A 576,716-nucleotide genomic window follows, 5' to 3' on the forward strand; every position below is an offset into this window, starting at 1 on the left:
CTGGTTGAACTCTGTAATCAATGCACAATCATTCTTAGGCGTTTAAAATTAACAGAAAAGTGATCTCTGTTAAACATAGGAGTGGGAATAAGAGAGGGAGGAGATATATAGGTTGGCACATGCTCACTCGGACTTACCTCCAATGGTGGAACTAGAAATGTGCCAGGGGATTTCAAATCAATCTTACCAAGGAGGCAGGTACCAATGCCAGCGCACTTGGTAAAGTGATAAGTATAAATACACAACCAATCAAAAAGATAGGGTATGTGTCGAAGAGATTTCACAAATAAGACCAGTGTAAGCAAATAATGAAGGATAGAATTAAAAGGGAGAGAATGATCCTGCAGGGGAAGCAGGACACACAGCAGTCTCATAGAATGGCAAATGCCCAAAACAGCACTCCTGCCTCAGAATCAACCCTTGGGACATTCAGATCTGACTAAAAGGTCCATGAGAGTCTCACAGGCATGGAAAGCCATGACACGGTGGCAAAAAACAATCTAAGTAAAAGACCCTGGTGAACAAGACCCCAGCAGAAGGAACAGGCCATCAAGGAGAGAGGCGCCTTTCTCTGAAGGGAGGAAGGAACCTCCACTGTGATACGGCCTTGACTAAACAAGTTCAGAGTCGGTGAACTCAAGGGACTTCCATAGCCTAGACAGCTCATAGCAAGAGTCTCAGGTGATTGTTGACATCATAAATAAGAGTGCCAATTGTTAAATCAACAACGGGAGTCACTGGGTACATGCTCCCCATGTAGGATCTCTGTCCTTAATGTATTTTACTATGAAACTTAAAAACACTACTAGTCGAACAATACCCTATACCTTGTGTGGTTGTGTGAATGCAGCCTGGTGAAATCCTTGCTTAGTATATACTAAGTTGATTTCTGTATATGAAGGTAATTGAAAATGAAACTCGATAAAGGGCGGGATGGGAGAGGGAGAGGGGAGGGCCACGGGAGGGAGGGAGGTTGGGGGGGGTAAGCCACAACAATATAAAAGTTGCACTTTGTAAATTCACATTTATGAAATAAAAAAAATAAAAAATAAAAAAATAAATGAATGGTACCAAGAGAAAGAAACTTAACCCAATTATGGGACTTAGGAGGTGGGCTTAATTGGAGGTCCTAGAGTTTTGAGAGTGTTCCCTGGGGAGGTCGTTCTCACCAGAAGGCTGATTATAGAAACTCCAGTCAGCTCATCAGGGTGAACCATTCTCTCTTTGCTTCCTGGCTTGCAATGTGTTTCTCCCTCCACTTGTGCTCCCTCTTGCACTGAGGCACTCTGCATGCCTAGGGACCATGCCATCAGGAACTCCATCCCCAGAGGCTAGCCCCTGGGGCTGTGAACCTACAGAGCTGTGGATCCAAATAAACCTCCTTCCTCTGTATGTAGCTTAAGTGTTTTATTAACCATTTATATTCATTAAATGAAAGTTTAATAAATGAAAAAAAAAAACAGTGATGAAAAGATGATGAAAACATAGGGTTTTTGCTAATGAATCTACAATTGTCCCTGCACCATTTTCTTGAAAACATTGTCCTTTCACACATTAAACCAACTTGGAAACTTTGTGTAAAACAAATCGATCTTAAATATAAGGTCCAGACTATAAAGTTCATTCCATTTATCTATTTTGTCTGCCTACAATTAAGCCAATATCACACTTTGTTAATAATTATAGTTTTAGTGTAAGTTTTGAAATCAAGTCATGTAATTTTCACCCACTTTATTCTTTTTAAAACTTGTTTTGGCTGTTTTGTGTCCTTTGCATTTTCATATCAATTTATTGTTTTAAAAATGTCATTCTGATTTTCTTTCCTAAAAAATGTTTTTCATCTACTTGAAAGTGAGAGAGAGAAAGAGATTGATTGATTTTCTGTCTGCTGATTCACCCCCCAAATGTCTACAACAACCAGGGCTGGACCAGCCTGAACCTAAAACTTCATCCATCCAACGTCTCCCATGTGGGCGGCAAGGCCCAAACACCAGAGCCATAATTGGCTACCTCCCAGGGTGTTTATAAACTAGAACCCAGATTGGAAGCAGAGTAGCCAGAACTCCAACCAGCGCTCTGATATGAGACGTGGGCATCTCAAGCAGAAGCTTACCAATTTCTATAAAAGCGATGGTTGAGATTCTGATACTGTAGAGTCGTGATTAATAGGCGGTTTAAGGTTGGTAATGTTAATTTTGATTACTCAAGCCCCCTGTGACTGTCTCATTTTCTAGAACTATCAAATCTCTGGCTAATTTGCCAGGGTTCTGCTCGCCTCATACTGGACTGTAACCTCAGACTAGTTGAGATTCTTTGCTAGCCACCAAGATTGTCACTTCATCTGTCAACACTTCCTAGCCAGGGAGCCCATTCTGGTGGCATCAACAAAGTTAAATGCTAGTTTTTGACGGTTTTGTTCAACTTTGTATTTGGATTTCTCTTTGGCTGAAAGTTGGAAACAACCTACTTTTATAATATTTTTTATCTAAAGTAATTCTGGTGTTTAAATGGTTGGCTCTTCTATAAGTAGCAACTTTTTCTTCTACTTTTTTTTGTTTGCGTGTTCAGAACTTTACATCAGAACTAGATCGTTATACATTTTACTGTTATTAAATGAAACCATTGAAAAATGTATTATCTTCCATGGATATGTCCATGGATATATTTGTAATATTTGAGAGGCAGAATTAACTGATGAATAACTACAAGTAACCACATGTTAAAGTCATTCACTAGAAATTAGGTGAGGTCATTATTAGTATAGCTTGGGTAATGCTGTCATTTTTAAATGGTTTATTTCTCTTTCTAAAGTTTCAAATTTGCTATTCCACTGGAATGTTTAAAGAACTGTCATAATTTCAATATTTATTCTAAAAATGAGGATTTCCAGGTTCTTAACTCTGTAATTGATTCATTATATCACTGTCCTTCAAAATCCACATGTGTGGATAGAGATACTAAGCCAGAAGTATTTATACAAGTTTCATTTTACTTCAGCATTTTCATTTACTGAGATTAATAAATATTGTATAGTCTTGGGCCAAGTTTTTAATTCTAGAGCTCATAATACATAAATAATCTGTTTTATTCTTGACTAAATTGTAAGCTCTTTGAATGCAGATCACATTCTTTTAATAACACTCTATAATACACTGCACAGTACAGTATATATATAGTAAATTAACTAACTGTATGTATTCCCTACTCCACTCATCTGTGCAATGGAAAGTGCCACATGTCCCATTATGAAAAATTGGAAACAAAAGATAAACTAGAAAGTGCTAAAATATTACACTAACTATATAAAAATTCTTGTTTTCTCCTATCTAATACTGTTTCACACATTGTACTAGATGCTAGGATGGCAGTGACCACAACAAACATTAGTCCTCTGCTCAGGGAATGTTGCTCAGGGAGATACTCAGCAAATAATGCATAAGTGGATGACTACAAACTGCCTAAATACCACATAAGAAATTAGCAGGGTGAAACAGCAGAAAATAATGGGAAATTTACATTGATAAGATGGTCTAAAGGAGAGATATTTAACTTTCCTCACTCTTTCACTTTATGCATTTGTTATTATTTAAAACTTTTGTTTGAAATACTAACAGGAAAACTGCAAAAATAGTACAAACACAGGTGTAGCAGAGAATTCCTTCTCAGATTTGCATAATGCCAGTATCATCTGCCATTTTCTTTTTCATTCGTTTCCCAAATTTATCTGTCTTCTGCAGAATTGTTTTTTCTGAGTTATTTAAGGGTCCATTCATTAGAGGCCTTTAACCTTAGTTTAGAGTGCATTTCTCAAGAAAAAGAATTTTCTTTCATGTGACTCTAGCAGTTATCAATTTGAGTAAAGTTAATATTGATGAAACAATGTTATCTATACTACCACTTGTATTTTTGTCAATTAAACCAATTATCACGATGTCTCCTATAGTACACACACCCTGTTTTCCAGTACAAGATTCAACCTAGGCTCAGGTAATGCATTTGGATGTCAAATCTCTTTCAACTATTTCAACTTGGAATTTTCCACAGAACTCAGTGCCCTCCACTACCATTTATTTGGAACAGTCCTCACCCTGAGTGTCTGGGGTTGCCTCCTGATTTGATTCAGGCTAAGCATTCTCCAAAGAGCACGGCACACGTGATGGTCGGGCCGTTGCAGTCTCTCTGCTCTGGAAGCACATCATGTACACCTGGTGCTCATTGGAGCTACTAATGTTGATCACTTGGGAAAGACATCAAGCAGTTTCTCTACTTTGTAATGACTGCTTTCCCCCCTTCTAACTAATAAGTAGGAAGATATCTTAAGGCTCTAAAATACCCTCCCCTCAGAAAAATATTCCCCTGGATTATTGACTTCTACTGACATTTTTATTGATGTTAGTGACATTTCTTTCCTGGTTGAATCTTTACCGGAATAATTGCAAAATAAGGGTTTTTCCAACATTGTTGTGCCTTCTTGTTCTTGTCGTGATACAACCCAAAAGTCAGCTCTTTCTCATAAAACCCTGGTCAATAGATTTTATGTAGAAAAGAAACGACCAGTTATCAGAACTTTGGATGTTTGAATATAAGACCAGCATTTATAATAAACATGACAGATAATCAAAACTCTCTGCTGAAAATCTCCTAGGCAGGCTGTAATAATCAGCCATTTGTTACTTTAAGTACCCAAGACAGACAAGGTTTATTCCAGCTTACATTTGGAGGGTCACGGTTTAAACCAGGTGGCTTCGCTGGTCTGGCATCTCGTGGAGGCTGGCAATGGCAGAGGAGATGCAGAGGACTGATCATGGAGTGAGCCAGGAGCCAGAGAGAGGGACGAGGGAAGCTCGGCTTAAAAGCCCACCCTTTCAAGGGCAAGCCGCCAGTGACCTGAAGACCTGCCCTTGGCCCCACCTCCTAGCCGCTGTAATTAGATCAAACCTCCACCCTAATCCATGGACTGTAAGCACTGATTCATTAACTGTTAACATAAGACCAATTTAACCAGCTGCAGGAGTTTGGAGAGCTAAGCTCCCCTCAATCCATAACAAAGGCTGATACCTGGGCTAAATGCTCACAAGACACAAGATACAAGAAAACAGAAGAGAGAGGACTTCATTTTACTGAGCACAAGTTTTTTTGTTTTTTTTTTTTTTAATTAAGATACTTATAATGATGTGGATAGGTATTAGGCTCAAAAGGCATGCTACGACAGTGATAGAAAAGGGTAAACATAGGATAGTTAACTAATGATTTTTAAAAAATGAACAAGAATTGGTACTGGTGTTTGGTGGTGCTTTGGAATCTTAACCATCCTGTATCAGACAGAGTGCCTGCTTTGAACCCTGTCTCCCTTCTTGAATCCAGATTCCTGCTGCTGTGTACCTTGGGATGCAGATAATAGTCCAACTGCTTGGGTCTCTGTCACCTGCATGGGAGACAAAGTTGAGTTCAAGTCTCCTGTCTTGGCTTGGCCCAGCTCCAGCTGTTATGAGCATTTGAGGAGTAAACCAGCAGACGGAAGGTTACTCTCTCTTCATAGCTCCCTTTATCTGTCTACCTTTCAAATAAAGTGAAAATAAATGTTTTTTTAATTGATTAAAAAATCACTTATTAATTTAGATTATTTGCAGAATAGTGCAATATTGTTCTTTTCCTCTCAGTAAGCAGAATTTACCTTGAAGGAGCAAATAGCTAATATAAAATATTTAATTTTATGAAAGATGTTACAGATGAACATTTGATTAGTTGATATCAGTAAGGTCTTTTAAGCTATAAAAGCAAAGGAGAAACACTTAAGTAATTTTTATTATTCATTTCTGTACATATTGGAAAATCTTTTTCTAAAAACATATTATTTCACCAACCTTGGAATGAAGGAGTCCAATAAAAAGTGCAGAAAAGAATTTATGTCACAAATGGGACCTGTACTTTGAGCGTCTCCTTAGCTTCATGCCCACTTCCTGCTTTGCTCATTTTTTCCTAGATGATGCCTGCGCCAGTGCCTGGCACACGGTAGGGCCTAGATGAGTGCTTTCTGAGCAAAGGCATCAGCAGCATGAGGGAGATGGAATAAATGACTTGGACATGCCCTTCCAGCTGCAGGATTAACACTAATGCCGTCTGACTTCAGGCCCGGTGTGGTTTCATGCCCAACTGCTAAAAGCTGCTTCATTTGTATATGTGCCATGAGATGAGCATCTCCAAATCTGTTCTTAGTGAGAGCCTACCTTTGCTTGTCCCGGGCATTTGCTTTTGGTACACACCCTCTTAACGTCTTGAATGCTGATGTGTGCTGAAAACCATTTCAGGATTTCAAGGAAAAGGTGTTGCACAGCTTTTTTCAATATCTTGTGTACCCAGGCTCTTGTGGTAACCACAACTTAGAGGAAGAAGAAAACATTGGAAATTGGGACCCGGGAGCTTGAATGCTACTGCTTTCCATTCTTCACCAGCTGTGAATAATGATCACAAGAAGAACCAGGATGCCAACTTGGGAGAGGACACGCACTGGGCAGCTCCAGGCCAGTGGTGGCTCCCACCAAATTGCTAATTTGAAGGCAACTTGGTAAAATAACCCTGATGAAAACATGTCACAGTTCTTTTTTGTCTGTGAATTGCTGATTATTGTAACAGTCATATCTACTTAAAAAGCTCACTATTTCGTCTGGTTAGTCTCAATGTGAGAAATTCTATCTGGTGTTTTTGTCACACATTGAAATATATGGCTTCTATTATTTATGACTAGTTTCTGTATTTGGGAAGTAAGGTGCTATGGAATAAGGATGTAGATATGGTACCTTTTCCATCATAAAAACTGAATGCCACAATGTCAAAATATTCCTGCCAAGGTATTATGTGTGTTATTGTCTCCATATGATATTCCCACTTAGATCACCTGCCAATATTTAAATATATGATGTAATTCTCACCAAAACTCTCAGTCATCATTATGCCACTCTAACAGATGAAGAACAGGCGCCAACAAAACCTCAGGCTGTTTGTCTAAGGATCATACACCTATTATGTGGTAAAAAATCATATCCAGATCTGGCCTGCTTTTGACTTGTTATAGCCAGAAATATTGATTAGAGTTATGGAGCCAAAATGCATTTATTAATCATCTATGATTTTTTTAAGCTATGTGGATGCCTACATCCCCATAAACTTTCTTGTGTTTGTTATCGGTTCTGTAGATTACACGCACACACACACACACACACACTCCTGACCAGAGAAGAGAGAGAAGAAAAGAGACCTACTGGATATAAGATGATCAAATACCTAAGAGTGAGGTATTTTATAAGATGATGACATCATGTTGCTCGAATGCTTATGAGTTCTAATATGCCCTTGATTCTCAAGTAACTTTATGCTAACCCAGGTCTTTCTGTTTCCAGCTCACGACCTGAAATAGTCCCTTTGGCAGAATGGATAATGCACCTGCTCCAAAGATGTCCACCTTCTAAGCCCAGAATCTTGTGCTCTTGTTACCTTGCTTGGTAGAAGGGAGTTGGCCGATGTGATTTGCATATGAGGCGATTATTCTCTTGTAGCTGGGTGGACCCAGTGTCATCACAGGGTTCCTAATGAGTGCATGAGGGAGAAGGCTGGAATGCGGGATTTTCGTCAGGGCCATGTGCTGAGAAATGTGGGTGATCCTTAGAAGCTGAAAAAAGATAGGGAAACAGATTCTCCCCTTGGGCCTCTGAAAGGAGCCCACCTCTGATAACCCATGTTGGACTTCTGAACTTGAAATCCATAAAATAATAACATTCACGTTGTTTTACATCAGTAAGCTTGTGGTAATTTGTTACTCTAGCAATGGGAGACTAATAGAGCTTCCTGATGCAATTAAAATAGTCCAAAGTCTTCAGCCTGCCTTGAAGGCAAGATGGGGATTAGTCCAACTCTGCTATCTCCGATTTCCAACTTAAAATACCCAGTCAAATGTCTAGGGGAAGAGAACCCCATGCTTCAGATATTCTGTCCCCCAGGCACTCTGAACCGCTTAGGACCGTGTTGCTGGAGCTGGCTTTCTCTGGCTTCTGGCCTTGCTCTTCTCTGCCTCAGGCTGCACTTTCTCTCCAGCACATATTACCCTCATTCCACTCCCTGCAGAGGGCCTAATTTATTCGCATCCTCAGCACTGGTCTCATTCCTACAGGGAGACTTCCCACCATGCTTATTCCCAAATGAAGAATTTCTCCTCTCATGCTCCACTTTCATCCCAGCCCAACCTCAGTTGGTCTGTGTAGTGGGATCTCCAGCACCACAGGAAACAGTCTGTGTATATTTTCATTATGTTGGAGAGCCGGTGTGCTCCTCAGGAGTAGGGACCGGAAGGGTTTGGCGTTTTGTCCTGAGCCTGAACACAGCTAATGCTCTAAATGTTTGCTAAATTCATGGGCTTGAAAAGTTTGAGTTATTTATAGAGGAGAAAAGGATTTCTTGAAACCAGTCCTGAGGAAAGCAGCTTTAAGTAATCCAGTGAATTGTCTGATTGATAGCCAGCGAGACCTCCTTCCCAGAACATTTCTGCTCTTGATAGGCATCATGGTAAGCTTTTTCAACTCTTTTATTTTATTTTGTTAGCAATGCAAGATTTGTTTAAGTGAGAAACCTCCTGCCGCAGCAATCAGGACTGGGATTCCCAGGGAGGATGCCCCCATGGTGAGCTTGCATAAAGGGGAAGGTACTGCATGCTTATTCAGAAAAGGATCCATGTCCTACAGCTCACTGTATCTGAAATATACCTATAGATCTCGACTGATGGATCCATGCATTTATAACGCACTCAAGAAACTTTAGGATACTTCTCATGCACAGTTTTATGTTTTTGGTAGAGACTTGTTTTCATTTTAAATGTGTATTTATTTATTATTTCACTTGTTTGAAAAGCAGAGTGACAGAGAGAAAGAGAAAGAGAGGTTTTCCATCAGCTGGTTCATTCCCTAAATGCCCTCAACAGCCAGGATTAAGCCAGGTCAAAGCCAGGAGCCAGGAACCCCATCCAGATCACCCAAGTCAGTGGCAGCAACCCAAGGACTTGAGTCATGAGCTGCTGTCTCCCAGGCTACACATTAGCAAGAAGATGGCTAGGAAGTGGTGAGGAACTGTACCCAGGAACTCTGACATGGGATGTAAGCATCTCAAGCTGTCACTTAGCCTGCTGCCTCTCCTCTTCTCATTTTAGTAGTAGAGACAGAACCCGCATCATTGCAAGGAAAAATAGAGCCTTTGTCCTATCACAATATTAGAGCTGACTCCTCAAGTAGGCTAGGAGGTAAGGAACTCCTATGAAAGCTGCTATCAATAGAGGGGGTCCCACATCAGGGGAGAGCTTGGCTCTGTCAGTGACAACCTTCCACGTTCACACTTCCCACTTCAAAATGACCCAGGCACAAAAGAAATAGCACAGAAATTTTTAAAAACGAATTTTCCCTTTGAACAATTTAAATTAATTTTTATACAGCCTGTAATGTCAGCTGGTAAGAACAATTATATTAACCAGATGTACTCTGGAATCAGGGACAGTTTATCAGCTTTGCTTATCTGAGTCTGAGTTAGGTCCTCCAATGTTAGCAAAGCTTTGATGCCTCAACATGATGTTTGCCAAAGTGGTATCTATAATGAGCAGCCAAATTCTCTGTATTTCAGGCACTTTCTTGTAAACTGCTTTTGAATGAGACTGTCAAGTGCTGCATGCTGTTTGTCAGTTAACACTTGGGGAGTGAAATTCACCAAGGGCACTTTCTGTACCTTTGCAACCAGAATATCTTTGCCAACACTTCAGAGCTATTTTAGGCTTTGGAGTTGTAAGTATCTCACCCTTCTTAGGGGTGATAGTAGGTGACCTAGGACGCCTGGGTTTTAAGTGAATTTGCACTTTGAAGACCTGTTGGACATGTTGGGATTTTGATTGCAGTATATGTCCAAGGAATTGTGCCTTTTCTTTATGAAGCATCTTTATCTAAGAGGTTTACCACTAATGACAATGATAATAAAGTGGTAAATGTCATTTATTGATTCTCATTAATTACCCAGCATTTTCATCACCTGTCTACAATGTCTGCACACTGCAGCCTAGGAACAGGTGCTATTCTTTGTCCTGTTTTCAGGTGAGAAAATTGAGGCTTTGAACCTGTGAGAAAAAATGCCTAAGGAAACAGAACATACATGATGAAATGAATTTGTGCCTAGGTCCATAATTTGTTTTTTCTTATTCTTAGAATAAGGCTGTCAATGGGTTTGGTATGAGATGGAGGTGAAAGGTAGGGACATATGCATGGCAGGGTAGGGCAGATCATATACAAAGTATTTAGGTGACAAATATATCCTTTCTCTTCCAGTATGGCCCAAGGGATGTACTGTGTGTGTCTGTATGTGTGCTGTGCATATGGGTACATTGGTGCTTATATATATGTGTTTTCCCATTTTCCTGTGAGCTCAAACAGTTGTGCTTTATCCTGGGATCCTGAGATGCTTGTGTCTGTCACTTTCGTAAGCCATCTTGGTACTATTTGAAAATCTCACTTTGGTAGATCAGAGCTGGGAATGTTATGCATAGCTCTTTGGCCCTCTCACTGCCAGCTATCCATTCACTCACAGTACATTGGTGAGAACAAATGCAAAATAAAGAAAACCCCAGAATAAAAGCAGAGGTTTAAAGACCAGGGAAATAGGCATCAAGCTCTTGTTGGAGACAATTGTGAATTGGCCTAAGGTTACAATGCCTGCACATTTCCCTGCGCCTTTCATTCCTCCTTGTCATTAATTTCGTTCTTCATTTGCTAATCAGCTGAGTGACCAGGAATACAATAAGATTAAACTCCAACAAAAAGGCCCCTTTCTCCCAAATCCTCAGAATAAAGACTTTCAGGGATGGGAGGTCTGTTCCCTTCTCTGGAGCCAATGCATTTCTACCGCAGGGATCACTGCTTACAGTGACCACTTGGAAGAGAATTCACCTGCCAGAGCAAATGGTGGGTGCTGCCCTAACTTAATCTTTCCTGGGCAGAACCGCCTTACGCAGTCCTTGCCAGGCACTTTCTTGCCTTATTTGGAAGACGCGCTTGTTGGCCCTTGGGAGTTTGGCTTCACATCCCGCGACTCCTGTACCTCCTCCAGCACCTGACTTACCTCTCCCGTGACCCGTGGGGCTGTGGTATTTCTTTCAGAACTGCTCTGCCTTCTACCCACTCTGCTCTTCTTGATTTTATCTTATAAATTAGATACCTAATTAATCTTCCTGAAGTTCAGATCTGATTAGGATATTTTGCAGCTCAAAGAGATTTAATGGCTTACCTAAATCTAAACAACAAAAGTCAGCCTTTCTGGCTTGACCTTCCAAATGTTCTGTGACCCGGCCCATTGCACCTACCCAAATAGTTTCTGCCTCTCCTCCCTCTAACTAATGTTTTTTGTCCCCTTTGCTCACATCAAACTGAAATTTTCCTTCCCTGCAATGGAGCACACATCAAAGACAGGATCTGGTCTCCTTTCTTTGCTGCTCTCTCCCCAGCACCAACAACAGTGGCTGACTCCTAATAGGCACTGGATAAACCAAATAATGCTGAGTTGATGAAATGAATAGATGGCCCTTCCCCGTGACTTGTTATCTTAGGTTTTTCTTGTCTTATCCATAAATAAATGGATTTATTTAATAGCCTTTGTTCAAAAACTGTTACTAAAACAACTCAGTTATTAGGCAATATCTCTACCTTCTTTGAGTTCCAATAATTCTCAATCACATCTTTTTGCCACTTTTATCTTTCAGTTGTAACTATTTAGATGCATGCCTTTTTTATTTGACTAGGATTTAAACTCTGGACAGAATGTACATTTAAGTTACTTTTATTGCTGTCCCCTGCTCCACTATATTCCAATAGAATACCAAAATCCTTGCAGTCAAAGATATGTCTTTCAGTGCACTTTTCTTGTATACCAGTTGGCCACATTTTAATGAAAGAATAGTTGTTTCATTGTTGCTGAATTATTAAATATACTAGTAGTAGGTTCTTGCTGCTGGATGCTGAATAGACAATTCAGTAGATGAGTGAAAGTAAGAGTTTATTTCAAGAAATTGTCAGTCTTGGGAAAAGAGCTATCTCTCAATTCAAAATGTGCTCTTTCCAACTAAACAAGCCAACAAGACTAGTCATGGAAAATTCACAATGTTAGTAGTTGGTTTTTGTTAGTGAAAATATGAAAAGGGAAAGGAAGATGCCCTTATTACAGTTACAGTAATGTACCATTCCTCAGCATTTTGGAATAAAAAATAATTTACATGCAAACCTGTAGATTATACTACCCAGAGGTGAAACGTGGACTTCAGCTGATAATGGTGTGCCAACACAGGTTCATTAATTGTAACAAATGCACACTCTCCTGCAAGAGACTGGGGGAGGCAGCATATGTGCAGGGTGAGAGATGTGTGGGAAACCTTTGTACCTGGCATACAATTTTGCTGTGAACCCAAAATTAATCTAACACACACACACACACACATTTAAAAGTATTTACATAGTTCTTTATGTTCTACTGCCAAATAATTTTTAAAGACACCATCATTCAGAACAAATGTTAATAATGATAATAATTGTTAGCAATTTTTATCAAGTGTACACCACCATCATCCTAAAAACTCACATAATATGAAAAGTAGATTACCATTTTAAGATTAAATTTAGAAAAGTTTAATAACTTGCTTATATCAGTGTGTATCAATTTGTGGGTGTGGACTTAAACTCTGGGTATCTAATTTAAAGCTCAGCATCTTCATCACAAGCCTGCATTCAGCAAAGCTGAGGCTAATACCATATTTATGTTTTTCCTGAGCAGTAACAAATAGAGGAGGTGGCACTACACCAATCCTTAACAGCCTGTCTCTCCTCTCTCTCTCTCACTGTGCTGCTGCTTCTTCTTTATACATAATTAAATCTTTTTATTGTTTATAGATATGACCTCTTAGAAGAAAAAAGAGCAAACACAACAATAAATGAAGTGGAGATCAGTTTCCAGCATTGACAAAAAGCAGACACTTTTGTCTAATAAAATATTTTGTCTAATAAAATAGCCTGCTTGGTAATAGCTCTGGTTGCTGACTTGGTCGTTGTCCTGCAGGGCTTGCTTTCCTAGAAGAGAACATGCTTTTCTGCAGGCTTCCTCTCTTTGTTCCCACCACACAAGGTCATAATCTAAGCAGAGGAATCTTGGCTTTGGCCAAAGGCTCTTTTCAAGAGCTCTTATAATCAATTGAAGATTTCTGAAAATAAGATCTATATTCAGTCTTTAATGAGCTCAAGTCTATTTTTCCTGGTCTGGAAAGTAAATTACAGTGAGAGTTTGAGCTTGAGATTGCCAAAAAGGAACTGCAGAGTAGCCAGTGCCTCCAAAGTTCTCTCGTTTTCTATATTTTCCTTACCTGTAGCGTTATAGTTGTTTATTTATGCCATTGGTGTTTGATTACTCCTGGGTTTGAACATGGAAGTTTTTCCACAAAATTTCCTTTCTGTGATTGGAACTGTACAATAGGCACTTCAAAAATTTCATGCAAAATTGGATTTAAATTGGATTTACCTTGTTGAAAAATTAAATGAAATCCTTGCATAGTTTTTTATAATATGCATTTTCCATAAACTTTTGAAGATCCCTTGTATGGGTTGCCAACAAAAGGACAGGATTCAGCAGAACCTTCTGAGCTCAGATAGCTTTATGCATGGGCACCTGTTTTTTGTATGACATGACAAGCATCATTGGTGAATAAGGAACACATTGCTTTCGAAAGCACCATAAAAGAAGTTTTGTTTAGAGTCTCTTCCAGGAAAAGAAGCTAACAGATTGCACATACTGAGGTCATTTTAACTCCAGGGGGTAAAAGTTATATATATCTCACTGCTTCCTTAAAATATGACACTGGTTAAATTGAATCACATTATTATCCAAGTGCTATCTAGTTTTCAAATCTAAACATCAACAGAAAGGAATGGCAAATAGATTCAAACATCTTCTAAACATGAATTCAGAGACTTGACGACCAAAGGAAGGATAGACTGAAGCTACTGTTTAATGGTAAAACTAATCTAAATTCTCTATCTTTTTAATGTTTAATATTTTTCATAGTTTCTATGCATTCTAGAAATTAAAAAAAAAATAGAAAGCCAAAGTCCAAAAGTGGGCTCTAACTCTACTTAGAGTTTTTTTTTTTTTTCTTGTCCAGAGTCAGAAAAGAGCTCTTTCATACAGCATATGGAATGAGAAACAATTGGCTGGAAAAAGAAATGCTTATTTGAATGTTTCAAGCATACTCATGTTTTTCAAACTAAAAACCAATCTAATTGGACACACACTAATAGGCATTGAGTTTTGCTAATTTATGGATGCATTCATTTATTTTATAAATGTATACTAAGTGCCTGCTGTGTTATAGGCATTGTGCTTGTTGCTGGATAATGAATACATGATTCCTGTCTTCTTGGAGCACATAGCCCATTGAAGGCAACAGATGTTTAAAAAAAAACAAAGAATGAAATATGAGGGGTATCTAAAAAGTTCATGGAAAATGCATATCATGAAAAAACTATGCATGGATTTAAAAATGTTTTTGCATTATTCCATTTTTCTATGGACTTTTTGAGGTACTCTCATATAATTACAGAGGGCTAGATAATAACAAGATGACTATCAACGTGTTTCATCAGATACAGATACATGGAGAAGCATCTTTTTCTCCTATTCCTTCTATAAGAAAACACAGATATTCATTACCTGGAGAGAGCTTTCTGATAGTTGGCTCCACAGAACTATGAATATAATCTTCTAATTTGGTGGCACCCACGTTCTCCTCATAAGCTCCCTTGAGTGTTCTAAGCATTGGCTTTGCTGACTTTCTCACATGACCGCAGACATTCTCACTCAATAACAAGACATGAAAAATCAAACCCGTAAGTTCTTTTGACCAACTGGGCTGCTGTCTGTGCAGCTGTCCAGTGTTCATGCTGAGGACTGCAGGCATCTCTATGAATTATCCCCCTCTATTCACCTCTTTGTGGTCCACTTTGTCACCTTCCATTATCTGCCTACTTCCCAGAAATTTTGCTCCCACCAGCTTTTACCACTAGTTTTTTTTTTTTTTTTCTGTTTCTAAACATATATCTCAGTGTCTGGCATGATCTTCACACTCTTCCCAGTCACCTTCCTTAGCTAAACCTGTCTGCTTGGCAGACAAGCACTTTGGAACTTCATATCTCCTCTTTGTCATGCCACTGACATATTCTTTTTTTGGCATACAAATGTCAACAGGTAGGATCAAATGGAAAGAGGCATGAAAGGTTAATTCCCCAATATCAGCATTAACTATAGGAAATGTATACATGGAGTAACAGCTAAGTGGAACTCCTCAAACAAACAGAGACCTGTGACAACTACTAAATGAGGATATTTCTGTAACAGTCAAATGAAGTAGGTTATTTCAAAGTCATGGGTCACTGGGTGAAGAAGGTAGAAGACCAGCTTTTCATCTTTACACAAGAGCTCTCCAAACAGGGAAAGCCAATATTACTGATTGTGTAGGTTTAACCAAAGAATGAGCTATTGTTGTCAAATTGTAAAGGACAATTTAGTCAAACACAACCAACCATTTTGATACACGCTATTAAAAATGGCCAATATTAGTCTATCATCACCATATGTGAAGAAACATAAAAATTATAAGTTAGCTAGGTAGAAAATAAATATAATTGTTTATTATATTGTTTTAAAAGTCACACAATCAATGACTTTGCTTTCAGAATGCAGGCTGTGTAATAGATTTTATGTCAATGGATGTTTTCTAAAAGCATATAAACCTTCAGGGGAGAAGAGTGTTTCCACCTGTTTCTGAGCTCATGGCTGAGATGTTTAAATAAAAGATGAACAAGAGAAAAGGTATACAATGTATATAATATAAGTTTTACTTGACACAGGATCCTTCAGAAATATAGACCCAAAGGAAATGAGTAAACAGTATATTTTCATGGGTATGACTCAGTGATAATGAACTGGGTGGGGTGAGGAAAACTCAGCAAAGCCTGTTTGTTCAGATTTTTCCCTGGGTCCCTCTGTCTTCATTCCTTTCCTCTGGGTATAAGGAGGACCCTTCAGGAATAATGGTCTGATGACCTACTTTAGAGGAAGGTCATAGAATTGTTTTATGGCCTGCTTCAGGGGAGGAAAGCAGAGGCTGGAGATACCATCTTGCATCTGCTGTTTTCTCAAATGCCAACATGTTGTATTTTGAGGTGGCATACCTTGAATCTGTCAAAGTGAAAATGTCATCTGTTAATCTAAGTTGAAAATCAGTGAGACTCTGGGCACATTTTTAACAAAATACCCTCTCAAATTCCCTCTCTTTGTAGGCTCTATTTTTCAATTTGCATGGGAAGGACTTCATGTAAGCGTAAGGAAATTAAAATGTGTAAGAATTTATTTGCTTAATGGTTGATTTTTTTGTACTCATCATCAGAATATGATTTGAAATTTCATAAAAACGCATCTAAATCAAGATGGTTTTTCAATGAGAACAAAGATAAAGACAAAGCAAAGACAGAAAGGTAAAGCTGAACCAGGGATGACGTTAGTGCCCATAATAATGAGTTGGGTTGGAATTTTCTAGTAATGAAGACCTCATGAGAAAGAAAATCAGAGACACATCTACGGATTTTATTAGCTCAGTAAGAACAGTTATTTGTGTACTGACATCAAAAGAATATTTTCCTTGAGCAACTCTGAAAAGAAGACAATGCTTGAATGAACAACATACTCAACAATACTATTTCAATCAGAACCAAAACAAGTTTAACAAATTATTTTCTTTCAGCATTATCCGTTAGTTTCTTGTTAATGTAACAACATTGCTATTATATTAACTAAAAAAAAACTTAGTGACTTAAAAGAATATGTATTTATTATTGAAGAATTCTAGAGGTTAGAAATCTGAGATGAGTCTTACGGTGCTAAAATCAAGGCGTCAAATCAAAAACCAAGAGTCAATGTGATTCTTTTTGTGCTCTAGGGAAAAATGTGTTCCTTGTATTTTCCAGTTTCTAGAGCCTGCTTGTATTTCCTGGTTACTAGCTATTGCTATGGCCTCTGCTTCCATCATTAGGGCTCCTTCTCCGAGTGAAAGTTTCCTCTCAGTTTTATAGGGATTGCTTGTAGTTAAATCAGGCTCACCAGGATGATCTAGGAGATTTTCCTCATCACAAGATCCCCATGTCCCTTTTGCCATATTATGCAATATTTTTGGGAATAAGAGTATGTATACTTTTGGGAGGTGGTTACTCAGCCTACCTACTAGAGCTGCCTTAATGTAGAGGGAATGCTGGATGATACAATGCCTAAATGTGTGGATTCTTATCTAATCTGAAAAAAAAAAAAAGACTATCAAGAGAAAACGATGCATTGTATGACCTCTAGGCAGCTTTAAAATAAATGATTTGTCTCAATGATTATTTTGACTAGTTGTTAGGTGCAAAGTGTTTTAGGCTTTGCTTTCTGACAATATTTGCAATATAAATGTCTGTGAGACAGATCCAAAACTTGTTTTCCTTGCAAAGTAAGTGCAAGGCAATACATATGTTTCAAGCTATCTTCTCTCATATAGCAATTAACTCATTTAAAATCTTTTTTTAAACAAATCAGTATACAGGAATGGTTCTCCAAAATGATGGTTTGGTTCGCTTTGCCTAGATATGAAACCTTCTTTTGGACAGGACCCAGAAGAACTAGATTGAAGGAAAACCTGTCTACAAAGTCAACCATAACCAATAAACAAATAAACAAAACAAATAAACCTTGTCATGAGCAAATACAAAATACATATTAAAATCTCTTTTCAATAGTAAAGCAGGAAGTAGTAGGGCCAATTAAAATGATCGGAAATATTCAGCATGTGAATAAACTGAGGAGAGTTTGGGGTCCATTCATACTTCCCCACTTTGAAAGGAACATCGGTTCAGACTGCTCTGTTCTCATTTGGTATTAAGTATGTAATTACTCTGAGTTTATATATCTTATTTTAGAGCCTGTCTCTCCAGAATTGGAGGCCAAAATATTGGCTCTAATGGAAGCTGCAAATAATTTTCAATGAATTAACCTGCATGGTGATGACAAGGATAAAAATGGTCAAAAGTAGTCACTGCTTAAACTGCTGGTCCACACAGAGAGCAGTGACCTAAGCAGCTCAGACTTAAAATCTATCCAAGTGGAAACTGTATTTACATTTTAGAAAGATTGGATGGGTAGGTTTAGAGAAACTTCCTAATAATCTAAATTATTTGCCACTTTTGGCAGGTTTGCTTTCTTTTCCTGGGTAAGTAGAGGTTGGCAGATTTAAACACTAGTATTTCCTTCTTATGGGGACCTCCTATCTTTAGAAGGCATTCATTTGAGGGTCCTGACATCCTTGATATTCAGGAAGGCAGGGTGAGAACAGCCACTCTTGCTGACCGCTGTGTGTCCCTAAAAGTTAACATCCCCATTCCTAGTCTCACTCTCACATGAACTTGGAAGTTGACTTGGGGACAGTTAACTTTTGGCAAGCATTACTGAACTGGCATCTCTCAGGAGGCTATGTAGAAAGGTGGTTTGCTCCACTCATTTAAAGATCTATGATTGATAACGTGGGGGTAATTGGCACATTTACTCTCATTTGGGTTCTTAGACAAATCTGAGAAAACTGGAAAATGTTTCACCAGACATTTGTTATTACTACAGACACATTAATCTTGGTTTAACTCTGTCCTAATCTCCTCTTCTTATAAGAATGTCAGCCATATTGTATTCAAGCCCACCCAAGAGAACTCAATGAAATATAATTATTTCTCTAAAGACCCTATCTCCGAACAGTGTCATATTCTAATGCATTAGAAGCTAGTACATCAACATATAAATTTGGGGGGGGGCACAATTTAGTCCATAATAATGTTACCAAGTAAGTTGCCCATTGATAATCATAGGAAAAGAAATATTTGATATCTGAAATAGCTTTTGATATTTGGATGAAGGTGATGACCATTTCTACACTTCTCTTCATAAAACAATACATTAAGTTTCTCACCCTTGGCCACAGCTGATCATAGCTACTTGTTTTGGTACAAGGAATTGATCAATCAAGTTCCCAGGATTTCCCAACCTAATGCTGGATAGAGGAGAATAAACCTTTATTCTATAATTGACATTATAAAGCTATGAAATTCCCTTTTGGAGAAAATATTCCATAAAGTGAAATAAAAAAGAGAAAAAGTAAATAGTCCATAAAATTAAGCAAACAAAGACAACAGTGGAAAGAGAGATGGAACAAGGATCCTACAGGTTTTAGCACTCAAGTCTGTCATCTCTGAGGCGGTTTCCACACCTGTCTTTATGAAATTTTGTCATGTTTGTCAACAAAATCCTTTTTTTTTGGTAACCCTAGTCCACTTCCATACCTGTTACTTGCAACTGAAGTGTTCTTACAACTGCTATGCTGATGTGATCAAATGCCTTCCTCCACCTCATCTGAACATGTGTGTAAAAGTCAAAACCATATGATTTGCCTTAAGAAAGTAATGAATACTTTTTATATGCCCACAATACCCTGCAGTTTCTACTTCCTATATTTCTTTAGGCCATTGGGCATGGATGGTGTTTTTTGAAGATGAACTGCCAGGCTTAATTTTCTCTTGTGGTGAATTTAATGACAGCAGAAGTTCTGTTAAGTCAAATGCTAGCTTTATCTGGTAAATAATCATCCAGCATGCAAAACTCTGATGATGAGATAAAGTTCATGGATTTTCTGCTCCTCTAAAAGGCCTTGCTGTCATAAAGTATGAAGCAGACAAAAATTATAAGCACAATTATGGTTAGAATCAGCTCAACTCCCAGGCTGCCATTGTTTTTGTCACTATTAATTTCTTAAACAGAGGAAAATGTAATTTGCTTTTCTTTAAGGAACATGCCAATGATATTACACCGTGGCTTTTACATTCACACGTCTTTCAAGGGAAAAAATCAAGGGGGATTTTTCTTTTCCTGCTTTTTCTCTGTCTCCTGCTATTACTTAGAGATTTATCATTTCTTATAAATTTGGAGAAATAAGTTAGTTTTATACATGTATGTGGATCTAGATTAATATGCAAGTATGATTCATTTATTTACATTTAAGATCATTACCATCATTTATGCAGCTGATCCATTACTATAATTCAGTAAACATATTCTGCTAAGGGTTAGACAGTGAAGAGTTTAACCTAAAAGACCATTACAGCAACTGCTCATCTGTACAAAAACTATTTTCTGTGATACTATTCATTTTTGCCATTGTAGAATGAAAATAACCATAGACAGGGTTAAAAAATTTATGAAAACAGGTAGTGGAGGGCCACATCTAGCCTATGTTGATACCTACTATAAATGTTCACCTTTATTTTCTAATATTTTAATTCCATACTTCCAAATCCATTTCCTCGTGGCCAAAGGATGTATTTAGGCAGAACTCCATTATAAGCTCAGTTTTAGTACAAAATATAGTATTCTATCTTTATAATCTAATATTCTTTAAAAATTTCCTTTCCTTTACCTGAATTTTTTATGCTTTTAAGTTTTTATTTTATACATTTGGTCTACACATCTTATTTGGGCTTTTATTTAACCCTTTATTTTTATTCTCATAGTCCCTACCCTAGTTTAGATTCCAAGTTTCTCGTAAGTTAATTAATGTAAAAATTTCACAACTGTTTTTTCTTAGTTCATTCTATCCCTACCCATTTCATAGATCAGCACATGATATATCTTCATAAATTACGCATGTCCTTATCTCTTTCTCAAACAAGAATAAAATCTGAACTCCTTTGTCTAGTGCATACTCTTTTCAATTATCAGAGTGCATCATACTTACCTGAGGCTGCTCCCAGAAATCCATATTAGTCCCTTGTTCCAGTTAGATTGATCTCACATATTCATTCATTGTGTAAGTCATTATTGAGAACCAATTAAATTGTAAACATGCAAAATATTGGAGATGGTGATGAAAAATAAAAGTTGGCCCTCATAGAGCTTATGATCTTCCAGGAAGACAGACTATGAATGAGTAACAAGATATTGTGAGGAGTATTATTACAGGAAAGAACAGAGAACCATAGATTCACCTAACAGAAGGACCTCATATATTTTAAGGTTAAGAGTAGTCTTCCTTGGAAGTAATGCTTAAGAGGAAATGGGAAGGGTGAGCTTTTTAGATTTGAGTAGTAGGGGTATGGCAAGGAGAGATAGATTCTACCCTAAATGCCTGGGGGTAAAATAGAGAATGGGTATGAACAACTGGAACATGATTATATGACTGTAGAGGAAGCACAATGAGACAAGAAGTTGAGACATGAACAAATTGATTAGGTAGAAAGTCTTGTAAACCATAAAGGAAAAACACTGAAATTGAAGAAGTTATGCTCTCTTCAGATCATTATTTTTGGATACTCACTCTAGCCAAGGTGCTGATGATGGAGAGAACGCTGGAAGAATGAACCTTCGGGGGTTGGTTCAATGATTCACACAAAAGAAGACTAGAGACAAGTGAGCACAGACATGTTTACAACATGAAATCAACAGGACTCTGCTTGAAAAGATGTGTGAGGTAAGGAAGCTGGGAAGAGTCTAGGAGCATCTCTCTGTCTGCAGGGAAACTATTTCTTTCCTTTTGGAGGACTTCTGATTTAATGTTTGACACCCATTCCATCACAAATTCACAGCATGCTTATTCTTTAGGGGCAAGGTCATATCTTAACCATCCATGGTACCTTCCTCTGTGGGTTAAATTTACAAAAATGCCTGCTATTGTTTTGATCTCATTTAAGTGTGTCCCCTAAGCATTCATGTGCTTGGAACTAGGTCTGCAGTGTGGGAATATGAGAGGTGGTAGTATCTGTAAGAGACGGAAATGAGTGGAAAGTAATTAGGTAATTGGAGGCACTGCTCTTAGAAGGGATTAAAGTAGTTCTCACAGGACCTCTGGATAGTTTTCATGCAAGGGTTGTTATGAAAGAGTGAGTGTGGCTTTGAAACACCCCTGGCTTCCTGTCTCATGATGTAATTTCTCATTCTCATATGTGTTCCTGCCATGATGACATGATACAGTCAATATCATATTGTTTCAACTTTTAGCCCCCAAAGTCAGTACCACATTGTTTCAACTTTTAGCCCCCAAAACTGTGAGCCAAATAAACCTCTTTGTTTATATGTTACCCAACCTCCCTCAGATATTTTGTTATAGTATCATAAAATGAATTAATGAAATGCCCTTCCTTTGAACTCCCAGAGCACGTATTGTCTAATGTTTGTCTTTTTGGCATTTTAGGAACACTATGTTACATTGTTACACATGCATATGCCAGATTGTAGAATATCATAGAATATGTTGACTATGCTTTCTATTTCTTCTACTTCCTGTTAGGTTTCTGGAGTAGTTATGTTTTCCCAGATACACAATAAATGATGTAGCAGAAATGCATCAATGGACAATGAGGGAATCACATTGAAATTTAACAAAAGAACACAGCAGAAAACTTCAGAAGCAGATGTTATTCCACAATTCAATGTTATCTTCAACTCTATCATTTAATAACAATGCTCAGTCTTGCTGGCATTCAGGTTTCTCATAGCATCATTAGCTCTTAATCATTATTATACTGTCTACATTTTGATTTTTCAATTTATTCCATTTATTATCATTCCTTGACTATGTCTCTCATGTTTCATTGTAATATTTAACTTCATATTCATTTCAAGCTCTATTACTTAACATATGTAGCTATCTCTTTGACCTTGTATTCACCCAGATTTTTCTTAAACTCTGCCAAAGATCTATTCTGAAGTGATGTCTTTTCCCAATGAGATTTGAGCTCTGGAATATATGTCTGTCTACAAACAAGATTCAATACTATAACAGTTTTACAGGATCTGGGAAGTCCAGGCCTGTTCTCATTGCCTCACTGAACAATGTCAGAGGTGAGAGTTGAAAGTTGTGAGCAGATGGTAATGAGGTAATCTTTTAGGGTATAAGAATCAGCATAAACTAGAACATATGTCAGAACACAAATGATTTCTCCTTCTAGGGGTTGTTTCTCAACTTTGTGTCACAGATTTTAAATATTTTCAGTTCTGTATTTCAACATAGTTTGAGAACTCTAATAACACTTCCTTTTTGATGTATATACTTTGCACATTGGGCCATAAACATTCATGCTAAAAGGGTCTTCTAAGAAAAGTCACAATGAACTTTATAGAAGAGGCTTAATTATGAATTTATAATCAGTGATCATTAGTCTACTGAATATAGTATAAGACTAGAATTAACTCTGCAAATGTTTGTCATTAATTTATGTATTTATAGACATAGTGTACATAGAATATTAAAAATTATATGGAACCAATAGATGAAATATTCTAAAAGTCCTTAAAATTAATGAATATTTCCCCCATAAATTTCTTACAATATACACAGAAATGAAATTATAAAAATTATTTCTTAATTTACACACTAAAGGGGTTATAGAATCAAGGGTTGGGACGAATCTTCACTCTTATTTTGATACCCTATTTCTATTGCTGCAGTTTGAGTTTGTTCATAGCTCATTTTAAGAAATCTTAAATTCAACCTAAACCACATAATTTGAATAAAGAGAGAAAGATAGCAGATTAGAAATGGAAAAAAGGAGGAGAATATATGTAAAAACATACTTTCTAAAAATTTCTTATGGTACTGCCACAAAGCAAATACTTCTCTATTTTAAACTTTGTTGTTTTTTGTTGGTTGGTTGGTTTTGGCACAAATTAAAGTCCTCCTATAAGTCACTTCTGATTTCCAACTGATCAACTCTGGTAAATTATTTAGATCTTTGATATGTTTTTAGATGTGGATCCTGTCATCAAGCATATTTCCTCTCCTCAGAATCATGTTGACCAAAATTTTATCAGCACACATCTTTGGCCTGATTTATACACTGATTAAATATTTTTACAAGATGGGTTTATCAACAGAACCCAAAAGACATTAGTTCAGACCTTTGTAAGCTCAGTTTCCATAAACTCAGACCTTCCATGTATACTCCTACCATTCTAGATGTCATGTTTAATGACACATTTCTGAATGTAAGAAAAAATAAGCAAAAACTTGAAGGAAATTTTCACGTCAAGATAAAGGTCAACCCAGTGCTATCTATCATTTTATTTCCAAATTCTGTGCCTCCCTCCCACCCCGCCTTCTCCTGACAATCAAAACTTTTCTTATTTGAGGAAATATACCTCTTTCTTGATTTTCGTCATTCTACTAGGACCTGCCAGCTAGTACTTAACACCTCTCCTCTTCTGAACCTTAGGCATGGAAGTTGATTAGTGTCTCCATCAACATATTTTTAAAGAGGCCCTGAAGCAAAGACCCCTTTCTTTTCTGGGAAGATACCTAAGTGAATAGATCCTGCAACTCTAGTATTTTCTTGAGTTAGTTCCTTCTTTTTTTTTTTTTTTTTTCTCAAAAGTTTAGTTTGAGAGACAAAGTTGAAACAGAGAGTGAAGCAATTTAGAGATCAATGAAAGTTCAGTTGGTATCTCATTTCTGGTTCACAGTTTTCCTACCTTCCCTGTTGTTTGGATACTTCACTGGATTGCTTTTTGATCCAGTAAATATTAGGTTTCTACTGCTTACAGTTAGCAACCAGGAAAATATTAATCAAAAATTAAGAATACTTTAATAAACATAAAAAGAGGCCTGCGCCTCAGCTCAGTTGGTTAATCCTCCGCCTGTGGTGCCAGCACCCTGGGTTCTAGTCCCGGTTGGGGTGCCAGATTCTGTCCCAGTTGCTCCTCTTCCAGTCCAGCTCCCTGCTGTGGCCCGGGAAGGCCCAAGTGCTTGGGCCCTGCACCCGCGTGGGAGACCAGGAGGAAGCACCTGGCTCCTGGCTTCAGATGGGCACAGCACACCGGCCGTGGCGGCCATTTTGGGGGTGAACCAATGGGAAAGGAAGACCTTTCTCTCTGTCTCTTTCTCTCTCTCACTGTCTAACTCTGCCTGCCAAAAGAAAAGAAAAGAAAAGAAAAGAATAAATAAACATAAAAAGAAATAGTTATTGCATATGCATTTGCAAAGTTGAACCAAGTCTCCTCTACCTTTCATAGTGGACTACTATATTGTGGAGTGATTTCTTTTTGTGTGCCTGGGTACATTTTATTTGTTGATGCTTTCATGAAGTTTTTAAAATATGTTATAAATACACATATTATATCTGGAAGAATGACTAACCTCAGAATTTCCTAAAGAAGTATATTTTACTATCTGGTAATTGTTGGAGTTCCCATGCTATTCTCCTCTGAATTGTATAAATAGATCACAATGTTTTGTTTGATTCAAGGATGGATACTTTGGGCCAAAGTTTGGGAATATTTAACATCTTAAAACTATTGCAGTTTGGTCTAGGTTTGGTAAAACATGTAGCCTAAGGGGGTTTTCCTTTAAGTTACAAGCCATGTGATTTTGTGAGGAAACTTAATCCATATATTTGTGATTCGTTTATACTTAAATCATTAACATGTTGTAGTGTAAAAGTACTCTCTCAGTGTCTTTAACATGAGCCCTTTCTCTTAAAACAGAAAGCTTTATTTTTCCAAGAGTAAATGAACTTGGAGACCAATGACCTAAGTCCTGATTGAAAATTGAACTCCATGAAATCAGAGTAGGTTCTTTAGTCTTATTTTTATGTCAGAGCTGTCTTTCAGCTAGTTTATTTTTTTCATCTAATTTTATTAATGCTTAGTTTTTGGATGCAGATTCTCTACTCACATTCAGTTAAGAATTATTACTCCGTCAGAATCCTTTTGTTACACATGGTATTTACCTAGATCATCATTGAAATATTTTTATTTTTATATGCTTTCTAATTCTAGAAAACCTCATCATTGCTGAAAGGGTATTTTAAATTAAAATTATGTCTATGTATAAGTTAAATCTGTTGATTAAATTAATTTCCATATTTAAATATTGGTATCTGAATTTCTAAATAAAGTTTATTTGGAGTTTTCTCATAGATTCTTTTCAGACTTTTTTTTCTTTTTTCTTTTTTTTTATTTGACAGATAGACAGGGAGAGAGACAAAGAGAAAGATCTTCCTTCCATTGGTTCACCCCCTAAATGGCTGCTACGGCCGGTGCACTGCGCCTATCCGAAGCCAGGAGCCAGGTGCTTCTTCCTGGTCTCCCATGCAAGTGCAGGGGCCCAAGCACTTGAGCCATCCTCCACTGCCCTCCTGGGCCACAGCAGAGAGCTGGACTGGAAGAGGAGCAACCAGGACTACAACCCGGCGCCCATATGGGGTGCCAGTGCCACAGGCGGAGGATTAACCAAGTGAGCCATGGTGCCAGCCCCTAGACTTTTTTTTTCTCACACTACTATATTGCTAAAATTTTAGTGAAAGATGAAAAAGGATCAAATGTTACCAAGGATTTGGGTAGAAAAACAGCTTTAGGAAGAGTAACAAAAATTATTTAACAATTAAAGATCATTTGTCCTTTAAAAACTTTAACAGTATAAAAGCTACAGATTAAACAATTCAAACAATTTAAATGGTTCATGTTGCTTTTGTCTTTTTTTCCCTGAATTTTTTGGCATGTTTAGCATTTGTTTCTTTATAAAATTACTAAGGTTATTATTTAACTCATACTGTTATAGAAGATTGAAAATAAACTGAGTTTCCTTTTTCTTCTGTGGTGGCCTGGAGTCATCTTTCAAAATAGATTGTGATCAGAATTCTAATAGCAGTAAGTATTAAGTAGAAGTATATACATGGGAACTGGTATTATAATTGCAAGATATATTCACCCTGTTTTCCTAGTTTTTAAAATCCAATTGTTATGTAGAGTATATTTCCAAAACCTATTTTTTCTAAAATTTAAATACCAAAATGTATTAAAAATAAAACTGTATTAAATTGTATTCACAATTCAAATAACTGTGACTGCCTTCAAAGGTAACTTTAAATTAGGTATGTGCTTTAAGAGAACGAAAAAGAATAACAAAATGTGATAACAACTTGAATTAAATAGGCTTTGGTGATAGATGATCACAGTAGAAAGAAAGTATATCATAAAAATCTGGATTGAATTTTCACAATCCATATTGCAGTTGTTACAATATGTAATACATGCCGAGTTTATTTATAGATTATTGTGTGCTAAAGTTCTTTGCTATTCACTAAATGGTTTGTGTGCTAGTTTTATGTTCTGTTCTTAGAATAAGACATGGCAGAAGACCTTTGAAATCATTTTGGATGGGAGAAAAAACATGAAGATAAGAAGAATTAGCAGATAAATGCATGGCCACAATAAAATGAATTTCTATTTACAATTTTTGGCATTATCACACATTCAGTTAAATATCAAGATGTGAAAACCAAATATAAATTGCAGTCTCATGATTTCCATGTGCTCTCCACATGCAGTTTTGATATAGGATTATAGAAGTTTAAAATTATGCAATAGCATAATAAACTTTTTGATTTTACAGATGAAGTTCAGAAGCTATCAGCAACATCATACATACGCCTGTGAGATAAACTGCATTTCAGAGAACGAAAAGTAGGCAGAGATTGTGTAATGGTGAGTTTGTCTTTGTTTTTTTTTTTTTTTTTTTGCTAAGTCAAGAATCATTTCCCTTTATCCTGTGACATCTGAAAGGGCACTCAGATCTCATGCTACAAAGAATGGAACATTCTCCTCAGCCCTCATCATATCTATCTATTTATCAATACACACAAATATACATATGAATACATACTTATGTATATATGTAAAACTATACTTTAGTATATATATCAGAAAACAGTTTCTCTCCTTATGATAATTTTTTAAAGATTTATTTATTATTTGAGAGGCAGAGTTACAGACAGAAAGAGGGAGAGACAGAGAAAGAGGTCTTCCATCTGCTGGTTCACTCCCCAAATGGCTGCAATGGTCAGGGCTGGGCTCATCCAAAGCCAGGAGCCAGAAGCTTCTTCTGGGTCTCCCACATAAGTGCAGGGGCCCAAGGACTTGAGCCATATTCCACTCCTTTTCCAGGCCATTAGCAAGGAGCTGGATCAGTAGTGAAGCACCTGGGATTCAAATAGGCACACATATGGGATGCTGGTGCTGCAGGAGGATGCTTAACCTTCTACACTACAGCACTGGCCTGTTATGATAGTGTTTTTAAATTTTATACTTCATAGTTAAGAAAAAAGCTTGTGAGGGACAAACTACACTACAGACTAACTATATGGATTAGTAGTGGTGTTAAAAACATTGTTAAGGGGAGAACTGATAATAAACATAGCATAGGCTTCTTGTTGCTTCTCCTGCATTTAATCTTGGAGACATGAAAAGAAAGTTTGGCTGCTGAGCAACTTAGAAATGAAAATAAAAATCTAGGCCAGAATATGAAAATTAATAACATAGTAAGTGAAACTAATAAAAAATGATAAAGCAGGGTGGGAACATTAATCTTTTTCAAATTTTCCCAAATGTTTCTATTAATTCATCTATAAATTTTAGAATCAGTCACCAAGTTTTCCTTTAAATTTTTTCTTGGCTTTTCATTGCAGTTATGTTTAAACATAGAGATTTACTTGGAGAAAATAGGTAGCTTTGTAATGGTAACATGGACCATCCATGAACATTGTATATCTTTCCATTTAATCAAGCATTTTTTGTTCTTTAATAGAATTGGCTACTTCTGATTATAATTTTCCTGTAATGAACAGTATCTATATCTTTTATATATTTCTAAGTTATTGTGAAAGTAGAGAAATTCTGTAGATATTATATGTTGATTTGTATCAGTCAATTGACTGACCTTTTCTTATAATTCTAATAATTCTTAAGGATTTTCTATATAAATGACAGCATCTGTAAATATCAATATTATCTTTTCCTAAGTTTCTTTTTTACCCTTGCTTGGTTGCTTTGTTCAAGAGCTGTAGGGGAATGCTGCTCAGTAGCAGTAAGAATAATGATCTCTAACTTGTTTCAAATGTTAAAAAAAGAATGTTTCTACAATTTCCCCAATAAGTACAATGTTTGGTAAAATACTTATAAATTATTTTATTAGTTTAGGGAAATTAATTTTAAGCAATTTTTCTAGGAACTTTAAAGAAAATTGGGCTTTTCTTAAATCTATTTTGTTTAAATCTGTTACTTTTTTCTTTTTAACTATCAATGAAGTAAATACCTCCAGGGATACATATGCTGCTATTGGACAACTGTGGCATTTCTGGTTAAATCAACCTGACTACAGTGTAAGAGTCAATTATCTGATATTTAATTTGTTTAAGAAATTTGTATCTATGTCAATAAGTGAAATAGCCATGTAGTTTTCATTTTCTACTCTTTGCATCTGATTTAAATAGAAGCTTAAACTAGTCTAATAACAAACTTGATAACCTTCCATTATTTTTTGTTTTCTGAAATATATAAGTTAAAAATTATCCTATCCTTAAAAGTTCTGTACTAATCACCACAAAATCCATTTTAGTTGCCTTTGTACTTAAAGGTAGGGAAAGGACAGATTTTTGCTTATTATCTGTTCCTTAGTGATTATTGCTCTATCCAAATTTATTACTTCTTCTTGTGATTACATTTTCCAAAACCGTATTTTTAATTTATATTTTAAAAATTGTTATATGATTTTTACAAAAGTATCATGTTAATGTTTATATATTGTTTTTTCTAGTTATTTCTCCTTTTTCATTATATATTTTATGATATATTTTATTCTCAACAATATTATCAGCTGTTTGTCTAACTTATCATCACTTTACACTAGTTTTAATTAATAATTTATTTTAATTATTTAGAATTTAATTAATCTTTTATATTTGTATATTATTGTTATTGTTCTTCTACTTTACTTCTTTCTGAATTTTTATTATTTTGTTCCTTCTTATTTCTTTGAATGTATCATCTTCCTTTTTCCTAGCTTATTGACTTGAATAATTTAACCATTTGTCTTCAATATAACTTGTTTTTTAATAAATGTATAAAAACTCATTACCTTAAAAATACTATTTTGCTATAGTCTATATTTTTATGTGTATTTTAAAGGATCTATAAATATTTGATTTTAAATTTATTCCCAACCCATGAAGTACTTTGTAGATGTAGAGTTTTCAGGTACATGAGATAATTTTCTATAATTTTATAGTTATTTCTACAATATTTGTAATTTCTGGGGCTGGTGCCATGGCTCAGATGTTAAAGCTGCCACCACAGTGCCTGGGTGCTGGTTTGAGTCTTGGCTGCCCCACTTCTGATTCAACTCCCTGCTAATGGCCTCGGAAAGCGGTGGAAGATGGCTCATGTCTTTGGGCCCCTGCATCCACGTGACAGACCCAGAAGAACCTCATGACTCCTGGCTTCGGCCTGGTCCAACCCTGACTGTTTGTGGCCATGTGAACCAATGGATGAAAGAACTCTCTGCCTCTGCCTCTCTTTCTCTGTAACTCTGATTTTCAAATAAATAAGTAAATCTTTTCAAACAAATTATTCATAATTTCCAACATGGACCAAAAGGAGAAGTACAGTGTATGTGATGCTTTATTATAAATTCTGCACATCTGCTTATATTTTGTTTTACTCTTTACTGCAGAGTTTAAAAATGTTCTCTCTGTATATAAAATAGATCAATTATTGTATTATTCAAACTTTCAATTTCATTGCTGAGTTTTGTTTACTCAACATATTAGTTTTTAAGGGGATGTGTTACCTTTTCCCACTGAAGGTACTAATATCTATTCATTTCAGCAATTCATTCTTTTTTTTTTAATTTCAGGACCATAAATCTAATGACACATAATTACATCATGATGTATCTTCTTGGTCCAATCTTCTATCAGTTTACAAATGTCAATTTTATTTCTTATGTTTTTTTTTTTGTCTTAAACATCTATTTCCCTTAACATTAAAATTGCTTCCAAGGCTTTTGATTTACATTGATCTGTTATTTTTTTCATTATTGTATTGAACAAATATTGAATATTCAATGTAAGGCAATGTTCTAGGCTCCAGATACAAAGAAATACTTGATAATCCTACTTGTTGGGAGCTTTTCTTTTAGTAGAAAAACTATATAATAAATTAAGAAACACTGATGAAACAAAAGCATATTGTATGTCAATTGGTTCTAAGTTCTATGAAAAATAAAGCAGTCAAGGAGAAATGGGGAGTAGGCTGAAATTTTAGATAGTGTACTCCTGAAAGCCTGTGTTTTATTTGCATAGTCAAAATTTCCTGCTAGAGCCCAAGCAATCCTCTAGCACACCTCTTACCCACAGGATTTATGGAAAATTGCAAGAATGACACAGAACACCAATGTAATAGGAAGTGGTGTGTATTATTCACACAGCAACTATCAAATGGATCTCCAAAGGGAAGAGCTCAGATTCGGTTGGCAGGTAAACAAGAAGGGAATATTGGAAGTTTCAGGATTTTCCTGTGACTGAGGATAGAGCCAGGATGGGGTTTCAAGGTGTTGTTCCTTGTAGTGGAAGGGGGAAAATAAATGCTATGAATTGTAAGGCTGTTGGTGATTGAACACGAACAGTGAAGTCTTTGTCTCCATTACAGCTTCCCTGGGTGGGAGGAGAGGGTTGAGGAGAGGTCGTGCCTTTCACACTTTCTTATCGTTTCTGTCATATTATTAAATTATTTTTTAAATCCAATTTGGAGACACATGCCTTTTTTAAAAGAAGGATTTATTTGTTTATTTGAAAGTCAGAATTGCAGAGAGAGAGGGAGAGACACACACACAGAGAGGGATCTTCCATCCTTGTTTCACTCTAAATGGCTGCAACAGTTGGGTTGGGCCAGGCTGAAGCCAGGAGCCCGGAGCTTCTTCCAGGTCTCCCAGGTGGGTGCTGCAGCTCAAGCACTTGGACCATTCTTCATTGCTCTCTGAGGCACATTAGTAGGGAGGTGGATGGGAAGTGGAGCAGCCAAAACTCAGACTTATCCGTATGGGATGCTGGCACTGCAGACAGTGGCTTAACCCGCTGTACCACAGATCCATCCCTGGGAAATCCGTGTCTTGATCAATACATTTATTTATACACATTAATATTTTGTTTTCTAGTTCCCATACTGAATGTTATTGCTTTTTTCTTACTGATTATTTTACATTGAAGACTTTTTTTTTCTATTTTATCTCTCTGTCTTTAACAAAATCTTTTATTAGGCAGTATCTATTTGTTTGAAATCTATCGAATTCCATATCGCCCCTCCAAAAAATGTATACCACAGCATACTTGAAACTTCTAGTTATTCTTTCCCTGACTACACAACAAACCCAAACCTTCTGTTGATAGCCATAGTATCTCATGACATTTTAGTCAACTTCATAATTTTATTGTCAAATAGTACATTTTGACAACCTCCTCAAATCAATTTAATGAGGACAAGAAACTTTTTCCTACAAAAGCAGCTGATGCAACTTGATATCTCTGTGGAAGAAATGAACTTTAGTTCCTAACTCAACCTAGAAGCAAACAAATTTGGAATGTATAATAGAGAGAAACAGACAAGTCAAAGCTATAAAGTTTATGCTAGAAAAAAAGAGAATATCATTGAACCTTGAAGTAGATACATATTTCTTCAAACCAAAAAAAACAAAAAAAACAAAAAAACACTCACTAGACATAAAAGGAAAGAATGTTAAATTGGATTTCATTAATGCAAAAACTTCTGCTTCATAAAAGATACTTTTGAGAAAATAGATAAGCCACAGATGGAAAATATTTGTTATCTATATATGAGTTTTTATAACTCAAAAATAAAAATGTAAACAGACCCTTAAAAGATAGAATAAGTGGTTGGCATTGTAGCATAGTAGGTTAAACATCTGCCTGCAGCATGGGCATCCCATATGGGCACCAGTTTAAGTCCCTGCTGCTCTGCTTCTGATCCAGCTTAGGGTCTGAGAAAGCAGTAGCAGATGGTCCAAGTGCTTGGATCCTTGCACCTGTGAGGGAGACCTCAAAGAAGCTCCTGGCTTTGAATCAGCTGTTGTGGAGTCAATGAGCAGATGGAAGATCTCTCTCTCTCTCTCTCTGTTTTCTCCTTCTCTCTGTAAATATGTTTCTCAAGTAAATAAATAAATCTTAAAAAAATTGTTGCTTATTAAAAAAAGAAAAATGTACTTCAGACATTTTACAAAGGATGATATATAAGCCATCAACCATCTTATATCAAAGCTCTCAATCTTTTTAGGTATTAGGAAAATGCAAATTAATATCATAATGAATTCTGACCCACTAGAATGGCTAGAATGAAAAAGAATGACAATACCAAATTTCTCAATAGTGTGGAGAAACCCAGGTTTCTCAATTTATAATTGACGAAAGAGTAAAATAGTACAATCACTCCAAAAAGCGTCAGTTTTCCTCCAAAGTTAAATATGTTAAGTAATTGCACTCCTAATCAGCTCAAGATGAAGACAACATATTTGCCCAAAAAGGCTGTACTCAAATGTTTGTAGTAGCATTATTCATAAGTTCCAAGTGCTATAAACCACCGAACTGTCCATTAGCAGGAAAACAAGTAAATGAATGATAGTATTTTATGCAATGGGACATTAAGGAATAATAAGAACAGAATAAGGGATAGGAATTAAGAAATGGAGTATTAAAGAGCAATAAAATGGACATACAACAGTATGTCTGAATCTCAAAAAACAACCTGAAGAAAAGAGTGTCTACTCTAGAAGTGCATTTCTATGTAGTTCTAAAACAAGCAAAATCAACCTCTGGGAAAGAAATGAGAACAATGGTGGTCTTTGCACTAGGGGTTTGGAAATGGTAATACTCAGGATTGAACGGAATGCAGCATTTTGGGCTGATTGAAAAAATCTATAATTGGGGCCAGCTCAGTGGCATAGGTAAAACCATCGCCTATAGTGCCAGCATCCCATATGGGCACCAGTTCAAGTCCCAGCTGCTCCACTTCCAATCCAACTCTCTGCTATTTCCTGGGAAAGCAGTGGAAGATGGCCCAAGTTTTCAGACCCCTGCACCCGCATGGGAGACCCAGAAGAAGCTCCTGGCTCTTGGCTTAGGATTGGCACAGCTCTAGTATTTGTGGCCAATTGGGCATTGAACTAGCGAAGGGAAGTCCTCTCTCTCTCTCTCTTTCTGCTTCCTTCTTCTCCATATAACTCTGACTTTTAAATAAAAATAAATAAACATTTTTTTAAAAGTTTTTATGCATCTGGTTTCATAGATTTCTCAACATTTATTCTAAAGTAATAGCTATGCATTTTGGTATACATTATGTTTTAATTTAAAAAAAATAAATTGAAAAGACTCATATAGAACATCTATTTTTTGTTTTCCTAAAAATGTTTTTGAGAAAGTAAGTGAGGAATCATGCTGGGATGTTGCAGTTGATTTCTCAACAATGTTGCAGTGGATTCATTTCTGAGAGGAGGAGCGTGGTGGGGGCAAGAGGCGCAGAGTCACCACACAGACCCCGGGAGTCGGGTAAAAGCAGGCTTGAGGCGAGCAGCCCGCAGACTCATTTATTTCAGTTGGTACAACATCTTATACAGCCAAGACCAGCCAATCTGGTCAAGGGGCGGTCTGTGCCCCAACCAATCACAGCCTGTTGCCAGGCAGTTTCCATTTGCCATGTGGGTTTCAAATCCATCCAATCACAGCCTGTTGCTTGGCAGGCTCCGTTTGCCATGTGGGTTTCAAAGCCATCCAATCACAGCCTGTTGCCAGGCAGGCTCCATTGCCAGGTGGGATTCAAACCCATCCAATCACAGCCTGTTGCCAGGCAGGCTCCGTTGCCAGGTGGGTTTCAAAGCCATTCCTGAGTAACTGATGCGCACTTGCCAGCAGCCACCTTGGCATGGCCTTCTCATTCCACCACATTGGTTTTATTGTGTTCATTACAAGGAGCAGGTAACTGAGGTATTGGCGTTTAAATGACTTGTTGAAAACCACATGATCCCTCATAGAACTTTGTTCCTTTTTCTTGTTTACATAGCCCTGGTTGACAAGGCAGGAGCCAGAAAGTCTGTCTGTCCTCCCAATGCCAGGAATTCCCAGGGCATTCCCATACTAATTTTGGAAAGCTGAGAAAGTCAGACATTACGTGGAGAGACTATTCATAAATAATTTTTCAGCTTCCTTTTTACTCAGAAGCCTCACTTGACAGATTATTGGTTTCTTCTTCATCTTCATAGTATAGGTGACATCACGTAGGGAGGCATCACATAGCAGCCTAGGAAAGGAGAATGGACAAACTTAAAAAACCTTTAAGCCTAGGGTCCAGTGTTGTGGTGTAGCAGGTAAAGCAGACCCCTGTGACATTGGCACCCCTGTGACATCTGAGTGCCAGTTCATGTCCCTGGCTTCTGGCTTCAGCCTGGCCCAACCCTGGCCATCACACCCATTTGGGGACTGAACCAATAGGTGGAAGATCTCTCATGCTTTGTCTTTTTTTCTCTCCGTATCTGTTTCAAAGCATAAAGTAAATCTTAAAAACCAATCAACCAAACAAATAACTTTTATCCTAGAAAAACTTTATTGTTTGGAGAAAGATAGATAACAGTATGGTTAAGTTGGAAACGCAATCAGTCAATATATAATTTTTTAGACAATGATTCAGTTTCTATACTCAGGTATAACCAGGATCACGTCATTTGAAACAAAAGCCATCTAGTGAGCCAAAGCATAATTTAGACATGTCCATCTGTAGGTTTGGAAATGTCAAGTCTTAGTGTACATGTGTTATAGATGTTGCAATCACAGGAGGTAGCACATAGGTCTCCACAAAACCATCATAGGCACAGTGAGAATGGAAACTGTGGACAGATCATGAGGTTGAACACCCTCCTACAGATGGTTCTGGCAAGACCTGGGCCTGCTCCTTTCCTGCTGTATCTCAAGAGAAGAAAGATTTTTCTTCTTCACAATCTATTTTTCGTTCTGTTCATTGCAAGCATCCTCTATTCCTTAGGTAGGAATATAAGTTTTAAGACTTGCAGATTACTTATACACTAGTAAAGTGTATATATTTCATTTGAAAACTTTGTTTTGAAGAGTTAAAGCATTGGCTCATATTGTCTCTGAGTGCATTAGTGTCAAGCTAAGCATGGAAACAGATGGAGGGTTGATGTGTAGTTGTTCATCACTGTAGAATGGCCAAGAAGCCAGTTCAACTCAGTGTCATCAGGGTAAACTTGAACAAGTTACTTAAACCTTCTAAGCAGTAGATTCCTTTTTTGATTAGAATTAAATAGGGAATGTACAAAAAAAATAATTTAGCCCACAGTTCATAGAACCTAGTAAATGTTCAAGCTAGCTAGCTACTTTATTCCACCTCTTTATTTAAATGTGAATTAAAAATTATATAATAATGATTTGCATTAAATTTTAAGAAAAAGTGTTAGTTAAAACAGCCTTGGCAACCTCCTCTCACTATCCACAGCCATTTTATAGCATCATTTTTGTAGTGTTTTAGAAAAATAAGAGTATATTTTAGAATGAAATAGTAAATTATTTATACTTTAAAATGAAAATACTGCTTTGCTGACACCACAATTGTATTATGAATGCATTAATAAGAAACTAATTTTCATTTAGTTTTGATGTATATCCAGACCAGAACATTCCATTTTTATATAGTAAACAATTCAACTTCTTATTTCTCTATCAAACAACCACCAAAATCTAAGGTTTTGCTGTGCCTAGTCTCAAACCTTTTAATATATTGAGACTACCCATGAAACAGAATTAAGAAATGTTAGCTGGGGTCTGGCACTGTAGCGCCACCACCTGCAGTGCTGGCATCCCCTATGATCTCCGCTTTGAGTCCTATCTGCTCCACTTCCAATCCAGCTCTCTGCTATGGCTTGAGAAGGCAGTAGAAGACCTTGGGCCCCTGCACCTGCATGGGAGACCAAGAAGAAGCTCTTGGCTCCTGGCTTCGGATAAGTGCAGCTATGGCCACTGCGACCATCTGGGGAGTAAATCAGTGGATGGAAGACCACTCCCCCTCTCTTTCTTTCTCTCTCTCTCTCTCTCTCTCTCTACCTCTCTGTAACTCTCTTTCAAATAAAATAAATAAATAAAAGAAACATTAGCTGTACATTTAGACTAGAGTAAAAATTACATAGCATTATCTTTCTGTCACAGAACTGTTGGCATAATGTATGTTTTCCTCTAGCCTACCATCAAACTCAGAAAGGTGAAATGGCAAAAGAACAATTCGAATAGTAACACTGAAGATTTATTCATGTACTCAACAAATATTGGAACATGGCAATGAAGAAGTTGTTTCCTGGTTCTTTTGAGGGAGACCTAACAATACACGTGCAGTCTTAAAAAAGTTCCTGGAAAATACATGTTATGAAAAAACTATACATAGATTTCAAAATTTTTATTACCAAAATCAGCTCATCATTTAACTCCTTTTCCACAAACTTACTGAAAGACCATCACCCAGCTAAATGAATAAGCTTATACAGATCCAAGTGGTGAGGTTATCAATAAGAGTCATGAAAAGAGTGAAGCCCAGTGAGAAGACAATGATTAAGTAGGAGAAAGACAACTTTGCCTAGGCTAAGTTAGCAAGGTCTCTCTTCAAAGGAAAAGACACTGAAATGAAGTGAGCCAGCCATCTGGAGGAGGACATCAGGAGACAGAACGGACACAGGAGTGAGGAAGCAGTGACTTTTAATTGTCAGTTAATATGCTTAGAGCTGAGGGAGAGGAGAAATGAAAAAAAAAAAAGGTTTAAGTGGTACAGCAAAATATTTTTTAAAGGATAAGAAAAACAAAATTCTAGGAAAATAATTTCTTCCTTTAGTTTTCCATCTGTTTAAGGTCTTAGCCATTTTCAGTGTCCTAACTTGATTTTCTTTTTGTAATTCTAGACTCCTTTTTCCTTGAAAATGTCCAGGATAAGTGAAAACTGCTAAACCAATCAGAGGATTTTTCTGTATTAAGAATGACTTATATGGATTATACATTAATTACTAAATAGGCCTCTATTTAAAAGACTACTTTTAAAATATGCATTTGTTGTATCAATTCTTTTCAACAAAAACTTTATCCCAAAATATGAAGACCTAAGTATATTGAAATCAGAATGTCCTTTAGTTTGTTTATGGATTATCTGCACACAAGACAGAAAAGTGTGTAATTGAAACAATTATCTATATAACTAAGGACAAATAATAATTTTGTTTTAAATATACAAACAATTATCCAATTAGGGAATCACAAAATTAAATAGCCAAGTGGAATTCTTGCAGTGCTGTTTTGATGATTGAAGTGTAGATGAATCATAAACATTAGGATTAAATTTCCCATGAAAGAATCTTATCTTTAAAATCTAAGGAGAAATATACTTGGCATTGTATATTTTGAGTTACATTTAAACCAAAGATCCATTAAAATGGTTTTAGAAAATGGCATCTCCACATAAGTATAGTAACTGAAGTAATTAGTTAGAGATTTCAGGTCACAAATATATTTGTCCAAAATTCTCTGATCATTATTCATTTATCTTTGATTTAAATTAATATTGCTTGAGCTCTTTATATATGTTATTCATTGTTTTGAGTTCTAAATTTACAAAGGGGAACAAGAGAGTATTGCCCTCTACCGTATAGGACTTGCAGGCTTCTAAGGAAATTGATGAACAATAATTAACAAATGCTATGCCCCAACTCTCCATAGAAGAGAGTGGACTTGTAATACTCTGAATATTTAAATATAAATGAATCATCTCATTCTCTATTCTTTCATAAAATGTGAGAGATTTTATTTTCTCTTTTAAGACATCTTAGGAGTTGAGGTGTATGGGAATAATGGCTTGAAAAAGGAGTGGTTGATATTAGAATGCTACTCAATTGCTTCTCTTCTTGTTAGCAGATCACTAAGGGAAGAGAGAGCTCAACTATTGGTGTGGTATCCAACTACGGGATATAGCAAATATTGTTCACAACCTGTTTGACTTCATTCAGGACTGAGATGCTTGCAAAGACAATATCAAGGAAGGAGAATTTTGAAGCAATGGATCATAGCTGTGGTGGTAAAGGGACACAATGGCTGATGAAGGAGAAAGTACAAGGATCTGCCATTGAAGTCTAGAGGAACTGAAGATTTTGTGAGCAGAAAGAGAAGGCTGCTGTTGTCTCAGAGCAGACTGAAGGAATTCCTAATTTCAGAAGTGGAGCATTTCTGGGTGAGGCCAGAGGATGTTTAATAAGAGAAGGAAAGGAGAAGTCAGATAGCATCTTGAAGATTGTTGTGTTCAGGGTTGGATGAGTCATTTGATAGAGTAGCAGGAAATAAATGATTTGAGCAGGTGCTAAAGGATATATTGAATCAGGGGAAAATTTTAAGAGGATGATAAGGTATAATTTCAGGAATAGCTAAATAATGTTTAGTCAATTGTCAAGAGCTTCAAGGGAATAGATTCATTCTCTCTCTCTCTCTCTTCATATGAAGATGGAAAGCCATGAGCTGCATATAGTTTGCAAATGCTGAATATTTGGTATGTGGAAGAAAGAGCATCTATGCTTGAGAGGACATCAAGAATTTATGGAAAGGAACTATGGCCCATTATCTAATCTGAAAGATATGGCCCGTAGAGAAGCAAGCTATGTTGAAGAATTTACTTAAGTGTGGATTAAAAGGTCCATACAATGGATGTGTGGAGTAGTTAGGCCTTTGTGGTTTGGACCTTGAAATGTACTATAAATAGTCCCTAATTTACTATCAGAGGAATAAGGGCAGTAGACCTCCTTAGCTTGAAATACCCAACAAATTGCCCTAATTTACTTCATTTCATAGGTATAGATCTTGCATGAATATCTTGTTCTCAGCATCTCATCTGATTTTCAAATGTCTTGGGTTTAATAAAATCCAAGTGCATATTGCCAAGAAAATATCATGTGAGATTTTAGGCATGTTTATTTTAGGAGAAATATAATCCTCATGTTTATGAACCATTTATACTTAAGTCCAAATACCATTGAGAGAAATCCATAGTACATCCAAAATAGTTCTTGTTATTCATGTATCACTTTAAAGAAGTTTGCTTAAATTATATAACTATGAAGATTAAACCATATCTAATTTGCAAGTTAAGAGATATGGCTTCTCAACTTATAAAGTGATATAACTATATTGAATCATGGACCCACAGAATTTGAAGGGACTTTGCAAATAGATAGATAATCCTCTATCTATCACAGCTTAAAAGAAGAAAGTAAGGAGTAAATGGTCATATTTGCAGTCAGATTCAGCTTAAAGAAGAACCAGGGCAAATAAATATGTGGTGTTTAATTAGTGCTTCACTTTGAGGACATGAGCACTTAGCCACAGAATTGTAAGCACAATAGGTGCCAAATAATGTGTGTTTAATGAATGCATCAATGTCATTGGGGCTCCACCTATCAGATAAATGGGGTATAGTTTGCAATTTGGCATATTTATTAATCATTGGCATAAGAGGGGGGCCCTGTGAGTTATGAGGGGCTTCGAGCCATGTTGTCTTATCAGAAACAGTTGTTGGCCTCAAGAAGCTTTTAACTCAAAAATAACAAAGTGAGTAACATATTCAAATATGAGATAGACTATTGGATTAATATATAAAGACATAACTGTCATTTGTATTGCTATTTGCATGAGAAAATACACATTACAGTGAATATGTGAAATGCCTTGTTTCAGTTTATGTGAATGGAAAATGTTTATGGAAGAGAAGGATATAAGGACTTCTTCAATTAGATGATTCCAATAGAGGAAGCACTGGGTGGAATCATTGAGCAGATCAAGGTAAGACAAATCAGCAGGCAGACTTTCAGTTGCTAGTAGGTTTTTGATCATGAAACGAAGTATGAAGAGGGACTCCTGGGATGACAGTGTGAAAATGGAAAGAACAAATGATTTAGGAACTGAAAGTAAAGGGCTAGAATTCGAACAAAGGGTTTGCAGTGCTATGGTTCAGGGTCAGTTGTGTGACCTTGGACAAGGCATTGAATTATTTTAAACTTTGGTTTTCATGACGTAACCTTAAAAATGCAGATAATCATGTCCCTAGTAAAGAATAAATTGAATGGTATTTACTCACTCTGTATACAGATCAAGTTGAACTGGAGATGAGATGTTGAGACACAAAAATTCTCCAGGTTCTATTCTTGGTTGTTTCTACTACAAATCTTTCTTACATTTTATTTATTCATTTTGAAAGGCAGAAACAGAGAGCTGTCAACTGCTGATTCACTCCTCAGATGCCCACAATAACAGGGCTATGCCAGGCCAAACCTGGTTTCTGAGAACTTAATCCAAGTCTCCACCTCAATTTGGGAACTCAAACCAGGTGGCAGAGACCCAAGTGCATGAACCATTAGCTGCTGTCTCCCAGGGTTTGCATTAGCAGGAAGCTGGAATAGTGAGCAGAAGTGGGACTCCAACCCAGGCACTCTGAGGAGGAGATGCCAGCGTCCCTTGTGGCATTTTAACCACTGTACCAAGTGTCTACCCCTACAATTTTCCTTCTTCATCATAGATTTTAATCAGAGAATTTAATCAGAAAATTTTCATTCCTGATCATTTTCCTCGTGCTTGCTCTTGCTGGATGCAGTTTTCTTATATGAACTTCTTTTAGAGGAACGCTCTTGAGGACAGAATAAGCGAGAGTTACATGTGGTGATCACTTAAGACTGGGATGAATGGCCATTTCCTTGGTGGTACCAGGTTAATGGAGTATAGATTAGGATGAAGTTCGTCTCATGACCTGTTTCTGCACATTGGGAATGCTGGGGAAGTCCTAATGTGGAGTTGGTAGCTCAGGGATTGAAAGGGAAGTCTGCTTGCCATTTGCTGGCTTCAACTTGGGTACATTCCGTAATATCTGTGAGGCTTCCTTCCTCTATCTATAAAGTAGGGATAATAGCACAAAGCTCAGAAGTTATAAAAATAGAGGACATCATATACTACAAGGTTCCTAAGACAGTACCTAACATTCAACCAAAGCTTTGTTAGTGTGTGGGTGGGTGGGTGGGTATACATCTTCGGATGTATATGCCTAATATATAATCAAAGCCATATATATATTATATATACACACACACACCACACATACACATAAGTGTTTGCTCACCCCCTTCTTACTGATCTAAGTTTCAAAAGATATATTAGGCAATTTCAATTTTTTTTGACAGGCAGAGTTAGACAGTGAGAGAGAGAGAGACAGAGAGAAAGGTCTTCCTTCCGTTGGTTCACCCCCCAAATGGCTGCTATGACTGGCGTGCTGCACCAATCCAAAGCCAGGAGCCAGGTGCCCCCTTCCAATCTCCCATGTGGGTGCAGGGCCCAAGCACTTGGGCCATCCTCCACATCCTCCACAGCCTTCCTGGGCCACAGCAGAGAGTAGACTGGAAGAGGAGCAACCGGGACAGAATCCAGCACCCCAACCAGGACTAGAACCCGTGGTGCCAGTGCCGCAGGCTGGAGGATTAGCCAAGTGAGCTGCAGTGCTGGCCTTCAATTTCTTTATTGATTAAAAAAAAAGCCCAAAAAGGGCTAGGAGGGAGGAAAACTTTGCCCTTAAACAAATAGGAAAAGGAAGTTCATTTTTTAAAAAAATCCACAAAGATCAATTATTCTCATTTCATGTTAAAGAACAACAAACGTATAATTTGTAAAGTTCAGATATCTAAAACTGTCAGATCACGGGTGTATCACTTTGGAATGATCCTCAAAATCACATCATAATTGGGAATGCTAACAGAGTAAAGCTAAGTGGTGGAAAAATCAACCTTCTTCCAGCCCTATAATTTGAGAAATGATCAGTACAGAGAAATGGAGAGAAGTGAAATTAACACACGACACGAGCATAGTAACATAGCCATGAACAGCCAAGTTTCATAATGTCATAGAACATTAGAAAGACATTACTGGAATCAGGAATGTCTGATTTCTTCAGTGCCTATTGACCACAGAGCTAGTGTGTCTGTCCTGTAGTCTGGATGGCTTCCTTCAAAGGCAGCACTGTTTGGAGAGTTCATCTTCACAGTGCAATTCTTTGTGATGGTTTTTCCATCATTACTTTACATACCGTCCGTTCCACTACATAGAATGGGATCACCTCCGCAAATGCCTGCCACACAGCACACTGAGCCGAGTCTCTGGGCAGAAGGTGAGATTGTTTTCAATTAATTAAACACCATACTGCTTTCTAAGACATAATTTTGACAGTATCCCAAGCCTTATTTCCAACTTTTGACAAAATGTTATGTACATGGTGTCTACATAAACGATAATGGCTTATGAAAAATTTGGGACAATTTGATTCTCATGTCAAATCTCAAGAGAATGTACCGTTTAAGGTGGTTTTTCCTTTGCATTTTAGAAACCCCACTGATTCACCCTGGTGTTTGCTGACATGATTTATATTAACAAAGATAAATTAGAACTTTGGATCAATGTATCCAAGAAAAATGCTTCTAAATTTAAACTGTCAAATTCTTATAGTAGAACATGTACAATATTGTTTATAATATATTTATTAAGAAGCACCTAAAACATAGCCAGTAATTGGATTCTACATTCCTTGTAGACACGAGGCTGTCAGCACCAGGAGGCAGAGGCATTTCTTCACATAGACCACGTTAGGCACGGAAATTTTTGTTCTAGTTTTGCAGCCTGCATCACTCACCGTGAAAAATTGTTATTTAGTAATTTTTCTTAGTTTAATGTCAAGTAAAAAAACTCTCATTTATCCCCTCTGATCTAATTCTAAACTGAAAGTACTATGTAAACATGGTAGACAGTCTCTTTCCCTGGTATTTATGGTCTACACTTTTTGCACTTTGGTATGAGGTCATTTCTTCTCTAGATATAGTTCACATTTGAGGGTCAAATTTCATATGCTTTAGGCATTGGTGAAGTGCATATCCCCATTATTTTGTTTAGTTCACATATCTTTTAAAAACATGCCATATATTAGATATTCTGTTAGAATCAGCAAAGGTGAGCAGCCTAGATAGGGACTTAGGCCTTATAAAATTTTCAGGTCAAGGGGCTATTAGAAAATACAGTAGATTTGTAATTGTTCTGAGGAGAATAGAATTAATAATGGGCCATGCTTATCAAAGGCCTGGATAATATATGGCATAGGCACAAGGCACTGTTTGAAGTGTTTACCAGTTCATAATTTTAAGCTTAGCAAAAATCTTAAGTAGTAGAATTGCTAACTTCATTTGGCTTATGAGGAAGCTGAAGCACAGAGAAGCTAGTGGCAGATCCATTTTGCAGCTCTTAAGAGATGACTGGGATTTGAAAACAAGCTGCCTGGTGTGTGTCACGTCACCCACTTCAGGATATAACCTCAGAAAGAGCCAGTGACTTAGGCAGCTTGTTGTTCTTGTAGCTAAGACCGAAAAAAAATGGATACACACACACACACACACACACACACATATATATATATATATATATATATAGATATATTCTGGATCAGAGTGGTGGTATACTGAGGCATTATTTCCTGGAACTAATTGCAGTCTGAATTAATAGCATGAGGTTTGCATAAAAGCATATTGTGTGACACATGGAACAAATGCCTTCATTTGACAGTTGACTTTTTTAAGTTTATTTAATGAATGCATTTTCATAGGTACAGCTTTAGGAATATAGTGATTTCTTTCCCCCATACCCACCTTCCCACATACCCACCACAACTCCTATCCTACTTCCTTCTCCCTCTCCCATACCCTTCTTCATTATGATTCATTTTTGGTTTGATTTTATATACAGAGGACCAGACAGTTGACTCTCATAACATGGTGCAGAAAAGGTATCAAACCAAATAGTTCTTTTGAGGGAGGGGGCATGTGGTCTTGGCTATATACAGTACAATAATTTAAACAAAATTATTAATTTATTGATATCAAGACACCATTAATTTTAGTCTGTAATTAATTCTTAAACATTCTTTAACTAATTAATGATGCATGAATATCTTACCGATGTTGTGAAAATGATGGGCTGTCTGGTGCATAGGAAATAGCATCCTCAGTAGGAAGCACCAAAGAATTCTTATATTAACACTTCAGACAAGCAGAGGAACTAGCTCCCATGGTTTTGGCAATTTGAACTGACATAATATGAGCATTGTACTGGGATAATCTAGATGATGAGATAGTAAATATATCCATTAGTCTGTCTCACTTGATTTTTTTTTTAAAGATTTTATTGATCTATTTGACAGGTAGAGTTACAGACAGTGAGAGGGAAAGACAGAGAGAAAGGTCTTCCTTCCGTTGGTTCACCACCCAAATGGCCACAATGGCTGGAACTGCGCCGATCCGAAGCCAGGAGCCAGGTACTTCTTCCTGGTCTCCCACATGGGTGCCCAGGCCCAAGCACTTGGGCCATCTTCTACTGCTTTCCCAGGCCCCAGTAGAGAGCTGGATTGGAAGAAGAGCAGCCGGGACCAGAATCAGTGCCCATATGGGATGCTGGCGCCGCAGGTGGAGGATTAACCTATGGCACCATGGCACTGGCCCCTAGTCTGTTCCACTTGAATACTTGTATCAAATGTCTGATGACTGCATGGGTGCTGACTTTCATTCAGTTTGCAAGCAAATCCTGTCGCAGTACAGAAATTTTATTTTGCTGACACCATGAGAATCAGGTAAGAGAGAATTAAAAGAGACCTTCTCTGGGGAATAGTGAACAGTTGGGCTACAACTCCTTCCAGTGTGGACATCAGTAGCCTCTTTCCCAATGGCTGTCGATCATCTATTCATCCATTCCTTCTATCAAGAAGCCTTTGGGGTTTGTTTGTTTCTTTTTTTTTTTAAGATTTTATTTATTTATTTGAGAGGTAGAGTTACAGACAGTAAGAGAAAGAGACAGAGAAAAACGTCTTCCTTCCATTGGTCCACTCCCCAAATGACTGCAATGGCCGGAGCTCCGCTGATCCGAAGCCAGGAGCCAGGTGCTTCTTCTCAGTCTCCCACATGGATGCAGGGGCCCAAGGACTTGGGCCATCTTCTACTGCTTTCCCAGGCCATAGCAGAGAGCTGGATTGGAAGAGGAGCAGCTGGGACTAGAACCGGCACCCATATGGGATGACAGCTCCGCAGGCAGAGGATTAACCTACTGCTTCACAGAGCCGGCTCCTCAAGAAGCCTTTTGGGGCCAGACTTCATGTGAAATGTTGGAGCTACAGGCATAATTTGACATAATTGCAAAGAGCTGGCAATTTACTAGGAGTCAAAAATTCTTTCCCAAAGATATTTGAAGTGTTTTAAATTTATACACCAGCTATTGCTGAAGAGCTATGAGTTTTCCATCACAGCAGGCGGCTCTAACCCAGGTTTTCCCATCCTTGGCACATTGTGCAGTTCTTCATTGCACGGTGCTGTCCTCTGCACTGTGCTGTGTTTAGCAGCATCTTGAGCTCTCCCCTGTAGATGGCAGCACAACCACCACCACCCTGAGTTGTGGCAACTGAATGTGTCTCTGGGCATCACCCTCCGCTGAGAATATTTCTGCAAAGATTTCAGATCAAGTGTCACATTTATTCCAGAACAAAACAAATACAAACAGTAACAAAAATCCTCAGGCTGGTTTGAGCCAAGGCTGATATTTTATGAGTTACAAAGACATTTTGTTCCTTAACATAAGACAGTTACAATGTCCATGTCTTGGGGAGGAAAAAAGTGTAATTTGCTATTTAGTTGTTTTAGATAGATCATTTAAATATCAGCAAATGCGTAAGTCAAATATAAAGAACACAGCCTTTCTTCAGGGTGAATTTTCCTCCTGCCGTCACCTCCACCATCACTTTGGCTACCTGAGAATTTCTGAATCCAACTGTGATTACTCTGAATTATTTCCCCAGCAGCCCTTCCCCTCCATTCAAATAGATCCAGAGAGGTACAGAGCAAGTCTCACACACCCAGTATTCTGTTAGGCTCAGCTGAGATCATATGTGAAATACAAGTTTCCTGTTTCCCACAACTGAAAAACATGTGTCCAAAAGCCTAGTAAGGCAGTCTTCCTACACTATTTGTAGCACATAGTGAACACTTAATGGGGCAGATTTTTTTACAAAAATATTTATTTTTACGTAACAGATATTTATTTTTATAAAATAATTTATTGCTTACCATTTTCTGTAAGAATTTAAGGTAGGTTTCAAGCTTACACATACCATACAACCCCACACAAAACAGATAAAGAAAAGGAACAAGTCATTCAAATTAAAAAAAAAAAAGGAAAGCAAGGTTATGAAAAACGAGCTGAACTGTGGCATGAAGTTGGTGCTCAAGTTTGTATTCTGTTGGTTGCCAAGGTTATGCAACACACTTGACTTTTAGCAGACATGGCAAAGAGGAAATCATAACCAGTTTCGTGATTCAGGGTCTTAAACACAAGTTAGTTGCTTAAGAGAAATTCAACTGTCTCTGGTACATGGTTAGAGAGAAATGTTATCTGTCAATTCAAAGCAGGAAGCATGAGGGGCAACTTCAGTTATATTTATGTAAAAATGAATACAATAATAACCTTTTAATAAGATGTATTATAAAGGCTCTGAATGGAGCAGGCATTTGACTCAACAGTTAAGACATTGCAGGGGATGCCCACATCCCAAGTGGCGGTGCCTGGGTTTGAGTCCTGGCTCTGCTTACAATGCAGATTCCTGCTAATGTGCTCTGTGGGATGCAGCAGTGATGACTCAAGTACGTGGGTCTCCGCTATCCATGTGGGACTCAGAGTAGATTCTGGACTTCTGGCTTCAGTCTGGCACAGCTCTGGCTGTTGTGGGTTACTGGGGGCATGAAAGGGAGATTCTCTCTCTCTCTCGCTCTCTCTTTCAAATAAATAAAAAATTATAAGGGCAACCAATGAGAGGTGATCATATAATGTCAAAGTTTAGTTGAATAAAGGGATATCAATAGGATATTAAAACAATAAGGTGTTAAACTCTGTTGGTTTGGATGAATCCAAGTACAAATAAGTGTCAGAGGAATCCAAAAATTGGATTATTTAGGAATTCAATATTACTCAGTCTCCCTAGCTCATGAGTGAAGTGATATGTATATTCACCAAAACGTACCGAGAATGTGGCTACTTTATATTACCAATGATTTAAAGTGTCATAATTTAAACAGTTGACTATGTAAGGAGGAGGACTAATATCACCCTTCAATAGTTTAATGTCCTCCTAAGGCTGCAAAGATGTTCCTCATGTCGGTACGATATTTGGCTAAATTAAGCCCCTTGGAAAGAGAAATCTCAAGAAAAATAACCATAAGCCAAACCTAAGCAACCACAAAAAAACCATAAGGCATTCGATATTCCATACTATAAATATGGAACACAATAATCTAGGCTTGAATTATTTTAAAGAACATAACTGTATGTTGTCCAAAATTAATATCAGTAAACTATCATCTATCAACAAAATGTATATTTTGAGATATGGATCTTTCTTCCAGTATGAACTTGAGGGGATGATTAAAAATTGCTGCAAATTCTTTGATTTTTATTTATACTAGTAATTGTACATGTTTATGGTGCATGGTGGAGTATTTTGGTCATTTATCTATCAACACAAGCTACTTAGGTCATTCATCATCTAAAACATTTATCATTTCTTTGTAATGAACATTAAAATTCTGTCTTCCAGCTATGATAACTTACACCATGCTGTGAATTATAACGACTATTCTGTGTAATAACAGCAGAACTTACTCCTCCTGTCTGGCTGTGATTGTACCGCTAGTTAATCTCTCCTTATTCCCCACCCACCCAATCCACCACAGCTTCAGCTAACAACTATTCTGCTCTCTACTTCTTGGAATTCAGCTTTTTTAGATTCCAAATACATGAGAAGTCATGCAGTATTTGTCTTTCTGTGTCTGATTTATTTTACATATCATTATGATCTCCAGATTTCACCTATGTTGTTGCAGTGGTAGGTTTGGCCCTTTTGTGTCAGAATAATACTCCGTTGTGTATATATAACACATTCTTTTAACCACTTATTTACTGATAAACACTTTGGTTGATTACACACCATGTTCATTGTGAGTAGTGCTGCAATAAGCATGAGAGTGTAAGCGTATCTTTGATACACTGATTTCATTTTCTTCGGATATACACCCTGTCATTGGATTGTCAGGTATGTATACTTGTTTTCAACTTGGGGGGAAACTCCATACTGCTTGCCATAGTTATTGTGCTAATTTATATTACCACCAAAGAGTTTCCCTTTCTCCACATTTTCCCCATCATTTGTTATCTTTTGCTCTTTTTGGAGGGGGATGCTGGGGTGAGAAAAGCGGGGAGGTGGAGAATATGCTCTCTACTTCTCCTGTGTATACATGGTGCTTGTGGTTGATCTCTCATTGTTTTGCTTCCTCTAAAATCTTCACATTTGTGAAAAAGGACCCATGTATCAGGAGGGAATTGGCCTACTTAAATGCATCAGACTATCACATCTTTAAAGCCTCTTCAAGACCAGGCGATCCTCTGGAAAAATACTTCATGATCCAATGGTTTCACTTCACAGAAACTTTTTTTCTCTAAATTTAACCAGAATGCATTCTATGCCATTTGACCTGCCTGTTCCATTTTTGTATAATTCTGATCACTGATTCTTATCTTTGGTTACTTTTTTCTAAGTGGATATAGTCACTTTGCTCTTAACCAAGTACATATTAGCATGATTACAATAAAAATATACTCACTTTCTTCTCGCAGTGATAATTTTCTCCAGTCATAATTTCCAATTTTCTACTGCTTTCCCATAAGTTATAAAAAATAGTCTGCCAAATTTTTTTCTCATAAAAAACCCAGTAAATCATCTTGAACTATTATATGGCTCAGAATGTGACAAATCCTAAATCACTGCTAGAACATTTTTCCAGTGTAATTTTATATACTAATTTGATTGGCTGTATTTGAGCCCGGATCAAATCCAACTAAGTGAAGCAGATAGTCTCTCAGGTGACAGGTGCTGGGAGTAATAATCACACCAAAAATACGAAGACTATAATAAGTTACATCAAAGGTACTACAAAGTACACAGATCCAATTAGGTGTCCTGGGGCCTAAGTTCTTCTACATTTCCCCCAGAACATTATGCATCAAGTTATATTGCAATCTCTGTTTATACAGTTGTCCATCCCATTTATCTTTGAGGTTTACCACAGCATAAATCCCATCTGTTGTCTCATCATGTTATCCCTGACATTCAGTAAAATTCCTAGTTATTATGTACTTATTAAACTATGAAATAAGGTGAATAGATTAAGTGATCCAAGCCAATTACAAAGATTCTGGAATGTGCCAGAGAACAATAATCTACTTAAAGTATCTTCTCCATCCATTCTCTTCCCACCAGCCCTCAAGCAATTAAATGTTTCCTGTCTTTTGACAGAAAATCTAAATGTTTAATTGTTGGCAAATTTGTGAGGACAAAGAAAAGTCTCTATGACCTTCCATATTTTTCTATTGGTTTATAGGAATTCCTTATATATTTGGTTATGGATTCCTTGTCAAATGTGCACATTATAACTATCTTCTCCCATTGTGACTGGTGTTCATTATTATAGTTTTTTTTATTTTAAATAAACCAAGGACTTAAATGTAAGTCCAGTCCCACGAACTTCTTTACCTTCATGGTTAATGCTATTTGTGTTCTGTTAAAGTAATTATCTATCCAAAGTTCATTTTAAAAAAGATTTATTTATTTGAAAAAGAGAGAGATAGAGAGAATTTTCCATCTGCTATCTCACTTCCCAAATGGCTGTAACAGCCCAGTCTGTGCCAGACCAAAGCCAGGAGCCTTGAACTCCGTGTGGGTCTCCCACATGGGTGCAAAGGCCCAACTATTTCAGCCATCCTCCACTGTCTTCCCAGGCACATTAGCCGGGATCTGGATCAGAAGCAGAGTAGCTGAGACTCTAACTAGCATTCTGATATCAGATGCCAGCGTCACAACTAGAGGCTTTACCTGCTGCACCACAGCACCTGCCCCTATCCAAATTTGCTAAATATTTATTTTCTAAAATTATTAATTTTTAGCAATCATTTAATAAAACAATCCACACAAAATTGGTTTTGTATATGAAGTCATTTTTTTTAAAAGTGTAGCCAGATGTTAATAGGCAAAAAAGAGTTGCTTTGGTACTGTGTGAAATGATGACTGTTACAGTACAAATCAATCTACATGTATTAAACATTAAAATGCAATAAGGCAATTGTTGTTTTAAGACACTTGAAATTTCATTAATAAATATATAATTGGTTCCACATCTGACCAATTTTACTCGTAAGTTTTGTCTCTACCTGCTTTAAAGAATTAAAAAGTTAAAAAAAAATTTATCAGGGTGGAGGCTTTTCATGTAGCAGTTAAGGTGCCCATGTTCCACATTGGAGGGCCCAGGGCTGATGCTTTTTTTAAATTTTTAAAAATTTTATATACAAGTTCCATGTATTTCATATATACAGATTTAGGCACATAGTTAAACTTTCCTCTCTACTCTCCCTCACGCCCACACAACAAGCCTTCTTCCTCTTCACTCTCCCATCCCCATTCTTAATTTTTACAAATATCTATTTTCAGTTTACTTAATGACTATAGTTAACCCTACAGCAAGTAAAACAGTTCAACAAATAGTGTGAAGAAAAAAAAAAAAAAACACTGTTCCTCAATGGAAGAGACAAGCATTGTAAACAATCATTGAATCTCAAAATCTCCATTTCATCCCAATACATTATATTTCAGGTACTCTATTAGTTACCTCAGATCAGAGAAAACATATGATAAGTGTCTTTTTGGGACTGGCTTATTTCACTAAGTATAATGGTTTCCAGTTGCATCCATCTCGTAGTAAAAGACAGGATTTCATTTTATTTTATAGCTGAGTAGTACTCCATAGTGTTTATATACCATAATTTTTTTATGCAGTCATCAGTTGACATCTTGGTTGATTCCATATCTTAGCTATTGAGAATTGTGCTACAATGAACATGGGGGTACAGATAACTCTTTCGTATGCTCATTTCATTTGGTTTGGTTAAATTTCCAAGACTGGGATGGCTGGGTCATATGGTAGGTCTACATTCAGATTTCTGGGGTATCTCCATACTTCTGGGTCTGATTCTTGGCTCCAGCTCTTGACTCCAACTTCTTGCTAATGCAGGTCCTGGGAGGCAGTAGGGATGGCTCAAGTATTTGGGTTCCTCCCACCCACTAGGGAGTCCTGGACTGTGTTCCTGGCCCTGGCTCCACCTAATCCTGGTTGTTACAGGCCCAAGGGGGAATAAATAGACATGGTTTATTGCTTAAGTTCCATTCAAGATGCTAGTGACCCACAACCAGGTAATCCCTGGGAAAGCCACCACAACAGAAGCCAGACCCTTCAGTCTTGTAGAGGCAGCCCCAGTGCCCCAGGCCTCTTGGTGAAGAGGCAGTTGATGTAGCATCACCCAACACCTGGCCTGGCCACAGGACAAGGTGAAGGAAGACATTTGTGTCACCATAGGTCCAAGACACAAACTAGGATTTAGTATAAAGAGAAAATGCTGAATCCTTAGCCCTGAATGATCAGTGAGTAAGGTGACCAGAGAACAACCCTGGAGCCAATAAATCAAATAAAACGGGCCCTGCTGCCCTCTTCCATGGAAGCCAGAGCCTTTCCCACCCTGGAGGACCACAGCAAGCAGTCGGTCGTGTAGGGTGGGGGATACAGCTCCTAAGTGAACAATCCACTCCCCTCTCTCCATCCCTACTTCTTGATTTTCCCTCTATCCTTCCTCTTTGACTTTTGCCAGATTCTCACTCAATTCCTTTCCCTTCCTTTCCTCTCCCTTTTTCTCACTTCTTCCATTTCCTTCTTCTTTGATTATTCATGTGCATCATTGTTTTTCTTCTGTAACATGTGTTTGAAGTCAATTTAAAAAGGAATTATGATTCTTTCTATTTAATATAGCTGGTCCCACTTATTTCCCCACTGGAGTGGTCTGGCATACTTCTCTCACATCAGGTGGGCCTACGTTATCTTGGGTCACCCCACAAAGCAGAGCCTCAAACAAGAGCGTTTAATTTAGGAAGTTTTTCCAAGAAACTGCAGAGTCTAAGAGTAGAGCAGGTAAGGAAACAAAGGCAACACAAGGGTTCATTAAGGAGCTGTTTGCTTCTGTAATTGGAGCTCAGTCTCTCTTAAAAAATGTGGAATGTGCCTCAGAATTGCTCACTAATAACATGAAAGAGAGGGAAATTTATCACCACTTCCCTGACTGATAGCTACCCTGAGGCTATGCAATCCTTTGCAATTTCACTTGTGCCTGCATTAAGTTGGCTGTGTGGGCTGCTGCCAATGTCTGACATAGCAGCCGGCGAGTCCCAAGGCAGAAAGCAACACGGGCACAGAGGAGAGGAGGTTAATGGCTGCATCTCTGTGCAGCTGGTTATTTTGGTGCCTGTTATAAACATCTGGGCTGAGAAGATATTGAACAGGACATGCGAATCCTGGCTAAGTTAAATCTTATATCAATAAGATAGGCTCAAGGCTAGTTCAAAACCTCCCACTACAATCACCTGTACCTAACAACCATTTTGAAGGTGAATTTTATCTTTGCCATTTGCCTTGTCCATTAACTATGCTAGTTTTCCCTCACCCATAGTCACCACTTCAGCAATACTAGATGGCTTGTCCCAAAGGTAATCAAGGACTCTGTATTATGCTGTGACCAAGAGTAGAAGAGTTGACATAGCCCTTGGGCACAACAGGAAACGTCTACTGGTATCTTTTTCACATAAGCAATGAATCATTTCTTATTATCTTTATAATTGCACATTTACTATATCAGTAGCCACTGCACTGATCCATTCCAAAGAGATGCCTTTTGGTTAGCTGAATAATGTTTTAATAGCCAACACACCTGCCTGGAACATAAAACCACGTCACCTGACTAGAAACGTCTTTTTGTAAACAGCAATTCTAAATGGAGTGAGATATTATCTTCTTGTGCTTAGATTTACGTTTTCCTGATGATCAATACTGTTGAGCACATTTCCTTATACTTGTGGGTCATTTGTTTATAGTCTGTCGAGAAATGTCTATTCAGATCATTTGCTGATTTTCAGTTGGATAATTTTACTGCTGTTGAGTTTTATTAGTTCCTTCACTCTATTGATAACCTTTGTTGTGCGTAAATTTCTCAGTTTGATATAATCTCATTTGCCTCATTTTGCTTCTATTGCCTGTGTTTTGAGGTCTTATCCATAAAAGCATCCTCTATGCTTCTCCTATGAAGCCCTTCCTGTATGTTTTCTTCCAGCAGTCTTATAGTTCCAGATTTTACATTTAAGTCTTCAATCCATTCCGGGTTGATTTGTGTGTATGGGGAGAGAAAGGGTTGTAATCTCATGTTGCTAGATGTGGACACTGAGTCTCCCCAGCATCATTTACTGAAGATAGTGTCCTTTCCCACATGTGTGTTCTTGGCACCTGAGTTGAAAATCATTTGGCTGTAAGGATGTGAGTTTATTTTTGGATTCTCTCTTCTGTTTCATTAGTATATGTGTCTATTTTTATGCCAGGACCATACTGTTTTGGTTACTATAACTGGAGCCTAGTTTAAAGTCAGATTGTCTGTTGTCTCTAGTTTTTTTCTTTTAATCAAGATTACTTTGGATATTCTGAGTCTTTTGTGGTTCTATAAGAATTTTAGTATTTTTTTCTATTTCAGTGAAGTGTGACATTGGTATTTTGATAAGGATTGCATTAAACGTGTCAATCACATTGTCAGTGTGGCCATTTTATCTGTATTAATTCTTCTAATTCAAAAACATGGGACATCTGTCCACTTGTTTGTGTGCTCTTACATTGTTTATCAATATTTTATAGCTTTATTGTAGAGGTCTTTTACTTCCTTGGTTAAATTTGTTTGAGATATATTATATATATTATTGATCAATAAACATATATTGAGCAATTGTTTATGGGATTGCTTTCTTAATTTCTCAGGAAATTCACTATTTGCTAAGAAACTCTTATTTTTATATGTTCATTTTGTGTCTTGCCTGGAAATGAATGAAGATGACAATACAACATATCAAAATCTATGGGATACAGCAAAAGCACTATTAATAGAGAAGTTTATAGTAACTATTGCCTACATCAAGAAATTGGAGAAGCTTCAAATAAGTGATCTGACAATGTATCTCTAGGACCTAGAAAAACAGCAAACCAAACCCAAAATTGGTTCTTGAAGTTTTATCCAGAATCAATAGGCAAGAAAAAGAAATCAAAGGGATACAAATTGGAAATGAGGAAGTCAAATTATCCCTGTTTACAGATGACATGATCCTATGCATAGGGAATCCTGAAGATTCTATTAAGACACCATTGGAATACATAATAGATTTGGTAAAGTCATGGGTTATCAACACACAAAAATCAATAGCTTTCGTATGCACAAACAATGTTATGGCTGAGAAAGAACTTGTAAGATCAGTCCCATCTGCAATAGCTACAAAAAATTTAAATACCTTTGAACAAATTTAACCAAGGAGGTGAAAGAGCTCTACAACGAAAATTACAAAAAATTAAGGAAGTAAATAGAAGACACACAAAAAAGTGAAAGGATCTTCCATGTTTGTGGATTAGAATTAATATCATCAAAATGCCCATACTACTCAAAGAAGTTTACAGAGTGAGTGTGAGCCCAATCAAAATACCAATGACATTATCCTGAAGTCTAGAAAAAATGATGCTAAAATTAATATGGAAATGCAAGAGACCCAAAATTGCTAAAGCAATCTTAAACAACAAAAACAAAGCTGTAGGCATCACAATACCAGATTTCAAGACATACTACAGGGCAGTATAATCAAAACAGCCTGGTACTTAAAATACACAAAAATAGACTTGTAGACCAAAGAAATGGAATACAAACCCCAGACATCAAATCCATTCATTTACAACCAATTAATCTTTGACAAAGGAGCTAAAATCAATCCCTGGAGAAAGTACAGTTTCTTCTACAAACTGTGCTGGGAAAATTGGATCTCAGTGTGCAAAAGTATGAACAAGACCCCTGCCTTACGCCTTGTACAAAAATCAACTCAAAATGAATCAAGGATTTCAATCTACTAACTGCTACCATCAAATTACTGGAGGCAAACATGGAAACTCTGTAAAAACTGACAAAGGCAAAGACTTCTTGGAAAAGACCCCAGAAACACAGACAATAAAAGCAAAAATAGACAAATGGGGCTTATTTATTTATTTGATAGCCAGAATTACACAGAGAGAGGAGAAGCAGGGAGAGAGAGAGAGAGAGGTCTTCCATCCGATGGTTCACTCCCCAATTGACTGCAATGGCTGGAGCTGCACCTATCTAAGCCAAGAGCTTCTTCTGGGTCTCCCACAAGGGTGCAGGGGCCATCCTCCACTGCTATCTCAGGCCATAACAGAGACCTGGATCGGAACTGGAGCAGCTGGGTCTTGAACCGGTGCCCAGATGGGATACCGGTGCTTCATGCCAGGGTGTTAACCTGCTATGCCACAGCACCAGCCCCAAGGTAAGTAGCTTTTGCACTGCAAAGGAAACACTCAACAAAGAGAAGAGGCAACTGACAGGATGGGAGAAAATATTTTCAAAATTATGCAACTGATAAAGGATTTTCTATGTAAATGTTCTTATTATCTACAAACAGGGATAATTTGATTTTCTTCTTTCTAGTTCCCATGCCATTTAGTTCTCTCTCTTACATAACTGCTCTGGCTAGGATTTCTAGTACTATGTTGAGTAGGTATAATGAAAGCAGCCATCCTTGTCTTGCTCCTGATTTTACAGTAAATGCCTTCCACTTTTCCCAATTTAGGATGATGTTAGCTGTGGGTTTGTCTTAACAGTCACACATTCTTTCCCGCTCCTTCCAATGACACATGCCATTTAGGTTCTCATCCTTTGTGTCTTGGTTGACCTTTATGTCTGGCATGACTGATAGAATATTCAGAAGTGAAGTTTTAGGACTGCTAAGGTCAGGTCATAAGAAGCCTGGCCTTTCCTACATGGGTCCCTTTGCCACCTTCTCTTAGAGTGCCCTGAGCTAGCATATGTACTTGGCTTTAGACACCATGCTGAAGAGACCATGTGTAGATGCCCTGGCTCCAAGGTACCAGCTCTCCCAAGGCACAAGACTGGTGAGTGATGCTGCTTAGTACCTGTCAGACTAGTTCAATATGTCAGCAACTCATGGGAAGAAGAATGACTGAACTTTAACTGAATCCCTGACTCACAATTGTGAGCTATCCTACAGTTAGAGTTAGGGTGCTGAATTTTGAGGAAGTTAACAATAGATAACAGGAACAACCTATAAACATATGTATATACATAGGTTTTGATCTGTTAAGTATCTTTAAGTCTATTAAATCCAAAGAGGTGACATGTCTACTAATACTAGTAGTTTGGGTTTCGAAGCTTATTTTGATGTCCTTTTTTATTATAAAACTGAGGTTCCTTTTTGGTCACATTCAGGGTTTTGACAAGTTTCCCACTTCTTCTCTCCAACTCACTCATCCTTCTTTCCTCCCATTCCTTCTTCCCTTCCTCCTTCCTTCTCTTCTCTCCTTTCTCCCCTCCCTCTTTCCAGCCCTCTCTCCTCCCCTCCTTCTCTCTCTCTTCTCTCTTTTTCCTTTGTTTCCCTTAATTTCTTCTTTGTTTCTCTTCCAACTTTGGTCTCTTGATCTTGCTTGGAAACAATAAGTTACTGCAAATCTGACTTCTACTTTTTGTAGCTTTATAATGAAGACTATACATATATATTCTGGTCATTTCTACGTAAGCATGGGTGAAGATGGTCTTATAAACATTTTAAAGAATCCAAAGTGATTAATTAGGTTTACATATTTCTTAAATATACGATGGATAATTTCATGTTACATAATTAGTCCATTACATTTAGTTTTATGATAAATTTTTTCAAAGTGATTGTGAGAATTAGATATAGCAATTATCTGACTGATTTTTCCTGCCTCTTAGTTTTGAATATGTAATTATGTTTATTCTATCTGATGCTTCAGCTTGTTTTGGTAAATGATTTCACAAAACAGTAGAATTTTTAACCATTTTCATGTAAACACTTCAAACAAAAATAGCTAAATACGATTCTCCTGATTTGTGTTTAGATTTCTTATTTTTTAAATTAACTTTAATGTTGATGGTTCTTGAGTCACATCAAAATATTGTAAATCTGATTTTAATGTTTTTTTGAATTTATTTAGTTATAAAAAATAGGATGAAATGCAAGTTAGGTTGTCCTTTGGATTGTATATATCATTCAAGCTTATCAGAGCCATTTTATATTTGAGAATTCAGATTTAACAATCCACTCTCCTTTCCCTCTCAGTCAGAATTTTAATCCTTTAAACACACATACTACTTGAATTGCTTAAATACACAGCCACTTGAAATTTAATATAGTCTTAACATACTTTGTGTATGTGAATTGCACTAGGATATTACAACTAGCATTGTATTACAAGTCTGTTATAAAGACTTGAGAATTGTTTCTCTTTCTTTACTATGCCTCATCAAATTGAATTATACCTCTACTGTGAAATAAGCTTGTGTAATTCAGTTATAAATGATTTTTTGGTATGGGAACAAACAATTAAAATAATTTTATAAAAGCAAATTTAATTGTGTAAATATCTTTCTTCCTTCCTGTCATATTAATGACTCCTTTTGAGAGGAAAATAAAATCAAGGCTGCTTGAAAGTTGAAAAATTACAGTTGATTTCTGAGGTGCAATTTAGTAAGTGTCTTGTTTATCACACATACACACACAGAGTTACAGACATACACCCACTCTTTTAAGAGTTCATGGAAAACGGAATTGAAAGATAAGCTTATTTGGTGCAAAAAAATTTGAAATCTATGCTTACAAGGAGTACTCAAAAATTTCATGAAAAAATGCATACTAAAATATGCATATGTGTTTACACACGTACAAACACAGCAATGTTGACGTTATGGAATTGCATTGAAAATTAGCCCTAAATTTTCCTTAGAATAACTATAAAGTGAGCCCTTCGTGAAGAGTGACTGTAAATGGTTTCTAGGACTAAATATAATCTGTTAGAAAAAAATTCATAAGAAGTTTCACAGAAACAGCTATTTTTATAATTATGATTATTTTCCTTAATGAAGAGCAGCTTCTCAAAACCATTTGACCCACATTTCTGAAAGTGTAATATTTTTTTTTGTTTTTTTTTTAACTTTTATTTAATGAATATAAATTTCCAGTGTACAGCTTATGGATTACAATGGCTTCCCCCCCCCATAACTTCCCTCCCACCCGCAACCCTCCCCCCTCCCGCTCCCTCTCCCCTTCCATTTGCATCAAGATTCATTTTCAATTCTCTTTATATACAGAAGATCAATTTAGTATAAAGATTTCAACAGTTTGCACCCACATAGAAACACAAAGTGAAACATACTGTTTGAGTACTAGTTATAGCATTAAATCACAATGTACAGCACATTAAGGACAGAGATCCCACATGAGGAGCAAGTGCACAGTGGCTCCTGTTGTTGAATCAACAAATTGACACTCTAGTTTATGGCGCCAGTAACCATCTTAGGCTGTCGTCATGAGTTGCCAAGGCTATGGAAGCCTTCCAAGTTTTCCGACTCTGATCATATTTAGACAAGGTCATAAAAGACAGAGTGAGGATAGTAACCAATGATCCTAAGAGTGGCATTAACCAGGTCTGAACAATTATACAGCATTAAGTGGGGAAGAGGACCAAATATTTTAAGCTTTCGTTAACAACAAAATGTGTGTTCTCTTTTGCAGATATTTAAACTTGTATAATGGCATATTTAATTTTGGCACCACTCGAGAATCACTGGCGCTTACATGTATTGTATTACTTAGAATATCTAACAATAAAGCATAAGAAGGAAAAGCAGAGAAAAAAATCCCATAGCTTTGATACTGAAAATGATATGGTCAAGGTTGGTGTTTGGCCTGGCAGTTAAGATGTCACTTGGGGACCTGCATCTTGTGCGGAGTGTCTGGGCTGAAGGCCCAGGTCAGCTCCTGATTCCAGCTTCCTGCTGATGCTTATCCTGGGAGACAGCAGGTGATGGCTCAAGTAGTTGAGTCTCTGCTACCTTTGTGAGAGACTTGAATTGAATTCCCAGTTTCTAGCTTTGGCCTGGCCCAAGCTAGGCTATTGCCAGTGTTTGTGGAGTAAACCAGTAGATGGAAGCTCTGTCTATCTGTCAGTCATCAGTCTCTATCCTTTTCTGTCTCTCAAATAAATAAATACATGGTTAAGATGGTAAATTTAAAATTTATATGTCCATAGTTAAGATCAGGTTTAAACATCATGTTTTTTAATTTAATGCTCCTTAAATTAATTAAGGGCATTGGTGGATCATTTAAAACATTTTTAATGTTTTATTTAGAGTAGTTTTAAATTTGGGGCTGGCACTGTAGTGTAGCAGGTTAGGCTGCTGCCTCGAGTGCTGGCATCCCATATAGGCACTGGGTGAGTCCCGGCTCCTCCTCTTCAGATCCAGCTCTCTGCTATGGCCTAAAAAAGCAGCAGAAGATGGCTCAAGTGCTTGAGCCCCTGCACCCATGTAGAAGATCCAGAGGAAGCTCCTGGCTCCTGGCTCCTGGCTTTGGATCAGCTCTGCTCCGGCCATTGCAGCCATTTGGGGAGTGAACCATCCGATGGAAGACCTCTCTCTCTCTCTCTCTCTCTCTTTCTCTCTGTCTATCTGCCTCCTTGTAACTCTGACTTTGAAATAATAAAACTTTATAAAAAATGATAGCTTTAAATTTACAAAGAGTTCTCATATACCTCTCACCCCTTTTTCCCTATTAACATCTCATATTAAAGCTCTTTTTCACAGTTAATGAACCACATCTAGTTTCTGCTATTTTTTAAATCCATACTCCTTTTGTCCCTCCCATTCCTTATTGCCTCTAGTATTCAACATTCTATGATCAAATAGAGTTTTCTGTTTTTTTTTTTTTTTGTGCCCACATATAATGAAGAACATGCAGTATTTTTCTTTCTTTGTCTGGCTTATTTCACGCAACTGATGCCTTGTTTACTCATTAATCCAATCTGCAATATTTACTAAGTACCTAAGACATATAGCTATAGCCTTTGATATCCAGGATATAACTAAATGAATAAAAACACAGTAATTGATACTTGAACAAACTCTTTTTTAAAGAAGTCTATTACTATATGCAAAGCAACTTCCTAAGTGTTTCTTCTTAGGGTGGGGTGGGGTGGGGTGGATGGTAACTCCAGTAATCCATAGATTTTTCAGTATTTACAGTATAACTTCAGTTTTACATTGAGGCCCCTGCCAGTGTGTTTGTTCATGAAATATCAGTGGAATATCACAGTATCTTGAAACAGGGAGGAAGTGACATACTGCCTGGTTGACTGTACTGCCTAGTTGAGTTTCTCATAATGACCAGATTTATCTGACCATTAATATTAGAATGGTAAGATTAATCATGATTTCATAGAAATGCTTGAAATTCTGCCATTGCAATGATTATTCTGAATCAAATATGTTATTTATATCCATGGATGAAGAACCTATATTTTGGCTCAAAGTATTGTTCGGACAATAATTTTTCAAAGTATTAGTTTTAGTAGACATTCATATTTGATCACTTAGGAGGCAAATTTCAAGTATGTTTTTAGGCATTGCATTTTTGTGGTGAGTATTAAAAATATGAAAAAAATTCCACTCTCAGTTACAAAAACCATCTTAGAGAAATGGCACATTTTTACGATTAGGGCTGCTTCGCCAAGATACCTTGATTCAGTATGGTGCAGGGACATCGGAAATAAGACAGAAGCTTAGCAACTATTGGAGTTCTGAAGTCAAAATTTTTTCGCTAATAAAAAAATCTGATGACATCAACTGGTAATTGAAAATGTCAAAATGAAACATACAGACAGACAGCCTTTTACTTTTTTCTGATCTAGTCAGTGTCATGTCCCTGAGTCCATTCCCTAATACGTATGACTTCATTGCACTTACAGTGGGAGTTAATTTTGTAAGTAAAATGCTTTGTGCTTAATTAGTGAAGAGCAGTCTCTTTTGATAAGAGTCACATAATAAATTTCTTGCTTTGCTTAGTTTGAGAAACTTTGGGGATTAGTTTCTGTGGTTTGCAAATCCAGCATGTCTAACTAAGGATACAGCTCTTGCTTCCCTTGCTGTTAGCTGGGTAAGACAGTAACCTTCCAGGGGTTTACAGTGTCGCCAGTAAATCTTCTCCAGTAACCAGACACCATGATTTGGACTCAAAAGGAGATTTACTCTTAACATGTGGGAATTCATGTTCAAATCTATCATCACTTCTCTTATTGGTGCTCTATTTGCATTCCTTGTCCTCTGGTGAACTGAAATAACTTCAGTGTTTGTGTGAAATGAGCAAAGAGACTACTCCTCTAAATCATGCCTGTGTTGTCCAAAAACAGATACGGGCACAAAAGGATGAACAAATCTCTCTGTCTCACCATATAATCCCAGATACCTTTCTACCTCTACAAGAACTGCATTTCTCTTTCCTGTATTTTCTTGTTCTAGCATCCGAATTCTTCTCTGCTTTTCTAACTCAGGAGCTGGTTTTTACTCTAAGGGACCCACACTTTATTCCAGCTATCTTTCATCTAATCACTTTTTCCACCCTCTCGTCTGACTCCTTAGCCTGTGTCTGTGGTGTACCTAGAATATTTCTAACATACATTTCACTATTGGCTCAAACAATCTATAAAGCTTTTAAAGATTTTTCAGAAATTTGATTTTCCCTTCTACTGGTCCACCCCTAGTCAAGAATTCAATTAGCATTATTACTGCATATCAAGCAGCTCTCTTTTACCCTCTCTTACCATTCCCTTCCCAAGGGTATTACAAAACTCTGCCACCTTTTCTTCCAAGTGTCTTGCTTTTCTTCTCTATCCCTATTTTGCTTCTAACTTCAGTCCTTTAATAGTCCTGTAATCCCAACAGTAAAAACTATAATTTTCAGTTTACTGTTATTTTTACTATACCAATTTGCTTCCTATAAAATATAACACTGGAGTGCTATTTCTCAATGACCCTCTGTCACTAGTGTTCCTATGACTTCTAGTAACACAAGCAATCTCCTTGAGGGCAAATTGAGGGCAAATTGTTGTTATCCTTCCTGGCATATATCCCAAAGTGTCAGTGTCTATTTTAGAACTAACCTCAGGTTCAGTGCCCTCCATAAAGAGTTGGCACATCCTTTTTCAAGGAAGTGTTTGAGGTCATTTGGTTAAGGGAAGATGTGACAGGAAGGTGGAGAAGAACAGGGAGACTGCAGAAAGGGAGTTTGATATAAACTCATGGCAGATCTACTGAAGTCCAAACCAACCGGACCAAATTAGCAAGAAATGAATAGTAGGGCAGCTGTTGTCATGGAGTCTTAAGCTGCCATGTGGGATGCCTGTATCTCACATCAGAGTGCTTGGTATTTGTCCTGGATACTCTGTGCTTCTGCTCCAGATTCCTACGGATGTGTCTGGGAGGCAGTGCCTGATGGCTTGTGTACTTTGATCCCTGCCACCCTGAGAGACCTGGATGGGTTTCCTACTCCTGGCTTCAGCCTGGACTGGACATCTGGGGAGTGACTCAGTGGACAGAACATCTCCATCCCTTTCTGTCTCTGTCACTCTGTCACTTTTGAAATAAAGAACAAAAGAGAAGTGAATATTTAAAATATATTTTTAATATTAGCATTAAAACAAATTTCTAGTGAGAGAAATTCTGATTTGCTTCACGAGCCAGTCCACAAGTCAACACATTAAATGGCTGAAATACTACTTTTTAAAAAATGTATTTATTTGAAAGTCCGAGTTACACAGAGAGAGGGGAGTCAGAGAGAGAGAAAGGTCTTCCATCCACTGGTTTACTCCCGATTTGGCTGCAATGGCCAGAGCTGCACTGATCCAAAGCCAGAAGCCAGGAGCTTCTTCCGGGACTCCCATGCGGGTGCAGGGGCCCAAGGTCTTGGGCCATCTTCTATTGCTTTCCCAGGCCATAGCAGAGAGCTGGATTGGAAGTGGAGCAGCCAGGACTCGAACCAGAGCCCATACAGGATGCCAGCACTTTAGGTGGCAGCTTTGCTCGCTAGGCCACAGCACCGGCCCCTGAAATACTACTTTTGTATTCAATGTTTTATAACGTGATATGTGGCAAATTTGTATTAATATGTTGTGGCTACATTCTAGATGAAATAGGTTGCTGTAGGCTCCCCTGGGAGTCTGAGCACTATGTATAATAGTGCATTTTGTTGTGAAGTCTGGTTCTCCATAATATTTATTCAGTTAATACACTTTTCTTAAGCCATTTCTATATGCCAGCCAGAACACTACTATTGTAGCCCTCAAGATAACAGTCCTAAAATGAGAGGCATCTATGTCAACCAGTAATTATAATTCCATGTGGACTTTGTGTTAAATGAGACATGAATATGTAGTGCTCTGGGGCATCAAAGGAGGGGTCTGCCTAATGGAGAACTTGAACTTGTCTGGCAGAATTAGTAGATATTTATCTCAAGTAAAGGGTGTAGAGGGCATTCCAAGCCACAGGAATGCACTTGCAAAGCCACAAAGTTCTCAAAGACATGGTGTCATTTAGGAATGACCAGAAGAAGTTCAGTGGAGAAAGATGATGAGACGTGATGGGAGATGTAGAAAATGCTTGTCAGAGCCTTGATGGAAAAGGTGCCATGTTAAAGGCTTTGAAATGGTTCTAGAAAGGATTTGGTGATGTTTATGCAGGAGAGTAATTGCCTTCAATTTTTTTTTTTTTTTTGGTAGAAATTCTAGGCATAGGGGCTGGCACTGTGGTGTAGAGGGTAAAGCTGCTGCCTGCAATGCCAGCATCCCATATGGGCACCAGTTCAAGTCCCAGGTGCTCTGCTTCTGATCCAGCTCCCTGCTGTGGCCTGGGATAGCAGTAGAAGACGGCTCAAGTGCTTGGGTCCCTGCACCCACGTGGGAGACCCGGAAAAAGCTCCTGGCTTCTAGCTTTGGATAAGCACAGCTCTGGCCATTGCAACCAATTGGGGAGTGAACCAGCAGATGCAGGACCTCTCTCTCTCTGCCTCTCCTTCTCTCTTTGTGTAACTCTGACTTTCAAATAAATAAATAAATCTTTAAAAAATATTCTAGGCATATAAATATCTATTTGAGTGTTTATGAAGGTGCACAATTGAGAGACTATGATGGTTTTGTTTATGGCCATGGCTGCAAAGTTGCAAAGGAGGATGCTCATTCAAGACACTTTCCTGAAATAGAAGTGACAGAATTTTATGGTCAATCTGGGGAGGCAATATGGAAAGCAATAACAATACTGGAAAAATTAGAAAAGAAAGAGTAGAGGATGCCACAGAGATTTGTGTTTGAGGAACTTGGAGAACTATTTCTCATGGAGTATAAGATAATGAGCTGATTTAGAGTTATAGATAATAAAAAGGTGATGTTTGAAGTGGAATTACAGCTTTAAGATTCATAAGCACACACATTATGTCCTAAAAATATCTTCTAAGTTATCAGTCTTTCCTTTACCTTGTTCTCTATCTTGGGGTCCAAAGCAAAGATTGGTTTTCTTGTTCTCTAATCTAACTTCTAGACAACAGTCCACAATTTTAAGTCAGCCTCCCTCTGAAATCCAAGCCAAGCAAAATGGCAGTTCCTGCCTTTAGCCCCCTCTCTGCTCCATGGCATTATGTATCACTTGTTTGTTTTAACAACTTGTCAAATCCTTGCTTTATGTGATGAATGATTCTGGCACCTAGCAAGAATATATACACGGATGAATGAAATGCCTCCCTCCTGAACTCCAGGGATTCCCTAGGTTTTTAATGCTGTGTCAGTCAGGATTGAATTAGAGAAAGCAGCAATGGTAAGACATATATAACCATTGTGGGGCTGGGTAAACAATCCTGTAAGGCTGTCCCTGCCTCTGATGCTGACTAGAATTCCACCGGGAAGATGGTAAGGAAGGGAAGATCACCATTAAGCAGGAACCCATGAATACAGACTACTGAAATCCATGTTTATTCTTGTCAGTTTCGACCAGGTAATGTGTGTGGCCAGCAGAAGCCAATTCCCTTCATCTGAGAACACACACAACTGACTCGGCTCCTGCTTCATGCCGATGTGGTGAGTCAGCACACAGCGAATTGTGTAAATGGCAAGATGGCTGCCGTCCCTTTCCCATCTGTCAAAATCTTCTCTCCTGACTTTGAAATCTTTTTTACTTAATCTAGACATCATGGTTTTATTAGACTCTCCAGGTTGCCATAACCAAATACCATAGATGGTGTGGTTCAAACAACAGAAATTTGGGACTGGGCATTGTGGCACAATGGATTATGGGATACCAGTCTTTTCCTCACTTCTGATGTAGCTTCCTATTAATGTGCACACTAGGAGGTAGTAGATGAAGAATCAAGTACTTGGGTCACCGTCACCCTTATGTAAGACCCTGATGGAGTTTCTAGCTTCTGGCTCCTTGCTTGGCCTGGTCCAGTCCACAACATTGTGGTCATTTAAGGAGTAAGCCGGTGGATGGAAGATCTCTCTCTTTCTCTCTCTCTCTCTCTCTCTCCCTCTCTGTCTCTCTCTTTCATTTTTTCTCTGTCTTTTGAACAAACAAAAATGAGTTAAAAATGGAATATTATTTTCTCACAGTTTTGGGGACAGGATGGCTAAGGTACCAGAATGGTTGATGTCCTGAGATGGCTGCCTTCTCACTGTGTGCTCACATGGTCTTTCCTCAGTACAGATGTTGAGATGGAGGGAGGGAGAGGGAGAGGGAGAGAGAGAGAGAGAGAGACCTGATATGTCTTCTTAAAAATAATTAATCCTGTTGGATCAGTGTCCCACACTTATGACCTCATTTAACCTTAATTATTTCCTTACAGATATTATCTCTACATTCAACTATACCCGGGGTTAGGGTTTCAACATGTGAATTATAGTAGGATATAAACATTCAGTCTATAGTTGTGTTCCACAGTTTTATTTATATTCACACAAGCAGACACAAAAGTCCCTTGTTCTTTGATCACACTTAACTTTTTCAATTTCTCATCTTGGATGAGATTCAAGACCAATATCATTGCACCAGCAGATGCTGCTGAATATTTATGTTATCCTGGATCTTCACTGTTCTTCCCTAATCTTTTATTTTTTTCACAGTGAGGATGTGAGATGCTATGTTTTTTCTAAGCTTATCTCACACTTATCAAGATCTCAAATTCAGCTTCAACCTTTTGACTCTCAGATTATTTAAGAGAAGATGGGAATCAAAATTATGGGGGAATCCCTGGAATTCTTTTCCTTCCTTGTGGCCTCAGGGGAAAGGTATCCTGAGTCTTTTCCTACATGACTTACTTTCCAAGCACTAGTGAAGGGACCTCACTACATCAATGATGTCTTCTTTGTGTTGTATCTTTAGTCTTCTCACTAACAGTTCCTTCTCTTAACCTTATAAATATGTTCATACCTTCCATTTCCTTAAAAATGTATGTATCTTGATCACTGCCCTTACCTTCCTTTTCAAACTAGCTTTCACCCCAACCACTTGTGCTAAACTCTAATGGCAAACAATCTCTTACTTAGCAAATCTCACAGCCTCTTCTCTGCCCTCATCTTCTCTGGTTTTCTGCAACATGTGACCAAATTTGCTCCTTGACATTATTGTATAGGATTACTCTCCAGTCTCCTTTCATTTTCTTCTTTGTTTATTTAGCTCCTAAATATAGGCTCCTCTCTTTGTCTTTAGCTTGTCCTTCTTTTGAAAAAAAAAAAAAAGTTTTGTTTTTGAATTTTTAAAAAGGGAACAAACTTCATGTATTTCATATATACTGTTTTAAGAGCATAATTACACTTCTCACTCTACCCTCCATCCCTGCCATTCTCCCTTCTTCTTTTCTCAGTTGGCTTTTAATTTTTACGATGACATACTTTCAATTTTCTTTATACTCACAACCTAAACCCTCCACCAAATAAAGAATTCAACAAGTAGTAAGCAGAAAAACCACTGTTCCTCAAGAATGCAGACAACAGCTATAACAATCAAATCTCAAAATGTCAATTTCATTCATAAACATTATATGTTTTTACTCTGTATTTTAGTTACAAATATCATGTAAGTTTTCTCTGAATTGTGCTTGTCCTTCCTACTCCAAGCTGTACTTTCTGTAACCATCTAAGATTTCAAAAAGCCTTTTTATGAGAATAACTGGAATAGTGCTTACAACAGTACTAGAATGCAAGCTGCATGAAGAATTTTAAATTTCATGGTAACTAGTTTGCAAAAATTATAAGAAATGATCACAATATATTTATTGAGCTTCATATTCATCATATGGTTGTAATGTTTATTCTAAAAAACTCTAATAGACTATTTTATATTTTTTTGGCATGGTCTTCAAAATCCTGTGATTACTTTGCTCATAGAACACGTCTTTGATTTCCATTAGACCCATCTGAGGGGCTCAATGATTTCACATGGCTCCTACCACTGACTTGGATAACACAGCTCTGGAACTGACATCAGTTCTGAATTCCAGAATTTAAATTCTAGCTTCTACCATAATCCTTTTTTTTTTTATTTGACAGATAGAGTTAGACAGTGAGAGAGAAAGACAGAGAAAGGTCTTCCTTTCATTGGTTCACCCCCAAAATGGCCACCATGGCCAGAGCTAGGCCAATCCGAAGCCAGGAGCCAGGTGCTTCCTCCTGGTCTCCCATGCAGATGCAGGGGCCCAAGCACTTGGGCCATCCTCCACTGCCTTCCCAGGCCACAGCAAAGAGCTGGACTGGAAGAGGAGGAACTGGGACTAGAACCTGGCCCCATATGGGATGCTGGCGCCGCAGATGGAGGATTAACCAAGTGAGCCACGGGGCCGGCTCCTCTCTACCATGATCTTACTCTCAACCTATTCTTGTAAAATCCATGGTGGTGGCAATTATCTGTAAAAATACATAGCAAAGATTTTATTGCATTGCCCACATACTTCATATAGAAAGACCATGTGGTACACAAAATGCTAAAATCACAGAGAATTCAGTTTGAATCCAAATTTATTATAGACCGAATATTTCCCCTCCACCCCCAATTTATTTATTGCAATCCTTATCTTCAACCTACGGCATTCAGAAGTAGAACCTTGGGGATGTCATTGGGTCACAAGGACGGAGTCCTCATGAGTGAAATTGGTGCCTTTGTTAAAAGGTTCTCAGAGAAGTCTCTTGCCCGCTTCCTGACAAGTTAGAGTATGAGAGGTCAGTCGTGTGCAGTCTGGCTGGGGGTCCTCACAAGAACCCAGCTGTGCCAGCACCCTGAATTTCCAGACTTCCAGCCTCCACGACTGTGAGAAACATATTTCAGTTATTCATAAGCCTCCGCATCTATGATATGTAGTTGTGTCAGCCAAAACCTAGAAAGACACAGCTTCACTGCTGATTTGAGTATTATGTGGGACAAGTTATTTAACCATCATGAGATGTTGTGTTTTCATGTAAAACAGAGGACAATTAATACCAGCCTTTGGGTTTGTTGTTAGGCAAAATGTTATTATCCTTCACACAGTGCATGACCCATGGTGATTGCACAATAAATGGTAATTAGACCACTATTATGGCACTCAGGGTCTCCATCTTCTGCTTCTAACACGCCTTTGCCGTCTTATGTCCTGCTTTGAGAGCCAGTCACACATCTGTTCTCTCATGCCTCTGTGCCTTCATCCCTTCATTCCTCAAGAAACACGTCTTCTCTGAGCTAAGCTTCACAGCTGAGCCTTCCCTCTACATTCAAATCAGGCTCTCAATGGTGAGGCCAAACACCACCCCCTGGAGACTTCCCGCAATGTGTTCATGTATTCATTTACTCAAGAAAACTAATGAAGCATATACTAAGCACAGAGTACAGTTTAGATTCCTGAAATAAACTAGTCAACAAAACAGACACAAAAAAAGTTTGCTCAAAGAATTGACATCTTAACTGCGGCAACAGAAATAAAATGCAACCAGTTAAAAAACGATATAGTATGTTAGAAACTGATACATGCAGTGTGTGTGGTAGGGATACAGAACAGGACAAGTGAGTAAAGGGATGGGGGCCTCGTACCTACTGTGTGTCCCAAGACAGAGCAACTTTTCTGCATGCTGTAACAGTGGATAGAAAGTGCTAGCAACTGGACAGACTCTCAGTGAAGAACAACTGAATTCAACGGAATGAGTGGGTAAATGAGATTTCTAACTAAGCAATGTAGACATGAACCTTAACATTGCAGTACCTTTGATTTCCTCTGGAAGACTTTTTGGAACTAAGTCTATTGGGTATCCCCACAATTTTAGATCTTCAGTGCGGTACAGTGAAGTAAGTACAGGAGCAGGGTGCGGATCTTGGATAGATATTTCTCCATGTTGCATTACATTAATATATATTATACAAAGGTGGGGGTGTTGCTGGTAGTCCCAAAAGTTTGGAAATTTTGAAGTAAGCAAAGACAAGAAGCCTTTAATATGTAAAAGTGTGTTGGACTCTCCAAGAACACTACTGCATATCATATGTGGCATTTCTCAAAGTTAATTCACCACAGAGCTCTCTTCACAATAATATCTGGAGAGGTTAGAGTTCAAGCAAACGCACATTTGGAAATGATGTTCTAGCAAACAAATGCTAATGTAGGCAGAGTGCTTGGATAGTAAATAGGGTGGCTATACAATTTATCATTCAAAACAGGTATTTTTGAGAATAAAAGGGAGCACTATTTGTAATAATGCCAGGAAAATAGGCTTGCACGGAGCTCATCCCTGGGAACATGGAACATATGGTCCCTCTGTCTATAAGGCACTATCTACATTTTATTGTTCATGCATATCTTTCCCTACATACATTTTCTTCTTAGTCTCTCTGTTTAGCCTCTTTGGAAGATAGGCACAAACCTTCATGAAAGGGAATAATAGCTACGTAATTTTTTTTTGGATGAAGATCTGTTCACACCCCCAAGTAGGACATAATATATCACAAAAGAGCAAATTAAAAATGAAAACTTTAAAGTCAAATGTGCTTAACCTTTTTAAAGCAAAATAAGGAACTGCCATCCCTGAAGCACCTAGCAGGGAGATTTTCACCTTAAGGAATTGCTTCGGTCATCTTCCTACAGATGCAGAGGTTAATTTTAGATATATTGATGCATTTGTGACTGTCCTTGACATAGGGATTATGTCAATACCAATGAAGTAAAGAAGCTTTCTTCATTATGTACACGCTTGGAAAGTTCACAATAAAAATAAATATGAAGAGTGCAATTTCCATGAAACTTAATCATGTTGTCCATTTTTACACATTGATGTGTATCCATATATTTAATATTTTACACCTCCCTGCAAAAATCTACCCTAAAATAAGGAATGGATCAAATTCCAAGCTCCTGCATCAAGTTCTATTTCTGTCTTCGTATAAACAAAGCCAACTAATACCTTGTTATTCTCAGAATGGAGAGCAGCATTCCTTTTACTAATTACAGCCTTCCTTCAGCAAACAATTTTGAAACAGCATCTAAATTAAGGACCACTGAACATTTATTTAAATAAAAGAAGAACCTTATTCAGAAATGCTCCATAAACTGAGTAGGGTCATATTTTTATAGAATTTTGAATTAATATTTTATAGTTCTAGGAAGAGAAGTTCTAATTTTATTAAAGAACATTTTATTCTCACATCCCCTTTCAAATTCAATAAATAAAGCCTCCAGTGCAAGGGCATCAAGTGCCTATATCCACACTAGAATGTGATTTTTTTGGAATGTTAATATTAAGAGTACATTCAGAGAAATTCATTATTAAGATGAAACTCTGCATTCTATAAATCTATAAAACTATATAGCATTATAGTTTTTCTGAAGCAACACAAACATCATAATTTGCATTTTCTCTGCTTCCTCCAATCTAATAGTCTGATTGTCTCCAATGAAGCAACTGGCCTTGACATGTACAGACAGAGAACATGGTTACCCTGGCAACAGGTGCCATGGACCACATTGACCCCTCTCCAAAGAGCATCTGTGCCTCCTGTATAAAACATAAAATAAAACAAAAAATCTGCTGTCTCCTACTTAAAATAATTGTTAAATGCTGACAGAAAAATATAAATTCAATTGATTCCAGCCTCTTTATTTAGCAGTCTGCTCCCTTATGGATCTGAGATTGATCATCAGCACTTCTTTGTGTTAATTTCAACACCATGAGTGTAACAATTGATTGGGTAACTAAAAGATACTAAGCTTCTCTCTGACCTTTTCAATCTGAAGAGCCAGTAGAGGGAGCCCACACATTATTGCTGTTTTAAAAAAATCACTCTAAAAATGATACAATTTTATTTTAAAGTTTCTGGCAATAGAACACTTGGACTTTGGGATTCATGAGATTGTCTTTCTAGCAATGTGTAAATATTCTAGTATCAATGGTTATTTTTCCTATTTTAATCTTAGGAAGTGCCAATTTTTCTTCTTATCTAGGTAAGTAATGTGTAGGTCTATCATTTGTAGGTTTATTATTGCAACAGTTTCAAAACATACTCACTGGAAGTGACACAACCTTGATTTCAGATTTCCCAAAGGTTTTGCCACCTTTACCCACAGCTGCACCCCAGAAAGTTTGACAACAGACAATTTGGGCATATGCATGAAAAATGTCAGTGAACAGCATTTAAGCTGAGCACAAAAAAAATAAAAATGAGGAATCTCTAGATGGTTCCACAAAAACACAAATGGTTTACAGGTCATTGTTTTCGTGTCAAGAAAGATGTCTTTGAAGATGACATGCCTTCCATAGGAAGCTGTGGGATTCCAGGACCTGTCTTGCTCCCAGAAGACACATTGAGATTCTGGTTGTTTTTCATCTTCTGAGGAATAATCATTTGCTTATTTATTCCCTCAGAAATATTCATTGATATTCTTCTCTCTACCAGTTGCTCTTCCAGTTTGTTAGGAAATGAGCACAATGAGGATAGGTACCATTTCTTGAGCTCTTATCATGTAATAGATACTGTGCTACATTCTCTCTCTCAAGCTTTACAACAACCAATTTACAGATGAAAAACTGCATCTCAAAGAACTGAAATAAATTGCCTGTAGTCCCCAAGGGAATATGTGACAGAGCTCAGATTTGCATGCGTGTCTGGAGGACCCCAACGTGTGCCTTGATAGTCACTGTGAAATATTGCCTTCCTAGACTCAGGGGATTCACAACTTACTGGCTTCATTCTTTCTTCTACTGAAATCAGACTTTCTTCCTCTAGAGACCTCTAGAAAAGAAAAGAAAAACAAGTGGGCAGCATTTGAATGTCATGAGCCAGTTGCTGTGCTGGATGCCTTAGGTTTCTCTAATCTTTACAGCAGCCCTACCAGGTACATATTCATATTATTCTCACCTTACAGATGAAAAATGATACCAGAAGCCCAGGAGTTGATTCTAGATCTTTCTGACTGCAAAATCTTCATCATCATGCTGCATCTACTTATGCAATTATTACTCTCAAACAGTTCCATTTCTCAGGGGGCTATTTAGATTCAAATCTCAGTATGAAATATTTGTAAGAGATCTTTCTAGACTGCAGATCAATGCTCACCCACATGTACGTTTTGGAGTTGTGATATGCTTACATTAATTTTCAAGTAACTCTTAGTTTGTTTTTAATTCCTCAGATTAAAGCAAATGTTAATTAGTATTGGAAACAAAGAATTAGAGTGTTTAAAACCTGGAATAGGTGTTCCTACTCATTTGGTCTGACACTCTTATTTTATGAATGAGAAAACTAAGATCAAGATGCCATTCCTTGGGTTCTTGTGACTTTTTAGTGGGAACAAAAATGGCCACTCTAACCCAGGAAAGCATAATTCTCTTCCTCTGTTTCAAAAAGAATTTAACCTGAATTGTGTTGGAAACAGATCTGATCTGTAGGTCTCATTGGGTTATAATGTGACGTTGAGTTGTGCAAGAAAAAATAACCTTTATGAGGCCAATGCTGAATTTTATCTATGGCATGAAAATTAAAATGAAGGTTAAGTTTTATCCAAAGTTAAGGAGAAAATTGATTCAGAATGCAAAATTTAATAAATATATTTCAAAAATATTTTGAGACCTAATAAGCCAAAGACACTGAAGTGTTAGAGCTTTTACTTGAGTAAAACTAGTAAGTTGAACTATACAATCATATTAAAATATCAAGTTCATATGATATATCACTGGGCTACTATAATGAACTGCTGATTTTATTGTTATATATTGTAAATTGTTACAAATTCTCTGTATGATTTTTAGATTTCCCTTCTGAGTTTCAAAACATACATGTACAAGAGTGTGAACACATACCATTTCTTTCTTTTTTTTTTTTTAGATTTATTTATTTATTTGAAACACAGAGAGGCAGAGAAAGAGAGAGAGGTCTTCCATCTACTAGTTTACTCCCCAAATGACAGCAATGGCTGGAGGTAGGCCGATTTGAAGCCAGGAGCCAGGAGCTTCTTCTGGGTCTCCCACGTGGGTGCAGGGGTCCAAGAAACTGAGCCATCTACCACTGCTTTCCCAGGCCACAGCAGAGAACTGGATTGAAGTGGAGCAGCCAGGACTAACGAGCCTGTATGGGATGACGACCGCAGGCAGTGGCTTTACCCACTTCACCACAGTGCCAGCTCCCCACCCCCTCCCACACCATTTCTAAAGCAATCCATGACACTTTTGCTGTTTGTTTAGAGTCACAGCAGCACAGTTAAAGTGAGGACAGGACCGACCATGGCAAAGTCCTAATGAGATCCTGACTCCTGATGTCTAGCACAGTTCTAAAAAACTCATCTTGACAGCAGGGAGATAGATGGGTTCGTTTTTAGATGTCCTGCTTTCATAAAGGTCTTATAATCATGTCACCGTCTACATACGTCCATGATATGGTCTCAACAGTTAAAGGACTGAGCCTTCATTTTGCTGTTGGTTGCAAATATTGCTTGTAAATTTTCAGAAATGGCCTGTGGCAGAGAAAAATTAGTCAACCACAAAATAATCATTGCGTCCTAGAAGCCATTCCAAAGAAATTACAGATACACCATTCAGTAAACAGAGGAACTTACAGGCCTTTTCAGGAAGCAGGTCCTGATGAAAAATATTTAAGAAAAGACAAAATTTGCAAACCAAAACTTAAAAACAATGTTCACCATATTATCGTCCTCACTTTGTTTGTTTTTCACAGGATAGACTTTGATAATTGTAGAATTTGAATAATTATTTGGTTGAATGAATAAGACTTGGAAGCCAATATTTACTATTTTTTGTGTGTGTGTGTGCCAAGTGAGTAATGAGGACTTCCAAATACATTGTCACATTTAAGCTATATTATAATTCTGTGAGTATGATTATGGAAAATGAGACCTCTGTAACATACCCAAGGTCACCTGTGAGTGACAGATGGAGGCAGTATTTGAAGCGAGATCTGTTTCTCAGGGCCAGAACTTTTAAACCCTGGCAGATGGAAGTTGGAACACTTCCATCAGCAGCCTGAGCAGTTGGTGTACTCACTGATTGAAGTCACACAAACTTTATTTTTCTTAAATGACAATAATGATAGTATGGCCATATTGTCTCTGCCAGTTTTCTTGGGTTATCTAAGTGTTTTATTTGGTTTGCTAACAAATGCCTTCTTAAGGGACATAGGGACAGACCCTGGACTTTCAGGTCACTGGCTGACCCAGTTCCAAAATTCCTGTGAAAAGGTTTCTCACAGGGGAACAGATACATTCAGGACATAGGATTTGGTGTGAAACATGTCAATTCTTGCCACGAAGTCCAGAGGTATGCTTTTCTGTGCACGGATGGACTTTGATCATGTTATGTTATAGCAGCCTACTACCTTGGCACCTAGTTACCGCTTTACTGACATTCAAATTCCAAGGCAGCTAGAAGAATGACTCTTTTCCACTGGCAGTACTTTAAACAAAACTTAAACCCAAAGTGGGATTTGGAGTTCACGGTGGAGCTCACGGCAATGTGAGTAAGGTCTAAGACCAGGTCAGGGTGGTCAAACATGCTGGAATTTGGTCTGATACTTTTCTCCTTGACAATTAAAAAAAGAGGATTATTTTTCTCTTGCCAGTGAGTGGCTTTTGGGTTGGGAATATTGTATAACCCAAGAAACCATCTTAATAAATTAGCCAGGAAATAAACTGTTCAAAAAATCTTGCTTTTGGTCTATGGGGAGACCGCATGGCTAAGTGGGCAGGGGGAAAAGTTGAACATTTTCATAATGAATGTCCACATACTACATTCTTTCACATTCAAGATGTATAATTATTCTTTGCAATGATCAAATTCCTATGAAGCAACTTTTTATATGCTGGGTCCATAAAAAAACTTTATCATCATTATCTATCTAGATATTTATCACCATTACTTGTTTAGAAAAATAATGTGTTACACAATTGGATAAAGCAGTGCTTTTTCCTAACTACCTTCCGTGGGGCCATAGAACACATTAACTGGACTTTTTATCTTGAGTTCTGGTTTTGCACAGGATATGGATAGAGACAAGCACATACGGCTAACTGGCCAGTCTTTTGCACATGACCTCTTTAGCTTGCTATGTCTTGCTCAGTCCAGACTTTTCCTTTGAAAATAGCCACAATTAAGTGTTAGTTTCAAGAGACACTATGGAGATGGAATCTAGAAACAACTAGCTTCAACCACCTCTTTAGTCACAGACTCTCCTAGTTGAAAGGTACCTCAAAGGTCACACAGTGCAACCACATTAACCAGAGTTTAGCATTAACTACAATCAGTTAATATTCATCAAACACTCAGCAGCACCATGGGCTCCAAAGTTGTTTGATTAAAAAATTAACTTTTTCATTTGATTTCTTATGTCTTTGTAATTTTAAATCCCACTGAATTGGTTCCTGTTCAATACAGCTTTGGATTCAATGTGAAAGCGGCCAGGCAAAGAATGTGTGGGTGAGAAGATGATAATGGAGTGGTACTGTGCGGACCACTGTCTGGCTATGCTGCCCAATAACAGAGTATTGGGGTTTCTCAGGAGATAGGCTAGACTTTAACTGTGCTTCTGTGGTTTGTTGGCTCCGACCTTGGTTGTTCCGTGGTTATCTCTAAGTCTCACGAGTGTTAATGACACACCTACTCTTCAAGCTTGCTGTGAAAGTCATGTGACATAATACATTCACTCAGCTGGGCGTGGAAATTTATACAGTGTCTATGTCCAACCTAGGTAGCTCTTCTTTGCAGTATTATTGCTATTGCTCTCTCACTGTGGACTTTATGACAGCAGTGTAGGGTACAGGGTAGGTACTCAACATATATTTGTTGGATGAGTGAATGAACAGATGAGAGGGACTGCTTCTTTAATATGAGATAAGTGAGTTAGGATGAGTGAATATTTAGCTCAAATATTTAATACACACTATACCCAAAGGTATAACCTGTCTCCATATGCGCATTGAGAAAGCATACACAACTTGGTGAATGATCTCTGCTCGCTCTTGGGCACCCAGATCTTCAATACAATGGAGTCAAAATCTAGGGAGAAACATGTGGCATGAGGTAATTTTATCAAGGAAGAAAAGCTATCATCTTTTATATACAGCTGAAGATAGGAGGCTTGGTTTAAACTTGCTTCACAGGCCAAACAGGTTTGGTAGGTTGGAGGCAAATCAAGTGAAAAACAGCTGTGGTTTAAATAAAGCCAGGCAAAGACACAGATTCAGTGTCCTTACATTGATTTTAATCAGCTTTTATGTTTTAAGATCCAAAATGATGTTGTTGATTTCCACAGTAGAAAGTTGCCATAATGAATATTTTCAGCAGTTTTTTGTTCTTTCTTATTCTTAATAAAAATAAATATTTGGGTATATGATATGGATGATTGAAATATGCAAACAAAAATTAGAAAGGAAATTGCATGAAAAATCACTAGCAGCATTAATTCAAAGATGAGCATTAATTAAATAAATATGATATATGAAAACTGCTTTGTAAAAATGAAAACAGCTTTTCAAATGTGTTTTTGAAATGTTGAGGAATCATGTTTTATATGCTCTTAAAGACTTTCTATTTTACCATCTTCATTTAATTCGTGTGGCTCAGTTTATTTCAATTTGCGGGCTATTTCTTGAGCACTTCCTGCATCCTAGCGACTTGGGCCCTGATGAGATTGCACAAATGAGGGAAAAAAAGTTAGTGTTAGTGGAAAGATGGTAAGTGCTATCATGACTACGAGAACATCACATGAAAAACCAAAGCTAGATTAGAAAAGGTTAGAAAAGGTTTTCTAGAGGAGCTGAAACTTGAGACGGGTTCTGAAAGATGAGTAGGAATTTGTCAGTGGAAGTGAGGAGTGAGTTTAGAACAGGGCATGTCAGGTTGAGATGCTGACACACGGGAAGGAATGTGCTGCTAAGGAGGGGCTGCAAGGTATACAGGGTTCCAGGGTGAGGACTGTGCAGTGGACAGAGCAGGAACCGTGAGAGAGGCAGTGGACTGGGCTGGTGATTGGCTTCACTTCCCTAGCGCCATCAGATGCCCACAGCCTGCATTTCCAAAATGCATTCCTCTGGTTGTTCAGTTTTGTTACTTAGGAAAGAAGACGGCATTCGAGGCAGATAGGATACCCTGGATTCGGTCATCTTGGATGGTTTGGGCTTCTATAAGAAAGTATCATAGATTGGGTGCTTTATACACAACAGCAATTTGTTTCCAGTAGTTCAGGAAAGGTCGGAAGTCTGCGATCGGGGAGCTGGCATGGTTGGGTTTTGGTGGAGGCCCTTTTCTCTGCTCTTATTTCTTGTATACTCATGTGGAAGCAAAAGAGCCAGCTAGCTCCTCTGTAAGGGCACTGAACTCATGCACGAGCCCTCCACCCTCACGACCTAACCCCCTCCCAAACACCCCACCTCCAAATACCATCACATTGGGATTACAGTTTCAGACATGAATTGTGGGGTCTTGGGACAAAGATTCAATCCATCACAACAATGGTAAACACAGTTTCTTTGCTTCATGGATTTTCAAGCTTTTACCTCAATGTCATTGTGATTTTGCAAGAGGAGGGAATAGTATGCAGCATTTTCTAAATGTGTTTGAACATAGAGCATCGTGCGGGGTTTTTGGGTCAAGGAGCAAAATTTTGCAAACCACTGCATAGACAAAGGAAATTTCTGAAAAATTTTAAGTATTAGTAGCTTAGTAGCAGGATATAGGAGAAATGTGATGGGGAAAAAGGAGATGGAAGCAGATAAATTATAATCTCATTGCAGTTTGTCCTAAAGTAGCCTGGAGAGAAATCAAAACGGATCTGACCTTCACCAACAGCAGTGATGAAGAGATGGTGCTTGACTGAGAAGCACTTAGGAGCCCACAAGAAACACAAGTCTGGTGGATTTCACTCTTACCTCATTCGGAGGTTAAACTCAGTTTGATTGGATACGGAGGGTGAGAAAATGAACAAATATCTAAGGACTCAGGTTTCTGACTTGGGAATGTGAGTGGTGCTTTGTATTGAGATCTGAAATACTGCAGGGACATATGGAACAAAGAACAGAGAAGGAGGTTTTTTAGATTTATTAAGTACCTATGGGGCATACTAATTATGTGGGAGACATGAGTATACAGCGGTAGTTCCATCTCTGGGAGTGGACAAGGTCACTCATCTAGGCAGATATATGGACCCTCTTCCCAAAAGGCAATTTGCAAGAAGCATCCCATTCAGCAGATTGCTTTCAGAGAATTAGCCATTTAGGGAATTGCCTTTTGGCTAATTAACTACAGTTTGCAAAATAGCTTTAGGCAAATTGACCCAGAGCCGCCAGGAAAACTACAATGTGAGAATTCAGGGTAGAACTGAACTTTTGGATTAAGAGATGGAAGGGAAAAAGAAACGCATAAGAGAAAAATAAAGGGTTATAGAATGCCACTATGTCTTTATGTTTGTGATGTCTTATACTGCCCAATTCATATTTACTTACATAAAAGTGACTGCCTCAACAGAAGAATTAATACCAAACTATTTGCAATGCAAGATAGCTGGGAAGATGTATTTTTTTTTTTTGTAATATGCTTACATAGTCCAAGGTCAGGATTAACTGAACTTCTTTATTTATATCAATAACTCACTGCTACCCAGGTTACCCATTGCTATTATTGGTTTTTAACATAGCTCAAATTAAACCTAGACCTTAATGTCTATAATAGTGATGGTTGCACATAGCTAGACATATTACACATGTGTAGCTAATAACCTCCAGTGTGTCTCAAGCCATAATATGAATAGTTTATTTCTGAGATCCCTTGCTTAAATAAGACTATGATTCTTAGACTCTAATTTTGTACTCTTTAATAAAATCATGGCTTTCTTCAGCAATGATCAGCTACCTTCAGAATTAGCGCTCTCTGATACAGCTTCTGCCGGGCCAAGATCTGTGTCTAGGATCTCAGGTCATCAACAAAGAATGGAAGTATGATCTCATTTGTGTGGGAGGCCATGTGGCAAGTGGAACAAGCAGAAGGCAGGGTGTGTAGCCGCAGAGATCGTTAAATTATTTGCTTATTCTTTTTTTTTTTTAAGATTTATTTATTTATTTGAAAGAGTTACACAGATAGGAGAGACAGAGAGAGAAAGAGATCTTCCATCTGCTGGTTCACACCCCAATTGGCCACAACAGCTGGAGTTGTGCCCATACAAAGCCAGGAGCTAGGAGCTTCTTCCAGTCTCCCACATGGGTATAGGGGCCCAAGGACTTGGGCCATCTTCCACTGCTTTTCCAGGCCACAGCAGAGAGCTGGATCAGAAGTGGAGCAGCCAGGACATGAACCAATGCCCATATGGGATACCAGCACTGCAGGCAGCAGCTTTACCCACTATGCCACAGTGCCAGCCCCTTGCTTATTCTTTAGCATGTAAACTTGACATTGGTTTTAGTGAAAATGGAGGAAAGGAGTGTATCTATCTATCTATCTATCTATCCATATATAGAGAGAGAGGGAGAGAGAGAAAGAGAGAGAGAGAGAGAGAGAGAGAGAGAGAGAGAGAACTGTTGCAAGTGGACCCAAAGCAGGAAGGACAAAAGGGGATCAGAGACCAAACTGAGAAGCAGAAGACGCAATAGACATCTACAGCTGCTACCCCTCTACTCCACTTGCTCAAGTTTGAGTTTCAATTTTTCTGAGAAACAATGAGAATCTATTCCCGGAATAAAGGCTCTGGGTTGCAAGCATCTAAGATATGAGAAATAGTAGATAAAGGCTATAACGAAAACAACAGAAGGGTGATCAGCTTGTAAGTGGTTGTGGCTGATATTTCAGCCAGGAAGGTATTATTATTCATCTCTCCTGCAACTTCCAAGCCCCTCATAGAGAAAGCCCCTGTTGTTCGACTTCTTTTATTGACTCATCAGTGCCGGGGCACAGGGTTGAACTTGGGTAATAGGCTTAACAGATATTTATTTGTTGATTCAGTTTTTTTCACTTTTTATCCAGATATTTTGGCATCTCAGAGGCACGGCTTTAGTTTCCATTGAAATGTCAAATTGGTCTAAACAGGCTGGCTTATGATTTGTTTGGTTTCATATTTATATGCACTGCAAGATGCTCTAAAGAAATCCAATGAGCTTCAGTAACAAGTTTTGGCAGCAATTTCTCCTTCATGCATCTATTTTTTTTTTTGTTTCTTGGTTTTCCCCGATGTCCACACATTGCTGGGAGATTTCCTAGTGTAGTTAACGTGGCTCCACCCAGTGACCTTTCACCTTTGCCTTGAACAGATGAACAAATCAAGCCAGAAAGAAAAGAAAGGTTATGACAAAGGTCGCAGAGGGGCACTCTCTGAGCTGGGAGGAGTGGGACTAATGTCTCTCCCCCATTTAGGGCTTCTCCTGCTCCAGTTTTCACTACTGCATGAAGGTGCATATTGCAATGAAGAAAAAAAACTGGATTTTCATCCAGTAAATTATTGGGGAAGTGCCAGGAAGAAGAATAGAAGAGCAAGAGAAGGGAGTAGAGAGCAGAGAGGACAAGGAGAAAGGATCAATCTCAGGTGGGGTCTAAAGCGAACCAGGCCGGCAATTGTTTTGCTCAGCTCTTGTGTCCAACATGGCAGCTGCAGATAGTTTCTCAAACCCAGTGAACTTTTAAATGGCATTAGGAGGAATTCCACTGTGCTTGGAGTAATGTGAATTTTTAGTATTCTTGGAAAGGATTTTTAAACATCGCTAGTCTACAAAGAAACAAAACCAACACTCTGATTTGCTCTGTACTGTTTGCATTTCCCTCCTATTTATTAATACAGTCCCCATTTATAAAAACAAATTAAACTTGCATTAATTGGGCCTCGATGAATACCAGGCATTCTGCTTGTGCTATCTTATTTCAGCCTCATAATAATCCCTGGGAGGAACGTGTGGGGACTTCTCTGTCACAAAGGAAGAAAGCAATTGACAGACTTCCCCCAAAACATGCAACAACAGCTACACGAGGGTGCTTGTAGAAAATGGAATTAAAAATAAGTTTATTTTGGTGCAAAAAAAATTTTAAACTACAGATAGTTTTTTCATTATATACATTTCCCATGAGTTTTTTTGCATGTCCTTTATATACGTATATGTATATATACATGTATATATGTATGTGTATATGTATATATACATGTATATATGTATATGTATACATGTATATGTATGTATGTATATGGGTTTCCAAATTTTGGCAACAAAATTGAACTCAGATCTCTGGAAACAGAGGCAGAGTCAATGAATTCTTTAGTAGATATCAAGTCATTCAGGTGAGAAATTACAAGTAGAGTATTGCTGGCCGAAAATAAAACAACCATTTACCCCACCATGGACAATTCCGATCCCATACCCACCCACACCCTAGTTACAGAGGGATGTGAACAGAATCACAGATCATGCTGCCTGGTGCCTGTCCTGTCTCCTAATTTCTTTTTACTGGTTTGATTCCTTTTAGACTCTGAACACACAGTCTGGACTTCATGGCTCTGATTATTTATAATCCTGTTTGGTTTTTCATGTAGGAATTTATCCTGAAGATCTCCAACTCCTTTACAGGTGTCAGATAACCATATCATGGGATCAGAAAGTATTTTGAAATGAAAATTAAGAATTTGAAGAAAGAGAAGAGAGAAAAAATCTATGCAACAGATTTTACAGGTGAAGATTCAAGGTGAAACATAGGATTTGCTTTTGATGGTTCAATATTGAAATCCTAACTTGGAATTTGACTATCAAGATGCAAATTTTAAAAAGTGTGGTGAAAATGTTATGAAAGTGTGTCGACAACCTTCTAGCTGACTAGCTGTTGTAACATGGGGAAAATCATTGAACCATAATTTTCTTATTAGCAAAGCAAGAGTTTATTTATATCATACAACTCCAGAATTTTATTATCTTTTACTTGTTTATAATGAATCATGTATTTTTGACCCCTCTGGAAACTCCAATAAACTTATGAACATTAGATCTTTTGGTTTGTTTATTAACTATCCAAATCCTTGACTACATGTGCATGAATCAAGAGCCCTAAGGTTTACTTTTGGGAACCCAATTCACCTACTAGGAGGCGGGTTTAATTATCTTCATTGCACCATAGATGTTTGTGAAAAATGGATCAATTTGGGTGTCATGACATGAGGTTGGAGGTCAGGGCAGTATCATTTGCTCCCTGGCTGAGCAGACATCAGTAGAATCAAGTAGTGCCTTTAGGGACCTTTTACCTAATAAAACAGAGACAGCAACCTGTCAGGAGGCAGGCAGCCAGGAACAGCAGGCATACAGTAAGGAAGGGGAGCCAAAAGTCAGCCTGTTTTGCTTGGCAAATGGAAACCACAGGAACAGCTGTCTTGCTGAGGTTGCAGCTCAAGGTTGCAGGGCATGGCATCCAGGAAACAGTACAAGGGCAGATAGGTTAACACTTCAGCCATGGCCCAGAATCAGAAAGAAAAGGTCTCTTCAGCTAAGTGGAAGGCAGGAGCTTAAGGAAGTGTTTATAACAAACACTTTCCAGTGTATCTAGAAACAGTCTGTGGAAGTCATTGAAATTTTGTGGGGAAACCACAAACATTCTATGGCCTTCGTTCTTTGTAGGGACTTTGGGTATACATGAGAAATAAGTAATTAAACAGATGGCTGGACATGGATGAGTTTGCAAGTCTGGCCAAGCATGGAACAGCATGTAGCACTGGTGTTAGAGATGTGAGCTTTATGTTTTATGTTTTATGGTCGTCTGACAAGATGAGTGCTCTTTTCAGTAGACAATTCACAGAAGTAATATACACGTTTCTTTAAATTCTGCCGTGGAGAAACATGTTTATCTTGAGGTTTTGACAATCTTTCCATTTGGAGATAGACATGAATAATTCTGATATTAACATTTTATACTCTTGCTATGATTTTTTTTACATTAACATTCTTGCTCCCTTCTGAATGATCCCATGACTGGGAAAGTTACGTTGTAGCTTCTGTTCCAGGATTGGAGAGACAATGCTCTGTTTATGGTAGGTCTCAGAGTATTGAATGACGGTCAGACATAAAATGAATTAACTTAAAAGAATATTTTTAGAGGAAGTTTTAGGGTCACTGTCTTGTATAATGTGACACTCATCAGCCAAAATTGGGGATTATGGTTCTGGAATTGTAATTCTGCTTAACACTCATGTCAGGAAAGTTCTACAGTGCTTGTAGGTGTCCCATAATCATTCTTTTTAAGAGAAGAGTTAGGAAATGAACCTGCGGAGAAAACTCCATGGGTTGGTGGCCCTTGTCAGTTGAAACCAAGAGCTTTCATCTCTGGGGAGATCAGACACCCTCAGGAAGAGAGAAGAGGAAGTGGAGTCAAGGCGGTTGATGAGGCAGGGATACCAAACTTCCTCCTGCTGGCTAACGATAAAGGTTGGGTTGTGGGGGGTGGGCAATAGAAACATCTACCTCATAGGAGCAAGTGCAGGAGTCCTGAAGGCAGAAGTCATGCTATTGAGGCCACAGTGAGAAATTGTCACAGGCGCCCCTGGGCCTGCCAATCCTAGCTTCCTTAGAGAGGTTTTCAAGCTACACAAAGGGGACAGATGGGAGCAGGAGAAGCCAGCTCTGCAGGTTATACAGAGGTGTGGGAAATGCACCTGAGGAGCTGCCCTGCCTCTAGGTCCTGACCCTGTTCCTGGCTGCTTCCCTGGGTGGTGAGAGCACAGAACGAATGAATTTGGCAGCAGAAAGTGGCCGTAGGGATGACAAAAGTTGCAGACAGAAGAAAGTGCTGCTATAGTGGAGGACAGAAGACTCTCTGACGGTAGCGAGGCCAGGGCCCAGAGGCAATGGCCTAAAAGGAACAAATATGGAGGACCTGTTATTCTTTCCAGTGATTCAAGCTTTTTTTTTTTTGTCAAAACTCTGTTCTCACAACTACTTCCAGGTCTGGAGAAACACTTTAATGGGTAAAATGGAATTTGAAAAGAATGAATGAAGAAGCATCAATTGAAATGAGAGGGTTTTGTGTTCACAAACATATTTGATTAGATTGTCTGCTTCACACTCACACACACACACACAGAGACTCACACACACTAAGTCCTTTTAAGAAAAGTAAAAATAAGAGGTATGAGTTCTTCTTTCATGCCATATCATGGCACAAAGGCATTTTCATATAGCCAATTTCAATTTTTTTAATACTATGATTTATAGGTTTTTTTCCCCATAATTTGTGTTTTTTTCTTTTGATTTATCTGAGACATGGAGGGAAAGAGACATGTGGACATAGAGAAAGAAAGAGAGAGAAAGGGGAGGAGGTATTCCCACCTACGGTAAGTCCCCAAATGACTGCAATGAATGAGGCTGACCAGGGCCAAAGCCAGAGCCTGGGAACTCAATCTAGGTCTCTCACATTGCTTGAGTCATCACCACTGCCTCCCAAGGTCCACATTAGCAAGAAACTGGAATCAGGAGCCAGAGCTGGGGATTGAACACAGGCATTCCTATGCGGGTCATGGGCATCTTAACTAACATCTTAGCCACCAGCCCAAGTGCTCACCCTGTCATTTGTCTTTTGATCTTGCTCATAAGATTCTTTTTGATTTGATATTCAAACTTTTTTGTATTTTTAATAGTCAAAATAATCAAGTTTTTTTTTAATTAAACTTTTATTTAATGAATATAAATTTCCAAAGTACAGCTTATGGGTTACAATGGCTTCCCCCTTCCAAAATTTCCCTCCCACCCACAACCCTCCCCTTCCCCGCTCCCTCTCCCCTTCCAATCACATCATGATTCATTTTCAATTCTCTTTATATACAGAAGATCAGTTTAGTATATTTTAGGTAACAATTTCAACAGTTTGCCCCATTTAGCAACACAAAGTGAAAAAAATACTGTTGGAGTACTAGTTATAGCATTAAATAAGAGTGTACAGTACATTAAAGACAGAGATCTTACATAATATATTTTTTTAAAAAAATAATTAATTTTCTATGCCATTTCCAATTTAACACCAGGTTTTTCCTTTTTTCATTTCCAATTATCTTTATATACAGAAGATCGATTCAGTATATAATTAATAAAGATCTCATCAGTTTGTACCCACGCAGAAACACAAAGTGTAAAAATACTGTTTTAGTACTAGTTATAGCATCACTGCACATTAGACAACACATTAGGGACAGATCCCACATGGGATGTAAGTACACAGTGACTCCTGTTGCTGACTTAACAATTTGACACTCCAAATGGCCAACAGACACATGAAAAAATGTTCAAGATCACTAGCAATCAGAGAAATGCAAATCAAAACCACAATGAGGTTTCACCTCACCCCGGTGAGAATGGCTCACATTCAGAAATCTACCAACAACAGATGCTGGAGAGGATGTGGGGAAAAAGGGACACTAACCCACTGTTGGTGGGAATGCAAACTGGTTAAGCCACTATGGAAGTCTGTCTGGAGATTCCTCAGAAACCTGAACATAACCCTACCATACAACCCAGCCATCCCACGCCTTGGAATTTACCCAAAGGAAATTAATTTGGCTAATAAAAAAGCCATCTGCACATTAATGTTTATTGCAGCTCAATTCACAATAGCTAAGACCTGGAACCAACCCAAATGCCCATCAACAGTAGACTAGATAAAGAAATTATGGGACATGTACTCCATAGAATACTATACAGCAGTAAGAAACAATGAAACCCAGTCATTTGCAACAAAATGGAGGAATCTGGAAAACATCATGCTGATTGAATTAAGCCAGTCCCAAAGAGACAAATATCATTTGTTTTCCCTGATCGGCGACAACTGAGCACCAAAGGGAAAACCTGTTGAAGTGAAATGGACACTATAAGGAACAATGAACTGATCAGCTCTTGTCCTGACTCTAGATGTACAATGTAATACTTTATCCTTTTTAGTATTTGTTGTTGTTTTTGTTGTTGTTGTTCTAGTACTAGTGGTTGAACTCTGTAATTAACACACAATTACTCTTAGGTGTTTAAATTTTAACTGAAAGGTGATCCCTGTTAAATTTAAGAGTGGAAAAAGAGAGGGAGGAGATGTACAATTTGGGACATGCACAATCAGACTTGCCGCAAATGGTGGAGTTAAAAATGTGCCAGGGGATTCCAATACAATCCCATCAAGGTGGCATGTACCAATGCCATCTCACTAGTCCAAGTGATCAATTTCAGGTCACATTCGATGGCTCTGATAGGTCTAAGAGTCAAAGGGATCACACAAACAAGACAAGTGTCTGCTAATACTAACTGATAGAATCAAAAAGGGAGAGAAAGATCCAACATGGGAAGTGGGTTACACAGCAGACTCATAGAATGGCAGACGTCCTAAACAACACTCTGGCCTCAGAATCAGCCCTTAAGGCATTTGGATCTGGCTGAAGAGCCCATGAGAGTAAAATAATCAAGTTTTAAAATGGATCATAGGTATCAAATTACAATGGTCTTTCTTAATCTAAGAATATGAAGAAATTTGTCTATGTTTTCTATCAGTAATTTTTTTAAGATGTAAAACACAAGTTGATAGGGAATTTACATTGATGTACATTTGAGGTATGAGGCCAATTTTACCTCTTTCCAGAGATGCCAAGATAATGCCATTGACCTACAACTGGCATTTATTTTTCAAAATACTTTGTCCACTGATTTAGATTATCCTTGCTCATATGCTAAGTTTGTCTAAATATTTGGGACTAGTTTTTTTAAATCTTATTTTCTAAAGTGTGAGGTCTAAATGTATTTCGGCTTTACATGCTTCTGCAGGTAAACTAACTTTAGTCTCATTTATCAATAGCTATTTATGCCACATTTGAGTGAGAGTTGGAGAGATGTGGTTATCTCCCACATAAAGAAAATAACATTAGGGAAAGCCATGCATAAGCCTGGAAGAAAGATAATTCTTTAGATATCATTGCTAGAAAATCCCCTAACAGTGGGGTTTTTCTTTTATTTCTAAAGATGTTGCCAAGTCATTGCATACCAGTCAGGAGGTCTTTTCCTGCAAGTGGTCGAAGGCAGGGGGTGAACCCACAATACTTAGAGGGGGAAAACTGAAACCAAGAACATGTATATCTCTCCAAACATAAATCTGCTCTTAATCACTACCCCCTTTCATAGGAAACTGCAAAATTTTTTACCATTAAAAAGAAAAATAATTCACTTTTTTTATCAATCCATGTATAGGGGTTATATTGCATTCATATGTCTGTAATGAGACTTATTTTCTGGCAGCAATACCTCTCAGAATAAAGCTTGCTTATTTGTACAAGAGAGTTTAGAATATCGCTTCAGTAACTCTACTGGCATAGCAAGGTATAAAAATAAGTCCAAAGTTAATATCCATGAGGTCAATGTTTCCAGGTTAGCATGTTGCACACCAGGATGGGGGTTAAATCTTGTGTACTTGCCCAAAACATTGGCAGGAAACATGGTGCGAAATGTTTCTAAAGTTTTTCCTAAGTGTCTCCTTATTTGAGCTGGGTGTTGCTATTTGCAGCAACTCTTCTTGAGAAAGCAATCGTTATTCACTGCTGCCAATCTCTTGCTTTCCAGTTTTTTCTTAAGTCAACTTTCTAATCAGGGTCAGCACTGCACACACCCTTCTGTTAATATGAACCTGCTCTTCTCAAGGGTATCTACCACCGCCATGTTGCTAAAGCCATGAGTCAACTCCCAGTCCTCATCTCACTGGATCGAAAAGCTACAATGGTTTTACAGTGGTTGAACATCCTTCTTCCAGAAACACTTACTTCAGTTGGTTACCAGGACACATACTTTCTTGGTTTTTATTTTTCCTACTATCAAATTTCCTCATCAGACTCCTTGGCTGATTTATCTTCATTTTCCTAACTAATCCTTTAATACGAAGTACCTTTAATACTAAGTACCCTTGAACCCCAATTTTTGATGATTTCTCTTCCGTCTTGACTCTTGGTCTCACAGTTTCCAATGTCAATGCTATACTCACTGACAATCCCCAGAGTTCTAGCTCTAAGAGGGACCATTCCCTGAATTCTAGTCATATATCCTACTGCTTACTAGATATCTCTTCAATAAGTACCTCAAGCTTAGCATGTCTGAAACTAAGTCTCTCTCCCTTTCTCAAATATGTCCCCTCACATTCTTCTCCATTTCAGCTAAGAAAAATAGAGTTTTGCTATTTGCCTGGGCCAAAGTGGTGCAACATGTTTCTCACCCAACGTACAGACCACTAGAAAATTCTCTTGATGACACATTCAAAATAGTTACCTGATGACTTCTCCTCGACATAGCCATAGCCCTCATTAAAGCCACCATCACCTTTCATCTGGGTCATTGAAGGATCTCCCCCACAGTTTCCATAGACCAAGGAGTGGTATCCCTTTAAGGTACCATTCCTCTGCTCAGACATCCATAGTGGCTTCCCATCTCAGAGTAGAAACCAATGTTATTACACTGGCTGCCATGAGCCTCCCCTGCCTTTCTCTTGCCTTTCAACCCCAACCTCCTCTTCTATTGTTTCTCCACTCCAGATTCAGTGGCCAACACACTGCACATTGAACGAGCAGAACACTCCCTCATTGTATTAGCCTCCTATTGTTTCTGTAACCAATGACCACAAGTCTAGTGGTTTAAAGCAACACATTTTTTTTTTAACTTTTAATTAATGAATATAAATTTCCAATGTACAGCTTATGGATTACAATGGCTTCCCCCTCCCAACTTCCCTCCCACCCGCAACCCTCCCCTCTCCCGCTCCTTCTCCCCTTCCATTCACATCAAGATTCATTTTCAATTCTCTTTATATACAGAAGATCAGTTTAGTATATATTAAGTAAAGATTTCAATAGTTTGCACCCACATAGAAACACAACATGAAACATACTGCTTGAGTACTAGTTTTAGCATTAAATCACAATGTACAGCACATTAAGGACAGAGATCCCACATGAGGAGCAAGTGCACAATGACTCCTGTTGTTGACCCAACAAATTGACAATCTAGTTTATGGCGCCAGTAACCACCCTAGGCTCTCATCATGAGTTGCCAAGGCTATGGAAGCCTTCCAAGTTCACCGACTCTGATCATATTTAGACAAGGTCATAAAAGACAGGGTGAGGATAGTAACCAATGATCCTAAGAGTGGCATTAACCAGGTCTGAACAATTATACAGCATTAAGTGGGGAAGAGGACCATCAGTACACACAGGTTGGGAGTAGAGCCATTGGTGGTAGAGTAGAGGTTATGATTACAAAGGAATGAGGCCCAAGTGTGCTAGACAGGGTCTAGAACAAAGGACAGAGTCATTATTAGAGGAGCTAAGAAAGGTGCTGTCTAAGCTACAATTAAGTTTTCTGATTGAGAGGCAAATGGAACCTGACAGAAGGGGCTTGATAATAATCTGGTGGGCTTTAGGCCTTGTAAGTCAAGAGGCCCAGACCTATCTATCTCTTCACATGGGGTATATCCTAAGGGAGGTGTGAACCTCCTAGGGGAAGGCACTCTGTTGACTTTCATTACTTGGCTGGCCTGGGAGGAGAGCTGGCCAGGTAAAGGCAGGTGGCATCTCTAACAAGAAATTTACAGTTCTGCCTGGAATGTTGCTGACCCTACTTGGCCGTCCCCTCAGCTGCAGTGGTCACTTTAGAAGCTGGGCTGAGTGAAGGGCTTTTCAGCTTAGAGCCAATAAGATCTGTGGCTCTGACCTGGGCATCCTTCGACTCCAGGGCAGGTCCATTTCCAGTGATCCAACTCTTGGCAGAGCTGCCAGGGCTCTTCACAAGTTGACTTCTGCTGAAGCCCAGGCTTACCACATTGAAAGCCACTGCAGTGGACTGGCCTGTTGGGTCTCCTATTATGCTGGTCTCGTAGGGCAGAAGTCAGACACTGGTTCCCCTGGGTGAAAATCACCTTGTTGAGAGGGCTATGTTTCTTTCTGGAGCTCTGGGGGAGTGAATCTTTCTTCACTTTTTCAGCTTCTGGAGGCCACCCACATGCATTGGCCCCTGTACTATTCCTCCACTTCCAGAATGAACAAAAGCACATCTGTCTGACCCTTCTTTCTTTTTATAAAATTTTTATTTATTTATTTCTTGACAGATGGAGTGGACAGTGAGAGAGAGAGAGACAGAGAGAAAGGTCTTCCTTTGCCGTTGGTTCACCCTCCAATGGCTGCCGCGGCCGGCGCACCACGCTGATCCGATGGCAGGAGCCAGGTGCTTCTCCTGGTCTCCCATGGGGTGCATGGCCCAAGCACTTGGGCCATCCTCCACTGCACTCCCTGGCCACAGCAGAGAGCTGGACTGGAAGAGGGGCAACCAGGATAGAATCTGGCACCCCGACTGGGACTAGAACCCGGTGTGCCAGCACCGCAAGGCAGAGGATTAGCCTATTGAGCCACGGCGCCGGCCCTGACCCTTCTTTCTTATGCCCATAACCCACTAATTCTATCCAGCAAAGGTGAGTTGATTTTTAAGGATGGAATTCACAAGATTGAGCCCACGTGGACAATCTCCCCACTTTAACGCTGGCAACCTTAATCATACCTGAAAAATTCCTTCCGTCACGTAAGGTAACACACCCACCAGTTCTAAGAATTAAAGTGGAGACTTTTTGGAGGATGGGAAGGCACTATTTTGCTTAGAAGACTCATTTCTTTCTTTTTTAAAAAATAAGATTTATTTATTTATTTGAAAGGCAGAGTTACAGAGAGAAAAGGAAAGACAGAGACAGAGAGAGATCTTTCATCTACTGCTTTCACTCCCCCAGATGGCTGCAATGTCTGGGGCTGGGCCAGGCTGAAGCCAGGAGCCAGAAGCTTCTTCTGCGTCTTGTATGTGGATGCAGGGGCCCAAAGACTTGGGCCATCTTCTACTGCTCTCCCAGGCCATCAGGCAGGAGTTGGATCAGAAGCGGAGCAGCGAGAACTTGAACTGGCACCCATATGGGATGCTGGAGCTCCAGGCTGTGGCTTAACCCTCTGTGCCACAGCATGGACCCTAACAGACTAATTTCTTCACATTTTCTGGCTCAAATATCATTTTCCATGAGGTCTTTTCTGTCAATCCCATTTAAATCCAGCCCCACAATACTTATATTTCCTTGTTTTCATGTATACATTTTAAATAATAGTAAGCACCATGGAGCATATAGTGTGATATAAGCATTTAACATTTTTTTTTCTATCTTCCCGTGTTGGAGTATAAGCTGTGTGGTGTCAAGAAAATGTGTCTGATTCACTTCCGAATCCCATATATCTAGCAATACCTGCCATACAATATAGCCTCAATGTGTATTTGTTGAATTAATGGGTAATGAATGGGGAGAAAATCACAAGGGACCTTCTTTATTCCTAAGATAGATTTTTCAAATCGAAGGCTAAAACAAATTTTGGGGTGGGTGTTGGGGGTGGCGTTGTCATGCAATGGGTTAAGCCACCGCTTGGGACACCTACGTCCAATATCCTGGCTACTCTACTTCCAATCCTGCTAATGTGCCTGGGCCCCTGCCACACAGATGGGAGTCTTGGCTGGAGTTCCAAGTACCTGGTTTCTGCCTGGTACAGCCTCGGCTGTTATGGGCATCTGGAGAATGAAACAGCAGATGTGAGATTCATTCTCTCTCTCCCTCCCTCTCCCTCTCTCTCCCTTTGAAATAAATTTCAGAAAAAAAAAGAAGAAAATAAATTTGATCCACTATTCCTATGGATATAGTGTAGTATTTCTAAACCTACTTTTTTTCTGGTGGATCTCATTATACAATAAGTAATATAATTCACTGACTAGTAAAGTGTAGAGTGAGTTAGCAGATCCACAGCACTTGCAATAATGTCCGATTCATGAAAAGGAATATATAATATATTTCCTTTTTTTCTAATTTGAACTTTACTACTTTCATAATCCATTCCCATCGTATCACATTTATTCATACCACAAGACATTCATATGCAGGATGCAGGATGCAGTTACCGTGAGAAAACTGATGCTCAAAGAACGGAGCAAGGTCCCTCAGGGAGGGAGGCAGAGCTGCAGGATGGTGGCAATGGACATATGAACGCACCCCTGCCAAAGCAAGATAAAACCGTTCACACTCATTACACGTATGTCCCAGGCCTGTGTATGATGTCACCCTGCAGGAAACTGGGTGAAGGGACATGAATCTCTCCGGCACCACCTTTGCAACTTCCCATTTATTATTGTCTCAAAGTAAAAATTTTCAAATGCTTGTTTCATTTCAGTATATTTCATCATAATCCAAAGAAAACATAGAGGCCAAACATGTTTTTTGGACATATGGTGCCAATTATTTTAAAAATTATTTTTATGGAAATGAAATCATACGCTAAAATTAACCAAATTATTTATTAATTTTTTTCAGTTTTTTCTATTTGAAAGGCCGAGAGACAGAGTTAGAGGGATCTTCCATTCGCTGGTCATTTTCACAAATGTCTGCAAACATATGGGGCTGGACCAGGCTGAAGCCAGGAGCCCAGACCCAATGCAGGTCTCCCACATTGGTGACAGGGACCCAAGTACTTGAGCCATATTCTGCTTCCTTCCAAGATGCACATTAGCAGAAAGCTGAAATTGAAAGTAGAGCCAGGATTTGAACCCAAGCACTCTGATATGGGATGTAGGTGACCCAAGTGGCATCTTTGCCATTGCACCAAATGCCTGTTCCTAAAAAGGAACATGTAAAGCATGAAATTTAGTGACATTTAAGTATATTTATAATGCTGTGCAATTGTCCCCTTTATTCAGTTCCACAGCATTTTCTTTTTTTAATATTTATTTATTTATTTGAAAGGCAGAGTTACAGAGAGGCAAAGGCAGAGAGAGAGAGAGAGAGAGAGAGAGAGGTCGCCCATCCGCTAATTCACTCCCCAAATGGCCACAACAGCCGGAGCTGTGCCCATCAGAAGGCAGGAGCCGGGAGCCTCCTCCGGGTCTTCAATGCAAGTGTCAAGGATTCAGACCATCCTCCACTGCCTTCCCAGGCCATATCAGAGAGCCAGAAAGGAAGTAGAGCAGCCTGGACTCAAACCCGCGCCCACATGGGATGTCGGCACTGCAGGCAGAGGCTTTACCCACTAAGCCATTTTCATCACCCCAAAGAATTCCCAGTAAAATTTAAGTAGTACATTCTTTCCTACCCACATCTATTGGAAACCACTAATCTATTTTCTGTCTTCATAGACTTACCTATTTTGGATATTTCAAATTATTAGAATCATACAATATATTACGTTCTGTATCTGGATTCTTTCATTTAGCATATTGTTTTCTAGGTTCATCTATTTTGTAGTATGCACCAGTACTTCCTTCCTTTAGTGGCTAACAATTGCATAGCATGGATGGACCATATTTTGTTGATCTATTCACCTTTTGATGAACATTTGTGTTATTTCCACCTTTTGGTTATTGTGAATAGTATTGCTATAAACATGTGGTGTCAATTAGACACAAGACAATAGCTGTTCTAAAATCTCTGTTTCCTTCTCAAAGATGCAGCATCTATTCAGGTTATATATAGAATCAAAAGAATGCAAACAGCAATTTCAAAGCCTCTGTAATAAGCTTGTTAATGGTGTTTTCCCAATCACTTTATTCTTCAATAAGGTTTTCAGCAGCTGGGATTAAGAATGCAGGCCCTGACTCCTTATTTTGATAGGAACAAATAAAAATACTTCATAAAAAGCAGAGGCAAAATATCATCATAATAGCAATTGCCAATTGTTATATGAGAGTCAACATTGTGCTTACTGGCAATCAACACAAATGTTTTATTCTTCAAAGGTTTTAAAATTATAAATGTAGGCAATCAGTTATGTCAACAACAAAACAATAAAAATAAGAACTATAGAGGTGCTTAACCTTTTGGGTCAGTTTAGTATGTGCTAATCATCATGTCCTTAAATGCTCTAGAAATTAAATAAGCAATACTTTAAAGGCACTAAGGTGGTGGTTTTATAATCTTAGAATTAAAGAACCCTCCATAGGGGCCAGTGCTATGGCTCAGTGCGTTAAAGCCGCATCCTGCAGCTCCAGCATCCTATATGGGTTCTGGTTTGAGTCCTGGCCACTCCACTTCCAATGCAGCTCCTTGTTAATGCACCTGGGAAAGCAGCAGAGGATGGCCCAGAGACTCAGAAGAAGCTCCAGCTCCTGGCTTTGTCCTGACCCAGCCAGGCCATTGTGGACATTTGAGGAGTGAACCAAAGGATGAAAGAATTTCTCTCTCTCCCTCTCTCCTCTCCTCTCTCTCTACCTCTGCCTCTCAAATAAATAAATTCTTAAAAAAAAGAATTCTCCATAAATATATCAGACATATCCAAGTTTACTCTTTATTTCCTTGGACTTAATAGCATTTATCTTTTTCAATTAAGCCACTTATTCTCAAATATGGCTACACATGAGAATCATGTGATGCACTGCAAAACTACAAAGGTTTGCATTACACCCCTGTTCAAATGCCTCAGAATCTAGAGGTTTCCAGTAATACATTCGATAAAAGTGATGAAAGTAGTCACGCTTGTCTTGCTCCAAATCTTAGAAGTCCTTTAGTTTTTTCCATTCAGGATGTTAACTGTTGGCTTGTTGTATATGGCTTTTATTATGTTGTGTCTGTGCCTGATTTGTTGAGAGGTTTTTATCATGAAGGGATGCTGAATTTCATCAAAAACCTTTTCTGAATCTATTGAGATGATCACTGATTTTCTTCCTTCATTCTGTTGATGCAATGTATCAAGTTTATGGATTTGCATATGTTGAACCATCCTTACTTCCTTGGGATGAATCTCAATTGATAACGGCTCGTATGTGAGTCTAAAAAAAGGAGATGCCATGGAAGCTAATAGTATAATGGTGGTTACCTAAGGACAGGGAGCAAAGTGGGAGGGATGATAAGAAAAGCTTGATTGATGGGAAATAAGCTACAGCTGGATAGGAGTAAGAAATTCTGGGGTTCTATTGCAATGGAGCAACTACAAAGCTAATGCACTGTATATTTATTTAAAAAAATTAGACAATAGGATTTTCATTTTTGTCACCACAAAGGGCATGTATAATGTTTGGGGGAGATAGATTTACCCTGATTGGACATTACACAATGTATGTATGTATCAAAACATCACATAATACAACATATGCAAATCCATAAACATGATACATCACATCAACAGAATGAAGAAAATCAGTGATCATCTTGATAGATTCATAAATAAGCATATTTTTATATGCCAATTAAGAAGTGCAGAAGAAAGAATCCCTAGGGGAAAGCTCATGCATATTTTTTAAAAAAAAGGTTCATTTATTTGAAAGTCAGAATTACACAGAGAGAGGAGAGGCAGAGAGAGGGAGATCTTTCATCCGCTGGTTCACTCCCCAGATGGCCGCGACAGACAAAGCTGCACCAATACAAAGCCACGAGCCAGGAGATTTCTCCAGGTCTCCCACATGGGTGAGGGGCCCAAGGACTTGGGCCATCTTCCACTGTTTTTCCCAGGCCATAGCAGAGAGCTGGATGGGAAGTGGAGCAGCTGGGACTCGAACTGGCGCCCATATGGGATGCCAGTGCTGCAGGGGGTGGCTTTACCAGTTACGGCACAATGCCAGCCCCAAGATCATGCATCTTGATGTATGTAAAACTCCCAAGTGATTCCAAGGGGCTTCTCACCTTGAGAGTAATGAATCAGACCTGTGGGTCTTTAACTTGATCATGCATCAGAATCGTTAAAAGATGCTGGGCCCCACAATTGGTTCTCTGATTCAGCAGATTCTGCTAAGACTCAGGATTTTGCACATGGACAATATCCTAGGTCATGCTGATGTTGCCTAACCAGGATCAGAATAATTAATTAATTAATCCTGTCCTTCCCACTCAGTGAAGATGAGGATACAATTGATTAAACTATTTAATATAAATATGTTGAAGATTGTTTTGTTCACCCACCTTAGAGAAATTTCTTTAACTTGTTAATTAAGATGATTAGGTCTTTGTTGCAGATGGCCTGGCTAAAATGTCACTTCTGTGTAACCTTGGGCAAGCTCCTTGTCCTTAAATCTTCAGTTTCTTCACATGTAAAATGGGTATGATTGCTTGTTTTAAGGGTTATATGCTTGTTTTAAGGGTGATAATGCTTGTAAAGTGATTGACGTAGAGTAAAGATATTGTAAAACCATTTTTGGATAGTTTTCACTTTCAACTCTTGCAACTTACCTTTGGTGCAACTGGCTATCAAGTTCAATGCTTCTTATTGGATTAATAAATATGGAAATTTATACCAATGTCAGCAAGATAATTAATCTAGGACTTCAAATAAGCTAATAGTTTAAAATGATTGCTTGAGGGATTCTGTATGTGTTATAGTTAAAAGTTTTCTATCAGGGGTTTGACTCCTGCCTGAAACTTCTCAGAATTTGTTTTTTCCACTATAAAATGATGGTAACAAAGTTCCTACATGTTGGTGTGTTGTGATGATGAGAGAGTTATAAAAGATGAAATAATGAAAGTACAGTGATCAGCATAGTCCTGGATATGTCATGGGTACTTAGTAAATGTTAGCAGTTATTAAGCTCAGGGTACTAGATTCCTAACTATTTCTTTAAATATTAACTCTCCTTTTCCCTCTTTTGAGCTGATGTGATTTTATGATTTCTCAAGGGATGTCAGGAAAGAATGTAAATTCTCGAAGAGAATGAAACTCCTAAGAAGAAATTTATTTACTATTTCCCCCACACTCTTCTACATGCAAGACTAAAAAGTAGTGAAGATATACTCTTCAGGCACTAAGTAACTTTACTATTCCTTCCGTTGCCAGAACTAAAACAAGGGTTCTCGAAATTCGTGGTCAATCATTAGTTTCTATTTCAGACCTTTAGTTGGGCATTGTTGCAAGTGCTTGGAAAACTGTGGCCAATCCCTGTCATAACTTTCCTGAGTGGGACCTAGGGAAATTCATCATGTACTCTCTGGTAGCATGAGTGCAGTAACCTCTGTTTGCAAGACATTATTTTATCTATTTCTGATTTGACTACAGAAATGGAAATAATCCCTGAACACTTCAGACATGATGCAAATTAATCTTGGGGAATTGCCACTATAAAGGCTTTTCCCACAGATAAACTGAAATGGGCTATGGTTTCATTCATTCTGCAAGAGAGGATGAGTACTCTTAAAAAATGATTTTTTTATTTATTTGAAAGTCAGAATTACACAGAGAGAAGGAGAGGCAGAGAGAGAGAGAGGTCTTCCATCCACTGGTTCACTCCCCAATTGACTGCAACGGCCAGAGCTGCACCAATCTGAAGCCAGGAGCCAGGAGCTTCTTCTGGGTCTCCCATGTGGGTTCAGGGGTCCAAGGGTTTGGGCCATCTTCCACTGCTTTCCCAGGCCGCAGCAGAGAGTTGGATGGGAAGTGGAGCAGCTGGAACTAGAACCAGCACCCATATGGGATGCCGGTGCTGCAGGCAGCGGCTTTACCCACTATGCCACAACGCCGGCCCCAAGCCTGAGTATTCTGATAGCAATGAGTGATGTTTCCCAAAGCGTGGTATACCCTGCACTGCGGCATGACTTATTTGGTGGTTCATGCATGAACAGATGTTCATTTTAATATGATGTTTATTCATTCTTTTAAAAAACATTCCATTGAAAGGCCAAGAGAAAGAGAAAGCAAGAGTGAGAGAGCTGGAGGCAGTGCTTCTATCCTCTGGTTCACTTCCAAAATGTGCACAATGGCTGAGCAGCTCCAGCCAGGTCCAGGAACTCAGTCCATGCTTCCCACGTGGGTGGCAACAACCAACCACTTGAGCCACCACTGCTGCCTCCCAGGGTCTGCATTAACAGGAGACTGGGCATCAAAACTACATAGTCAGATGTGGGACTTGAGGGTTTTCATCAATGCTAGGCCAAATATCAGCCTTATATTCTGTTTTTACTTTAACAGACATTAGGAATAGACACAGGAACTTGCTTTTCCAGAGGGAAAAATTGAGGGAAAATGTATGTCATGTAGAAGGAGTTAGGAAAGCAAGCAAGGAATATACCAGCATATTTAAGGGACATGGCAAAACAATAAAGGTCATGTGACCATAATAAAAATTTGGGAAACATTTTGCAAAATATACAGGCTGTTTGGTGCCTGGTGAAGCTAAAATAATCCATCTGTATATATCACATGGAGAAGCAACATTTAGTTGAGCAGAGTGACATGGCTGTGACACAACCTTTCCTAAATTTCCAGTTATCTATAGTTGTCTTCTATCTTAGCCTTTCTCAATTGCCATATTCCTCCCTTTAAATTTTTTACTGATACTAGGACAAAGATGAAGAGAAAAGAGTCAATATATGCATTTAGTAGAAAATCAAATGTTAGCTTTTCAGACGTAATGGATTTTTTTAAGGACAAGTGTTTGCTAGACAATTTATATACTAGGAATATGATCAAGGCAATCATAAACATGTTATATATCACTGTTATTTATTTAGTAATTTAATTGCTAAATTACTAATCCAATCAGAATGCAACAGGGAGCAAAATTGCCTTTGGGGGAAAAATTATAAAATAAGGTTTTGTTTTCTTAAAAAAAAGTTATACCAAACTGCATGTTTCTTAAAAGATGAATACTAGAGTGGTTAGGTTCATTTTCATTATTCTAGAGGCAAACATATTATCTTCCAGGAAACCAAGTGGAATGATACACACCCAAACTCTGGTCATAAAAGGACTTCTTTTTTTTAACTTTTATTTAGCAAATACAAATTTCCAAAGTACAGTTTATGGATTACAATGCCCCTCCATAACTTCCCTCCCACCCGCACCCCTCCCATTTCCTGCTCCCTCTCCCATTCCATTCACATCAAGATTCATTTTCAATTATCTTTATATATAGAAGATTGATTTAGTATATATTAAATAAAGATTTCATCAGTTTGCACCCACACAGAACATAAAGTGTAAAATATTGTTTCAGTACTAGTTATAGCATTAATTCACATTGGATAACACATTAAGGACAGAGATCCCACATGAGGAGTAAGTACACAGTGACTCCTGTTGTTGACTTAACAATTTGACACTCTTGTTTATAGTGTCAGTAATCTCCCTAGGCTCTAGTCATAAAAGGACTTCTTGAAAACGAGGTTATCTAGTTCAGTTGGCCAGAAGTGCATTGATAACAAGCCATGGTGATAAAGCCATAATTGGCATCTACGCTGCTCCCCTGGCTCCCAGGCAATAAAATCCTCACTGCCAACTGTGGTTAGTTTACGTGTCTCTCTGCACTACTAGATGTCTCTAAAGCCTCAATTCCCAGAGTGATATATCCTAACTAAATGACTCCCAACTTGTTACAGTCACTCAACAAACATATTGAGCATGTGTGCCATGCACTCACTGTTGTGTGCCAACAGTATGTGCCATGCACTCACTGTTCCAGTCACAAGGGTTCAGCCATGAGGATGAACATTGAAGTCCCTTCCCGTAGAGAAACCAGAGCTGTTTACATGGACATCACGGTGAACCCAGCCACTCTCACATTTTACAAAGCACTTCTTAAATTTGTAATTCTTAAGATATTTAGAAATGATTTTAAGCACTTAAGAGGGTGAAATGATATAAACTAGAATTAAATAAACAGATAAAATTCAATTGACAGGGTGAGGAAGGATCATTTCTGAGCACATGAACTCACACTTAGAACCAAGCATTAACATTTAGAGCACCTGATGTGCTAAACAGTGTGCTTGACACTTCACGTCTGTTATCTTAGGTGGGTCCACAGCACCTTTATAAAATAGGTACTGTTACTGTGATCCTCAGTTTCCAAAGGAGAACCCTAAGCTTAGAATAAGTGTCTGGTCCAGTGTCATCCAACATATATAGTTACACAAGAAACACACACACACACACACACAAAATGAAGCCAGAGAGAGAGGGAAAACGAAAACAAAGCCTCTGTCCCCACCTTAGTCACTGCGGAACGCTTCATCCATTGTGAAGGGGAGGAAAAGGACACTGTTACCTCGGAATTAGGAACAGAAACTACGGAAACATCACTGAGTCAGGAAGCACAGGCGATTAGGGACCCTGCTTCTGTAACACTTCTCTTCTGCATTTACAGTATTTATGAATGATGCTTGTTGTCATTGATGAATAGAGATTGTCACAGCTTATCCCACTGGCGACTGTGACCCATGACGTGGAAACTCGAGCCACCCCTGGAAAATATTTGTCCTTTCTGGGAGTTTCTGCAAACATGTAAAATACATGTTCTCTTTGAAGTTGCAAAGTTGAGACAGGAGGCTTTGGGGTTTTTTCTCTCTTATCTAGGGATCAAAATTTATGTGGGGAAAAAGTGAAGAAAGAAGCAAGCAGTTAGTACATGCAAAGTGGTTCGTGTGCTTTTTTCCCCTAATAAAAGCATCTCCTGGGTCTCCCATGGCAATCTTTCTCTATTCTGGTATGAGGGGAATGTTGGCATCTGTATTTCTGCTTGGTACAGTCCCCAGCTGTTTGTTTTCTTTTCTGACTTGTATACTTGCAGAAGTTATCTCAGTTGTAGCATTAACAAGCAATGTCACACGGGAAGGTATTTCTGAGATGTTTGTAGAATGGCTTCTCATTAGCGTCAATGTCCTGAGAGGCTGGGAGTGGTTTATTCTCCTATCACTGCCAGGACTTGTTTTGAATCTATGGACTCTGAGTGCCTTTCTGTGACTTATGAGAAAAGATGATCTTGGGGCTCTGGCCGGACCAGCATCTGAAGCCCTCTGAGAGCATGGCTGATCCTTCAGTGCTTTCAAATCTCATCACCCAGAATCAAAGTGAGAATCAGACTTTGTGCCAGATGACAAGTGCCTCCTATGGGCCAGGGAGAGGGATCCGGCGATCAGTAAGGCAGACGCAGCCCAAATGACTTTAGTTGCTTTCTCCATTGTCTGTGAAATTCACATGTTAGCTGTTTCCATGTATGGAGCCAGGGCCAAGAGTTCTTCTCCTTTACCCTAAAGAAGCCATTTTCCCCTATACATATATGGTACTGAAAAAGATAAGAAGGGTTTTATCTCACGGGAAACACCATTTCACTCCCAGCCTCCCCACTCAACGTATCTTCCCAAGTCCTTGGGACCACACAGCCACGGATATCCTGTCTTTTGATCGTTTTCCCACAAAACCTCGAAATTTTTTTAGCTCCAGTTCCTCCCATCCAGATCTTTCTCTGAATGTCTTAATGCCTTCCCTTTTTTCTTAGGTAGAACAAAGTAATCCTGTCTCAGTTGTTTGCAACTTGCTTAGCCAAAATAAAATACCAACTTAGCAAGCCACACATCTACCAACGACCAGTAATTTCTTATCAGAAGGCAGGGGCATATTTATGTAATGATTTTTATTTTCCTCACCTACTGTATGTTTTCAATCCTGTTTCCAGCTCTTTGCAAAGCCCTCCCAACTTGTCTGGGAGCAAGCCAAGGTATTTCACATATACTCAAGGGGGACTGTCAGCCGCCAGGTGACACCCTCCGTCTTTTTGTTCTGTTTTAGCCCCCTGTGGTATTTCCACCTGTTGTTGATAACCTTTGCTGCCTACATAGTTGAGTGAAGGGGTCTTTGCTCTACATCCAGGGATCCCAGCCAAGTGCTCTCCTTTTAGACAGGACTGCCCCTTCCATAGCCCTTACAAAAATCTGGATCCCTACAAGTGCCAGGGGCAGAGCCAAGGATCTCAGATGCCGAACAACATTATGTTCAGTACACGAGAGAGAATGCTTTCCTACCTTTTTGTTCTCAGGGGGGGTCAGGTAAATACTAGAAGAGTGCTTCCTTGTTATCTCATTGCCTGATGGTGATTTTGAGAAATATATTTCTTTTTATGTATAATTTTATTTTAAAGCAAGGCTGATAAGCAAGGCATACAATAGTGTGGCATAGGACTATCCATCCAAAATGGACCTAAAACATAACCTGATCAATCAGATTGGCCATTGGTAAGCAGATAACTTAAGCAGGTATCCCCAGAAATAACTATACTGGTGTACCTTGTCTTAATATTAGCCTCGTTTTGGAAGATCATAGCAAATCTGTGAAGGTCATGGGCAGGACAGGCGGGGATGAGTCTTGGTTACAGATGCTGTGCTGTTCCTGTCCCCTAAATTCTAGAAAATATTTTCCTCTTGTTTCCCAGCACGGGTATTTTTATAAGCAATATTCCTAGCAGGCCTCAGAGTTAGATTAAGGATCAAATTCCTGCTCTGCCACAAAAAGGATCTTAGATCTTGGGCAACTATCTCTATGGCCCTGATTTTCTCACCTCCAAAATGGGAATAATAATAATTATTAAGGGTTTCATAAGACTTAAATGTGAAAACCTGTTTAAAGGGTTAAAAACAATAGGCATTTTTATTTCATTGTATTCTTGTGTCTAACTCATTCTTCAGAATAAGTTTATGGTTTTTTTGGTAGTTTATATATTTATTTTTGTTTACTTGAAAGAGCAACGCAGAAAAGAGAGATGGCGAGAAAGAGAGAGAGAGACAGAAAGTCAAGGAATCTTCCATCCACTGAGTCACTCAACCAAATGCCCACAATAGCTGGGGCTGGACCAGAGTGAAACCAGGAACTCCATCCCAATCTCCAATATGGTGGCAGGAACCCAAATACTTGGGCCATCATCTGCTGCCTCCCTGGTTCATCAGTAGAAAGCTAGATCAGAAGTGGAAGCAGGACTCAGTTTCAGACACACCAGTGTGGGATTCAGGTGTCTCAAGTGATGACTAAACCTGTATCACCTACTGGCACTATTAGCTATGTGACCTGTGATTACCCAATACTCACTCTGAGACTCAATGTTCCTGTTGATGAAATGGGAGTCAACATGATGCTCATGTCTTAGGTTGGCTGGGATGATGAACTGAGATAGCGTGTCAGGAGTGCCGAACATCGGCTGACAGATAATAAGTTCTTCATCTGCGTCCTTAGGATGTTTGCACAGGAGTGACATCAGCTGACAGGGAGACACATGACAGTGAAAGAGCAGGCTGCAAAGGTAGTTTAGAGACTTTATGTAGACATCTGATGTGACGTGCCTCTACCTCTGTCTCATCAGAAATCTGTTGTTTGGTGTGGACATAGCTGACGAATGTAGGCATGGTTTATTTCTCCAAGTTACTCTCACTCTCTGTAACTCCTCCCTGCAGGCTCATCTCCAGCCACTCCTGACCTTCCCCTACTGCCCTGCTGCCAGTCGAGCACATGGAGGTCAACACTTGTGGGATCTGCTTTGAGACCATGTCTGTATTTGAGAGGGTCTGTGGCCTGAAATCCCTCGCAGGTCCTGGTGACACCAACAAATGCAATGGACGTGTAAGTCAGGTAAGCTGCATCAGCTAAGTAATTAATATTCTTGTTCACTCATTCATTTAATTTTCCATTCCTTCAAACAAAGTGTGCAGTGCATGTTGGGAAATCAGTGAAAGAAAGGAGATCACTTTAGAAGCCCACAGCTAGACGGAGAAACACAGGAAAAAACTACAAATCGACACGAGAAGTGCTGTTTGGAAGATATGAAGAGGAAGTTTTTGAAACTCAACAGAGAGAGCTACTTATCAGGTCTTCCTGAAACTGGGGAAGCTTCATAAAAGACTTAACAAATGTGAGTGCTCAGGAAAGATTCAGGAGCACGCAGTTCTGTCCAAATGGTCTCACTGGTCTCACTGGACATTTCTGGACCCGCGGGACATTTACTAGGACTGTTTGTAGATTGAGACCAGAACCTTAAAGCTTGTGCCTTCTTGTTGTAGAGATTCAACAATACAAATAAAAGCAGCCTCAGAGTTCAATGGCATACAATCATTTAGTTCCTTAGAATCTGTCTATTTTTTGGAAGTGTGGTGGAAGAATCCTTAAACAAATATCACCGGCCTATTCCTTCTGTTACTCCCTAAATTTTACTCTGAATTGTGCCGCCTTTCGGATTCATCAGCAACAACCGCCCATGGTGGCTGCGGTTACTCAGTGTCGTGGCCCTGAGGGCATAATCCTTCCATACATCACCATCAAACCCACATGCTGTCTCCTCCGCTGGACTGCCAGAAACACTGGCATCGATTCTGCGTGTCCAAGTTCTCCAGCCGTTCAGAGTTGATCTTCAGACATTTTTCCCAGAAGGACCCTAGAATCTCCAGCATTATGGTCTTTGTTTCTCTTTCTCTGTTCCCCTCCCTCACCTCCTTTTTGGTTCTGTTTTTTACTTGCATTTCAGGTTTCCCAGGAAAGTGTGCATTCCTTCCTTGCATTTGTTCAGGTTGGAGAAGTTCACCTGCACAAGCACACACAGATACACACGCACAAAGGACTGGGTCTTTAACAAGTTGTGTAGAGACATAGGAGTACTGTAATGGAGGCTTCCTCACTCATCCCTTCACTTTCTGCCAGTTTTCAGCTGCATTTCGTTCTTCACAAAGCACTTCTAGGTGTTGACTTTGGAATCTTGTTTCCATGGCTAATTTTCTTTTTCTTCTTCTTTTTTTTTAATATTTATTTATTTGGGGGTCGGCACCATGGCTCACTTGGTTAATCCTCCACCTGCGGCACCGGCATCCCATACGGGCGCCGGGTTCTAGTCCCGGTTGCTCCTCTTCCGGTCCAGCTCTCTGCTGTGGCCCAGGAGGGCAGTGGAGGATGGCCCAAGTGCTTGGGCCCCTGCACCAAACATGGGAGACCAGGAGGAGGCACCTGGCTCCTGGCTTCAGATTGGTGCAGCGCCAGCCAAAGTGGCCATTTGGGGGGTGAACCAACAGAAGGAAGACCTTTCTCTCTGTCTCTCTCTCTCTCTCACTGTCTAACTCTACCTGTCAAATAAAAAATATACTTTATTTGAAAACCTGGGTTACAGAGATATAGAGGGAGAGACAGAGAGAAGTATTCCATCAGCCGGTTCATTCCCTAAATGGTTGCAGCAGTTGGGGCTGGGCTAGATGGAAGCCAGGAGCCAGGAGCTTCATCTGAGTCTCCAACATGGGGGCAGGGGCCCAAGCTCCTGGGCCATCCTCTACTGCTTTTCCAAGGCACAGTAGTAGGGAGCTGGATCAGAAATGGAGCAGCCAGAACTCTAGCTGGCACACACGCGGGATGCTGGCTGCTGCCTGCCATTCATGGCTAATTTTCAAAACAAGCCATGTTGGAATGTGTTTTCAGATAGCGTGTGTATGTTTCTCCAATCCTCTTCATCCTTGTGCATGGATGGGGGTTCCTGTGACATTTGTTCTTGCTTTTGGGTATAAGAAAAGGATAAAATCACTTTGGAGGTAAAAACTAGCCTTAACAGTCATTTTTCTTCTAAGTACCAATGCTGGGCTGTTTTAGCCCTCTAAGTCCATTCCTTCTGGAATCAGTTGCATTGTGCACAGGTGTTTTAAAGGCAGGCTTGTTCTGAGTCAGTGTGCCTGCCTGCTTTCACCTACTGGCACCATTAGCTATGTGACCTGTGATTACCCAATATTCACTCTGGGACTCAGTGTTCCTGTTGATGAAATGGGAGTCAACATGATGCTCATGTCTTAGGTTGGCTGGGATGATGAACTGAGATAGCGTGTCAGGAGTGCCTAACATTGGCTGACAGATAATAAGTTCTTCATCTGCATCCTTAGGATGTTTGCACAGGAGTGACATCAGCTGACAGGGAGACACATGACAGTGAAAGAGCAGGCTGCAAAGGTAGTTTAGAGACTTTATGTAGACATCTGATGTGACGTGCCTCTACCTCTGTCTCATCAGAAATCTGTTGTTTGATGTGGACACAGCTGATGAATGTAGGCATGGTTTATTTCTCCAAGTTACTCTCACTCTCTGTAACTCCTCCCTGCAGGCCTATCTCCAGCCACTCCTGACCTTCCCCTACTGCCCTGCTGCCAGTCGAGCACATGGAGGTCAACACTTGTGGGATCTGCTTTGAGACCATGTCTGTATTTGAGAGGGTCTGTGGCCTGAAATCCCTTGCAGGTCCTGGAGACACCCTGCTCATAAATCATGTTTTCTGCACACATCCAGTCCAGATATCAGTGCTGTGCCCTAACTTCTTTTTTTTTTCTTTTTTTCTTTTTTTTTTTTATTTAATAAATGTGAATTTACAAAGTGCAACTTTTGTATTGTTGTGGCTCCCCGCCCCCACCTCCCTCCCTCCTGTGGCCCTCCCTCTCCCACTCCCTCTCCCATCCTGTCCTTCATCGAGTTTCATTTTCAATTACCTTCATATACAGAAATCAACTTAGTATATACTAAGCAAGGATTTCACCAGGCTGCATTCACACAACCGCACAAGGTATAGGGTATTGTTCGACTAGTAGTGTTTTTAAGTTTCATAGTAAAACACATTAAGGACAGAGATTCTACGTGGGGAGCATGTACCCAGTGACTCCCGTTGTTGATTTAACAATTGGCACTTTTATTTATGATGTTAGCGATCACCCAAGGCTCTTGCCATGAGCTGTCTAGGCTATGGAAGCCCCTTGAGTTCATCAACTCTGAACTTGTTTAGTCAAGGCCGTATCACAGTGGAGGTTCCTTCCTCCCTTTGGAGAAAGGTGCCTCCCTCCTGATGGCCTGTTCCTTCTGCTGGGGTCTTGTTCACCAGGATCTTTCATTTAGATTGTTTTTGCCACCGTGTCATGTGCCCTAACTTCTGTAATGTTTGCCTTTTCTTCATATTTTACTGGCCTGTTTTTTCAAATATTTATATTCTGCATGCGGCACAACACCTCCTGACAATTGTTTGTTCTTGGTTCTATAACCGCAGAGGTGTCTCCTAGTTAGCCTTTGCTGGCCATCAGCGCACCTGATGTGGATTTCTTTTCAAATTGCTTGCTTATGCAGCCACGGGAGGATTTATGTGGCACTCCATGCCAGTGTTGAAGATAGCCATAGCAACACCAAAGAGATCCTTGTGAAATGTATGATTAGCATGTACCACAGGAATTAATAATCCTCAGGCCACTGTCTTCAATTGGAACCACACTGTTTTTTTAAGGAAGTTGCTCAATTTAAATACACGGAGCATGAAAGTCTGCACTCTGACCAGGGAGCCAGTTTCATTTAAAACCCATGCCCCCAAAGCCCTTAAATAATCCTATTTAATATGCACATGCTGTATTGCTTGTGGACAAATTAGGGTAATTTTTTTGTTGGCTTTGCTGATTTGATCCTCTCTGGTTATTTTCCCCAACTCCAAAAAGTCTGAGTACAATGAAAAAAAAAATACCATCTCTTTAAATGCTTTTTAATATATTTTTCCCCAGAGTCAAAAAGAAATGTTTTTGTAAACAAATGTTAAGAGCATACAGATTTATCGCTCACTATCAAGAATAATTTCATTGTACATTATGCCAATTTTCTCCTGAGGGGTCCCTAATTAAACAGTAACTTTCAGAACGTACTGCTAGCCTGCTAGGCTCTAGTAGGTCAGCATGCACACCAAAAGTGTGTTAAGGTGGACCGCTCTGTTCATTGATTTTCCGTGTATCTGCCAAAGGCTCCAGGCAATCCTCCGCGGAAGGGGCCGGAGGCCCATACATGGTCGAGGTCATGCGCAACTAGCCAATTTGTAAGACGATCCCGCCGCCCAAAGCCATCAGCAATCCTTAGCATAGGGGCACACTCATGCATTCCTGTCAAGTCATCTTGTGAAAGGCTGTCTGCTTCCAGCTTGGCTTGGATGTGCAACCTTAATAAAACTCACTGAGGTCTGGGAGAAAATAGCAGATCTGCGGCAGATAGCACAGAGGAAAGGCTCTAGAATATGTACACGCAGCTGACTCAGGCGGGCTCCACGCTGAACGGTTACACAGAGAGGAAACAATAAATCTCAGCTACTATGCAATAAATATCTCCAGTTTTACCGAAGGAAACTATCATTACAGTGAAATAAAAAAAATAACATTTTGGAACAAAGCTAACAAATGGCTAGTTTTCTATGATTCTTCTTCAAACGCTTTCTTTGAGGGGGGACAAAGCCAAGGAAACAAGCAGTTTTACCTGAAATAAAGAAGTAGTTTAAAGGTCAGAAGGAAGGAGCAGGGTTTGCGAGAGGCACGGAAGGAGAGCGCGGGCAGGACAATGACAGTTTTCCTCTCCTTTGCCTGCCTCGCTGCCATTGTGACTCACGTAGGGTGCAGCAACCAGCGGCGGAGTCCCGAGAACGGTGGCAGAAGATATAACCGGATTCAACATGGGCAGTGTGCCTACACTTTCATTCTTCCAGAACAGGACGGCAACTGTCGTGAGAGTACGACAGACCAGTACAGCACAAACGCCCTGCAGAGAGATGCTCCGCACGTGGAACCGGATTTCTCTTCCCAGAAACTTCAACATCTGGAGCATGTGATGGAAAATTATACTCAGTGGCTGCAAAAAGTAAGTGATTGCTTTCAGTTTCTAATTGCAAGGAGCCGGTCTGTTCTTGAGCTGTTACTGACTTAGAGCTCCTTAGGGGGGCATTTGTGTGTTTACCTTTTGCTCCAGGGGGGCAGTGTTTGCACACGCAGGAGCCTTGCTGGGTCTGATTTCCCGGGTAATCCTAGTTTTTAAGGCTAGTGAAAGCCCCTGAAATGCATGGTAGCTCCTCACTTGTATGTCTGGGATGGGCGCATTTTGTGACATTTCTGTTTTTTTTTTTCCTTGCTCGTTCTCTTTAAAGTTTACTTTGGGTGTCCTCCTTGTCAAAGCTCAACTTTGAAAGAGAAAGTATGAACCACTTCATCAAGTGGGTGAAAAAAAAATCATGGCGATATTAATTTAGGATCACATAGATTTCATATCAGGAATTTTGTGCAGCTAGGATGGCAAGTCATCGTGAAATATTTGCTTGTTTCAACCTGTAGTAACAGGAATATGAAGCGAGAGGAAATATAAAGAATAAAATTTGGGTGGAGAAATCATATAAATAAGTAAAAGAAACTGCTAATTTCAGCATGGGTAGTATATAGGTCTGATTTCTATTATATAATTTTTCTGCCCTTGAGAAAAAAATCAAGAAGATGAATTTTAATGTGAACTCATCAGGATGGGGGTGTTTACTCATCTAGAGTAGAGAACTGGGCTAGTAGTGGTTCTTCGGAGACGTGCACCTGCAGATTTGGACTGCGCACAACATACGGGTTCTGCTGTATTCCTGAAATACTTCTTTTCTCAGGGCATCCTAGTTACACTGCCAGTGTCATTTGGGAATCTAAGTATCCAAATGAATATTAATCCTGAATATACATTTAATCCCAATTTATAGAAACCAAGTTGAATTGCTTACTCAGTTATTTGTCAGAAAAGCATTTAAGAGTTCTGTTGAAAATGTACCTATTCAATTATGAATGCACTTTCTTTCATTCTCTTTGCTCTCTGCTTAACCAGGTTACAGGTAAACAGCAGATAATTGAATTCAACTGACTTTTTTATTTGCAAAAAGCTTCTCCCACACGCCTTTTGCTGATAGATTCACTTGGTGCTTACAGATAGGAACACAGCCAGGCTTCTTTAGGTTAGTCTGTTAGAGCAAACCATTAAGAAGATAAAAGATAGGGACAGGACAAATGCTCTTTTTTGTTCCTGTGTGGTCACACTCACTCAGATCACTGCCAAGTAATAGTTATTCTACTTTTGTCCACTAGGGACCGAACTAAGATCGCTATTATTTTATTTGACCTGCTAACTGGAACTTGGTAGTTTAGCGTTTCCAAACCTGGAAGAACTGTAGTTGGTCTTTCTATTATCAACTACAGGTGAAATATCAAAAGGTAGGGAAAAGAGTAGAAAGCAAATATCGACTACAGGTGAAATATCAATAGGTAGGGAAAAGAGTAGAAAACAGAATTCTGCAGCCTTTGGATAATTGCAGCTTAATTTTAGGTATTAACCGTGGTAGTTTACAGGTTTCCTTCTTGTACAAAACTTATTTGCATAGTAAATGAGTGAATTTTGTTGACTAGCATGTCATTATCCTCAATATGCCAATCATATAATTTTTAACGAGAATTCAGTCATTATAAATGAGTTTGAGCTCCTTGAGTGGAATGGGGAAAGAAATGTAATCTCATATGGTTGTGAATGAGCTATTCTACCAAAAATGTAATGCTTTGTTTGTTTAAAACATACAATCAAAATCGAGATTCAAACATGGTAATGCACATTTTTTGTTGCTATGCAATTATTCAGTGGTGACAGTGTAAACACACAATGCTGCTGGGTTTAAATCATGCACATGTTTCATATGTTAATTTGTTTTTGTGAGGTAAATTTGACTTTTGTTTGCATTGTTCTTGGTCAATGATTATGGCATAGTTTTCAGATTGTAGCCAAGCATAACTCTATTATAATGTTCTTTGGTTACATGGATCCTTGAAAGTGTGCATCAGGTTGGATATATGCTCAAACTGTACAAGTTGGTATGAGTCAGAGCAGTTGACTTGACTATTGTTGGTATAAATTTGCATATCTTTTGTCATTGCTAATGTGATTGGTTGGAGGACTGAGAAACCAAATAAATGTGTTCAGCGAAGAACTTACTAAAGGTTCTGATAGCTTTCCCTTAATTAGAAGTTTCCTACATTCCATATATTTATTTTGATAATATAAATGTAAATCTTTTTATGGTAATCATTTGGTGTGCTTGATACTGCATTGTATGCTGGTTTGATTCCAAGCCACTGAGATAGACTAAGAAGCAACGCAGTGCAGAAGCTGAGGGTATCAGTGTATGTAAGTGAAGTTAATTCATCCATTTATTCAACACAATAATTAATGGAAGCACAGGGATTATTATGCAGCTCATGGCATCACTGTCAGAAAAGTTTCTGGTGCAGAATAAATGTGTTATCATTGCTAGATGAAACTAGATGATAATCCATGCAACCCCATTTGTATCTCTGAAGATTTGTAAAGTGGATTCCTTTAAATATTCTTCACAAAACACTAGTCATCAATGGAAACCACTTTTTACAGACTTGTACTCTCAAATCTCATTCCTAGAGTTTCTTAATCTTGCAGCTGAGTGGGATGAGAAGCAACGTATGCAAGAAGGCAAATGATTTGTTGGTCACCATTAGTATCGCAATTGCTGAGGCATTGATCTCTTATTGGGATGGGGATTTAATTCAAGGAGATCATCTTGGCAGGACACTGTCAATTAATGTGATGTAAGTTTGTAGCATTATCCTTACTTGTCAGATAGGGAAAAGCAAAATAAATACACCCAATATCACAATTTTATTGTGGGAAAGATCTTTGTGTGCATGTGTGTGTAGCAGGATTAGGGAGAGGGCTGACTATCATATAGCTCTTTCAGAATGATTAGCAAGCTTGATACCAAACACATGAGAATGACCAGGTCCTTGGTAAGTAACAAGAAATACAAATGGACTTTGTGTCTTTGCCACTTTTTGTTTGATCCCTTCCTACCTTGATGTAGTAGCAAAATGTTTTGACAAATGTCTATCTCACATCCTGTACTTCTTGAACATTGTTTTCTTTCTCCCATATCTCAAAATTTCACAAAGATGTATATTTACACAATTCAGATGTAAAATATATATACTATTCTAGAATTTGGGGAATCCTTAGAAAATCTGCTTTGCTTTTGCCCAGTGTTGTGGGGGCTCATGACTATAATAGCAAGCCAGAGGGGATGCAGTTATGTGGGAGGACTTCCTGCAAGTGTGAAATGAGCAGGCAATTGATAAGCACGCTTTTACTAACTTGTCACTAAATTTGAAGATAATATATGATTTATGCATAGAGGTTGGGGGTAAAAGTGACAGTTGCCAGGAAAGGTTAATAGGAATCATTGTCTTTCAAATCAACTTGTAAAAATGTCCCTACCAACTTCATTTGACAAATAGATCCCTAATTTTTCGAGGAGGAGCTCCTTGGCATCTGCATTAACTTTTCAACCCAATAGTTAGGTTTTGTGATTTGCTTGTAACATTTTAGAATCAAAAGATCCAAGAAGGAATAAAAACTTTCTGCCTCAGAGGCTGGGGTGTTGAAGCTCTCCCAGCCTTTTGGCCAGCTGCTCCCACACTGTCTCCACTGGAGGAGCTCAGGTTTTAGGGACATGGCAAGTAGGTCGTGTCCTATGGGTGATTGCCGTTCTCCCTTACACTCGACTGCGCCATTCCATGAGTCTTCTTGTTAATAAAACTCACTTAATAATTACTTTTAAATGTAATTATTGCTTTAATGCAGTTTAAAGTGAATAAGAAATATCATTTTCTTCCTTAAAATCCTCCTACAGTTTCCCATTACGTGGGAATCAAATGAAGCTCTACACAATCTGCCCCTACACCCTTCCCCTCTTTGGCTTCCCCATTTCCTACCTTCAAAGGACATTCCAGACACTCAATTGACATTGGCTTTCTTGTAATTTCTCCAACAGACAAGCTCATTCCTGCCTTTGGGACTTTAAGAGGTATTTACTCAGCTTGCACATTTCTTCCCGCAAATCTTAGCATGGATGGATGCCTCCATGTCTGCAGCCAGGTCTTTGCTCAGAAGTCTTCTCTGAGCACCGTGACCTACTACCTTTCCCCCTCTGCTTAGTGACTTCCTGCCCCTTTATGTGTTTCATTTCTTCATGGGATTTACTACTCACTGATTGTCACCTTATTTATCCTGTCTCCATCTACCAAGAACGTAAACTCCACTGGGGCAAGGGTCTTGTCTGTTTTGTTGATGCTGTTTACCTTGCACATGGAAGAATGCATGGCACAGAGTAGGACTTCACTATTTGTGAAATGAAGATGCTATATCCTCCAGGTTCTATGCTCTGTGAGGGAAAGACCTACTAAACTTTTCATTAGTTCTTCTATTTATCGTTGTTGGTATCTGGTTGACTTCTCTAGCACTATTCCTAGAATATAGTTGATGAGAATAGAGTTGGCCCCCTTTATTCTCAGGATCTACATTTGCAGATTCAACCAAACTTATATTGAAAGTACTTGGAAAAAAATTGCATCTGTGCTGGACATGTGCAGATTTTTTCCTCTCATTATTCCCCAAATACTGTAACAACTATTTACATAGCATTTATATTATATTAGGCATTCTAAGTACTCTAGAGATTATTTAAAATGTAGTAGAGGATGTGCATAGGTTATTTTCAAATACTAAATCACTTTATACGAGGAACATGATCTTCCATAAATTTTAACTTCTGCAAAGTTTCCGAAACCAATCCCATACAGATACCAAGGGCTACAATAATTTTTTTAATGATTAGAGAAATAAGGGAATTCCATGAGCAGATTTAGACTATAATTAAATATCTGTGTAAAAGAGACCCAACTATATTCCATAAATTGCCCTTTGAGCCATGTAATATGAGAAATTCATATTAATATTCTGTTTCCATGCTCTGTGTCAAGGGTCAGCAAACGGTAGTGCTTGAGCCAAATCTTGCCTGCCACCTGGGTTTGTAAATAAGCTTCTATTTGAAAACAAGCACACTTGTTCCTTTATACGTTGTCTACGCGTTTGTAAATAAGGTTTCTTCGGTAGAACCATTCATTGATATATTGTCTATGACTGCTTCCCTGAAAAAGCAGAAGTGAGGAGTTGCCAGAGGCCAAATGGCCCAGAGAGCCTAAAATATTTCATATCCAGCCCTTTTCAGAAATTGCTTGTCGACCTCTTGCTCTATATCACAAGAGGAATTAGCATTAATATTAACAGCAATGCAAGGTAAAAGAGTAAGATGCATTGTGTGGGAAAAAAAGATTGCTCTCCAGGAGGCCCAGTAATCTAGACAGCCATGCCAGTTGGCAGAGGGCCTGACTAAGCCATTTCTTGGCTTGGTGTCTGGACATGCTGGGAGGTGACATTTTAGAGCAGTACAGGCAGGGGACTTTTGTGCCTTTTCTTTCTCCCGCCCATCAAATGAACAGGGAACTATTCCTAAAGCAGATACCGTCAAGGAGAAAAAGCACCTGGAGAGCAACACAGACCAGCAGCCTCTGGATAAACAAGTCTGAGCTCCAGGGTCCTCTGCCTTCTGTACCTGTCTCATCCTGTTGGCTGCGGCATTCACAGAAATGTTGACAATACACTAGCGCCGTTTATTCTATTTTCTTAGAAATAGGACTTGGGCTAGGTCTTGTGCAATTCAGTCTATTTGGAAGCCTTTCCTCTTCTGTCATTTGTTTTAGATATAAACATTAGAAGTGTTCTCACTTGTATAGATGACGAGAGGAGAGGAACAGTAGGAGGGTTGCTTAGATAGAAAATACAGAGCTTTATCAGCCCCTATGCTATAATTTGCTAATTAAGGAGGTTTGGTTTTCATTCAGCCATGGCCCTGTCTCTGTGTAGATACAACAGCGGTCTTCTCCTAGGGCCTATCTCCCCCTTTTCTTTCCTTTTTTTGATCCCACAAGCTATATTGTGTCATTTGCTTAGATGCACAACCCTAATTACATTCTGAGTCATCCTTGACTTTTGTTCCAATACAAGATTATCTTTTGCACTGCAGTTGGGAAATTCCAAACCCCCTTTGGTTTTGGCCCCATGGTCTGAGGGAAGAAGGACCTCATAGTGTTTAAATCTTTTTAAAATGTGTACAAAAGATGTGCCCCCTCTGTTATCAAAGAGGTTTCTAAAGAATGAAGCCCTCCATGGATTATCTTCTCTTCATAGTTGGAGACTATTTCCATGGGGTCTCTACCTGAATAGCACGGGCATCACGTTCTGGCTAAAGTAAATCAGGTTCTGAAATACTAATAAAACACAAGTGAAAAATGAATAACTTGAATTGTTAGTAATATATTTATACATGTAAGCCACCAAATTCACTGGCATCAAATAGACAAACATACTACAAATTCCTATACAATGACTGATGATACTTTTGGAAGACGGTGCATTTTAAAGTTTAGTGATGCGTGTTGCTTAACTGAGTAAAAATGGGAACATTTCATAGGCAATCTTGATTTTTTTGTTTCTGAAAACCAAACGAGTTAAATTCCAGTCCTAGACTCTAAAGAATATTGGAGGTTTTCCATCCCAGAGAACCAGTAAATATTTAAAGATTGGAAGAACAAGAGTTTAGCTAGCCTAGCACTTCAGATGCACACATCCCATGTTGGAGTGCTTGGGTTTGCTTCTCCTTCCCGGCTCTAGCTCCTACCTTCAGTTTCAAGCTCACACAGACCCTAGGAAGCAGTGGTGATAACTCTAGTAACTGGGTCCCTACCACCTATGTGGGAGATGTGAATTGTGTTTCCAGCTTCCAGCTCCGGCCCCAAACCAGTCCTAGCTATTGTGAGCATTTAGAGAGTGAACTAGCATGGGAATGAGGTCTCTGTCTTTTTCTGTCTCTGTCTCTCTGCCTCTCAAATAAGTAAATTAAAAAAAAATGTTTAAACTCCAAAGTACATTTCACCTCTGAACACATAAAGAGAGTTCCAGTATTTTGTAAAATATGTCAGCCCAGCTCTTGTCTTCACTGGTGACATATGTTAACATATTAACATATGGCTATTAACTGCAGCTCAAAGAGCTGCACCCAAGAGGTCTTGGAATCTACTGTGACTAATTGCACTGATAAAAGGGGGTGAGAATTGTATCCTTATTACTAATGTCATCAGTGCTTTTATTATTTTTCAGTTTTACTCAGTGTTTAAAAAGGTACAGAGCTATAAGATGGCAGATGATTTTATGTTTATTGAATACTTGAATAATTTATTGAATACATTGAATGTTTACTAACTTGGAAATGCCAAAAATAAAACTTTGCTATTTTTTAATAAATGAACTAATGAGTGTAAAATACTTCTTAGCAAGGGCCTCAGTCTTCAAGCAAATGAGCAGGCAGAAGCCTCACATGTCACCTAAAAGTAAGTGGTGGGGCTCGAGGAGCCATGGACCCTCAACCCGATCTGGACCCACCCAGAACCCTCCTCCATTGCATCTGTCTCAGAGAGAACCCTGAAGGTTCAAGGACTATAGGTTCAAAATGAATGCAATGAAATTTTTCAATAATCAAATATTATGTAGGTAAAGCTGCCCAAATCAATCTACTGGTGAGCAGGAAGAAACATAATTGACAATCTGAGTGTTTGTTAGCTGGATGTTGTAAGAATATCTACACCTGCCATACAAAAATCAACTGAAGACCATAAACACATAAATTATAAAAGAAACACAGGTTGTTCAAAAGGAAACGTGGAGCCCATACCAAATGGAATATTAAGCCATCAAAAGGATGAAATCATCATTTGCAACATGGTTGGAACTGGAGGTCATTCTGTTGAGTGAAATAGGCCATGCACAGAAAGGCAAGGACCTCGGGTTCTCACTCTGATGTGGAATCTATAAAGAAAAGTTGATCTCACAGAAGTTGAGAGTACAATGATGATTATCAGAGCTGGGGAAAAGAGAGGGAAATGAGGAGTGGGAAATGCTGTTTAATGATACTAAGATATGGAAAAGAAGTATCTGTGTTCCATTGCATAGTAGGGTAGCCTTTTTTTTTTTTCTTAAAAGAAATGTTGAAAGAAAGGACTTTGAAGGTTCTCATCATACAAAAAATGAAAAATGTTTGAGAACATGGAGATGTTTACCCTGATTGAACATTACATGATTTATACCTGTACTGAAACATCATTGGTGACCTATGGATATATGCCCCAATTTACATGTAACTTAAAAATTAAATAGTTTTCATTTGTTAAGATAATAGACAACTCTTGCTTAATTAGTGTTAAATCATATAATTTATATATTTCCTAAATTACTCAACTGTATGATATTTATCTATTTTTAACTTTGGAACATGTAGTGATTGATGATTGCCTAATATTGCAAGCTACAATATTCACTTCAAACAGATTCATTGTTTAAGATAGAAAAAAAATCTGAACTTTATGTAGGATTTTGATTTTTCAAAAATTTCCTGCTGATTTGTTAGATCTATTCACCTAATTTTTGTTTCTACTTCTAGAAGGTGGCACTTCCTGGAAGTATGAATCTCAGAAAGGTCATTTTCCTGTTCTTGCTTGGGTTTTAAAGACATTTGTCCATGTTTTCAAATCAGTTTAATTAAAATTAAAACTGGAGACAGTAATCGTGTCCTCACTTCCCCCATACCCCGGACCTGCAGTGTATCACAATCTGCTGAGAGAGGTCCATGCAGTGACTGCAAGGCTGTGAAGCCCAGTAGTTTTATGGAGCTTTCCCTCTTTCTTCAGAAGAATAATACACAGCTGTTTGATGTACTGATCCAGCAAAGGCTTTGTATGAATTTCAGACCTCATGTGAATTATTATTAATTTTCTTATTATTCTGGAAATGAAAAGCTTGAGTTTTTTTGTTTGTTTGTTTGTTTGTTTTTTGTTTTTACTTTCCAGTAGCCTGTTTTTTTCAAACCCCAATTCGCTCATTCTGCACTGTGAGGCTTTCTGAGATCCTAAGCCCAGGAAAGCAGAGGTGGAGAGGCAGCCCTCCAATGGGAGAAGACAAAGAGACCCAAAGGGACCTCGCCCACTGGTCTCTCCCTTTTATTTCTTTTCTCTCCTCTATTGTTTTTAATGAAGTCCCATGGAATCCTCTGCTCTCTGGGCCTGGAGTGGGAGTGCTGGGATGAGAATACACAAGATGGAGAGTGAATGAACAGCAGGAGCAGTGACTGTCCCTTTATTGGGCCACAGGGCTATCATAGCGTGAAAGGACTGCTTCCTGGGGATGATTTTTAGAATGCATGCAGGAGTCACAGCACTTAGCACCTGCTATAAACGAAGGACAGGCAGGGGCCAGCGCTGTGGCACAGAGGCTTGGGCTGCCACTTGTGATGCCAGCATTCTGTTGGGTGCTGGTTTGTGTCCAGGCTGCTCCACTTCTAATCCAGCTCCTTGCTAATGGACTGGGAAGGCAGCAGAAGATGGCCAAGTGTTTGGGCCCCTGCCATCCACATGAGAGAGTTGGATGAAGTTTCTGGCTCTTGGCTTCATCCTGGCCTAGCCCTGGCTGTTGCAGCCATCTGGGGAGTGAACCAGTGAACGGAAGATTTCTCTCTCTCTCTATCTTTTCTCCTGTCTCTCTCTCTATATATATATAACTCTGACTTTTAAACAAATACATTTTTGAAAAACAAACAAACAAACAAAAACCAAAATAGCAAAACAAAGGACAGGCAGCCAGGTAGCCAGCTATTTAGTCAAATATACCCTGAATACCGATGATCTGCAAGGAACGGTTCTGTTGTTGAAGAGCCTGAACCCACTGAAAGAGACATGAAAGCAAATGCACCGTTTGTGACTTCTGTCTCCTATGCAAGGTTAAAGACAGTACAACACAGCAGGGAAGTATGCTGTGCCTGAGGCCATACTGCCTTGATGAGAATCCTGGCAGCACTACTTACTTTCTGTGTGACCTTGGGCAAGTTCCTGTACCTCTCTGTGCCTGAGCTTCATTATGAGTGAAATTGAGGAGCTAGTTCCACTCACAGGGTTATTGTTGAGTTTGAGCGGGATTCACATGATTGGCCTCGTGTAAGTTCTTTCACAGAGTAAGACTTAAGTGAATATCAGTTGTTACTAGAGCCGTTCTTTGTACAATGTTGGTTGTGTGTTGAGCACTTATCTAGCAGATCCCTTGAAGCCATCTACATGTGTTAATTTATTGAATACTTTCAAAAGCCAAAATGAGGTAGATAGTAAACTATAATTGATCTGTGTAGCAAATAAGGAAACTGAGGCACAGGGAGGGGAAATAACTTTCTCATGGTTGCACACGGGCTAAATAGCAGGGCCAGCACTTAAATCCCAGGCACTCTGGCTCCATGACCTGTGCTGTTAACCAACTAAGGGATTAGCCACAGCAACTCTTACCGTGTCTCCTCTTGTCAATTCTCAAACGTTAAGTCTACTTTGAAAAATTTTCTGTAGTAGTCTTTGTGTCTAAACCCTTAATTCTTTCCTGCTAAATGAGTTGCCCCTCTCTCAAGTTCTGTCGCAGACAGCCATTTATCCGCATCCCAGGCCTAAAGCTCCGTGGTTAAATGGACTGTGGCACGTAGGTTCTGCTGCTGATTGAAGCACAATAGCCCGATTCTCTGAGCCCTCCCACAGGTCTGCTAACAGACCGAGGAATCCCCCGTCTGCAGTCCTTCCCACCTCTCTCCTTAGAAGCATCATCTCTTGAAGTTATAGAGCTTAATGGAGCCTGATTATTTATCTAAAAACGTCTAAAACACAAAGAAAGGCTTACAATTGCTTTACATGGGGCGAAGTTGCCTTATTCTAAACATGTTCCATTGGATGTAATGACCTCCCATTTGGATTTATCTGTACGCAATCCTAGTTCGGAGAGCAAAGGCACATTCGGGAACTTGACATATTATTTGCATGCACTTTCTTTTGTGGGTCATTGGGAGAGTTGTAAAAATGAGAAGAAAAGCCTTGTTTTCTCAGGCAATGACCTCTTATCTCACTTCCTATTTTATTTATCATTGTCCCTATTAATTAAACTATTTCTGGTATTTTGATCCTAGGCCAAAAACACTGCTACTGGCTGCCAATTGTGAGGTCTCTCTCTCTCTTTCTGCTGATGTTGGAGGTCCCAGCACTCAGATGCTGAGGTTTAAAGTTTCTATTCCAGAGCTGATGAGTATCGACCACATAGATGGGAAGACTTCAGGCCACCTCAAATTCTCTCGCCCCTTCTTCACGAAGTCCGAAAGATGAGCGAGGACAAAACTGAATTTAGTTTTGCTTTACACTCACCTTTGCAGAGTGGGCTAGAGAAAAATACATCCTTAAAAATCCAAAGCTTAGCTCTCTATGTGAATGCTGAGAGCAGCAGCAAGTGCACATTGACGTTGTATATGCTGGACAGATACTCTTAGGGTATATACACGAAGAAATGGAGAGTGCTCAAGTTATTTAAGAGCAAGTGTTTGGTCAGTGAAGTGGTCTGAAGAATCCTAGTGCTAATACCGAATGGCAGAGACTTTGTCCTATTTAGCAGGAAACTACTAAGTTAGGGAGTCCAACTTTCTTAATTTTGAGGTTTTCCTTCAACATCTCATCCATATTTTTCACCTTTCAGCTATTGGGTCGGCTACTTTCCATCTTCTCTCAAGAGACAGCTGATGACAGAGTAAAGGCATATTGAGGCAAGCTACAAAGGGACCTCTTATGTGCAGTTTTGCAGCTTTTATTTTTGGAACACATGTTTATGCTATGATTGTTTTCACTCATATTACAATCACATTTGCTGCTAATGAATTTGCTATTGCTTTGTGTATGGAATAAACCATTTTATCTGCAAAGAGGGCAATGGATATTGAATATTCTAAAACCAAATCAAGTATGAAAATTATTCTAAGAAAGGTGTTAGTAAACCAGTAGGCTATTAATAAGTCTACATTAGTAAACAGTATCATTCTCCAAATGAATAGATAAGCACTGGGGCTGGCACTGTGCCATAGTGGGTAAAGCTGCCGCCTGCAGTGCCAGCATCCCATATGGGCACCGCTTCGAGTCCTGGCTGCTCCACTTCTGATCCAGCTCTCTGCTATGGCCTGGGAAAGCAGTAGAAGATGGCTCAAGTCCTTGGGCCCCTGCACCCATGGGGAAGACCCGGAGAAAGCTCCTGGCTCCTGGCTCGGATCAGTTCAGTTCCAGCTGTTGCTGCCATTTGGCGAGTGAACCAGCGGATGGACAACCTCTCTCTTTCCGCCTCTGCCTCTCTGTAACTCTGCCTTCCAAATAAATAAATCTTTAAAAAAAAACAGATAAGCATACATGTTTTTATAAGTAGTAGGTATCATCAAACTTATTATATAGATAAGGAAACTGAGGGTCAATGAAATCAGATAATTTTTTAACAGGTTGTATATTTACTTTCAGACATATAGAATTTGATGCAGACATTGAGTTAACCTGGAACTCTTCACTATCCTTGCTTCTTTGTTCTAATTTGTGAAAGAAAAAGCCAAACTCTGAATGGTAGGAAGCGGGGGAGAGGTTAAAATGAATGATGCTTTCCTGAAAGTTTTTAGAGGATATATCCGTAATAATAACCATTTTTGGAAATTAGAATAATTTACCATGCATGTCCATAAACTATTGTAGAGAAAGTTGTTAAATTGCTTCCCAGTACCACTCCTGTGCCAGTGTAATGTCTAAGAAATTTCACAGATATGTTAGAGGCAAATATTTCATGGCTACTTTTCCTTTTTTTTTTTTCTTTCAAATAAATGAGTTGCTTAGATAAATTGCCTTGGTTGGGGTTATCCTGATATGACTATATAAATAAAGAAAATATTTTTAGTTTATCTGCATTGTTGCTTAGGAACATTATATTGAATTACTAGCTAATATTTCTTTCAACTAAAGACCAGTTAGGGATAAAATATAGTCCATAAAGGAGATCTATTAATATTTTTAACATTAATGAATTTAGACACTGTATTATTAGGGGGAAAGGCCATCATTTATTGTCTTTAAGACCTTATGCTAAGATCTTCAGAATATAAAAGTAATCATTGATCTCAGGTTTATGCTTATAAAAAAGAATGGAAAATTAATGAGCATGTGTGCAAGTGAAATTGTCAGCACCTGTTACTGACAGTCAATCTTAGAATTCTATCTTTGAAATCCATGAAATCTGTTCTCTTTATATTAATAAGAAAAATATATTCTTTAAAAGATAAATGAATCAAAGAGACCTTGGTTCAAATAAACACTTAAAGCTGTGAATAAAAATGGAAGTTCCACACTCAGCCTTCAACAGCGAGAGCTCTTAGCTGAGAATTGAGCATAATTGGGAGATAATAAGTCTCCATGTTAGAGGAAAAGAGGAATTCTTATTTTGTGATCATTATGTTTCATGTGGGACTAAAGCTTACATATTTTGAGTTCACAAATCAAACTTGTGCAATTTTCAGGGGGAAGAGGTCACTATGGAAATGATTTATCCTGAACATAAATTCTCTCTATATGTTATTATCCTACTATTTTGAAGGGTCTTCCATTGGATCGAATTTTAAGGCTCGTGGCCAAAAAGATATCACAGATAGCTAAAAATTTCAAATAAACTCCATAAGCATATTTAAAAGTTTTTATGTTTCAAATAATTCACCAAGTATGTTGAGAATTTCTTTCTAGTCAAATATAAGATATCCTCATGAAAAATGAGGTTAACATGTTCTTGTTCCTTTTGTGATAACTGAGCACTTGAGAAAAGGCAATTCAATTTACATTTTGTTCGTTACAAAACTCATGCTTGGAAACCCGAGCTGCTGTGTTAGAAGGTCACCACCTTATGAAGAAGTTCAAGTCACCTACGTATAGAAAGGCCATGTGTAGGTGCTCTAAAAAAATCCCCATAGTTACATCATCCTAGCCCAGGCTCCAGGCATGTGAGTAAATGAGCCTTCTAAGGATTCCAATTCCCATCCATTGATTTGGTGGTAAGGCCTATGGAGACATCATGGAATAGAAATAATCCATATGAGATTGTCTGAAATCCTGACCTGTAGAGTTTGTGAGCCCAATGAGCATAGACAAATGGTTATTATAAACCACTAACCTTGGAGGATGGCATTAAATCATCAATAGTGACTAGAGGAGTCAGCACATACTTAGACCTACCTACATGCAGGGCATACTGTGGTGCCTGTCATTGTGCTGGCCATTGAAGAGCAATACATTAGCCGTGAGCTTTGCCTTCCAGAAGCTTACATCCCAGTAAGGCTGACGATATATATGGAATGGCCTAAGTATTGGTCCTTAAGCCAATACTTTTATTGTCTTTCTCTATCCGTATAAGTTAACTACTTCAGTTTCACATAAATTTAGTGAGGTTCAATAAATCTAATTTGAAGACTGCATTTATCTTTGTGTTCCTTTGAGTAAAATTATTGTCAGAAAGGGTTTTTCTACCTTCAAACAAGTATTTGTAAAAAGCCTTGGAGACCACCAAAACTTGGAGTAGATCAGAATTCCATAATGCCAAAATGATAAACTGTGATCATGTGTCTTCGTATTTATGCTGTCTGTAATTCTTCCAATCATTTAAAAATTGTAAAAATCTCAGATAATTCAGATTTTTGAAAATTTAAGCATAAAACTATATTATAACTCTATACTACTTAACCTGTCATGTTTCTGCTGTACGTTTAAATCCAGATGTTTCTGAAAGCTGTTGCTGAGCATGGCTGACCAATGGTCTCTGAAATGTAAAATGAGTTAACAGCATCTGTTCAATTCCCAATGGCTTGGAATTCCTGAAATAAAATCCATCCCAGATTCTCCTCTGTTTAACTGATGAGCATGGGATCTGAACTTAAATGAAACAGGTATAGGGACATTTTTCAAATATATGAGGTGTTTTGCTTATTACATTATATGTTGGTTGAACCTTACTGGATAACAACTTAATGGTAAATATGAAAAATGAAGTATTTTTATGTGCTTTGATGCAGTAATCCAATATAACCATTTTTATGTACTTTGATTCAGTAATTCAACTTCTGGGAATCATTCTGAAGGAAAATAATTCAACAGAAGAAAAAACAATATACATGAACATGTCCATTGCAACTACTAGAGCAGAAATGTGGGGAAGAACAGGCATTATTATTTTCTTGGTATTTACCATGATTCTTTGCATACGTAATCTCTAATTCTTAAAAGGAGTTCTGAAAGGTCTACAGCATTATCTGCAAGTTTCAAATGAGGAAACCACTTCCAAGCTTCCACAAGTAGTGATGGAAAGAAAGAGTAAGCACTCCAGCCCAAGGTCCCCTCATGGTCGTGACTTCAGTGACCCCATGACTGTATCAGAAGTGAAATGGAGAAGATGAGATTATGGGGCTTAATAATTTAAAAATTTTCATAATTTTTCAGAATTAACAGTTCTTACAGCAAGTAAATATGAAGAGGACCTTAGAAATCGTATGTGCGGGGCCGGCATTCTGGTGCAGTGGGTAAAGCCCTCAATATTGTGCAAGACTTGCTGCACTAATTTCATTGCATGTGTCCAGCCCTATCCTCCATTTAGTATTTAACACATGGATAGTTGGAACAATCCATGGATGTGTGACTGGAGGGACAAATGAATGGTTACATGTGCTCCTTACTCTTTCTTTATAGATTACTCTTAGGCAATGTAATTTGATAGAGAAGGTGATGTAGCAGATGACAGATTACCAAATGTTTAGAGGACATAGATTAAATAGTACTAATAGCATAAAATGCATCCAGTACCATAATTTAATCATACATTAGTGGCATGGAGAAAGAGCAAATGATTAGAAGCTGGGATGATAGCAATGGAGGCGTGCACAGTCCTGACACTCCCCCAAGGTAATAGGGTAATTAGGCAAAATAGAAAAAAGGATGCAGAGTGGCTACAGAATCAATAACAGGTTAAATTTAAAAAAGGCTGAATTCTAATCTGATTTCAGATTAAAATCATAATATACAAGTAAATAAAAATTATTCAGGAAGCTTCAACAAACACTGAGATTTTTAGAAATGTGAGCATCATAGTGAATGAAGTACTTTCTTTGAAAAAGGCAAAGATTTCTGTGTTTGTGTCATGGGGAGCTGTTAATTTCAGACTCAGTTAAAACTAATTCTCAGTATTGCATAAAGTGAGACTCACTTCATTTTCTTCTTCCTCAATGAGAGGTATGAAGGACAATCCTAAGATACTTTAAAATTTATCAACTCAAATAGAGGCAAGGGTTCCCTTCCTGTCTTCCATTCCTTTGTATATCCTATGCATTTACAGGTAATTTAGCACAGAATATGTTAGGGAACTGAGCCAAATTGCTCACTAATTCTAAGGTTATTAAACCTTGCATTGCAGCCTCCACATACTTAAAAAACACACACTTCTGTTAGGCAGAATATATACTCATATATATGTTCTGTATGTGTTATACACACACATGAAGGCATGCTTTCTTTTAAGTCTAAGCCCTGTAGTTTAAGTGATTCCCTCAGAAAAATAAAGTTCCATCATTCTTTTTATTCCAGTCATTCCGAACCTGGGCACTTCCTTTATCTCCGATTCTTACTCTGAATCATCCTTCTGTTTTATGTTCTCTGCACATTCCTTGCTCAGTCCCGCATAGCACCTTGCAGAGTTAAAGAATAACACTGAAAATCCCTTCTTTCTCCTTTCTGAATCAGCTTATTTGCTTGTCTGCTAGTCTTAATACAAATGCCACCATCTCTATTGAGAATATGTTGATTTCCTTCCCTGTTGCAGATCGTGAAACTCATTTTTTAAAAGATTTATTTAGGAGAAAGAGAGAGAGAGAGAGAGAGAGAGATTGTCTGTCATCTGGTTTATTTCCCAAATGCCCACAACAGCTCTTGTTGAGCCAGGCAGAAGCCAGGAGCCCAGAATCCAGTCCGGGTTTCCCATGTAGTGGCAGAGACCCAAGCCCTTGAGCCATCATCTTCTTCATCCCAGGCACATTGGTGGGAAGCCAGTTCAGGGCAGAGTAGCTGGGACTTGAACCAGGCACCGCTGTGAAACTTCAAGCAGCAGTTTAACCTGCTGGACCACAATTCCTCACCCCAGAATTCCTTTCTGATGCCATGCAATTGGTATTTGGATTTAAACTCTCTTTGGCATTCTTCTTTGTGTTTTTATTTTTCATTTACTCATGCCTTCTCTTTACTAGTCAGGTAGCATTGTGAAAGCAGATTTCATGCTTCAGACTTTTGCTGCACTCTATATAACTTAATGTCACTGTTGTTTGTCTATTGAATATTTGTTGAATGCAAAAAAAAAAAAGCTAGAAAGTTCTGTTTTGGGGAAAAAAAGGCATTAACTGTTTCAGTGATGCATCATTTAAATACCAAGAGTCTTCTCAGGAGGCATTAAGGTGCATTCTATGACAATTACTGACCTCAATGAAGTTACTTCAGAAAGTTCATGGAAATAGAAATAAAAGATAAATCATTGTGCAACAAATTTTTAAAATCCATACATACCAGCGTCCATCAAAAAGTTCATGGAAAATTTATATTATGAAAAAATGATGAATAGATTTTAATTTTTTGCACCAGAATAAATTCATCTTTAGTTTTATTTTTCCACAAACTTTCCAAAGTATTCTCAAATGTTTCTTGTGGCTTTTCTTTATCTTGTAAACAACTTGAGTCTGAATTTGTGTTTCCAGTTGGATCACAACACATTGGTAGGCATGTGCATTTTGGAATAGCAAATAACATGTACCAAGTAGATCACGCCTTTGTAATGCATTACGTGACTTGGTATAGCTCAAAGCGAGTCTTAGTTAATATCAGGAATACGCATGCCCTGATAGTTCTGCAAATTTCAGATACATGTTTAAGTAGAAATCTGCTTCTGTAAAAATACAGAAATTTCATGTTTTCTGGGTAAGAATAATGATCTTGTAACATGGACCATGTGGCTATTTAAGCAAATGCATATTTATGTCTAGAAATAAAATATACTCACTGGGAAATTCACATCCTTTTAAAAATACACATTCTCCTAACATTCTCATAACTTTATTTCATGGAGTCTTATTCACTCAAATGAACACAACCCCTGGAGAACTCGGACCAGGTGATGACCCCGGCTAGTGATGATGGGAATGAGGGAGTCAATGACGTCCTTTATGATGGAAAGTGAGTGGAGCAGATTAGGAATATCCAGTTAGCCAAATCTTCTCTACTTTAACATAATAACAGACAGAATGTATCACGCTTCCTGTTTTTGTCATGTGGGAAGGTGTTATTTCATAACACATAATGTCCTTTTATGTATGTGAGAGTGACAATGTGTATTTGCATGTGTATAATTATGCATTTAGCATGTGCTAGATTATAGGTGTGAACTGGGCAGGCTATTTTACCCTGTGGACTTCAAATTTCTGTACCTCGAACTGAGAATAATAATGCTTTCTTCTGAAGGTTGTTACAGTCACTCTATGAAACAAAAATCATTAAGCATGCAATATTAAATCCTGGTACATAGCATATTATTAACACATTGGAACTACTAAAGCTGTCTTCAGCAAAGTGCCTTGCTTAGAGATGCATGATTTATTATTAATCAGGTAAATATTTGCTTAAGGTTTTGAATCCTGATGAAGGAACCTCCTATGCAGAAGAATTGAAAATCGTGTATGCAGCTTCTCCACTCTCAAGTAGGTAGAGCATAGCTCCCCACCTAAGTGTGACCTGGGCACAGTGACTTCCTTGTAGGACATATAGTAGTGAAAGAGGGGAAAAGAGCAACTCTACACTCAGGAAACTTGACAACCTCTACCTCAAACCAAGTATCAAAGTCAATATCAGTAGTGATGAGTCAAGTTGATACTAGGACCACTTATTAATGTTATGACAGTGGTATAGATTGCCATCTGTCTTCTGGGATGTCTGTCTCAAAGCCCTTAAGTCCAGTCTAACCATGACAAGCCCATCAGAAAAATCCTAAGATAGGGACATTCTACAAAATATCTGATGAGAACTTGTCAAAAAATCAGTTCATCAAAAAAGTGAAATGGTGCCTAGGGAAACACAATAAGTAATATAAAATCCTGGATGGGATCCTGGGCCAAAGAACATTTGATGAAACTAGGGAAATTTGAAAACTATGGACATTAGTTTAAATGAAATGAATAAATAACTAAATAGGCAAACACAAACAAATCCTACCGAACATGTTTCCTAACCTTAAATCAAAAGACAAGCAGGGTTATACCATGCAGTAGCTCTTTATAGACTTTAAAAAGGTGATATCATGGCCGGCGCCATGGCTCACTTGGCTAATCCTCCGCCTGCAGTGCTGGCACCCCGGGTTCTAGTCCCAGTTGGGGCACTGGATTCTGTCCCAGTTGCTCCTCTTCCAGGCCAGCTCTCTGCTGTGGCCCGGGAAGGCAGTGGAGGATGGTCCAAGTGCTTGGGTCCTGCACCCGCATGGGAGACCAGGAGGAAGCACCTGGCTCCTGGCTTCGGATCGATGCAGTGTGCTGGCCGTAGAGGTCATTTGGGGGGTGAACCAAAAGAGGGAAGACCTTTCTCTCTGTCTCTCTCTCTCTCACTGTCTAACTAACTCTGTCAAAATATATATATATATTTTGAAAGAAATATAGAAAGAAATATAGAAAGAAACTGGGACTAGCTCAGCACTGCTTGCTCCTTTCAGTAAGCTATTTGAAAAGGAAAATATATGCAAAATAAAATGTTTTACTTTCTCAGATCTAAGGAATCTTCTGAAATTTTCTTGAAATAATAGAGAGCTAAGGTTTTATATACCTGGCGTAAGACCCTGGGACACTTCTAAATGTTTATTGGTGGCATGATGGTTATAAGCAAGAAATTTTATAGTGAAAAGCAAAGACTTTTGTGAGCATACATAAATGAATTTCCCAGGTCACTGAGGATGTGTTAGGTGCAAGCTGATATATTTTATTACCCTCCTACAATAATGCAAATAAAAAATAGTAAATTTGCCAATAGCACATATTTAACGTAACATTACAAGCTGCATAAATGTCTTTCTTCCAAGCCCTTGAGGCCACAGGCTTATAAAATAAGAAAGTTTAGGATATAATTTTTCTTTCAAAAAGCATATTAATTTCCTTTAGCATTAAAAGGACTACAAGTTGTACCAGAACAAGAAATCAGAACCTTATCATCATTATGTTGAAATATTTACTGTAAAACAAAAATATCCAAATCATTTTTAATACGATAACATCAGGTCTGTGTCTCATTTTCTGAGTATGGATATGGTTTTGATGCCTCTCTTCTATAACAGCTGTAATGAACATTACACAGATTGCACACAGATCAATGCTGGAATATTCTGTGCTCATTTTAGCCTACAGAGAATAGTTAAAGGCAACACTAAGGCAAGTCAGCAAAATCTGCATCACATTATCCTTTTGTGTGTCTCATGTAAAGGTATTTTGAAGATGTCATATGGTGGTGCTGTCCACATTGTCGGATGTCAAATCTTACTGTTTCATAACTCACAACAAAACCTGTTGTATGTTACCTAGGAGTTTATGAAGGTTAAATTGAAAAGCCAGAAATCTGGCTTTGTTTTTTAAAAATGCATATTTCAGTAATAAAAGAGCATACATTAGGAATGGAAAAGCATTCTAGACGTGGACCAGGGTAAGGCTAATTTCTGGGCTGTGTGCATTGCCTTTCTTAGTTTTCAGAGGTGACATAATATATGGTATTGTTCTCCAACTGTGTGGGAATGCTTTTGCTTTACATTTTTCTGCAAAGATCTTCTTAGTATATAATAATGTCTCTGTAGAGCTTGTGCAATATTTAGAAAGACTGTGGTTAACAAAAATTTGTTCTCCAAGGTTGCATTCATTCATTTGTTCCTTCACCGAGTATTGACGAGAGCCTTGTGTGTCCTTAGGCATCGTGTTAAAACCATGGAGACAAAGGCGCAGTAACATCATCCCTATCCTCACAGGGACACTGTCCAATGAGGAATTAGATAGTAACCAATGGCCTCACAAAGAACTTTAAGAAACGCAAGAGAGAAGAGATACACAGAACAAGGAAATTATGAAATAAGAAGCTGGACTTGGTCAAGATCTAAACTGTTTTGCCACTGAAAATACATACTTACAACAACCAGATTGTTCACATTTCCCTTAGACATAATTTCTAGAAATGAGGCACTGGTATTTGTAAGTTGTTAATGCCTACCAATAGTACCTATGATAAATACTAAAAAAATTACAAGAAAAAAGGAAAGAAAGAAAGAAAATAACTTAACAGATGAGCCCAATCTGTTTTGCTGTATTATACATCTGTCTTGTGTATAAATAAGGGAAACCCTGGAGTTTTGTGGTTCTAGCCCAGCAATTAACTAGTACTTGCTTTGTGTTGCTTTACTCACATGGCACTCAGCTACTATTCTCTTTCTTACCACTTAATTTTACTCTAGGTTGACAAGAACTAGGGAAGGAAATTGGTTTTGTACCTATAGCTCAGATGTGATACTTGGATAGGTAACATTCTTTTGTGAATCATTTGATCTCAGTTGGAATGATCCCTCCATGTACAATAGGCCTTATCTAATATTTGAAGAGTTTACATTTCAGAATGATGCATGGTCAAGAAATGGCAAAGAATTCTCATTTTCCTTTGTTAATACTTTGGCTGAAGTTTTACTTTAGTTGTGGCATGAATATATTTTTAGAAATAACTTGTTAGAGGCTCACTCCACTTAGCAGGAGCAACACTGTGCAGTACCAGTGAGATCTTTTGAAGTCATTGTTTTCTATAACCTTATGGTTGAAGAGCATGTTAATCTCACTGCTAATGTTATATGTAGGTGATATTCATAGCATTGCTTTAAAAATAACAAATCTAGGACCAGCACTGTGGTGCAGCAAGTTTAGCTGCTGCCTGTAATATTGGCATCCCATACAAGAGTTGACTCAAGTCTTGGCTGCTCTACTTCCTATCCAGCCCCCTGCTAATGTGCCTGGAAAAGCAGCAGAAAACAGTCCAAGTCCTTTGGCCCCTGCGCTTATGTGAGAGCCCTGAGGGAATCCCTGGCTCTTGGCTTTGGCCTGGTGTAGCCCTGGCAATTGCATCTATTTGGCAAGTGAAGCGTTGGATGAAAATTCTCTGTCTCTCTCTCCCTCTTTCTCTGTTTCTTGCTCTCTATAACTCTGTCATTCAAATAAATAAAAATGGTCTTTTAATAAGCAAATCCAAATGAAAGATAACCCATCACAGAAGTAAATTAGAGAATATGACTACACAAGATAATTGCAATGGCAATTTTGATTGAAAGATTCTATTAGTTTAGCTTAATAATTGGTTTGATTGCCTTTTAATTTAAAAAATTATGTGATTTATCTTGATTTGAGTAGTGTATAATGCTTAAAGTACTTTATTCTCAGAATGAAAATCATGGACTTGAGTCCTAACCCCACCTTCCAACTAGCATAGGAATACATTATTTCTCCACCTCTGATAGTTCACCTTGGCTTGATTGTGAATAGCAAAGGAGAACTCCTGCTATGCAGAGCAGAGACTCTCCACTCTGTTGCAGCTATAATACTAGGAATCTGTCTTCTGTTTCAAATTGTAGCGTCCACTCATTTACCTACAGAAAGGACAAATCTTTCTCCTACACAAATGCCTTCAAACTAGAAGAAATCTTAGACAACTTACTTTTTCTGGGCATCATGTTCCTCACCAGATAAAATGGAGTGAATACTATCTCTTCCCGAGGATTTATGCAGGAGTCAAAGCAGGCAACATGGTTAAATTACTTGCACACTTCAGCTCATTGAAGACAGTATTTTATCAATGGTGGCATTACTGTGGCATCATTATCATTGTGTTGCTGCATTTTAGGGAGGCTACTTTATGTCTCTAACATTCTTTTTGTTCAGCTATGCCTTCGTTTCTTCTTCATTTGTTCTTTTTTGCCATTTTCTGGTCAATTGTACCTTAAATGGCAGAGCTAAAAACAGTATCCATGGGACTGAAGGCAGGATGACTCATTTTTAACAACACAGCAAACAATGGGACTATTTGTTCAATGGTCTGCGTATCTTACTCCTTTTATTTCAACCTACACATTACCCATTCTTAGTAGCTTTATCACAGCATTGGACCTTATTATCCCAAATAAGTCACCAGGCTTCTTTATGCCAATAACTTTTATGCCTGTTAATCATTTATACTTCTTGTTTTATTTTATTCAAGCTAAATATAGGACTTTCCATTTATCTACATTAAATTGTGTTTTGGTGATGGGCTTATTGTTCCAGCTTATCAAGAACTTTAAGACTCGTGAGCAACTTCCCCAAGACATTTTTGGCGACTGGCACACTCTGTGAGCCTATGTTCTCAGTCTGCAGCCAAACCATGGTGTTGAGTAAGACATGGCTGAGGATTAGCAGTCCAGGTATTTACTTAGAGCCCAGCACGAGGGAGTGAAACCCTGAGAGAGTGATTGTAGGGCTGAAAAGTAAGGGATTGAATTTAGATGTTTCTTAATTGTAACTTTTTTTTTTAACTTTTATTTAATGAATATAAATTTCCAGTGTACAACTTATGGATTACAATGGCTTCCCCCTCCCATAACTTCCCTCCCACCCGCAACCCTCCCCTCTCCCACTCCCTCTCCCCTTCCAGTCACATCAAGATTCATTTTCAATTCTCTTTATATACAGGAGATCAATTTAGTATAAAGATTTCAACAGTTTGCACCCACATAGAAACACAAAGTGAAACATACTGTTTGAGTACTAGTTATAGCATTAAATCAAAATGTACAGTACATTAAGGACAGAGATCCCACATGAGGAGAAAGTGCACAGTGGCTCCTGTTGTTGACCCAACAAATTGACACTCTAGTTTATGGCGCTAGTAACCACCCTAGACTGTCGTCATGAGTTGCCAAGGCTATGGAAGCCTTCCAAGTTCGCTGACTCTGATCATATTTAGACAAGGTCATAAAACACAGGGTGAGGATAGTAACCAATGATCCTAAGAGTGGCATTAACCAGGTCTGAACAATTATACAGCATTAAGTGGGGAAGAGAACCATCAGTACACACAGGTTGGGAGTAGAGCCACTGGAGGTAGAGTAGAGGTTATGATTACAAAGGAATGAGGCCCAAGTGCGCTAGACAGGGTCTAGAACAAAGGACAGAGTCATTATTAGAGGAGCTAAGAAAGGTGCTGTCTAAGCTACAATTAAGTTTACTGATTGAGAGGCAAATAGAACCTGATAGAAGGGGCTTGATAATAATCTGGTGGGCTTTAGGCCTTGTAAGTTAAGAGGCCCAGACCTATCTATCTCTTCACATGGGGTATATTAATTGTAACTTTTAACTCCTGCAGAGGTTGATACCTTAGTTTTTCTTGCTATTAAGAGTGATTCTGTTTTCTTAATGATTTTTTCACTTGTATGGGATGTACAGGGTAGTCTAAGTCCCACAGGTCAGAACAGTGAAGAGCAATATCCTAGATTTTAGGAGGGTAAAACTCTACTTTAATCAGAACACCAAAAATATTCTTTCCAGCCATAGAGTCCAGAGTCCTAATCTCTGTGAGGGTGATCCACAACCTCCTTGAGGCATGAGCCTTTAGAAAGAAATTGATACCTAATATAGACATTTTGGGACTGAGAATATACTACAGTGTTAGCAATTTCATCAAGATAATAAGCACAAAGGGACTGGCCAGGAAAATGTCATATCCCTGATTCATATTTTATATTCAGAAAATGGACATTTAAGTAATTGAATTGCACCCTAGGATTCACTAGAAATTTACATGTCATTTGCTCACTTGGGCCATCTTTTCCCTTTGTAGAAACACCTCCTCATTCAGTACCATCTCTCACATTTCATGTTATAATAGCCCTGAGAGATGACTGTTCAGTCTGTACAGATTCTTCCAGTGCTAAGGGCGATGTCTGGAAGACAATGGGAAGGGCCCCCAGAGTTTAGGGGATCTCAGCAGAAGAAAGTCCTCAGAGTGGAAGTCTTTCCTGGGACATGTTCTGCAATGGCACCTCCTAAGACATAGCTGCACATCCACTTGGCACATTTCCATTTGAAAACAGTTGTTTGGTGAAATTAGGTGAGCTGTGTGATACCAGGAATGCCACAATGGTCTCTTACCCAAAATTACATTTGAAATGCTACCCATTAGCATTGTGTTTAGAATCATGTCTTCTAATTAGAATAACATGAAATCTACAATAAACATGGGAGTGCAGATATATATTTGACAGACTGATTTAATTTTCCTTGGATATATGCCCAGTCGTGAGATTGCTGGGTTATATGTAGTTTCTTGATCTTTGTAATACATTTTACATGTATAGAAAATTTACTAAAAGAAATCCTCATGCAGCTTTTCAAACAATCCTTTCCTTTATTCTGGAAAAATATTTGTTTTTAAAAAGATTATTTATGAGGACCCTAAAATTGCCAGAAACTATACATAGGAGTTAATATCTGTGTAATCTTTAAATCTTGGTTTATCCAAAGTATATTTATGAAGTTGCTCTGCAGCCATAGATTTCCATTAAAAGTAAAAGATAATGACACAATGACAAAATCACTGCCTTCCATTTAATTTTAGACAGTATGTTGTTCTTCAAAAGATGGTGTTAATAGAATTCTTGTTTATCCTAGATGAACTGAAATATATTCTTTCAAGGGAACATTTGGGGACTGCATTAATTTTCCATGATGCATCATGGTATTCAGAATTTAGTTGCTTATTATAACACACAATTATTACCTGAAAATGTCTGCAGTTCAGGAATTTGGGTACTGCTTCCAAAGATTCTCTACTTCAGTGTCTTTCCTGTGACTCTGATAAGTTTTTGGCCAGGGCAGAGGTCTCCTCTGAATGTCTGGGGAAAGATGTGCCTCCAAGCTCAGTTCCTTGTGGCCACAGTTCCTTGCAACATGGGCTTCTTCAACATTCAGCTTATTGCATGAATACATGCATGATGACAGGGTACAAAAGAGTCGACTTGGTAGGTGGATTTTGCAATAGCGTGCAACCTTATTATAGGAGTCACAGCTTTGCTTTAGTTAATTGATTAGAGCAAGTCATTCAATCCAAGCCAGGCCCCGGGGGAGGGAATACAAAAGTGTATGAATTTTAGGATGCGGGGACAAAAAGAAAGATAAGTGTCTATCTTAGACATCTGCCTACCATGGGGATGTAAATGGACTGAGAGGGAAACATAGCTTAACTTTTCAACATTCAGTTTATGATTTCTTCTCCCTTTCTTGGAGTTGTGGCCTTCTGGGGGGAGAATAGTTGATTGGTTGCTAGTGGGTTACTATTCATTTATAGACTTCAAAAGAAAAGCTCCATGAAAAGAGTTTAACTTGTATTGTGGGTTGTATTTCATGTGTATTTGAACAACAACAAGCAATTGCTTTTGTGTGTCTTAGTCTTTTAGTGCTACTAAATGATTATCCAAAACCAAGACTCAGATTTTGCTCCTTTGCCTGTGGAGCGCCAGCTGGATAATCATGGGTGAGACAGGGCTTGCGTGTCATCAAGCTTGCCTAGGAAGATCTTGCACATTCCACGCCTCAATTTCTTTTTTTAAATTTTTTAAAAGATTTATTTAGTTATTTAAAAGTCAGAGTTACACAGAGAGAGGAGAGGCACAGAGAGAAGTCTTCCATCTGTTGGTTCACTCCCCAACTGGCTGCAACAACAGGAGCTGTGCCAATCAGGAACCAGGAGCCAGGAACCTCCGCTGGGTCTCCCACGTGGGTGCATGGGCCCAAGGACGTAGGCCATCTTCCACTGCTTTCCCAGGCCACAGCAGAGAGCTGGATTGGAAGTAGGGCAGCCAGGACTCGAACCAGTGCCCATATGGGATGCTGGCACTGCAGGTGGCAGCTTTTACCCACTACACCACAGCACTGGACCCATCCACTCCTCAATTTCTAACTTTCCTTCTGCTTGCCTGCTCTACAAAACTCCATCTTTGAACCTGTAATTTTCACACCAATGTCATGCCCTCAGTATTTTTTTTGTGTGGCTGACTCCAGTGATCTAGTCTGTTTTGGCTCCTCCATGAGAAGCTTCCTTTGTGTTCATGCTACCTCGAGAAGATCTGTGCTGCTTAGGAGATGGTCGTGGGAAGTCTTGAAGGAACTCATTTCAGCTTCTGCCTCCATGTTTCTCTCTCTTCACACTGTCATTGCCAATGTCATTACCATCTGAAAGCATGCACTTATTTTTCAATTAAACAATTACGTGCTGACGTTTACGTAGCCCCAGTAATTGGAGTGAGACATTCTCTGCACCATCCGTCCTCCTGAAGCTTTATAGTCCAAGGAAAAGCCCTCAAGTAGTCATTATTCTATAGCTGACAAATAAAACTTAGACTACACAAGTGTTCTTAACTACTGGTTTGTTTTTCGAACTGACACTTGCTGCGCTTGTTTACTTTGCTCTTCAGTAAGAAATGTTGACAGGGGTAGGTGTTTGGACGCAGGAAGTTAAGCCACTGCTGAGGAAGCCTGCATCCCTTATTAACAGCAGAGTGCCTGGATTCCAGATCTACTGACACTGCTTCCAATCCAGCTTCCTGTTAGTCCACCTGGGAACCAGCAGCAGAAGATATCTCAAGTGCTCTCTTCTCCAATGTGGGATACCTGGATTGAGTTCTGGGCTCCTGGCTTTGTCATGGTCTAGACTCAGCTGTTGCACACATTTTGGGGGATGAGTTAGCAGATGGAGGGTCTCTTTCTCTCTTTCTCTCACTCTACCTTTCAAGTAGATGAAAACAAACATTTTTTTAAAAGATGACAAATAATATGTTTACTGGCTTGGTTTGAAAACAGAATGGGACAGAACACATTTTGTATGTTCTGGTGTATCAAGAGAGCTCCATATACCACTATTTTCATTTATTCATGGAAATAGAACTAGCCACAGACAAGATATAATTAGTATTCAGAATTTATTCACTGTTTATGGTGTACTCTGGCCTCAGCAAGTATCTCCTTTCAATATATGTCATAACTGACTGAGTTTTAGAATATTGACTTGGTATATTGAGTCCATAATAAAGTAGAGGTGCACAATGATTTTTTTTTAAAGATTTGTCTATTTATTTGAAAAGCAAAGTTACAGGGAAAAAGGGGGAGACGGAAAGAGATCTTCCATCCACTGGTTTACTTTCCAAATGGCTGCCAAGAAGCTTCATCTGGGTCTCCCACATGGATGCAGGGGCCCATACACTTGGGCCTTCTCCCATGGCTTTCCCAGGCACATTTAGCAGGAAGCTGAATCAGAAGTAGAGCAGCTGGGAATCAAACAGGCACCCATTTGGGATGCCAGCATCTCAGGAAGTGGCTTACCCCACTACACCACAACACTGGCCCTTGCACAATGATTTTTAAGTCTATTTTATTGATTCTATGACCAGTGATTGTAAGCAGCCTCATGATTTCAAGTGAAAAAAAAAAAGTCAATATGCCATCATTTCTTATCACTTTGATTCTAAGATGCGTCCTGACTAGGGAAAATTAGGATGTGCTAGAGCTGAATCTCACACTAACTAAGAGCATTTTAATGTGGAGATGAAGAAACACAGGGTTGCTTTGAATATCTTTCGTGAATATGGTCAAGTGGCGGCTGATTAGAGTTTTTAATAGGATGGATATCTTTCACTAGAATTTAATTTGTGTTGATCTTAGTGTAATTAGTCACTAGAGTGTCTCAAAATTTTCCACTGAGATGCAAGAAGGTAGAGAGAAAAGAAGAAATCATAAGAGTCTACAGGTATATCTTGAAATTATCTAACTCAGCTCAAAACTTCTAAATAGGAGTTAGGCAGTGAGAAGTGTGATAAATTATTTTTAATATAAAACAGTGCTTTTTTATTTGTATACTTAAAAAAACAGTAACTTTACATAAAGGTACTCCATATTTTCCTTTTGGCACTGTGTGTACTACACTGCAATGTGCCTCTGAGGTCCAGCTGCCCTTGGAGACTTAAACAGAGGCAATGTATAAACTTAGCAAAGGATCTTCATGATCTTTGATTACCAAAAAAATCTGACAACATGCCAAAAGATAAATTGCTTAGTCTCATTAAAGAGCATTAACACAAATTTTCTGCACTGGACTCTATCCAGCCAATGCCTTTTTGTGAAGAGTTATGTCTGTTAGGATTTAACTGAAAATTATATTTAGATGAGAGATAACTGGAATTGCCTTGTTTGATCATAAAAAACTGCCTGTAATTGAATTGAATGCTGGTTTTCCTTCCTACCCCCATGTACATTAATCAGGCAGCAAATTGACCAGCACATAGTGTTCTCTGCATAACTGTGTGTCTGTGTTGCAGAAGTATTTCTCCAAGAAGCCTTTTATTTCCTAGCAAATTTTTAATTGACTGGAAGTGGAAGCAGTGGCAAAATTGACCCCTAAATAGAATTGTTCATCTGTCTAACAGCTGAGAAATATTCGTCCATGCAGGTAAAAATGCACTGATTCAACCTATTTTATAAGAGATTAATCGTATTTCATTTTTAGTATTATTCCAGATAGGCATCCAGTAGCCCTTTTGTATGCATTCAAAAACAAGATCTATCCACATGGCTACTGCTTAAGCTTTCTCACCCCTAATCTCACCCTACCTGATCCCCATTCCACAAATCCTCTTGCCCATCAAGAAAGGATCAGGAGTGTGTACATGCTGCAGAATTATTTCTGTAAATACAGACTCAGAAACAAGCACTTTACACTCCCTCACATCTGGAGATTGTTGACAATTCTCTGAGAATCCCTGGAGTGTTTCACCAGAATCCAACCGTGGAAGGCTCAGATGTGTCCCTGTCCCCTAACAGGCAGGCATGGATGTGCAAAAACAAGTAGTGAAGTTGTGGTGATGTTTTCGGCTTGTTTTCATTGGGCAGATCAAGTCTGCTGAAAAATCGCCGGGACTCCACGAAATTTATGACAGAAGTTTTTAGCACTCAGTCACCAAACAACCCTTTGTTCTCTTTTTATTTGTTTCTAAAGCAATGGGCAGAAAATTGAAAATGAGTTTTAGAGTAAATTTACATGTTACCCAGTTCTCCAAATTGTTCATTTGATTCACCTCTGGAGCCTACCATTTCTCCCCCTTCTGTGATGACATTCTGGAAAACCAATCAAGCATATTTTAAAAGGCCCAAGATGACAGTCAAAACTATAACTGATTTTATGCAAACTGATTTCATCACACAACAAGTAGTCTAAAATGTGTGCAATTTAAAGTAAAAAATGACCATCTTGGGGCTGGCACTGTGGCGTAGTGAGTAAGGCTGCCGCCTGCAGTGCCAGCATCCCATGTGAGCGCTGGTTCGAGTCCTGGCTGCTCCACTTCCAGTCCAGCTTTCCACTATGACCTGGGATAGAAGTAGAAGATGGCCCAAGTCCTTGGGCCCCTGCACCCATGTGGGAGACCAGAGGAGGCTCCTGGCTCCTGGCTTTGGATTGGCACAGCTCTGGCTGTTGCGGCCATTTGGGGAGTGAACCAGCAGATGGAAGACCTCTCTCTCTGCCTCTGCCTCTCTGTAACTCTGACTTTCAAGTAAACAAATAAAATCTTTTTTAAAAAAATGGCCATCTTTGATATATGGACACTGTTATAAATGTTGGTAGTTGGACACAGGTTTGTTCTTATGTTCAAAGATAAATAAAATCATTGTTTACTCCTGTATATATTCTGCATTGTATAATATGATCATAAAATATCCAATTAAATCCATAAGACCAGTTAGCAGCCCACTGTAATTAATGTCAGCAGCATTAGTCAAATCTTGTTTATCAGAACATACTGGAATTTCAACTACACATGAAGAGCTATTCTAATCCAAACTTGGCCTTGAGTTTCAGATGCTTGAAAGTAATTATTTGATATAAGAGCATCTGAGGTGTTCACTATTTTATTTTCAGTTTCACACTAGTATGAACATAATTTTCTGTTAAAAAAGCTTTTAAGGAAAGAGGAGCTGAGACAGGTTAACTGATTTGTTCATGACCATCTACTAAGTCAGTGTCCAAAGAAAATTTCCAGTTTGGTATTTTTGCCCTCTTGGAGGCTGTGTGTGTGTGTGTGTGTGTGTGTGTGAGAGAGAGAGAGAGAGAGAGAGAGAGAGAGAGAGAGATTTCCAAAATCAGAAATTTCTTGGGAGACATAGTGAATAGTTTAGACCTCAGACAGTGGGAGAAGTCACTTGTTTCTGGTAAAGAGACTTATCCCCATAGTAATAGTTTCAGTTGCCCAAGATTGTGAGATATAGAAACCTCAGCTGCCCGGTTTCAGGTTTAGTGGTAGAGCTGGCAGTGGTACCTTGTACCTTACCTCTCGGAAAAGAGGCTGCGTTGGTCGAAGTTTTATTTATTGTTTCAAATTTCTGCTTAATAGCAATCATTTGGAGTGATAAGGTTCAATTTTTACCTCAGCAACCACAAAGATGTCTCATGTGGAAACCTGAGTTAACCAATAATCATAATTTATTCCACTGGTGTTTAATTCCCGGTAGAAACAGCAACTTGGTTAGCTGGTGACTACCTGATCCCTTAGCACAACTGTTGGCTATGACTATGATGGCATCACTATTACTTAGGGGTTATCATTATTTCCAAATAAGAATGAGACATAAGAATGTGTTATTTTCTTCATTATTTTATTTCTACATTAGATTATTGGGAGTGTCTCACACAGGAGTTTTAGATTTGTGCCTACACTTCCACATAGTGATAAGTATGTATTCATATGTAGTCTAAACATTCTATCACAAAGAGTATTGTGAAAATATTTTGCAGAATTTTTATTATTCCTCTTACCAGTAGAGTTATGATCCTAACCACATAGTTGAATTCACAAAATTAAAAGATCATATGATATGCCTCTACAGTGTTGAGGGGAAAAGTTACAATTTTTGGCATATCTCCCATTGGCTCAAAGCAGAAGGAAAAGTAATTTTCATCATAAAAATATTGCTTTGTTAAATATTGTCTTGATCACACTCCTGAGAAAGTAAAATGTTCAAAATTTGTAAAATTAAGAGATTTGGGTTTCACTTTTTACGTTTGGTTCTCTAGGTTTTATATTTCTATTTTAAAAAATAGATTTGATATCATATACACTATGAGACTTATATGTAAGAAAAATTCCTCCAGAGTAGTAGACCACAGTCAACATTTTTACTTGTAGGCCTTTAGAAACATTATTAAGTAGGTTTTATTGGGCACTTTACCATGTCCTTTGCTCTGTGTTCATATAGTGATTTATCTTGTTTGAAGAAATTTCAGACATTGGAGAAGATTTTGAAAAAGATATGGAATTAGATAGTTAAAAGTTGAAATTCAGAGATTTAAGTAAATTTGTACTTTGAAAAAATGTGATTTTTAGTCATCCATAAATGATTTAAAAGAGAAAATCAAAAAGCTCTTGACCTTCTCTACATCCCAATTTTTAGAACAGGACTTTTGACTTGAGATGTTTTTTATTCAGGCCTTGAACCCAGAATACCACTGTGCCTGGAGTTTCTTTTTAAAGAGAAAAATGCATGTGGAATGTTGTTGCTACAGAAAAGATTATGCAAACATCCCAGTTTTGCTCAAGACATCCAAGTTCACAGAAAACTATGTGTGACTTCAACTGCTACCCCGCTTTCTGTTTGAATGTTGACCAAATCATTTGGTCGATTTAATCATAACAGCACAAACAATATTTTTGAAACTGTAATAAGATTTTTTTAAAAAAATTCATGCATTTAAAGAAAGGCACAGTGAACCCCATTAATATCATAATAATGCTCTCATCAGCTGATGTGTTGATGCATACTTCAAGGTGTCTAGGGGTATATTCTTCATGATAGACAGAAAACCAATGAAGATCCACTTTCTGACTTCTTGTGCTTACAACAAAATGTTATTTGTAGCTTCATTCTAATCTCAAAGTCACATAGTTTAGGTCCTTCTAAAGCTGTTATCATACTTCAAAATGTTGACAAAAGAGGCTTCGCCAACCAGATTCTTTCTTGCAGATTCAAGCCTTGAGTGTGAGTTTACCTCCTCTTCTGTGAGAATTTTATTGAAAACTTTGTCATAAGTAAAGAATATCTAACCACAGCAACAAGATCACCAGTTTTACCCATAATGAATCACTAGGACAGGGCAGGAATCTCCATAAACATCTATTGTCTAATTAATAAACTTTTCTTTTGGAACATTGTACCCAATTTGAAACATCAGTTTATTCGCCAAGATATAGAAAGCAAACGTTCTTGTATTTACTTGACTTTCATTCCTAGGACAGAGGCCAGGGTTAAACCACTTGCCTATCACAGTGCCAGGGAACTCAGTGATGGTGATTAATCATAGGATGTGGGAAAACAGAAGACATTTGCTGGAAATGTAAGTAGATAATTCAGTTGAGACACTTAGCAAATGACATGTACAACTGAAGTCACTTAATTGTTTAATACGTGAAACAGCTCCCTCTAAAGTTAGACAGATACTGACATCTAACTTCAAACTTTCAACCAAAGAATTGTAATGTCCAAATGTTATTTATAAGTTAAACAGTTATCTACATTTCTGAATTATTCTTATGGAGACAAAGAAAGGACCTGCTATGTAGTGAACTTATTTTGAACCAAAAAAGGTCCTGTCCTTAGTTCCTTCCCATTATCTTTCCTAATCATACAATCTAAGCAAGAGGGAGACAGGCTACAAAAAAGGGTAGCAAGACATCTGGGAGCTATTTTTAGGTTGGGTAAAGGGCTTCTGAGGGAGTGTTTTGAGAAGGTGGCCAGAGAGGAAGACATATAGGAGTCATAGGTCAGGAGAAGCGAGTGGAACCTATTTCCAAACCACTTCACTTTACAAGCACAAGGCAATGTTTTGAGGAAGTACACCCTAGACACTTACACCTCTTAGACAGTTCACCTATTGTTATGTTCTTTGCCTTCTCAGTAAGAACATACAAATGTATTTTACAGACCACTTTTAACACTGGAGTTGATGTATGTATGTATGTGTTTAGAAGACAGGGAAATAAATACCACGCTGAATTAAAGAGTCAGAAATGAAGTCAGACCGGTGAAATTTGTCAAGAGATGTGACATTCCCATCCTAAGTGCAAGTTGGCTTTAAGTTAATACTCAGGGTTTGCATTACATCTTAATCCATTAACGTGTTGTTTAGGTTGGCTAACAAAATACAGGGTACAATTTTTAAGTAAAACATGTACTACTTCCTACTTACAATATATTTTTGTACATGGAGGAAGACATGTACAGATATAAGTTTTCTCTAATGACTAAAATAATAAACAGCTATAGGTTTGTAGCAAGATGCCTATAACATTACCAGACTATCACAAGTGAGGGAAAACTGGTTCAGAACTTTAAATGACTTGTTTGGGAACTGATATCTATTGTAACAAATAAATAGACTCCATAGTTTTGCCCACTAGCAGCATGTTTTGAGTAATTGGAAAGAGATAGAATCTAAATGGTGCTGATAATGTCACAAGCCTAATCACCCTCCCCACAAAGCCCCATTTCAACTATTGTATAAGGCCACTCAAATATGTCTATTAAAAAAAATGAACAAATGGGAATGTGGACATATTGGAGGACATGGTGGGTTCATTTAAAAACTATTTTCCTTGGGATACACACTCAGTGAGGCCCAAACCAGAAGGGCAACAGGAGGTAGGCTTTAGGCAACTGTTTTTGTTTTTCAGCTAATTACTTTTATTCTGTAGGTATTCAGTGTTCATCACTGAAAAAGTGAAAGCACCCAGAGGCCAAAGGAAATAAATATTGCCTGCCATCTCGCTGAGACAATCAGAGCCATTCCTTACATTTTTTTTTATAAATTTATTTACTTATTTGAAAGTCATAATTACAGAGAGAGAGGGAGAGGCAGAAGGAGAGAGGTCTTCCACATTACTGTTTCACTCCTCAAATGGCCACAGCAGCCAGGGATGGGCCAGACCAAAGCCAGGAGCCAGAAACTTCCTCTGGGTCGCCCAGGTGGGTGCAGGGGCCCACATACTTGGGCCATCCTGTACTTCTTTTCCAGGTGCATTAGTGCTCGGCGCCGTCCTCGTCCAGCAAGAGACAGAGACCGAACACTTTGCACGGGGTTCCTTTATTGCTCGGCAAGCAGGAGATCCAGCTTCGATCTCTTCTGGGCAGGAACTTCCCTTACACCCGCGTAGCAAGGGTTTATATGCACAATACACGTCACAAATCAGGTGATAGGCTAGAAGCGCGGGGATAGGACAATCTCGTGGCAAGGCGGGAAGGAGCGAGCTAGAGCGGGAAATCTAAGGCGGGAAGGAGCGAGCAAGAGCGGGAACTCCCTGAGATGAGGAAGAACCCGGAAGCAGGGAGTCGGCGCCATCTTAGGGGCACGGTTCCTCCGGTCTGGTTCCCTACATCTCCCTCCTTTTGTTTTTGCACAAATCACATCCCCGACGGCCCTGGCTCATGAGGGCCGGGAGAATATTTACTAGGCAGAGAGTAGAGGTGCATACCCAGCGTGCTTGTGATCCGTTAGTTACGGAACTTCAAGGGCCTGGCCACAACCCCTGATGTCTCCGTTAGGGATCAGTTTTTATTCCCTTTTGCTGGGGCAGGCTGGGAATTGAACCTGCATGCATATGCATATGCTCTCCCAGGACCCCCGGAACCCCCGGGTGGACTCCTGCTGCAGTACCTTTGGTCTCGCATACCCAGTTTTCGCTCCCCGTCAGGGATGGGTGATACAGCCCAATGAATGAGAGGGGGAACAAGACAACTCGAGGAAGGTGTGTGCCTGATGGAGGCATTGTCCATATGTGAGGCGTGAGTAGGGATGGGGGGACGAGGGTTTTAATCGCTGGTATGGACCCGGTCATAAGTCATGCGAGCCAGCATGGCATATGCATCCGGATCACGGTGATGGAGAGCAGCATACGCTGCCGCGCGGAACTGATGTCTGACGCTCTCCAACTTGTTGTTGATGAAGGAGCTCACCCAGCGAAGTACACAGGGACGTCTCGTTGTTTTGTTGCAATTTGTCGTCCTGTGAGAGCGTGGTAATCTCGGTTATCTCGGGGGAGATGTCGTCCGTAGGTGATAGAGGTGTATCTTGTGGCGGCGGGGCTGTTTTTCTGACCAATCTTTCCGGTATCCAGAGAGGTTCTCTTCCAGATTCCTGTGGGAAGACACAGACCGCGCCTCGGTTCCAGCATAATACCGGATCCGGGCCGTACCACTTTCCCGTGAGGACATCTTTCCAACGGACATAGCCTCGTGAAGATGGCTCCTTTAACATGTGTCTCTCAGCGGGGGACATAGAATGATCTGTCAAATTCAAAAAGTTTATAGTAAACAGTGCAAGGGAGAGGCGCATTCGAGGGGTTTTGCCCGTGGCAATTCCCTCCTTTTGTTTTAAGAGAAAAGCCTTGAGGGTTCGATGAGCCCTTTCAATTATGGCCTGTCCCTGAGGGTTATAAGGGATTCCAGTTTTATGTTGTACCTGCATACGGGTGCAGAAATCTTGGAATGATTTACTTGTGTATGCAGGACCATTATCTGTTTTTAAAGTTTTTGGTTTGCCCCAGGCTGCCCATGCAGCAAGGCAGTGATTAATGACATGGGTGGTACGCTCACCCGTCTCCAGAGAAGCAAAAATTACTTGGGAACAGGTGTCAACTGACACATGAACATACTTTAAGGTCCCAAACTCGGATATGTGGGTGACATCCATCTGCCAGATATGTCCTGGTAGTAATCCTCGGGGATTAACCCCCACCGAAGGCACAGGGGTTAAAGTAGGGCATGCGGCACAATGGCGAACAATATCGCGAGCGGCAGCACGAGAAAGACCGAATTTGGCGGCAAGGGTTTTTGCGTTTACATGGAACTCTGAATGAAACTGGATAGCCTGCTCTTCTGGGGAAGAAAATTGGAGTATCCAAATGGGGCGTGTGGCTTGATCAGCTATAGCATTGCCTGTGGTCATGGGTCCAGGTAAGGAAGAATGAGCTCTAATATGAGTAATAAAGAAAGGAGCAGACCGATTCCAAATAGATTTTTGCAGGGTGAGGAAAACTGTCGCTACGGAGGATGAAGAATTGACTAGTCCTGCGGCCTCAAGGATAGACACAGAATTAACCACATAGCGTGAATCAGACACAATATTGACAGGTCCGGGGAAATCAGAGAAGACTTGGTTAACTATAAGAAGTTCAGTTACCTGGGGGGAGTTAGTAGCGAATTGGAATGTTTTTGGCACAGATCCTGAAACAACATATGCACCGACTCCTGTTTTAGAACCGTCGGTATACACTACTGGGGCTCCCTGTAAGGGCTTTTGGGATGTGGACTTTGGAAAAATAACTGGGTGAGACTGAACAAAGGTTAGCAAAGGATCAGAGGGTGTTCTGTTTGTAATAGTTGCGGAAGTGGAGCAGACTAAAACCGCCCAAGCATCAGTACAAGCGATTAGCACACGTACCTGTTCCATGGAATAGGGGACAACAATGGTGGATGGTTCGCGTCCAAAATGTTGGATAGCCCTCTGAATGGCTAGGAGAGTTATCTCCGCCACTGCCACGGGATAGTAACTAATAGATCTAGTAGATGACATTGAGGGATGGATCCAGAGGAGAGGCCCATCCTGCCATAGGACCGCGGTGGGCTGTTTAAGGGTGTCGAGGACCCAAAGAGTAAGGTCTCCCGCAGGGTCCCAACGTTTTAGGGCAGCTTTACTAAGGGCATCGTTGACAATTGACAGTGCTTGTTTGGCCTCAGAGGTGAAGGTTCGGGGGGAAGCAAGATCCGGGTCTCCTTTAAGTATATTAAAGAGGGGCTGCAATGCAGCATTAGGAATGTTAAGGTAGGGCCTAATCCAATTGATATCCCCTAAAAGTTTTTGTAAGTCATTTAGAGTGGAGATAGCATTGATTTTTATTTGAATTTTTTGAGGTCTAATTTGAGTAGGGGCGACTATAGCCCCAAGATAAGAAACTACAGACGACAATTGCACCTTATTAGGTGCAATATGCAGCCCTGCCCCTTCCAGCACTTGTTGGAGTGTACTGTATAAGGCCAGGAGCCTCTCTGCTGTGGGGGCTGCACACAGTAGGTCGTCCATATAATGTAGGCACCTGCAGTCGGAATATCGGTCTCTAAGAGGTTTTAGTACTTGGGCTACATAGACTTGACACATGGTGGGGCTATTAGTCATACCCTGAGGCAAGACTGTCCACTCCCAACGCTTGTCCGGTTGTTCCTGGTTCTGGGTGGGGACAGTAAAAGCAAAACGTGGGGTATCCTTTTTGTCCAATGGAATGGAAAAGAAACAATCCTTAAGATCTATTACAATAACAGGCCATTGGTTGGGAAGTGCCGAAAGCAGAGGAAGACCACGTTGCACAGGGCCCATAGGCTGCATCTGTGCGTTGACTGCCCTAAGATCATGTAAGAGTCTCCATTGACCTAATTTTTTGCGGATGGCAAAAATAGGCGTATTCCATGGAGAGGTGGATGGGATCAAATGACCAGCGTTGACCTGCTCCAAGACCAGAGTGTTGACTGCCTCCAGTTTCTCCTGAGATAGGGGCCACTGTGGAACCCAGACGGGTACGTCCGTTAGCCACGAGATGGGTAAAGGCTCCACTGGTTTAGGAGGCGAAACAGTGACCCCTAGGAAAAACCCAGGCCAACTTTACTTGGTCTTTGTTTTGGCTCAATGGGGGAAGGGTGGCCCTGGAGCTGGACACCGAGTCCCTTGCCTGGGACGTAACCCATATTTTGTAGCATAGATCGTACTGCAGGGGAAGTGGTGACCAAAGCAACATCCATTTCGGCCAGGACGTCTCTCCCCCAAAGGGAAATGGGTAGAGGTAAAATGAATGGAGAAAACTGTCCTCTATGACCCTCGCTATCCTGCCATGACAACAAGGCTGCACTGATTTTTGGGAAATGAGCAAAACCAAGTCCTTGCAAGGTTTGTTCCGCCACATTTGTAGGCCATGTACTAGGCCAGTCCTTTGTTGCTATAATGGATTTGTCGGCTCCTGTGTCTAAAAGTCCCTTAATGTCCTTGCCATTAATCTGCAACACTAAAGTGGGACGTTCATTTAAAAGCATATGTAAGCCGGTAAAATTAATGCCAGAGGACCCAAAGTTACCAGCGCCGCGAACGTGGTTTTTAGCTGGGATTAAAGAGTGAAGACTGGGCAGTAATAACATTTGTGCGATACGGTCTCCAGGATTGATTACTAAAGGTCCCTGAGGGGCCTGAACCATGATCTTTACTTTACCAGTGAAATCAGAGTCAACTACCCCGGGGATCACAGCTAGCCCTCGGAGGGCGGCGGAGGACCGACCCAACACTAATCCAACCGAATCCGGGGGCAGAGGACCGGAGCAGTCGCTCTCCACTAATTGTACCCCCATCTCCGGAGTTAAGAGGAGAGGGGAGGTGGCGCGGAGGTCCAGGCCTGCGGACCCGTGAGTGGCACGGGCTGAGGGTGCACTGGGTGTAGCGCAGACACGGGAGGTGGAACCTGAGAGTAGATTTGATTTTGGGGGCTCCTCGCTGGGTTGGGGAGCCCCCTCTGGCCGTTTTTTGGCCCCTGGGCGCTACCTGTAAGTGGGTTGCCATCGATATCGAAAGCAGAACGGCATACCTCTGCCCTATGAGGGCCCTTGCGGCAACGGCGACAAGGCTCTATGCCTGAAGGCTGTGCCGTGGAATACCCATGGCTGAGATTGGGGCAATCGCGTTTTCTGTGACCCGGTTGATGACATTGGAAGCAAAGTCCTGAAGATATGGGGGGTCGGGTCGATTTAGATTTTGGACTGTTTTCTTTGACTTTTGCCAGCATCGCAGCTAGGCCCGCATTAGTAAGTGGCCCACCGGTATCTCTGCAGTATTTTAACCAGGAGTCCAGAGATTTATGTCTATATTGTCGAAGAATGTTTTTGCACTCTTTATTAGCCTGCTCAAAAATAATTTGTTTGACCAGTGGCTGAACGTCAACCTCGGAAGGGAAAATACGCGACGCAGCCTCAAGTATGCGAGCGACAAAATCAGCGAAGGGTTCGGCCGTGCCCTGAACGATCTTGGTGAGGTGGCTAGCTGAGTCACTTGGATTGGACGCCTGCCTCCACGCACGTTGGGCACAGTTGGAAATTTGCCTGTATACTTGTCTAGGGAATTGGGTCTGGTCAGCCTGATAAGGTCCACGCCCTAAAAGCATATCAGCATTCCACGTAGGGTGGCCGTCCTCAGCATTTTCATCTGCCTGGTCATGACAGCACTCTGTATTCATAGATTGCCACAAAAGAAAGCCGCCTGGACTTAAACAGGCCCGAGCCAATTGGGTCCAGTCGCTAGGTGTTAAAATGGACTGGCCGACTGATTCAAGGAGTGACAATGTGAATGGGGCTGTGGGTCCATAGTCATGGACCGCAGCCTTAAGTTGTTTTAATACTGTCATGTCCAATGGTTCGTGCCGGGCCTCTCGCGTGCCCAAAGCCAAAACAGGGTAAGCCTGAGCGGGGGCAGCGGGAGCGCCAGTTCGCAACTGTTTCCAGGCTTGTTGATGAAACTGTCTGCCTGAAAAAGGTGGCACATTTGGGACGTTTAATGGCCATGGCGGCACGGGTGTTAGATGGGGCTGAGGCACGCCTACATGACCGCCAGTAGGAGGCGCTGCGTCTTTAATCTGATGGGCGGGCACGACATCGATAGGAGGAGCCGTAGGCACTAGAGGGCGTAAACAGGCATCTTTTAACTTTTGCCGCAGCTGCGCATACGTAGGAGGCGGGGATTTAGGATCGCCGTCCCCTTCCCCCTCAGACTCAGAGGAGGCGGAGCCACATTCGGAGCCTGAGGCCAGTGAGGAAGTCTGGCATCCCGTGTCCTTAAATTGTATGAGGTCCCGGGCGCCGTCCGAGCTCTGAGAACGAACTTCCTCGAGAGCCTCGCGAACCGCCGTAAGAGTCGGGCGGTCCGCTCCCACCGACCTCTCCTCTTGGAGGCACGCCCGCAGTAGTTCCCATAAGGGGAGAACAACGGGGTCGATATCGGGTTCCTGGGGATCGTTAACTGTGCGCCGGAGATCCTTTCCTAATTTCTCCCAAGACTCAAGAGTTATTTGGCCCTCGTGGGTGAGCCACGGCGCAAAGAAATCAACACTTCCAAGGAACCTGACAAGTGTGGTCTTAGAAACCTTAATCCCTTTGCTACGCAATAATGCTTTTAACGGATTAAGCAACATTGAATGGCTAGATGAATTTCCCATTTTCAGTTTAAAGCGGGAAGACACGTCCGCTATCTTATTTTCAGTTTAAAGCGGGGGAACAAGTCTGCTATTCTTTCAGTTTAAAGCGGGGAAACACGTCCGCTATTCTTTCAGTTTAAAGCGGGGAAACACGTCCGCTATCTTAGGGTGCGTCCACCCTCCAACCACGAGATATACCTCACTCGCGGGGCCCAGACGGTAAGACTGACCTCGCTTACCTTCTACTTACCGGGCAACGTAGAGGAAGCTCCCCGTACGGGCCACCAGCTGCTCGGCGCCGTCCTCGTCCAGCAAGAGACAGAGACCGAACACTTTGCACGGGGTTCCTTTATTGCTCGGCAAGCAGGAGATCCAGCTTCGATCTCTTCTGGGCAGGAACTTCCCTTACACCCGCGTAGCAAGGGTTTATATGCACAATACACGTCACAAATCAGGTGATAGGCTAGAAGCGCGGGGATAGGACAATCTCGTGGCAAGGCGGGAAGGAGCGAGCTAGAGCGGGAAATCTAAGGCGGGAAGGAGCGAGCAAGAGCGGGAACTCCCTGAGATGAGGAAGAACCCGGAAGCAGGGAGTCGGCGCCATCTTAGGGGCACGGTTCCTCCGGTCTGGTTCCCTACACATTAGCAGGGAGCTGGATGGGAAGTGGAGCACCCAGGACTCCAACCAGCAAACATATGGGATGTCAGCACTGCAGGATGGGGCTTTAGCCCACAGAGCCACAGTGCTCACCCTTCCTTGGATTTTTTTAATAAACTAATTCAGGGTTTTTTTTTTTTTTCACAGAGGTATGAGTTTATTTTTTAAACATAGGGTCATTCTATATATGATGTTTCAAGATCTGGGTATTTATTTCAACAATATGCTACATGCATCTTTGTATAATGTGCTTTTCTTGCTCATTTAACAGCTGTTTCAAATTCAATTGTTTAAGTTTAGAACCCTACTTCACCCAATTGGATACTGCAAGACATCCAGATTTTTAAACCAACTTTTTAAATGATAAATAGTACTGTGATGAAAATCTTTGCAAATATATATCTTTATATCTATTCTTACTTTATTTTTAGTCACGATTCTCACAACTTGAATTTTTAGATCACAAGCAATGTAAAAGCCCAAAAACTTCAGACTCTGCCACGTTAAGGCACATTCACATTAGCTAGTTTTGAGAAGAAGCATTCCTCAACACACAGTCATACACCCAACACACATGCACCTCTGTAAGCATTAAGCAGGCATGGGAGCTTGGTACTGGGATTGAGCCACTGCTCGGAATGCCTGCATTTCATATCAGGGTGCGTGGGTTTGCGTCCCAGACCTTTTCTTCAGTCCAGCTTCTCACTAATGTACATCTTGGGGAGCAGTGGTGTTGGCTAATGTAGTTGGGTTCCTGTCACCATGTGGGAGATCCAACAGGCTCCCGGCTTTGGCCCTGTCCCAGCTGTTGGGAGTGTTCGAGAGATGAACCAATGAATGAGAGACCTCTTTCTCTCTCTCTACATCTCTGCTTTTCAAATAAAATAAACATATACATAGTAATTTTAGAAAATCATTAAGCATTTATCCTCTTTGGATGCAGAATTTCTTCCTATGGAGTCTGTTTCAATTAAGGAAAAATGACCCATATAAATTCCTCATCAGTATTCATTTATTAAACATTTTCAGAAAGGTTAATGTATGGTTAGTGAACAAAGATTTCCGCAAGGAATAGCAAGAATTCAACAAGCATTTATTGGGACTATAGTATGTGGTAAATTTCTTTAATCTCAATTATTACAAACAACTGGAAAATCAAAATTATTTTCTTTATTTTGGAGAAGAGGAAGCTCTTGCAGGTACAGCAGTTTTGTTGACTCAAGTAGCCCAAGTTACTATGGAATGGGTATCCACATATTTTTGGCTTGATGGTCCATGGTCTACCCACAAGATCTTAATTGTGAAGGGTAAGAACAAGTTTTACTGCTTATATTGTCCTTAATTTCATTTTTATTTAAAAGAAAGAAAATTTGGTGCACATCTCTGGGTATGGAAACTAGTAGAATATATAGAATATAAAATGTAGCCGGCGCCACAGCTCAATAGGCTAATCCTCCACCTTGCAGCGCCGGCACACCGGGTTCTAGTCCCAGTCGGAGCGCCGGATTCTGTCCTGGTTGCCCCTCTTCCAGGCCAGCTCTCTGCTGTGGCCAGGGAGTGCAGTGGAGGATGGCCCAAGTGCTTGGGCCCTGCACCCCATGGGAGACCAGGATAAGCTCCTGGCTCCTGCCTTCAGATAAGCGCGGTGCCATTGGAGGGTGAATCAATGGCAAAGGAAGACCTTTCTCTCTGTCTCTCTCTCTCACTGTCCACTCTGCCTGTCAAAAAAAAAAAAAAAAAAAAAAAGAATGTAAAATGTGATGCATTGTAGTGTCAGAATTCTTGTTGATTTTATCTTTTGAAATGTTAATCACCTGTCTTATTCTATTCATTCTACATAGAAATTTATGTAATTAAGACATGTACATACACATGTGTCACACAGATATGTATACATGTAAATATGCTCATACATGAATATATAAAGTATAAAATAAACATTTGGAAATTAAATAAACCAAAATAAAAGAAAACAACAAAGATTAGCATGAAGAAATAGACATTGATAGTTCTTTAAAATTACTAGAGGTGAATCAAAAATTAGACTCTTTTCTGCCAGCCAAGTAGATATGGAATCACATCATGTATGATAATGTAGGAATTCAGAAGAAACACAAGTTTTCTTTTTCTAAAAAAAGATTTATTTTAATTATTTGAAAATCAAAGTTACAGGGATGGAGGGACAGAGAGAGATGGCAATTTTTCATCCGCTGGTCCACTCCTCAAATGGCCGCAATTGCCAGGGATAGGTCGTACCAAAGCCAGGAGGCTAGGAGCTTCCTTCTGGGTCTCCCATGTGAGTGCAGGGTGTTAAATACTTGGGTCTTGTTTTCCTGATTTCCAAGGCTATTATAGCAGGGAACTGGATTGGAAGTGGAGCAGCTAGGATGCAAATCGGAGCTCATATGGGATGCTGGCATTGCAGGTGGTGGCTTTACCCGCTATGCCACAATGCCAGCCCCAGCACATTTTGCTAATACTCAGATAAATGAAATATTTTTTTAAAAAAACAAGGAATCACTATAGGCAGGTGATAAGATCCATAAGTTACTCCTGTGATAATGTGATTTTCTTATTTATTTCCTCATTTGAATACTCCAGTTAAAACCTCTCCCAAATCACTGTCCAAATGATTTATAAATTAACAAGTTCCATGCTTAAAGCAGTTGCCACTTTAGTCACTTTGAGGAGATGTGAAACGAATAAATGTCACCATATATGTGAAGCCTTTTATCAGATAAAAAGTGTGAGCCAATGTACCTGTCTGTGTGTATGTATTTGGGTGTTAAGCGTAAGTTTTGTGAGAGAAGTTTGTCTCCTGACTTTTAATCTCTGTTCTCATCCAGTATTGCACATACAACCAGTTCTCAATTTAGGAAGCATATGATAGGAAAGAGTGAAAAGCAAATCCCGGAAGTATAAATATATTTTATTTAAGAAATACATATGTGTGGCCACTTTCTCTGGCCCTAATTAGAGGTGTGGCTATTCCATAGTACATGTACAGTATATACCAATAACTATGAAGAAGACAGTGATACATTTTTTTTATCTGTAAAAGTATGGGCAACTATGGCAGTGCAATTAAACAAAGAAAATCAAGAGAGAACCATTAGCAGAGTGTCAAGCATGGAATAAGTGTTCAATAAATACAATCCATTCTACTATTCCTGTTATCAATATAGCTTTAATATTTTAATATAATTTCCTGCTCTACAAGAGTAAGATATACATCCATTCCCATTTTCATGTTCTTGGCAACATTCTTAGAAATATTTCATTTGGGTCAAGCAATTTTTCAGGATTTTTCCTTAAAATAATATTAGACTTTGTTTTGTTTGTTTTGGTTGGTTTTGCTTTCTCTTTGAATGCTCTTGGCAACTGCATGTGTGGTTGTTATTCTGATCCAAACCTGGGAGGAAAATATTCCATAACACTGCACAATTTATGGGACCACACAGTGATTTATAAGCACCCCACCCCCAGCATATAGAATTTTTAATGGGGAAAACCCATCTGTACTGTTGTGTTAAGAAATCACCACCTTTATCACATACCGCAGACATAAATGAACCATATAAAAGCAAATAATTCTTAACGCCACTACAGGAAGCCAGAGCAGAATTTGAGCTTTAGCAGATGCTCAATGTAACTAGTTATAGAAATCAGGAGGCGTAGAAGCTAACAAAAAAGGAATACAGATAGTTTATCTACTGCAGGGCTCGAAAAATGATTTTATTTTTAAAAAAAGAATCCTTTCAAACAATATCTAATATCCCATATGTTTCCACTAAGAACCCAATTCATTTTTAGTTTTGCATAAAATTTGCTTGGATTCAGATGGAACAGCTTTGCCAAAATGTCTTAATTTAAAATTTGGATCAAGAGGATTCCCTCTAAAGGAAAAAAAAAATGCTAAATTTAAGTGCAACATTAGTTTCTGTCTTTAGTTAACATACTAATTATCTAAGGCATATTCTTATTTTAGATATTCTAAAAGTTTCAATAATTGTATTCTCTCTTTTATTAAAGATTTGTTTTATGACTTCTTTATTTGAAAGGCAGAATGACAGAGAGACAGAGATCTTCTATCACTGGCTTACTCTCCAAAATGACTGCAACAGACTGGGCCAGACTGAAGCCAAGAGCCAGAAATTCCATCAGGGTCTGTCCTGTGGGTGACAGGGACTCAAGTACCAGAGCCGTCAAGCACTGCTTCCCAGTCACATTAGCAGGGAGCCGGATTGGAAGAGGAGTGCATGGGGCTCAAACTGGCAATCTGATATGGGATATGGGCATCATAAGCAGCAACTTAACTCACTGCATCACAATACCCAGCATATTAAATTCACTTCTGGGGAGCAGGTTAACGCCCTGTCCTGAAGCGCCAGCATCCCATATGGGCACTGGTTCTAGTCCCAGCTGCTCCACTTCCAATCCAGCTCTCTGCTATGGCCTGGAAAAGCAGTGGAAGAGACCACCTCCTGTTAGAACCCTGTTTCGACTGCCAATCCCTACTCCACACCTTAAGGGGCCCCCAGGACAACGACCCCCTGTCAGCAGGAAGTAGCCAAGATGAGATCGACGCCCTGGGTCCCTACAATAGTAGGGTGTGGATTTAAAGTGGGGAAGAACTGAGGCTGTCTGGTTGGGCTAAGTGTCTGTGGGCCTCTCAGGCTTTAACCAAATGTCTTATTCATACAGACTGTAAGCTGTGAACAAAAGATTTACTCTGAGACCTGATCCCAACTCTTCCCACTGTGATATTCTGTACCCAAAACTAGCAATAGGGGGGCTGGGTCCACCAAAGCAAACACTAGCTCTTAGCACCTCCCATTCCAGTTGTCACCAAGAGGCCCCAGGTTAGTTCTGGTCCTAGTTGGGTTCAGTGTGGTAGGCACTGCTGCCCTCAGCACAACAGCCTTGGTTCTGGGTGAGCCAAGTACTTCCCATATGCCAACATCAGCCAGCGCCAAATCTGTTACCTATTACTCTACTGTAAATATCCTTCCTGATCCATATGATGTGACTAAATCAAGGATTTGATTAGTCTCAAAACACAAAGGGGGGAATGAAGTAGCACCTTGACAGTAGGGACTCCATTTTGGAGAACCTGAGACTCCATTCTGGGAAGGTGCCCCCCCACACCATGAGACTCTGGTCTGAAACTATGATCTAAAACAGTTGAACAATAGCAGTCCACTACATCATACTTGGCAGAGCACAGAAACCCTTACCATGATCGCTCAAGCTTGGAAGTGAGTAGGCTACACCTGGGTTAATAATAAAAATGTAATTTGTCTATGTCCTACATATGATTAAAACCAATATCTGGATAAATGTCAAAATTATAATTAAAATTGTTAAGATTGTAACTGGTGTTGTCAAGATTATAATTGTTACTAGTTTTGCATAGGTTTTAGGTCAGCTTGACCCCAGTAACCATGTATTCCCCCCGATCCTAGCAACCATGTATTCCCCTCCCGATTTTGTGGTTTTTGCCTTTATAAACCCTGTTGCTTTGGGCTTCAAGGTCGAGAGTTCTTTAGGGCATGATCCCACTCTCCACCGCCGGCAATAAAGGACCATCAAATTTTATCAATGTGTGGAGCTCCTTTGTTTGCACTTGCTCAGGTACAACACAAGTTGTTAAAGGACCACTAAAATAATAACATTAATTTAAGTAAGTCTTATAGCTGTTCTTATCTTTTTACTAAGGTTTGATATTGGTAACAGTGATGGAGAAGATAACACAATTCATTCATTTAGAAATCATATTCTTTTTCTTTCACGTAAATGCCAGAGAGCAAAGGACAGAGATTGCTCATCCAAACAGCACATTCAGTTCTGCCGCTAATGGTAGGACCAAAGCTGCATAGCTCATTGAGCCATCATCTTCTGAGTCCAAAGAGCACATTCGTTATGGTTATCCAAATCAAGATATTTAATATTGACATAATATTATTGCCTAATTCAGAGCAACTATACAAATTTCACCTGTTTTCCCAATGAGCTTTTTTTTTTTTTCCTGGCTCAGAATTTTAGAACCATGAGCTGCATTTTGTTATCAAATTTTACTAATCTCCTTTAATCTGGAATCTTTTCTTCACCTTTGTGTCCTTTGCATTTTTCTTCCTTCCTTTTACTTATTAATTTGAAAGGCAGTGTTACAGAGAGGGAGACAAAGAGAGATCTTCGATCCTGTGGTTCACTCCCCAGTGGCTGCCATAGCCAAAGGGCCCAATCCCTTGGCCCATTTTCTGTTACTTTCTTCAGGCCATTGGCAAGGAGCTGGATCAGAATTGGAGCAGCAGGGACACAAAATGGCACCTCTATGGGATGCCAGTCTTGCAGGCAGTGGCTTTACCTGCTGCGCCACAACACCTGCCCCCATGTTTGTATTTCTAAATGTTGACATTTTGAAGAGTTTAGGCCTCTGACATTAGATTTCAGCTTACTTAGTTTCTTCTTGAAGTAAATCAGGTTATGAATTTTTAAAATTTTTATTATTATGTATTTGAAAAACAGAGAGATGGAGTGAGAGAAACAGAGATACAGAGAGAGAGAGAGAGAGAGAGATCCACATGTTCACTCCTCAAATTCCCACAACAGCTAGGACTAGGCCAGGTCAAGACAGGAGCCAAGAACTCCATCTGGATCTCCAAGGTAGGTGACAGAAACCCATGAACTTGAGCCATCACTTGCTGCTTCTCAGGGTATGCATTAGCAGGAATCTGGACTAGGGAATACAGACAGGATGAGAACCTTTGCCTTTCAATAAGACACAGGTGTCCCAACCAGCATTTTAACTGCTAAGCTAATCATCTGCCCCAGTTATAAGTTATTTTAAATAGGAGAAACACTAAAATTACATTAGGTCTCTCTCTCTCTCTCTCTCTCTCTCTCTCTCTGTGTGTGTGTGTGTGCTTTATATCAGAAGTAAAAATATGTTGGAGAGTTCCAATGTTGGCAATATTGGCTTTGACTTCCTGCTTAATGTGATGTCCACCAGTTTTCTCTTTGAGAAGCTGACATTTTACTTGGAGAAAATGAGAGAGTGAGTCATGATTAAAGGAGATATATAGTCTAGGCAGATGGATCAGTTTGTCTAAAGATCCTAAAAGCAAGATCTTTTCCAATTACTCCATTGGCCAAAGAAAGACATCTGCCTAAGACCAATGTTAATGTGGCAGGAAGGAAAACTCTGTCTACTTTTGTAAATGGAAACACTGGAAATTCACATGGCAAAAGGCATGAATATCTAATGCTATTCCAGAACGGAAACGCTGAGTTGAGAGCAGTCTCATCTACCATATAAGCACTTTGTCTATGAGTGAAAAGGAGCCTTCCCAGGGATTCAGGATGTATCTGCCAACACCTGCAAAACACGGACTCCGATTTCTGTGCTGAATACACACTCTATGGGGCAAGGATGAGTGTGGGAGACTAGGCAGAAGGCTCTTGCAGAAATGCAGTAAGGAGGGGCCGGTGCTGTTGCGTAGCAGGCAAACCTCTATCTGTAGTGCCAGCATCCCATATGGGCGCCAGTTCGAGTCCCGGCTGCTTCACTTCCAATCCAGTTCTCTGCTGTGGCCTGGGAAAGCAGTAGAAATGGCCTAACCCCTTGGGCCCCTGTACCTGCATTGGAGACCCAGAAGAAGCTCCTGGCTCCTGGCTTTGGATCAGCACAACTCCAGTCCTTGCAGCCAATGGGAAGTGAACCAGTGGATGGAAGACCCCTCTCTCTCTGCCTCTCCTTCTCTCTATGTAACTCTTTTAAGTAAAATAAGTAAATCTTAAAAAAAAAAGAAATAAAGAAACTGTACTTTTAAAAAGAAATGCAGTAAGGCATTCTGGGGACTTAGACTCTGGAAGAAGCGGAAAGAGTGGTCAGATTTTGAATATGATAAGGAGGTAGAGCCAACAGGGTTTCTGGAGGGACTGCTTGAGAGAGATGAAGAGAAAAAGGACTTTCCAGTCTGTGTGACTAGAACTGGGAGGAAAGAGCAAACATCAATAGAAATAAGAAAAGCTGCATACAGAGCAGATCTAAGTGAAGTATTAGGAGCTGAGTTTTTGTCATTTTATGTTAGAAGCCCATTATGCATGTGAGTGGACAGATCAAGAATGAAATTATAAGGCCTGGAATTTAGGGGAGAAATCTTGGTTAACGAGTTCAATTTGGGAACTGTAAGCCTATAGACAATATTTAAATCCATCTCCTATACTCTTTGCTATAGCAAGAATATTTGGTTTTATTCTTCTCATTTTACAATGCATTCTTCAAACTTGGTATTTAGTTTTGAAAGTGAAACTCTGGTTCTATCACTCCCTGCTTTAAAAACCTAGATATAGCTTTAAGACAAAATCCAAATTTAATATAGGGTCACAATCCAGCCAAAATCTTTTCCCATTTTACTTAATAGAATCTCACTTCTCTTTAAAGGCCAAACTCAAATATCAGTGTTTTAGTTAAATTTTTCTGATGGCCCAATAAGAATTATCTTTCCTACTCTTCGCTTCCTTGGAATTTGTCCTGTGCTTCCTGCTTGTCCAATATGTTAGCCACTAGACACGGTTAACTCTTGTGTACTTGAAACGTGGCTAGTCTAAGTTGAGATGTGGTACAAATGGAAAATGCAGATCTTATCAAAAAAGTACAAAATTACATAAAATATAACATATTTTACTTATGAAATGGTAATATTTTGGATATATTAGGCTAGGTAAAATGTATTAATAATTCTACCTATTTACTTTTTACTTTTTATATTAAAATGTTTATAGGAAACTTTAAAAGTGTATATTTGAGTTCTCACCTGTACTGTTATTTCTAGTGCTTGTTTGGAGAATGCATGCCACTGTGTGATTAAACATGTGTTTGCACATCATATCTGTTTTTCTGATAGAAGTTGCATGTTTTGTGTTTTATTTTTGAGTTTTTGAAAAAAAAATATTTTATTTCTCTTTCTGGGACCTAGCAGGGTTTTGGACAGGTGTTCAGCAAATGTTAACTGAAAATTTGATTGATACTTGCCTTAGATACTGATATGTAGACAGATTGCGTATAATATAAATATAAATAGAATTGGGAAAAAATCAACTCTAGGATGTTCATAGTATGCATTTAAGAAGTCCAAGTACTTTGTCAAAGTTGGGCAAAATTTTAGCTGATCACATACACTTTTTCAACTACAAATTATAATTTGTGAAGGAATTCCAGAGACACAGCAATATTTCCAAGGGATAAAAATAAGCATAAGAATGTACGTTTCATGTTTTCATTTTTATACTTTCTCCTTCCCTATTACATCCAAACACCTCCTAAAGTTTAAATTACTAATATCCACTGAGCCATGAGATGAGACCAGAATCTCTCAGAATGGATAGCCCGATACATCATAATGTAATGGAGAAGACAGCAAAGCCCTTCTGAAAGACAAGGTTCTCATGAGAGAGGAGATGTGATGTAATTCACTACAGGGGGTGTGTGCAGTGAGAACCACTGTTGTGGACAAAGCAAAGTCAGAGGGTGCAAATGAGTAGGCATTGTCAGCTCCCTTTTGGGTCAAGCGCACTGATCCTAATGACCAGGCCTAGGTGTCTAGCCAGAAATACCCCTGCAGGGAAGAAGAATAACACATCAGGATGTGTTAATTTCATTTCAAGATATGTAAATCTTCTGTCAGCATATTGAATTTTCCCTTTATAGCTTACTCACTGGGGTCTGCATTTGTTACTTGGTCTCCGGGGTGCTTGGCCCTTCAGAAAAGGAATAGAGGCACAATTTATCCTCCGTGATAAATTAACACTCATCATCTGATCTACAAACCATTGTCTTATGTGCTTGGTCAGGCTACATGATTTTTCATTCTTACAATTGTAATTATAAGATTCTTATAATTGTCATGTATATGATTGATGCTTGAACCTGAGACAGAAAGGAGTTCCTGTTAAAACTCATAAATGCTTAGGAAAACCCATGTAAAGCATAGTCTATTTGGATTGAGTGTCATTTTCTACTTTATATCGGCTTAACTGAACCAAATTTTAGAGATTCTTCTAGACATTATTGATGACAGCCTCATAAAAATGTTACACTATATACAAAATCTTCTGAGACATTTACAGAGCTATTTCATCTCACTTAGAATAAGGGGTAGCACCATATGCCTCTGGAGGTTGATCTCACTTGCATGTTCATCAGTATTGTTCAACACTTTGGCCCACTGAGTTAAACAGAAGGCTGCTCCGTTACCTTGACACAGAAAAGTGTCCTCAAAAAGTGAGTGGTTTGCTTTTCCTCACTGTGTCTGGCTTCTATGAGAGAGAGAATGATGCTCAATGTTCAATTTAATCCTAAAAACCTGTCCTTTCCCCCAAGGTATTTGAGCCAAAATAAAATGTACTTTCAGAATCCCCAGTGTTGCTAAATTTCTTGCTTAACACTTAATAGTTTGAGGGCTAGGGGTTTTGTTTGGTCTTAGGTACTGTTGCCAGTGATTCAGGCAGGATATGTCCACATATAACTCAGGCACAATTGAGCCAACTTCTCACTAAAAGCAATCCAGACGATTTTGGAAGGATGTAAACTCTTCTTGAACTCTTTTAGGTTATTACCATTAAACGTAGCAAATCATAATCAGTATGAATCTGTGCTTAAAATCTGAAAGGAGACTTTCACTTGAACTTTTTTGTGTTTACCTGCTTGTTAACATCTTGTTCAACAATAATGATGCCCAAACTCATTCAATTATTTCGATGAGAATGATATACTCACAAAACAATTTCTTTATTCCCATTCCACTATTAAGTACAGCATGAATGTTCAAGTCCTGGGAGTTAGATCCAAAGAAGATGTTAGACACCTTAGTACAAAAAGAAAGAAGTATAGGAATGAGATGGACATCTTGTGATGTGATTGCTGTTTTTAGCCCTTATTTATCCTCCTGTGGAACTGTGGTCCTCCTGGTTTTCACCTATTGAATATATAGTTAGTGGTGAATTAAGCCTGTGATTATAGAGTGAATTAAAATTATGTCTTTGCAAAAATTAATGAAAAGAAGAGAGGGGAAGAAGGGATTGGAGGAGGGAAGAGCAAGGCAGGAAAGTATAATTATCATCTTAGAACCGTACCTATGAAATACATGAAACCTGTTCTCTATGTTACTGAAAAATGTTAAAAGATACCTTAGTGCTATCTCCTCTGGAATTTAATTTTAATTACCTTGACTGAAGATGTTGATTGATAACAAATAGCTAGAAGCAAGATTGGAAACCAAGCAACCTAAATTTCAATCATAATCTCTCCATCGCATGATTTTGCCTTAAAAATTGAACCAAAGCAATTTGCTGGAAAGGGGAGAGTACTCTGTTAAGCCAGGGATTTTCCAGATTTTGGGGATGACTAGGACGTTTTTCCTTGCTCTCAGAATGTGTGTGGTCAAAAAAGGGAGACAGATAAGAGAGCAGAGTTTTTAAGTTACATCAATATCCCGAAAGAAGTGTATAAACTAGAAATGGGAACACACACATGTAAAAGAAATTATTAATTACCCTGGTAGATAATTGAAACATGCTTCATAGAGGATGAATATTCCTTTACAATTTTTATTTATTTTCATTATTTATTTGGAAAACAGAGAGAGAGGCATCTTTCATCTGCTGGTCCATTCCCCAAATGCCCACAACAGCCAGGACTGGAGCAGGCTGGAGCCAGGAATTGAATCTAGGTCTCCCATGTGGGTGGCTGGGACCCAAGCACTTGTACCATCACCTGCTGCTTCCCAATGTGCATATTAGCAGGAAGCTGAGATTCGAAGTAGGCTCAGACCCGGGCACTCAGATATGGGATTTGAGCACCCCAAGTGGTAGCTTAACCATTGTTCCAAATGCCTGCCTCAAGAATGAATCTTGAGGATTTTGAAAGAAACTAATCTGGGGCATTCTCGGTTAATTCAGTTCTCCGACATGACAACATCCTTCAGATGTTACCAGAAATATGAATGTAGCTGAATGCCCTCTTATTTGCCCAGCAGACAAATGTGCTACCTACTTACAGGCAGATGCCTAACAGGCTGTTACTGAGACTAAAGGGACATCGTAAAATGTAGGACAGTTTCACCAGTACTTGTATACAGCATATTTAGGTTGTGTGTTGTGAAATAGTCATTCCCATAGTTCAAAGCAACAGGCTGAAGTTTCTATGTGGATGCAGGAAAACTAACAAAGGTAGACGGGATGAAGTAAGGGTAAGCCTATGAGAAACATAACCTAAGAGCTCCCATTGTTTTACAGGAGAAAATCCTTGCAGAAGAAAAGCAGCTCACAGACTTGGGCAGTATTTTAAGAAGCTTGGCTCACTTTTTCTTCCACTCCTTTCTTGAAGAATCTGTCACCCAGTAATGAGCTACCCAGTGACAGATTTGTGACTTGTAAGATCTTCAGAATGAAAATATAATCAGGAACTGTGTGCTGGTGGGGCAAGGAGCCTAAACTCCTGTTTGCCACACCAGCATTTCATATCGGAGTGACTGCCTGTTGGAGTCCTGGCATCTCTGCTTCCAATTCAGTTTCCTGCTAATGTGCCTGGGAAAGCAGCAGATAATGGCCCAAGCCCGTGCCGCCCAAATGGGGAACCTAGATGGAATCCTGGGCTTCCTGTATTGGCCCGACTCATCCCTGGCTGTTGGGGGCATTTTGGTAGCAAACCAGCAAATGGCTTTATCTCACTCTCTCATTGTCTGTTACTCTGTTTTTCCAACAAATAAATAAATAAATATTAAACAAAATAAGATAGGAAGTGAAGTATAAGCAGATGTGAGATTAGATGGTTACATAAGAAAATGTAAGAGTGTAACATGGCCTTTCCTGTTTTGTGTTTATTATTCTATACTATCCTTAGCCAAAATGTATTATTTTCCTTTTGCATTTTCTCCCATTTATATTGCCAAGGGTTTTTAATGGAAATAATTCTGTGAAATTGTACTCTTGATCTCTTTATGGAAGAGGTAGAATGTGCAAATATTTAAAGTTTCAATTCTCCTTGGTTTTCAGCTAATGAATGATATTTGGATCACAGAACTCTCCTTTAAAAATTTTTTTTTCATTTATTTGGAAGGGAGAGAGAGTGAAAGAAAGGCAGAGGGAAGGTGAGAGGGAGAGGGGAGGGAGGGAGAAACATCTTATTCCCCACAAAAATCAGGGCTGGCCTCGGCTGAAGCAGGGAGCTAGGAACTCAATCTGTGTTTCCCACAGGGGTGGCAGAGACTGAATTACCTGCTGCCTCCCAGGGCACCTTTTAGCAGGAACCTGAAATCAGCAGCAGAGCCAGTTCTCAAACCCAGGCAATCAGGTATGGGATATGCGTATCCTGAGTGGCACCCCATCCACTATGCCAAACACCTGCCCTGGGACTCTTTTTATCTGCAAAGATCTGACTTCTGTTGAGGGAACAGATTGGAAGAAAGCTGGACCAGTCACTGGATGACATACGCCATCGTTTAGTCACTGGGATGTGCTCTGAGGTTCTTACTCTCATTTTCAGTTAGATCAGAAGTCTGAAGCCCAGGCAAGTTCAAGAACTTGTGTAGCATCAAACAGCCAGCTAGAGACGCAGTGCAGATTCCAATGAAGATCTGTCCAGCGCCTAAGCCAGTTTTCTATCTACTCCTCATGCTGGACCACCTGAAAGGAAGTCCTAAGTGAAGAGGAGCAAATTCTGTAGCGAAGAACTCAATAGAGCAAAGCACGTAGGACAGTTCACAGGAGGAATAACCAAGGTGCAAGGAAACTCAGCGGGAGCCTGGCAGCTTTCTTTAAATATTGAAAAGATAAGCAGGCCAAAGGAACTATTATGATTGCTTTGAATGATCCCCAGGGGCAGAATATATGTATGTGGAAGTGTCAAGGAAGCATTATATAAAAGACTTTTCCGAGGGATGCTTTCAGTTAGACTGCACTTGCTTGGAAGGTAATCAGTTTTCTGTCATTGAACTTATTCAATTAGAGGCTCTGTAACCACTTGATACTCTGTAACAAAAAATAATTAAATGTAAAACTTGTAACTTAAAGAATTTGCCCTTTCTTTACTCTGGCTACTGTCAGTTGAATAAACTGTGTGGTTAGAATAAGTACCAAGAGAGTGATTGAGTGATTTTCTAAATAAACAACTGAAAACTGACAACCTACATTACAGTCATGCTGGATTCCTGCTAGATTTATTTTTTTTTCTTTTGGTTTTATCCAAGTGTATAAAAGTTGACTTGGAAAGGGTACCTCTTTTCTCCAGTTTAGAGTGTCCACATTTTATATTTCAAGTTAAACGTATAACATGGCTGGCATCAACTTTAAACAATCAGTCATATATGTCTTCAAATTAAAGTTTAAAAAAACCCGACATTATCTGTTATTCCAAATTATTCCTCGCGAAGTGAGGAATTGTTTCTAAATAAGAATATGCACTGAGACTATCAGCCCAGCCTCTGTAATGTTCCTGGGAAACCTTTGACTGTAACCATGGTATTATGTATGGCTTCAGGTCAATCATTTAAAGTACACACACTTTAACTTATTGCAAGTCTGAATATAAATTAGTCACAAAAGATTTGACAATTTGTAAATAGAAACACATGCCAAAATAGAATTGATCCCATATCCACACTCATTTATATTTCCGCATATTTGTGCTCACTGAATACACAAACCAGTAGAAATCTGCTCATCAATAGGATGCCCTTCATCCCTCCGGGCTTCTGCCTTTCTGTCAGTAGAAGGAATTGAGTGGAAACATCTCTGTGGTATAGAAGGTTAAGCTGCCACCTGTAGTGCTGGCGTACCCTATAGGTGCTGGTTTGAGTCCTGCCTGCGCCACTTCCAATCCTGCTCCCTGCTGGTGCATTTGGGAAAGCAGTGGAGGTGGTCTCAAGTCCTTGGGCCCCTACACCCATGTGGGAGACCTGGAAGAAGCTCCTGGCTCCTGGCTTCTGCTTGGCCCAGCCCTGGCCATTGCGACCATTTGGGGAGTGAACCAGAGGATGAAGACCTCTCTCTGACTCTCCCCCTCTCTGTAACTCTGACTTTCAAATAAATAAATCCTTAAAAAAAAATAACTTTCCTCATCTAAATGGGTATATAATATTTGGTGTTATATTAGGCCCCAGAGAGAATCCAGAAATATTTGAAAAATAAACGTATTTCAAATAGCAAGCATTTTTTATAATCTCCTGCGGTTTGCAAGTGGCATCCTCCATGTCCTCCCCACAAGTCAGGACCCGTGAGCCCCCAATTTTATTTACCACCCGCTCCGTGCAGACAATTTCCAGACCTGCCTCCTTGCCCTGACCTTTTATATTCTCCCCAGTCACAGATTTCTTTCTGTTTATGGAACATCTTTACTTAGATGTTCTGCCATCACCTAAATCTAAACATGGAAAGGAGAAAAAAAAAAAAAAAAAAGGAATCCATGATCTCCCCTGGGGCCATCTATTCTGCTTTCTCTGCCTCCTGGTTTCCTAGGCAGAGACCATGGACATCACCACCCCCGCCCCGCCAGGCCCATTCACCCACTATCTCCAGGCCAGCGCCAGTTCTGCTGATGGCAACTCATGTGTTTTTATGTCCTACGCCGTCTCAGCCTGGTCCAAGTCCTGTGCGCACAGACTCCTATTAGCAGCTCCTGGTGAGCCTGCCTGCTGGGGTTCTTCACCTACTCCACAGATACTCTGCAGAGCTGTGGAATACTTTCATTCAAAAACTGCTTTCGGAGTCTAAGTCAGCAGCTGCTGTGTGCCTTCAGGATGGTATTGATTTTTACGTGTAAATATAAAACGTGATTATTTACTTATGTAAATTCTGTAGGGGTTTGCATCGCGAAGTAGGTCTTCTTTATTTCTGCAGATTTTATTGAATGACCATTTATGTGAAACATGAGCAAGCTCTCCTATAGATCAAATGTGGCTCTTGTCTTTAGGGAAATATTCCTACTTCCTAAAGTAAAGGAAATTAAAATTCATTGAGAACATTTAGGCATTGAGCTTAGGTCATGACCTAATTGTTTAAACCATCTCAAAAACTCTGTACTATGAAGCTATGATTCCCGTACAAAGACAAGACACTCAGGTCAGAAGTTAAGCAGCTTATGCCTAAGTCTGACGCTGAAGCCCTGGTTCTCAGGGCAATGCTGGACATTGTATTTAATTTAGGAATTAACAGCATTTCCAGATTACATCTGGTGTTATAACAACCTGGCAATTATTTTCTATGAGTTCAAGTCAAAGAATCGTTGCTTTTTTTTCTTCATCAGTAAGTGATGCTATGGTTACTGATGAAGAAAGTTTGTTATTATGATAGTAAGCAGTATTCCATAGTCTGAAGTACCCAGGAGCTCTATATATGCGAAAAATTTCATAAAGTAATATTTCATTTGGAGCTCAAAAGCTTATTTCATTGAACTACACATTTTATGTTAAATGTTCTGTGCTTTTTAAAAGGAATCGTGCTCTCAGGTTAATTATTTTCTTAGTTATTTCTGTCCTTCTGTACACCTTGGTGGAAATATTTTAGGATGCTCATTTTTCAGCTAGATAAGATTAATATTTTTTTTCCTCTGAGACCACACACCACATAAAATGGGCTTGTGTCTGGGGTGGTTTTTGTCAACAAACTTCAAAAGATCATATCAGATAATTTCTGTGATAACCATAGCCTAAAATCTATCAGGTTTAGATTTATGTAAACAGTAAAGATAAACAGACTTTTTATCCTCCCTGCCAGTTCACAGCCCTACAAAATGACTTTAATAAATAATTACAGTGTACGGCAAAAATTCTTGGCTTTCCTTGTTTGGAATAAAAAAAAAAATCACTGTCTCACTACTAGGATCTTATTTTTGTAAGGGTTTGACATTAATAAAATTCTGAATAGAAATGTTTGATTTTAAGTATTTAAAATATATTTATATATGGCTGAACAATAATTGTCTGGAGATATCGCTGACATTATTTAAAATGGAAGTAAGATTCCCCAGATGATGAATAAAGATGGAGACAGAGAAAATGATGATGATGATGGCAAAAGAGACGAAGAAGGTGAAAGAAGGGAGGAGGAAAAAGCAATTATAAGAATTGCAGGGACCAGTGCTGTGGCATAGCAAGTGAAGCCGCAAGCCTGAAGCCACAGCATCCCATGTGGGTGCCAGTTCAAATCCTGGCTGCTCCACTTCTGATCCAGCTTCTGCTATGGCCTGGGAAAGCAGCAGAAGATGGCCCATGTGCTTGGGGCCCTGCACCCACGTGGGAGACCTGTAGGAAGCTCTCGGCTCCTGCCTTCAGCTTGGTCCATCCCTGGCTATTGCAGACATCTGGGCAGGGGACCAGAGGATGGAAACTCGCTCACTCCCTCTCTGCCTCTTTTTTAAGAAAAAAAAAAAAAAGGCAAAGAAAAAGGAAGCCTTGACATGCACCACCACTGACAGAAGATCCCATGCTTCCAGAGTGGCTCCTCTTGCATTTGTGCATCAGATCTATGTGTACTCCCTTCCTCTCAGAGCTTGGGTGACAGGGACCAAGCACTGACTCCTCCCCTATCAGGCTCTTTGAGCAACTGTGTTACTCTAAGACACAGAGGCTGCATTCTGTACAGTAGTTATCGGCCTGGGAGATTCTTGACTCCAGGGCCAGCAGGTCTGGGTGTCCGGGAGGGAGGGACCCTCCAGCAACCGCCTCCCAGGAGCTGGTGTCTGCTCAACACAGGCTCCAGTCGCCAGCACTATCGATCCTTTGTTTTTCCAAAACACATAATTCAAGTCAAATTTTTTTTAGTACGAGGCAAAAAAAGGTACCTGGCCTGTCCCCTTTGTGTCTACTCTAGCCTCGCCACCATCATCTGGGTTTCCTAATGATTTGTTGCTTCTGTATCTTGTCAATGGAAAGTACTCACGAAGACAAAATCTGCAATAATGTTTTTAGCATGTTTAATAGAGTCTGGTTAAGTAAACATCCTCAACAAAAGCAGCAAGAGAGAGCTTAAAATAAACAGAGCTACTGTGCCAAGTTCATAATCACTTACACATTTAGCACTTTACCCATCTTCTCAGCATGTCCATTAAAACCAGATTTGTGGACTTAAAATACTTGTCTTGAAACTGTAGTTGTTCAACTACTATAAGCCATTTATATACTTGAGGCTCCCCCACTCTTCTCTTTTCTCTTTGATAGAAACTGGAATTTGTTTCACAAAACTTACTTTAACGTGGCTAGTGATCTCTCTATAACAGGGTAGGCATGGATTTTTTTTTTTTTTTCCAGAAAATTCCTGATGTGTTCCTCAGGGAGAAAGGTTTGTTTTACTTCTTCAAATCAAAATGTCTGAGAGAATCTGAGAAGCTTCATATCTGAAATTTGAAGGGTAGCATAATATCGGTTGAAATGGCAACTCCAAAATATGTCTTTATTGAAGTAATATGTAATAGTAATATATGAGAAACATATAGAAACTTTAGGAAAGTTCTTAATTTTTTCTCTTTGGAGAAAGACCTCCCTGGAAATGCCTCTTCACCTCACTGGTCCTCAGTTCCTGGTGGTGGTGGTAGAAATGTAGCTACACTGGAAGATGATTTTTAAAATTAGAGATAATACTAGTAGAATTAGGTTACTGGCATATTTTGTTCAATAAATCTATTATTTAAATGTACTAGTATATAACTTCCAATTTTGTATGTCATGAGAATAAGTTACTGACTTTCAAAAATTTTCCCACAAGTATCTAAGAATTATATTCTTGTTCATGTTTTGTTCTTGTCCCAGTTCGAGCACTTTTAAGCTAAGACATTCCATTGAAGGGATGGATGATAGATACAAAATGAACATAGAATCTGAGGGGCTGTCCTTATGGGTCAGCGTTGGATTCTATTTTGTTTAACAACATCATTAGTGAATTGAGAAAGGGAAGTGAGTAGCATGAGAAGTCCATCTGTAAACGATAAATGAGAAGAACTTCAAATTCCTAGGAGAGGCAAGTATAAATAAATCCTTAGAAGGTCGCTGCAACGGATAGCAAAGCAAAGAAAGACATGCAGACCTAAATAACCACCTTCCATATAAAGCCTATTAAAGAATGCTTTAATAATATGAGACCCAGAAAATGGGAACAGCTAAGCTAACACTATAAATTGCTACTGTACCACAACCCAAAAGAACATAGCATTCTAGACAAATACAATGTAAATTTCTCATTTTCTACATATAACAAGGACATTGAGTGCATAGTCTAGCAGGATGTTGAGATGAAATCTGGCCTTTGAGTTCCAGCACTGAAATTTTGTGGCCGTGGTGAAGTACTTGGATTTTTTTGGTGCTCCTGTTCTGCTTCTATTTTACAGATCAAAGAGCTGTGTAGAGGGTGAAATGAGTGTAGCACTAGACTGAAAATCCTGTGACATCAGAAACTGCTGCTGGCTCATGGCTGTATTTGCAGTGCCCAGCACACTGCCTGGTCCATGGTAGGCAGTGAAAAACGAGATTTCGGAAGAATGTTGAATCGTAGGGTTCTTCTGGTACGTAATCTATGAGAAACTAAGTGAAGGTCTTCTTTGTTTACTTACACATTACCTGCTTCCTCTGTCAGAATGTCAACTCTGTGAGACCTAGGAAATTACTTTCTCATTCCCTTGCTATCATCCCAATGCCTTGACCACTCAGCCAATACATGGCAATACCTGTATGTTAGTGAAAATGGCAGAAGTATCAACTCAGTTCCAGAAATATGGAAATACAATCTGTGTTTTCTATCCTCTGAATGTAAAACACACTAAATTTTGAGAAGCATTGTCCTAAAACATATCTATTCTGCTATATAGTTATTGAATAAACAACTATAAGTTTCACCATCATATTTAACAGATTTCAAATTTTTATCTACATCAAAACAATTTTAGCAACTTTGTTAGAGTATGATTTATAGACCATAAAATTCACCATTGTAAGTAGATGATCATATGACTTTTAGTAAATTCACAGAGTTGTGCAACCTGTACCATAATATAGTTTGAGAACTTTTCATCACTCCTAAAAGAATCCCTTGTGTCATTTGAGTCATTTCCCATCTCCAACTCCAAACCCAACCACTATACTAAGCTTATTTTAATATTCACCTTTTGTTATTACTCATTTAAATACAGAATAATTAAAGGCAAACAAATATACCTCTTTCATTCATGCTTTAATAAAAGTGATTTTTGGATGAATGTCACTTTGGTTTAAATAGTAATTAATCTTTTATGAATGATTTGCTAAACAACTAAGATTCCATGGGGGATGGGAAGCATGTTCGTCGAACAAAACATTTTCAAATAATGTATTTTCTAAACTTATGGAACGCACATTTACAAGCAAATATCAGTCTAGCAAAAATAGAATTCACAAGCGTTTAGCCTTTCCCTTTAATCCACTGGTTACAAATTGTTGCTATCTAATCAGGGCCAGGGGTAGGCCAGCTGACATTCTTTAGCTTTGTTGTTATTTGAAGGTTTGTATTTCTTTAAAACTTTGCCATAGCCGAGACTGGCTTTTTTCAGGCAGTCTTTAATAGCTGCTATCCTCTGCTGAATTCAGGTCTTTAAAATCTTTCCCCTGGACTTTCTGAGGAGGCCAATAATGATTTCATTGACCCCAATCACTCCGACCTTATCCTCAGTACACACACATCTCAACCCCAAAAGGAGGTATATCAAATCCTGTGTTCAAAAAATGTTCCATGAGTTCAAGTTGCCATGGAATGAAGTCCAAAATCCTTAGGATAATTAAGTTCAACAATTTCCCCTGCCCCAGTGCCTGCCTCTCCTACATTACCACCAGCCTAGTAGACATACTACCCTGGGCCCTGTTCTCAACACTTGCCCAGCATGGCGCATGTCCACATCTTTCCTAAGCCTCTTCCTTGTTTGTAGCTCAAATGCTTCTGTAATCCCTTTGCTAGCATTCACCCCTTTCCTCTATCAGAATTACTTTTTTGATTTGTATTAAGATGGAATGAGATTTTCTTTTTTAAACTCAAGCTTATCATATGCCAGGATGAGGGCTATGCCACAATCATGTGTTCCTACCACCTTGTATGGTATTTGGAAACAGAAGGAACCCAACAGAGTACATACATTTGTGAATGGATGAGAGAATGCCACCTTTAAGTCTGGTTGTCCATCCTGGAATGGTGAAGATGTCTGGATGAAACACATACTTTTGTCTCTCCAGTCAAGGCTGGTCTATTCGGTATTTGTGTATGTGTGCATGTGTGTTACAGTTTGAACTTAAAATGCAAACATATAAATCCCAGAGTCTTATGTAAATGTTGACAGATTAAGAGTGGAGATTGGTTTTAATTGTGGCATCTGGGCAGTGGGCCTCCTGGGAGGTCCTTTAGGTTACTGGGGGCTTGCTTCAAAAGGTCGTTCTCGGGCGAGGGTTGGGTACGTAAGCGAAGCCCGCTTTCTGTGTCTCTGCTTCCCAGCATGTGATGTGCCCATCGCTCCACGTGTCCCTCATTGCCAGCCCCTGTCAGATGCTAGACTAAAGGGACTGCCTATTCTAGGGCTCTTCCCTTGTGTACTTTCTCTCAGGTATTTCAGGCAAAGTAGCGAAAGTCTGGCCAATAGAGCTTAAATGTCTCTTTTTTAAAAAGGGACTTTTAGATCCTTTTTAACGTTTTAAAATTTTAAAAAACTTTTATATGTCCTGTTAAAACTAAGAAAGAGGATAAACAGAATAAGATGTTTGCAAAATTTGTCCTAGAAACCTGGCTTCCATGGTCGTTCATCTCCCATTTCATCCTCTTCAAATCGTAGACAATAATAATAGCTGAGAGGAACTGGAAGGCAAGGCTTCCATTCTAGTAATGTTCCAGATGAGGGAATGCTGCCCAGTGCCTTGTGATTTTCTTGTTCATCTTGCAGGATGTGGATTGGGGAAATCTTTCTGTTTTATATCCTTTACTCAATGTCTCTTTATTAATAACCTAATTGAATATTGTTCCAGGAAATGTCCTTTCTCTGCACAGGATGTTGAAAGCTATGGAACTATTTCACAAGAGATATGGTTTCCTGGGAAAAAATTTGCTCCTCTCACCCACTTGCCATAGAATATTATTTCCCTGATATTTGTCATTTGGTAGCTATTGGGTTTTGAGCGTAATAAAATAGAATCATCTGACCCCAAACCAAAGGTCTGGAATTCACTTCTGACTGTCCCGCCACTTCCCCAACAGCCTTTGTGTTTCAACTCTGTACTTTGAGAATTTTTAACAAACTCTCACACATACATACATGCACACACAACCCAAACACTTGAATTTCCTCTATATCTCCACCAATCTGGCAATAATCAACTACTATTTAAGAAAGTTCAATATTTTAAAAGTCCTTTAAGAAAAAATGGAGAGGAAAAAGAACTATTTCCCATTGGTATGAATTATGAGTGTTTAGGAAATTGAGGTTTTAATGACTAAATGAAGACATTATCATTTTATGAAACTTCTCTTTGTAAGGACACAAACTATAAATTACAAGCTGGAATGAATGCCTATAGAAATAAATGCCTAAGTGAAATGAACAAGTATTGCAGAAGAGCTCATAAAGCACACAGAGAGTGAGACACGGCAATTCTCTGTACTGTCAGGATGACCTCCAATATTTGTTCATATGAACCAGGTACTTTATGTCTCCATATAGCTCCCTTGAAATAAATCACCATCATTAACAGCATTTATGAGACACCTGATACACATTAAGTCCTTTACTTAGAAACTGAAAGGTGAGTTAAACACTTGTTTATTAAAACTAAAAACCAAATATCCCTTGCTTGCCTTTGAAAGCTATATTCCAGAAAATTTAGTAGTAAACTAAGCCCTATTGTCTGCCTTAACTCTTATTGTTTCATCATTATAGAATAGAAATAATTCCCAAATAATTTATTTGAAATAAGGTATATTTATAGCTTAATATATTGTCCCTGGGGAAAATGAAATTTCTATTTTTAAAAATTTTATTAATATAAAGAGAACTATTTCATATATATCATAAATTCTAATATTCTTCCCTCCTTCCCCCACTCAACCCTCTCCTTCCTCTTTTCTTTAATTTTTACAAATAATACACTCAATTTTTAAGGCTTATTGTTTTAAGTTGTTCATTTACTAAAAATACCTTAAAATTCATTTTTTAAGATTAATTTAGTTATTTGAAAGGCAAAGTTAGAGAGAGAGAGAGAGGAGAGAGATCTTCTATCCACTGGTTCACTACCCAAATGGCTGCAACAACTGGGGCTGGGTCAAGCTGAAGCCAGGAGCCCAGAGCTCCACCTGGCTGCGCTTTCTGCTTATGAAGGACCCGTGATTACATGAGCTCCACCTGGATACTGCAGGCCTGGCTTCCCATTTCAGGATACTCAACCTAATCACAGTTGCAAAGTCCGTTTTACCATTAAAGTGGCATATTCTGAGGTTTAGGATGGGTACTTCTTTAGGGGACTATTACTTTGCCTGCCATTAATACAGTTGCAATATAGGAGACAAATCTTCACATTCCAGTGTGAGTAGGCATGAACCTGCCATCAAGGAACTCAAAGGATAGTGGGGAGTTGACCCTGTAAACCAAAAAATGGCTGCAGCATGTGCCAAGGTGCTGGAGCCTGCACAGGGAGTACTTAACTCCGTCTGATACTGTTCCAGAAAAAGCCACACATTCTCCTGTATTAATGTATTATCAGAACCTGTAAAGACCATTTGTCCCAAATTGATTTATAGTAAAACAATTTGAAATTAGAATTTTTTTTTTTTTTTGGTGAAATTCCCAAAACAACAAGTATTATCTAAGGAGTTTAAATGAATGCTTTCAAGAATTTTTTTCATATATTGAAGTTGAAAATCGTAATTCTACAACAAAACCAAACCAGCCAACCAGACAAAATCAACATACATGCTTTCAGTGACCTCTAGAATATTCTAACCGTGAAGTTGATATGTATGTGTTACTATCTAGCTATTGCTTTAAATAAAAAATGACTCACGGGACAAATGGATTTTTTTTTTGTCTTAGAAATGAAATGTAACCCAGTTATTGACCCAGCTGTGTTGGGGTTTTTTTCTGTGTGTTTTTGGTTACCTCTTTATTGCTTTTACTTTTATGTCAAATTGTAACAAATCACCATATTGTCAGTGTCCTTACACAAAAAATTTATGAAAGCCTGCATTTCAAAAATAATATTACTCCATAGAAAACTCCTTTATGCTATAAAAACAATGACCACTCCTGACCATACTCCAGGAATTTCCCCCTCACCAAGACAAAAGCAATCCCAAAACTATCCTCTGGGAATCCAGCAGGGTTGATTCTTTTTGGCCTCCTGGAATTTTGCAATAGGCTTTCATAGTTTCCTCAAGCTCCCATTGGCTCCAGGGGGAAAAAAGACAAATAATTAACCCTGCAGTAAGAAGCATTTCACTGCAGACTCTTCCTGCTGGGCTAACAAACATCCCTGAGAAAGGGAGCCTTTAGGAGTGTCTCACTCAGTGTCATTATAGATTAGTGACACCCATTCTCCAAGCAAAGCCTTTGGAAACTTAAGCTTCAAGGGGGTTTCATAATTAGGCATGAAGTTTTCAGTTGCTTTTTGTCCAAATTTGTTAACTGAACTGTTAAGTGATGAGCCACTGATTAGAGAACCTCCCTGGGAAGTCCTGATTCCACCCACTGGCCCTCACCAGGCTCTCCTCACGTGTGGCTCTCTCTGCTTTGAAGGATCCAGCCTCCATTTTTCTCATAATCCCACAAGGGGCACCGTATCATCTCACAGCTTGACGTTGTAACATAGAAGCTCCTATTAACCAGAGGGATTTATAGCCTGTTATCCTTAACTAACCTGGTTATCTGTTCCCTTCCACGTGTTAAACACGAACAACGGCTTTTGCTTATTTGTCTTTATTTGATTGCTCTCAGACAATGTAACATGATGTGACACATGTAATTTAGAATGGCAAAACTCTCCTGCGCCAGAAAACTTTTTTCTAATATATCTGAAAATGAATTCAAATTTTCAACATGCAATAAAAGCAATATTGAATGATCAGCTTTTCTATCTCTTCACTTGAGGGCCTGGGGGGAGGCTTTTAAGGATTAGGGAGTGCTTTTTAAAATATCTTGGGGATGGTAGAGAATTTAGCCAACTTGGTTAAGAAAAGAAGAAGTCACAATTCCAAATGGGATTCCTGTAAAGGTTAGTTACTATGGTTGTCACCCACCAGTGTCGGAATGTGTGCCCTGGCTTTACAAAGCAGCTGGCAGGTGTCTGATTGTTCTTGTTCAGGCTCAGCACCTGAAAACACAGAATGAGAACGCTACCACCATCAACATCGCAAAACAAAACAAAACAAATGACCAAAGGATAGTTGAACTGGAAATCGCAACAGTAATGAAAAAGAGTGTGTGCAGCGACCAAAGAAGGGGGCTAAAGATGGAACCTGGGGAAAGGCTGCATTGCCTCAGACACAGCCTGCTGTTTATTTCTGCTGGATACATCTGTTAAGATAGGCTCTTGGGCTTTGCAAAGTCTTTGGTTCTATTAAGTCTCAGGGCAGTCAATGCTGTTTTCCCACATGGCAGGCCCTAGATATTCCATAATTTTGTAATCTCTCGGGATACCTATCAAAAGGTTCATGGAAAAAATTGGCCTTGAAAGAAAGGTTTGGAGGCAGGCGTTTGGTGCAGTGGTTAAGCTACAACTTCGACACCCGCACTGCCACATAGAAGTGTCTGAGTTTGAGTCTCTGCTCCACTCTGCATTTCAGCTTCAAGCTACTGTGCAGCTTGGGAGGCAGCAGGTGATGCTCACATATTTGTATTCCTGCCGCCCATGTGGGAGGCCCAGGTTGAGTTCCTGGCTCCTGGCTCTGGCCTGGCCCAGCTCAGGCTGTTATGGCCATTTGAGGATAAAACTATTAGAAGGGAGATATTGCTCTCTCTTTCTCTACTTCCCCCTCTCTCCCCATTAGCACCCCCATCTCTCTGCTTTTCACACAAAAATAAATGAATGAAAATTTTTAAAAGAAGTTTATTTAGGTGCAATAAAAATTTGAAGTCCATTCATTTTTTTTTTCATAATTCACATTTTCCATGAACTTCTTAAAAACTCTTCATAGAATATGTCCCATACATGCTAATTGAATTCAGGAACACTCAACAGGCAGTAGATGGCAACATAATTCTCACCTGGGAAGGAAACCCATCTACCACATTTCATTATTTGTAGCTTACAAGAAAACATTCCTGCTCCTTGAACATCAAGTCCAGGTACTTTATAGTTAGTAAAAGTGGAGAAAGGCAACATGTAAGGACAAGCGAAAAGTGTCATCTTACCTGGGCCCCCAAAATTCACCTGCTACACAAGCTGGCTCTCGAAATGTGGTTTCTTCTACCTGAAGGTTGGAATTCTCTTCCTAGAACTTACCAGGTATAGCCTCTCGGGTGGTTTAACCTCCCCCAAGACCTGTAACGCCTGAAGTAGTCCAAGAACTGCCCTCCCACGGTCAGCGTCCTATTTGGGAGCTGCGTCTTCCCCATAAATATTACTGAGAGTAACAACCTCTCTTTCCCCTCCCCCTTCAGTTCAAAGAACATGCTCACCCCTACCCACCAGACTCTGCTCTCACCATCTGGCTAACCTGGGGACCTTAGCAGAAGAGAGCTAACAAGAAGCCAACTTTCATACAGAGCTTCAAACCAGAAGAGAGACCTTCCCTCCAGGGTTGTAATTATTCTCAGGAGATCTTACCCAGCCAAAGGAGCACCCAGCAGAAATGCTATGGACCGGAAAGGGAGAGAATACTGGACACCGGCCTAGGGGACCGGCCAGCGGCCCTGGGTTCTGAGGAGTTGGGAGCACCCTCAGGACTCTGTCAGCACAGTGAAGGAAGTGAACAATCCTCAAGAGACCAACACAGGGCAGGAGGGTGGGGGTGGGGGCATAGGGGATTCTGTAAACCTCAGCATGTGCCTTACAGAGGCCCAGAGCTGGCTCTCTCCCATTTGCCCGGAGTGGACGTCTCAGCCTGAAAGGGCAAGATGTTTGTTTGGATTTTTTTTTTTTTTTTAAGATTTATGTACTTGAGAGAGAGAGAGAGAGAGAGAGTCAGCTGGTTCACTCCCCAAATGGCCATAGCTAGGAGCCAGGGACTGCATCCGGGTCTTCCACCTGGGTGGCAAGGGTTCAAGTCCACAGACTATATTCCCACTGATTTCCTAGGCACTTTAGCAGGAAGGAAGCAGAGCACCTGAGACTCTAACTGGCTCTCCTGCCCGGGATGCCAGAGTCGCAGGTGTGAGCTTAATTAACTTGCTGCACCACATCAGCCTCTCTGAGGGTCTTTAACGATTAATCATGTAGGAATCCTATCCAATCCTGAATCCTTCTGATATTGAATTTCAGAGCAAAGTTTGGCCGTGGACCCGAGGCAGTCCCTAGCCCCCTTTCCTCCAGGACACACACAAGAGTGCTCTTCACAATTCTGGGGACAAGGGACCAATATTTTCTCTTTTGCTCTGAGTTACTAACCAAAGAGGTAGGTCTTGGCTACAGCTAACAGGACTTGCTAGGCTCACCATATCCTGAGAGAAGTGACTATTATTTTAATTTTAATTTGAAGCAGGAAAAAGGAGTCCATGGGGAACAGAATTTGGACCTACATTCTTTTTCCACATTAAAACCCTTGTGGGAATTCTGTAAAAAGTTTAATTGATTTGATTTGATTTTTAATATGTAATTTAAAAATATGTGGTGAGGTTTTCTTCTCATTGACATTTGCTCTGACTTTCCATCCAGCACCTCACTGGTGAACTTTGGGTGACTTGGATCCTGTATGGAAAAGGGTAGCGTTTGTTATTCCTGTTAAGCTTCTTCATGTCTTAAGGATCTTGGTGTAAAAAGGAAAAGCCCTGTCTTGTGTTATTGCTGTGCTCCTTTATTCCTTTCCTCTCTTGAGTGCTGTGTTTATTTTAAGGACAAGGACAAAATATTGGGATTTGGCGGAGTATCCGGAGAATGGAAAGCATATGCTGTCCATAAATTCCTGGGAGCAGGGCTTTGAAGTAGCCTCTCTACTAGAAGCTCAAAAGCCAAGGAAGTGAGCAGATGGAAGAAGCGCAGAGAGGGGGAGGGAAAGCACCAGTTTAGGATTATGTGGACAGGGACTCTCCAGCTCACCCCCCCCCCCGGCTTGTTCTCACATTTGAATAGGATAATTCTCCTGAACATTCTGTTAGTCCTCAATGTCATGATTAAGTGCAAAGAATTCGTGTGATCCAGGATCACTCACCCACCTCCTCTGAGAGCTGAGCATCCTGTGAGTGGTCACTCCCCTGAGAATCCTCCTCATTATGTGGTTTCTCATTTTATTTTTAAGTGTATGTATATTCTTTCCATTTGAAAGGCAGACAGAAGCTTTGCCCAGTGGCAGTATCGTAGCCAATGAGGTTTATCCATGGTGCAATTATTGCTAATTGAAAGGCAGATAGACATAGAGAGACTGAGACAAAGAGAGATTTTCCATCTGCTAGTTCACTCCCCAGGTGTGCACAAGTCAGGGCTGGATCAAGCTGAAGCTAGGAGCCAGGAAATCAAATTGGATTTCTCACATGGGTGGTGGGAACCTGACTACTAGAGCCGTCATCTGCTGCCTGTGCACCTCAACAGTTGTACATGTGACAGGAAGACAGTTTGCTGCTGTGAAACAATTGGTTCAGTAACTTGTATTTTCCTTTCTCCTTCAAAATAAATCATCACATTTATATCTAGCTACATATTTATAATTTTGTTTTCCTTTTCTAAGAGGATCCCCAAATGTGTCGGATCCCACAGAACCGGGAGATGCTGTGGTTACCTGAGTTATGGAGAATTTTCTATAGAGTTGGAGAAACCCACCTCATGCTTGTTTGAAAGGATACCCAGGTTGCATATGGGCTCAGTGATAGCAGTCAGCTGTTGGGGTCTCACAAAAGAGACTGGAAACCATTCCATGTCTTGTCGCCTTGGCTTTGTTATGGGAAAAAAGCTGCCATCTGCCACCGCTATTCTCCCAGACCCAAAAGGCAAGAAACCTTGGTGGGGACAATCCCAAGAGAGGCCTCTGGCAGGCTCAACTTGCAACTGATGTCCAAGCATTAAGTTCCTGTGACTGGGAGCCCCTAAGAGGGTCTTGTGGGAAGGACATTGGGAAAGAAGACCGCGGAGGAGCCTGTGTTATCTACGAAAGCAAATACAACCTCTGGGAAGATATCCACTAGGTTATCTCTACTTGGCATTGCGTTGTTTCTGTCCATGTCTGTCTCGTCCATAAAACTACAGTCAGCACAAGGAAGAACCTTGCATCTTTCATTATCCATAGTGCCTTCTACAGTGTCGTGATCAGAATTGTCTGAATAATCTCAGCTAATGAATTTTCAAAAAATCTGGCTAGTTTCTAACTTCAATAACACATAAAGTCACTGTATTGCTCCCTGAGCCTGAATTCTATGCCAGAAATTAGATCCCAAAAAGTATTTTTGATGACATTTTTCTGTATGTGGAAAGGAAAGCATTGTAGTCTTTTGAATGTGTTGGAAATATTTTTATTTTAATATGACTACTATATGAATTATCATGGCTTACTCTTGTAAAGGTCCTCATAAAGTTCTAAGAAATATTGGGATTCCAGAGCAAATACTTCATCCATAAGCAATCCTTGTGTCTTGCTTCCCTAACCAAGACTATACCCAGAACATTGCTTTACTGGATGACTGCGAATAACTAACTGCCTGATGTTTTTCAGCTGTGGTTCGCATCAAATCCTCTTGAGGACACATTGTGTTTAGGTCCTGTGCAGTCTCCAGAGGGGGAATAACATGGCCATCACACTCATTCTTTTATAAAATTGACCAAAGAAGGTTTTATCAACTAATCAGGTTAGTAAAGAAACATTTTTATATCAATCACCCTTCTCAGACCTGTAGTACTATCAATTTTACATGCATTTGACAATGAAACACTCATGAGTGCAGTCAGTGTCTTTTTAGTTAGAAAGCAATAAATTTGAAAAGCAGAGAGCCAGGCAGAGATGGAGACCCGCAGAGAGTTTCCATCTGCTGGTTCACTCCCCAGATGCCTGCATTAGTGGGATTGGGCCAGGCCAAATGCAGGAGCCAGGAATTCCATACAGGTCTCCCACATGGGTGGCAGGAACCCAGGTGTTGACGCATTACCTGCTGCCCCCCAGAGTCTGTAATAGCAGGAAGCTGCAGTTGGAAGCAGAGCTGGGATTTGAAGCCAGGCGCTCTGATATAGGATGTGAGCATCCCCGTTATCATCACTACTGTTACCCCAATTGCCAGTCCCTTCTGAGTTAGAAACCAGCTGTGTTTAAGAACTGCTAACCTAAATCTGAGCAACTCCTAAAATTCATTTTTCCCCTGAGTCAAGTTTAATCATTTTCTCTCTTAAGCAGAAAAATTCCAACTCAAATATTTTTTAATGCAGACCAATAGTTGATTCAGACTCAGCATTTTGAAAAGTAGGGTTGCACAGCCATCCTTGTGTTATTGTTGTCCATAGCAGGAACTCTTTTTTTTTTTTTTTTTTTTTTTTGACAGGCAGAGTTAGACAGTGAGAGAGAGAGAGACAGAGAGAAAGGTCTTCCCTCTGTTGGTTCACCCCGCCCCCCCCCCCCCCCCCCCCGCAAAGTGGCCACCACGGCCCGCGTGCTGTGTCGATCTGAAACTAGGAGCCAGGTGCTTCCTCCTGGTCTCCCATGCAGGTGTAGGGCCCAAGCACTTGGGCCATCCTCCACTGCCTTCCCGGGCCACAGCAGAGAGCTGGACTGCAAGAGGGGCAACCGGGACAGAATCCGGCGCCCCAACCGGGACTAGAACCCAGGGTGCCGGTACCACAGGCAGAGGATTAGCCTAGTGAGCAGAGGCGCCGGCCAATAGCAGGAACTCTTTTCAACTTTGAGAGGACTGGAAAGGTTTCCTTCTTATGATTAGGTTAGGAATTGAGGTGCAGTGCCAGAGTGGCTGCGAATATACTACTGACATCTAGCATTCGTTCAGCATGAACAGTGTGCTAGGGGAGGTTATACCTGTGTGTTAGTTCAGGTTCCTTGGGACTCTGAGCCAGAGAGCTGTGTGTATTTGGGGGCCTGTTCCCAGCAGCAGCAGGCAAAGGTGAACTGTGATGCTACTGCAGCAGAGTCCTAGGCTAACCCCAGAAGGAGCCCTGGAGCCGGAATCACCTTTATATGGCCTCCGCACGCCCTACACCTTGTCGTGGAAAGGCATAACCCTGAGCAAGACAACTCCCTTCCGCTATGGGCAAGTCCCAGAGAAGGCACAGGTGTGGGACATCAACCGTTGAGACTCCCTGCACCTGGAGCTATGGCAGCACCTTCAGCCTCCACTATCTTGTGTTATTTTATTTAGTCATTCTTGCACTGGGCAATGTTTGATAACTGTATCTGAGCAGGGGCAGGCCTGATTTATAGTCTCAATTGCCATGGCATAAACACTCCCACCATCGCCATTTCAGGTTACTCTGTGATATTAATGAACGCACAGTTGAAGACGGAGCAGGCTCTAGCACATCACCACCTGGATCATTCTTAAGCCTTTAGTACACAGAATGTGAATTCCTTTTTTGAAATGGAAGAGCACACAAGAAACACGTTGCTCAAATCTTCTATGTATACAACGTGAAATCACCAGTAACTACAAACTCCTCTGCAAAAACATTGATAGAAATTTTCACAGCGGTATTTAGACCTGCCTGCACATATTCCTGTTTTTATTTTCATTTGTGTATTTGAGCAAAACCGTGCTTTGAAAGCTTTCCAATCACATCTAATTATTGATTCTGGCAGCTAATATAGCCACTTCTTAAGGCTAAATAAAAAGTTGAAGGTGGGGGGTGGGAGGCATTTGACCTGGTGGCGAAGACACCTGCGTTCCACATCAGAGTGCCTGGGTTTGATTCCTGGCTCCAGCTCCTGACTCCCACTTCTTCCTAATGAAAATCCTGGGAGGCAGCGTTGATGTTTCAAGTAACTGGATTCCTGCCACCCACATGGAGACCTGGATTAAGTTTCTGGCCCCCAGATTCTGCCTGGTCTAGTCCCAACTAGACCATTTGCTGGTCTTTGCAGAGTGAAACCACAGGATGGGGGTGATGTAGGAAGGGAGGTAGCTAGCAGTGGAGCTGAGGATTGCCAGCACCTGCGTGACAGCCTGGCCCGGGCTGCAGACCTGCATACACTAGCCAAACCCCACCCCCTCCGTGCAGACCACGGACCACAGTTGGCTGGGGTTTCGCTGCTTCAGAGCCAGCTATATCTACAAATATCTAATACAGCTGCTGAGTGTGTCACCACAGGGACCTTTAGGCCACTGTAATGTTATAGTAACACTACCTTAGCCAACAATTCGTTTCCCATCCTGCACCTTGTGCCATGACGCTTCTGCAATTCCCTATGAAGGGCAGGGAAACAGGTGATGGCGAGGCCTCGCCCCAAACTCCACCTGCCTTGAATAGGCAATTAAGCCATACCCTGTGCCCCAGCGCACATAAAAGCACAGAAAAGGCGAGCCTGACCCTGTTGGTTGGGGCTCACGCTTTCTCTTTCTCTCGTGGGTTTGCCCGCATTCACTCATGAAAGCGTGTTTTTGCTTTAGGTTAGATCTTGCTTTTCTGCTGACTTTTATCCAGGCCTCCTTGTTGAATTCCTTCTCTTGTGGAGACAGGAACCTGGACCAATCCTAGCCAGGTGCCACCCCACAATGGAACTCTCCCTTTCTCTCAAATTTGAAAAGGAAAAATTTAAGTTGGTCGGAATGCTAAGCCAACTGTCAGTATCCGCTACAATCTAAATTTAGCTAGAGGAAGCTGGGACCCACCCCCCACCCCAACAGAGCTTTCTCTTTCTCTCAAAAGTTTAGAAAGGAAAAAGTCTGACAGAATGCTAAGTACACGCTCAGTATCGGCTATAATCTAAACTTAGCTACAGTAAGCTTCATGGGTCCTAAGGACATACATATGTATACACATTGTGAAAAGGTATCTTTAAAAAGCTAAAGTGAAGGAGCTCTTCTGTGGCACAGCAGGCTGAGCTGCAGTCTGACACCAGCTTTCTACGTGGGAGTGCTAGTTCAAGTTCTGGCTAGTCAGCTGGGGATCCAGCTCCCTGCTACCATGCTAGGGAAAGCAGTGGAAGATGGCCCACGTGTGCAGACCCCTGCCACCCAAGCAGGAGACCTGTCTGGATGATCCTGGCTTCAGCTGGGTCCTTTCCTGGCTGTTGCAGCTATTTGAGGGAGTAACTAGCAGATAGAGGATCTTTCTAACTGCCCTCCTGTCTCTCTGACGCTCTGCCTTTTAAATAAGATTTTTTTTTTAAGCTAGCTAAAATTACTTAGTAGGATTGGGTAACTATGATGTGGTATAATGAGAGCCTGACTTCTATGAACAGAGTCAGGATTGAATTATATCTGCATGCTCTTGGACAAATAGTCAAACTCTGATCCCATTTCTTTAGAAAGTAAAGGTCTTGTGGCCGGGGTTGTGGCACAGTGGGTTAAGCTGCCCCCTGTAATGCTAACACCAGCATCCCACGCGGGGGCTGGTTCAGTCCCCAGCTGCTGCACTCCCAATCCAGCTCTCTGATGTGCCTGGGGAAACGGAGGAGGGTGACCCAAGTGCTTGGGCCCCTGCCACCCCTGTGGGAGAACCGTATGGAGCTCCTGGCTTTGGCCTGGCCCAGCCCTGGCTGATTCAGTCATTTAGAGGAATTAGCCAGCAAATGGAAGATCTCTAACTCTGCCTTTCAAATAACTTAAAGTCCTCTCTTGTAGGTTGTTGACAAGTTAAATAGGATAGCAGATTGCTCACCCTGCAAATAATGTAAGAAGCTGAGCATTTGGAATATGGAGTTCTTAGTAAACAAAAGTAGTTGTCTTATATTAAAAAGAGAAAACCTTAAGTTAAATTTAGCAGTTTAATTGGGCAAATAACTGGGCAGCCGTCAGACCTGCAGCAAACGCTAGGAATTCCAGCAACATGGTTGGGCAGCATTTATCCGAAAACGAAGGTGAAGCACAGACACAGCTTAATTGGCTACAGCTCCACGCTTGGCCTTATTTGAATCAGTCGCCACCTGCGATTGACTGACGCTCCGCTGCTGTAATTGAGACCCAGGCATTTGTTAAGAGTACACTCCGAAATTAGGCTTAGGGTCCGCTTACATACTCGGCTAAGCTACAAGATCCTTAGGTAAGGGCTCGAGGGTTGAGTCACCTCTAACCAAATTTAGTCCTGCGTTTCTTGGAATTGCCCTTCAAACTGGAACTTATTTTGACTTGTGCTAGAGGGTATTAGTCAACTACTGGAAGTAGGTATAGGCTTGCTTCTTGTGGAATGATTTGAAAGAATGAATTCTAATAGGTGTTTTAACATGGAACTCATTAAAATTCTATAGCAGTGGCCACAAATAAAACACAATGAATGGAAGCCAGTGCAAATAACATCCCAGAGAAAACTCGGATGGATGTGACAATATGAATTATGCTTGGACAACATTTAGAAAACCCACTATTTTCAATGCAAGCACAAATTATAAAAAGAAAAACTCGCTATTCCTCACTTGCTTTCCTGAAACTAACCTTCCTATTAAAATAATGCATGTGCAGTATCGTTTCTTGTGAAACCCCAAGGCCAGATATACCCCATTCAATGCAAGATCTTATTAAGCAAACAATTCAAAGAGCGGCTTTGCTTTTGTACCAGGCCAGATACTGACAGATGCTAACCTTACCAGCAAGACTCCTCCTTTGTGCCCTTGTGATGGGGAAGGAGGTTTTCTTTCCCTTTGTAGTGCACAAGGGGTTGACAGACACCGAGGCTGAATTTCTTCCTCCCCAACATAGCTCTGGGACACTTGTAAATGGTACTGAGAAAGTTGGCCTGATAGGCTCTTTCTTCCACGCACTTTTGTTTTGTTTTGGCTTGTATCTTGAGTCCTATTTCACATCCCTGTAAAAGGCCACTGGACATCTTTCTTAGGCTTAGAAAAGTGACTTCTTAACTTTCTTTCACTGGCAGATTCCCAGGCAAACTGTGACAAATATCCTTTCCAGTGTTTGACAGAGGATTTTTCACTTAGATGAAGAATGCCTACAATTATAGAACAATATATTCCTAATCTTTCAATGCCCTTCCAAGATTTTGAGTACATTAGGGCATTTTTAAAAGATAATGTAAGTTCTCTATGCCAAAATAGTCTTGTTTCTTCAAGTACTAATAAGGTTAAAATACCAGAAAAATTCCAAATGGAATTATTCTGATAGGATTAAAAATCAAAATATTCAAAATGTTTTTATGTCCTAAATTGTATATTCATCAACCAACATAGGTGTTAGGATATTGATGAATAAACACAACTTCTTTATGGGAATCATTTCTTTTAAAAGGTTGAAGTATGGAATCCTGATATTTATGCGCTTTAACATAGATGGACCTCTTTTTAGAGCTAAAAAGCATTAGGACAGTAAAAGCTTTTTTAATTGTATGAGCTATTTGTGTGTGCTTTTGTCATGAAAGGACCCTTCAAAACTAAGTATCTTGATTCATTCTCCATGGACCATATGTGAATGATGACCTCAGTGACAGGCTGATAACAAAAGCTTTGGCTTGTTCCCAATTCCTCCAGGGTTAACAAAACGAGTATTACCCGTGTGGGAGGGGGCAAAACCTGAGGCTGTTCTCCACCTGACTGAGAATATATACAACTTTACCAACTTACCATAGCAAGTTTATGAATGGGGAAAAAAAAAATCAAGTCTTGAAAGTGATGCCTGTGACTAACGATAGATCTGTAATGTTTGCTTGGACACAGGCAGTCATAGTACTGAATCGTGATGCCTTCCTGAAATAGGATTTTGTTTTTTCTGGGAATCCATGGACTATGTCATGTGCAGCATATGATGATTTCAGTCAAGAATTAAAAATACCAATTGCATTTACACTGGAAATGAACAAAGCCTGGATGTTTTCTTTGACTTATCAGACTTCACATCCAGTGTTAGTAAAGACACGCCCAAGTGAAATCGGAAAAGACCCCCTAAAATTTACCCTGAAATGTGGCCCCTTGAAGTTCCCTAGAAATGCTATCCGGGGTGCCACAAGTGCTACCGGAATTTGGGGTGCCTTACGATTTCACCATGGGCATATTACTAAATCCTCGATATTAATAAGCCCAAGAGGGTTCTTGCCTAATATTTAGAAAATTCTAAATACTGGCACAGATAAACAAGGCAGCATGGTACGTTTTAAGCTTTTATTTAGTAAGTAAGGTGCATAAGAGAGTGAGAGCTTATTTAGGGAGGCACAGGGCTACAGCAAGCCCTGTCCTGGCAAGAGGCCAGGGAAGAACAGGGCCGGGCACATTGTGCCCTAGGCCTTTAACCCACTTCCAAAGGGGAGTGGTTAATTAACCTGATTGGCTGGTGGGCACCCAGGTGTGGCCAGGTAGGGGCATGAGGCCACACAGGGGTGTGGCGAAGGCGTGGTCTTCCAGTTCACAAATTTAACAATTTTAACCTGTATGCCTGCCTACTTCACAAGGGCCTTTTTATGGAATAATTACGGATAATTACAGATACAAATGATAATTATGGATACAAATATCTTCAGATGGCAAGTCAGATGAATAATTGTCAAACTGCTAAGAGCTATGGGCAAACATTAATATGCAAGACCAATTATGGGACTTATTTGGTGGCCTTTGGCATCTGAGTCGCCCAAACTCGAGTTAAAATCCTACTTCTTGCTCTATGTATGCCAGACTTATAATGGTAACTAGAAAGCATTATCCTAAAAATCGGTTAAATGTAGCTAGCAGATCTTTTCAACTTAAAAGAAAAGCTTGGAAATAACCCAAAGCTTTGGCTGCATTGAAGTTTGTCCTGCTGAGTCATTTTGCATATTCTCTCCCTGCCCCTTTGTCTCTGATGGGGAAGAAGGCTTTTCTCAAGTCTGGGTCTAAAAATAAAACTGAGAATAGCAGGATAAAGGCACACTTGTTAAGTTTTACCTAACACAAGAGCATTTAGAAATGAGCCCAAAGTAACAGGCAAAGGAGTGTATTTTTGTGCATAAGCAGATGACTAATAGGTAGTCCTGCAGAGAGATGACTGAAAGACATCTAATGGTCTAATGGTAATAAACCAGGAGAAACCTCTAGAAGCCTGTAGGTTCAGATTCTTTTTGGTGTTTGTCTTCAAGGAAAAGCCTATTGCTTTTCTCTGGGTATAAGGTAGGCACCTCTGGAATGAGGGTTCAGAGGAAGATCTGCGAATGCTTTCATGATCTACTTCAGGAGAGAAAGGCAGGAGAGCAGAGAGCTTTTTGCTTGCTTCCCTGTTTCCTCAAATGCTACGGTGGTATATTCTGAACCCACCAAAACACGGGGTCCAACATCTCTTCACCCCCACCCTCTGTCTCTGAATCCCTCTGTCTCCATATCGCTGCATGGCAAGACAAAGGGGAGTCATGACTGACTTTAGATCTAGAAAATATAGTATTGACAAACTCGTGAATTTTGGGCTTTATTTGAGTTTCTACATCAAAGAAGTAAGATTTGCACGTGGTTTTTGTACAAAGAACTGAATATACCGAGTAATTCTCAATTCAGAATTCCCCTCATTTTGAGGGAATTGTCACCTCAGTGTTACAACTTTAACAGAAAACGGACCTTTTGATTTGGGAAAGCTGAAGGAAGAGTTGAAGGACTCCACTCTGGGGACAAAATCCAATATTGTACTCTTGCCTGGCCTCAGCTGGCTCTCACTACGCAAGCTAAATCCAAGGGTCTAGATTAGATCCAAAGTTCCTGTTTTTCATGAGCCAGTTTATCACCATTTTCTCCCCCTGTTGTTAGACCTGTGAATTGCTACTTGGGCCTGCAAAAGCCGTTGACCTTAACTTCACTACCATTTTTAAAAAATTTATTTGAAAGTTCTCTCTGCCCCTGGCTCTCATCCACTGGTTCACTCCACAAATACCCACAATGGCAGGGGGTGGGGTGGGTGGGCCAGGGTCAAAGCTAGGAGCAAGAATGCAATCCAGATCTCCCAAATTGGGAAGTCAGGAAACCAGCTACTTGACCGTGACCACTAACTCTTATAGTCTGCGTTGGCAGGAAGCTAGAGTCAGGAGCCAGAGCCAGGAACCAAACGCAGTCACTCTGATACAGGATGTGGGCATCTTAACAACTAATTTAAATGCCACTCCTCACTAACTGTATTTTCAAGTTGTTTTGGCATATGTCAACAATATTGTTCTTAGGATTTTCTATAGATAATGAGACAAGCATGGTCTTGCCAATCCAGATTAGTTGAATGTCTCATCAAGTCTGTTGGTTGGTTCCAGGCCAATATTAAATAAATTGAATGTCATGTAATTACTAAGTAACTTGCTATCATCACAAACAAGATATCTCGAACACTCATGTACTTCTATTTTTTTCTTCAGTTCTTTCATCAGATTTTGTTGACATCTAAAGAAAAGCAGCTGTATTGATTTATGGCTTAAAGCTTATTGGGATCAGATAAAATTGTCATGGAAAGTGATAACATTGTGGAAGGAAAATCACTATTTTCCATCTGATTTTATTCAATAATGTGACACATATTGTCTTATGTTCTCTGGCTTTGGTAAAAGAAGTCCAAGCTTTTCTTGTATTGAAAAAGCTAGTTCATGCACATAACCCAAAAAGAAAAATGTATCCTAATTTTTCGGTCTCATAAAGAGGCTGCAATTTTCTAATTTCTAGTGAATAATCTGAGGTTACTATGTTACCAGAAAATGAGCATGCAGATGCCAGTTTCCAGAGAGAACAATTCTGTTTGCCTTTGCTGGATGTATTTGTCATTTTTACAAGACTAAGGAAAATCCTATTCCCTCAAGGATTCATTTCATATTGTAGAATCAAATGATTTAAACATGCTGATGTGGGCCAGTGTTTGGCCTAGCAGGTAGACGTCCCATATTAGAGTACCTGGGTTCTATGCTTGGCTGCAGCTCCTGACTCCAGCTTCCTGCTAGCGCCAGAGCCTGAGAGAGTTGGTGATGGTGATGGCTTGAGTAACTGGGTTTTTGCCTTTCAAGGGGGAGACCTGAACTGAGTTACAACATCCTGCCTTTGGCCCTCCTCTCCAACTGTTGTAAGCATTTGGGGAGTAAACCAGTGAAATGAGAGTTCTCCTCTTGTCTGTCTCTCCTCTCCCTCCGTGTCTCAAATAATTTAAGACACTGATGTTCAAACCACTTGTGTTTAGAGGCTCAAGGCTGAAATGATCAGATTTGCAACCACAGAACAGTCGTGTCCCATCTACTGCTTTTTGCTGGAGAAAATAATATACCTTTTGAGATTTCTTGGCAAGACTGAAGTCACACAGATGAATTTGTCCCCATTTCAAATGAGAATAAGATGCTCTGTTGGTGTCAGCAGTCCCCTTTAGCTTGCTCCTATGATATTCACAATCTGAGAGAAATGTAACATTTAAATGGAGATAGAAGCTAAATTATATTGCTAGAAGTGAAAATAATGGGGTAGGAAAGATTGATCTAGTAAGGGTTTTGATTGAAGAAAACTTGAGTTAGGTGTTAAGGCTTGGAAGTCCTCCTTCCAAAGAGAAGAGAGGCGGCCAGTGCTAATACAAATATTCCTCAACTGATGATGAGGTTACACACGTCCTGATAAACCCATTTTAAATTGAAACATAAGTCAACATGAAATCAATACACTTATTAAACATAACTTAGCCTAGCTTACCTTAGACACACTAAGTGTACACTTATGTTAGCCTACAATTGAGTGAAATCATCTAACCTACAGCCTGTTTTTTATTGAAGTGTGGCAACCCTATGGAGTATCAGGTGCTTTCTCTTGTGTTCATGTGGCTGACTGGGAGCTTTAGTCCACTACTGTGTGTAGTATCATGAGAGAATAGTAGATTGTATTTAGTGTTTTTAGCTCTTCTCAAGCTGGTGATATGCAACAGTTTCTACTGAACAGGTACCACTTTTGCACCCTTGTGAAGTCCAAAACAGGTCGAGGTCTCACCATCTCAACTCCACAGTCTGTCCTGCCCTTTCCCCACTCGTCTTCGAGTTCTGCATACATAGCCTGGGTATTCCTGGTATCGTATCCACTGGCCTTCCTCTCCATTCCACCTGACATCCTGATTCACATCCTTTCTCAAAGTTGTAGCTCTATGGTGGCTCCCTGAGAGCAAGAATGGCTGCCCCATGATAACTTCAGAACAACTCCTATCACTGCCCTTCACATCATGGCAACTGCCCATCTATCCATCCTTCTCTTCACTCTTGTTTATGTGCCAATCACACTACTTCTGCTTCTCGCCCATAGTCCTTATTTGCCCATCTCACAGCACCTCTGTTAAAGCTCTTGTTTCGCTTCCTTTTAGTTTTCATTAATTCAGATAAATGTGTTCTTTATTTTTCTCATGACTTTGACCATTGGGCTGCTGAGGCAATTCCTGGATTTTCTAATCAGATTCTTTCACATTGTTATACTTTATGCACGTATTTGTGTCTGAGTGGCTGGTGTATAATGCAAACCATTGTTCCATAACTTGTGATTATAGATACTGTAGGGGGTGGCCTACCATAGATAGCTCACACTATGTGTTGCAGAGGCCTGCCTTGATAAGCATGGACGGCATTCAATGTGTTTTAAAAACAAAAGGTGGGGTTACTGATACCATATAACATGGGAGCAGACAAGTTTCTTTTCACTACTTGTCCAGAAAGAGCTGAATTGTGACCCTTTATTGGATCACCTTCTCTTGATCAGTGATATACTCTACTTCTTCCATTGAGAGATTTTAACTTTCTGGTTAAAGGAGAGCATGGACATTTTCAGACTTAAATTACATCATGTAACAGGACACAAGGGATACTTGATATCCATTTGAGTGGGGTTTTAATGGGTCAAGTAAACCTATTCTGGCCATGGGGAATACCTTAATAAACTCGCACACTCAGACATACAAAGCTCTATGGAGGGAAACATGAGCATGGCCTTTTGAAAGGCTTCAGGTTCATTTTATAAAATTATCAATGGTTTTCACTTTGGTAGGATGTCATTGAAAGAAACCTTAGTTCACTTTAAATGCAAGCCTAGATATTGTTAAAGTTATCAGGTTCTTTTCATTTCATTCAAAATTAAATCTTGCTTAAAAGTTTGCCTCTGTAAGAAAATCCTTCTACTTAGACATAACCCTTTCTGTGTGACATGTCTGTGTATACATTGCCATATAATCATGGTGAACAGAATCACCAACAAGCAGCTAATTTTAGCACTATTCCTTTTATGCAAGATATCTTTAAATCATGCTGGTTTCAAATGATGAAACCCACATCCCTTATTTAGGGCAGTAAAAGCTGGATTTGACTACCACCTAGTTTAGCAACCACTCAAAATACATCCCACCAAGAAATGTATTTTAGATCTGCATTCCATTACTTGGTTAGTGTGTTCAAAGTAAGTTATAATACTAGTATTGTAATCAGTTTGGCAAAATTCAGAATGCAGCCCTTGGAAGGTGATCACTGTACCCTTCCATTTCTTCATTTCTCAGATTCATTCATGCCCCTCCCCCACACCAAGCAGGAAATGTGCAACTATGGAACTATAGACCTTCTGCCTTAGAAGAAGAAATGGAACAAAGCAAAATTCCATCATTTCGTTTCTCTTCCAGACAGGAAAAACCATGAAGCTAACATTCTGGTTAGTAGGATGACAGCAGAAACATTGTACAGCACCTCCTGAAAAATTTCTCCCAAAAATATAGATTTGTGTTCTTTTCTTCCTTGCTGCCTTCTTCCATGTTAAGTCTTGGAATTTAGCTATGATAGCTAGAATTCCTGATTGGACCCTGGGAAGAGTTAATTCTTGGGATGACAAGGCAGAAAACTAGAAGCAACCTGAATGCTTAAAACTTAAGCAAACCTTTCTTTAAATTGCCAAAAATAACCTATTGTGTGTGCCCTTGTTGTATTTTATCTAAGTCACATCTGTGTCCCACAAAATGCTACGATACTTGAAGGAGACCAAATAATGAAACACAGAGGGTGACATAAACATGGGAGGGAACTTAGGCCCTGTCTAGATTTTTCATCCTATTCCTATCATCTACAACAGTGCTTGCAACGCTAAGTACCTTGAATGAATAAAGCTGTGAACAGCATACAAAGAACAATGCTTTTTGTCACCTCTTCTTTGCATCTTTGCATCTCACATTTTCCCTGGCTGGAAGGTCTATAAAGATGTGAATTTTGGTTTTTCACTTTTGTTTATAAAATGGAGTTTCTAGCACACTAATCTTCTAGAAGAATTTTAATATTTGAGTTGAATGCTTTCCTAAATGCTAATACTTCTCTAATTTTTACTTGATTGGGTTACAGCTTTCAAGTTCAAGGATCTTGTGATAACACTTCATTTTGAATATATCCATTTATTGAGCATTTTCCATTCTTAAAGCACCCTTTACTCTCCAACCCCCAACCACTATATATGCTTCATCTATTTCCAGAAGAAATTGCTTTAGAATTATAAGAATCAATTCTGATTGACTCATGTATAGGTTGAAAATAAAAAGACAACCTAAGATACTTTGACCCAGAGACTAGCAAAGAAAATTGTTCAAGGAGGCTAATGCTCTTGGAAAAATTACCTTAAATGTAGATACAAGAAATCCAAGTAAAACAATTTTTTCCAAAGAAATTTCATCATCGAATTCATTTCTATGGCTCATTAACTGTGTACATGGTTAATTAATATCTATGGTTCGTATAAAACTTGTAATAAGACCAATTAAAATATTTAAAGGGATTTTATTTGCTTATCTTAATGATCTTGGTTTATGTCCTGGAGGCATAGAGCAGAGAACAAAGAATCACAGCTTCTCCGTTATAAGAATCTAAGGAAATTGTGTTAACGCTATTAAGACTATTTCATTTTTTGTTTATATAAATGGAACAAACTTTATTATACTTTAAAGATTTACTTCTTTATTTGAAAATCCAAGTTAGAGAAGCAGAGGCAGAGAGAGAGAGGGGTCTTCCAACTCCTGGTTCACTCCCTAAATGAATGCAATCGCCAGAGCTGGGCCGATCCAAAGCCAAGAGCCAGGAGTTTCTTCCAGGTCTCCCATGTGGGTACAGAGGCCCAAAGACTTGGGCCATCTTCTGCTTTCCCAGGCTGTAGCAGAGAGCTGGATCGGAAGTGGAACAGCCGGGACTTTAATGGGCACCCATATGGGTTGCTGGCACTGCAGGAGGCAGCTTTACCTGCTATGCCTCAGTGCCAGCCCCCATATATTTTATATATATACAGTTTTAAGGACATAATGAGACTTCCCACCCTACCGTCCCTCACTCTTTTACCTGTTCCTTCCTTTATTATTTTAATTTTTGCATTGACATACTTTCCATTTACTCCACACTCACAAGCTTATTTCTGAAACTGACTTGTACTGTTTTAAATTGTTGAATTTTTTACATTTAAAATTTCTTTCCTCATTTTATGCCAACATAATCTATGTGTAAATTGTTAACTTACTAGGAGTGGCATCGATGAGTAAGGGCTTCTGTTACTGAACAGTTTTTGGATTGACTGGTGTTAACCCTGAATTCTCTACACAGTATTTTTTACCCTGTTTCCAAAGTCTAACTTTCATGTCCATATAGTAATTAAATTTAGTCTGTAACTTACTAAACTTACTATTATGTATTGCAAGCAATTCATCCTGAAAGGTATGTCCCTAAGTAATATTGATTATAATGAGGTATTTTTTATTGCTAGACATTTTTATACAGTCATAAAAGTCCTGTTCAAGAAATTGTCACAGCAAAATATATTATAGCCATAGCTGTCTCACAATCTATTCATAGAAGAGCCTTGGCAAAAATCTTAAGACTCTTGGCCGGCGCCGTGGCTCACTAGGCTAATCCTCCGCCTTGCGGCGCCAGCACACCGGGTTCTAGTCCCGGTCGGGGCACCGATCCTGTCCCGGTTGCCCCTCTTCCAGGCCAGCTCTCTGCTGTGGCCAGGGAGTGCAGTGGAGGATGGCCCAAGTGCTTGGGCCCTGTACTCCATGGGAGACCAGGAGAAGCACCTGGCTCCTGCCATCGGATCAGCGCGGTGCGCCGGCCGCAGCGCGCTACCGCAGCGGCCATTGGAGGGTGAACCAATGGCAAAAGGAAGACCTTTCTCTCTGTCTCTCTCTCACTGTCCACTCTGCCTGTCAAAAAAAAAAAAAAAAAAAAAGACTCCTGAAAAATCAGTTCTGACTGGCCAGTTGATATTTATCGGCCCTTAAACTGCAACACAAATGTCAACTCTCAGCCTGGGCCCAGATAACCTCCACTTGTCTGCCTTTTGTTCTTTATGAAAAGGCTGGTTGAACAAAACAGTGAAAGAAATAACTGAGGACCTAATGGTTCAGTTATTCCTTTAACTAGGCTACATTTCAATCTTTGAATCAAAGGAAACTTCCAGAAGCATGTACATGAATTCCCTTGATTTGGGGCGCAAGTACTCCTCTCCCACCAGGTCTTAAAGATTTGCCCTTATACGCTGAAGGGAGAATGTGCGATACTGAGGGCTCCTGGGAGAACAACTAATGTGCTAAAGATTCTATCATAAATCCTGTTGCCATGTATCGAGCCCTTTGGACAGGATTTTAAGGTGCTGTAATTTCCTCTTAACCATCAATTTTCTTGAATTTATACTCAGAACCAAACCTGCTTAGCGCCCTGTGTTCCCTTTCCTAATAAGCGCATCTCTCAAGTCAATGTCTAACCTCTGTCATTCTTCCTATAAAATATCTGCAGAATCAGCACATTTCACAAGCCACACTGCCTTCTCTTGGTGTACTGATTATTCTCCTTTTGCCTCAGGCTCCAATCTGGCTCACCAAGGCAATATCATTGATTCTGTCTTTAAAATTTCAATACTATGTTTATCATGGATTTAAAAAATTTAAATATCTTCACATTAACATTAATATAAACCTTACATTCACTATGTTTTTTGTCTTGGTTGCTGAATATTTGGTTAAGTTTCATTTTGTGGCAAGTACCTCATTCACTTCCATATAATCCCAACAGTGTTCCCCACATCCCTGTTTTTAGCTTTACTAGTTTTTGGCTCTACCTGAGTTGGGAACAGACTTGCAACAAAGAATTGGAGGACAGGGAGACATGGAGAAAAGAGGGAGGAGGTCTTTGCCTTCCAGCCTGGAGCTGTTCTAGGGGCAGAGAAGAGACTTAGCACTACATGAAAATTAATTTTTAATAGTTCCCAGGACTGGGTACTCAATTTTTAGGATTTTTTGAGAGGCAGAGTTAGAAGAACAAAAAGTCTTCCAGCCATAGGTTCATTGCCTAAATGGAAACAACAGCTGGAGCTGGGCCAATCTGGAGCCAGGAGCTTCCTCTTAGTATCACCATAGACTGAATCTCTTATGAGTAAATAGAACAGTTGTATACCTGCTTCTGTTTCACCTGGGGCTGAATGAAATTTCCTTCGTCAAATAAAAATGACATAAATACCTGCATTCATAGTTATGTGACAGGCCATGTTTTCTACATATTGCTCATATCTATTATTTGTTTCTTGCTGATTTGTTGGTAGTTTTATTAAAACCTAGAACAGTGCATCCACCTATTGAACAAATAGTTATGAGAACCTATTATTGGCCATCTACTTCTCCATCTGCTGGAAATTGTGAACAAGGCAGACAACTTCTAGGAAGTCTTCCTGGATTCTGAGCAGGGGGAGGTTATGATGTCACAACACCCAGCAACTTATGTTATAGGAAGGCAGATAGAACTCAGTTGATAAGATTTGTGAGCTAGGAGACCATACTTTCCCCAATGCCCCCTTTCCTGATGTCATACCCCTATCGGCCAATCAGACTACATAACCACTCCCCTCTGGAAGTGAATAAAAGGCCTGGAGCAAGCTGGTCCTGCCCTTGTCCCGCACCTCCAGGTACATGGCCTTGTGGTCACCTGCTCTCTGCTTTCCTGCTCACATGCTTGCTCCATGTGGCTCCCGGCCTGCTCTCTGCCTGGTATGGACCCAACTTAGCTTCTGGACTTCTTTCTCCCCTAAATAAACCCCTCAGTTTCCTGTATATTTTTCACTGAACAAATATTAAAAACTGTACCATGTTGCCTGTAACATTTATAAGCAGCTGATATTTAGAATTCTTAGCTAAATATATGACAGGAACTCTAATTTTAAGTAAAGTTCCCAATTTCACTTACACTCAAGAAATGTTTTGCAAGATCTTTCAAATGTATCTTCCAGAAGTCCCATAAAGGCAGGGAATGTATCCATCTTTTTGCTGACTCTAGTACCTAATGGTCTGGCATTTTGGATATGCTCACTGAAGATGTCAATAAACGAGGCAACTACATTTCTCAATAGCTCTTCTATGAAGACTACCCTGAATCCATTGCTGCCTGCGTGCTTCCTCATGTAGCCCTGACTTTGTTCAGGAATCCATTTTTCCCTATGGAACTCATAAAACTCAAGGGGAGCTGATCCCTTCTCCGTTGTAAGGGATTTAACCCAGTAGTCTTGAAAATATTTCTAGTTATCTTGGCAATGACTGCTTCAGGTATGGCCATGCGATTCATGTTTGTAGCATCCGTGATGTAATCAAATGTGGGATATGGTTCTCTTAACCAGGATCTTCACTGCTAGGCTCAACCCAAACCCCTCCCTGCCTCCTGACTCTCCTCTCCTTTGTGAGTTTTTCTTTTCTTTCTTTCTTTCTTTCTTTCTTTTTCTTTTTCTTTCTTTTTTTTTTTTTTTAGAAGCATAGACAGAATAGTTGCTGGGTTTTTAGGTGATCTTTGAAAAGTGTGCAATAACACGTGAAAGGCTTCAAGATTTTGAGTTCTTAACACTAATTTATCAATTAATTCTGCTACTTGCTCAAATCCATTGAAACAATTTTGTTTCTCTCCTATCTCTAACATAAGAATGGTTATAGAAGCCTGAAAGAATCAACACAAATATCTCTAACATTTTAGAAATTGAAAAACCTAATATTGTATGAGAAATAACTGGACAGAGTTCTTGAGAAATAGAATCACAAATTGGAGCCGGTGTTGTGTTGTAACAGATTAAGCTACCACCTGCAATATCAGCCTCCCATACTGGTGCTGGTTCAAGTCTTGGCTGTTCCACCTCTGATCCAACTCCCTGCTAATCTACCTGGGAAAGTAGTGGAAGATGGCCCAGCTACTTGGGCCCTGCCACCCATGTGGAAGACCAGGAAGTTCCTAGCTCCTGGCTTTGGACTGGTCTAGCCTCAGCTCTTGCTGCCATTTGGGGAGTAAGTCAGTGGACAGAAGATTTCTATCTCTTCCTCCCATCCCTCAACCCCAGTCTAACTCTGCCTTTCAAATCTTTTTTTAAAAAAATCACAAGTTATTAAACTTTATTTAAAATTTTACTTTGGCATGTAAATATTGTGATCATATAGTTGTGCTAGCAGGAGAAACTATCACATTTTCTATTTGTTTGCTGTGCCAATTCACATATTCTGGTATTAAGGCATAATCTAAGTTACTTTTGTGGGTAGAGAACACAGCATGAAAGGGCTTTAGTTAGATTAATCTTTCTCATAATCTACTTTTTCTAGTCATTTTTAAGCTTTTGGCAAGTTAGCTAGCTTTTTAGAAAAGCCAGTTTTGGCTGTGAGAACAATAAGGACCCAGTTGCAGAATGAGGGGGAAAGAGCTCAAAAGACACTGAGGTTTGATGACTGTGTGTCATTTGTGGGCTACAGAAGTTGCCCTGTGCAGAAGAAAGCGGAACTTGGGAGAAAAGGAACTTCAGAGCCTTAGGATCCTGACCTAGTGACTTTCTTCCCAGTTCCTAGAAGATCAATCCTAACATCAGCCAATTGCCACGAGTAAGTAGTGGTGGTGGAAGTTATGGGGTTAGGTGTCAAAAGGCTTCTTAGGGTGAGCACAAGAGCCTTGAAGTTGAAGGTAACAGTTTGAAAATGCTTTCAAAGTTGTTGCAAGTGCCGGGAGCCAGTGATTTGTGAGCTCTGGCCTTGCTGTGCGTCAGCCCTCTAACCTTTGTCGGAGCTGGCCTGCACAAGTGTGTAAGCAGCTGCCGGTGGAGTGTGATTTCAAGGGCATCAAGAGGCCCACTTGGCCCTAAGTATTTCCCCTGGATCTGTCATAACCTCATGACCATCCCATCTGTCTTAATAAATCTTGGATGGATGGATAGGTAGATGATTGGATAGATGGATGAACCTATTCAGCGTGCATGTGTTTCACACTTAGATATTATATGCCAGATAATATGCAAAATGCAGAGAACACCAGCATAAATACAATCCATATGTTCTTGCTTTTTTGTACGCTAGTTAGAAAAAAAGGTAGAAATAAGCACAAAAACTGAGTTCTAAAAATTTAGGATGAAATCAGCAGTGCTGAAGATAATGGACTTTAGAAAAGTCTGCAAAAGAAAACATTTCTGATATAAAAATTGAAACTAGTTCAAATGTGAAAATACTGGTAGGAAGAAAAACAATAACCTCACTGGCCCAGGTTAGGTGTTTCAAGAATTTTTGCTTGAGAGGGCAAAAGTAGAGCGTTAAAATGAAGGACTTCAGGGGAAGGAGAAACGGAGTACCCAGGCTGAGCAAGAAGGGTGGGAGGCCGAGGGCCCAGAACCAACCACGTATCCCATTGGTAAACCTGATGGAAGACTGCATTCCGGAAGCCCAGCTCCACAGACAAGCTGCAGTAACAAAACCCGAGAAGTGGAAACAACCCTGTGCTCACTGGTGCTGTCTTTCTGATGGGAATTTAAGAACAGTATATCAATTAGAGGTGACAGAACTAACACTGGGGGCCCCTCCCCTCGTTTAGAAACAAAGGAAGGCCTGGGCTATTTTTAAATGAACTACTGGTTTGCTTCAGGTTAGAATATTTCTTGCCACTTCTGAAACCATTTGGTTTTCCATTTATCAAGTGCCTTTGGATTAATCGGTGAGCAAACTTGTGTGCAAATGACAATGATCTTCATAACTAATTTCTCTTTCCACATTTGAGGAGTGATACTGCTGGAATAATAGCTGAATGAAGAAATGACTAAAGATTTATTCTGTTGCCTGTGACACATTTATGTGACATCTGCACATCTTCATTTATCTAGGAATGTAGCTGTGGGGAAAGCCACAGCAGTCTTACTGGAGATTACTGGTTTTTATATGAAGTGCTATAGTTTTATTTTCATACTTGACGAGCCAGGTCTCTGAATTTCCATTATGTATTCCTGAGGCACAGAAGCACAGACTGACTTCTAGAAGATGAAAGTTTAGCCTTGGGGGTGAGCCTCAAACTAAATTCACGCAGCTTTCTGGTGTCTCCTTTAAAATTCCCAAGATAAGAAGTCTCTCTATTTGCAATCCATTATCACTATTTAAACATCTTTCATGGCTGGTGCAGTGCTTTCCAAGGAGCTGGATGGGTTGACTGTGAACAGTAGCAGTTCATAAAGACAGCAGAGCCCTCACCTCCCAACCCTATCTCCTACTTTGTTTTTCTGTTTCCAGCCTGAAGACTCTTCTTAGTATCAAATGGAAGAACACATTTTTCTTTCTAAAAGACATCAAGGGGAAATGAAGAGGAGCAAAGCCTCAAAAGCAGTGTTTTCAAACTTGTAAAGTTTCCCTCTACAAATCATGGAGTCTGCTTTCTAACAATAACTAAAGAAACTTGCACATCAAATAGCTCTGGCAAAATGGCATTTCTTTTTAATATTCAATGTACACAAACTAGAAATGTGCAGATTGAACAGCAAATAATAAGTCAGTAAAAAATAGGAAAACGCCTCTGAAAACTCATCTTATTGTTATAGAAATCAATGCTGCTGATACTGTATAAATCCTAAAAGCAGATGGATTTTGACTTTCTCTAATTGTCAGACCCAAATTGCCTTTTTTTCCTAAAGAAAATATTGCTGTGCAGAACTATTACTTTCAAAGCTGAGTTCTAGATTCTATGGCAATGCTGAGTGAATTCACTTCTTCCATGCACATGATGAATAATAAGAGTGAGCTTGTGGCCCTGCTGCTGAGTTTTCATTATAATGGAGGAACAATGGTCTTTGAAAGTCACAGATAATCCCCAGGGCTCATTGTGGTCATCTGTTTTAACCTAACATTTCTCCCAACAGCTAGTGAGATACAAGGTTGAATGATGATCTTCTCTGCCTGCCTGACCCTACATGCACCCACCTCTTAGAGGTGCTAAGGAACAGAATGACCAAAAGGCAGGGAGTAGGAGGGAGGGGAAAGAAAAACAAACTTGGTGATCAACCCCAAATGACTGAGCGATGGCTGGTTTCTATTACTCATTTGAGCTTTCTCAGATGTGCTTTTAAAGACTTTTATGTCGTAATTTCTTTCCTTCTCTCCGAGCTAATCTTTTAAGCAAGGAATTGAGGGTGCAAAGCACTTGAATGAGGTCCAGGTAGGCTGCCAGAACTCAGGATGCTGAAGCACAATCTCTGGATCTTTTTCTCCGGAAGACCGGCTTCTCAACTGTGCCAACTCAACTGCCTGTGATGAACAAACTTGAAAGCTACAAAGTTGTGGGTGAAAATTCAAACATTATTCATTCATCTTTGATATTTACATATAGCTCTAGGTATCTTTCAAATTGGGTATTTTGGTATTTGATGTATCCAGTTTCTAAAAAGCAGTGTGGGGCTTAGAGAAATATTCTGCACTGAGTTGTACATTGATCTATCCTATCAGAATAGTTTTAAATTCTTGTATCATGAATTATACATAGGACAATCTGCGTCATTTAAATAAAATCCGCCTACTGGGGACCATATGTATGGCCTGGGTCAAATCTTTGGAAGCGCCATTGTGGAGAAGAATGCTCCCTGGCCATGTCTCCTCTGCTTCAATTGTCCAAGGGCTAAGAATGAACACCAAAGAGGAAGGAATACATCAATCTGAGTCACCAGCACTTCAAAGATGCTCGCTCTTTCTCAAAAGACGAACAACTGCAGGCTTTCATCAGACATAAACTCGCTTAAAGGAGATTTTCCTAAAGGAGGTAGACTTTGTATAAAACTGTTTGCTATAGATTTAATGGTAGAGGGAATTTCTTTGTTAGTATAAAAACTAGAGTCATCATTGTAATGATGATTTAGGAGTAACAATGTTGTTTCAAGCATAAATGCTAAGTGCTTTACATAAAGTTCATCAAGTAATTAAATTACATGATTTATCAGATAGCTACTCTAGTCCTCATCTACCGCATAGATGGTAAAAAGGGAACCAGAGATCTTTAGTTGTAACAGAATTTGAATTTTGTTTGATAATTAAATTTAAAGCAATACATACTTGTATACTTCACTAACGGACCTAAAACCTCCTCAAAGACCCTATTGATGCTGATAAAGTTTGATTTTTTTGAGATCCTCAAAAAGGAATAGTTTCATATGTATGTCTACTCAGTTGAAAATATCACTGAAGAGTTCATATTGCTCATAATTACTTGGTCTAGATTTCTAAATCTAGACCGTTTCTCATCTTAATATTTTCACATTTTGCTTACATTAAACTTTATGTATTTTAGATTTGCTAAGGAGACATGGTAAAAAATAAATCCAATGAATGTTAATGTCTTTTCTACATAAAGAGCTTCTAAGAATCAGTATGAATATGTAGAATAACTAAATAAGAAAATGGAACATATACAGAAATTCAATGCAGAGTACTTTAAATGGGTAGACTTGAATAAATATGATAATGTTCAATACTAAATTGGAATGATAGAAATGTCAATATACTATGCTAATCAATTATAAAGTATTAAAACCAGGTTTTTTTTTCAAGGTTATAAAAATATGGTACTCTCAGACATCACTGGTGAGAGTATAAATCATTAAAACATACACATAGTTTATCAGGATCCCTAGGTCTTAAATGTTTATAATTTCTTAATTTTACTTATGGTTATTTGTATGAAGAAAAGAGTATCTACTCATTTGACCTATGAGCATACTCAGAATAACTTTAAAAGTATTATAACGGCAGAATTGAGAGTGAGACATATCTTCCATCTGCTGGTTTATTCCTTAAATGCCTGCAACAGCAAGGACTGGACCAGGTTGTAGCAAGAGACAAACTCCACTGAGGTCTGCCATAGTTGGCTCTTAAGCTGAGTAGCTGGGATCCTAACTCTTCCTCCAATATGAGATGCAGGCATCCCAAGCAGTGGCTTAACCCACTATACCTCAGTGCCTGCCCCTTCAAGTGGAAAAATTTAACTTATAAACTTGGCATAAAATAAATGTTGGGCCAACACTTTTATGATAAGGCCATAGGATACCTATTTGTAGTTTGAAGATTAAGGAAAATTAAAAACATACAGTAAGATAAGTTTGGAGTTGGTACTGCTGTTTTGATGCCATTTGGGATACCTGCATCCATAGTGGAGTGCCTGGGTTTGAATACTGGCTCCGCTTTTGATTCCAGCTTCCTGCTAACGCACAGTCTGGATGGGAACAGATTATGACTCAAGTGGTTGGGTCCCTGACACCCATTTGGGAAACCTGGATTGGGTTCCAGTTTCCTGGTTTGGGACTCACACCACTCACATTGTTGAAAAGAATTTGTGAGTAAACCAATAGACCGAAGATATTTGTTTCCATTTTTCTCTCTGCTTTTCTAATAAAGTGAAAAAGATAAACTAAATTTGCCTAGAAATTTTGACATCTATACACATTTGCACAGTATATTATACACTATATGTATAATATATATACATTATATGTATAATAGACTATGAAAAACTTGATATTAACACTGGAACTATGGAATGTTTTTGTATCCATATATTTCTGCATTAAAAACCCACAACTGGGGGCCAGCACTGTGGCCTAGTGGATAAAGCTGCCACCTGCACTGCTGGCATCCCATATGGGCGATGGGTCAAGTCCTGGCTGCTCCACTTCCAATGCAGCTCTCTGCCATGGCCTGGCAAAGCAGTGGAAGATGGCCCAAGTCCTTGGGCCCCTACACCCATGTGGGAGACCCAGAGGAAGCTCCTGGCTCCTGGCTTCAGATCGGTGTAGCTCTGGCTGTCACGGCCATCTGGGGAGTGAACCAGCAGATGGAAGACCTCTCTCTGCCTCTGCCTCTCTGTAACTCTGCCTTTCAAATAAATCTTTTTTTAAAAAAACACAATACATTTATAATTAGAAAAATGATTTACTTATCTAAGACCACATATTTCTTGTGAAGATAAATATGGTTGATTATATAAAGAGTATCTATGATGTTCTCAGGAAATAGCCCAATATAAACCCACGTGAAGGAAGTTCTACCTTACAATGGCTCTCAGTATTAATTAAAACAAACACAGTGGCTTCCCCCACGCTGCTGGGTTCACTGCCTCTGAGGGTGGAAGGGAAAGATGATGTCTCAAACAGGGCTATGATTGCTGTAATCTTCTTGGAAGACACTGTGTCACCACTTAGCATTAAATGCACACCTCTTTCTCCCTTAAGAATAAATTCTACAGAAGTATATACCCCAGTGGATAATGTTGTATTATAGAACGTTCAGTGTAGCATTTTTCTTATAAAAGCAAAATGTTGGGTACAATCTAATGTCCTTCACTAGAAAAATGTATAAAATAGAGCTGGTAGTGGCTGAAAAAGTCTGGAGAGATCCATGTGTAATGAAATGGAGAGAGATCCCCAGCATGTTTTTCTAAAAAATCGCATGAAGAAAACAAAAGCACATGGCACAACAATGTATTCAGTATGATTCAACTGAGGTTTAAAAAAACCATGAATATATAGAAAATACCTAAAGGGAGATATCTTGAATTTAACTGTTTATCTCTTTGGAAGGAAATGAGCCAAGAGTCATTGTAGGCAATGAAATAGGAGTTTTATTTTTAATTTTTATTCTTTGACAATGTTGGGAGTTTTAGCAAGAGAATTCTTGTGCAACATATGACTTAAAATGATCAATGACCCAAGGAGAGTGTCACTCATTTGTCTTAGTCAGACACTAAAATATTGGCAGATTCCATCATGCTCTTAAAACTGTGAATTACTTTCTGCAAAAAAAAAATAAGTGTTTTCCTTATCCCTTAAACTACTTTTAATTTTTGTGGCCAGAATAAAGCTGATTTTGGCAAGAAGGCACAGCATTCTCAGAGCAGGAGAAACCCATAGAGTAATGCATCCAATATATTAAGTTACAATAGCCCCCTTTTTGGTCGTATCATCATGTCTTAACAAAACATGCTTATTTTTCCAATTTTAATAATCCTCCAGTGACCATTTTGCTTGATTTCTTTTATTTCTTCATTCCAGTAATGGAAAACAAATTTTGATTAAAATGTCTTGTTCACTTTTTGACTGTCCAACTCTCTGCTTCCAAGAAGAGCCAAAGGATAGTAATATTTGTAATAAAAATAATTTTTCTTTGATTAGACTGTTTTTCCAAAACTGAAGCTAGGCCTTTTTATAACTTGTGCTAATTAAAAGTGTTACATAGCGTATGCAAGTGTAAGGAAAAATAATCATAAAGAGATAACCAATGAAGCATTTTAGTATATATACATTTTGTGTGTATCCCATTTCTTGGTCTTTTCCCCATGTGATATCCCTTAACTTTATCATTATTTAAAAATTATCCAGTATAGGGATCTTTAATTATTAGATGCAAAGGTTTCTAGTACGTCCGGTTGGTTACAAATATAATAACTTTTTCCCTGCTGGCAAATCCTGCTTCTCATAATAGTGGATGGAAATGCCAGTTATTCAGTTTTCAGTTTTCCTTGCTGCCATGCTGTAGGCAAAAGGGCCGTACCTGGCCAATAAAACTAAATATAAAGCTCCTGGAGTAGGTTTTCCTCAATATAACAATAGTAGACATGCTTGGAGAAATTGCCCATTTGCCACTCTCTCTCTCCCCTCCGTCCCCACCCTACTCGCTTTCTGTCACTCTGCTTTTTAGTAAGTCAGAGAGAGAGAGAGAGAGAGAGAGAGAATCTTTCATTTGCTGGTTAACTCCTAAATGCCCACAAATAGCAAGGGTTGGGCCAGGCCAAAGTCAGGAGCCAAGAACTTGTTCCGGGTCTCCCATGTTGGTGGTAAGATCCTTGGCACTTGGACATCCTCTGCTGCCTCCTAGGCACATTAACATAAAGCTGGCCTGGAAGCCAAAAGCAGTTGGGTTTGAACTGGGCTCTCTTACAGGATTTGGGTGTGTCACCCAGCAGCTTAACCCAGTATTCCACAATGCCTGCCCCCCTTTTCCTGCCTTTGGAAGCGATTGTATGAATTGTGATGCTTGGAGTTGTAGGAGCTTTCCTATGATCAGGGGAAATAAAGTTTAAGAGGATAACTCTGCCAAAGATAAGATAATATCATCTGACAATTAAGGTTCTAGAGCTGACATTCTGAACTAGTGAGCCAGTGCTAGACATGTTTCTGGGTAAGGCATTGGCCCAGTGGTTAAGACGCTAATTGGGATACCCATATCTCACGTTGGAGTGCCTGAGTTTGACCCCTCGCTCTGACTCTTGATTCCAGCTTCCTGAGAATGGGGATTGAGGCAGAGGTGACAGCTTAAATAGTGGGTTCCTACCACACGCATGGGAGACCTGGACTATGTTCCCAACTCCTGGTTTCAGCCCAATTCCAAACTTGGCTGGTGCAGGCATTTGTGGAATGAACCTGTGGATACTTGTCCATTTGTCTCTGTCTCTCTCTGCCTCTTGGATAAAGAAGGAACATTTTCAGGAATTTTTAAGGTTAAAAAATTCCAGTGTTTAACCCAATTTGATCAGGTTATATTGTTACCTACATCCAAAAGCAATATGATACAGGATGATTTCCAACTTTTCAACCTTGAAAGTAAAACAAAGGTCCATTAGTGAATGTAAAATTTTATAAACGTCTGTTTTTTCTGAAATATAAAAGTAGTGAAATTCCTGAATCTAACATTAAGTTAACTTTAAATATAATAAAATTATTTTACAAGAATTATTAGGCAGAATTCATTGTACACCTTATGTTTTTGTCATTGTAGCCAGGGTTTAAATTGGAGATTCAGATCACTCATAAAGAAGATAGGTGTCACCTGTTGAGTTTCTGCCCACATTACTTGCTACTTGGCTAACTTGAGATATGTGGCTGACTTTTATTCAGTGTGCTTGTGTATAAAATGAGGATAAAGTATCTTGGATTTCTATGAAGATTAAATAAGCATATCTGTAAAAATGTCAGAGCTGTCTACTTCTTGCATTACAACAAGTGCTCTTTGGCTCTCTACCCACACATCCTATCCTAGTAACTGGTATGTATTAGTTGCTTAAAATTTATTTATCAAATAAACAAAGGAATGAATAATAAGACTGTGGCCTTTGGATTTGGAGTAATGTTTTTGTATGCCTAAGGGTCTCTAAGATCTGTTCTCTTGCTCCACTCGAGAACCAACTATTTGTGTTGGGAAACTCAGCGGGTAAGATGCCACTTGGGGTGCCTGCAAAACATTAGAGTGCCTGGGTTTGAGTCCCAGTTCCACTTCAAATTTCAGTTTCCTGCTAACGTGCATCCTGGAGACAGCCATGATGGCTGCAGTACTTGGGTTCCTGCCGTACACGTGGGAGCTGCACACAGAGTTCAGATCTTCTGGCTTCAGCCTGGTTCAGCCCCAGCAATTGAGGGCATTTGGGGAGTGAATCAAAAAATGTGAGATTTCTCTTTCCCTGTCTCTCTGCCTTTCAAATAAATTTTCAAAGTACAATATAACAAAACTAAATGCTAACTTGTTCTTCAATAAACAAACAATATAGCTCATGGGGTACTAGATCTTCACATGAGAAGGGTTTATGGTGTCACATCATTGGGCCACAATTTATTCTTTATCATCTCAGACAACTAATCATCTAATATCTGACTGAATATTTCTATTACTATGCTAAACTCTTGTAGGCATTGAGAATGGAGGACAAGTAAAATTAGGACATCATTGTTTATTTTATCCAACCTAAGCATGAAGGCAAAACAAACACTTCCTAGGTATTGCAGTTTTGAGCGTTAATTGTGGATTAAAATTTTTTTTAAAAGTTTCAGATCTTTCCACATTGACATTTTAGAGAAATAGGATCCATAAAATGATGAGACCTATAAAAACACAACAAATTTTATATTCATTTAAACCTGTGTGTTACAGTATACTGAATATACAAATCTGGATTCTATAGTGGATTTTACCATATTATTAAGTGCACATAGAATAATCCTGCAACAAAGAACTGTTGAACCTAATGGAAGTTTTATTTGAAGGCCAACTCCTTTACCCTTTGGCTAATGACTATCAGTCAACCCACTCATTGCCCTCAGTTATGTATTATCCTTTTGAGGATTTAAAAGCAAGTTGCTTCAGATCTTTGCATTATCTCATCTCTAATCCACTCAACAGTGTACGGGGTTACCAAAATGAAATGACTGCTCCAAGAAACAGTGAAGATTCTTACAACAGTTCTTTGATTAACTCCTGCATTTTACTGGTCCTGTGAGTATTTTTGCCCAATAAAATAAGTTGCTTCTGAACACTAAGCTACTCAAAATAGAACTTGCTAACAAAAAGTGAAAGGATATACCTATTCCACATTTACTTTAGTGACAGATGGTCAGTTAATATTAGTGAATTACTCAGGATGAAAGGTAGAACAATAGAAACACTGTAAACTACAGGGACCTAGACTGTTTTGGACATTTCATCCAGATCTTGGCTGCCAGCAGAACAGTCTATGGAATCAAAAGACTGTGTGCCAGTCGGCAAGCCTCAAAACGGATTACAGAGTGACAAACGGTTCAAAGAAATAATGCTATCCAGCATGATGCATTATGACCGGTTAAAATCTGGCATTTCATGTTCATGACTTCCAGAGTGTTTGTGGGGGATTCGCTTGTTTTTTTGAAGATCAACCATTTCATTTTTTAGCAGGAGCTGGAATAAATTGACATACTTGCAGATTCCTTTTAAAATATATGTTATGCACAAGAACAGATTTATATTGTTACCTACTTAGACATTGATTGAACTCAGTTTCTTCCTCTATTTTCTAGTTGAGTTATTTTCTGGGAGGCTGTGATGCTGGATGTCTACTGCTGTGGAAACTTTTGTGTTTTGTTTTTTTTTCCTCAGCTGTCTATTGAGGGTCAGCTATGGACTGGGCACTGTTGCAGGCATTCAGAACCCAATGAGCAACACACAAGACAAGAGTTTGTGCTCGGGGAGCATACCTGAAAAAAGTACTATAGAACTGATCAGCCTTTGTGAGGGATCCGCTTTCATTTGGGATACTTATGCAGCATACTTTTAGAGGATGAGGATATAACTTGGGAAATATATGTTGAAATATGTTGTGTCAGCAACTTGAAAGGAACAAACTCCCTTCTTCCTGATCTGATTTTACAGATGACAAGTCGCCTGCCTCAATGCGGTTTGGAACACAGTTGATAAATGTTTCATAAATAGTGACATTTTGGGAAAAGTCATCTCTTTCTGATATACAGGTGACTCTACTGTGTTTCTAGCAAAGGTGGAATCTCGATGGACAAAGAATACTTACCCCTAATTCATACTCTATCCTGGACCCTCTGATGAAGGCCAATCTTGGTGTCAGAACATCCCTACCACCCCAAAGCCTGCAAAGTCCTTTATACTGCGCAAGTGGAGCACTTGGTTGCTTTAGTTATCAGTGAGCTTAGTACCCAAGTCAAAGGTGGTGTTTGCAGGTGTGACCAGCCACTGTGTTGACTCCCTAAGTCATGGATCTGGTTTGAGGTCGGAAAATAGACTACAACAACCTGTTAGTCCATAAATACAGCAGAAAATACAAACTTTTGACCTTTTTACTCCTAGAACATTTTCACAATTGGCAGAAAACTTAGAATTTATGATGAATTTTGAAGCTTATAGATAATTTGACTTTGCAAATCTTTGAAATCCTCACATTTTCCTTGAAATCATGGGCTTAAAAACAATTTTCTAGAATTCTAGATTAACATTACAGGTTTCAAATTGATTTGGTGATGTTTTCAAACACAAAATTTGAATATGCAATATCATGTAGTTGTTACCCTCATTCAAAATCTATTAAAATGACACATTGTGGCACTCTAAGTAGGCAGTCTAAAATGGTTTACTTGCATAAAGCAAGGATTTTCCATTAATTTAAATTCATGCAGATTATGAGAAAATAAACTGGGATTGTTAAATTTATCACAACCCAGTGTGTTGAGTGGTATTTTGTATGTTTTCTGTGTCTTAGGATCAATTAACAATTGTGGAATTTATAATTTCCTCTGGAATCAAAGTCTTCACATTAAAAAAATTATAAATTCTAAAAGCTATTTTAGACACATTGGCTATAGTTGTTCAGGTAGCTGCATGCTTTAAGTACATGCAAATCTTCCAGAGATATTTACTATTCCATTCCTCCCACAATATTCTCAAAGGTTTTAGCATTTGGGAACAAGCCAGTTGAGTAGAATTCACATGTCTTAGGAAGCAGACAAACCCCGATAATCTGATAATTCTTAGTTTTCATTTCAACCTTGATATTTGAATTATAGGAACGAAATGCCTTCCATGCATAAACAAGTTGGTCTTCCAGGGCATTTAGTGGGTTTCTTGGGGTTATTGTTCAATTTAATGTTGTTTTAATTTTTGTCACTTATTTGAGACAAAATTTCCCATCTGCTATTTCATTCCACAAATGCTCTCAGTAGCTGGGCTTGGGCCAGCCTGAAGCTAGGGATTGGGAACTCCATCCACATTGCAGGAACACAATCACGGCTGCCTATCAAGCTCTGCTTTTAGCAGGGGACTAGAGTTAGGAGCTGGAGCAAGTAATAAAACCTAGGTACTCTGTTGTAAGATACAGGTGTGTTAACTGCTAGGCTAGACCTACTCTCCTGGAATGAAATATGTTGAGTAGGAAGTCATGACTCTGCTAGCTGGGTTTTCATGTGACTATTTAGAGCTCATAATGTGAGGGTGCCTCAAAAAGTTTGTGGAAATGCAATGACAGGATGTTTACTTTAGTGAAATAAAACTATGGTCTTTCGTAACACATTTTCCATGAATATTTGGAAGATGCCTCATATGCATATATTTCAAAAAATTTTTATACCAACATAAACTTTTTAATTCCATTTTTCACATTTTTAAAAGTGTCCTCATATAAACTCAACACACAAAGCAAGATCGTGGGACTGGGATGGGACAGAAAGTGGAGGCAAATGAAGAAATGGTTTCTAGTGTGCTAGGATTTTCCAGGTCTGAGACTGGACTCGTGTACTTGACCACCTTCACCAGTATCTCTAGATGGACTCAAGGTTGGAAGAAGACAATGCTGTTGATTCTGATGCAGCTTCCACAGTGTTTCAGCCATGTAAGAACTGATCCTCGAGAACCATTTCAATGACAAAATTAGGTTCATTCAACACTTGGCTTTTTTATGAATTATTGTCACACACTTGTAACATAAAGAAGGAAAAAAGATTTTTAAAGGGACAAAAATTTCACTCTAAAAAAAGCTTTATCTGGGTCAGAAGCATCTGGCTTTATTTCATTTGAGCCTACAGTTTCCCAACTGGCAACTTTCACTTGGTTGCCATGAGCCTTTCAGGTGTGCCTGACCCATTGTCCTTGGGAGGATGTCCAGAAGGAGATGAGAAACCGTTAAATACATGTGTGTTTCTTCCAGGAAGTATGGTTGGTGCTACCCCAGAGCTAAATTAAACAAAAATAATCCGATTCTTTCTACAGGTAACCAATATTATTGAGGTAGTTGAAAGCGAGTGATGAACGTTACCTAATGAAGCCATTCAATAGCACAATAAGGTACAGCCACTCTAGTTTCCAAGGGTAGATGGGTAGCTCCCTGCCCAGCATCCCGTCCTTCTTCCTGTTGTCAGCACTGGCTCACTTCCTTTAGTGGCAGTGTTCAAGATGGAATAAAGAGAGCTGTTGACTGTCAACTGACTACTTCTGCATGCTTTTACTTGACCTCAGAAAATATGTAGTAGGAAATTAAACTATAAGCCCTGACCTCTTAGTATTTGAATAAATGCTAAAAGAACTGTTTACTTTCTAATATCTCTCATGTGTAAAGATAATAAAATCGCAATAGGCAAATGCTATTATTTTGTGTCTGAGAGTCTGCATGTAAATGCCTATTGATGTTTAAGGCAACATCTCTAAGGGATAAAAGGCAGAGATAAATGAAAGGGAATCTGGCTGAGTAGAACTATGAGCATGACTACAGACAGACAAAGGTCTGTCCTGAGTTCCCCAGCACGTTTAGTCAATCCCTGATCCTCTTGTAGTGTCACCGAAAGAGATAACAGCCTCAGCTGCTGGTGATATGGTCATTAAGTCATTGCATAGTCACTCTATTACTGCCTCAGGCCTGAAGAGGTCACAAATAGGAACTACAGAGGAAAACTCTTCTCTGTGTCCCGATAACCATTTCTCTGAAGACTATTAAAACGTTTTCTGTTGTTTTAATACTGGAGGACAAGAGAGGGAAAAGAATGAGGAGGGAAAATGTCTTTGGTGATCACTTTGAGATCAGGTCTTTCATCCCAAGTGTCTAGCTCTGGGCGCACAATGACTGAGAAACGTATCTTGGCTTTTCTTGACAACGCTAACCATTTTCCCACTACTGAGAAAAATTGCTTAGTCTCTGTCTTTTATTGGTATATTTACAAGGTTAAAGTTAAATCTATATAATATATTTCAAAGAAACACATAAATGGCCATTTTTTTATCTTCCTAATGTGGAAGTAAAAATGTAATTTTGTAGATGTTACAAAATATCCCAATCTAATAGTTCAGTGAAAAATTAGAGGTATTTGCATCTCTATTGTAACATCCACAAACCAATGCTAACTTACAAAAGTGTTTACTGTCAGTCTATCAAAACTCAAAAGTTATTCATCAGTAAAAGTTTAAATTATGAAGCCAGTGAATTAGCATAGCTTTGTGCCCTCAGAAATTTTTCATAAAAATTTGGAAGCACGGAATCGGAAAACACAGAAAAAAGAAAATATCCCACAGATCATTAAGTTCAGTCCTATTCCCCAGCATGGAACCCTGTTACATTCCTGGTCAGTGTCTGCAGGCATTCAATAAACATCTGATGACTGAATGAACAACACAAAGCGAGCACCTAGGTTCAACAAGAACATTTCCAGGAATTCCCTCGGAGAATACAGTTCATGCTATCTTGAACAATTCTGACATTTGGATTGCTCTTTTCTCTATTACCTGATGACATTTATTACTTCAATGTTTATTATTAATATCATCTATGCCAAACATGATTACATCTGGGCTTTTTAAGGAGGAAAAAGATCCAAAAGAAAGTTCTTAGAAAAGTTATTTTTTTAAAAATAGGTTATTGATGTTTCACATTGCTTTAATATACTGTTATCCTATTCCAAATAATGAATCAAAAACTACTGAAAGACAGTAAGAACACAACTATAGAAGGAAATGCTTAGCAAAGCCATTCAGGAGCTTAGAATGGTTTGGGGAATAAAAATCATATAAATTTAACCTGTACTTCAGGCTAAGTGGCTAAAAGGCATTAGTGATAATCTGCTAATTCAAGATGACTCCTATCATCTTCCCTCTAGATAGCCTACATTTTCACAAGTGAGAAAAAGCAGGTACTTTGTCATGGTATTTTTTCAACCTAGCCTTCTTCCCTAACCCCCTCCTTATCTGAAAGTTAACTCTTCTAGGATAAACCCTGATAACATTAAATCTGGAGCAACCATCAGGGCTGTTTCAATAGATCACCATGTGGAGCCTTCTGGCCTTCTGTCCAGGACCAAGACTGGGGCTGGCTCTCTGCAGAAATGATCATTAATCTTCCCTGGCTTCTGGCCTCTGGTCTTTGAAAGATAGCATGGTGTCTTGCTTGTACATTACAGCAAGAGTTAACTGGAAGAACAGTTTTCTCTAAAATACACTGTTCAAAAGTAGAGAAAATCAGATTGAGAACACTGTAGCTCTGTGGTTCTGCCAATCTTCACCTTATTCAACCTAGGTTTCCTCAGGTGTAAATATACTGGTTGGCAGCTACTGAGGACCAGCCCTCTTAACTCTAACCCCTCGGTGTAGGAAAATAACAATATTGTTCAGAGCTCCTGGAATGTTTGTGGGTGCCATAAGAAAATCTACCAACCTGTGTAGGAGAATGAATCACTTCTCCAGGTCAAATCTAAAGATGGCCATAACGCATCCCCACACCATTTCACTTCAGATTCTACTCTTGTTTAGTTTTAGTGGATTAAAGTAAGGACCAGTGTTGGTTCTTTCTCTGTTGCAGGACTTAGTTTTGAGGTTTGTGAAGAAAGAAACCTGAGCCAAATGCCTGTCCTTAAGATAGGTCAACATTTAAAATGCACTTGGCACTCCTGCGTCCCATTCTGGAGTGGGTTGGAGTCCTGATTCTGCTCTTGATTCTAGCTCCCTGCTTCTGTGTACCATGGGAGGCTGCAGGTTATGGTCCAAGTGGTTGGGTCACTGAATTCCAGACTCTTGACTTTGGACTTACGCAGCCCCTGCTGTTGCAAGCATTTGGGGAGTAAATCAGTAGATGGGAGTGTTTTCTCCCTTTCTCAAACAAGTGACTATAAGGAAGTTTTAAGAACTTCCTTCATACTAATGAGAGAATAATCAAGTGATAAGAATAGTACTATCAGTACTGTCTCAGTAAATTTGTTATCCCAATGGTTGATGGGTAAATGGAGCTCCTCTTCAATACTAGTCAAAACAGAAATTGGGGCTGGCGCTGTGGCATAGAGCCTGTCAGGTCTGCATCCCATGTGGGTGCCATTTCGTTTCCTGGCTCCTCCACTTCTGACCCAGCTCCCTGCTGATGTGCCTGGGAAAGTAGCAGAGGATAGCCCAAGTGTTTGGTTCCCTGCATCCATGTGGTAGACTTGTAGGAGGCTCTTGGTTCCTGGCTTTGGTCTGACCCAGCCCGACCCATTGCAGCCATCTGGAGAGTGAACCGGCAGATGGAACACCCCACCCCAGCCTCTGCCTCTTCCTCTCTGTAACTCAAATGAATCTTAAAACAGAAATTAAAATTACAATAAAATTATTTTTAATTCTATCATATCATCAACATTTTGAAGAGTAACACCTATTGCTTTTGAGGATGTAGGGAATTATATATATACAAATATACATACACTGGAGTGTACAAATCACTTCTATCATTTTGGGGAAAAATAGCAGGATTGAAATTCTATATACTGGCCAGTGCCGTGGCTCACTAGGCTAATCCTCCACCTTGCGGCACCGGCACACCGGGTTCTAGTCCCGGTCGGGGTGCTGGATTCTGTCCCGGTTGCCTCTCTTCCAGGCCAGCTCTCTGCTATGGCCTGGGAAGGCAGTGGAGGATGGCCCAAGTCCTTGGGCCCTACACCCGCATAGGAGACCAGGGGAAACTCCTGGCTTCGAATCAGCGCGATGTGCTGGCTGCAGTGCGCTGGCCGCAGCGGCCATTGGAGGGTGAACCAACAGCAAAATGGAAGACCTTTCTGTCTGTGTCTCTCTCTCTCACTATCCACTCTGCCTGTCAAAAAAAAAAAAAAATTCTACATACCATTTTGGGACTCTATCCTACAATATAAGTACTATTACTCATGTAGTTAATTACCAGACTTTTTTTCAAGGATATTTATTACATTCTTCAGAAGGAAGGGATAAGCTGAAATTCTTTCAAGAGTAAAATAGATGAGTAAACTGTGATAGCTGTATTTTGCACGATGTAGCTATTAAAATGAAATTATATTTACCATTTGACTCAGGTGGATATCTATCATTTTGAAAGAACTTATTGCATAGCAATGTGTATAGTATGCTCTACTTTCATAAAATTGTATGTTAAAGCAGGTATGCATATATTTTTATGTATAAACAGAGAAAATTGTAGAGTGCAAATTGATGTCAGGCTGCTATCTTGGGTGTCAGATTGGAGATTATTTTTTAAAACTATCTTTGGATTATTGTACCTGATCTAATATACATTTTAGACTCAATAAAAATAAATGCAAAATGAAAAGACTAAGCCAGGCTTCCAGGTGACCTAAAACTAGGTGCAGTGCACTGAAAGTCACAAGTGTCAGGATTCTGGTTCCTTCTTGCCCAAAGGGACCTGACCCACATGATGAAGGGAGCTAGTGGTATGTAGGTGTATCATATCTTAGGACCATAGTCGCACACAGAAACACAGGTATGGAACACTACATGTTCGCGAGTTAAAGTAATTCTTGGTTGTTTTTTTTTGTTTGTTTGTTTGTTTGTTTTTTTCATATCGATTTGAAAGATCAAGTGATGGAGAAAGGCCAATCTTCATCAGCTAATTCCTTCCCCATATGCCAGCAACAACCAGGGCTGGGCCAACATGAAGTCAGGAGCCAGGAACTCCATTTTTGTCTCCCACATGGGTAAGAGGGATTCAAGTATTTGCTGCTTCTAAGACACATTTGCAGGGAGCTGTATTGGAAGTGGAGTTGCTGGGACTCAACTGCCACTCTGATATAGAACGCAGACATTCCACATGGCCACTTAACCTACTGTGACACAGCATTCGTCCTTAGTAGTTAATTCTGTAATTTTATTCACTGAAATAATACTGTTATACCAGTTTGAAAATGCTACCATTAAAACTTTTTAGTGATGGCGAATTTTACACCTTGGATCTCTGAGTCAAAAGAATTTTTTTTTTATTCTAGCCCATCTATTTTAATCATATAAAGTAAGTTACAAAAGCAGTGGAGCAGATTCTGGATCCAGATTTCAGATTCAGAATCTTCTCTGGCTTGTTACTGACTCTGTGACCTTGGGGAAGTTACTGAATGTTGTGACACAATCCCTCCCTCCGCGGGGCTGGCGCTGTAGCACAGTGAGTTAATGTCCCAGCCTGCAGTGCTGGTATTCCATATGGGCATCAGTTAAAGTCCCAGCTGCTCCACTTCCAATCCAACCCCTGCTAGTGCACCTGTGAAAGCAGCAGAGGCTGGCCCAAGTCCTTGGGCCTTTGCACTCATGTGGGAGACCTGGAGAAAGCTCCTGGCTTCGGATCAGCTCAGCTCCGGCCGTTGAGGCCATTTGGAGAATGATCCAGCAGATGGAAGATTCTCTCTCTCTCTCTCTCTCTAGCTCTTTCAAATAAATAAAATCTTCAAAAAAGTGTGACAGCAGTACCTACCTCAGAGGGTTATTTTAAGACTCACATGATTTATTTATAAAATATTTGAAATGTCACACAAACTATCTTTTAAATGTTCAGTAAATAGGAAAAATCCTCCCATTTTCTGATTCTGTATCATGTTTTGAGAAATACTTAATTTATACAAAGTTTTAAGATACATAATTTAACATATTTGTAGAGTACTATGTTGTTGAAATTTATTTGAAAGTCAGAGTTACACAGAGAGCAGGAGAAACAGACAAAGTGGGAGGGGTCTTCCATCCACTGGTTCACTCCCCAATTGGCTGCAACAGCCAGAGCTGCACCAATCTGAAGCCAGGAGATTTTTCCAGGTCTCCCATGAGGGTGCAGGGGTCCAAGGACTTGGGCCATCTTCTGCTTTCTCAGGCCACAGCAGAGAGCTGGATCAGAAGTGGAGCAGCTGGGTCTTGAATCGGTGCCCATATGGGATGCTGTCACTGCAGGCAGCTGCTTTACCCACTATGCCACAGTGCCGGCCCCAAAGAGTACTATGTTATAATACATGCATATTTTGTGCAATGTCCAACCAAGGTAGACATATCTCAACCATTCTGAAATCTTGTAGATTTTTCTTTAGAGGAATAAACAGTAAACCAACATTTTCTCTAGTCATTCTGTGCAACAGGAACCCGGAATATCTTACTCCTATTAACTATAATTCAGTGCCCATATTAGAGATTTAGTCTGGATTTTCTTCAAACTATACATTCTCTGATTCAATTCCACATCATGATTGTGGTTCTCTTTGGAGAATGACAAGATCAATGATTTTATGAGCTTCACTTGTACCACTCCTCTTAGTATCTGTACTTGGCACAGGGTAGCTTTCTAAGTATTGCAGTCCATCCTTTGGACGAGGTACCTGTCCTTCTGAAGGGCATAAAGTGGTTGACATTGTTGTCATTGTCTAAAGGCAGTAGCCACGGGTGAACTGAATGGTCCAACTCTTAGTCGCGATGAACTATGTTCTACTTTCCAGTCACCAACAAGTACATAGTCTTGATTATTACAAGTAGTTTTGGCTTGCAGCATGCTCAGCTTCATTCCTCTCTAGTGTATATTTACAGGTTATTCTCTAAAACATCACACACATACTAAAAAGTGGAGTGGGTCTTGAACGTAAGGTTTGTAAGCATGAGATTAAAAACTCTCGAAATTATGAAATATGTTAATTACTTTTTGATGTTAAAATTATTATGAGTAGTTTACTCCATGATGTAACCTTAAAGGGAATGCAGTTATTTAAATTGAAAGCCTTTGAAACTTATAATTGACCCCACGTTTTAAAAAGGAAGTAAGAGTGATGAGATGCAGCTTTTTTTTTTTCTGTCACAGTGCTTTCCGTCATGTGACATAAAGGAAATTTGTGCTTTAATGTGTCTGGGATGTAAGAATGTAAGGAGGGATGTTAGAGCACTCTTACCACAATGCCTTGGTCAAAATTATTTTTAGATGGAGGGAGTAACCACAACGATTTTCTATAAATATAGTTTGAATTTACTTTGTGAATTTTATTTTAAACATATATGCATATATAAATATATTTCTAGTTATATTTTACATGTTTCTAAGGATCTACAAGCCCGCTCTTTTGCACAGAGGTTTACTTTGGCAGTATGTAATTGTTTTTATTGCATGTTATCCTCTGTTTGGCTTTACTGTCAGCTAAAATAGACAAAAGATGTCCAGGGAAATTGAGCCAACTCTCAAATTTGAAGATGTGAAGAGTCCCCAGTGGAGAGTTTGCAATGGAACTAACAGAGGTTCAGGATCCTCTTTAATTTGCTATCCTGTCAAGGTTCTGCCACATCCATTATAATGAAGTGGAATTGCTGTATGTATCAAATTCAGCCCTCCCAGAACCCTGCACAGTAATCCCTCTCTTCCATTCCCAGATTAACCTGACTTTGGAAACTGAACCCTAACATGTTATACATGGCAGACCTAGTTATAACCCAAAGAAAACCAAGGATCGATGGTAGGCATTCAGATACAGCATGTAGCCTGTGTCAAGATCAGATCAAACTGACAAGCTAGGATGATAACATGTTTCCCCATTCTGAATCTGAAAAGTAAGGGCCTCCACGTAATAGTGCAAGGTGGTGGCAGTGCCACAATTAAACCTTGCTCTCTGAGCTCAGTGGTTCTCCCTTTTCATGTCCCCTGTTTTGTCCTAAAAAGTCATTAATACGGCCGGCGCCGCGGCTCACTAGGCTAATCCTCCGCCTTGCAGCGCCGGCACACCGGGTTCTAGTCCCGGTCGGGGCACCGATCCTGTCCCGGTTGCCCCTCTTCCAGGCCAGCCCTCTGCTGTGGCCAGGGAGTGCAGTGGAGGATGGCCCAAGTACTTGGGTCCTGCACCCCATGGGAGACCAGGAGAAGTACCTGGCTCCTGCCAACGGATCAGCGTGGTGCGCCGGCCGCAGCGCGCTACCGCGGCGGCCATTGGAGGGTGAACCAACGGCAAAAGGAAGACCTTTCTCTCTGTCTCTCTCTCACTGTCCACTCTGCCTGTCAAAAATAAAAAAAAAATAAATAAATAAAAAAAAATAAAAAAAAATAAAAAAGTCATTAATACTGGGTCAACATGAGTAAAAAAGATACCGATTTGAAGCATTGGATCGACTTGGCCCCTCCAAATCCCCAAGGATTATCTTAATTATAGAAATGGGTGGATATCTATTATGATTTTGGTCATTTTCATATATCTGCAAGTTAAGTAAATAGAAAACTGCAGCTTCCTCTGACCCACAGTCAATAATAATGACCTTTGAAAATGCCTTTCCTCATTCCATTATTTCACGTCAAAGTAATTGAGGAAGTACCTTCTGATGTTAATTTGGACTACATAATGTAAAAAGACTTGTTGGTGGCAGGGAAAATGGAGCTTAGGTAGTGTTCCCCTGTCAGTAGGTCAGGTGCACCACCAATCACTCCCAGAGTACATAAGGTGACTGCCCTAGTGTCTGGATATATTCCAGGCTGTACACTGAACATTCTGCAACAGAAGAGGCCTATACAGAGACGGCACTGTATAAAATCTAACAGTGATACACAGAAATGATACAAGCAGGTAATTTTGTTTGGTCAAATGACAGTAGACTAGGATGGTTTGGGAAGGAAGGCTTACAATAAATTTTGGTTTGCAAAATGCAACTTCTCTCAAGTGTGTTGGTCATTGGGCAAGATATTTTGTGAAATATTTTGTTTCAGAAACTTTTGCCAAAGTTATTGAGGTCACCCTGAATTCTTCAGCTATAATTTCCGTGAACCTGATGTTGCTTGAGTCTGAGTTTTTAAATACAAATGAACTTCTTAGAAAACTTCTATTTGTCATTTTGAGCAAAGCCTTTGTGAAATAATATATATCACTAATAATTGTTGGCTAAGTTATTTGTACCAAACAGTAAATCAAAAAACAATAAATATATAACAGATTTTCAAACATAAGACACTGACAGTTGAGAAAGGAGTCGGGATCCACGTGTGTTATTACTTTACTGGAAATACAGAAATTTATTTTTTCAGCTAATGGGAAAAGTAAAGGAGAGCTTCAATAGTTCATCATGTAGCACAAATCTTAAGTTAACCTGTGTAGAAGTTAGTGTTGCTTGGAATCGAGTCTTTAAATAACACCCACAGCCAATACCTAAAATCCCTCAGCTTTGTTTTTATAAAAAAAAATTTTTTTAATGATTTTGAAAGTCAGAGGATTTTCCAGCTTTTGGTTAACTCCTTAAATTCCCACAACAGTCAGGGCTGGACCAGGCCAAATCTGGGAGCCAGGAACTCATTCTGGTTCTCCCATGTGAGTTGGAGAGACGGAAGTAGTTGAGTCTTTACTCACTGCCCCCTTGGGTATGCATTAGCAGAGGGCTGGGATCAGAAGCAGAGGTGAGACTTGAGCCCAGAAGCTCTGATATGGGATATGGGTGTCCCAGGCAGATTTCGGTCCCTGTGCCAAATGCCAGTTCTTCCACTTTTTTAAAACCAATTTTTTGGTACTTCAAATATTTTCTTTACATTTAGCCAAGATTGTGAATAGATGACTACTAATAACATGACAATGCCTTCAAAAGATCATCAAGCATAAAATGTCATATTGGACACCTTGATTGATATGCGGCCCTGCAGTTTGTAGCTCAGAGAGGAGGGTGCTTGCTTGCAGTGTTTGATCAACAATACTTAACAGTGGGCTCAACCATCAGTGGATTCATATTAAGTTAGCAGGGCCAGCGCTGTGGAATAGTGGGTAAAGCCGCCACCTGCAGTTCTGGCATCCCATACGGGCACTGGTTAGAGTCCTGGCTGCTCCACTTCCAATCCAGCTCTCTGCTATGGCCTGGGAAAGCAGTAGAAAATGGTCCAAGCTCCTGGGCCCCTCCACCTGTGTGGGAGGTCTGGAAGAATCTCCTGGCTCCTGGCTTCAGATTGGTGCAGCTCCAGCCATTGTGACCATCTGGAGAATAAACCAGCAGATGGAAGTTCTCTGCCTCTCTGCCTCTCAAATAAAGAAATCTTTAAAGAAATTAGCACCTTCTGTGGCAAATCCATAAGGCAGTAATCCTACAAAGGAAACTGAACTTGTAGAGTATCTTTAAGTCATTCCATCAATGCTGTTAAAAACTGGCACTGTTGTTTCATAACATTCTCCTACTTTACTCAAGACTTACCTCAAAAGTTGCCTTCTCTGCTGGCGCTGCGGCTCCATAGGCTAATCCTCCGCCTGCGGCGCCAGCACACGGGGTTCTAGTCCTGGTCAGGGCGCTGGATTCTGTCCCGGCTGTCCCTCTTTCAGGCCAGCTCTCTGCTACGGCCTGGGAGTGCAGTGGAGGATGGCCCAAGTGCTTGGGCCCTGCACCCCATGGGAGATCAGGAGAAGCACCTGGCTCCTGGCTTCGGATCCGCTCAGCGTGCCGGCCGCAGCGGCCATTAGAGGGTGAACCAACGGCAAAAGGAAGACCTCTCTCTCTCTCTCTCTCTCTCTCTCTCACTGTCCACTCTGCCTGTCAAAAAATAAATAAATAACAAAGTTGCCTTCTCTGTGGAGCTTTTCTCAATTCTTCAGGGTCTTATTCCTTCTGTAACCAAACTAGCAGACATTTCAACAATGGTTTTTTTAAACATGTCTAGTCCAGTAAACTTAAGGTTCATCTTTTTTAAAGATTTATATATTTTATTTCAAAGTCAGAGTTAGAGTGCAAGAGATCCTCATCTGCTGATCCACTCCCCAAATGGCAGCAATGGCTGTAGATGGGACAGACTGAAACCAGGAGTTAGGAGTTTCTTCCAGGTCTCCCACATAGGGGCCCAAGGGGGTAGATCACCTTCCACTGCTTTCCCAGGTGCATTAGAGAGCTGGATCAGAAGTGCTGTGGCCAGGTATGCTACTCCACAGTGCTGGCCCTTAAACTTGAGGGCCATTCACTTTGGTTACTTGGCATTTAGGGCAGGACAAGGCATTACAGAGAGGTCTGATAATGATTTTTAAATAAGTTGTTAAGTCTCATTAAAAATAATTTAGTAACTTCATATTCTCTTAAATAATTTAGTTTCTATAGTACTAGACATTTATTCCAAAAGAGACACTCTGTAGTCTCTCAGAAGCCATACTGTATTTGCATATTAAACAGTCAATGACTTCTAAAACTATACTAAATTATAATTATTGAGACCTTGTTATGTGCCAAACATTACTATGAATGCTTTATACATATTAGTCATCTCCGGATTTCTAAGATATAAGTAACACCATTACTACTACCCATGAAGTTAGGGATTGGAATGAGATTAAACTCGTCACTGACTGCACATTGTGCTTAACCATTAAGGCTAAGCTGACTTCTAACAAACACATAGTCTGATGAAATTATCTATTGAGTCCTCCACCTCTTGAGTAATAGAAGCTTCTGAATAACTTCTAAATGTCAAAGCTGTATGTCTGGGGCCAGTGCTATGGTGTAGCAGGTTAAAGCCTGAAGTGCTGGCATCCCATATGGGCGCTGGTTCTAGTCCTGGCTGCTCCTCTTTCAGTCCAGCTCTCTGCTATGACCTGGGATATGCAGTAGAAGATGGCCCAAGTCATTGGGCCCCTGCACCCACGTGGGAAATCCAGATGAAGCTCCTGGCTCCTGGCTTCGGATTGGTGCAGCTCCAGCCATTGCAGCCATCTGGGGAGTACACCAGCAGATGGAAGACCCTTCTCTGTCTCTACCTCTCTCTGTAACTGTCTTTCAAATAAATAAAATAAATCTAAAAATAAAAAACACTGTCTTCCTATTACCTCCTTTTCTATTACAAATTAAAAAAAAAAAAAACAATATTAAGACTTTGCCACTATGAAGGGGAGGTGGGGGGTGCAAAGTTTCCTACCGAATGGAACTATATACTACTTATCAAGAAATCTCAGGGTTAGAAGTAAAAAAAAAAAATGCACAAATTTATATATAGCAAAGTGCAATCTTAGTTAACTCAGATAATAAGAAATATGTTGAATATGTAATATCCTTCCTGATAATGAGTTTTTTTTTTGATAATGAGTTTTTATATGCAATGATTGTGAAGATTCCTGTGCGTTATGTTACTATCCCTAATTTTAACACACATGTTTACTGAGAATCAGAAAGGTTAATTAGAGACTTAATCCTGAATAAATACTTCGTATCACCTGGGTGGATTAAAACAAAAACACAATGCTAATAGCAGGGGCCCTACCTAAAATAAGTTGATTATTCCTGGGCGAGACCAGTGCATCAGCTTTTTGTGATTAGGTGTTTCTAATGTGGAATAAAGTTGAACCACTGGTTAAAGGAGTCATTCAAGACTTGCAACAAAACATTAAATTCCGAACTTGTGACTCCCACAAGCTGTGGGAGGCCATGTCTACCTCCGCAAACACAAACCACTTTGGATGTCTTTTTTTTTTTCCCCAAGCAATACTGACACCCTCAATTATGTTGCCACGTGTGCAAAGGGAGATGCTTTGTTCATTCTTCAGAGTAAGTTTGGATGAACACTATCAATTACTGATGGCTAAACTGCCTCTTGCTGCAAACCTTACTTAGATTATAGAACGATGAGGTCAGAAACTGGCAAAAATGTAAAAATATGCCTCTCTTCTCACCAAAAGCTTTTATTTTAGAAAAGTTATTTTTTCAATATATGGGGAGGTCAAGGAGAACTATACCACACACACACACACACACACACCCACCCCAAACTCTTTTCAGCGTCTGCAAAGCTTCCCAGCCAAACATCTAACATAAAACAGTATGCTTGCTAGGCAAATGTCTCTTAGAACTCTAGTTTCCCTTCCCAAAAATTTGTAGTCATTCAGCCTCTTGTATATGAAATTTTGGAATTTCTTCTGATACTTTAACATTTCCTCTCAGTCTTTGATGTTATGTCACTCTTAGGTATGTCTTCGATCTAAAATGTGTTCAAAATATCTGAGTTTTGGAGAAGGTTTTGTGAGTTAGTAAATACTTACCTCTGAAAAAATTCGAAGTAATTCAGATTGAGACAGGCAGTCTAATGGCACCATCACGCTCAGCAATGGGCTTGAAGCCTGACTTGCCTCTGCTAAGATTACTGCTGTGGAATTTAGTCGGACAAGAACGAATCCTGGATATTGATAAGCTCAGTTACAGCTGTCCTCTAATACAACTGGGTTCACTTAGTTCTTAAGATTGGAGTCTGCTTTGGCTATGACTAGCATACCAGGTCTCTCCAACCCTTGCAATCTCAACTACACCCACCCCTTTCTTGTAGTTCCTCTTTGCCTCTCTCCTTTGCAGAGTTTTGCACAGCCAATCTAATGTTTACTGAGTGCCCCTCGTGCCAGCCTGCTCACTCACTCACTATGTCTCTTCCGGTTGTGCTTAGGAGTTTAGCTAGATAACCAAACGGATCACCTGAAATCGGGTCCTGTATGGCTAACCTCTCTGGCTGAGTTGTGCGTTTCTCTCCCTGTTCTGGTTATTATTGATACATAATGAACTGCCCTTCATCTTTGTGGCTTAAAATGACTACACTCCATGGTTTGTAGGGATTGACTTGGCTTGACCAGGAAGTCTTTGCACTTCTGACATACAGTTGCAATCAGATAGGAAGTGCAGCGGGAGTTATCAAATGGGCCTGTTGTCCGAGAGGGCCGCCTCCAATGACTGACATGTGGTACTAACAACTGGGTGTATACATACCTAAGTCTACTTAAGGTAGAAACTACATGGTCTCTCCATGTGTCTGCTTTCACAGTGTCCCAATAGTGAGCATTCTAAAGCTTCTTAATATCTGACTTGAAAATTCTAGAATGTTGGCCGGCGCCGTGGCTTAACAGGCTAATCCTCCGCCTTGCGGTGCTGGCACACTGGGTTCTAGTCCCGGCTGGGGCACTGAATTCTATCCCGGTTGCCCCTCTTCCAGCCCAGCTCTCTGCTATGGCCCGGGAAGGCAGTGGAGGATGACCCAAGTGCTTGGGCCCTGCACCCGCATGGGAGACCAGGAGAAGCACCTGGCTCCTGGCTTCGGATCAGCGAGATGCGCCAGCCGCAATGGCCATTGGAGGGTGAACCAACAGCAAAAAGGAAGACCTTTCTCTCTGTCTCTCTGTCCCTCTCTCTCAGTATCCACTCTGCCTGTCAAAAAAAAAAAAAAATTCTAGAATGTTACTTTTGGCACACTGTATTGGTAAAGACACATCAAAGGGCCATCCCAGATTAAAAGAGAAGGGAAATAGGTTCTAATTTTTGATGTGAGGAGCAGCAAGCACTTAAAGGAAGGCAAGGGATTAATTTGAGCCATTATTGAATCTATCATACACTTACCATATTTTCCTTAAACCCTCAAGTGATATCCCTTTGCAAGACCTATTCTAGATTAGCAGCTCTGAAACTTTTAAACCTCAGAACCGCTTTCTGGTCTTGAAAATTGAGACCCTTTTGTCTCTATGGGTTCTATCTATTGATACTTCCTTTATTAGAAATTAAAATGAAGATGTCTTAATTTTGTGAATCTATTGAAAAATGATAAACCAACCACTTGCTAATGTAAATAATAATTTCATATTGAAAAATAACTTTTTAAAATAAAAACTTTTAGTGAGAGGAAGGGCATATTTTACATCTTTTTGCAAGCATCTTTAAAATAGCTGATTTCTATATCTTCTGAACTAAGTTGATTGAAATATATGCAGAGAATACAGCCTTAGAGATGTGATGAAAATTAGAAGAGTATTAACATCTTCAAGTAATTCTACATATAATTTAATCAAATTCAAAATTAGTGGTAGTTTCTTTAAGATTTATTTATTTATTTGAAAAGCAGAGTTATAGAAACAGGGGGAAAGACCAATATTCTGTCTGCTGGTTCACTCCCCAGATGGCCACAACAGCCTGGCCAGGCTGAAGCAGGAGCTTCTTCTGGGTCTCCCATGTGGGTAGAGGGGACCCAATCATCTACTTTTCCCAGGCCATTAGCAGGGGGCTGGATCAGAAGTGGAGCCATTGGGACTCAGACTGGTACTCATATGGGATGCAGGCATTGCGGACGGTGGCTTCACCTTCTGCACCAAATGCTGCCCCACAAGTGGTGGTTTCTATAATTTTCATTGAATTGTAGAATCTGAATCCCTGTCAACAACTTTTTATAGTCTGTGTTATTACAATCCAATGGCCTGTCATTCACTTTGAATGCTTATTTTTTGAGAGGCTGAGAAACAGACCAAAACAGACAGAGCTCCTATTTGGTCACTCCCCAGCCTGCAATACTAGGGCTGGGTTGGATTGTCTTGCACTTTGAATAGATCTTTTATCAATGTGTGAGATTAGGCATTAGACTTGTGAAAGGTATTGGCGCACTGAGCTAAACAGATCTTCCAACTTTACCTTCATTATACAACTTCAAGAAATCACCTTCGTTAATCTCAACACCTATTGCATCAGAAATCTTTGAGTTTTGGAAAGGTATCAGCCTTATAGTGGGAATTTTCTCTTGAAAGCTTGCATTTCATAATTTTCAGCAAATATTATCAGTTACTTTCCTGAAATGACAGAATTTTTGAGAAACTGTGCCAAATATCCAAGCCTTCATAACCATAGCTTGTCTGTCACCCATTCATTTATAAAATTGGAATGCCCCATGAAAAGTGAAGAATCGGTATAAAAATAGAATTCCATGGGAGATTTTTTTTCTTGAGACAACCATTATGTATGATGTACAGCATTTCTTTTATGTATATTTCGATGTATTCACACAGAATATTTTTTAAAATATGGATTCAAAAGTCAAGATTTAATAAAGTCTTACCCACTTCACTGAGTACATTCTTAAGGGAAACTATCTATTTAACTGGCATGACTGATATTGAGGGGTAACAGTGTCTTGATTTGCTGTAAGGTGATAGTAGTTTCATTCACCATTGTTTTTGTTCCAAGGCAAATCTCAACACAATGACAAAGGTAAAAAATCTAAATCACTCAGGAGATCTTCAGCAGCCTGTCAACTACATTTTGCGAATAACAGATTGGGATCAATCCTGAAGGAATTGCATCTCTGTGCTCACTAAAATGTGAGCTGCCTAGATTGTCCTGATGGCGGCTACATCAAAAAAGTCATGGTGGTGCAATGTATTCAGACAAAGGGATATGGGCTTTACTTTCCTGACCGAAAACTGGCTCCAGTATGGTGTGAATTTCAACCCTTCAGTTTCCAAATGCCATGGAGAGAAGAGTACAGTGGGGGAGAAGTGAAGATAGCTTTTTAGTAGACAGCAGAGTCTGCTCAAATCTATTCTCTTCTGTTAGCTCTAGTTTTAGAAACACTATTTTCCTTTTATCAGTGTTTAAATGAAATATATGAATGCATGGATAGTTCCGTGAGTTGTATTTTAATGTAGAAGAAAGGGCCTTAAACTAGCAATAATTTAGATTATTCCCAGTTTGGCTTTTCATGTTGGCTTTGCATAAATTATTCCACATTTAAGACTCACTTTCCTTCTTTCTTTTTAAAGATTCATTTATTTGAAAGTCAGGAAGGATTTTTAAGTTGCCTCCAAGCTCTGAAAAATTGATGGTTGGGGGCTTCAGACTGCTAAGAGCAAATTATGTGCACCATTCCCCAACTCTGTTTAGTGATATCAATTGGTATCTTGAAATAGCAAATACTATTTAAAAAGGTACTTCTTAAGATTCAAAGGGTCAACTCGCCAGCCCAACATTATTATGAGTATGTCTGTAATAGCCTTGTGTTATAGAAAACATACATAGAGACTTGGGAGTTGCTATGTTCAACTAGTGGAAAATTTTAGCAGATCTATCTAGTGACAAGTTTCAGCTTGGCTTGGATGCTCTTTCCCAGTTACCCTAAGTTTTCTATGCTAGTTATCCTATGTCTTCTATCTAAACTGTTCTGTCTTGTAAGCTATCTTATAGGGGGAAAAATGGAATAGACATGTAATAGGAAAGGGAAAGTTTTAGAAACTATCAAAGTCCTATTTCTTTATTTCTTCAGATTTGACATATATTTTGTTCTGTACCATTAAGAATTAAGTTCCTTGTTCTGTGTGGAATAAATGACCTACTGATTGGGCCAATTCAGAGCATATAGGCAGAAATAAATAATGAAGTCTATATTTAAAGTAAAACATCCTGATATGAATCAAGCCTGCCATCTTATTAAGCCACCTAAACATCTATCCTCTGTGTGTTAAGAATTTTTTTGACCATTCAGATGTAAAGATGAGGCACAGGAAAAAGCAGTCAGAGAATCAGAATTTATTCTAATGTCAATACATCTTAGTTCTAAAATTAATACCTTATTAGGGCTTTTTTGAGGGGGGGATAAGTAGTTGCCATCTCCATTCCTGTCATGTCCACTGTCTCAGTGCACAGTTGTCATAACGGTCTAGTCTGACCTGGAAGAATGTTCCAGTTTGCTTTTGGAAGTGCGAGTCAGTCTTGCTAGCAGGGATTCCTTTGAGAGATCTTTGACCCATTCTCAGGATGCTCTCAGTTTGCCAGAAGCAAGCAACAAAAGGGATGGGGTTTCACAAAGAGAGAATTCAGCAGTCTCCGTGAGTGTAATTCCTCCTTGGGGCTGCCCTCACAGTTCTGCCAAGACCCAGCATGGCGCCTCCAGGAGGGCACCCAGTCTTCCCTGTCAGAAAGATCCAATTACTCAGGCTCCCAGCTATGCATCAGGGCTTCAGTAAGCATGAAGTGGTTCTTGGGAACCTCTGGAGAAGCAAACATTGACAGGTAATGTCACAGCTGCCTATCACTATCCAACAGGGTCGATCTCTGGGCAAGTTCCCGGCACACACAGTGTTGCTTTTAAGTCCCGCTGATTTGAATTCAAGTTTTTCCCCTTTTAGCATTTTGCTTTTAGCATTTCTGTTTGGCTTGGAACTCCCCAACTACCAAATTAAGTGAAATGAGCATGATAAAAAAGTTCATTGAAATTTACCACAGCCATTTGAAGAAACTTCCAATAAAACCAGAAAGAGTGCCAATGGCTATCTGCCCAGTGACATAAAACAAAAAAGCTGCCCACTAGGAGATGAAATTAAAACACTAAGGAGACCAGGAACAGGAAGAATCCAACTTTTCTACAGTCTCTGCTTATCTAAACTTCAGGCTTTCCCAAGAATTTAGCGGAATCCATCTGGAAGTAGACTCAACAGAGTCTACACTCCTCAATGGAGATAAAACTTGTTTTGTATTTTACTAAACAAAAATATTACACACACGCACACACACACAACACCTCCCACAGACAACACTGATGAGTGAGTGTTGGATCCCGTGTGGCTCTGCCCCACGTAGCAGTGGCCTAGGCGAGGACAATGCAGTTCCTTGCACTCCGTGACTCTGCCCCATGTTGGTGTAAGTCACCCATAGGTCAGATGAGATGGGATGGAAAATCTTTTCCTCTCAGAATTGGAGAATGCACATTTTGGAGGACAAATATCCCTGTGTAATAAAAATGAGAAAAGATGCTCAGCATGTCAGTAGATAAGTCAGTTCAAAACAATCCCTTAATAAAGTTCAAAGGGTAAACTCACACTGGTTATGGGCTTTTCACATATGAAAATCAGTTGTCGTAAGAAGCGAAAGTCAAAAAGGTAAACTGAGTGACTAAAATAAAAATGTGGATTCTAGTGTGTGTGTGTATTCTCACTAATATACCTCCTATACGTAATACTCAGTACACATTGGATGGCAAATAGCCAGCTGATGAACATATCAGGTAGCCTTTAAATGCAGCCTTTTGCAGGGAGAATTGACTGAACAATTCATTATCATACTCAGCTTCAAGTCCAAATACACTAGTAGGTAATAAACTTCATGTATTAGCAAATCCATAGTTACTCAACTATAGCATTACCATTTGCTTGGTAATTTTTCTTAGATTTTTTTTTCTTTTTAATATTTTGAGAGGTAGAGTTAGACAGTGAGAGGGAGAGACAGACAGAAAGGTCTTCCATCTGCTGCTTCACTCCCTAAATGGCCGCAATGGCTGGAGCTGTGCTGATCCGAAGCCAGGAGCTTCTTCCGGGTCTCCCACATGGGTGCAGGGGTCCAAGTGCTTGGGCCATCTTTTTACTGCTTTCCCAGGCCATAGCAAAGAGATGGATTGGAAGAGGAGCACCTAGGACTAGAACTGGTGCTCATATGGGATGTTGGAGCCAAAGGAGGAGGATTAACCTACTGGGCCCAAGTGCTGGCCCCCTATTTTTTCTCTTAAGCAAAATATTCAAAGTTAGGCTATCCCAGGGCTCTGATAACTGATAAGCACATCTGCTGAATGTTTTTTTTTCAAACCATATCCATGGTTATAAGAGATATAAACACTTCTAGATTTATCTGTAGAAAGAATCCTTTCACCGTTTTTTTTCAGTACTCCTTTGGAATATCTCAAGACCTCAACATCTGGTTAGTGGTTTCTTGGAAAGGTACACTTTTCTTAGCAACAACAACCCAAGAGCATACGTTTAGTAGCTTAAAAGTGACTAAAACTCCTATTAAAAGTTTTCCCCTTAATACCTCAATGAACCTGCTCTGAAACAACATGAAGTTTTAGGTGAAACGTATTGGAACTATTTTGAAAGGTAAATAATCAGAATACACAATGTCTTAGATTACTTGAAGCTGGTGAAAATGACACCTGTTGTGTGTGGAGGAGGTAGGGTGGGTACAGATGTAGCGTCAGTGGGCTTAAGTTTAAACCCCAGTTACATCACTCTGATGTTTAATGAATTTTTAAAATCTTGTTTTAGACCCTGTTTACTCACCTACACAATTGGCAGCAGGCTTCTACCTTGGAATTGTCAAATACTATTTATTTCAACAATGTGGTAATGCTTACTGTATACCAGACGCTTTCCAACTTGTAATCATTTTCAGGGAAGCTTCATGGAGGAAGTATTCCCAGTTCGACTTAAATAACCATCATAAGACAGTAAGCATTGTGACAGTCACCTAGAGGACACTTAGTGGCATATGAAGGGAGGGGGCAATTGAGGTGTTGCACTGCAGACACATGTGATAAATGTGAGCCTCAAAGAATTTAAAATTAACAAAACCAACTAAAAGTTCTTCATCTGTATTTTATCATCATAAGGCAATAGTAATGCTAAACAACTTCAATGATAAAATATTGCTCCCCTCAGGGCAGATCATTCTCTTCCACCCCTCCAAATTCCCAGTGCCCTCTTTTTTAAACATATTTATAATAAAGTAAGAAAAATAGTTACAAGGGTTCAGAAAGTTTTGGAAGTTTAACATGTATATATGTGTATGTACCTGTACATACATATTTCTTTAGAAAATTTGAGATCTCTATGGCCTCTTCCTTTTGCTTTAATATTATATAGAAAATTTTTTGCTAGGTGTTAATTTGGTAAAATATTTAACTGTATTTTCCTCATTGAATGGAATACCTTTTCAAAAATATGAATAGACATTTTCAGAGAAAGTTGCAGGTTACAACAATTCTAAAATAGCAAGAATGGCAATAAAAATATCAACAAGAGCAAAGGAAAGGAGCACTTTCACTATTTTATTTAAAAGGCAAAGAGACAGAAAAGACATAAAAGGGATCTTTCATCTGTTGGTTCACTCCTTAAATGTCCTCAATAGTCATATCTGGGCCAGGATGAAGCCTGAAACTAGAAACTCAATCCAGGTATCCCACGTAAATCTCAGGCACCCAACCAATGAAACCATTGCCTGCTACCTCTCAAAGGGCTCATTAGTAGGAAGTTGAAATTGGGAGCCAAGGTGGGACTTGAAAGCAAGCATTCTGATATGGGATACAGGCACCCAAAACAGTGGCACAGCCCTCTCTCTTCACTGTTTCTAGGAGAAAAAAAATATGTGTATGTAAGCCTTATGAAAGCTGATTTAATTGAGTAGTAAATCCATCTAGACTCGGCTTCAATCATTATATGGAAAAATTCTGTTTTATGGAGTACATTATCAACATTGACTCATTACATTCAGAAGTCCAATGGGTAGTATTTCATCTATCTACTTGGCCATAATACTGGGGCACTTGGGACATCTTAACCAGCAATATACCCATGTAATACAGTCTATTTGGCAACTGATGTGATATCTTAAGATGACAATACCAAAGCTTAGTTTGGAAGTATGTTCCCTCTGAGGATTAAGTAAATTTAACAAAAATGTTAGTTGAGTTTTACAAATATTAATCCTTGGATCATCTTTTCTTCTGTTTAATCCACATCTATTTTTACACTATTCTCGACAAGGTTGTGCAAGTGAATGTTTTGGACTTTGATTTGCTTTTCTTTCTTTTTTTTTTTTTTTTCAGGTTCAAATCTATTTTCCATCATTTTTAATGTAAAACTGATTTTCCCAGATGAGTTTCAACTTTCTACTCAGAAATAGGTGGAAAAACACACACATCACAAAGCATGCCCCAAAGATTAAGTATGTTAAATATATGAAGTCTAGTCTTATGCCTCTCTGCTAGTTTCTTTCCTTCTTCCACTTCTCCAAAAACCAAAATGTCTGAAAAATGACCCATAGAGTAAAAATCTTTAGATTTCTCACTCAGTGGGTGGATATCTTTAAGAAGCCCAAGCTCACTTTTGTGGATAGATTACATGTCAGTATCCGCGGGTGAGGGCTCGCTTGCTTAGCATACATAGCAGATTCATCCAGACCAGATTAAGACAGAGTCCTTACATATCCTATGTTCCAGCCAATGCCATGAGGCTTCTACAGAGGAAATTTAGCCTGTTCATTTTTTAACAAAGCACCAAAAACTGTCTAGTGTTTATTGTATAGTTATTTTTGAAAAAAGGACAAACAAAGCTACATTTCAACACTAAAAAGATGTTGATATATACTTAGAATTTTTTGTGCGTGCCAAAAGAAATAGAACATTCCCTTGCAAAAGTGTGTATTGAAGTGAAATAAAACAAATGGTCCTTCATTTATTTATGTAAGGCTAGACACTGGGTATATTGCATCATTTCAGCTTCATCCTTACACTTCATTACCCACTAAAAATGAGCCTTGCTTACATTTGTATAATCGGTGATGAGCTGTGTTTTGAACCAGAGTAGTATGCATAGAACATTAGAAGGAAAAAAAATAAAATTGATTTTTTTGAACATTCAGGGAATATTTGCTTCAAAACTAGAAATTTTCTAAACTCCAAGTTCAAGAAACTTAGAAATAATACATTTCCTGGATGCACTTTTGTGTGATTTGTGGTTAACTTGGGAAAAAATTTCTAGTAGCTATAACAGATTTTTTAAAATTTGAATTTTGTGAAAATCTGAAGTAAGACTTGAAGTCCTCTATCTAGATTTTCTCACTTCCCAGTGGAATAGCATTCAATTCCTTTTATATTGCATTAATACAAAAGAGCTACATCATATTTCTCACTATTTTCTAGAATATGTACTGCTTCCTACTCTTGTACCAAGTGTGCATACTTTTTGGCTTCTGTGCCTGTGAAAGACATGTTCTATTAGCAATTCTGTCTATAGATATTCATCAGGTTTGAATTTAATTTCTACCTTTCCTTGAAAATTTTCTGCTTCTCTAAATTGCAGCAATCTGTCCTGAAAATGAACTCCTAGGATTCAGACTTCCATATTGAAAGTATCCTTGAAAATATTACTGAACTCTACGGCATACATAGATTCTACCATTCCAACCACATGGTGTGCATCATGTGGCAAGAAGCATGAATTTGAACTCTGCAGTGTGTTTGGCGTGATGGTATGCAGGGACACAGGCACAGACTGCCAGGCGTTAAAGGAAAGGGCATTGTGATACTGCACCCTACCCGCCTTCTAAGGTTATAGGGAAAGGAGTGATAGCTTAGAGAAGGTAATCTGAAGTACTTGCCCAAGAAGACAAAAGTCTGGATAAAAGGTATGCAACTCTGCAGAGATAGAGATAGGACATGAGTAAAGAAGAAAAGAGTTCTCATCATGTAGTCTCTCTTCTCTGCTGGAGTCAACCTCAAGGATATACCGATCCGACTGGGTCATGTTCTTCCATAAGATTGATCATATATTCTAGAAGATAAGGTCGTAATTGGTCTCAAAACTCCCTGCACAGACCTATCTTATTCTCAAGGGCTCTCCTGCATGCGTATCGGAACAGCACCTCACTGTTTCATTGCTTCCCTTTTGCTGTGTGCCTATACAGAGCAGTTACGTCCAACTCTTTTTTTTTTTTTTTTTTTTGACAGGCAGAGTGGATGGTGAGAGAGACAGAGAGAAAGGTCTTCCTTTTTTGCCATTGGTTCACTCTCCACTGGCCGCTGCGGCCGGCGCATCGCGCTGATCCGAAGCCAGGAGCCAGGTGCTTCTCCTGGTCTCCCATGCGGGTGCAGGGCCCAAGCACTTGGGCCATCCTCCACTGCACTCCCGGGCCATAGCAGAGAGCTGGCCTGGAAGAGGGGCAACCGGGATAGAATCCGGCGGCCCAACTGGGACTAGAATCCGGTGTGCTGGCGCCACAAGTTGGAGCATTAGCCTGTTAAGCCACGGCGCCAGCCAACGTCCAACTCCTATTACTAGTGTGAGTCACTCTGTTCCTTTCTATTCCTTCCTTCATATCTTTTTTTTCTCTCTCTCTCTCTTTTTTTTTTTTTTTGGCAGGCAGAGTGGATAGTGAGAGAGAGAGACAGAAAGAAAGATCTTCCTTTTTGCCATTGGTTCACCCTCCAATGGCCACTGCGGCCGGTGCATCACACTGATCCGAAGCCAGGAGCCAGGTGCTTCTCCTGGTCTCCCATGCGGGTGCAGGGCCCAAGCACTTGGGTCATCCTCCACTGCCTTCCTGGGCCATAGCAGAGAGCTGGCCTGGAAGAGGGGCAACCGGGATAGAATCCGGTGCCCCAACCGGGACTAGAACCTGGTGTGCTGGCACTGCAAGGCAGAGGATTAGCCTGTTAAGCCACAGCGCTGGCCCTCCTTCATATCTGAAGGACAAAATTCTACTCGCGGCAGTCTCTTTTGTCTATTATAATAGTTTTCAAAACTTATAAAGTGAACTAACTCCACGTATTTCATATACAATTTTAAAACACAATGATACTTCCCACTCTACCCTCTGTCATTTCCAGCCCTGCTCCTTCCTTTCTTAGTTTTCTTTTAATTTTTGCAATGACATGCTTTCAATTTACTTTGTAATCACAAGTTTAACCTGACATTAAAGAATCCATCAAGAAGTAAATCTAAAAACCACTGTTCCTAAGGAGTATAAACAAGTGCTATAAATAATCAAATCTCAAAATGTCAGTTCACTCATCACTTTTTGTACTCTGTATATTACCATGAATTGGGAAAAACTTAGTTGTCTTTTATGGAATGGCTTATTTCACTAAGCTAATGATCTCCAATTGCATCAGTTTTGTTAAAGAAAACCTCATTCTTTATGACTGAGTAGTTTTCCATCATATATATCACAATTTCTTTATCCACTCACCAGTTGATGGACATCTGGGTTGATTCCACATCTTAACTATTTTGAGTTGAGCTGCTATAGAAAAAGTGGGTACAGATAACTCACATGCTTATTTCACTTCCTTTAGGTAAAGCCTCAGAAGTGAAATGGCTGAGTCATATGGTTAGATCTATTTTCAGCTTTCTGAGGTATCTCCATGCTGTCTTCCATAATATTTGCAGTAGTTTACATTCATGCCAACAACGCATTAGGGTACCTCTGTGCCCTGCATCCTTGCCAGCTTTTATTACTTGATTTTTAGATGAGAGCCATTCTAACTGGGTTGAGGTGAAACCTCATTGTGGTTTTCACATTTACCTGATGGCTAGTGATCCTGAGCATCTTTTTATGTGTCTGTTGACCATGTGTATTTCCTCCTTTGAAAAATGCCTGTTCATACTCTTAGCCTATATCTTAACTAGATTGTTGTTTTGTTGAGTTTGAGTTCCTTATATATTCTAGATATTAATCCTTTACCAGATGTGTAGTTTGCAAATATTTTCTCCCATCCTATCAATTATTTACATTGTTAATTGTTTCCTTTGCTGTGCAGAAGCTTCTTAACTGGGTGTAATCCCATTTGTCTATTTTTGCCTTGATTGTCTGTGCTTCTGGGGTATTATATAATAAGTTCTTGCCCTGGCCAAGGTCTTGCAGTGTTTTCCCTATGTTTTCCTCTAGTAATTTTATAATTTCTGGTCTTAGATTTAGGTCTTTGATCCATTGTGAGTTGATTTTTGTATAGGGTATAAAGTAAGGGCCCATTGCTGTATGGTTATACTATCTTCTCAGAATCTCTTCTTTCTGTAGACTTTTCACTGTGAACTTCCCTCCTACTGTCCATTGGGAATGTGGGTCCTCCTCTGTTTTTCTAGTATCTTCCCACGATCAAAATCGGCAGTTCTTTTCCCTATTCAATCACTTTGAATCCACAATGTACTCAATACATAGATGTGTTCTGTTTCCTGTGATTTATAGGAGGGTGGTAAAACACTAATATTTGAAGTTTAGTTTAGGGGAGGATGCATTGACCTTTCAACATTTTAAGTACTAGGCTTCAATGCAATTTAATTGAGAGTTCTTTATTATAATTTGGCCCCAAAACCCAAATAATAAAGTAGAGTTTATCTTTTTTACTATTGTCCCTTGGTTTTTCATTTCACCAGGGCACCTGAAGGAGACAGCATTTTTGATGGACAAAGGAAAGTTTAAGCATTCTTTATTCCCCTAGACAAATAATGTTTGAAGGGCCAGCATTCTGGCTCGGAGGTTTAAGCTGTTGCCTGCAATGCTGGCTTCCCCTATGCAGTACAAGTTTGAGTCCTGCCTGTTCTGCTTCTGATCCAGCTTCCTGCTAGCATGCCTTGGAAAGCAGCAGCAGATGGTCCAAAGTGCATGGGCCTCTGCCATCCACATGCCTTTCAAATAAATAAAATAAATCTTTAAAAAAATACCTTTGATAATACCCCAATTTCCACCATCTCTAATCCCTTATGGGGACTGAGAGTGTGATTAGGTCAGGCTGCGAAACGGAGTAAATTCCTTAAACCATACCCTGTGCTTCCCTTTTGTCTAATAGAGTGCTCTTAGAATAGAAAGATTTGTTGAACTCTTTATTTAGAATAGAGTTAATCTTATGTGTATAAAGTTAATTGAAAATAGATCTTAGTAAAAAATTAGAATGGGAATAGGACAGGGAGAAAGAAGGGTGGGAGGACGGGTAGGGTAGGAAGACTCACTATGTTCCTAGAGTTGTATTTATGAACTGCGTGAAGTTTGCGCACCTTAAATAAAATGTTTCTGGGGAAAACAATAGGCTGCTTCTAGATCATCGTCAAATAAAAGGTAGTCTGGGGCTCACAGTCCAGAAGTTTCCACCACTAACCTGTACTTTTGAGAGGACTAGAAAATGCCCAAAGCATTGTGGTTTAGTGAGCTAGAAGTGGAATGGATTTCAGTCACCACTCATACCTGTGGTTGAAAGGCTTTGGACAGGCCATATCCTGCAGGACTCTGGTGACCCCTGGCTAGAATGAACAATGCAAGTGAGCATGCTGGTTTAATTTGCCTTTATTTAAAGTACAGTTCCTTATTAGAACTGCCTTTGTGTAAAATACAGTTAAATGTAAGTATTATACTTTCTAATCTTTTAATAACTTCCTGATTAAATATATCTGATAAACTAGTCTATAGCAGTGTAATACAGTCTTTTGCAGTTGGTTCTCCTGGTCTCCTACTTACTAACCAGAACTGTATTTAATCACTTTTTGGATGGAAATAGCCTGGTCTTAATCCATTCAATAAGAGAAGATTGGCAAGCCCATTTCATGAGCAAATGGAATGGGTTTTGCAAGGCAGCATATATAAAGAAACATTAATCCTAACCCTCCACTTAAATGGGAATTAAGGTCAACATTCTTGGGACAGCAAACTGAAGTGGTGCTAAGTTCAGAAATTCTTTGGAGGACCAAACAGCTGACTTTCACTAGGGAAAAAAGCATTTCAGGAACTGGGTGCTATTGGTGGTGTCTTTCCAAGTCATTTCCCTTTAAGCAGATCGTTTCTTTGAAAAGAATGAGGGGACATGAAAAGAAATCAACTAGTTACTTCTTTATTAATTAAGTCCCTATGTGTCGTCAGAAGACACAGTAAGGTTTTTCTGGAAAGCCTAAATTATTCCCTAGGGGAAAGCAGCACACACACACACACACACACCTAAACTGAGTCCATCTAAAACTGCACTAAAAATGTATTCAAGAGTATCTTCCATCACAGTAGGGCTTTTTTTTTTCCAAGCTCAAGTGTTAAATAGTATCTTTTTGGAGAAGAAGCATTTCTGATCTCTTCTGATTTACATAATTTCACTGGTTAAATCTTTACCTCTCATTTCATCTTCCATCACAACAGACATGATCGTATTCAGATGACTATATTTGCTATCTGATTCCCATAGTGGTAACTGCATAGTTATATATGGTTTTTTATCTACTTTTTAAAATTTATATAAGGTGAACAAATTTCATGTGTTTCATATATACAGATTTGGGAGCAGAGTGGTATTTCACACCTTTGCTCCCATCTGCTTTTCTTCCTTTTTGATTTTTACAATGACACACTTTATTTTATAATCATGAGGTTAAGCCTCCACTAAGTAAAGGATTCAACAAACAGAAGAAAACACTTTCAACGGTTGAAGCAAGGGCCATAAACAATCATCGAATCTCAATGTCAATTTCGCTACTATACATTACTTTTTTTTGTACTCTATTAGTTACCACAGATCAGGAAAACTTTATCTGTCTTTTTGGGACTAGCGTATTTTCTAAGTATAATGGTTTCCATTGCATCTATTTTTGTTGTGAAAGACAGGATTTCATTCTTTTTCATGGCAGAGTAGTAGTTGATAAAGTGTGTGTGTATACACACCATGACTATTTTATCTAGTCATTGGTTAATGCCATCTGGGTTGATTCCATAGCTACCATAAACATGGTGGTATAGATAACTGTTTTATATGCTGAATTCTTTTCATTTGGATAAATTCCTAGGAGTGGGATGGCTGGGTCATATGGTAGATCTATTTTCAGATTTCTGAGGACTTTCCATATTGTCTTCCAGAATGGCTGTACTAGCTTGCATTCCCAATCCCTGAATCTTTGATATGATGCTCTGTGTTACAAGTACATTGGCAATATAGTAGTGTTCTTTAAAAAAAGTGTAGATCTTTTTCCAGATACATTTTCAAATTTATGAAGATAAATCTATTTTGTACTTAGCTAAAAATAGTGTTGCAGTTAATTTTCACTTAGGACGGTAGGGAATTGAGAAATTGAAAAGAACAGTTAAGAGATGAAAAAGGATTTACACTTTGTCCAAGAAGTCAATTTTTAGCACCTTATCACTGCAAAAACATAAACACTTTGTCTCTTTAGTTTTGACCCCTGGGATTATCACTCTTTCTATCCGAGATGAACTTCTGCATGTATTTGCCATTTGTAAAGGTTTCAGCTGTTTTAGAACGGCAATCAGCTAAATCACATTGTAATTGCACATGATGGTTTATACAATACTGTATAACCATTGGGTGGGGTCAGCCCATGTTAAAAAGGAGGCAAAGAAAGTGAGTCTTCCTAAATCATGCAAATATTTGGTAGAGTCCACGGTCAAGTTCACATCTTGTACTGAGTGCTCCTAGGCACATATGAAACAGATTATAACAGAGGGAAATACATGTAGTGCTGCTGAGCTTCTAGCCAAGAGCAAAGTATCTTTTGTTTTCACGTCCCTGGAGAGCAGATGAAGTAGACCTGAGTTCTAATTCCTATTGTGCCATTAAACTTTTGTTGATCTTCTATCTCTGGGCCACGGGCTTTAAGGAGAGGACATCTTGGGAAATAGCAGCTTTAGTCATCTCTAGCCTCAGCTTCGTGTGATTCTGTTTCTCCTTTATAAATATGGCTGAATTTTAGTTAGAAGTTAAATAACAGAATTAAAAATCAAATTAAGAATTTCAATCTCTGCCTTTTATTATAATCCCGAATAAGAAGCACATTTTGTGTGATAGGATTATAATTTTAAGGACACCTTGAGTCTGGTTGTCTCCTAAATAAACTCATATTTTGAAACTATCTTATATCCTCCTAAATACATACACATAATTGTAGTTCTCAATATGCATGATTTTTGGCTCCTGGATGCTTGGCATGCCTGGAGACATTTTTGTTTGTCACAGCTGGAGGTACTACTGGTGTCTAGTGGGTAGAGGCTATGCTAAATAACCTATGATACATAGGAGTAATTCATACATTACTCTGCCCAAAGTGTCAATAGTTCTGAAGTTGAGAAAACCTATTTAAATTAGTAAATAAGTGAATAGAAATCCTAGTATCATAAAACAGCTTAATTTTTTTTTAGCAGTTTGTCTTCATATGACACAGGCATTCATGTGAATATGTATATATGTATATATGGATCTTTACTTCAGGTTTATAATGTTCCCTGAGAGCAAAAAGTCAGAATTTCATTGAGTAGAATAGTAAAATTGCCCAAAGTACAATAATTCAGAACCCATGATCAATGCCTTTCTGTAAAGTGATTCAATGAGAAGTTATTGTGGGGAAAGGCAGAAATGGGCAAATGCCTTGGGGAAAACTGTTAAGGACATGAAGGATAGCTTTGAGGAAAAACTGGACTTCAGAAAGAGCATGTTGTCCAGTTCTGCCTGCTTTCCAATTCAGTCCATCTAGCCAGCATGATGAGCCACAGGGTATCTGAACTGACACATGGAAGTTTCAATTTTTACATTTTTCTGATTTAGCTTCAAGTAGGATGTGATTTTTAAAATAGCCAATAATTGAGAACAAGAGTAAAAAATGCTGACAAAATAATAGCTTGGCTGGCAGATTATTTCATTGGCCTCTTGGAATTAGGGGTCTCAGTGATTCATAAATTACATCTCTACTTTCTACTGTCCATAGTGTAGTTTGACTTGAAAGCCTAAAAGAAAACTAATATTTCCTATACCATTCATGATTTAGCTTTTTTTCCTTCTATCTTTTTCGATCTAAGAATTACCACATGACTCCATTTCTGATATTAAAGATGATGCGTGACACAAAATCCCTATTGAGATAGCATCCTGTGATGTTCAAGCTGTCACTGTATCAACTATCAATTATTGCCCAACAAACTTTCCAAAATATTGTATCTTATAAAGGCAAACACTTGTCATCTCACACCGCTGAGCGAGTCTGGGATCTGGGGTCAGCTGAGTTGATTGGTTCTGTCTCATGGGCTATCGACTCTGAAGATCTGATTGGGACTGGAGGATCCATTCCAAGTTCATTTCCTTAGTATTTGCAGGAGCTTTCAGTTCCTCCATGTGGGCTTTACAATATGGCATCTTATACTATGGCTTCCTCATGTGAGTCATCAGTAAGAGGGAGAGAGAGACAGATGACCAACAGAGAAACAAACAAAATGGAAGCCAATGTCTTTTATAACCTAATATCTGGAGTGACATTTCATTTCTTCTGCCTTGACTTTATTGGTCATGCTGACCAATTTCATAAATGTGTGTGGTAGGGGTCTGTCTCTACAGGGCATGACCAAGAGATCACTGTACCATCTTAGAAGCTGATTTCCATATTTATGTCTTTAAATCTAATATTCATCATAAGTCCATCCAGCTGAAATGTTTATAACTAAGAATGCAAAAATAAGCTCTGCAACTGGTAGCTTAAAAATGATAACAAGCTCTAATGACTAAAAACAGAAAACATGAACCCATATCCTAAGAATTATATTGCATTTATTGGTTACATGCACAGTGACCTTTAACAAATGATTAAACGAATTTTAGGTTCTGCCAATTTCTTTATTGTCCAAAGATAGTTTTTTTGTAATCTAGTAAGAATTCTGCCCAGTGCACCATGAAATATTAACTTTTGACTGGTAATGTGATGACATGTGATTTTAGAGTAGGGATTAGAAAGCACTGACTTCTGTATCTGCACTACTATTTTCTGGCTGTACAGAGTAGAGCCCTAATCATAGATGCTTCATCTACCTAATAGATATGATTATTCACCACTGATGGTTGTTTTGTGGTCTTGGCGACTCAATGTGAGCAAACTATTTAGCATATTGCTGGCAACATCACAAGAACATAATAAACAGCAATTATCTACACCCGCTTCTAATCTAGTGTTTTAAAACTGAATGTTATGATCTTCAGTAAATTAAGAAAATTAGAAATGAGTTGAGTCAAGCCTTCTGGTGCAACTGAAATAAAATTAAACAGTGCAGAAAATACTAGAGGGCCAGAGGTTCAGAGCTCTGGGATGAAGACCTTGCTGTGTCTTGGAGTTGAAACATGTTCACATAACACTTATTATCTGTAGGCACATACACACTTGTGTTTACGTTTGCATTTTGTTTCTTGTTCTAGGTAAATCCATACCTTTTACTGTGGGTCACAGTCAAAAATGAGAAAGACACCATTCTAACAGGATTTTATTTTTATTTAAATTTTCTCTTGATGAGATCCAATCTTGTTCTATTATAGTGATTACATCTTTCTGAATGTTTTGGAAGTTGGAGTATTTTAATGGCTTTTTGTTGGAAAGTCTCTTCCAGCTTAGAATCCCATTGGGAGATAAAATCCCAGTGATCAAATTCATGGCCTTTCCATGTTACACCATCGGATGTATTCCAGGCAAGGGCATGGCTCATTGCTTCATGCCCAACAGCCTGGTGGTTGCAGATGCATTAATGGGGGGAGTCACAGGGAACTAGAAAATCTCAAAGGACTTACCCATTTGGAATATTTGTGTAACCAGTGAGCATCACTGTGTGATTAAACAAAAAGCTCATGAATCCCCTGGGGTTTATGAAATTCCTCACATCAATCTAGTTAGAAAAGACAGTGCTTCTCATGGACAATATCATTGAGACCTTTTATTGTCAAGTGTGCCAAGTTTCCAGTAGTGAACCACACAAATAAATGTTCTTTTCAAACTATTTTAATGTCCTATTTGCCTTGTCTCAACTTTGTCCTTGATAGTTGTCATTAGTGACTTGAAATATTTCAGCTTCAATTTGTCATTCTATTTATCAATTTATCAGAGAAAGAAAACAAAAATCTTAAATACTTGAAATATTGTTACTTTCAGGGTCTCTGTGGTTTTAAATAAGGTGATAAATCCTTTTATAATGTGAATAATTTTACATGGTCTCTGCTTGGCAGTCAGATGTTCATAGAGCTGTGTTAATGTATTTAAATGTTAAAGAAAAATACTATCAGGGTTGGCACTGTGGCGCAGTAGGTTAATCTTCCACTTGCAGTGCCAGCATCCCACATGGGCGCTGGTTCTAGTCCCAGCTGCTCCACTTCCGATCCAGTTCTCTGCTGTGCCCTGGGAAAGCAGTGGAAGATGGCCCAAGTCCTTACGCCCCTGCACCCGGATTAGAGATCCTGAAGAACTCCTGGCTCCTGGCTTCCGATTGGCTCAGCTCCAGTCATTGCGGCCATTTGGGGAGTGAACCAGCAGATGGAAAACGTTTCTTTGTCTCTACCTCTCACTGTCTGTAAGTCTACCTCTCAAATAAAATCTTAAATACAATCTTTTCTCCTTCCTGCAATCTTCCTCCGGCCCCTACCCTCCAGAGCTCACACACTCCCAGATTGATTTTTTCCCCTATTTTTATTATCACTACAATCTCTTACTTTATTCATGGCTAACCAAGCAATTCCAAGTCAAATCAGCTTCAAATCACAACTACAGATATTTCTGGATTAAAATTGCTCAAGGAGGCAGGTGCCACAGCTCACTTGGCTAATCCTCCACTTGCGGCGCCGGCACCCTGGGTTCTAGTCCTGGTTGGGGTGCTGGATTCTGTCCCACTTGCTCCTTTTCCAGTCCAGCTCTCTGCTGTGGCCCAGGAGGGCAGTGGAGGATGGCCCAGGTCCTTGGGCTCTGCACCTGCATGGGAGACCAGGAGAAGCACCTGGCTCCTGGCTTTGGATCGGCATAGCATGCTGGCCGTAGTGGCCATTTGTAGGGTTAACCAATGGAAGGAAGACCTTTCTCTCTCTCTCACTGTCTAACTTTGCCTGTCAAAAAATTGCTCAAGGAGAAAATTCCCCCTGAACTATCACATATTACATGAGGTTTCTTTATCTCCAGTGTCCATACAGTCTAGAAAAGTTAATTAACATAAATCATAACTAGTTTTCTGATACCACACTAAATGCAATAAAATAGTATTACCTGTTTCTAGACTTTATGGCCACTCTATGCTACATAAGTATCCTGAGGTAGTATTACAAGGAAAGATACTTACAATTCTCTTATTTTAATTTTTACTTAGTTTTTATTAACATGTATTTTATAGATACAATTCTAAGAAGATAACCATACTTCCCTCCATCTCATTTTCCTTCCTTCAATCCCCCTCCTTCCTGCCTTTTTTTCTTTAATTTTTGCAAAAACATAATTTTAGGGGCTGGCACTGTGGCATAGCGCTGGAATCCCATAAGGGTACTGGTTCAAATCTCAGCTGCTTCACTTCCAATACAGCTCCCTGCTAATGCACCTGGGGAAGCAGAAAATGGCCCAAGTACTTGGGTCCTTGCACTCATGTGCGAGACCTGGAAGAAGCTTCTGGCACCTAACTTCGGTATGGCTCAGCCGTGGCCATTTGGGGAGTGAACCACCAGATGGAAGATAACTCTCTTCCTCTTTCCCTGCCTCCCTCTCCACTTCTGGATCTCTGTAACTCTGCCTTTCAGATAAATAAATCTTAAAATAATTTCAGTCCAGCCGGCGCCACGGCTCACTAGGCTAATCCTCCGCCTTGCGGCGCCGGCACACCGGGTTCTAGTCCCAGTTGGGGCGCCGGTTCTATCCCGGCTGCCCCTCTTCCAGGCCAGCTCTCTGCTGTGGCCAGGGAGTGCAGTGGAGGATGGCCCAAATGCTTGGGCCCTGCACCCCATGGGAGACCAGGATAGGCACCTGGCTCCTGCCATCGGATCAGCGCGGTGCGCTGGCCGCAGCGCGCCAACCGTGGCAGCCATTGGAGGGTGAACCAACGGCAAAGGAAGACCTTTCTCTCTCTCTCTCTCACTGTCCACTCTGTCAAAAAAAATTTTAAAAAAAATTAAAAAAATTAAAAAAAATAATAAATAAATAAAATAATTTCAGTCCACTCCATAATACAGGTTTAATGCACCACTAACCAGAATGAAGATTTGCAAAAATCTTCAGTATTGGGAAGAAAAATTAGTCAAAGGCCTAAACTGCTATAGTGAATCTTTTGCATTTCCTTTTGTGACTACAGTTTATTAAATAGCTTCTTCCTAACAGCATGAGCTTTGACATAGATATTACTGTATTTACAGATGAGACAGCTGAAGCTCAGGATAATAGGTGACTTATTCATTAACATGATATTACGTTACAGGAAGTAAAGCCTTTAACGACAAACTCCTTGTTAATGATTTTTGCCATCCTATTAATCTCTCACAGCTACACTTTTGGAAGAAGTTTAAACTCCTTCTTTTCCATTGGATGCCTATTTTATTTTTTTTGATGTAGATGTCTTCATGATTTTTCTTAATGAGCTGATATGACGTAGGCAGATTATAACCCCAACACCTTTTTGTTTAGATGCAGAAACTGACAGAAAGGAGGGAAGCAACTTGCTGAAGGTCACACCCCGAAACAATTGCCAGCCTAGAACTGTCAGAGTCCAGAATTTACCTTCCTTCTCAGGCGCTGCTCTCATGAGGGTTCTCACATGGCAATGAGTCTGAACTTGGTAAAGAAATGTGATTACGGTTAAAATTTCTGTTCATTTTCTTCTCATTGATGGCCACATAAGCAGTTACAATGAATTCACACTCCTAATGGACTCTCCAACTGGTTCTCACAAGCTAACCACACAGAAGTGCAGCTGACATTCAGGGAGCACTTTATAGCTGATGATCAAGTATTTTTTTTAATTATCTATTTGAAAGGCAGAGTTAGAGAAAGGAAGAGACAGAGAAAGATATCTTCCATCTGATTGTTCACCCCCTAAATGGCCACGACAGTCAGAGGTGGGATAGTCCAAAGCTAAGTACCTAGAACTCCATCTGAGTGTCTCATGTGGGTGGTCGGGGCCCAAACACTTGGACCATCTTCCTCTGCTTTCCAAGGAGCATTAGCAGGGAGCTGGATTGGAAGACGAGTGGTTGGGATTCAAACTGGAGCTCATATAGAATGTTGGTATTTTGGGCAGTGGCCTAACCTGCTGTGCCAAACACCAGCCCCGATAAAGAGTTTTGTCATGTGTTATGGTATTTCATCATTATAAAAAGTTCTGGTAGTTATGACAGATATAATTAGCATGGCAATTTTATGATAAAAATAATTGCCTCAAAGAAGTAAAAACCATAGTGTTCACATGGTCGATAATTGAAAACAAAAATCGCTCAGATTCCCTGATGACACATTCTGGAAGCTCTCCCCAACACCATGCTAAAGATAGCTCTGCATGCTGCAAGATTCCACCTGCCTGTGGGAGCACAAAGACCTTTCCCCCAATTTGTAAGAAGTTAAGGAGATCATAAAGATTTTTAACTTTTAATATGGGAAATTCTTACAAATGAGTTGTTATGGGATGCATTATCCCAATAATAGACAAACTGCATGAGAATTCAGATTACTCTTTAACTGTGTGTTTAAGGAAATATTTATCTACTCTATTTTTTTACTGATGACAAAGTTGTAAAAATTGTGGGAGGAAAGAAACTAATGTGTGATTTACTGATAGGCCAGTGGGTTTCCAGAAAAGTCACCATCCTCTTTAATATGGCACATCTTGTACTGTGGTCTGACAAGCCATGGCTTTAAAAGTCAAGAGTGTAAAAGGCCTCAGGGACATTCTAGAAGCTGTCATGTTTCAGCTTCATGGTTTCCTGGAGATAATGAGAATGGTACAATCTTAATATAAAAATAAAAGTCATGGTGAAGCTGTGAATGCTTAGAGCAGCCATCCCTGGGAGGGAATAGGCAGCAGGACAGAAAAGAGGCTGGTGAAAACTACACTTTATGCAAGATCGATCTATGTGTGTCAATGTCAATTGAGAAGATATGCCAAATTCTATTCCTGGATTTCATAAATTTGGCATATGTCTCACACAATCTTGTACAGGATAGTTCTACTGTAACCATTGCCATCTTGCAATAGTATTGTCCATAGTCAGTGAGTAGGCCAGGGCTGTATGTTTTGTATATTTGTCTCTACATGGCACATGCCTGCTAACATGCAAAACACTTCCAAGTTACTCAGTAGGTATATCTTGAACTGTACTGATGTCATATAAAAAAGCATGTGATCATATATATATCCTATACTCACATAGATACTTATCTATGTAGGTGTGTGTGTTTGTATGTCTACTATTTAGTCTACCATTATGTACTTCTATACCTAATTGATAAGACATGACATTTTTAAGGGGAAACAAATATACTATTATACTCTACCACATATTTTCTATGCATTATATTCATATATATATATATATATATATATACACACACACAGAATGTATGTATATGAGGGATCTTCAAAATGGTCATGGCAAATATTATACACTGGGGCTGGCATGGTGCTATATCAGGTAAAGCCTCCACCTGTGGTGTCGGCATTCTGTATGGGCACCAGTTCAAATCTTGGCTGTTCTACTTCTGATCCAGCTTCCTGCTAATGCACCTGGGAAAGCAGCAAAAGATGGCCCAAGCCCTTGGGCCCCTGCACCCACATGGGAGACCTATAAGAAGCTTCTGGCTCTAGGCTTCGGATTGGCCTAGCTCTGACACTTAAGGCCATTTGGGGAATGAACTTGAGGATGGAAAATCTCTCTCTCTGCTTCTGCCTGCCTCTCTCTCTCTCTCTCTCTCTATGTAACTTGTCTTTCCAATAAATCTTTAAAATTATGCTTGGATTTCAAAACTTTGCATTAAAATAAACTAATCTTTCCATTTTCATTAACTTTTTGAAATACCCTCATATTGATATATATCTTTCTATATATTCTAGTTCAAGAATATAAAAATATAGTATCTGAAATTTATCTGTACATTTAGCTGTAAGGGGAAACTTGCTTTTAAAAACTAAAATTCTTTCAAACAAAATATTTCAGCAGTTGCAATTTATACATAGTTCAGCATCTGTTTTTAAAAATACAGATTTATTAGAGAGTGTGTGTGTAAGGTCTTTCATCCACTGGTTCATTCCAAAAATGAACACAACAGCTAGGGCTGGATAAGGCAGAAGCCGGGAGCCAGGAACTCCATCCAGGTCTCCCACATGGGTGGCAGGAATTTAAGTATTTGAGCAATCACCCACTGCTTCCAAAGCACAATGGTACCTAGCTGGGTCAGAAGCAGAGTAGCCGGCCGGCGCTGCGGCTCAATAGGCTAATCCTCCGCCTGCAGTGCCGGCACCCCGGGTTCGAGTCCCGGTCGGGGAGCCGGATTCTATCCCGGTTGCCCCTCTTCCAGTCCAGCTCTCTGCTGTGGCCCGGGAGTGCAGTGGAGAATGGCGCAGGTCCTTGGGCCCTGCACCCACATGGGAGACCAGGAGAAGCACCTGGCTCCTGGCTTCAGAACGGCGCCGTGTGCCGGCCGCAGCGGCCATTGGGGGGTGAACCAACGGAAAAAGGAAGACCTTTCTCTCTGTCTCTCTCTCTCACTGCCCACTCTGCCTCAAAAAAAAAAAAAAAAAAAAAAAAAAAGTAGCCAAGAATTGAGGCGATGCTTTGATATGGGAGGTGGGCATCCCAAGCAGTAGCTTAATGCAATGCACCACCATACCTCCCCCTGAACACAGGCTCTTAATGTGAACTTTTCCAAATACTTAGAGCCTCTTGACTGTAGGGACCACATAGTGCAAGGGATTACATTATCTTCTTTACTTCAAATTCAATTTAATGAAAACTATTTAGCCTATTTTAACTGCTTCATATTTTGCATAATAAGGCAAAGGAAGACTCCTCTTTTTTTTTAAGATTTTATTTATTTGACAGGTAGAGTTAGAAGGAGAGAGGGGAGAGGAGGTAGAGGGGGAGGGGGAGAGTGGGGGAGGGAGAGAGAGAGAAAGGTCTTCCTTCTGTTGGTTCACTCCCCAAATGGCCGAAACTGTGCTGATCCAGAGCCAGGAGCTTCTTCCCTGTCTCCTGTGTGAGTGCAGGGGCCCAAGCACCTGGGCCATCCTGCACTGTCCTCCCAGGCCACAGCAGAGAGCTGGACTGGAAGAAGAGCAACCAGGACTAGAACCACATGGGATGCTGACACTGCAGGCGGAGGATTAACCTACTGTGCCATGGCGCCGGCCCCAGGAAGAATCCTTTTAACCAAACGCCCCAGAATACAAATAAACCTGCCTTCATCTTCATTAATGAGCTGCTGAAAGGAGTCTTCAGATTAACATTTGCAAGAGTTAATCAGTATGTTTTAATTTAATAAACAAGAAAATATTTAGTCTAAAAAGAGAAAGCAGACATTTGAAGATTATTGATTAAATTTTGTTGGTATGTCCATTCCATGAAAATAAGTTTCCAGTGCGCACATATGAATGTTAGAATAAGCATTTACTTGACATTGACATTTGTGTTTCTTTGAAGGGGTGATGGCAAACCGAGCAGAGAACAAGCTTAATATTGATCCGTCTGACCTATGAAGATGGTATCAGTGTTCTAGCTTGGTAAATGAAAGAAAATGGTAATGGTTTTCAGCAAGGATAATTAATGTGGCCATAAATAGAGGATCACTGTGGACCTGAGGAAAGAAGTCAGCTATGTTGACTTGGTCATCTCTTCAGTCTTCCTAAGCAGGGTTGTGATGAAGGGGATTTTTCATTGTACTTAAAAAAGGAGACCAAGTAGACGCAGACCGCTTTATTATCTATCGGAGGTGATAATAAAATGCTAGGCGCCTTTAATTCCACCCCACTAGTGGAATGCAAACGGCCTCTGGTCCAGGCAGCTGACCTTCTCAGCTAAAAGAACCAAGACTTTGCTCTCCAGGAGAGATAGGAGCTGTGGAGAATTGGAGATTACATGTCCTGGGTAAAGGCTTGAAATGTTCTTTAAAAAAAAAAACAAAAACAAAAACCAATGAGCTAGCCAAACAAAACACTTCTACTGGCCCAGTTTGGGTAGGAAAAGGCCTGCTTGTTCTCCTTACATTAACCAAGGCGCGGGGCCTTGTGAAGGAGAGATGGACTTGGGCATCAGAAGGACTTGAGTTTAGTCATCAGCAGAGTGCTTATGCTTTCTGCACCTTTGTTTTCTTTACATCTTCTGGAGACAGAATTGGGGGTGGAGAGCAAAGGAAAATCGCACGAACCAACGGCGGCCGTGGACGGCTCTGACCTGGCCATCAGTAACCTCTGCCAGTTACGCTTTCCAGTAAAAGTGAACATATTCTAAGCGTCTTTCTTTTTTATTCCTATATTTTTTTCTGAATATAAAATTAAATTCTCATTTTCTTAAAGAAAGTGGAAAATACCAAGCTGTTTCAAAAAGAAAATATAATTCACCTGTATTCCCATTGGCCAGAAATAGGCACTGTTCACAATTCAGTGCCTCTTTTCATTTTCCAGTGCATACAAACATGTGTAGGAATATCCTTACCGTAATTGAGAACATACTAAATATATCATCGTGTATACTACTTATTATGTTGAGCAGAAAGGTTGTTTTTTTAAGCCATAGAAAGCTGGAACTTTTTAGTTACTTTGAACCTGAAAATCTAGACTTTATAGTCTATTCAATGGAAAGCTGCCTAAGAAGTTAGGAGGGCTGTCTTTATAATTGTGGTCATGGTTATTTTCAACCCTTAATGTAGTAATTTATGTTTGAGAAGAACTATAGAATCAATTTTTAGTTCTGGTAACTTGTTTCCTTTCTTTCTCAACCCCCTAATTGCTCTCTCTGGGAAATAACTATTTGCCAAAAATAAAAAAAATATTCATTTGGATTCTTGAGATTTAGTTTTTAAATGGGGGAAGATTCATCATACAGCTTTTCTTTGGGTCCTTAGAGAAGAAACCCTAGGGGTTTTGAGAGTCTGAGAAACACTTTGTTGGTTCTTGAGTCTGAGCTAGAACTTGGAATAATAGGAGTCTCCTAGAATTGGTACACCTCTGCAGAGCAACTCAGGACTCGGGTTAAAGAATGTTTTAAGAATATTTAGGATTACTAAATCTAGCTCGGTCCTATAATTCAAAATAAAACTGGATTGCTAACATGTCTGAGTCATAAAATCATAATTCTCATTAAAAAAATAAGAGTAGAGGAAAACTTGGAAGAAGGTAAGCCTTTAAGTCTTTAAAATATACTAGAGAGCATATTATTTTAAGTGTATGAGAGTATACCTATGTAAAGAAAGCTCACATTAACTTCAGAATTAAGGTTAATTCTGGTTGAGGGGCAAGGAACCCTTTGAGGTTCATTGCAATGTGATTGTTCCTCACTAAAAGGAAAACATCCAAAGCAATTAGGCCAAAGTGTACCATTTATTAAACATATGTAGTCACTTAATGGTATCTGTCAATATTATGACTTTACAAATATTTCTAAGAATTTAGAATTTAGACTTTCTAATAAATTAGAACAAAGTTCTTTCAGTGAGTGAAAAATAGAAGGTTTTGAGTGCTCACAGCTTGTCGTGGATGGGAACTAAGTCAGAAGGCACCTGGGAGGCCATCTACATCTCCCCAGACTAGATTAATGAACCTTCAAAACTGACTTTTACCGAAAGTTTAAAAGTTGCCTGAGTGTGACTCTGGCAGTATGTTGAAGTAACCAGAGAAGATGTTTTCAGTCACTCAGGCTTGGTTTCTTTCTCTTGTGTGTGATTCTCAGGGAGATTAATTCATTGTGATGGTAATTTGGGCTCAAGTCCAAAGTAGGTGGAATGCAAACAGCATCATCAGGACACCAAAATGGTCTCTGAGAAAGAAGAAACCATGCCCACTGCCTTGTAGTCCTGTGAACAAAGTGAGGGACTATAGAGATTTTATTTCACTTAGAAAATGTTAGTGATCATTTTCCCTTTGCTATGCTTACAATGACTATTTCCATCCTAATAATTCTTCCAATACTTGGACCAAGGGTAATTTAGGTAAGAACTACTCAACAAATATTATTCAGAAAAAAAATTAGTTTGACCTCACATGTAATGCTTTGGAATGTTTATTCTACAATAACATTGACAGTTTTATTCCTGTTTAAACTTATTGTACGTTCCATTGAATAAATCCCATATTATAGGAGAAAACACACACACATAAATGTATGCTTTTACCATTCATTTGGCCTGTTTAAGAGATTGAAAGAAAATTAATTCAAAGACTATAAACTTAGGAGATACTATAGAAGAGAAAGAAGATGATTCGAGTAGCTTTACTTCAGTAATAAAGTATCATAAATGAAGGTAATGAGAGCCAAAAAATTAATCTCAGAATGTTAAAGAGGTTTTATTGGACTGGGGTTTGATTTTAGGTGGTAATACCTTACAATTGCATGTGAAATACCTGAGCAAAACGATGTCAGTTTTCTACCTAGTAATGATATTCCTGAAAGTCTATAAATCCCTTAATTATTAAGGGTTTTGAACTTCTCTTTACTTGAGTATATTGTGTCATCTGCTGAGTATTTTAAGTTTCATGATCTGTCCTGCAGTGTTTGATTTAGTACAGGAGGTTTGCTTTAAAAAAGCATTATCGTAATCTGTTTGTTTGCATCATTGTCATTTGTCATGGGAGAAAAAAATGTTGTTTGCAGAAGATGTTTCTTAGAAAAATTATCTTGTGGAGAGTCTTTTGCTCCATCAAACCCCCTGCTCCAAAATACTGTCTGCTGGGGTGGTCTATAGTTCAAATGTCAAGGAGTTCTTGCTTTAAGTGAACCAGAATACATTTTGTGTAGCATTCAAGGGGTTAAGTTGCATTCCAGATAACACACAGTAAGTGAAGGGAAGACGCGTTTGCAATTTTCTGTTTGAAACAGCATGTTGTTTACTTAAAAACAATCACTTTTATAAGAACAATGTGTCCCATGTTGCTTTGGGGTTCTTTCATTTTTCTATCATCTAAGGATAAATTCAAAATTTGAGAACAATATTTCTAGCTTGTCGGGCAGAATGCTGGAGCTGTCCATGGCAGTTAAACAGGCATTCTCTATAGAGATTAAGAGATTAAATTTTAAATCAAATATATCTCATTCAAGGAAAACTGATACATTAGCTATTTTAAATATATCTTCAATTAATAAACTGCAATGAAAAGAAACACAAAATATGAACATGGAAACTGACACATTAGTTGGGAGTATGGGAATATATCTATGCAAAAGTATAATTGTGCAAATGTATATGTGTATACATATATACATATACATATAACATGTATGCTCATACTCACATTATTAAATACATGAACTTATGCTTAGTATGTTTGAAATGCAGTAAAGTGTACAGGAATTATGTGCCTGGGCCCTCCATGAATTTCATATTAAAAATATGACTCCATGCCCTTGGCCTGTGTGTGTGGCTTCAGTGGCTCGCTCTTGCTTCTGACTGATTTATCTCTTGATTTCCTGAGAAGCACATTCCAGGGGGTGGGCAGAGAGTCATCTGGCCTAAGCAAGCACAGCTCCTTGCCAGTTGTAGCCTTTCTGGCAGCCTGTCTTAATCCCCCTCCCCTCATGTTTTTTAGATCATTCTTTTGGCTTTAAGTGAGACATAGGAAAGGTACACTCTCCCTTCCATATTCATTTGGGTCTGCCTCTGAGACCCCTTGATTCTCTCATTTTAGAGGATTTCTTCCTTATTTCTACCAGGCATAGAGGCAGGACATGTGCACCTTCATTCCAGTGTTTGCAACATGTTATGACCCATCTCCATGAACACGATTGAGTTCTATTCAGTCTTTTGCTGTTTTGTATGATACAGTGATTAACCCATAGTTGGCTTTTGAGATGTTTCTTAGATTTTAGCTAATTTAAATAATTACTAATAGTATAGAAGATTTGACAAAAAAATGGAGACAGTAAGATGAGATGTTATGGTCCACTCTGTGAGGATATTTGTCTTCACACCAATGTGCTTTTACATCATTTGTATTGGTTCTATTGCCATCAAAAAAGATCATGAATTTTTGCTAATACGACATTTCTTACAGAAACAAAAATAATTACGCTAATCTCAGTCAGTGTCAATATTTCCTTATAGGAAGACCTTGATGAATTGATTTATGTGTCTTTATGATAATAAAACCTACTATGTGCCAGGAAGTGATGCCATGTTGAACCAGAGAGGGCTTGCCCTTAAGGAAAAATGCTGTACTTGGGTGACGGGCAATGATTGGCACAGGTGTTCTTGAAGTGCAATGGAAGAGAGAAGCTTCACAAAAGACGTCCTAAAGGAAGAAAGCTTGAACTGGGATTTTCAAAAACAGAACCTAACACAAGAAAAGCATGAATGAGCGGGAAAAGCATTCCAGGAGGAGAGAGTCATGTGCAGACACTTGAGAGGAATAGAAAATGGTGCTTATTTGGTGAAATAGAAATACTTTGGTACGTAGAGCATAAGCTACATACAGGGAGAGGGAAAAAGTCCAGTCTCTCAAGACTATTCTATGCTAATTAAGGGATTTATCTTCAGGTAACCACTGGAAAAGTATGAGCAGAGGTAAGACAAGGCCAAATCTGTGCTTTCGAAGATCCTCATGGCTATGCCATGGATGATGAATTGGAGGAAGCACGTTTGGAGTCAGGAGACTGCTTATGGGGCCATTAACAAATCGAGAAGAAAAATGATGAGAGTCTGACCTGAGACAGTGGCTGTGAGGATAGTGATGTGGTAGGGGAAGATGTGTGATAGGAGAGGGGGAGAAGAATGGGCCAAGGCAATCTTCAAAAAGACAGAAGCAACAGGAGCTGTTGCTTGCTGAATATAGAGAATGAAGACACCAGATAGTCAAGATAATTCCCTGTGGCTTGGATAAACGGATAGTTGGTAGCGGTGCCATTCGTTAAGATAAGAAGCATACTAAGAAAAGCAGGTTGTGTTGGAGAAAAACAAGGAGTATATTTTGGACAGAATGGTGCCTGAGGATTAAGAGATTTAGAAATTTTAGCTCTTTCTCTTAAAACAGATGTGCCTGCTATAGAGATTTGGTCTGGAGCTTTCCTATTGTGTTTCTTACAACATTGTTTCCGTGCTGCTATTAAGGCTATGTATGACATATTTTATTGATATAGATATATACATTCATATTTCAGTGTTCTATAATAAATAAAAATTGAACTCTTACTGCTGTTAAAGGAAGTTTTAAATCAAGGAATTTGAGAACTTCAAGAGATATTAGAAATAAGCTAGTCCAGCCCTTCTTTTCAGATGAAGATCTTAAACCCAAATTGCTTAAGTGACTTGTCCAAGTTCATGGAGTAAATCAATGACTGTACCTGGATTAAAATCCAGATACACTGACTCCTAGCTGAAAGCGCTTTCTATATACCATCTGCCTTTTTAAAATTTTAAAGGGTAAAATTAAGCAGACACAAATGTTTTTTAAGGTTTCGTGACTCTGACATTTTCCTGGTGTGAGAAGGTGGTGTGGAAGAGAGGTGCCAGGCTAGTAAAATGTGTTTTGGCACAGGAAACCTCTCATTTGTTTATACAAAGAGAGAATGACTTTCCTGGGTCCTGGCCCAAATCTAGGGCACTGCATATGACTTTGGCAACTTTCAGGAGCCACAAAAATGTGATCTTAAAGGAGTCTTGACCAAGAAAAACAATTGCATGAGAATTGGTTCCTATGGGATTTTTCTGGGGTTCCCTTGATAGCTTCTTTATATGCCTCAATGAGGGTGTTGCTACTACTCTTTTGGAGATAATAAACATCTGCTCCTATTCACATCAGTAGCTGGGAGCACCTCCCTATGAAGCAAAGATAAGAGTAGTCACAAGAAGAATTGTAGTCAGAGGTACACCTCGCCACACTGTTCACCAACTCTTTGAAATGATCCATCTATGTGTGTGTATTTCCTAGGAGACTTAACTCTGTACTTCCAGTGTCTGGCACCAGTTTTAGTGCACAGTATTCATTTATCACATGCGTGCTGAGACAATCAGAGTTGACATAAGATGTAATAAGACTGAACTAATTTTAGTGTCTGGTCCTGGATTTTGCCACTGTGAGGTGCATCCGTCTGCTTTTCAGAACTTTAAGTTAAATACTTGAATTTTCTCTGGGGAAAGAAAAGCTGTATTTCAGATCTCAGTTTGAGGTTTTAGGACTGGCATTCCCATAGTCCAGCATGTGATGGAGGCTGGTCATGGTAGGTGAAGAGGAATGATGCCATGGTGAACCAGGAAGGAGAGCAAGAACCTGGGATGAACTTTTTTAACTCAAATAATCAACCCTCTTGTGAGAATCACCCTCTGAGGAAACAATGCCACGGACCCAAAGGCTTCCCACCAGTTCCACCTCTCAGATTAAGTCTCCACCCTTTATTTCATCAATCATTAACACTGAGACGTTAGAGCTTAAACAACTGCCCGAGTTTTGAGACATGTCCTGCTGTACCTGTATCATGAGGTGATTTGTAAGAATAAAATCAAGAAGCTTCTAGGAAGTAAGGGTAGACAAGAACTCTGAAAGCTATGGAGCATGAATTGCTACCATGAAAGGCGAGCTCCAAATCAAGAGCCAGCAGAAGTAAAGTGGCAGGAATCGGGGAAATGAAGTCCCGTAAGATGGAACAATAATGCTAGCAGCCATTGTTGGCTGTTCCCACTGATAGAAGCTGAGTTTCCCATAACCTTGCACCTGACCTTACTTAGCTGTTTTACCTCACTTTCACTAAACTCTCTGAGCCTCAGCTATTAGTCTATAAAGTGAGATCCCTAGAACTCATAATGTTTAATGTGTCTTTCAGTTATACTGATGGTTTCAGATACCATAATGAGAAATGGGATCCCTGTCCAGTACACCAGTACAAAAACTGTTTCAACTGTTAGCTCAATCTATTGTCTAAAAAAGACAACTGTACTTCTCTATTTTGTAAAAGGAATAACATTTTTGGTGATCTAATAATAGAAATTCCTGAAAATAATATATTTGGTCCCATCCATCTTTTTTTATAAGACCATAAACCTAGATATAACTGCATTTTTCAATAATGATTTATGAAACAATGATATTAGATAAAACCATCAACATTTAAGACATTTTTTGCATTGCTTTACCTTTTTTATTACTTTCCCATGTTTACCCTTTTGCTTTATTTCATGGTTGTTTTGCCACAATTGAGTAATACCATATGTACCAACATTCAATGAGGGCCCACTTAATCTACAACATATTTTAAGTGAACAATGCCTTTGTCAATTTCTGTAGGGCTTAAATGTTATTTTCCTAAGAATTACATGGAAAAATTATATTCTTTTTGCTTTAAGACATGCTTTGGCCTAAGACATCCCTTGAAGTGATCTCTTGAAGTAAAATGATAGAGAATGCATTTCACATGCAAGACATATTGGAGTTTCACACAAAGTTTGAGTGAATTTTGAAACACATGAACACAAAGCACCAAGGATTTTGAAAGCCCAGTAGAACTCTCCCCAAACCCTCTCCTAATGAAAAAGGTTAGCATTAATTCTCCAGCAGTCACTGGGAAAAAGAGGAGGGGCAAGTAACTTCTGAGTGAACCACAAATGATTGATAATCTTTGACTTCTTAAAAATCTTGGTTCTTTTTAATAACACTATTTGTCTTACAAGATGTGACTAGTTACTTGTTCTCTCATATATCAGGATATTATGGCCATCAATGTGAAAATATTTAACTTAAAAAAATCTTTAAATTTTTATCTTTGCGTATCTTCACTTCTGTAGCTTTCATAGTACATATCCCATGCATGAAAACTGTAAATCATCAGAATTTATCTGTCATATTGGTGGCATTGTGCTCGCATATCATGGGTGGTTGTCCTTTAGGAGTGAGCTCAATTTGCTGGACAATCAAGCATCTTCTAAAGTATGACACTAGCTGTGTCACTAGCTCATTGTATGATCTTAGATGACTATTTACTTAACTCCCCTGAGTCTGCTTCCATATCAGTAAAGTGAGGAAAACAATGCTTACACTGCCTGGATTGTTATAAAGACTCAAAGAACTACTTATGTGTAAAATCTGGTCCATACCTAGTTCTAGTAGAGATTTAGTGTGTGTGTGTGTGTGTTTTTTTTTTTTTTTTTTAGTCCCTTTGTTCTATTTTACAGTGGTTTGTAAAAAAAAAAAAAGCAGAATAAAGAAAATTCATGCTTGCTAAGAAAAAAATTCATGAGAGGATTTCTGATACTTTTAATAAAAAGTACTGGCAGAATAAACTTTCCACATACCTAGCCCTAGGGCCCCTCATCTCACCTCAAATTAATGTGGCCGCCAATGTGGTGAAGCCAAGTCAAAGTCATCAACTTCTAATAATACATATTTTTCTTAAGTAAATGAATAATTAAAAGCTGACTAAAAATAAAATCGGCCTATCAAGCAGCTAACCAATCCCAAAACAGAAGTTTCTAAAACCTCCAAAGCTAATGGAAATTCTTTGATTTCTGGCCTTGTTTTGATTTTTGTCGCCTAAGGCCTGCATTTCTTGAATTATAAAAGGAATGAATACTCCACTTTGAGTTGGTGTAAGGGTCAAGTTATACAATATGTATGAAAACTGTACACACTAAATCACTTTCCAAATGTACCACTATTTCCTAGTTTAAAAATCATCATTTAGGCCGGCGCTGCGGCTCACTAGGCTAATCCTCCGCCTTGCAGCGCTGGCACACCGGGTTCTAGTCCTGGTCGGGACACCGATCCTGTCCCAGTTGCCCCTCTTCCAGGCCAGCTCTCTGCTGTGGCCAGGGAGTGCAGTGGAGAATGGCCCAAGTCCTTGGGCCCTGCACCCCATGGGAGACCAGGATAAGCACCTGGCTCCTGCCTTCGGATCAGCGCGGTGCGCTGGCCGCAGCGCGCTTACCGTGGCGGCCATTGGAGGGTGAACCAACGGCAAAAGGAAGACCTTTCTCTCTGTCTCTCTCTCTCACTGTCCACTCTGCCTGTCAAAAATAAATAAATAAATAAATAAATTTTAAAAAAATCATCATTTAATGTTCATCTCCTTGTTTCAGATTGCATCCTGTATCATCTTCTGATGCTTTATAAAACTCTGGAGTCAGACACTGAGAGAGGCAGCGCAGTCAAGTAATTTTACCATTGGGTTGGGAGACTTCTACTTCATAATGCATCAGCTCTTGTGGTCAGCTGCTTCTCCATTTAAAGCTCCTATCTTAGACTATTAGAAAATACTGAACCTTGAGGTAGCCATCACTTTCTGTAAACATGTTTAAAAGCAGTAGGGAATATATGATGACCATCAAATTTCTTAGAAATCTTTCCTGAACCTGGCTGATATGGCACATCAAGATGGATTTCACAGTTTTACATCTACAAAGGAATGTTTAGAGATAAGATGAAAGCCGTCTTCCTTATTAATCACACATTGTATATTTGACTCCTGCCTCCCTCCTCAGCCTTTAAATCAACTACATCTGGTTCTTGCTACTTAAGTGTGCCATTACCTTTTGCATTAAAAGGCAGTTACCCCTAGAGAAAGCAGCCCCATTTGATTAAAAAATAATTGACCAGAGTTAGATTCATGCTACTCATCATAGCAGCCCAAATGAAATTTTTAGTGCAGGTTGGAGAGCTCCTTTATTTCTACAATGGGGTCAGCAGAAGGAGGTGACTGGTTATGCTTGTGATGAATTCTACATGGGATAATTATTTTGCTTGGCTAGTGTTAATGTTTAAAAGATTACAATAGTACAGAATGGTTAACATCTGACATATAGAAAGGATGAAAAAGCAATTGAGCTTTGATGCAACCACGCTGTGCCAGACGGTGTTTTCATCTATGAAAACCAAGGTGCATTGTTCTTAAACCTGGAGTATTTCAAGCCCTGAGAAGGCATCCTGCCTAATTAGCTACATAAATACTAATGTATAATCACCAAGCAGATAAGTATCTGAGCTCACTGATGAGTGAATTCTCCAGAGAAAAATATGAATAAGATACCAAATTGTCATTTGAAATGTCTTGGTAAGCAGGGAATCTGACGTGTCAGTAAGTTTCCTGTGTGTTAGGTAAATTAAACAGCGTGTTTAGTGACATAGATAATTTACTCTGGATCAAGCTCTTCATCTTATGGCTGACTCTTCACAAACCATTCTATTACAGGTGATTGTTCTATGGACCACACTCTGAAAAGCACTGGTGTTTTGCCCGAATCAGAATTATGTTAGGAAACCTTTTAAAATACATAATTTCCTGGTATATGCCCTTGATGGTTTCTGGCAGGTTGTACCTCCATCTGCATTTTATATCCTGCCCATGTAGTTCTGATGAACACTGCAGGTTGAGGAGCTGTATAATAAAATTCATGGAGGGATTCAGGCTAAACAGGTTAGAGATTAAGAATATGGGTTTTGCAGTTGGAACTTGAGTTCTTGCTTGTTACTAAGCAAGTTGTTTGGGGATTTCTAAGCCTCAGTATCCTGACCTATAAAATAGCCACAACTCAAAGTCACTGAGCTTAAAGCTGTTGTGAGGAGTTTTTGGCTTATAAAAAGGAATGCATTTACCTCAATGTCTGCCACACAGTAGGCAGTTGATGGATGTCACAAGTGTCATCTTTACAGAGGAGACTTTCCTGACACTTCTAAGGATATACATCTTCATATTGAGCCCCATATTCCTTGGACAAGCAAGGAACATACGGATAATGCTTGCCTGTATGAAGCTCCTTTTGCTAAACATCTAACTGATTTTAATAGTCAAAATTCTTTTTGTCATGTTAAAGCCCTAAACCAATATGAAGATTAAAAAAAAGTTGGCTACCCATGGGAGATTATTAGATCATGCAACTTACAAAAGGGTGGCTCTGCTTAAAAACATGGCTGGATCCAGGTGATCAAAAGGAAACCTTTTCTGTATCTGTCAGTCTATCTACCTATCATTGTTTTTCTAGATTGATGTCTTTAGAATGTGCTTTATGGGGGCAAAATTGGGTATCAATAGTCTCAGCTAAATATGCTACTAGGTCACTATTCAGAGGAAGGAGACATTCTTTTGCAAACTAGTTTGACAAAATTCCAGATCAGAGGCTCAAAGGACTTGCTTCCAATATAGTTCCATTCTTGAATTCATATTTGCTAAGTAAGAGCAGAATATTCTGGTTCACCAGGTTCAAATGTGTACCCACTTCTCAAGGTAGATATTTGCTACAGTGATTGAGACTTAACTTGGGAGGTCTGTGTCCTATATCAGAATGCCCCAGTTTGAGTCCTGGCTCCACTATGGGTTCCAGCTTCCTGTCGACATGCAACCTGATGGACAGCAAGTGATGTTTTAAGTGTGTGGATCTCTGCCAGCCGTATGAGAGATTCAGCATGAATTTTAGGCTCCTGGCTTCAGCCTGGCCCAGTTCTGGCCTTTGCAGACATTGGGGAAGTGAACCAGTAGATGGAAGTTTGTGTGTGTGTGTATCTCCCCCCACCCCCCGCCTTTCAAATAAAATCAATTAATTAAAATAAATCACTTGAACTTATAGAAAACTTATATCTCCATTCCTGAAACTGGGATAGGCAAACTCTACCAAAAGCATTTGCTCTTAAAGGAAAACAGTTTTCCAAAAGAAACTTTAGACGGAGTATGTAATTAGGAATGCAAGATGACAGATGTCTACTACTCTGAACTGCCCTCTTACTCTCTCCCTTTATCTTGTCTAAATGTGTTCAGTGGGATCAAAGCCAAGATTTGGCCCAGAGAGCTTATATTTTAAGATAATTTTCAGGTTTTTATTCAGTTTTATATTTGTTTTCTAAAACTTTTACAACTTGCTTCCTTTCCCTATTTCTAATTTGAGAATGAAGGATGAAAGAAAATTACCTTATATTGACCAAGAAAAAATTCAGGATTTATTAACAGTATGAGTTTGATTCTAACCTTTCATTTATGCTAGCTAGGGGCACATTCATGCTTAATACATTGAAATAAGCAAGGCATGATGTTAGAAAGTGAACTGCCAAAGTTGCACAAAGGGGAATTTACATTTAGATGATATTTATTACATGCTAATAATGTTACTGTGGATTATAAAATAGTGGATGTAGTATGGGTCACTAAATCAGTAACAATCACGTTGCTGTTAATGATTTGGAACCCAGCTTGCTAAGCACGACTTGGCAGAGCTGTCAAGTGGTTAAAAGTGTTGGTATGAGAGTTAAGGACTTCAGCACTCAAGTCCAAGTCTGCCTGTTTTTGTGGTGTGTGGCCTTGGACCTGACTCCTCCGGGTTGCAATCTCGCCCTATTTGTAATTGGGTAATAAAATGCAGTCACCACACATTGGTGGGGGAGAAGTAAGCGTTCTGCTGGGGAGGCACAGGTTTCTTCTACTCAACTTCCTTCCCCCAGGTGCCTACCAGGCTCCTTCATCGTTAAGTCACTTAATAATCCTTCTTAGCCCCTCTGGTCCTGTTCATTTTACAACCCTAGCGTTCTCGAAGATGGCACCATAAAGGACTGAATGTTACCCGAGGTGAGAAGGGCAAACATTGCTTTATGAGCTGCATTTTCAATGCTTATTTTTGAGCTTGCAAAATAGCAAGGAGAATGGTTATAACTAGCGCTCAGGCGCTACAGCTCATTTCCTATGTCATTGCCTATATTTTAATATTCCCTTAAAGGCTTTCATTTTGGGCATGTGCCCTTTTCCCATTCCTTGTCCCGTTTTCCCAATGCAACATGATATGTTTTATTTATCACCACACAAATGGAAGCAGGAGACTGAGTTTTTCTGAGATGAGTGGTCACTGTGGTGTAATGGAAAGACCAGAGCACCACAATTCCAACTTAAATTATGGCGCAAAATCTGCGTTCGCTCTGAGTGACTTGAATTCATCACCACCCTCTCTGTCTCCTCGGCCGTAAAATAAAAAGAGGGGTGTGAATGGGAGTGTTTCACTCGCATCTTTGCTCTGGGGGTTAAATGAGATGGGGTCGGCAACAGGAACGCATCACTCGAGTGCACATTTTCATCATGAGTATGATGATGACTTTCATGTACTCAGCTCAGTCGATTAGGAATTTGTTAACAACTGGATTCCTGTGTGTTCTGCTCCCATTTCCCCAGCCCCCAGAGATGCAGAGGATCCCTGCCAGATGGCTGATTTGCCAGCTGTGTCTTGTTTTGTCATTGTAAATATCACATCCCCCAACTGGGAGGCTTTGCTTATAATGTACTATGCTTTGTCCTTTATCTCTTGCAGCTTGAGAATTACATCGTGGAAAACATGAAGTCGGAGATGGCTCAGATACAGCAGAATGCTGTTCAGAACCACACCGCCACCATGCTTGAGATAGGGACCAGCCTCCTGTCTCAGACAGCAGAGCAGACCAGGAAACTGACAGATGTTGAGACCCAGGTATGGGCCCCAGGGCCAAATCACATACTCAACTAAGGAGACCTTTTTTTTTTTCCTTTTCTTTTAGCTCACTCCATAAACACAGAGCACATTTCAGCACTGAGATTGGGGAAACATATACATTTTTGTTTATTAGTAATAACAACAATGACTGCCTGACATGCTATGCATGTTTCTTTTCATTTAATGAGGGTTGGTATATTTAGCTCTCAATGTGTTTGCAAAAACAGAGCTGGTAAAGGACCTAATCAGTGTTTAAGTTCAAATAAACATTGCAGCTACCAACTGTGATATGATATGTGTCAAATAAAATAACCATTTGGGTCAAATTAATGGCTTTGATATGCATTTTCGAGCTGTCTTGTTTTGTCTCTGGTGATGTTCTAGCCAAAAATGGCACCTGCAGGGGTTTTGTGCTATCAGTAGATAGAAAGGAAAACCCCAAATGAACTGATCAGGAATCTGTGTGTTTATGTGTGTGTGTGTGTGTGTGTCTCCTATTAGTAGATGTACAATGACATATTTATTGGAATTTAAATCAGCAAAATTTTGAAATGGCCTTGGATTGTCACTGCCACATACCCACCATGACTGTGAAGTGTAAATAGTAAACATCATTTGAGAAGATGATCTCTTGAGCAAGGGAAATTTACTCCACTTCTTCTGAAACTCGGGAGATAATTCTTATCAATGTAGTTGACTTCTAGAATCAAAACTGAAACAAATAAGGTACTGCTTCATTTCCATTTTATTGCACTTGTGTTAGTTACATCCCAGATGATGTGCTATTGAAAGAGAAATAGCAATAAAAACTTAAATGGACAGAGTATTTTATATAACACAGACAACTTTCCCATTACAAATTGTTTTTATGAAAACTATTTAGAGCAGATAGGTCAGAAACTTTGAGTGATTTCTCACATTGATATAATGAATGAATACATTTTGTACTCAAAAGTCCAGTTGTCTCATATGTTTCCTTTTCTTTACCCTTGGTTGGCAATATTGATACTTAACTAATTAGATGAAATTAATTAATTAAATGAAATTGATTTCATTGGAGCAATGAATCACAGGGAATTTGGGAAATCTTTTTTTTTTTTGCTATGTACTAATATTAACTAAACATAGTTTTCCTATCTTGATCCCCTATGTACTATAACTTGAAAATAGAAGACATCATGCTAAGTAACAGTGGTGATCTCTGAAGGTATTGCAGTATAAATCACATGACTGAACTTTCTCTTACCTAGAATAGAATGTTCCCAATTTCTTACAAAATATCCTCATGGCCAAAAATAGTCATACATAATATTATATTGTGATTACGTATTTGAAAGTTTTATACATTTCTGCTATGATAACTTTTACAAACTGCATATCAAGGTTTTTTTTCTTTTCCATACATAGATACCCCTATCGGGTTGTTTTTGCATTCTTTCCACCTAGAAATTGGAAGTTGCAGGAAACATCCCACTGTTAGAATATTAATTTCCAAAGTGTTTAGGTAGGTATTAAGAGACAACTTGTTTAGCATCCGTAAGGCAAGAAGATAAGTACATCATGGAAAAGAGGAAAAAAATTTCAAAGAAATAATAACCAGTTCCTATGTGGAGCAGTTAATATTTGTCATAAAGGGGCAGTGAAATTTTCTTAGATATGTCAAGTACAATTTTAAGATAACTAAAACCTGGAAAACTTAAAGAATCACATATCTTTCAGAACCAGCACTGAGAGGAAAGCAGAAAAAGAAAATGGCTCAACATGCCATCCCATCTTGATAGGTATTTTCATCTTTTAAAAAATCAATTTGTTGGGTCCAGCATTGTGGTAAGATGGTGTCAAGCTGCTGCCTGCAATACCAGCATACTGGTGCCAGTGTGGGCCCCAGCTGTTCCATTTCCCATCAATTTCCCTGCTAATGTGCCTGGGAAAACAGAAGATTGTCCAAGTATGTGGGCCTCTGCACTCATGTGGAATACATGGATGAAGCTGATTCTTCTGTCTCTGTAACTCCAACTTTCAAATAAGTAATATTAAAAATGATCTATTTTAATGTCAGACAAAAACACATGACTCCCATCTATTGGTTCACTCCCCAAATGCCTTACAGTAGCTGTGGCTGGGCTCAGGCTGGTCTAAGATGGGAGTCAGGTTCCAAGAACTCTATCTAGGTCTCCGATGTGGGTGGCAGGAAACCAGCTATACTGAGCTATTACTGCTGCTTCCCAAGATCTGCATTAAGCGTTGAGATGGAGCCTGGTATGGAACCCTTGTACTCCAATATGTGGTATAGACATCCTAACTGGTGTTTTGCACTATAGGCTGGGTTCCCATCCCTCATCTTCATTTTAATGTCTCTCAATTGCCCATCTATTTGTAGCTATGATGCTTAAGACTTTTCTCATGGAAGCATAGGTGGGACTTAGTGGAACTATTGCAACAGGTTGTATTCTGGTTAGATAAAACCATTCAAGTGCACAAGTCCTGATGCAGGGATAAGTTTACAAGGTGAATCCTAAATCGTTCCTCAATCTTAATATACTTTATTCACAATAAGCATTCAAAAACCAATAGATTCTTTGCTGTCCAGCTACAGTCCCAAGATTTTGCTCCTATGTTCATCTAACTTGGCATCACATTAGTGTCACTTTCCCTAAGACCGACCTTGCAACCTTAGTTACTTCAAGAACATGTGGAAATCACTTTTCAATGCATTGTAACAGCCAGCTTCCACACGATAATGTTGTAAACTTAAGTGACTTACTGCTTTCTAGTGCTCTATGGATGTCTAGACTTCAGCCTAACAAAAGGTGGTGGAGTCATGGGTTTCCTGCCCGGCCATTTTCAGATACATTTTCCCTTGATAAGCTTCATGATCACAAACTAGCTAAGTAATGCATTCATCTAAATAAACTGGCTGGTGTGGTGGTGAAAATCGAGAACCCATCCCTTCGCATTTTCCTCCTCAATTGGTTTGCAGTGCTATTCTCACTTTGTTATCAGTTTGTACCAGTATGTATTCTCCTTAAAATTCCTCTTTTCAAGTGTGCAGTAGGAAAATATAGTTTCAGAAACCATTCATGTCCCTTCCTGTAGCATAATTTTGTTTTTCATGTATTTTAGATTTTTGGAGGAACTAATAGGAAAATACCATTAAAACCCAAATCTAATAATCTGTATTAATCCCCATTCTAATAATTTTTACATGTTAGCTATTTAGTAATTATAAAAATACAATACTCAACAAAGTAGATAGTATTGCCGTTCATCGTTTCAACATGAAGAACTGAAACACAGAAAGGGGAACTTAATTGGTCCAGTGAAAGTTAAAGATTTTAAAGACTGGCATGAAAGTACACAAGCTATGTCAGCTCTCTGTCTATGCGCCCTCTCTCCATGGTTCCCCTGTCTCTCTATGGTTATAAGACACTACATGGATCTGAGCAAAGGGTAGTGTGGACCTATTCGCAGTCACGGAATCCCTTCTCTCATTGAAGATGCGGCTGCCAGACTACTCATATCAAAGAAGGGACACCTATTGTTGCCATTCTACCATGCACCAGTCACGTCGACTCTGTGACACCAGGATGTAGTGTTCTTCTTGTCCCTGGCCAGCTGGGCCAGCTATAGGAAAGTCCCTCAGACACTGTTCCTAAGTTTCCAATGATTTAGAGGGAAACTCTGGTGATAGAAATATAACTTAAATTTTAAAAAATACATTTTGAGTATTTTCTTGATATAAAATGCTTTCCTAGATACTGGATAGAATATATTAATACATGAAAGCAGTCCTTATCTTAAGTGGCAGAACATTCCTAAGTCATTTCCTCCTTAATTTTCTGTCAAATTATTTAGCTATAAAGCCTTTTCTCATAACAATAAAAATGCACCTTTCCAGTCTCCTAGGGTGGGGAGTGTAAATGACCAATGGCCCCAGCTGCTGTTCTCTGAAATTCCACACTGTGTTGGCACAGAGAACACGGTTCCCAGTGGCCACTTCCAGGCAATGAGTCACTGTGGCAGGGATACTTAAGCTTGCTCCTGGGGGCTGACTTTAGCACTGCTGTTGGGGGCCAAGGGACTCCTTTGACACATAACTTTCTTAGCCAGGGGAAGCTGCTTGTTTATAGCTACAAGAGTCTGTGGGAAAGAACCGAGACTCTGGAAATAGACTGCTTGAGTTCCATTTTGGCTCTACTGCTTGTTAGCTGTGTTGGGCAAGTTACTTCAGCTCCCAATATCTAGACTGTAATATAATTATTATCTCTACTAAACCCCATAACCAAATGAGATTATATTTTAAACACAGCATAGACCTAATATATTTAGAGATAATGAAGCTATTATAACATTATGTTGATTGTATATAATTATAATATGTACATAGTACTAATAAGTCATGATTAAGATTAACAAAATCATGACTAAGATTAGCAAAAATTCTCTAAGATTAATTTTCATATTTATATTATCTCAATTGCTCTGCCCAAAATTTTAACATGTTTTATTTTTCAGGGTTTAATAATTTCTCTTAGTTTACAATAGGTTCCTTAACATTGACATTTTTGTTAAACTGGGGTAATTCTTTTGTGAATTGTTTCATATTCTGAATTTTTCTGCATATTTACTTATCATGGCATTTGATTTATTCTTCCATCCCTTGTTTTTTTTTTTTTTAATTGAAAGTTACGCATAAGGACTTAGTTTGGTTGAATTGAATGTTGCAGTAGGAGTACACTGTAAAATAACTAATCACTTCTTTTGCATCTCATCAGGATCAAAAATCAGATTGCCACACTGTGATGCTAAGTTTTATTTGGCTAAGGTAGTAGCGTATATCTCATTCTAGCCTAATGTTTTACTTTCCTCTTGGAAATTAATAAATAACCTGTAGGGTAAGATTTCATCAAACTGCTTGTCAAAGAAATTACTGCATTGATTTTGACAAAGGGTGATTTTTCTCTCATCCCTTGTTGTATTAATGTCCATTCTTTTATAAATGTATATTGCCAAGGCATTATATATTAAGTTACTTTTTTGTGTGTAAATGTAAAGAAAAAAATGAAAACAGAAACAGCCTTTAAACAGGGTGGATTTCAAATTAAAATATGCTGTTAAAAGAGGCTTCCATCCGTGGTTCTTATATTCTACGCCAACTTTCACCCTTTTTTCAGAGTTAGTATTGAAGATCAGTGGCACTCTTCAAAGTTTTTTAGGGGAGGCCTCAGAAATGTGCTAGCTCACTTTCTCTGGGAAACTAATACTTTTTATTTTGAAAATTTTGTTTATTTTTAAAAGAAATAAAATTTAATAGCCCATAAATCTTCAAGTTGGGCCTTGAGAATCTTCCTTACTCTTCCATAGTCTGGAAAATTTAGGCTTTGAACTTGTCCCTTGGGTGCTTGTTCTATAGACTCCTCAATGGTTTCTTTTCTTTTTATTTCTTCCCCTAGAGATGTGCTTTTGGGATGTGTTTAGGCTAAGAAGGAAATGTCTTTTGTCATTTTAATGGAACACTTTGATTATTGCTAAGCCTCGAGTTCCATAGACACATGGCAAGAAAGTGGTCAATTTATCATACTTTGCTATACAATTCTCAAGGTTGCCCACTTTTGAGCTTTAGGCCTATTTTAATACATCAGTGAAAAGCGTTGAAATAAAGCAGCACTAGGGCTATGGTGATGGGGAAAGAGGAGAAGGGATTGGCATTTGTGTGTAAAAGTTGTCTGAGACGACCGGCAGATAGCCTGAACTTTTGAGATTGGTTCCTCTCTTTCTCCTGTGTTCAGAGGCTGTCTTTTTTAACTTGGACTGTTGTAATTGAAGTCCAGCCTGATGTTTCCATGGACCTATTACCCTCTCTGTGACCATAGCCAACCATACAGCCAGTAGGCTGTATCCAATGCTGCAGTCCTGAGGTTCTGGCTCCAGGAAGGGCAGCCCTACCTCTGTGCAACTGACATTATTGTGGGGCAGAAAGACAGCAAATGAGTAAAAAGATAGGATACTTTCTGATAGTGATGATTCCATAAGGAAAGTAAAACAGAGTAACCTGTTTGGAGGGTGAGGGGAGAGCTACTTACTAAGGGTGGCCAGAAAGGACCCTTTTGAACAAGATTTGAATGATAAAAAGAAATCAGCCATCATGTGGGAAGGGATGGGCATTCCAGTCAGTGGAAAATTCAAGTGCAAAGACCCTGAGATGGAAATGAATTTGTGGAGGTGGCCCAAAGAAGGCTGTGTGGCTGCAGCAAAATAAACAAGGAAGAGAGTGGCAGGAAGTGGGATCCAAGAAGCAGGTCCTGATCACTTAGAGCCTTGTAAAGCAGGCTGAGGGCTCTGGAATTTATACTAAAACAGGAATGCCATCCGCTTTGTTTTTTCATTTTATTTGGCAGAAAGAACAAGAGGGAGATGACAGATATCTTCCATTGCCTGGTTTATTCCCTAAAGGACTGCAACAGTCAGGGCTTGGCCAGGCTGACACCAGGTACCCAGAATTGAATCCAGGTTTCCCATGTGGGTGGCAGGGACCCAAGTACTTGAGCCATCACCGGCTGCTTCCCACGGTACATATTAGATGGAAGCTGGATTGAAAGTGTGGCAGTCCGGACTCAAACCCAGGACTCTGAGGTAGGATGCAGGCATCCCAAGCTAACCCACTAACCACTGTGCTGAACCCCTACCCCTCCATGGTCTATTTAACAGAGGAGGTGGCATAACCCAAGTTGTCTTTTTGGAAAAATCACTCTGGTCTATCTGGATGTGAAGTGGAGGTAGCACAAAGAAGAAGAGAAGAGATTGAATCTTTAGTGGTTTCCAGACTTTTGAACAATTTTGGATTGTTAATTCACAGGGAATGATATTTACTGTTCTTAAAAAACCAAATTATGGCAGCGCTGGCACCCGGGGTTCTAGTCCTGATTGGGGCGCCAGATTCTGTCCGGTTGCTCCTCTTCCAGTTCAGCTCTCTGCTGTGGCCCGGGAGTGCAGTAGAGGTGGCCCAGGTGCTTGGGTCTTGCACATGCATGGGAGACCAGGAGGAAGCACCTGGCTCCTGGCTTTGGATCGGTGCAGTGCACCAGCCGCAACGCACTGGCGTAGCGGCCACTTGGGTGGTGAACAAACGTTAAAAGGAAGACTTTTCTGTCTCTCTCTCTCTCTCACTGTCTAACTCTGCCTGTCAAAAAAAAAAAAAATGAAATTTTTGGTGTATGAGGATGCCAGAAGTTGATCAGAGAGTCTTTTAAATAAAAAATTATTTATGTGTACATGACATGCTTAGACAGTGTGCCTGTCATTCACACACTATGAATGTCTGCTCTGTGCAAAGCACTGTTCTAAGTGTCACTCAGATCAGATACAAGTGCTTAATTCCCTATTTCATTATTTTATAAAACTCCACTCAACAAGCAACAATCTTTCCTGCATGAGAATGTGCTTGGTAGTTGAAAGTTTTATCTGTGCATCCCCAGCTTTTACAATCTCTACCATTGTTTACTTGTGAGTTGCTCCTAATTCAAATCACAGCTTCCCTTAAAGAAAATTATATGGAATAGGAGAATAGTTTTTAAAGCTATAATACCCTCCCAAAATGTAATATGGGATTAGTAATAGTAAATCTTACATCAACTTTCTGTCCTTAATGATGACAAGTGTAAATGGATCATAACAGTTTAAACTTTTTTGAGCTACAAACTCCTCATCTCATAGTTCTCCACCCCATCTCCACCCTGGTCCTATCCCTGATTCACACATTGCAGGAATTGGGCAAAGCAAATGAGATCTTGTCAGACTGAACCACACATATTTCAGGTCAGATACTGTCTTTATTTTAAAATGATTTTTTTCTTCAATGTGAATTTTTGGCATTACTTTAAAATTTTTTAAGTTATTTGTTTGAGAGACAGAGAGACCTCCCATTCACTGGTTCACTCCCCATATACCCACAGTGGGACTGGGCTGGTATCAAAACCAGGTCTCCATGAGTATGGCAGAAGCCCAAAGTATTTGAGCCATCACAGCTCTCTCCTAGGAGCAGAAAGCTGTATTTAGGGGCCAGAGCCAGGTATTGAATTCAGGTACTTTGGTGTGGGACACAGGTGTCTTAACCACCATCTTAACCACTAGGCCAAACACTTGTCCCTATTTTTAAAAAATTTTCACATTAAAATAATTATCTTGATTACTGCATTTTTGACACCTCTTTAAATTTTGCAACCAAAGACATTGCCTCTCACCTCAGCACAGTTTCTGCCCTGGCCCCTGTAAATATATCTCCCTTCCCTCCAACCTCCTGGCGCCCAAGTTCAGCCCTGGTCATATCAGTGTATTTTGAAAAGGCTTTCTACATGCATCTGATAAAATTCCAGATTGAGACTTTCTACAGAATAGGAGGAAAACCCTCAAAGTGTCATTTTTGTAGATAGACCCTTTACCCTGACACTAACTTTACAAAAAGTTTTCCCAGGTGCCTCTCAATTAGTAGCGCTAAGAAAGATGTGGTAGTTATGAGTTTTTGAATAGTGGGACTTATAAAACTAATTTACCCTCTCCCTTGCCCTTTCCTCCTCTTTGAAAGAAGAAAAAGAGGAAAGTGAGAAGATAGACAGGGACATGACACTGACAGCATTGGAAGTCATCTGCTAGGACTGAAGTGTGTGATCTTTGCTGGGAGAATGATAGGTCTGGTACACACATGGCTCACCGGCTCATGTCATAATAAAGCCCACCATACAACATAACATGGGTCTTCACGTTAAGAGTTCTTAAATATTTACAGTTTCTGGAGGGTAGTAGTAATTGGTTTGTAGTACAATCTCGGTTCCTGTTCACTTCATCTCCACATATTAAGACCTGGAATGATTTTCCATCCTCTTCATTTTCTCTGGAGAGGGGTAGAATAAGAGTCGGCCTATCTGGATTGGAAATCCTGCTCTTCCTTGGTTCTCGTGAGAATTTGAATCACTCTGTGAACCTGAGTTTCCTCATTTGTGAAGTGGTAACAATAACAGGTGGTTATGTCTAGTAAAGAATAGGAAAGCTTGAACTGCAATGACCAAACATGAATCTGTTTAATCTATGTCAAGACTTGGTTTTACATTTCTAATTTTTTTATGGTGCTGAGTCAAGGCAGGTGTAAGAATCGCCATTAGGCATGTAACAAAGTTATACATAACATCTAAGACCTTGTACTAATATCCAACTTGCACTTGTAAGTATAGGAGATAAAATATGTAGAGCAATTAGCACAGAAGAAAATAGTAGGATTTCAGTTGAAAATATGTTGAAATATGATAATGGATTTAATGACTCAATATTCTCATTCAACTATCACTAATATGTAAGAGACATGAAAAGCATTAGTTAGCACAATTCAGACCATTTTACTATTCTTGAAGACATTATTGAAGCAGAAAACAAAATAAGAAAACCCTATACTTAGATTTGTGATTGAAATTTGAATGGTTTTATCTTTTATCTTAAGGTACTAAATCAAACTTCTCGGCTTGAAATACAACTGCTGGAGAATTCATTATCAACATACAAGTTAGAGAAACAACTTCTTCAACAGACAAATGAAATTCTAAAGATTCATGAGAAAAACAGGTGAGGATTGTTTTATTCCAGAAATGTTCATGCATATACTTGTTTATATCCTCCACCTTTTATACTAACTTATTAAAATAAGGTTGATATATTTTACCAGTTAAAAAAAGACATACAGGGCCAAATTAATATGTTAAGAAGGGGGAACTTCAGGTGAATATAGTAATTATGTCAACAATAAGATTATATTGTTGCCTACATTCTTGAAATATGTGCTTTTAAAACATTTTAGCTCTAATTTCTTTATCTAGACACTCAAAATCCACTGTATTTTAAAAATTGTTTATATGACTAAATACATGATATTACATTGATTTTTTTTTTAAGGACAGAATTGAAATCTGTAATAGTAAAAAGAAGAATAGCACTTCTTGAATTATCATTCAACCCTCTCAAGGTTTTGACCAAGGCAACGTTGTTGAATTCAGAGATCGTGAATGGGGAGAAATAAAATTTAAAAATTAAAAAAAAAATTAAGAGAATTACTTAAAACTAATAAAGATGGTTTTTTTTACTCCCTATTTAAAACTATTCTGGATATATAAGTGGTTTTGGTTGGCTTTGTAGTTATTATCACATCATTTTATAGGTGATAACTCCTCCCTGACAAGCAAAATGAGATTTAGAGAACTTGAGATCTGGACAGCAAAATACTATCCTATTTTTAAGTAACTATCATAGATAGTTTGTGACTGAAGTTGGAAATATTCTCATGTTGTATTTTAAAATGCTAAATCAAATCACTAACTTCTGTAGGGCAAATATTTTGTATTTAATTACATTTTCCTCTGGATATTTGGATGACTTGAAGAAATTTCAGAAATCGTGCATTGTGCTGAGTTAAAGACCATTGTATTGGTATAAACTAGTTAAATGTTACTTGTTGGTTGAACTAGAACTTCTGCCATTTTCTAAACCGGAAGGGTACCTAAGGCTCATAGCTCCTTTTTTACTTTATGGAGGAGGACATAGAGTCAGTGAAAGTGAGTGTGCCTTCCAGGGTCACACAGCTCACTATTGGAAGAACTGGGAATAGAATCCGGGTTTCTCTGCTGCCAGTCCTCCTCTTTCTACTCGAATCCATGACCTCTTCATACTATCTTCAGCCTAAAAGAAATTTCCTGCTTCACCCTAAATGCCAACAATTAGAGCTAAACCTTTGCATAAAGATAAACCTGGCCCTTGGCTTAGAATCTGCAAGGGGTCATGTGTGCCCTGTGACTGCTGTTTCTAAATTCTATACTTATTTATCTTTTTACTGTGTCATGGGGTAAACCGTATGACTATAAACAAACTTGACAGGACTTGACCCTGGATTGGCGGCATGATGAAATGTTCTAGAATTAAAAACCTCTTCAACAATAACATTTATCCTACTGCAGATTCACAGTAGCCAGACATGTACATGTACATAGTTACTCCAACCATCCTAGGATTTAGGGTCACTAAAAGTAAACCCCATTTATAGTCATTTATGTCCAGGTGCTATTGTGAAAGCTTTGTTCAGGAATCATGAATAACTAAAACAATGACAATGTACCTTATTTTCTTATTTTTTGTTTTCATAATTGTACAAATAGCACACATTTCTTGTAGGAAAAGGGAAAAAAAAGTACCCAAAAGAAAATTAAAAACCACTGTCCTACAAAGCATTGTGTATTTTGCTGCATATTACATACAAATATATTTTTGCACAAAAAGTTATGTCATACTCTACACATTGCTTTTCAGCCTGCTTTCCTTGGAGATATCTTTTAGTACTAATAACAAATATTACCCATAGCCTTCTTAGAAACTGCATGATATTTCATTTTATATGTATTACTTAGGGTAGTCTTAATTCACCCTTTGTTGATGTTACTGCTTAATATTTATTATTAAAACTTTAGCAGCATGAATTTATATTCTTCAATTCGCATCTTACTAATATGCACATTAGTTCTTGGTCTGTAGTATCTGGCACTTGGCTGTCAGGATACTATACAATGAATGGAGGGGCCTGAAGTATCTCAAGCGTAACTACAAAAACAAATCCTGCTCTTAGGTATAACTGGTATGCAGCTCTCTCCCTCCCTCCTTCTCTCCTTCCTTTCCTCTCTCCATCTCTTCTACTTCCCTCCCTCCCTCCCTCCCTCTCTCCTTCCTTCCCACCATGCTTCTCATATTCATGTCATTCTTTTTTGTTGTTTTTAATATATTCCTGTTACCTTAACTCTAGATTATTTTGGATTTTTGATGTTTGATAAAACATCCAGTAACAACAACTACTACAAAATTCTCTCTTTTAAAAGATTACTTTTAAAAGGCAACTCTTTAAAAGTAGTTTTCTCTGTTCCATCAGTAAAACTAGGTCAGACTGTGAGCCCTTAGAACTCCACTCTGGGTCAGGGCATCTCCCAAGCACAGGAATGCTTTCTGCTGAAGATGTGGATTTATTCTGGCTAATTCTAATTTCTTCAGAAAAACCAAGGTTTTCTTACATTTGTAATTCACACCATATATTACATATGGTAATGTTTTCAGAATTATAACAATTTTCTTTTCTAGCAATATAGATGTTTCAAAGTGAATTCAGGGATTAATTTCTTTCCAGTGCTGAGAAGAATGTACATACATCTTATATCCTACTCTCCACCCCTTTCTTTTTTGACCTTAAGCCCTTGAGTATGACATTGCCTCAAGTGTGGTTGCTAGGGTATCACCTACTGGTTGTGTTGTATCACTTCAGTTAACTGCCTGGCTTCCTCCTGAGGGGTCTGGCATGTACATGGAGGGTTGGCAAATCCTCTGTTCTGAAACCAGGCATGAAGCACTGTTTGGAAGTGGTTTTCTTTGTACATATCAGAAATACTCATTTGTGATACTTAGCACACTTCCTTTTTTTCCTGTGCTCAGTGAAATGAGGGAAGGTCTACCAACCTCTTTCTAGCACAACCAAGCCATGAGCTCTCCCTGTTTAAGTGGAGAGAGAGCCCAAGTTAAACAATTTATATTTTTCAAAATTATTTATTGGTCATCCTTACCTCTTCTTTATTTGAATTTTAATACTCCGAGTGCAACAAGAAGCTATTTCTATATTGGGGCATCTCTAAAACAGGAACAGCATGCCTGTAGTCAGTTCTGGTTTGGATTAGCTAATACATTTTGCAGGGGGGGGGGGGTTATCTAAATTGAGCTTTGCTTCCTCCCCAGGGAATGTGGGGGTTGTCTGGATGTAGGACTTACCAGCTTTGAATAAGATGGGGCATCAGCCGCCAACTTGGTGAGCTGGCCTTAGGGATGTCCACCAGCTCTTTGGTGGAACAAGGAGGAATATTTTATGGATAGGATTATACTACATAGCATGCTGAGATATCCTGCTGATTTACATCCTAGCAAAATAAATGGATCACTTGTGAGGCTGAAAATGGCTTTTGGCCTCATTGGATTCACTGCTTTATCTCTTAAGTAGCCAAAAACACAAAACAGGAATAGGATTAACAACATTTGCTCTGTTTATTTTTCTAACGCTCTAGTAGGGGTGAAAGAAGCTTCCAGTTTTCTTTCTCTGGGATTTTTTTTCTTTTGTTGGATGCTACCCTAGTCCCAAAACTTGGTCTTGTTTCTTACCTTCTTACCTCAAGGAAACAGCAGAGGGTTATGGGATCTATAACTTACCCATACAGTCAAAGTTGCACAGCTCAAAACCCAACTAAATGGGAAACATGAATATTTACCTTAATCATGAGTACCAAGCGGGACGCATAACTGTCACTTTTTATTAGACTTCTCTAGTATGTGACTGACTGCTTCTGCTCTAAACAATTGAAAGAGCAGCAGGGGAAGATGGCCTAAGGCAATTTCTTTCAGCTGAGCCAAATATGAGACTGGATCAACTGGCCAGCTTACAAAACACCTATCCAGCTCTGATTTAACCCTAAGGTTTTACAAGGTTGAAGTGCAGTACATAAAAAAGAGCATCCCAGAATTAATCATTCTGCCTTATCAGAGTATCCAGAAAGGGAATTGACACTCTATGCACACAAAGTTGTAGCACATGAGCTTTCTTGATAATTATGTTGAATAAGCAGAGTGAAGAGGGAAATTTTCCGTAAGACCATTCAGAGCGAAGTGGAATTAGACTCCTGATCACAACTCCAACTTATTTTGAGCAATGATAGCTACTACCTACTATCTACTATAAGGTAAACATCTGTGCCAGGTGCTTTGCATTCATTATTGCTAAGCTTCCAGTCAATCTTGCAAAGTATGTATTCTTATTTGCCATTTTGCACAAAAAATACTGAAGTTCACCAAGGTCAAGTAACTTGTCCATGAACAAACAGCAACTTTATGACAAAATTAAGGTTCAAGACTACAGTGCCTTTCTGCCTTAAATATTACGTAAAATATTTTCCCAGTGTTATGCAGCCTCAGTATAATTGATGTGGTTGTCAAGTTATTCTATTAATGCAAACAAATATAAATTTGAAAAGAATATAAATTGAAATATTTATTTAAAATATATATATAAATTTGAAAAAAGAATAGAACAGTTGTTTTTGGCCTGTCATTATATAGGACATTATTTAGTCCTTCTAATATTGGAATAGAATATATCAACTATTTATTTGATATTCAAAATTCACTGAACTTATTTGACAAGCCTCATCTGTCTTCTAGATGGAGTTATGAGAAGTTTTCAAGTTAATTTTCTGTGATTGAAACTTGTTTAACTTCCAAATACCAAATCATGCCTTTATATTATCAAATAATTGTAATGGTATAATCAAGTATTAATGTTTTAATATTTAATGTGCCTAAAGAAATGAAATGTTAAATCAGTCTTTTTAATTAAAATAATTCTTCACTTAATAAATTCTTCACAAAACACTCAAGTAAAACCTTGTAAACTTCTAGTATCTATAGGCTGAATTATGTTACTTGTGAATATCAGGGAACAGAAAATTGTCCACTCTATTCTGTCCCTTGTAAATAGAACATACACAGATTTTGATGGAATAGAACAATATCATTTTGTCTTAATTTTTTAAGTAGTGAACTTAATGGTATATAACATTTTGTTTCTTTTAAATTTCAATGACCTTGGGATATTAGCAGATAAATGATTCTGATCAAACTGTTAATCCAAAAGGCTTCTCAAATCTCCCCTTTCTCTGATTCCCTATAATATACCAACCACTGTTCATGCTATCAAATCCATCTAAATATTTTTTCAATCCATTCTGTCCTTCCTGATCCCACTGATTATGCGTTAGGTCAATTTCTCATTATCTCTTGTCTAGGCTGCACAGTGACCTCTGTACCATGAATCTCATGCCTCTCAAATATATTATCCAGAGCATGACCATAATCTTCTAAGATGCACATCATGCAAACAGTTTTCCTCTTTTAAGTCCCTCCCAACCTCTGTGTGATTCTGTATAACTGTGTCTTTAGCACAGACATAGTCCACGATCATTTTAATCCTAATGTCACAATCTTACTTCTGTAAGTCTGATTTTTTTCAAAGGTCTGACCTAACAGCTAAGAGCTCAAGCTCCAGGGACTGCCTAGATTTCTCTTTTCTTTAATTACCACTAGAGCAAACTCTATCACATTTTATTTGTGTAACTCTGGGCAAGTTACTTAGACTCTCTGAGCTTTGGTTTCTTAATTTGTAACACATAGCTAATGATGATAGTGCTGTGTGGAGCAGTTCTGCAGATCACGTTAATGAATACAAATCATGGATAGCAGTGCTTAGGAGGCAATGATAGTGTTTAGTCGTGTTACCAGTAGTATCACACTGAACATGTGATGTTATTTTAGACACGTTTGGTGTTTGCCTTATCTGGCATATCTGATACTCCTTATTCAATTTACAAACTCCTGCTCATCCTTGAAAACTCAATGCATGTGTGTCTTCCTTCAAGAACTGTTCGCTGGCCCTGTCCCATAGATTTGCTCATTACAATTTATGAGACAGCATCATAGCTTTAATCCCTCATTATTTCACTTACACCATGACATGATAATAAAGAGGGGTATGTGTGTATGTATTTATATCTACCTTATTAGACTGTGACTCTTTGGAACACAGAAACTATACTTTGTTTGCTGTTTTCTTCTTTCTCCCAGGCACAATTCTCTATGAATAGTATATAGTATAAATGTTTTCTAAATATTCAGTGAATAATGGATGGGCAAACATCTCAGTAACTCTATCCCAACCAATGCCATTTATCTACACACACACTCACACAGCTAACAAAAATACTTTTAGTGGGAAATACAGACTACATAGTTTATATTAAATATTGTAGGCCCATTAATTGCTCTTAACATAAATAAAATGGAGAAAGAACACTATTTTACATTCCTAGAAGCTCATTTCATGGCAGCCAAGGTTATCAATCTACATTCTGAGGTTCACTAATTCAGACCAATCTTTTAATTTCTGGACAACATCTACCCAGGCCATTTTAGATCCTTGCTGTTTATTTCATTTCTCTGATAAATTTTTTAAAACAGTAAGACAAGCTTGATATTGTCATTAAGTTATAAATATGCATACATATTTGCAGGTCAAAGTTTCCCTACATTCCATAGCCCTTATAATCCTCAATCCCACAAAGAATCCCTGTCAACTGATAAATAAGTTGGTGTTTACTTTTCCAAAAGTTTTCTACAAATATACTAATATGTACTTAAGTTTAAATGGTGCACATATTGGTATGTAGGTTTACATAGATACATACTAACATAATTTCATACAAGCACAGTATATAGATGATGTGAGTATATGTTTATAGGTCTTAAGTATTTTCTGCTGGGTTTATTTCTATTTATTTCACAGCAATTTTGTAGCAATACCATTAGCACTTCATATATATAACTACATATAGATATACCTCATTCATTTTAAAGAATGAGTAGCAATCTAATGTATGCACTATAATTTAAAGTTTATCATAATTATTAGTAATAAACATGATGTACTAAAATTAGAGTACCTGATGTCCTAAAATATTAAAATATACTGACAAACTATCTCTGAATTTAACATTCTCCCTAGTGTACATAAGCCTCCTACTTTCCAAAAATCTTGATAGCCATTTTATTCTTCTTGGACACCAGGGAGGTTAGATTGTGCATCTTTTTTTCTTCATTTTGATTTATTAGACAAACACAGGCAAAGAGATCGTCCATTTGCTGGTTCACACACAGAATACTATAAAAATCATGATTGTGTCAAGCTGATACCAGGAGCAAGGAATTCAATCCAGGTCTTCCGTGTGAGTGGCAAAAATCCAATTACTTGAGGGGCTGGTGTTGTGGCATAGTAGGTAAAGCCACTTTCTGCAATGCTGGCATCCCATATAGGAGTTGATTTGAGTCTCAGCAGCTCCACTTCTGATCCAGCTTCCTTCTGATGGCCTGGGAAATGTATCACAAGATGACCAAGTGTTTGGGCCCCTGCCATGTGGGAGACCACCCATGTGGGATACCCAGATGAAGCTCCTGGCTTTGACCTGGCTCATCCCTGCCCATTACAGCCACTTGGGAATGGAAGGAGGATCTTCTTCTCTTCTCTGTCTTTCCCTCTGTCTCTGTAACTGACTCTCAATTAAGTCTTTTTTTTTTTTTTAATCCAATTACTTGAGCCATCACCACTGTCTCCCCAGGTCCACAATAGCAGAAAACTGGAGTCAAGAGCCAGAGCAAATATCTAACCCTGATATTCCAATATGGGACAAGAGAGTCTTAGTGTCTAATCAGGCTAAACACATGCCTGCAGGATCTTCATCTTTTCCTTTGACAATTTGTATTTCTTCTATATCGAGCCTCTTCACATGTTTCTCAATTTTCCATTAGATTTTTTGTGTTTAATAATTCATATGAGTTCTTTAATGGATATTAAACTATTATATTTGTTACAAATATGTTATCTAGTTTGTCACTTATTGCTTAATCTATTTTTAAATGAGATTATTACATCTTTCTGATGCAAAATGTATCGTTCATCTTTGTTCTCGAATTCTACCCTGCACACGTTATCAGTTTATTCTTATTTAACTCAAACTTTAAAACATTTTTTTTTTTGGTAATGTGTACTTGTAATGTATAATCTTCTGAAAATCTGAAAGACTGAACAAAATGTGATTTCAAACTTTGAAAGAAAATGTACTATGTTCAAATCAGAAATGTGTAGCATAAATTGAACCTAAACTAAATATACCTTTGTTGCATATTGTGGGGGAAGGGGTACTCTTTGCAAATCCACATTTGAAACACATGTTGACACCATATATATTAAAATAATGAAAAAACGAAAACATCTGTAAAATGGTTCAGACAGATAAAAAGGAGAAGGTTTCTGTATTCTCAACATCTCCCTTGCTTGAAGGGCTATATTTACACACATAGAGCTTAGGCAACTGTCACCACTGTGAATTCATTGGCTGCTATGTTAAGAACTCTATTGTGGGAAACAATTTGAAAGGAAGAGCTTTTGCTGTGAAAGTTTCAAGATATGTTCAATGATTTGAAATATTTCCAATATGTTGGAGGAGACAGACTGTGTAAAAAAGAGGAGGGAAGATCAACCAAAAATTTCAAATAGGGTTTTGTATATACTCATTGAGAACCTTTTACTGAAGTTCAAGACCTAGATTATTTTGTTTATTTTATTATTCACTAAAGTGTACCTCTGCCTCAAACTAGAAGTTAAGCGCCAAAATTCTAGGCATGTCTCTTCTCAAAGTGTTTCCAGGAAGATGGGAAACAGGAAATCCTGAGACTCTTGTGAGAAACTCTGTCTTTGGATTTTTAGCTCAACTTGTATAGATGTAAGTGCACAGTTTCATAAACTGTTCCATGGTATACCAGTCCTAAAAAAATGCATCTTAATATAATTGCTTATTTAATGCAGGCTTCACAAAAACTTGACAATGGAATTCTTATTTTATGTAACCAAATTATAACCCAGTGCATTCCAGAAAACAGTACATTGGAGTTTGGAATCAGCAGCGAGGTTTTGTGCTACTAATTTAACCCAAAGCTAAACTTGTTACAGAACGCCATTACCAGGGAAAGCTGATACATTGTCTGCACAGTTTTAGAACACTGGGACTCTGATGTTGTCCTTCAGGTCAGTCTCTGTATTCAGAGGTCTTCCTGTCGCGACGAGGTGGCATCTCCCACTGTCCTGTTAGGGAGAAGACAAGAAGAATCAATACAAGGAACCAGGGACAAAGTCGAATTTCATTGGTATAGTACACAAAATTAAAGAGGCTGTAGTTTTAAGAAAATCTCAGTTCAGATTTTTAAAAAACTGGCTTAGCAAACAAAGTTTTGCTTTCTTATGTGAGAATGATGGAAAGATTCAAATATTATGAAAGATAAATTCCCAAAATAATGAGGTGGGAATCAAGAAGTACAAAGGAGATGTGAAGGTATTGCCTCAACTGTTAGTACAATATAAATGGGTACAAATAAGTAGAACTTGCATTTCACTAAATAAAGGAGATGTCATTTCCACAGCAGTGGGATAATATGGTTATATTTCTAGTTCAACTTGTTAGAAAACATGACGTTTATCCTGTTTCTGACATTTAATATCTGCGTGATTTTGGACAAGATATTTAGTATTACTACCCATATACTAGGGTAATAATATACTGCAGCTTATAATAGCTACTCAGTCTGGATCATTATATTGTTTTAAGCATCAAAGGAGATAACGGTTTTAAATGCTTCACAACTATAATAGTATGTTGGAAGGATGTGATGACAACTGGAGATAGTGTATAGATCTTTCTGGCAAGAGAGTTTTGGTTTCAAACCATTTTGGAAGTGATGAAGAGGAAGGGCTGGCTTCCAAAGTAGATAATAACCAATGGATGAGGAGAATCAAACAAAAGGCAACAGTGTTTTGGAGCCAAATCCGAAGAGAAGATGAAACAGAAAGATGAGTACAGTCAGAAGGAACGGAAAGGTCGAGGCGAGACCCATCTAAAGAAGTCTAAAAAGTTATTAATATAATGGAAGTCCCTAGTAAACAAATTATGTAGAAAATTACTGTGGCACAAAGGTCATTAAGGGAGTGCTCAGTGATGAAATGAGATGGGAAAAAGACTAGAAGAGGAATTACCTGGGAAGACCTGTGGTTTGGAAGCCCTGTGAGTGCTGCGTGACATGTTTCCAACTTGCTTGTAGTTGCCATTCCTATCACTTGGGTTTCCAGATCCCTTTGAGACACCCGTGATGCAGAGCAGGGGTCTTACTTCCATGACAGTCCCTTCTTCACTGTGTGTAAACATCTCTTCTAATAAGACAGACTGCATCGATGCCCTTTGACACTTGGCAGTCTACACACATCGCGAATTGTTTAGTGGATTATAAAATTAATGTTCTTGCCAATATGCTAATGTATATCCCTTTTCCTCAGGAAATGCAGGCTTTTTCGGCCACTAGTCAGTGTCGATTGTTTCCTTTGGCCATAGGACTTCCTTGACCAACTTTCCATGCCCAGCTCTTTCCAAATTATACTTTAAAATTATAGCACAAACTTACCTCCTTTATTGACATTTCAGATAGTAGCCATGTGTTAAGTACACATCCTCTTTATGAGGAATACATTGAAAGTAGAAAGTAAAAAGTCATTGAGGCAAGCATCTGGAAAAAATGTATTATGTTTGAAACAGAAGTTCTGTATAAGCTTCTGTTTTTTGAGATTTTTATTCCTTAAAAATAAATCCTTCGACTAGGAATGGTGTCATTTATAGCTTGCATAATTACTGGAATTTAGTACCCGAGTAACTACAAGGTATACTATGATATTTTCCCAAGCCAGAATGTTACTGATTAGGAAAGCTGAATGTCCAGTGTGAGATTTTCATGTGTGCATCTGGCCCTGCACTTGGGGCATTGTCAGTTAGTAGGGTCTAAATCACGTACGTGTCCAGGTGTTTTTCCAGGCTTGGCTTCGCAGGAGACTTTCCTGCCACATGCTGGGCCACAGTCTCTTGGAGGACAGGTTTGCTGGCAAAGCTCTGCAAAGTCTGCGTGCAGATCTTGCCACACTTCTTTATCTGTATGAGATCCTCAGATTTTACATCTCGTCCCACACCATATATGGAGTTGGAAATTTTGGCTCTTCAAACATACTCTATTTTATAATTTAAGCATTAAATTTATAATACTCCCTAGAGTCCCTTTTTTTGAAAACTTATAGGAATGATTCAGAGCTAAATTTCTCCAAGGTAAATTAAGTGCCCGTTCTGCTGTGTTGCATTTGAATAACACCTTGTAAACTAAGGACTGACTGAACCCTCTGAAAACAACTGAGAAAACTAAATAGACCCTTTCCCCGAGGAATACTAGTGTATTAGACACTCTATAAAATGTAAATGCTTTTTATTTCCTGTCAGTTTCTAAGATCCAAGCATGCTTCTGCATTCTCTATCATTTCTAATGTGTAAGCGGAACAGAGATTTGAGGAGGGAAGGTTCTTAGTTGAAGATGGCATCACTCTAAAGCATCCCATCGTTTTGTGAGAGCATGCTACCAGCCTAACGGAGCCTTCCCTTGCTGAATCATGTACACGATGATCGGGGAACTTGGGATGCCAGTTAGCCTCCTCATGATGCTTGGGTTATGAAATAAAATAAAGGACCAAATATCAAAAATCCCAACTCACTGTTACTTTAGCTAGCTTATTTTCTGGTTCTGTGGTATCTTCATCATTGTATTATTCCCCAGTCCCACAGACCTCTAGTGAAGTTTGATTCATGTTAATGTTTTAAGAATGACACATGAGTGAGTTTCTGTTTTGTTCATGGTTTCTTATTTTATCTAGCCCTTATTGGATCCATTTACTTAGTGAAAGTGATTCTATAATTTCCCCAGGCTAGAATGATCTGGGTTTAGTCAGCTACTCTGAGCATAAGATAACCACAGAGAATAAATTATATTTAGGAGTAGAAATTTACTCTGATGACATCTGGTTTAACTGTTCTGCATTTGATGTGTATGTGCATGTCTATCTTACGTTTTGACAATATATTTTAAAAAATATTATTTGAGAGGCAGAGTCACAGAGAGAGACAAAACGAGAGGTCTTGCATCTGCTGGTTCACCCCCTAAATGGCCACAACAGCTGGAGCTGAGCTGATCTGAAACCAGGAGCCAGGAGATTCTTCTGGGTCTCTTACACATTTGAAGGGACCCAAGCACTTCGACCATCCTCCACAGATTTCCCAGGCCACTGAAGACAGCTGGATTGGAAGTGGAGCAACAGGACACGAACCGACACCCATGTGGGATGCTGGCGCCTCAGGCGGAGGCTTCACCTACTATACCTCAGTGCCAGCCCTGAAAATATATTTTTTCCTGAGTCTTTAACTTAAATATTTTCAGGGTAGGTATTTAGCCTGCTGGTTAAGACCCAACATTACACATCAGAGTGGCTGGATACAGTTCCCAGCGCTGGCTCCTGGTCTTAGCTTCCTGCTAGTGCAGATCCAGAGAGGCAGCAGAGATTGTTCAACTACTTGGGTTCTTGCCCCCTCCACCCCCGAATGGGAGACTTACATTGAGTTCCCGTATCCCAGCATCCTCAGCTATTGCAGGTTTTTGGGTAGTGAAGCTGTAGGTGGGTTTGCTCTCCCCTGGCCCTCACTGTTTCTCTGCCTCTCAACTGATATAAAGAAACTATAAAAATATCTTCATATTTCTAATCTTATACTGGTTACACAGCAGGTAGAACATTTTCAGAACTAAGTCTTATTTTTCCCCCTTGTAGTTTATTAGAACATAAAATCTTAGAAATGGAGGGAAAGCACAAGGAAGAGTTGGACACCTTAAAAGAAGAGAAAGAGAACCTCCAAGGCCTGGTTGCTCGTCAAACGTACATAATCCAGGAGCTGGAGAAACAGCTGAGCAGGGCCACTACCAACAACAGCGTCCTGCAGAAGCAGCAGCTGGAGCTCATGGACACAGTCCACAACCTTGTCAACCTCTGCACTAAAGAAGGTGGTAAGAATTTCTTCCTCATTTTGGTTTTGTAAGTACTTTATTTCATGCAAACAATGCAATAGCGAATAGAACTTTCTCCACTATATTGACTGCTGTGTAAAAAGAGCAGAACGTTATTCTTAACAAGCATTTGTGAAGTTTTGTGGACAATCATCTCATTTTAGAGAGTGTATTGATAAGTTCAATTTTGTAAATCTGCAATATTTTTCAAAGTTCTTCTTCCTCTCTTGGTCTTTTTAATCTTAAAAAAATCAATTCTATTGTTATGAATAAATATTAGGTATTATGGCGTTAGACGGTTACCAATATAAGAAATTAGCCAGTGCTAAAGAATGTTTCAGAGAGCAGGGGAAAGTTTTAGGACAGTTCCTATTTTGAAACTAATCTTAATTGTCTCCTTCGTTGAAGGAGGAGTGTTTCTTTCAGAGACAGGAGATAAAGTTCCCATAATTTTATGAATGAGAAAGTGTTATTGCTATTAAAAGTTACTTATTAAGGTCACTAGGCTTATTATTACATAGGAGATTTAATCAAGGTATTTGGGTACATTTGTTCTGGGCTGTCTTTGTGGCAATGAAATTTACAAAGTTTTGTTCACTACATTATCTAAGGTCGCTTAGCTGTTGGAAATATCTGCCTGTGTCTCTCTAGAAGACATCTGTCTATCCACTCCTTCACCTACCAGTTATTGGATGAGGGCCTCTCTGTGCACCTGCCCACTTAAAGCAGAACCTCCTCTCAGCCTCACTACAGCTCTTTAGAGTTTGGAGGCGATGGTCATCTATTAAACTTCTGTGCTCCAAATGGGATTGTAAATGGTGAAGAGTGAAAGAAAACACTACTTACATCTAAAAGGCATTGTTGTCATTAAGCTGTGGTTTATGTAACCATTCATGTAGAGGTTTAAAGTGCCTATGCCATGTACATATTTGACATCTGCTTTAATAGTAGACTTAAACTATATGAAAATTAGCTAGATTTCATACTTTCATATATGTAAATATAGAACATGACTTCATATTAAGTGATCTTGTTTTAAAGACATTTCACATTTCTCTATTACACTCCATTACCTTGAGTTATATCTCCTTTAGATAGTCTAAACAAGCCTTTAATATACTTTGTAAAGTAATATTTTTAAACAGTGAGTTCCCAGAGCTCCATTTGGGTGTGCTCAGTAATGTGATTGGGAAGGAAAAAACCTGCTAATCAGTCAGAGCCTGCCAAAACCCTGAGCTACAGTCCACTGGAAGAAAAGTAGAGTGGGGTTTTGCCAGAGAATTTTAATAGAGCTCATGAGTATTTAGAAATTAAGTATTAATATGAGACATATCTATTCTCATATTGAACGGAATACATTTGGGGAAAGATTGAAAACACATTTTTTCTTATCATTCTGAGACATAAAGTACATGGGGCTGAGTAGTGAGGTCTTTTTTTACCCCATGACTTTAGAGATGTCAAGCCCTGATGATTCTCACAGAGCTCAGATGTCTGCCTACTTTTCATCATTTAACTTCATTTTGAGTATTTATCTAATAAATATGTCTTAAAGCTTTTAGAGACAGGGTGTGACTTTAAAATTTCTGGCTGAGTTTTGAGTTTGAGTACAATATCAGGCAACCAAGCATCTGTTCGATTAGAGACATTATGATGGCAACCATGATAGATACTACCCTTAACATTTATTCAGGGTGTGAGAAAAGTAACTGTATCTGTTTTATAATATAGCACAGCCAAAAAATAGTAAAAATAATAGAGTAAAATTGTCCAATACTTCAACCCTCCAGATATCTGTTTGCTTTTTAAAGATACAATCCAAAAATAAATTAGATTTTAAATACAGGATTTGTGATCCTTATATAAGGATACTGCCTGATTTTCCAATGGTTTCTACACTCTCATAGCCATTTATTTCATTTACTTTTTGTGAATCTTTTTTTCTTTCTCTGTTAACCTGTGTTCAGTATTCTAACTAAATATTTTGGTTTTTTAGGACTCAGACACAAAAATGGAAAGTGGCTCTTAATAAGATTTCTATCAAGATTTTAATTTTCTGCACAAGTTTTATTTTTATTGGAGTTGTAATCTTCAGTTACTAGAAATTTAAAATTTAAAGTCACAAATAGCATAACACTGAGTTAAACATTGGTTACTAAATGAACTTTTATTTTATTCCAATTTGAAAACATGGAGGTAAAACCTTTTGTAATTTAAATCTAAATGAATTTATTAACTTATTTATCAAAAGATTATATATTTTACTTTTGGATTCATATGTTCACAGGTGTTCTAAAATCAATATAGCATAATAAATTCACCAAATTTTCTAAAATGTATATTTTAAAAGTGCAAACAATAGTCTTATGCATAATTTTGTAAAAACATCATGGGCTGTGTCAGGATTTAGAAAGCTAAAATTTTTAATTGACCTTAAAAATATTTTACTTTGAATTTGAACCTCCATCCATTGGTGGAGAAAGCTTGCGTGTACTTCTACCAGTCAAGAGAAGAAAATTTCAGTGAGTTTCTGTCATTGGCAACTAATTTGACCTTTATGAAGCTTTCATTTACAATGTCAGGTTACATGTGCCTACTTCATCAAGAAAGGGAAAGAATTACATTAGATGCTCAATATAAAACCAGGAACCCGGTGCTGAAGATGCAACTGACTTATCAAATTTTAATTCCTTCTTTCTCCTTCAAGGGACAAAATTCTATTAAGCACACATTTCTGAAATGCTATCTGTAAGCAAACTTCCTTTATCAAAAGATGTCTGTGTATAATGTTGTTGAGTTTTTGATTATTGACAGTCATCCAAGAAGCTTCTTTTAGCCTCAGATTTCTGATCTCTAAGATAGGATCATAATATGTATCTAACAGGTCTATAGTTCAACATAAATACTTACAAATACAAAACTTTAATTATTCAGTTACATAACAAACTTACTAAAGGTATGGATTTTAAATGTTCTCACCTTGAATAAATGACATGAGAGGTGATTAATATGTTGATTAGCATTATTGGATCTTTATGCAATGTGTACATGTTTTGAAACATTGCATTTCACTCCTATGTATATAATTATAATTTTGAATAAAAGAAAATAGAAAACCTGAAATTAAAATAATTTCTTAAAAAATTTAAAAAGTTTATGTAAAGTGCATCATATGTGCCATAGTAGAATGCTCAACAAAATTGTAGGTTTTTTTTTAATTTTTGTGCTTATAATGCATCAAAGCTATATGATAAAAGAGCTTCTAGAAGTGTTGGTTAGAAACATACTGTTTTCCCAAACATTTTAGTCCAGGAATTATAGATCTATCTTTACATATAGCATTTTTGTTTATTTTCACAATACTTTTTCTACTAAAATATCTGATATGAAATCCATTTAAACTAAGTATAACTGATTCATTTTCTGAAAAATTCAGCAAACTTTCTTTATTTCAAATAGGCAATGATGATATCTTAGGCAAATGGATGTTTCAAAATGAATTGCATTCATATTTAAGTATTCTGGGTAACATTTATTTTTGTCTAATCTTCACGAAAATGTGGTCACTTTTATTCTTAGAAACATTACCCACAAAAGAAATATTGTCCTCAGCCCTATCACAGTGTCAAAGCTTAGCTGGTTGCTTCATGTTTCTGGCAATTCATAGTTATTGCTGGAATTAAGTAGTTTACATTGATAATGTCATGGAAACCAGGTTTAGAATTCTTTAGGGAAAAATTTTCAAATACTCTATGAAGCCTTTACTAGTCATCTATCTAAGTGTTTATTAAAACAACATCACGTCCGTTAAATACATGCAGTGAATCTAATATCGTGTGATTGAGAATTTACTGAAAAATTATGCAAAAAATTTTTAAAAAGTATTTAGACTCCATCCTAAAATTACACAGACTGATTGTCTCACTGTCCAAATCAACTTGGAGCACATTCCTGCTATACCAAAATGTGATTCATAAATTTATCTGTTCATTCAAAAAATAGTTCTGAACAACTGTTCTGTTTCAGATTCTCTTCTGGAAGATAAGAATGTTTATCCATTTTTATTTAACAAATATTTGCTAAGTTCCTCTAATGTGCCAGATATTGTTCAGATCACTGGGAAGAAGAAAAAAAAAAAACTGTATTTGGGTCTATTGCTTCAAGGAACCAATTTTATTCTAGAATTCTTTGCTAGCAGTAAGCCTAAGATATCTGGGCACCAGCAAAACAAGCAGAATTATCACAGTCATGGCAGAGACAGAAGTTGAGTACAGAGTCCATCATCTGTAGTCTTCTTGAGGTCTATGGAATTCTTATTTGACATTGCTCAAGTTTTATGTGGACTAACTTAGTCCTCACAGCAACAGAATGAGGCAACTACTGGGCTCAGCACCATTTTATAACCTCTACAGGGAATTTCAGCATTGACTTAAGGTTACATAGCTGGAAAGGGTTGACCTAGGATTAAAACATAGGCAGTCTGCCTCTACTGGGGACATGATGGATGAATCTTGAAAATGAAATCAGTGGAGGACTTCCCTGAGAGCACATGGTTTATTTGCCAGGAGTCATGAGAGCATGGGATGGGGATGGTATATGTAAATTCAGTCTAAATCTCAAAATCAAGGCAAGGGAATGGTAAAAACAAGACTAGAGAGGCAAACTGAGGGATATCAAGGAGGCCAGATTATTCCCCTTGAAGTAATGATGCATCCATTGTGAATATTTAATGATGGTGATATTTGCATTGGAGAATTACTGTAGCCACAATATAGGAAAAATGTACTGAAAAGTTGAGTCATTTGGAAGCAGGATACTAAAGTTTGTTTCTGCCATTATTATGTCAGCAAATTCATAGCACAAGTCAATTTTCTGAGCCTCTTGTATATAAAAGTTTATGTAATTTTGATACCAACTTTATAAGATAAATGCTATTATTAACCTCATATGAAAGATAAAGAAACTAAGCAAAGAATAATATACAGTGTCCAAATATCATACTTCTAGCAAGTGAACATGCTGAGCATTGAAGCTGGAGAGTCTCCAGTGTTCTAGGTTGAGAAGGGAAGATAGAGGCAATGGTTCTCTTCACATTTCAAAGTGACCATGGAATGGAAATAACAAGATCAGAATCAAAGGATCAAACAGAAGCAAAAGGAATGAGAGTTGGGGAAATTTGCAGGACAGCCACTTTATAGAATTAGAATCAAATGTAATTTCTATATGTTGGGGCTAAGTAACTGAGATGGTGTTGATGGCATCCCTTCAAGTCAGCAACATGGGAGGAAAACTTGCTTACCTTTAGACGTGTTGCCTGAGGTGCCTGTGGGACAGTGAGGCAGGCAGGATATGGGAAGCCAGGATTCAGGAGCAGAATCTGAGTGACCACATTGATGCTGTGTCCTCAGAGGAGGCAGGTGGTGAAATCCAACTGATGTGCAAAAAAAGCAATGACTTGTGGGGGCCATGCATTCATTGGAAAATGTGAGCTAAACTGCATTCTTTCCTTCCACTTTTCCAACCCTGTCCATTATGCACATACCCAGGCCTAAGTTTGTGTACAATTTCAGAGAATTTACATGCACATGGTACACAAGTTTGTGTATGGGTTCAGAATATGTATATATTGACATTATTAGCCCATTTCATAAAATTATGAATGTAAACTCAAAGACAGAAAATTTGGAATTCTTTAAGCTACAGATTAAAAAAAAAAAAAAAAAAGAGGAGGCCAAAAGAAAGACACAGAATTAAGGGTAAAGACATTTGGAAGTGCTATGGCAGAGGAAAAAAAAGACTTTCAAAAGCTGTTAGTTTCAGTGGCAAATAAACATATGGTAAAATAAAAAATAGAATGATAAATGAATTTTAGAACTGGGATGTGACCTTCTGTAGGCAGAATTTTTTTAAGCTACAAGGTTCAACTGCAGAGTTTGAAGATGTAAATAAGAGGGAATGAAAACAGAAATCATTATCTACTCACATTCAAGAAGCTCCAATGTGGAAGGGCAGTTAACATTTTTAGGTAGGGAGACACAGGGTAGGGGAGAATAAGAGAAACTTGATAATAAATTCAAGAGACATGAACATGTTTATAGATTTACACATTTCCCTAATAGATTCAAGCTTTGTAGAGGAGCTTCATACAAAGATCATTTTTAAAATTTCCTTCACGTCATCTGAAGGACATAATGACTGGTGCTACACATTTTTAAGTAATGGACATGATTTGGGCTAATGTGTCTTTCCCAGGGGATGATTTCTCTGTTAGGGAACATTTGATCATTATTTTTGGTCCTCTGGCCTTCTTTAAGGGGGGAAATGAGGCGTTTTCTTCCTTCCCAGAGCTGAGGAGTCATTTGGCTCTGCTCGCAGGATAATTCTACCATCTGAAAGGAATTTACCTCCCTTGCCTTGTCTATTGAGTCCATGAAGTAAATCATTTAAGTCAAGAGACGAGATAGTTTGGACTGCAAGTCCCTTGAGTTAAAAATGACCCTTAAAAACATCACAAGTGATGGGAGGAAATTAAAACTTTCTGAATGTCACTCATATAAACATTGATAAAGGATAGAAAATATCATTTTCATTGACTGAGAGAAACACTTGACTTTTCGATGACTACTTGTAATGGACAATGCAACGTTAGGTAGAAAAAGAAAGAAAAACACAGGAAGCCATCTGCTGAACACGACAGTGAGTACTTGTCCCTGTTTAATGAGGAGAATGCTTTATCTTGACAGAAAATTATATGTCAAACATTTACAATTTCCTTAAAATGAACCACACTATCTAGCACTTCCTTTCATAAAACCCAACGGCTTAAGGGGAAAATGACTGTTTATTTTTGGAAATGGTATATTTCTCCTTTGTTCTGGAGCATGTTATCTGCCTTTTGAAAAGTCGTAATTTCTTTAAAAAGGAAAAAAAAAATTGTGTGAATAGTAGATAGCCAAACTAATGATAACAAAATAAAAAATAATACCGTCCTTGACCTCTCCCATGAACTCTTTCTAAACCACATCTTTTGGGGGAGATTGAAATTTTGTCGTTAATTCTCTCTTGGAATTAGAGTTTCAACTTCAGAAACTAGAGGAACTCTCTTGGAGGGATGTGTCCTGGTTCCAGCTGGGCCTGGAAGTTACCAGGGGAAGCACAACAGAAGAAGGAGGGTTTCTTTGATGTTCCAACACTGCTGCACCCCTTCTCCTCCTGTTCTTTAATAGCCCTGTTGACAAAATCGAAGAAGCACAAATAGTTTGAATAGAATTTTAACTAATTCATTTCCTGGACTCATCCATACTCCAATAGGTATTTTTTAAATTCAGGGACAAAAAGAGTGGACATTAGTCATGGATAAACTATGGTACATTACTCAGATCCAGATGATAACTAATTCCTCTGGGGAAAAAATGACAAAAAAACTCACTTTATTAACATAATTTTCTATGTATGCATCATATCAACTACAGAGTGTATCTGTGCATTATATCAACTATAGAAAGATACTCTCACAATATTATAGTTTAAGACAGGAGAAAAGAAAATAAATGCTGAAAATTTTTAATTATACATTTAGCTTTAAATGCAGAAAGGAAATAATTATTTTTAGCCTCAGATTTTTTTAAAAGTCAAAGAACCTTTGGAACTAGTAGCACAACAAACATGTTTAGTTTCCTGTGAGTTCATAATTTTGTTTCAACTAAAGAATACCAACATTGTAACTAATTCTATAGCACTGAAATCCCATGGTCATACAGGCTTAAGTGTTCACTTGCCGAGTGGAACCATCTCCGAGACCTATTAAGGTGACCTACCAAGTATGAACCAAGCTTCCTAATGGATGCACGAGGAAGACAGATGATTATATGTGACATCAACGCAGTTACACCTTTTCCACATCTATCATTTCTTTGCTCACACTCAATTATTTTCAGGTGTCACATTTTGTTGTAACCAGAAAGTTTCTTTAGACTAGTGACTTGAATTGTCACTTAATTGTAAGCAGAAATTTGGTTTTAAAGCTTTTGCCAGTTGACTAAGGCCTCATGGACACATGCCTCTCAATAAAAATTTAATTTCCATCCCATCTCTCTAAAGCTAGGGTTAGACTGAGAAGGATTCTTCACAAATGTCAGCTAAGACATCCGCCATGGAGAAGGCAGGGCGGTGCAGTTCAGATGGAACAGCAGTGAGAACTTGGAGTTCCAGACTCAGCTCTGCTGCCAGGTTTGGGAACCTAGAAGTACCATGGCCGGTATCTTAGACAAACTCACACACATTATGATTCACATCAACCATTTTATATCTTCTTGGTTTTGTAGCACTGCTGGTACCCATGTTCAGTTTAGAACTCCATGTAGAACCCCTAGCTGGTCACCGAGTACTGCATATTACCAAAGAATTGGAATCAGGCCTACCTGTGCTGATGGTCAGTCCTTCCATCCTTAAAACTTCAAAGGGAATTTTCTGTGTGTGTCAGTTCTCAAAAGTATCCGACAAAAACCTTTCTCTGTTTACAGCTTTACCCAAGAGTTTCTATTTTTAATGGCTTTTGCTGAAATCGATTATTCATCCACTCAAAACAGTACAAAAGATGCCCTTTAAGCTTTCCCATATGCGTGGGAAATTTTTTGTGCAAAACCAATGGATTTCAGCCAGGCTGAAAACATTACACGGGAAATTAACACACATGAAACACCTGAAATATCTTCCTTAATGAAATGACCTTCTGAACAAATGGCAGGGGTCATACAGCAACAGGGTGCCCAAAGGAAAACAGGGAAATGATTTTTACAAAAATGAATGATTGCTTGTTTAAACAAAGCTCTGTGTAAGTCCATCTTCAGCTTTTAGTCAAGTATTTTTTTCCATTCTAGGTTACTTTCAAAAGATATAGCTTGAATATATATTGTTATACATAATGAATCATTCCATATTTAAGGAGCATTAGAAAAATATACTAATCAAATTACAGTAGAAATATGCAGAACTACTTGATAGTTCATTATTCTTCCACATTTTAAAATTGCACCATAAAATTAGCTACCTATAGCATTAGATGCTTTGGATAGCCATGTAGAGCTAATGATTTATCTACCTTATGCAATATTTCAACATTCTTAAAATTTTCTGTGCTTACAATTAAACATCATGAGTGATCCATTCTCCAGATAAACTTATTTCTTTAAGAAAGAAAATTTTAAAATGTTGTGATGATACATTTTTTGCACTGTTTTTGTCCCCTTCCCTCTTCTAGAACAAATTTTTAAAAATTAAATCTTTTCCTAATAATTGTATCCATTATTATCAGCATAAATTAATTGCATCATAATACCATATGACCTTTGGCAAAGTATATCATTTTTCTCCCTCATTAAACCCCAAATTTTTATTTCTTGGTTTTGCCTGTTTTTTAAAAAAATCTACTGTCATTTCCTCACACACAAAAGCTTTCCATTAGTAGTGTCCTGTTTTCTATATGACTGATTGTGGGTGTTGAACACAAACGTTCAACCACACATACTTGTGCCCACTATCACTTCCCACCAGCCCTATCTCTTTGTAACTTCCAGCAAATAATCCATAGGCTGGGAGATCAAGTGATTAGGATTGTGAGAATACTAACTGAAATTAATGGGGGTAACCCCCGATTCAATGTGGGTTATAGGGTACAGGCACCATGCAATCCAAAACTGCCTCTGAGGAACTTCCTCCTCCTCATCTGTCAGCTTTGAAGTTGACGTCCATCTCTGCTTCATACTTTTGCTGAGGGATTCTGTCTAATCAACGATTCTCCCACCCGTGATTCATTCCAACCTCAAGTCCTCATTTTCCTTCTTTCTTGGCGTTTCTGCCTCCTGTCTCTTTTCCTATACATTCTGCTTCAATGAGAAGAGTCTGCACCCATTCAGAATTAAGGACTGTCCTGAACCACCCACAACTCTACGTGTAACCTTGTCAGCTGACATAAATACAGCCGGGAGCTCTGTGACTAACAACTCATCGAAGTTCCACATGAGTTTGGAGAATTCTACTTGTAAATTTTGGTGAAGTTATGTAGCTTCTCTGGGCCTCAGAGAATTAATAATTTATTAATAACCCATCTCATAAGATATTTATGGTGCTAAAATGAAGCAAAGTATATAAGACGTACCTGGTACACAAAACTCATTATTTAGCACATGGTAAGTGTTCATTTAATGCCAGTTAATTTTATGATCATGATTATTATAGTTCCATCAAAAAGATTATAGTTAAGATTTTCAGACTATTTACAAAATATATACATATAAATAATTAGTGTGAGAAAAGTAGCTCTTTTTTCAAAAAATTTAGAGTAATAATAGAGTAGATAAATGATGTTCAAGTATTCAAGTATACCAGGGTTAGGAGGACTGTGGAGAAAAGAAATTATAGTTTTTAAAACAAGGCAGCTTTTAACTATTTAATCAAGGACTTCAGATTAAGTGTACTTAAAAAGACAATCCATGTGTTTATTATACTATGATTTTTTGTAAAAAAATTTAAAAATTATAGCTTTTCATAATATGGATGTTCTATCAACATTTTGAAGATGCTTCATATACATGAATTTAAACTTTTTTGCTCCCAAATAAACATATCTTTTAAAATTTCAAGTAATTAATTTTATTTGAAATGCGGACAGAGAAAGAGAAGAAAAAAGATATCTCTCATCTGAATGTTCACAGCACCTGGGGCTTATAGAAGTCCTTCACAATAAATCAGAATTCTAGAGAACGTCTTAGAAATGGCCTTCCTGGAAATGTCCACATGCATGGCTGAAGAACACAGGCTCTAATCAATTGTTTGCTTCCACCTGGTCAGATGTGCACATGCTCAGTTACCTTCAGTAACCTGCTGTGTTGACATCAGATGTAGGGCCAGTTCCTAACGCTGTTTTCTCTGATGACAGTGGCCACCCAAAATACCCACAAGGACTATCCTTGAACAAATAACTTCATCCACATGCATTCTAATGCATGTCAAATACTGGAAAGGTATGAACCTAAGCCACTTTTACAGTTAAAAAGAATATTTGAATGATAGATTCCTTACAGCTACTGACTGGGAAATGGATAGGAGCAAGGGTTTGGGTTTTTCACATTTGTCTCTGGTAGCAAAGCTAATTGCCATCTGTGTCCTTTGCTAGGATTGCTCAGACTCAGAATTCCCAATTCCACATTCCAGGAAGTTTTCTCTTGAGGGTTCATCTGAATTGAAGTGACCCTCTACCTCACCTTTCAAGGTCCTTCCCTGAATTCAGGCTGGTGGCCCGATACACCATCTGCAGTGAAATTGGTTGGTTAAATGAAGGGAAGAGAAGGGGTATGGTCCACAGCTGCTGGTGTTAGGGTCTCGGGTTGCTTATTAACTGAATATTGTCCTGTGACAGATATGCACCTGCTCCTGTCTCTATTCTTTCCCTTTAGATGACAAAGATTGGCTGTACAGATAAGACTAAATGAAAAGAATGAATAATGATTTCTTCCTTAGACTTTCTAGATTTATTTGCTGATACTGCTGTGAGTGAAGTCTTTGAACTAACCAGGCTTTTAAAATTTAGCTCAGATAGGGTTTTCTACATGTTTTGTTCTTCTAAGTGTTATCTCTTCCAGGCAGTCTTTCCCACCTGGCAGATGGAATATATTCTTCTTGCATGGAACTAGTGCATTTCATAACAATTGTCTCCCTTTAATGCTGTATTTAAACTGGTAACATTATAGCTATAGAAGCTGTCGCCAACCATATTGTGATCTGGTAATAGGTCAAGAACAAGTGCATCAAGAAAAAAATCAATTCCTTGTCACATTGTTTGGAACCTGATCAGACTTTACCTACAGTTCTATTCTGGAGCATTCAATTACATGATCCAAATAATTATCTTTTTTCTTTAGGCAAGTTTGAGTTGAGTTTTCTCCTTTCATGGAAATACTAATCATGGATATGACTATCATGAACTGTCATTAAAGATTTCCTAATTTAATGGATCTATCTTCCATCAGGCTATGATCACATTAAAGGCAGGTTTGGGTTTTACAATATCTATAACTCCATTGCCTAGGAAAATTCTTATAAATAGCAAATGTTCACTAGTTGTTGAATTAACACGTAGTATTAAAATGTATATTTTTCTTAGAATTCTATATAGAAGTGTGAAGCTATTATAGGTAATTTTCAGGCTTTCTGAAAAGAAAAAAAACCTGAATTTTTAAGGAATAGAGACCCAAGAATGGAATAAGAAATGAATATCAGTGGATATTTACATGTTAAGTGTAGAAAGAAAGAGAAACCAACAAAGATGATGTCTACATATAAAAGGGACTACGAGAGGTCAAGCCAAAAGCAAAGATCACTTCTGTGACATAGAGGAAGGGAGTGCAGGAGACATGGCAAATGGCTTTCATCTTCAGAGTAAGTCATAAAGTTCAGATACAAAGAATTAGGAGTGAAGTTTTTAGTCTTGAGAAAAGTGACAAATGACAAGTGAAAATAACTAAATTATACTTTGCAGGAAATGCGATGCAAAGTCTTTTACAAGTGATTTAATATTTGCATGGGGGTGAGTAACTGAATACATGCCAGTCCACGGATGAGGATTTATCCTGGCAAGGGTGAGTGGGTGGAGAGCAGTGCAAATGCCCCTGAGCCATTCTTTAACACCTCACTGTGGAATCAGGACTAGGAAGACGACTGAGAAGAGAAGCAACTCAAAGAGGGCTGATGGGAATGTCAGGGATCTGGACTCCAAATTAGCAGACAGATTTGTTGGGAATGACGGAGTAGGCAAGGAAAAGCTGAGTTTGTGGTTAAGTAAGGAATGCTAGTTGTAAAGATCTACTTCTTAATTAAAGCTTTCAAGTTGGTCCATTTTTACTAAAAGTTCAAAACATTTGGAGAGATCCATAAAGACCTCTATCCGGGTTTTGATCACTTCTCCCAGCTCTGCCCGAGTGGCGCTTCTTCCATCCTGTTCCACCAGGTCTTCTGTGTCCATTTTTGTTCATTTGCCACATTGCCATCTTCCATCTAATTGACTTTCAAGACTGACAAAACTGTATCCCTACTGCTGACAACTGCAGTGTTCAGTACATTCATCTTCATTGTCTATTTTCAAAATGTGTACCATGTGCCCAGTCTATTTAAACGTGGCACTGAACTTCAGAACTCTCCAGTGTGTAACAATGAAAAGGCAGTCAAACAAATATGAGGTTGAAACCCCTACAATCCACATTTTGATATATACATTATATATCATTTAATCTGAAATAATCTTTATGTCTGAGCTAATCAGGCAAACTTTATAATATGTAACACTATTACATGATCCATATTTGTTTCATTTAGACTTAAATAACAATGGCATCAGTTGATTTAGTCACCAAATGAAATAAAGCGATTAGCTTACTTTTTGACAAGGAAAGGACAGTTCAAAATAATGCTAAATGTCGCCAGTCACTTCAACTGCCCTACATTCAGTCAAAATGCAATGCTTGAATTTGGGGGTGGAAGATAGCAACACGACCCACTCCACAGACAGCACCAGGTGGCCTTCCACTCTCTGCTGAAGTCTTTTCTGCAGAACAATAATATAATGTTGCCTTTACCTGTATTATTATCGTTACCATAGCAACAATAGTAACTACCATGTTTTGAGTACTCACTATGCTTTTTCACGCCCCGCTTTATATAATTAACACACCTACTTCAGAGATATTTATTTATAAATGTCCTACTTTGTAGATTTGATGACAAAGGTCAATCTAACCCTCTCTTGGGAACCTTCTTCAGGCTTTAGTTGTAATAAGACTATGAGGGTAAGCCATGGCTCAAGCTTTCAAATTGATTTAAAACACAAAAACTCTAAAATGTAGGCTGAATAAAACTTTCAAGTATAATGTGTACTCATAAGTGATTAAAAGCAAGCAGTCTAATCTTTTTGTGTGTGTATAAAAGAATGACTATTTCTTCTCGTAAGAATGAGTAATTTTCAGTCTTTGAAAAATATCGAATTAAATTTCAAGAAAATATTTATGTCATATATGTTAATTATAATGACCAAAACAATTTTCATAGAGTAACCATAGTACTCATTGTACCTTTGGATGGCAGAATCCTCAAACCATTTTTCCCAGGTATAGAATTTATATTCATGGTTTAGACAACAAATTTCTAGTTATTTTTCACATAAGTAAGACTCAACTTGTTCCCTTTTGCTCTGTTAGTGAAAATGTATGTGAAGCAGCCCCCCCATTCCCATCAGTAGCCCCTTCACCCACATCTTGCAGTGGCCAAGGGGAGGGGAAGTGGCAGAGACGTGGGAAGGAACACACACAGCACACATAACTGAGTGACGGAGGGCAGGAAGTGGTACATTGCATGAGAGAAGCATTTTCTTCTTCGATAAATGACTTTCTCCATCTCTCACCCAAGAGAGAAAAATGGGCTTACCCATGGGTTTCTGTTGACCACATTTTCCTGTGTTTTTTATCCTCTCCAGGGACCATAAATTTTCATTGGTGTTTCTTTACATCCTTGTGTGTGTGTGTGTGTGTGGTATTTAGATGTAATTATTAACATACTAGGTAAAGCCTCTAGTGCATATCTTGACTATATGGAAAACTGTGATGTTATTAAGTGTTATATCAGTCATGGATATTTCATTTTCTTGAAACATAGTTCAGTATTTTTAAAAATTTGAAATGTTTATATTGAGATAGAAATTTATTCCACAATGATTAGATTATTTATTAGCTGCAATAAGCATTATTCAGCTAAAGTTTAAGTAAGGCTAGCAGTTTATAGAACATTTAAAACTATTCTAAAAGTATTGATTCATAGTTTACCTTAACATTTTTGTTATGATAGACCAGTGTGACTCAAAGTGATTGAAGGCGATATTTATTAAATAATAGGAAACTTTAAGAGCAAGTTTACAAAATAATCTTAATTTCTAGAAAAGGGTAGAATAAAATCAATTAATAAAACAATATACATTTATTAGAAAACAATGTCTTAAATATTTTCTAACTATATTGCATGTATCTTTAGTTAGAATCTATTAAATATGTGTTTGTATTTTTATTTCATCCATGAGAATTTAATGGATAAGGCTCACTGAATAAAATAAAAGTTCTTCTCAATAGCGACTATACCTAATTACGTTTCCTGTCTTCACTTCACTTCCAGTCCTTATTGTGACCTTTCCTCTTATCTAACTAAATTTCAAGGTCTAATTCATTCAATTTTTTTTCTTTTATTCATATATCATCTGCCTAGTAGTTTAACTTCAGGGCACTGAATAAAAATAAAAGTTTACTAACAGTTTTTTTCTTGGTAATTAATTGGATCAAAATGATTTTACTTTTCAAATCTAATTATTTTGACAGTTATTATTTTCTGTTTTTTGTTGTTGTTGTTCTTTATATTTTTTGGTTAAAAAAAAGTTTAGTAGCTCTTCAATCTAAACCCAGAGAGAAACAGCACTATCTATTTTTGGTATTGTAAGCTTGTTACTGTGTTTTTCTGTTTGAATTTGTCTTAATTTCTTCCTCCTTCAAAAAGTATTTGTTGTTTTCAACTTTCCTATGAAATATAGTTAATGCCTTACAAACCTTTTAGGAAACATTGACATAATCACTACCAATTGAATCTGCTGCACAACCAGGTCATTTGTCTTTTGATTTGATATTTTGGAAAAGATATACAGAAAAAAGAAGAATGAAGAAATTAAATAAAATAGAAGTATTCAGTTATAAATTGCGTGACAACAGTTTCCTTTAGTTTTGTAATGTTCTAAGTCATCTAAAAATCAAGTATTGTCATTGTGATTGATTTTTCAATGAATGAAATATTCAATGAATGAAATATTGACCTTTGTTATGAAGTTGGGGAAGAAATGCTTACATATGCTTGGAGTCCATTTGGGAACTAATGGTACTGATATTCGTATTCAAATATTTCACATATTGCAATCATTTTTTTTTTTTTTGCAGTTTTACTAAAGGGAGGAAAAAAAGAGGAAGAGAAACCATTTAGAGACTGTGCAGATGTATACCAAGCTGGTTTTAATAAAAGTGGAATCTACACTATTTATATTAATAATATGCCAGAACCCAAAAAGGTAAAATCAGAAGTGTTTGTTTACAAGATGTAAAACAGATCCTGGTTGAACTGCTGGATAATCAGATTGATTTGTGGACTTGTTAAGCTGGAAGTATACATATGCCTGAGCTCTTTTCTCCCAGAAATACTCTATTTCCCAGGTCTATAAAGATGAAAACTCTATTTACTGACATCCATCCCATCCTTCTTCCATACAATTTTTTCTCTGCTATTCGTGGATGTCTTATTGCTTGTAAGTGATTATCTTATAGAGGTTGCAATGCCAGGGCCACATCCACCTTGAGAATGTGAGGTAGATATCTTCTGAAGTCCAAAGAACGCAAAGACTGCACATTATCTACTCTCCAAACATCGTGGGCAGGGAGCAGGGAACTTATTCTGAATATTTGCAGAATCACCACTAGGAGGGTAGAAAAAAATATCCTTTCTCAACCTACAATCTTAGAAGGATTTGCTTTCCATATTTACATAAAAGAGTATATGTTAGGGCATCAGGTTCATCCATATGTTGAACTGCACCTAGAATAAACTGAAGTAAGCGAATCCTATCTTCCTGCTGTCACATCTCCTTTAAATACTGCCCCCCTATTTTAATCATTAAATCAACCATCCATGCTTTCAATACAATTCAGTGGGTGTCATTCATCACTTACTAGACAGAGACAGAAGGCAGTAGTTTCCAGTGTATTAAAAATCAACAATTTCATAGATTGTTTCAAAATAAAGTAGATGTATAGTGATAAAACCCATCCATGCATCTGAAGCAGGGTATATGGGGAGCTTTGAGGTAGAACAGCCAAAAGGAATGCAATGAGAAGCAGCAGTCCAGCTCTTCAACAGGTAAAAGTGTTAACTCAGCACAAGATACCCAGAGCACAGCCTGTGGCCTTGACGGATGAAAAGCTCTCCTTGCTCTTTGCCTCACCTGAATTATTGTTCCCTCCCATTTCCTCTGGGTCATAGGCAGATGCTCCCAGAAGGCCTTCCCCTGTCCCTTCCCCTGTGCCCCAACCTGGAGCAAATTGGGACACTTTCTCACTACCAAGAGTTCTGCAAGGCAGGGGCTCTGCTTTTTTTTTTTTTTTAATTCTGATTTCCTGAAGTGTAGCATGGTTTCTTGCACTTAGTAAGTCCTCAGCAAACATGTGTTGGAATGAGTAAATGAGTAAATAACCAGCTGAGGATCATAGCAATACTTCTATGTAGTATATAATATGTAAATCCAAGTTACTTAGTCTTACTGATTCCTGATTGTTAGTCTTCTTTGCCAAACAAGGGAAATGAATGTTGGTAATCAATTTGCCAGATGTCGCTTAATGGCCAACATAGTGAGTCTGGATCCTTCTCAAGGTCTGCTCAGATCTAGTTCTCCTTCTACCAGTGTCCTCTGTCTCCTAATTTCCTTAAGGATTTCTGGTTTAAATTAGTTCACTGTCTCTAGTCCCCTTTGCTGGGCCAAATTTTTCTTCTCAAAAGAAGTCTTCAATTTTCTTCTTGAGGAAGATTCAGGGAAGAGCGAGCCCAGGCAGGAGGAAAGGCAGCAGGCACAGATCTGTCCATGGCGACCTTGGCCACCCACCAGAGAAATGTGGTTTCATCAAATCACTTGTTCATTTTGGGTTTCTGAGCAAGAGGTCATGGAATCAAGTGTTCCAAGGCTTAAAAAACAAACAAACTATAAAGATAAAATGGGTTTGAAAGTGAGGAGATGAGAGTAATTTATTGTAGGAGGAGCCTTTTCCATATCCTAAAATCATACTTGAACTTAAATTCAGCATACACACACAAACACACACACACACACAAGCAGATGTATACACAGCATGCAAATAACATATAAAGTAGGTAAGAAACTGCCCCAAGGGAATGGCAGTTTCAAAAAGTTAAATATTCTACTTATCTATAGTCTACCTGAGATCTCAAAGAATCTTTTTATTAGTGTCAGTTCCACTAAAAGTTTGTATAAAAACAGAGTTAACTAACAATATGATGTGACCCTCCTTTTAGATCTCTAATATTTCCATGATGGATATGAATATAAAAATAATATCAATTTCAAAGTTTTCAGGTTGAAGACATTCACACTTTTTTTTAAAGATTTTTATTTATTTATTTGAGAGGCAGAGTTACAGAGAGAAGTAGAGTCAGAGAGCGAGGTCTTCCATCCGCTGGATCACTCCCCAAATTGCCGTAATTCAGAGCTGAGAGATCTAAAGCCAAGAGCCAGGAGCTTCTTCTGCATCTCCCACATGCATGCAGGGGCCCACGCTCTTGGACCAATTTGTCCACTTTCCCAGGCCATTAGCAGGGAACTGGTTCAGAAGAGGTGCAGCCAGCACACAAACTGGAGCCCATGTGAGATGCCAGCACCCAGCAGAGGCTTAGTCTTCTTTGCCACAGCTCCAACACACTTCTTAATTTTTTTTTTAAACCCCACTGCCAGGCCTACCATGTGGCCCATGGGGAAGCAGGCAGCACAACCTTGAGTCAAGTTTTGATCACTCCTTGAAGTTTAGTTCCAATGTTATCACAGCTCAACTCTAGTTGGAAACATTTTGAGATGAAATTGCCAAACAAGCAGCTTGTAAACTGCGGCTTTTGTCAGGGCAGAAGACCACCCTGTCCTCTTTCACAGTCTAGAACAGATCTGGAGGGTATATTTCTCTGCTTCAGTGTATTGAGTATTTCATTTGCCAGGTCCTATTCAAAGCTTTCTTTTATCTGTATTTTATCCACACAGAGACACATACACGTGCACGTACACACTCACTGACTCTTGATGTGGTGACACAGATCCTCTCATTGTTCTCATTTTAGAAAAATGACTTGCCCAAACCATATACTTAGTAAATAGTCAACACTGGTTTTGAAACAAAGCAATCTGACTTAATGGAGTCGTATTAACCAGAGGGCTAACCAGGATAATTATCTTTTTTAATAATGGCTGAAGTTGTAGCATTCCAGGGAGCAATAAACACATAGGTGGCATAAGTCATGTAGGCAAAGGTTCATTGTTAGAAATTAGATAAATTGATCCATGATCTAATCACAATTACCCTCACTCCTTAATATCATATAATTTCATTTTCTTCTCCTATTTTGATATAGATCATCGGTATTCTCTTAATTCTATTTTTTTAAAAAAGTGCTAGGAAAATTCGTCTTTACAATATCCCCCTTTTAAGCACATTGTAGATACAGACATCAGTGCTACCCTTGGGTTTGCTTAGCTTTTGGTTTGCCCTTGTAATGATTTCCAAAGCCCTATCAAGGGTAGAAAACCCTAAACAACCAATAGAAAAAACAAAAGAGGATGACCAAATACTTATGATATAGGATATGGTCCAAATAGTAAAACCTGAGCTATTTAAGACATCTGAAAAAACAAATTAGCAGAAATTTGGATCTTTATGGTAGAGTAAGAGTTACATGTGTAACAGAACTGTTATGCAGTTGTTTGGCTGGCATTGTTCCATGCCACAAAATGGATGTCTGCAAAAGTTGGGAAAGTATCTTTTCAAATATAATGTGGAAACCAAAGATGGGTTTCTAGGATTAATTATTCAAACAGATAGAAAATGAGAATTAAGATCTTTATATTTCTCCTTTCTGTTTCATATTATTAATGGCTTGTGGTTACTTTCCTCTCTGAATTCTCTTCAACATATACTAGTAGGAAACAGGATTTTTCCATTCATTTTATAATTTTCTATAACCAAATACTCTATGGTCGGCTTACTTTCCTCCAAAAGAACAAATCATGAAATCATAACATTTATTATAAAATATTAATTTTATTTGAACTCATAATTCTCCTAATTCTTGCAAAAGGACTATAACAAATTAGTTGAGTCCTTTTCATTTAAGTTTAAAGAAAAAAATCAGTGTCCACAAGTGTAAGTACTCCAACTTGTCTGGAGAATAAAGGCATAAAAACTATGTGAATCAGATTTCTCCTTTTTGTTTGGGTTTAAACCCCACATAACGTTAAAAGGTGTTTAATGCTTGAAAGCTTTGACCCTGCCTGGGATGGAAGCCAGTTCATTCTTCCCTTGGTTAGAGTTAAAGCCAGGTTATCCGATCAGTAAATGCATCAGGCATAGTAAGGGTCATGTCCACAAGCAGGACACCGCCAACAGCACAGACCACACAACAGTGGCAAGTGAACTTTCCACGTCCTTTCAGGTCTCAAGTGGGTCTGAAACCGACCATCTATTTTCCTTAGCTTTCTTCGTCTGTTAAGCATATGATTTTTATTTTTCTTCTGCAGAAAAGTAGAAAAGTTTTTTTTGGGGGGGTGCGGGAGTTGGCTAAAGTGAATTCAACTTCTAAATTTAACATTGGTAAAAAATAGCTTGTTTAAGGATTTGTGATGCCAGTATTATTAACTAGAAGTTGGTAACCATAATTGTAATCATAAGGAAAAGTTATTGAACTTCAACATATCCTGGCTTTATATATTCCATATTAATCATAATAAATTATAAATAACAAATATGAAATATTATATAGCTTTATAATATGTAATAAGAGTAATATCTTTAAAATTACTTTATATAATATAATACATAATACAAAATATATCTAAGAGGTAAAGCATAATGAGAATCTTTATTACAGACCAATTTCTATTCTATTCTATTCTATTCTATTCAAAAATCTCCATATATTGGCTCATTTAATCCTCGCAAAAGATTGAAGAGTGCGAATGGGACCAATGTGTCATTTAGCTCCATTGTGCCCTGTCTTCACAGATGGCGGCTGATTATCATCGGTGCTATTAGTAAGAATTGTGACACATATTTAACTCCTAACCTGTCTGCACCTCAGGTTCCAACCCAGTCATCTCCCTGGGTATTTTCTGTCCCCTCACAGAGTTCTGGCTTTCTCTGGGTGCTTATCTAAGATGCCATCCCTTCAGTCCTTAACATTTTCAAGGGACTGGTTGCTTTAATTTCCAAAGAAAGTTGTCCTTTTCAAAAATCTGGGAGTGGTTTTAAAAGAAAGTACTATGCAATTGGAAAAACCTAGATGACAGCAGTAAACATCCCTGCAGCACAGTTTTCCCTATACAATCCATATTTATTAATATAGCAATTCTTTTGCCTGGGCACATGCCTGGACTTTACAGCCTAACAAACAGAGTCTGACCAACTTTAAGCAATCAGTGTCCACTGGGAAATAAAAAATATGCTTTAACAAAAAACAAACAAGAAAGAAAGATTAACCAGTCAGGGCAGAATAAAATTTAATTGAATATTAGTTTCCTCTAGCAAAATGTTGCCTGATACTCTCACTTCCTGGTATTATGGCTTAAGTAGCATCAGAAAAGTCCATGTTGGCCACCTTTTTTGATTTACTACCATGAGTTCTTTAAGCTTTGCCATCTGATTTTATTCTCACAGGAATCCTGCAATCTCACTGTCCAAGGTCACTAGTGGCTTGTTTATTCCAAATGTACACATTTATTTTCCTCATCTTTATTTATCTTACTTTTCTGGAACATTAAGTTAACCACCACCTGAACTTATTATCCATCTCCAACTTTCTTTGCCTTCCGTTACTTAAATTTCCTTACTTTAACTTTATTGCATTTCTAGTTAAGCAACAAATATTTGTTCAGTATTCATTACTAAATAATGCTCTAGGCACTGTGGATAGCAGCAAATAAAATATCTGCCCATCTAAAAGTTAGTAATGCATGTTGTCTGTAACAGTTGTTCAGCAAAGCCCGTTCTTGAACCTGCCTCCCTCATCACAGAAACATTTCTTAACAGCTTTTTTTTATTTCTTTCAATAATGCACCCATCTTCATGCCATGAATTACTCCTTTCAAGCATATTTCTCCTAGTGATTCTGTAATAGGGCTTAAATCCTAAATCCAGTTCTCATCTAATTAAAATCAATATAACCATTGGTAAGTTGTTGAAATGCCCTAAACGTCACTATTTTTTAATTAGTGAAATAAAAATAATATTATACCTTCTTCATATGATTATTGTGAGATAAAACTACAACATGCACACAAAGTATTTAAATTATTGTCACTTAACAAGCATAATATACTGATTACCATTTCTTTAACTTAGAAATGTTTTTATTTAAGGAGAGGCAGAGAGCAAGAGAGACAAGGGGAGAGCTAGAAAGCAATAGAGAGAAAGAGCATTCTCGCCTTCTAAATGCCAGGGCTGGGCTTGGGAAAAGCCAGGAACCAAGAACTCAATCCAGGACTCCCTTGTGGTTGGCAGCAGCTCAGTTACTTAACTTATTTGTGCTGCCTCTCAGGGTCTGCGTTAGCAGAAAACTGTAGTCAAGAGCTGGAGCTGAGTATCTTAACAGAGGCACTCTGAAGACAAAGGTATTCTCACTGGCATCTTAACTGCTAGGCCAAATGCCCACCCCAACTATTCCTTTCTTTTTCCTTTACACTCCTATCTGTATTTTTGTCCTCAGTCTTCATCTAGTAGAGCATCGATAACTGTTCAAAAAACTTCATTTTGGATGTCCATGCTCCCTTAACCATTTGGTGTCTGAAATCATGATCATTTTCTTCTCTCATTTGTTATCTCTTTTGCTTAAATTTCTCATTTGGATCACTGCCTGTCATTCTTTAGGTTATGGAGTTTAAAATTCTGATGTCTAATGTCTCCTTAATCCTAGGAGTAGTGACTCTCCAAAGACTGAGTCATTTTGAGGTCATGAGCCATACTTTATTCATCATAATATCCCCAGTTGTAACAGAATCAGTGCCCAACAATGCTTGCTGAGTGAAAAATAAGTGAATGAATAAATAAGAATTACGAATGGTGACAGATTAACAGAGGTTGAGTTGAGGACAAAGAGCAGATATAGAAGGGTTAAAGGATTAGCAGAGGGGGAACCTAGGGAAAGGGAGGGGAATTCAAATTTATAATCTTGGAGGTTAGTCAATTCCTAGGGATAATGAAGACATGCTGGGTGGGTGGCTGTTGTCAAATTAGAGGCAGAGCCCTCAGGAGAACAGTTGTCCTATTTTATATGCTCACAAATAGACATGGATATCTTAGTTTCTTTCACTCTGAGGAAGCACATGGACAATTTGTTCTTTGAATGACAGCTCTTGCCATTGCTTTCATACCCTTTAGCTATTTCTGCTCCAAATGTAATGCCTTGGGGAAAACACTAGAGGTTTTTCCTCTAATCAGAGCTTAGCACTGTGACTGTCTGCTGCTGTTGCATCATATCCACACCTTTAGCCAGCCTTCAAAATGCTTTAGTGTTCAGTTGCTAGGGGAATGGTGTTCCCCGTAGCCCAATCCTTGAATAATCAAGCTGCCACATTCATACTACATCAATTACAGTGATTGCTCTCCAAAGATAATCCTATTACAAATATGTTTCTATCCTTGGGTGAACTCTGGGGGGAAATGAATCAATTCTAAATAAATACTATTGTATTTGGAATAATTGAAATAAGCATGTCTTTGAATGATTTGGATAACTTTTCCACATGGGAAAGAAATGCTTGTCGCAGTTAGAAAGAATACAGTATGTCATATTCTCTACTTATTGTTTGTGACTAAAATTTAAGCAAATAATGTGTTCTCCATATGCTGAGGACCAAATTTTGTAGCACTGAACAACCAAGAATAACTATTATAATATATAAGTCCATAGAAGTAAATATGCAATAAAATATAAAAGTTAAATATATATAATTTTTAAAAAAATTATTTGTCTAAAATCTTTGTTTGGACTTTATTATTTCAATTAAAGTTATAAAAATTTATAGTCATCTATTTTGATAGTAAAATAACCTATAATTCTGGAAACTTAAAACCTGAATATGCATAAGTGCCTGTCTCTGTTTAGGACAAAGATTTTTCTGACTGTTTTACAGTCTGTTTTTCTGCTCACTGATTTAAATTTTTGCAAGTAATTTGTATGTCATTGATAGGATTTAGTAAAAAACATTCAAATATGTACCCTGGACAGAAATACCAATAATATATTTTAATTAACATTTTCCAACATAGTAATTTTTCTTCCAATCTATAGACCTATTATCCTATTTCTAATTTAAAAGATCATTACATGTTTATATGAAATGGACATAATTCTCACTTGATTTTCCCTTTGTTCTCTCAGGTTTTTTGCAATATGGATCTTAATGGGGGAGGTTGGACTGTAATACAACATCGTGAAGATGGAAGCCTGGATTTCCAAAGAGGCTGGAAAGAATATAAAATGGTAAGATGGAAGAATTTAGTGTTCTTTGATGTTTTATCACAAAGGTTGTCTTCAGTTATGATAAACCTTTGCATTTTTAGATGTGTTTTGAGATACTTAAAAAATAGATATTAATGATGTTAGTCTCATTAGGCAGAAAGAACTCATAAATCATATTCAGTAAATGATTTCCATGTGTGCATCAGAATGCAAAGTGTGTTACTATAATTATCTGGTGGATTGTTATATATTATCTGGATTTGTTCCTAGTTGAGTAAGGGTGGAGGGAGCTAGAACTCAGACCCAGGCTGGATACAAGAACCAAGGTACGGAAGCTCTGCAGGAGTCGGTTGTGGAGCAGAAAACAACTGCCTCACTCCCCTGGCTCACAAGTTGTTGCTGGTTGTGGCTCAGATCTCTCCAATATTACTGTTTTATATGGTTAACATGGGCTTCTCTGATTATGATTAAAATTCTCAAGTGACAGTTGGCATCTCCCAAGCAGAGAAGTAAAAGCTTTCAGGTTTTTTAAATTTGTTAAGCTCAAAAAATGCCGTGGTGTTAGTTTTTCCGACTGCATGATATTGATTGAAATTAATCACAAGGCCAATCTAGACTCAAGGTAGAGGAGTATTCAAGGCTATGTATTGTGAGACATGGTTTATTGAGGCCTCCAGAGTAACAGTAGGCATCACCATCATTGTAACCATCATCATCATCAATAAAGATTAATATGTGCTCTCCCTGTACATATATTCTTATCTAATTTTTGTATGAAATTATTAGCTAATACTATCCCCATTGTAGAAAGAAGCAGAGATTAAACAGATCAACTTTTACAAGATAATATATTAGATAATTCATATAATCCATAGTCTAATAATCATGTAATCAATGCCTATAATATTAACCATCAAAATTGCTGGTTGAATGCCAAGGAACAGTAATAGAGAAAGCTTTCTATTTATGAACTAATTCTCCTTCTTTTGTATTGAAAATTTCTAGACAATTCTTGTCTTAATACCATTTGTAGACAAGGATAAATGGTGATTGATTGATACCACACTTCACCCATTAGTAGTTGTATAATTGATCAAACAGTGGTCTACAAAGCATTCTAATAAATGAATGGAAGGCCCCCTGATGTCACTGTGTCTACAACATTTATCTGAGATACTTAATTAAACACTCTGAAAACAGGTAGGATCTTAACGTCTTTAATAAACTATAACTTAAGATAGAAAGGTAGGATAGGGCCAACAAGAGAATTCTGTGGAGATAACTAAAAAATCTTTTACCTAGATAGAAAAATATATTTAAAAATTAACAATACAGAATAAAAGTGATAAATTGTTTTTGAAAGAGATTTATTTGTGTATAAGTTTTTGTGTTGTTGGCTATATAAAAACACAGATTAATGAATTTAGTCTGCCCTAATAGTAGTTTTGAGATGCAAAAAACATAGATTTCACAGATGACTATCATGATCTAGTTCTCTTAAGAAATAAGTTTTTGGTGCAGGCATTTGACCCAGTGGTTAAGAAACTGCTTAGAATGCCCACATCCCATACTGAAATATCTGAGTTAGATTCCCAGCTCTGTTCCTGATTCAAGCTTCCTGTTAATGCTGAGAGGAAGCAGGTGATGACTCAAGTGCTTGGATAGCTGTCATCCATGTTGGAGCCCAGGGTTGAGTTCCTTGCTCCTGGCTTCAGCCTAGTCCAGCACTGCCTATTGCTGGCATTTATTGATTGAATTAGCAGATGGAACAATCTCTCTATCTCAGTGCCTTTCAAATAAATTCAATAAATAGGTAAATTGATTTTTTACAAAGCTTATTATAAAAGAGTGGAATTAAAAGGTGAGGCTTTTTTTTTTTAAAGAAATAAACTTTCAATTCTGGAGGTTTTCAAACAAGTGAACCCATTGCAGAGGTTACAGGTAGGATGGGAGGAATCTAGACATCATGTTGACAGCAGGCAAATCTGAGACCATTTAACCTGGAAAAAAAAGGATTAAGCAAGAATTTGTCTGATGGCTATTTTAATTAATTGGATGGATGGATGGATGGATGTGGTCCTATAGCCTGCTGTGCGAAGCATGGTCCAGGGACTAGCAGCATTTGCTCCATCTGGGAGCTTATTAGAAACACAGGATGTGAAGTCTCATCCCAGACTTAACTGAGTTAGAATCTGCATTTTAGCACTTTTGTGGGACGTTCTATAATGACTGCAGGAACATTCCAGAGAGACAGAATCCAGGGAAGTATGAAAAAAACTCTCTGGTAATCAATTCTCTCTAACATGAAATGTTCTGGTATTGTAAACCCTGAAAAGCTCAGTAGAATGTTGATTATCATCTTTAAGGATACTCTAAGAGGAGCATTGGAATTTCAGGATAGATTTTAAGGCCCCATTCTGCCCATGCGATTCTAAAAACATCTGGGAAGGTGGAAATAGTTCTGGAAGAGGACTTTGAATTATGTCTATGCTAACAGTTTGAGTCTCCACTCTATCAATTAGAAGAGGAGTAAGTTTTCTCAAATCACTAAATCCACACCCTGTCTTGCCTTGAGCGATGTCATGAGGATTAGAAATCATATACATAAAGGACTTTGACTCAGAACTGTCAGTATGCAACAGTTATTATTATCCAAGATTAAACATCAAAGGCTAAAAAAGTTACTTAACTGTGTTAAAAGAATGAGTTTGTGAGCCACGTTAATTCATGATTATTTTACCACTAAAATGAGGTGCATGGGGGCCAGCCTAGGGACACAGTGGATTAAAGTACTCCCTGGGACACCAGCATCCCCTATGAGTGCCTGTTCAAGTCCCAGCCACTCCACTTCTGATCTAGTCCCCCACTTAGGCACCTGGGAAAGCAGAAGATGGCCCAAGTCTTGGGCCACTGTACCCACGTGAGAGCTGCGAATGGCATTCCAGGCGCCTAGCTTTGGTGTGGCCCAGCCCTGGCCATTCCAAACATTTGGGGAGTGAAAGAAGCGCTCTCTCTGTGTATGCCTCTTTCTCCCTACAAGTCTGCCATTGAAATAAATAAATAGATTTCTAATAAACTAAAATAAAAATGAAATGTGAGGAAGTCATCTGAGAATCAGATAAAAGATAGAGATTCAGGCAAATCTAAAATACGTTATTAAAACTAATGAGAAAAGACAAATGAATATAAAGTTATTCTTGTGAAGATTTTCCAAAACAGTCAATAATTAACTGTAAGCATTGCTCCCTTGGCAAGCAAGGCTAGTTTAGTAAGAGATCCTGACTTAATGAGTATGTAATCAATACAATAAATGTTTTAGAACTAGTTAACAGCTATACACATTTTAAAGCATTTTTTTCTTTATAAGAAAAAGACTGAACTTATTTGTTAATCCCTCCACCCCCTTCTTAAATAAAAAAGGCTATCACGCTTTATTCAAACTTGAAAATTTTATCAGTTGCATGGCCAGAAAACAAACTGAAATCTTGAAGCATTCTGGCAAAAATGAATCTGAACAATTTTTTAAAGTTCATCATATGTTATAACTTGGTTAACATTCATCAAAACACTTGGTAGAAAGCACTTCAGATTTTTCCTTCTGAGCTTCTCTTTCCTGTAAAGACAAAATGACACAATTCCACCAAGAATGGACATACACTTCTTATGCCAACTCCTATCCTGTTCCCTGCCTTTGAAGAACTTGCCAATCCTGCTTAGGGTAGCTGTCCTTTGAGGAAAGAACTAGGCATGCGCTCCTTCCTCTCAGCCTTCACCTATGTATTGTTGTATACAGTTGGGCACTATGCTTCTTCCCTAGGCATTTAGTATAGAAATAGCATTTCATCCCTCCTTCCTTTCCCCCTTTCTTCCCTCCAACTCATCATATCGGTCTGCCTCTTGCCTCGTAAGCTTTCCAGAACAGTATGTTAAAGTTGTCAATGTACGGAATTACACATATATGTTATATATGATCATTATTGTTTTTAAACCTTTTTCAGCATGGACGGTTTGCAACTTATTGATTCTTAACACTGGCTTTAAGCCTACAAAGGTCTTTTATCTGAGCTTTGTTTTCAGCAAAATCTGGTTTATGGATTTGTAAAGATGTTTGCTTTGAGGGAAGTCTGGATGGGGCTACTTAATGAGGCACTTAGGGAACCATATTAACTCTTTTCAGCCACATGGATAGCATTTAGTAGCCTTGGGCAACAAGACTTATCAGCAGTACTTTTGTATATAAAGATCAATGAAGCTGGAAGTTCCAAATAGTACCCTAACTGGCCTAACTTCATAGTAGGTGGTGACTAATGCCCTGGAGACAAACTGGCTTTGTCTTGAAAACAATTACCCCCTATAAACAAAGATTCCTATGGACACAACCATTTTAGTCTGAGTACCTTACCTTCTGGGAACCTTTTACTTCTGCAAGGAAGTTAAGAATACATTTTAAGCTGTACCCTAACACTGGCACATTAAAATGAGAATATGTAAAAAATGAAAATTTCAAAATAAATCTTTCTTGTGGTCTTTCTCAGCAGTTGACAGAGATACACAATTTTAGAGTGTATTAAAGCACCTTTGGAAAGCTACAGCTCAATCTTATCTGCTACTTTTAAAAATTTGTATGGAAAAAAATGAAACCCATTGGATTCATGTGCTATGTCTGGTTTCAATTTTGCTTCATCTGTAAAAAGTCGACACTTCCTACAAATATTATCAGACAAAACAAATAAAGTATCAGAGACAATTATTTCATTAACTTGGAGCAGAACAAACTGAAATTGAACATTTCTGCAGGTTTTGGCAAAAACTAATGAATATTAATCTTTTCTCTGCATGAATTTTTTGAGTAAACTATATTTCAATACAAAGACCAATTTGAAGTTGGCATTTAGGTCAAATTCAGTTGTCTTTCTCACTCTTTCATTAAGGAACTGAGAATAAATCAAATTGATTAGCAATGTATCTGAATTATGGAATCAAAATCTTTCAAACTGCTATGATTGACATAACTGAGCCCAGTTTTCATAGAAGTACACCGCATTCATACTTGGATTGTATTCATAAAAAGAAGAAATTCTGTTTTTGTATTTGTTTGTTGCTATTTTTGTTTCAGTGTTGAATTTTATAGAAGCTTTTTTTTATAAATGTCACAGGTTATTTTGCAGTAAAATATAGATCTGTAGTAAACTGTTACGTGCAAACCTGTTTTTTGGATGCATATTGGACATCTCTATCTTTTACTCATGAATGTGATTTTTTTTCCAAGTAAAGTCCCATATATGCTTAATCAAAAGATGAACGTGGACCTCACTATGAAGATGGGGTTTTTATGATGCATGCCCCTTCCTTGTGTACCATGCAGTCTGATCTGATTAATGCATTCTCTCTGGTTTGTACTTGGAATGGCTAGTCCACATTACATTTGTATGATTCTCCACTTTTGGTTTGTCACCTAAAATTACCTCATTTGTAGATCATAAAACTTGTGAGATGCAGACAGAGAGGGATTAAAAGAAATAGAACCAAGAGAAAGTTGAAGGAGTCAGGTACTCTTCAGCAACAGAAAACTAATATAAGAATAAGAAGGTAGCGTGTTTTGCCTTTTACCTTAATTTAGCTCCCATTGCAATCATTTCCTCTTATCGTTTTACTTAATAATGAACTTCTTGGTTGAAATGGTAATACCCATTTGTATAAACCAAAGCTCAACTTGTCATTACAATACAAGAATCCCTATCATCTGAAAGCCTTTAAATAATTTTAATTTAATTAGTTGCAGGCTAAGACAAGCCTCTAGAATTTTTTTTTTGTTTGTTTTCTTGCTCATTCAGAGGAGAATGGAGGCTTCTTACCCTTAATTTTATTGCAAACAAATTTTTAAATCTGCATAGTTTTTCATAACATGTATTTTCTATAACCTGTTTGAAGACCCTTCATATATGTGGATTTCAAAAATTTTTGCACCAGCATAAACTTATCTTTTAATTTCATTGTCCACGAACTTTTTGAGGTCTCTACGTATTTCATCCTCTCAGCTTTGTATATGGAAATGACACTTTGAATCCAGATTTTACAAAGAAGGAAACTGAGGCTCAGAAAGACAGCAGGAAGTTCCACAACAAATATGTGTGTGTCAGAGCAAGGCTTCCTACTGGAGCAGAGATGAGCAGTAAAGGCTGCTTGATCCAAGCCAAGCCTTTGTTCTATGCATTAGATCTCTGATCGTGACTACTAGACTCTCCATTCCAGTTGCTTAACGTGGGAACCCATTTCCTCTCCTTTCCCATATTTTTCATCTTTACGATGAAACAGTCATTTCTGCACCACTGTACTGGGCTATTAGAAGGTTTCCTCCCTGAACTGTCTAACGGCCATTTTGATTCATGGTAGCCAAACATTTTGCCTCTATAATAAAGCATTTTGGGGAAGTGTATGAAACCAAGGATTTTGGTTTCTAGATGAAAATTTCACTGCTTTTCTTTCAGTCACTTTTTTCCTGAAAGAAGAAAAAACAAAGTGTTAGGAAGGGGTATTTATTTTCAACCGAGGGGTTATTGGCCTGCACGCCAAGGCACAGGGATGGAGGTTTTTCTAAGAATGACTCCACTGCTGCTGGTCCATTCCTGAGGCTTGCCTAAGATCACACTTTTCCCTGGGGAAGCTGGGGAGTTTTATCCACACAATGCTTTCAACAGCATGGAAATATGTGACCTAAAACTTAACACTTCATCATTCCTAGCCTCTTTATTCACATTCAGAATAATTGCTGAATCCCTGTTCAATGATCACACAGAAAAGGGAATCATCAAGTGGCTAGAGGGAGTTTTGACATGTCTGAGTTGAGAAGAAACGCTAGAAAAAGCCCACGGGTCTTTCTTTATCTTCCCAGGGGCTGCTGCGACTGAGAAAGTGCTAATTCTATGACTTCTCAGCTCTGAAAGCTGCACTCTTCCTGCTTTTCTTGTTATGTTGCACAAGCTGCTATAGGTGCATGTCCAAATTTGTGCCAGCGTTTTCTGTTACTGTGAAACTTTTGCAAGGTGTGCCTTGAGCTTCTCCGAAACAGAAAAAGGAGCCACTGGAAGCCCAATTTCAATGAGTTCTACAATGTTCTAGTGGAACATAAACCCAGTGCAGTCTGGACAAGTAGTTTTCAGTGAATCAAGGAACTAAGACCCTGGTAGACAACATTAAAAGTGTGCATACATATACTAAAATTTCATTTTAACTTTAAATAAACAAGCATTTATTTGTCCATTTTTTAAAGATGTATTTGTTTATTGATTTATTTGAAAGGCAGAGCAATAGAGAAAAAGGGAGAGACAGAGAGAAATCTTCCATCCGCTGGTCTATTCCCCAAATGGCCACAACAGCCTGGAGTGAGCCACTCCACAGCCAGGAGCTAGAGTGCCCTCTGAGACTCCCACATGGGTAGCAGGGTCTCAAGTACTTAGGTCATCATCTGCTGCCTTCCCAGATGTATTAGCCTAAAGCTGGCTGGAAGCAGAAGAGCTAGGACTGGAACTGGCTCTCAGAATGTGATGCTGGTGTAGCAAGTGGCGACTTAACCCACTGTGCACAACACCAGTCCCCATTTACCCATTTTTTAAAATGTAGGGCCAAAGGCTGGAATTCAGGGTCATAAACCTTTCTCATAAGTAGAATGTATTCAAGCTCTATCTTGAGTTTCTTTAAACTATAACAGTGCTTAAAGACACATGTAAAGTAGTATAAATTAACCCCCCCCCCAACATTTTACCCAGTCTTTTACATTTTCAGCAACATATAATTCAAAAGTATTTTTAATGGTTTCTCTTCCTTAAAGATTGTATCAGACATATAAAAATTGTATTTATGGGGCACCATGTGTTGCAGGTGTACATTGGGAAATGTCCAATCAGGATAAATGTATCTCCTTAAACACTGACAATTTCTTTATGGTGAAAACACTCAAAATTCCTTTCTTCTAGCTTTAAAAAATATATACAGCACATTATCTATGCCCACTCTACTGTGTAGTAGAACACCAGAAATTCTTTCTCCTATCTAATAATAACTTGGTATCTGTTCATCAGTCTTTCCCTCCTCACTCCCTGCTTTCCCCAGCCCCAAGTAATCACCCGTATGCATTCAATTTCTATGAGATCAACTTTTTCAGTTGTTTGCTTTTGTTGAGTAAGCCTAGCTATTTAATTAGAATTTTATAAAAAAAAAGAAATAACTTCTTTCCCCTCTTTTAACTTAGCAACAAAACATATCACAAATATTATCACTACAATAACAGCATAAATGGGGTTGAAACCAAGCACCAGTAGCCTTTGGTAAGTAGTTCATTAGGTAGAGGCAGTCACATACAAGTGTATTTAATGCATATTTAGTAAGTATGTGCATCTGAATATCTCAAAGAAGGAAAAAGAACACTGATTCATTAAAGGAGAAAGCAGTGAAGAAAAATTCTATAATTATAATTCTGTAAAACTGATATAAAGTTTGAAAGAAAGCAATGGTTTTCCAAATTGTCATGCATATTGATAAAATAAGGACTCCTGTAAGTATTTTAATCTGTCTCTCATATTTAATATAAATAAAAGCCTTATTAATAAGTGCCTCGATTGACCAGAACTGCTTTACTTGTGAAATATTGGTGTATAGCCTATGATCACTGCAAGTGATATTTTAGATATTAGTGTGCACAAGACAAATCCAGGAGCTTATGCAGATGTAGGTTTATGTGGCTAACTCTCAGACGTTTTGCCTTAGTGTGGAGCCAAAATTTTTTGTTTCTAAGCAAAACTCCAATGACTGTGATACCTCTGAGCACCTTTCGAGACACTTCCTTGAAGCTCAACCCTATGGTCTTCAAGAACTGTGGTTAAGGCTATTTCCCTGAAGGGCGCAATGCTGGAATCATCCCTCCCTTTCCTGCCTCATTTTCCCTCTCTCCCTCACCCTCCCTTCCTCTCTGACAGCCCAGCGGGTGCAGTTCTGCACTAGTTTTTGAGGATTCGCAAATAAAACTTCTATCATCATGGAGCTCACGATCTGTCATGAGGAGCTATGTTGATGAAAAACTGCATTGAACTCCTAGTACTGCCCTAGAGTACTTTCGGAGGCCACTATGAATACCCAAAACCTAGAATGCTACCCATTCTTTGTTTTTTTTTTTTCCTATCACTAAGATCTCCAACATTAAGACTTAGCTTTTTTCTAGAGACCTCCTTTATTTTCTTCCCACAAAAGAACTATTTTGAATATTTAACAATTCTGCCTGGAATTGCTCCAGCGAACAAAAGAATCATGCTGAGACTCAAATGCAAAGCAGCCAGCTAAGGGTCACTCACTGGCTTTTGCCAGTCTCCCTTCTGCTTCAGACTACAAATGCATGCTGGTAGTGTACTAGAGGTGATTGTAGTCATGGGTTTACAAGTTTGCTTATTAATATTTTCAGAATATAAATGCCATAGTCAAAGGTCTGGTAATCTGCAAAGTTGTTATGGGAACATAATTGAAATGGAATACGAACAATAACACCATAGCTAAATAATTTGTTTGACACTACTCTGACAGTATTCGTGGAAAAATGTTCAAATTACTTTAGTAATATTGCATTAACTAGTGTTTTAAAAACATTTGCAGAAGCAAACTTTGAATTGAGAAGTGTTCCCTGGAAACCTATTAATCAAGTTTATTTAATCCAAAAATGTCTCCATCTATGCAGGATTGGATAACAGATTTTATTGTAATAAGTGTTATATCTAAGCCTCAATCAAGAGAAAATAGCAAAAATATGTTGAAATAAGTCAATAATTGGAAAAAAGTATGTGAAATTTTATTAGAAAAGAGTTAAATGCTGAACACGAAAAGAGTGTCGCTCTAAAGAAATAACTACATCTCTATCTTTCTTCCCAGGGTTTTGGAAATCCCTCTGGCGAATATTGGCTTGGAAATGAATTTATTTTTGCCATAACCAGTCAGAGGCAGTATACACTAAGAATCGAGTTAATGGACTGGGAAGGAAACCGGGCCTATTCACAATATGACAGGTTCCACATAGGAAATGAGAAGCAAAACTACAGGTAAGTCCTGTTTCAGTGTCCTGCTCAATGACCTTTGACCTAGCCATTTAACAGGTTTGTTGGAAAAGTGAAAAAATCAAATGAAAAAAAAAAAAAAAAGATCATCCTTCAAAAGGAAAATCAGTTTGTCTAGGCTGATGACAAAGAAATACAGCAAAGCCTGTAAAGATTTCTACACGGTTTTAAATTTCAGCTTGCATAAACTGACTGCCTTTTGTGTTGGCTCAAATTTCAAAGGAGAGTAAATTAAATGAAACTTAATATCATTGTTCTTGGGCAATTATTGTGATGAAAGTGCAAGGAATTCATATGCACTGATAACAGAGAAGACACTGGCTGGAAATAAGTAATCTCTCTTCTACCAGAGGAATTTCTATTCCTACTTTATTTGCCTTTCTTAAATTATGTTTTCCAATTTCATAAAAGTGTTAATAGTACAATTTTGTATTTCCAATTTAATTTAAAGACAAGATGGGGCAGAATTTAGAGGTTATGTTTGGTAAATAACATGAAGGGAAAAATCCAAATACATCATTGCAGATGTAAAAATTGATACACTGAATCCAAGGTATGTTTGATCATTATATTTTCAATGAGCAGCCCATGCATTAGAAAAAAAAAGCTGATAGAAGTGTGACTAAGGAAATGATATGCTGTTCAGTCCACAAGCGCTTACTGTGTAAGCATCTCTGTTCCAGGAACTCTCTTAGGCACTGGCCGTTTGGCAGTCAGTGAGGAGGTCTCTAGTCTTACAGGCCTCACAGCCAAGCTTTGTTACAAACAAGGCTGCTCAAAATGTGACCAGCATTCTTTGAGACCAGGAAAGACATCTTAGTGACTTTTATACCACTATCTATTAATGCAACACTTGGCAAATGGCAGGTTTTTTCACTCTGTGTACCTCAGCTTCATAATCAGTAAACTGGAGCTACACTGATGTTTAGCTCTCAACATTGTGACTCTGTTGGCTTATAAACACAATTACGTAGTGCCTGAAACAGATTGCAATGATTGCAACGAAAGCTTTATGCTTTTCCTTCCAATCAGTATGGCTATTTCCGTGTTGAGTTGTTTCTGTTGCTTATTTGTCTTCTCAGGACATACGATTCCTTAGGGGTTTGAATCTGCATCTTTTTCATGGCACAACTCATTTTATTTTAATGGATTACGTATGGGGATGGAACCTTGGAGACACAATAATCATTTTCTTAACAAATAGTGATGATGTCACCACAATAGAGGACAAAAAACTAGATCTAAAGAGTTGAGATTCTCATGGGAGGAGCCAGGGTGCACTTAATGGCAACTCAAGAAACCAAAGAAGAGACATTTATAAAATGCAATGGAGTGTAAGAAGAAATGTTTCCAAGGAGGTCAATATTTTGAGAGTTTTGTAACAAGGAAAACCACTGTAAAACATCAGGGGTACTCTTATGTAAATGTTTTGAAGTGAAACTTGAAACTATATGAAACTTGGCTAATGTCAGACAGCTTGACAATAGGACTAGCAAATAATTAGTTTAGTCTTTTTCTAGGCTCCTGAAGAATTTGCTTTGGTTCCTTTCCAGAGTGTCTCTTGGTTCTTCATAGGTGGTTCTTTGTATGTATGTGTGTACATGTGTGTTCATGTGAGTGTAATACTGCAGTAGTGGTAGGGAGACCAAGACTGTTGGGCAAGGTTAGGAGGACTCTTGGCATCCGCAGTAGGCCTCAGGGTATGTGATATAAGTGTCATTCTAGCATCTTCTGGAGGAAGGGATACTTACTTCCTGTGTACAGTGCTCCACTGGCTTCATTGAGTGCTTCTCATTCCTCCAACATCTATGTGATTCTGTATCCTCACCCGAATGGTATAAATCTATGACAACAAGTATGTCTTCCCATCTAGGATGAGGCGCATACCCTTCAGACGGAGAGTCAGCACTTGTGAAAACGCGATGCCCACTCTGGTAGAAGATTAGCTAGCGTAAGCCTGCTATAAAATGGTGTTTTTCATGCCCACTGCTGTTTCTCTGAAACCAGGAGTGTCACACGTGGCAAGGGATAGATGCCAGGTGTCCATCATTGTTTTGCTGTGCTTTTTCTCCATTCATTCCTCTTCCCTCTGCATCAGGCCACCTCTCTGTGATAAGTTAGGCAGAATATTCATGCTAAGATGTGCCTCATGCTTTATAATTTAAGAAATCATTTTAACACTTTAATCATTGACTTTCATAATGTCTTTTTGCGATAGGTGGTATTAGGCATATTTTAAAGAATTGAGGATTTGGTCAATTTATTCTGATGCAATGAAATTCCAACTAAAATTTAAAATTATGGAATTCGTGCTAGGCTTTTTAAAATATTTTCATCTTCATGTTTTCCTCTCTCAAATTCTGTCTTGGAATTTTTATTTTGAAAATGCTTGGAATATGTTTAACCATGGTATACAGATTTAATTGAAAAATAAAAAGAAAACAGGTTGGACATTTGGCTTAGCAATTAAGAGGCTGGTTAGGAGGCTTGTACCCCCACATCAGAGAGTATAGGTTCAATTACCAGCTCCAGCTCCAGGCTCCCATTTCCTGCTAATTTCAGACACTCAAAGTCAGCAGCAATGGCTCAAATGATTGAATTCTGCCTCCTGTGCGGGGCACCTGGATTGAGTTCCCAGCTTCAGCCCTGTCCCCTCTCCAATTGCTGTGGGTATTTTGGTGGGGGGTGGTGTGAATTAGTGCATAGGAGTGCTTTCTCTGTGTGTCCTTGTCTCTCAAATAAAGAAAACATTTAAAAGTAAAAAATAGCCGGCGCCGCGGCTCACTAGGCTAATCCTCCGCCTTGCGGCGCCGGCACACCGGGTTCTAGTCCCGGTCGGGGCACCGATCCTATCCCGGTTGCCCCTCTTCCAGGCCAGCTCTCTGCTGTGGCCAGGGAGTGCAGTGGAGGATGGCCCAAGTGCTTGGGCCCTGCACCCCATGGGAGACCAGGAGAAGCACCTGGCTCCTGCCATCGGACCAGCGCGGTGCGCTGGCCGCAGCGCGCCTACCGCGGCGGCCATTGGAGGGTGAACCAACGGCAAAGGAAGACCTTTCTCTCTATCTCTCTCTCTCTCACTGTCCACTCTGCCTGTCAAAAATTAAAAAAAAAAAAGTAAAAAATAAAACTTTTTTCATACTCTTAACACATACTAAAAATAAGTGCTGCAAAGAAGCATACAAATGTATGTGTGATACATGTAGTTTTCTTTATCCTCCAAGGAAATCCCAATTGATAATTTTTTCAGACAGAAGACAAAATCTATAGAACTCAAGAGAATATAAATACAAAAAAAAATAATGTAGGCGTGTCATGATAAACATATCATGTGAAATAGCACACAATCAATGTAAAATTATTAAGTATCTCCTCTAGGGAGGGAGTATTATTCAGATACTTATCATCTAACACCCACACTATTATAGAGACTTCCTGTCTCTATCTGTAACACTCTCAAATAGATCTTCCACATTATTGTTGGGATGATTTTCCCAGCACACAATCAGACTTGGTCTTTTCCCTCATCTGTGTATTTCAACAACATTCAAATATCTCGAAGCTAAAATCTACCATGAAGGTCCTTCGCGAGCTGACTGCTACTTACTCATCCGGCTGCTACTGCCGTAGTTTCCCCTACACTCACCCCAGGGCCTTCCTCACTGTGGTGCTGAGTCTGTTGCAGTAACTACTTACAATCTCCCTAAACCCTCAATATTTCTACACACCTTACTCTGTCAAATGAATACCTCTTTTGTTTTCAGATTTATTTGAAAGGCAGAGTTACAGACAGGCTATATATATATATATATGTATATATATATATATACACACACACACACACACACACATATATATATATATATATATAGAGAGAGAGAGAGAGAGAGAGAGGAGAGAGGTCTTCTATCCACTGATTCACTCCCCAAATGTCTGCGATCACTGCAGCTGGGCCAATCTGACTCCAGGAGTCAGGAGCTTCTTCAGGGTCTCCCACGCAGGTGCAGGGGCCCAAGGACTGCTGTCCCAGGCCATAGCAAAGAGCCGGCTTGTAAGTAGAGCATCCAGGACTCGAACCAGTGCCCATATGGGATGCCAGCACTACAGGTGGCAGCTTTACCCGCTATGTCACTATGCCACAGCACTGGCCACAGATAAATACCTCTTAAATCTTTAAGATTCTTTCTTATCCCAGTGTCAAAAGAAAAACTTTTTCCAATTAAATTTAAGGAAAGATTCACAAATTGAGCATTTCTCAGAACCAGGGTACATTCAGGGAGACTCCCACTTGCAATGTGATCTGAAGAGCATTTATGGATGGAAAAAGTGAAGTGACACATAGAAAGCAGTCATGTAGCACAGAGAAAGTTGGATTGGTTCCAGGTTGGGGTTTGCCCTATTTGAACATGACTTGAACAGTTGGCCACCTATGATTGAAGTTCAGTGCTGTGATTGCTGGGACCCAGCTACTTGTTACAAGGGCAAATAATGCAATTAGGGTTTTAGTTTGATTATGTACAAAAGTTAGGTTGCAGCCCTTTACTCAGGGATTCAAATATACTAGTACAGGGGCCAATTTACTTTATTAATACTGGAAGTCTTCTGTGCCACCTATGCTGGTAGATGATAGATTCTGTGTTATGCCAGTCCATCCTCCCCTGCAGAACTGAGGCACTAGGCTCTCCACTTGCCAGGAGTGTTGTTGGCTTACTGCTTGCCCTGAGGCCCACGCTTCAGGCATTGCCTGTGGCTGAGGAGAGCACATCACCCAAGACCACTGCTCCTTTCTGCAGACAGCTCACACCCAGTGACGGATCCATACAGGCGTATAACAATGGCCCCTTTTCCTCAGCTCACAGCAATCCTGAAGAGCAATCCAAGGCCCAGAGTTCCAAGGCCTGTACTTTGGCTGCATATGAGGCCTATTTTTCCCTTTGTTCATTCTTGCTTCCTTCACACTGCTGCAGATCCCCCTTCGCCCCACCCCCGCATGAATCTCCCTATACTGCTTTCCCAGAGGCCCACGTGGATGCTCTCTGTTCCTGTGGATCCATCATGCTATGTAGGTGACAATACAGCACCACAATCTATTTTTCTAGGATATGTAAAGTTCCTTGCGAGTCAAAAATTATTCTCTAACATAGAACTACCTTTACGTAGTCAATCACTTTCTATTTTTATAGCCTTTCAATTTTTGATAAATTTTATCTTTTTTTTCTTAAACAGTTGGAGAGGGAAGAAGAACAAATAAACATCATAAATTATAATAATCAACTTATGAATTAGTTTTTCTTTCTTTTTTTTTAAACTTTTATTTAATGAATATAAATTTCCAAAGTACAGCTTATGGATTACAATGGCTCCCCCCCACAACTTCCCTCCCACCCCCAACCCTCCCCTCTCCCGCTCCCTCTCCCCTCCAATCACATCAAGATTCATTTTCAATTCTCTTTATATACAGAAGATCAGTTTAGTATATATTAAGTAAAGATTTCAACAGTTTGCCCCCACATAGCAACACAAAGTGAAAAATACTGTTGGAGTACTAGTTATAGCATTAAATCACAATGAACAGCACATTAAGGACAGAGATCCTACATGATATTTTTAAAAAATTTATTAATTTTCTATGCAATTTCCAATTTAAAACCAATTTTTTTTTCATTTTCAATTATCTTTAGATACAGAAGATCAATTCAGTATATACTAAGTAAAGATTTCATCAGATTGCACACACACAGAAACACAAAGTGTAAAAATACTGTTTCAGTACTAGTTATAGCATTACTTCACATTGGACAACACATTAAGGACAGATCTCACATGAGACATAAGTACACAGTGACTCCTGTTGTTGATTTAACAATTTGACACTCTTGTTTATGGTGTCAGTAATCTCCCTAGGCTCTAGTCATGAGTTGCCAAGGCTATGGAAGCCTTTAGGGTTCACCGACTTCAATCTTATTCTGATAGAGTCATAGTCAAAGTGGAAGTTCTCTCCTCCCTTCAGAGAAAGGTACCTCCTTCTTTGATGGCCCCATTCTTTCCACTGGGATCTCACTCCCAGAGATCTTTCATTTAGGTCTTTTTTTTTTTTTTTTCCAGAGTGTCTTGGCTTTCCATGCCTAAAATACTCTCATGGGCTCTTGAGCCAGATCCGAATGCCTTAAGGGCTGATTCTGAGGCCAGAGTGTTGTTTAGGACATCTGCTATTCTATGGGTCTGCTGTGTCTCCTGCTTCCCATGTTGGATCGTTTTTTCCCTTTTTGATTCTATCAGTTAGTATTAGTAGACACTAGTCTTGTTTGTGTGATCCCTTTGACTTTTAGACCTATCAGTGTGATCAATTGTGACCTGAAGATGATCACTTGGACTAGTGAGATGGCATTGGTACATGCCACCTTGATGGGATTGTATTGGAATCCCCAGGCACATTTCTAACTCCACCATTTGAGGCAAGTCCGATTGAGCATGTCCCCAATTGTACATATCCTCCCTCTCTTTTTCCCACTCTTATATTTAACAGGGATCACTTACCAGTTAAAATTTAAACACCTAAGAATAATTGTGTGTTAATTACAGAGTTCAACCACCAGTACCATAACAAAAAAATACTAAAATAGATAAAGTATTACATTGTACATCAACAGTCAGGACAAGAGCTGATCAAGTCACTGTTTCTCATAGTGTCCATTTCACTTCAACAGGTTTCCCCTTTGGTGCTCAGTTAGCTGTCACCGATCTGGGAAAACATATGATATTTGTCCCTTTGGGACTGGCTTAATTCACTCAGCATGATGTTTTCCAGATTCCTCCATCTTGTTGCAAATGACCAGGTTTCATTGTTTTTGACTGCTGTATAGTATTCTATAGAGTACATGTCCCATAGTTTCTTTATCCAGTCTACTGTTGATGGGCATTTGGGTTGATTCCAGGTCTTAGCTATTGTGAATTGAGCTGCAATAAACATTAATGTGCAGACGGCTTTTTTGTTTGCCAATTTAGTTTTCTTTGGGTAAATTCCAAGGAGTGGGATGGCTGGGTTGTATGGTAGTGTTATATTCAGGTTTCTGAGGAATCTCCAGACTGACTTCCACAGTGACTTCACCAGTTTGCATTCCCACCAACAGTGGGTTAGTGTCCCTTTTTCCCCACATCTTCTCCAGCATCTATTGTTGGTAGATTTCTGAATGTGAGCCATTCTCACCGGGGTGAGGTGAAACCTCATTGTGGTTTTGATTTGCATTTCCCTGATTGCTAGTGATCTTGAACATTTTTTCATGTGCCTGTTGGCCATTTGGATTTCCTCTTTCGAAAAATGTCTATTGAGGTCCTTGGCCCATCTCTTAAGTGGGTTGTTTGTTCTGTTGTTGTGGATTTTCTTGATTTCTTTGTAGATTCTGATTATCAACCCTTTATCTGTAGTATAGTTTGCAAATATTTTTTCCCATTCTGTCAGTTGCCTTTTCACTTTCCTGACTGTTTCTTTTGCAGTACAGAAACTTCTCAATTTGATGCAATCCCAAATGTTCACTTTGGCTTTGACTGCCTGTGCTTCCGGGGTATTTTCCAAGAAGTCTTTGCCAGTACCTATATCTTGCAGGGTTTCTCCAATGCTCTCTAATAATTTGATGGTGTTGGGTCGCAGATTTAAGTCTTTAATCCATGTTGAGTGAATTTTTGTGTAAGGTGAAAGGTAGGGGTCTTGCTTCATGCTTCTGCACGTGGAAATCCAATTTTCCCAGCACCATCTATTGAATAGACTGTCCTTACTCCAGGGATTGGTTTTGGATATTTGATCAAATATGAGTTGGCTGTAAATGTTTGGATTGATTTCTGGTGTTTCTATTCTGTTCCATTGGTCTATCCATCTGTTTCTGTACCAGTACCATGCTGTGATAAATTTTATCTTTAGTAAATATGTGAGAGCTTCCACAGTTTAAGGATTACAGAGACCTTTTACTTCTCATGAAAGCTTTGCTGGTCCTGAAACATATATTTAGTTATATCAAACACACCACCACAGCAAACATCTTGAAGTACAGAGTAACTGGGTTTGAAGAAATGCTGTGGTCCACTGGACAGAGCTCTGATTGAAAAGGAATCAAAGACAGGGAGGCTGGGAAAAATCTGGCTTCACCACTGGATAGTTTTATCAGTTGTGTTCAGTCGGGGAAACGTGATGGACAGTATTGAAATAAGTTTGAAATGGATGCTTGGAACTTGGCATCGTGCACAAACCATAGTGTACAGGGAATTCAGGAACCCAGCTGAGCTGGTCAAGCTGCCAACGTGGGACCCTAGAAGGAAATTTCTATAAAGAGCTGGTACCTTGCTGTGCCAGTGTTACCAGTGGTCTGACAGTCAAGCAACTTGTGGTGGGTCTTGGAGCCATCGCCAGAACCAGGAAGCCAAGCTGGATGCTGGGTAGAGGAAAGGACAATGTGACACTTCTAGCACCTCTGCCTCTGGACCTCATCTTTTCTGATGATTTCCTGAGAGTCAGGGTGCTGCTTCACTTCCACCTTCCAAACCTCACACAATGTCCCCTCTTGGCCAGCTATGGCTAGTGATCTCACAACAAGCAGATACTGATAAGCAGAGTTCTCAGATTAACCGAGCTGATAACATAGGGTGTACTTTGGGGAAGTCACCTATTTTATATGTTGTTTTCTTGTCTTTAAGAATGGTATCCTTTAATCATGAAGAGTATGCAAACAACCTTGTGCTTGGTAAACTTACAGCCTTACTTTCTAGATGTATTAGCAAGAAGCTGAATTGGAAGTGGAGCAACTAGGACTTGAACCAGTGCTCCAATCTGGCATCTTGGAGTCACAAGTGGCAGCCCCCAGGTTAAAGCTTTTGACAAGAATGTTATAAAAATGATAATGTGCACTTCCCATTGTGTACCATCCAAAGTTAAAAACGTTCTGTTTGTCCCATAGTTGGTGGAACTAAGTTTAATTCATTTGGTAAGGTTTTGCTTTTATTTTTCCAGTGGATTATGTACTTTCTCAGGAAAAAATATCTTACAAAGGAAGGTAAAATATACAGTATGTAAAGCTGACTTGCTTTGATGGGGATTTGAGCATGCCTCTTTGGCCTTCACCTTGATAGTGTCTAAAACATCATTAGAGGGGCTGGCATTGTGGCATATCAGGTTAATCCACTGCCTATGACACTGGCATCCCATATGGTCACCAATTCACATCCCAGCTGTTCCACTGCCAATTTAGTTCCGCTAATCTGCCTGGGAAAACAGCATAAGGTAGCCCAAGTACTTGGGCCCATGCACTCACATTGGAGACCTGGAAGAAACTCCTGCCTCCTGGTTTTGACTCAGCCTAGCCTAGGCCATTGGACCCATGTAGGGATGAACCAGTTGATGGAAGGTGTCTCTTTCTCTCTCTGTCTCTCTCTCTCTTGCCTCTCTCTGTAACTCTGCCTTTCAAATAAATAAATCAATTTTTTTTTTTTTTAAGAATCAGTAGAGGACCAGCGCCACGGCTCAATAGGCTAATCCTCCGCCTGTGGCTGCAGCACACTGGGTTCTAATCCCAGTCGGGGCACTGGATTCTGTCCTGGTTGCCCCTTTTCCAGTCTAGCTCTCTGCTGTGGCCAGGGAGTGCAGTGGAGCACTTGGGCTCTGCACCCCATGGGAGACCAGGAGAAGTACCTTGCTCCTGGCTTCAGATCAGCGCGGTGCACTGGTCGCAGTACACCGGCCACAGTGGCCATTGGGGGGGTGAACCAACGGAAAAAGGAAGACCTTTCTCTCTGTCTCTCTCTCTCTCACTGTCCACTCTGCCTGTCCAAAAAAAAAAAAAAAAAAAAAAGAATCAGTAGAACATAGTTTAGAAACTATTATTTTACCAGTTGGAAATAGATTATTTGTGTGAGAGATCTTCAATAGTTCATGGAAAGTGTTTCCTACAAAAAAACTATGTATGGGTTTCAAAGTCCTTTTGCACAAAATTAAAGTTATCTTTTAATCTTATCCTCTTAAACTTTTTGAAGCACCCTTGTACTACTCAGGCATATAAAGAAAAAGAAAACTAAACAAAGAAATTTATAGCTTTACTTCTGGGATGGTATAATTTTAATTAAGATTTTATTAGAAATTGGCCAGCACCGCGGCTCAATAGGCTGATCCTCTGCCTTGCGGCGCCGGCACACCGGATTCTAGTCCTGGTCAGGGTGCCGGATTCTGTCCCGGTTGCCCCTCTTCCAGGCCAGCTCTCTGCTGTGGCCAGGGAGTGCAGTGGAGGATGGCCCAATGCTTGGGCCCTGCACCCCATGGGAGACCAGGATAAGCACCTGGCTCCTGCCTTCGGATCAGCGCAGTGCGCTGGCCGCAGCGCGCCGGCCGCAGCAGCCATTGGAGGGTGAACCAATGGCAAAAGGAAGACCTTTCTCTCTGTCTCTCTCTCTCTCACTGTCCACTCTGCCTGTCAAAAAATTTAAAAATTAAAAACAAAATTTATTAAAAATTGATTTTCATGTGATTTTTTTTCTTCAGATCCAGGAAACAGTTGTATTCTAAAATTAATTACTTTTTATAGTGTTAACGATAATAAATCCTTTATCACAGATGGTATAATGGGTCTTTCTTTTAACCAATAGAGCATTGTATCAGTCTAAATGGTAATGTTAGCCATTCATAACAAGCAAGTTATCATCTGACTATAAAATGTACATATTTTGGGATATTTGTACTTTATTGTCTTATTATATGCTAGAGATCAATGATACTATTAGAACAGAACTGAACTAATTGATGCTATCATAAGCCTCACCCTAGAAAACATTCTACACAAAGAAAGGAGCAAATCATTTTTACCAAACTTTAAAAAGTGGTGAAAATCCTTTGGCTTTTAACTGTATTTCTACCTCAGGTTAATTTTTGGCTGTGACTTTACTGGGAAGTCTTTTGATATAATGTGTAAAACAGTGTGTAGGGAATCCAGAGGCATGAGCTGTAGACTTGAATCTGCAGTTACTTTTGTGAATGGTCTCGGACAAGTTGCTTTACTTTTCCAAATCTCTGATCCTCAGGAGTAAAATTCCATGAATCTATTTTTTTTCCAGTATTTTTTGAGTCATTAAACTCCCATGCCATGTGTGTATTTCAAGGACAAAACAAATTCGTGTGGATTGAAAAGAATTCTCTTGAGCCTCTCATGTAAATTTGAGCCTACATTTTTGTACATATTGGAAAAGTTGTTTCACTTTTCTTAGTGAAATGTTTCTCATTTCTCTGATCCTCTGGGTCATATGGCCCTGGCTGAAGCCAGTAGCAGATGTGTTGAAATACTAAGAGAAAAGTTATTTTTTTGCAGCCATTCTCTACTGAAGACACTATAAAAATACCAGGACTCTTCTGCCAGTTGCTATCTCTTTAATTTCTAGAATAGATTTTCAAACTCAAGGTTTCGAGTAGTTTTACCTGCATTTTCAAATGATTTCTTCAATTTGAGGTGTGCTACTTCTTTTTAGACGATGATTTATATTGTGTCTACTTTCTAAACATAGGAAGAATTTTTTAAGTTAACAACATTTATATTATTATTCTTGACTGACATGAAATATTGATGAGGAAAAACACTGTCTAGATATTCAGAGAAATGGACAAGGCACAGTCTTACAAAGCCACTGTGTACCTTCTCCAGGTCTTCTAGGTGTCAAGAAAAATCTCTAGACTTTAAAGCAGGCTAGTGTCAGCTGCTATAGTCTTGAATTTTTTCAACCCAATAAAAACAAGTGTCCTAGTGCTGTCAAGTCTAAGAATTCCCAGTGGATCCCTGTTACAGGATGAGTAATGCTAGAACTCAGATAACTGCTATGCTATGCTATGTGTTGGCCTGTGTTGCAACAACCAACTAGCACTGCCTGCAGGAAATCGTGCAAAGGGAATGTATTGTGAGCACTGCTCTGGACTCCCCTAGTGCTATCTACCACTGAAAAAAACGAGGCTCTGTCTTCCCTGAATTATATATTTGTTATGTTGCCAGGTACATGTTATCCTAGGATAAAATGTCTGCAGATATTTCAGTCGAGTCTGGCATGTGTATATTCATGGATGTGTGAACATCACATGTGTGATGTTATAGGAGCGGGTGGATAGCAGACAGGCAAATAGGCAATCACAATGCCTTGAACACTGTTCCCTAAAAAATATATGCATGGGGGTGGCTGTTTAGCCCAATGTTTAAGATGCTGCTTGGGATGCCCACATCCCACACTGAAGTGCTTGTGTTCAAGTGCCAACTTTGCTTCTGATTCCAGTTTCTTGCTAATGTGTGTTCTGGGAGGAAGTGGATGATACCTCAAGTATTTGGGTCTCTGCCATCAACATGAAGACCTGAGTTGAGTTTCAGGCTCCTGGCTTCAGTTGGCCCAGCTCTGGAGGTTGCAAAGATTTGGGGAGTGAGCCAGAAAAAGGAAGATTTCTCTCCTCTCTTCTCCTCTCCTCTCCCCTCCCCTCCCCTCCCCTCCCCTCCCCTCCCCTCCTCTCCCCTCCCCTCCCCTCCTCTCTTCTACCCTCCCCTACCCTCCTCTCTTCTCCTCTCCTCTCCAACACTCCTCTCTCCTCCCCTCCCCCCCCTTCTCCTCTCCTCTTCTTTTTTCTTTTTTCCTTCTCTCTCTCTCTCTCTTGCTCTCACTCTGTATCTATTTCACTACTTTCAAATAAATAAAAATAAGTAAACAAAATTTAAAAAATACAAATGTGGCATGAAAAAAGGGTGCTGATATATATTGGGAGATTGACCTAAATTGACATAAAAATATGGCAATAAAATTTAACTGGAGACTAATTTAGAGTTGGGGTAGAGCAGAGAACAGCTTAAGTGAGGGCTCAGAAATATGACACAGTATCACTTATTAGGCAAATTACAAGTAGTTAGACATTGCCTAAGCATAGAACTTCAGTGGGTAACGGCCAACCATTGTGTTAAGAGCAAAGCAGTCCAGCCAACCAGCAACACACGGAAGAAAGACTGCAATTAGAGAGAACAACACCTATGAAATGCCCTTTCCTTGCATTATGTTTTCCCCTCACAATTTTGATCACTTTATTCATTAAACATGAGTGACAACACTGTGCAAGCCACTGGGTGAAACAAAACACCATAGATCCCAAAACCCATCCTTCAAGTGTGTAATCTCTTCTCCTAACTTGATTTTCTTTATCCTTGAAGACTTAGCTAAGTCTTTGAGTACAGAATGGATAAGGAACCTCTTCCGTGGGCTGTGCTGTGTGCTTATCTTTATCAGAGCCCTCACCTCACAGGGTTGTAATTGGCTGGTTTCTGTTAGCCTATGTTCACCTCTGCAAGGGCAAGTATCTCTTCATAATGCTTGGCATGGGTCTGGAAAGGACACAATACTTTATGAATACATGAAAAATATACCAACAAAGATTTTTTGTATGGAAGTCAATAAACAGAGATGACTAGTGTGTTGCAACTATTGATCATGAAGCCTGAAATTCAGGGACCAGTAAGTCAAAATTCTTGCCTTCTGAGGTTTATTATAGGACAGCATATGAAAATTTTTATGAAAGATTTTTTAATAAAGCACTATGTCCTTTATTTCATGGGGTTGTTGCTTGGATAAGATTCACTTCACTGATCTAGTCATGTGAAGATTCTTCTGTTTCTTTTATCTCTACCTGTAAATGATGTGCAAGAATTTTCATTTCACATAATGCCAAGCAAATAAAATAGTAATAAAATAGACACAATATCTATCTTGTTCATTTCTTTTAATGGAATATAGCTTTGCTTCCATCTACATAGCTTTACTAAAAGTGTTCTCTTAAAATATATTGTAGTTCTTTTGAAATCTGAGTTAGCATTCATTCATCTATCCAGCCAGCCATCAAATGTCCTTCATGTTGTTGTTGTTTTCCTGGAAACATGCCAGTTTTTTCCAACTTGAGTGTGAATATATTCAACAAGGATGTTTGTTTAAAGTATATGTCTCTTTTTCAGTTCCAAATCCTAGGTTCTTATCTTGACATAAACCTAAGTATCTCAATTCTACCAATTATGTCAAGGTGATGCTAATGCAGAAATGACCCATTGGTAACAAAATCAGACACCATGCATGCTACTTTTTTCTAGAAAGTTTTTATTTAATAAACATAAATTTCATAGGTACAGCTTTTGGAATATAGAAGTTCTTCCCCCAATACCCGCCCTGCCACCCCCACTCCCATCCTACCTCCTACTCCCTCTCCCATCCCATTCTTCATTAAGATTCATTTTTAATTATCTTTATATACAGAAGATCAACTCTGTACTAAGTAAAGTTTTCAATAGTTTGTACCCACACAGACACACAAAATATAAAGTACTAGTACTAGTTGAAGACAACTTTTACAGATAATTCTCATAGTATAACTCATTAAGGACAGAGGTCCTACATGGGGAGCAAGTGCACAGTTACTCCTGTTGTTGATTTAACAATTGACATTCTTATTTATGATGTCAGTGAACACCTGAGGCTCTTATCATGAGATGCTAAGGCTATGGAATTCTTTTGAGTCCACAAAGTCTGTCAGTATTTAGATGGGGCCAAAAGCAAAATGGAAGTTCTCTCCTCCCTTTAGAGAAAGGTACTTCCTTCTTTGATGGCCCTTTCTTTCCACTGAGATCTTACTCACAGAGATCTTCTATGTAGGCCATTTTTTTGCCACAGTGTCTTGGCTTTCCATGCCTGAAGTGCTCTCATGGGCTTTGTAGCCAGATCCGAATGCCTTAAGGGCTGATTCTGAGGCCAGAGTGCTGTTTAGGGCATTTGTCATTCTATGAATCTAATGTGTGGCCTGCTTCCCACACTGGATCATTCTCTCCTTTTTAATTTTATCTATTGTTATTGGCAGACACTTGGTCTTATTTATGAGATCCCTTTGACATTTATTCCTATATTATGATCAGTTATGCACTTAAAATGATCATTTTAACTAGTAAGATGGCATTAGTACCACCCAACTTAATGGGATTTGGAGTCGCGTGGCAAGTTTTTTTTTTTTTTATATATGACAGATAAAGTTAGAGAGAGAGAGAGAGAGAGAGAGAGGTCTTCCTTCCATTGATTCATCCCCCAAAATGGCTGCTACAGCTGGAACTATGCCAATCCAAAGCCAGGAGCCAGGTGCTTCCTCCTGGTCTCCCACACGCGTGCAGGTGCCCAAGCACTTGGGCCATCATCCACTGACTTCTGTGGCAAGTATTTAGCTTTACTCTTGGGGTAAGTCTGTGGGGACATATGCCAAACTGTGTATCTCCTCCCTCTCTTATTACCACTCATTTTTCACAGGGATCAGTTTTCAATTGGATTTAAACACCTATGAATAATTCTGTGTTAAGTAAAGAGTTCAAAAATGGTAGTAAGTAAAGAAATAAAATAGCAAAAAATAAAATAAAATAATAAGCTGTCCTCAACAGTCAGAATAAGGGCTGATCAAGTCATTGCTTCTCATAGTGTCAATTTCATTTCTACAGGTTTCCTTTTAGGTACTCAGTTAGCTCTCACAGATCAGGGAGATCATATTATATTTGTCCCTTTGGGACTGGCTTATTTCACTAAGTTGATGTTTTTCAGATTCCTCCATTTCGTTGCAAATGACTGGACTTCATTTTTTTTTAACTGTGCAGTATTCCACAGAATACATATCCCATAATTTCTTTATCCAATCTTCCTTTGACAGGCAGTTAGCTTGATTCCATGTCTTAGTTATTGTGAAATGAGCTGCAACATACATGGTGGTGCAGATAGCTCTTTTATTTGCCAATTTCATTTCCCTTGGGTAAATTTCGAGGCATGGGATAGATGGCTGTGTCGTATGGTATGGCTATATTCAGATTTCTGAGGTATCTCCAAACTGTCTTCCACAGTGGCTTTTCCAGTTTGCATTCCCACCAACAGTGAATTAGGGTCCCCTTTTTCCCCACATCCTTGCCACATGCATGTTACTTTTAATGGGGTTAGCTATTCAGGAGAAGGCAGCAAGCAGGAAATATACAACATTACATAACTTAAAAATTTCTTCAGCTGTAGTATATTTTAGTCTGTGTTTAGTTTTTTGTCTTGGTTTTTTTTTTCATCAAGGAATTATGAATCTTTATAATAATTTGATGGAGCTTTGCACATTTTCACCACAATAAGGAAGAAACACAAAATTTTGCTTACATTTCTGGGTGTTTCTACTCCACACTCATAGTCTCTGGGTAAGAAGCCTGGAGATTGGACTCCCAGTGGGCATTAAAGAAGATGGTCAATTCTATTGAGGTTGTGGTGGATGGAATTTATTGGAGGAGATAGAAGGGGACCCAGAAGGCTTCACAGAGTATACCCTGGAGATTTGTGAAATATTATTAAATGTTTACAAGGCAAGTATGGAAAATGTTGGCTGAAGGAGGAAGGTGTTGAGATTCCAGTCAGAGGGAACAATGCTGACAAATCAGAGTTGAGAGAGAGCCGGTCTCATTTAGAACCCAGCAAATATCTTGTATGTAGAGGTTCATTGTGTTACGGATAGCAGAGGACCATAATCCATGATCAGGAGTTTGGACTCTATCTCATGCTAATTGTGGGGAGAAATAAGCACACTGATGATTTTGGTCAACAGAAGAATCTGCTTATGCACACAGTGGAGTCTTATTTGCAGGCTATATAGCAACACATTGTCCAAGCACAACAAGAGAAAGTATTTCCTCTTTGCAGGAGAACTGAGACAAGGCCTCTCCATGGTTTTCAGCATGTGGCTCTCCCTTTCCACTCTGTCTTCCCCAGGGGATGCTGGAAATCAAGTTTCTTGCTACTCTTAAAACAGAAATAAAAATGAGAACGAACTTATCTCCCTTAAACTTTTCATACTAAAAAAAAAATATGCCAATGTTAGTAATAAGTTATATAAGGTCCTGATTTAGTTTTTGGTAGAAAAAGCAAAGCCTATATAAACTCTCTGAGAGGGCCATTGGCTGGGTCATATAGGCACCATAAGAGAGTGCAGCCAGTGAGCCACTCTCTCTGAGCTGACTCTGTCAGCCTCACATGACCCCTGGGAAATTGAAAGATGGTGAAGGGACTGTTTGTATCTTTACAGGGGTCTTAGTGTCACATAATTCATTTTAGCACTCAACTGTTTGATGTGTTCATAGAAAAGGGAAGGAATATGGGAAGAGATATATATTTAGAAATAAAAATGGACAGTCACTACAGTGTACACTTCTATACTTTGGGAAACATGGTTTCTTTGTCACAGAATTCATTAAAAATCAGTTCATTAAAATATTAACATACACCATACAGTGTATTCTCTCAGCACTGTGCAAAGGTACCCAGCAATAACAGTCTATAGGTCTATAAGTTCACTGTTTTCTTTGGAGGAAGAATTTTTCATGGGTTTTGAACATATCCAAGCTTCCTGGCTGGCAATGAGAAACAGAGAACTGTATTTTACTGGAGTTTTGAAACAGAAGTCATGGCTAACAGTGTTCTTAGCATCAAGAGCTTGAGAAGACTTGCATGGTTGACTAACTCATTTTATCAAAATTCTATATTGTATTGATATTTTTACATGAAGGAAGAACAGTAAAATGTATATAATCAAAATTTAAGTGGATTAAAATCAGTGTATACTTTTGCATTTATAATGAAAACTCATATCTAAAAGAATCATAATGAAATCAGGCAATATGAAACCTGTTTTCTGAAGCTTTTCATGATTAAATTGATTAGATCTTGATTTAGAATAGATTAGATTTAGATGGAAACATCGTTTTTCTAAAAGGATATTATTTATTGATTTGAGAGATAGAGCTTCCATCTTCTGGTTCACTTCTGCAATGCCCGCAAGGACCCGAACAGCTGAAACCTGGAGCCAAGATCTCAGTGCAGGTCTCCATAAGGACGAGCCTCAGTTGCTGCCCTCCAGTTTGCACATTAGCAGGAGACTGGATCCAAGTGAAGCCAGGACTGGGACTGAGGCACCCATTGGCATCTTTAACAGCTAGGCCAAACACCTGCCCTTGGGAATTTCTCTCTTTTAATCACAGATTCTCAGGACCATCAGTAACTCATTTATTTAACAATTGCACACCTTCCATGACTCATATTAAAGACACATACGTAGCATACCTACCTCAGGCATCTGAAGCTTAAGAAGCAACTAAAATAATGCAGCAAATCTTAACATAATGGTTATATTAGTAAATACAAATTTTAGACAATCCCTGGTGATCCAATTCCCTCTGAAACAAATGGCACCAATTAAGGTAGACTCAATATGATAAAGAAGGTTTTCAGACAAGGGAGTTAAAGGATAGGTTGGCATGAGTGAGCCTTTCGGGGCTTCTTTCCCAGGATCAACTATGACGAATAAAAGAAGCAAACAGATAGATATACACTTGCTGGATTCAGCCAATAAAGCATGCTGACAAGAAATCTTAGGATCCTCAAAAGATGGATTTTAATTTATTAAGGGATGAGCATTTGAATTAAAGGACTGTTATTTAGGCTACTAGATTCAAAATAATGTGGACCTTAAACTTGGTTGTCAGTCAGACAACAAAGTAACTCTGGTTTCTTGTTTTTTTTGTACTTTCTATTCTGTTTCCTTTATAAATAAAAAATATTTCAAAGAGTATGGGGTTTTATGGACTTAAGAACATTAGGTGTTTTCATCTTTAGCTTCCCAGCTTGATGCCTAACTTTGTGTGTTGATTACCTGTGTCTCTCTCATTATTTCATCATTCTCAGTACACTTACAGATGTCTGTCAAGGTCAAATGAGGAGACGTTAGATTTTGTAGGAAAATGGAATTAAAGGATGTTTATTTTGGTGAAGAAAATAAAATTCATGCTCACTTTTCCTGTAGTACATGTTTTCCATGAAATTCTTGACAAACCCTTGTATATGTTTATACTTGTTTAATTTAGTCTTAGTGATTCACATGCCTTCTGATTACTGAGCTACTGGTTATTTTATCATTACTGGTTAAGGAAATTTGATATCTTCATTTGATTTTTATTTTACTTCTTTTCAAGAACTTTGTATGTAACAGTCTTTTAAGGGCTAAATATGCATTGCTTTATTTAATTTCACAACACTGCTATTACTAGAGGCCTTTTATAGAGAATGCAACTGAAGATCATAAAGGGTAAGAGCTGGTTGCAAACCCAAACCATTTTGCTCCAAATTCTGTTATGTTCTGCTGACTTTCAAGGTACAAGTGAGCATGAAACAATCTTATTCTTCAGAAGCAAATTGTTATTTATTTTGTGGACATGGAGGAGAAGGAAAAAGTCAAGAATTTGGAAGAATGACTTTATTGCCAGTTGTTTCTTTCATTTGTACTTATTTTGCAGCAAACCATTTATTATCTGCTCAATCTTTACATTTTACATTTATTTATGTCTATCATTTTTAACTCTTGATTAGTAAAACTGTACATTATCAATTATTTTAATCTTTTTCCTATTCATACTCTCCTTTCCTTCAAAACTTCTTTTGAATTTTTCTTTCTACCAATAGATTTATATCTGAAAATGTATAACTATGATCATTGTCATATAACTGTGTCCTGGACACATATTCACTTTTACATAGGTGCACTGACTTTGCTTCATGTATTTTCCTGTCATTTTTCACATATTCATTGATAGACTTTTACAAGTAATTCTGTTCACTTGTGGACAATTGAGTGATAGACTAAATCTCTACGATATGAAAAAGATCTTGCCCATAATGACACAAACTTAGCAAAGACTCCCCAACAGAGATCATAGTCCTAATATTCCAAATTGGAAAACAAACCTTCTACCATCTGACAGTGAACACAAAGCCTTTGAAAGAGTAAAAAAATAAAGGTCTAGGCTCCAGAAGGAATCTAACAGAACAAATGCTTATACAGAAATAGGTTCCTGCATAAAACTTGATGGTTTCATTTCTCATTTGAACTCCTATTTATTTTTAATGGGTTATTCCATGAGCTATTTCTTTAAATCTCTGTATATTGGCAGTCACAGACTAATTCCATACTCATTGTAGCTGTGTCCCAATAAAATCTGAACAGACCATTAGGTCATTAACATTGGACAAATTACAAATCAGAAAAAAAAAGTCCATGGAACTTGAATTGTAAAATGTAATTGCATTATATGAGTTAAAATGTTGCTACATATAAACAATCCTAGAGTTGACTAAACTAGAATTCTAAACAATTTGAACTCTTAGCTCATATTTGATTCAATAAATATTTATTGAATGCTCCTTATGTATGTGAAGTATGGAGTTCAGAAAGATGACTAAGACATGAATATTTCTCATTAAGAGTTTACTGTCTAGTGAGGAAGATAAGGCACATATATAAATAATAATACAAATTAGGCAAAATGTGATGTGCCTCAGGAGAAGCAATTTAATCTGTTTAATGGAGAGAGAGAAGGTCTCCTATATGACATTTGAGCTGGCCTTGAAGAATGGTTAGCTTTAGATTTGTGAAGATAGAGATGGGTTCAATAAAGATTTCCTTATTTATAAGTAAATAATATTCTTGGACATTCTTGGACAAAAGAGAAAAGAAATCACCTTGAGATGTTATCTTGAAAAAAGTTAGAAGATATAATTTGGCTATAGATAGCTTTAGTATATCACAAAATCTAAAGGACTCAAGTCCCCTTTTAGGCAAAGATGAACTTATGTTCTTGATTTTATCTCAAGACATCCAGTCTTAGGAGTTTTCACTTTAACTGAGATTCATATATATATATGTATATGTATATACATATATACACACATATATTGTGAAAATAAAAAATAGCCTCAAATACTAATGGATAAAAGAAATGAAAATACACTCTCTCAGATGCTTAATACTTGCAAATAAGTGCTTTGTCTGCCTTTCCACTTGATGCTCCCAACACATTCCAATGACTAACAGGATCTCTTTTCTTTCTTGTTCTTTCTTGATTTTAAGTGACCTCAAAACTTAGCTGTAGTATGAATTTCATAGCCCTTGAATTAAAAATATCCGCATACCTCTCCAAACGTCCATACCATCTACAGTCTCCAAATTTTATGTCCTCCATCAAACTTTTGGAGCAGTTAAGAATCTGCTGAAATTACCCATTCCCCTACAATATTAATCATGTGTAAACCTCTCTTCACATCTGTTTTCTCATTTGTTTTTCCTTCAAGAAGCCTACAGTAAGACAAACATTGTTTTCTCTGTGAATAGATTGACAAGAGAGACTATGCTTATTTTCAGCCAAAGATGCCAGCTGTATCATGTAAACTCAGGGCTAACAGGCAGGTCCCTCTTTGCTGATGGTGCTCAGCCCATTCAGTGGGGCAGAGGTGGGTGGGGGTAGATGGTTAAATCAGAGACAGCCGCGGAGCAGCAGCCAGGAGTCATAGTCTTGTGGGGGAAACTCTGTCAGATTGAGTCATTGCTACCAGGCTCTGAAAGAGAGCCATAGGGGTCATTTTGTATTTTCTTCAAGTATTTGTGAGAAAGACAAACTAGTTCCAGATGGTGGTAGGGAGGGAGCTCATACTGAAATAAAATCTAGTCAGTGGTGTGTACCTAAGACTTTAAAGTTCAGCTATCTCAGAGTCTGTCTACTGTTGAAAAGAGTAGAGGCTAAACTTCAATTTGTCATACATACAACTCCCACTGCCTTGGATATTGAAAGAGATTCTTAACCTCCTGAATACAGGGAGAAGTAAGACCGTGAAGACAGTGGCTGTCTCCTATGTAGACAAAATTGCAGAGAAACTGGATTCCTGAGTTTAGCATATCTTTTAAAGAATGAGAAAGAAGTTACAGCATCCCTTGTATATTACCTGGCGATATTTTGAAGCCTGTTCTTCCATAGTTGAAGTCATTATTGTCCTATATTCATTAGGAAATATGATAATGTAGGTTTTCTAGTTGTTGAAATTTATAAAAATGAAAAGAAAGGGATAGCTATATTTTTCTTAATGGATGACCTGAGACTCATGACTGATTTCAATATATATTCATCTGTTTCAATTTCCCATAAAATTTGAATTGGAAAATATTAAAATACTGACCTTCTTTGTAGTCATTAGCTCAAAAGTACTCATAACTATGTGTGTGTGTGTGTGTGTGTGTGTGATGGAATTGCACTGTACTAACTCCTTTCCTCCTTCATCTCAAATAATAATTAGTAAAAACATATTCTACAGAGGGTAAACACCATGATTCTACCCTCTGGCTGCCTGTTCAGGGATGTATAATTATATTCTCTGGAGTTTCTGCTTATTTTTGTTTTGTTTTTCAGTTTTCTTATTTCTATCCCTAAGCCAAACAATTTACTCTGGAGAAAGATTTTGTTTTTAATCTCCTAACACATTGTGCTTCCTGCCAGTCACATTTTCACCTGCTGAATACAAGAAATGAATGTCCAGCGTTCCCCTGGTGTTATTTTGTGGGAACTGTTTTCTGATGAGTTATACTTCAAGTTTTCTTTCGCCACAGTTATATACAAAGCCAACTTTGGCTCTTCTGTATATTGACTTTTCTTTTATTAAGTGAGGGTCCTTTTGGAGCAACTATTAGCTGCGTGGAGAAATCCATGAATAATTCATCGTACATGAAAACTTTCAAAATTAGCCAGAAGCACTGGTAAAAAGAACTATTTCAGTGTTCTATTTGGGCCACAATTCAAATAACTTTTTTTTTATTTAATTACAGGAACACTTGACATTAGTGAGTGACCAGCCCTTAGTTTACCTGTAGCAAATAGCCAGCTGTTGTTCCAGGCTTTGGGTCAGTACATGTGATCCTGTACTACTAGATAGCTGCTAAGAAAAAAGAGCCTCTTGTCTAGGCACAGGACCTATCCCTCACTACACAGCACAGTGGATCCTCTGGGATCCACCAAAGCATCGTTGTCCTCATTAGTAAATTTCTCAAAATACTCTTGAAATGAATTTTGTGAAATTTCATCTTCTCTCCTAGTGCGACAGAATGACTGTCCAAAGGAGTATCTCTGCCATAATGCAGCATAAGCAGCTCCTCTGTGACACACTAGAGATGTAGACGTGGGAGATGAATACTACTTTATATACACGACATGCTCTATTGAGTCTTCTACAGTGAAAAACCCACTGTTCCTCAACATATTCATCTCCTCTACATTAAATCATTCTAGTCAACATATCTCTATGCTGGCATGGCACATCATGGGACTATTCACTTCTGCTTCTAGTTGTCATGATTTCTAATCCATGCAGGACCTTAAGGAAATACTCCCACATCTTATTAGACTTTTCTTATTTTTCAAAATAACTTCAGTTGAACGCTTTACCTTAGGATGTTTTCATTTTCTATTTATTTTCAGTTATGACGTGGCTATGCACTGAGTGGTTGTGGGAATATCTGAGGGATTTTAGCCGAAGTACAGAGATAATAAGTTGCATGTTTTGAACGAGCCACATGGAACATGGATCTTGAAGGGAAGAAGAAGCATTGAGACCAGTTGTTGTAAGACCTTTGTAATCAATCAGAGAAGGGCTGCCATGAATGCAAGTCTGACCTCCGTGTCCTAATTAAACAGGTCCTTGAAATGTGTCTTTATTCATGGAGCCTAACATACAGCATCAGTGATGTACATACAAGTGAAGGTCAGGATAAATCATTGCAGACTTTATTCTGTTTTTATTTATTTGAAAGGCAGAGTTACAGAGAGAAAGAGAGACAGAGGGAAGTCTTCCATCCACTGCTTCCCTCCCCAAATGGCTGCAGCAGCCAGGGCTGGTCTAGGCTGAAGTTGTGTGCCAGGAGCTTCTTCTGGGTCTCCCATGTGGGTGCAGGGGCCCAAGCACTTGGGACATCTTCCACTGATTTTCTAGGTGCATTGGCAGGGAGCTGGATCAGAAATGGAGCAGCTAGAAATCAAACTGGTGTCCATAAGGGATGCCGGCGTCGCAGGCAGTGGCTTTACCTGCTACGCCACAATGACAGCTCCCAGACTTTATCCTAATACTAACATACATCTGAATATACATTTAGAGATGTGTGAGGCAACCCCTAGAATTGTGAAAAATGATGATATATTCATAAAATAGCTTCCAAATGCTGTTGGAGAAGAATATGCATTGGCTTAGAAAAATGATCATATAATTATGTATGAAAATCACTTGTAAAGCAATACCTAAAGTATAATTCTATTTCAGTTTGTATTTATGAGAAGAAATTTTTTAACAATTATTTTTAAAGATTTATTCATTTGAAAGGTAGAGTTACAGAGAGGGGGGGGGAGCGAAGAAGAAACACACAGAGAGAAATTTTCTGTCTGCTGATTAACTACCTAATGGCCACAAAAGCCAGCATGGGCCCAGATTGATCCAGGAGCCAGGAGCTTCTTCTGGGTCTCCCGTGTGGGTGTAGGGCCCAAGGACTTGGGCCATATTCTGCTGCTATCTCAGGCCCATTAGCCAGGAGCTGGTTTGGAAATAGAACATTTGGATCTTGAACCAGTGCCCACATGGGTTGCGAGCATTGCAGGTGGTGGCTTTACCTGCTATGCCAAAATGCTGGCCCCAAGAGAAATTATTTTAAAGAACACAAATTTTCCTTACTTATTATACCTAAAGAGAGATGATATGGAGCTGTAGGCAAGAGTTTAATGCATGTGTGAATGTATTTAGCTCTTATATGTATACTTAAAAGAAATAATGTTTTATATTTGGACTGGAAAAAACACAAAACTGAGTAAAAGTCTGTAATTTTAACAGTAGTTATACTTCAGGGGCTGGTGCTGTGGCATAGTGGGTAAAGCTGCTGCCTGCAGTGCTGGCATCCCATATGGTTGCCGGTTCTTATCCTGGCTGCTCTACTTCTGATCCAGCTCTCTGCTATAGCCTGGGAGAGCAGTAGAGATGGCCTCTGCACCTGTGTGGGAGACCTGTGTGGGAGACCTGGAGGAAATTCCTGGCTCCTGGCTTCAGATCAGTGCAGCTCCAGCCATTGCTGCCATCTGGGGAGTGAACCAATGGATAGAAGACTTCTCTCTCTCTACCTTTCCTTCTCTCTCTGTGTAACTCTTTCAAATAAATAAATAAATCTTTAAAAAAAGTAATTACACTTGAGATATGAGTTGATTTTTACTTCCTTATTTACACTAATCTTTAAGTTATTTTATTATTTTTTCACTTTTTTAAGTTGACAATGTTTATATTTATGGGATATAATGTGATGTTTTTAATCTGTGTATACACTATGGAAAGACTAGGCCAAACTAATTAATATATCCAAATATCTCAACAATTTGTCATTTCTTTGCAATGAGGATATTAATCATCTATTCTTCACAGCCATTTTGAAGAACACAATACTTTTTTTTTAAGATTTTACTTATTTATTTGAGAGGTAGAGTTACAAACAAAGTGAGAGACAGAGAGAAAGGTTTTCCACCCTCTGGTTCATTCCCCAAATGACCACAATGGCCAGAGCTGGGCCGATCGGAAGCCAGGAGCTTCTTCTGGGTCTCCCATGTGGGTGCAGGGCCCCAAGTGCTTGGGCCATCTTTTGCTGCTTTCCCAGGCCATAGCAGAGAGCTGGATTGGAAGTGGAGCAGCCGGGACTAGAACTGGCACCCAGGCACTACATTTGGCGGCCTTACCCACTACACCACAGTACCAGCCTCCAGGATACATTATTATTAAGTGCAGTCACCACGCAGTGCCATACGTTACTAACACATACTCCCGCAAGCTGAGACTTTGAAACCTTTTATCAACATCTTCCTTTTCTCATTCTTGCCTTCTCCATCACTGCCTCCATACCTTTGGTAATCATCTTTCTACTTTCTGTTTCTAGGATATTGACTTAAAATCGCACATGTAAGAGAGATTATACAGAGTTTGTCTTTGTTTGCCTGGTTTCTTTCACTTAGCACAGTGTCCTCGAGTTCCAGCCACAACATTGTGAATGAAAGAATTTCTTTATGTATGTGATTGTGTAATATCCCATTTTGCATGTCTACCATATTTTCTTTATCCATTCATTCTCGATGGGCCCTTCTGTTGCATCCATATCTATTGGGATGAGTGCTGAAATCGTGAAAATATAGATGTCTTCAACATACTGATTTCAGGGAGTCCTTATCCACTATTGATGAGAATGTAATTAGTACACGTATTTTGAAAACTAGTGTCAAGGTGCCTCGAAACACTATAATAGAATTACCATGTGATCTGGCAATCCCACTTCTGGTATCTTTGCTTTTCTCGTTTTACTTTTCTTTACTTTTCAAACCTATAAATGAACATTCATATTGCCTTGGTCATATAAAGAAACAATTGTAAGTACAAGGCTTAGTCTACAGTGCTCAGATGAAAGGTTTAAAGAACAAGCTATGTATCCTGCACGTAACAGTCACCCTGTAATTGTGCTGAATTACCTACAAAACACTCAGCTGAAAGCCACTGTGTCGTGGGAGGTCTGTTCCTCATAGTGAACTTACAGCTCCCACAGGGACAATGGCACTGATGTGTTGAAGAAAGGAGAAGGGAGGACATCAGAAATGGACTTGGCATTGCTCTTGCATGAGCCCTCTGGGCCGAACTCACCCAGCCCCGTAGGAGAAAGAGAGTTTAGACGAGCAGCCCAGCAGCCACTTCATTTTAGAATTGTTCATCTTATTCCCCCGACTCTGATTCTGTGTTCACTGCACTAGCAGCTTTCTGTTTATAATTTGGCTTTCTGTGAAATTCTCTCTAAGGAGACAATCAGACTTGGCCGGTACAATTCCTACTTTGACTTTCAATGGAGACCTGACAAAAAGTCTCTCGTAGTTTTTATGCCTCCAAGAGTCTGTCTCCAAGAGTCTGAGGATCTCTAAAAAGAGTGATCAAATTAAAATTTCAGACCAGACCTGGAAGGTGGTGGATCCATCTAAATACCCTTTTCCAGGACTTGCATTGGTGCCCTGGGTATCCTCTCACTTTTCCCAGGGGGAAACCCATCTCCATGTAGACTGGCTGCAGCCTTCATATACAAAATCAGTATACAATATTAATGCCCAGAACACAGATTTATTATGAGGATGAAATAAAATAACACCTGAATATCAGTTAGCAGAGTGCCTGGCACAGAGCAAGTTCTCAATCAATAAGATTTATTACTTGTATTGCTGTTAATAATGTTTATCACTTCATCAGTAGTAGATATTAATGGAGTTACATGCTGTATTGATGCTTTAAAGGCATTTTTGTTTAGATACCAATACCTATTATAATAAAATAAGCCCATGTTATTTTTGGGGTACTTGCATTATCAGAGAATCATGAGTTTGAGCATGTACAGTGAAAAAAATACCAGGTGAACATGTCATAGAGAAATTTGTCTATTTGTCACTTAGTGTTTCTTTCTGCTTCCCTCTGTGTGTGTCTCCCTCCCACCACCCTTTCTCTCCACCACCTCCACCCCCATTCTTTTCTTCTTTCTTTTGACTTTTGGTTCAGAGTGGTTTGTTGGAACAACTAAGTTTAAAGAAGATAGAAAATGATGAAAATAGCAAACATTCAACAACTCAGTCTTCTGGGTTCTGTTATTCTGACGAGTGGCTGATCTTTTATTATTATTTTTTTTAACTTCAGGTTATATTTAAAGGGTCACACTGGGACAGCAGGAAAACAGAGCAGCCTGATCTTACATGGTGCTGATTTCAGCACTAAAGATGCTGATAATGACAACTGTATGTGCAAATGTGCCCTCATGCTTACAGGAGGTAAGTCCTATGGGGCTATTCTCTAAGTTTTGTTTCATTGGTTTGAGGCTTGAGGTTTCTTATCTGTGAGAAAGGGGTATGATCTACTGGTCAGAATACTTAAGAGCAAGTCCCCAGAGATCACATTGTCCTGCCCACTAATTTCCCCTCTGCTCTTGTGCAAGCTGTTGCTAGCATAAATACAGATCTGCCTGTTCTTCAAGCATGTCTAATGGGTTGTGCTAAGCTTGGATCAGAATATATTCTTTAGCCTCCTGAAAAGCCAGCTATTCTACCTATAAATCATCATCATCATATCCAAACCAGGATGAACAAAAATTTGGGAATTCAGCACACACTGCAATTGCTTCTTACAAAATGCTTTGCAATCACGAAGTAGAGTTTGTTGATCATTTTTTTAAAATGTAATAAGAAAAATAAAGCTACTTGCACATTCAGCTGCTTAGATGCTCTTTCTCTGTCATTATCTCACAAAATATGATATTGCTGCTAAAATTGTTACATACTATGAAATGTCACTGCACATGTTACTCTATATTACTTGACTCCAGATCAACTCTATGAGAAAAGCAGGTAGAGAAACTATAATCTCTTCTTTATAAATAAGGAAAAGTCAGGCAATGTTCATCATTTTATCCCTAACATATAATGCAGCAGATGTGACACATGGAAAATCAGTAGAAAATATAGTGCCTGAATGAATGAATAGCCATCTTGAACACTGGAAATCACCTTTGAATTTTGAATGAAACTAATCATTAGGCTGAGTTTTTTTTTTTTTTAATCCATCAACAGAGCATGCAAAATGATGGAGGGAAGGATGTAGAAATCTTTCGCTCTTCCTCCCTATCCACAGCCCCTTCATTTCAACTAAAACCAATTCCCAGATCATTGCCTGTCATCTCCCACACATATATTCACAGCATTTCAGTGTGACACCAGCCTCATTATTGTCCAAGATAACTTGTGATTCTGTCTCCACCATATCCTTCAGCATTGAAAGTACCACATTCAGCCTGATCAAACATATAAAACTCTCTTTTATGTAATTTTATGATACTCTCCTCCCTACTCCAACAGTTTTGACAAGTCCAGGTTCCTTTAAAAAAAATGGTACTCATAGGTTATGACTTGAGTATTTTTTTCTGAAAGAAAATTTTTCATTTCATTACTCCTCTAAGCCCATACGTGAAATTGTCAGTAGCTTTATACAAAGACAAAAGAACTTAGATTTTCTAGTTTCCTGAACATTTTAATATTTAAATATACTTAATTTCTTCCATGTTTATTTTTAAAGATAATTTTTCATACCAAATAAATACAGTACATGAAAGACCAACAGCAAAATCTTTCAAATGTGTCTTTAGAAGAGCGTTCCAATATGTTCCTATTTCTGTCATAATAATCAAAATATGGAATGAAACAAAGAGGAGACTGCACCTCTTAGTTGTTAAAAAAACTTCATTGCTCAGATTTATGATTTTATTTTTGCCCCAGGTGATTGAACTTTGTCATATTCTTTCATCCATAATCATTCTTGGACCTGCTTCTTACTCACCAATAAACACATATGTTTGGGAGAGCAAATTTCCACTTATTGCTTGGGTTGAAACAGTCTAAGTAAATGTGTTTTTGTAATAAACGCCATTCCCCTATCAAATATCCTTTTAAAAGAATCCAGGTCTTGCAAAGTCATTCATTCACAGAGCTGAAATGTGGGATTTAGATAGCTAAGAACTGGAGAACATAAGGATGGATGTCAGTGACAGTCCAATACTGGAGTATTGCCTGGAACTTAGGTCTGACTTAGCTGTCCCCAACACCACCATTTATTCATGTCAGATCTTTCCTTAGAACCGTTTTGTCTAATGATTTTTCCTTCCTTCCTTCCTTTTTTTTTTTTTTTCTTTTGATTTGGATCTGAGCATGTTGCCTGTTTAGAGTCTCTTCAACAGTGAGAGACTTCATTCTCTTTGGAACTAATAAGTCTTCCTGTTCATCATTATCAAAGATTTCTTTTATCTTGTTTATATATTTTCCTTTGTTTCTTCTAAAAGGAATTAAGGGTACAATAAGATTTATTGTCTGCTAACTGTCTTAGATAATTTTCTTTCAGTACATGGAGGTATTTGAGTTGGAGAGTGTGGTTTCCTTGTTATCCTTATCTGTTCAAGACTGAACCACAGGAGATAGGCTTAATTGAAAGCAGAAGGTATTATAGCTAGACACATGGTAGAGCATTTTGATCTTTTTTCCTTCTTTCCTAACATACAAATTCATTAACTTCCTTCTATCAATTTATCATATTTTTAGGGAGTATCTATTAAGGGATTCTACTGTTAAAAGAGATGAGTGAAATAGAATAAGCTCATATCTATGGAGAGAGATACAAAAAGTAAAAAATAAATAAAACAGCTTTATACTATAATAAGTTCTGTGAACAAAACAGAGCATGTGCCAGAAATATTAGAAGAAGGGGCCGGTGACATCAGGTAGAATATCTAGTCAAGAGCAAGGATCACAAGCTGAGATGAGTTCTGGACTTTTGGTTATGGATACCATCAGGAAGAGACCAGAAATCATTTATTTGAAAGAGTTTTTACACGTTACTATAGCTATGGGTCTAATAAAAATAGCCTCTGAATGTGGATGCTACTAGAAGAAATCAAGCAAATTGTTTTTCAGGGCATAGGTGATAATTCATATTACTCATCATTACTGAATAGAAAAAATGCTTCATAGGCTGAGAAAGCATCATACAGTTGCATTGCTAGTACTAGAGTTATGATGTTGTATACTACTTTCTAGAAATGCATTTATTCCTAGTTTCTCAGAAAGCTGGACATTCTCTCAGCTTATTTAAATATTGTATTTTATGTTTCATTACACATCTGTAATTGGACTAGAACATGTAATTCAAGGTCAAAATTTCCCCATGTATTTTTGATGTAAATAACTTTTAATTAACCATTGAATAGAGGTGTCTTTTCTGCAAAGATTTGTAAGCCACAAAAATCTTTGCTGGGTGATTGCCAATGGCCTTAGGAAGATCTGTAAGTTATCTCCTTCTATTTTCCACTTTAAAAAGCTATATGACAAGTCTGTATGTGTTTGTAGTGGAAGGATACATATAAGAGCTGATTGTAGGAAGTATTTTCTTGGTCTCCCTGGAGAGTTCCTTTTGTATACTCTTGAGCCCAGAAAAGAGATTGGTTTCATTAAAAAGTTAAAAGTTTTATGTTCCATTTAACTTAAGAAATGAAAATGTAATTGAAGTGCATGCTTTTGTTTGTATAGATTTATCATATATAAAATAAATATGCAAAACCCCTATGACTTCATAATTAGAAAACTGAAAAATTTTATTACTAGATGGTCACATTCAAAGTAAAATTATGTTCAATTAAAACATGATCTTTGGTAGTAGGTGAGGATTCTTGAAAATAAGCATTTCTAAAAGTTTGTTATGCTATAATTATGAAACTGTAAATATTAAATTTGTATTATGTAAGTATTAAATACTTACCAAAGTAATTATGTCTAAGACTGTTGTAAACTATAATTACTAAAGTTTTTCAACAACAAAAAACAAACAAACATGGCTGTTTTGCATTCCTTCCCTTACTTTACTTTTCATTCAATGCAATTGCCGCATTTAGCACATAATGTAAAAGTTATATAAAAATGTGACCTAACCTTCTGCAGAAGGAATCTGTTGCGGTAGAAACTCTGATCTCTTTTCCCACACATAAACCATGTCAGCTGACAGACAAGACTTTCTAAAGCTAACAAAGGATATTTCTTGGTGCAGTCCTAAATGGAGGATAAAGCCATAGACATAAATTTCTTAGTTCACCCTACAAGTTACCAGATGCTAACAGCAGAGAACTGATAAATGCTTGCTTTGCCTTCTATATACTCAGGAAGAAAGAGAGGAAGGAGGCAGAATGGAAGGAAAGAAAGAAACTAGTACTTTTTCAGCTGGTGAATGAAATTTAGGAACGAGATCTGTGTGAAACCTAATCACCTTATATTTTTTTTTCTTTTTTTCTTTTTTTTAAATTAAACTTTTATTTAATGAATATAAATTTCCAAAGTACAGCTTATGGGTTACAATGGCTTCCCCCTCCCAAAACTTCCCTCCCACCCACAACCCTCCCCTTTCCCGCTCCCTCTCCCCTTCCAATCACATCATGATTCATTTTCAATTCTCTTTATATACAAAAGATCAGTTTAGTATATATTAGGTATCAGCCCAGGTAGAGCATGATGAACATTGCCGTATAACTGGCAGTCCCTAGGTTTTTAAGGTAAAAATGCTGAGATCCACAGGGCTAATTGAAGGTTACCTGAAGCATTTGATTTTGTATTACTTGTATTTTAACGCAATTTCTATATTTAGTATATAATATGTAAGCCTATTCCACAGAGTGTGCATTTCTTGAACACAAGCAGTTTATGCTGTTCACCACTGTGCTCTAATGCTTGCCACAGTGTGCAGCACACACTATGTGCTTGGTAAATGTTGGTTAGTTGAATGAATATGTTATCAGAACAATGACAGGCCATTGTAATAATATCACAAATGATCTTGGTGAAAAGATATAAAAATAAATTAATGTGAATATGACTGCCACTGTTATATGAATTTAGAGTTTTAAAAAAGATATATTTATTTGCAAGGTATAGCCTACACAGAGAGACAGAGAGATATCTTCCATCTGCTGGTTCACTCCCCAAATGGTTCCAATGGCCAGGTCTGGGCTAGGGTGAAACCAGGAGCCAGGAGCTTCATCCTGGTCTCCCATGTGGCCACAGGGGCCCAGTTGCTTTCACCATGTTCTGCTGCTTTTGCAGGTGCATTAGCAGGGAGCTGGATTGTAAGCAGAGCAGCCTGGGCTTGAACTGATGCCCATATGACATGTAAGCATCACAAGTAGTGCGTAACTCACTGCACCACCATGCCAACCCCATGAATTTAGATTGTAAAATAGGCATTTGTATGTATAAATTTGGAACACAAGAATTGGGAATAACCTGTAAGAACAACTGAACAACAATCTGAGTTGATTTTCAAATAAAACTGAACTTCTCAAGTACAAAGTTTAGGATCCTGTTTTCTAGAGAATGCTTCACTTCTTACAAAAAAAAAAGAATATGAGAAAATATCTTTTGAATAAAGTTTAGAAAAAGAGGAATCAGAATTATATACATCTATAATACAATGCTACAGTCAAAAGTTAAGAATTGGCAGGGAACAAGAAATAACTAATTATTTTAGTTGTATTGTATATCTAATAATATTGCAAATTCTTACTGAGTTCTTATTATCTAACAGAATTCTTTATTGTTCTAAATTCTCAAAAATTGATATAAATGAAGCTTCCAAAAACCCTTTGAAATGGGGACCACAATAATTCCTTTGGAAAGAACTGAGGTACAGAAATTTAGCTTGCCAGAAGTCACAGAATTAGTATCAGAAGTACAATTTAAACACAGGTCCTCACCTTCCAGACGCCAATGCCTTATCTACTCTGTCCACTGCCTACATTAAAAGAAACGGCATCCAAAGAGAATGATACAGCTCTCTTTACTTTTCATAGCATATTTTCATAATTAAGCATGGTTAAAAGGGAAATGAAGTCCAGAGGAGAGGAGAGACAGTAAGAGAATACCTACACATTTTAGAAAAATTCAATGTTACTAGCCAGGATAAACAACTTTTCATCTTTGGAGCAAGAAGAAGAGAAAGGAAAAAAAAAAATCTAGTCCTTGGCTTGAAGGGGATAGAGTTCAAGATGACAGAAGGAATGCAAGCCTCTAGCAAGGTCCTTCACCTCCCACACAGAAGAGCCACACAGCTGCTCCTCCAGGCTAGCTACAGTAGAGCCAACTTTGCACACATAAACTCATCAACTGATTTCTCCATTACAAACCCCTGATAACAATGCCACTAGTAATTTAGTCCAGTCTCACCGTCAGGTCGTGAAGAAAGAGAAAAACCTGTTTCTGTACCAACTCTTCTATACCAACTCTGTCCAGGATGCCCTCATTGAACTTTCATGAAAGAAGTCAATAGAAACAGATATATATTTATTTTGCTGTACTTTTTACCTTAAGAAAGATATGTTGAGAGAAATTTTGTTGAGGATCAGAAGAATTTGAGAGTTAGGTTTCCTGACTTTCAAATAAATTTGAACTTCCTGAGTACAAAGTTTAGAATCAAATTCTCATTTTCTGGGCAAAGTTTCATTTACTAGTGATAAAATGTGAATTTTCTGCTTCAAAGATAAAAGACTGAAATATATTTTAAAGTCCTGGGAAGCCTGGGATAGTTATTGCAAAACCAAATTTTAATGAGTTAAGTGTAAATGAATTAGAAACATTCATCTCAGATTTCTTATTAAAATATACATGAGGTTACAGGTTATAAAGAAAAATGCTTGGCAAAGAAAGTATCAGCAGTTGCCAACCTCAAAACATTTGAGACATTTTATCAGTTGTCTCAACAGCAGAGGGAAGCTGCTTTTTCCTGCTCTGCCTGCATCACTGAGTTCTTTTAAGCTGCAAGTGCCTATCCTAGATTAGCTGCTTTAGCATATTTCTTATTTGTCATTCCCAGGCAAAGACAGCACAGAGTACAAAGTTAATATTTCCCCAGGATTACAAAATATGTATAATTGAGCTATTTGCTATAGCGTCAAAAAAGGAAGCTGCAAAGCCAGGTGTACTCTTCTATACATTCACACAAAATGTCTTTATCTCAAGCAAGCTTTTCTGTTTTTAGTAGCAATGAATGCATATGATTACCTACAAATATTGACAAGCACATCTGAGTAACCAGGAGGTCTGCTAAACTTTTACCTACTTAATATTAATAAGCTTGAAATCACATCTTTCCAGAATTTGTGCTTAAAAGATGTGATTGTGCCTAATTTCTTCAAAGAAAGGTAAAATGTGAGCAGGTTATTTGAAATATTTGACACTAATAAAAATCCCTTGTTTATTATTTAGTTTGTTTGAATGCATGTGTCAGAGAAAACAGGGCATGTTACTTCTGCCACCTTGAAGTTGGAAATGAAATTATTATAAGATATTATTAACTTTTATTTCACCTTCTGCCATTTATTTCATCATTTTGTTATCATCAATTGGTCTCCTATAAGTCACATTGTGCATGATCCATTGGTTTTGACATAAAAAGGTAACTGAGCATTTCAAATTCTTTGATGCTTCATGAAGTTAAACAGAACATTGAAGCAAAATCCATATTAGATATTTAAATATGATGTTTTTGTAATGTAAACATTGTACAACTGCACTTATCTGAATCCAAATTATTCTCATTGTTCTCTAATAAACTCCACTGAGCAAATAAGAAAATATATTGGCACTGATGACCTTATCATCATTATAAATCTTTATGGTGCCCCACAAGATCTAGACCCTTTTATTCCTACCCTAAATTTAATTCCCTACTTCCTGGATAACTTACTCCAAGCATTTGGTTGGGATTTGACAGATGTTATTGGTCAGTGCATTATCTTATTTGAACCTTGAAACTGTGCTGCGAAGATGATTAATCAGACATTAAAGCCACATATTATGCACGAGACCTTGGAAAGGTCCCTTAAACTCTCCTTGCATTAATTTCTTTTTTATGTCTTTACTTACAACAATATGTGACCATTGGGTATACAATGAGAGAATGCATATAAATATCTTCATCTCCACATAGCCACTGACACTTATTAACTCTTCCATAAATAAAAAATATTATTGTTCTCATTGCTCAAGGTCTCTTGGCTCTTTGGTGAAGTCAACATCAAAATCTAGATTTTCTTACCTCTGGTCTGGTGTTCTCCTGTACAATCAATGCTCTGTCTTCTACCTCCTGTTTATTCATCAAGCCCTGTATTCACCAACCCCTCACTCCCTGCCACTCCAGCCAGCCAAGCTGCTAGTAGACACTTTCTCCTGCTCTTCCAGGAACAGGCTGTGTTTAGAGGAGCTTCCTGCCAAGCAAGCCTATATCTATCCTTCCAGATACAACTCAGGTGGTAAAGGAGTTGACTTTGCAGTTCTCTCTCTGGGCAGTTGGGGCCTTTTACCTCTTTATTTCCATAAGAGTGCCATCATTTCTTTGTTTAATGCCACTTGTTTGAGTTTTAACTGTTTGCCCCTCTCCTATAAGAAAGTGCAGACATTCTGAAGGCAAGGATTTTGCTTTGCTCACTTCTGTCCCCAGTGCCTGTCCATTGGTTGACATTTGTTGAGTTGAACCTAGATTCGATTTTCTCCCCTTCATCATGCTGCCACATATGGTCAGGATGGCCTTGGCAGACCATCGAATTGAGGGCTCTACTTCATGTTTGACTAAACATTTAACCTGGCAGATCTGGTTCCCCTGGCTTAAATATTGGCTTCCAAGAGAATGTTTTACTTATTCACCTGATGATGGACAAATAGTCTGGCTAAATTATAAATGTTTCCACAAACATTGTTCATCTTTCTCCCAATACTGCCTATTTCTCCACCTTCCTAACCCACAAGTCTCCCCTTGTTCATTTTGTCCACCAGCTACTCTGATGTTCTGTTAGTTCCTGAACTCACCAAGCTCCTTTTCTTCCTCCTAGAATTTGCACATGCTCTGCTTAGAAGCATTTCCCATTTTCATGGGGCTCCTGCCTCCCTCTCTTCAGCTCTGGTCTAATATTGCCCTCCACGGCTGTGCAAAGTTATTCTCCTTCATAGATGCCCAATTCTTTGCTTCATGAAAATTCTGGTCACAATTTGCAGTTGTTTATTTATTTGCTTCTGTGTATCTGTTTACCACAGGAGAAGTAAGTTCTGTATCTGTCTCGTCAAGGATTGTGTAGCAAAATATCGCAATAATAAAATACATGAATAAAGAAAAAGTCAATACTGTACACACAAAGTTTATATATTGGGGTGTCTATTAAATATAGCTGTGGAGTAAACTAAACAGCTTCAGACAACAGAGACTTCATAAGGAGAACCAGTCAATTATTAGTCAGTAAGCCAATAGTCACTTGCCAACCATTTGTTACGAAATCTGTTAGGTGTAGTGTAAGTATGAGTAAAGGGCCAATACAAGTCATGGCTTTCCATTGCTGTTAGGATAATGCACGAAAGATTGGATGATGCACTCTTCAGGTCCTTGCAGCTTCAGGTGCTGACGGTGACCCAGCTGTAAGCTCTGTTTCAGTGTCTCCAGAATGCCATTCTCCTCAACACAGACATTGTTCTATTGTACTCATCAGAAAAGATTCACGAGATCAATCTATTAGATTCTCTCACAGGTCCTAATTATTTCTTATATTCTTCTGAAGTTCTCCAAGATCTTCCAAAGGCCATTTTCTTTAGCCTGTGCCCTTTATTGCCAGGCTGTTTTTGCCTTTCCTCAAACTTCCAAGACTGTTTGACTTTCTGGAAACCAAATAAGCAAAACCAAAAACATTTTCAGCATCAGTAACTGAATGCAGCTTGGAAGATCATCCTACACATTGTTACTCTCAACAATAGAGTAACCGTATTTACTTCAGAGACCATGGGGGAAATTGGAAAGACCTAAAAATGTTCACTAATGTGACAGAAAAATAGCTCAAGCAGGACACAGAAAAAGAGGAGAAAAACTAAAACAATGAAACAATCAAGTTGAATTTTGTTTTGGAGTTCTATTTTAATACTCCAAGAGAATCTTCTGGGCAATTTCTCTAATGTTAGAATGCCTTTTGTAAAATATATAGCATATTTTAGCCGGCGCCGCGGCTCACTAGGCTAATCCTCCGCCTTGCGGTGCCGGCACACCGGGTTCTAGTCCCAGTCGGGGCACCGATCCTGTCCTGGTTGCCCCTCTTCCAGGCCAGCTCTCTGCTGTGGCCAGGGAGTGCAGTGGAGGATGGCCCAAGTGCTTGGGCCCTGCACCCCATGGGAGACCAGGATAAGCACCTGGCTCCTGCCATCGGATCAGCGAGATGCGCTAACCGCAGCAGCCATTGGAGGGTGAACCAACGGCAAAAAGGAAGACCTTTCTCTCTGTCTCTCTCTCACTGTCCACTCTGCCTGTCAAAAAATATATATATATATATATAGCATATTTTTACTAGGTATACTGATAATAAATGAATTACTATTGAGAAACAGAAAGGTGGAATTTTACAGTTCATACTTCCTTACTAAACAAGAAGCTTCTTGTCCCCTCTGTTTTGACTGCATTAACATTTTTGTTGTTTGCATACAGTTTTTTAAAATGGCATTGAATGCAATGTCTTAAAATTCACCAAGACATACCTTACTGCCACTCAGTATGAGCGGCTGATTAATGCAGCTTGATGCCTCTAGTGTGACTCTGTAAACAGAACCCAGCTGAATTCATCTTCCAAAATTGAAAAATGAGAGCTGACTTTTCTCCCTTTAACGTTCTTGAAAGTTTCTGCAAGATGATGCTCATGTTTCAGTAAAACGTCAGCTGTATAGCTTTCTCTCTCTTTAGCTATTAGTCCCTTAAGTATAACTTTGTAATCAAAGAGAGGTCAGCTGTATCCAAATAAAAATATGCCAGAATGTCTCTGGCATAAATCTTTCCCTAAAGATTTCAGTAGTTTTACTTCAGAAGAGGGAGAAAAACACTATGCTTTATCTAAAAATCTAAGAACTTAATTCATTTAAAAAATAAAACTGAGTTATTCAATTATCTTTGCAGAGAGCTATGGAAGCACAGGATTTCCATGTTATTCATCGAGTTGTTTATTTTTCTTTTTACTATGCTTAGAAAGAATTTGAACATAGACAAAATATTGCTACATAGAAACAATATGACATCTATTTAAAAAGTTAACTTATGTGTTATTTCTTTGAAAAACATGAAGAATGAGAAATAGAGAGGGAGAGTTTCTCCATCTACTAATTCACTCCCCAAATGCCCACAACAGCTGTGGGTGGGCCAGGCCAAACACAGGAACCCAAAACTCAACTTGGGTTTCCCATATGGATGGTAGGGAACCAAATATGTGAGCCATCACCTATTGCCTTCCGGGCTATGCATTAGCAGGAAGCTGGATCAGAAGCAGGGGCAGAACTCCAACCCAGGCACTCCAGTATGGGAAGTGGGCATTAGAGAGTGGCATCTTAACCACTACATCAAATGTCTGCTCCATTATATGGCCTCTATTGATGAATACTTCTCATATTGTTATAAAAGGCAGAGAGGGTATATTTATTCAAATTCAATTTGAATAGCATAGTCATTGAACAGTATCCAGCTAGTGTTAGAAGCAGCTTAAGCCAGTCCTTGGCAAAATTATAAAGCAGATAGAGTACATCTCTTTTTATCTATTTAAATGTGTTGTCTAAGCTTCTGAAATTCTTACCGATAACTGACTTAAGGTGGAATGTCTCTTTTGAGTATCTGCATTAAATTTGTCCTATTGTAAATCCAGGTCTGACTTAAACCAAGAGGCCTCCCATGATTACAATGGGAAGTGAATCCCAAGGGTCACACTGAATACTGCTTTTCATAAGAGCATCTCTCTCTTTGATTGTTCACACACATTCAAAATCGAGTGTAATCTGAAACAATCTCATGTATTTACTGAGTGCCTTCTATTTGCAAATGAACACAAGTTTGAACAAGTTCCCCACACGTTAATGGCACTAATTTCCAAATGTGTGATTCACTTGTAGTCATTTCTTCTCCTTCTGTCGTTATTTACTAATTTTTCAGGTTGGTGGTTTGACGCGTGTGGCCCCTCCAATCTAAATGGAATGTTCTACACGGCGGGACAAAACCATGGCAAACTGAACGGGATAAAGTGGCACTACTTCAAAGGGCCCAGTTACTCCTTACGTTCCACAACCATGATGATTCGGCCTTTGGACTTTTGAAAGCACAAGGGTAGAAGCAACTGTAAAGGCAATGCAGCGATCTGGAGACCGAGACACTACCAGAGGAGAAAATGCTTGAAAACCCCTGAAGCAAACAATGTTGTCTCCCCTGCAGCAACAGGTGGTGGTTACGTGACGTCAGCATGGTTCTTCACTGTGGATTTGGAGCCTTTTGAGTTCACGGAAGTCTCAGTGTGAGGTCATCACGTGTGTATGGCCTGACTCAAGAGAATGCAATTCACTGTCGTGCTTTCAAAGGGAAGACACTGTTCAGCTCACTGTGCTTCAAACTACTACTGGATCCTAATTCGGAACTATGGTAGCCAGATGGCAAACATGGTTTATTTCATATAAGGCAAAAAAAAAAAAAAAGAGAGAGAGAGAGAGAGAAGAAAAGAAAGGAAGGAAAATGAATGAAAAAAAAAGAATATACATGAAGAATAGAAACAGGTCTGCTTTGACTCTTTGGAAAAAATGTATTATACAGGGGAAATGGTGTTATAGCTATGCAAACCTACTAACAAATAAGTTTTACTGTTGCACAATTTTGATAAAAGTTAAAAAAATCACATTGTTTTCTGACTTAGTTAAATGTTAATGGATTTCAAAAATCCAATTCCAATGTCACATTTCATGGTTGGTGTAGGTTAACCCATTTTCAAATGTAAATTCCATATTTATAAGCCATAATGAATTGTATATGGAGAAGACAATGGTGTGATGTAGAAACACTCCACTCTGTGATTGGTTTTTTTTTTTTTTTTGACACAATTTTCAGAAAAAAGTAGTCATAATCAAGTCTGAACATAAGAGGTAAACAATTTATTTCCCCATGCTATAGTTTTCATTTGTTTTTAAAAGCTGACTGACTGATCTACAAATGTATTTATAGCCTGAGTAAAGTTTAAAGAATGTGAAATGTATCACCAAGTTCTTAAAATAATATACATGCATTTAATATTTCTTTTGATATTACACAGACAAGCAGTATTTGGAATGTATTACGTTGAAGTAAAACCAAGTAAACTGGAGTTCATTTTACAGTATGTTCTTGCATGGGTATACATATGTGTAACTTCATTATTGTAAAAATGTTTTTAGTTTTTCCATCTTTCATTCTGTTATTTCACGCTAATTTAATTTTTTTGCTAATTAATGGAAACATGCTTACCAGATTCACCCAGTTCTAGTTTCTATAAAAGATACACTTTAAACTATATATATATATATATATATATAAAATTGTACATAGCATGTTTATATCCATGATAAACCTCATAGGTATTTAATCTGGAATATACAATGTTGTCCTTATTTGATACATATAAACACAAGTGCTCAACAAATCCATATTACTTGGTGAAATAGGTTACTCTTCATATTTTTCTCCTTCAGACTTTCTTTCCTTAGACACTTTCTAATTTTTTAAAATTAATATTGGAGAAAATTGGCAAAATGCTCAATTTTATATTTAAGGGGAACATATACAATAAAGGAAATAATAGTCAGCCAACTAGGAAAATTTTACTGCTAGCTGCTATAAATCTCTTAATGAAAATATTCCTATGGGATAATCTATTTTAAGTGAACTTTGGGGCACATTTTTGTGGCAACTTGAAGTTTCTACAATATTAAGAATTGCTCTCTGCCTCTAAGTGTTCAAGATTACAATAGTTAACAGTTTTTAATCAAAATATGAGTTACTATGAAATGAGAAAATTGAAATGGGTATTGGGTCTCCTTTCTTAGAAAAGGAAAGTTTTCTTCAAGGCAACAATACCAAAATTTCAGACTTAGTAACTTGATCTGTTATGCCTTAGTGGCTTTCCTCCGTTTGGGAGAATGAAGCTATTCATATTTTGAAGAACATGTCTCTTAAAGTTTACTGTCAAGTTGTTTTTATATTTATGTGTCTGTCTCCAACCCTTTTTGCCTTACAGGTGATGTTTGCAGGTCCTACAGAAGCTCCTTGATAGCGCTGTTAACCCTCTCCCTTTAAAACCTTCATGATTGCTTTAAGTAAAAGAAAATGAGTGTTTTGTTCTTTTGTGTTCCACACCTTTTTTTTTTTTAACCAGTCTTTGCATAAAGAATACTATTTCTTAACCCATATTACAAAAATGAAATAAAGTAATGGGAAAAACAAGGCATTTACTGTTTTACCTGGATTTGAAAGTGAAATATTGTTTCCAATTATTTATAATAAAGCAACATGAAATGTTATATATGACTCCATTATGTGCATTTTGTAATGCCTTCGAGTTTGTGGAAATTGAGCATGTATATCCTTTGCATTTGCTTATTTCAGGATAAGATAATTAGGTATTAGAATTTTATCTTTAAATTTTTATTTCAATAAAGTCAATGTGGTCTCTATGCACATTTCTTCATATCCATCACAGCATTATTTAATTTAAATAAAATTGAAAATAAATTTGTGCAATTTCATATGATTTTAAACATGTTTAAATGTGATCATTAAAAAAACATGCAAATAGAAAAAAAAAATCTCAGTCTTTCAAAAATTTTCAGTCTGGGAGAGGATAAGAAAGCTTTGTCCATTAGAGAGGTAGGTTCAAGCAATGGGTCCGAGTCCCACATCCCTGTTATATGTTTGTTATTTTCTGGTACTCATTAAATGCTGTATAATCACGTGATCATAGACAATCAATTCTGGCAACTCTGAACATGCACTAGGCATGAGTGAAGAACATTGGAGAGAAAACGGAGAGTACTAAAGGCGGTGCTTCTTGCTCTGCACGCCTGCCATCCTATCAGTGGTCTTATCAGTTCATCCTTTCAGAGAACTTCCTTCCCTTTGCGCTTGAGTCTCCTCCATGGCCATTACGTAGATTCAAACGTCCAATAACTTGCATCTACCTAGAGGACTGGAGAAAATACCCTTTCCTCCACCTCTCTCTCTGCCTCCTCACCCTGACATGTTTCATCCCTGCTCAAAACCCTTCCGTTTTCTCACGACTGCCTGAACTTAACATAAATGCATCAGGTTACTCCCAGCCTGCATTACCAGAGAGCTCCATTTCACCAGCACAGTACACAAGTCAAAAGGAAGAAAATGTGGGGAGCAATTGCCTCAGTGACTAAGGCAGCACTTTGGGAAGCCCACCATCCACAGCAGAGTGTAACATTCAAGTCCCAGCTCCACTTTCCATCCAACTTTCAGCCGATGTGTGGCTGGGAAGAAGGAGACTATGGTTCAAGTACTTGGGTTCTTGCCACTCAGGTGGGAAACCTGGGTGAAGTTTGGGCTCCTGGCTTCAGCCTGACTCTTGGCTCAGGAAATTGGGAAGAACCAGCAGATGAAAGATCTTTCTGTCTCTCCCTTTCAAGTGCAGTGAAAATAGATAAATACTTTAAAAATAACAAATAATAAAAAGAGACAAAAGGAAAAAAGTCCTACAGAAGACTATTTGCAAAGATGACTGCTAACCTTACCATTTATATTGTCCAAATCATTTGCAATGTGCCTTGGCAGCTCATCCCATGAAGAGGTAGATTCTGTGTCCCCACTCCTTGAATGGTGGCCTGGGGACTTAACTGTTTCCGGGAGAACTCAGCAGAGGTGACTTGTTGGCCCTGACCCCTGGTCTCAGGAACAACATGGTACCTCTGTGGTGAGAAAAAAAACCCAGGGTAGCCTAGAGGTGGTTTAGAGAAAACCTGGCGCCATGCCCTGTTGACCAGCTGAGACCACCCCAGATCAGCATGCTGACTGACTGTGATACATGAGTCCAGGTACATGAATCATCTCAGCTGAAATCAACTGAGTGGGCTCAGAAGTCAGCTAATGTGCACAATCATGGGGAACATCAAGGGAAAGTTCTCTGAAGCCGTTACATTCTTGTAATTTCAACTACCCGACCTCTACATCCTGTCCTGTGAGTTATATGCATTTCAAGGTTTCTAAAGCCCTGTCATTCCTTTCTAGACTGGTGTTCTATTTCTTCACCTCAGAGAGGAGAGCAATCCTCAACCAGTCTTCTAGATTTATCAAAATATCAGCCACTTCATGACCCCTTTCTGCAATCTGTATTGTCACTGTCTATACTCACACACTCTTAGGCCTTTTAACACATTTTGCTTGAGTTTTGTCTTATTAGTGATAATGTTTTGTAAGAGGCCCTTGTTGTTTTAATTCCTCATTGTACCTAGTAGAACTTTGTTATTTGTTGAATGAAATTGAGTTGCTATGAATATCTAAGAAATCCCTGCTATCTATACAAAACCCCACTCTCAGATTTGACCACCATCTTATTTATTTTCAGATACTATAAGCTTAGCCCATTCTCCTCTAGTAAAGTATTTTAAATCGATAATTTTAAAAATAAATTATATAAAATGAGAAAAACCTATGTTGCTTTTATTTAAAAGCTATGGAAAGCAGCCATGCATTGCTTAGTAACGGAGATATGTGAGAATTGTGTTAGGAAATTTCATCCATGTACAAACATCATAAAGTGGACTTCTGTGAGCTAAGAAGGTACTATGTCACTAGTGGTCCATCACTGTGAAATGTCATTACACAGTGCATGTGTGTGTCATTACACAATGCATTTGAAATGGACTTCAAATGGTACTTGCTCCTTTTAACACATTTACTATTGTTATTATTTTAACATTAGTTCATGATTTATAACATACACACATTTAGGCAATATTAGGACTGTAACTTCAACTGAAGTCTTCAATCTACTTACTTTTTTGTTTAGCAAAAGTAGCTTCTTCTAATTCAAGGTCAGTATTTTCTCACATATCTCTGATTAGTTCTTTGAATTACTTATTATATAATGGTTATGGAAGGTATACTAGTGAATATAATAAAGGAATTCCTACGAAAAATTTACATTAAATGAATCATTACTTCTCATGCTTTCTTTCCAGAAATAAAGCTACAGACACCTCCGCAGTAAGAAATAAATGTCAGATAATGTGTCAGATGTAATAACCTCAGACCCAGCACAAACAGTCTCAAACTATGCTATATTAGTGCTTATCACAATTTTAATGAATGTTTTAATTTGCTTTGGTGGAGAGGAGACTAACCCAGATATTTTTTACAGGCAACTTCCTATTCTGTCCACACATAAGACTAGTCTGCCTCCTGTCCGTCACTCATTCTATCTTGTTGGCTCTCAAGAAGAGTCTCTATGCATGTTGCATGGGTAGAAGCCAGGAGCAGACCGGTACCAGGCAGTTCTACCACTGAATTTCTGTGGTTACCTTACCTGTTTCTCTTACATGAATCAAATTCTTTAAAAAAAAATGTGGGATCGGGATCTGAGCCTTACTCAGGAGCCTCTGCCTGCTGATGTGAGAAAAAACTATTTCTTCTAAGACAACTATTTCTCAGTTATTACTTTTTCTTGGGACTTCTCCTAGAATGTAAGTTATGGCAAATGGAAAATACATGAATGGTGTTCATAAAAGCAGTAATATGAAGTTTTCTGGAAAAACATAAGAAAGTACTGATATTTTGGTAAAGCAACTCAACTGTTTTAAAAACTCATTTCTTAGTAGTCCTTTTATCCATAACATCTAGCATGGTTCCTGGTATCTATTAAGGGTTTAGAAAATGCTGAATAAATGTGTGAATCAAAGATGTGTCCAATGCTTTGAGAGAAAAATGTAGGAAAGTAAGATGGGAGACAGGATATAGAAAAGTCACAAGGCTATTTCTCCAGTGACTCTCAGCTACAGGAGTCTCTAAATTCTTTTGCATCTCTTAAGGGCTGATTCTGAGGCCAGAGAGCTGTTTAGGACCTCTGCCATTCTATGAGTCTGCTGTGTATCCCGCTTCCCATGTTGGACCATTCTCTCCCTTTTTTATTCTATCAGTTAGTATTAGCAGACACTAGTCTTGTTTGAGTGATCCCTTTGACTCTTAGACCAATCAGTATGATCAATTGTGAACAGAAATTGATCACTTGGACTAGAGAGATGGCATTGGTACATGCCACCTTGATGGGATTGTATTGGAATCCCCTGGCACATTTCTAACTCCACCATTTGGGGCAAGTCAGCTTGAGCATGTCCCAAATTGTACATCTCCTCCTTCTCTTCTTCCCACTCTTATATTTAACAGGGATCACTTTTCAGTTAAATTTAAACACCTAAGAATAATTGTGTGTTAATTACAGAGTTCAACCAATAGTATTAAGTAGAACAAAAAAAATACTAAAAGGGATAAAGTATTAAATTGTACATCAACAGTCAGGACAAGGGCTGATCAAGTCACTGTTTCTCACAGTGTCCCTTTCACTTCAACAGGTTTCCCTTTTGGTGCTCAGTTAGTTGTCACCAATCAGGGAGAACATATATTTGTCCCTTTGGGACTGGCTTAATTCACTCAGCATGATGTTTTCCAGATTCCTCCATTTTGTTGCAAATGACCGGATTTCATTGTTTTTGACTGCTGTATAGTATTCTATAGAGTACATGTCCCATAATTTCTTTATCCAGTCTAGTGTTGATGGGCATTTGGGTTGATTCCAGGTCTTAGCTATTGTGAATTGAGCTGCAATAAACATTAATGTGCAGACGGCTTTTTTGTTTGCCAATTTAATTTCCTTTGGATAAATTCCAAGGAGTGGGATGGCTAGGTTGTATGGTAGGGTTATATTCAGGTTTCTGAGGAATCTCCAGACTGACTTCCATAGTGGCTTTACCAGTTTGCATTCCCACCAACAGTGGGCATCTCTTGCCAAACCTGCCCAGTAAACTTCAAGATTACCTTGAAGTTTTATCTTAGATTATTTTATCTTGAGATTTGATTATTGCTTATAGTCCTTGTCTATACTCCTGTGGAACAGTAGTCTTTCTATTTTATGTTGTTGAATTCTTTATTTAGTGGAGGATTAAGCCTGTGGCTATAAAGTAAAGTGCAAGTATGTTTTACAAAAATTAACAGGAAAAAAAAAAAAAGAAAGGAAGGAGGAGGGAGAGTGTAACGTATGCTATGTGCTAAAAACTGTATATATTAAATACAGGAAATCTGTTCTCTTTATAGAACTAAATTCTAAAAATAAAACAATTATGGGGTCTTTCAAGTACATGAGTCACTCTCACTCATGTGGGAAATTGGGATGGAGTCTCTGGCTCCTGACTTTGGCCTTGCCCAGCCCTTATGTTGCAAGCATTTGCGGGAGGGAACTGGAAGACGGAATAGTGTTCTCTCCCTCTCTCATTTCTCTCCCTTTCAGATACATACATAAGCTTAAGAAATTTATGAACTTCTTCCTAGATGTATTGTAAGGAACCAGAATCATCTTTAAAAAGTGCTAAGACTTTGTCAGTTAAAAATAGGTTTAAAATACTATAAGCAGGTAATATTCCATTGTGTGAACTTTAACACAATTTGTAAATATCAAGCAATCATATAAAAGATTAGAGAAGAAAATATTAACTTGAGTATTTCCTTTTTGCAAAAAAAAAAAGATTTATTTGGTTAAAAATCAGAGTCAGGGGTTGGGGGAGAAAGAGAGATCGATCTTACATCCATTGGTTTATTCCATAAATAGCTGCAATGTCAAGGACTGAGCCAGGCTGAAACCAAGAGCCAGGAGCTCTTGGGCCATCTTCCACTTGGGCCATCTTCCACTGCTTTTCCCAGGCCATTAGCAGGGAGCTGAATGAAAAGTGGAGCAGCTAGGACACAAACCTGTGCCCATATGGGATGCTAATGTCACAGACGGTGGTTTTACATGCTATACCACAATGCCAGGCCCTAAATTGTGTATTTCCATTAGAAGAAAAGTGTAGTTATGATATTCATAATGAGTCGATAGATTATAGTTGCATAGGCTCTCTCCCTCAAAAAAAAAATCATTATGTAGACTTAACGGCAGAATGTAAGGTACATTTAACAAACATACTCAACAGCTACTAGCCCCCCAGATAAAGCTTTTGGAAGGCACTGGGAATATACACTATTAAGTTATATGGAAATCCAATTAATGATAAAACAAGCAAGTAGAAATAAATGAGCATCACAAAAAAAATCAATAAAATTACTCTAAATATGTTTAAGCTATTGTACTGACACTGAGGTAGACATTGTGCCATGTATGGTAATCAGTGTAAAGAAAAAATAATCTGGTTTGCAATATAAATTGAATGTATATGGGGCCAGCATTGTGGCATAGCAGGTGAAGTGTCCACCAGTGATGCTGATGTCCCACACGAGCACCTGTTCATGTCTCGGCTGCTCCACTTCCCGCCCAACTCCCTGCTAATGCAGTGGAAGATGGCACAAGTGTTTGGACATCTGACACCCATGTGAGCGATCCAGAAGTTCCTAGTTCCTAGCTGAGGCCTGGCCCATTGTGGCCAAATGAGGAATGAACCAGAGGATGGAAGGTCTCTTTTTGTGTCTCTCCCTCTCTCTTTCTGTAACTCTGCCTTTCAAATAAATAAATCTTTAAAAATAATTTAATTAATGTATATATCTTTTTAAATTAATAGAAACATGCAAGCACCTCCCACTTTGCACTACGACTTTCCAGAGAGGATGGAACCTAAGCTTTATTTTGAAAGTTTTTGGGGAGTTACATAAAGACCAAGGAGGAACTGAAGAAAGATAAAATATCAATTTGGATGGATATTGAATTTATTTGAACAAGGACACTCTAGGAGATAAAGTTGGAGGAGATGGAGACAATATAATGAGTGACTTAAGTGTTCTTGGGCTTCAGCTTTATCTTATTAAAAGGAAATTAAGAGGGATTTTCCACTTAGTGTACTTAGAAGATGCCTTGGAAAGGGGCAAGCATTGGAAAGTTTAGACCAGCGAGGTTGAAGACCTCATCCACAAACCAGTCAGGACAAGGACCTCATCTTCTTAGCAATAACAGTAGGAATGGGTTCGAGCAGCTGGTTTTCAAGATATTAAGGAAAAATAATTCGAAGAACTTACTGTTGGATAGGAGATGGGGAGGGAATCCAGGTCTAGAATTCATACTAGAATTTTTCTTGGCTTATTAGATGAGAGTGTTATAAGCAATCTAAAATAGAGCGCACAGGATTTGGGGGGCGTAGATACAGAATTAGGTTGTACATGTTGAGTCTGAGATGCTAGTAGTTGAGGTTTGACAGTTGGCTATATAAACTTGAGCTCAAATAGAATTAAGGAATAAATTTGAGACTCTTTAGGCTCAGACTCAAACTACTAGATGAGATTATTTCTACAAAGAACATACAGTGAAATAGATACCAGAAAAACTGATGGAATATGAAAATGTTAAGGAGCAGATAAACAAAGAGGATGGGGAAAAAGGTGAAAAATTATATCCTGACAGACAAAAGCAAAATTAGGAAGGACTGGAGACACTGAAGCCGAGCAGGCAGGCTCATCAAGATCCAGGAACGTCTACTTTGCCACAGAGGGCTGGGAGCTCTAGGACTGCAAAGTGTCTACTGTGTTTGGTGTGGAAGAGGCTATTGGCCATTTTTGAAAACAGTATTAGAAATGTAGGGGTTTGACTATTGAAGGCCAGAAAGTCATGAATAAATGGGGGCTGTAAGGACATGTAGAGAGTTTGGGTTGAGACCTTTGCTATTTACAACGCTTTCTAGGTTAGCAGAATAGGCTGGGGACTTGTTAGAAATGCAGAAACTGCCGGCGCCGTGGCTCAACAGGCTAATCCTCCGCCTTGCGGCGCCGGCACACCGGGTTCTAGTCCCGGTCGGGGCACCGATCCTGTCCCGGTTGCCCCTCTTCCAGGCCAGCTCTTTGCTGTGGCCAGGGAGTGCAGTGGAGGATGGCCCAAGTCCTTGGGCCCTGCACCCCATGGGAGACCAGGAGAAGCACCTGGCTCTTGCCATTGGATCAGCGCGGTGCGCCGGCCGCAGCGCGCTACCGCGGCGGCCATTAGAGGGTGAACCAATGGCAAAGGAAGACCTTTCTCTCTGTCTCTCTCTCTCTCTCACTGTCCACTCTGCCTGTCAAAAATAAAAATAAAAAAAAAAAAAAGAGGAAAAAAAAAAAAAAAGAAATGCAGAAATTTTGGTTCCACCCCAGATGACTGAATTCATTTTAGATCCTCAAGTGACTCTTTTGAGCATTAGAATTTGAGAAGATGGGGCCGGCGCTGTGGCTCACTTGGTTAATCCTTCGCCTGCAGTGCCGGCATCCCATACGGGCGCCGAGTTCTAGTTCCGATTGCTCCTCTTCCAGTCCAGCTCTCTGCTGTGGCCCGGGAAGGCAGTGGAGGATGGCCCACGTGCTTGGGCCCCTTCACCTGTGTGGGAGACCAGGAGGAAGCACATGGTTCCTGGCTTCAGATCGGCATAGCTCCAGCTGTAGTGGCCATTTTGGGGGTGAACCAGTGGAAGGAAGACCTTTCTCTCTGTATCTCTCTCTCACTGTCTGTAACTCTACCTGGTAAATAAATTTTAAAAAATTTGAGAATATATTTTTTATATTATACTTTCAAGAAGATAGTTGAGAAGGAGATGAAATACACAGGGAACTAGAGGGCCAGGGTCAAGGTTGACACTGACTTAGAGGAAGAGCAGGGCTTGGATGTATTTTCAGGCTAAGGAAAAGGAATCTTTAGAAGAGGCAAAAGGAAAAATAGAAAGGTCTTTGATGAAGCAAAGTAATACAGAAACAGGAGCCTAGTTTGAATAGAAGAAATATCTCTTCCTTTAGGAGACAATGTGCAAATGCAATCTGACAGGGAGAAGAGCCATCTGATGTTTATAGAATAAATGGAACGGAATCTTATGAGGGTGTGAGCAATTCACTTAAATTGTGTTTTAAAATAGGTATGGAGGAGGTAGCATTATGGCATAAAGAATTAACTACTGCCTACAGTGCTGGCATCCCATATTGGAGTGACAGAAGGAATACCAGGTGCCTGGCTTCAGCCTGGCCCATCATTGACCATTGCATTTATTTCATAAGTGAATTAGCAGATAGAAGATCTCTTTCTCTCTGTCTCTCTCCACCCCTCTCTGTTGTTCTACCTTTCAAATAAATAAATTTTTTAAAATGAAAATAGGTATGGAATACATCTGTAAGATAATGCATGAAATAAATGGAGCTATGACTTTACCAGGAATTATTAATTCAATAAGAACTCTTAAATTTTTTTTTTTTTTTTTTTTTTACAGGCAGAGTGGACAGTGAGAGAGAGAGACAGAGAGAAAGGTCTTCCTTTTGCCGTTGGTTCACCCTCCAATGGCCGCCGCGGTAGCGCGCTGCGGCCGGCGCACCGCGCTGTTCCGATGGCAGGAGCCAGGTGCTTCTCCTGGTCTCCCATGGGGTGCAGGACCCAAGGACTTGGGCCATCCTCCACTGCACTCCCTAGCCACAGCAGAGAGCTGGCCTGGAAGAGGGGCAACCGGGACAGGATCGGTGCCCCGACCGGGACTAGAACCCGGTGTGCCGGCGCCGCAAGGCGGAGGATTAGCCTAGTGAGCCGCGGCGCCGGCCAGAACTCTTAAATTTTGATTGATATTGGAAATCATGATGTGAACAAATTAATCCATTTTTCCCCAGTGATTTTTTATGCACAGAAACAACGAAATGAATAGCACTACTTAGCCTGAAAGCTTGACTTCATTAAACTTAGGTCCCTTTACAACACCTAGTATCTAAGTCAGCCTACCATATTAGGGTCTGCGAGTGTGAACACCTCAGAAAAATAATGCCTCCTATCGTAAGTCCACCTAAACTCAAAACAGGCCTACCTTGGAGGTCTGGTGGGTTTGGTTTCAGATCACTGCAATGAACTGAATATCATAATAGAGTAACATTTTTTTTGGCTTTCCAATGTACAGAAAAATATGCACATACTAAACTGGGGTGTAAGAGGTGTGCAATAACATTATGTCTAAAAAGCACTGTACATACTTTGATTAAAACTAACTTATTCCTAAAATTGATAACAATCATTGAGCCCTCAGTGAGGTGAAAGGTCTTTCCTCAATGTCAATGGCTGCTTGTTGTGGCAATTTTGCTGCATTAACTGACTTTTCCTTTCACAAAAGATTGCATTGTAGCATGCACGCTATGCTGTTTGATAGCATTTTGCACACAATGGAGCTTCTTTCAAAATGGGAGTCAAGACTCTCAAATCCTGCCACTGTTTCAGCAACTAAATGTATGTAATATTCTAATTACTTAATGGCCCAGTTCAACAGTGTTCATAGTGTCTTCATCAGAAGACTCTAGCTCAAAGAAGCCATTTGTTTTGCTCATCCATATGCAGCAACTCCTGGTCCATGAAAGATTTCAGCAGTTCAGTCACACCTTCATGCTCCACTTTCAATTTTAGTTCTCCTGCCATTTCCATGACATCTGAAACAACTTTCTCCACGGGGTCCCTTTAGGGCATCCATGAGGGCTAAATTAGTTTCTTCCAAACTTATTAATATTGACATTTTGAAGACCTCCCATGAATCACAAACATTCTTCATAACATTAGAATGGTGAATCCTGGGGCCGGTGCCGTGGCCCACTTGGTTAATCCTCCTCCTGCGGCGCCGGCACCCCATATGGGCACCAGGTTCTAGCCCCAATGGGTCCTCTTCCAGTCCAGCTCTCTGCTGCGGCCCGGGAAGGCAGTGGAGGATGGCCCACGTGCTTGGGCCCTGCACCTGCATGGGAGACCAGGAGGAAGCATCTGGCTCCTGGCTTTGGATTGGTGTAGCTCCAGCCATAGTGGCCATTTGAGGAGTGAACTAACGAAAGAAAACCTTTCCCTCTGTCTCTCTCTCTAACTGTCTAAATCTACCTGTCAAAAAAAAAAAAAAAAAAAAGAAAAAGAAAAAAAAGAATGGTGAATCCTTTCGAGAAGGCTTTCTGAATTTTTTAAAGGTTTATTTATTTATTTGAGAGTTAGGCTTGCAGACAGTTAAAGGGAGAGACAGAGAGAAGGGTCTTTCATCTGCTGGTTCACTTGCCAATTGGCCGCAATAACTGGAGCTGCCCAATCTGAGGACAGGAGTCAGGAGCTTCCTCCAGGTCTCCCACATGGGTATAGAGGCCCAAGGACTTGAGGCATATTCTACTGCTTACCCAGGTCATTAGTAGAAAGCTGGATCAGAAGAGGAACAGCCAGGACTCGAACTGGTGCCCATATGGAATGCCGGCACCACAGGTGGCAGCTTTACTCGCTACGCCACAGTGCCGGCTTCTAGAAGGTTTTCTATTTGCTCATGTCCATTAAAGGATTCATTATATACAAAACCCTGGCTTTATGAATTTTTCCTTATGTTCTAGCAATTGAAAGTCAAAATTATTCCTTGACCCATGGACTACAGAGTTGATTCTGTGTTCACAGATATGAAAACAACACTGGTTTCATTGTACATCTCCATCAGAACTTGTGGGTAACCAGGTACACTGTCAATGAGCAATAATTTTTAAAGGAATCTTGATTTCTGAGCAGTAGTTCTCAACAGTGGACTTAAAATATTCAGCAAACCCTGCAGATGTGCTGTCATCCAGGATTTCTTGTTCCATTTATAAAGCACAAGCGAAATAGAATTAATATAATTATTATGGGCCTAGGTTTTTCAGAATGGTATGGTAAATGTGCAGAGGCTTCAACTTAAAGCCACCTGCTGCATTAGCCAGTAACAAGAGAGTCAATCTATCCTTGGAAGCTTTGAAGGCAGACATTGACTTCTCCTCTCAAGCTATGAAAATCCTAGATAGCATCTTACTTCAGTATAGAGCTGTTTTATCTATGTTGATAATCTGTAGCTTAGTATAGCAACCTTTGTCAATTTTTTTAGCTAGATCTTCTGGAAAGCTCGCTACAGCGCCTACATTAGCACCTGCTGATTCATCTTGCACTTTTACATAGAATGACAGCTCCTTTCGTTAAACTTCGTAAGTCATCTTCTTCTAGCTTTAAACTTTCCTCCTGCAGCATCCTTATCTCTTTCAGCCTTCATAGAACTGAAGAGATTTAGGGATTTCTCTTGATTTCACTTCAGTTTAAGGGAATGTGGTGAATCATTTGATCTATGTCTAAACCACTAAAACTTTTCCCATTAGCAGTGAGGCTTGTTTGTTTACGTATCATTTGTGTGTTCACTGAATTAGCACTTTTTGCTTCCCTCAAGAATGCTCCCTTTGCATTCCCAACATGGCTAACCATTGAGTGCAAAAGACCTAGTTTATGGGCTCTCTCAGCTTTAACATGGCTTCCTGGCTAATCTTAGTCATGTCTGATTTTTTATTTAAATTTGGAGATGTGTGACTCTTCCTTTCACTTGAACACTTAGAGGTCATTGTAGGATTATTACTTTGTCTTATTTTAATACTGTTGTGCCTCAGAGAACAGGGGAGGGAGTGGGAGAGAGAGAGGGAAAGAGAGAGAGAGAGAGAGAAAGAGAGAAAGAGAGAGATGGGAAAGGCTGGTTGATGCAACACTCAGAACACAAACATTTATGGATTAAGTTTGTCATCATATATGAACATGATTTGTGACTTACCAAAGCAATTACAATAGTAACATCAAAGAACACTGATCACAGTTCAATGTAACAGATATTATAATAATAATGAAACAGTTTTCAATACTGTTAGGATTAATAAAATGTGATGCAGAAACACTAAGCAAACATATACTGTTGGAAAAATGGCACCAATAGATTTGCCTGATGTGGGGTTGCCACAGACTTTTAGTCTGTAAGAAACACCTTGTTTACAAAGTGCAATAAATGGGAGCATAATAACACGATATGCCCATGTTCACCATTCTTCTATACTGGATCCTACTACAGTTACTTATACTTACAAGACTTTCACAGTTTACCTTTCATTCCCCTCACCTGTGAATACTTTTGTTCACTCTCTCTGAATGATCAGCTCTTAGCATTAAGGATCACATTTAATTAGTTTTGTGTTCCTAGGCCAGTCTCAAATCCTGATGAAGTGTCACATGACTTGCATAACGCCTTTCTGGCCCAGAGTATAACTCTTAGGGTTCTTGATTGGTTTTGCATTTTCTCCTTTTGTTTTTGGGTCTACACACTATCTTGACAATCTTACATGATAAATCAAGGTTAGTTGCTTGGACATACAACACATGAATAAATACAGCGGTAACTCTAAATGATTTACCAAGTCATTTTTTTCCTGCAGTTTATATTTCAAGAAAAATTCTTTCTGTTCCCAACAAAAAAATCTATAAAGATAAATATTTTCCCAAACTTCAAAGAGTTCATGTAAAAAGAACATCAGATTATTTATGTGCTAATGAGAATCATGTGGGTTATATTTCCTTAAAAATAAAGCTATTTTTTAAATGCGAGGAGAAGGAACTAGAAATAATTACTGGATCCTAGTGTAGCAAAACCATGTGTTATTTGAGATGCTTGTGTCTGAACCAATGAGTGACACAGTGAGTCTAGTGTTCAGAGAGCAGCATCAGTGATCTGAGCACTCAGACCCCAGAGGGGGAGGCCCAAGACTAGGATGATTGCATTTCTTGAAGTGGCAGAGAAGGAAAGGGGAGGCGTGAGACTGTCCATTGTTTTAAAAAGGTAAAAGCACAGGCTCTTTTGATGATTTGGCTCCAATATTACTGCTTTTGCTGGGCGACAAGTAAAGGGTGGGGTATGCCACTTTAAGACAGATACTTGGGGGGCCAGCACCGTGGCTCACTTGGTTAATCCTACACCTGAGGCGCTGGCATCCCATATGGGCACCTGGTTCTAGTCTCGGTTGCTCCTCTTCCAGTCCAGCACTCTGCTGTGGCCCGGGAATGCAGTGGAGGATGACCGAAGTGCTTGGGCCCTGCACCTCATGGGAGACCAGCACCTGGCTCCTGGCTTCGGATTGACATAGCTCTGGCTGTAGTGGCCATTTGAGGGGTGAACTAATGGAAGGAAGACCTTTCTCTCTGTCTCTCTCACTATCTAACTCTGTCAAAAAAAAAAAAAAAAACACACAAAAGAGGGATACTGGTCCTTAGGAAGAGATCGGTACATTTTGTTGACTGTCTCTGGGCAGATGGCTCAAGACTCTACGAAGTCTCTAAGCAAACACCATAGTTCCTTTCAGCATTTACCTGTACATGGGAGAGATTAATTATTGGGCAGATCTGCAGTTCTCTATCAATAGCTCTTTGTTTCTTGGCCAGGAGTACATGCTCCAGTTCTACACAGGGTGAACTAGACCTGCTGGATAGTTAATGTTTCAGTAAGTAATCTTCAAAGCAACAACAGATGATAGATATCTACAGATAAATGTCTCACCTCTTTTCTCCTTGGTTGAGGTAACTGGGCTGTATTCTAAATGGTGTCCCCAATCACCCAGCAGAAATGAGTTCCAGTTGCTTACTTTGGTAATTATCTTGGTAGTACACCATTTGTTGTCTTCTCTCTTTGTGTGTGTGTGTGTGTTTTTTTTTTATGTTTTTGATTGGCAGAGTGGACAATGAGAGAAAGAGACAGAGAGAAAGGTCTTCCTTTTTCCATTGGTTCACCCTCCAATGGCTGCGCTGTTCCGAAGCCAGGAGCCAGGTGCTTCTCCTGGTCTCCCATGGGGTGCAGGGCCCAAGCACTTGGGCCATCCTCCACTGCATTCCCGGGCCATAGCAGAGAGCTGGCCTGGAAGAGGGGCAACCGGGACAGAATCCGGCGCCCCAACTGGGACTAGAACCCGGGGTGCCGGCGCCGCGGGCGGAGGATTAGCCTAGTGAGCCGCGGTGCCGGTCCTTGTTGTCTTCTCTTATGTGTCAAATTTCTTTTATTTTTCTTAAATTGTTTTAAAGATTTATTTGTATTTATTTGAAAGGTGAAGTTGGGGAAGGAAGAGAGAGAGAGAAAAAGAGAGAGGGAGAACAAGAATTCTTCCATCTATCTGCTAAGTGGCTGGAAGTGACAGTGGCCAAGTCAAGCCAAAGTTGGGAGCCACTAGCTTCCTCTGGGTTTCTCATGTGTATGGCAGGGGCCTAATCACTTGGGTCTTCATCTGATGCTTTCCCAGGCCACTAGCAGGGAGCTAGATCAGAAACAGAGTAGTGGGGACTCGAACTGTTACCTATATGGGATGCGAGCATGGCAGGTGGCAGCTTTACCTGCTATGCCACAATGCCAGTCCCATGTGTCCTATTGCCAATGCATTAACAGCATTTCCTGGAATCACTTCTGAAATAAACTACTTGAACCTAAATCTCTTCTCCAGCTCTACTTCTGGAAGATAACAAACCAAGAGAAGTCTACACATATCAAGGTGTATTCTTGACTATTGAGAAATAGAGCAAGGCCTATGATATGATACAGATAACAATAACCTCAGAACTTACCCTATGAAGATGCGTGGAGCCAGCAGTCTCTCAAAGCATTTATGTAAATATCATTTGAGATTCTTGTTTTATTTCTGTTATTGTTTACTGTTATTCATCCCTTTATGAAGCTTTGTTAAATGTACCAGTCTATTCTCAAATACAAGAGTATGTCACAAAGTTTGTAGAACACTGGAAATAATGTTTGTGGGCAAAAACTTTAGGCATGTATTCATACTTCTTTTATAATATAATTTTCCAGGAACCTTTTAGAGACCTCTCACAGGCATGCATTTCATTTTTTGCACCATAGTAAACTTATCTTTTATTTCTATATTCTATAACCTTTTTGAGATACCTCCATAAACTATGAATCATTGAAAGAAGGATTTGTGCCTATTCTGTGCTAGATTAAAAGAGGAAACAATAATTCTCCCTGCGACAATTTTGAGGATGGCTTTGGGGATAAGGAAATTCTCCAAGGGGAATTATTCTGGAGTGATATGAACTTGAACAGTCATATTGCTCTTTCTTCTTAGAGGAAACCACAACTACAACCTCAAATTATTTAAGTATTAACAGATCCATTTTTTTCAAGTATCCCCTCACAATCTGAATGTACTCCATATGTATTGGTTCTATGGATTCAGACCCATGCTGGTAGGCTACTTGCACATCATTCCTCTGCTTTCCCACTTTTCCATGCCTTTCCCTGCCCCATTTCTGTTACCCTGATCTATGTCTGTTGCTCCAAACTCATTCTTTCCTGATAATACAGATGCACAACCTATCTAGTGGGATAGACATATATCTCAGATTTTCACACTCTTAAAAACGATTAAAGGCAAGCTAAAGCTGGTTTTCAGCATGACCATTTCAATAGGAAATATTTCTTTGGCTTAAAATATTTCAGAACATTTTATTGTTTCCAACATAAAATTTTTACTTGCTCCAAGAAATATTTTGTCAAAATATTTACTTCTAACTGTCATGAGCTTTTGTACTAATGTATTAAGATTTCTGCTGATTGCCTCACAAAGCTACAATATCATCGTGTTAACAGCTGCACTCTCATCTGGAGACCGGAGTCCTCTTCCAAGCTCATTGCTGGCAGAATTGAGTTCTTAGAGTTGTAGAACTGTAATTTGATTTTCTTGCCAGAGGTCAACTGAAGTCCATACTCATCTCTTGGCCACTGTCAGGACAGATTATCTGAATGGATTTGACCTAACCACATGACCCTTTATCTCATTCAAGAGGTCAGAGACAAGGGTGAAATTCATCACAGTCACCATCTCAGGGATTATCCTGGGCAAGTAAAGTAGTCTTTAGGAAACTCTACTAAAGAACCTTCCTTGCTCACTCTTTGAGTTTCCCTCCAGGCCTGGGTTCCCCCAACAGGTGCAATACCCACAACAACTCAACAAGCTCAAGACTGCCCAAGACAACTTCTTTTTCAAGGAGGCCCTTAAGATATACTCAAAATTAATTTTACTGACATTAATAAAATTAAAATAAGGAGCAGTATCTTGAAGGCCCTACCCTCCCAAGCCCCAGGGTTCACAATAGTTCCTTCAATGGCTTGTCTGAATAACAGGTGCATTCCAAGGCACACTCCGTTGGATAACTCTCCAGGAAATATAACATGATTGTGACAGCCTTGGGTTCTTGGATATAGCCTCCAGTAAAGAAAAAAAAAATCTGAAATTAATCTCTACTTGTATTTTCACCAAAACATTCCCCCAAGGTAGGGAAGTAAGGAGCTTGGCTACCTCTTGAATAGGGAACAGAAAATAAAGGAAGAAACAATATCCATTAATATCTCAAAAATCATTCTGCTATCTATAATTTTCAAAATGACACAATTAGCTTTTCCTTGGAGGAGAGGGTTACTGTGACTGTGTCACTCCCATATAAACAAGTTGACTTCATTCACCTGAGTCAATTCTAAACAAGCTAGGGTTATATTTGAAATCACAAGTTCTAATACTACCTTGCTGTTCCCAATTCTGTGGCCCACCTGAGGTTCTTGAGAACTATCTCAGCAGACAAAGCTCCAGTGATCTAAGGGCTTCTCAATAAGCCTTGCCTCCTAAGGTTGCACCACTTTTCAACAACCCCACATGAGGTTCAAGCCTTTGAAAACACATGGACATTTGCGGGAAGCAAATAACTATTCAAATCATTCCACTCCTTTAGATGCAAGAAGAGAATCTTCTTATCTAGAAGGCTCAGAGCCTGCATTGTGGAGCAGTAGGCTAAATTGGCACTTGTAGCACCAGCATCGCATATCAGGGTGAGTCCTGGTTGCTCTGCTTTCAAGTTAGCTTCATGCTAACACACCTGGGAATGCATAAAAAAAACAGCCCAAGTGCCTGGGTCCCTGCTGCCCATGTGGAAGACCTGGATGGGGTTCCTGGCTCTGACTTTGATCTGGCCTAGCCCTGGCCAATGGGGTCATTTGGGGAGTAGACCAGCATATGGAAGATCTCTCTCTTTCTCTATCATTCTTCCTTTTAAATAATGAATGAGTGAATGAATGAATGAATAAATATCCTATGTTTTGCTTAATGTCACTCCTCTGGATGATTCTAATATCCTGTGTTATATGTCTGTTTCTTTCTTTTAGATGTCTGCCCAGTGGTTTACAAATTTTTATCATGTTATCAATAACACACTGCTGAATGTGCACCTGAATAGATATTTACATGTGCATGTCTATATTTGCATATAGACATACCCTGTTCTATAAGTTTTGTATTGTACATTATGTATTTGTAAAAATGGACATCTTAAACACCAAATGATGACACAATAAGAAAATTTATGTCATTTAAAAATGTTTCAATGCATTGACAAGCACGTTTTTCCTACAAATTTGGCAATATATTTCACAGAAAAATGTGACTTTATTGGTTTGTTAATTTGAACATCTTTAATTATCTGAAATATAGAGATTTAAAAAGCCAAAAAAAGAAAAGATAGATTAATTGGACTTCATCATAAATAAAAACTTTTGCTCAGAAGAAAGAGACTTGTATACTAATTGGATAATTACTAAAATTGAAGACTTAAGCATACAATTGATAAAGTAATATATATAAATGTCCAATGAGCATGAAGAAAAGTTCTCAATAACATTTATCATCAAGGAAATGCCAAATAAAACCACAAGGAGATACCATTTCACTCTCACTAGAAGGTTAAAATTAAAAGCTGGACAAAAGCTGGAGACTTTGTGAAATGGATGTCAGTGTTTTGCACATCTTAGAACATTCTCATGAAGTTAAACATACACCAATCCTGTGACCCACCAGGAAGAACAACAGATTTACAAAGCAAGACTTAGATAAGAATATGAAATTTTGTATATAATAGGTAAATATAATAAGCCACCAAATGTCCATAAAATGGGAAACATTTTTTTTAAACATGGTCTTTCCAAATAATGGAATATTATCCGGTACTAAAAGGGACCAAACTACTGATCCATGCCCTAATAAAAAGGCCTTTTTTAAACTTTTATTTAATAAATATAAATTTTCAAAGTAAAACTTTTAGATTATAGTGGCTTTCCCTCCCCATCACCTCCCTCCCACTCGCAACCATCCCATCTCCCACTCTCTCTCCCATGCCCTTCACATCAAGATACATTTTCAATTATCTTTATATACAGAAGATCAATTTAGTATATATTAAGTAAAGATTTCAACAGTTTGCACCCATACAGAAACACAAAGTATAAAGTAATGTTTGAGAACTAGTTATAGCATCAATTCACATAGTACAACGCATTAAGGACAGAGATCTTACATGGGGAGTAAGTGCACAGTGACTCTTGTTGTTGATTTAACAATTGACACTCTTATTTATGATGTCAGTAATCATCCGAGGTTCTTGTCATTAGCTGCCAAGGCTATGGAAGCCTCTTGAGTTCTCCAACTCTGATCTTATTTAGAAAGGCCACAGTCAAAGTAGAAGTTCTCTCCTCCCTTTAGAGAAAGGTACCCCCTTCTTTGATGGCCCATTCTTTCCACTGGGATCTCACTCACAGAGATCTTTCATTGAGGTTTTTCTTTTTTTTTTTTTTTGCCAGAGTGTCTTGGCTTTCCATGCCTAAAACACTCTCATGGGCTCTTGAGCCAGATCCGAATGCCTTAAGGGCTGATTCTGAGGCCAGAGTGCTGTTTAGGACATCTGCCATTCTATGAGTCTGCTGTGTATCCTGCTTCCCATTTGGAAACAAGAGAGGGAGGAGATGTACAGTTCAGCACATGCTCAATTGGACTTACCCCTAATTGGAGAGTTAGAAATGTGCCAGGGGATTCCAATTCAATCCCATGAAGGTGGCATGTACCAATGCCATCTCGCTAGTCAAAGTGATCAGTTTCAGTTCATAATTGATCATAATGATAGGTCTAAGAGTCAAAGGGATCACTCAAACAAGACTAGTGTCTGCTAATACTTACTGATAGAATAAAAAAGGGAAAAAACGATCCAACATGGGAAGCGGGATACACAGCAGACTCATAGAATGGCAGATGTCCTAAATAGCACTCTGGCCTCAGAATCAGCCCTTAAGGCATTCGGATCTGGCTCAAGAGCCCATAAGAGTATTTTAGGCATGGAAAGCCAAGACACTCTGGAAAAAAAAAAAAAAAGAAAAGAAGACCTAAATGAAAGATCTCTGCGAGTGAGATCCCAGTGGAAAGAATGGGGCCATCAAAGAAGCAGGTACCTTGCTCTGAAGGGAGGAGAGAACTTCCACTTGAACTATGACCCTGTCAGAATAAGATCAAAGTCAGCGAACTCTAAAGGCTTCCATAGCCTTGGCAACTCATGACTAGAGCCTAGTGAGATTACTGACGCCATAAACAAGAGTGTCAAATTGTTAAATCAACAACAGGAGTCACTGTGTACTTATGTCTCATGTGGAATCTGTCCTTAATGTGTTGTCCAATGTGAAGTAATGCTATAACTAGTACTAAAACAGTATTTTTACACTTTGTGTTTCTGTGTGGGTGCAATCTGATGAAATCTTTACTTAGTATATACTGAATCGATCTTCTGTATATAAAGATAATTGAAAATGAAAAAAAAAAAAAAAACAAAACAACCTGGTGTTAAATTGAAAATTGCATAGAAAATTAATCAATTCTTAAAAAAATATCATGTAGGATCTCTGTCTTTAATGTGCTGTACACTGTTATTTAATGCTATAACTAGTACTCCAACAGTGTTTTTTCACTTTTTGTTGCTATGTGGGGACAAACTGTTGAAATCTTTACTTAATATAAACTAAACTGATCTTCTGTATATAAAGAGAATTGAAAATGAATCTTGATGTGAATGGAAGGGGAGAGGGAGCGGGAAAGGGGAGGGTTGTGGGTGGGAGGGAAGTTATGGGCGGGGGGAGGGGGGAAGCCATTTTAATCCATAAGCTGTACTTTGGAAATTTATATTCATTAAATAAAAGTTAAAAAAAAAACACTAAGCTGTGGAGGTCAGATGCATAGAATGTATATTGGATGATGCCTTTTATATCAATTTCTGGACCAGGCAAAACCAGGGAAAAGAAATAAGAATGGTGGCTTTCTCTAGAGTGGTAGGGTTGACTAGGAAAGAGCTTGAGAGTATTTTCCGAGATAGTAAGTGTTCTTGATAGAGTGTGAGTTTCACGAGAGTGAGCATTTGGCCAAACCTACCTCACTGTACAGGAAAGTGCTGCACAAAACAATGACAGGATGAACCAAATGCAAGAGTTAGTTAAAAAAAGTTACCCACAAGATACTCTAAAGGGATAAATACGTAGGGTACTAGCATCAAGGACTTCCCAGTGTATACTCAGTTTTGTTGATTCAATTTTGGGAGCATTAATATTTTCCATAATTGTAAAACAAAATTCACTTGAAAAGCAACACCTATACAATGAATGATAAATGCATCACATAAGTTAACTGGGCATTGCAATTCTTGGACAATCACAAAAAAGGAACTAGGGGAATTCCTTGCTACTTATTTCAAGTAAGTTTAAATGTAACTGTATGCTCCCAGTGGAATATATGCTCAAACACACAATTATTGTTGATAATATCATCAACAATATATTGTTGATGATAGTGTTGGTTTTTATCATTCAGAGATTGCTGTGTGTGTTCTGCAGAATAACTCATGTGGATGTTTTGGGGACCAGGATCCTCAGACAAGAGGATAGGTGATGCAAATTAAGATCAGTGAGGTTAATCCCAAATGGGCAAGTCCAGAATATGAATTATTGAGGTCATTAAGGATTTAAGATGCAATTTCCCATCTTAAAAATGCATCGTTATTTACACTTATAAAAACATGTATGTTCAGGCCGGCGCCGTGGCTTAACAGGCTAATCCTCCGCCTTGCGGCACCGGCACACCGGGTTCTAGTCCCGGTTGGGGCGCCGGATTCTATCCCAGTTGCCCCTCTTCCAGGCCAGCTCTCTGCTATGGCCCGGGAAGGCAGTGGAGGATGGCCCAAGTCCTAGGGACCTGCACCCGCATGGGAGACCAGGAGAAGCACCTGGCTCCTGGCTTCGGATCAGCGAGATGCACTGGCCGCAGCGTCCATTGGAGGGTGAACCAATGGCAAAAAGGAAGACCTTTCTCTCTGTCTCTCTCTCTCACTATCCACTCTGCCTGCCAAAAAGAAAAAATAAAAAACAAAAACAAAAAAAAACATGTATGTTCAATGATCAACATAGTAGTAAGAAATACCTCTGACATCCAGATTATAATTTCTAATATTTTTCACAAATAGGAAATAGGATACTTTTGAAAAAGACTGAACTCAGATCTGAATAAAAAAATGTGGGTCAAAAAAGCTTTCAAAGAGTTCATGAAGGGATCATATACAAAAGACTCAGAAATAAAATTATAGAGTCATTACTCAACAGAAAGAAAAAGATGCAATGGGTCAAAATATAGCAAGGATGCTTAAGTGCATAAACACAAAGCGTTTTTTCAAGCTTCTTTGGAGGAGAGGGCATTGGGCACAGTGCTTACCACATCACATCCCATATTAGAATGCCTGGTTTAAATCCTATTTTTGCTCCCAATTTCAGCTTTGTGCTAACCCACACTGGGAAAGCACTGGTCAAGGCTTTCATACTTTGGTCTCTGCCACCCATGTGGGAGGACAGGATTGGGTTCCCGGCTTTTGCCTAGGCCATTCCTAGTGTGTCTCTGTCTCCCTTTCTGTCTCGCTCTCCATCTCTGTCACTGCCTTGTAAATAAAAAAAAGTATATTCAAAATTTTGTTAAATGTATTGGACTTCTTTGAATGATGTGGGGGAAAGTGATCATGCTGTCAAACACTAATAAATAAAAGGGAAGACTATGATATTATCTTTTTTTTTTTTTTGACAGGCAGAGTGGACAGTGAGAGAGAGACAGAGAGAAAGGTCTTCCTTTGCCGTTGGTTCACCCCCCAATGGCCACTGCCACCGGCGCGCTGCGGCCGGCGCACCGCGCTGATCCAAAGCCAGGAGCCAGGTGCTTCTCCTGGTCTCCCACACGGGTTCAGGGCCCAAGCACTTGGGCCATCCTCCACTGCACTCCCGGGCCATAGCAGAGAGCTGGACTGGAAGAGGAGTAACCGGGACAGAATCCGGCGCCCCGACCGGGACTAGAACCTGGGGTGCTGGCGCTGCATGATATTATCTTGCCTGTCCTAGAGTTAAGTGTACCTCAAGGTGACCTAATAGTTTATGTAGTTGTTTCTCTCTATAGAATGACAGAATTACAATATCATCATTTTGTGGCTTTGATGAACCATTGGATCTAAGCAATTAGAAATAACAATGAAAATAAAGAACTAAATATGTAACTCCTAACTGAAGCATAAAATATTGTCTGCGAAGTGTTCTTGCCAAATACCTAACCTGAATCCAATCCCATCAAGCCACTCCTAAAGCCCACAACAAGTTTATAGAATCTCCCTTTAAACAAAATGTTTTTATATTTGTAAGACACTGAGGGAATTTTGAAAGAGTAATGATATGATGATACACAAGTCTGAATGGTAGAAGGCATTGCAGTTGTGAAAAAACTCATTTTTCAACCTCATTTGTAGATTATGCAAACTTGTTCAACTGTGGCTAATAACTTTTCACTTCCCTTGATGTCACTAGTTTTCTTGGGAATGCAGCAAATTTTTAATTTGAAAGTTTTAATAAAAGGATAAAATCCACAAGGGCTCTTTATTTGGAAAATGTAAGTTAAAAAAAATTTTGGAAATACAGTCTCAGAATAAACATATTCCAAACACTTGCAAAATCCGTTACTTAACCTGAAAAAATTTCTTATTTTCTGTTTCAAAGTTACTTTTCTATAATAAGTATCCCTGAAAATGAATTATTTAAGAATGTAATTTTTTAAATTGTATCCATGAAATATACTAGAAATATCCTTTTGTCAGTACATTTGGAATGCATTTGTTAACTTTAGAGATGAACTTGCACTCCAATATCACTTTTTAAAATGACTCTCCAAAGTATTTTAAAGATTTTACTGTATCTTAGAACTCCTGTTTTTATGAAGAGGGTTTACTTTAAGAGTTTATGCTCTTGAGGCCGGTACTGTGGCGTGGTGAGTTAAACCACCACTTGCAGTGCTGGCATCCCATTTGGGTGCCGGTTCGAGTCCTGGCTACTCCACTTCTGATCCAGCTCTCTGCTGTGGCCTGAGAAACCAGTAGAAGATGGGCCAAGTCCTTGGGGCTCTGAACCTGCATGGGAGACCCAGAGGATATTCCTGTCTCCTGGCTTTGGATCTGTGGCCATTATGGTCAATTGGGGAGTGAACCAGTTGATGGAAGACCTCTCTCTCTCTGCCTCTTCTCTCTGTGTAACTCTGACTTCCACATAAATAAATAAATCTTAAAAAGAGAGTTTATGCACTCTATGCATTTCTGGATTTATGCACTTTTTTTTTCTCTTAGTAGTTTGCTTATGAGGAATTCAGGAAATGATGTTCTTGTTTCAACATTTCTCCGGAATCCTTTTGTAAAACTCCAGTAAAAAGCAACTGCTTTCTCAGTAGTTACACTTCAGTTATTTTCACAAAACATTGTTTTATTAAGAAAATAAATCCCTGCTGAGGCTGTATCATCTCTGCTACATCTCAAGTTCTTTGATAGTTTATAAAAGTACATAGTTCTTTGCTGCATTTTGTGATTGAAACAGAATTGAGAAAACATTATCAGCTAAGACATGTTATAAACATTTGTGCCTTCATCCAATGACCTTGCAAAATTGCCACATGGGATGATTTTTTTCTACTACTTGTGTCTACTCATCTGTATCAGTATTCAGCATCTTCCAATGAATTTATGACAAAGGAATGCATTTAAATATGTAACTATATTTTTATTTGTCTTCTATGTGTTATTTTAGTTGTTATTATTGTAGCAGAAATACTAAACATGTCCCTAAACATACTTAACTTTCCATCATCAATAAGTAACAGATCTCAAGAAGACTTTTACATATTGTTATATTTAGTAACAAAGGTTCAAGTCTGGTTGCATGTCTTAAGACTTTAAATATTACATCAAGTTCACAGTGTCTGTTTTTTAAGTTTTGACTTCTTTCCTCACAATTTCTGACTAAATGCAAGAGAATAAAATGACCAGGATTCATACAGATGATTAGTTCACCTAAATTTCTTTGTACTTGGGCATTTTATGTTATAAAATAAACAGAAATAGATACCATGGTATAGAAACCTGACTTTGAAACCACTCCTTTTACTTCTAAGCTTCTGGTTAGGGATGAAGTTGTATTCCTTTTTGCAATCCTAGATCAAAGTTCTGTGTTTGGCACATGCTAAATATTTGTTTATAGAGCTCAAAAGAACTGGAATGTTAGATACAAAGTTGCACATATTCTAAATATTTCAAGTGGTGGAAATCTAACTGACTTTTAAGGTTCATTTCTTGTACCTTTTCAAAAACACTGTTCAGGAGTGGGCATCAGGCCTAGTGATTAGGATGCCCGTGTTCCACATCAGAGTACTTAGGTTTCACTCCAGCTGCCTACTAACCTAGACCCTGTGCGTCACCAGTGATGGCTCAAGTAATTGGGTTTGTGACACTCATGAAGGAGACTGGGATGGTGATCCCTGTTCCTGGCTCTGGCCCTGTCCTGATTCTGGTCGTTGCAGGCATGTGGGAGTGAATCATCCAAGGGGAGCTCTCTGTGTCTCTCTCTTTGCAACTCAAATAAAGGAGTTTTCAAAAGCACCATTTATAGATATAATAGTGTTTAAGAATAATGCAACTTTCATTATATGGAGCTATTTTTCTTTTTTATTTATGTAAAGGGAACAAATTTCCTATATTTCATATATACACTTTTATGAGCATAGTGATACTTCCCTCCATCCCTTCCTCCCTCCCTTCTTTATTCCCACTCTTCCTGCTCCTTCTTTTCTTATTTTTCTTTAAAATTTTCAATTTTCTTTATAATCACAAGCTTAACTCTCCACTAAATAAAGTAGTAGTAAGCAGAAAATCACTGATCCTCAAGAGCATAGACAAGAGGTATAAAATAATCAAATCTCAAAATATCAAATTCATTCATATACATTATATTATTTTTGTACTCTGTATACTAGTTACTGCAAATCAGGGAATGTATATGATATTTGTCTTTTGGGGGCTGACTGATTTCACTAAGCGTAATGGAAGACAGAATTTCATTCTTTTTTGGGGCTGAGTACTATTCCATTATATATATATATATATATATATATATATATACACACATATATCACAATATCCAATCATCATTTGATGGACATCTGGGTTTATTCCATATCTTAGCTATTGCAAGTTGAGCTGCTATATTTTTCAACATAGTTCTTAAAAATTCCTAGAAAAAAAAATAGAAATCTGATTCTGAATGTTACATGTATTTGCTATCTTTCCTACTCTCAATATCATTTCCAACATTTAAGGAAGCAGAAGTCAAACCACAAAACCATTACTGAGGCAGGATATGTGTGCTTCTCTTGGATATTTAATGTCTATGACCAAAACAAATAATACTTCTTTGCTTCCACTTAATTATATTACTAGGGTTAGTCTCTAAAAACATGCCTGAAATTTAAGATCTCCCCATTATTAACCACTGTTTATTGGCTTTAAATAATAGACTTGAAGCTATAAAAGAAAATATACTTTTTACCTTAAGGGTTTGCTGGGTAACTTAGACCAGAAGGTCACTTGGAAATGTTTCAGAGTAGAGCTCCAATTTTAGCTGCATTTGTAGTTCACAAATGCAATTATAAAAAGCCAATAAGCCCTAAGTTATGACACTTGAAATCCCAAATTCCAACCAGTCACTGTTTATAGCACACCCACTGGGTGGAAAATGCTGTAGTGGCACCACGCATAAAAACAAAGTAAGCATTTTATTACAAGGAATGAACATTCAGTTGGGATACCACTGTGTCAAACCTCCAATATCATGCAGTCATTTGGATATAAAGTTGAATGGCATGTTAATAAGTGAACTCCATTGAGTATTTTGTTTCTCTAACACTAAATACTTGTCCAGGATTCTGTCCTTGGTGGACCCTGAGGAAGGAGCGTTGCTCGATTATGAGCATTGAAATGGAGCTTTTTCATCACAACCTCCTCCTCTGTCATTGTAATGCAAAGGCCAATACTTGCAAAAAGCCTCTTAATCTATCTCCAGTGAAACAATGAATGGGATTAGTGCCTGATTCCCAAAGAGAAGAGTGAAACTGTCAAACAAGGAAGGGAAAGCTGTTCCAACATTGTGGGACGGCTACCTCAACAATGAAGGGCAGCTGCAATGAGAGATAAAGGGGTGCTGTCTTCCTAGGGGTCGTGGTACATCTCTGAGCAACACATACTACTAACAAGTATGCTGGGCCTAATAGAGGATGCAGTCCAGAAAGACGGGACGGTCAGGGAACCAGTGTCAATGAAAGACACATCCAAAAAGGCGATCAGCAATTCCACTCACGTTCCAGGAAGACCTTGACTATGACTATGTATCTGGGTATGTGTATGGAAGTCAGTTTGGGGGAAATGGCCTAGGCGAAAGCCTAGGGAAAGGAAATAGTCATGGTAACCTTTTGTTGGAGTTGGGCCAAATATCAGAGAACCCAAAATTATTTTAGGAAATCCTATCATGAAAAGGGCAGAATAACAGCAAACCCAGGTCTGGATGGGGTAGGAGTACAGGTAGAGGAAGTAAAGGTAACTGAAGACTGGAGACATTCTCCTGTCAAAAACATTCAAGAGCAAGTGTTGATTTTGAAGGTCAATGCCAAGTTGATAGGAGGCTGAGATTTCCTTTTCTCCCATCTTAAATAGAAAACACAGAGGCATCAGAGCCCTCCTGGGAGAGTAGTTATGGGCAAGAAGGGGTTTGGAAGTAATCTTCTGCAAATTTTGTTTATTAAAGGATAAAAAGAGTAAATATTAGGCACAAAAATGATATTGGCATATTTTCCGCTCTATTGAGTTTGTGTTTTTGTGGAGAAGTCTTACCAAATCAGGATAAAAAGAAATTAATGATGTGGTTTCAGATAACCAAAGAGGCTATCAAGAAATCAGAGTAGAATAGTACCGAGGAACAAAGGAATAGGGCATGAAGGGGCTATTTTAGAGCAAATATCAGGATTCTAAGAGGGCTTTAAAGGGACAGGGATTGTGTGAAGAAATGAAAGAAGAAATGTCTGGGGATAAAGAAATGTAGATGAGGAAGCAGCAAGCATAAAGCCCCAGAGGCAGGCGCCAGCTTGGTGTGCTGGGGATGGGAGTGGGAGCCATCAGGGATGTAGCAGAGTTTGGTGGCAACTACGTCATCATGCAAGTCTCGATGGGGTACTTTTGTACGTAGGCTTTGTTCCAAGTGCCGTGGGAAGCACTTGAGGCTTTTAAGCAGAGAGCAACGTGATCTGATTTAATTTTTCTAAATTATCTCAGTGTTTCAGCTTTGTGATGAAAGCTATGACTGGCTCTGTGGTTCCTTTTAGCCCTTTCTTATCAATGATGCCACCATGACACACAGCATATGCCACACCACTTCCTGAATATTGCTGCAGAATCTTCTACCATGTAGACCTTTAGACTCTTTGGAGCGTAGCTATGGAGGAAATTGTTAGAGCATAATGAATAAAAATAATCTTGAAAGGTGGATTCTATGAAGCTAAACTTTCAAGGTATATGAAGTTCCCCAATGAAGTCATTTTGTGGATTTAGAATGAAGTAACAAAGGAGCATACCTGTATTTCAAAAAAATTAGCCCTGAAATACCTCAGTGATGATCAGAATAAAAATCCACTGGAACAGAAGAAATCTGGTGGGAAATGGGAGCTTCTTGGTTCAGGGGCTTTGCAAGTTGGATGTCTCCTTTTTTAGACGACAGAGGTACATTTCCTATTGCAGGCAGATCCTCCTGTCACAGGTATCCGGAACAAGCACAGTTACGGCATGTGCTTAAAACACCCCAGTAAAAATAATTTCCGGAGGTCTATCTACATCACAATGACTAGTTAAGGACATTATTCCAGTACAGATTGTCCCTGAGATGATAGTTTGAGTTAGTTTTTTGACCCCTCAATGGTGTGAAGCCAATAATCATTCAGTAGCATTTGTACTTGCAATTTTGCTTCTTATTCTTGTCCTGCACTAGCGATGTGCTATAAGATACTCTTTGTAAGAGCCCAGGCAGTGGCAAAAGCCACAGCTCCCAGCCATTCAATCGCCAGGAAAAGCGAACCCACGGATACCACCCACCCTCAGTGTGCTGTGTTGCTGAACTGTGATGTTCCCTAACTGCATTAAATGGATTTTCGACTTACAATTATTTTCAATTTTCAGTGGCTTTTCCAGGACATAATCCCATTGTATCTGAGGAACATCTGTTTCGCATACTCGACAATTGCTGAGAGTAGATTTTAAACGTTCTAACCACAAGAACAAAATGCTAAATGTTTGAGTTGGTATATATGTTAATTAGCTTGATTAGGCATTCTACAATATATACATTTATCAAAATACCCTGTTTTACATTATAAGTGTATATAATTTTATTGGCCAATTGAAAAGCATTATGTACATGTGAAAACATTTAAAATAAAAAGCCCCATTCTGCATACTTTTTTCATTTTCATTCAGCTTCATTATCTGGCTATGTCTATATTGCCAAAATTTCTAGCCAATTCTAGCTACCAATAAATATAATCTCTTAACCATTTCTGTGCCTGGACTAAGGACTATATTCAGGACAACTAGAAGAGCCTTTACAGGTGGCATTTTCATATGCAGAGAATATGAGTACCTAACCTGGAAAGTGTGGCTCTTGCCTCAAGGGAATCATTTCTACCTCATAAGGCTATTGTAAGTACAAAGAAAAAAATACATGAACTCCCTTCACTTTCCAGCACCCTGGACATGGTTGAAATGATAAATGGTAGGTTTCATTATCAAAGTTGTTAAAAAGATAATTAGCAGTGTCACATAGGGTTTTAATTAAAAGAACATAGTGAGCTTGTAACCATTTCTGGTGCCTGAACCACCTCAAGAAGTGCAGCAAACAGGAGAGGGGCTTGGAAGCAAGGTGAAGAAGTGATTGTAGCCTGTGAGTATTTTTAGGTAAAATTTACCGAAGTTCACCATAGAATAGCTCAACTTCCCAATGGGTGCGTTAGGAATTAAAAAAAGAAAGTTAAATAATGAACAAAATAACATTATTAAACATTTATGGAGGGGAACAGCCTCTCTGGGTGATTTCTAATGGCCATCAGTTTCACTCACATTTTTTTGTGGCCACACTTAAGTAAAACCCTACAAAAGGCATGGGGGTATTTTTCCAACACTTGGCATCAAGATTTCTTTAAAATGACATTTCTTATTTTGAGAAGGAGAATCATATTTTTTCTTCCAAAAGAGTATAAAGTTTCCTTGGCCTTTACCTCCAAACTCTCACCTTCCCCAAAGGCATCTTCAGCAATCTGCAAACTCCTCCATATGGAATGATTTAATTTGGCAAAGGACAAAAATACCAATTAACTTTATTTTAATTGACTCAACTGTGTGATGTCTGGAAAAGTTGATGACTCACAAGAAAATCTGACAGGAATGTTTTCAGATCAGAGGGAAATTGCAAAACTCTGGCCACACACCAAATAGGCAAACTTTGGCAACATCCTGTAATAAACACCAGGAGAAAATTGTTAGGTATGCAACAATTATTGAGGACAATTTTTAAAGGTTTCCATTGGATAAAATGGTTTTTTTCTTTTTTCATTTAACCTTGAGTGCCTGTCTGGGTTTAGGATTTTTCTTTAGGAGCTACTAATTAGAACCAGACCTGGCCCAAGCATCTCTAAATTTCTGCTCAGTTAACAGCTGAGCTCTACCATGCTTGTGACTTGTACTGCATCACTTCTATGCAGGTACTTGCCACCAAGAAAAACTTCCTCTACTAGATACATTACGGTTGAATTGCAGACTTGCTTTTTTCCCTAGTATGGAGTTACTACTTGTGGATAACCACTATGAAATTCCTGACACATGAAAGGTTGGAATACTGAGGAAGTATTTAGGATAATTGAGCTTAGACTTCAGCACTGACTTAGACTCTTCACTGATTATCTGTGTGATCTTGAACTTGTTAATTAACCTTTGCAAGACTTAGTTTCTCATCTGTAGAATGGAGCTAACAATATTAATTCCTATAATGTAGAGCTATAGCAAGAATAAACCAGTGTTATGGTACAGCAAGTAAAGCTGCTGTCTGCAAAGCCAGCATCCCATATAGGCACTGGTTCGAGTCCCAGTTGATCCACTTAGGATATAGCTTCCTCCTAATGGCCTGGGAAAAGGAGTGAAGATGGCCCAAGTGTTTGGGTCCCTGAATCCACAGGGGAGACCTGGATGAAGTTCCAGACTCCTGTTTTCAGCCTGGCCCAGCACTGGCCATTGCAGCCATCTGGGAAGTGAACCAGCAGATGGAAGATCTCTGTCTCTCTCTCTCTGAGTCTCTCCCTCTCTCTCTGGAACTCTTTCAAAATAAATAAATAAATCTGGTAAGAAAAAAAATAAAGCAAATCACAAAATGTGTTTAAACATTATTTGATAAATTCTCAAAATAATTATACTATTTGATAGATGAAAATTTAGAATAAAAATACTGATTTTATTTATACACATTGGATTAGACATACAATCATATTAGCAATTTTAATTACAGACTAATTAAAAAATTTGATCCCTTCTTGCAAATATTACTTAGTTTTAATTTGTAAAATGTATGAGAATTTAGTCTTAGCACTCAAACCAGTCAAAAATGTCTGAACCAATTTTGTCTGCAAACATTAACTCAGGTTGATTTGATTCTGATATCAAATAATTTTGTCTTTGTTTCTGAAGCCTAATTCATTGGAACTGGGACAGGGCCACTATAAGAAAGGTAATATAAGGGCCGGCGCCGCGGCACAGTAGGTTAATCCTCTGCCTGCAGTGCTAGCATCCCATATGGGCGCCGGTTCTAGTCCGGTTGCTCCTCTTCCAGTCCAGCTCTCTGCTATGGCCTGGGGAAGCAGTAGAGGATGGCCCTAGTGATTTGGCCCCTGTACCCACTTGGGAGACCTGGAGGAAGCACCTGGCTCCTAGTTTCGGATTGGCACAGCTCTGGCCGTTGCGGCCATTTGGGGAGTGAACCAGCGGAAGGAAGACCTTTCTCCCTGTCTCTCCCTCTCACTGTCTGTAACTCTACCTCTCAAATAAATAAAAAATCTTTAAAAAAAGAAAGGAAGGTAATAGAACTCTAGCTTACATTTCCTTTATCTGGGCCCCTCTTATCTTTCTAACTATTCAGGCTAGTATACCAACCCCTCAAGATGATTAATTTGTGAAGAATTATCATGTTTTAATAAATTTATATATTATATTTACTTATAAAAAATAAAACAACACTTCTGAAAGCAAGCCAACTCTCTGGACTTCCAAGGGATAGGTTAACTAAATGCTCTCTTCTCTAAAAGACAACTAGGGGGACTCCAAAGTAAAACCATTCCCCCCCCCCCCCCAACCTTTCCAGAGTAGTGACCCAGTTGGGATTAGCACAAGGATCTATTTTCATGGACTGTGGGGTAGGAGAAGAGAAGCCCTGGGTGCTACTAGTTACAACATCACAAAGATGTACAGTTTCAAACTGACATCTTACACAGCACCTTGGAATGGATGGAAGCAAAATAAAGACTGCCTAAGTTTCTAGATGATATTCCAGGGACCTGCAGTAGCATCACACACACATAGGAAAAGATGCTACAGGGCTGACAGTGGGAAGTAACTCTAAAGCACTTTAAACTTTCTAGAGTCTTTGGTTCCTTGGGGCTATATACACAAGCAGAGTCACTGAAGGGAAAATCACAAACGTAATCACCCAATATGTTCTTACTTCCTAGTAAATGATATTTTTATTCAGATTTGTCAAAAGTCAATTTAGATTTTGTCTTTAATCTGGACTGTTAAATTGATGATATATTAAGGAAATGTGACATAGAAGGAAAGACTGAAATGGAAGACCCCATATGGTTCATAGCAACAGTTCTTAATTCAATACGGTCCCCTCTCTCCTCCACTGAGGATGTCTGTTTGGGGAAACAATAGCAATGAGTGGAAATCAATTTTCACAAACTCCCATCTTAACCAGCAAAGATCTGTCAGTTGATGGCATCAAATGATCAAAGCAGTGAAAATGTAATATTTTAAAAATCCTCCTATTTCTATGGATTTGTATTACCTTTTTTTTTTTTTTTACTTTTTTTACTTCTATAAAGGGAACAAATTTCATGGATTTTATATATGTTTTTTTTCGTAATAAATTTATTATGTTTCGTTACATTTTCCACTTTTAATTCCAACCGTATGCTGTATAGTCAACTGCTGTTTCAGAAATAAAACGTCTTAAACATAAAAATAGAGACTCTGCTTCTTAAAAGTGCATTCCCCTTGAATAATAAAACATACAAATAAATAACAGAAGTCGGCGACACATCTCATGCACTTGTCTTCTAAAATAATTTAAAACATTATGATACACTTGCTTCCAGCCTCCAGGAAAGACATCCTGCCTTCCAGATCATTGTACAACCAAAGAAGAGACTTGCACAGAAATCACTCCTCGGGGGGGCGTGAGCAATGCCAAAGCAGCTCACGTACAGTGGTATGACATGCGGCTTTCAAGAGTCAGCGTAGAAACCGAAGACGCTGTTTCTGTAGTGGGGCTTGCATTCAGTTTTAAATATGGTTTTAAGAGCATAGTGATACTATCCACTCTAACCTCCCTCCCTCCTTCCCTCACTACCACCCTGCCTTCTCCTTCTTTTCTTATTTTTCCTTTAATTTTTACAATGATATACTTTCAATTTTCTTTATTATCAAAAGCTTGACCCTTGGGGCCGGTGCTGTGGCACAGTGGGTTAAAGTCCTGGTCTGCAGTGTCAGCAACCCATAAGGGCACCGGTTCAAGTCCCAGCTGCTCCACTTCCAATCCAGCTCTCTGCTATGACCTGGGAAAGCAGTAGAAGATGGCCCAAGTCCTTGGGACCCTGCACCCACATGGGAGACCCAGAAGAAGCTCCTGGCCCCTGGCTTCAGATCAGTGCAGCTCTGGCCGTTGTGGCCATTGGGGAGTGAATGGTGGATGGAAGACCTCTCTCTCTGCCTCTGCCTCTCTGTAACTCTGACTTTCAAATAAATAAATAAATCTTTAAAACAACAACAACAACAAAAAGAAAGCTTGACCCTCCACTAAACACTGAATCCCGGAAGTAGCAAATAGAACAACCCTGTTTCTATGGATTTTTTTATGATTCTTATGATTTATTATAAATAAATTTATTATAAATCTTTTTATGATTTATTCAATTTCTTTAGACCTATGAGAAAATTTAAAGAAAGAAAAAAAAAATCAAAACTCTAATGGCCAGTGATAGCATTGAAAGTTCAGATTTCTATATTCCCACTCTGGTAATTTGTGTTCTGTAGAATATTGCATCTTTTGATGAAGTTTAATTCTTGTGCAAGTCGGTGCAAAGGCAATTTGATTTGTTGATGAAAATTCCATCGAGCCAGGATGGCACTAAATGCAGAAGAGGTGTCCAACAGAGGAATTGGATCTGGATCCCAGTGATCACTTTGGCATTTACGAGTTGCTTATGTGACCTTATGCAAGGTTTTGAACCTCTCAGCCTTAGTTTTCCTATCTGGAAAATGAAGATAAAGATGACCTTGAAGTCTTGTTGGGAAGTTTAAACAAAAGAACAGCCTCACCCACTCCTAGAACAGTTACTGCTTGATATACATTAGTTTTCTTTTCTTTTAATTGTTTGATTTTTCTTTTTAAAATCTGTTGGCTTTTAAGCAATGAACAAAGTATTCCCATAAGATGAAGCTGTATGAGGGTAAGAATCACATCTAATGGTTTGTTATTATAGATCCAAGATTTGGCAGAAAGAAAGCACCAAAAAATAGAGTTAATATTATAATGTATAACATTTTAGTTATTTCATTGGTTTGAATAAAAGTTAAGATTAAGCTTTCCTCTTTATTTCCCTGTCACATTATCCCTTCACTCACTCTGCTAAACTAGTGATGATGTCTTAAAATTTGAGAAAAAATTACTTTTTGTACTTCATGACTCTGTCTCAACAGAAGCTCTGTTTTATTCTCTTCAAGTACAAGGATCCAAATACTCTACAGTCCAACTTCTTGGGACAGACCGAAACCCCAAGAGCTCTAACATCTGACTGTGTCACCAACACAAGCTGCCTTTTAAGTGTGTATTTGTAGATGTTATAAAAAAAATCAACTTCCCATTTCAGCCTGAGAGTCAAGGATCACGTTTTCAACAGAATCCATCTGGTTTGCATTTCATTTTAGAATTCAAAACCAGGTGTTTTTCATGTGTATTTAATTTTTGAGAGGGAGTACCAGAGACTTGGAATGATTTGAAATGGTTTAATAATATAGATAAAGGATCTGCTGATATTGTATTGCCAGAATCCAATCACTTCTTGTTGTTGTTCTTATTGTTGTTGGTATGGTCTGAATTAAAATTTTCTTTTGAATCACAGGCTTGCGATGTGTGACATTAAGCCTGATTGGTACACATTGAACTCAAATAGGCTGATAAATAAACACTGTATATGCTCAATGGCAATTTCAGGAAATAGACCCAAAAGACAAAGAGGGGAGGAGGGAGAGAGGTTGGGGGAGACAGAGAGAAAGGGAGAGAGGGAGAGATCCTTCACTAACATCTTTATCAAACAGTTAGTCATCCTTGGGGAATGTGGTTCATTTTCTCTGATAGTGTGAAATTTAAACAGAAGAATAATTATTACACTAGTTACATAAACTAAGCTGTCTTTGGGGAAATTTTTTTGATAAATGAAGGGCAATTTTATCTCATTGTATACGAAGTGTTATAAAATGATTTCCATTGGGACAATGACTTCACTTTTCATTTGAACAGGGCCCATGCTGTGAGTCCATACGTAGTGTTTATTTCTCTCAGTCATCAGAAAATCACCAATCACTTTCAACTCTTCTGGTGTTGCAGGGTATATGGAATTTTTTGCTAAAGCAAGTGAATATCACTATATATTGATCATTAAACATAGCCTGCTGGTTTGTAGAATCATTAGCACTCAGAAAGAAGCAGTTTTTCTTGAAAAAAAATGAGTCAATGATGATTTTTCTTGAATACCCCTAAAGTAAAACTAACTATGGGCATGATAGGACATCCATGTAGAATTGGAAGTATTAAGCCTATATTGAGTAGTTAGCTAATACATTAGCTAAGATGCACAAGAAAGACGAAAATTCTAATTTATTAGTAGACAAGAGCTCTGAATCTAAAATTTCCTTTCACAGCTTTATGTTCTCCTTTGAGGGTGAGCTTTCAACTCAGATCCTTAGTTGGTAAATCAGACACCCTCTCTCTGCATTGCTTAGTTGAAAGATAGCCCTTCCAAGAATGCAAAAGGTACAGAGGTCAAGTTTACCAGATACAGTGATTAATATCATGCCTTAAATATCATGCCCTTTTATCCACTCTACCACATGCTTTGTACAGAATCAGTGTAAAAATAAAAGAAAATATTCAGTTTTTAAGTATTTGCGTCAGAAATGCTCAGATACCTTCTCACATTAGGTGACTTGTGGTTTCCAAGTAGACTAGGAGAATCCTCCAGAGGCGCCCCCTGTGTGTACTTAGCAGCTTACACCCGTAGATAGATTCAAATGGATCTGCATGATGTTTCTGTGTCCAGCGATGAATGAGCAGCTTTCAAGGAGCCCAGCTTTGTGTTCAGATCATCCACGTAATGCCAGCACCAAGAAATATCTTTGCCTCTTTGGATTTTAGTGGTAAGTATTAAGTAAACTAATGCATTGCATACACCTAGCTCACTATCTGATCCATAATAGGAAATCAGCATATCATTATTACTATTATTATACCTATTCCAATTATTTCCATTAACTCTTAACCCAAAGGGAGGATAGTGGCCTAATATAGCTTTATCAGAATGCACCGGGTCAAGTATAAGGGTTACCAACCAACAAATTCAGACATTTTCAGTTCTGTTGAAACTGTAGAATAAACATACTCCCTCAAGCTAATTAAGATTAAAGATCGCATTTTCCCTTATGAGAAGCAGAAATAAATTGGGCCTTTCTTACTATCTCAGCTTAAAGGCTATAAGCCTTATTAAAAGCACAATAAATAATGGTTTTTCATTAATTTGATTTATTTTGATGTAAAGAAACTGGAGAGATGCACATCCTGAACTTATTATACGTCTATATCCTAAACTTTTAAGCTGCAGAATGAATGGAATACGTCTATATTCCATGCTCCAGAAGCAGAAACCAGTGTTTTAAAGGTTGAAACTATTTCACTTAAACTCTAACACATGGAAGGAATTTTTTTCCATATAAACTAAAAAGATTTGAAAATAAAGATTGATAATAGAAATGCAACATGACCCTCAAGTGAACTCGGTAGGTAAGCTAAGATTTAGGAGGTCAGAGTTATTTCCTTATGACTTGATTCCTCACTGACCCTAGTCCTCTAGGGCTTTTGGAGAGCTTGCAGTAGTCAACTGGCAGCAGTCGGGCTGGTTATCAAAGACATCATGGATTACCATTTATTGAATATGTATTATTTAGCCAGACACTATGCTGGATTGCAGAGATGAAAGATGATTAATATGCTTCAGTTGCAACCATCCGTAGAGCAGAGTGGCCCTAGAAGCATGAAACTGAGGAGTTACTCTACATTATGGTGCTGAGAGGGTCCTAAGAGCTACCAAAATGCAAGGTGTCATGTATACCTAAGGAAGGGGCAGGTGTGGAGGCAAAGAAGATGAATTAGCTGTGGTCGTTTTGAGTTCCAGTGCTCAAGGAAAACCAGAGGGTATTTTTCAGGGCAGGTGCATATATCCATGAGGATGCTGAGGAGAGTTGAGTCAGAGACTTGGCGATATGAGATCTGCACATCAGCAGGATATTAATAATAGGCAAATTTCAGGCCAGGAAGACTTATCCACATGTGAGAGTACAGTATGAGAAGAGAAGATTGCAGAGGGTAAAAACATGTTTGACCTAAGCTGTTGGGTTTTAGTACAAGTTTCAATGATGGAACTGAGGCGGGTGGCACACTACAAAGCTTTGGAAAATAGATGAGAGACCCTATCACATCCATTGTTGGAGCTTTTTTTTCTCTGCGTGCATTTGGCCTTTTTGTATTTATTCTTTTTTAAAAAAAATATTTATTTATTTATTTATTTGAGAGGTAGAGATGGGAGGAGAGAAGAGAGAGAATGAGAGAAAGAGAGAGAGAGATCTTCCATCTGCTGGTTTACTCCCCAAATGGCCACAATGGCAGGGGCTAGGCCATGCCAAAACCAGGAGCCAGTAGCTTCCTCCAGGTCTCTCACATGGGTGGCAGGGGCCCAAGGATATGGGCCATCTCCCACTGCTTTCCCAGGCACATTAGCAGGGAGCTGGATTGGAAGCAGAGCAGCCAAGATTTGAACCGGCACCCATATGGGATATCGGCATGGCAGGCAGCTGCTTAACCTTCTACACCACAGTATTGGCCCCTCAAAATACTTCTTATTGAGTAATTATCTAAAAATCTCACACTTCCTAGCACTGAGTTATGAAAACACAACACAACAAAACCAATATTATAATATTCATAAATGTAATATGAACCATTGTTTTGGCTGGTCCTATTTTTTTTAAGATTTTTTTTATTTATTTGAGAGAGTTATAGAAAGAAAGAAGGAGACAAGCCTTCCATCTACTGGTTCACTCTCCAAATGGCCACAATGGCTGAGGCTGGGCCAGGCCAAAGCCAGGAGCTTTATCTGAGTCTCCCATGTAGGTGGCAGGGGTCCAAGTATTTGGGCCATCTTCAGCTACTTTTACCAGGCCATTGGCAGGGAGCTATATCATCAGTGGACCAGCTGGGACAGGAACCAGTACCCATATTGGATGCCAGCATCACAGGCAGCAGTTTTTCTCTGCTTTAACTTGGGGTCCTTCCTTGGTCTTCTGTGCCAGAAACTAAGAAGGTTGCTGTGAGAGACAGAAGGCTTTCTTTTGCCACTCCTGCCTCAGGCTTGCCTAAGCAGACTTTGTCACCCCTTTGCCTCAGATCCAGACTCAGTCCTTGCCATGATGTCACTGAAAATGATCTGAAGAAACATGGAAAGGAGAACCCAAAGAAAAATGAGCTTCTGCTGCTAACCTAGAATAACCATTCCCTATCTGCTTCCTTTGTTTCCTACTGTGGGCTAAGCAGTAGAGAAAGGGATGGGAGAGCTCTCTGTGCAGATGGTAATGCCATAATCACTCTCACACTCAGCAGTACGTCCTGTGACCTGAGTGTGTGGCATCAGACTGCAGATATCATAAACCAGGTGGCCTCTCCCTCCTGTGACATGCAAGGGAATGAATTACTCAGATATAACCACATCTCCCTCTTGTCCCTCCTAGTATCCCAGGTGTCTTGTGTAATAACAGAACAGGCTCTGCTTCTATGCAAGTGCTGGGACAACCTGATAAGATGGTACTTGAACAAGTGGACATCCTTGATGGACCTCAGAATTAGACAGGTTCACTCTGCAGGTGTAGGGATTGTTCACCACCCTCAAGAGGAGTAAAACCTTCTGCTCTAAATAAGCCCCACTGTGGCCAGTGGACTTGAGCACACGCTCTTAAAAGCCAGGATAGTCCCAGAGGGGAAGAGAAGCAGAGAAAACACTGCAGAGAAGCAATTCTCTTTTCTTAAGATTTATTTTTTATTTATTTAAAAGGCAGAGTTACAGAGAGAGGAGAAGGAGGGGAGGGAGGGAGAGAGGGAGGGAGGGAGGGAGGGAGAGAGGCAGAGAGGGAGAGAGATCTTCCCTCTGCTGGTTCAATCCCCAAATGGCCACAATGGCTGGGGCTAGGCCAAGCCTAAGCCAGGAGCCCAGAGCTTCCTCCAGTTCTCCCACATGGATGTAAGGGCCTGAGGACTTGGGCCCTCCTCCTCTGCTTTCCCAGGCCATTAACAGGCAGCTGGATCAGAAGTGGAGCAGCCAGGATTGGATGCTGGCATCATATGCAGAGGCTTAACCTTCTATGCCGCCTCCGTGGCCCCAGTGAAGCAGTTCTTTACAAATAGCCCGCAGAGAAGTCACCACTCCTCGCAAGGGGAAGGGCACGCGGAGGAGCTGCAGGAGGCCAGGGTGCTACCCGGATGGAAACAGAAAGCAGAGAAAGGCGGTTCCTGCACCCAACACAGAGTTGGCGCGCAACGACGTCCTGTGCCTTGCAGGCTGATCAAGCACAAACCATCTGCGACTGATGATCTCTTAATGAACGTCTGCCACGCCCCCTCCGATTGCCGCTCTAACTGGAGGACCTCCGTGTGGAACTACTTCTCCTGTTTTCTTACCTTGTCTAGCCTTGCTGCTTCTTGTGTTGACCCTCTCCTGTCACTTCTGCTACCAGCCTCCGGCTCCCCCTGGAAGGTGTGATTGACAGTCCCCTTCTGCAGGGCTACTTCACCAACGACAGACGCCAGGGCTTTGCTTTGTGGTTTAGGACATACATCTTCTTCACAAGCAAGCAAGGCAGCTTTTCAGAGCCTGCTTACAGACTGGAACTTAGTACGGAAGCCTGAGGTTTCTGGAAAGACAGTTCTTGGATTCCAGGAGTTCCGCACCAGGGTCAGGGCTCCTGCTGATGCTGGCTTACAGTCATTACACTTGGAACGAACCGTCTTCATTTAATCCGAGTGAAGCCGTCTCCCCTTCCCTTCCCAAACTGTATCTAACAAAAACCAGTTACTGACATGGTAAGTTCTCTGGACTAGTCCTCTGAATGATAGCATCAGAACCTCTGGAGCCTACTGAAAGGAGACTACTTGGAAAGGCAGACCTCACTCCCAGCTGAGGAGAAGGCATGCAAGCATCAACTGCGAACAGCTGAGCTCCATTGTCTACAAGTTCCACCTGGCTGATGCCCTGGCTTTCCTGGATCATCGTCAGAACAAATCTTGAAGATCCGCTTAAATATCAATTGACTGGACTCAGGGCTTTTTCTAACCTCCACTTCCAGCTGTCCTGTCCCTTAAAAAACCCTTTTTTTCTGGCTTATTTAGTGGAAAAGCACATTTTGGATGGAGGGCTTACTCTTTCCCCAAGACCTCCAGCTTCCTAAAATAAACCTTTTCCTCTTACCAGCTCTTGTCTCGGGTGCATTGGCTGCCCAGTGGCAAGTAGCAAGGGCTGGATTATTTTTCCCACCAACATTCACAGTGGGTGGGGCATTTTGTCTAGAGGTTGAGACTGGTTGGGAGGCCCTTATCCCAGACTGGAGTGCCTGAGTTCAGGTTCTGGCAAGAGTTCCAGGCTCCACTTTCCCGTCAATGCAGAGCTGGGGAGGCAGCAGGTGGTGCCTTAAATGGTTGAGTCCTTGACACACACGAGGGATACCTGGATTGGATTCCTAGCTCCCAATTTAAGCCTGGTCCAGCCCTGACTGTTGGCAGAAATTTGGAGAATGAACAAGTGAATAAGAGTGCACTTGCTCTATCTCTGACTCCCTATTTCCCAAGAAAAGAAATTCATCAGAGTAAGTGCTATCATGATAGTTAAAATGATTTCACTGTGTTTGTGTGTGTGTGGTGGGGGGGTATGTGCTGTGGTGTAGTGGTGTAGCAGGTAAAAGCTGCTGCCTGCAGTGCCAGCATCCCAAATAGGCACTGGTTCGAGTCTTAGCTGTTCCACTTCCGATCCAGCTCTCTGCTATGGCCTGGGAAAGCAGTGGAAAATGGCCCAAGTCCTTGGGTCCCTGCACATGCATAGGAGACCTGGAGGAAGCTCCTGGCTCCTGGCTTTAGACCAGCGCAGATCCAGCTATTGAGGCCATCTGTGGAGTGAATCAGCACATGGAAGACCTCTCTCTCTCTCTCTCTTTCTCTCTCTGCCTCTGCCTCTTTGTAACTCTGCAATTGCAATCAAATAAATCAATAAATCTTTTAAAAATAAATAAAATGATTTAAGTGTCCAAAGGGATTCTACTTCTGTTGTTTGTTCATGACAATATGAGTATATGGTTAACTTCAGTACATATTTGGCCTGTCTATTCATTTATAAATTAGAGAATTAACTTACATAGTTTTATCTCCAAAGTCAGTATCATTACTTTCATTTTAATGATTATGCTTTTAAAATAAAAGTTGTACTTTAAAATATTTTTGGAAATTCTAAGCTTTTACTTAACTTTGCAGTTTCAAACTTGGCAGTTCCAACAGATTTGGTCGAAAAGTCTGTTTTTCTCCAAATCACCTCTAATATATTATGTTTTAAATGTAATGGAGGGACCAGCATTGTGGTGCTGTGGGTTGGGCCACTGCCTGTGTTACTTGCATCACTTATGAGCAGCTTCTTTTCTTTATTGTTTTTATTTATTTATTTTTTTTGACAGGCCGAGTGGATAGTGAGAGAGAGAGAGAGAGAGAGAGAGACAGAGAAAGGTCTTCCTTTTTGCTGTTGGTTCACCCTCCAATGGCCACCGCGGCTGGTGTGCTGCGGCCGGCGCACCGCGCTGATCCGAAGGCAAAAGCCAGGTGCTTCTCCTGGTCTCCCATGCGGGTGCAGGACCCAAGCACTTGGGCCATCCTCCACTGCACTCCCAGGCCATAGCAGAGAGCTGGCCTGGAAGAGGGGCAACTGGGACAGAATCCGGCGCCCCGACAGGGACTAGAACCTGGTGTGCTGGCGCAGCAGGTGGAGGATTAGCCTAGTGAGCCGTGGCGCCCGCCATGAGCAGCTTCTGATCCAGCTCTCTGCTGATGCACCCCAGAAAGCAGCAAGGATGGCTTAAGTACTTGGATCCCTGCCACCCATGGGGGAGACCCAGATGGAGTTCTTGGCTCCTGGCTTTGGCCTGGCCTGGCCTTGGCCCTTATGGTCATTTAGGGGAGTGAACCTACAAATAGAAGTTCTATCTGACCCCTCTCTGCAATTCTGCCTCTCAAAAAGGTAAATCTTTTAAAAAAATAAAATAAATGCAATGAAATATAGCTATACAGAGAGTGAGTTTATGATATATATATATGATATATATGTATCATATATATGTATTCCTCAAACAGGAATACAATTCTTATTTCAAAAATGCAGGGACATACTTGCTTTATCTGGGCAGAAGCCACTTCTCTCACTCTTATCTACAACTGATCATATTGTAGGTGCTCAATTAATATTTGTGAATTGCTTAAGTAATTGCATGAGAAAAGAGATCAGGGGAAAAAAATTTTCCCATTACATCACTACAAAAACTATCACCAAATATAAGCACATGGTTAAGAGTTTGGAGTAGAATCAAACTTTGATCTAAATGCCAGTTCTTACCACTTAAATAACCATCATCTCAGGCTTTAAACTTGCATTCTCTCAGCTTAAGTTTTTCTCTGCTTTAAAATGAGAAATAAGAAAAATAGCATCACCAACTCACAGGGTTAGAATGAAGATTAGTTGACTTTACATGTTTAAAGTATTTACTATTCAATTTCGTTATTTAGGGAATACAGTGTAGGAACAATGAGAGGCTTTCAATCACTCTTAGTGGATCCATTATGATTTCTTCGGAGAAGCAGAACCTCTTTCAGTGATATGGAATAAGGGACTGATTTTAGTTATGAAAATGCAGCAGGCATGGGTTGTTGCTCCTAGCCCTTCTGGTTTGTCATCTCATGATGAAGTGTGAAGGCACAGACACAGAAGGGTGAGTGAATGGTGAAGCAGAGCTTGGTGAAGAGAATACCTGATAGACCAGGTGGGCATGTGAGGAGAAAACTGAGAGCCTGGTGTGCATTCAGACTGGAGTTTTCATGGACTTGGGTATAGCCCCTGCATTTCTCCTCCCCACTCCCTCTCTGGGTTATGGCCAGGTGGAGAGCTTGCTGGGTGTGGAATTCCTAAAATTCCCCCCAGAATTGTGCCCTCGCTAGAGGGCAGATAAGATTCCTCTAAGCTGTCCCCTAGGAGAGGGTTGAGACCCACCCCAACAGGCTTATGGAACAAGGGCAAGATTTTTGATATGCAAATGTTGGTCTGCTTCCAAGGCTTGCTTCTATCTTCTATATTTCTTCTCTCTTTCCATCTCACCAAAATTCCCATTTTCTTCAGCCCCTCATACACACATAGGTTAATGTCTACCTCTCTACCCTAACAGTACCAGATACAAGGGTGGGAACTGTGATGGTGTCTATGGAAGGCATTAGCGTCAACATCTGGTAGTGGGCCTGAAGGTGCTGGAGAGCAGCAGGACCAATGCCAGCATCTGAGAAGAAATGCTAAACACGAAACAGAGACAAACTGGAGCTCTCAAGGGCAACAGAAACCCATGAGATCAAATTAGAACTTGCCTCCTCTCCCTACCACCTCCCTCGGCAAAGCTGAGGGTGACCTGCAGAACAAGCTAACAAGCTAGCAGCATTCACTACAGTGAGGCTGAATTCCAGTGAACTCAGGGCATGGAGCAGGCAAAGGAGCAACAAGACTGTTTCTAATTCATGCAAACAAGGTGAATGGTAACAGCTGAATGGTAACATATAGAAGTCAGTCCCTACCTTGAACTTCAGAGCATGATACCACTCCACTTGCCTACCCAATCTAGCACAGACTTTCCTTATGGATAATGCTAGTCTAGAAAAATGCAGAGATGGCAATTCTGGAAAATGTGTTTCTAGTTAAATTTGGCAAAATCAGTGCTTTTAGCCATAGTAGAAATATTAAGTCTTCACATAGGATCTGCAATATCAGAAAACAAGAGCAAAGGGCATGCATTTTGCACAGCAGTTAAGATGCCTTTTGGGACACCCATTTTCCATGTTGGTATGCCTGGGTCATGTCACAGCTCTGCTGCTGACTCCAGCTTCCTGCTACAGCACAAACTGGGAAGCATCTGGTGATGGCGTAAGGAACTAGGTCCCCGCCACTCACATGGGATACCTAGATTGAGTTCCTGGCTTCTGTCTTCAGCCTGGCCAGTTGCAGGTATTTGGGGAATGAATTTCTCACTTTTTCTGTGTCTCTTTACCTTTCAAATAAATAAAAACAAAAAAGAAAAAAGAAAAGGAAAGAAAAATTGCTATAGCAGAAAAGAATCAGGGATCAAACAGCCTAAAACTTATTTAACTTTTTCCTATAAGCCACTCTTTCCCCCAGAATTCTGCATGGTTTGAAAACTATTTTCAGTTCAGCTCGTTCTCTGAAAAATGCATATTGTATAAAATGTCAGACATGTCTTATCACATTACAAAGACATGATACAAATTGGGCATCAGGCTGTTAAATAACATATAATTAGATTTTCAGTTAAGATAATACAAATTATTAAAATTGAGTTAATTCAAGATTCCATCATTTTTCAATAATGACTCAACATACCACTTTTAGTAATAACATCAACCATGTAGGCAACAAATGTCTCATCAACAACTACGTCAGTGTTTCAATCCAGCTGTGGAGAATAAAGAAGGAGACTATGGAGGCTTCATATACCAAGACAATCGATTTGTGACTCCAGGATTTATGTGTATCTTATCCATGGGATTTTTATTCACATAATCTACTGCCTTTAGGATTTTTTAAATGTCAGGATCTTAGATGTAAAGATGAAAGATTATTTTCCTAATGACTTAAGTAATTGAAAATAATATTTAAAGTATGTATAGCTAGTTCCCACAAATTGAAGTTTACAATAAGCATTTTCACAAACCATGCACTCAGAATGCAGTGTTTGTGTGTGTGTGTGTGTCTGTGTATATGCATTTTTGTAGTCATCTGAAATTAATGGATGTAACTACCTCAATTGTTGGCAAACTCTTTCTGAAAAGGAAGAGAAAGTAAATATTTTTACCTTCATGGGCCACATGATCTCCATCTCAACTACTCACTTCTGTTATTTTTAGTAGCCATCAGCAATATGTAAATGAATGGGCATGGCTACCTTTCAATAAAATTTTAGTCATAGACAATAAAATCTGAATTTCAGATAATTTTCATGTCATATACGATTTACACTTAAGTATTTTTTCCTATTATTTAAAAGACTAATTTATCATTCTTACCACATGGGACACACAAAAACATAAATGGGCTGGATTTGGACCATAGGCTATAGTTTACCAATCTCTGATCTATTTCAATAGAAATCACTAGCCAGTTAAGATAACTAAAAAGATTTAACAAAACATGAAAATACTTAATCAAATTTTCTCTTGTAGAAATAAATTTAAGAAACTTGAGATTCAAAATAAATAACCCAATTAATTTTATATCATTAAAATACAATGATTGAACATCAAAATCCTTTTGGACACTCAAAATTGCAATGTTTTTCATATTGATAATGAAACAGTATATATGGCTCACATGAATATTGTTGTGTTAAAATATTTTATTGAAGTGATAAAGATAATTTTTCTATTTGGGTTTGTTTTTAAATCAATGTAGCCCTTTAGAAAAGTTAAGATTACTTGGCTACATAGAAGCATGTCAAGAATAATTAAATAATCTCTTGTCACATCATAACAGCCAGTCGTTGAGTCTTTTGCTTTTTATATCTTATCAAAAAATGAAACCCTAAGCATTCTGCCAATGTGTTTCTTTCCCCAGTGCTTGAAAAGTGAGTTTACAAAGTCATCAGTTGCCATAGAAGCAAAAGCATATAAGTTGTAATACACAAAATATGTCAAAACACGGTATGGATTATCGGATCAATCTAGTGTGTACAAAAGACCCTCACAACCCTGCCAGTTGATTTTGGGATTTGTGTCCCATGAGAGTTAAGCTTGGTATTCCATCAGGAAATATCATATTACTATGTTAATTTCATTGTGTTTATCTTCAGCAAGTGTTCTGGGCAATGCTATCAGAGACAATGATTTTTTTTTTTAAATAGAGGTTTCAACCATTCAACAAAAATTGGGCTTAAAAATCAAGATTTTAATTTTCTGTAAGTGAACCTAGAGCATAATTTAATATTTATGTCTAGAGAAGATCAAAAAAGACCTTTTCTATTACGCCCTGTTAATGTTTCCTTTGTCTACAGACATGCATGCTGACTTATATTTTTATGTTAATTAAATAAAACATACAATGAAGAAAATAATTTACAAAATAATTCAATTATTACTTCAGAAGACTGCATGAAACAAGTATTCATATTAATTCGTTTTACTTTATCCAAATTCAGGCTTACAATAGTTATTATTGATTTTTTTGGTTTGAATTTCTACATCTTTATGATTTTATATTTTTTATTGAAGTTGTTCCATATCCATGAAAGTGAGTTGGTTACTATAAATAAATATTTGCCAATATATTCCTCTTGTTTTCATTGGAAACTAGCCACATAAATATGGGTCATGACCAAATAATACATTTAGAAAAGAATGAAAGTCCCAAGCATATTTTAAGAACTGGATTTAAAAATAATATATCAGAAATAATGTTCTGAGTAATTTAAAGTTAAAAGAAGGTGAATAAAAATATATTGACAAGCGATAACTTTCAACTTATTTGTTGGACTCTTCAACTCAGTCAGTAAAAATGAACTAAAAGTGAGGAAATTGTCAATAAAATGCAGGTCCTGTTTACCATTCCGGCTCTTTGTTACTACCCACAGTGCTTTCTGTATGAAAGAACCTATAAATGAATTTGTCCAGATCACTATGAAATGTGATATGAATTCATAAGAAATTCTATAAGAAAAATAAGAAAAGGAGGATGCAAATTCTTTCAAAAATATTTGCTATCAGAGATAAGTTCCCTTATTACAAGTGCTGTCTCAAGATGAACTGTCATCCTCAAGAATGAATATTTCTATAACACCCATTCCTAATCGACCCTTACTTATGGTAGTGTTATAACATCAGCTCTTCTTTTCTTGCCATAGAAAATTTAGTCACTCAAATGAGTGTTTTCATTTGAATACTTTTCCTATGTCACCAACCCTCTCTAAATTTGTCTCTTCATTTGTAAAATGATAAGATCATCTACTTTTTGAGAATCAAGTGAAATGTTATACATGAAAACACTTTTCAAAGTGGAAAGCACATAGAATAAATCATCTACTGTGTTTATGTATGTAAATACACAATTTTCACAAGTTTCTTCAGTAAGTGAAGACTAAGGAAATCCAAGACTCCTTAACATATTTTACCATCTCAAACTCTCATCATTCTTTTGCATATGTTTTTGTGAAAGCAATGAGGGACCGTGTGTAGACTACAGTAGGGAAAGGGAAGGCACTGCAGTAGAATTTTCCTGAGTACACATAACATGCCTGGCATTTTGCTATGAATTTTCTTATTGTTTTATCTTCAGGATGACAGATGACCAAAGGGATGACCAAGGTACAAGGATTAGGGTAGAGGGCAGAGTGTTGTGATTTGTTCTATCTTTCTAATATATTGTGATATCTTTTCATATTTAATTTTTTTATTTATTTGAAATGCAGACACAGAGAAAAAGAGAGAGAAAGAGAGAATTCTCCAATAGCCTGAAAAAGCTAAGGCTGGGTTAGGTGAAACTAGAGGCCAAGAACTATCTATTTAGATCTCCCACATTGGTGGCAGGGACCCAAACACTTGAGCCATCTCCTGCTGCCTCCCAGGGTGCACACTAGCAGGATCCTGGATCAGAAGCAGAGCAAGATTCAAACCCAAGCCCTTTGATGTCGAACGCGGGTGCCTCAAGGAGTAGCTCAACACCATGCCTGCCCCTTGGATATGTTCTTTTTCATCCTCTTAAACCAACAATTACAGGTAAGTTCTCTTTATTGATGACACTGCTGATTTGAAGGAATTAGATACAATACAACGGGTGTGTATAAACCAATCTACTGAATGTCAGTCCACGGGTCTTTTGTGGGTTAATGTAGCCTTCAGTGAATGGCTGACATAGGGGATTCAGTGACTATCAGACAGGAGCCACACAGCATTTCTGCATAGCATATACCGTCACCCACAAGTTAACTCCTTCCCAAATCCTTTTGTTCAGGCCACTCTCATCCAACTACAGCCTTGCTCCTACACACAAAACAAGTTCCCCTTTTTACTCCACACACTGGCAGTTACTTATCTTTCATCTACAGTAGAATGAGTTATTTTTCAAAACAACATTTCTACTGTAATAAGCTGGCCACAGGGTTAGGGCAGCACAGGACATTTTTGTGAAGAATAGACATACTTTGTTCCTATCTATTATGTAACCAACATTCATGACCAAAGCCTCAAGCTTAAATTTTAGACATCTAAGCAAAAATTTCAGAAAGGATTGTCTTTATTTTTTGTCTTCATTTTAATTGCTCATATCCCTTTTTAATTAAAAAATGAGCAGAGCTCTGGGAGTAGAAAGTACTTCCCTAATCCCCTATCAGTGAAGAGTCTTGGTTCTAAAATGAGTACAAGATTCAAATTCGGAAAATCTGGGTCTCAATTTCCTCACGGGGATGATAATGACAATCTTAACCAACATTGCTGCTGGGCTGCTGGGCTGCTGGGCTGCTGGGAGCAGCGAATGGGATATATACGTGAGACAGGCTCTGCCAGTGGCAAAGAACTTATTTGCAACGTTACTTTCTACTATTACTTATTCTCTCAACCATTTGTCCAGGGGACAAGAAATATTTCTAGAGGAACTACTTTATGTTGGGTATTGTGCTAGCTGCAGAGAAGAATATTATCTATTATTATTTATATTAAGTTAGAATAATACTGATTTGTGTCTCTAACTTTTAGTACATATTATAGAATGCAGAGAGGAGTTTGAATTGGAAAGTTAGCAACGGAGACAAAATGGGAGATCTTCATTTTATATTAATGCAATAAAGATCCTGGGTATGCTTTATGATATCAAATGAGGTGGAGAGTTATGCAAGAGAACAGCATGAGATGTGCTCAAGGAATACCAACCATGTACTGTTAAAGTCATGGTAATGTTACGTGCAGCCAGGTTATACAACGCATTGAAAACTGAGCTATGAAACCAGATTTTATTCTATAGCAGGAAATTGAGAGTCTTTGGTAATTTTTTTTATAATAATGATATTATCAGGAGCAAGATATTCAGAATGCTAATATAAGGAGCTCAGGTACCCATGAAAGAGTCACTTAATTGGTGGAAATGATAAATATACACATACTAACATAACCGATGAAGTCTTTGGAAATTTTTAATTTTTTTGAGATTCATCTATTCATTTATTTGATAGGTAGAACATTAGGAAAAAAAAAAAAAAGCTTGGGTTAGGCTGAAGCCAAGAGCTAAGAACTTCATCCTGATCTCCAACATGGATGGCAGGGGCTCAAGTAGTTCATCCATTTTCTGCTGCCTTCCCAAGGGGATCAGTACAAAGCTAGATCAGAAACGAATTAGCTGGAATGCAAACTGGCACTCTGATATTGGATAACAGTGTGGCAAGTGGCAACTTAAGCCTTTGCACCACAACGCTGGCCCATCTGGAAATTTTAAATGGGAAAATATTTATGCAAGACAATCATATAAATCTCAGTAAAATAAATAGCAGCCTGTGGCATATTAGTCACTACCTCCGACAATGTGTTCCCTCTCTCAGTGAACAGACAGCCTACTTCAGGAGGGTGAGGCATTGCCGTAAACAATAGAGCAATCAGTTAGCAACCAATGGAAGTTGGTGATTGGGAGTCCTCCAGGCCACCTCTGAGTTCCACAATTCACCAGGATGCCTCAGAGAATTCAGTCTATAGTCCAATTTAGGGCTGTGATTTAGTGCAGCAAAAAGCTCCAAAAGAAGAGAAAAAGAAAAGAAAAGAAAAGAGAAAAGGAAAACAAAAAACAGCATAAAGGGCACATGGGGTGAAGTTCTGAAGAAAACAGGTGTGAACTTCCAAGAGTCTGCTCCCTGGGAGTCACACAAATAAACTCAAGAAGTAGGAATAGAAGTGAATCTCTCTGATCATACAAGTACATTGACCAAAAACTCACAGATAAGGCTATATGAGGCTACTTCAACAGATCATAGAAAATGGAATTATTTTGGTGAAAAGCATCTTGAAATCTATACATAGTTTTTTTTTTTTTTCTATGAACTTTTGGAAGACATCTCATTGTTAATGATGATAGATTAACTCTTCCTCGGATTAGGAACAAGACAAGTATTTCAGTCTTGCAACTTCTATTCAACATCTTACATCCGAATCTACTTCAGACAACTAGGAAAGAAAAGGAATTAAAAACTTAAATGATGTGTATTTGCAGATGGCATGCTTTTACATACAGCAAATGCTTGGGAATTCACATACAATATATATCTTAGAACTAATAAATGAATATAGTTAGGTTTGGAGTATATAGGATGTATATAAAAATCAAATGTGTTTCTATACATGGGGTGGTGTATCTAAAAATGAAATTAAGAGAACACATATAATAAAATTTTCAATAATAAGTTTTATATATGAATTGCACTACTCACACACTGGAAGCTACGAAAGAGAAATTATAGACAAAACAAATGGAAACAAAGCCCATGTATATGATTGGAAGACTAATTAATTGTTAGAATGATAATGATTCATGAACAAATCTACATATTCAGCATAATCCCTATGAGCATCCATACTACTTTTTTATTTAACAAGAAATTCATAAAATATCCCACATACTGACAGTTTATATACCACACATGTGAGAAGTGACACATATTCAGACTATATGAAAAGCTCTTGCAATTCAATAATAAAAGGGAAACAAGATAATTTAAAAATTGCAAAAGGGGTATTGGATCCAGCTTTCTGTTAATGCATCCTGGGAGAAAGAGATGGCAGTTCAGGCGCTTGGCCCCCTGGCACCCACATGGGGGACCTGCATAGAGTTCTGGGCTCCTGGCTTCAGCCTGACCCAACCCTGGCTATTGTGGGCATTTGGGGAGTGGACCAGTGAGTGGAAGATCTCTCTCTCTCTCTCTCTCTCTCTCTCTCAACCTCTTTCTCTCTCTTTCTCTGGTTTTCAGGTAGATAGAAGTAATAAATAAACTTTAAAAAAATTTAGAATTTTAAAAGATTTGAAAAGACATTTCTCCAAATAGAATATAACAATGGTTAATAAATGCATGAAAAGATTTTAATAGCACTTATAATTAGGGAGATGCAAAGTAAAATCACAAGAAGATATCACTTTGTAAACACTAGACTGACCTTAATCATAAAGAAAAACAAATTCTCTCAACAATTGTTGGCAAGTATGGGAGAAATTGGAACCCTCATACATTGTTGGCAGAAATGTAAAATGACACAGAACCTCTGCAAAAACATTTTTGACATTTTGTCAAATGTTTAACATAGAAATACCATATAACCAAACAATTTTGTTCTTAGGAACATACCCAAGAGAACTGAAGACAAATAAACACTCAAAACTTGTACATGAATAGTCTTAGCAGCATATTTGTAATAGCCAAAAAATAAATACCTCAATGTTCATTAATTGAAGGAAAAGTAAACAAAATACAATGTAACCATAAAAAAGAATATTATTCAGCACAAAAAATGAAATACTTATATGAAAAATTGAGACTAGATATGAAAATTAGTGCAAAATAGATTGAAATATAAATTGAAAATATTCAACTATAAAATTCCTAGAAGATAACATAGATAAAAAATTTATATCAACTTTGATTAGGCATTTGTTCCCAATGTATGATACCAAAAGCATAGGCAACAGAAATATATACATAAATTTGGACTTCATCAAAATTAAAAACTTTTGCTGTAGATGTTTCAGGATGGTGGGCATAGCAGGTCTCTCTGGCTCGGGGGCCGCCACATTCTGTAACTGGAACCTTTCTGATGAAGAATAATTGATAGCACATCTTCCAGGAATTTCTACAGAAGGAAGTTTCAGGGCAAGATGCATGTTGATGAATCCAGAAGCTAATTCTAAAGTTCAGACTTCCAAGGTGGCTGAGACTGCTATCTCCATGGAGTCTCTAAGTTGTGCAGGAGTTTCAGTAGAAGAACAGAATTTCTGCAAAGGACGAACGGTGAATTACTGAAGGATTTATGTCTTGAAGACAAAAGATGTATTGCGCACTTAAATAAAGAACTGGCCACAGTAGGTAAAGAAAAGAAAGTAACAGAAGAATGACTGAAAACTCAGCAGGAGCCATTTGAGATGATGATCTGGAAGTTAGAATAGAAAAGTGACCATTGAAGAAAGGGATAACATAACTTTTGAAAGTCCTCTTCTTTAATGTGCAAAAAGTTTGATTCTTTCATGAAGACAGTAAACTACATAGAAATACTTGTTCTAATTAGTAATAGGGGATCCATCCGCATGTGCTGCCATTTCTAGGCAATCGCCATAGCATTTAATGGCATGTGCCACTGATCCCTGTATTTTTGAAGAGACCATCTGGCTGTTCTGCTGCAATTATGCTGTGAACCACATATTTGTCACCTACAAAAGAGTGAGAAATTTGAACATTAAAATGTAGTGTTGGAACTTTATTAAATTCTATTCCTCTACTATAATCAAACCTAAAATCTTGTACTTGATATTGTTGCTAGCCAAAGCTTTGACAGTCCTAAGGAATTCTATTCTGAAATAATAAATTTAAAAGGAAATGTTTTGTAATGTAATAAAAAAACAATAATTTTTTGTGTGTCAAATGATACAATCAAAAAGCAGAAAAAGACAACCTACAGAATAGAATACTTAAAATCATATATTTAGCAATGGATTAATATCCAGAATACAGGAAGAATGGATAAGTGACTTGTACTCAGATCATATGTGGGAAAAAGTACCCTAAAACACTGTTAGTATGAATGTAAACTCATACAACCATTATGGAAGACAATATGGAGATTCCCCAGAAATCTGAAGAGAGCGACCATATGACCAGGCCATCTCATTCCTGAGAAATTCCCCCATGGTTACAGCAGCTCGCTAAGATATGAAACCAACTCAGATGTCTATTAACTGATGAGTAAATAAAGAAATTATTATATATATACATGATGGAATTCTACTCAGCCATGAAAAAGAATCAAATCCTGTCTTATGCAACAAAATGGATGTTATTTGCTACTATTATGCTTAGTGAAAGCAGCCAGCTCCTAAAAGAAAAATATCATAGATTTTCACTGATTTGTGGTAATGAATATACAGAGTACTAATAAATGTTAATGTATATGAGTGAAATTGACATTCTGAGATTTGGTTATTGTTTATAGGCCTTATCTATACTCTCGAGGAACAGTGGTTTTCCTACTTATCTGTTGAATTCTTTATTTAGTGGAGAATTAAGTTTGTGATTACAAAGAAATTTGAAAGTATATTATTGTACAAATTAAAAGAAAAATAAGAAAGTAAGAAGCAGGGAGGGAAGAAAGGAGGGACTGAGGGAAGGAGGGAGAAAGGGAGGGAGGGAATTATCATTTTGTTCTTAAAATGAAATTTTCTCTTAAAACTTCATGAAATTTGTTCCCTTTATATAATTTAAAAAAAATTAAAAAGAACTCCCAAAGTTTGACAAGAGAAAACACAAATAAAAAAGGGCAAAAGGCTAAATAAATGTCTAATTCAATCTCAGTAGTTATCAGGGAAATGCAAACCAATATCACAATGAAATAAAATTTATCCACTAAGGTGGCTATACTAAAATGTAAGACAAAATGAAATAAAAACTAAAAAAGTGTTGGTGAAGATGTGGATTGTAATTTCCATACATTCCTGATAGTGAAGTAAAATGGTGTAGTTGGTATTGAAAATACTTTTATCATTCCTCACAAAGGTAAACAGGGAATTATCAAACAATCCAGAAATTACAAAATAATAAAAAACAGATTCTTAAATGCAAACATGTATTCTAATGTGCATTGCATTACTTACAATAGCCAAAAGGTGGAAACACCCCAGTGACTATCAACATATGAGTGGGTTGCAGTACGTCCAGACAGTGAAATATTACTTAGCCACAATATGCAATGAAGTTTTGATACATGCTATAACATGGATGAACCTTAAAAGCATTATGCTAAGAGGAGTAAGCCAGTTACTTAAGGATAAATATTATATGAGTCTACATATATGAAATATCTAGAGGAGGCAAATTCATAGAGATACAAAGAAGGCTAGTAGTCTGAAGAAAGAGTATTGGGCCATTATTACTTAGTGGCTTTAGAATTTGTTTGGAGAAATGCAAAATTTTAGAGATGGATACTGCTGATTGTTGTATATACTATAAATGTAATTAATTCCACTGAATATTATGCTTTAAATGGTTAAAACAGAAATTTTCATGTTTACATATTTTGCCACAATTAAAAAAGAAAACAATAATTTTAAATGCCTATGTATCACAGTAAAAATTATAATAATGTCATTTTGAAATGAACATCTAAACTTTATCTGGTATAATATATACCATATATATATATATATATATATATTTGTATCCTCAAATACTATGAGAAACTCACTTATTTTTGTTTTCATTTAGTCATAATAAAATCATTTATCTTATTCTATTTTATTCTATTATTTATTTTATCCCATCATGATTTATTCATGATTTCTAATAATATTAGAAAATCATGTGTCAATAATTTTAGCTGCTTTGGAAAACATCAGATTCTGACAGTTAATTTTATGTGTCCACTTGACCAGGCTGCGGGTAGTGCAGATAGCTGGTAAAGCTTTCTCTGGGTGTATCTGTAGGGGTAGTTCAAGAAGAACGTGGAGTAGTTCAGGAAGAACATGGCATTTGGGTCTGTAGACTCAGCAATGAAAATCTACCCTGACCAATGTGGTTATGCATATATGCATATATGCATATATGTGGTTATGCATTGAAAGGTCAAATGAAACAAAAGGCAGAGGAAAGGCAAATTCTCTCCCCATCACCTTGAACTGAGATATCTGTTTTCTCCTGCCTTTGGAAGTCAGAGCTCCTGGTTCTTGGGGGATTGAACACTGGAGAATTACATTAGCGAATAACACTGTCAGCTCTCCTGATTCTCAGACCTTTGGATTCAGATGAGGAATTCAAATACCAGCTTTCTTGGTTCTCTGTCTTGCAGATGCCAGATGATTGGATTCCTTGGTCTCAAACAAATGAACCAATTTCCACAATAAATTTCCTTATACAGATAGAGATGTAGAGATAGAGATAGAGATAAAGACAGAGATAAAGATGTAGAATAGAGATAGATTTAGATGTTGTAACCTTCAGGGAGGTAGAAAATGTCTGTGTGTGTGTGTGTGTGTGTTCTGCATGTTATGTCTCTATGGAGATTACACACACACACACACACATTGCATCTCTCTGGAAAACCCTAACTAATGCATGGAGACTGGCAAGTATCAAAGCAGTTATGAGCACAGATTATAACTGGAATATTAGATATGAATCTCAACTCTGCTACTCATTTATTACCTGTGAGATCCTGATCAAGCCACTTAACTCTGTCTCACTTTTTTTCTTTTTAAAATGGGGCTAAAATAGTACCTACCTTGTATATTGTTTTGAAAATCAAATGAATTAATACTTGGGAAGCACATATGAAGGTATTTCACAATGTTGATGGAATGGGTAGGCTTTTGGTACAGTGGTTAAGGAATCACTTGGGATGCCTACATCCTATCTCAGTGCATCTGGGTTCAAGGCTCAGCTCTGCCACCAATTATAACTTTCTGCAATGCACCCTGAGGGCTTGAGTAACTGAGCTTCTGCCATACATGTAGGGGACCCAAACTGAGTTCTAGGTGGTTAGCTTCTGCCTGTTCCAGTCCTGGCTATTGCTGGTATTTCAAGGGGTGAACCAGTAGTTGGAACATCTTTCTCTTATGTACCTGTGTCACTCTCTTATCTCTCTGCCTTTCAAATAAAACATATATAAATAAAAATAAAAGTTCATGAAAAATGGAATTAAAGGATAATGTGCATTTTCCACAAACTTTTTGAAGATCTCTCATGAAACAACGTTTGGTAAATGGTAAATGCCGTGTGTGTTTGTTCAATAAAATAAAATTTCCCAGCATAGCAGTCTGCTGATTTCATCTGGAACTGCCTCCAGATTCCCCAAGCAATGCTGCTGCAGTTGCTATAGTGGTAATAGTGGTAATAGCAATGTCGTATCTCTTCCCTTGTTATAGAAATGTCGTGGGAGTCACTACAGTTTGAAAAGTCTGCAAATGGCCCTGATATAGTGCTACCATGTTTGGTGAAGAGAATGGAAATGAGTCAGTTATGTTAGTCCATTTGTGCATCTGAGCAGGATCCAAAGGAAATACAATCGACTCCAGGCCTTCTCTCCTAGAGATGGGAACTGAGACCCTGGTCTCTTGCCTCCTGGGGGATGACGAAGCTACACTGTGGTCTTCCCTGAGGGATTCTTCAGATAGGGTCTGGGGAGAACAGTCTCATTGATTTCCCAGGACACTAGGCTCTCAGGAGTCATTGGAGCTAAGACTGGACAGGCACTCTCAACACCAATTAGCCAAAAAGACCAGAGGTTGGGTTTTGAGAGGTGTAGCCAAGAATTCAAGAACCAAGAAAGTGAACCTAGGGATAACAAGTCAACTGTTAACAGGAAGAGGTCTAGGTTAATTGCCTGCAATTTTATTGCTGTCTGAAATTTGCTTTTACGTGTTTAGCACAGCTATAGAACTGCGAGGCAGACTTGGTCATTTGTTCATACAACGGGTAGTTAGGCATATACTGTACCCTGCCCCTGCAAAGCACCCTGCACCATATATGAAATGAGATGTGGAGCCTGTAGACACACCAATACATTGTGGCTGAAAAGGAAAAGAAACTTTGAGACTTTGGAAGGACTCCAGGGAGCTTTAACATCATAGCTGATGTTTTCAAAAGGAAGTGAAAAGGGATACTGAATATTTCTTGCATGATGTCCCAGCAAGGAAATTCTTACACCTACTTCGGGGGTTGGGGGCGGGGGAGGAAGATGAAATCCACAGTGGGAATGGAGCTCTTTGACCTGCTGACTTTCCTAAGCAGAAAGTCGCTTCCCCTGATGATGGTTGAGACGCCTTGTTTGTACTCATTTGATCCCTGACTCCTTTAGCCTCCTCCCAACCCCCATTTGCCTGAAAACAGTTAAAAGGCGAAGCAGTAAATCAGGAAGTCTCCCAACACAGCAGGGCTCAGCTTTCAGTACAGCAGGGTTAGGGTTGGAAACTGAAGTCATCTAATTCCATTTTCAAAGCTGAGCATCTAATGGTGGATTATCATTAATGACAGACAGTGCCGTGTCAAAGGGCTGTGTCGAGTTCTAGACCTTTTCGTGCTTTAAATTCCTAGGTTTAATCAAAGGTTAACCAAATCATTGCTGGTAGCAAACTGCTGCTTGGGTGTGCCGTGGGTGGCCTGTCTGGGCTACTGAGTCAGCCATTGCTGATAAGGAAAGGAGTCCACTTGTAGTTCCTACACATGCATTCCTTAATGTCGATCACTTCAAAAACTGTACCAATCAGCTAATGACGGGTTTGGGCTGGGGAGGCTATGTCACTTTATATTTGACTGGAAACTCATGTGATTACTGGAATATGGAATGTTGGATTTCATATTTATTTTTTCAATTTGGTTAAGTAAGGATTGCTGAATTTCAGACATGCATCGAACAATGGAAATTCCTACGTATTCAGGGGAGATGATAATAGCAATCCTGTCCTGAAGCTTAAGCAGACACAATGAGCTTTCAATTCATTGTGATCATTGTAGTGACAACAGGACATGTAAAGGACTTCAGGATCACTAGAGAGAGTAACTGCTGGCCAGCATAGAGGAGGACTTCCTCATGGAGGTAATGTTCATGGTGGAAGTACAAAGAACAGCAGAGGTTTGCCAAATACGCTCTAGACCAGAGTAAAAACAATAATATGAAAGGAAAGATGTAAGAAAGAGCTGGATGTGATCCAGAGGCTCAGAAAATTATGTATGTGAGGGCTGCCATTGTGGTGTAGCGGGTAAAGCCACAGCCTGAGATGCCAGCATCCAAATTGGATGCTTGTTCCTGTCCCAGCTGCTCTACTTCCAATCCAGCTCCCAGCTAAAGGCATGGTAAAAGCAGTGGAAGATGGCCCAGGTGTCTGGGTCCCTCTCACCCCTGTGGGGCACCCAGATGAAGCCCCTAGCCCCTGAGGCCCAGCCCTGGCAGTTACAGCCAAATGGGGAGTGAACCAGTGGATGGAAGACCTCTCTCTGTCTCTCTCTCTCTCTCTCTCTCTCTTTCTCTCTCTCTCTCTCCCTATTTCTCTCTGACAAATAAATAAAACTTTAAATAAAAAAGAAAATTGTGTATGTATTTATGATGTACATCTGCTCAGTGTGGGGTGTGATGGCAGGCAGCAGCCATGGCTGACCGGGGCTGGAGAAGTAAGTCGGGAAGCCCCAGCCCGGGAGGGGAACATCTGGTCTGCAAGATTGTTTGGTCTGGCCCTGCCAAGGCAACAGCAGACAGGACTTGAAATGCAATAAATCCAAATATAGCAGGCTCATTTTTTCAGTTGATAATTTGGTAAGGCCTGTGAATGATGTTACGGCGCTTGGCAGAAGCACGATGCTCCACCCCTGCAGAGAGTCGTGTGTGACAATCTAAGAAGCTAGCCCTGCCTCCTGTGGGCCAGTAGCTCTCTGTTTTAGCATTCCTGAGAACCACCTGGATGGCTCTTTAAAACAGAGACTGCTGGGCCCCACCGGCAGAGTTTCTGATTAAGTAGTGCTGGGTTAGGGTCCAAGAGCATGTATTTCTAACAAGTTCCCAGGTGAGACAGATGCTGCTGGTTAGGGGAGATCACCCATAACAGCAACCACTGCTGATGGAAACTGGGAACCAAAAGAAGGTTTTTAAGTTAAGAACATGCGAATATTAAATTTCAGACAGAAAGCTTAAGGTGGGGTGGTGAAATTAGGGGGTGCAGATTGCGGGGGGCAAAAGAGCCAGCAGAGTTCATTTATTGCCATTCACCATATGCGGCATTCTGCAGTAAGAGCTAACTTTTTATCTTTTGTTTAACACAGTTAAGCCACATAATTGCCACGTCTTCAGCAGGAGGCTTTGATTTGGCTGAGTGTTAGAATCACAGCTAATCGGGAGGCAGACAGGCATCCGTCCATGCCCTGGCAGAGCTGCAGTTACCAGGACCAGCTGTTTGGCTACCAGTGCGCTGGAACACTTCCACTCGGTGAGTGGCACAGCCGGCTCTTTGTTATCGGCGGTACGGGAAGAGAGACTGTGCATTGTCACCTCTCCAGGGCTCCATTGCTGTTCTAAATCAGGTAGGTTAGCAGCTGCCATCAACCTAGCCTTCCAAGGTAAAGGCAGGCTTGAAATCCAACCTCCTCATCCAGGTTTTTCAATTTCTTCCTCTGTATCACTTTGGGTCCCACTACTGTTAAACATATGCTTATTTTTGAGAGTCTGGTTATAGTTTGTTTTTAGTCCTACCTTTGTGCCATTTCCTGTACCATATAAAGCCTTTGACCTTCCCTCTCAAGTCAAATCCTACTGATTCTTCAAAGCTCAGCCACATTTGTCTTTGAACCCTTTCTTTCTTTCTCTAGCCTGCTCTGATTCTGTGTCGTGCAATGCTCTAACCACCATGAAGGTATAATACAATTTCGTAGTTAACTCTGCATGTGTCTGACCTCAGCTCAGTGTTTCCTCATCAGCCTTAGTTTCTTAGCCAAACTGCCAGCTCCAAGTTCTCTTTCATGCTACCCAGGAAATTATCAAGCTTCTTTGCACAGAACAGAAAATTAAATTCTCAAATTCTGATCCCTAATGTTAATCCATTACATCAGTGAAAAGATGTACAATCAAAACCTGGATCGAACCAAGATTTCAAGTGGTACTGTAAGATGTCATAGCGAATTACCTAAATTAAAATGTGTAATGTAACCTAAATACAGATGATGGATATTGCATTCAGCTGTCCTTAATGGGCTGGGGCTGTGGTAACACCTCCAGTTTCTGAGTGTATGCCCCCATTCTTGCAGCTAGTTGTCTCTCCCTTGCTTTTGAGTGCTTTTTTTTTTTTTTTTTTCCCCTCTGTTAATTGTAAGCTTCTGAATTGCAAAGTGTAGGGAGAGGCAGGCACAGTCTAGATACAGACTCCAGGAAAGTGCCTCCTGTACTCCCACCTCTGCCTTCCTGTCCCAGTGCCTGGACCTGGCTTCAGCTTGGCTTGGCTCTTGGATTATAATGGTGAACAGAGCTCCCTGTCTCTCTAGCAGACAACTGTACTCTCCCAGCTACAACTGCAGAGTTTTGCCGATCGTTCACATCTCCTTTTCTAAGCTAAACTTACTACTCCCCTTGTTTAGACTTAGACTTTAACCTTCCCTATATTTTGCCCAAGTATTTCACAGTCTGCACCCTTACCATCATAAAGACCAGCATCACACTGGCTAATTCCCCTCAAGGCCATGCTGCTAGCTTGCTTGTTAGCATTGGTAATAGGAGTATTGCCACTGCAGCTCTCCTAGGCAGCTAATGTAGAGATTATTTTATCTTTTTCTCTTGGCTCATTTGTATCCTCCATTCTTTTTTATATTTTGCAACATGTGCACGTTTACCTCAAAAGAAGAAACTCATACCTTGCTCATCACTTGGAGAAATTATAGTAACATTGGCTTCCTTTTCTTTGGTCTATTTAATTTAGATTGGTCTTTCTGTCCATATTTAAATAAGGTTGTCAAAGACTTTAAGATGATGAGATTCACACATGCACACTCACATATTCACACACTTTTTCTCACAAAATTTATAAACTATTAAAAGGTGAGTGCCTTTGATGTTGGCCATGTGTGTGTCTTATCGGCACTCTTCATCGCCTTTGTTCTAGCTCCTGGAACCAAGCTGGACTTTGGCTTGCTTTAAATCCTTTCATTCTCTTTACTTCTTCCCTTGATGAAATTCTGAAATCTGGTGCAAACTTTTTTTTTTTTGAGTTAATTGTTTTATGATCCCTTTAACTTCCAAAGAAGGAAAATCATTGACTAAAGGAGCATCCTTGAAATCCTGATATTTAAGGATGGAGGGGGCAGGCATTTGGCATAGCTGTTAAGACGTCAGTTGAAATAAGCATATGCCATATTGGAGTGCTTGGGTTTGTGTCCTGGCTCTGCTCCTGCTAAGCTGCACCTTGGGGACAACAGATAGTAGGTCAAGTAGTTGTGTCCCTGTCACCCAGTTGGGAGACCTGAATTGAGTTTCTGGCGTCCAGAATTGACCTGGCCAACCCTGGCCATTGCTGGCATTTAGGGAGTGAACCAGCAAATGGGAGCTCTTTGTTTCTCTCTGTCTCTGTCTCTGTCTCTCTCTCTCTCTCTCTCTCTCTCTCTCTCTGCCTCTCAAATAAATATGTATTTTAAAAAGGAAAATAAAAACACAGAATGCATTTCCATTATTTCTGTCTTTCCATTAATGAAATGCCTGGACTAACCTATGCATACATCAAAGTAAACCTTTCTTTAGATTCTAGCCAAAACCGTTTTGTGAAGATTTTATTCATTTATTTATTTGAGAGGTAGAGTTACAGAGAAAGGGAGAGACAGAGAGAAAGGTCTTCCATCCACTGTTTCACTCCCCTAAATGGCCACAATAGCCAGAGTTGGGTGGATATGAAGCCAGGAGCCAAGAGATTTCTCCGGGTGTCCCACACAGTTGCAGGATCCCAAGCATTTGGGTCATCTTCCATTGCTTTTCTAGGCCAGAAGCAGAGAGCTAGATCAGAAGAGGAGCAGCAAGGACACCCACTTGCACCCATATGGGATTCTGATGCTACAGGCACAGGCTTAGTCTACTATGCCACAGCACTGGCACCTGAAACATTATTTAGAATATGTGGAAAAAATACCTTGAGATAATGAGAGAATAGATAGTGGCAAACTTACACAGTTTCCTTCCCATTTCTTTTTGAGTCTTTGATTCTATCATAACAAGACCTAAATAAATATTTTCAGAGTGAATAAATTAACATCAAAATATAGCCCCCAAAATTGTAACATATGAAAGTGTTCCCACTGATTCCAAAGTATGCCATGTTCTCAATTTAATATTCTATACTTTAATTTCTATATTTTGAAAACATCACTGAGAACACAGCCAAAATACATTGTGGAAACTACATTTTGAAAATATTGCTAACTTATATTTAATTTTAGAGGACTGGAATTTCTAATTTATTTCCCAGAGTCTTGTCTAAAGGGTAGTATTAATTGTAATTTTTTCCTTATACTTTGGAATCTCTCTAAGCTTTAAATTCAGCTTAAAAACAGAATCGTGTTCCCCAGTGTCAGGCAAAGTTGCTATAATCAGATAACTTTAGTATTAAAATTTAAAAATAAAAATAATATTAAATTCACTATAGGTAGAGAGTTTGCAATTGCTCCCTTGAGTCCCCTTAAAAATTTTATATTCTGAAATCTCTGAAATTTTGACTGATATATTGATAAATGCTTTCTTCTGTTTTAGATAAAAAAGAAACCATTCACTAAAACTAAAGCCAAGTTTTGTCTTTAAAATATCTCCAGCAAATGTCAAACTGTACCAAAGACTAATTCACATTGCAATGCATATCATGAACATTGTACCAATCATAAATCCTGACTTTAAATTCAGATTCTATGACAATTTTGCTTTCAAACAGTTACATTGTTGGCAAGATGTCTTTGCAGACTGACTACAAGGTTTACATGGTCACCCTTGGTTCCAATGTATCCCATAAACTTGTGAGTAAGACGCCCTTATTTTTCCAGGGTTTTAAGGGTCATGATAAGGAACAGAATATGTCAATAACCTACTCCGTAGGTTATTATATATCTGTCTTAGATGTCTGCATTTGATCACATATTTGGTAGTCATTTTGCTTCATCATTACTTAAAGAATATCATTTGGAAACTTGAATGGTGAAAGTAATTCTTAAAATATATTTGATAGGAAGGAAACCTTAAGCAAATTTACTAATTTTGATTTATTTTAATTGGTACCAAACCTAAAATAACCAACCAAAGATGGTGAGATTTTGAGCATTCTCCTGATAATTCATATTATCATGAATGCTTAGTTGTTCTACCAAATTTTTCTCCAACATGTGTTTTAACTACTATTGAGCATCATGTCTAATTCAGATTGCAGTCATGAGATGGGCATGAGCTTTCTCTTACTTGTTCTCTGATTAGGAAACTATAGCTTCTCAGTTACTATGAGCTCCCTTATTCCTGACCTGCCAGTAACTGCTTCGATAGTCATTTCAAAGCATGTCCCACTTCTTCCAGCATGTGCAGCTGACTCAGCCTTACTCTTTCAGTGCAGATCTCTTTGCTTCCGTGCCTCTTGCTTTCAATGCCTTTCTTTTCTGTTTCTTAAAAGCCAAGAAACCTTTCCTGACAGCTTCAGCTCCAGGGGCTATTTTCTTTATTTTGATTTCTTGACCCTTTTCACTATTTGCATTGCCCTTTATTTTGTTTGTCATTGGCCTGTCTCTCATTCTCAGAAAAGCAGGAACAATGTGGCATTCACGCAAAGCCAATTTTAACGCATAGTATACAGTAGATGTTTCATCGTGATTAATGAATGAAGATTCAGCAACACAATTTCGGAAGATTTCTCACTAGACTTACTTTGCCCCTCATAAACCATTTCTCTTTGTTATTCCTCCATGAAAATAGTGACATTAATTATTACACCCCCCATTCTCCTTTCGGATCATCATTTTCGATAGGAACAATCTGCAGGTGTTTCACTCAAGTGCCGGCTCTTAAAGAAAAAAAAGGAAGAAAATAACAAAAATGGTTCATTCTCAAGCTAATGACTCAGCGTTGGTGTTATTGATTATCATAATTTATAATGATTTTGATATAAATCGAGTACTTTTTGCTGAGACACAGTTTGGAATTTTATTCTATTTATAATACTAAAACAAAGAAGTATCAGGAAATTGTACCTGCTAATAAACTCTGCATTAGCTTTTTCTAGTTGAGTCCTTTCTAAAATAATCTAAATGTATAGAATCCTGGTTACTCTTGTTATGGGTTCCCAGCCCTGGGAACAAAGCAGAAGCAGGCTGTTGAATTAAATGGAGCTGAAACCAAAGGTTTCCTGCAGCACACCTGTTAATCACTGAAATGAAAAACCAATCCAAGGATGTAACACAACACTGTTGCTGTCCAAAACTGCTTGCATTACCACAAATTCACTTACGAGACTCTTGGGAGTGTCACTGCTGTAAAGCCAGAGAAAGAGAAACTGCCCCCAGATTCTGCTCAACAGAGAATGCAAACATTTGACTCATACGGCACTTGTTTGTCAAATGAGCAAGGGCAGGGAAATTGATGAGGGTACTAATTACTCTTGAAAGAGCCAGAGAGGAATGGCGAGCATTCAAAGACTCCATAATGAAGTGAGGAGCAAAGGAATGAATTCCCCCAAACTTTAAAAGACTTCAGATTCAGAGAGCAGGGCTGGTGAGCAGGATAGGGCTTGCTCAATTAGAAACAGACCTCCTTCTCTACTGCAATCCTCCCTTGTGGATTACAGCAGTTGGAACATAAATTTTTGAAAATTGTGAAATTTTCTATTTTCTTTCCAACACTGAATATCCACACATAATAGGGGAATATAGACCATAACTGCTTTGACTAATCTTTTGTATTCTTGGGTTTTGTGAAAATTAATGCTTCTCTACCCACCCCCAAATTCCAAAAAGGAACACCATGGTAGTTCAACTCACAGAGCCTTTCAGAAAATAAAGGCCCAAATACTCACTACGTAAGCCAACTATGCAAAGGAGCAATGCTAGGTCTCAGGGAAATTACTCTGGACTTCAAAAAGACAAATCAAATTTGGATTTGAAGCAACAGATGCTTTCCTATAACAAACTTATAAGTTAAGAATTTTACAAGGAGTTAGAACAAATTCTTTGACTTGGTATAATAATATGAACTGGCAATTATTTTAAGCTCCTTGCAAGGGGTGATAAAATATCCATATTATCCCCTGCACCCCTATCCACAGGAAATAAAAAAAAATACTATAATGCAAGAAGTTTTAAGACATAACTACCTTAGGTGAGCAGACACACATTGTCTTATGCCCCAAAGTATTTGCATTTTTAACCAAACATTGTTGAATAAGGAGAAATTTCCAAGCCTATAGAAATGAAGCCATATCTTGGGAAATCAAGTATTGATGATGGAAACTATTTGAATGTGTACTGGAGTATGAAGAGCTATTTGACTTTCATAAAATCATACCATGTGAGGTATCAAAAAATATTCAGTGAAAGGTTACCGTTTGCAGAGTACTCTGGTAGATTTCTATGAGAACTTGTATTTGCCCTCAACATGTTTATGATTCAGTAGGTCACAAGAAACAGTGCTATCTAATGAGAAAATGGTTGGCTTAAGACACAGCACAGACAGTAATTTTAATAGAAAGCATAGAGATTGGAAAATCAATTTTCCATGCTAAGGTTGTCATGAAAATGTATGACAATTAAACATGCAAATTTGCTTGCTTTGCCTAGTTGTAGAATCACTCCTACTGGCCGAACTAGGCTTTTCTGCTTTTACAATGACTCTAAAATCTTTCATTACTGACTTAGTGGGGAGCTCAAGCAATCCTAGAGAATGCTCTTCTACCATTTTTCACCTACATTGTCACTTCTTCACCATTGCAACCTTGTTACAAAGGATGATGGACATGATAAGAATTCATTGAGTACAGTAGCCAGAATTTCTTTTTTGTATTCATTTCAAAATTATGCCCAGGAACTGAGAGGTGAGCATACCCAGACAAAGGGTAAGGTTTTTTTTTTTTTTTTTTTTAAACTACCATAAAGAGTTACGGGTGTGTGACCCCATATGAACTAAGGAAATGTCTTGGAAACCTACTCAACTAGGACAGAAAAGACATGTTCTTCCCAGAGGCTTGCCAGAGTTTGTTCCAGAGCCAGTACATTTGATCTCAATAATCTCCCACAACTAGGATTGTGGCTCAGTAAAATGGAATCATATGCTTCCCAATTTCTGAAAATAAATACGGATTGTGGGTACAATCTGGGCATGCAGGTGCAATGAAGCATCCGTCCACCCTGTAACATCAAACCAAGACAGCACACTCTGTCCAAGGATGCCCTGATGAATGCTTCAGAGACACATTCCAAAGTAGAGAACTGTTTCCCAGACTGGATGACTTATTCAAGGGACTTGTAAATGTTCTGTGGTTATTTAATTTCACAACCACTAGGCCTGGATTACAGGAAATAATATTTAAACTACAACAGAAAATCTACAATAGAAGCAATCCAGATAGATTCTTGGATAAGGATAGTGAGTCACATCTTTAAGAAGGGACTTGTTTCTTTTTTTTTTTTAATATTTTTTTGATTTGATTATTTCTTTGCTAGAGAACTGTTACATTGGCCAAACATAAGTCCGTGGAAAGCAGGGTATACTTACTACCTTGGGAAGGGTGTTGACACTTCTTTACATTTCACATGGGTCTTCATTTTGTTGATGAGGTTTCTTGAGAGCCAGTCACCTTCTTTTACCCTAGCAAGTCTAAGGCAGGAAATGATAGGTTCTCTGGCTGTTTCCTTGTATAAAAAAAAAAAAAAAAAAAACAGACAAGAAGTTCATTGGCTCAGATTTCTGCCCAGTTTTGTGGGCCAAGGGGTCCTTAGATATAGGAAAGTCTTAGCTGAGAGTAGAGGGAGGATAGAAGACCACTGCCCTTAGGGGCTTCTTCATGTGCATTATTGATTATATACTATCTCCCCTCTGCCATTTAAGTACTCCCTTCTCTTGGGTTTTAAACCTTAGGATGTAATGGGATCTCAGACAAGACTGATTCTAGGATTCCCCAAAGAAATTAGCAAACCTGTGGATTTATATGCTTATCAATGTCCTCACATGATTGCCACATTAGCCCACTATTCTCAAAACTACCATATCCTCAAGTTTTCTTTATTAGAAGGGCAATTGCATTAATGGAAAAAGGATTTTTCTGATCTGAATTTTAGGCAGTCAAAATTAATTTGTCCACAAAAACCACTTTCTATAGCCCCAAATCATTCACAGTGTGAATATAATTACAAACCAAGTCTCCTCTCAGTAGAGAGTATCAGCTAAAAAGCAACACAAGCAAGCTGTGCTCCATTTAAAGCTATGGCAGCACTCACTCCATTCTTACCCTTCCCTTCTAGAGCTTAACACCATCACAGAAATTATATTCTCCAGGAATTCTGATGAGCCAAGGACTGAGAACATGGAGCCAATCTCCATCCAACCAAGTAGCTCTACAGGATTACTAAAACATCTTGTACAATTTCTTTCTCAAATGACATTAGAATAGAACAATGTATAATTTCTGAATAATTTGCTAGTCATTTTGCCATTTTCTAAAAAAATTATTAATAAATTATTCTTAAAATTGTCTTTATGATCAAGGATGACGTTTTGAGCTAAACAAAGTTCAGAAAATATCAACTGATATTTCTATTCTGGTTTCCTTTATCAGTCTTGGTTGTATAATATTTGGCTTTATGCCTTGTCAGTTACAACATCTAACATTTTCAGAGTCTCAGCCAAAGCTGTCAGCACAGTCTTACTCTCTATTTGATATCCAAAGCCACTTAATCCCCACTTTGGGAAAAAAATTCACTCCTTCCTGTCCACTACTGATTTTGGATGTAGAAAGAATTATGACTCTGCAGTTTTCTTGATTTCTAGAGTTTTGTTTCTTTCATTTCAAAAGTATAATTTTTTCTGCTCCTGAAAATACTTTTTGCTATAAATATCTATTGAATAAAAGGTAAACCTGATAAGCTAAAAGTTTGACAATAACAAAACACATCTTTCAGCACACCAAATTGTAACTTATCTCAAGGTAATTGGAGAAATGCAAATTACAAAGTAATTATATTCACTAGTAACAATAATGTGCAATAAGCAAAATGTAGGAAGACCACTGAGGCTGTGATTATAGATAGATTACAATTATGTCCTTGTAAACATTAATGAAAAGAAAAGGGGTTAGGGTATGAAGAGTGAGAGGGAGGGAAGTATGGTTATCTTCTTAGAATTCTACCTAAGAAATATGTGAAATCTATTTTCTTTATATTAATATAAATATATGAAAGTAATTATAACTAACCTGGGTTTATCAAAATGACAAAAAGAGGAAATTATTCATGAAAGTATAATTGGGTTCAAATGAATAATTTTATTTAATTGTAGAGGCAAGAGAGAGTGAGGTTTCTAGGTGCATCTAGGTGACAGGGACCCAATTATTTGAGCAATCCTGACTGCCTCCCAAGGTTTCATTAGTAGGAAGCTGGAATTCGGAGCTAGAACCAGGAACCAAGCCCAGGTACTCTGATGTGGATTGCAGGTATCTTCATTTACATTGTAACCACCAGATTAAAATCTCCCCTAAATACATAAATATCTCTCAGAGATTAATACATAAATAATTTAATCAACTTCATCTAAAAATTGTTATCCTAAAATTTACATTAAAGTTATGGGCAAAGAGATAAGCAAGGAAGGTTGTTGAGCCATTACTTATAAGACATTATACTTAGAAGATTGATTAAATACACTGGTAATATTTATGGGATAAAATATGTAGGAACTAAAGATCACATTTTAGTGTAAAAATTCTTTTAAGTAAAAATAAACTATTAATCTATACATATAAAATGAGCACGTTTAGCAGAACTTCAAAAAGTTCATGGAAAATGGAATTAAAAGTTTATGGAGACAAAAAAAGGAGATATTAACACAAAATACCACAGAAGTACAAAGGATCCTAAGAAACTACTATAAACAATTGTATGCTAACAAATTGGAAGAGCTAAAAGAAATAAATTCCTGCCTATATATAACCTATAAAAATTAAAACAAGAAGATAAAAAATATTAGTAGATTCGTAAGAACTAACAAGATTGAAGCAGTACCTAAAAGTCTCATATCAAAGAACAATCAAGAATTTGATGACATACCTGAATTCTACAAAACATTTATAGATGAACTGATCCCAATGTTCTTCACATCATTCCAAGATACTTAATGGAATGTAAATTCTTCTAAACTCTTTGAATGACAAGACTGAACAAAGATACAACACAAAAAGAAAACTACAGAAGGATCCAAGATGACTGAATAGTGAGAAACCACACTGACCTCAGCCACAGAGAGATACCAAAAAATCAAGGAAAAGACCACGTGCCTAGGCAACTGATTCAGAGGAATTTTCAGTGTTAAATGGACAGAACAGAACAGAGACACAATGTGGCAGCGAGGAGAGAGGACACCAGCCACTCCTGTATCTACACAGTTGGTTCCCAGGGCAAAGTGGGAGGAGGTTGCCAGGACCCCTCAACTGAAGTTTTGGCTGAAGGAGAATTCCAGGGTCCCCACTGGCTTTGAATATAGCCTGAGGAGCTTGAAGGGTTCTGCTGACTACTTTGCTCCATGAAGGAAGGCTACATTGCCACCCTCCCCTATCCCCATCAAAGCACTAGATTCAATTTGCAGCAGTGGAGTTGTAGCTAAATTCTGTCCTAACTCAGGGAATAGTGGGCAACCCTGCTGCCAAAAACCAACTGGGTTAGAGATGGGGCAGCTTATAGGTCTGAGTGCACCCCATGCAGCCAGTGATTGTGGAAGTCTGGGCATAGGCTATGGAGCTGAGTGGGTCATGGACTGCAGCTGGGTTCCCATGAACCCCACTAGTCTTGACTGGAGACTCAGAGCTCCCTGCATGTGCCCCAGGGACATAGCTCATGGAGGGGTCAGGAGATACACTGCAGAGTGGGTCAGTGCTCTGAACAGTGTACATGCCTGCATGATAGAGGCACTCTGAGCTCATCCAAGCTAAGGTGGTTCACCCTGGTACACAGAAGGGCAGGGATTGTGAACATTCTGGCCGGCTATAACATCTGCTTCCCACACTGACCATAGCCAGAGGTGCTACATCATGCCCATCTTGGGTGGCACTCTGTGTTCATGTCTCACACACAAATGGTGGCCAGAGCTCCCTGACCGCACCACACACAACTCTGGAACACAAGTGCAATCTTTCTGCACCCCACTGAGCCACAGACACATTTTTAGGAATTAAACCTTTCAGTAAAACAACTGTCCTCCAGAGGAGATAGTAGTAAGAGATCCTCCAAGTGCACAAAAGTCAAAGTAGAAACACAAGAAACATGAACAAGGAAGGCAATATGTCTCTCCAAAAGGAACATGGTAACACATCATTATTGGACTATGAAGAAGGAGAGATTGATGAAATAACTGAAAAATAATTCAAAAGAATAGTTTAAGGTTATTCAAAAACATAGGGAAACAGTTCAGTGAAAGAGATGTTGGAAAAAAAAATGAAAGAAGCAGCTGGAGCCCCTCAAAAAGTTAGAAAGACTGAAAACAGGCCAGCGCCGTGGCTCACTAGGCTAATCCTCCGCCTTGCGGCGCTGGCACACCAGGTTCTAGTCCCGGTTGGGGCACCGATCCTGTCCCGGTTGCCCCTCTTCCAGGCCAGCTCTCTGCTGTGGCCAGGGAGTGCAGTGGAGGATGGCCCAAGTGCTTGGGCCCTGCACCCCATGGGAGACCAGGAGAAGCACCTGGCTCCTGCCATCGGATCAGTGCTGTGCGCCGGCCGCAGCGTGCCTACCGCGGCGGCCATTGGAGAGTGAACCAACTGCAAAAGGAAGACCTTTCTCTCTGTCTCTCTCTCACTGTCCAGTCTGCCTGTAAAAAAAAAAAAAAAGAAAGACTGGAAACAGTTTACAAAATCTATGGGATACCATCAAACAACCAAATATACAAGTCTTAGAAGTTCCAAATGTATGGAAAACAAGAATGGCTTAGAAAACCTATTCAGTAAAATAACGGCAGAAATTTTCCCCAGTTCGGAAGGTAAGGCCATCCAAACAGAGAAAGTGTAAAGAACCCCAAGTAGGGAGGGTCAGAAAAGATTTTACTTCAACATATTTTAGGCAAACTTTCCAAAGTAAAATATAAGAGTATTCTAAAATTTTCGAGAGAAATGCAGGTCACCTTTAAAGGAACTCTATTTATTGGTAGCATATTTCTCAACAGAAACTCCATAGGGCAGGAGAGAATGAAGAGGGATAGTCAAACTCCTAAAAGAAACTCTTCCAATCCAGGATACTTTATCCAGTGAAGCTCTTACTCATAAATGAAGGTTGAAATAAAGACCTTCCAATACAAGCAAAAATTGAAAGAACTTGTCACCACGCAACCAGCCTTACAAATGATACTTAAGGATGTACTACACACAGAAACAGAGAAACACAATTAGTAAACGAACAAAGGAGATTCAAAACAAGCAATAGGAATATTTATGGAAATGACAGGACCAACTGATTACTCATCAATGATAGTCTTGAATATAAATGGACTAAATTCCCCAGTTAGAAGATACTGATGGGGCTGGTGCTGTGGTGTAGTGGGTTAAGCTGCCGTCTGCAACACCAGCATCCCATGTAGGCACCAATTAATGTCCCAGCTGCTCCACTTTCGATCCAGCTCCCTACTAATCGCCTGGGGATGCAATGAAAGGGCCCAGAAGAAGCTCCTGACTCCTGGCTTCCAACCAGCTTCAGCTGTTTTGTGGCCATCTGGGGAGTGAACCAGCAGATGGAAGAATCTCTCTCTACCTCTGCCTCTGCCTCTACTTCTCCCTCTCTGTAACTCTGCCTTTGAAATAACTAAATAAATCTTTTTTTTAAAGATACAGATAGACTGAATAGATTAAAAAATCTATATGCTGCCTACAAAATATAAAGATACACACAGACTGAAAGTGAAAGGATGTAAAAAGAATTACCATGCAAATGGAAATCACAAGCAAGCACAAGTGGCTATACTTATATCCAACAAAATAGACTGCAAAACAAAAATGGTTAAAAGAGACAAAGATTGTCATTATGTAAGGTTTAAGGGATCAATTTGACAAGAAGATGTGATGATAATAAATGTTTATGCACCAAATACTAGGGTACCCAGTCTTATAAAACGAATATTAATGGATCTAAAGAGAGACATACATTCCAACAACACCCCACTTGCATCAGTGGACAAATCAATTAAGAAAAACATCAACAAAGGAGCATCAGTACCAATCTACTCCACAGGCCAAATGAACCAAATAGATATCTATAGAGTATTTCATTCCAAAGATGCAGAAAACGCATTCTTTTTTTCAGTATATTCTCTGGGGTAGACTATAGGCTATAAAAAAGATGCAGCAAAGTAAAAAAAAAAAAAATAAGGACATATTATGACCACAAAAGAATGATGCTGGAAATTAACAAAAAACTCTAGAAAATATACAAACACGTCTAACGTAAAAAATATGCTCCTTAATGAGCATTGAGTCACAGAAGAAATCAAAAGAAAAATAAAAAATTTCCTTTAAAAGAGTAGAAATGACCGAGATTCTCGGTCATTAATGTGATGTACACTGTTATTTAATGCTATAACTAGTACTCCAACAGTATTTTTTTCACTTTGCATTGCTATGGGAGAGCAAACTGTTGAAATCTATATATATACTAAACTGATTTTCTATATATAAAGAGAATTGAAAATGAATCTTGATGGGAATGGAAGGGGAGAGCGAGTGGGAAAGGGGAGGGTTGCGGGGGGGGGGGGAGTTGTGGGGGGAGAGCCTTTGTAATCCATAAGCTGTACTTTGGAAATTTATATTCACTAAATAAAAAAAAAAGAAAGTTAATAATATTCAAAAAAATAAATAAAAGAGTAGAAATGAAAATTCAATTGATCAAAACTTATGGGTTACAGTGAAAGCAGTGAGAAAAGGCAAGTTTGTAGCAGTAAATGTTTACATCCAAAAATTGAAAAGAAAATATCAAATAAATGATTTCAGAATGTATCTCAAGGACCTAGAAAATAAAAAAAAAGCAAGCCAAAATTAGTACGATGAAAGAAATAATAAAAGCCAGAAGAAATAAACAAAATAGATTTTAAAAAAAAGCTAAACAAAAGATCAATGAAATGAAGAGGTAACTTTTTGATAAAATAAACAAAACCTAATAAGCATTGGCCCAACTAATCAAAAAGAAGAGACAACGCAAATTAATGAAATTAGGGATATAAAAATTGTTATAACTAATGCCTCAGAAATATAAAGATCATTGGGAATTATTATGCACAGCTATATACCAACAAATTGGAAAATCCAGAAGAAATGGTTAGATTTCTGGATACATATAATTTACCAAAACTGGGGCATGAAGGCATAGAAAACTTGAATAATCCAATAACCCAGACTGAGATTGAATTGATAATAAAAAGCCTCCCAACAAAGAAAAACCCAGGAACGTATGGCTTTACTGCTAACTTCTACCAAACTTTTTTTTTTTTAATTTTTATTTTTATTTTTTATTTTTGACAGGCAGAGTGGACAGTGAGAGAGAGACAGAGAGAAAGGTCTTCCTTTTTGCCGTTGGTTCACCCTCCAATGGCCGCCGCGGTAGCGCGCTGCGGCCGGCGCACAGCACTGATCCGATGGCAGGAGCCAGGTGCTTATCCTGGTCTCCCCTGGGGTGCAGAGCCCAAACACTTGGGCCATCCTCCACTGCACTCCCTGGCCACAGCAGAGAGCTGGCCTGGAAGAGGGGCAACCGGGACAGGATCGGTGCCCCGACCGGGACTAGAACCTGGTGTGCCAGCGCCGCAAGGCGGAGGATTAGCCTGTTGAGCCACGGCGCCGGCCCCAAACTTTTAATAAAGAACTAATCCCAATTCTTCTCAAACTGTTGAAAATAATTGAAAGAGTGAACCCTTCCAAACTCATTCCGTGAAGCCTGCATTACCTGAATCCCCAAACCAGAAAATGATACAACAACAATAAAAAAGAATTGTAGACCAATATCCCTGATGAACATAGATGCAAAAATCCTCAACAAAACATAAGCAAATTGAATTGAACCACACCTCAAAAAGATCATCCATCCAAATCAAATGAGATTATCCCAGGTATGCAGGGTTATTCAACATACACAAATTAATAAATGTGATACATGATATCAATACAATGAAGGGTAAAAACACATATAATTATCTCAATAAGTGCAAAGAAACCCTTTGGTAAAATGCAACATCCTTTAAGGAAAAGAGCCTTTTAAAATTGGGTGTAGAGGAAACATACTTTAACAAAATTAAGGCAACATATGAGAAACTCACAGCCAGCGTAATACTAAATGGGAAAAAGCTGGAAGCATTTACATTAAGATCCAGAAACCAACAAGGATGCCCACTTTCTACATTATTTTTCAATATATTTCTGGAAGTTTTTTCAGAGCCATTAGGCAAGAAAAAGAAATAAAAGGACTGCAAATTGGAAAGCAGGAAGTCAAATTATCCATGTCTGGAGATGACATGATTTTTTTTTTTTTTACATAATGGGGAACCAAAAACATCTGCTAAGAAACTATTATAACTCAAAAGAAAATTCATCAAAGTTTCAAGATATAAAATCAACACGCAAGATATAAAATCAACATCAACAATGCTCTGACTGATAAAGAATTTAAAAGTTCAGTCTTATTCACAATAGCTGAAAAGATCAAGTATCTTGTGATAAATATAATCAAGGGTGTGAAAAGTCTCTACAATAAAAATTACAAAATATAAATGAAAGAAATAGAAGACACACAAAATCTTCTGTGTTCATGGATTGGAAGAATTAATATCATCAAAATGTCCATACTACACAAAGTAATTAAAATATTCAATGTGATCCCAATCAAAATAAGAAATCATAAAATTCACATGGAAATACAAAAGACCCTGAATAGCCAATCTTAGACAAAAAATAACGCTGCTGGTATAACAATACCAGATTTCAAGACATATTGCAAAGCCATTATCATTAAAACAGCATGGTACTAGCAGAAAAATTGACATTGAAACAATGGAGAAGAATGGAAATCCCAGGAATCGGTGCATACATCTACAACCACTAATTTTTGCCAGGTGAGCTAAAATTCTTGCTCGGAGAATGGGCAATCTCTTCAACAAATGATGTTGGGAAAATAGTATTTCTGCATGCAGAAGTTTGAAAAATCTCCACCTTACATGCTATACAAAAATCAGCACACAATGGATCAAGAATCTAAACCTAACACGTGAAACCATCAAATTCCTAAAAAGGATAACATAAAGTAAATGTGGCAAGACACTGAAAAAGCCAAAGAGTTCTTGGATAACACCCTAGAAGTGCAAGTGATAAAAGCAAAATACACAGATTACATCAAGCTAAGAATACTTTCACAGCAAAGGAAATAATTAACAAAGTGAATCAACCAACAGAATGGTAGCAAGTATTTACAAACTATGCATCCAATAAAGAATTAACATCCAGAATATATAGGGATATCAAGAGGGGCTGGCATTGTGGCAGAGCTAGTAAAGCCACAGCCTGCAATACTGGCATCACATATGGATGTTGATTCATGTCCCAGCTGCTCCAGTTCTGACTCGGCTCCCTGCTACTGGCCTGGGAAAAGCAGCAGCAGATGAACCAGGTGTTTTTGCTCCTGCCATCCACTTTGGAGACCTAGAAGTTCCTGGCTCTTGGCCTTAATCTGGCCCAGTGCTAATCACGGTGTTCATCTTGGGAGTGAACCAGTGGATGAAAGACTGACTCTCTCCTCCCACCCCCGCTCTACCTCTTCTTCCCTCTCCCTCTCTTACTATATAATTCTGACTTTCAAAATGAATAAGTAAATCTTTTATTTAAAAAAATACACTCAAAAACTCAACTGCAATCAAAGAAACAATCCAGTTAAGAAATAGGCAAAGGACATTTTTCAAGACATGATACACAAATGATCAACAGATCTATCACAAAAGGATCAGGATTGCTATCCACCAAGGAACCACAAATAAAAACCACCATGAAGTATCATCTCACCCCATTTAGAATGGCTATTATTCCAAAAAGTCAAAAATTAACTAACACTTTTGAGGATGTAGAGGTAAAAGGTAATTTAATACACTCTTGGTGGGAATGCTAACTGGTACAGCAATTCTAAAAACAGTATGGCGAGTCCTTAGAAAATTACAAATAGATCTATAATATGACCCCATTCTACAAGTCCTGGGAATATATCCAAAAGAAATTAAATCAGCATATGAAAGGATTACCTGCACACAAATGTTTAAAGCAGCTCAATACGTGGTAACTAAGATATAGAATCAACCTAGATGTCCATCAGCTGATTACTGAATAAAGAAAATATTTTGTGGCATAAATATGCAATAGAATATTACATAACCATAAAAATGATGAAATCCTCACATTTGCAACAAAATGGTTGTAACTAACATCCATTATGTTATGTGGCATTAGCCAGAACTAAATAAATATCACGCTTTCTCTTACGTAATGTAATTAATATATACAGGGTATAAAAATTGTGTGGATGTCATATCAACTGGTATATAGTTATAAATTTTGCTTCAATGAATCATACCATGTAAATGACAATATATTCTTTTTTTGGTTTTGATACATAATTTATTTTATTTTTTGCAAAGAAATCTTTTATTTAATGAGTACAAATTTCATAAGTACAACTTTAGGAATGTAGTGGCTCTTCCCACCATACCCACCCTCCAACCCCTACTCTCACCCCATCTCCTCCTCCCTCTCCCATTCTCCATTAAGATTAATTTTCTTTCTTTATTTTTCCTTTAAAGATTTACTTTATCCATTTGAAACACAGAGCTACAGAGAGAGGTAGATAGAGAGAGAGAGAGAGATCTTCCATCTGCTGGTTCACTCCCCTGATGGCCACAACTGCCAGAGCTGCGCCGATCCAAAGCCAGGAGCCAGGAGCTTATTCCAGGTCTCCCACATGGGTGCAGGGGCCCAAGGACTTGGGCCGTCCTCCACTACTTTCCCAGGCCACAGCAGAGAGCTGGATTAGAAGAGGAGCAGCTGGGACTAGAACCGGCGCCCATATGGGATGCCGGCACCTCAGGCCACAGCATTAACCTGCTGTGCCACAGCACCGGCTCGTAAGATTCATTTTCAACTAACTTTATACACAGAAGACCAACTCTATACTAAGTAAAGATTTCAATAATTTAAACACACACACACAAGAAAAACATAACTTTTTGAGAACAGGTTTTACAGTTAATTATTTTAATAACACTCACTGAGGACAGAAGTCCTGCATGGGAAGTAACTGCACATTGATGCCTGTTGTTAATTTAACAATTAATATTCTTATATGTGATGTCAGTGATTGCCTGAGGATCTCAATATGAGCTACCAAGGCTATGGCAGCCTTTTGAATCCATTATCTCCATGAGTATTTAGACAAGGCCATAAACGAAGGGGAAGTTCTCTCCTCCCTTCATTGAAAAGTACATCCTTCTTTGATGGCCCCTTCTTTCCACTCGGGTCTCACTCACAGAGATCCTTCATGATAGACATTTTTTTTGCCATAGTTTCTTGGCTTTCCATGCCTGAAATGCTCTCTTAGGCTTTTCAGCCAGACCAGAGTGCCTTAAGGGCTGATTCTGAGATCAAAGTGCCATTTAGAGTGATTGTCATTCTATGAGTCTGCTATGTGGACTGTGTCACATGTTCAAACATATTCTCTGTTTCAATTATATCTATTATTGTTAATAGACACTTGATCTTTTTTATTTGATCCCTTTAACATTTAATTCTATCTATATTATCATTTTAACTATTAATATGATCACTTTAACACTTAGGATGGCATTTTTACCACTCAGCTTAATGGGATTTTGGGCCTCATAGAAAGTTTTTAAACTGTACCCTTTGAAGTAACTCCATAGGAATATATGCAGAACTATACAGTTTTACAATTACATGCTTTCTCCTATGTCTCTTATTTCCATTCTTAATTTTTACTGAGTTCCATTTTCAATTGACTTTATAAACATATGATTAACTCTATGTTAAGTAAAGAGTTCAACAAATAGTATCAAAAAGGAAAAAAAAAACTGTTCCTCGACAGTCAAGAGAAATCAAGAAATTTTTGAAAACAAATGAAGATGACACTACGACATATCAAAACTTATGGGATACAGCAAAAACAGTGTTAAGAGGAGTTTATAGCAATTGGTGCCTACATCAAGAAATTGGAAAGGCACCACATAAATGAGCTATCAATGCATCTCAAGGACCTAGAAAAACAACAGAAAACTAAACCTAAAACCAGTAGGAGAAAAGAAATAATTAAAATTGGAGAAGTAAACAAAATAAAAACAAAAAAATACAAATCAGCAAAATGAAGAGCTAGTTTTTTGAAAAAATAAACAAAATTGACTCACCATTGGCTCAACTAACAAAAAAAAAAGAAAGAAAAGACATCAATTAAATTAGAGATGAAAAAGTAAATGTAACAACAGACACCACAGAAATAAAAAGAATCGTCAGGAATGACTACAAAGAACTGAATGCCAACAAACTGGGAACCCTAGAGGAAATAGATAGGTTCCTGGACACATACAACCTACGTATATTGACCCATGAAGATATAGAAAACCTAAACAGACTGATCATCAATATTTTTTATTTCTCTTTTGATATCTTCTATGACCCACTGTTCATTCAGGAGCATGTTCTTCAGTCTCCATGTGCTTGCATATGTTCTAGAAATTCCGAAGTTGTTGAGTTCCAGTTTCATTGCATTGTGGTCCAAGGAGATGCATGGTATGATTTTTGATATTTTTTCATTTGCTGAGTCTGGCTTTATGGTCTAGCATGTGGTCAATATTAGAAAAAGTTCCATGCACTGGTGAGAAAAATGTGTATTCTGTGGCTGTAGTCACATCCTGCTGCTGAATTTTTCCTTTAATCATTATATAGTGTCCTTCTTTGTCTCTTTTAATAGTTTTTGTGTTAGTCTATTTTGTCTGATGTTAGGATGGCTACACAAGCTCTTTTTTGGTTTCTGGTAGCATGGATTATCTTTTACCATCCTTTAACTTTCAGTTGACATGCATCTTATTTGGTAAGATTTGTTTCTTGAAAGCAACAAATAGATGGTTTTCTTTTAAATCCATTTAGCCAATCTGTGTCTTTTAACTGGAAAGTTGAGAACATTTACATTTAGGGTGACTACCGTTAAGTACCAACTTTGCCCTGCCATATTTCATTTAATAGACTTTTTTTTTAACTTTGGTGTTCCTTTGTACTTTTAGTGGGTCATTTTCTGCATTCATCTTCTTTCATAGTGATGCTCTTATTTCTGTGTTTCTGTGTGTAGCACATCCTTGAACATCTTTTGTAGGACCAGGCAGTATTTACAAATTCTTTCAGTTTCTGTTTGTAGTGGAAGATCCTCATTTTTCCTTCATTCATAAATGAGGGTTTTGCAAGGTACAATATTCTGGGTTGATAGTTATTTTTCTGTTAGGACTTGCAATATATCTCACCATTCTCTTCTTGCCTGTAAGATTTCTGATGAGAAGTCTTCAGTGAGTCTAATAGGGGTTCCTCTGAATGTGACTTTGCATATCTCTCATAGACATTTTAAGATCTTTTCTTTATATTTTACTGTGGAGAGTTTTACTACAATGTGTCATTGTAGTAATCTTTTCTGGTCCTGTCTTTTGGGAGTTCTGTGAACTTCCTGTACTTGCATGTCTCTTTCTTTCTCCAGATTGGGGAAGTTTCTTATTATTATTTCATTAATAAGGCCTCCTAATCATTTCTTTTTCCACACTTTCTGGAACTCCTAGGATCCATATGTTGTGCTGTTTGATAGTATCTTGTAGATCTCCAACCATGTTTTTTTAGTTTTCTAATTTCTTCTTTCTTTTGTCTGACTGTAATATTCCTAGAAATTTGTCTTCTAATTCTGATATTCTTTATTCTATCTCACCTATTCTGTTGTTAAGGCTTTCCACTGCATTTTTATTTGATCTATTGAATACTTCATTTCTGGTATTTCATTCTGACGCACTTCAATATCTCTGTTTCTTGGGAAAACCTTTCATTTAGATCATGAATTTGATTCTGATTGCTTCTATGTAATCTGATGATTAATTTTCTGAATTCCATTTCTGTCATATCCTTGACTTCTTCATCCTCACCTTCTATTATTGAAGAGTTGTAGTGTTTCTTTGGTGGGCTAATAGTTTCTTCCTTATTCTTATTTAGGGTTTTTCCACATTTGTGTATTTTTCCTTTATTTGTCTTGTTGCTTTTCCCTTTAATTTGTGTCTTTGTGATTTAGCGGGATGTCTATACTTCAGTGAGTTCCAAGAGGTGTGTGCTTGATGTGGTCTGGGTGTTCTGTTCAGTATTCCAGCATGGAGCAGATACCCAATATGAGGCCCCCACGGGGCTTTGTCATTTTCTTCTGTTTTTTTTTTTTTTTTTTTTTTGGTTAGAGGACATTGTTGACTTCTGTTGGTGTGACCCACACTTTTCCTCATAGTTGAAGGGTTCCTCAGTGTTAGTCTTTGGTGTTATATTGCCCTACTTAATGAACTGCACCTCTAATTTGTGAAGATTTTCTTGTGGTGAGGTTTTCCTCTGTTATGAGCTGCTTTGGGTCTGTGCATTGCAAGTGAAAGCACGGAGACCCACCTACTGGATCCCATCTCAATTCTCAATGGTAGATGACTGGGATCAAGTTTTCAATATTCAGGACTTCTTGTTGTACAGATCATGTGCTGGGGAAGAAATTCTTCTGAAATGTTGTGGTCCTTGTTCCTGGGAGGGGGATGCGGTGAGGTGGCCCCTGTCTTTGATGCACATGGGCACAAGAGGGAAAGGCAGCAGTCCCTTGCTTACCTTTGAAAATGCAAACAAACAAAATTGCTTCTCCCTGCTGGCTAAAGTTCCGCATGGGTCAAGGTGGGGAGGAAGGGAGAGCAGGGGGATGCCTGACCTCTCTGTTCCTCTATACCTTCTCTTTTTTCTCATGTGGAATTTCAAACACAATTCACCATGTTCTGCCTCCCACTGCTATTTGCAGCTAAGCGGACCCACAATTTCCCCTCTCACCTGGTCTGCTGGGAGCTGGCACTGACCTCCCTGTTCCCAGCCTCAGCTACTTCCCTTTCTTATTTGCTCTTTTGGCATGAACTTTCCTAGTCTCTCTTGCTCTCCTGGGCTTTCCATTGCAAATTACCCATGGCTCTACCTCCAGGATTAATCTTCTCTCATTTTTAACTATTTTGCCCCTCATTGGAACTCCCCCCATGACAATATATTCTTCTTTCCCACATTTAAAAAAAAAATAGAAATGCATGGTTAGGAATGCTGAGGACTTAGGGTGCTAATAATGTTTTCTTCTTAATTTGGGTGTTGGTTATGAGATTGATCAGAGGACCAAAAAATTTATCTGTACACTTAAGTATATTTCTTGGTATATATTCTGTATTTTGATAAAATATTTTTAAAAATAAAACTACAAATGAATATCCTTGATTAACACAGATGCAAACATTTTCAAAAAACATTAGCACAATGAAACCAGCACTATGTAAAAAAATATTGTGATCAAGTGGGATGCAAGGATGATCTGATATTCACAAATCAATAAATGCCATAAATCATGTCTACAGAAATGAAGTACAAAAACCATATGATCATCTTAGTAGAAGCAGAGAAAGCTTTTGATAAGATTCAAAATTCCTTCATAATAAAAACTCTCAACAAATTGGATATAGAGGGAACATAGCTCAAAATTATAAAGCTTATGTATGACCCACCAACTGCCAATATCATATGAAATGTGAAAAAGATTAAAGCATTTCACCTCAGATGCAGAACAAGCAAGGATGATCATTTTTGCCATTCTTATTCAATATATCATCGGAAGTATTAGCAAGAGAAATTAGGAAAGAGAAAGAAATAAAGATGTCAAAATTGGAAAAGAAAAAATCAAAATATCCATGTTCACAGATAAGATTTTGCATATGGAGACACCTACACACTCCACCAGAAACCTATTGCAATGATAAACTAATGAAGTAAAGTTGTGGAATATAAAATCAACATACAAAATTAGCATCTGATACACAAATAACGATCTCATGAAAAATCCAGAAAGAAATCATATTCACAATATTTACCAAAATTTAAATATTTAGGAATAAATTTAACCAAAGAAACTAAATATCTCTACAATAAAAATTTTAAAATGCTCATGAAAGAAATTAAGGGTACAACAAAGGAAAGATATTCCATGTTAATTAATTGGAAGAATTAATCTTTTAAAATGCTCCAATTGCCCAAAACAATCTACAGATTCATTGCAATCTATTAAAATACCAATGGCATTTTTACAGAAATAGAATAAACACTACTAAAATAGAAAATAGATCCTAAAATTCATATGAAACTACAAAAGACCCAGAGAAGTCAAAGCAATCCTAAACAGGAAGAAAGAAACAAAAAACAAAAAGCAAGCCAGAGAAAACACAGTATCTGATTTCACAGCATATTACAAAGCTGTAGTAATTAAAACATTATGGAATTGGCATAAAAATCACCACATAGATCAATGGAACAAAATAGAGAGCCAGATATTAATCCATGCAAATGCAATCAACTGAGTTTATTTATTTATTTATTTATTTTCTGACAAGCAGAGTTGGAGAGAGAGAGATACAGAGAGACAGAGAGAAAGGTCTTCCTTTCCATTGATTCACCCCTAAAGTGGCCAGCGCGTTGCGGCCAGTGCACTGCGCCAATCTGAAGCCAGGAGCCAGGTGCTTCTTCCTGGTCTCCCATGTGGGTGCAGGACCCAAGCACTTGGGCCATCTTCCACTGCACTTCTGGGCCACATCAGAGAGCTGGACTGGAAGAGGAGCAACCGGGACAGAACCCGGCGCCCTGACCAGGACTAGAACCTGGGGTGCCGGCGCCACAGGTGGAGGATTAGCCTAGTGAGCCATGGTGCCGGCCAATCAACTGAGTTTTGACAAAGGTGCCAGGAACACAGAAAAAGGAGAAAAGATGTACTGTGTGTATAATGTGTGTGTGCATGTGAAATGTGTGTGTATAGTGTTTGTGTGTGTACGTAAAATGGAATAATAATCTGCTTTTAAAAATATAAAATCTTGTTGTTTGCAGCAAATGAATAGTACTATTTTAAGGACATCATTTTAAGTGAAATAAGTCAGACATTGAAAGACAAATGTCAAATGTTTTCAATACTTGGTGCTAGCAAAGCTGGATATACATAATAAAAGGTTAAAATTAGACCCCTACCTCTCACCATACACAAAAATAAACTCAAACTGGGTCAATGACCTAAAAATATTACCTGAAGAAACATAGGGGAACCTAGAAGAACATAGAAGAAAACATGTGGAAAACATATCAAGACATTGGCATGAGCAATTATTTTTTATGAGACCTTAAGGCTGCAGGCAACAAAAGCAAATCTAAGCAAGTGGAATTGTATGAAATATAATATATGTATAAAATTCAGGAGCTTCTGTACAGCAAAGACAACAATAGAGTGGAGAGAAAACATACAACTGAATGGGAGAAAATATTTGCAAAACACTTATCCTACGAAGAATAAACATCAGGAACTCAAAAAACTCAACAACCAGAAAACAATCAATTTGATTGCAAAATAAGCAAGGGATCTCAATAGAGTTCACAAAAGAAGAAATACAAATTATCAATAGATATATGAAAAAATGGTCAATATCACTCTTCATGGGGAAAAGCAAGTATCACCTCATCCCTGTCAGAATCACTATTAACAAAAAGACCGAAAATAACAAATGCTATTAAGGATGTGAAGAAAGGGGAACTCTTACACACACAGTTGGTGGGAATGTAAATAGCACAGCCACCATGGAAAACACTAAGGATTTTTATTTTATTTTATTTTATTATTTTATTTTATTTTAAGTCACACTTACATGGAGAGAGAAGGAGAGGCAGAGAGAGGTCTCTTCTATCCACTGGTTCACTCCCCAACTGGCCGCAATGACCAGAGTTATGTTGGTCCAAAGCCAGGAGCCAGAAGCTTCTTCCGGGTCTGCCATGTGGGTACAGGGGCCCAAGGATTTGGGCCATCTTCTACTGCTTTCCCTGGCTATAGCAGAAAGCTGGATCAGAAGTGAAGCAGTCAGAACTTAAACCGGCGCCTATATGGGATGCTGGCACTGCAGGTGGCAGATTTACTGGCTATGCCACAGCACCAGCCACAGATATTTCTTTAAAAGGTACAAACAGGGATCAGCACTTTGGCTTAATTGGTTAAGCCACTGTTTACAGAAATGATAGATCCCATATAGGTGCTGTTTTGAGTCCTGGCTACTCCTCTTCTGTTCCAGTCCCCTACTAATGTGCCTGGGGAAGCAGTGGAAGACGGTCCAAGTGCTTGGGCTCCTGCACTCATTTGAGAAACCTGTATTAAGCTCTTGGCTCCTGGCTTTGGCCTGACCCAGCCCTGGCCATTGCGGCCATTTGGGGCATGAACCAGCATATGGAAGATATTTCTCCCTGTATCTCCCTCTCTCTCTGTTGCTCTGACCTTCAAATAAATAAGCAAATCTTTTTTTTTTTTTTTTTTTAGAGTTAGAAATACAGCTGCCCTATGATCCAGCAATCCCACTAAGGATATATCCAAAAGACATGAACTAATTGTTTCAAAGAGATACCTTCTCCACTACATTTATTGCAGCACTGTTCACAATAGCTAACATGAAATCAACCAAATTGTCCATTATCAGAAAAGTATATTATTAAGATGTAGCATGTGTATAATGTATGTATGTAAAACAGAATACTAATCAGCTATTAAAAAGTATAAAATCTTGTTGCTTGCAGTAAATGAATGGTACCATTTCAAGGACATAGTTTTAAGTGAAATAACTCAGGCATTGAAAGATAAATGTCACATGTTTTCCTCGTGTGTGGGAGCTAAAAAGAAAACTCTAACTTGAATACATAATGTTGATTACTAAAGGTGGGGAAAGGTGGGAGTGATATGAGGAGTTTGGATTAAAAAATAAGAAAAGTTGGCTTATGGATTGTGAGAAATATACTAATAAGTTATTACTAATAGGAGAAGGTGGATATGGTGTAAATGGGAACTCTGTACGACTTGAAAATTTTTGGTAAATTTAAAACTGCTTTGAAATTAAAAGTTTGAAAAAAGTTTATTCATGTGCAATACAAATTTTGAACTCCATGTGTAAATGGGGTCTTTGAACATTTCATAAAAATATATTAAAATGCATCTTTTACTTCACTCACCATGAACTTGTTGAAGTTCCTTCATATATAAAATCATACATACATTTATTCTGAAATAAAAGCTTTGTATCTCTAGATGGAAAAAATATTTTCTGTTTTCCAAGTATCAAGTTTTGGGATCTAAAATACCTCTGTTTCACAATGTGTTAGAATTATAATATATAATTTTCCCATTCAAAAATATGTAGAATAATTAAGTAAGCATTTGCAAATATAAATTATAAGTGATTAGAACCAGTCATATATATTTATATATATATTTAGCAAAGCTAAATGAGCTGTAGTACTTTTTAAAAAATTTACTAACATTGCTTAAAAACTCAGAATGCTATTCTGTAATTTTGAATGATAGAGTATAAAGTATTCCTTTCTCAAAATACTGCAGCTATAAAACTTTTAGAGTATATATGTGGAAGTTGTCTTTTATATAACTGATTGGCAATATCACCAGCTAGTATTTGAGTGTCATGAAAATGTTCTAAAGGCAGAAGTTACTTTAGGTTTGTGCCATTGTTCTGTTGAAGGCATGTGCAAAAAAGCAAGTTCTCAGCCCCCTTTCAACCCAACAAGCAAACTATATAAATAATAGACCTCAACAGAGATCAATTAATCTAGACAGGTCTTTAATGAACCTCTGCTACATTCCTAACTCTTGACATCTTTACATAGATAAGAAAAGCTCTAAGAAATATTATATTCTAAATTCAAGGACTAAAATCTTAACAAAAGGAAAAACACTAATGAGATAATTAATAACAGTACATAGTTGAGGAGATTCAAAGTTACAGAAATCATTGACATGGAAAAAAATCAATGGAGTGGTCAAGTGGGGATCAGAAAAGGTAATGGGGGTTTAGCACCATTGTGGTCCACATGTTAATCTACAGCTTGGGATATACACAGCCCATGGCTGACTTTAGTCCTGGCTATCTGTAGTTTCCTACTAATGTACTGTGAGACAGGAGATGATGCCTAAAGTACTTTGATTCCTGCCACCCACATGGGAAACCTAGATAGTGTTCTTGGCCCTGGTTTCAGCTTGGTTCACCCCTAGCTGTTGTGGGCATTTGGACTGTGAACCAGTGGATGGAAGACCTCTCTTTTGGTCTTTCCCTGTCTCTCCTGTCATTCCGCCTTTCAAATAAATGTTTTTCAAAACAAAATTATAGGAAAAGTTGAGCACTGTCAGCTGGATTTAAAAACACATAGCCAAATACCTGTAAGATGAAGCAGGCAAGGTAATTGTCCAAAACAGGCCTTTAGAAGCGATAGACAGGGATAGAGACCATGGCAAAAAGGAGGGGACTGTCATCACTCTGTGCTAGCAAGCTGTTACGCGTCGGTTGGTCTTGGAATTTTTAGTTTGGGCTGTTGCTGAAGTCAAAGGGGAGTCAACTGACCCTGTTTATAGAATTCCCACCCTCTGTATTAACCAGGTTCTAATCAGAAAAATAGAATTCCTAGGAATTACAAGGTGGGCTTCAAAATGTTCATGGAAAGTTCACAGTACCCTTTCATTGTATTTTTCCATGAATGTTTTGATGTCTTCACGAGAGAGTGTGTATGTGTGATTTATAATAGGACCTTGACCTTATGCAATGTCAGAGTTGGATCTATGGTTTATCTGAGCCTGTGGTTTATTGTATCTATGTCTGGTTCTGGAACTTGATGTCTAAAAGGCAGGAAGTTGTGAAGGAACAATGGATATGAGAGGAAAGCCAGGAAAATCTGGAATCTGTGAGGTTGAACTGGAACTCACAAGAAGAACTGGAACATGTGTAGTCTCTCACTGCTCTCAAGCTTCCACATCAATGATGAAGTACCCAGCAAGAGAAACCGTGGGCAGGGTTGCTGTCCCTTAACCAAATGAGCCATCACGTAAGCAATTACATGAGAGTTTCAACAGTGCTTTGGGTTCTCCTCTGGACTCCAGGTAACAAAAGATGACTACTACAACATCAACCCATGCCTGGTCTTTCAGCTTCTTCCTTCCTGAGACAAATGTGGGTTAGCTTCTTGAGTCCTGCAGATCAAAATCCTATCATCAAAGTTGGAGAGTTGGAAGAAACTTGGATGAGATGTTGCATCCTGTTCCAGTTATGGAACTTGCTCTTTATTGGATGAAATGATTCTAAGTTAGCTGCTTAACTTGTCTGGTGTTCACTTTTCTCATCAACAAAATGAAAGAGTTGGGGTTGGCTCCCAATTGGCAAGGCTAGGAAAGCAATGCCTATCCAAAAGCAAGTAATATGAAAACTGCCCTGGGAGAGGTTGCTCACATCTTTGCTGTGCACTATGTATAGACGTGGAATGATGATCAGGAATTGAGCTCACAGGCAGGTCAATCTAGAAGCAGCAATATTATTTCTCCACTAAGAAAATGTAGAAAGGCAGAAGTGTCGTGGAAAGATAGAATTGAGAGTTGAGACACCTGATCGCTTGTGGCTCCATACTGTTTGCTTGACCTATGCTTAAGAGGACGTTGTGGTGTTTGTTTGTTTGTTTGTTTGTGATTTGAAGGCATGAGACAGTGCTGCTCAACACTGGCTGCCCACTGAAATCCCACAGAGAGTTTAAAAAAAAAAATGATGTGCAGGTCCCATCCCCAGAAAAGCTGATTTATTTGTTCTGCCGTGTGGCCTGGATTGTAGGGTTATTTAGAGCTCCCCAGATCCTGGTGTGATGCTAAGCTTTAAAATTCTCTACTAGGGTTTAGTTTGGAAAAGACTAGCATGATTTAAGGGTTTTAGGAAGGCTTCCCTCACACCCACGTTTATGGCCACCACAAAACTGTCGGGCTTCATGAGAGTTCATCCTTGGAGATTCATCTCATCGAATTTTGAAGGCTCTTCATTACCTATAAAAATTCATACACTCCTGGTGGATGTGACACATTGAACTTATAATACATTTATCTTACCTAGAATCAGTAAAGCTAATTGGGAAGGAATCTCCGGGGTCACAAGTTCAAACTGGCAAGTATTTTTATTGTGATTCCTATAGATAAGGAAACTGAAACTCAGTTTAGGCTTTTCCACAAGCATTTATTTGGGTGTGTATTTGGAAAGTCATTTTAATTAATGGCATCTTTCTTCCACAACATTTTAAAAAATAGCAGATTTTGGATTGTACTTGTATGGCCATGCATTTTCAAACCACCTGTGCTTTTATCTCAACTATTTTAAAATTTAAACTCCTTATATGGGGATCCCATGGATGATGTTTCAGCCTTTAATATGCCTCATTTATCTAAATAATCATTTCCTGCTCTGTTTTATGCTGCTATGATTACATCCAATGATGGACCTTTCACTCCTTCTAGCTTTCATCTAGAGCCACGGTATCTCTGCTCTGCTAGCCAAAGAATACAAGATGCCAAATTCAAAGGCAAAAAAAGATCTCCCTTTATATCAAAAAACTCAGGCAACTGTCATGTCATGTACATCTACATGTCTGTTCTCAAAGACGCCTTTGGCATTTTGCCTGTCTGGGAATCATTTGGGGTTTCACTGGGGTGAATGGAGTCAAGCCTATGAATTTGTAGCACATTACATTAATCAATCCTTAAAACCAAAGCTCTACACATTTAAGCTTCAGTCCATCTAATTGGAGGACGCTCTTTCTCTTCCCTCTAATCAGCGTAGTCTTGTAGGAATCAACATGTCTGATTCAAACCTGAGATCTCTTAGTACCAGATGCTGCTGCAATGATGTTGGCCTCAATCAGGCATTCCGCCCTGTTGCACAGGATTCAGAGAGTCTCACCCAAGCAGGAGGTCAGGATCCACACATTTATTACCCATAGTGTCCAAAACTGTAATTAGAATCATACAAATCTGCCTATCAAAATTCTATCGCTGTCTTTCTTCCATTGGGGAAAAGGTAAAATTATTTTCTAAATAAAAATAATTGCAGTTAAATCATTCTAAAAATCCTCCTAAGCCTTTACTATCTAATCCAAGGCATAGTGGATATATTTGAGAACATAATACGTTGTTTGTGTCAAGACATCTTGTTTACATAAGGAGCATTGCTATAATATATTGAGTTAAAATGGTATTTGGTATGTTACATATTCTAACCTGAGAGAAGCAATCATAGGATTTTTTATAAATATAATAAAGAATTATCAACTAAGGAACTGAATAAGAAATGAGAATCTTCCAGGCCAAAAAGAAGAAAAAAGTGCATTATTTTCACTTAGAAAAGTTGCAAAGGGATATGAGGCACTACTTTTGAAAAGTTTAATGTGCTGATGCTGTAATATAGTGGGTAAAGCCACCACTTATAGTGCCGGCATCTCATATGGCTGCCTGTTCAAGTCCTGGCTGATCCACTGTCCACTGACGAGCCAGCTCCCTGTCATGGTCTAGGAAAGCAGTAGAAGATTGCCCAAGTCCTTGGGACCCTGTGCCTGCATGGGAAGACCCAGTGGAAGCTCCTGGCTCCTGGCTTCAGATTGGCGCAGCCCCAGACATTGCAGCCAACTGGGGAGTGAACCAGCTGATGGAAAACCTCTCTCTTTCTTTCTGTCTCTCTCTCTCTATAAGTCTGCCTTCCCAATAAATAAATACATTTTAAAAAAAGTTTAACATTTTAAAATATCTTGCTAACTTCACTTGGGAACTGAGGAATTTGTTCATAAACAAAGGACTTCCACCATGAATTTTAATTTTTTCCTTTTCATTTTGACTCAAATGATATGCAATATGTTTCCACAAAATTTGGTGAGTCACACAGTTTATATTCCAAAAACGAAAATAGATTGATATAGCAAGTATTCCTCAATTCTGGTTCTACTCCACTGTCGGATCCTCACCAGCGAGGGTCCAACACAGTCACGACACGGTCACTGTTCATCGGTTCTCAAGGAACTTTTGTCCTAATTAAAATCTTCAGAATTTTACTTAATTACATTCATTTTACCATGATAAAAAACTTTATCTTTTGTGCTTATTTGGTATCCCCATGGATTCTTGGTATGTAATATTAGAGGAAGTTTATAAAATCATCTTTTTATATAGAGAAAGGTATGTTATAGGTTTATGCATTTATGTACATTTCTAATAAGGTCTGTAAATATTTATTCAACACATTTAATAATTTCTTTAAATATAACTATTATTGTATAATACACAAACAACATAGTTCACCAATTTAAAGTGAACAGTCCAACAGTTGATAATATATTCACAGAGGTATACAATAATCACCATAGTAAATTTCTTTATTTTTAGGATTTATTTATTTTTTTGAAAGGCAGAGTTACAGAGAGACAGAGGTAGAGACAGAGAGAGAAGTCTTCTATCTGCTGGTTCACTCCCAAAATGGCTGCAATGGCCAGAGCTGGGCCAGTCTAAAGCCAGGAGCCAGGAGCTTCTTTTGGGTCTCTCATGTGGTTGCAGGGATCCAAGGACTTGGGCCATGCTCCATTGCTTTCCTAAGCCATAGCAGAGAGCCGTATTGGAAGTGGAGCAGCCAGGACTCAAACCGATACCTATATGGGATGCCGGCACTGCAGGCAGCGGCTTAGCCCGCTATGACATAGTGACAGCCCCACTATTATAAATTTAATAATATTTTATTAACTCTCAAAGAACCCCCATACCCATTAGCAGTCACTCCCCATTTTGCCCTGAAGTTCCCATCCTTTGAAGCCCTTAACATACTTCTTAATGGATTTGTATATTGGCATTTCATATAAATGGAAAGAAAAGTAACACATATTATGTGTGTATGTGTGTCTAAGTGTGTGTGTGTATGTGAATCACATTTTGTCTATCTCATTATTCATTAGTTGATACTCATTTGAATCATGTCCATTTGAGGGCTGTCAAGTGCCATGCTGCTATGGATGCTTGTGTGGGAGTTTTGTGAGGACTTACACATGCATTTTTATTTCTGTGAGGTGTTTTCCTAGTAGAATCACTGGAAGATATAGTAACTATATTTAGCCATTTAACAAACTGGAGAATGACACTACACATCTTTTATGTGTCATTTATCAGCTATTTGCAAGTCTTCTTTGGAGAGTTGTCTATTTAATTCCTTTGCCTCTTTTTTTTAGTTGCATGTGTGTTATTTTATTTTTTGATTGTAAGAATTCTTTACATAGTCTAAGTGCAAGTCACCGATGAATGAAATTGTTTGCTTGTAGTATGCAACTGTCTTTTCATATACTTGGTGGTATCCTTTAGAAACAAAGGGGTTGGGGCTGGCGCTGTGGCTCACTTGGTTAATCCTCCGCCTGTGGCGCCGGCATCCCTTATGGGCACCAGGTTCTAGTCCCAATTGCTCTTCTTCCAGTCCAGCTCTCTGCTGTGGTCCAGGAAGGCAGTGGAGGATGGTCCAAGTGCTCGGGCCCCTGCACCCACATGGGGAACCAGGAGAAAACACCTGGCTCCTGGCTTCAGATCGGCGTAGCTCCAGCCATAGTGGCCATTTTGGGGGTGAACCAATGAAGGGAAAACCTTTCTCTCTCTCTCTCTCTCTCTCTCTCTCTCTCTCTCTCACTGTCTAACTGTACCTGTCCAAAAAAAAAAAAAAAAGCGAGAAAAAAAACAAAGCAGTTAATTTTGACTAAATCAAATTTCTTTTTATTTTGTTAACTGTGCTTTTGATGTCATACCAAAGCAGGCTTTGCCTCACCCAGGTCACAATGATTTCCTCACATTTAACTCCTGACTCCTATATGGCTGTTTTCTCTCTTCCTCTTTTATGTAATTAATTTCATACACATCTACATATGTTGCAAAGCTAAAAATATATTTTCATGTTCATAGTATTTTTTGTGTTCTAAAGAAGCTGAGAAAAGAAACAAAAGCTATCATGCGTTTAAATAGTTGGTTAGATTAATTTTTAGACCTAATTCTTTCTTGATTTTATTTCGTTCTGTGGATTCAACAAATATCAGATACTATTTCCTTACTCTAATAAATATTTGTCCCTATCCACTTTCTTTGTCCTATATATACATTTCCACATGTTATAAGCTAATACCAATTTTTGCATGTTTTTTACCAATTAAAAGAAGAAATAATAAATATGTCAATTTTTTTTTGACAGGCAGAGTTAGACAGTGAGAGAGAGAGACCGAGAGAAAGGTCCTCCCTTTTCCATTGGTTCACCCCCCAAATGGCCGCTATGGCCAGCGGGCGGCGCCGATCCAAAGCCAGGAGCCAGGTGCTTCTTCCTGGTCTCCCATGCCGGTGCAGGACCCAAGCACTTGGGCCATCCTCTACTGCCTTCCCGGGCCACAGCAGAGAGCTGGTCTGGAAGAGGAGCAACCAGAACAGAAGCCGGTGTCCCAACTGGGACTAGAACCTGGGGTGCCGGTGCCGCAGGCGGAAGATTAGCTTAGTGAGCCGTGGCGCCGGCCAAATATTTCATTTTTTATATCATTTATAGCTACCTAAACAATTATCTTTGCTGTACCTCCTTTGTTTTAATGTGAGATGAATTACTTCCTGGGATCATTTGCTTAACTTTAAAACTTTCTTCAGTGTTTATTTTAAGGAAGGTTTGTTAACAAAAATCTTTCTAGGTTTTATCTTGGGCTGACTTTATTTTGTCCTCACTTTAAAAGCAGTTTTTCTGTACAAAATACTTGTGGTGAGATTTTTTTCTCTTTAAACAATTCTAATATGTCAACCTACTAGCCTCCAGCAGTGCTTGTTAATTGCATTGTTATCTGATGAATTGATTTTTTTCTAATAACTTTCAAGCTTTTTCTTTTATCTTTGACTTTCATCATTTTCTCTATGATATGTCTCACTGAGAATTTCTTGAGTTTCTTGCATGTATAGATTATATTTTCCATCATATTTCGGAGTTTTATTTGATTTCTTTTCACAGTTTCCTCTCCCTTTGGTACTCATACAACAAATATGTTGTCAAACTTAGCAGTATCCTACATTTGTCTAACACTATGTTCAATTTTTTTTGTATTTTTCATATTATATAGCATTTACCAATTGATATTCAAACTTTTTTTTAACAATTGAGTCGACATTTTTAAAAATTTTATATATTTGAAAGTCAAAAAGCAGAGAGAGACAGGTCTTCCTTCCACTGGTTCACTCCGCAATTGGCCACTACGGTTAGAGATGCGCCAATCCAAAGCCAGGAACCAGGAGCTTCCTCCAGGTCTCCCATGCAGGAGGGGCCCAAGCACTTGACCCATCTTCCACTGCTGTCCCAAGCCATAGCAGAGAGTGGATCAGAAGTGGAGCAGCTTGGACTCAAACTGGTGCCTATATGGGATGCTGGACCTGCAGGCAGCGGCTATACTCGCTAGGCCATAGCACTGGCCCCTCAAAGTTTCTGATTCTTTTTGCTGTCACTTCAAATATATATCTGAGCCTCTTGAGTGAAATTTTCATTTTGGTTATTAAACTTTTCTATTCCCAAATTTCCACTGGTTTTTTTCCATATTATCTGTGACTTATTGATAATTACTTTTTGATGAGACTTGTCATATTTTTCTTGACTTCTTTAATCATGGTTTTCTTTCTGCTGTGAACATATAGATAAGCGCTGCTTTGAAGTCTTTGTTAAGTCTGACATGTGGGCTTTCTTATGCTGATTTTTGTTGATCTTTTTCATGTGGTGTGGGTCACAGTTGTTTCTTTAAATGCCCACAATTTTTCTTGTGGTCAAAAAATGGATTTGTTAGATAATGCATGCTAAAAACTCTGCAAGCTTACCCTCCTTGCCTCCTGTGCTAGATTTCTGCTGATGTCTATTGATTTATTTCGTGACATGTTGGTCTTACTTTGTGGTCGATATCCCTCACAATAGGAAGTCGCTGGTGTTGACAGTCAGAGGGCACAGACTTGGATATGCCCACAGTAGCCCTACTTTCACAGTTGTTTTATCAAGGTTTCTCTTTGTCCCTTGCCCTACTCCAGTCCCCACCAAATCATACTTGCTGCTAGTTTCTAACTAAATGCTGTTTGATTGTTCTAATATCTTCAACAATTTCCTGGAATATGAATCCCCCCACAATCCAAAGCTCATATGGAATGAAGCTCAGATGTCTTTGAGGGCATACTTTTTTTTTTTTCTTTCTAGAGGCTCATTTTAAAAATGAGAAAGTCAGAGTTACAGAGAGAGAGACACACAGAGAGAGTAAGATCTTCCATCTGCTGGTTCACTCCCCAAATGGCCACAATGACCAGGGCTGTGCCAGGCTGAAGCAAAGAGTCAGGAGCTTCTTCTGGGTCTGCTGCATGGGTGCAGCAACCCAGGAACTTGAGTCATCTTCTGCTGCCTTCTCAGGCACATTAGCAGGGAGCTGGATAGGAAGTAGAGCAGCTGTGTCTCAAACTGGATCCATATGGGATGCTGGCATCACAGGCAGCATCTTTACCAGTTACACTACAGCGTTGGCCCCAAGAAGGCATACTTTTTGAAAGAAGATTCATGGGTTTATGGGTTTTGTTCTGAACCCCAAGAGTGTTCTTTTAAGCTGTCTATTTTCCTAGTTCTCTAACAAACCATCTGACCTACTATTTAGTTTGTTGCTTTCCTGGAACTACCAGCCTCTTCTTTATTTCTTACCACAAAAATGTCCATAGTCTTTGATATTGTCGTTAAGCTTCAACTTCTCTACTGTCTGTCTTAAAATAATGTCTGTTCCCTGGAGAGGACTAGGGATTTTTATTATTCTGGCTTTTTCTACCCCCTGGGAATTATCTGTGACTACTCCAGAGCTGGAGTTAAGGTCCTACTTTATGAGCAGACCACTAAGTAGGAGCAGTAGCAGCTGGTTTTTGTGATTTACCTCCGCCAGAGTCGAATTTCTGCCATACACGTGATCTTGGGTGAGGTAGACTGGTGCCCTAGTGTTCTTGGTCTACTGCACTTGGAATGCAGCCTCCACTCTATGAGAGGAGTTTGGATGGAAGAATCCTGCATCCAGTCCAACTTCTTGGTCCCATTCATCCATAGTGTAGCACATGCAGCACACAGCTGAAGGGAATGAAGAATGCTGGTGTCCTATTCTACATGACGAGATATGTATGATAGCTCTCCACTGCAGAATTGGGGTACATGTACAGGAATCTTCTGTTCTTAGCTGTTTAGAGTACAGCTTCCATCACACTGAACCAGGGACAGAGCAAGGGGGAAAAGGCTATGGCTCAAATACTACTATCATTGTTCTTACTGAGATTTATTGTATTTTCTTGGAAAATGGTTTGTTTGTCAACTCTATGTCCCCAGGAAATTCTCAGATATTTTTAGTGGTTGTCTTTGTATAATTTGGGAAAGTTCTGGTTGTTTCACTGGAGAGCAGATGTGCAGAGCCACTCACACTGCAATTCTGGAAGTAGATCTCCTACTGAATACATTTTCAGCTATTCAAGGAAGAAAAAAGGTTTTCAACCTACCACAAGCAACTAACTGTTCCTAAAATTTTTATATTCATATATTTTCTTTGAGTTCATTTTTTCTATACAAAATTTTTTTCATAGATCCTTCCTTCTTTCCCCCTTCCCTTCCTATTTAAACATATGCAATTTTATATATTTCATTACCTTAACATTCTAAAATGTTATACATTGCTTAATATTCATTATAAGTATTAAGATTAATAGGTACTTATTCAATGCTTGCTGTATCAAATTTACTTATAGTCATCTCCCTATTATTAGATGAGTATTATTGACATTGTATTATTATCAATTATTGAGCACATGCTTAATCACTTTATGTCAATACTCATAACTATATGAAACAGAAGTTGTTATCACTTTCTTATCATATTTTATGGATAATCAAACTGAAGATAACTCAGAAAGAAATACCCTCAAAGCCACACAGGCAGAGATAGAGTCAGGATAATCACAGCTCTGTCAGATTTTAACTAATATTGTTGTATATAATTTTTTCTGCCTTTATTTTTCTTTCTTTCTTCCAGAGTTTTCTAAAAGTAAAATTTCTAGGTTAAGTAATTATAAACAAATTTTTTTGATAATGAAATGATATAATAAAGATAAGTGATCAATATTTCTGTAAGTAAGTTTCTTAACATCTGTCTGTTTTATGTTGAACATTTTTATTATCTGAATAATTTGTATGCAGTCAAATTTATTAAGGAGAACATTTGTTTGATTTTTGAGATGATATAACAGAGACTCAGAAAGACTTATCCTAGAGGTCATAATACTGAAAACTATCAGAAGTCACTTTTGGTCCTTGGGGCATTTCTTAGTATGTGGCTCCTCTCTCAATGGCTACAGCAGCTTTGCTTGCTTGAGATACATGTCTTTCATGTTAGAGCTGATATGGGCTTCATAAGTTCATTCTTTGTGAACTTCCCTCCCAAGGACCTACACTCAAGATTCCAATTCCAGTAGTCTGGGCACTCGATCAGCTCTCTCCGTTTCTTTAAAACACAGATACCTTAAGAGTATGACACTCCATACTATAGACTTGAAGTTTCCTTCACTTTGGGCTCACATCTTTCTTTTTTTTTAAGATTTATTTATTTTATTTGGAAGTCAGAATTACACAGAGAGAGGAGAAGCAGAGAGAGAGAGAGGCCTTCTGTCCAATGGTTCACTCCCAAATGACCGCAATGGCCGGAGCTGCGCCGATCCAAAGCAAGGAGCGAGGAGCTTCTTCTAGGTCTCACCTGTGAGTGCAGGGGCCCAAGGACTTAGGCCATCTTATACTGCTTTCCAGGGCCATAGCAGAGAGCTGGATCAAAAGTGGAGCAGCCAGGATACGAACCAGCGCCCATATGAGATGCCTGCACTTCAGGCCAGGGCGTGAACCCACTGTGCCACAGCGCCGGCCCCCAGGAGTCACATCTTTGAACTCACTCAATGATGTAACCTAGGAAAAGCTAGACAGGTCATGAAAGCAAATGCTTGTTTCTCAACTCTAATTCTCTGATTCTTTTATTGGGTTCAGTGAAAGCACACCATTCGTTTTCACTAAATGTACGGTGGCTAATCTCCTGAGTAGTCCTCATATTTTGGATGTGCCCGCCCAAATAGGTACTTCACCAACAATTTAGGATCTTAATTCGAAAGACTTCTCAGACAGTGTTGTCTCTACTGTCTCCATTTCTTTCCTTCAAAACAATAGCCATTTAGTTCAGTTGTGTAGATTTACTAGCCTATGAGCTATAAGTAACTACGAGGGCATGAATACTCAGACAAATAACAAAAATCAAGTCCAACTTCAAAGTGACTTAGAGCAGAATACGTAGTGTGCAAATCTGCACATCAACTCCAACTGATCTAATGAGCAGCATCACAGAAGTTTTTAGTCATTATAATGCTTTATGTGAGCTTTGTAGACAGGTAATTATGAGTGACTTTCCCTACCCCCAACCAAAGTCAAGCTGAGAGGAAACGAAAATGAAGGCAATGCCCTTTAAGTTTTCATCCACATGAAAACATGAATGAATGCTATGAATAATTGAAAATGTTCTGCATACTATTGTTTGTTCCTCTATGGGTCTTCCCGTCATAAGCAAAAATGTTAAAAGATCAAAAAATAAAATAAGAACTATTGTCCAAATCCCTGATATGTATTGTTAGCTTATATCCACCTTGGTAAGGAGAAGGAAATCAACTGACAAATTCACATAAGACTATAAGACTAGTGACAAATGTAATTTTACTCTTTCTTCAAAAATATCTGGCTGATGATGGTTTTAATACAAATTTTGGTCAGAGTAGCAAACAGTCCAGACTCAAGTTCATTTTGGAGAGGAATCAACTTTTACAAGAGATAATTTTACTCTTCTGGCATGAAACAACATGTAATCATATTAATTTAAACCAGAAATAAGTTAAAATTATGTGTTACCCCCATTCTCCCTAAATACACATCATGGGCTATAATAACTTGCAGTTTTCTTCTGTCTTGAAAGCAAAACGTTCTAAACTGGAACTCTGGAGTCATATAACCTATATTTTATTGGGGGGTAGTCTTAAAAATGGAAATTCCAGACTGGCATTTTCTCCAAAATGCAGAGGGGGTTCACTTTGCAGATGTGACCTTATCCTGAACCTTTTTTGATGTACTCATAGTCAAATGAATGTATTTGTGTGACCCTATCCGCTTACTAAAATTTAAATACACACACACACACACATTTATGTATGCCAGCTACTAGCTGGCAAATGCTACTTCAACACTTCAGATTTTTAAGACCACTTCACATGAAAAACATGAGAGGGTGCTTGTATTAATTAGAATTTTCTCCCAGTTATTATTTGTTCCTGTGTGGGTTTTCCCATCATAAGCAAAAATATTGAAAGAGCAAGGCCTGGCCAGTGCCACGGCTTACTAGGCTAATCCTCCAACTGTGGCACCGGCACCCCAGGTTCTAGTCCCGGCTGGGGCACCGGATTCTATCCCGGTTGCTCCTCTTCCAGTCTAGCTCTCTTCTGTGGCCTGGGAGTGCAGTGGAAGATGGCCCAGGTGCTTGGGTCCTGCACCTGCATGGGAGACCAGGAAGAAGCACCTGGCTCCTGGCTTCAGATCAGCGCTGCCCGCTGGCCATAGTGGCCATTTGGGGGGTGAACCAATGGAAAAAGGAAGACCTTTCTCTCTGCCACTCTCTCTCTCACTGTCTAACTCTGCCTGTCAAAAAAAAAAAGGGGGGGGGCAAGGCCTAAAAATCATAACTAATACTCAAATTCCTAGAGTACATGCTTAGCATCATCCAACCTTGGATACTGAAAAGCAAACCAATTGCCAATTTTGTTTCAGATAATTGCCATGGCCACAGTAATCAGGAAAAAAAAATCTTTGACAGAAACTCACAATATGATGTTTTTCCTTCAATGAATTCTACAAAATGGGCACTGACAAAGGTCCCACCAAGTAGCATTGCAACCTGCCGAGCTGGGCCAACACGTTCCTATTAAAATGTTATTCCCAAAAGCTCAGAGGAGAAAGCGTTAGGTGTTTCTCTGACAACAGGAACTAACCCATGAGTAACCTTGAAAAAGTTTTTAAGATTTTATTAACGTATCTTCATAAGCTTTAATATACACTCATATATCTTGATTGTGATATCTTTAGTAACTATTTCATATATTTAGTTTATAAATCTGACTTTATCTAGGAAAAATATAAAAGCCTTCAAAAGGCAAACCTGCCCATCTATTGTTAGACTCACATGCCTAAAAGCACTCTATACTGAATGCTGTTTGGCAGGCATACTGGGCCCTTACATCTGGCCTATATTGTGTTTTCCTGAACAAATCAACCCATTCAGGGACTATAAAACAAAAATTCATATAAAATATATCTAAGGAAGACACATTTCCTTTTTTTAAAAGCTCATTCATCCATGATGAAGTTATTAAAAGTAGGTTTAAACTAACAATAAAGAACAGGGGATAACTGTGTGGATAGATGTGGGAAAACCTAGACAAATGGTAGTGGGTGAGAATGATGGGAACCCAGAGACCAGACAGACTCCAAGAGTGTCCTCTGGGGGCTTATTTGAGTTGAAATAAACTGGAGATCTACACAGATGTGCCAAAGATTCATGGTAAGCAGCTGACAGACACTGCAGACAGCAAGGAAAGCAAGGTGCTGGGTTATAAAAGGAGAAGTGAGGCAGAACTAAGGAATGGTAGTAGAAAGGAACAGATAACAAGGGACATGCAGAAGTTAAGGCAAAGAGCGATCAGGACCTGCAAAGCACAGCTCTAGCATGCCAGGAAAGGGATGTGCCAGAATAAATCTCTGAAACCTAATGGGCCCCCATTCCGAAGAAGCTGGGGCTGCTGGGGTGGCTCACAAAGCAAGGATGCACACATAGGAAGCTCTCCTTCTGAAAACAAAGGGCCTTAAAGGGTCTGCAGAGATAGCAATGGGCCACCTCCTTGTGGGCAATGCCTACCAGAAACTGCCTGGAGTAAAGGCAGAACACCCATTCTCAAAGTACATGACCCCCACCGGCCTCCATTCTGCCAGAATCAGCTTCTGTTATTGATGAAGAAGCACCTGATTGCAAGGTGTGTTGGGGGCAAATAAAAAGGCCAAATGCTGGGAATTACTGAAAGAGGATCTTCATCCTTCAGAACATGTAAAGAGCTCAGTATAGTTCCTGAGTACTATGTTATAAAAAGACTCAGGTTTAGGTCGATATTGCAGCTGAATTAAATGATAAGCACTTGGCTTCTGGATACAGGAAACCTATGGCTCTTGGAGTCAGGGTGACAAAAAATCAATTCCTGATATGCCATATCCCTTAGGCATGTTTTGAAGCTTATAGATTCTCTAGGTTTTCATGCCTATGTATACTTCTAAAGAGAAGTGTACAGCACACTCTCTGTATTTTAGCTCTTGGGTGGCTTCTAGCATCCTTCCCACTACCTGTCCATAAGCTATTCTTTTCCAACAAGCTCAAAGGTGGAAAAAAACATCCCTGCAATATGATTGTGATAAGGTGGGGTCAGATAGAAGATGCTGAGAAGAAAAAAATGAAAACTGAAAAATAAATTGGGCACTGATGAGAAAGTGTAGATCATGAATCTGGGCTCACGACAAGTGATGGGAGGGAGACTCTGGAGGCCTTGAGGCCCATGTGATGTGAATTCCAAGAAGTAAGTGCTCTGTGCATGGCCAGAGATGCTTGTGTCCAACATTCCTTTTGCATTCTTCTCAGGCCCCCTAACCACACCCACCACCTGTGACAAGGGTCCCCATATTCCTCTCCTCCTTAACTCCCTACAGAATGAACTATAGAATCAAGCATTAAAAAAAATAAGTGAAAAATATATAAGAATGAATAAAAATGAATGATAAGAAAAATCAAGGTTAAAATGAGACCCTATCATGGGGGTCAGAATTAAGCAAACAAATTGGATTTGAGAGAGGAAGTGGAATAGTGAGAAGTTGAACATGTAAAGTATAGGGAAAAGGGATTTCTAATCATATGGAACAGCAGGACTTGTACTCTAGCATCACTTGTGATAGTAACTCTACAAGGCAGTTACCAGTATCTCTGTTATAGATAGTAGATGGACTTCAGAACCGTTCGATCTATGTATGATTTGATGCTTACAGATTAAAAAAACCTAACAATATTTAAATTCCTGAGGGATGAGACTAAATCAGTAACATAAAAAGAGAAATTAAAACAAGTAGTAATTATATGGATATAACCATTTCCACTGTAGTTTAACATGTTGTATATCAGTTTTCCCCAGGCCAAAATGGAGGGTAAGGGGAGATAAAAGTTTAGGAATCTCAGCAATGTTCCAAATTATCCTCCTAGTTCTTCAACCTACCTCTCATATATAAGGAACTTAGACCTCCCCAGACCCACTGCTCTGTGCTTCATGGACTAGGACCCGTGGTTCCTTCCTTCTTCTGCTTCATCAACTCCTTGTTAACAAATCTGAAGCAGAAGCTTTTCTGTGTGGTCAACTTTACCCCTGCTGGGACTGGCCAGAAGCTGAGGGCCAAAGGAAGATATTGACAGCCTGCAGTATCTGCCTTGACATGATCAATTTCATGTATCAAGGGCTCTACTGCTGCACAAAAGAGCGGCTTCTCTCATCATGGAGGTTTCCAGCACCGCTTCTCATCTTTGCAAGTAGCTAAAAGTGAGTTGTCTCACTGTTACACAGAGGTTACACTGCAAAGGAAACTGAAAAAGCATGAAAAAGATTTTTATTTGTATCTGTAGAGCTCCTCACACGAGGATTTAGTCATGTTGTTTGGGACTCTTAAGGAAAGGCAAGTTGCAATGATGACTGTAATAAATGCAAATGAGAAGATACCTTAAACATCACTCATATGCTTTTGCTTTTGCCTTTTAGAAGACAAAATCTTCACCTCCATCTACCTAGAATATCTATTAGCCGGGAGGCTATTTGGCTATGAAGAGAAGAGCAAGGTAAGAAATCAAAATGAACTATTTTTACAAGAGTAGCTTTTCTAGATTCCATAGGACCTTTGCTCCACTTGTAGTTACAAAAAGTAAGCTCAGGGACTCACTATAGTGTGGAGGATGTGCCCCATCTGGATCAACTGAAAGTAGACAGAAAATTGGATTAGGGAAAATGAAAGATGTGTTCATCCCTTTTCAGGTATAGGAAATTTGTGGGGAGGAGAGAAGAGAGAAATGTGAGGATGAGGTAGGTAGGTATCTTCTGTTATCCTTTTGAAGGGAAGGTAAGAGGGTAGGCTTGAAAGGGGAGGGAAACACAGAAGGGAGAGAAGAGCTATGCCTTCTCCACCTAAGACCTCTAGAAAAAGGTTGCCTCTGAAACATGCCCCAGTCACCACACCGAGAGGTGGACAGCAACTGGGACCTGTCAAGGAGTAGGCAGAAGAAGGTTTCAAGAGTTAACTTTCTGGAGTCCCTCTGTATTTTAAAACAAGGGAGCAAGCACGTCACACTGGTTGGAAAAGATGGCTTTACTCCAAGAGTTGCTGAGTTGACTGCAAGGCTGAAGTTTGATTGAGTTGTATGCCTTCAAATTCTGTGTATGGTAGAAGCTGAGATGAGGTTTCTGTGCTAGGGTGTAGTCTTGACCATGCTAAGAAAAACTAACTCGAGAATCTTGACAGCTGCAAACATTTGCTACAAATGTTAGGATGATGAGCAACATCAGTTGTAGGAGGGCCACTGTCATAAAGTCCAGTTATGACAGATGGCATTGAGACTGAGGTCCCTGGCTCCTTCCTTTCTCCATATACTCACAACAATGAAGGGCAATAATAGGAAAATTAGAGACCTGTTTTTATACTAATACCATTCTGTTTTAATTACTGTAACTTTGTACTATATTGTAAAGTCAAGTAGTATAGTGTTTCTTTGTTGTTTTTGTTCAAGAACATTGGTCTTTTGTGCCTCCTTACAAATTTTAATAGTGTTTTATATAGTTCTGTGAAGAAATAGTGTTGGAGTTTTGATAGGTGTTACATTGAGTCTGGAAATTGCTCTGGGGAGTATGCACATTTTAATGATAGTGATTCTTCTACCTCATGAGCTTGAGATGTGTTTCCATTTCTTTGTGTCATCTTCCATTTCTTCCATCAGTGATTGATGGTTTCCCTCATAGAAATCTTTAACCTCTTTGGTTAATTTTTCCCAGATATTAGTTTTTCTAGCTGTTAGAAATTGGGTTGATTTCCTTTTTCAATGATTCACTATTGATATAATACAATGCTACTGATTTTTGGATATTGAATTTATTTCTTGGAAATTTGCTAATGAATTAGACTTTTGGTACTGTCTTTAGCATTTTCTAGGGTTTTTTCTATATATGATCATGTCATTGCAAACAGTGACAGTTTGATTTCCCCCTTTCTGATTTCAGTGCCCTTTATTTCTTTCTCTGGCTATTATTCCCAGCAGGATGTTGAATAAAAGTGATAAAAGTGGGCATTCGTGTCAACTGATTGTATTTAAATGATAAAATATATTGTTTCAAGAAAAATTGAAAATGTAAATCAACTCTTAATAAAATCTATAAACCAGATGTTTATTATTATCATTACTGTTTGATTAATTGGTTTGGAGGGAGGAATGCTGAATTGTCTAAGCTCCTTAAGTTGAAAGATCATACATTTTTTTATATCCCTTCTAGTACTGTGCATGTAAATTGAGATCAAAAATCCATGTAATGTGTAATGAGTAAGCAAGTATTGCTACTTTAAATTTCCAGTGATTCACAAATCCTAGAGAGCAGCACACACTATCTTAAAGTTTTTCTTATTTCCACATTTCTCTACTCTGTGCTCCAGAGATATGTATTACCTTGAGTAAGAAAAAAACCACATCAATATGATTGGATTTCAAATCTTCAAGTTTTTTTTTTTCTCTGTTTCCCAGTAATTTTTTTTTTTTTTTGAAGGAGGTAATCACATCTATTTTGTGAAATCCTGGCTATAAGAGATTTTCAATCAACATACAAAGGTTCACAGAGGTTGTTCCTTCCAAGAATAATCTCCCAGGGACCCATTCAACAATAAATATTTCCCAACTTCCCCCTGCAGAAGTCGGCATAAGGCTGAACATACTAGGAAATTGCCTCTGTTTCCAGCGGGCTGATTTGGCAGGATAAGAGCCAAGGCACAAAGAGGGTCTGTGTCTGTTTGTTTTCCTCATACTTACTTTCCTCCTCTCAGAGCAACACACCATGGAGAGTTATGGAAAAGCCTGGGAAGAATGCATTAGAGACGCCTTCTTCCCACAGACCCACTAATTATGAAAAACCAAAGATTTTGCTGAAACCAACTGGACAGTCATGATTCTGACCACGGAACATACTGCAGCCATGGCCTTCTGCAAAGCTCACTCTAGAAAGAGTCTGGGGAGAGAGTGTTAGTCTTCACTTAGTATCTCCTTTCAGGCGCTCTCCACAGCAAAACCAAAACAAAGACACCAGCCATTTTATGACTCATTGCCTTGTTACCCACAGCATCCTAGGGGACCTTCTACTCCTGGTGTCATAGAAAGAACACCACAATAACAAGCAGTTTGAGACCTTGAAAAGGACAAGAGGCCAGCATTCAGGAGACTTAGCTGTGATTATAATATGGGCAAAACCTTAACTTCCTGCATAACATTGGCTGAGACCATTTACCCCTCCTCGTCTCCATTTCCACCCTCAAGGAGAGGAGACCTTGGAATATTGTTTGAAGTTCTGTTATTTAGGACCTTAGAAAAAAGATTCTTAACTACATAAAACAGTTTAACATTTTGAGCTGCACTACAATTTTGGCAATTATATTTTTATATGATTTTCTAAATTCATTTCTTGAGTTTATTAACGTGAACTTATTCCATTAATAAAACTTTCCCTTATAAGACTTTTGGATGTAGTAAGATACAATTTATACACAAAATGTAGAAGAGATATTTGATTTTTTTCTTATTATGTTGTAATGCATTATCAAAGCCAAGAAAGTTGTGATTTATGCATAGAACTCCTCTTTTGTGATTTTTTTTTTCTTTTCAGAGTTTCAAGTAGCTGTCTCTCCATATAACTACGTTTTGTGCCACAGGAAGTACGATGCACTTAGTTGGGGTATTCAGCTGAAAGAAGATATTTTGTTTAACAAGCCTTAGTTCATTTACTAATTTTTAAATTTAATAAAAACTAATAACTTTATTAATCAAAGAGATTTCATATAGCATAATTCTCTTTGTGGGTCACAAAATATTCAAATAATACAGGTATTCCCCAAAGAGAAAAGAAATAATTAGTAAAGATAAGTCATCAGTGAGATATTAAAATGGAAACTCAGAAACAAGGACTTGAGGTTCAGAAAAGTTGTAAAAAATGTTTGTAATACACTTTTAGAAGTACATATACAAAGCAATTAAACAAAATTGTCCCCATAGTGTGCACTGAGTGAGCAAAATTTGTCTAAAATTATATCAACATCAGAGGAGGGAACATTTTTATATATTTTAATGAAAGCATGTTACATTTTTTTCAAATACTAGCTTCTATATACTCTAAGCGTACTATTCTATTCTTATCAATAACCATTTGACAAGCCACATATGGTTTTATTAAGTTCTCAAGAGTATCTTTATTAGCAACCTCCCACATCTAAACTCAGGTCAAATAAGTACAAGCCTGTAAAAGAAATCAATAAAGAACATGACATGTGGAACCACTACTTTTCTAGTTACAGGTGATTATATTTAGAAAAGAATGCAATAATTTCTTTAATGTTAACTCTACCTAAATGTCCTTCTCCACCTTTGTCTTTTGCCAGAAGCACAATAATTATTCCAGACCTAGGATATGTAATAACCATCTGGGAATAGCTTACTTAGTTGATCTGTTTTTCATAATATGATATAGAAACTGTGGTGTTCCACCATCTGTGTCACTTACAAGTACTCCTCCTACTTCTTCACCAGAGTTAATCACATGATCTGAAATATAATAATGCGAATAATAATGGTATTATTTCACTCTTGGCTCAGCATACTTACAGATCCTTGATTTGTCAACTAAACTTGCTCATTTAAATAGATTTATTAAAGTTTTCTAGGAAAATAATGCAGAAAGTACATATGACTATTAAATTTCTATCAGTATTACCAAAATACTAAGGAGTTTACAGCTTGAATGTTAATCCTCAAACAGAAACCAAGTAGAAGGGGGGATTTAGGAATCAAATGATCACATTTTAACATGCAACAAGGGAGGGTGATGAAAGCATATTAACAATGAAAAAAACAGCAAAATACTAACAGATGTGGAAGATTGTATCAAGTCCAAACCCAATAGGCATCCGTGAAGAGAACCATGAAAATGAAGCTAGAAGTTTCCTGAGTTGTTTTAGTCTGTATTCAAGTAGGTTGGAGTCAGTCAAATTTGTCCAACTGAATGCCTGATAAATCGGTTTTGAATGTAGAGATAAAAGAGTGATCAGCCAAGGGGGTGGAAGTATGCATTGACAATAACACAGGGGAGACGTTACCAGTGCAGGGGCATCCAACATTGTATGGAATTGATGTAGACTTGAAAATGCAAAAGATGATTCTTCTGGAGACTTCTTTGTGGACAGTAGCCATGAGAATGAACTTCCCGAATTTTTCTCGTGAACCACAATCCAGGTTCATGTTGAGCATGTATGCATGTAATCTACTATAGAGGTGATTTCCTTGGAATTATCACCTACAGTCAGCAGTAACCACTCGAGCTCTCACAAAGGTTTTGTTCTTCAGGAGCTTCCTATTACCTGTAGGGCTGTGGTAATCTGGCCCCAGCCACGCTCACCAAGCTTAATCTGGGACACCCTGCTACCCTACAGCTAGCTATACTGGACTTTTGTTCATCTCCAAAATGCAGCAACCTCTCTCCTGCTTCCTGCCATTCCCTCAGCCTACAGTGCTTTACCCCAGGTTCTTTCCTTGTTGGGGTTGGTTTCATTCTTCAGATCCCAGTTTAAAGCTCTCCTGAACAGTTGGTAGAGGGTTTCAACTTTAGGTAGATGATGGCGATTAGTATTTATATTAGTGAACCACTACTTCCCAGATTGTTGCTTTGTTAATTTGTCACTGCTGACTGTCTTTCCTAGAACAGAGCTGGGCAGGAAACAGCTCTGTCTCACTCATGACTGCATCCCTTCTGTCTAGCTTCTGAAACATGGTGGGGCTAAGAATAATGTTAAATAACTGAATGATTAAAAAAAAGAAAGGAGTTTTATAGTTAAACAGAAGGATTGAATGATAGAAATATATGTGGATGGTGAATGAGGGGTCAGCTGGAATTGAGGTGAAAATTTGTTTATTTCAGGTGAATTATTCCTAAACTTTTTCATTCTCCCTAAAGCCCATATGGATAAGATGAAGGCGTGCTTTTTGCTCCTATGTAAATGCTAGAAGATGTAAATATGACTTCAGGAAGGAGAGAAAAATAGGAAGGGAGTAGCCAAAAACCCACAAGAACAACGGCCTTCAGAGAAGGCTGAGCCCCTTGGCATATGCTTGGTTTGCCTATTTACCTAAGCTGTTTACCCTGTCCGTGAGCTCGGATATTCAGCACTTCTAAGAAATTAATGAATAGACATCCTAAATATGGCAACTCCAATGACCAATAAAATGGAAAAGAAGGGGCTGGTGTTTTGGTGCAATGCATTAAGCTGCCACCTGCCATGCTGCCATCCCATATGAGAGCTCATTTGAAGTCAAGCTGCTCCATTTCTGATGCAACTCTTTGCTACTGTACTGAGAAAAAAACCAGAAAGATGGCCCAAGTATTTGGCCCCTTGCCACCCACATGGGAGACCAGGATGGAGTTCCTGACTCCTGACTCTGGGTTGTCCCATCCTGGCCATTGCAGACATTTGGGAAGGGGACCAGCAGATGAAAGATTTTTTTTTTCTCTCTCTCTCTCTCTCTTCCCCTCTCTCCCTCTCTCTGTTTCTCTATCTCTATCCCTCCCTCCCTCCCTCCCTCTACCTCTCTCTCTCCCTCTATGACTCTGCCTTTCAAAAAGAATCCTTAAAAAAACAATGGAAGACAAAATTAGAACAAGATTTTTTGGGAAGAAAGAACAAGGCAGTAAAAAGAAGGCTTGTTATCTCCGTAGCATAAACCTTTGGGAACAGGCTAAGATTAGAGGCACACATAGGGAAAGTGAGGAAGATTGAAAGCCAGAGCAAGAACACAGCTGAGAATGGCCCTGTGGTGACATGAAGTCAGATCCCTCAATGACAGAACACCTACCACGGCCCTGGCGGTTGGTTCCGAAGTTCAGTGACCTTCAGCGAAGCTATACTGAGGCAACACCCGGGTGACAATAGATGTTTCCAAGGCTGCTGGGGATGGAGCAGGTTTTTCCTGATGTCTATTAAGTGAAATTTGGACTGTAAAGCAACAGCAACACAGAGGGAGTGGACAACTTAAGTGTTTTCCCATAAGCACAGAGCTCTCATTCATTCCTGCCAAGGGCTCAAAGTCAGTCTGCATTGAGCACTCGCTGCAACCCTGCTGAGCTGACAGCTGCCGCTGGCCTGGAGCCCATTGCAGACCTGAGGAGAATAATGTTCCCTACTTCATTCAGGGCTGAAAATAAAGCTGAATCACCACTGTGGAGATACAGCGTGTGTCCATCGGGGAGGACCAAGGTCATGGCTGTGCTCTGCGAGAGTCAGACAGTAACACAGGCCCCTGGAAGATAATCTTCAGCGTGCCTTCAACCAAATCACTTTAGTTTACCCGTTTGAATTATTTTCTTGTTTACTTTTTAGCAGACAGATGCATGGATTTTCCAGTTATTTTTGCTTCTCTACTGCCTTTAGAAAGTTGAGGATGACTTCCTGGGCCCTGAGAAGTATTTCTAACGTGACACTTTCTAAAGGGATCACAGAGCCCTGTGAGAACAGATTGTGGGTGGATCTCAGTAACTAGGGATGTGCAGGCTGAAGGGCCATTTGCAGTCACCCCTATGGCAGAACTTCAAAAATAAATTCACCGATTTTTCCACAAATGAGTAAACCAGAAGTTTGTCAGCCAGAGAAAGGTGAGGCCGTGGCTTCTTAGAATAGCCAAATAATATAATTTCAAAGACTTCCAGAGATGCAGCTTCCAAAGACTCATCTTCCTTTTTGAAAAAAGATTCTTAAACAAATAACATAATTCATGGTGTACAAAGAATACGTGTCAACAGAAATAATTTATGAAGCGATAGGAGGCTACATATGGCAGTATATTAAACACTCCTCAAATGCACAGGCAGCTGGAGTTTTTCATATGTAAATAATTTGAGTTTTCTATTAATCATCTCATGAATTTCAGAGGAAAATCGATACCATAGAAATGGTACGGAAGCACTACAAGATATCAAAATATATTATGAATACATATAAGAAACTTCTATGTATCTATTTATCAATGTCTGTAGGCATCTACCTGTCTATTTATTTATCTATTTGAGAGGTATAGCAATAAGGAAAGTGAGAGTGATTTCCCATTTACTGGTTCACTCACCAAATTCCCGTAACACAGGGCCGGTGCTGTGGCGTAGATGGTGGGGCTGCCGCCTGTAGTGTCAGCATCCCATATGGGCACTGGTTCGAGTCCCATCTGTTCCACTTCTGATCCACCTCTCTGCTATGGCCTGGGAAAGCAGGGGAAGATGGCCCAACTCCTTGGGCCCTTGCACCCACATAGGAGACTTGGAGGAAGCTTCTGGCTCCTGGCTTTGGGTCAGCACAGCCCTGGCCATTGTGGCCAATTGGAGAGTAAACCAGTGGATGGAAGATCTCTCTCTCTCTCTCTGTCTCTCCATCTCTCTCTGTGTAACTCTTTCAAATAAATAAATAAATAAATATCTTAAAAATTTCCAAAACAGTTGAAGTTGAGAAGGAGCCAGAGCTAGGAGCCAGAATTGCAATCCACATCTCCCACATGGGAGCAGGAACCTTGTGGCTTGAGCCATCACCACTTCCTCTTAGTGTCTGCATCGGTCAGAAGCTGGAGTCAGAGAGAGAACACCAACATGGGACTCCAACTGGGACACTGGTACCCATGACCTCTAGCCTAATAGTCAATCTCAGTATATTTGATACCCAAGCTCTTTGAAAATTGGTAAACTATTCCTGTTTTCATAGAGAGTTCCAGATGGACCAGAATATCCTACCCCCTTCCCATTTTCTGAAAACATTTGTTCCTTAAATGTTTGTTGGAAACTACTATGTAAGAGACATTGTGCCAGACACTAGGTGTACAGAAATCAAAAAGAGACAGATGAAAACTTATGCCTTCATCAAACTGGTTATCTAAGGAAGCAGGCTAATTTGCATAATTATTTAACTTATTAATTATGTCTATAAAAAGTACCCCATAAAAGGAGTGTCATGGAAGGTGCTTGTCGCAGGATATCCCATGTTAGGCTGACAGGTCAAATAGGGGTTCTCTGAGGAAAGGTCATTAACTGAGATATAAAGGGTGCATAGTGTTATAGAAGGAGAGGCAGTGCGTTACAGCAGAAGAATAGCATGTGTGAACGACTTGAGCTGGGAAGACGCTCAGCAAATGTAATCAGACAGAGGGCTGCACTGGCGGGAACACCAAAAGCAGAGAGAGGGATTAGAGATGAAGCTCTGAGTGTAAGCAGGATAGTGCTGATTTTTTTTTTTAATGCTAGAAATGTGTGCATGGATCAAAGATAACATATTCAGCATGGGCTTGAGTATACCTATTATGTGAGATCTCTTGAGGAACTTATTGAAGTAACTAAATTAAATTCTCAAAATTGCAAAAGTGACATAGCAGTGCTGGCAATAAGACTATATTTCTCTGTCTAATAATAGTAACTATAATAATAATTGTGATAATGACAACTAAGGGTTATATCGTGTTTTACAGTTAGTCCTTGCATTTTTTGTCTCTCTTAAATTAAAAAACACACCCTTAAGCATAAAAGGGAAAAAGTAACTATAAGGCCAGGCATTTGGCACAGTGGTTAAGATGTTACTTGGGACAATTGGATGTTCCTTGGTGTTTGTCCCTCTCCGTCTCCCAGCTCCAGGTTCCTGCTAATGTACACCCTGGGAGTCAGCAAGTAATGGCTCAAATAGTTGGGTCGCTGCCGTCAATGTGGTGACTCCAGGCTCTTGGCTTTTGTCTGGTGCAGTCCCAGCTGTTACAGACCTTTTTTGGGGGGTGGTGCAGGGTGGGTGAGCCAATGTATGAGAGATCTCTTTCTTGGTCCCTTTGCATTTCAAAGAAATAAGTAAGTAAATAAATAAAATAATTTTTTAATTTTAATGATAGCAAACTCAATGAAAATTTTGTTTTTAAAAGGCATTTTATTTTACAGTATGTTCAAGAAAATGTTGAAATTCTTAATTACTTCCAAATATTTTGACAGGCTAATTAAAAGAACTAAGATCAATTTTTTAAATTCTGTATAATAATCCCATAAAATGTGTGTATTTTCCAGATGTGAAAAAATGGTCCATTTCTACAGAGCAAGCACAGAAATTCTGGAACACAGTAGAGATATTTGTCCAGTACTGTTTAATCTATGTGAACCTTGATAGGAGGCAAATGCCAAAAATACTTCCAAGTTGCACTCTAACGAAAAGTACCATGCAACCAAGATTACTGGACTGCTTACCATCATGCCCTAGATCAACTCCATATATCCCAAAAGTATAGGGTGCAAGGCAGCGAAGTCACAATGTTATGTGTGTCCTTAATATATTTCCAAAAATAGATAGGGTTCAATTGTACTCAGTGGCTCCTGAGATTACAGAACATCATTCTTTTCTGAAGTTCCAGCTGGCAGTTCCTTTCCCCAACTCTCATCTGCTCCCTTGTGTTTCTTGTATATTCATGCATATAGCAGAGAAGTTAACCTTTTTGGCCTGTGCAGTCTTGCAATTCTATTTTCATGAAAAAATGCACATGACATGTATTATGTGAAGTAATGCTATAACTAGTACTGAAACAGTATTTTACACTTTGTGTTTCTGTGTGGGTGCAAACTGATGAAATCTTTACTTAATATATACTAAATTGATCTTCTGTATATAAAGATAATTGAAAATGAATCTTGATGTGAATGGAATGGGAGAGGGAAAGGGAGATGGGAGGGGTGCAAGTGGGAGGGAAGTTATGGGGGGGGGGGAGAAGCCATTGTAACCCATAAACTGTACTTTGGAAATTTATACTTACTAAATAAAAGTTAAAAAAAAATCAACACTTGAATAATTCCAAGAGGTCAGTTAGTATTAATATCATCTGTACCTAAGTCAAGGAGGGCACAGAGATGAACGAGATAAATATTGCGAGGAATCAAAATTTGACCTATGCGGAAGGAATGAGAAAGATGATTTTTTGACCTTAGAAACAGGAGGTCAAGGGAGGAAATTAGAAGCCTAATAACAAATCCGACAGGCTTGGAGAAGTTGTGGTGAGCAGGTTGGGGCAGGGTTCCAGCTCTTGGTCAAGAGGGCAAGAGAGGAATTCAAGTGCATGAGTTCTAAAGGCCACAATGGAACCTTCCCACAGCAGTTGGCGACAAATTGTTTTTGATTTTAGTATCTCTGGATCTAAATTCTGGTCCTTTCAGGTAAGGATAGAACTGAGCAGAAAACTGTGGAAGGAAACTAGGGGCTGCTGTTTTTGTCACGTTTATTCAGCTGGTCAAGAGGGCGATTATTTGCACATTGTTGAAATAAAAGCTTAAGTCACAGTCTTAAGCTGTGTTTGCGATTATATCCATTCCTGCTAAACTCAATTTTCTGATGGAGAGCTTCCCCACCCTCACACTCTGCCCCCTTGCCTTTTTTTAAGAGCATCATCCTTGAAATCGAGCTGATAAGCTTGAATATTTACTAACTGTTCACTCTCTTTAAGTCTGGGGTCTCATACTAGTAAAATAGAAACTGTAATAGTACACACATTGTATGATTTTTGAAGGATTAAATGACACTGGTAAAACTAATTGGAACATAGTAAATACTCAATAAATGATTGCTCCTTTTATTATTATTCTTACCCTGTGTATAATAATCACCAAGCATTTGTGAATAATCCAAGATTAATTAGATTATGAACCTAAATTTAAGACCTTTTAGAATCAAGTAAGAGAAATACAGATTGGATTAAAATGATCATGATAGAGATGCTGATCTACCTCAGGAGAGATGTAGGTAAAATTACATGGACATTTAAAGAAAAGAACTATGTTTAAAGGAGAGGGGGAGAATTTGTGCAGAAGGTGATATTTGAACTGGTTTTAGAAATATAAAATGTTTGGCTATGGAGATAGGGGAGCGCTGGTGATGGAAAGAGAATGGACTGAGGCATTGCTAGGTAAGGACATTCATTCTGCAAGGTTTTCAGATTCTAATACTGACTAGAAGGCAGGTTGCAACACACTTTCCCTCTAAAGATATTTTTAACACTTTGCTAAACTTCAGCAGTCGCTTGGCCTCCCACACACCAGCCCCAAAGTGGTGACGCATTTCGCAGAAGCAACAAGCATTCCGATGAAAAACCACAGGTTGGGTACAACCCTTAGGACTGGGCATTGTTCTTCCATTATGAACTTGCTTCCAACTTTTATAATTTAATTATCCAAATTGTGAAAGAACAGTAGTTTATTCATTACTGCTAAAAGAGGAAGAAAAACCTCAAATATTCGAAACAAACTATTTAGACTGAGCACAAAACCCGATGTGCATCTTTTTTGGAAATAATGTTCTATTTCACACTTGGATCCAAACTAAAATGTAGAAAATCACGAACAATAAATTAAAGATGTTGGAAAACAATAGGTTCATTTAATAGGATTACAATGCTAGGGAAAAACATTCTTGGCAAAATATATCCTTGATTTTCCTTCAGGCTGTTATTTTGGAAACTTCTGCATAATTATAAAGGAAGGATCTCTGGAGATTCCCAAACACAGTTTTCTCTCCCCTCCACTCTACTCCCGTTTAAAAATATAGTTCTCAAAAATAAAATATATATCTATATAAATCTGTTACATTTGTACATCCTAAAAAAAACCCTAATTGTAGCACAGGGAATTACATTCTCATGTCTACCAAGGGAACTTTACTTCCTGAAACTGGTGAAGTAGATAGGAAGAGGTGATGATGCTATCACTTCACTAACTTGATGGAATAGATTCAGGCCAGCAGAAAGGAAAAAAAAAGAGCAGATACAGATTAAAAGAGCCCATGCTGGGGAATGTTTATATCCCTTGGCTGAGGTGTCCAGAGAAATTGAATTTACTCTCCTGACCTACATAAGATAGCAAACCGTTGACCTCAATTCACAGTGAAATGTGGGCCATAAACAATGGCATGCCCTGTTCTTTGGTATGCATTGAATTGAATTTTCTTTTGAACCATAAATTCAGCAAAAGTAAATCCAATGCATGATCAGATTTACTAAAAGAAAAGTAAAATTTGTAATTTCATTAGAATTGAGATGAACTGACTGCAATTCACTATAGAATCTGCTGGTTGGGTTGAATTTCCACTAATGATATTACAGTATCCTGTCTCTACTTTCAAGACACAATTGGATTTTTTGTTTCCTTTATATTGTTATAAAGGAAGAAGCTCAGAGAATTTCTCAAACAGGATAATGTCCAGATTTGTGAAGAATCTAATGTCTTGGGAAACACATTTTGTTGTAAATATTTTTTTAAATGCATCTATAAAGTAGACTGTGGACTGTGGGAAAGAGAGGGCCTTCTCTCATCTGCACACCACATGAACTGAGAGTTCACCAGCCTTGGTATACACATGCACTCATTCACACATTGAAAGTGATAGCTACATCTGACTCACGTTTTCTAAAGAAAACCATACTGAGAGTCACCAGATTGTGGCAGCATACTGAGGCTTATCTAACTGGAGTGAAGACAAAACTTTTCACTAGGGGATTCATTTTGTGAAAATATCAATGAATGCTAATTCCTAGGTCGTGAGAAATGCCAAGTGCTGAGAAAGGAATTCTTTGCCTGTATGTGTCCAACTGAAGACAGAGCGGTTGTTTTGTTTTGTTCTTGCTAGTGGATGATTGTAGGATGCAGTACTGCATGGTAGAAAGAACGTGAACTTCAGAGTCTGAAGTAGCTGGACTGAAATCTCATCTCTTCTACTTTTAAGTAGCCTGAACTTGAGTAAAGGACTCATTTCTCTGAGTTTGTTTCTAAAGTAGAAATAATACATATCTTGAAAGCTAATTGTGGGGAAACAGATAAGATCCTGTTTGTGCCCCAGATAGCGCTGGACTTTGCAAAGCTGTAGACACTGGTAGGGTCTCATTAACAGTAACAATGCAGATTTTTGTCTGTTATCCAGTTCTCACAGTGGAGGGCTTATAACTTATCCAAGTCTCACCAGGCATTTCTTGAAGTTCCTAAAGAAATCACTCAAATGGCATTTACTAGCCAGCCCCTTCTTCCCAGGTATATTCTGAGCCAGAAAATTTTGCCAACACTACTGTTGCACTTCATAGAGAGTTCAATAGACGCGCTAAGAACATTGGCATCTGTTGCTGCCCAAATGGAATGCCCTCAAGGTATTTGAGCCTCCACCTCCCCCAGAATCCTCAGTGCACTAAAGCCAGGGTACTCGGGAATGACAAGAAAGCCTCTTTGTCCCAGGTTCTGTGTCTTACTTTGCCACCTCAGTCCAAACCAGCTTCTGCCACGCTGGTTTTCAGAATCACTCACAAAACCAGTTTCTTCCATTTTACCTGCAGCTTTTCTCTCCACAATGCTCAGAGTGATGGACTCAGGCCACAGAGACCAGCTACGTGACCTTGAGCAAGTTACTTAAACTTCTGTAGTTGGTATACAAAATCAATACTAAAATAATACATGCTTCATATTTCCAGATACTTCATATGCCACCAGATACATACATTGTAAGCACTACAAATTAGTGGTGATTAGAACTTTTATAATTTTCAGAGCTGTGCTAGAATGTAGCCCCCTTGAACCAATGGGGAAATGTTGAAGAAGTTATATGATCACTCACATCATTTAATTAAAAACAGACGTGCTGGGGCCAGGATTGTGGTGCAGAATGTTAAGCTGCCACCTGTGGCTGGCATTCCTTGTCAGAGCACTGGTTCAAGTATCGGCACTTCTGCTTCTAACCCATCTCTTGGAAAGGCAGGAGAAGATAGCTGAAGTACTTCAGTTCTTGCCACCTGTGGGAGACAGGATGGAATTCCTGGCTCCTAGCTTTAGCCTTGCCCAGCCTTAGGTCTTGCAGCCATTTGGGGGAGCAAACCAAAAGATGGGTGATCTCTCTCTTTATCTTTTCCCCACCCCCATCATTCCCATACCCCACCCTGTCTCTTGCTCTTTCAAATAAGCAAATACACAAATATTTTTAAAAGGATATGTGATTAACAACATACCTCAAATTAGTATGGTTGTCTCCAATCAGTTTCAAAAAAATATTCTAGGAACATAGAGGGAAATTAATGAATCCTGGAAATGCATAAGAGGGTTCATGTTGGAGTGCCTGCAAAGATTTGGAATGGTTGGAATGATTGTGAAGGAAGAGAAAGCAAGCTAGTAAAACCAGACTGATGGTATGGCATGGCAGTATATGCTGGCTTGAAAATCACACTTGAGAACAGCAAGAATAAGTAGAATGAAGAAAGTGGGAAAATAGTGGGAGTTCCACTTTGAAAAATTAGCTTGGGGAGGTAGATGGCGTGTGCTGGCATTGTAGTGCAGTGGGTTAAGCCACCACCTAAGGTGCTGGCATCCGCATGTGGGTACCAGTTCCCATCCCTGCTGCCCTACTTCCAATTCAGCTCCCTGCTAATGAATCTGGGAAGGCAGCAGAAGAACATGTGAGTGCTTGGGCCCCTGCCACCCATGTGGGAGACCCCTGGATGAAGCTCCTGGATCCTGGCTTCAACCTGGTCCAGCCCTGGCTGTTGTGGCCATTAAGGGAATGAACCAGTGGATAAAAAGATCTCTCTCTCTCCCTCTCCCTCTCCCTCTCCCTCTCCCTTTCCTTCTCCCTCTCCCTCTCCCTCTCCCTCTCCCTCTCCCTCTCCCTCTCCCTCTCCCTCTCCCTTTCCTTCTCTCTCTCCCTCTCCCTTCTCCCTCTCCCTCTCCCTCTCCCTCTCCCTCTCCCTCTCCCTCTCCCTCTCCCTCTCCCTCTCCCTCTCCCTCTCCTTCTCCCTCTCCCTCTCCCTCTCCCTCTCCCTCTCCCCACTCCCCTCTCCCTCTCCCCTCTCTCTTCTCCCTTTCTCTCTGTAACTCTGCTTTTTAAATAAGTGAATAAGTCAGAAAAAAGAAAAGAAAAGTAAGCTCAGGATGTTTATCATGTGGATTGGCATGCTTAGAACTTCAGGTTTATGCTCCATGTTAGTTCTAAGTACTCAGACCTCTACATTGACATGGGACACCCAGGTGAAGTTCCAGGATCCTGTCTTTGACCTAGCCCAGACCAGGATACTACAGTCATTTAGGGAGAAAACCAGCAGATGGAATATAGCACTCGCTCACTTGCTCTCTCTCTCTCTCTCTCTCTCTCTCTCTCTATATATATATATATATATATATATATATATACATATATATACACACACATATATATATAAACTTTGTTTTTCAAATAAATAAAATAAATCTTAAAAAAGAAATTCAGATTTATTTTTCAAGTAATGAAGAAACACCAAATGTTTTTGTAAATACAACCTATGACTTAGTCAATGTTTTCAAACAATGCTTATTTTCAAACATTATGCTTGAAAACCCTAAATGTGCCATATATGGTTTAAATTATGTTTCTGCTCCATCCAGTACATTTTTGGGGGGAGGTAGTGATTGCTATAAAATTTGCAGGTTTGTCACTTATTTTACATCAATTTATATTTATTTTGAAGTGCTGATATGAGTGATAAGCAAGACCTCATGAACTATATAAATGAGATAAATATGGAAATAATTTGTGTAAGTATATAGACTGTTAACCCTAAATTGGATTCTTATTGATCCTAAACCTGCTGACTACATGAATAATTTGGAAGAAAAAGAACAAAGCTTAAGAACATGTGTGAAATGCTAGTTACAAATTTTTCAGATGATGTTCAAAGATGAAATGTAATTAGGTATTTTAGATCAACTTTTAGTCCTCTAGGAATAGTTTCCTTATTAATATACAATTTCATGGGTGACTTGTACATATTTGCATTTGATAAGTTTTCAGGAATGTGATTATGTAGGTAATCAGGGAACTATTTGAAGCTGGTATTTAGAAAGATAACTTGGATAGCTATTTAGGAATGAAAAGAAGCAATTTAATTGAATAAAGAAGCTTTTTTCACATCCCAAATTAAAGATTATGGAGACCTAAAGAAAAAGCAGAGGGAACAGAAAGAAATGCCTTAGAAGTTGGTAAATGAACAGCAAAGTGGAAAGGAACTGGAAAAACAGAACATGGTCTAACTTTCTCCAATACGTTTCAAGAGTTTTGCACAAAATTGAGACTCAGATTAGACAAGGACAAACAAACAAAAAAAATTACAGTTCAATCAGTGTGTACAAAGACATAAAATTTCTAAGAAAATATTGGGAAACCAGAGATAATAGTCTTGAAAATATCACGGCAACGTTACTTATATTCCAAGGGTGAAAGTTTCGTATTTAAAGAAATTAATGCATATTACCACATTAACAAATTGAAAAAACATTTGAAACTATACTTTATACATTTATTTGATTAAATTTATTTTAATGATTAGTCAGGATTTCTATTACAAAATATAATTATAATTAGAGAAGTCATATATTAAGAATTAACTTAGCTTTAAGATGTTCAATATAAGTCCTTTTCATGCACCCAAACCTGCTCCTTCCATAGCCTTACCCATCTCAATTGATTGTTATTGGTTCTTTATAATTTAAGTCAGGAATCTTGGAATCACCTCTGACTTCCCTGCTTCTCGATAAGTCTTCACAATCAGCCTACAAAAAAATCTTGTGACACTGTAATCAAAACAGGACAAATAAGCTGAAAATGTCAATTTCACTTCTATATATTTTTGGTAGTCTATTAGTTACCACAGATCAGGGAAAACATATGGTATTTGTCTTTTGGGGACTGGCTTATTTCATTAATTATAATGGTTTCCAATTGCATCCATTTTGTTGCAAAAGACAGGCTTTCACTTTTTTTTAAGAGTTGAGTAGAACTCCACAGTGTATATATACACCATCATTTCGTCATCCACTCATCAGTTGATGGACATCTGGGTTAATTCTATATCTTAGCTATTGTGAATTGAGCTACAGTGAACATGGGGTACAGATTAATATTTCATATACTGATTTCATTTCCCTGGGGTAAATTCCCAGGAGTTGGGATGACTGGTCATATGGTATATCTATTTTCAGTTTTTTGAGGTATCTCCATACTGTCTTGCACAATGCCTATACTAGTTTACATTCCCACCAACAGATGTTTAGGGTACCTTTTTCTCCTTCATTCTTGTCAGCATTTATTGTTTGTTGGCTTCCATATGAGAGCCATTCTTACTGGAGTGAGGGTAAACATCATTGTGGTTTTGATTTGCATTTCCCTGATGGCTAGTGATTCTGAGCATTTTTTCATGTATCTGGTGGCCATTTAAATTTCCTGTTCTAAAAAAAGGCCTGTTCAAGTCCTTTACCCATTTCTTAACTGAATTGTTTGTTCTGATGTTGTTGAGTCTCTTGAGCTGTTTATAGAGTCTGGATGTTAATTTACCATTATTGGTTTCATAGTGTGCAAGTATTTTCTCCCATTCTGTCATTTGTGTCTTCACTTTGTTGAGTGTTTCCTTTGCAGTATAGAATCTTCTCAGCTTGATATAATCCCATTTGTCTATAATGGCTTTGATTGCTTGTGCTTCTGAGATCTTTTCCAAGAAATCTTTGCCTATATCAACATCTTGCAGAGTTTCCCCAAAGTTTTTCTCTAGTAATTTGATTGTATCTGGACATAAATATAAATCTTTGATCAATCTTGAGTTGATTTTCCATAAGGTGTAAGGTAGTAGTCTTGTTTCACACTTCTGCATGGAGAGATCACATTTTCCCAGCACCAATTATTAAAGAGACTGTCCTTTCTCCAGGGATTATTTTTAGCTCTTTTGTTATAGATTAGTTAGTTGTAGATGCATGGATTGATTTCTGGAGGTTCTATTCTGTTCCAATGGTCTACATGTCTATTTTTGTGCTGGTGTCAAGCTGTTTTGATTACAAAGGCTGTGTAGTGTATCTTGAAATCTGATATTTGATGCCTCCAGGTTTGTGTTTGTTCTATAAAATTGCTTAGGCTATTCAAGATCTCTTGTGTTTCCATTTGAATTTTAACACCTTTTTTTCCAGATATGAAAAGGATGTTGTTGGTATTTTGATTGGGATCACATTGAATCTGTAAATTGCTTTCGGTAGTATGTACATTTTGATGATATGAATTCATCCAATTCATGAACATGGAAGATTTTTCCAATTTTATGTCTTCTATTTATTTCTTTAATTTTTGTAATTTTCACTGTAGAGTTCTTTCACCTCCCAGATTAAATCTAGTCTAAGGTAGATATTTTTTCTGTAGCTATTGTGAATGTTATTGATCTTAGATGTTCTCTCTTAGCCATGACATTGTCTGTGCATACAAAGGCTATTGATTTTTGTGTATTAATTGTATATCCAGCCACTTGACCAAACTCTTTAAGAGTTCCAATAGTGTCTCAGTGGAATCTTTTGGTTATTGTTTTTATAAAATCATGTGATCTGCAAATATGGGTAATTTGACTTCCATTTTTCTAATTTATATCCCTTTGATTTCTTTTTCTTGCCTAATGGTTCTGACTATAACATCCAGGTCTATATTGAATAGCAGTGGTGAAAGTGGACATCCTGATCTGGTTCCAGATCTTACTGGAAATGCTTCCAACCTTTCCCATTAATGTGCTGACTGAGGGTGTGTTATAATTTATCTTTATAGTGTTGAGGAATGTTCCTTCTGTATCCAATTTGCTTAAGGTTTTCATCATGAAAGGATGTTGTATTTATGATGTATTTTATCAAATGCTTTCTCTACATCTATTGAGATAATCATGTGTTTTTTTCTTCAATTTGTTAGTATGATATATCACATTAATTGATTTGTAAATGTTGAAGCATTCCAGCATACCAGACATAAGTCCCATTGGGTCTGGGTGAATGATCATTCTGGTGTGTTGTTTGATTCTATTAGCTAGTATTTTGTTGAGTATTTTTTGCATTTGCATTCATCAAGATATTGGTCTCTTGTTCTCTTTCTCTGGTTTAGAAATTAAGGTGATGTTGGACTCAGAGAAAGAGTTTTGCAGTATTCCCTCCCTTTCAATTGATTTGAATAGCTTGACAAGAATTGGAATTCATTCTTTTTTTTTTTTTTTTTAAGTGGGAGGTAAAATAGCAAGGTTTATTAAGAAGGAACATCTGTAAGGACGGATAGGCACCTCTCCAGACAGGGCCTGAGAGAGAGTGCCCAGTCCCTCAGACTGGGGGAGAGCGGGGCTGCATGGGTGAGTGGAGAGTACACCCGGCCAGGCCAGGCGGGCGGCTCAGCAAAGATGCAGAGAGCTGAGCACGCAGTCCAGTTGAGGCTGGGGGTTTTAAGGAGATGGGTCTTGCTTCCCCACCTCTGCTCCTCTTGGAACAAAGGGCTTTTTGGATGTAAATAGAAAAACTTCTCTTGAAGGTCTGAAACAAAGGACTTTATGGATGCAAATGTTATCAGACCTGAGGAAGGGAGCAGGGTGTTTGAGATGCAGATACTGGGCTGCACCTGGGAGATTGTGGAAGATTTATCAGGCAGGAAGCAGGAGGGGTGAGGGCCTCCACCTGGCAGGTTATCAGGTAGAAGGGGGCAGGGCAGGCAGGATGCGAAATCTGGGCTTCCCCTGAAACATTGTTAGGATGACTTTGAGATGCAGATGCATATAGATGTCTTCTGTTTAGGCCTGTCACACACACATAAGCTCATAACTGACTTCCTACCTAACATTCCCCCCTCAAGAGGTAATACCCAAAATTCTTTTTGGGATTATGGATGAAGTTCCGTCTTCTGTAACTTCTTCAAAGCTGGCATGTGGGCGTCGAGGGAGATTTGGGTATTTCCTCTTGCTATCTGTCTTCATTCATTTTTAAAAGTCTGGTAGAATTCAGCAATGAAGCCATTCTGTCAGGGATTTTGTTTGTTGGGAGGGTTTTTATCATTGATTCAATCTCCATCTTGGTTATTGGTCTGTTTGAGTTTTCTATGTCTTCATGACTCAATTTGTTATATTGTATGTGTCCAGGAACATCCATTTCTTCTAAATTTTCCAATTTGTTGGCATATAGCCCTTTGTAATAATTTCTGAGAATTCCTTTTACTTCTGTGTTATCTGTTTATACATTTTCACTTGATCTCTGATTCTACTGATCTGAATCTTCACTTTATTTTGTGTTACTTTGGCCAATGATGTATCAATTTTGTTTATTTTATTTTCAAAGCTCTTTATTTCACTTTTTTGTACTTTTTGGTTTTAATTTTGTTTATTTCAACTCTAACTTTAATTATTTCTTTCCTCCTATTGATTCAGGGTTTAGTTTGTTGGTTTTTTTTTTTTTTTTTTTTTTTTTTTGGTCTTTGAGATACATTGTTAGCTCATTTTTTTATGCCTTTCCAATTCTTGATGTAGACATCAATTGCTGTAAACCTCTCTTTTAACACTGACTTTGCTGTATCCCATAATTTTTTTTTGACAGGCAGAGTGGACAGTGAGAGAGAGAGAGACAGAGAGAAAAGTCTCCCTTTGCCGTTGGTTTACCCTCCAATGGCTGCCGTGGCCGGCGCACTGTGGCTGGTGCATCGCGCTGATCCGAAGGCAGGAGCCAGGTGTTTCTCCTGGTCTCTCATGGGGTGCAGGGCCCAAGGACTTGGGTCATCCTCCACTGCACTCCCAGGCCATAGCAGAGAGCTGGCCTGGAAGAGGAGCAACTGGGACAGAATCCAGCACCCCGACCAGGACTAGAACCCAGTGTGCTGGCACCGCAGGTGGAAGATTAGCCTATTGAGTCATGGCTCTGGCCCATGTATCCCATAAATTTTGATATGTTGTATTGTAATCTTCATTCACTTACAGAATTTTTTTTATTTCTCTTTTGATTTCTCATATGACCCACTGTTCATTCAGGTGCATGTTGTTCATTATCTTTGTGTTTATATATTTTCTGGAGATTCTTGTGTTGTTAATTTCCAGCTTCATTCCATTGTGGACAGAAAAATGCATGGTATGATTTCAATTTTTATGAATTTTCTGAGACTTGCTTTAATGGCCTAGCATATTGTCTATTCTAGAGAAAGTTCCATGCACTTATGAAAAATATGTATTCTGCAACTGTGGGAAGAAAGGTTTTGTAAATATCAGGTCCTTTTGATCTATAGTGTAGATCTTTTCTATCTAATTGAACTGTCCAATGGCAAAAGTAAGGTGTTGATGTCCCCCATTATTATTATATTTCAGTCTATGTCTCCCTTTAAATCTATTAACATTTTGTGATAATCATTGAGTTAATTGGCATTGTATAATGTATATTAATTGGCATTCAGTTAACATACATTTGTTATATTCACATACTCCTATTGAATTGATCCTTTAATCATTACTTAGTGACCTTCTCTCTGTCTTTCCAAAGTTTTGTGATAAGTCTATTTTGTCTGATGTTAGAGTGACTATAGCTGCTCATTTTTGCTTTCCACTAGCATGGGATATCATTTTCCATCCTGTCTCTTTTGGTCTCTGAATATCTTTGCTGGTGAGGTGGTGTTTTTGTAGGTCACAAATAGATGAATCTTGTTTTTGAATCCATTCAGCCAGTGTATCTTTTAATTGGAAAATTGAGACCTTTTACATTCAAAGTTATTATTGAGGGGAAGCCACAACAATACAAAAGTTGCACTTTGTAAATTCACATTTATTAAATAAAAAAAGTGAAAAAAAAAAACAAAGTTATTATTGATAAGTGATGACTTGGCCCTGACATTTTTCCGTAAATATTTCTATTATTTATTTTGGATTTCCATTGTACTTTTTTACTGGGAGATTTTCTGCCTTTACATTCTTTCATAATTATAATTATCTTTCAATGTTTCTGTGTATTGCATATCCTTTAGCATCATTTGTAAGACTGGATAAGTGGTGACAAATTATTTCAATTTCTGTTTATTATTGAAGATTTTTTTTTCACATTCATTCATAAGTGAAAACTTTGCAGGTTACAGTATTCTGGGTTGACAGGTTTTTTTCTTTTAAAACTTGGACTATGTCTTTCCATTCTCTGTTAAACTATAGGGTTTCTGATGACAAATCTGCTGTGAGTCTAATTAGTGATCCTTTGAAAGTAATCTGGCATTTCTCTCGTGTACATTTTAGAATCTTTTTTTATTTTATGTATTACTGTTGAAAGTTTGACTACAATGTGTTGTGGTGAAAATTTTTTCTGGTCATCTCTATTAGGGGTTTTGTGTGCCTCATGTACATTGATGTCCCTTACTTTCTCCCAATTAAGGAAGTTTTTTTTTTTAATAATTTTGTCACTGAATAGCCCTATAATCCATTCTCTGTTTCCACATATTTAGGAACTCCTAAGTTCCTGTGTTCCAAAGACCCTGTATTGGGTCGTTTGATAAATAAATCTCCAACACTGTTTATAATTTTTCTATTTTTTTGTCTGACTGTACATTTCTGATTTATCTTCTAGCTCAGATATTATTCTTTCTTCTGCCTCACCAAGTCTGTTAAAGTTTTCCACTGTATTTTTATTTGACGTACTAAATTCTTCATTTCTAATATTTCAGTTTGACTTCTCAATTTCATGGAAAAAAAAATTCTTCCATATCATGGATAGATTTCTTCAACTTGTGAATTAGCTTCTTATTGCTTCTGAGTAAACCTATCATTAATCTTTTGAGTTCCTTTTCAGACATTTAATCAATCTCTTCATCTTCATATTCTAATATTGATATGTTGCTGTTTTCCTTTCAGAGAGTTATATTGTCTTCCTTATTCTTGTTTCTTGAATTTCTTCATTTATTTTTAGGCATTTATTTGTTGGTTTTTTCTCTAATGGTTTTTTTCTTGGAACTATGTCTTGGTGGCTTTGCAGAGTGTTTGCTCTCTCAGTGAATACCCAGAGGCATGTGCTAGGTATGGACAGGGAGCTCTGTTCAGTGCTCCAGGGTGGGGTGAGTATCTAAGGTGACACCTACATTGGGTGGGCATGGTAGATCTTTTCTATTGTCAGCAAGGGCTAGGGTATGTCTCCTCTGTCAATGTAATCACACCCTCACCTCCTATCTTCCAAGGTGATCAATGCCCTGGGTTAGCCCACTGTGGGTTCAACACTAACCTATGCTGTTGAATGAACCCAGGTAACTCTGAGCCTGTACTCTGAGCGCTGTACTCAGTGACTGCCTATAGACCTAGGAGTCTTGTGCCCCAGAGCCTGTTATATGTTGAGAGGCTTGGAGTGCCTCACAGTCCTATGTGGGTGCCCAATCCTCCAATCTATATTCAAGGTCAGTGAGGAATGTAGATTTTTCTCTCTGGTAAAATCCCTGGATCACACACATGCACAAGAACCACCATAGCCTCTACTGGTGTCAGTATGATGCCTTGTACCTGCCAGGTGCTGGGTGTGTGCACAAGAACTATTGCAGCCTCTACTAGTGTCAACATGGTGCCCTATCCCAGCCTGCCTGTTACTGGGCACCACTGAGTGAGAATGGGGAGAGAGAAACGTGCCTTTTTTTTTTTTTTTTGATTGGTTAGGTGGGAACCCTGTCCTCCTTGGGCTCTAGATTGGACTCAAAGACTGTGTGGTCTTCCAGGTTCTCCTTCAGGTAATATTAACAGTGGCATGGGCTGCTGCAGTCTGTTCTTACTTTGCTATCTAAAGCTGTCAAGCTTCCTCCAGCTCTTGGCTGTGGGTATCCTGTGTTTTGTCCACATTCATTGTTGCATGTCCACAGTTTCCATTGCTGATCCACAGCATCCCTTTTTCTTCTGTAGAATTTCCACTGAAAACTTCTCTCCAATGCTCCCCTGTGAATGTATTTCCCTCCACATTTTTGCTACTATGTTCCCGTAGCCTAAAGCAGTATGTCATTTCCCTATTTCACCATTTTTGAATCCCCTCTTGATTAAATTTCAATGCCCATTAATAATACTATTTATAATAAAATTTTAGCAAAATAAGAATGAAAGTATCATCTTGCCATGTCAATAGGGGTCCAACCAGGAAAGGGGAACTATATATGAATATATATATGAATATGAAAAGAGAAGGCTGAATGTAAAACTTTAAAAACTATCATAAACTATTTGAGTAGGGGTTTACTAATGATAAGTAAACACAAAACTGAAGAATATAGCAAATATAAATGTAGCACCTCTCCTAGGTTTGGATACAGGGTCCAAGGGGGACCTGGACATATATATCTGCTGAGATATAGGTGTCAGTAACCCATTGCTTGAGTTATCACAGCTGCTTTCCAGGTTCTGCTTTAGCTGGAATCTGGAATCAGGAGCTCGAACCAGATACCAAACCAGGTATTCATGTGTTGAACATAAGCATCTAATTGGTATCTTAAGAATTAGGCCAAATACTTACTCCCTAATGGGTTCTTAAATAATTGTACCTAAATGTGAAACCTTGGGGTAGGTATTTGGACTAACAGATAAGCTGCAGGTTGGGATGCCCGCTTCCAGTATGGAAGTACCTGAATTCAATTCCCAGTTTCATTGCTGATTCCAGCTTCTGGTACATGTTAAGAGGCAGCATATGATGGTTTAAGTAATTGGATTCCTGCCACTAATGTGAAAGAAATAGATTGCATTCCCGGCTCCTGGCTTTGGACCCTGGTCCAGGGCCATTGAAAGTGTTGAGGAGTAAACTAGTAGATGATATCACTCTCTCATAACTCAATTAATTAATTATAAATATAAATCATTTGTATGCAAATTAGTTGCTGTTAATGTGAACTATAAAATTGGAATGATAATAACAATGACAATAGATATCCTGATGCATAACATTAAGTACACACTCATGTAGTGGTTATCAGGATTGAATGAAACAATGTTATTAAAGTGCTAAACATACCTTGTTTAGCTGATAGTAAATATTCAAAAACTATCAAATATTATAATGGAGATTATTTTTACTATTAAAAGTAATACCCTTGATGCCAAGATAGCGGTATAGCAACAAGACATTCCAAGTCATGTGGGGCAAAATATATAGTTAATAAGGAAAGGGGATACAAGCCAGTGACAAAGCTGTGAGAATTTCGTGCAGAGAAGCCCAGGAGTCCAACAGAGAGAATGAGCAGGTCCATGCTGAGGGATCAAAAAGTGGTGAAGGCACAGTGGAGAAGCCAAATGGGGATACTGATGCAACCACCAGGCAGGCCAGGTGAGACATGAGGTTGCAAGTCCACGGAGCTACAGATAGCAGTGGATGGAGGAGCCTGGCCAACTGTGCTTGAAGTTCCAAGTGGAAAGAAAGAGAAAGTTTAAGGGAATAAACAGAGTGGTCAGGCACACCCTGTCCATCTATGTCTCTCCCCTACCCCCAACCAGATCTGTGGCCAGCTGGAGAAGCTTATTGGTTGTTTACATTTTCAAACGTAAGCAGGGGACTACCACATTTGCCTACATTGCACAAGGCCATCAATTGTGGAGGCCACTTCACAACACCCCACACCTGAGAATGAGGTTGTCAACATTTCAGAGTAATTTCCCCCCCACACACTGTAAGCTGTACAAGAAGGAGAAGTCCTAAATATCGAAATCTCAAGCTCGTTTCACATACCAGTGAGAAGCGAGCCCAGCCCCACTAGGTGCGGCTTAGTGCACTGGAGATCTTATACCTTCCCCTATCATGATCAAGAAGTGAGCAGGACTCTTGGAGGTGGGGCTATGTGCTTCCATTTGCAATGCACAGACACACAGCAGTTCATTGTAGAGGGAAATATCACCACAAGCTCCAAGACACCTATTAAAGAGAAAAGCAACTGGAAATGCTGAGGAACAAAGGAAAAAACCTTAATAAGAATAAAGAAGACAGTATGAGACCCCCAAAGGAACACTCCAACTCTTCTTCAGTAATAGAAGCTGAAGAAGAGATGGAGAATATGCCAGGAACAGAATTCAGAAAATTAATCATCAGATTACCTAGGAGCAATCAGAAACAAATTCATAATCTAAAAGATAACTGTTCCCAAGAAATTGAGATATTAAAAAGAAGTCAGAATGAAATAGTAGAAGTGAAGAATTCAATAGATCAAATAAAAAATGCAGTAGACAGCCTTAACTATAGAATAAGTTAGAAGAAAGAATATCAGAACTAGAATATAAATTTCTGGAAATAATACAGTCTAACAAAACACAAGAATAAGAAATTAGAAAATTAAAAAAATACGGTTAGAGATCTATAATATTCTATCAAATGACCCAATATATGAATCCTAGGAATTCCAGAAGGTGTGCAAAGAGAGAAAGGATTAGAAGGGCTTCTTAATGAAATAATGAGAATTTCCCCAATCTGGAGAAAGAAAGAGACCTCCAAGTACAGGAAATATACAGAACTCCCAATAGACAGGACCAGACAAGATCTTCACTATGACACATTGTAGCAAAGCTCTCCTCAGTAACACATAAGAAAAGATCTTAAATTGTGCAGGAGAGAAATGACAAATCATATTCAGAGGAAACCCAATTAGACTCACTTCAGACATCTCATCATAAACCTTAAAGGCAAGGAGAGAATGGAGAGACATAGACTTAAGTCCTAAGGAAAAAAAAAAAAAACCTGTCAACCCAGAATACTGTACCCTGCAAAAATTTCATTGATAAATGAAGGAGAAATTAGGATCTTCCACAAAAAAAAAACAAATTGAATTTGTAACTATCCACCTGGCCCTATAAAAGATGCTCAAGGATGTCCCAGACAGAAACACAGAAACAGGAACATCACTACAAAAAATGATGAATGTAGAAAATAACCCAACAAAAGTACAAATGAAATCCAAAATATAAAAACAGAACTATTTATGGAAACATGGCAGGTCAAAGTCAGTATTTAACAATAGTCACACTGAATGTAAATGGTCTCAACTCCTCAGTTAAAAGACACAGACTAGCTGAATGGATTTAAAAATAAAATCTATCCGAACAGTGCGGTGCGCCGGCCGCAGCGCGCTACCGCGGCGGCCATTGGAGGGTGAACCAACGGCAAAAGGAAGACCTTTCTCTCTGTCTCTCTCTCTCACTGTCCACTCTGCCTGTCAAAAAAAATAAATAAATAAAAATAAATAAAATCTATCTATTCCTGCCTACTAGAAACACATCTTACCAACAAAGAGCCATGCAGACTGAAAGTAAAAGGATGGAAAAAGATAATCCGTGCTAACAGAAACCAAAAAAGAGCTGAGGAGTTGAGACTTTAACTCAGAAACTATTAAAAGAGACAAAGAAGGACACTATATTGATTAAAGGAACATTTCAATTGGAAAATGTGACTATTATAAATGTATATGCACCTAATTATTGGGAATGTGGCTATTTAAAATAAATATTAAGGGATTTAAATGGACATATAGCCTCAAATACAATAGTCATGGGGGACTTCAACTCCCCACTTTCAGCAATGGACAGATCAAGAAGACAGAAAATCAACAAAGAAACAACAGAGTTAATCGACACCATAGACCAAAAAGACCTAGCACATATCTATGGAGCCTTCCACCCTATAGCCAGGGAGTATACTTTTCTCTCCAGTGCAGGGAACTTTCTCTAGAATTGACCACATGCTAGGCCATAAAGCAAGTCTCTGCAAATTCAAAAAATTCGAAATCATACCATGCATCTTCTTGGACCATGGTGCAATGAAGCTGAGTCATTTTTTTACCTATCAAGGAGGCTTCCTTTCAATCCCACTTTGATTTGTGTCCCAGGAGTCATCCTTTTCCTATGGCGTGCAATCTTACTGGAAAGTAGCATCTGCTTCCTATTACAGAGTTGTGGGGTCAGATTCTCCCTCTTCCTGTTCTTCTGAATTCAGTCTGTTGGATGTGATCTGGACCACGCCAATGCGATAGTTTCTCCCTAGACATAAATGATAAAGGAAGGGAGTAACAGAGGTTATTCTTTGCTATTGTAGTGGTGACATGCTACCTTGATTCTTGCTACATGCCATTCCTTTGTGATATCCAAATGTGATCCAAGGGAATCCATTTTGCCTACAATAGCAAGAATTAATATCTGTTGCTTATTATCAAGAACTGAATTTTATTTTTAATTGACTCATTTTTAAAAATTTTGGTAAAATGATCAACACATAATTATACATATTTATGGAGTACATTGTAATGTTCTGATAAATATATTTATTGTGTAATGATCAAATTAGAGTGATTAATATAAAAAGTTATCGCTTATTATGGTGGACATTCTTTTAAAAATCCTACTTTGAGGGCCGGCGCTGCAGCTCAATAGGTTAATCCTCTGCCTGCGGCGCTGGCACACTGGGTTCTAGTCCCGGTCGGGGCGCTGGATTCTGTCCTGGTTGCCCCTCTTCCAGGCCAGCTCTCTGCTGTGGCCCAGGAGTGCAGTGGAGGATGGCCCAAGTCCTTGGGCCCTGCACCCGCATGGGAGACCAGGAGAAGCACCTGGCTCCTGGCTTCGGATCAGCACGGTGGGCCGGCCACAGAGGCCACTGGAGGGTGAACCAATGGCAAAGGAAGACCTTTCTCTCTGTCTCTCTCTCTCTCACTGTCTACTCTTCCTGTCAAAAAAAAAAAAAATCCCACTTTGAGCTCTTTTGCAATATAAAATTCATTTTTGTTAACGTAGTCTACTATGTATCAGAACACCAGGGCTTATTCCTTTTTTCCAGTTATAACATTGGCTAACATTTCCCCATCCCCCACTACTCTCCAGTAACTGTTCCACTCTCAAGTTCTATATCAACTTTCTATTCTCCACATAGGAGTGAGCTCACATGATATTTCTTTCTGTGCCTGGCTTATTTCACCTAACATTATGTTTTCCAGGTTCATCCATGTTGTCATAAATTTCAGAACTTCAACTTTTATGGCTGAATAGTAGCCAATTATGTATACATATGCCACATTTGCTTTATACTTTTGCTGCTGATTGACACCTAGGGTGATTCCAGATCTTCACTATTGTGATTAATGGTACAATAAGCATAGGGGTGCAGGTACCTCTCTAACCGGCTGATTTAATTTTCTTTGGATATGCACCAGTAGTTGGATTAGTAAATCACATGATAGCTCCATCTTTTAATTTTTTAGAGGTGTTAAGCCATTTGATGCCTAGGATTTTGGCAACTTATAAGAAATACAGATAATGATATGGAAAAATATTTGAATAGCTCCAAATATATTTAAGAAATTAAATTCATTTTTAAAATATTTTTTTAGGGATAATTAAGGCCCTAAAGAATTTCACTGGCTAATTCTACTAAAGAGTTAAGGAAAAATAAAAGTACATTAAAATGTTCTTTCAGAAAATACAAAAGGGCCGGCGCCGCGGCTCACTAGGCTAATCCTCCGCCTTGTGGCGCCGGCACCCCAGGTTCTAGTCCCGGTCAGGGCACCGATCCTGTCCCGGTTGCCCCTCTTCCAGGCCAGCTCTCTGCTATGGCCAGGGAGTGCAGTGAAGGATGGCCCAAGTGTTTGGGCCCTGCACCCCATGGGAGACCAGGAGAAGCACCTGGCTCCTGCCATCGGATCAGCGCGGTGCGCTGGCCGCATCGCGCCAACCGCGGCGGCCATTGGAGGGTGAACCAACGGCAAAAAGGAAGATCTTTATCTCTCTCTCTCTCTCTCACTGTCCACTTTGCCTGTCAAAAATAAATACAAAAGGATCAAATGCTTTCTAACTTATATTTAAAGAGTAAACAAAACCATGATATCAAAATCTAATGAGAAAGAAAATATTCCTAGATTATACAGGTGAGAAAACTGGTAACAATTTACAGCAAATCAAATGTAGACAAACGTCAACATGAAATATGAACCCTTAGACTTCACTTTCTCTTTTGCATAGTTGAATCTGATGAGAGCTGTACTTTCAGGTGCTTGCATTTCAGTTCTCGCCCGTTTGTTTCTAATACAGGACTCCGTTAAGTATTTCTTATTGGGATAATCTGGTAGTGATGAGCTCCTTCAGTTTCTGTTTGTCCTGGAAATTCTTTGTTTCTCCTTAATTTCTGAAAGATAACTTTCCTGAGTATAGTATTTGTGGCTAGCAATATTTTATTTCCTTTAGGACTTTGAATATTACATTCTATTCACTCCAGGCCTGTGAGGCTTCAGCCAAGGCCTCTACCTTAATATAAGGGGGATTCCCTTGTTAGTGACTTGACCATTTTCTCTTGCTATTTTTAGAATTCTCTCTTTTTGACAGTTTTACTATTATGTGCCTCAAAGGGAAATTTTTGGTTGAATGTTTTAGGCTCTTGGATTTGGATGTCTGTATCTTTCCCAAGATTTGTAAAGATTTTAGGAAATATATCATTGGATATATTTTCTGTGTCTTTTCCCTTCTATCTTCCTTAGGAAACATACATAATGTGAATGTTGCTTAATGGTGTCCTTTCAAAGGCTCTCTGCATTCTTCTATTTTCTTTCCTTTTTCTCTTTCTGAATGAATTATTGCAAATCATTGGTCTTCAAGTTCATAAATTCTTTCTTCTGTCTGTTCACTTCTGCTTTCTTCAAAAACATTCATTTACTTATATATCTTAAAAGCAGAGTGGCAGAGACAGGGGAGGGGAGAGAGAGAAAGAGAGAGAGAGAGAGATCTTCTATATGCGGGTTCACTCCCCAAATAACTACAATAGCCATGGCTGGACCTGGCCAAATCCAAGAGCCAAGAACTCCATCTTGGTCTCCCATATGGGTGGCAATGGCCCAAGTACTTGAGGCATCATCTACTGCCTTCCCACATTTATTAGCAGGAAGCTGGATTAATAGTGTAGTAGCAAGGACTCTAAATGTACTCTGATATGGGATGCCTTAGCAGCATATCCCCCTATGCTGCAATGCTGGGCTCCTTCCTTATGCCTTTGAGATTCAACTGTAGTTTTAATTTCATTTATTTTGTTCTTTCTAAAAGATTTCTGATTGGTTAATTTTTATTATCTTTATCGCTTGCCTAAAGTTCTTATTCATACCTCTATTGTTTTCCTAAAGTTGTAGAATCATTTGTCTGTATTCTCTTATGTTAAAATTATTATTTTGAATTCTTTATCAGGCAATTTGTTGATTTCCATTTTTTTGTCTGCTGATAAACTTACTGTGCTTCTTCTTCGGAAGCATGATAATTGGTTATTTTGTGTGTGTTTGTGTGTGTGTATATATGTATGTATGCGTGTTCCTTGTGCCCCTAAATTTGTTTTTATGCATCCATTCTAGAAATTGTTTCTATTACTGTTAAAGAGCGACTTTAATTGTGAAAGAATTTCAACTATTCATTTTACCTACAGTGTTGGTTGGACATACTATGTTGGCTTGGTTTCAGGTGGTCAAATAAAGTAAAGAGTCTATGTAGCATCTTTAGCTATAAGCAACTTTGGTGAGTCTACAGTTGTCTTAGTAGCCTAGGCTTCAGGAGTTCTGGTATTGTCCCACCAGTCGGACTGTGGCTCCCTTAGGCAGAGCGGATTCATTGACAGTTCTGAATATAGCACATATGACATCTGTTCCAATTACCATCTCTGTGGGGGAGATGATAAGTAGAAAAGCCTAGCCATTATCTGATGCTCTTGGAATTAAATGTTCAGAAGTTATTTGATAATTGTTGATTAGAAAATATCTTGGAAGTTACTTCTTAGGGAATGGTCACCTGAAAAACATGGTTCATAAAAACTAGCCCTGATAGTATATATCTATCACACTATGAGAAAGACTGACAGTGGATCTGAAAGACACAGCAGTTATCAATAAAGGGACATCCAGATATCAACTAGTGTGGACTGCGTTCACTGCTTCTGGGAAGAGAATTTATACAAAACAGGAAAAACGATAGTTAATTCTTAGTAATAATAAACTTTAAGATGTTAAGAAAATTATAAAAGATAGGATATTATAAAGAACTTTTTGAGTATTTAAAGTCTGCCTTCTTATCACCAAAATCCAACTTATTATATGTGAATATTACAGTTGAGCAGAAGGCATTTAAGACAGTATTTCTACCCTGAATTTCATTTTAGAAAAGAAAAATCAAGGCTGAGAGGGAGAAGAAAAGCCTGACAAGACACAAGAGACTGAGTTGGGTAGTCCTCCGAAGAAGGATCTTATGTAGTCTTTTCTATCTTGTCCTCTTTCCAAAAGAGGCTTGGCAGAATTAGCAAATTATATATCCCTAGCCTCTCTACTTGGAAGTCAGGAAGCCTGCCAGCAAGTCTCACATCCAGGTGTGGTTGACAGGCAAAACTAGACTCAGTGCCTAAGCAAAATGACTGGACTTGTCCCTCCCCCAAATCTGATGCTACTGCAACATTAAAAAGGATGCAGAAATGCCCCAGGGTAGCTTGGCTCATCATGGGAGAGAACACAGGGTCTTCATCTCAAATGGGAATTTGCCATTTCCATGGATGCCAGTGGAGATAATGTGAAGAAGAGTGAAGATGATGTATATTTCAATGAATGCCAGCATTGACCCATGAAGTATTTGAGTTATATCCCTAATATAGAAACTGCAACTCATAAAGCCATTTTGTTATATAAATTACTGACATGAAGACCATTTCAGTGGCTAAGAGAGGATTGAAATGAAGGAGAAACTTTATAATTTGAATTTACTTCACATTGAGAAGATTGAATTTTCTACCAGCATGACGAATGGAAGGTCATGACATAATCTATCTTAAACTGTAGAATAATCAGAAAAAAATATATTTTTAAATGGGACAATTATGGATAAAAAATATTGTACCAAATGAATGCATTCATTTCTTTTCTAAAAACCTGCAAATGTCTGGTGAAAATCTGTTTGGATTGCCTGCCTAAATGCTTTGACCTCTTGTTCTTCCATGAGCATTTTAACTTTCCTTTGTGGAAGCCTCCATCTCTGTGATCCGCACGTTGCTCCTATAAAACTGTCTCCACCCTCAAACTCAAGGGAAGGGTAAGTTACCTAAGTACAGTAGACCAGTGTCAAAGGGACTGGTTCCAAAGAGAGTTTCTGACTGCCAGAACAGTAAGAGTTGTCCTCGAAAATGTTCACTACAAGGAAAACAGCTATTAGCCTGGAGACATTAATGCCAACATCTACACTATTTAGGTGAAAGCTTGCTGGACAGTGGAGCTAAAATAGAGAAAGTAAAGAGAAACTGAAACTCTCCTGAAGTTATTATTGAAGGTCTGCTTGGGTCAGATTTTTTTTTTTTCTTGACTGTTCTTTTGGTCATATTTTAGTTAATTAAAATTTCTGTACTTATAATCAAAAAAGGCATAATAGAAGTGAATTCTCATTGAAATGAAAAGTAAAACCTAAGCTACTTAGCATGATGTAACAGAGTATATATGTCAGCAACTCCTGCCTAATTCTCCATGCTCCACTCTTGTTTCCCAAGAAGGCACCAGCCATCCTGGATCACCCCCCAATCCGTGTTCTGTTCTTCCTCTCTGTGCCTCCCATAGCTCTCTGCTTCTCATCCTTCAGAGCTTGGCTCAAATGTTAATGAGAATTCCCTGGTCAGTACCCACTCCCTATCACCTGTTTCCTAATTACAGACCAATATCCCTGATGAACATAGATGCAAAAATCCTCAATAAAATTCTGGCCAATAGAATGCAACAACACATCAGAAAGATCATCCACCCAGACCAAGTGGGATTCATCCCCGGTATGCAGGGATGGTTCAACATTCGTAAAACAATCAACATAATACACTACATTAACAGACTGCAGAAGAAAAACCATATGATTCTCTCAATAGATGCAGAGAAAGCATTTGATAAAATACAACACCCTTTCATGATGAAAACTCTAAGCAAACTGGGTATGGAAGGAACATTCCTTAATACAATCAAAGCAATATATGAAAAACCCACGGCCAACATCCTATTGAATGGGGAAAAGTTGGAAGCATTTCCACTGAAATCTGGTACCAGACAGGGATGCCCTCTCTCACCACTGCTATTCAATATAGTTCTGGAAGTTTTGGCCAGAGCTATTAGGCAAGAAAAAGAAATTAAAGGGATACAAATCGGGAAGGACGAACTCAAACTATCCCTCTTTGCAGATGATATGATTCTTTATTTAGGGGACCCAAAGAACTCTACTAATCTAGTTTATTTTCTTTATGAAAATTATCAATACATAAAATAATCTTCTGCCTTTAAAAATTTATTTCTTTACCAAACTAAATAGAACCTCCATGAAGGCAAGGACCTTATCTTGAGCAGCCTTGGGAGCCCTATCTTTGACAGACCCATAATAAATATTACTGGGACAAATGAGTAAGTTTTGTTTTTATACTCAACAAATACATTGTGCTTACTATAGTTGTCTTAGTCTGTTTTCTGTTGCCAGTAACAAACTATAAGTTGTAAAGACAAAAGATGTATGCTGGCTCACAGTTCTGTCCTAAAGTGGAGGGGTTGTATCTTGTGATGAATTTCTTGCTGGCAGAGTTCCAAGGAAGTGTAGGGCCTTACATGGCAAGTGACAGGGAGCACATGAGAGACCTAGCCAAACTTGCTTTTATAACTCTCAAGATAACCCATTAACTCACTAATCCATTAACCTGTTAATCCATTAATCCATTACAGCAGAGTCCTAATCACTTCTTAAATATCCCATCTGGTTCTACCTTTTAATGGGGCTTAAATTTCAACATGAGTTTTAGAAGGGACAAAGCATATTCAAACCACAGCAATGGTCCTAAAGGTTTTCTAATCACTGATATTTTTAATTCTCATAACAGTCATCTGAGGTTGGAATTAGTATTACCTCCGCTTGACTGACTATTAAGCTGAGGCACAAGGTAGTTGAGACCTTCGCCCACATGGGAGAATTAAAAAGCACACCTGACAGCTGGCTTTAAAAATCTCTTCACCCATCCTATGTACTTTGTTTCCTGGAAGACTAAATATATGATTTAATGGTGCCCAAGAAATTGGATCCTCTCTAGGTGAGATGAGAATGTTCAGTTCTGAATTTAAAGACCAACCATTGATCATGGAATCCATGACTCTACCCTGAAATTGGCCCTCAGAGGTCCAGCCAGTGGTTGCAGGAGCTCCTTCTCACTCACTGCCACAGGACTGTGTGCTGTTGTGAGAGCTGTTAGGTCGTAGCATTAGTTCATGAATACTTGTAAAATACTTTACATCTCTTTAGTATTGTTACATAACTTTGGTCAGTTGAAAAGACATCAATTAGTTCACTTATGGGCAAAGATTCCAAGGGCTTTAAATGAGGAAAGACCTCAAAGGCATAGTTTTTCCATTCTTTATAAAGCAGCTGTGACGTTTTACAATGTTTGACCAACCATTTTATAGTTACTGCGGTTGAAGCTTTGTAATGCACCTCAAATCCTCTTTCCCATTTTCTTTAATAATTTTACAAAATTTATGGTCTGACACAACTCATAATCTGGGAATAAAATGAGTTATAATAAAAAGGATGTTCCTCATTTAATCTTCAAAGCCATTTTTATGTTAACCAACATTAAAAAGCTGTGGGTATATTCATTTGTTTCCAATGTGAACATTATTCTCCCTTGTTGTAGATAACTTTTTTCCCCTTCTTTGGGTAAAACTTAATCCTTACTGAAATGAGTTGCAGCTGTTGTACAAATTCATATTTTTTAGACTGATAGGAAGCAGTCAGACATTTCATATATCCCATTTTGTTTAAAAGTAAATTAACATTTCATTTCACTCTTAAGAAGATACCAATGAAGAAATCAAACAAGAATGTGTTTATGGCCAATGAGATGTCTGTGTTTAAAAATACTTATGAAGGCAACATAGCTCGACTTGCAATGAGTTATAAGACCCTGTAGACTGGAAAAAATTCACGGAGGGAGAATCCACTGAAGCAGTAGCATTTGATTTTTGGCACTGGTCAACGCCAGCCCATTGATGCACAAACTTCACTTCCAAATGAAGTAACCCTGATATAATTTCCTTTCCTTAACAATTCCATTAAGGCTGTAGTACTTAGAAACACAGACTCTGATACAACATGACCCCAGTTTGATGCCAGGTTCTTCCAAAATTCAGTAACTCCCTCTATGTGTCTCTATAACTGACTCAGAACTACATTGATTTACTCAGAATGTATTGGGAAAGTTAGCATTTTATTTTCTTTCTCTACATCATATTTTCTACTAGCAACTCACATTATACTTAATCTTATAAATAGTGATCAAAGCATGTACTAGAAATTAAACTGATCAAAGTTAAAATGCAATTAATGCAAACCTATTAGAAAGTAGCTTCACTACTTAACAGCTCTGTAATTCAGAGAAAGTTGATAATTTTTCTAACCCTATTTCATTCTTCTGTATAAAGAGGAAAGAATTGTTGGTTTTATAGAATTGGGGGATATGAACCCCACTAAAGAAAATACTGTATGTTTGATACATAGCATCTGATATCTAATAATAACCCCAAGAGTCCCAAGAAATATTAAAGCCTTAGAATATATGGTTCCATGTCCACTAGTTCCTAAGAGTTAGAACTAATTCAGACAGGGCCTTCCATTGTGACACAGAATATTAAGCTGCTACTTGTGACGTTACCATCTCACATGGGCACCCATTTGAGTTCTAGCTTCTCCCAGCCATTGCAGCCATTTAGGGAGTGAACCAGCAGATGGAAGATCTCTCTCTCTCTCTCTTTCTATCATATCTCTCTCTATCACTGTTCTCTCTGAAGTTTTGTCTTTCAAATAAATAAATCTCTTAAAATTTAAATTAATTTAGATAAAGAATGAGATGTCATTAATAATAATTCAAAATAATACTGGGATGTTTCAGAGAACTCAAGGACAGAAATGCTGCTAGTCCCAGGAAGAACCAGAAGGAACGTCCAAACCAGTAGCACTTTCTGTCTCTCACCCATCGTGTTTCTCAATAGCCAAGATACACATTTCTCAATATCACACTAATCTTTCTTCCTCTCTTGTTTCTGCCCTTTCTCTTGACCATGTGGTAGAAATCATGACTATTAACATGTACCAAGGGTTGTTAAGTTCAGCCCTCCAAGAAGAAAGATTGCTTGTCTATTTCCAGGCCAAATCCAAATCCCTGCTGAAAAGCTTGACTAGTTCACTGGCTCAAGAGTCCTCTGCTGGTCCAGCGACTGCGGCCAGGGAACTCCTTGCTATAATCATGTTGATGCAAGGGATTAGTAATAGTGAGGAAAAATTAGGTTTCTTGGCAAGGGGTTTCTTGGATGTCTGTGAAAACTGCAAGCCTTCTTCAGCTCTGTCTGTCCAGCTAGCTTCTGATGCTGGGCCATGTACACCTGGGAGAGCCTAGCTGCTGTCATCACTGATGTCATTCCAGGCCAGGCATGGGACCCTTCCACAGTATTTGTTTTCTGAGCATGGTCAGTGCATGTTCTCCAAAGTTCTTACCTCATCCATGTGCCTTTCTGTTTCCTCCTCTAGATAGATTATCGAATTTTGGCACATTGAACTAAGTTTAGAATTTAGAAAAATTTAAACTCATACATTTTAAAGATAAGAAACTGAAGCCCTGATAAGTCAAACCCTTAGCTAATGCCACACAGCAAATAATGAAGCAGGACCAATAGCCAAGTCTCTGGGCTTACTAGTTCCTACTCATGATCTACATCTTTCTCCAAAAGTGCAGGTTTTTTTCTGATTCTGGAGCATGGTGCTGCCTTCCTCAACCCATCTTAATGATAACTACTGATTATATTCAACTCCTGCGAATGCACTGCTGCCCATGATTTTAAACTTTATGCTTTTACCTTAGAGGCAACAAATTGACTTGGAAGAGTTTCAGATTATAGATTGTAATCATTATTTTTTCACATCATTGTTTTGAAAAACTCCTTTTATGTATGTGTGTTGGACAGCTGAGTATCCCATTGGTGACTCTTATGAAAAATATTTATAGGTATGGTCAGCAATTAATGCATAATAGTGAAGACTTTGGACGATGTTTTGATACTTCTTATGAATATGTTTTTCTTTTGATCTCCTTCCCTCCATTTCTAAAGGAAAAGGGATCACTAGTTCTTAACAAAACTGTCAATGATAAGACTTGATTAAGAGTTCTTTTGTTTACTTTTTGGTAATTCTCCACATAACTCTAAATATTATAGATTTTAAAAGACAAAAAGTGCTCAATAATTACTGTTTAATGTAAAGTATTTCTAAGACCATGTCATGATGTACTAAGCTCCATCATTTACATCATACACATTTACATATATGTATGCATTACCTATTGACATAATATCTCTATATGTTTCCTCATCCCATGTACATAGAGTTCACATCTGCTGCTTTTGGATTCACGATAGTACTCCAATTTCTAAAAGTTACCCTTTTTCTACTTTGGTCTATGTAACTCCTGATTGTTGACTCTGCTCGTAGATCCAAGAGGTGGCATATCACCGAGACATGGCCAGTTAGAGCACCAATGTCCCCAAGCAGTGCTCAAGAATGAGCAGGTGCCCCTGTAAAGACAATGTGACCAAATTCTAAGACATATGTTGGAATCATTGAGTAGAATCATTATGTAGAATGCTGACAAAATAACATAATTTAAAGTTGTTGGTAGCCACCAGGGAAAGACTATCTTTCTTTCTGAGACTTGATCCAAGTGCTTTATAATTTAAGAAAAAAGTTTAAATTATTTTTTAAACTTTTATTTAATAAATATAAATTTCCAAAGTATAGCTTCTGGATTATAGTGGCTCCCCCCCCCCCCATAATTTCCCTCCCACCTGCAACCCTCCCATCTCTTGCTTCCTTTCCCATTCCATTCACATCACTATTTTTTTTTTTTTTGACAGGCAGAGTGGATAGTGGGAGAGAGAGACAGAGAGAAAGGTCTTCCTTTTTGCCATTGGTTCACCCTCCAATGGCCGCTGCGGCCGGCGCACCGCACTGATCCGAAGCCAGGAGCCAGGTGCTTCTCCTAGTCTCCCATGCGGGTGCAGGTCCCTAGGACTTGGGCCATCCTCCACTGCCTTCCCGGGCCATAGCAGAAAGCTGGCCTGGAAGAGGGACAACTGGGACAGAATCCGGCACCCCAACCGGGACTAGAACCCGGTGTGCTGGCACCGCAAGGCGGAGGATTAGCCTGTTAAGCTACGGCGCCGACTTCACATCACTATTAATTGGAAGAATACTGCCCAATCTGATGTAAAATTTTCTTTTACAAATGTACCCTTCATACAAGCATTCTTTTCTGTCTTTAACCTACTTTTGGAAACAACACAAGACCCCAAAGTGGAGATTAACATGTTTTCCATACCAGACCTATAATTCATAATGGGTTGATACAAGAATCTGAGGGTTTTTTTTAGTGTATTATCTTATATGAGCTGAGAAATAATCGTCCTTTATAAATTAAGGCAGAGAGGAATAACCGCCCAGTGTAAATACTGGAGGAAAATAAGGGTAGCACTTAGCAGTAAAAATGTTATATACCTTCAGGTGTTTGTGTTTTAGGGGAGCAGGTACCATGTTTCAGTGCATTTGGATACTGAGGAGAGGTAGGAAATTATGAAAGGAAAGCTTTCTTTTCTACTTTTTAGTTTTCTTTGATTGGGCACCAAGTAGTTTGAAAAGTTGGGTAGAAAAGTCCATTCCCATGTCTTTTTGTAGAGAAAGTTGTTTAATAAGACTAGAAGGAAATAGTTACTTGAGATTTCAGCACTAGGCCTAAATTAAGAATTTTAGTATAAATGTCAGATTAATAATTTCTGTTAATTTATAGTACATAGCATTGCAAATATGTTAATCATGCTGGTTATGTTAAATATTTTTATACTACAGCATCACTTCAGCATAATTGAAATAAGTAAACATATATGAATGCTAATATTCTCATTTTATGTAGGGAGCATGTAAGAATCTATCACTTAAAACATGGAAGAGATGTGGCATAATACTCAATTATCTAGGAATTATTCAGAAATAAACAATTATTCATTCATATGTAAATTTTGACACAATATATAGGCAGATTTTTTTTTTTTTGGACAGGCAGAGTGGAAAGTGAGAGAGAGAGAAGAGAGAAAGGTCTTCATTGCCGTTGGTTCACCCTCCAATGGCCACAGCGGCTGGTGCGCTGCGCTGATCCAAAGGCAGGAGCCAGGTGCTTCTCCTGGTCTCACATGCGGATGCAGGGCCCAAGGACTTGGGCCATCCTCCACTGCACTCCTGGGCCATAGCAGAGAGCTGGCCTGGAAGAGGGGCAACCGGGACAGAATCCAGCGCCCTGACCGGGACTAGAACCCGGTGTGCCGGTGCCGCATGGCGGAGTATTAGCCTACTGAGCCGTGCACCGACCTTAGGCAGATTATTAAAAGTATTCTATTTTATCACCAGGACATTACACATGGAAAATTGTATGATTCAGTAAATAATTACAGAGGTTATATTAATAAAATAATTGAAATAAAATTTTCAGATGCTTCCTTTACTTCACAGAACCATGAGAGAAAGCTTTTTCCTATAAAATCAAAATGGACATGTGATATTTAGTTATTTGCTAATTACCTTTCTTATAAAACTAAAGAGATGAATTCTTGTGAAATATCCCAGAAGCTTAGGCAATAGAAACATAAACAGACAAATGGAATTACATCAAGCAAAGGAAACACTAAACAACATGAAGAGGGAACCAACAGAATGAGAGAATATATTTGCGACCTATGCATCTGAAAAAAGATTAATATCCAGAATGTATAAAGAGTTCAAGAAACTCAACAACAACAGAACAAATAATCCAGTTAACAAATGAGCAAAGGAATGGAGCAGGCATTTTTCAAAAGATGAAATTCAAATTGGCAACAGACAAGAAAAGATGCTCAGGATTACTAGTCATCAGGACAATGCAAATAAAAACTGCAAAGAGGTTTCACCTCACCCCAGGTAGAATGGCTTTCATGTAGAAGTCAGTAAGCAATAAATACTGGCAGGGATGAGGTGTGAAAGGTACCCTAATCCAGTGTTGGTAGGAATGTAAACTAGTACAACCATTATGTAAGACATTATGGAGATTCCTCTGATATCTGAAAAAAAGACCTACCATGTGATCCAGCCATCACCACTCCTGGGAATTTACCCAAATGAAATTAAATCAGCATGTGAAAGTCATCTGTGCCCCCATGTTTATTGCAGCTCAATAAGCAATGGCTAAGATATGGAATCAGACTGGCGCTGTGGTGCAGTGGGATAAAGCCCTGGCCTACAGCACCTTCATCCCATTTGGGAGCTGGTTTGAGTCATGGTTACTCTGCTTTTGATCCAGCTCTCTGCTTCTGGGGAAGCAGCAGAGGATGCCCCATGTCCTTGCACCCCTGCACCCATGTGGGGGATCCAGAAGAAGCTCCTAGCTCCTAGCTTCAGATGAGCTCATCTCCAGCCATTGCAGCCATTTGGAAACTGAACCAGTGGATGCAAGACCTCTCTCTCTCTCTCTCTCTCTCTCTCTCTCTGTTTCTACCTCTCTCTGTAAGTCTGTCTTCCAAATAAGTGAAATCTTTTTTTTTTTAAAGATATGGAATCAATCCAAATGTCCATCAACAAATGACTGGATAAAGAAAATGAGGTACATTACACTCTATGGAATACTACTTAGCTATAAAAAAGAAAAAAATTATACTTCATGAAATATGATAGTCCCCCAGGCATAAATATCATGTTTTCCCAATCTGTGGTAGCTAACAGAGTACAGCGAATGTAATGTATGTGAGCAAAATTGACATTTTGAGAATTTATTATTGTTTATAACCCTGGTCGCTACTGTTGAGGAACAGTGATTGTTTTCTTATTATTATTTGTTGAATTTTTACTTACTGGAGAGTTAAGCTTATAATTATAAAATAAACTAGCGTGTCATTAGAAAAATTGAAAGAAAGAATAAGAAAAGAAGGAGCAAGAAGGATGGGAGTGTGGGTGGGAGGGAAGGCAGGGTGGGATGTGTCACTATGTTCCTAAATCTGAATATATGAAAGACATGAAATATATTCACCTTATGTAAGTAATTTTTTTAAAAAAGAATAAATACAAATTGACTTTTACAAGGCTACTTTAAAGAAAGCCACTGGATAATGAATGGATATAATTTATATTTAAGTGTTTTAATTCTCCCTGGCTGCTAAGACTTTAACAATAAACACTTATTTATTGGAAAGGTAGAGTGGCAAGGAGGCAGAGAGAGACAGAGATAGAGAACAATCTTCCATCTATTGGTTTATTCCATCTATTTGTTTATTTTCAAATACCCACAATAGCAAATGGTAGGCCAGACCAAAGCCAGGAGCCAGAAATTCCATCGGGGTCTCCCATGTGGTTGGCCAGGACCCAAGTGCTTGGACCATCCTTTGGTGCTTCCCAGGCACATTAAGAGGAAGCTAGATCCAAAGTACAGATTAGCTGAGACTCAAACAGGCACTCCTATATGGGATGTGAATATCCAAGAGACACCTGGACTAACTGGACTGAATCACCCAAGTTGCCAAGTTAAAAGTACATTTACATAGGGGCCAGTATTGTGTGGTATAACAGATTAAGCTGCCCAATAAGGGCGTCAGTTCATGTCCTGGCTGCTCTACTTCTGATCCAGTTCCCCGTTGATGTGCCTGAGAAAGCAGCTGAGTATGATCCAAGTGCTTGGGTCCCTCTACACACATGGGAGACCCGGAAGAAGCTCCTGGCTCCTGCCCAGCCCATCCAGGATAGTTGCAGTCATCTGGGGAGTGAGCCAGTAGATAAAGATTTTTCTTTGTCTCACTTTTTCTAATTCTGCCTTTCCAATAAACAAATAAGTATTTTTCTAAAAGTACATCTATACAGTACTCTTTTTTTTTTTTTTTTTTGACAGGCAGAGTGGACAGTGAGAGAGAGAGAGACAGAGAGAAAGGTCTTCCTTTTGCCGTTGGTTCACCCTCCAATGGCCGCCACGGCCGGCATGCTGCAGCCGGCACATCTCGCTGATCCGAAGCCAGGAGCCAGGTGCTTCTCCTGGTCTCCCACGGGGTGCAGGGCCCAAGCACTTGGGCCGTCCTCCACTGCACTCCCTGGCCACAGCAGAGAGCTGGCCTGGAAGAGGGGCAACTGGGATAGAATCCGGCGCCCCGACCGGGACTAGAACCTGGTGTGCCAGCGCTACTAGGCGGAGGATTAGCCTATTGAGCCGCAGCGCCGGCCTATATAGTATTTTCACTTAGACCCACATGCACCCAAACTTTTGTACCTCTGTACCTCATTTAAAATGATCACAATAGATAAATAAATGATTAAAAAATAGAAAAAGAATAGCAGAATACGTGTCTCACTATTCATTTTTGAAGGCAAAGCTAGTTCTGTTCTTCCTTTTGATGAGACAAGCACTTGAAGGAACACAAATGTCTAGAATGAAATCATAAAATAGTCTGGTCTTAGTTATCCATAAATCTGGAAATCCTGAAGAAATTTTCTACAGGATCATTCTTGGGATTTGAGGCAAATAGGACCTGTTTTTAAGGTGAGGACAAGAAGATTCCATTTGCCATGTTATTTTGCTCCCTGTATTTGACTTCCTATATTTGGATTCTCTGTCTCACACTCCCTATACCTTTTTTAAAAAATCCCCCAAAGTCTTAATTCATCTACCAAGTCCTCCCTAACAATTCTTACCCTGCTCTGGCCCTAACTATTTTAGACAACAGTCATAAAATGGAGAACAAAGTACAAATCACCATAAACGTTAAGCATTATCTGTAAGACTAAAAATACTTTGTTCATCCATGTTATAAGAGCCGTATCTTTTCCTTGACCTGCAATTTTTATCCAGGCTCCACAGTTTAGCTAAGTCTATTTTGATCACACAAATCGTATTGTCATTTCATAGAAGAGCATTTTGTTTTACTCTTTAGCCTCCTAAGATTTATTTTGCATGCTCAGGAGCTTGATTCATGCCTCTTATAAATTCCAACTTTTATTACTATCTTAAACATACTGGAAAACATTTTGCTTGGAGAATCTAACCATAAAATCTTCCTCTATAATCTTCAAGGCTTATATTTCTCACTTCTTTAGAAGTGCTTGAGTGGAAATCTAAACAAATTTAGCCAAATGTCAGCTACAGGGAAAGGTATGTGTTATTTGGAATCACACAATGGCAGGGGTGCAGATAATAATTTAATTGAAGCACATAAGTTTATTTATTTATGGATTCACTAGTTTAGCTAGAATAATGTCCAAGTGACAATCATAGGTGGAGATGAATTATTGGCAGTAGTAACAATGGAATTATGTAATTTCATTGTTTTATGATTTTTCTACTTTCTATAATCACCCAAAAGTGACCAAGAAACATTTTGTTTTTGTATCCTACTCAGCTCTTAAAGCTTTAATAAGTTTTTGCATTTTTGTTTTATATAACAACAGGAAATACAACATATTTACCTAAGATATATTCACATAATTTGAAAACAAAAATTCAAAAAATATACATAGAGAAGTTTCATTTTCTGCTTTACAGCTTTATTCCTTCTTGTGGTGTTCATCTGCGGCATATACCTGGGAATCCAAATAGACCAGGTCATGGGCCTAGACTGATTAGTATAGCCCAGTGTTTTCACTGGGATGGTTTGTTCTCAGATGAGCAGCAGCTCTGTGAGAGGTAGCGTGGTGCTCTGGAATTTGCCTGGGAATGTTGCACGAGGGGCTCTCCTTTCCCACTGACTTCTAGCCTGGGAGCCTGTGGGGAGATGATTCAGCCACCTTGTTGCCACAGGAGAAATTCCTGAAACTTCCCGGGTCATATTGCTAAGCCTCAGAATAAAAACAAATCCAGAACAGGAAGGGCTGATAGATGAAGAAAAACTAGGTCTTGACAACATGTGAGCCAAAAATTCATTTGTGTTGGCATCCTTGTGTCTGAATGTTTCTGAAACTGATAAATATATTTGAACTGATAAAATCTCTTTTCTCATTTTCTGTCACTTACAACTTGAGGAATTTACTGATACAGAATCCTTGTTTAGGATAAGATTTCTTAAAGTATTGGCCAAAGTGTTTTCTAAAGATAACTGCTCCTAAGAAATTTCTCATCAAAATAAATGTTCACGTTCAAACACGTTTGGGGAGTGCTAAATTCAATACTGCATTTTCCTGTGTCAAATAGCAGTGCCCTCATTCAAACCCTGCAGTGAGAATCAGCACCCTTGGTCAGATGGGCCCTGGGACTCTGCATGACGTAACTCGTGGTCGTTTCTCCTCCTCTATCTGGAGCTTCTAGTTTCCTATATTCCAGCTACGTTGACCTTTTCTCTTCGCAAACATAGCAAACTGACTACTGCCTTGAGACTTTGCATTTTCTTTCCACTCTGCTTGGACTTCCCCTCTTTATCTGGCTCATTCCTAATTCTTCCACCAGCTTAGATGTCTCTTCTTATGAGTGAACATTCCTGAATCTATCCACCAATTAAACTGGTACCTCTTGTTCATTCTCATGGCATCTTGTTCTTTCTTTTCACAATTCACTACAGTTTACTCTCTAAATATTTACATCTTTATTTGTTTAATCCTCATCTTCCTGTTACTTTGGAAAACCTCTGAATACAGAAACTGACTCTGAATTGTTGATGTTTCTTTGAGCAAAGCATGGTGCCATTCCTGGCACACAGTAGGGACTAGATAAATATTTATTTCTTGAAATCTAACTAGAGCTATGAAACATAGTAGCATATGACAGTATTTTAATAAAGAATCTTGTTTAAATTTGCTTAACCCAGAATTTTCCAAAAATTGAAAGAACTAAATATCTTGTGAGTGTTTAGCATGTGTTAATAACCCACACTGTGGGGTAGATTTTTAGTGCAGCAATTAAGATGCAGGTTAGAATCTGCATCCCTTGAGTGCCTAGCAAATGATGGTTCAAGTACTTGGGCCCCTGTCACCCATGTGGGAGACCAAGATTGTTTCAGTCTTCCAGTTTTGGGCTGTTCCAGTCCCAGTTCTTGTAGGTATTTGGGGATTGAACCAATGGATGGAGCCTGTCTCTGCATCTGTCTCTGTGTCTGTCTGCCTTTAAAATAAATAACATAAATGAATGACGTATTCATATTCCCACACACTATTATTTTTCAGCTCACAATTATTTTTAATTTTTCTTTATTTGAAAGCCGGTGAGAAAGAGAGAGAGAGGAAGAGAGAGAGAGAGTAAGTGAGCCTTTCCATTAGTTCTCTCCCTAGATGCCTGTAATAGCCAGGCCTGGGTCAGACTGAAGGCAGAAGCTGGGAACCTGATCCAAGACTGCCATGTGGGGAGAAGGGATCCAGTTCCTTTGGTCTTCACTACTTGCTCCCAGGGTATGCATTAGCAAGAAGCTGAAATCAAGAGCAGAGCCAGAACTCAAACCCAGGTGCCCCAATATGGAGCAGGTATTCCAAGTGCAATTTGAACTGCTAGATCAAACACCCATTCTGATAGCTCACATTTGAAGATAATACCATTTACATTGATCATATCTTTTGTAGTTTCAATCTGAAGTCTAAAAATGAAACTTTGTAGCTTTATGAGCATTGATGATTAAGCTCTGGAGATTCAAACGAAAGGAGGCAAAAAAGACAGCGGAGGACATAAGCTCAATCTTTTAAGTATTATATTGCACATATATGCCATTTTTCAGGAGCAGAATTTGACATATATATCTTTTTTTTTTTTTTTTGACAGGCAGAGTGGATAGTGGGAGAGAGAGACAGAGAGAAAGGTCTTCCTTTTTGCCGTTGGTTCACCCTCCAATGGCCGCTGCGGCCAGCTCATCTCGCTGATCCGAAGCCAGGAGCCAGGTGCTTCTCCTGGTCTCCCATGCGGGTGCAGGGCCCAAGCACTTGGGCCATCCTCCACTGTCTTCCCGGGCCATAGCAGAGAGCTGGCCTGGAAGAGGGGCAACCGGGATAGAATCCGGCGCCCCAACCAGGACTAGAACCCGGTGTGCTGGTGCCGCAAGGTGGAGGATTAGCCTGTTAAGCCACAGCGCTGGCCGACATATACATCTTAATGTATGACATTACACTATGAAGAACCAATGAATACTCTCTCAGATAAAGACATTACTTAATCATTACTCATTGAAAAATATAGTTGTAGTTTTTATTTTTCTAGGCATCCCTTAAATTAGATAATTATAGTCAAATACATTGTTAGGGGATTAAGTACTACCTCAGGGCATATTCTAAGTTCACATAAAGCTAGGCTAAAAGACAAATAATTGGTGATTATTTCAACCATGTCTTCATTTACATTTGAAATGTATAGACTTCTATATTCAATGAGTATCTTTTTAAAAAATCTCCAAAGAACACATGAAGTTGGCACTTGCATTTCTCTCCCTTCAGAATTTTGAGCTTGACTTTCTACCTGAGTTCTGCCAAAACCAGATGACATGAGTCCAGGAATATTTCCAGTGACCACACACATCAACAGTCAAACCTTTCAATCACAGATTCCTAACTCCTAACAATGGAGTGAAGAAAGCATTGAAAATGTCCATTAGGCTGAGCAGGTGTGGAGTGAACTATTATTTGCTCAACCAGCTGGAAATGTGCCCCAAATGCAGAATTCTTTCGAAAGCCACAGACTCCTCAGTAACCACATGTAGGAATGACTTGTTCAAGAAAGAAAGAGTTGGGAAAACATCATCAGCTAAACTTGACACTCTTCTTCCCTTCTACTCATCTTCATTTTTAGCCAATGTATTTCAAACCAAAACTTACCAAGGAATGCATGACTTTCCACTTATGATTTTTTTTTTTTTTTTTGACAGGCAGAGCGGAAAGTGAGAGAGAGACAGAGAGAAAGGTCTTCCTTTTTTGCCATTGGTTCACCCTCCAATGGCCGCTGCAGCCGGCACATCACGCTGATCTGAAGCCAGGAGCCAGGTGCTTCTCCTGGTCTCCCATGGAGTGCAGGGCCCTAGGACTTGGGCCATCCTCCACTGCACTCCCGGGCCATAGCAGAGAGCTGGCCTGGAAGAGGGGCAACCGGGATAGAATCCGGCGCCCCAACCGGGACTAGAACCAGGTATGCCAGTGCTGCAAGGCGGAGGATTAGCCTGTTAAGCCACGGCGCCGGCCTCCACTTATGATTTATCTAAAACTTTCTGTGATGGTTTATTGGTACATTCAAATTCATTTTTAACAGCTGTAGAAGGTAAGAGGATTTTTTCCTTTATACCCCACATTGGAATATTAGACATATATGACGCCTCTGCAACTTGCACTTTTCCAGAAAACAGAGGTTAGCATTTGGCACAACAGTTAAGACACTTTTGGGGTGCCTACATCCTGCATCACAGTGCCTGGGTCCAAGTCCTAGGGTATCAATATGCCTTAAAATGTTCAGCTTATGCCATTTAGGATGCCCCAGATTGAATTTATATTCAGATCTCCAGCCTGGGATTCCAGCATTCTTGTGTATAAAATGACAACCTTTAGGATAGACCTACTAGGAGCTTATTCATCTAAAAGAAAAAAGACCTGCCTAACATTGGTCATATCTTGAAGAATACAAAGGTAGGTGTTTGAAATCAATGAGGGATGACAAATGAGACATCTGAAGAGCAGGCCTCTATGAAAATAGTATGCTGTCTCTTAACAATTCCAGCTTCCTGCTCATGTGTACGGTAAGATGCAGCAGAGAATGGCTCAGGTTGTTGGATCCCTGATATCCACTGGGAGATCTGGATTGAGTTCCAGGTTCCTGACTTTGTCCTGGCCCAGTCCTGGCTGTTGCTGGCATTTAAGGTGTGAACCTGTGTAGGGTGATATCTCTCTATTGCTCAGACGAGTTACATAAATGACATAATTATTTTTTAAAGTTTGACAATAAAAGAAAGACTCTTTGTATTGTTCCTGAGAGTAAAGTAAGAGACAAAAAGTCTAGTGAAATGATATTCAGGTGTTCTTAAAGAGACAAACCTTCCAAGTTGTACCCAAATCTGTTTTGACTGTAGAGATTTGGCACAGAGATTTCTCTTCCATCAAAGGAAAACTAGGGAAAAGGAAAAGGTATTGGAGCTGCGTGATGGACTTTCCCAACCAAAGGCAAAAGAGAAAGGACAGATTGTGGGAGGAGGGACGAGGTGGTGTGTGAAAGTCTGTCTAGAAGGACAAAGTGAAGTGGTGGGGACAGAGGAGCGTTCAAGAAGCAGGGCTGTGGGGCGTAGGAGTGAAGACTGTGGTTGGTGGAGATGGGCTATGGAGATAATACACTCCTGCGGGGACCTGTCCTGTAGAAGGGACTGTTGGGTACATTCCTATGGATGGCTCGCGTGTGGCTGATTAACAGGCACTGAGTTTCATCGGGGATTGAATTAAGGAGATTGGTAACAAAGGTTAAAAGTAAACACCTCATACAGGGAGCCTATTCTAGAATAAATTCTAGTGTTGATAGAGTAAATGCTTATTTTAGAACACAATTATAAATCAGTTTACACAATATAAAATATACATATATCAAGACATATGCACAATTCCAGGAACATCTAAGAAATTCAATGCAAAACAAGATTTTAAAATCTAGATGATATTCTACACACACTGACACACACACACAGAGATACACACACAACTACCATTGCCTTAAGAACACCAATTCCACTGATAAAGCTTGTTAATGTCTTATATTTGTACTGATGCTGCATGTTTTATGATTGAATTTCAATATTAAAGTGAGAAAAAAGAACAAAGTATTTGTATTTCTGCAAGTTCAAGTAAAGTTCTCTTGTTATAAAGTGTAAGGACTTCACTTTTCTCTGGAGTCAATGACAGTGTCAGTGGCAGGCAACATTTTTTGAGCCACAAGTTGAATATCATTTTACAGGATTCAGCTGCAGCACAATCACCAAGGGTCCTTACTTTCATTTGATGATGCAGGGTAGATTAATTAGTACCTAAGAAGCTTCACATTAAATTTAACTAAATGTTGAAGTAACGCAGAACAGGCTAAATTTCTTCAGGAACTTTTTATTCCATTATAAATATTGAAGAGCCAGAGAGAAAAATCACCAAGGAAAGTCTTGACAACGTTGGAAAAAAATATAAGAAATGCAAATATGCAGAATATTCCTCAAATGAAGGAAACAAAAGGCAAAAGAAGAAACTGACATCAATAAGTTAAACTTTCAAAACCTGAAACCATAATCACAAAATATATGAATAGAAAACAGCAAATTAAGAAAATAAGAAAAATAGTTTACTAAATATGTGAAGAAACCATCAAATGGAAGAAAGAGGAGCATAATTATATTTAAAGTATAGGGGTGGAAATTGAGGGCAACAACATAAATGACATGTGCTTCAGTAGAGAAATTTCAGAATGAATTTCCGTAAAGCAAATTAACAAAAGAGATGCAGCCAAGAATCGAAGAATCGTGTTGTAATAAAACTATAAATTTCTTTAAGACAGCTACTTTATGTTGTTCAGGACACTCCAGCTTAATTTTATCCTCAGATCTCCAGCCTGGGAATTCAGCACGCTTCGTTCTGAAAGGCTAGCTTGCAGGATGGACCTACAGGAGCCTACCCATCGAAGGGAAACAAAGAGCTACCTGACAAAGGTCTCATCTAAAGAATCAAAGGATAGTCATTTGTGACAAGCCGATAACAACATATCAGACATCTGAAAGGCGGGCCTCTTTGGATACAGTATGCTGTGTTATTTAACATCTGCCATATATTGAGTGCCTCTACAAACATCCGCAACTGAGAGACTCATCCGCCATTCACCTCCCTGCCTCTTACCCCATCCCGTCCTCTCCACCTCAGTGTGTCAGGTCTAAGCAAAGGTGCTTCCTCATATTAAAAACAACTAACAACCAAAACAAGAATCAAAAGATGTCTAATCCCTAAGTTCTTGTGAGAACTCTTCGCTTTACTACTAGTATTACCTGTAGGAGTAAGAAATCTATTTCTCTCTCAGTAGGAAACACATCTTGGAATTCTGGGAATAATGTGTCATTTGTACACCAAAGCCCTTCAATGGCCAAGTCCCTCAACGGCCAAGCCCCTCAGTGGCCTAGGAAATAGGAACTCCTGATTGTGGCATGAATTGCAGCCCCCTGTGAGGGGACACCTATGAGTGGAACAGTATTAGGGTTTATAGGTGTGTGAGGTTCAGAGGTGACCAATTTGTGGGCTCATGTGGACACATTCCCATGGGCCACCCAGGGATAACAGAGATACTGGAGGAGAACATGGATTTTTACCAAGTTAGTTAGAAACTAGAGGCTGAGAAATAAAGCTTGTCACCCCATTGTAATCCTACCTTGCTTATAGTCAGAATTTTGAATGGTTTGCAAATCAAGGCTATGATTCAAAATTATAAAATGTAAAGAACTGCTTGTGTCATTGCATAATTACCCAAAAATATTTAAAAGTTTCATATTAAATATACTACCTAGAACTAAATTTCCTACAGAATTAAAATTCTGTAAGAATTGAGACTCTGTATGAAATTTGCCCAAGATTTGGGGGTATATGTTTTTTTCAATACCATAGGGAAATCGCTAATGCCTGTTTCCCAGGGCCCAGTGATCACAAAATATTCTTACCCATCTGTCTCTGAAAACCTCTCTCAAGGTTAGTGATCGATGAAGTTTAACCCACAAAAATAGACACTGCTGTTTGTAGGGTTTCAGAGTTGATGTTCCATGTTAGTCTGCTTGTGTATGCATTGTGCTTGCGCCATCTAGTAGTTTAAATGTTCTCTACCATAGTAATCTCATCTGTGAAGCAAATTGTAAGGCTCAGGGTCTGAGAGCATAACAAAATGATATTATACTGGGATGCTATTGTAAAATAAAGTTTCACTTAGTTGTCATTACAGACTAGACAACATGGAAAGTATATATTCTCTTTACTAGCTACCCATGTAAAAAGCCACTTTATTAACTATTAAGTCACTAAGTCATGAAGAAATTGAGAAGCTTTATCAAAAGTCTTTAAGAATACTAGATTATCAATCATTCCATCAGAAAGTACTTATGGAGCATTTACTTTGTGTCAGGCTTTGTCCTAGAGCTAGGGACACAGATATAATAAATAAAATGAAAATCAATATTTTCCCTTTCTGTCTTTATTTTCTATTAGAGGATGACTTGAAAACATAACACAACATTTTTAAAAGACAGAGTAAAATATGAAGACATTAACAGGTACTAGATTAAGTAGAATTCAGAATCAGAAACCTGCATTTTTGTGGAGGTAAGCACTTTGCACAGCAGTTAGGATGCTACTTAGGATTCCCACATCTCATCTCAGAATACCAAGTTCGAGTGCCAGCTGCCCCACTTCCTGCTAATGCATACCCCTGGAAGCAGCATATGATGATTCAAGCACTTTGGTCTATTTCACTCGTGTGGGAGACCTGATGGAGTTCCTGGCTCCTGCCTTCAGCCTGCCCACGCCCTGACATTTGTGGGCATTTGGTAGTAAATCAGATGAAATCTCTCTCTCTCTCTCTTTCCCTCTCTCTCTCTCTCTCTCTTTCTCGCTCCATTTCAAATACAATTAAAATATATAAATAAAAATTTAAAAATAAGGTGTCTTGAGGAGTGATGATGGAGAAGGCAGAGAATGGAGGGAGACAGCCTTGAGATGATGTGGCAGAGGAAACAGTAAGATCAAAGGCACTGAGTCAGGAACAGACTGAGCATCTTCCAGAAGAGCAGAGTCCAGCGTGGCAGGTGCAGAGTGAATGGAGGAGAGATCGGCAACAGCTGAAATCAGAGATGTATTGAGGACCCAGGTGAGGCCATGGGAAAGATCATGAAAATGTCTACTTTAGGGTTCTTTACTTTTAATCAGAACCCCAGAGCTAAATTAGTAATTTAGAACTAACAGGTTATTATCTCCGTGAACAGGAAGAAGTCAAAGAGGGTTTGAGTTACCTCAAGGCCTATGGAAAATCAGATAATTATAGATCAAGCATCTTTAGGTATTAAACCTAAAGAAAGGTGTAAAAAATGATTGGTTACTAATTACAGGCTACAAACCAGGAGAACCTGAACCCAACTATGGGCCATACAACTCGTATTTTTCTCTGATCTAGACCCCCATTCTGTTAGTTCTTGGTATTCTTAGGAGGAGGTAAAAGATAGTAAAGAAAAGGTAGGGCAATGAGCTAGATTTCCAGAAGAGACTTGAAACTTGAAGATTTTTTTTTTTGTCTTAAAACTGGACTTAATATGGAAAGGTAAAAATGAATAGTCTAATTTGGATAGGTGTTTGGTGCAGGATCTAAGACACTACCCAGGATGCCTAGGTTCTAGTTTTGATTCTGATTCCTATTTGGCTTCCTACAAATGCACACCTTGAGGGACAACAGGTGATGGCTCAAATGCTTGAGTCCCTGACACCTAAATAGGAGGCCTAGATTCAGTTCTAGGCTTCTGGCTACTGTCTTTCCCAGCTCTGGCTGTTGTAGGCATTTGGGGAAGTTAACCAGTATATGGAAATCTCTGTCACTCTGTTTCCATGTCTTTCTAATAAAATGAAAACAAATAATTTTCAAAAACAAATGGCCCTACTTGGGCTTATACTTCTGATCATATTACAAACTAGGAAATTAAAGACACTACTCTTAGTACAGCAAAAATGAGACACAGATATAAAGTGATTGTCAAAAAGGTGATATCATCAAGGAAGGGCTTTTAAATACTATTACAAATCAATGTGAAAATAATGTTTCTTGGAAAAATAATAGCTGAAATCCTATCCTCACAGGGCTTTGATGTGGGAAAACAATGCTAACAGAAGCAAATCAAATTCTGTCTGGAAGAATACACTTTAAAGCTGTATTTTGCAGCAATTATACAGATAATATTATAAAGAATATATGAGTTCAAAATAAAAATCATGAGCATATGAGAAAGTAGGCCACAAGCAGTAGAGTTAGCAGAAACATGAACTATAGATGTAGACATGTAAAACAGCGGGATCACCACATACAGAATATAAAATAGTTTTGTTTAATAAGCATAATGGTAAAAGTATGATAGACAACAATGTTATCAATTGGACATATTTTTGTACAGAGCAAAGTAAAACTTAAAAACTAAACAAATAATGTAAGAAATTCGATGAATAGATTCACCAGCAGTTTAAACAAATCATCTGGAGTAGAAAATTGAGAGTGAACTGGAAGAGAGATCCGAAGCACTCTCCTGTTACAACACAGAGAGACCCAAAGCTGAAAAATGTGATGAAGAAAAGAGGAAAAATGTTAAATGTCATGAAAGGAAGAATGATGGAGGAAACAAGATTTACTGGGAGCATGAAGAATAAAACATACCTGAAAAAATGTAGGCTTGGTGTAGCTCAGGACTGCTAAATGATTAGAATTCTCAGGTTTAAAAAGATCACTGACTTTTGTGAATTAATGCTATAACTAGTACTCAAACAGTATTTTACACTTTGTGTTTCTGTGTAGGTGCAAACTGTTGAAAGCTTTACTTAATGTATACTAAATTGATCTTCTGTATATAAAGAGAATTGAAAAAGAATCCTGATGTGAATTGAAGGGGAGAGTGAGCGGGAGATGGGAGGGTTGTGGGTAGAGGGAAGTTATGGGGGGGGGGGGGAAGCTATTGTAATCCATAAGCTGTACTTTGGAAATTTGTATTCATTAAATAAAAGTTAAAAAAAAGAAAGATCACTGAATACAAAGATGATAATTATAAGACAGTTATACCTGAACATACTAATATCAGAGTCAAAGGAAATAAATCATAGACAATGATATTTAAAAACAATCGAGAATGGATTGGCATTTGGCCTAGTGGTTAACTAGTTTGTTAAGGCCTCTGAATCCTATGTCAAATTGCCTGGGTTTGAGTCCCAGTTCTGCTCCCATTTCCGGGTTCCTGCTAATGCATAACCTGGGAGGCAGTAAGTGATACTCAAGTACTTGTGTTCCTATGAGAGACCTGGATTATGTTTCTGGCTCCCAGGTTCAGCTGTGCCCAACCCAACATTTGCAGAGTGAAATCAAAGGATGAGAGCATTCTCTCTCTCTCTCGCTCTTGCTCTCGCTCTTGCTCTCAATCTCCCTCTCCCTCTCCCTCTCCCTCTCTTTCTCCCCCCCCACTTCCTCTTTCTCTTTCTCTCACTCTTCCCCTCCTCTCTCCACCCCCCCCCATTAAAGAAAAATTTTTTTAACCACTGGAGATTACCAACCAAAAAAAAGCAGTGAAACTGACAGTTGGTTTTTCAACATCAACCATGAAATCAAAGTGGCAATGAAATAACATATTTAAAAATACAAAGAGGAAAAAAAAAGAACTGGTATTTAGAATCCTATATCCAATAAAATCATCTTTTAAGAATGAAGTTAAAATGAAAACAACTCCTGGCAACAACAACAAAATCAAAACCAACAGAACAAAAACCTGAGAGCTCTTATTACTCAAAGGTAAATTCTAAAGGCTATCCTGAAGGACTCAAATCCATAGAGACATCCAAGCTAGGAGATGAACAATGAGTGAAGAAAACTGTAAACATATGTAAAAAATAATTCCATGGAGACTGATGCAAGGTTAACCATAATGAATCACCTGTGGGATAAAAAAATTCAAGATTAAACTAACTGAAGCATATCACTATCATTACTTGAAGTATGTAACTGGAGTTAAACCACTCAAAGCAGATTATATTCAAGAAAGAAATAAAGTATTTACTAACTTTTAAACTAATGCAGTTATTTGAATTTTTTAAATGGCAGGTGTAATCATTTAAAATATAGTTTGTATCTCTCAGACTACTAGAGAAAATATAAAATGACGGGAGAAGAAAATATTAATCAATGCCAAAGAAGGCAAGAAAAAAAAATTGGAGTGCCAATGAGAAAATTAAAAGTAGAATAGAAGATGGTAGAAAATATACCAGATATATCAGTACTCACAACGTATGTAAGTGAAATTATTTCTTATTGAGAATAGCAATTACTAGACTTGATATTAAATACAATTCTATATTATACTGGAGATAAAGGTTAAAATTTTAAAACTAATAAACAGGCTATAAAAGTATAAAATTTAACTGTACTAATAATTCAAAAATTATTTTTAAGGAAAAAGTAACATTATAAATCTTCTTCTTTAGAGTTATCCTCTATTGACTAATTCTTTAATTTATAAAGATATAATAATTCTAAACATGGATGTACTTATGAAACTTTCAGATATAAGAAGATATTGATACATCTATGTAAGAATTGACAAGTCATCTATGAATATTGAACATTTTAAACTTTTCTTTCGGCATTGATATGTCAAACAGACAAAATATATTTATAAAACTATAGAAAAAATTGAACAATTAGCAATATTCATTTAAAGATCATATGCAGAACATTGTACTGAACCATTACAAAATACATATGCCTTTCTGGGATAAATATAAGTGTAAATATATATAAATTTATAATGTATCAGAATTTATAGCATCTCACAGCATATTTTTATATCTTCATGTACAGATTTATATATTTGTTTTTATCTTTTATTTAATGAATGTAAATTTCCAAAGTACAGCTTATGGATTACAATGGCTTCCCCCCACATAACTTCCCTCCCACCCACAACCCTCCCCTTTCCCACTCGCTCTCCCCTTCCATTCACATCAAGATTCATTTTCAATTCTCTTTATATACAGAAGATCAGTTTAGTATATATAAAGATTTCAACAGTTTGCCCTCACATAGCAACACAAAGTGAAAAAATACTGTTGGAGTACTAGTTATAGCATTAAATAACAGTGTACAACACATTAATGACAGAGATCCTGCATGATATTTTTTAAAAAGAATTGATTAATTTTCTATGTAATTTCCAATTTAACACCAAGGTTTTTTTTTTTTTTTCATTTTCAATTATCTTTATATACAGATCGACTCAGTATATACTAAGTAAAGATTTCATCAGTTTGCACCCACACATAAACACAAAGTGAAAAATACTGTTTCAGTACTAGCTATATCATTACTTCACATTGGACAACCCATTAAGGACAGATCCCACATGGGTCGTAAGTACACAGTGACTCTTGATGTTGATTTAACAATTTAACACTCTTGTTTATGGCGTCAGTAATCTCCCTAGGCTCTAGTCATGAGTTGCCGAGGCTATGGAAGCGTTTAGGGTTCGCCGACTTCGATCTTATTCCGATAGGGTCATAGTCAAAGTGGAAGTTCTCTCCTCCCTTCAGAGAAAGGTATCTCCTACCTTGATGGCCCCGTTCTTTCCACTGGGAACACACTCGCTGAGATCCTTCATTTAGGTCTTCTTCTTCTTCTTCTTCTTTTTTTTTTCCAGAGTGTCTTGGCTTTCCATGCCTAAAATACTCTCATAGACTCTTCAGCCAGATCCGAATGCCTTAAGGGCTGATTCTGAGGCCAGAGTGCTATTTAGGACATCTGCCATTCTATGAGTCTGCTGTGTCTCCCCCTTCCCATGTTGGATCCTTCTCTCCCTTTTTGGTTTTATCAGTTAGTATTAGCAGACATTAGTCTTGTTTGTGTGATCCCTTTGACTCTTAGATCTATCAGTGTGATCAATTGTGAACTGAAATTGATCACTTGGACTAGTGAGATGGCCTTGGTACATGCCACCTTGATGGGATTGTACTGGAATCCCCTGGCACGTTTCTAACTCCCTCATTTGGGGCAAGTCTGATTGAGCATGTCCCCAATTGCATGTACAGATTTATATTTACGAATCTATCATCCACTTTTATAATTAAAAACAGATGAATCTTAAAAATTAATATTTATGTATCAAATAATAAATAAATAATGAAAACTGCGGAATATCCAGAATTGGTCATTCCTTCATAGTGCTAAAAGTAGTATGATTAGAGATATAACAGACATAAATGAATATTACAGGAAGCCTTTCAACAAAATAAGGAAAATTTAGTTGAAATAAACAAATTCTTACATTGAAGAATTACTAAAATTTTCCTAAAAATAAATAGAACCATGAGTTAGCCTATGATAGTTTACAAACTGTCCTAATCAGTGGCTTAAATGTTTCTCTCATATACCATGTCATAGCCTTGATATTTTGGTTCAAATTATTGCCAAAAACAAAAATTTACATCTTTTTTGAAAACAGAAAAAGATCATCTTCTGGGTTAAACAAGAGCATAAATAATAAATGCGTAGGATTAGAAAGGAGTAAATTGTTGCCTTTATTTTTAGCTTTCGTTATTGTCTACCTAGAAAACCCCAACTCCTAAGTGGATGAATTATTATTATAATTGAGTTTGGCAACATTGATGTATAATTAAAACACAAGATCCTGTGATATTTCTTTATGCCAGAAAGAAAATGTTATGTAAGTGATTTTAAAATATGATTTGCCGTAGCACCTATGAATAAATCTAGCAAATTATGTGTCAGACCATGGAGAAATCTGTCAAAGTTTTAAAAAATATCTTGAGGAAGCCTTCATGAAAGTGAACATAATAGCTTAAAGATATGAATTTCAAGTCTATGTAAATTAATGCATAAACTCATCTAAAATCCATTTAAAGTTTGAACAGAATTTATATGAAAAAAGCCAAAAGGAACTAAAACATTCCTGAAGAGTTAGATAGTAGGGTATGATTTACTAGATACTACATTTTTTTTTTTCAAAGCTATGCAGAGCAGTGTGGTAGTAGAAGAGCATTGGACAAACTTTCTGCTTAAATAGGGAGTTCAGAAATAACACAAAATGCATGGGAAAATATGCAGTGTGAAGTTGCACTGCAGAGAAATGGTGATTGAGGGACTTCTCTTTAATAAATGGTATTGAAAGTAGACTATCTATGTGGGGAAAACTGGAGACAAATCTCTACCTCGCAATATAAACAGAAACAATTCCAAATGGAAAAGGACTTAAATCTCAAAGACAAAACTTCAAAACTTTATGGAAAATATGTACAGGATTAATTTTATTCACTTGGTTGAGGGGGGAGAATATGCAAACCAGAAGACATTTCTAAAGTCAGAAAAAGACAACTCAAAAGCAAAACAAAAAGGCATAAAAAGACTTCACTGGAAAGGAAATCTGAGTGACCAATAAAAATGTGTAAGATAACTAAACTTTGGTAACAATGAAATAAATTTCACAATAAGTTGGCTTGCCAAAGTTTTTTTTTTTTGTTCTTTTTTTTAACTTTTATTTAATGAATATAAATTTCCAGTATACAGCTTATGGATTACAATGGCTTCCCCTTCCCATAACTTCCCTCCCACCCGCAACCCTCCCCTCTCCCGCTCCCTCTCCCCTTCCATTCACATCAAGATTCATTTTCAATTCTATTTATATACAGAAGATCAATTTAGTATAAATACTTCAACAGTTTGCACCCACATAGAAACACAAAGTGAAACATACTGTTTGAGTACTAGTTATAGCATTAAATCAAAATGTACAGTACATCAAGGACAGAGATCCCACATCAGGAGCAAGCGCACAGTGGCTCCTGTTGTTGACCCAACAAATTGACACTCTAGTTTATGGCGCCAGTAACCACCCTAGGCTGTCGTCATGAGTTGCCAAGGCTATGGAAGCCTTCCAAGTTCCCCGACTCTGATCATATTTAGACAAGGTCATAAAAGACAGAGTGAGGATAGTAACCAATGATCCTAAGAGTGGCCTTAACCAGGTCTGAACAATTATACAGCATTAAGTGGGGAAGAGGACCATCAGTACACACAGGTTGGGAGTAGAGCCATTGGTGGTAGAGTAGAGGTTATGATTACAAAGGAATGAGGCTCAAGTGCACTAGACAGGGTCTAGAACAAAGGACAGAGTCATTATTAGAGGAGCTAAGAAAGGTGCTGTCTAAGCTACAAGTAATTTTTCTGATTGAGAGGCAAATAGAACCTGATAGAAGGGGCTTGATAATAATCTGTTGGGTTTTAGGCCTTGTAAGTTAAGAGGCCCAGACCTATCTATCTCTTCACATGGGGTATATCCTAAGGGAGGTGTGAACCTCCTAGGGGAAGGCACTCTGTTGACTTTCATTACTTGGCTGGCCTGGGAGGAGAGCTGGCCAGGTAAAGGCAGGTGGCATCTCTAACAAGAAATTTACAGTTCTGCCTTCAATGATGCTGACCCTACTTGACCATCCCCTCAGCTGCAGTGGTCACTTTGGAAGTTGGGCTGAGTGAAGGGCTTTTCAGCTTGGAGCCAATAAGATCTGTGGCTCTGACCTGGGCATCCTTCGATTCCAGGGCAGGTCCATTTCCAGTGATCCAACTCTTGGCAGAGCTGCTAGGGCTCTTCACAAGCTGATTTCTGCTGAAGCCCAGGCTTACCACATTGAAAGCCACTGCAGTGGACTGGCCTGTTGGGTCTCCTTGAGGGCAGATCACTGCACAGATCAGCCATTAATAGGCCTGCCACCCATTGCTTCTGATGCCTAGCTTTCTTTTCCTCCTGGTTTGTGTTCAAGCAGACCAGAGGATGCAAGTCAAGGGAGTGCCTGTGTCCCATCTCTAATCTTCGGTGGCCTGAACTACAAGTCTATAGTCACAGGCATGTTCTGTAGTAGTTTTTCTAAGGTAGACAATGCCCATGAGGAAAATTATATTCTCACTTTAAAACTTTCTTTCCCTTTGGTCTGAAAGGGAGGTTTTTTTTTTCTACTTACTGTATACTTCGCTGATGGCGATGTGAATCTAGCTATGAGATTATTAGTTAAGTTCTTATTTTGGCTATGCTATTACAGAAAAATGTCAGCCATCTCTTATAAGGTCTAAAGATTAAATTGTGCGTCCTACAGATTCCTTCATAATAGAATTAGTTCCCTACCTTAAAGAGAATAGAGAAGTGAAAGAACAAGTTGGGCTTAGAATAGAGAAATGAGGGAGCAAGTCCTAGATCACTTGCTGACAATAGCAATATTACATGAATACTTAGCAAACTGTTTCAACCCTTAGATAAGAACTTAATAAAACATTTACCGGAAGGTCCAATGCCTTCTATAAATTTTAAGAATCATGTATTTGAAAACACCTCTTCAATATCTAACATGGTGTAGTTTGTTTAGCCAGTAAACTTAAGCACAACCATCTAAAATGTTTTTAGTTTCTTTCTACCAACAAGTTTAAAACATATGATACACAGATTCAGGTCATACAAATATTTATTAAGAGTTTTATTTTAAATGGCTTTTAGATAAGATTGTCCATAAATTTAAGCTGCTAAAATCAATCAAAGATACATTTTTATTTGTATGACCTGAATCTGTGTATCATTTTTATTTTATTTGGCTTGCCAAAGTTTTAAATGCTAGACCAAGTGTTAATGAGTTCATAATCTAAAGTGAATTCTCATTCACTTTCCGGTGGGTACACTACTACGGTCATTTTCTTAAGAAAACAACTGGGCTTCCCCTAGTAATGTGAAAATGAGATTGTATTAAAGGCTGCCATGGCTGTTTTCCTCCTGTGAACATCACTCACACATACTCACACTGAATGACCTGGAATGTGGATGTTCACAACAGTGGTGTGCACATTATTTAAAACACTGCTGCCAGCCCAAAAGTCCATCCAGAGGGGAAATGATTTAAAAGTGTCAATCCATAAAATATTATACAGTGGTGAAAATGGATAAACCAGCTGTACACACCAATGAGAAGATACCTTAAATACACAATGAGCAAATCAAGTCATAGGAAAACAAATACAGTATAATTCCATGTATATAAAGTTCCAAACCAGGCAAATCTTTTGGGCTATGCATATATATAGAAAAAGGATAGTGACTATATAAGAAAAGCAAAATACTCCTTGAACCAGAAGAAAAATATTTTAGACAACTCAGATTTCAATATTGGTGGGAAGGGGAGATTGCCAGCAATTATTTTGCTATGGTATACAATACAAAATAGGCTGCAAAGTCCGAAAGAAGCTTAAGATAAATGTAGTTAAAACAGACAGACATTTTTGACACTGAGTTACACAACTATTCCAGGTTCTTTGAATTGTTAGGTCCTTCATCTTTTAAAGCAAGCTCCCCAAGACAACCTGTATTTGAAAATATAGAAGTCTAAGTAGGTCACTTGTAATGCTGATGTTCTTGTACAGAGCTAAAATTAGCAATGTATTACATTGCTTCTTAAGCATGTTTTGAAGTTATTAACACATTCTCCAAGAAGTTACAATTCTTCCAGGAAGGCTCTTAATCTCTGAAGAGTTGAAACTTTCTGTTTCTTCTACAGTAGTTATGAAATGAGACTAAAATTCCCCCAGTATCTTCAAGAAATAGTAGCAACTGATTGCTGAGATACTTGCAAACAACTGTATGAGTCTATGGAATAAAGAGCAAGTAACATATTGTTGTTAGATTTGGACATTTTGTTCTCCAGTGAAATCTTCAAGTCTTTTTTTGACTGGTTTCATTCCAAAAATTATAAGAGAGGAAGAAATGTGTGTTGTCTCCCAAAGGGCAGTTGAACTTTGTTCAGAATGTTTAAGAAAACATCCGGTGGGATGTTTGCTGGTGGAGCTATGTCAACTCATCCTCAAGATTCCCTTTCTAGAACAGTACAACAGCTAGGAGTCCAAATGCCAGGAATATTTTTGTATCACTGAGATCTCCTCCCCTAGTGGCTACAGAGCAGTTCTAACCAGCTACTGCAGGAGGCCTGAACATGTTGTTTACTCAAGAGCACATTGAAGGTTAAAGGATAACATAGAATTGCAGGAGTTAGGGTTAGGCGCGGGAACTAAACACACAAAAAATATTTTCAGCAAATGAGAAAAATATGAGTGTGAGTGTATGTGTGTGTGTGTATGTTAACACTGCTCCATTGAGGAGCATTTAAGCTTTGAATAGTTTATAAATAAAAATGCCTAAACAGTGCAGACAAGAGTTGAGTCATAGAATAGTACGTTATTTACCAGATGAGATGAGTTTACTACTTGGCCCAGAGAACCGACTCACTTTTTTCCTAGTGTCTTGTGGCCCTCCAGGGCTGAAACAGCAGGCTGCTTTTGGACAGAAAGATTCAGAATCAGGGGCAAAGGTCATGAGTGACTCTGCAAAGAGAGCGATTTAAAGAAGAAATTACTTGGATAGTTCTTCTGTTCCTTTGATCTCTTAATCAAATTATATGTAAAAAGTTACATGGCTTCAGGCATTCTAAAAACAAGCTTGATTTATTTTTGTTAATTTAATTCCTTCTAGCAGCAAATACCATTGAGAGCTCATTATGAGCTAGTCTTCAAATAGAGATTGAGCACAATCTTAGAATATTACTACATTTAAATAATTTGGAAAAAGTATGAATCAGAAAAAAACTGTTATTTATTAACTTACTCATAATTATTTATTGATCACAATGTGCTCTGCACTGGGGGAATATAGTCATTATCCATATGCAATTTACAACCTGGTGGAATGGGTTATTATCATAACCTCATACCTAATCACAAAAATGTGTTATTAGTAACCATAAGTGCTATACCAGAAAACTACAGCAAAGAGTCAGTAGCAGGTGGATTTTTATCCAGACTGGGTATGAGAGGTGATTTACAAAGGAAAATAATATCCCTGATTATTCTTAAAGACACAAAGGGGAAAGAAACAATGAAGAATACAATTTCAATGGGAGAGGCAGAGCTCTTACCTGACTGGTGAGGAGTTCAATATGAACAGCCACAATAGGTAGGCTAGGACTTGATTATTCAGTAGTAAATAAGTACTCAGTTGGGACACAGAAGCCCTGGGCTTGCATCTCAGCTCTGCTACATATCCAGTACTGGAAAGCTGTTGCTGAAGAATTAACCTGGAAAATAATACTTATGTCAATCAGATGGTAAAGAAAGTTCATGAATCCAAACAAGAATCATTGGAAAACACACACATACATGCCCTAGAAAAAACAAGTTGCAATTTCAGTTGAACACAATGGACTTGCTGAGACTCCAGTAGTAAGATAAGTGTTCAACATTCCAGAGGTGGTTCTAAAAGTGCCACCTGGATGCTTTTTGCTCTCAGGCCCCAGGTTCTAGGTTTTGAGATGCAACTGTTTTATGGCTTTGAATTTATAGATTGCCCATTGTCTGCAATGGTGACTCTCCTCTTTTAAGCTGGTCTGTTAACCTTCAGCAAGACATAGAAACAAAAATTAAATTCAGTGCTTAGTTTAAAACATGATGCTAAACTCAGAATAATCTGTTTGTTATTATAGTATTTTTAGTTTAAGAGAATTGAACATGTTAGTTTTGTCATTTTAAAGTAAGAAAATTTAGGTTAGTCACAAATATTACAATGTCTATGAAAATTTAATTTATTGTATTGGTAAGTTTAATGTATTAAGTTCATAAGCATTCTGCCACTGGTTAGCTGTGTGATTTTAAGTAAGTCACTCAACATCTCAATGTCAGAGTATTTCTGTGTTAGTAAATCTGGATCTACCTCTACATAAAGCTTAAAAATCTATATATACAAAGCTTAAAATATTTGTGTGGATATGCATATATAAATAATATATAGGTATATATATGCATATATATGTGTATAAATATATATGTATATATAGCTTAAGACAGTATTTGCTATAAAATAAACACTAAACTTGGGCTGCTATTGTGGTGCAGCAGGTTAAGCCACTGCCTTCAAGACGTGCAAACCACATGAGCTCTGGTTGGAGTCCCAGCAGCTTCACTTCCAGTGCAAGCTCTCCTGGAAAGGGAGCAGAAGATGGCACATGTGGGAGATCCAGATGGAGTTCTTGGTTCCTAGTTTCTGCCTGGCCCAGGCCTTGGCCATTGCAGTCATTTGGCAAGTGAAATAGAATATGGAAAATCTCTCTCCCTGTTTATCCCTCTCTCACTGTAACTCTATCTTCCAAATAAGTAAGTAGATAAGTATTTAAAGATTAAAATAAGTACTAAACAAAAGTTAGCTCTAAATGCTTAGGAAGGTTTATAACATAATGTTATAAATCTAACCTTACATATATTTGAATCATTAAGAAAATCAAGTTGTTAAATGTATAAGTGCAGATAAACTACTTAAAGGAATTTAACAAAACTTTAAATGACATGATTATTTTAGGTGTTTTAGTCTGTTTGAATTGAATTAATTGATGACTATTTTAATGCAAGAAAAACTGATTTAATTTTTTTTAAATGTTTATTTATTTAAAGGCAAAGATACAGAGAAAGAAGGTGAGAGAGGAGAGAGAAAAAGAGAGAGAGAGAGAGAGAGAGAGATCTTCCATCCACAGGTTCACTCTACAGATGGCAGCTATAGCCAGGACTGGGCCAATCTGAAGCCAGGAGACAAGAGCTTCATCCAGGTCTCCCATAGATGCACAGGGACCCAAGTACTTGGACCATTTGCTGCTGCTTTACTAGATACATTGGCTAGAAGCTGGATTGGAAGTGGAGCAGCCAGGACTGGAACCTGTGCCCATATGGGATGCTGACACTGCATTCAGAGGCTTAACCTTCTAAGCCACAGTGCTGGCCCCGTGATTTAATTTTTATTTTATAAGTAGTAGATATATTGATGGAATGAATGTCCAGAGTTATGTATTAAGTTGCTAAGCTAAAAGAAAATGCGGTTTTCAAAATTTGTCAAATTTAATAAATTGAAAATTAATTCTAATCTAAATAACTATAAAAGTTATTTTGCTTATCAACAGCTATTAGAAGAAACTTTATATTGGCAAATATCAGCTCCTATTAGTAATTGTGAACATGAAATAGAATATTGCATATAAGAATTTCTCAAGCTAACTTCCAATATGTTAGGAATCTGTCATTTGAAGAGTTAACAGTGGGTAAGGACTGAAGGACTGAGGGGAGCCCAGCAGGGAGTGGTTGGCAGATCCCTAGGGGTAGGGAACAGCAAAGGGAAGGGGAAACAAGGAGGTACACTTGGCTTTGGGACTCCATGTCAGGTCATTCCCAGCTACAAACATTCCCATGGCAGCGCCCTTCAACTCAACCTTCTCCCCAATTTCTGTTACTAATGAAAAAATTATAGCCTATTTTATTGATAGCTTTTTAAACTGGTGCTTCTAATAATATTTCAGTGGTTGAAGTCTGAAACTATATATGTATGGAACTGACAAAATATTTGCCTGAGCTTGCAAAATTCTGATGTGTGTGAGTCAGGCTCCCATGGTAGAATCTGGGGAAACCTTTCTGCTGCCTCTCTGTGCTTGACTGATGATCATACTTTAGCACCAAAAGATGTTCACCCTTTGGAGTTAATGGGCTCCATCTGCATTTGGCTGATGCTGCCTGCAGGGCATGCTGGGACCTAAGGTTCTTGCTCCTCAAATCTTACAAAGGCAGATGCTCTTCCATTCATTTGAAGTCTCTATCTCCTTTCCAGATGATCTGTACTTTCCCGAACCTGAAGTTGTCACTTTCATCTTCCAGTAGAGGTCTTTCTCTCACAGCCACCCATACGCTCTTTCACAAGGAATCTTCCATCGGGCATAGTTGTGGCAAAGCTGTTCTTGAAGAATCACATTTTACATATCAATTTCAGCCATACCTTGTGCTTGCCAAATACAATTATGGTTCTTTTGTAGTTTGTGTGTGTGTGAGTGTGTTCTTTGAAATTGCTCTAATTGCTTGTTGCTGTGATTTTGTGTACTTGAGGTTAGCCAGAGGAAATTTATGGCCAAAAAAAGGGACTCTGAAGAATTTTTGTTTCCTGTCTATTTCTTTCAAGATATTATGAAAACAAAGATGAGTTTCTGTTCAAATATCTGAAAAATAAGAGAGAGACAAGTTCTATTTTGGAGCAGTACATCTTAGAAGTTGAGCATGAATTTCAGAAGGAATCCAAACAAAAATCCTGCTATGAATGACATTTTAAAGGATCTGATATTAACTCATAAATGTCCTGAGGATCACATGCTCAAGGCATCTAAGCAATGAAACAAAATATAGATCCCTGGGTAAAATTGTGCTGGGCTCTGAGCAATCCAGGAGACAAAACTTGTGTTATCATCTACTCCTTTGTCATCTAAATCATACTCAGTAGTGACAATATGAACTCCAATGGGGCCAAACTTCATTGTAGAGGAGTAAAAAAAAATCTTAGATAATACAATGGCTTGTGGCTCCATATTATACAGATATATAATATATCCGTGATATTGAAATTTCATTGGTACAGGGAGATAAAATTAGGGGAAAGATCTAGAAAGGCTTGTTTGCAGGTGAATGATAATAAAATAAGTTTGAGAAAGAGCCATCTAAACAGATTTATGTTGAAACTTTTTTTAAACTTTAATTTTGTATTTATTTGAAAAGGAGAGAGATGGGAGAGAGAGAAAGAAAGAGAAAGAGAGAGAGAGAGAGAGAGAGAGAGAGAGAAATGACAGACAGGCAAAGAAAGATCTTCCACCTGCTGATTCACTCCCCAAATGCTTGCAACAGCCAAGACTGGGCCTGGCTGCAGCCAGGAGCCCAGAACTCAATTTGGCAACATCATGTGTTGCCTCCCAGGGTACACTTTTGTTTTTATTATTTTTAAGGTATAGCATTTATTTAGAGAAATACAGGGGAAGGTGAGGGCTTTATAAAAGGGAGAAGGGATTTAGAAAGGCGAGTTGGGAAGTCCATACCGGGTAGAGTAGGCTAGGAGCCACATGGGAGAAATCCACAGGTCGGAGCCATGAGGAGAGAAGCATATGGTTAGGTGTAGCCACAGGTGGCACAGCCCTGTGCCCAGTAAGCAGGGCAAGGGGTGACCAGAAGGCCGCATGCCCCAGGGCTCGGGAGAGCAAGGAGAGGGCCCAAGACGCTCCATGCTTTTTATTCACTCCTAAAAGGGGTGTCTACATAGTCTGATTGGCAGGTAGGTAGGGTAAACTTTATCAAGAAGTTAGAAGGAGAGCCAATACTGAAGACATAATTGAAATTTGTTTCTCCAACATTTATTGATCCTCATTTTGAAGCTTATTCTTCCCAAGCAGAATCCACTGCCTGCGGAGATCTTGCTGTTTTGATGTTGAAGAGTTGTGTCATTTCTCACAGCTATGCCATTCTTACTGTTTCTTAGATGACATGTGAGGAGAATGCTATATATGTGAAATTCAAAATGACATTTTCCAATAGTTAATTCGACTGAATCAAATTTGACCTTCATATTGGCCTAAGAAAAGTTTAAATGATTGGACTTCATTGCCACATGTCACAGCTCATAATTTGTAAGTACTTAGGATTTATAAGAACTCACAATTTCCATGTCAACTCAATTTTCTAGATCCAAATCAAGCAGAACCCCTTTTTTGAAATGTACATTGATCTTCAAAGTCCACAGCATAATTATTCGTTCTTTGAGCTGTCAGGATAGGTACATAAGTCAGTCTATACACACAGAATAACAATGATTTGTTTCTATATCCATCTTACCTTCTACATTTAGAGCTCCCGGTGGGAGAAGATCAATGCCTTAGCCATTTCTATAGTTTTAAACTGCAAATGATAACCAGTAGATGGGATGGATGCTATAACTCAATAACCTTTGGATGCAATCTGCAAAGACACCTGCTGCCCAAGGGAAGTGGCAAGAAGCCACGATCATGGACAACTCGCATATATTTTACAGGAAACATTTCTCATTAAACTGCAAAGGAGTCCAAACTGCAACAATCATAGTCCCATAATACTTATTGATAGGTGGCATTGCTACTTTTCTTGTAGCAATTATTAAAAACAAAATTCATTTCTTTCTTTATCTAGACTGCTCTTCATCCGTTTCCTTCATTATCCGTAATGGTATTAAAGTAACCAATTGCCCAAACCAGAAACCTGGAAGTCAATCTTGCCTAATCCAAATTTCCACACCATGCTAGTCTCTTTTCTATCTTGTTAATATTTCTTCAAACGTTCAACTTCTAATGTGACAGAAACAATTTCATAATAGTGTATCCTTTCACTGGCTGAAGTATTCTGTTGTGAGTAAAATGGCATTCATTATTTCTTATTATTTTTATTTACTTGAAAGTCAGAGTAACAGGGAGAGATATAGAGAGAGAGGGAGAGACAGATCTTCCATCTCCTGATTCACTCCACAAATGGTCACAATGGCCAGGGCAGGGCCAGGACAACGTCAGGAGTCTGGGACTCAATCAAGGTCTCTCATGTGTGTGACAAGAGCCATCTTCTGCTTTCTGAGGCACCTTAGCAGGGAGCTGGATTGGAAGTAAAGTATCCTGGACCCTAGCCAGTGCTCACACGCAATGCTGGCATCTCAGGTGGCAGCTTTATTAGCAAGCACAATACTGGATGTGGCATTGTTTACTTGAAACTCCAAAGTAGGGAGGTGACACTGTGGTGAAATTCAGTAGAAGTGTGGTGAAATTTGGATGAATTAGTGTTGATTTCAGAATCAGTATGGTCATTTTATTGTGTACAGGGAGGAAGAATGCCAGAAAAGAAGGCTACTTTTGAAATGATAAAGGATTTTTAAAATTGAAGGCTGACCTATTTCTCACCTTTTCCTAAGACCTCTCTTTAAAACATAAAACATTACACATGTACACAAGCTATAGCATTGGCTAATACTCATTATGTTTTACTTCTATTTTTATAAAAAGTAGTTTCAAACTGAATGTATTAATAGGTGTTCCTGGGCCAGGCCAAAGCCAGGACCCTTGAATTCACTTCAGTTCTCCACGTGAGTAGCAGGGACCCAAGTACTTGTACCATCACCTGCAGCTTCCCACTGAGTGCAATAGTAGGAAGCTGGAATTCAAAGTCAAGTTGGAACTGCAATCTCAGCATTCCCAATATGGGATGCAGGTTTCCCAAACACTGGCTTAGCTGCTTTGTCAAATGCCACCCTTATATTCCTAAATCTTAACACACGGCATTATTCTTTATTTTTTTCTAAGAAATTCCAGGAAGTCAAATTGCTGAGTCATGTGTCATGAGCATTTGTTAGGCCTTTCATGATATGGCTAAATTTTCCTACAGGAGTGATGTGTCACTTCACTCACAAAATATATTAAAAATAGTTTTTTTTTATTAAACTTTTATTTAATGAATATAAATTTCCAAAGTATAGCTTATGGGTTACAATGGCTTCTCCCCTCCCACAACCTCCCTCCCGCCCGCAACCCTCCCCCCTCCCGCTCCCTTTCCCCTTCCATTCATGTAAAGATTCATTTTCAATTCTCTTTGTATACAGAAGATCAATTTAGTATATATTAGGTAAAGATTTCAACATTTTGCCCATATAGCAATATCAAGTGAAAAAACTACCATTGGATTACTAATTATAGCATTAAATAGCAATGTACAGCACATTAAAGACAGAGATCCTACATAATTTTTTTTTTCAAAATAATTAATTTTCTATGCCATTTCCATTTTAACACCCGGTTGTTTTTTTTTTTTTTTTTTTTTTTTCATTTCCAATTCTCTTTATATACAGAAGATCACTTCAGTGGGATCTGTCCCTAATGTGTCGTCTAAAGCCAAGTGATGCTATGACTGGTACTGAAACAGTATTTTTATACTTTGCGTTTCTGTGTGGGCGCAGACTGATGAGGTCTTTGCTAATTATATAAAAATAGTTTTTTAAAACCACAATGTGACCCACCTTCACAACAGGGCACAAAGGTGGGCTTCTAGGCTGTACCACAGTAGATTGAATGGCTTGGTGTGTAGCAATAAGGAAAGATCTCTTCATAGTGATGTTGAGGCAAATTTAGAGTAGCTAAATGCAAGAGCTTTGATTTACGGTTCAAACCACAAACAAGTATTCATGCCTACTTCACATGCTGCTCATACTGACACCTATTTGTGTGTGTTTGTTTGTTTGTTTACTTTTCCTAACTAGGTTAGTGCTATCATTTTCAGGATTATGTCTGAATCCTATATAGGACAAAATGAGCAGACCACAGAAGGAAATAAATAAAAGCCTTCCAAATAAAGAATCTGAACTAAGGTACTAAAAGGGAACTTCATAACTTTTGGCTGTTTCTACAGATGGTCTCTGCATCTGCATTTCAAATAAATGTTAATTCCCCTCTTTGGAAAAAAATTGGGCATCTAGTATAAATTCTGTTAGCCATTTTCTCCCTTAGAAATGACATAAAAAGAAAGAGAAGCCTTGGACATCATAAAATCATTCCTCTCCAGTGCCCAAAGCATCACACATAGGTGAGAAAAGTAGTCCTTTATTAATGTTCAGTGATACTGCCTCTATCTGCCCTGTACAATTATCTCATAACATATCTTATGCTAATCAAAAGAAACCTGTTATTCATTTCCTTTCTGCTCTCATTGTTAACTGTGGGCAAAAAGCCAAATGAGGAAAATGTCCAAAAGCGAGATCTGACTCACAAGAGAGTTAATGTCACCATCAACTCCTGGCCCATGGGATAGGACAATCTAATAGAAAATGGGTAACATTATACTGCTGAGGTTAAGTGGACCTGGAGCTAGAGAACCCATCAGGCCAGTCATCCAACACAACTCAATTTATAGACAAAACCCGTAAAACTTTACAGCCAGGAAAGAAACCTTCAAAGTGTTTCATCTCTTCAAAGGATCAATTTTCATAATTAAGCCTGCAATTTAAGGCAGCAGAATATGTTTAGTGGGAATGAGGGCTGGTGATTATCTGTACAAAATAAGCAGCTCTCAACACAACAAGGAATTTGCACATGCACACTTCTGTTGATACAGGCAATCTTCCACTTTGCACAAGAAGCCATATATTGTACAGACACTGTTCCCTAAAATGCTGTGGAGCCACTGTGATTTAGCGGGCTGGCATTCACATAATGTCAGTAATTAGAGTACAAGTGCTGATCTGGCGCAAATTCAAACCCTTTATTGTCGTAGAGCTAAATGTGTCTATCTCAAAAGCCACAGTAATTTAAAAATGGGTAGGTTTACAGTTAAAGTGTTCAAATAGAAAGACTCATGAAATGTAACCTCTCTCTAATAATAATTTTCCCTATAACTTGATTCTAAACAGAATCAAGTCCCCAGCTTATAAGTACTGAAGTCTTAAGTAACCTAAATATATAGACAATGGCTTCTTTCACCCTACTTTTGAAATATTTGGTAATGTAGCTACAGTGAACACATACTAAATGTGTACAGAAAATTCATTGCTTCAGAAATGCAAGAATGGAACAAACACTAAAAAGCAGAAATCTTAAGAATTTCAAAGAATGATTATTGGTAGAAGATTATTGGTAAAAGTGGCCCCAATACTATGTGTTTATTCATCAGAGCCCTCAGAAGTCTAAACAAGATGCTGGAAGGATTTTATCCCTTCATTTCGTTTTCTCACTTTGTATTTGAAGACTTTAGAGACACATTTTGGAAAGGATCTTTGTGGTATGAAGAGTTTTGAGAGCTTCCATTCTATTAAAATCTTCACATTTTTGTGAAGACGGTACAAGACAAAATAAACAAAGTGCTTTTTCAAATATGAGACACTTTCTCAATGTATAATCCCCTCAACTATTGCCATAAAGGCTGTTACACCTGAACTCTTTTAAGTCCATATGAGAACCAGTGCCTTGAATGTGAAAACTTCTTTAAGAATTAACCAGATTTACAATGAACATTTTTTTAAAAACTTTTATTTAATGAATATAAATTTCCAAAGTATAGCTTATGGACTACAATGGCTCTCCCCCCCATAACTTCCCTCCCACCCGCAACCCTCCCCTTTCCCGCTCCCTCTCCCCTTCCATTCACATCAAGATTCATTTTCAATTCTCTTTATACACAGAAGATCAGTTTAGCATATATTAAGTAAAGATTTCAACAGTTTGCACCCACATAGCAACACAAAGTGAAAAATACTGTTTGAGTACTAGTTATAGCATTAAATCACAATGTACAGCACATTAGGACAGAGATCCTACATGAGGAGTAAGTGCACAGTGACTCCTGTTGTTGACTTAACAAATTGACACTCTTGTTTATGGCATCAGTAATCCCCCTAGGCTCTTATCACGAGTTGCCAAGGCTATGGAAGCCTTTTGAGTTCACCAACTCTGATCATGTTTAGACAAGGTCGTAGTCAAAGTGGAAGTTCTCTCCTCCCTTCAGAGAAAGGTACCTCCTTCTTTGATGACCTGTTCTTTCCACTGGGATCTCAGTTGCAGAGATCCTTCATTTAGCTTGTTTTTTTTTTTTTTTTTTTTTTTTTTTTGCCAGAGTGTCTTGGCTTTCCATGCCTGAAATGCTCTCAAAGGCTTTTCAGCCGGAACCGCATGCCTTAAGGGCTGATTCTGAGGCCAGAGTGCTGTTTAGGACATCTGCCATTCTAGCATCTGCTGTGTATCTTGCTTCCCATGTTGGATCGTTCTCTCCCTTTTTGATTCTATCAGTTAGTATTAGCAGACACTAGTCTTGTTTATGTGATCCCTTTGGCTCTTAGTCCTATCATTATGATCTATTGTGAATAGAAATTGATCACTTGGACTAGTGAGATGGCATTGGTACATGCCAGCTTGATGGGATACATCCCTGATGGAAATGTGTCAATTTATACTGTCAATTATGCATCTATTAAGAGCACTTTTTCAAATACTCATTGGAATAATGGCTGATTAAGATTCAATATTTCCCTCTGAATTTTAGATCAGCAACTTCACCAATGGTGAATTAGGTGCAAGGATATAAAAAGCCTTTTAAAAATTTAAAATGTCTTCACAATGAGGGAGATGGTATATTTTCTTAGAAAACAGTTTTATTTAATAGTTTCTTGAAATTATAGTGACAGATATGACCGTTCACAAAGCAGATTAAAAAGTGATAAATGAGAGATAGCAAAGATAATAGCTAACAGAACAGGGCACTAAGATTTATCATCAGTAATAAGTACAGCTCATGAATCAAGATGTTAATGCTCTAAATCACATGGAAAACAAATCGTGTGACTTATTCTTTAATTCTGACACAATGCAGGAGAATTTCATGTGTCTTCCCATGGTTTTTGTAATATACTGTTCTCCTAAGTAGCCAAGAAAAAATCCCATAACAAATATTTGAAACAATGGACATTTTCTGCTTAGAGTGGCATACAAGTACTAACAAAGGAAAGAAATCCGCTCAACTCTGAAGGCAGAAAAGGTAGAAAATACAGCAAGATAAATGTCAGATCAGTGTCATGTAAGATAGAATATTTAATGACTATAGTTGGCCTACAAAAAATTGACTCCTTATGAAGTTTTGTGTTTCTTGTCACAGATGTTTTATGGAGTTTTAGCAGATTCTAGATTATTATTTTTTCCAAGAATTGTTTGCAAGCATCTGGCACTTCATTTTCGGCATATTTATTGAGTGTCTATTATATACTAAGCATAATGAATTATTAGAACCATGTGCTAATAGAAAGACAAACATTTTTGTCTCATAGCTGTCACTGGTAAATGACACATACTACCAATATTGGGAAACGAGGCCAAGTCTGCGTTCAGGCTTAACCACCACTAACCCTACACTCTTTTTTTTATTTGACAGGTAGAGTTATAGACAGTGAGAGGGAGAGAGACAGAGAAAAAGGTCTTCCTTCTGTTGGTTCACCCCGGAAATGGCTGCTATGGCCAGAGCTACGCTGATCCGAAGCCAGGAGCCAGGTGCTTCTTCCTGGTCTCCCACACGGGTGCAGGGGCCCAAGCACTTGGGCCATTCTCCACTGCCCTCCCAGGCCACAGCAGAGAGCTGGACTGGAAGAGGAGCAACCAGGACTATAACCCAGCGCCCATAAAGGAGATGCCAGCGTTGCAGGTGGAGGATTAACTAAGTGAGCCATGGCGCCAGCCCCTAAACTCTTTCTAATCCTAGAGTGAGTGTTAGGCTGCCAAACAACAGAAAGCCAGATCAAGTCCTCCATTTAAAGCCACAATGTTGTGATGAATGCCAAGGCACTGGAAATTTAATGGGCTAACTCTATGGCTAAGAAATCATCTCCAGTGGTAACTAACAGAGTACCTAAAAGGTGATCTATAGAAGTGAGATTGACATTTTCAGATGTGATGACTTTGAGCAGCCCTTGTCTCAACTATTGAGGAACATTTTTTTTTTCTTCTGTCATACTATTTGTTGAGCTCTGTACTTAGTATAAGATTAATCTTATGTGTATAAAATTAATTGAAAGTAGATCTTAGTAAAAAATAAGAATGGGAATAGGAGAGGGAGGAGGAAGAAGGATGGGAGTGTAGATGAGAGGGATGGTAGGGTTGGAAGAATCACTATGTTCCTAAATTTGTATTTATGAAATGCATGAAGTTTGTATACCTTAGATAAAAGGTTTCTGAGCAAAAAAATAAAAAGCTCATTTCAACACCATGCTGATCTAGACAGAACTCCTGGCATCACTGCTGCCTGTCATCTCTTCTTTCCCTCTTGTCCTTGACTTTCCTGATTTGGAAACCTAAGAACTCAATGGCCACATGTTTATCTGAGACAGTCCTGCTTTATACCTATGGTCCCAGGGTAATAATTAATGAAAGTCACTTTTATTCTCAAATCCAAATTCAAATGAAAAATTTTATGGCTATCTATCTGTGGCACACTATATCCTGGAGTAACTACAGGTAGTCCTCACTTGTGATGATAGAAATTGATACTGTTCCTGGAGATTCATGCAAGCTAGAATTGTTTCCTTGCTTTATACAGCAGAATGATAAATATGCTAAAACTATTTTGGTGTGTGCAAGTGTGATTTAACACTATGCTATGCAAAGTGAAAACTCTATTTAATTACCATGCTTTAAGACAAAGCATTTGTAAAGCAACTATTCCTTGTCAATTGAGATGGCAGACCCACTTTGTCACTTCCTCTAGTAAGTGATAGATAGACTAATAAAAATTCTAATTAGGATGGTAAATATTGCTCCTCACCTCACAATTGTTATTTTGAAAATTTATCAAGTATCATGAATAGAAGAAAGAGCCCGTGGGCCAATGGACCTTCGTCAGATTCAATGTAGCTAACAATACTTGTTGGTTTATCTAACTTAGAGAATCCTATGTGTATTAAAGCCAGCCTCCTGAGATTCCTACAACTTCCTCTGGGTATGCATCTAGGCCATCTCTGGCTTTATGATGGTATAAACCACATATAATGCTGTGTTAATTTGTTCATGAATTCCTCGACTGGGAAAGGTTAGAGGTAGTATGCGTTCCCATACTCAATGTAGTATATATTTAATATATAGTTGAGTCTAATTCAGACTTTTTTTGCATAAATCATCAATCCATGTAGAATTCAACTATCACGATTTTTCAGCTAACCCCAGCTTATATATTATTTCATCCAAGAAGTGGAGTTCCTAGGCATAATTTGTGTCACTTATATATCAACACCTGAAACTACCCTCTTGGAACACAGGGTTGCCTGCACTAAAATCAGCAAAGTTTTTGAGATTTCAGAAAAACTGCAGATGTTCCTTTTTCTATTCACCACTTTTATTTTCCATTAATTAATTATTATAGAAAAGACTCCTAATAGAAACTATTGAGGACACCCTCTTTTAAGAAGATCCAAGAACCAACTATTACTTTTGCAGGAAGTTGGTCCCAGATGTGGTCCTTGGAGGAATATCAAGTCCATCATTATCATGTCACATACACAATTCAAACATCTAATGATCCAGGTTTGGAACAGATGTGACAAACTTTGGAACAGATGTGACAAACCTGGGAAGTCTTTCCCTTATAGCGTAACATGCCTATGTTGTTGCATACCATAATTCTGGATTGATTTACTTAAGTTTTCCCAAAGCTCCTTCACATAGAAATAGTGTAATGAGAATGTGTCTAACACCCAAATCTAAAATTAAAATACTTTTCTGAGTGTTTCTACATCTTCTTGGATGTCTTAATTATTTTATCATTTTCATACAGCGTTTTCAAGATTTTTAAAGTCAATTTGTTTATATCTAACAATCTTTTTCATAAATATTTTATAATGTATTTCAATTTTTAATATCTGAATATAATAATTTCAAAAGTGAAACTATCGTTTTGTGTACTTATGGACATGCTTTCTTTTCTACCTTTCAGATAGTAGTAATATGTTACCATAATTTAGAAAGAGAATTTGTCCAAATATTACTCATGTTATTTTCTTTTTTTGGCTTATTTTTCTCTGCTTTTATCAATCCTTAAGGACTGATAAGGGACTTTGCTTTCTAGCTAACTGCTCATTGAAGTATTACATCAACATATTAGATGAAGAAGTGGATTATTTTGTTTAGTTGATTTTGTAATCATTTCATTTCATCCTTTCTTGCTTTCATCCATTCTTCTTTCCTACCTTCCATCCCACCTCATTTCTTCCTTTCTTCTCTCTGCATGATGGATCCAGCATCACTAAGTGGCAATCTGCCCTAAAACCCTTTATACCAAATGGAAAGTAGAGGCTCCTCCATTCACAGAACACCCACCACCGCTACCACCAAAACTACCTCACAACAGAAGCTGGAGTCAGAATCTGTAGGCAGGATCGATGCTCTGTGCACACTGGCATATTTCTATTCCAATTGTCTGTAAATGGTGTATTTTCAAATAAAGCCTGCAACTGGATTAATTGCTATATTTCTCCACTGAGAATATATCATTCTTAAAAACTGTAGCTTTCAGGGCCAGGAATTCATCCATAGTACTCTACAAGAATACTTTAAAAAGTTTATGGAAAATTGAATTAAGAGACAAATTTGCTTTAGTACACACATTTTTAAGTCAATGCAGTTTATTCATAATACATATTTTTCATGAGCTTTATGTAGTCAAATGCTCTACCCCTGACCTACACCCCCAGCTTTCATGAGCTTTATAACATATTCTTTTACATCATCATAACACTGGAGGTGAGCTGGGAAAATTGCAAATCATATAGGAAGACTATAACAGACAATCCAATGCAACAATAAATAATACAATCAACATAAACATTAGATAGATGATCAGGAGAGATGCTGAATATTGCAAACTTCATTATCACAGAGCTAACAGTAAAAACTCAATAAATATCATCCACGGCTCATTTTTCATTTGCATGAATCTTTTTAATAGCACAATAAGTATGAAGTAGATACCATTATTATCTCAATTTTATTGACAAAGAGACTGACCTTCAGAGAAGTTAAGAGATTGGCCAATCCCTTATAGATCACTGGTGTTCCTTTTCTGGGCTTTCCTCAACCTACAAAACTTCTAGTCTTTGTTAGACATATGCCACCCACCTCTACTGCTGCTACCCAATACAAACTATAGTGCAGCTGTCTTCTTTGCTTATTGAATGCTCTCTCTAAACATCTTTAACTCAGCATCAGTAAGACTTGGCATCACATACATGTTGATACTTTCTTCTGGTCAGTTAAGCTCTACTTGCATCTTCCATATTTCACTGCTGAGGCTTTTACTTTTTACTGTAATCTCAAGGTTGTTCAATCTTGATTCCTTTATTTTGAAAATTTTCAATGTACAGGAATAAGAAGCTAAATTAAGTTATTACTTTAATGAAATGGTGGAAAATATATTTGAATGCCTTGAAAATTCAAACTATAGTTGAGTGTGTCATATGAATAGACACATATGCATATATACGTATCTATACATAAATATACATATACCCATTTTTAAAAGTATAAAGTATTTTAATAACGGGGGAGCCTTTGTAGGTGGGGATGCAATGGATGTATGGGAAATCTCCTTGCATTCCTCCCAATTTTGCTATGAACCTAAAACTATTAATATAAAAAGTAAATCAAAGATGAAACTCTAGCATATATATCTGCTCCACATCTTAGTGAGATCTAAACAGCCAGTTAAAAAGACGAATCACTCAACTACCAACCAACTGTGCTTTCAGAAACACATAAAAATGATTTGATTGATTCTTGTTCAGGGAAATAGCCAAACAATTTAGCTGATTTAGCATGGGCTTCTGTGAAATCTCAAAATCGTTATTGAAAATTTTTAGTAGAAAAAAAAAAAAGCAAGTGCCCTTGAAGTATATCCTTACTTGTGTAGTGGAGTAGGAATACCTGGTTGATCATGTGTGCACTGATGAATGTTCTTAGAAACTACCACAAGTGCAATGTGGCTTGAAAATAAACAACAAAATTTACCTAGAAGTTTGAAGACTAAGCATTTTACTTCACTAAATTCTTAGTAATGAAAGGGAAATATTTGCTTTCTTAATCCTTTAGAAGTACAGAAACTTGAAATAAATAGTGACTTATTTACATGTAGTAATAATATCTTTCCATAATAGATATTAACATTTTCTGAAATATTTCCCAGGGATTCTGAAAAGTACTCACTCCTAATATATAAACATTTGGAAAACATGATAGGAATAAATTAGTATTTTTTAAAGGAAAGGGAAATGATATTTGACACAAATATCCTGGAAATTCACACCCCTTTCCTTTAAAGCTATGAGGTTATATTCTCTGACATGAAATTTCTTTGGCCCAAATATAAGTTTTATTATTGTTAACATATGTATCCATGCTGAGTTCAAACATCATTTAAAAAATTTGCTTGAAAAATTAAATGAGTATAAATTTATTTACAGAAGTGATTACTGAGTCATAATTTCAGTGATCTTCAGCTCACATACCCTTATACATACAAGGATACTTTTAAAAGTTCATGGAAAATGAAACTAAAAGATAAGCTTATTTTAGTTCAGAAATATTTTGAAATCCATGTATAGTATTTTCATAATTCTTATTTTCCATGAACTATTTTTCTCATGTTTATTGACTGCGAGTTTTTCTTTGACTATATTTATTTTAGAAATAGAGAGGTATACATATCTCTCACCTGCTGAATCACTCCTCAAATGTGCTCAAAGGCCAGGGTGGGTCTGGCTGAAGCTAGGATTCTGGGCCTTAATTCTTGCATGGTTACCAGGAACATAAGCACTTGTGCCTCCCAGGATGCACATTATAAGGAAGCTGGAATGTAGACCTGGAATTGGGATTCAAGTCCAGGTACTGCAAAATGGAATTCAGAAACCACAAGCATAGTTTCAAATGCTACACTAAATGTTTGTCACTTCCATGGAATATTTAAAGATCCTACGTGGGATTAGATCTATTTTTTTTTTTTTGCAACAAAATCAACTGATCTTTAATACCTTTTCCCATGAACCTTTTGAAATACTTTGCATATATTCATTTGTATATCCATTATCATACTTCTACCTGAGGGGGCATAAAAAGTTCATGGAGAAATAGAATTAAAACAATGTAATTTTCCATGAACGTTTTTGAAAGCCCCTTGTATATGAATGAATTTAAAGATGAATGCAAATCTTATAAAATTATATACATACATATTTGTATACGTATATAATTATGTTTCAGCAAGTTTTATTATTGCTGTTACTAATTGAAATAATTTGGAGTGTTTCTCAATATTTCATGGATTGTATATGTCTAAATAGCTAAAGACTCTTTTTTTAATCACCACTGCTTTTATTGTCCTGTGGTGCTTTGTTGGAAGTCTTTCATCTATATGTTGATAGAAAATTTCTCTGACTTTCCTTCCTAGCCAAATTCATATCAAAATACCAAAACTAGTACATAAGAATCTTCCTATTTTCTGCTTTCCAAATATGACCACCTAAACAGAGCTGGCTTTGTGTCAACTTTGTTGACTCTGATGACTGTCTTACTTGGAATTTCAGTTTTGGTAACCTCTCCCTGTTAATATAAAACAGACCAGAATGTAGTTGATTGAGGTGAATTCTTCAGGGAACTGCTATCTATAAAGAATTTTCCACAGAGAATCATATAGCTTTCAAATCTTTTGGATTTGGAATTTGATATATCTTAAATGATTTAAATGAAGAATTAACCAAACATGTGTATTGAGTAATAGTTACCAAGCACCTATATTGTACATAGTCCCATACAAACAACAAATATTTGTTCAATACTTAGTGTTTTACATAAGTATCATCATACTTGTTATAATCCTATGAAATAGTTTGACCTCTTCTTTGCTATGATCATACTAAAGCAGAAAAAGATTAACTAATAGACCTTGTACAGCTATTAATGTTAGAGTTAAGATCCAAATATTAGGTTTATTCTAAAATCAATGCATTATTTTATATATTTTCAAGGCTAAAATGTTCAGCATCTATCTTAACACAAAAACATATTCAATTAAATGACATAACAAAATATAAATTATATCACTTATAAACTATAGATATACTAAAAGATTAAATTCACGTGATTCACATGATGCAATGTGAATCTTTAGGAAAAGAGATGAGTGTGGTTTGAAATGATTCAAAAGGAAATGGAAAATGAATTGGACCTGGAAATAAGGATAATTAGAAAAGCAACTGAAATTAAAGATGACACAAATTGAGGAGAGGGACAAAAATCATAATAAAGAAGAGACATGGTATAAAAGCAATGAGTAAGCTTTCTTTAAAGAAAGAGTGAATAATATATACTGGTATATTCATTAGTTTTTACTTACTATAATGAAATACCTAAGGCAAACCAGTTTACAAGGACAAAAGTTTATTGAACGCACAGTTTTGGAAGTTCAAATTCAAGATTGGGCAGCCCTGGCATCTGCTGAGGGCAGTGGGTGGCGATGTCAAAGCGTATGCTGTGGAAGGATCCATGGTGAACCAGGATGCAGAGAGGCTGGTCCACATTCAGCTGATATAACCAAGCATCTCATGGGAACTACCTGATGAGGGCATGGGCCCAATGACAGAAGGATCCCCCACTAAGTCCCACCTCCTAAACAGTATAATTGGATAATGTTCCACACTATTAATACCATTAATTTATGATTTTTTTATTTAAAGACTTCCATGACTTAAGGAGCCAGATCATGTTGAAACCGTAGCTACTGATCAAGCAGAAAAAGTGTCAGAGTAAATGTCCAAAGGTTAAATTGTATTTCTTTATGTAAAGCTTTTAATATCTAACAGTAGCTTGGACACAACTTTATAGGAAAAAAAATACCATTGAAGATTTGTAAGAAAAATGACATGACGAGAAAATGGCCATTAGATAAACATGCAAGATACCATGGAATAGAAGCAAACTGGAATCAGGGCAAGTTAGGAAGCTAGCTTAGAGACTGTGTAAGTTGTTGTGGGTATAGATATGATAGTGGTAGCAGATAATGACAAAAGTTGTAGAAAATGCACGAAATGTTAAGGCAGGCACCTTAACTTTGATGACTATACACGGTCCATTCTTAAAGGTGTGACATTAACATACGTATTTTTACTAGCTTATGTTTTAATTTTTATTTGGCTGTCACCTATACTAAGTGCATATCCATAAAACACATTGTTGTAATCCATTATGCTAAACAAGAGGTAATTGCAGAATAAAACCTATTTTTAAGGCATTATTATAATTTCATTTTACACGAACTTTTAGCTGCTTTTAAAAACGACTATTTTGTTTTTACCGGTTTAGTGGGGGTGGAGGAACTAGAAGTAAAAATTCTCTGTTAATATTAAATTTGATAAAAAATGTATGCAGCACCAAACTAAAAATAAACATTTAATGCACATATTATTTTTACTTTTCCACTGTCAGAGACATTTAATTTTCTTAAATATATCTTTTTTAAGACTACTAAAATGTCAACTAAATTAAGTTACAGCAGGATTTTTGGGTACAATAATACATGAGTTCCTTAACATTTATTTTACTGCCACAAGATAAATTAATTTCTAAATGTAGTGATAGTTCTCATTATCATGATAATCCCCCCATATATAACTGACTCTGTAAAGAGATGTTATTGCTGAATATATTGTTAAAGGCTTGTAATCTTTCTTCTGAAATGTGTTCTGTGCTCTTATTTATGAGTTTCTTATCATTGTGGCACTCACATTTTAATTTAAACTTCTCTAATCTAAATTTGACTATGTGAAGTTGAAGCTATGTGACCAGAAACAGACAAGTGTCTGCTTCCTTGAAACTTCATCTAGAGTAATAATATGCATGTCAGTTAGGAGACTTAGCCAAATTTCTGGGTAATGTTAAGTCTCAATTTATATGGAGCTACTTCATTAGATAAGCAGACTTTTTAGAAGCCAGACCTCCCTAAACAGCATTAGTAATAAAGAAAAACGAGGGTGGGGAGGTGGATTAGAGGATTGTTTGTAGTAATGTCCCCTATGTTTTTGTTCTTTTTATTGACGATAGAACTCTCTAGCATGTTTGTTTGTTGCTTAGAGAAGAGGGTTTTTTTTTTTTAAATTTCCTTGTTGTTTGTTTTTTATGAAAGCCACTGAAAAAGATATTTCTGATTTTGAAATGGAAAAGAAAAGGACTTTAACAAATTGGGAGACTAGGGACAATATTTAATCTAAAGCAGTAATAGTCTAAGCAAATAAGTCTGGAGCTTCAAAGAGTCTTAACTCATCGCTTAACTTTTATTTAATAAATACAAATTTCCAAAGTACGACTTTTGGATTATAGCAGCTTTTCCCCCCATAACCACCCTCCCACCAGCAACCATCCCATCTCCCACTCCCTCTCCCATCCCATTCTTCATCAAGATTCATTTTCAATTATCTTTATATACAGAAGATCAACTTAGTATATACTAAGTAAAGATTTCAACAGTTTGCACCCACACAGAAACACAAAGTGAAAAGCACTATTTTATTCCGATAGGGTCATAGTCAAAGTGGAAGTTCTCTCCTCCCTTCGGAGAAAGGTACCTCCTTCTTTGATGGCCCCGTTCTTTCCACTGGGATCTCACTCACAGAGATCTTTCATTTAGGTCTTTTTTTTTTTTTTTCCATGATATCTTGGCTTTCCATGCCTACTATACTCTCATGGGCTCTTCAGCCAGATCCGAATGCCTTGAGGGTTGATTCTGAGGCCAGAGTGTTGCTTAGGACATCTGCCATTCTACGAGTCTGCTGTGTATCCTGCTTCCCATGTTGGATCTTTCTCTCCCTTTTTGATTCTATCAGTTAGTATTAGCAGACACTTGTTTGTGTGATCCCTTTGACTCTTAGACCTATCAGAGTCATCAATTGTGAGCTGAAATTGATCACTTGGACTAGTGCGATGGCATTGGTACATGCCACCTTGATGGGATTGTGTTGGAATCCCCTGGCACATTTCTAACTCCACCATTTGCGGCAAGTCAGATTGAGCATCTTCCAAATTGTACATCTCCTCCCTCTCTTTTTCCACTCTTAAATTTAACAGGGATCACTTTTCAGTTAAAATTTAAACCTAAGAATAATTGTGTGTTAATTACAGAGTTCAACCACTAGTACTAGAACCACCACAACAACAACAAATACTAAAAAGGATAAAGTATTACATTGTACATCTAAAGTCAGGAGTGTGGGTACAAACTGATGAGGTCTTCACTAATTATATACTGAATTGATCTTCTGTATATAAAGAGAATTGGAATGAAAAAAACAACCTGGTGTTAAATTGGAAATGGCATAGAAAATTAATTTTTTTTAAAAAAAAACTATTATGTAGTATCTCTGTCTTTAATGTGCTGTACATTGTTACTTAATGCTATAATTAGTACTCCAATGGTAGTTTTTTCACTTTGTGTTGCTATATGGGCAAACTGTTGAAATCTTTACCTAATATGTACTAAACTGATCTTCTGTATATAAAGAGAATTGAAAATGAATCTTTATGTGAATGGAAGGGGAAAGGGAGCGGGAGGGGGGGGGGTTGCGGGTAGGAGGGAAGTTATGGGAGGGGGGAAGCCATTGTAACCCATAAGCTGTACTTTGGAAATTTATATTCATTAAATAAAAGTTTTTTTAAAAAAAAAAAGCACTATTTGAGTACTAGTTATGCCGTTAATTCACATAGTACAACACATTAAGGACAGAGATCCTACATGGGGAACAGGTGCACAGTGATTCCTGTTGTTGACTTAACAATTGACACTCTTATTTATGGCATCAGTAATTACCCGAGGCTCTTGTCATGAGCTGCCAATGCTACAGAGGCCTCTTGAGTTTGCCAACTCTGATCTTATTTAGACAAGGCCATAGTCAAAGTGGAAGTTCTCTCCTCCCTTCAGAGAAAGGTACCTCCTTCTTTGATGGCCCGTTCTTTCCTCTGGGATCTCACTCACAGAGATCTTTCATTTAGGTCATTTTTTTTTTTTTTTTGCCAGAATTGTGTTTTTTGTTTGTTTGTTTTGTTTTGTTTTGTTTTGCCAGAGCATCTTGGCTTTCCATGCCTGAAATACTCTCATGGGCTTTTTAGCCAGTTATGAATGCCTTAAGGGCTAATTCTGAGGCCAGAGTGCTGTTTAGGACATCTGCCATACTATGTAACTCAGCTCTTATCTATTATTATTCTGCATAAGAGTGATCAATAATAATAACCATCATAAGATGATGATCTATTAGTAAACCAGGTTTTGTTTTTGCTGTTTTTTTTTTTTTTTTAATGATGTTGGGAATGCTTGGAGAAAGAAGTTTAGTGTTGTAAGGAAGGGCTGGACACAGGAAATGATGAAATAACTCACCAGTAACAATGTGGGGAGAGAAACATTTTGACTGGGGAGTGTGAGGAAGATGAGTCCTATGTGTAAGGCCATCAGAAAAACACTTACCTTCCAGAAATGCGATTTTCCTCTGAGTGGTTTCTCGTCCTCCTTTCCAACAATGATTTCCAAAATGCAGCTTCCTCATGATATCATTTTCCCCCAATTTTACCTAGAATTTTTACAATGTGGATGCTTATCTTTATGATGCTCTGTTTTAAAATACAATCATTGCTGGCCCAGCCATTACAGTAGATAAAGCGAAATTTATTATAGCACATTATATTATACCCTAATATATATTGTGAGACGTGGAGGGTGCATAATCTCAATTTCTCTGACAGGGGAACTCCCTTCTCCACAAGATTGATTCCACCAAGCACACACAAAAGAGTGTAGAGTCTCCTGGAGTATTTGGTTTGAAAATGGGTTCTGCCCCACTTCCTGCCTCCAAACACAGATCTAACTCTCAGACCAAAGTAGCAATTGTGACCCTTCACTAAGGGCAATGCCACTGAAAGTACAGAACCCTGATTACTGTGTCTTAAGGTACCAAAATACAAAGGCCACTAAAATCTGGTGATCTGATAACAAAATTATGTTTAATGATGAAAAATATTTGTTCTCTAAACATTTTTGAAAGAACACTTTGGTTGGTTGTTTATTTGTTTTAAATTTAAGTTTACCATTTTCATTATTTGTGATGACACCAAGAATTTATGGTGCTTGTGTCATTTGCAACTTGGCTCATCCCTAAACCTCTTATAAGCAGAGTGAGTATGCTGTAAATACTGAGGGGGTGAGTGAGCCCAGCATCAACAAGCACAAACATCTTCCTGAGGTTTTTTGTTTACATGTTGAAGTGAGTTTTTCCTGAATCTAGACACCAGGGTAAGCCCCTGTGGAATAATAGAAATCAAATCTACGTGTTGGGCTACATAAGACTGCAGCAGAGTGAGCATATATCTAGTTATTTACATATGAAAGACAGAGTAGGAATCAACACTGCAGAATCTTGTTTTGTTTGAGACATCTTGGTCTGGATTCAAGGCTACCAATACAATTGCTAAATGTGGAGATCATTCATAAATCCATTAAATATGGTATATCATTCCAATTAATTTTTTGGCAAAAATTTAAAATACAGCTTGACAAAGCAATGCATTTGCCACAAAACTGATACACATGGGCCTTGATAGGAATTATATAATGTCATAGTTTTAATGAGTTTGTAACCATTTTAAAATGTACTTCCTATGAATGAAGCTGAACCTTTTCATTTGATTATTGTTTATAGCCCTACCCTATTTTCCTGCTGGACTATTTTCATTTGTTGAACTCTTTATTTTGTAGAGTCATTAAGCCTTTGACTACAATGTAAATTTTAAAATGTTACTCAAAAATAACTAAAATTTTTAAGTTAAAAAATAAATATGGTATGACATATGAGAATATTTTGGAGCTAAAAATCAAGTTTACAGAAGTTTACATTAGGATGCCAAGTAAGAGGAAATAATTGATTATGACATGGAATATATTATTGTCTTTTCCTAACAGGCAAATTAATCAGGCTAAACTATGTTTTATAAGCATTCCAATATTCACTATAAACTACAATTAAATCCCTGAAACCTTAGTTCAGCAAAGAAAGGCAAATAGTGAAATTCCTAATTAACATCATCCCTCACCACCAATTTCATAACATGGAAATGTACCTAAACATGTTTACTACTCATACTATCTCTGAATTAGTGGCCTCATATTTTTTTTAATTTTGGCTCACCAGTAATCGTGACAATTCTTTAGTGCAAGAATTGTCTTCATTCATCCAATAAATTTATATTACTTTTCCACATGTCAAAATGAGCAAAGCAGTGTACATAGATGAAACTCCATGAGTAATGATGAATTAGGCTTGCCTACTTGACATTTCACTATGCTCAGACAATATATGTTCAAGTTCTGACATCTGTAATGAAGGTGTAATGTCTCACTTAAGGAAACACTTGATAATTCTTAGTAATCACAAGGAAACAAGAAAATGCATGCTTTCATTATTCTCCTATATGTTTATTCATTCTACTTAAAAATGCCATTGATATGCTCGAATATATGTGTGAGTTATTCTGCAAGTTAGTGAGGACCATTCCTTTCCTTTAACTTCTTCCTAAAACTCACAAAGGACGTAAACCTTCACATAAATTTGCCTGCCATAGAGGGAAATCTCATTGCATTTTACAGAGTAAAAAAAAAAAAAAAAAAATTGCAGGACTCACAGCATCCTCAGCAGCAAAGAGCAGAGTTCTACAAAAATGACTTGGTGAAACCAGAGCAGTTAGAACAACAAAATAGGTTGTGATATGATTGTACTAAACTCAAAGCAAATAGATTCATAAACTCACAGTGATTCAGTAAACAAACTGGGTAGAGGAGACAGCTCTGCCTTGACAGAAAACTTCTAGGTAATAATAAATGTTAAGTGAATGAAAGCAGTAGAAACCACTTTTGGAACACTGCAAAAGCCACTTTTGGAACAGTGTTGCAAGCGTGATTCACAAGAATGGTAAATGAAAGAGAAAGTCTGCACAGCCTCAAAGAACCTCCCTTGCATACTCATTAATTTCTGTGGTAGGTTTTGCAGAGGAACATTTAAAACACGTAAGTTCTTTGATTCTCTTCTTGGGATGTGATGCTGAATCGTCCTCCCCTTGAGAGAGTGCTGCATTTAGTGCCTACTTCCAAAGAATAGAGGAAAGAAAGGGAAAAATAATCACTTTGCAATAGCGTACTCTGGCTAGGGACCACCTAAATGAAGTGATCAAGCCCAGTATCACTTGCAATAAAATACTGGCGATATGAACCTTTTCCAGTGATGACAGAAACACATCACCTTTGTGGATTCTTCCCCCAAATCCATTATTTAGTCTACTATAGGAAATATCACAGAAACCTAAGTTGAGGGACAGTCTGTAAAACCTACATAAACATGTCATAAAAAAAAGCAATATCATGACATACAAGCAAACACCTGAGTGATTATCAGATTGGAGGAGACTGGGACATGACAAATAACTGCAATGTAATTTCTAAGTTGGACACTGGGATAGCAAAAGGAGAGTAGTGGAAAACTGTGAAGTTATAATAAAGTCTAGAGTTTGGTAAATAGTATCACACCAATGTTTGTATCTTAGTGTTGATCATTTTACTATGTAAGACATAAATGCTGTCTTTTGGGGAATAAGAAAACTCTATACCATCCTTATAATTCTTTTTAAGACTAGAATTATTTCAAAATAAGGGGTTTCTTTTTAGTGTTAGAGAGAGTCTTGGTGAAAAATTGTTCAACACCCTGCTTTGTGGCAGATAATATGTCATTTATTAGTAGAAAGCAAGCTTCATGAAGCCAGTGAGTTGATCTTTTATTTTTACTTTTATCATTTTAAAGAGAATATATTTCATGCATTTCATAGCACAATTCAAGGAAGATAACCATACTTTCCTCCCTCACTTCCTCAATCTCCCCTCCTTCTTTTTTGTCCTTTTTTCCTTTAATTTCCCTTTAATTTTTGCAATAATATACTTTCAATTTACTTATTATTACAGTCTCAATACACACTAACCATAATGTTCAGCTGATCTTATAGCCCCTACGTTTAGATACAATATAGGATGAGAAGGGGCTTTCCAAATTTGAACCAAAATAAAAAACATCATCTAACAAGTTTGGCTTATCCTAGTATTTTAAAAAGTAAAAAGCAATGGCCTCCACAATGACAGCAACAACCCCTAAATATCAGGGGTGTTCTGACATGTTTTGTTAACATTATCACAATCCCATCACCCATTTCTCATCTTCCTATTTCTGGGGTCCTGAGAAAAGATTTACTAAAAGGAATTACACCACACCTCCCTTCAAGGTGCTTCAATAAGAAAATAGCTGTCACCTTCCAGCAACTTAATGAATAGCTACGTGGCATGGGGCAGTAGGCAGCCAGACAGACAGTGGGTATGCAAAGTGATCTGGAACTCATTCCCGACCACCAGGAACTTGTTAAATGATGGAGGCTGTGACGGATGGGGGGTTGGCGTTAACACTCTGCAGGAAGCTGACAGGGCACAGGTTACACTCTGCTTTATCTTCAAACAGGTTTTAAGAAAAGAGAGAATAGGAAGGAGACTGCAAACACCTCTGGTGAGAATTCTTCAAATGTGAGTTTCACCCTGCTGTCAGAAAACTTCATTCCTGACACATTCCTCTATCAAAACAGAATCATCTTTGGAGTATACAAATGACAGGATATGGCTTCTCAGTCCTGGAGAGGGTAACTACTGATGAAGGGATTCAACCCCTGAGATCTGACACAAGAAGCAAAAAATAAATAAATAAATAAAATAAATTCTGCATTCAAAATATATTCAAAATATGCTACTTCGGGGCCAGGACACAAACTGTGTCTGCTTAGCAATTGAATTGGCCAGAAATAAATAATATTTTCTCTTCTGCTTCTTATGTCTTTGTAGTATATGTAATTCTTGCTGAAACCCAAAGAGAACATACCATATGGATTCTTTTTTTCCTGCTAATCCCATAAAATTACAAATAAAACTTTCACAGAATCCCATCTGCTTGAGCATTGCCCTGGAGAAAAGTCTTTGCAGACTCGCATGATGACATACAGTTTAAGGTCCAGCTTGTCTTTCGCACTTGGCACTCACGTTGTCTTCAAGAGGGCTTGGAGAGCATCAGCAATAAATGCCAGATGAAGAAAATGGAGTCCCTGGATTCAGAAAGGCTTTTGCTTGATGGTACTGATAGTGTTATCAAAATTGAAGTCTACCATTATTAATTTGTTCAGAAGAACCATGGTAAGATTGTTAATGCACCTTTTGTTAAGAAACAAATAGTGTGACTGAAGGGGCAGTGTGGTATCCAGGGGGTGAGCTCTGCTTTCTTTCCTTTTTTTTTTTTTGACAGGCAGAGTGGACAGTAAGAGAGAGAGAGAGTGACAGAGAGAAAGGTCTTCCTTTTCCGTTGGTTCACCCTACAATGGCCGCTGCGGCCGGTGCACCACGCTGATAGGAAGCCAGGAGCCAGGTGCTTCTCCTGGTCTCCCATGTGGGTGCAGGGCCCAGGGACTTGGGCCATCCTCCACTGCCTTCCCAGGCCACAGCAGAGAGTTGGACTTGAAGAGGAGCAATGGGGACTAGAACCTGGGGTGCCGGCGCTGCAGGTGGAGGATTAACCTATTGAGCCTCGGCGCTGGCCTGAGCTTTGCTTTCAATCTGGAGCTCCTTGAAAGGGGACAAGTTGGCCATCTACTGATGGGTAGGATATGATCCTGTGCATGCTGTGCCTTTCCTCTGTCTCCATGTCTGGTTTCAGATAGTAAGATTGTACCTAAGACCATGGAAAACAATCATATCTTTCCACCTCCCTAATATGACCAGCCCAGCCAGGCCAGCATTTTTCTCCTTATTCCCATTCTTGCTTATATCTCTACAGTGGTGTGTGGTAGACCAGCTTTCTAACAACAAACTCCAAACAACAAAACATGGAATTGTGGTGTTTGCCAATTTCCAATACATAAATACTCCCACCATCACCAATCTCAAGCTACTAATGGTTTTATACATAGTGCACTAAATTTCTGAATTTTTCACAATTGGCTTACTTGTGCCAGCCTGAGCTGACTCAAGCACCCTGCTACTCAATGCACTGTCTAATGCAACATGACATCTGTAACCTCTTTGCTAAAAAACCTTTAGTAGCTCCCATTTCTCTTAGCACTTAAATACATCCCTCATTAAATTTACAAGACTCTACAATCTGGCCTATATCCATCCCTTGTATTTCATTGATACCCATCTTTCAATCACACACCAGCCATAGTGTTGTGTAGGTTTTTTTAAGAGATTCATTTTTTTAAAAATTTATTTGAAAGGCAGAGTTACAGACACACACACACACACGCACACACAAAGATCTTCCATCCTTTCATCCCCTGGCCCACTCTCCAAATGGCTGCATTGGCCAGGGCTATGCTAAGACAAATCTAAGAGCCCAGAACTTCTTCCTGGTCTCTTACATGGATGCAGGGGCCCAAGAACTTGGGCAATCTTTTGATGCTTTCCTAGGAACATCACCAGGAACTCGGATCAGAAGTGAAGCAGCAAGGCATTGAACCAGTGCCCATATGGGATGATAGCACTGCAGAGAACAGCTTAACTCGCTACACCACAATGCTGGCCCCAGTGTTGACTATTTTATAATTATTTTAATTTATCATGTTACCTCTGGTCACTGGGCCATCAAATATTCTATTCCCTGTTTTCTTCATTTTGAAATATTCTCCTTCAGTTATAAGCTTTAACATTCATTAACCTGAAAGACCCCTAAGTCCATGTTTCTAACAAACATTTCTACATCGTTCCTTACCTGAAAACTGCTTGTAATCTAATTACCTCCTACCTTCAAAATTATGAACTCGCAAGTCAGGAGTCATATTTATGAGAACATCACTTTGTTTTCAGAGGATAGCAAAAGTGCCTAGGGTCCTAGCAGGCTCTGACTTTCTTGGTGAATAATAAGGACTGGTGACTTTCATCTCACAGGCTCCATTCCTTAAGTACAGGTGCATATTTTTAAATAAAAGAGATTCATAGCCACATTCAGAGTTATAATACTTGTCATTTAGAATCAAGGAAATTCCAAAAGAGAAAGTTTTCCAAGTTCCTAAAAGAAAAATATCATTGAAAAACTAATATATTCTGAAAACTGAGGTCTTAGGAAGTCAAAAGTCATGTAGCTTATGATGATACTGGGGAAATGCCACCATTAAAGAGGCTCTCTGAGTATAAAACAGGAACGCATTCTTTCCTACTCTGGGCACACACTTTTGAATCTTGGTTCAGAGCCTGGAACTCGAAGATGAATTTTTATAAACTTGTCAGGACTTATATACAGGACATCCCTGCATTTCGAAATAAGTCAGACTAGATGATCTTCAAGTTTGTTTTCAAATCAAGTGTATAAGATTCCATAAAACAGTGCTGGGTGGTAGTAGTTATACAGTCCTCTACTTCTGCCTCCTTTTAGCCTGTAGTACTGTCAGCATTCTTAGGAGTTAGGAGAAATTATCCCTGCAAATGGGGACTCACTTTCACCAAATATATACCTGCAAGAAGAAATAGGGTAGCATGATAAAAATAAAAGTGTGCTATATAAACTTTCAACCTCTTATTTAATATGAGTTAGAAAAAAATTAATCCTCAGAGTTTTGAAGAGCTGAAAGTGTATGTAAAAGCAAAACAAAATGCATGAGACATTATGTATGTGTATTATTAAACTGTATAGATTCCTCAATATGGTTTTCCAAATAAATCAATGAAAAATGCTAGAACAATTTATAAAGAATTCCTTGTAAATGTTCACATGTATTTTTGAAAGCACAAAGGAAACTAGTATCCCAGAAATAAGAAACAGCCCTGCATTGTTTTGGGATACAAATTCAAAATACCCTCTATTAGGAGCCTAAAATTAGCTCTGTAGGTGGTATTGGTGTTCATCTGAATATGACAAAGTCTGCACCAACAGGATATTCAAAGTATGGAAGAAGAGACTGAATGTAAATGTATGTAATTCTGCATGATGGGTACTGACATATAGGTCTGTAAAAAATGATTGTTTGGGACAGGGACAGGATTTTTTGATGCCATGTGTTTCCTTTTCTAGTTTTTTAAAAAGTCACAGACTGTTTTCAAATAGATATTAATTTATATAACACATTTCCCTCTTGAATGCTAACATACCAGAAACACTACTAGATTCAATATGCACCATGATTTTAAATTGTATTACATATTCAAAAAAGTTTAAATGTGAAAAAATATATATGTAGAAGTGTGGAAATAAGAGATAGCCAAACTATTCATGAGAAAGTATTGTATTGTAGATATATTTGACAAATGATGTGTTTAGAAAGGAACATTTTCTTCCAGTGTGTGGGTTCTGGCTGGGTGAAGTTTGAGATGAGATAGGAGAATGGTAAAAGCATTGTATAACTTAAGGAGATATTGAAAAGTTTGTAGAGCTTTCAGCACAAAAGCACAAGTTAAAGAAACAAAAATGAAAAAGGCACATAAGATAGAAAGAAAGGAAAAACTTTTGGGAACATATATTAATGTGAATTATTTGCCACATCCAAGCAAATCAACACATCTATCACACCATTTAATTACCTTTTTTCTTCATGCTTTGGTGATGAGAATGCACAAGATTTGCCCTCATAGCAAACTTAGTATAACAATAATCACATTGTTGTACATTAGATCTCTTCAAATATATACATTTCTAATTGTCAACTACATCTCAGTAAAGTTGGGGAAATTTTGAAACTTAAAATTCTGTGAGCCTCATCTTTGGATTCACAAGAATCCAGGAATTTCTACCTTGAACTTCAATAGAAAGTGAGGGATTATCCTGAAATGTGAGATACAGACTGGGCTAAGCTCATGGGTGTACCATCTGTATGGTACACATTTAATGCTCTGCTGTTGTCATCCTGACATTTTTAAATTATCATTGAAGGCGTATTTTGTAGTTGAAGTCCAATGGGCAATGGAGCATGTTTGTGAGACGAGATACATGGGCTATGCATAGCTTCCACTTGGCTGTCTTATTTGCAAATAGTGGTGTCAGTGTTCCATGAGCACTGAAATCTCATGGACCTGTTATGCACAGGAGTTAAGCAAGACTCAAAGTGTGAACAGTTTCAGCATGTTGGCCACTCATAGCCCCTAGAAACCACACTTGTCTATTCCTACCTGAACTTTCTTCAAATGCATAAAAAAGGTTATGATATCCAAGAAACATGAATGTCCACGAAAATCCTATCAGCTCTTTCCTCACTGGCATTGCTTCTCTGCATTAGCCAGCCTGTATGCTAAACATGTTGACATCAAAGTAAAGGGGGGGAAATTAGGCAATATATAGTTCCTTTTTCTTTCATTTCCTTACTCGTCAGTAAGGCTAAGTATGGAGAGTGTCGGTAGAATGTGCACAAATCGAGAAATGAAATAAAAATAATTGAGCTAGTTTTGTGACTCATTCCCACAATTCTAGCAAAAATCAAGTAAGTACGCATGTATGAGTGGCACAGTAGTCATTTTGCAACTTCAGGATTCTATGCATGAGTTAAACACTCTTATATTTATATTTGCCATCAGAGCTGGCATATAATTGAGTATTTTAAAGATGAACAGTAAAATTCATTCAAATAATTTAAAATCTTGATTTGTTAGAACAGCAGCGAATAACAAATAACAAATCACTGTATAGAGTGAGAGAGAAATTGTAAAGGTGAGGCACTCTGAGATAGGATGCAGTCATCCCAGTTGGTGACCCAACTGCTTCACCAAACACGCACCTGTGTTCAGATATTTTATTATCGTAACAGCATGTTCCCTGCATTTTTTGAATAAGTGGCCACATAATGACATTTGTGACTAGGTTCCAAATTTTTGTAGCTGGCTGTTTGTGTGTGCATGTGTTTATGAGTGAGGGGGACAGAGAGAATTTGGAGAAGGGGGGACTCATATTCTGTTGGTGGGAAGGAAATTGTATATCCATTGTGAAAAACATTATGAGTTTACTCAAAAACTTAAAAATACAAGTACCAGCTGATCCAACAATCCCATTTACTTTAAGCATATCCAATACATTAGAACTTACTATGTTAAAGAGATAGCTAGCATTTGCATGTTCATGGCAGCACTGTTCACAATTGCCAATACATAGAATCAACCTAACTGTTCATCAAAAATACATAAATCAAGAAAATATGATATATTTGCACAATGAAATATAATTCAACCATGAAAAAAGAATGAAATCCTGTCATTTGCAGCAATACAGCTAAGTGAAATAAGCCAGGAACAGTAAGACAAATACAGGATGATCTTATTCATGTAGATATCACATGTTCTTTTATGGGTAGGATCCTTTTGAGATCCATTCAGATCACTGTCACCCTTTTGCTCAAACTCCTTAAATATCTTCCTTTTCTTGCAAAATAAAAGTCCATTCCTTGAAGCAGCCCCCAGGTTCTATGAGATCTGGCCTCTGCTGCTTCCCTGAGTGCTTCTCCTATTCCCATCTTCACTCATGACCATCCATGTTGACTTCCTGGCTGTTTTCACCGCACATGAGTCATATGGGGCATTTTCACAGTCGTTCTTCTCACATCCCTGAATTCCCTTTCTCTTAGATTCCATGATGCCTGGCTCCCTACCCTCTGCCTGCTGAGACTTTGCCCTTTTACAATACAATCCCCCTTCTCCTAAAGCATCCCCTTTCCCCTCATCCACGCAGTGGATTCCCCTCTGACACTAAATGCCACGCAGCCCACGCACATATTTAATTTTTTATTTTTGATGGCCTTCCCTTGGAATGTAAGACCCATGATGACTGGGACATATTTCTGTTTTTTAAAATGCTGTGTATCCAGTGTTTGGAATAGTAATTAACACTTAAAAGGAACTCAATTATTATCTGTTGCGAAGATAAATAAATGAACTCAGGACAATTTGCTAGGATGCTTGAAGGTAACAGTGAGTCTCTAAGAAAACTGAATTACTCGCTGTGCCTTTTTTTATGCTTAGGGGAAAGTTTCGTCTTGTATGTCACCATGTGACATTTTTCTTAATTCCTTTTGTAATAAATTTTACTCGCTTTAATGTGTTCACTTCAGATGTACTAGCCTCCTTGTCACCATTGAGTGGTGAGGTGTAGAGTATCATGGTGCAGATACTTCAGAGCTTCTAGAGGAGCTGTCAGGGGCTTGTAATCCAGCAGCTTACAGGAGCACTTGCCCTGATTAACACCTCTGAATATCCTCAGTGTGTCTCTGGTTTTGTTTTTGGTGCTCATGTTGACTTTTTGGGGATTCTTAAGCCAAGTGGCCTCTTGTGCCCCAGAGGTGTGTCTGAGCATTAAAATTAGTGACCCAGCTCCAATATTAATATGCTTTCCTTAATGTAAGCAATTCTGATCCCACTTTATAAACCTCAGTAGAGCTATTAATAAATTACTTAAAATTAAAAAAATATTAAATACTTTCATACATCCTTTCCAACATAGTTACCTTTAGAAAATTATAAATGTTTAAAAAGGTGGATTCAGAATTTTTTTACCTTGTTATTCAAAGTAACTACTTCTAAAAGCCAAAATGTATATTTTCAGAATTCTTCTCATTGCAAATTAGCAGAAACCCATCTCAAAAGTGATGAAAAATGAAGCCAAGAAATCTAGGAATGAAGGTGGCTACTATTCAAGGATAATATATGCTTCTCTTTCTGCTTTCCTGCCATCCTTTTTAGACAGTTCTCCTCTGTGTATAGGCTAGAGAGCTAACTAACCTCTGTCCTATACCCATTAACTTATCAAGCCCAGTGGAAAAAGATGATATCATCTACATATAGGGCAAAAAGCTAGGAAAAATTATTCTTACTAATATTATATGCTATATGTCCATCTCTTAGCCAACCTCTAGCTAATGAGAGAGGTTTATGGCAATCCTTATAACAGACATTAAAGTGAGTAGGGGGGCCGGTGCTGTGGCTCAACAGGCTAATCCTCTACCTAGCGGCACCGGCACACCAGGTTCTAGTCCAGGTCGGGGCGTGATTCTGTCTCGGTTGCCCCTCTTCCAGGCCAGCTCTCTGCTGTGGCCCGGGAGTGCAGTGGAGGATGGCCCAAGTGCTTGGGCCCTGCACCCCATGGGAGACCAGGAGAAGCACCTGGCTCCTGCCTTCAGATCAGCGCAGTGCACTGGCCGCAGCGCGCCGGCTGCGGCAGCCATTGGAGGGTGAACCAATGACAAAGGAAGACCTTTCTCTCTGTCTCTCTCTCTCTCTCCCTGTCCACTTTGCCTGTCCAAAAAAAAAAAAAAAAAAAGAAAAAAAAGAAAAAAAAAAGTGAGTAGGGTTATCTCAACCACAGAACCTTAGGAAAGATAGTTTCTTATACTGGAAAAAATGTGCCATAGCAATCATTGTAAGCAATCATAAAGTATGCAATGGAGTACTTACAATATCTGTTTATAGTTTAGTTTTATGATTAATATCTCTACAAGGGAGAGAATTCCAGAAGAAAAGAGGCATGATATGGTAGACAAATGCATACTCTGTATTCTGTTTGCACAAGATGATGCTTACTAGGTTGAGTGTACTACACTTGTTTGCTTGCTAGTCTTTGGAGCACCCCTGTGAGGTAGATGTTACATGTTGTTTCTCATTTTATGGTTAAGAAAGTAAATTGCCCAAGGTCATGTGTGTAGTTACACAAGAACCAATTTTGAACCCAGATCCAATATATATATATATATTTTTTTTTTTTGACAGGCAGAGTTAGACAGTGTGAGAGAAAGAGAGAGAGAGAGAGAGAGGTCTTCCTTCCGTTGGTTCACCCCCAAAATGGCCGCTACAGCCAGTGCGCTGCGCTGATCCGAAGCCAGGAGCCAGATGCCTCCTCCTGGTCTCCCATGCGGGTGCAGGGCCCAAGCACTTGGGCCATCCTCCAATGCCCTCCCGGGCCATAGCAGAGAGGTTCCTGACAAAAATAAATACTTCTACTTCATTTTCTTTCTTCTTCATTTCCTCTACAATAAAGGGCAGGAGAAAATGTTACCTGGAAGAAGTCGACTTTGGGAAAGTGATTTCATTCCTAGAATCTGTGGCCTGGGTCCTATTCGAGGTGGGAGGCGATTAGCAGTGAAAGCACTGAGAGAGATAGGAAAGGCCTTCAAAGGGCATCTCATGATAGAGAGTTTCCTTTTCTACCGTGGTCATCATTTTGAAAGCATGGGGCTTTAGTACATTTTCTGTTTCTATATGTAACTGACAAATTTATCATTTGTCACAGATTTCATTTTAATTAGTAGCTGTAGAAAGTCAGACTGTTTTTCACTTTTGTAACTACTGTTATTGAAATTTTACTCTGGGCTAAGCATAAAAATAGATACCTAAGAACATAAAATGCCTAATAAAACAGTGAATATTTAAACCAGTGCTAAAGGTAAATAAAGGAAAGTATGAAAGGAAAGACCAAAATTTAGCTAAATCAAATTCTCACACAGGCCACTTTATGTATTTTGACAGTTCTCATCCTCCTAAATCTAAAGAAAGAACATGTTATAGCCAAGTTCAGCCCTAGTTCTGCCCCTTACAAAATTACAGGACACGACGAACAGTGTTGTTTCTGTCCAGCTGAAAACTTCCCACGATTATGTTCCTGACATTTTACTCTATGAAAAGAAGAACCTAATTTCTCTACAGAAAAGTCGGATTTCAAAATTAAACCTGGAAAAAGGGACTTCAAAATACACAATCTCTCAGTTGTTTGGAATGGCGTTCCAGGACGTTTAGTTGGAGCCATTAAAGAGCAAAGGTTTTCAGTTTTAGTTTTTCATTAAAAAAAAAAAAAAAGTATATGTAAAGATCCAAGAATCCCACAGGGAACCTGATGGAGTTGTTCAATCCAGAATAGACATCATTAGTATCCACAAATATTTATTCACAGAAACCTGCAGAGTTATTCAGTTCCTACAGGAATAAGCCTTAAATCTTAGAATGACATGCTTGGACTTCTATTTTCAGGTTCCTGTTTACCTTACATCGTGCCCGAGTAACTTCTTCCCCCTCCTTGAGCAAGAAGTCTACTGGTGAGTCTGCTTGCTGTTTTCAAACGTCGTGATGTTTTTCCCTCTGTACTTTTATATACACAAATCCCTTTGAGTAAATTATCATTTTCACAATTTTAGAACTTAACACTTCTAATAACAAATCTTTGAAAATTTAACTAAAATGAAATTAGAGCAAATTCTAGTAGTACATCTTTCAAAATTTAATCCCATTGAAATTATAGGAACTTTTACAAAGGGAAAAATTTAATCCAAGTAGCTGTACCCTTGAAGTTTTTCTTTTCCATACTTTGATTCTATATCTTTACTACATTAATTCATATCAAATCATATTTATCATATTTAATATTAAAATTTACTTGATTTACTTGATGTAGGATCATTAGACTGCAAATTTCTCAAGAGCCCTGTTTTATTCATCTTTGTGCTCACCACTCCTAAAGAGACTTTTATATGAAAATGAGTGTTCAATTCATAGTTGGCTAAATGAGCAGTTATTTTATTGACTATATATTATATGTAACACGTTAGTGTACTCACTCAAAGTAAAAACTGACAAAAATAATTCCATTGATTCCAGTTTTCAATCTATTTATAAATAGAAGACACAGAAATGCTAATGTTAATAATGACAAAATGATAAAAATATTTAAATAACAGATACCATGTGCTGGGGTCCACTGTAAGTGATTTATATGTAAAGTTATCCGCAGTGTCTGTTGGGGATCAGTTCCAGGATCCCCACTGGGTACCAAAATCTGCAGATGCTCAATCCCTTATATAAAATGGCATAGTACTTACATATGATCATAACTATGCTTATCAGCTTGTACATTTTAAATTGTCTCTAGATTACTTTATACCTAATGCAGTATAATATAAATAGTTTCTATCCCATATTGTTTACAGAGTAATGACAGGGAAAAAAGTCTATTTATGTTCAGAAAGGATGAAATTTTTTGTAGGGTTTTGCTCACTGATCAAGTAAAAGGAAAAAAAAATCAATTTTTTTATCTGATGTATGTAAGTATATGTAAGATTCAAGATTATCCCCAGGTAAAAACAGATAAGTAGAATGTATCTTGTAAGATCACATAGCTCTCTTCTTTTTTCTGGGCCCCATAATGCTAGCAATATAACCCTTCTCCACCAAGCCACTATCAATGAAACATATAAGTAAGCCAACCCTATTTGAACTAGATAGGCACTGCTCCTTGCCTTCATTGACTAGCTCTAGAATTTTCACTGCCTCCTCCTCTTGCCCCGCTCAACACTATTTTCGTATCTGTAGTTAGTCAGCTCTATTTCTTGTCTGCTAGCCCTCACTCAGCCTTGGATCTATTCTAAGCACAAGCTTCCTTCAGCATGCACTATTTTGGTTTTGTTTCCTGAACCACTGAAGAAAAAACTCCTACCTTGGCCCAGGGCATCCTGCTGGACCCATGCAGGTCACCAGTATTCAGGCGAAAGTCAGACATTTACAGTGATATGATACCTTACAGGGTGCAGGTATCATATTTTGACTTTTCCCTCTGTACCATCCTACTTCCACTCCTGTCTTTTCACTAATAGCTAATTGCTATCCCTAATAGCAACCTACATCCCAAATTCCATCTAAGAATCTACTTCCAAAATTCCTAACCTGGGACCACACCATAGTTTTGTAGTTCTAGTGGACAGTGTATTTCTCTAGTTAACTCACTAACTAGGTTTTATAGAGCTTGAGGACAAAGAAAATCTTATTTATTTCTGTATCTCCAGCTCCTAGCAAGTAGTGATTAAATAGACAACACCCACTTAGGATCCATTCATTGAATAAAAGAAAAATCACATGATCTTGAGGGGAAGAATAAAATTGTTTAAATGTATTTAGGGAAATTTAACCATCCAAAAAATAACTGTTAAGCTTCCTGCTGTTTTCAAATGATTCCCATGAGTGAGATAGCCGTGTAACATTTACAAGAAGTAATTTCTATCAGTAAACTCAGCACAACCCTGGAGAGAATCCTCTTAACCACCCAACAACTGCAGCAACTTTTTTTCTCCCAAGCTTACTACATATGCTTAGAGAAATCAAATAATGAGCAATGTATGTACGACATCTGGTGGCTCCCAGATTATGTTACAGCGACCTTGCCTGGAGTCTTGAGCGACATGGTTGGTTCTCATGTTAGCGTGAATATTTTCTTAAATCAAAATCCTACACAGGACTAACACAGGTGGGTCAGTCATTGCTGGGAGGAGGGGAGCTATTAAAATTTCCGAAATTCTGGTTTTGATGAACGTAATGGCTCCATTCTATAAATCCCTTGATCTATACTGTCTTTAGAATTAATAATCATTCATCCAATTAAGTGTTCTTGGACTGGGCCACTGGCCAATTCAATGTCATGGAAAGTGATAAGACCTATTAGCTATAAGCTTTAAATTAACCAGCATCAGACTCATGGGAAGTATGTTGCCCAAATGAGCCACATCCCTTCTAATTCCATACAATTATTACTGATACCATAAAATATCTTCATTGCATTGCTGCTGTTATGGTCTGAAGAACAGAGTTACATGCTATAATTATTCAGTTAAGATTATAAAGCTTTTTATAATACTTTTTCAAAAACTGGTAAGTTAAATTTACATTTTTTTAGAAATCAATGAAAACACACTATGATCTAATATAAATGGATATAAACATAAATGTGTAGAGATACGAAGAGTAGACTAAAAACATACTGATTTTATATGCTACTGCTGATATTAGCACAGTAACACACTCTGGTGACCAACATTTTGACTTGATTTAAAAAGACTCTGAGAAAAGGAAAATCAAGATGCTTTGCTATTTAACAGGTAGCAGGTCTAAAGATGAAAGTACCTTTATGTATACTATATTTGGATATCGACTATCCTAACCCTAATTTTGCGTGTATTCTTGTAACATTTATAAGAATTAAAAATAAAAAGAGTTGAAAAACAAATGAAGCTGTAGATCATATATCAGGGAAACTAGGAGAAGAAAAATAATTTCTAAATATAGGAAACATTTGCTAAGTGTTTTAGAGTTTCTTTAGGATATCAAAAATAAATCCGCTAAAGCTAGGTTAACGTTTGGTGCAGTTCACGTAGGTTTGAGTACAGACTGCTGTGTAATAGGCTGAACTGTGGACCTTTCTTTGAACTACAAATCCTCAAAAACAAGACCTGATGAAAAGGGTCAACAAAGTTAAATCACCATGGAAATCCAGGCAGTTTTACACTCTTCACTTTCAAAGTTGACAAGTGTCATTGGGTTGAGGTCAACATTGGTATTCAAATAAGAATGTATCTACATTCTTTTTAACTAAAGCCTAATAAATATTTTTAGAATATGTTATTAATGAAAACATCAACAAATCCTCAATCTTTTGAATTTTTTTCTACTGTTAATGAACATGGGAAAATTTTTTCTCCAGAATGATACTGGGGGGGGGGGGGACACTTTATTACTTTCCATCTAGAGCACATGAATTATTTAAATGAGAATTTCCAGAATTTATTGAACATGGTTAAGAGAAAAGCCAGGAGATTTTCTGGATCAAGTTACCTCACAGTTTATTTCATTCCACTTGATTTACAATGACTTGTGTATAATTTCATGGCTACAGAGTTCACCACAAAAATAAGATTAGCCAAGAAGGACATGAGACAACATCTGCACTTATTGCTTGTTGAGGAATATGCTATGAATTCATAGATTAGTAAACTCATTCAGATATGAGTCTACACATGTTGTTTTCTAATTCCCTTTTTACTTATCGTGCTAATAATATTCCATGACATCATATTATGTTTATTTATTTATAATGTTTATAGAAATTTGAACTTAAACTCCTTTTTAAAAGTTACCCTCATTGCTCCTTATCATAGATTAACATCTATAGAATGGAAGTAAGTTGGTTGTATTTCTTAAGTGCCAGAATTGTTACGTTTTTAGTAAAATTAAAGTGGATTAAAGTATAGAATTTTAAAGAAAGCCAATTAATGATCTTATGATAATCAAACCTTTAATCTACTTTAGAAATTCTAAAAATTTAGAAATGAAAAGAAATATATATGGACAATTATCTTTCTTTTTTTTCTGTCTCATTTATTTTTAAATAAATGTATATGTTTAAGGTATACAACATGGTGTTATAATATATACATATAAGCATAGTGAAATAATTACTATAATTAAAATTATCATGTCCACGTCTTCTGTATTTACCTTAATATGTGTATGTTAAGACCACCTAAGTCTAGCAAACTCTTAGTGTCCACTACAGTATTATTAACTACAGTCTTCATAATGTATACTATATCTCTACCGTAACTCATACTAAATAACCATACCTTTGTGCTCTTTCACTAATATTTCTGTTGCTCGACTCTCACTGCTAGTAACCATTATTCTACTCTGCTCCTACGTATAATTTTAAAGATTGAATATTTATAAATAAGATATTTTTTTTCTTTCTGTGTCTGATTTATTTCACTTAATGTAATGTCTTCAGGACATTATGGAAAATAGCTCTGTTCCGCAAATTAAAAATTAAACTAACATATGTTCCAGTAATCTCTATTCTGCATATATATACTCCAAGGAAATGAAATCAATACTTTATAGAGATATCTTCAGTCCCAAGTTTATTGCAGGATTATTCACAATAGTTAAGATATAGAAACAACTTGTCTGTTAACCAGTGAATGGATAAAGACAATATGATATACATACACTGGGGAAGGAACCTTATTCAGTCTTTTAAAAGAAGAGAGATCCTGTATTTGCATATCCAGTTTCCATAACACTACTCTTGAAGACACTAGCTTTTCCCCATTGTATAGTGCTGATGACCTTTTGAAAATTTATTGACCATATATGTAACATTGAGTTTACTTCTTGGTTCTCTATTCCACCCAATTGATCTATTTTATTATTTTATGAAAGTATCATACTGTTCTGATTGCTACAGTTCTGAAATATAATTTTAAATGAGGAAGTGAGGCCTCAACATTGCTTTTCTTTCTCAGGATTGTTTTGGATATTATGTGTCCTTAGTGGTTCCATGTGAATTTCAGGATTTTTTTCCTATTTTTTTGATACATGTCATCAGAATTATGATAAAATTGTATTGAATCTATATATCTCCTCAGGTAGTATGGACATTTTAACAATATTAATTCTTCCAATGCATGAATGTGGAATATTTTTCCATTTGTTTGTGATTTCAGTTTCTTGTATCAGGTTTTGTAGTTTTTGCTATGCAGATCCATTTCCTTAAATTCATTCCTAAGTAATATTTTTTGATGCTATCATAAAAGTTATTGTTAATCTTAAAGACAATTATTCTCAAAATAACACAGATACAAACTCCTACACCTTTTGTAATTGAATTAAATTATCAGTATACCATTTTTCTACAATAGGCAAGGTCTTGAGCAGTATAATTGATATGTCAGGGAATGCAGAGAGAAGTGAGATTGGAAAACTCACTCCACTTGTAGTAGCTGGAATCCCCCTGTTGACTATGTGTCACCAGCTGGGGTCTTGCTCGCCCATTTGTGAAGACATGGAGTTTTAGACAAGTTCTTAAATACTCTACACCCCCACTTAACCCTCTGTAAATCGGGAATACAAAGTACCAGTATCTTGGAGCATTAAATATGACAATTCTCATAACGTATTTAACACTTTGATCTATAATTGGCACATGATACTTATTAGCTATTCTCATTATGAAAATGGTTTGCAATAGGATGAAGTATTGCAAACAAGCAAAAAAAAGGGAATAAGAAGACTTTAAAATGGTTCATATGAGGTTGATCAGGATGAAATTTGACATGTTAAAAGTAAAGATAGTTTTTTTTAGAATTAGAGAAAAAAGTGTTGGTTAGTGGATTAAATGAACATATATAAAATCCTTACTCTAATACTTGGCAAATAAAATACTAATGCTATTAATATTGTTATCAATAGTAATGTCTGAATTATATGTGACTAAAGCTAAAACAAAAGTACTAAGGATTTGGGCTTCAAGAAAACAAGTAAAGTACTTGTTAAGGGAAGTGTCATCTCCCTTTTCTGGTATTTTGATATGGACTAAGGAAAAATGTTTATCAGCTGCATTAGAGGCTTGCAGAGAAATGTTCAGATTTGAGTTATTTTATCAAAGCAGAGATCAGATTATTTGAAAGACTTAATGATTGGAGTTCACAATGAGGTATGAATTCCTAGAGATTTGTAGCAAATGGAGTAACGTCATAATCAAGAATACAAGAATAGAACACTAATGAGGAATAAAAAATAAGATGGAGAGGTTTCAGCAGAGAAAATGAGAAGATTTTACACAACTACATCATCACAAATGTCCTAAATTCAATGAAAATCATATTGGTTCTTAAGGCCTTAGAATGACAGTGAGTATGCAGGAAAGAACCAAGAGGGACAGATGCAAATGATGGATTAATGGCACAGAGACAATTCTATATTCCATGTTCACACCCACCTCTCCTCACAGCTAGATCCAATTTCCATCAGGTGTTGCCCTTAGGTGGTGTAATGAGTCTACATTACACCCAGTGAAATGTAACAGGTGTGTGGTACCTTATCCTAGCACTAGCTCCTTTTTGAAAAATAAATTTGTAACACTTCCTCCTTCTTTTTCCCTGCTTTGCTAGCTGTATCTGGGTGTCTGGAAAGGTAATGGAATCATTACATGGGAGGGGTACGAGTAATACAATGATACTGTGGGGCAGACATACCCACACTGCAACTTTCATTTGTCTGTGGCACAATAAATAACTGTAATCAACTACATTCAGATTTGCTCATTTACAGTAAGCATATCCTGAAGAGCAGTGTGAGTTAATCCTTGGGTGTGGAAGAATGTGAGTAATTGATCGTCTCTACCTAAATTTCTACTGGATAGTGGGAATGAAATCATGATTGTAATACATTTAAGAGTTAAGAGAGAATGCAGAGGTATGATTGGGGAATGTCCCTGTGAAAGCAGAAAAATGTGTACATGTAAATTTGTCAGTAGCCGATTCATTTGTATTTTGGGGGTATGATAGGCAGAATATTGTTCTCCATGTTCTCATGTCTTAATCCCGAAACCTCTGAATATGTTTAAGTTACACAGCGTGGCGGGGGGGGGGGGGGGGAAGGCAACAAACTTATTCACAGGTGAAATAGGGTTGCTGCTAATGAGCTAGACATACAAGATTTTTCAGGTGGGCCCAATGTAACAACAATCTTTAAAAGGAGAAGAAGAAAGCAGAAGAATCAGAAGCAGAGAGATGGTGCAGCGAGAGACTCAACTGGGATCAGTGTGTGGAAAAACAAGAACTATATTCTCCCCTGGAACCTCCGGAAAGAATGCTACTCTACTGACATCCTGGTTTTAACCGAGTGTGAACCATGGTTGTACTTCTGACCTCCAGAAACGTAAGGTAATCAATTTATGTTGGTTTAAGCCACTACACTTGGGATAATATATTGCAGGAGCCATAGAAACCTAATACAGGGGAGGAAGCTCATTTTAACAAAAACAACTGAAAATGGCATGTCTAGGAATGCACTTTATAAGGAAAATGCTGCTAATACATGGGGAAAACTATGAAACTGTTAAGTTTACTGAAAACTAGAAAAGAATCTAAATGGAGAAGTACAATGTGCTGCCAAATAATAGGCTCAATACCACAGTGTCCAATGTTACCAAACTTATTTACAGATCTAGTATTGGGCACTCGTCTTGTCCAGTACTCTATATTATCAAGATTAAATCCAGCTTGAACCCTATTTTTAAGTTATTTTGTTTCTGAGAGGTAAGTGAAGCTAGAAACATTGAAGATTTGGATATCCTTTCTCATCTCAACTTCTCTCTTGACGTTAATATTATTACTTTCTAATTCAGACTAGTTTGCTCACACCATCTAAGGGAGCCAGGCACGGGGCACTGCTATCCTGAAATGCGCAGTTAATAAACTGAGTGGCCCCGGCTGTTCCTGAACTAGTATGTGCGGTAAAAGGAATGGGTATTCTAACTGACCCGGTCTGTGACACTTGCCTATTCTGTAGTCAGAAGAGGTGAACTTGTTACTAAGAGAAAGACAGAAAAAGCAGAACAGATTACTCAACACAATAACTTAATTTCTTGGAATCGATTACAGGGAACTAGAGATGCATAAATATTCTCACCATACAAATGTTTTTAACCATTGTAGTGTGTATATAAATGGTAAGGAAGCACTCTAAATATCCAGTAAGAGATAGTAAATTAAGTCATGCTGTATCCATATAATGAAATACTTTGCAGTCATTACAAATATTTCCCATGAGTTTTCACAACTGATTGGCAGAATTCAAAATCCAAACAAAAATACTCACAAAACAATATTATGTTAGAAAATTGATACACAAGAATATGCAACATGACCTAATGTTACAAAAGGGATACACTTATATAATTCATCAAAATATTAACAATATAACCTAGATAACAAAATTACATTCTTTAATCTTTTCAGTGTTTTCCAATAAATAAGTGATTATAGTTTTGTAACCTATATAAATATTCAACTGGTGTGGACACACCGCATGTCACTAGTAACCAATGCTCTAGTCAGTTAAGCTTGACTTCATCACAATATCTGAAGAGCTTGTTAAAATGTAGATTCCTGGGCTTCATCCCTAGAATCACTGGTTCAGTAGGTCTGTGGTGGGACTGACATAATACACTGTAACACTAAGAATGCCCTGTGTGATGTGGATGATAATGGTCTGGGAACCACAGATTAACAACTCCACTAATCCTAGCTGGCCAGATGAAAGGCCTTGAACACTTCTCAGATTCCTCTCTCAGCCTTTACCCAGCCTCCCTGTCTTCAACTACCAATCTCACCACAACTGCTCACCTGCCTAATCCTCCCTGCTCAAGAAGCAGCTGGGGCATCACTTATTCTAAGAAGCAGTTATTTAATTTCCTAATCTGGATCAAGTGGGTTTCTCTTCTGCTCTCAAAACACTTTGAGCTGTCTTCTGTTAGCTTAACTAGGAATATAAAAGCTAGGATAGTTTCTAGTGTAGCTTTGAATAGGTGAATAAATCGGTTGCCTCTTTTGATCTACATTTAAAGTGGTGGTGATCATTTGATCAAAGTGTACAAATCGGTATGGAGATTCAGAGAGATTAGATTACATTCCCAAAGTTGACCAGAGAATGTTAAGCTTCAACTTCTATTTGCCTGATTGCAAGTCTATTCCATATTAGTCTGTGATATTCCCCAAGCATAGATGATGTGTTCTATGAATATAATTCTTTGTCCTACTGTCTACTTCTGGGAGAATAACTTCAATCAAAAACAATGAATCTGAAACTTCTATGCTTACAAACTTGGAAAGAGGCACCAGTAGCGGGAGAATAGTAATCAAGGGAAATTTTTCTAA

At 38.5% G+C, this 576,716-nt stretch overlaps 1 protein-coding gene across 2 annotated transcripts; it reads left to right on the forward strand.

The window, feature by feature from the left end:
* Positions 1-109,365: 109,365 nt before the first annotated feature.
* Positions 109,366-364,906, forward strand: ANGPT1 (angiopoietin 1). 2 transcript variants are annotated; one of them, XM_062188110.1, is made up of 9 exons: positions 109,366-110,117; positions 265,630-265,785; positions 275,276-275,397; positions 288,185-288,417; positions 304,434-304,561; positions 312,691-312,792; positions 322,684-322,850; positions 350,502-350,632; positions 362,379-364,906. In XM_062188110.1, exons 1-9 carry the CDS (start codon positions 109,821-109,823, stop codon positions 362,537-362,539), a joined length of 1,497 nt encoding a protein of 498 aa, XP_062044094.1. In that variant the 5' UTR covers positions 109,366-109,820; the 3' UTR covers positions 362,540-364,906. The 2 variants fall into 2 exon arrangements, with proteins under 2 accessions (XP_062044094.1, XP_062044095.1); XM_062188111.1 differs by having other exon boundaries at positions 288,185-288,414.
* Positions 364,907-576,716: the final 211,810 nt, after the last annotated feature.

The sequence above is a fragment of the Lepus europaeus genome, chromosome 4 (assembly GCF_033115175.1).
Source record: "Lepus europaeus isolate LE1 chromosome 4, mLepTim1.pri, whole genome shotgun sequence".
NCBI lineage: Eukaryota > Metazoa > Chordata > Mammalia > Lagomorpha > Leporidae > Lepus > Lepus europaeus.

Bases quoted from the DNA above. Each gene is read 5' to 3' on its own strand.
- ANGPT1 (XM_062188110.1), top strand. From the start codon at position 109,821: ATGACAGTTTTCCTCTCCTTTGCCTGCCTCGCTGCCATTGTGACTCAC. The intron at 304,562-312,690 runs GTAAAATCAGAA...TTGTTCTCTCAG, and splicing joins ATATGCCAGAACCCAAAAAG to GTTTTTTGCAATATGGATCT. The intron at 312,793-322,683 runs GTAAGATGGAAG...CTTTCTTCCCAG, and splicing joins GCTGGAAAGAATATAAAATG to GGTTTTGGAAATCCCTCTGG.